Genomic DNA, 513,131 nt, shown 5'->3' with positions numbered 1-513,131 from the left:
TTCTGTCGCAGTGCACGTCTCCCACCTCCCTTCCTTTCCCACTCCTGGGTTTGACAGCCTTGCTCTCAAGTCTTGGCTGCTGCTTGGATTCCAGTCTGGGGGAAGCAGTAAACCCTCTCCAAGACGCCGCTGGGGTCTGCAGTGAATGTGCTTTGCCTGGCTGGATTTACGGCACTGTAAGGCACCTCCAGCCTCCTCCTGCCCGTGCTCAAGAGAATCCGTGCTCTGGTTGCTGCATCCGTGCTGGCCAGGCAGACGTGTCCCTGGCCCCCGACGCCGTGGGGTTTGTCATGGTGATGTGCGTGTGTGTGCGTCCATTCAGCTAGGTTGTTACTGGGGAGCTCACGGGGCTTGACCCCTGCTGGGGGCTCAGCACATGATTTTCAGCCTGAAAGTGGCTCTGTGTGTTGGTTTGCTGCCTGCCAGCTCCCTCCTGTGTATTTGTTTAACTGTTTTGGCTGCTTCTTTCCCTTCCCGCTGGGTGTCTGTCTACCAGGGCTTTCCACAGGCAGCCCACAGAGACGCGTTCCTGGCACGGCCTCCCTGCCCGAGCCAGCCCTTTGCCCCCCGAATGTGCGCCGGGGTCAGACGTGTGTGGGGAGGGCAGAGCCGCCGTGTGCCGGATCACGGGGGGTGGCCCAGCGTGTCCCTCGGGGCCGTCAGCACCTTGCGTCCCAAAGCCGGGGACCACGGCAGAGCCAGCGCTGGGGAGAGCGACCGCCAGCACTCGCAGGCTGTGCCCAGCTCTGCAGGAACCCACGTACCTGTCCAGGGAAAATGCTGGTCCTGGTAGCAAAACCAGCAGTAATGAGGGATGATACCAGCTTGTCAAGCAAACCGAATTTCTGTGTTGAGCACCAGCAGGCCCAGGGCAGTGACCGTCCCTGTGCCGGGCACTGGGGAGGCCAAACCTCAAATCCTGGGGGCAGTTTTGGGCCCCTCATGTCAAGAAAGGCCTTGAGGTGCTGGAGCGAGTTGAGAGAAGGGAACGGAGCTGGTGAGGGGCTGGAGCACAAGTGTGATGGGAGCGGCTGAGGGACCTGGGGGTTCAGCTGGAGAACAGGAGCTGAGGGGAGACCTTGTGATCTCTGAACTGCCTGAAAGGAGCTTGGAGCCAGGGGGGGTCGGGCTCTGCTCCCCAGGAACAAGCGCCAGGAGCAGAGGAAACGGCCTCAAGTTGCGCCAGGGGAGGTTGAGGTTGGATCTGGGGAACAATTTCTTCCCCAAAGGGCTGTGGGGCATTGGACCAGGCTGCCCAGGGCAGTGCTGGAGTCACCATCCCTGGAGGGTTGGACAGACGGACATGAGGTTCTCAGGGGCATGGGGCAGTGCCAGGGGTGGGGGAACGGTTGGGCTTGGTGATCTTAAGGGTCTCTTCCAACCCAAATGGTTCTATGAACATTAGGTGTGGGAGGAGAAAGAGGCTTTGCGTTGCACTGGACAGATACAAAAATGCTTCCTAAACATGTGCAACCTTGTGAAGGCTCTGCTGTGCCTGTAGTGACCCACACAGAGTTAAACACAAGCTCGAGCGTGTCACCAAAAACCATGAGAGAAAGCACAGTGGCACTCCTGATCGTCACAGAACAGAATCACAGAACAGCTGGGTTTAGAAGGGATCTCTGGAGATCATCCAGCCCAACCCACCTGCTAAAGCAGGTTCACCACAGCAGATTGCACAGGAATTTTCTCAGCTCCTTGCCAGTGCTGTTCACAGTCACCCTCCAGTTCTGCCCTACAACTTACTTCTGCCTCCTGTGCTCCGTCCCCACCTCACTTGGCCCACAGCGCGACCAATGCCAACAGGGAGATGCCATTGTTGGAGTCACTTCTTCATCACTTTGCTCGCTCTGTCTGCTGAATCCCCACTACAAAGGCAGTTTTTCCTTCCCACCTTGTTGTGTTGCCAGCATCCAGCAGAGCAATGAATTCTCGCAGCTGCGCCCTCGCTAACGTTGGCATCACCCGCTCAGCGGAGCGTTAACGCCAGTCTGAAGGCATGTTCCTCCTCTCACGGCCACTGAGCTTTTCGGGCTCCCCGGAGCAAACTTTGGCTGTTGACAGCATCAGGTGTCTGGGCTGGACCGAGGTGCAGACAGAGGTGAAAACAGATGCTGCTCTGAACAGGGACTGCTCAGCCAGGGGCATGTTCCAGCTGAACGTAGCAAGGATTTTACTGCGGGGCTCTGGAGATGGGCAAGCCAAGCTGCGCTCCCGTGAAACAAGGAGTTGCTCCCCTGACAACCTTGGGTTTAGCCAAGCTTGAGCGCTTCGCTTCTCACTACTGTGATTCAAACACTGCACAGCGCCTCTGACAACCTGGGGCCAAAGCAAGAGCTGTGGGAGGTGAGGTTTGTCCCCAGCGGGCTGTGCCTGGGCTCAGGCAGAAGATGATGGGGACACTTCCTGCAGAGCAGACAGGGCTGCGTGACGCCAGGCAGTGTCCCTTCTGCTGGTCATTCCTCCCTTGGGATTGTGGTTGTTAGTGAATTCCGGGTGAGACTGGCTTGGAAAAGCACTTTGATTTGAAAAGGCCATGATGGGCCGGATTCTGATCTGGTTTAATTTGAACACGCTGTGTGCACACTCCTGAGAACAGCGTGGCTGTCTGCGGTGCATCGGGAGCTGTTTGACCTTAGTCCAGCACAGAGTACAGATATACACATAAACATAATGCATACATTATCGATTGGGTCCAGAGGAGGGTCACAAAAATGATCCAAGGCTGAAACAGCTCTGCTATGGGGACAGGCTGAGAGAGCTGGGGTGTTCAGCTGGAGAAGAGAAGCTCCAGGGAGACCTTATTGCACCTTTCAGTGCTTAAAAAGGGCTGATAAGAAAGATGGGGACAGACTTTTGAGCAGGGCCTGTTGTGATAGGACAAGGGGTGATGGTTTTAAACTAAAGGAGGGGAAATTCAAGCTGGACGTGAGGAAGAAATTGTTGGCCCTGAGGGTGGTGAGAGCCTGGCCCAGGTACCCAGAGAGGTGGTGGATGAACCATCCCTGGAGACATCCCAGGCCAGGCTGGACGGGGCTCTGAGCAACCTGAGCTGGTGAAGATGTCCCTGCTCATGGCAGGGGGGGCACTGGGGGAGCTGGGAAGGTCCCTTCAACACAAACTGTTCTTTGATCCATGCTCGCTTGGGGCACGTGAGCAGGTGCCTGCAGATAACCAGCTAACACGTGAGGGTGTGTGACCTGGGAAAAAGGGTGAGACAACCCCCTCCCTTCCTGCAGCTCTTTCCTACCTGCTGACAGGGTTTAGACTCGAGATAGCTTCTGCCCTTACTGTGATCATTACCCAACCCGCTACATCTGCAGGCCCTGGGTTCTAGCCAGTGTGCCAGTGGCTGCTTCTGAGTCTGCTTGTCAAATGGGAGATGCCCCTTGAGTATGGAAAATTGTGCCTACTGTAATACATATTTTTCCCCTCAAATTAACGCCAAAGTCACTGGGAAAAATTACCATATGCAGCATTTCTGGACCAGTAGTGTTTGACTTTGTACCATGCCAGACCTGTGTGTTTACTAAAGAGCTGCCTGGAAGCTGGTTGACAAGCATTTTCCCAGTGTAACTGTGCCCAAGACGCAGCGGTTGTGTTGGACAGTGTCACCTTCCTGTCCTAGAGGAGGCTGAGCAGCTGCAGTTCAGCCAGCAGGACCACTCCAGGTGCCCTTGTTGACCTTAATTGACCTGAATACCTAAATTCCAGTATGGGATCGATGAGCTGTGAAGACAGAATGGCAATGGGTTTACAGAAGATGTGTGCCTGTGGATGTGAGTCACTGCAGACACCAACCCCTCATGCCACGCTGCAGGGAGGATGCTCTCTGAACTTCCTCGTATTTCTCCATCTCCTAAAATACTTTTCCACTTAACAAGGCAGAGCCAAAATTGGATCGGGCTTCTGCTGTATTTTGCATCTATTATGCAGTTCTTGCTGCCACGACTGATTTAATGTCTCCATTATCGTGGAGCGCTGGCCTGCCAACAGACCCAGCCATCCAGCATGGTCCTCAGCCCCAACTGAACGTCTGTGAGGAGCCTCAAGGGGCTGCTGAGAGCTGCATCTTCAGAGCAAAAGCTCCTTGGAAGGGGGTTGTGCTCTTTCTGTTCATCTTGCAAGTCACTGTCCTCTAAAGTTGAAGGGAACCCAGTGCCAAATTTCTTCTCTGGGTTACCTAATGTTCAGGTAGATGTGAAAGCAACTGTCTGGTGTAAAAGACACCAAGGAGCTTTAGTCCCATCAAACCACACAGGAATGCATATCTAGGAATGCCAGTTGTCCCCATGAGCCTCTTCTCAGAGTCAACACACACCAACCTTTGTCGGATGCTGACTGTCCCCTGCTCCAGAGACACCCACATCCCAGGTTAGCTGTTAAAGCCAGATGCTTTCCAAAGATTGCATTTAGATTTTCAGTTTAGCAAGGAAAGGTATAACCCACGAGTCACCTCTGGGTTCTTCCCAGTGAAGATACCTTGCTCATTGAGGAACAGCAACTCCCCTCTGGACACTTTCTCAAGCCACTGTACAAGGGGGGAAGCTTATGTTGTCAGGGCCCAGAGGGTACTAATAGGCCTTAATTGCCCTAACGGGGCTCACCTGGGGCCTTCACCTACACCAGAAGCTCTATTTAAGCTCAGCCTGGGACCCTCACTTTATGTCTTCTCCTGCTGCTGTGAGGTTGCTAATCTATCACTAGATGGTGTCTGGCCATGGTTGCTATCAGCAGACCATGATTCTGATCTATAGACTGATTTATTGGTTTGATGTTGGGCTGGCTGCATCGCTATGAGCTTCTCTGGACTTTTGGCTGCTGCCCCTGAGAGTCTCGTCTGCCTTAGGTACTGGGGGGCAGGGGGGTCTGTCCTGCTGGTTGTTGTTGTGCTCACCTCCCTGATGTTGCTCCTCAAACCCTGCATAGGAAGGGCTCAGTAGTCGCTTCTTTGGGCTCAGGTCATACCTCTAAACTAGGTAGAGCTGAGACCAAACCTCTTGCAGCTTCTCACCAACCTCCTGGCTCTACTGGCCTTTGGCTTTTTTATCCTTCTGTCCCAGTAAAAACCTTTGGAAGGCCTGAGATCTGCCTGCCCCATGGCATCCACTTCCCTGTGGATTTTCCATCCCTTCCAGAAGTACAATTGGTCTCTGCTTAGGATCAGAGTTGATGAGCTCAATGTGGAGATATGGGGGTTCTCCAAGCTGCGCTGTACAGAAGCCCAGCTTAAATGATGGGAATAATCCCTGAGGTGTAGTCCTTTCTCTGTCCTCGCTGGGGGCTCGCTGGTCACCCCTCACACCAGCGGAAGGCTGCGACCGTCCCTCTCTGTGCCAGGGTTGCAGCTCCTCTCCAGTGAGGAGCCCTGGGCTATGAGGAAACCTGCTTGGCCTTTCAGCTGGAGAGCTCTCAGCTTCCTTGCCTCAGGTGGCTCCATTAAAGGTTATTCTGGCCCTTTAATCAAATTCAATATCACTTTGTTTTCCTCTGCCCTCTGGGAGTCCGCTGAGGTTTGCTGTCAGAGCCTCCCGCATGGCTGTTAATGCAGCGATCACCTCCGCTTTAGCCGGGAGAGAAATGTAAAGCTGCAGGGATGGGAGGCAGCAGGAGCACGTGAAAACTAGGAAAGTAAAGCACAACTCGTGCTTGATCTTCACCTGCACCTTGCAGCAGCAGATGGGAAAGGAGCAGGGCTGGCAGCATTGCTGTGTTTGGGGGGCAGCGTGCTCACCCCAAAAGGAGCAAGCTGGTACAGAGAGATGCAGAAAGGCTCAAAGTGATACTGAGAATCCCGCTCCTGGGCTCTAAATAGTGCAGATTCTCTTCCCCTCTAATTATGGCATATCCTGGAAGGCATTAATTGCTCCAGGTCACTCCTCTTGAAGTGTTTATCACGTGCCTTCCCCAGCAGGGTTTGGGATGGGAGCAGCAGCTGTGTGTTCTGCCCGGAGAATGGCTGCGTGCCCGGGCCGCACGAGAACAGAGCGGGTACCTGCCCCTGCTTGGTACAGTCAAAACCTTGCATGGTGTCCCGGTATTAAAAAGGCTAAGTCAGCAAATAAGCTTATATAAAGCTTGTCGGAGGCTCTGAAGTAAATTCACGTATGCTGGAACAAGGGAGAGGTTCAATCTTTCCTTTTGCCTGAGGAAGGAGGGGCTGGGTGAAGGGATTCTGGAGGTTTTGAGGACATGAGATGCCAAAGGGCCATACAGCTCTGCAGGAGATGGGGTTCAATCTCACCGTGCGCCACCAACCTGCGGTGTCACCCCATCCTTGTCCCACAGAGCCAGCGATCCAGGTGGGACAGAGTCTGAGAAGAGGATTTTCTTTCCTTCTGATCTAAGACTGGGTGCAGATCACTTTCCCCTGTCCGGACAAATGTCAATGCACAAAGGAAGAAGGGTTAAGCCTTTCTCCTGGTCCTAGTGACATCTTGCATTTTCTAATGCTGCCAGGACTTAACATCTGACTGCTCATTTGTTTTGCTTATTGTTTACTTTCCTGCTCTGCTGAGCAAGGGCAATAGATCACTTTCACCTTTGGAGGTGGATTCAGTTCTGCTGTATTTAGGAGAATAAAACATCTCACCAGCATATTTCAAGTTAATGCGTTGCCCTTTTTTTAACTGGAGTTTCAAAATAAGTTACATTTCTGTTGAGATTCGACTTTGCGGTTGATTTCCTTTTAATTAACAACTCTCAGGCACCAAATTCTTTCCCTTAGCTATCCCCTCTTTCCTCTACCTCGGTAGTATTTGTTTGCAAGTATCTTGGAACAAAACATGACCCTTAAATTGAAATGGGAAAGCTGGCTGCATTTCCTGAAGGCAGAAGCTGTTAGGGTGACTTAGAGGGGGAGACAGCAGAAGGATTTCCAGTTCTGCCAGCCTGAAATACACGTTTGCTTTCTGATTCTGCCTAACAGGCATAGCTGTGAAATTGAACAATTTGGGAGAAGAACAGAAAAGCACAGATAACGGTAATACCAAGAAAAATTTCTGAACGGCTTTGAAGCAGCTATAAAAGAGCATTTAGTGCAATTGTAAAGCGCCTTTTACCGGTGCTCTGAACATCGTTGGAGAATATACAGCAGGTAGGGAGGCTGGGAGGTCAGATGCAGAATGACAAGCCTTTGCCTGTGAAGCTGTTGATACCACAGAGGGGAGCCAAGCCAGCCGAACCTATTCCAGGGAGCATAAAATGAAGACACAAGGACTGTGCTGGGTTTAAGTTCACGCTGTTTTTAAAGAGAACCGGTGTTGCCCATCTCTGCTTGGCTGTTTTCTGCTCCGCTGGCAGCGCTGACCTGGCTGATTGATGTTGCTACTAATTTTATTTCATTTTCTTGCCCAAGTTGTCTCTTCTCTTTTCGCACTCCCGCTTTGTTGCTCTGTCTGGGACCAACATACGATGTCAAAATAAATCCAGGGAGCACCATGAGCCTCACAGAAAGTGTGCACACTGTGGTGCCCGTGCGGTTTCCTCCCCCCCCGATTCGAGGCTGTGTGATACACGAGGGTGTTTTTGTGCTTTCTTTGATGTGATGGGGCTGCTTCAGACACTGAATTCAGTTTCTAAGACTTGGGAGCGGGATGTGGCAGGGTCAGGAGATCTGAAAGGCTTTTAGTTACCCGCTTGTAGCAAGCCACCTGCATGCTAAGACAGCCAAATTACCAGCAGCAAAGCGAAAAATGACAAGAGCATTCATTAAGTGCCGTGCCTGGACTAAAATCTGAGCGCACTGAAGTGTTTTTATCTCATCTAACGGGCAAACGACAGCTCGGGAGTTCCTGCTGCATTTCCTGCTCGGCAGGGGCTGCATTGATGCGGGGATAAAAAGGACTTTCAGAGCACTGTGGGGACATGGCCCAAAAGAAGCTAAAAGCGGGTCTTTCGGTGCAGCCTGTGGGTTTTGCCTGGCCGCGCTGGGTAGCGGGTACAGCCGATCTGTTACCTGCCCTCGTCATGCTCAGGATAGCATGGAGCTGGCAAAAAGAGACAGGGAATCACACAAAGGGGTGACGTGCCAGCGCTGGTCCGGTCGGAGCTGTGAAGGGCAGTATTGATAACGCTAAGTACCCTCAGCTGGCTGTTTGATTCACAAGAGGGTTCAGCGGTTTTTGCCACAACACCTTTCTTTAGTTGTTGAAAATGAGCAAGTTCATGCCAGATAAAAATGCCATCATCATATTTTTTTCAGGAGATTCACTCTTCAACCATGGAAAGGTTCAATGCTCACAGGGAAAAAAAGCTCAACAATATTTTTAATGAACAGTTATTTAGGGCATAAGATGAGGGTTTTAAATTCAAACGTTCACCTTCGTGCCTGCGTCCTGTTGTCTCGGGGACATGTCATGTGGGAGACGTGGGCAGCCGGTGTGAACACTGCAAGCGCAAAACCCTTGGTGAGGCCATGGCAGTGTGGCTGTCCCCTCACTCAGAGCTTGCCACCTTGGATTTTAGCATCTCCTGGAGAAAATTGTTTCAAAACAAAAGAAAAAGGCTTCTAGCTGCTGCTGCTGAGGGAAGATTGAAAACATGAGCTGGATGACTAATGGAAAGGGGCCAATATGTTTTTGGGTCCTTAAGCTTGGAGTCATAGAATGTTTGCAGCCTTGTGCTGCTCAGGGCTTGACCAGGTCTCCCAGCTGCTTGGCCAGGGCTGGGCCGGGAGCTGCACGGCTCCTCGGAGGGCACAGCTGGGGGGTGAGGTGGGACACTGCGGCTCAGGGGGCTGGTGGCTGTCCCCTCTCAGCTGCTGTGGTATTGCAGGACTTGTTGAGCATTATTGCTTGGACACCTGTCTGACAAAGACCTTGCTTGCATCATTTACTGGAATGCTGTGCCCCGAGGCCACTGAAGATGTGTTTAATTTGAAATTGGATGTAATTAGAGGAGTTGGACCTCTTGCTGTAATAATGATTTTTGGCGTGATGTTCAGCATGTTTCTTTGCTGTGCTACTTGCCAAAGCAGAACACTACTCTAAGAGCTACAAATCCAAGAACTGCTGCACTGTAGTTTTATTTTCCCTTCACAGATGCAGCAGTTTGCACAGAAGGGCACGAGGAAGGGGGCGTCAGTTGAATTAGTGTCACTGTGACAATCTCGGATGCGGCGGTGACACACCACAGCGGTTTCCCCAGCGGGTGTCGGAGCAGCTGTCCCTGCTAGGGCAGAGGCTCCGACAGAGACGTGGCCACAGATGACAGACACAGCCGTCCAAGCCCTGCGCTGCAGCAGGAGAAATGTCCCTCTGTCCTGCAGAGGTGTCCTCTCTTGGAGGGGCTGTGCCACCATGTGGAGGAGTTGTAGGATCCTGCTGCAAAGATCAAGGGGAGATGGACAGAATCTTCTCTGGGACAAAACAGCTTGAAGAGCCCCCAACACCAGCTGAAGCAGAGGAGCAGGCAGTGCCCACCCCTAATGTTAAGGGAAGCGCAGCCTCTGAGAAGGTGAAGGATGGAAGCTTCTGACACCAAAAGGAAGGCTCCTGCTCCAGGTGAGCAGCTACAAAATAAGTTCACTGGCCTCAAGGTTGAAGAGGAGCCAGATGTCCTCCACCTCGGTATCTGCTGGAGGGACAGCACAGCGGGACATAAGCAACCCAGGAGATTACTGAAGTGTATTGATGACAGATTCCTCCTCCAAATGATAAAGGAGACAAGAAAAGATGTTTTGCTGGACCTCATATTTGCCAACAATGAGGTGCTCACTGGGGATGTGAAGGTCAAAGGCAGCCTTGGCTGCAGTGACCACGAGATGGTGGAGCTCAGGATCTTGAGCAGAGGAAGGAGGGTCAAAAGCAAGCTCAAAGCCCTGGCCTTCATGAAAGTGAAGTCTGGCCTCTTCAAAGATCTTTGGCTCTTAGAAGGGCCCCCATGAATGCTGAGGGAGCTGGCAAGTGTTATTGCAAGGCCACTCTCAATAATCACAGAATCCCAGAATGTCAGGGGTTAGAAGGGACCTGGAAAGCTCATCCAGTGCAATCCCCCCATGGAGCAGGAACACCCAGCTGAGGTTCCACAGGAAGGTGTCCAGGTGGGTTTGAATGGCTGCAGAGAAGGAGACTCCACAACCTCCCTGGGCAGCCTGGGCCAGGCTCTGACACCCTCGCTGGGTACAAGTTTCTTCTCAAATTTAAGTGAAACCTCTTGTGTTTCAGTTTGAACCCATTGCCCCTTGTCCTATCACTGGTTGTCACCGAGAAGAGCCTGGCTCCATCCTCCTGACACTCACCCTTTACATATTTATAAACATTAATGAGGTTGCCCCTCAGTCTCCTCCAAAGTAAAGAGACCCAGCTCCTTCAGCATTTCAAGTTCTTCCATGTTATGAAGTGGGGTGGTAGGTGAGGCGGTCACAGTGGCTCTGGGGGTCATGGGCAACTGAGCAAAGGTCAGAAGATGGATGCTCAAGGTCTCTGGTCTGGGGGCTGATCCTGCCAGGGCCCCGTGGCTTTGGGTGACCGTTCTTGCTGGGGTCTCAGCTCCCGTTGCCGCCCCCACCAGCCGCCTTTCCCCCGCGGGGGCTGCTGCAGCCGCGCCGCCGGCGCTCGTTGTGCGAGCGGGGCCCTGCAGCCGGGAATTCGGTGCAAATCAGCGGCCGGGCCCCGCCTCTGCCCCGGCCGCTCCGTCTGCGCACCCGGCGGGCAGTCCGGACCCCCCTCCCCGCCGCTTCCCCCGCCCCCGGAGCGGCGGCAGCGGCGGCGGGAGGAGGCGGCGCCGGGCGGCGGGATGCAGTGCGAGGCCGGGCGGCGGGCGGGCGCGGCGGCGAGGGGCAGAGCCCGGCGGGCGGCGGGGCGGCCCCGCTCCCCGTGAAGAGGCGGCGCGGCAGGGCAGCGGCCGCCGCCATGCAGCCGTTGCACCGGGCCCCGGCGTTGCTGCTGCTTCTGGCCGCCGGTGAGTGGAGGCTGGTGGGGCGGGGGTCGCCGCCATCCCTGCGGGCTGGGGCGGGCTCGGCCGCCGGGACCCCCCGCGGCGGGGCTGGGCTGGGCGGTGCGGGGCAGCGGGCGGGGGTCGGTTCTTTCTGCGGGGCGCCCGGAGCACCGGGACCCCAGGTGGGGGGCGGGTCTGCCCCCCTCCCCTCCACCCTCAGCCCCGTGGATCCGCGGTGGGTCCAGTTCCCCGGGACAGCGAGACCTTCGCGGGAGGCCGGTCCGCATCACCCCCGCCCTCACAAGCACCGTTGACCCCCGGCTACCGGGACCCCCATCCCAGAGCTCTCCCCGGGTACCGAGACCCCCATCCCAGAGCTCTCCCCGGGTACCGAGACCCCCATCCCAGAGCTCTCCCCGGGTACCGGGACCCCCATCCCAGAGCTCTCCCCGGGTACCGGGACCCCCATCCCAGAGCTCTCCGCGGGTACCGGGCATTGGAGCGCCCGGTCCCTGCCCCGGGGGGTGACAGGTGACCCCCGGGCTCCCATCACAGGGGGTTGGATGCACGTGGCTTTTACTCTGCGGGGATGGGGGTTCACCCTGGGTCTCTGAGATGGGGTACGCGGTGCTGGGCCCTGTGGGGACCCCATAGCACCCACAGTGCTGGTGGGGCAGGGACAGGATGAATGTCACCCTGGACGGGGTGCGCTGATGCCGTGGCACTTCGGCACAGTGGACCACGCTGCGCTGCCCCAAAAACACCTTGTCTTGTATCGGTGGCTTCTCCTGGCATCGTAGTAATTTTGTGAACTACTGCAAAATTGGCACAAAGGAAGGGGGAACGACAAATTGTTCTGTGTTCCTCCGAGAGCTTCCTCTTGAAATTTGGAGGAGAGGTAGGGTGCCAGGGAAAGGCAATTAAGTGCAGGAATAATGACACTCAGAATAGTTATGAAGGCTCTGCTTCTATTTTTGAGCAGTCTGGGGAAATTTCCCAACAAAGGGATCTCCCCAAAGAACCGTGAGGCTGCGATTGCCCTCTCCCTCCCTACCCCCGTCGCTTTTATACAGGAATCTGGTTGGTGTGGAAGAGGAGTTTTGAACGGGGACATTTAAAGAGTGGGGGAGTCTTTGTCTTGAGTCATCCTGGCAGGGAGGGAAGGGCTGATTTCCCAACCAGTCGCTGTCTTCCAGCACGACCGAGCTGTGATACAGTGACATCCAGCCCCCTGGCACATCTCTCTTATTACTCCAGTCTCCCGAAAATATTCGTGGGGGAACGTGTCATTTGTGGAGCTGTATGTACGGTGACTCGCCCCTGTTGTCTGGGGCTCCCTAAAGAGACGGGATAAAGCCTTTTAGGTTTGGGAACAATAGTGAGCTTAAAGAGCAAAATGGATCAGAAAACCTGTTGGGGTTTTGTGCCAATACTCCATGGCACAGAAACAAGAAGCCTTTCCAGAGCCAGTTTTGTGGTTTCCTCCAGGCAGGTTGTCCCCATTAGGGAGAACCTCGGGCATGGCTGGCAAAGGTCCTTTAACCGCGTCTCAGCAAGAGAGCCGTGTCCCCAAATTCAACCAGAGCTCCATGTCCTCTACAGAGAAGGGCAAGGTGCGGGGAAGACCTGCCGTATTCCCACCCTGCAGATCTGCTGGTACCGTTGGCCCCATCCCCATCACTTGAGAGTCATAGTTGCTCTGTGGGGGAAGGAGATGGACCTTGTGGTGGTTTCAAAATCTGTTGGCTGAAGGGATCGAAGCTGATACTGATGTGCTGAGGGGAGGGTGCATTTCCTACTCTGCTGAGGCTGCTGGAAACTTTCTAGTGTTGCTGTCCAGCTGGTGATGATGCGGAGGATTTGGATGCGTGGCTTTCCCTGTGATCCTCTCTGCTGTCCCAGCGGGAGAGGTGTAGGGGTGGGAGGCGAGCGGCAGCTCCAGGGGACAGCTCAGTTCCTAATCTAGTGAAACTGGTAATCCTGGTGGTTGTGGCAGCCCTGGGGGGCTGGACTCAGTTGGCCGGGCATCTCTGGACACCTGGACTCTTATCAAGGCAGGAGGTCGGAAGCGGCAATGCAGACTGTTGGGAATTTAGAAATCAAGCTCCAGTTTGGTTAGTAGCTTTGCTCAGCTATTTAGGATCTGTTCCAGGTTGGAAGAATTCAGTGCACTCTGGCCTCGCTCCTCTGGTCCCAACAGGATGGGAATGGTTAAAACCTGAGAGCTGGAGGGACGGAGCGATTCCCGAGGCGGTGGAAAAGCATCCTTCCTGCATCCTTCTAAAGCATCCTTCCTTTGGAGACCTGCGGGCTGGGCTGAAATGGGACATGTCCCTCATCAGGGACCCACAGACCCGCAGGTCTGCTGGCAGAGCCTGGAAACATCTCTCCAGGTTCTAGGGTATCTGAGCCCCTTTGCAAGTGGGAAAATGATGTGGTTAAAAGCAGGGGGAGAAGGGAGGGAATGAGTCTCATCTCTCTTGTTGTCTCCCCAGGTGATTTCTGCATGCAGGCTATTTATTTTTTTTCCCTTCTGCCTGCTTAGAAGATTCCTTGTTAGCATTGTGTGAACGAGCCCAAGCTGAGGGAATATGAATCAGGATGGATGAATATTCCCTATAGTCAGTTTTTCCTTAGCCTCTTCAGTGCCATAAGGAAATGCTCATTTAATTATCGGCATCAGGGGTAGAAATAACTACATTAAGCCCTCCAGGGGAAGCTGCCGGCGACGAGCTGCAGATCAGAGCACACAAAAGTTCTTTTTCCGCTTGCTCGGCGTGGGAAGAGGCTTCGGCATTTTGTGGGCACCTGGGCGAGCGGCGGTGGCCGCGGCAGCCGTGCTGCGGGCCCTGGGGAGAGGAGCTGCCAGGAAGGTGCATCATGGCAGGCAGCTGGCGGCCGGGGAACTTGCTTCCAGTTCTCGCTGGCTATTGAACACGTAATCCCAAAAGAATGGAGAGAGGCGATTTGTCAGCCGCACGAGCTGAGCCTGCACAGAGGCAAAGCAAACACGTGCGTTGGTTTGTTCAAAGGGCCGGGGATGCTGGCAAGGAAGATACGGCCTCCTGGAGCTCGGATCGCCCCCCTGCTGTCCCCATGACTGGTTAAACCCTGTTGTGGTTACCAGGGTTTGGATGGACGCTCTTGTTTTGGGGATGGTTTTTTGTGATTGGGAAGCCAGCTTTGCAGCCATCCCCCTGCATGACAACCGCATCCGCTCTTGGCTCTTCCTCTCCTGCCTGATACCTTGTGAAGGTCGCCAGGACCCGTATGTGTGCCCCGGGACTACCGAATCTTTACAGGAGCTTTTTGGCCAAGGATGCACAATGTTGTTTGGAGATCCCTTGTGGGGATGAGACTGCTGAGACGTGCCAGCGTGTGGCAGGGTGGTCGTCACCGCTCTGCCGCAGGGCCTGGAGCAGAGTGTAACCCTTTTGTGCTCCATGTGGTGCCCAGTGAGTTTTAAAGATCTTTTGGGATGTAAAAGGTTTCTTTTATGTTTGACGGGCAACCACGGCTCGAGGGAAGTCCCTCCTATGTCTGCAGTAGCACTCGCTCTGCCTGGGCAGGGAGGCTTTGAAGATGAAGCAGCCACGAGCCTTTATTTGGTGTGCTGGAAATCAGAGCAAGTGCTGTAGGGTCTGCTGTCCAGGTCAGGACAGGATGAGAAGAAGCAGCAAAGGCCCAGCTAGAGGATTTTTCAGCAGACAGATGAAACGCTTTGGGCTTGCAAGAGGGCAAAGGAATCTGTGGGCTGTGGTTTTTCTCTTAGATCAGTGGCTTTCATGCTGTGGTCTGTTAACCCCTGGGGGGCTGTGGGCTGCTTTGAGGAGGCCTGTGAAAGGCAATTGGGGGAAGAAAACTCATTTCTGCTGTATGCAACTGCCTACCCAGTGCCGTTTCCCCAGGGACTGCATCTTCTTTCTGAGCTGGGAACTGCTGCTGTTGATAGTGAGAAGCATGGGGGAGAGCGGCCGTGGCAGAGGAAGGAGGTGTGAAGGCTCTGAGACGATCTGGGGAGGGTGTGAAGGCAAAAACGGTCTGGGAGACTGAAACCAAGCAAGACTGTGACTCCAGACATGAGTGGCTGAGTGAAGGGGGAAGGACAGACAGGCTTGTCCGAGTTGCTGTGACCTGCTTGCACAGAGTGTTCAGGCCCCTGGTGCACGTGTGCTGACAAAGGGCACATCTGCAGTTGTCTGCAATTATCTGCAGAAGTGGGTGCATCTTCTGGCAGTGCTTTGCTGTTTCCCGTGGTGTTTGAGCTCTCATTATGCTGCCTATAAAGATCTATGAAGGCTTAAAGATGCTGGGAGCTACTGTGTGCTCTAGGATCTTCCTCTGAAGAGCTGTCCCGTTGCAAGGACTTCTTCAGTTGTGCCTTGTTCGTCTTGTTGGTGTGGGTTGATAAGTGTATGTGCTCCCCACGGACCTGAGTGCTTTTCCCATCGCTTTGTAAAATGTACTGGGGCCACGGGAAGGGGGCTGGTTTTAGAGGGACACTGGGTGAGGGACCTGGCGGCACCGGAGGAGGATGATGGCAGTCTGATCTTGTTTTCTGAAGCCCTAATTGGAAATGATCTCGGGGATTAGAGTTGTGGCTGGATTTGGAAGTTCTAGTGCAGCGTGGGAGAGCAGCAATAAGGCCGTGTGGGAGCTGGACTGGGAGAGGTCTCGTGGGTGGAGCGTCCCGGATGGGTATGGTCCCTAACGCTGAAAGCACCGAAAGGACGTGTTCTAATAGGTGATCATCTCGTGTGCTTCCCTGCGCGAGCTGCTGCGGGTTGGGAGGGCAGAGACTCCAGGTGAGCGTGGGGGGATCAGCTTGGGCATCCCTCAGCTCAGCTACATATTCTTCTTTTCCCCCACTGCCTATGGTTGGGATCCTTTTTTGTTATTGAAATTACTCCGTGTTTTGTTATGTTCTGCAAGGGGTTTGTGCCGTTGGCTGCTCTGCCCTGGGGCCTCTCTGCTCTCTGCCCTTGGGCCTTGCTCCCTGGCTTTTCCAGGAGCCGTGGTCCGGGGGAGGGAATATCCCCAGCAGATGCTTCCCTCATCTGGTCATTGTGTTTCTGTCCTAACCGATTATCAGTAAATGACCCATTCCTGACCCAGCTCTCCGAGGAAATAACGTTCTTGGGTAACTCCTGAGCTTGGGGTGGGCTTGAAAGGAAGGTCAACGGCAGCAGGGCCAGATGGACATTGTTGCGGCTGCTGCATTGGCAGTACCGAGATGCTCTGCCCCCCTCCCTGGTACCCGTTGTGTGACTGCTGGTGCTGTACAGGCTCGGTGGTGACAAGGGTAAGTCAGCGTGTGCTCCAGGCGAATGTCCTTCCGCAGGCTGGTCCTGCCTTGGTGGCAGCGTGGGGAAGGGCAAAGCAGCCCGTCTGAGGCTCAGCCTGGTGCGCTGACAACTTCAGGGATGCTTGTGTGTATCCTCGGAGAGAAAATTGAAGTTTGCTTGTTGTGAATTACAAAGCAAGAAAATTTGAAAGGTTGTTTGACACAGTCGCAGCCAGATTCCGTTTCATCTCCCCAAATCCCTCCTCTCATTTCAGCTGGATGCAGAAATTACTTATTTCCTCTTTCACTTCTAGCCCTATTCAGCAGCCCCATTGGGAGCTTTTAAACAGCTGCCCCGTCCCATGGAGAGGTGGCTTGCCTTGTGGCGAAAGAATAAAGTGGTTCTTGGTCGGCTAACGTAGAAAATACTTTGGGATTCTTTTTGAATTGCTTAGAAACGTGAAACTGCTCTTATTCACAGCAGTTTGGGAGAAACATGGCAGATGTTCTTTGCTCAGATATATGTATTTTTTTTCTGCTGTTGAGCAAACTCCCCCGTCTGCCTTGTCTGGGGTTGTTGTATTGAATCCTCTGAGTTGAACTGAGCAAGGTTCGCTGCTTCAAGTTGGAGCTGGTTTCTGAGGGACCAGGAGCTAGCAAACGCGTTTCTTCTGTGTATCCTTCAGGCTGGTTCTTTTCCAGTGGCCTCAGAAAGGTAACACCGCACTGTTCTTCCCTGTTGTTGAAATCGCCCCATTCTGCTCCTTGGAGAGGTGAAGCATCTTTTGCAAGGTCAGCGCTACCTCCAGGTGTCAGCTTTGTGGGTGCTCGCAGCCGGCACCGGGGCTCCCGTGCTGGTTTTGTTCCCTCTCCATCTACCTCTCCCGCTTTCTCTCCTTTCTCGCCCCTCCTCTGTCTGAGCTGGGGAGGGTTTTCCCTCCCGTGCTCCCAGCCTGGCGGTTTCCCCAAAGGCTGCCTGCCCTCTTTAGCATGCAGAGCCTCATCTCCTCCAGGTTACGCAGAGGTGCCGCAAAAATAGAAATGAGAGACAAACGCCCCATTGAAGCAGCTGGCGAGCCCTGGCTCCGTTCCCCGCTCCCTCCCATCTACAGTCGCAGGGCTTTATTCATCTGGGTTTCTTTTTTTCCCTATTGCTTGATCTGCCTTTTTAAATACAAAATTGGGAACTGATGGCTGATAGAAGTCGTCTAATCCCCGTTCCCCATCATGGGAGGAAAAGGGCTCGCCACCGATGTCTTGGGCATTAGATTTCCTTTCTGGGCTGTGCCCGTTTGCTTCCCAGCTCGTGCTTTGATTCTTTCTTTGCCGTGGAGTCGACAGCTGCGTTGAGCTCCTTTATGTGATGCTTGGAAGAGAAGGGGGAAGGTGGCAAACCTTGGGTCTGCTGTTCGGTACCCCCCGAGCCTTTTGAGTTTTCGCTGCTGGCACAGAAGGTACGAAGCAATGTCAGGATGCTGATTTCTCCCCTGGTGCGATGGTGCTGTTATCCCTGCGGTGTTCAGGCTGGTGCTGGTATGGAGGGTTCCCCCAGGCCAACCTCTGCCTCCCATGCCTGTGGATCAGGCCCCAAGGTGTTGTCCTACTCCAGATCCACCCCAGGAGAAACCCGGCTTAGTCAGGCTGTGTCTGTTAATGACTCATTCTTAGGATGAGGTGGTGTAGTTTTATCTTGGGCTGAGGAGAGCAGAGCTTCCCGGTAAACAAGATAGTGCAGCTTAGGGGGTTTTAACTGGGTAAACACTTGGGAGTTAAATGAGGGTGAGCAAACTGCTGGGATCTGAGCTTCCCGCATGGGTGGAATGAGCTCCGTGGGTGCCCAGGTTCACCTGCCACGTGGTGTCCATTGCAGAGGTGGTGGGACAGGCTCTGGAGACAGGGTGGCTGATGGAAACAGAGACTCGAGCTGGTACAGAGGTTTGTTTTGAGGTTCCTAGCTGGCTGGAACACCCGGGATGTGTATTGTAGGAAAGCCAAGGTGCCATATCAGCCCTGTCCCTGCTAGTGGGAGTTGGGAGAAACTGAGCCATTGAGGTGGACAAGGAGGATCTGGGCAGTGGGTTGCAGTCCCAACTACACCAAGTTTTCCATGTGGCCTTGGACCTGCTGTGGTCTCTCTGCTCCCCTTTCCTGGATAACTTGGAGAATAATGTTCCCTTTCTCCCCCTTGCTGCTCTCTGTCATGTTTGCTTAAGCTGTCAGCTCCTCAAGACAAGTGCTCTCTCCGCTGGGCTGCACGGGGCTCAGCGCTGCTCTCTGTCGGTCTCGTGTCAGCCTGGGGAAGCCCAGTGTGGGCACCACCGCATGGGAGCTTGATGAGCATCCCTGGCCGGGTCTCTCCAGATCCGTGCTCGTGTGCAAGAGATGTGTGAACCCTCATTTCCAGCCATGACTTCACCGTGGTGCTTGGCTCGCAGGGATCCAGCCCGTCCCCAGTGATAGAATCATAGAATCATTTTGATTGGAAGAGACCCTCAAGATCATCAAGTCCAACCATAACCTAACCCTAGCACTAAACCATCTCCCTAAGAACCTCATCTATGTGCCTTTTAAACCCCTCCAGGGATGGTGACTTCACCACTGCCCCAGGCAGCCTGTTCCACTGTTTCACAACCATCTCTGTGCAGATTTTTTTCCTAATATCCAATCTGAACCTTCCCTGGTGCAACTTGAGACCCAGAGATGCTTTGGTTGGCCCATGATGCTGCGGTACCTTCTCCCCTCGATATTCTGCCTCTGCTGCCGTTCCCTGTTTGTTGCTGCGCTGGCCTCAGCTGGTCTTGCCTTGGATCAATAGAGCAAAATAAATGAGATGGAGAAGTGCTGAAGCCTGGCCCAAGTGTATGTGGGAAAGAGTGACCAATATTGGATTTTGCTGAGTTCAAAGAACAGCAGAGGAAGGTGGAGAACGCTCAGAGCAGGCAGAAGGCTGGAGAAATGTGTTTCTGGCTTCCAGCGTTCCTGGGAGAGGTTTGGTAACAGCCTGGCAAGTCAGCGGCAACCTCCAAGCTTTTGTGCTACCAAGGCAATGTTTTCAGTGAAGGCACCAGGGCCAACCCATCTGCCCTTGCTCCGTAGCTCATCTTGGCGCTTGCGCCGATTTGAATTCGTCCTTCTGGGACGTGGAGTCGTAGGAGGCGGTGGTGGGAAGGAGCCTCGGGAGGCTGCCTGGTCTGTGCCCTTGCTGGGAGGCAGTTCAGCTTAAACCATTTCACACCACGTGTATCCAGGTCCTTGCAGCATCCCGGTGACGTCTCAGCGGCGCTTTGTAAAATCTCTCTATTTCTGGTACTCCAGGGCCATGCAGGCATTTTCCCATCTGCGTTCCGGTGCTGTCTCAGAGCTGTTTCTAATACAGGCGTTTCTCCTTTTAAGACATTTCTAATGGGTGGTTTCCTATCTTGTGCCAGAAATGCTTGGTGGTGGTTCTCAAGGTGGTGACTTACCACTTTGTGCTATTTCTTTTCTTAATATTTCTAATATTTCCATTCTCCAGATCACCTGGCTGTACCTACGGTCTTTCTTTGCAGTGAGGATGTCTCCTGGCTTTGTGTCCTTGGCTAATTTCATTATCACGTCCCTAATTTTTATCCCAAGGTCACTTAGGAAAACGTTAAAGAACAACAGATCCAAGGACAGGCCTTGAGGAATTTCACTAATAGCCTCTCTCCAGCACAAGCCTCTCTCATTTTTCGTATAGCCAATGCCTTACGGTTGCCTTACAGTTTTCCTGCTAGACGCTGTCTTTTCTTGCCTCTCTGGTAACTCAGCATGAGGCACTGTATCAGATATTTTGCTGAAGTCCAGATGGATTAGATTTGCTGCATTTCTCTTGTCTAGAAAATCGGTTATCAAAGAAAAACACCAAATTAGTCTTCATTTCAGCTTATTCAATTAGTTCAGTTCAGTGACTGGTTCATTAAGAACTGAGAAACTGAGTATGAGCTGAGAAAGCGGGATAACTTGTCCTTTTTTCTTCTGGTCTATGAATAAAAATCAGCTATGAGAGGATGAGATCGTCTTGTTTTATGTGCTGAAGAACAGAGGGCTAGGAAGCAATTGGTTCAGTTCACCCAAATTAGTTACTTTGCTTGCTTAACAAAACTGTTTTAAATGTAAAACATGTTTTGGTAATCTCATTTTTTCCTTATGTCTCCATATTTATGACGGTATTTATCAGCTGAATAAAGCCAACTTCCAGGTGCTGTTTTCTTGCATTTTGATGATGTGCGTGTGAATGTACCTTGACACAAATCACAATTAAAGTCTCATCTAGGAATCAAGAAGTGTCAGTCAAACCTTATAAGAGATTAAATGGAAATAACAAGGATATAATTGTTGAAAGAAAGGTGTAAACTGCAGCCTGCCTCCCTGCTTAGTGTTAGGTGGATGTTTGCTGTTGTTGCATTTAAATTCTTACCTGTGGCGGTCAGCTCTTCCTTAGCAAAACAAAAAATGTGTAGGCAAAATTAAGTTCAAATTATAGAATCACTTTGGTTAGAAGAGACCCTCAAGATCATCAAGTCCAACCATAACCCACCCCTGGCACTGCCCCATGTCCCTGAGAACCTCATCTCTGTCTGTCCAACCCCTCCAGGGATGGTGACTCCAGCACTGCCCTGGGCAGCCTGGTCCAACGCCCCACAGCCCTTTTGGTGAATGAATTTTTCCTAATATCCAATTTAAACCTCCCCTTGTGCAACTTGAGGCTATTTGCTCTTGTCCTCTTTTCAGCCTGCTGATTTAAAATATGGTTAATATTGATGATGTAAATAATTTTGGTTCACATCGGTCCCCCTGCATATAATAGAGCTGCAGATCAGAAGTACTAGGGTGAAATCTTCCCTGGGTGACAGTCAGATAGGAAATTCTCATTGACTTCATAGGGCCAGAATTTTGTGGCTTAAGCATAAGACATTCTACCTCCTCTCTAGGGTGATTAACAAGGCACCCATTAATGAACTATCACTTAATAGAGGTGCCCCAGGCTGGATGGCTCTTCCTGGATGTGGATGCTCCTCTGTGGGGTTGTGGATGTTCCCCAAAATACCCTGATTTTCCTCCCAGCCGAGTGCACAACCCATCGGAGGGGCGGGTGTTCCAGCAGGTTGGTTTGGCTGCAAGAAGATGAGCCCGGTGGGTGTCAGTCCTATCTCTTACGTGGGTTTATTGTCATTTTACAGGGACCTTGTGCCTCTGCCTCGCCTCCTCGGAGGAGCCAACCGCCGATGGCCTCACGTCAACTTCCCTGCTGGACTTTGCCATGATGTCCCAGCTGGAGGCCACAAATTCCCACGAGCAAACCAGCCTGGAGGCCGCGGAGCCCGATCTTGCCCCTGTCTCTCTGCATGCTGCCCCGGGATCGGGCTTTGCCAGCGAGGAGAATGAGGAGTCCAAGATCTTACAGCCCCCACAGTACTTCTGGGAAGATGGGGGAGAGATCAACGAGTCCAGCCTGGACTTGGGACCGGCAACAGGTAGGCTGGTTTTACCCCATTCTTCTTCCCCGCTCTGCAGGGACTCCGGGGAGGGGGAAGGATGCAGGGATCTGTTTTCCTGCTTTGACACAACTCTCGCTAAGAGGGCCTGAGATTAAACGTCAGCTCTATTTTCTCACCTCAGTGCCTGATGTGTCCCCAGTGAACCTTGAGCAAGCACAGGCTTTAGAAACCAAGTTACAGCTGAGCGTTTATTCCTGAGCTGCTATGAGCTGGGAAAAGTATTGCCTCTGTCCAGCTTCCCACTGCCTCGTGCCCTTCTTTCTCTCTCTCCTTCCCCCTTTTATGCTCTCTTCTCTCTCTCTTCTTTTTGTTGCTGTCAATTAAGCACAACCTAAGCTTCTCAAGACCCTGGTTCAGACATCAAGGCCATCTTTGGGTCTGAGTCAGAGCTGGGTTCCCTGGACCAAATCCTGGATTCCGCACCTATGACTTGAGTGGGGATTTGGCCCAAGGGAAGGCAGTAGGTTTTCTCTCTTGGGCACCTGCCCTGTCCTGCCTGTTCCCCGGGGAGCCATGGCCAAAATGAGTTTTGTTGGCATCCGAGCTTGCTTTCCTCTGTGGAGTGTTTTTTGAGACGAGTGACTCCCATCAGTGGTCTCCCCTGAGCCCCTCGCTGGCTTTGAGATGCTCTCAGGAAGATGGATGGCAGGAGGGAGGACGAGCATTTGCAGTGTTTGCAGTAGCTTAGGAGATTATTTCACATGTTCCTGCTCTTAAGTGTCATGTGGGGTGTGTATTAAGTGTTACCCAGGGGCCAGGCTTCAGCCTTATCCCTCCTCCCTTATCCAGTACCGCTGCCTTCCTCTCACCAGGTCTGACTCAGGTTTGCAGTTAGAAAGCACAAAGCTTATTTTATCTTCATTCCTGTTTCTGTGACCTTCCCAAAGAGCTGAGGCTGCTGCAGCGCTATGGCTCAGCCTGTGCGGGGTCAAGGGCCATCCCAGCTTAGAATCAAAGAACAGAATCACAGAACAGTTTGTGTTGAAGGGACCTTCCCAGCTCCCCCAGTGCCACCCCTGCCATGAGCAGGGACATCCTCACCAGCTCAGGTTGCTCAGAGCCCCGTCCAGCCTGGCCTGGGATGTCTCCAGGGATGGTTCAGCCACCACCTCTCTGGCCAACCTGGGCCAGGCTCTCACCACCCTCAGGGCCAACAATTTCTTCCTCATGTCCAGCTTGAATCTCCTTCCTTTAGTTTAAAACCATCACGCCTTGTCCTGTCGCAACAGGCCCTGCTAAAAAGTCTGTCCCCATCTTTCTTATCAACCCCTTTTAAGCACTGAAAGGTGCAATAAGGTCTCCCCGGAGCCTTCTGTTCTCCAGGCTGAACACACCAGCTCTCTCAGCCTGTCAGCTTAGGTCTCCAGAGCCCTTTGCTCACCAACATTGCTGCTAAACCCCTGTGGCCGTGCTCTCACTGCCCTGGGGCACTCGTGGTCCCGGCCGTGGGGCAGCTGTGCGGATGCTGCCCCCGCAGCGATGCTCGGGGCGGGTGGTTCATGTTCCCTGGGCCGCGCTCTGGCTCAGGCGCTGGCAGGCTGCTCAGCGGCGCTTTTATTTGTGTGCCAGCAGGCACCTGCATGTGCTCACAGATCGGGACGTGACTTGGAGAACAGCGTGTGCTTGTGCATTGAGAGCGAGATGCTCTGGGTACCGAACCCAGCCTCGCCTCCTGCACGTGCCCGGCCCCATTTGTATGCAGAACACGCTCTTCTCTCCTTCCGTTCTTGCCTGCAGTGCTTTCCTCCGTGAACAGATGTGCTCTTTCAGCTGTCCTTTCCGCATACCCTGCCCTGTCCACTGCCCAGCTAATCACTTTTGTGCTTCCAAGCACTGTTTTTTACCCCCCTGCCCCTGGCCATTGCTGCGTCCAGAGCCCGTGTCTCGGTGGCATTTCAGAACCTTGGTTAATAGAACAGGTTGAATTATTCAAGAGCTGGGAGCGCATTTCTACTTAAAATTTAATTAGAAACCTGCTGTGTGTCATTTTACAATAAAGGATATTGTAATAGCATCCCTAGATTGTGCAGCCTTCTCCTGTCGTGCAAAGCCCGTGCACGAGATGCACACAACCGATGGATCTGACGGGCTGCCTGTGTGAGGGATGCCATATGATACCTCTTGGAACTGTGTGATGACATCTGTTGGGTTATTTTCAATGTATAAATCCATTAAACAGTTTCAAACAGCTGCTGTTTGAGGAAAAAAAAAAAGTTTATGGTATAAGTTTTCCTTATGTGGGATTTCTCTCTGAAAAACAATGAAGTGTAGCTTGGTGTAGTTGATAACTCTGTCCCGGGCACAGATTTGAGACCCTGTATCAAGGCACAAAACAGCGTTGTTGTACTACTGGAGAGAGAAAATTAACTGTTAGGAAAGGAGATGTGTGCTGGTTTCTTTCTGTGTTTGGTGTGAAGTTATTGGGTGGTCTCGTTGCAGATAGGCCAGATCTCATGAGATTTCAAAGCTGTATTAATCATTTTGGGGTTTTTTTATGTGCTGAAGACCGTGTGGGGAGACTCCTCTGCCTTTGTGTGACTTTGAGGCTGCAAGAGAGGAAAAGTAATAACAATCTGCAGCTGCTGCTCTTTTTTTTTCAAGTGCACTCAAACATCCTTTAAAAATATTTCTGGAAAACAAGTGGCATCTAAGGCCACCTGTTAGTCCATTAGAAAGTGAGAACAAACTCCCACTGGCGGAGCACAGCTCAGCCCAGGGCGCTGTTTTTCCGGAATAATGTGCTTTTCCTGATTTATGCTACGGAACAGTAAATCTATATTGACATCAGCGATCAGCAGCCTGTGGAAGGGCCCTGAGATTTGTGTCTTTCTGTCTGAGCATGCACAGAAGCGCACGCCCGCGTCCTTGCTGACCCGTGCGCAGCTGCTACCCCATGGAGCCGCATCTGGAGGAGGTGGATGAGGTCTGGTGGGAACGTGGGTGCCGTATCCTTATGGAAAGAAGCAGCCTGTGGCTCGTGCTTCAGCCGAGAGGCAGTTCAGTGGATCTGTGAACCTGTTACTTCTGCATCCCCCTGCCTTCAGGCTTCCAGGGAACCCAGAAGCTCTTCAGGTTGTAGTTTGGGTTTGGCTGCTTTGTTTTGGCTTTGGCATCAAATGAGCCTGAGCCACAGATCAACCCTGAAAATAGAGTGGACCTGCAGGGACTCACATCTGGCCCATCTTGTCCTCTTCTCCGTTCTTCTCACCTTCCTCATCTTATTTTGCCTGGAGGCTTCTAATCCCCAATGTTTCCTGCTGTCACATTCATTGCCTGGGCAACAGATGCCACGTCTCTTCTAGCTTTAGGAGTAGAAAATGAGAGTCATTAGGGCTGCGTGTTCCTTTGAGTCCCTATTTTTAGTGGAAGAGTTATATGGTGGCGTATCCATCCTGGAGCGGCCTCTGGTTTGCACCTCTTGATGTTCTCCTTTGGCTCGGTCAGAACACAGCGCCACTCATGTTCCTCATCCAGTGTATGCTCTAGGTTGAAGCAACCTAATCATTAATTGCTGGCAAGTGCGGGCTCCCAAAAACTGGTGCAAGACTCATGAATGTCTGGTGAATGAACAAATTTAGTCCCTCTCCTCTGTCTCCCAACACCTGAGCCTCCAAGGACCGGAGCCCATCACATCTTCAGTGGGATGATGGAGCTGGCATGAAGCTCGCTTTGTCACAGCCAGGATCTGCTCCTTTAACGCCAAGGTTGTGCCTTTGAAGACCAAGGCACGACTGTCCAGGGAGCTATCAAATCCAGTCTTATAGGTTGGTGAGTCACCAGGATGGCATGTGGTGCTTTGAGGGGGGGAATTGTAAGCTTTTAATTATTCATAATAATTAGCAGAAGAGATTGCCAGGAGAGCTAAGATGAAGGGTAGCAGGACAGGTCAGTTAGAAGGACTGTATTCAAAGGAAAAGAAGTTTTCTGGCCAGCTAATGGGATAAAATATCTTCCACCCCCCACTCTTCTCTGATAGTGCGATTCACTTCCTTCTGTGATGAATTACGTGCTTCTGGCCGGAGAGATCCCGGCCTCGCTCAGCCTTACCGAAATCTGCTTCCTCTTCATCCAGACTGACAGCAAATCTGCAGTTCTTAATACCATCTTCAACCCAAGCATTAATGAAATGAAGCACCTGGTAAAGACTGTCTGCATAAGCAGCTTAGCGCTGAGCAGCCCCTGCCTGAGCTCAGCTGCTGGGCTGCTTCTTGTTTATGCCCTGGTTTAGTGTCCACGGACACGTTGGGTGATCTATCTTGGGACAAGCCATCTCGACAAAAGCTGGCCTGTGACAAAGAGGGTTTCTCCACGTGTAGCATTATTCTGGTGCAGCTATCCTCAAGCGACTCAGTATTTGGGTGAGGGTGGCTTATTTTAGCCTTGTTGCAGCTCAGACACTGAGCAGGAGAAGAGACGTGGGGCTATTTGGGAACAACTGTAGCACTTGGTGCCCTGTCTGTACCTGAAGCAAATTCAAAGTGTAATGAGACCTAACGATTTTGCTGCCCTGGCTCTTTCTTTTAGCCATGACCTCTTTTATGTGTCGTGGAGTTGCAGATAGTAACTTCTCCTCACGCTTCTGGAAGATGAGGGTATCAGCCCCAACTGGCTCAGTTCCAGCACCAGTAATTGCATTTTGCCTCTCCGAAATCCCCTGCAGTTTCAATCAGATGGAGTGTGCCTTTTTGCAGGAAGCCTCACTGCTCTATGCTGCAAAACAGCAAGCAGATACCGCCTCAGACCTGGCTACGTTTTAAGAAGCAAGTGGAATGCACCTTGGACTCCCCAAAGTTGGCAGGTGCTTTAGCACGAACGGCACTATCAGGCTGTCTGGTTGCGGTGGGAGCCCAGGAATGTTCTTGTCTTTATTACAGTGCCTTCTAGTTATCAGTAATTCAATCACTGGTTAACATGATCTTCCAGTTTAATCCAATAAAGACCTTATGGTTGGGTTATATGTACTAAAAACAATGAGGGTCACCCTTTTTCTGAGCTGTCACAGTTGCTTTAAATAGCTCATAGTGGCAAATACAGGGTAGGGAATCTTGTAGGGCAGTAACTGAGACCGGTTCTTCTGAATGAAGGAGAAGCAGAGATGTAATGAATTAAATGTCTGGCAGGGGAATTGTGCTTTGGCACGGTGCCGAGCCCTGGCCCTTTTGATGTCAGTGAAGTTTTGGTATTGATTTCAGAGGAAGCAGGACATCGCCTACATGGCAGCTCTTGCAGAAGTTTGGAGCTCACGTTCACCTCTCCCAGGGCAAATAATCTCCCCAGGTGAAGGAAACGAGTCTGTGCGACCCAGACCTCGGTCTGCTGGGAGATGCAAAGGGCAGGACTCGGGGTGGCAGGTGGGCTGCCAGGATGGGTCTCTATTAAAACCCAGGGGCAATGTGGACATCGCTTCTCCCTGCGGTGGCCGGTAGATCTCAGTGGCCTGTTTGCAGCCAGAACAGGGTGACAAGTCACCATATCACAACCCCAAAGGTGAGCAGCTGGATCATGCTCTTCTTTGGGCAGCATCTGGAGGGAGCTGCTGACAGCAGGAAGGGGATGAGCTGTGGGTTGAGGAAGCCACTTGCCAGCTGAACAGGAGCGTCTTTGCACCTCCTTGGGGTGGAGGGAGCAGCGTTGTTTGCTCCGGAGGGATGGGGAGGAGCGTGCAGGAGCAGCACGGGCAGCCCCGGGTGCCAGGGAGTATCCAAGGCCGTGGGTGTCTGTGCTGGCATGGGAGCTCACACCCGCTCCAGCAGCAGCAAGCGATGGATTGGAGTCAGGGATGCCTGGAGATTCCTTGTGTGGATCTGCTCTGGAAGGCGTCCAGGCAGCTGCTGCCCACTGTGCTCAGGCATCTGCTTTGGCAGGCAGGAGAAGAGATGTGGGTTTGGGGTTTTCAGACAGTCGCTTCCTTAATAACAATAACTGTAGATAGGGCAGGGTGCTTGTTTCTGGCTGTGGAGGGATCCTCTTGCTTCCCTTTCTCACTCAGAATATGTGCTGTGCTCGTCTAGGGAGAAATGGAGTTCATTGAGATGCAGGCTCCTGAAGCAGAGTTCCTCCATACAGGCAATTTCCCAAGAAAGATGAAGGTTGATTTATGCCTGGTGGATTTATGGCTGCCATTCTGAGCTTAACGTGTCTGATCTGACACATGCTCTCCTTTTCCTGGCATCCCAGCTTTTCCTGGGCTTCCAGAAGAAGCCACTGCCTACTCTGACCTGACAACTGGGAGGTGCATCTTTCTCCTTTAGCATCTACATTTTTCTAGCAACATCATGTGCATTCATGGTCAGAGGCACAGAACCACCAGGGGCTGAAGTTGGAGGAAGGGGAGTCAGATTTGCCTCCTGTTTCCCTGCAGCAAAACTGTTCTTTAATGGCAGAGAAAACTCATAGTGCAGATGTTTGTAGGATGACACTTCTGCTGTGAAGTGCTGAACAAACTGAAGATGGCCAGGTCGATTCAGGTTTTGGTGGTATTACTTGGGTGTGCCAGGGAGTAGGATTTGCTTTGCTGTGCTGTTGTTTCTCTTCCCTTGTATTTCTTGTTTAACGTGTGGCTACCAACATCTTTCTGAGTCCCATGTGAAGTTAATCCCTGGGTCCCAGCTTAATTCCTAACACTCAGAACCTCACCTTGGAGATGCCAGGTACCAAAGCTGTTCTTTGCAGGTCTCCTGGCTGGCACGTCTGCGGAAAAACCTTCAGGACAGAAGGGAGTTGGGGGGATGAACATGTGAATTATCCCTAGGGAAGGTGGGTTCCTTGGGTTGGGACAGGGAGCTGGGGAGCTGACACTGCACTTGTCAGATTGTGGGGTTTTATTTGGTGGCAGGCTACCTGTTCTTAGAGGGTCTCTGCTATTTGATGCCATCTGTGCCTGGACACAGCGCTCTGCCTTTCAGAGTTCATGGTGACTCGGGATGTGACATGAAGTCTCTTGGATCTCTTTTCTAGATTACAGCTTTCCCCCTGCATCTCAGAAGGCCCTGCTGAAAGGGAATGGGACACAGGTGAAAGACAACTGGGAAACAGCCACTGTCCAGCCGCCGGCAGAATTTGTTGAGCCTGACTTGCACAGACCTTTCTCCAGCACGCTGGAGGAAGAGGAGGGGCTGCTCCCCATAGACCACTCCAGGGGAGGAGTGGAAAGTCTCCAGACCTCCGGACCTGAGGTTACATCTGCTGAACCCATGGGCCAAGAGGACTCCTCCTCCCTTCTGTTTTCCACAGCCTCTGCCAAGCCAGGTGTTGCGACTGAGGCAGCCGTAGGAGGGCAAGAAGAGGACTCTGTTCCTCCAGGCTCAGACCTTGGAAGCAGCATGGGGCCAGGTCTTCTGCCTATGTCCTCTATTTTTTCTCCGACTGTTGCTGCGAGGTCTCCCAGTGTTTCAGAAGAGCCCTTTGAGGTGACAGCTGTGGACACATGGGCTGTTGAGGGAGCAGATTTGGAGCTGACTGTGACTACCACAAGAGCAGAACCTGTAGAGGCCACAGTGGAGGCTGGTGGGGAAGAGCATTCAGCCAGAGAGGAGGTCTTGGAGACTACGCTGGGGTGGGAGATGCTGGAGCCCACAGCACTAACTGGAATGGAGCAGACAGAGGAAACACCTGCAGGGACGCCCTTTCCTGGAGGCAGCTCCCCAGACACCCAGACTCTTTCTGACAGTGAGCAGCGCATGGCGACTTCTGCATCTCCGTGGGACAGGGCTGATGAGTCTGCGCCAGATCCCATCTGGAACGACACCGACACCAAGGCAGCCACGGAGACGGTGGCAGCAGAGAGGAGCTTGTCACCTCAGGCTGGGGACGCCCGCGTGGCCGTGCTGCCGACAGAGCTGCCCTGGGACTCAGCACAGGTACCGCTGGCAGTGGGTGGGAGGTTGCAGTGGAGATATTTGGGTGCTGCTCTCTTAAGGGGGTGTTTGACCCCTTAGCTTTACCCATCCCCATGTCTGAGTGTTAGAAGTAGGTTTTTCTTTTCATCCAGCCAAAACTGAATTTTGGGGACAGTATTTCACAGCTCTTCTTAAGGATATCCATCGTCCTTGCTGCAAGCCCTGCCCCCTCACATCTTCCTCAGCGAGCTGCTGCTCAAAATCCTGCTTCTAATAAACACCTGCCCTCTGGGGCATACACAGCAGCAAAAGCTCCTTGTTTTCTCTGCCTGCGTTATTGGAAGTGTCAGGACAAAAATGACCCCAAGGATTTCTGGAAAGGGAGCGAGAAGGAGATGCTATTTTTGCTGCTGCTGCCTGCAGGGGCCAGATGCAGAGCAGGTGGAGCAGGGCACAGCGGTCCAGGAGGATGCTGGGCCAGGAGAAGCCCGTGGGAGAGGAGGTGTGAGGTGAGCTGCAGTTCCTGAATCCAGCAAACCAGCAGGAGCTGGCTGCTGAGAAAGTACCAGGGAAAGCTTTTAATTGTGCTTTCTGACCCACGGTACTCAGGAGCCCGAGCAAGTGACTTAGTCCCTCTGCGTGTCCAATCCTGCCTGCAAAGTGCTGCCCTGTCTCACCAGTTTGCTTAAGGACCGCAGAGGCTCTTGGTTTCAAGTTTTGTGTTAAGTGCTGCTCACACTCAGGGTGAGGCTGAAGGCTGGAGAGCTTTCCACTGGGTACCTGAGTCCTCCTGGAGTCTAGATAGAGCTGGAAGGTAAGCTGGGCTTTGGCAGCTTGTCCCTGCCCCATGCGTGAACACTGAAATAGTGAATCCTCCTTAATGCAGAGGTTTAGAGGACAGTTATGTCCTTGGAGAGGCACTTCTCTGGAGTGTGGCACAGCCCCTTGCTCCTGTCCCTTGTATACATCATGCTTTCAGCAGGAGAGCTGCATCTGCTGCCCAAACCCAGCTGTCTTTATGTCTTGTCTCTCCAGGTGATCTGCAAAGACTGGAGCAACCTTGCGGGGAAAAACTACATCATCCTGAATATGTCGGATAACGTTGACTGTGTAAGTCAGCCCAAAGAGATTTGATGGCATGTGGAGAATAGTGCTTAGAGATGTGGAGGCAGACACAGCTCCTGCTGTCTGCTTTCGCTACAGAACATGGTAAAAGCACTAAATCTCAAAGTCCCTGTAGAGGCTGTGGAGGGAAGGGGAGGAGGACAGAAATATCCCTGTTCTCCAAATGGGGAAAGTGTGGGAGGGAAGAGATGATTTTGCTCAAAGTCTAGCACATGTCAGTCCCGTTTTTGACTAACTGCTGGCTGCTGGTCTGTGCCACTCAGTACCTGATTGTCATGAGACATGGGAGCTTTTAGCATTGCACCCCTTACTGGTGGGAAACGTGGCAGGATTGAAGGGCGATTCTCCTTCTAGCTCTTTCTTTTCCTTCCTTCCAGGATGTAGTCACGTTTCTCTGGTGGCTCAGAGGAATAAGGACTCCCCATTTGCAGTGTGAATGGTTCAGTGTCAAGCAGCTGTCACTAAATCTTCCTTAAGTGCCTCTTCTCCCCATCCTGTTATCATGTGTGTTATCTGGGTCTGTTGACCAGCCACGCTCCGCTAATCCAGTGCCTGTCCATCCATCCCTATAAAGCTGCAGTTAATTCACGAGCCCAGAGCCCCGTGTGGATCCCTGGTAAAAGGGCTTGTTCACCTCTGCTGGGCACTTTAAAACCAATTGTGAAAGGCCTGGGGTCAAGGTGCCTTTCATAATACTAAGAAATGATTACGAGCTTGACAGCCCGAGACTGAAATGTTTCGCTGGGGACCCCTGCTCTGGCCTTGCGTGTCTGCCCTCTCGCTTCCTGGGGCTCCTGCCTGGTTTTGTTACTGCAGGGTGGTTCTGTGGCACTGACCCTATTGCCACCACTGGTGAGTTGTGATTTTAGTGGGTTTGTTTGGTTTGGTTTGGTTTGGTTTGGCTTTCCCAAGGTGAACTTTCTGGGCACAGGGAAACCAGGGGAATTCCTATACCCAATAAAGCACGCTGACAGCTTTCGGGGCAGATGAAAAGTTAGTCTCTTTTGTCCTGATGCAGGCAAACCAGTTTGCTCTTTGCTATTAAAAGCCTCCAGTGCTTCACAACTGCAACTCAGAAAATCAGTCCTTGAAAACCAGAGTCCTGCTGCCCTGTTGCCTCCATGCCCCAGTCCCCATGGCGCTTCCTCCCATCTCTGTGGGGTTTAAATGCTGGTTAATTTTGTAACACGTAGTATTTTCCTTCCTGTGGTCACTTGCACTTGTGTTGTTTAAACCACTGGAAGGGCGAGAACTGAAAAGCAGATGTGCCGATGTTTCTTGACCAAATTGTGTCTTTGCTGTTGAATCCTCAGTTCTGCTTTGCTGAAAGAAGACAGAGCCCTGGGATAGGCAGGACTGAACTGTTTTTCTACTTGATTTCATGTTTCAAAACATATTTCCCAGCGAGTGATTTGTGCTGGCCTCCCACTTATTCGAAGGGACACTGGTCGACATACATATTTAACATGAATGTCGCTTCGTTCCCTGCCTCCCATTGCCGCCTTGCATGGCTGAAGCTGGAATCAAGCTCTTCTCCTTTCCACTGCTGTTGCCGCAGTTTGTTTCCTACCCATGGTAATGGGCTCGGTTTGGATAACTCACCCACCCTCTGCCCGCCCCTGTTTTCTGACTTCTGTATCCGAGCCCTGTGCTGTTTGGATTCCCAGGGTTGTGAGGGACAAACTGCATTGCAAGTGCTGTAGTTTAAATTGGTGTAAATGGTGATTCCTCACATATTTCTTATGTTTTGATGACCTGGTGTGATGCCAACTCTGACCTAAAAGCTGAGGGACACAGAGGATATTTAGTCCATTTCAGAGGGCTGCACCTTAAGTTTTAGTATTTTTCATAGTGCCAGGCTTCTCCCTGCTGCAGGGATGGTGTCTGTATCGCTGGGTTAAACTGGCAGCCCATTTATCTTCCTAATGGGCTATGGGCAAAGCAGTCACTTCAGTCTTTCTCTGGGCACATCTCCCACTCATTATAACCGGGGAATTTTGCCCAGATGGGGACGGTGGGATCTGACCTGGCTACACCTCAGGAGGTGACCTGATGTGCATTCAGGCCTCCTTCTCAGCTCCTTTTTCCCCACTAGGTAGAATTTATCAGTGCTCTGCAACCTCTGCTTTCCCCATCTCTCCCTGTTTTCCTCCTGCTCCTCCTTGCTCCGCATCCCCAAAACGGAGCCGCGGGCTCCTCGCTGTCCCTGCTGCCTCTGTGCCAAAACCCTGACCTGATGAGACCAGACACCGCCGGGCCCTTGTGATCCAGGCCCCAGTCATCGGTGTCTTTTCCAATTAGGCCATTTTCGGCACAGGCCTGTGCCTGCCCTGAGTGCTTCAAATCGCCATGGCAACAAGAGCTCTCCATTTTATTAATCATCTGTGTGGCCTTCAGGTTGGCATGGCAACCGGAGATAAGAATAGAAACACGGGAGTGAGGAAGCGCGGAGTAGCCCGCCAAGGGATGGCTGGAGCTCGTCAGGCTGAGCGGCACCCGCTGACCCCGCGCTGGCTGCGGGGAAGCCCGGCTGCCTCCTCCTTGTCTTGCCCGATAACATCACTGCAGGATCCCTGTGCGATGGGGCAGCTGGGCCCGGCACGGTCTGGGGCGTATGGTGGCCGCAGGAGCCCAGGAGGAGGGTTGTAGAATCACAGGAGCACAAAATAGTTGGGGTTGTAAGGGACCTTCAAAGTTCATCCAGTGCCACCCCTGCCATGAGCAGGGACATCTTCACCAGCTCAGGTTGCTCAGAGCCCCGTCCAGCCTGGCCTGGGATGTCTCCAGGGATGGTTCATCCACCACCTCTCTGGCCAGCCTGGGCCAGGCTCTCACCACCCTCAGTAAAAAGTTTCTTCCTCGTATCTCGGTCTGGTGTGTCAGATGTGTGTGGGTCCAGCCTGGGGCACGGGGGAGCGTTGCACCAGGTTTAGCATTGCTGGCTTGTGGGCACAGCTGGTTCAGGGGTCTCTGTGCTACATCTGCCCTGTTCCCTCCATGCACTCACCAAGGTCCCTTTCCTGTGGCAGGAGGAGTTTCGGCTGGAGAGGGGTCCCCAGCTGTTGGCACTGGTGGAAGATGCCTTCTCCAGACAGGCGGACGGGCTGCAGGACCGCTGGCTGATCTCTCTGAGCAAACCCAATGAGAACGACAAGCACTTGCTAATGACACTGGCAGGGGAACAGGGTAAGTGCTGGGAGAAGGAGCCTTCTCATGATGGGGGAGTGTGTTTAAGGGGCTCTCGAATGGAGGTGCTCAACCATGTTGGAAGAAGCTTCTGCTTTCCAGTCCATTACAATCCCACCAGCTCCCAGTGTTAACTGGACTTGGGGGATGGAAGAGGGTTGAGGACAATCTTTTTCTTCACGTCTTCCTTCTAGCTTGTCCATCACCACTTGCGCAAAGCTCCATCTCCTGCTCTTTGCCTCTTGTGAGAGGACAAGAGGGAACGGCCTCAAGTTGTGCCAGGGGAGGTTTAGATTTGATATTAGGAAAAATTTATTCCTGGAAAGGGTTGTTGGGCATTGGAACAGGCTGCCCAGGGCAGTGGTGGAGTCACCATCCCTGGAGGGGTTCAAAACATGTGTAGATGACGTTCTTAGGGACATGATTTAGAGGTGGACTTGATAGTGTTAACGGTTGGACTCGATGATCTTAAAGGTCTTTTCCAACCAAAATGATTCTCTGATTCTATCTGTCTGAGATAACCTGAACTGAGAGCAGTACTTATCTCTCCTTCTCTACAGGTGTCATCCCTACAAAAGATGTTCTCATGGCACTGGGGGATGTTAAGAGGAGCTTAGCTGAGGTAAGAGCCTGTCCGCCTGCATCCGTCTGTTAAGACTAGCTATACAATTAAGCAGTTTGAAAGCTGGGAGTATATCTCATTCTAGCTGAGTGCTGAACCCACAGCAGGCAAACAGATGAGTCAGACACTTGGCAAACTCCCTTCTCCCCTCTCTGGTAGCTGCCAGGCCATCAAATGTCTGCTCCTATTAAGAGCATAGCTGTGGGTTACTCCCTCCTTGCTTTTCTGGCTTGATTGTGAAGCTGCTTTAGGCACATAGATTTTGTTGGGTTACTTGGTCTCATCCCTTCTACGCTATTGCCTGTGGCGTTGTGGGTGCTGCAGAGCCCCAGGGTTGGCCCTGCTCACCCTACAACTGATTTACATCCATTGGCTGCTCTCAGTAGCTCAGGCTTTGCTGAAGGAGGTGGGAGAGGTGCCTATACTAGATGGGACACGATCACTCACCTTCCTGCAATCCCCAGGTCTGCATTTCACTGCTTTATACAACTGCCTGTGCAAGGGCAGGCAGAGACCAGAGGTGATGGATGCCACCTTCCACTGCCAGCTGCCTCTTGCCCTCACATATTCTCCTCTCACCATGGACACCTTGGAAGGGGATAGAGATGAGGACAAATTAGTCCCATGACCTCTGACTTTGCTCCTTAGGCCTACAGGATATGTAGGCACCGAGGGCCTGATTCTGCTTGTGTTTTTCACACTACTGGAGTAACTCTGCTGACCATAGCAGCAGAGTTGGGCTATGGCTTCCTGACTCTCTGCTCTCTATTTTTTCCCCGACCTAACAAACTGGTGCAGTTAGACAAAGCGAATTAAGTGCTTGATGATGTATTGACTGGCTTACACTAGAGAAAGTGCAAAAAGCCAACCGTCTAGAAATTGCGTGACTAAAGTATCAGCAGCTAGAACTGTCCAGAAAGAAGGATTTGTGTCAGTGAAAGGTTTGACTTCTTTGTGCAGCTGTGACCCTACGTTAACGTGCATCCTACCAGAGCAGCCTTGCCACCTGCCTCCAGCTCCATCAATAATGAAACACTGACCTTGCGCTAGCACAAGCTTGGGATAAGGAGGAAGGATATTCTCTTACACCTCTCATACTTGCTTTTGAATTGATAGGTAGCCTGTTTGAAATCTGCGGAATCACTGGGACCAACCAGCTTTGTTTGCTGACAACCACAGGAGACCCATTTCTAGGGCAGCTTTTGGAATCAGCAGGCACCTGTGTGCTTTCAAGACATTTGAAAGACCACTATACACTCTTAGGACCAGAGCTTTAATAGAAACCTGTTTATTATGGTTTTGTTCTCAGTCACCAAAACCTCAGCACCCATCAATGGTCCATGGTTTGTTTTGGGTACTGTTGGGTGATTTCTCCCATTAAATCCTCCTTGTCTTGCACATTGGTCTGGTCCTTGTGCAGGTGATCAAGGTAAGATTGTGCCTACTGTCATTTGCTGACATATCAGCTTTCATGGAAGATGGTGTTAAATTTAGTCATGTGCCTTCTAGTCCTGTCAGACAGTGAACATCCTGACTGCCCACCCCAGGCTTTTAGTTCCTCTGCCCACACTGATGCTCCTGGAAAGTCTGACCAGGATCCCACCTGTCTGCAGGCCGGGGGATTTAGCGTACCCCTTTCTTTCTTCCAGATCGGCATCCAGAATTACTCGACGACAACAAGCTGCCAGTCGCACCCCAACCAGACACGCAGCGATTACGGGAAACTCTTTGTGGTACTGGTGATTATCGGCTCCATCTGCGCCATCATCATTGTGCTGGGGCTCATCTACAACTGCTGGCAGAGACGCCTGCCCAAGATGAAGAACATGGTGAGTGAATGCTGGACAGGTGAGGAAGGTGGCTGGACTCCTATCCCTCAGGATGGATGGGATTGGAAAGCTAAAAGGGAGATTGTTTTCCACTGAACATAGCGGGATACATTTCTGGAGCAGCAAGCGAGCCTGTTCGGGCATAAGAGAGATGCAAACTCATCTCTTGCTGTGCTCAGGACGGCTCATTCCCACTGCAAGGGCTGGGCTGTGAGTACATTTACCTTTTCCCACTGACCCTGCAATGTCATCGGTGACCCTCACAACCTTGTCCGATTGTGCTTCTCTGCAGCGTTGAGACCTGTCCTCCTTTGTCTCCATTTGTGTTCCTCTCGTCCTTTGCAGTCGCACGGCGAGGAGCTGCGCTTTGTTGAGAACGGCTGCCATGACAACCCCACCTTGGACGTGGCCAGTGACAGCCAGTCGGAAATGCAGGAGAAGAAGCCGAGCGTGAACGGTGGCAACACCATCAATGGCCCCGACAGCTGGGATGTCCTGATCAATAAGCAGGCGAGCGAGGATGTGGATGTATTTGAGGAAGACACGCATCTGTAGGAAAAGAAGAGAGGGAACCACCCCTTAAATGTGCTTGTCTCTCTCCTATCCTGACTGGTGGACCCCAGGATCAGGTGGCTTCTCAGGAACTTCTTGAAGGCTTGAGACGGGTCAAGTCTTTGGGCAAGTTTTCCCAATAGAAGTCCTGAGCCCACGTCTGAGGCTTGGAACCAGGAGAATTGCTGGACCAGAGGGGAGCGGGAGGGGTGGGTGTGTAGGTCTCTGTGTGTGTGTTCCTATCAGTAGCACCAATGCTTTCATCACCTTTAAATGCACTTACTGTAGCTCTCTGGTAGTGGCTGGGCGTGAGGAACAAGGCGGTGAGGCCAAGTCCGCCACCAAGAGTCCAGTTTTGAGGGGTAAATTCACTTTGGGAGTCCAGCTGGAGCTACGGCAGCCAGATTCTGACCTTGAGACCACGTTCAGTCCCTGCAGGTGCAGTAAAACCTGCGCATTCTGGATGGAGAGGAGCCAAGTCTCAGTTAATGTCCTGGGCAGAGTTTGCATTCCACCTGTGAAAACATATATATATATTGTTTTTCTTTCTTTTTAGTGCTCTAGCATTCAACTGCTAATTAGCCAGGCTGATGTTTACATCTGAGGAAAACATCCTGCCGTGATCTCATTTCCTCCCTCCAACTGCAAACAGCCCCATTCCCTTTTTGAGCTCCACAGCTCGAAGCTGAGTTTGCAGATTTTGAGCACTTTACCCTTGCTTGCCTGATTGCAGAGCATTCAGTGCCATGGGGCAGCATCTTAGCCGGAAATTCGCTTTAGGTTGGAGAGTTGCTCAAAAAGGGCATTTACCTGCCTCTTCCATGCAACAGCCTGTGCAATCAGCAGCAAAGCATCTTTTGTCTAAATCTGTTTTAGACTGGCAGGCCTTCTCCACTCATGTTCCATTTTCCAGGGTAGCTTGGTTTCTTTTGACCTTTTTGACGTAAATGTAAAGACCGTGTGAGACTTTTCAAACAGGGAGGAAAGTAAAAACTCAGATAATTTTCTGGTCCTTTTGTTTCCTTCTCAGCATCCTGCCCTGAAGGGAGGGAAGTGTTTCATGTCCCATAGGTATAAATCGGGGTAACATCTTTAAAATCGCTGCATTTAAGCAAGCGTAAAAGCCGGTTCAGATGAGATGAGAATCAGATCTAAGAGCTCCCCAATGAACGTTTCTCAGGCATTGCCTCTGGCAACTTTGAGGCTGCAGCTCCCTGAAGACGTGTGATAAAAGGCACGTGAATATGCATAATCGTTTGCTAGCCCTGCCTAAACCCAGGCTCGAAACTATTGTCAAGCCTGAAATTCTAGAGCATTTGTTTTTTCTGTCATCAAGGGATTGAGGGACTTGCTTCGGTCAGAGGCAACAGAATTCCTCTCTGTTCGGTGATCTGCGTGCTTGCTTACTGCAAGATGCAGCTTCGCATTTGGTCTTTAAGGGAACCTTTGTACAGAAAGACCCCAGATACGCAGCCTGTAAATCTATCCCTGTATGTATAGGTATTTTTAGCATGTTCATCCTCAATGTGAGTGCCTAAAGTCAAGGTACAAGAGTCTGTTGTTCCATTTTGCGTAGCGCTTTGCATACAGACTGAATCACGGGTCACCTCGATATAGGATCGTGTTGATATCAGTCTATTAGGGGTTCAGGAGAGGTTTCAAGCCTTTGGTTTCCTATCCAGATTCGAGTTTTCAGTGGTTTCACCCTCCATACCTTTCCCCGTGTTATGCAGGAGATGGTGACCATCGTCTCCATTCGTATGTTGTTGGTAGGGCTGCAGAGATGCTCAGAGGAGTTTCCCTCTCCTGCCCCAGCAGCTGATAACGGGGGACAGTCCCTGTACGTGGGCAGCCACGTGTGGCCGTTCTCTGGCCACCCCTCGCCGGGTCGGATGGGTCTGTGCAGTGAAACTGCACGAGTTCCGTGCCTGTGTCGATGGCACTTTGGGACTCGCAAGATTAAATGCAAGTTGTTGTTATGATACAGTGAGTAAATTAAAGCATGGAGTTAAAATTTGAGTTTATATAGCACTTAGCATAACGGGGCCTGGCATGGCTGTGGCCTTTAGGCAGTTTCACTGTGTAAATGTTTCTAATTCCAATAATCCTCATCAAATACGTTTTTAATGCCCAGTGGCTATTAAAAATATAATGCCACCCATCAGATGTGAATCAGTTCACCCACAAAACACTCCATTGTACTTCATTGCTGGGAGCTGCTTTGCTGCCCCATTTTCTCTCCACTTCACTAATTTAGAGAAACACCAAGGTGCTGGTAGGGCAACGCTTCTGCCTGGGCTCAGCACCTCCTGATCTAGCGTGGAGTCTTCGAACTTTAGAGAAACCAAGGGGGCTGCGCAGGCTTATTAATAAGCTAACGAGTTCTCTGATTTACTCTTCTGGCTTCCTATGGCCTGAAAGCTTTCCAGAGACTGTGGAGCTCCCTTGTACGTCTGGAGCATCCAGGCGATATCGACTGTGTCTAAGGGTGGCCGTCATGAGGCTGAGAAGGATTTTCTGCTGTCTCTGACAGGGTGCACCTGGCTGTTTGATCTCGGTTTAGCTCCAGGAATCTACTGGTTAATAGCATTTCATTGTAGTCTGGTGAAACTTTTAATACCTTTACCGTTTGTTTTTTCTCTGTATCATTTGTTTTTTGCACTAGGCTGATCTTGTTAAGTCGATTGCACTGTTGTCCCTCTCCCACCAGCCTTGCAGAGATGGGTTGGTCCAGGGACCTGTGGGCTGGGAGAGCTGTGGAGAGGCTGCTGAGAGCCCGTTTCACTCTCTTGTTCAGTGCTTGAGCTTCCAGCTCTGCAGAGGGAGGATTTGAAGAGGAACAGAAACTTTTGTTGTATGGTTTGTAACGGGAAGCTTTTCTATCACCTTAATGTAGTTAAACTTCTTTTTAACAAAAAACTGTCCAAGCTGTTCTTCGCGGAGCGGTGTGCCAGGCGGCGGAGCAGATACAGGACACAAAGTGGTTCCTGGAAAACTTTTTCCACCTCTTAGGACTTCACTGTAATTCCATCTGCCAAACGTTTGATTGCACTGACACCTGGTGGCTGCTGGGAGTTGGAGACAAAAAATGAAGAAAAAAGGACTTTTTTATCCCTCCCACTCAGCTCTGGGTTTCCTGTGCACTGCTTGGGAATGTCACCTGCTTTATTCATGGGGGCTGCTGGACTTGCCTGTGAGCAGAGGGCATGTCAGGGATGGTTTGTGCGAGGACATCCCCATCTGCAATGCAATGAGACGGGACGTTCCCTGGAGTCACTGCTCCAGAGGCCCTGGGTAGCAACACAAGGTCTCAGCTCCATCTATTTTCTCCTCCACCTCCTCTCCCTTTCCTCCCAGGTAGCACGGACAGAAAGCAGAGGCTCTGGTTTGAAATTGAGGTGGTTCTTCAGAGAGAGCATCAGGCGCAAGGAGCTCCGTGCCCCAGGGAACGTGGCGATGGTGTGGCCGAGATCAGAGGGGCTCTCAGTCTCTGCAGGATGGTGGCCAGATGTGATCTGAGATGTCCAATCTGCAAATGACTCCTGGATGTCTAGAACAGCATCTGTAACACAGAGTCCAACACATGCTTAGGACTTTGCAACCTGCAGACAGCCTCGTGGTGTGTGAGGTGTAAAGAAAGGACGAGAAGTGACCTGGTAACCGCTGTGGAGTATGGTGTGCTGGTTGAGAATACAGTTCGAGATCCCACCTCAAGGATCCCACCAGGCAAAGGAGGCAGTGTCAAACGGAGGTACTTTTTTGTATGGATTACTGCAGTATGCCCCGGGAGCATCGCAGCAGGATCCCACTGCAGCCAGTGCTGTTGGCAGCTTGTCTGTTCCCGTCCGCCTTTGGAGGAGCACATCTGTCCTTCACAGAGGGCTTGGGGCAGCTCGAACAGGCAGAGATGACAACCACCTTCATCCGTGCTGGCTCGCTAGAGCCTCACGGGCTCGTCTCGGCTGCCAGCCGTTCTTGTCACCACTCTTGTTCCTGCTGGACCTGAACTGGCTGCGGCTCGGCGCTGCTGCCCCAGAACACTTGGAAACACTTGTGTCTGGCCCTGGAAGCGACAGGGTTGTGGTTTTGTTTTCTTTGCAATAAAACGCACCTCCTGGGTGTCTCAACACTGACCCGAGCAGAGTCCTTTGCCTGGTTGCATCTGAATTCATGTCCGCCGTGTTGGCCGGGTCCCCACGACGGGGTGGTGGGATCAGCCTTACCCCTTTAATTCTCCCTTTGCAGGTTGCTGCAGAACCCTTGAGCTGTGCCAGCTGTGAGAAACTGGTTCTTCATGAGGTGACAGTCCCGGTCCCGTGGGGCGACAGTCCTGGTCCCGTGGGGTGACAGTCCTGATCCCATGGGGTGACAGTCCCAGTCCCGTGGGGTGACAGTCCCGGTCCCGTGGGGTGACAGTCCCGATCCCGTGGGGTGACAGTCCTGGTCCCGTGGGGTGACAGTCCTGGTCCTGTGGGGTAACAGTCCTGGTCCTGTGGGGTGTCCCCTGCCTCATCCTGGCAGAACCAGCCTGGGACCCCTGTTCCTTGTTAGGGGGGCTGAGCGTGAGCCTCTGTTCCCGAGCAGTTTACACCCCTGTGCCATGTGTGTCCCAGCACCGGTGTCCCCAACCAGCGCCCACCATCCCACCCCTGCTCCAGCGCTGGACCCCAGCCAACTGGACATGGTTCAGAGCCCATCCATGTGCTCCAGCCCCTCCCATCCAAATTCCCGACCAGAACCCCCCCCAGGTGTGTTCCAGAGCAGCCCCCATATGCCCGTTCCAGAAGACCCCGTGTCACCCCTTGCACCCACCCCGTTCCACGCGTGTCCGACGGTTTCGGGCGGCAGTTGCTCCTCCGGGCCGCGCGGGGGCGCTGCGCGGCGCGCCGCTAGGCCAGGCCGGCCGGGGGGGCGCTCCGCCCCGCCGCGGTGTTTACATCCGCCGCCGCTTCCGTCCCGCCGCCGCTGCCCCTGCGGCCGCTCCCGGCCCGGTCCCCTGCGGCTGCTCCTCCGTTCTTCGCGTCAATGCGGCGCCGCCGCCCCGCGGCCTGCCCCGGCCATGGACACCAGCGACCTCTTCACCAGCTGCAAAAAAGGGGACGTGAGCCGCGTCCGGTGAGCCGAGCGGCGGGTGGGTGGTTCCCGGTGTCCCCCCCCGAGTGAGCCACTGCCTTTAATCGCTTTAGCCGCCCGGGGGAGCAGGGCCGGGCCCGGCGGGGGCAGCCCGGCCTTGCCCAGTCGCTTCACGGTCCTGTGGCCACCCCGGGGCCGGGTTCCCAGAGGCCCTTCCCGGCCTTTCCCGGCGGCCCAACCCGCGGCCTCTCGCAGCTCTCGGGGCAGCCGCGGTGCCAGGGGATCACTGCAGTGTGAAAAGGAGAGTTGCTTTATAAATAAACGCGCCTGGCTTTTCCCCCCAAGGAATCTCGGGAGCTCTCAGCGCAGGACAGACATGGAGCTGTTGGAGAGGGGCCAGAGGAGCTGCGGAAATGATCCGAGGCTCGAACAGCTCTGCTGGGAGGACAGGCTGAGAGAGCTGGGGTGTTCAGCTGGAGAAGAGAAGCTCCGGGGAGGCCTTACTGCGCCTTTCAGTTCTGAGTTGTCTGGGATTTTGAATGTGGTCAGAGGAACATGAAGTTTGAGATGGGAAAGCTGGAGGGAGCAAAAGGGGGGATTGATGTGGTGCGTGAAAAAAGGAAACCAACTTGAGAATCTTTGTGAAGGCTGAGAGGGACTTTTAAACGTGGTTAGGAGAGATGGTTTTGCAGTATTTGGGGAGAGAATGTAGCAAGAGCCAGGCTGTGCAGGGGATTTGTGTGCAAGGCGAAGGCCGCCTTCTCCAGGTGCTAAAGAGGGAGTGTTGGCAGCACTTGATGTAGCCTAAGTGTGCAGGATGTGCAGGATAAGGAAGTGGTAGGAATTAAGAGCAATCTGGAATGACACTGGCATCGTTACTTGTGGCAAGAAAAGCCATGAGCAGGAGGGGAGTCCAGCCTTGGCCTTGTAAACTTGGCCACTTATTTGTGAGCAGCCAGGCTGTGAGCATTGCTGGAGAATGTGAAGGTGCTGGTGAAGTGTTCTGGCTGTTTCTGTGATTGCTGCCCTGTTAGGGATCAGCAGGAGGTAGGTTTGATCCACTGCTTTCCCCATGAGCACTATTTAAAACTGAAGGGAGCTACCAAGCTGTGCTGCAGAACTGCAGAACGCTGTTCTTTGGGCAGAGGGTTTGGCTGATGCCCCTTCAGCCATAGCCGACAGCTCCCTGAGTCAAATGCAAGATCCTGTCATACCTTTGGAAGTTACTGTATAAACTCAAAGTTATTGTTTTGAAAGAGGAGGATGTGAGTGTTCTGGTTTTGCACAGGATAGTTTTCTTCCTGGTAGCTGGTATGGGGCCGTGCTTTGGATTTGCACTGGAATTGGTGTGGATAATGCAGGGATGTTTTCCTTACTGCTGAGCAGCACTTACGCAGAGTCAGGGCCGTTTCAGCTCCTCGCACCACCCCACCAGCCAGGAGGCTGGAGGTGCACGAAACATTGGGAGGGGGCACAACTGGCCCAAGGGATGTTCCACACACTCATGCTCAGTCTAAAAGCTGGGGGAAGGAGGTGGAAGGGGGGGATGTTTGGAGTGATGGTGTTTGTCTTTCCAAGTAACCATCATGTGTGATCGAGCCCTGCTTGATGGAGATGGCTGAGCGTCTGCCTGTCGGTGGGAAGTGGTGAATTAATCCCTCATTTTGCTTTGTTTGCGTGTGCGGCTTCTGCTTTACCCATTACACTGCCTTTATCTCAACCCGCAAGTTTTCTCACTTTGACTCTGATTCTCTCCCCCATCCCACTGGGGGAAGTGAGTGAGTGGCTGCGTTAGTGGTTGGAGTTGAACCACTACAGTGACTGAGCAGCTGTATGAAGTTATAACTTTGCACTCCCTTTTCTTCCAGATACCTTCTTGAACAGCGAGACGTGGAAATTAATGTCCGTGATAAATGGGACAGTACACCGCTGTGAGTCCTGCTGGTGGGCGGGAGGGAAGGGCTTTCAGAGCTCATTTGCTATCTCAGCACCTAGGAGCGCTGTTAGAAAACGTCTCAGGTTCTGCTTTTTGGGAGATTTGCCTATATATTTCTGCTTTCTTCTTTGCGGGTGCTTTGCTAAATATGTCTTTGTCTCCCCATGTGACTGATGCTTGCTGTAGTAGTGCTCAGAAGGGTGGTTAATTTTGTGACCAGATTGCCTGGATTAAACCATCTGTTTTTGGCCTGATGAGGCTTTTTCCCCCCTCAAAGTCTGTGACATTCTAACGTCTATTGCTGGGGTCAGACTTCTCTGCTATTCATTAGAAATTCCTTACTCCTATGAGGCGTCACCTTTGGAGTTTGTTGGGTTGGCTCGGTGGTGGGGTCTACATGCTGTGGTGTGCCCAAACATTGGGTTTTCCTTCCTACTGCATCTTTAATTTTCTTTCTCTTGTTATTGTCAGGTATTATGCTTGCCTCTGTGGACATGAAGAGCTGGTACGCTATCTTCTAGCCAATGGTGAGCAAAAGTGTCCTGGTTAAGTGTGCAATATGTTTCTCTGTACTGGTCTGTAGGAATTGTGTGGTGTTCTAGCTGTCCCGTGTGGAAACTACTTCTGTTAAAACCAATCATCTGATCAGCGGTCTCAGGCTGCAGTGGGAGCCCTGGACACATTTTCATGGTCCCTTTGCAGTCCATTTGCTGCTTCAGTTTGCTTCAGGGAAGCTTTCTGTGACGTGACGGCTTTCTGAAATCACACCTGGTGTTTTGCCAGGGTGCTTTGCTCTTAATAATATGCTGATGTAAGAATTGTACTTCATCTGAAGAACAACCTGTTTAAAACTTTCTTACACTCTTCTGGCAGCCTTCCTTTCTAAACAGGACTGAAATGCAAGGGCTTTTACTGACCTCAGACAAAGCAAGACAAACTCTCCAGGCAAAGTGCTTGCCCGAGTGGTTCCCAGCACCCAAATTCCCTTAGGTAGTGGTGATTTTTTGGCAGAGGAACCAGAATGCAGTCATCTCAAAAGGTTCGTCTCTTCCGCTGCATTCAAAGTGTCTTAATCACTTGTGTAGTTCTAAAATACCAAAATGCAAGTGCCCTCCAAATTTCTAGCAGAATCTAACCTAAAGAGGCGTCTCGCCTTGTGCAAGGCAGAAATGCTGTTGAAAGTCCAATTAGTGATTGTGCTTCTTCCCAGAGCACTGCTGGAGCCTCACTGAGAGGCTTATTACCAGCATAAGATTAAAAGAGTCATGGCTTCTTTGGAATGGGATTTTGCTGTGGGAGAACAACTTTAGGTTATACACATGTAAGGGGAGCTTACTTTTTCTAAATATGCTCAGTAGTGTAGGGAATCACAGTAAAACATGTCACCAACCAAAAGTCACGCTCGTTTAGCGGCCATTCATGAGCACTTGAGAAAGATTTAACTCTGCCCTCCATCATGTACCTGGGATCATTTTGCAGGAGCGAAATGCGAGGCAAACACGTTTGATGGGGAACGTTGTTTGTACGGAGCTTTGAGTGACGCCATCCGCCGCCTGCTGAAGGAATACAAACAGATCACGGCAAAGTGCATGAAGAGAGATTACTACGATGTTTTCCTACAGCGGTAAGCAGATGGGGCAGCTCCGTGTGCAGCCCATTCTGTCACCCTTTAGCTGGTAACCTGGGTATTCAAGCTCTCTGGTAAGGGCAGATTTGAAAGGCGACTGATCGGTGCCCTGTCTAATTCCTGGGCATGTAGAGCTTCCCAAGGGATGTTCCTTTGTGCCTGAAGGGTTGACTTCCAGCTATATGTGCATTTAAAATACAACCTCCAGTGACTCAGGTACACAGAGCCAACAGAACACTGGTCTTTCTAAGGCAGAAGTGTTAGAGTGTCCCTGACTGTCAAAACAAAATCAGATCACTAAAACCACATCAGCGATTTAGGATGGCGTGTCAACTGAAATTAAGTTTCAGGCCTGAAGTGCTGTGATGATAACAAGAATCTCATCTCTGAGACAGAGCACCTTCAGAAGCTTCAAACTGACTTATAGGACAGTGCTCAGTTCTTTCTTTTTGTTCATAAAAGTGTGTTAATTTAAAGATACTTCTGAAAGCTGGCTGTCACACCCTGTAGCCTCAGCCTAGGTTTTGAGAAGACAACTAATTTGCTCTAGGAGCGGAGGAATAGTGTCAGTCTTCTTGCTGTTTTTCTACCCTGGTAGTTCTGATGTTATTACACAGAATTGTTTTTTTAGGTTGCTTTTTAATTCCCATTGGACTGACTTAAAAAAAATAAGATTTTGGCATCTGCATCTTCAAAACTGGAGAGCAAATAAGTCCTAGAAGGATCTGATAATCTTCCCATTACTAGAGCCCTAATTTCCAAAGCTGTGGGGAAAGGGAGGAGGAAGGAAACTCAATTGTCTGAGTAAAATCAGATTCTGCCTCTTAGGCAAAGAGAATTTTGCAGGGTGATTCATCACTCCCCTGGCGAGTTTGTGGCTCAGGTGATGCAGGGTTGAGCACACACTGCAATGTGCTGTTTTCCACTCTTTATTCCAGACAGACCTTGCATTAAAATTGAAACAACTGTAGCGGACAAAAAATAAACACCTAACTGCTTCTGTTGGGCAAGATGCTCAAAGGAAGGATGTTGTAGTGGCAGGAGGCTGAGATCAGCAATCAAGACCCTGCTCTGATGTAATTCTGTGTGACCCCACACCATTCTGTGCACCAGTCCTATTCTTGAGGAGTCTGATGCCCAGCGTTTGGGGATATTTGTGAGGCAATATACGTGAAGGGTGATGTGCATTAGGAAACACTGGTGATGGTTGCTGTAAGCTCTAGCAGTAGCAATCTTGGTTTTTTTCCTTTTAAAGAATGAGGGTACGGGCATGCAGTCATGAACGAGGCTTCATCTCTGATGTGGTAACTGCCTGCACTTCATGCCTGTAACATCCTTCCTTCTTCTGAGGGCGGGTGACATCAAGTCCTCTCCTATTTGTTGCATGGTTAAAGAGTGCACAGACAGTGGCCAGAGAGCAGGAAAGTTACACCTTTGTCGTGGGGTAATTATTTTGAAAGTGTGTGCTTTGGTAGAGCTGTCATCTGACAATGTAAAAGCAGAGTTAACCTTTAGGGATGTGTTTGGTGGCATCTAGTTACACTTCAAAATCTATTCCCTGTGCTCAGATGCTCACCTGAGGCATGAAGGTTTCATTCTCCAGCCTCCCTCTTGCACTAACAAAACTTCTTTGAGTCATTGGAGGGAGTGCCAGATCCCGGTCTGGTATGTGAAGTATCAGCCTCTGTGCTGGCCTTTTAACTGGGCAGGGAGAGACTGCAGTGTGCAGAGATGTTTGTTCATTTACAACAGGTTGTGCGTGTCCCCCGCTAGCTTTTCTCGGTTGTCCTCTTCCTCATTCTGCAGTGAATTTCCCCTCTCTTTGTTCCGGACAGGTTGCTGGAGCAGGGTTACCAAAGCGACATCGTTTTCATCGTTCATGGCAAATCCTTCTGTGCACACCGCTGCATTCTCAGCGCTCGCAGCGCCTACTTTGCAGAAATGTTTGAGACCAAATGGAAGGGGAAGAACATGATAGTGTTGAAGCATCCACTGGTGAGCAAAGCTGTGCTTCCAGCTCTTTCCTTTCTTTTTCTGTTTCAGCTGGGTAAGAAAAGTGAGTAGAAGGGACAGTTTGAGGGTTAACTTCCACAGCAAATAGCTCCTGGAGCTCAGAATGACCCTAGTCAAGGAGAGGGGCTTGTGGAAGCACTTTATGCAGTAAAATAGCATCTTATTTGGATAACAAAAGGCTGTAGGCTGCGTCCTTCCCCTTTGTTCCCTCTGTCATGGGCTCAAATATATCTGAATTAATTGCACTAGCAGGTAGCTGTTACCATCTGCCAGCTGCATCACGACTTCTCTGTGGAATGAATTGAGTCTGTCTAATTCCTGGTGGACAGGTGGTCTGTGGCAGAGACATCACCTCCATAATTGGCACTAATTGAGTCCCTTTTGTTGCCTTTGCAGCAAGAACTAAATAGGCCATAAGTGCATTCCATCCATTAATCACCAATGCTCTGGCATATGTTTCTGTAGCTTGATTGTGGCTGTGCAAAACCTTCCATCGCAAAAATACTTCCAGTTTCTCAGGACATGGCTTAATTTGTCTCTTTTCTCTTTGAACGAGAACATGTCTTTCCTCTCCAATTGAGAAGAGTTGGAAGTGTTTGCGACCAGCGACAGAGTGGGTTTTACAGAGCCTGTACTACAGCTGTGCCTTTGGAGCAGGTCCTGTCCCCCCAGGCTCTTGGATTAGCACTAGTTGGTCCATTTAAAGGGTTGTGTAAACCAGGTGGAGCGGCAGCTTTAGTTACACGAGGAGCCTGGAAACTGGGTGCAGTGTGTGAGTTGCTATTTAAGTGGGGTCTTTCTCATTTGTTCGGGATCGTGTTTGTATTCAGGCAAGTTTCAAGCTTGTTATTAAGTTCCTGAGAATTCTAAAGGTAACTTTCTCCTGTTGTATTTTAGATTAATCCAGCAGCCTTTGGCTCCCTTCTGCAGTATCTCTACACAGGTAAGTTACCATCTAGTGTATGTATGTACAGCTGGTGGGCAGCTGCCTGTGCCATCGCTCTGTTTTAGCGGCACAGGCTTGCAGGCACCCGTGTTTGGGTGCACGAGTCACCAAAACATCCTCTCTGCTGGCAGAAAGGGAGAATGTGAGCAATCCTCTTCTCTTCCAAGTTTTTTGTACCTTTTCCCAGTTGTTGTCCTGCCAATAACTATACAGCCAATTAAAAAAGAAAAAAATCAGCTTGAGTTGATTGGTTGGATGGATTTGAAGAACGTATTTTTAACTTTAAGGAAAGTAAATCTGTCGTCTGGGATAACAATCCCCTAAGCTGGTGAAAAGCCAGGTTCCCACGTAGGACATTTTCAGCCTGGCAGACCTGAGCGGTGTGTGCTGAATGATTTTGCTACTTTCTAATATATTTTTTTCTGAACAGAAGTTGATCCTAAACCTTCTATGAAAACCCCAAATGTCATATTGTAGGCATGCAAACTGCTGAACTATTTCAGGCCAGGAGGTGGTGCCAGAAAATAACTTCAGGGTTCTCCTTCCCCAGCCCAGGATTTTCCAAAATGTTCCTCACTGTGTTTTTACTGATGGTAAAAGATTCTGGCATGACAGCTCGTTAGCCTAAAGTCTTTTCTCACCCTAAACCAGATAGGCAATGGTGGTAGTCATGCGTGCTGCCGTTGTGCTGCTCTTTTGTTCTTGTCTGAGGGAATTAGGTATCTTTTGTGTGAGTCTGCTTGCTCTTTGGCCTCTTGAATGAAGCTATTTGGGTAGACACTGGAAGGTGGGAATGGGAACCAGGTGCCAGAGTGAGATTTATCAAAGTGGGTTACCAAGTCTTAGGTTCTTGGACTCAGCTGGAACTGGATGCTGAGAAGTGAGGCTGTGTGTCTGATTACTAAATTTCTGTGCCATCGAGTCTTCAATCCACAGTTTTGCTGTTTTTACACATTTAGTGGTATGGATTAAAAGAGCTGGCTGCATTTCTTCTTGGCAGGTCGTCTTGATATCGACGTCGAATATGTCAATGATTGCAAGAGGTTGGCCAAGCAGTGTCGGCTACAGGACCTCATAGACGATTTGGAGACCAAATGTAAAAAAGTCTATGAATTTGGTAAGCGTTTTACTTGCTGCTGTCTGTGCTCTGCCCCTGTGTCCTTTCTGGGAGAAAGAGGAAAGTGCGATGTTGGATGTTTCACGATGCTCTTGGGGCTTCCAGAAAATGATTCTGTTGTGGAATTCCCATGTTTGCACGCTAGTTTTCAGTTGTGGGCTCTGGTTTCTGACACATGCATGTTTATAATTTATATTGAATTTTTCCATTACAGTAGAGCAGCCATGGCAGCAGGGTTTTGCCGTGGTTGCCAGATATTCGGTGGAGTGCTGTGGAGTAACTTGGGAAGTGCCTTTCAGCAGAGAGCTTGTTTAAATCCCTGGGGAGGTATAATATGTACAATTAAGAGTCCTTTTCTGCATTTGTCTGACCCCTAACCAGAGGAAAACATTTGATAATTGACTCAAAATGGATGCAAAGAGAGATATAACACTTTTAAGAGCAGAGAAATATTTCTGAAAACATGTGTGTATTTATAACACGGGTATGTGCCAAACCTTAAATGATACAATCCTCTATTTAAGGATTTTTATTACCCAGAGTGCTTGTGATCTAATCATGACATCAGCTTATTGCATGAAAACCAACAGTTTGTCATTCATCTCCTTAGTTCAATCTAAAGGACACGTGAGTAAAAATCAAAACAGCACAAGTAGAGCAAAGTGGTGTTAGTCATTGAGTTACAAACTATTATCTAGCAACAAAACCTTCAGGCTGAAAACATCTGATTCTCGTTTCATGCTCTGAGTTAACTCCTTTACTTGAGTTAATTTTGGTTTGAGGTTTCTTGCTACAAGTAGTGTAAGATATTGGTTTGTGTATTTAATCAGTGGTGGGAATCGGTGAATACCATGAGTAGAAAATAAAAACTACTCAGACAATCAGGTAACAGAATTATCTTGTGGCATCTTTGACATCAGAGATTTCTTCCAATTTTTTTCCTTTTTTCTTTTTTTCCCTTTTCTCCCAGGGTCTAAGTGAGACCCTGAGGTGACCATTCCACCTTAATACATCAAGTTAAAAGCTCAGATTGGAGGAGGAAAATAAGGTGGATGGTCTGCTAGCTGTCTGAAGCCACTGTGTACTATGTCATTGGACCGTAAGTCTGGTGGTTAGATCCGTGAACTGCAGAAATGCTGAATTCTTGGTGGGGTTCAAAAGTGGAAAATGGTGAAGCAACATTTCAGGTTGGTTGAGAGTTTGAGCTGCAAGCTCCTCTTGCAAACATCATGATACAAACATCTCAGATGGCACAGAACTAATGTGTTCTTTGGGAGGGAACGGTTCCTCATTTCTAAGCTCTGACAGAAGACAGAATCAATGGGTGATGTAAAGCACTGGTGGAAATACTGGCCTTGATTTTATTTATGACAGATTGAATTCGAGTGAAGAGACAGAACTGCTGATCTGTTAAATGTTTGTTTCTGAGATCTCATGCAGAAGCCAGGAAAACTTGATTCTTCAGAAAATAATACATATAAGAATTATAGAAGTTAAAAACTGAGACAGATATTACATCACATCTGGCGCTTGGCAAAGCGTTGCTGTTCCCTCTGGTGCTTTAGGAGTCTCTGCTTGTCCAAGGTACTTTCAGTGAAACAGCAGATTCAGGTCTGCAGAGCAGGGCCATGTCTTGCATCTGTATTATAAAGTTGAAACGTGCCTGATAAAACAACATGAACTCCAGCTTGCGCAGCTCCAGTGGATAATTGCAGGCTCTGCAATCTCATTATCTGGAGTTAATCAGCATTTCAAAAGTACTTACTGTCTTGGCGTGTGCAGACAGTGGTTTAGGACAAGGCTGAAGAGGGTGACCCAGTGCCCTCTGCTGCACTTGACATGGATGTCGGTGGGAACACTTGTGTCTTTTCCCCATGTATATATTGTGGCTATGACAAGGAAAAACTGTGCGGTGTTTGGAAGAGTTCAGACAGGGTTTGTCCAGATTTAGCCATAATCTTTCCTTTAGGATGAGATGTATTTGAAAATAAACATTCTGCAGTTATTTCTACCGTTTTTAGGGCAAAAAGAGGTTGAGAGCAAGTTTAGTGATATTTGCCGTTGTAGCAGACGAACTGGATGTACAAAATCTGTGGTTATAGCTGGTTGTGGTATTGCGATGAGGATGTAGAAGGCAGGTACCCGAGTGTGGCATCACTTTGGAAATGTTTGGGAGTTTGGTGGGGATTTTTGTGGCTTTTTTTTTTTTGTGGTGGCTCACAAGATTTATTCTTTCAATTGGCTTAATTGAAACAGACGACTACAAAGCTCTTTGTACGTTGCTCTTTTCAGAAAACCCTTCATTGCGACTTCTTGCGAGAAGGTGACGGTCCCTGCTGCTTGCTTGCAGCCAACAGCTTATTCCTCTTCTGCCGCTTGGATTTTTATTGCTTCTGGTAGGAGAGGGTTGCTCGTGATACCGAATGCCGTGCTCTCGGATTTGAGAGATGCCATGTCTGAAATGTCTCATGATAGATGTGCTTCTCAGACAAATCTCTCTTCTTTCATGTCACTGTGAAAGTGCACAGATGCTTCGTTGATCCCAAGAGAAGAACTCTTCCCCTCGACTACTGCTTAAAACTTGCCGGCTCCATTAGCGCTCACAGAGCCTGATCGATTTGGTGGCTGTTATAACGGGCACTACACAAATACAAATGATTCTCTCTGCCATAAAGAATTTCTTATTGCACAGCGAGAAGTTTCCCCCTCTCACGCTGCTCTGTAAGCGGACACAGCTTCTCGAGAAAATGCACTTGCTCTTGTTTGTGTTGGTGCTAAATCTCCTCTTGGTTATTTACCCCCAAGTCCTGTTTCTGCAGGTAGCATTCAGCACTGATGGAGCAGCTCCCTGCGTAGCTATGATGGTAACTGTCTTGTATGGGTAGATTATCTTTCCCTTTCCAGCATCTTTCTGGGATATTCCGCCTTTTTGAGGTGACGTACCCGAAGGGTGCAGCGGGAACGCGGAGGAGGGGGCGGAGAACTTGTTTTGTGGCACATCGTGGTCTCGTTTCGCCCACGGCCCGCTGGAGTCATCTGATGGCGCTCACGCAATGCTGTGCAAAATGTCAGGAGAAATGAGATCTCAAGCTGGTGTGATTCACCTGTGAGGGGTTTTAATGCGGTGAATCATACCTGTCAGAAATTCTTCTGAACGCTTCCGCGTGGGGCCGCTTAACTCTTTTGTCCTTGAGCGGTAACTCTGTGTCCCTCTGGCTCCCAACAGCATCTCGAGCCTTCCCTGCCGCAACTTCGTATTTGCCAGCAGTGCTCTGTGTTTTGTTAACGTGCTTCCCTATATGCCAAAGAATCCTGAATGTTTTATATGCTCCAGTCCTCACCCCAAAGCATGCAGAGCTGAAAACAAACCCGGGGTAGTGAACTGCAGAAGGGAGGTGGCCAGAAAGAGGAAAAGCTGTGCTGGCAGCGCTATCGCAGCTCAAAGTGGGGTGTACTTTGGGCTGCCGCTCATTTGAAGTCAAGCAGGTTGGTCCCAGTGAGCTCCGCAGCAACTTCAGTCGTAGCAGGACCACAAAAGTGTGATGGTGCGTTTTGCTTCCTTTTTATCACGCTGTTTGGTTGTGCAGGCTGGCAGGGGAAGGCAGGAAGATGCACAAGGTGTGAAGAAGACAAATGAAGTTGCTGTCTTCACGTGGTTTATTTGATCTCTTTGGTGGTGGTAGTAATACTTAGGTAATGTTTGCAAACAACAGAGGCACGCTCAGGAGTTTGGGGGGTGGTCTTTGTGTTTTGAGAATCTACAGGTAGAGAACAGAGGACAGGCTTGGGTGCACAGAAGTTATACCTGAACGAAAATAAATCCCTTTGTTCGCTGGAGTGAAGTTACTATGGCACAGCTGAAAGGCGACCCATGAGTTGTGGAGTCTCCTTCTCTGGAGACATTCAAAGCCACCTGGATGTGATCCTGTGTGGTCTGTTCTGGTGACCCTGCGTTAGCAGGTGGGTTGGACTGGGGGATCTCCAGAGGTCCCTTCAACCCCAGCCATTGTGTGATTCTATGGGAACACGTGGCCGAGCAGAGAAGCATGGAAGCAGCTTTGTTGTAACTAAAGGCTCCCTGGCATGGGCTTCATGTTGGGTGACACTGTCGGGGTCGGGGTGGTTGGCTGGGGAAGGCATCGTATGGGTGGCTCCTGATTGAGGGTCCTCAACTCTAATTGATGACAAGAATTGCGGAGAGCACGTTAGGCTTGAAGGATGTGTGCGGCAACTTCGTGTTTGCCACGGTTGATATTCCAGCATGAGGAACGAAGGAGAGGTTTGAGAAGAGACAACATAGATGCATCCCCTTCCAGCCCTTTCTTGAAATAGGAGAGAATGTTTGTAGAGGAATTTAGGCATCTCTGCTTTTTTTTCTCTTTTCTTTTTCTCTCCAGTCTCTTCCAAGCCAGGGACCTGTGTGAAAGTGCTGACGATTGAGCCCACAGGTAACTGCCGGCTGCAGGAGGATCTGGCTCTGCTCGCAGACTGCGCCCTGCCAGCCGAACTGCGGGTACGGAGCATTTATACTACTTCTGGTCTCTGCGGGGCTGCGATACGTATTCACATGTGTTCAGTCGCATTCTAGCTGTTTGAGTTCAGTGCTTGCTTGTTTGCTGGTGCTCTGAATGCTGAAAGCCTTTTATTGCTTGGCAATTCTGTAATATTGTTTAATGAAGCTGTTGGTGCTGGTCCTTTCCCTTGGATTTTTCCCCCAGCAGAGGTCTTGGTAAACAAACCCTTTGATGGGGATTTCCCTGTTGATTACAATGGGACAAGAGTTGGCCCTCAGCTCTTTCTCTTTTTCTCTGCCATCCTTCTTGAGCATCAGAAATGTTTTATCAGCAGGCGTTGGTACCCGAAGGGACATGTAGATGGAAGATGGCTTGCTGGGCTTGCTTGCTAGGAACTGACATCCTGCACTGGAGAGGTGCTTGCAAACCCTGAAAGTATTTCCAGCAGAAATGTGAGTCCCTCTGAAGTGAATTTAACATGACTGGCAATAGATTTGCTTTTCGTAACTATGTCTTGTTGACCCTTAGAAATGGCCCACAGACCACAGGTTGATGATCACTGTGTTAAAATACCACCAGTATTATTATTTAGGCTCATATATGTGGATCTTTCCTCCCAGTTGCATGAACAGGATAAATATTTCTGGGCTTCATTCTCCCTGCATCTGTTGTTTTTTGTAATATCAGCAGATTCACTTTGCTCTGATGTCTGTCCTTTTTTTTCCCTCTCTTCTCAATACCAAGCACTGAATTTAATAACAGGAGCTCATTTTGTGTGGCTGCTGTGCCCAGAGGTTGTGTGACTGAGTGGTGCAGCAGCTTATTGCCTTTTTTCTTTCTGTCCCCTCCCGAATAGAGCTCCCTGGTGCAGAGAGTGTGTGTGCAGGCTTTAAAGGGAGGTGATACTACAAGTAAGCCTCAGTTTTACCTCCCCAAGAATTAACAAAAGATCGTGGGCCTCAAAACACTGAGATTTATATAAGTTATAAGTCACTTTGCTAATAAAAAGTTTGATCGCTTGTTTTTAGACCTTGAAGACACACTCCTGTTGGGTTAAGCTTTTCTCCTCGAAGGTTAGGAACACCTCCCTTTTAATTCTTTCATGCAGAATAGGAGCTGGAAGGAAAATATGAAACTTGGAATCATCTGACGGCACCATGAATGGCGTGGTGATCTGTGGTTTTCTTGCTATATTCGTAGGTCAGAATGGAGGCAGTTACAGCAGCATTAGACTTGTGGCTGTAGAAGTGAAGAGGATACAGCCACGTGCCTGTTGAATTCTGTGGATCAGGCGTCTTTGTGCAGAGACAGAGGAATCGCACACGCTCTTTCTTACAGGGTTTGATGCCATATAAGGAATAGTACACAAACTACATAACTCAAAATGTCAGGGACAATTGCATAGTCACATACAGACATCCATGTTTTTGAGGGAAACATATATTTTTTCCAGCCTATGCAGAACAAAACAGGCTTTTGGATAAAAGGCAGCATTTCCAGAACTTGACAAGAGACCTGAGCTGCTGTGTGTCATGTAATGCCACATTACATGGAGTGGGGATCTATTAATACACAACTTTCGGTTTCGCTATAAACAAATAATGTGCCTGTCATGTCTTTGATACTTGAATGGTGCAGAATACCCTGTGCATCCCAATTTCGTAATTCAGCACTATGACTAAAATAATAGTTAACATTTGATATCCCATCACAGTTCATTATTAGTTTTTAGAGTGAGGACTATCCTTTGAACTCTTCACCGTGTTTATAACCTCAGTGTCTCGTTTCTCACTCCTCTTTATACTCAAAAACCTTTTCTCTTTCAGTATCTGTGAGTGTTGTCTCTGTTCTGTTTGAAACTAGTAATGGCCAGAATTTTTCTGACCACAACAGCTGCTTCTTTGTTGCAATAAAATTTAGTAGTGACAGATTTAAGTAAGATACAGTAAAAAGCCAGATAACTGTTAAAAACCATGTGGCTTTCTGCTGTCTGTGTGCCCAGCTCTGCATCCCCTGCCTGCCAGGTGACCTCTGAGTTACAGACTCCGGGGCTTCCAGTATATGAGCCTTATTTTCCAAATCAAGCTGAAATCAGACTTAAAAGGATCAGAGTTTGCCACAAAATACTGTTCTCAGCATCTGTATTGACATTTGGTCTGGCTGCAAAAACATGACCATTTGTCAGTTTGGGGATAAGGCTGAATCTTACAACGTGTAGAGAGAACATTTTGAAACAAAGGTCTGGCTCCACACGTGTGTAATGTGTCCGTGACAGTGCTGTGCTTTGCTTTGCCCTTTTGACAAATTCAGATTAATTTAACTATTTACAACCTGCTTCCTAGTTATTGGGGTTTTTTTAATCCAATCCACTTGCATCTGGTTATGGGCCCGTAATCTTCTCTTGGATTACTAACCCCTGTGTTTTGTAGTTTATTTACAATATTCTTGCTGAGATAATCTGGCCAAGGTACAAATTGGTGCCGCTGATTTCATTTGTGTGCTTTTTGCTTCCAGCAACGTTTCTGTTTAAGTGCTAATAGCAGATTCCCAGCAGCAAAACCGTGATGGCTGGAAGATCCCGTGGATGTTCGAGCAGCCTTACGCTAGAGAGGTGTCGAGAATATTTCTGTATGGTGGATGAGTTATTGTGAACGTGTTTGCACCTCCTCGGCCAAACTGTTTTGTGCTTCCTGGGCTACATACTGAATTTTGGCAGCTGTGCTTTGTCTGCACAGGGGTGTGCTGAGGAGGTTGCCTGAATAAACCAGTTTTCTGCAGGGAGACCCTGAAAGGGAGCTGAAATTCCTCAAGCGTGACAAGAGAGGAGAGTAGAAGCAGCAGAGACTTAAAAAGGGAGAATTCTGCAAAGCCACTTGACGCTGAATGGGAGAGACAAAGGCACGAACCTGCTTTTGTAGTAGGAATTGGAAATGACCTTGTAAAGCTGAGCATCAGAGTGGGGGCCAGGCAAGGTGAGAAGCAGGAGGTTGAGCCCAGAGGAGTTTGTAATTCAGGAGACGAACTCTGAAACGCTCTTTTGTTGGCACGTGGGACTGGGAGGAGCTGTGTTGGTGTTCAAATAATTCACAAGAGTATTAATACTGCAACACCACCATCTTTGGCTGCAAATCACATGAGAAATTTAAAACGTGCTTTAGAAATGTTGGACGATTTTAAGTGTGGTGGTAATTGTAGCCAAACCATTTCAAACTGGTGTATAGAGCAGTGTAATCTATATGTTACCATTATATATCCACCTGTATGTCTATGCAGTAGAGGGCTAGTCCTAAGCTCTAATATGCTTATGATACTGATTACATGAAGTGAACATCACCTTCACCTTGTTATCTCCTTGTTAGGTGGCACAGAAATGCTTTCCAGAGGTGTAGGGAGGGTCAGGGAGTTTCCATGGCCAAGGGGAGCAGCTCTAACTCATACCAGGAATATCTCTATCAGGAGTGCAAGACTCCAGTTCTTCACATGGAAATCTGTGTTCAGAGCATCGCTGGTGCTCTGCACTGTGGTGGCGAATGGATGAATTGCTCTGGGAAGACCAATAAGTCCGGATTTGGAACCCTGCGCATGTTTAAACATGAATGTTAAAGGTCGGGTTTTTTGGTTTCTCTTCCTAGGTTGGTTTCGGGGAGTTGCCATTTGACAGCACTGACAACTTTAACAGTTGTCCCGACGTGTGTTTCCGGGTGGCAGATTACAACTTTTTGTGCCATAAGGTATGTGCTTGTGCTTCATTTTCCTCCCTTTTTGCCATGAATCTAGTCCACCTGTCTCCTCCGCTCATCCAGTGCTGCGTATGCTCTGCAGAAGCCACGTTACCTCATTAGCTGGAAAACCAAAGTCTTATTGCAGCCTGAAAATATATTTAAAGCCTTTAACAAAGCAACAAACCCTGCATTTCTTGCAGAGGGGAGAAGATAAATTTATGGACTCAGCTACAACATTCACAGCTGCAAAATCTCCAACTGCTGGCTTGTGAGTTCAGTGTCTGGAGAGGGGAGAGTTTCATCTGCAAGTAAACAGTAGAAAGAATGGACTTTGGGATCTAACCTTAACTCAAGCTCCTGCCCTAATGCCATGCTACTTTTGAATCTCTTAAGCTTACAAATTGCCTTTATTTTTGCTTCTGAGGGTAGGCATGGATAGAAATACGGTGTGGAAAACTGTTGGAGATGCAGCTTCAAAATACAGGGAGAATCAGAGTTACAAAGTCTGAACTTCTAAAGTATCTTTGAGCTGCTCTGACAGCTGGTTGGTCGTGCTGTTTGGCTTGGTGCAACGAGAAGTGTGTTGGTCTTTCTTCCCTCCCCAGGCATTTTTCTGTGGTCGCAGTGATTATTTCAAAGCCCTTCTTGAAGACCATTTCAGTGAGAGTGAGGAGCTGCAGACACAGCCCAGCATCCCTGTGGTGACTCTCCACAACATCTCAGAAGACATCTTCATCCGGGTCCTCTACTACATCTACAGCGATGACACAGAGGTGAGGCCGGCCGTGGAACTTTTCCTCCTCTGCTGCTTCATTCTATTCCCCGCTGTGTTTTCCTGCAGCATCTGGAGGGGATGGTGTGTGTTTTGGCTTCTTAAATCCCACTGCCCTGCTCTGCTACCTTATTTCTGTCTCATGAACCCAAATGCTGGGACTTGCTGTTAGCTGGGCAGGAATCTGGTTGATGTGCGTGACATTTGGGAAACAAACCCTTAGTCTTTCATCCCATAGCAAAAATTTGGAAATTGGGTTGCACATTGCATGTTGGCTTGATAAATGCAGAGCTTTGCAGATTTCCCTCTTGGGCTCTGTGGAAGGAGAATGTGAGTGACTGCCAGTAGATGGCAGATGGAACACATTTGGAGATGTGAGAAGGTTGAGAGATTCTGCTTATTTACTCTTGGCATCGTAGCCCACTTTTCCATTTGTGGCAAGTCATTATTTCCACTGTTATTTATTGCAGGGATGGGTAAAGGTTCCACTGGGAGACCAACGCCTTGCTGTGCTCAGTATCGCAAGCAACAAAACAGCCGTATCCCACCTAGTTTTCAGGCTGATGGAAGGTGCAGCAAATCTCGGCGTTTGAGCAGCTTCCTGCTTTGGCTTTTGCGGCAAATGTTTTCCGCAGGTCTAGCTATGAGATGCCAGAACACGTTTTGGTGTTAGGGCAGTGATCGGAGACGCTGCTGCACCTGCCAGCGTCATTTCTCCTGAGCAGTATTTGTGCCCTGGGTCAGGTGCCACATATAGAGAATGCGTGCAGCTGTGACCTTGCTTCTGCTGATCTGTTCACCTCCAGGTAGCAGCAGGGAATGTGTGGTAGGGAGAGATGTGTTTAGCAGGCAACAAGGGCAGGATTGCTGTTGGTGTGCCAGAGAGCAAATGCTTCTCTTGTCTGTGCTCTTCCATCAGCCTGGTGCTGGAAGGGCAGGCGGAGAGGGAAAGCAGCCCACTGGGGTCGTGGAGATGCTCCTGACCTGACCTTCTCCCCCCATGCTGGGCACTGGGGAGGCCAAACCTTGAATCCTGGGGGCAGTTTTGGGTCCCTCATGCCAAGAAAGCCCTTGAGGTGCTGGAGTGAGTTGAGAGAAGGTAACGGCGCTGGGGAAGGGGCTGGAGCACAAGTGTGATGGGAGCGGCTGAGGGACCTGGGGGATTCAGCTGGAGAACAGGAGCTGAGGGGAGACCTTCTGATCTCTGAACTGCCTGAAAGGAGCTTGGAGCCTGGGGGGGTCGGGCTCTGCTCCCCAGGAACAAGCGCCAGGAGCAGAGGAAACGGCCTCAAGTTGCGCCAGGGGAGGTTGAGGTTGGATCTGGGGAACAATTTCTTCCCCAAAGGGCTGTGGGGCATTGGACCAGGCTGCCCAGGGCAGTGCTGGAGTCACCATCCCTGGAGAGTTGGACAGATGGACATGAGGTTCTCAGGACGTGGGTCAGTGCCAGTGTTGGGCTAATGGTTCGATTCGATGATCTTGAGGGTCTCTTCCATCCAAAATTGTTCTCTGACCTTGTGGCTGCACTGCAGCATGACCCCGTTCCCTTGCACCTCTCCATCTGCCTGCTCTCCTCGTGGTGTCTCCCGGAGGGATGTTTCCCAGGCAGCCATCCCTTTCCAAGGGTACCTCAGCTGCCCTGTTTGGACTTGGAGCAGGCGGACAGACCAAAAATGTGTAGGAATTGAAACGGTCTGGCTCATGTGTTCTTTGTGCAGGATCTATCGCAGAAACTAGCTTGTATTTCAAACTGAACAGGCAACTTATGAGCTTCTGCAGAGAGTTCTTCTGTCATGAAAAACTATCAGGAAAAATGGTGAGGGAAACAGGAATATAGCTCAGGTTCCACGCTTACATGTGGAGTGTTCTCCCTGCCCTGGCTTTCTCCAGCCAAGTGTCAGCACTCCCAGTTCCACTTGTCTTTTTCCAAAAGATTTATGTTTCTTTGCTGTGTATTAGTGACGATGCTTGCAGTTGGAAGGAAGAATATGTGCTGAGGAAGAATGTGTGCTTTCCAGACAGAAAGAGAAGTTGCTGATCAGAGTTTTTGTGTGGGCTCAAGTGGAGCTTTTGGAGGAACGTTTGCCAGGTTTGTCCTTGATGAAGCGGTTGGGAGCTGCTGCCATCAGACTCAAATGCCTCCAACTCCTGAAGTTCTCGGGGCTTATGAAAGGACAAAGCAGCACTTGATTAATAATCCCAAGAGCTTTGTTACACCACCGTGACACTACAGCGTTCACGGCAGACCTCTAATACATCTCACATCCTTCTGCACGGCTGTTGCAGCGTGTCAGACAGCTGGAGCAGTCTCTCCAAACACCGATGTGGGCAGCTGTAGGGGAAGAAATAATCAGCCTTTTGCCGTTGCCAGTGAACAAACACACGTGTAGATATGGACAGCGGTGTTTTTGCTGCTTGACCAGCTATCAGGGCGTTGGACCATGTTCCACCAGACCTCCCATTCTTCAGTCCAGACCGGTGTGGCTTGATCTGTAAACACAAGTGATCTCACCTCCTCCAGAGCCAGGGTATGCTGCATCCTGCAGATTTGCTGTTAAAATGGATGTGGGTAACTGTGCTCTTTGCAGTTCACATTAGCAGGAACAGAACTGTGCGGAGAGAGGCTCTAGTTGCAGGTTGGTGACGCAGATGGTTCACTGAAATAGGATTTGCCCAGCCAGGGGGAAGAGACTGTGTGAAGCTGGAGGTGGTGTCTCCAACATTATCTACAGCATTTTTTATCCTCAGATCATTTGCAAGGAACAAAAGTACCCAAGAGGGAAATGGGAGGGTGGTTTTCTAGCTCAAGAGCCTGAAAATGTTAAAGGCTACTCACAACAGTGTAAGCTGGAGCATCTGGTGCATGGATTTAGTTCAGTTTGAATGCCTGTTACAGCTCCAGTAGTATTTGATATGCAGACTCTGTTCCTTACCTAGTTGGGCCTCACCTACAGTTTATTTGGGGTGCAATTTTCTGTCCTTGTGCCAGGGAGGTTGTGCTGGCTGAGTTAGCAGAGCCAGTTGGATGAAGGAACTTAAGAGAATTTTGCACATTTGTCACAAACCCCGAGTCCAGCAGTACAAGATGTGAGAAGGGTCCTGGTGGGGACAGGGTGCTCCGTTCTGCCAGCTTGTTCCTGTGTTTTCTTTGAAGCTCTCTCAGTACATGTGGTAAAATCCACCTCCTTCCCGGGCCACGCTGAGCATTTCTTAGCAGCCCCACTTCAGCGTGTCAGCGTTGTTTTGTGCTCAGCCCCAGGGGTGAGCTGCAGAAGGGCAAACGTCTCGCTTTGTGCTGAGCAAGCTGCTTCTGCAGCGTTTTAAACTCCTCTGTGGTAACTGAGTGGAAGGCTTGGCCCTGCAAGCCTGAGCTCCTGTCTCTGCACAGTGCTCTGAACACCTGTCCGGTGATGGGCCGAACAACACCTTAGAGAATCTCTGCTAAAACACAAGAGAAGGCAGTTTGCCAGAGACGAGTGGGTAGGACGGGACGCTAATTCTCCTCTTCCCCTCGCCAGCTGTCTCCGGAAAACGCCTACGACGTGCTGTGCGTGGCAGACATGTACCTGCTGCCGGGTCTCAAGCGCCTGTGTGGCAGGACCTTGGCTCAGATCCTCGACGAGGACAACATCGTCAGCATCTGGAGGATCGCAAAGCTGTTCCAGCTCACCCGCCTGGAGGACCAGTGCACCGAGTACATGGCGAAGATCATCGAGAAGGTAGCAGAAACGCTCCCCTCTGCATTCACCACATGTGCCTGTAAATCTGACTGTGCAGTGAGCCATAGGTACAACACATTTAGTGGTTGTGCTTTGGTCTGTAAAAAGTGGTTGCCCACTGGTCCTGAAAATGAGCAGTGGAGGAGTAGCAAAGCACGTGATGAATTAGGACAGAGGATGAGGAGCTTGGCAGTACCTGATGTCGCTGCAATGAGCCAGGTGCTGGTGGCTTCCCAGCACGTCCCTGTGGACTATGGGGTGACAGACCTGTCCAAAAAGCTCTCTAAGTGCCATGGGCAGCTGACACTCATTGAGCTTTCGGCCACTGTGTTCAGAGCAACAATGGTGTTGCCTGAATACATTGGCTGCAGCCTGGAGAACCCAGTGGGGTGCGCAGGGGAGCTCTGTGCAGGGAATGTTTGTCGGTGTTTGCTGGGGGCACAATGCTGTAGAAAAGAGAAATCGATATGATCTCCACCCTCCTCCAGGATGACAAGTATAACCGTAGAGGTTTCCTCAGGGGAAATTTGGCTGTTGCGCAGCCAGAAGTGATGAATTTTAACACTGAAGTTTTCTTTATGGGGCTCCATTTAGGTGTTATCCTGAGTGATTATAGTTAGCAGTTTCGGGACTCGTGGAGAAAGTTGCCATAGAGAAGGATAAACTAGAATCTATGGGGTGTGTTTATCCTGAGACAGATCTTTATAAATGACTCCCACAGTTCACGTGGGAATGCAACATTTTCACCTGCAGCTTGGAAGGTGTGAAATTCTTTTTGGCATGGGAAAACAGCGAAGGAAATTATTCTGGGACTGTTATTTTGTTCTGTATGAAGCTTGGGGATGACAAACATATCAGCATGCACCCCGATCCTGCCTTCTGAAAAAGGGATTTGGTTTGAAAGCTGGTAATACCCCAAGTAGTAATCGGGCACGATCGGGCTTTGCTTGAGTGTTCCCCTTGCATTTCAGTTCTGTAGTGGGAGTCCTCAGACCCAGCATTGGCAATGTGCCTTCCTAAGGGTGCTGGTGCAAATGGAGCCGCCTCAGCTGTTCAGACATCGTGGAGATGCGCTGATGGTGGCATTGGGGAGGGATTTTGGCAGAGTGTAGCCCGGAGCAGGGCCGAGCAGCCTGCTGTGCCTGGGCACGGCTCGGTAGCGCAGGCAGACAGGAGCTGCCTCTCGCCATTCGGCACAGCACATGTTCCTGGGGAACTTGATGCAAAAATCATTCATGGGTGACCTGATTCTGTCAGGTTGGGCGCAGAACAGAGCAGCTGCCTTGCTGTGATCTGTTGCTGGTGGTGGGGACAGAGTCATCTGGAGCTCCTAGTTCTGAATGGGACACAAGCACCTGCCGTCTTGCCTGTTGCAAGACATTTCCCAAAACTGTGTGGCAGCATCTCCTGGTTCCTGCTGGGGAGCCTTTCTGGGGGAATATTGAGTGCATTTGTGTGCCTTAATGCCAGAACTGTGAATATTTAGTTAGTGGGTGTCACGGTGCACTGTTTGAGGTGCAGATTGCTTATGGTTGTGACCATTTATGATGAGACTGTTACTCCCTCCTCTGGTTGAACAGCAGGATGGATCTCCAAATAGTGTCCATAGGAAGATTTGGATCCACATGCACCCTTCGCATTCCCTTTTCTTCTGCGGGATCCCTCAACAATAGCTGAGCCCTGTACCCCAACACTTTCCATCCCTTTACCTGTCTTCTTGTCTTCCTAACGATTTTCTTGTCCACCCTGTCCAGCTGGTGGAGTTGGAGGAGTTTGTGGCTGCTGTGAAGGAGAACGCAGAGGCCGTGGAGGAGCGGCAGGAGACCGACTCCATTCCTCTGGTCGATGACATCCGCTTCCACATCACCAGCAACGTGCAGACTTACAGTGCCATCGAGGAAGCCAACCAGAAACTTGAAGCTCTGGAAAACCTCCTGGCCAGTATAGGGCTTGAGTGCTGATGTGTGCAAACCCTGCCTGTCACGCAGCCCGCGTCACCCCCCGGGCTGCCTTGGAGTGCAAGAACATTCGAGTCTCTGAAATGTCTCTCCTTCTTTGTTCTCCTCCCCATCCACTTTCAGGCATGGTCTCTTTTTAATTTATTTATGTCTGGACGTTTGTGTGTCTGGTTTGTGTTTGGTTTTATTTTGTGTGGGGGGTTTTTTGTTTGTTCTGGCTTGGGTTTTATTTGTGTTTCTCCTTTCAGAAGTAGCTCCCAAAGCTCAGCCCAAATCTAATCTAGTCTAATCCAATGCGGCTGGGGGGCTGTGAGCTGGTGGGGCTGGGAAGGGGGCTGTTCTGGGGGACCCATCCTGTCCTCTTGCCCTACAATGCACTTCTGAAACTGGTTCACGCCAGGTTATTTGTTCAATTGCCACCAGCAGAGGAAGAAAACTGGATTAAACCCTCCAAATAAGTGTAGTGGAAGGGAAGTGGCCTTGCTTGAACTGTCAGCATTGAGATCAGCAAAGGTAGGCAGTGCTTCCCTAGCAGGGACACAGGAGTGCTTGGCTGTGTGGAGGGCGCTGTCTTCACCTGCCGTTGTAGCTCTTAGATGAAAAAAACCAAAGTGATTTCCAGGTCTTCCATAGCTTTTCGTTGCTTTGAAGTGCTCAGAATTTAAAAACTTGACTTTCTGAACAAAAATCTTGGAGAATACAGTAGAGACCAGAGTCTTTCCATTCTTAGAAACCGCTTTTCTTCCCAACAGGGGAAGGAAACACCTTCTTCTTGGAAACAGCACTTTTCCCATTGTTTTTGTCTGTTGTGGTAGAGCAAAACTGACTTGCTGGTGAGTCAGGGAAGAGGGGTCACTGGAAATCTCTTTTAAAACTAAAAGGAGCCATTTGGGTCTCTTGCAGGGCCACTGTGCCACAGGTCGACCTTCTGGCTTTGCTCAGCCTTGAGCGTTGTCCTCCAGGAGATTCCCTCTTTGTACTAATGAATGTCTTTGAGTCCGTGTTCTGCAGTGGGTCGTGTAATCTCGTGTTGTCTCCCTAGACTCCTAATGAGGGTAATGATGTTCTTTCTCCTTGGCACCAGTCAGCAGGTGATAACCCCTGCGTAAAGCTTGGCTTGCCCGATAGGCTGAGCTCAAAGCTGTTCAGGATGGCACGTTATGAGTCTCGGGTGTCCCAGGCACACTTTGCTGTGCTGGGAGGGAGAAAAAGCACACAGAGAATCTTGCATAGGCAGTGAGGCTGCCATCACTAATGCATATTGTCGTTTTGGTCATTTTGTGAGGTAGATAATAATGGAAATAATCCATTTCAGGTGTGCTTTTAGTGTTTGAGGTGGGAACTGGGACCCTGTGCAGCTTCAGGGTGGTGTTTTCTGTAATAGTCACAGCGCTTTGCGTGGATAAGGAAAGGGTTTGGAGATGCAGCCTTCAGCAGGGATTTGCTTCAGGTGTGGATGCGGGGGTGCGTTTCTCTTTGCTAATCTCGCTGGGTGAGACACTGATGCTCCCACAGCAGGTGAGAACCGCAGCCTCGCTGCCCCTGCTCAGAGCACCTGCCTGGACGCTGCAGCTCTTTGCACATACACGGGCAGCTTTGGGCACCACAGCGAGGAGCGGGTGCTGAGGTTTGGCCGCTGTACTCTTGATAAGCTGGGCTTCGGCTAAACCACGTCTCAGGATTGAGTTTCACTCAACAGAAGCTGGCGAGGCAGGAGTGAGGTGCAGCGACTTAACTGGACCCCAGGTGCTTGTGCACTTTGTCTTCTGTGTTACCTGGTTCCTCTCGCAGAACAAGTCTCTTGGGGCAGGGCGTGGCGGCTGCAGGGCTGTGCAAGCAGGGCGTGCTTCACTTCTTGTTTCAAAATGCTTGTGAGGAAGCGCAAGGAGATTCTCGTGGTTTGTTTCCTGCAGCCCCATTAGGGTGAGGGATGTGTCCCTGCAGGGCTGTGTTGCTGTGTGGACGCAGGGAGCAGCAGGGCTGTGCTTCTCTTCAGGCTGGTGACACCAAGAGGAGCTTTGTGTTTGTTTCCTGTCCCTCCGTGTCCATCTCTAAGCTCGGTGTGGTTTGGCAGGACACCCAAGAGCCCAGCGCAGCTTGAACTGATAAAGGCATCTCAGTGAACCTGAGGAGGGAAGAGCTGTTGAGGAAAAGCTTTAATATGAAGTCCCAGATATGTGGAGAAAGCAAGGTGAAAGCAGAACTGCCTGTTTTAAGCAGAGTGTCAGGCTCATGAAATCCTCCTCCAGAAACAGCCAACAGCTTGACCCAGCTGGCCAGGTCCCCCACGTTCCTCTGCCCTGCGTGGCTGAAGATGGCACTGAACATAGAAACAGGATGTTTAGTTTATCACATCCCCTCTTCTGCATGAATTCCCCATCTGGCCTCTTCGTAGCCAGCTTTCCGCAGCAGTCAGAGGCTGTGACAGCTCCGCACGGGGCTTGCGCGGAGCCCCCGGAGCACAGAGCGCGCCCTTTGCCTTCAGCTTGTGCTGGACGAGCCGCAGAAACGGGATTAGCGAGGAATGCGCTAACGCTTTTCTCTGCAGATGCCTCAGCTGCTAAAGCAAAATGGACACTGGCAGTGGGCAAAGCGGGAGGAAGGCAGAGGAGGGGCAGGGCTGCTCTTGAATAATTCCATTCCTACAGCGTGGAGCGAGCCCGCGGTCCTACACGTGGGAGGAAAGGTCAGCGTGGCCTTTTGATCTGCCCCCCACGGTCCCGCGTGGGCTGCGGAGCAAACGCTTGGTCTGTCTGTCTGCCTGCACTTAGTGGTCACATCTGTGAGGCCCGTCAGATCGGCCAATTACTCGGGGTCCCTTAATCACCCCCCCACATCCCTTTTGGCAAAATAGGGCTATCAAAAGCATGCGTAAGCAGATGGTCGGCATGCAGGCAAGCTCTCTAATTAAGATGAGCCACGTCAAAACTTTGATTTGAATTCGTTCTTGCTGCAAATCATTTTATCACAAAATAAAAACCTCTTGATTGTTTTTTCTTCTGTTGCCAGTGTCCCCTTTGTGTTCCGTTGCCTCTGTCCTTTACTATTAGCCACTTGTCGAATTAAGAAGATTGTAAAATTTTATCAGAGCAACATTATATTTAAGAAGAAATCTGTAAGCATGTGCGTGGCAATAAAATAGTATATTTCACTATATCTGTTCAGCTGTGGCCTCTTTGTTCCCAACTGACATCAGTCTGGCTTTGTTTCCAAAAGGATTCGGTGGGCTCCTTCAGCTTATTTTGGGGAGCGGCTGAGGGACCTGGGGGTTCAGCTGGAGAACAGAACTGAGGAGAGACCTTCTGATCTCTGAACTGCCTGAAAGGAGCTTGGAGCCAGGGGGGTCGGGCTCTGCTCCCCAGGAACAAGCGCCAGGAGCAGAGGAAACGGCCTCAAGTTGCCCAGGGGAGGTTGAGGTTGGATCTGGGGAAGAATTTCTTGCCCAAAGGGCTGTGGGGCATTGGAACAGGCTCCCCTCTTTTTTCTTTAACCTTATCACTTCTTCATGAGCCAGGGTCACCCCAGTACCATTGGGACAAGGCCAGTGAGGAGCCGTGCGAGCGAGGCCGAGCAGAGCGCTGCTCCGGAGGGAAGGCAAGTCAATGCGATAGCTACCGCTCTCTGAGATACGCTTTAGGAGTTGAAGGCTGATCTTTCATATCAAGGCTGAGATGACATTTTATCTCTCCCTTCTGCTCAGAAGGTTTTATTCTAACACATTCTTGGCACAGCACAGCAGAACCACCAATATTTCTATGAATTTTATTAAGCTTGCTTCCATAATGGAAGCCAGCAATCTGCTCTCTAGAACTCCTTCCATCCCCCTCCTGCCTGCATCTAAAACTGAACTTTTATCCAGGATTTTTGCAGCAAGTTTGTTGGCGGCAAGTTCAATCTCTTTCCCTTTCCCAAAGGCTCTCATTGAGAAGCTGAAACTGCTTCAGGCGAGTTGTCCTGAAAGCTTTATCTGTCGCGATGCTTCTCCGGCCCGAGTGCCTGTCGGGCGCAGCGTCTGCCTCTGGCCACGCTGCTCCTTCCCTTCCCGGAGCGATGGTTTATTTCTCGTTTCCTGATTTTCTGTGACCTTTTCCAATCACGCATGCAATTAAACAAGAGTCTCCCTGGCCTGAAAGGCCACGAGGGGAAAGAGCTTCTCTTGCTCCCCCGCCTGCAGCGCTCGCGGTGCCGGCAGCGGTAGCGGGGCCGACCGGCCTTGCGTGCGAAGCTCAGTGTTCACCGGGCACCCAGGACACGCCAGTGCCCCCGGTCTGGGTTTTGGCACAGAGCAGCCACAGTGTGGGGAGGGAAGAGAGAGGACTCGGTGTGAAAAGGGCAAGGGGTGAGCTCGGGAAGCTCAGCGCCATCAGGGTTATGGATACAGCAAACGCAAGGGCTGGCTGTGCAGGACAAAGCTGACCCCGCAGTCCAGCGTGAGGGGAAAAACTGATTTGTTTTTTCCTCTTTATGGGGAACTGGAGTTGTTTGTTTCCAGCATGTGGGTGTCTCATGCTCTTAATTTGTTGTGTTGGCATTAGGAGAGCTTTGGTGTTGCCATTGAATGGTTTTCATTTGAATGAAGACACGACTGTGATATGGAGGTGGCTGACCTTGGGAAGGCTGAAAGCCTGGCTTTTCCTTGGGCTTGGGCTCACAGCAGGGTTTACCACGGTCCGGCAGAGCTTGCTTGCCTTTGGTCAGGGACCCTTGTTAATCTGAGGCAGGGATGGTGCCACTCATCATAGAATCACAGAACGGTTTGGGTCAAAGGGACCTTCAAAGCTCCCCCAGTGCCACCCCTGCCATGAGCAGGGACATCTTCACCAGCTCAGGTTGCTCAGAGCCCCGTCCAGCCTGGCCTGGGATGTCTCCAGGGATGGTTCATCCACCACCTCTCTGCCCAACCCAGGTCAGGCTCTCACCACCCTCATCCTTCATACCTGAGCTGCTGTTGCTTTGTCTCTGCTGTTCTCTGTGTGGTTTATTACACGCATTTTTCATGCTGGACATCTCGCCCTCCCCTCTGCTCCCTCCAGACCGAGCAGCTTGCTCTTTGCCAAGTTTCCTCTGTTTAGACATCAGTGCATATCGTGCAATCCATCTAAACTCTTCATTGATCTCTCAGGAATTTTTTTCATCTGAATTCCTGGAATGTTTCCAGACACTGAAGAGCTTCCTCCGGAGGGAAGGGAAATCAATCCCGTGTCGTCCCTCCTTCCCGAGGAGCGGTGGCTGCGGGAGGCCGGTTGTTTGTCTTGCTCCTGTTGGGAGTTGTGGGTTCTGCCGTGTTTGCTCATGGACGGGGCTGTTTGGTTTAACAAGACGGCTGTCGGGAGAGCAGCAGGAAGGGGAGCGGTAGCTCCGCATCTGCAGCTTTCCCATCGGGTGAAGAAAGAGCATCCTGGACTGGGAGAGCGCTGCTCAGTTTCTGTGCTAAAAAGGGACTTCTTGTGCTCATACAAGGAGAGAAGAGCTCAAAGAACCCAACTTGTGAGAGCCTGCGGTGAGCAGGAGTGGCAGCAGGAGTCTCTGGTTTCTATGCTGAGCAGATCATCAGAGTTAAAATTCCTCCCCGCTCGCTGAAGCTGCAGCATTTGGCTCTTCCCCAGTGCCTGAGCCCACCTGTGTGGTCCCAGAGGTCTGGGGAGACACGGTCCCTGCAGCAATGTCACCAAATGTGACACCTCTCATCCCCAATGGCATGGCAGGCAGCTCCTTAGAAGCTTTCTTCCCACCACACCGTGGCTCTGCTCTGGCTCCTGCTTTACCACCTTGTACCAACCCCGAGAGAAACCCCCAGCTCTGGGTCAGACAAAACCAAGCGCAGGGAAAAGAAATGGGCAAAAAGCCTCAGGGTTCCCACAGCCTCGCAGGATCAGGCTGTAGAAGCACATGCTAAAAACAGAAAGGCCACCCATGGCCGTGACGGTTTGCCAGGCACTGGGTGGTGCTGCCGGGAACACTGCGCTGCCAAAAGGCTCCTTTGTGCTGGTTGCTGCTCCTGGGCTCACACGGGACCGTCCCGTCCCTCCTGGGCTCCATCCCTGTCCCCACACCCCAGCGTGCACCTTCATCACCTTCAAACCCACCAGGAGCTTAACGAGCCACGAAAACATCACGCAGAGGAGTCAGGGACTCGCAGGTATTAAAGCAGATCTTGTTATTAATGATGTTCCTCACCTGCCCGTGTGAATTAGGTACAGTTCAGGACCAATGTAGTATTTTAATGGGCTTGTAAAAGCTGGGAACCAGGTCTCGGAGCAGGCTGAGCTTGCCTGGCGCTCCAGCTGCTGATCGGCTCCAGGCTGCTGGGGTGGGGAAGCACTTGGAACAAGGGACTTTTATTTTATTTTTCCTTTTTTTTTAAGAAAATTTTAAAAATAATTAAAAAGAAGCAACCTTTGACTCTAGAGAGGGCAGAGGTCGTTTTCCATGGGATTACCCAGCCAGCCCAGAGAAGTACAAGTAAGATGTAAAGGCATCTTACACCTGCAGTGCTCCAAGCTGATTTTTTAGCGTGCCGCTTTGGTCTACAGCAAATAGTGGCGTAAAGCCATGGATTTTGGGGTTGTCTGAAACATTGCCCTTGAAGCAGAAGGGGAAGCTCAGGCCTCCGTGGGACACCCCCTGTCCCAGAGCCCCAGGCTGGGAGCAGGTACCTGCAATTCAATCTCTGCCCTTCCCTCCTCACCCTCAGCAATGATGCCCTCAACACGCTCTGTTCAGAAAACATAACTTTATTATTAGTTGCAATATACATTGTATTCCTTTAAGAATCCTAAACTCGTATATGTTTTTTTTTCCCACTGAAAATACATGTGTATGTATATATGTTTTTTATATATGCATATATATATAAATGTATTTTATTGAACTGCAACACAACAGAACACGAGAGATAAGCCCGGAAGTTGCTTGGAAAAGTGAGTGTGATCTCCACGGGGTTTGTGCTGGCAAGCGTGCTACGGTGAGTGGTATAAAAAGAACAGGTTATATAGAAAATGCGCGGGGCGAGGCGGTGGGGAAGGGGCTCTCAGTGCTGCGGGTGGTGACACGTACAGTGGTCACACGTGGCTATTGCTCAGTCGCGAGTGCCGGTGGCCGGTGCGGCTCCGCACAGCAGCACTCGTAAGGCCGGCTGTGCTCCCTGCAAATGGTACCTGCCATTTGAAAATAAGAGTTTAATTACATTTCCCTTGGCAGCAGCTCTGCTCGTTACTAATCCGGTCAGCGAAGGAAGAATTCCTCCGGGGCATGGTGAAACCTAACTGGGTCAATAGAAAGTAGCTTTACAAGCAGGGTGAGGGAGCAGCAGCAGCCGAAATGTGCAGGATGAGCTGCAGCTGGTGCCATCAGCCTCTCCCCGACCCTGGCTTGATTTGCTCGGGGTTCCTTCCCTCTGGGCTCACTCCCCTGCAAAGGGGATGCGCTGCTGAGCCTGCCAGGCTTTTTTGGGTAGGTTTCCTTGTGTTAATTCTTCAGCAAACTGGCTGAGGGTGGCAGTAACCCCTGCTGTGCTTGGGGCTTATTTCGCTCTTTTTTTGTTGTTTTCTTTCACATTTTCATTTATTAACGTGACTTCCAAACGCAGCTTCCCCCAGCCACATGCCATTGCTGAGCTACACAGAGGGACGAGCCTTTCCCAGATCAATGGAATCCGTTCCCTTTTGTTTATTATGTTTATTTTATTATGCTGAGCTGCACATGTTTCTTGGGTGAAAGGACACATTATATCAAAGGCACTGACCAGGGACCTTCCTGTGCCCCGAGCCAGGTTGGAGGGAGCAGACAGGCGCTGACCTTCCTCCCTCCCCTCGCAAAGTGCTTGTCAATTCGGGACGGGATGTAAAGAATGTGCGCATTGATTTGCTCATCCCAACTTCCTCGGGAAAAGTGCTTTCAAAAAAATCTCACCCTTAAATCATCATCTCGCCGCTACCCCCGCAATGTCTGTCACTGCTGGATGACGCCTACTTGATTCCCCTTCCAGCTGAAGGAGCAGGTGAAGTTTATCATCGCTGTAGTGTTTCTCTTCTTTATGTCTTTCCCCAGAAGCATCTGGCAAGGAGGGATCTTGCTCAGGGAAAAGAAGTTGAAACAAGCCAAGCGGCTGGAAGATACAGAGCGGGTGACCTGCGCATCACCTGCTGCCCAAAGCAATGGCCAGCTTGTGGAAAACGCCGATTGCACTGGAATAGTGAATCAAAAGCTGGTGTTGCTGGGAGAACTACAGCTCGTTCCTCTCTTAAAGGCAAGAAAAGTATGAAAGTGCCTGAATCAACATGTGTAAAAGCTTTCCTGACTGGGACACGTAACCTGCATCCACATATCCCTCATCCATCCACGCCGCTGGGGCCGGATGGGACCGAGCCCCAATTCTGACTTATTGCACAAAGGTCCCTTTCCTGAATCTTGCCAGAACTGGCTTGGCAGGGAGGAGAGGCGGGTGACCCGCCTGTGACTGTCACAGGCAGGATCCAGCCCTGGGGACGCTGGTTCCCACTGCTGGGGAGGGCAATGGGGGGACTGGTTTGTCGCTGGGGGAGATGCCCCACTCTCATAGTGCAACACGTGCAGGCCTTTTCTTCTTGCACATCTGGAGGGAGAGGAGCAGGTTAAACCCCTTCCCTTTGGCAACTGCCAACTTGTGTCTTCATAATTAGGGCCATCACCCTGGACAAACTGAGCCACACTGGGATCACTACACAGCTTTTGCTGTATCAATACAATTTGCTCTCTAACTGGCTCTTACGTCTTTCCTTCAGCCCTGCTGCTACCAGAGACCCCGGCGGCTCGAGGATTTGGCCGGTTCACAAGCTCCTCCACTGTGCCTTGTACACCAGTGTCCCTGGATGCCCCCAGCACAGCCAGGTCGGTGTTGGATGGATGATCGCACCCTGTTCTGTCCTGCAGGTCCCTGCATTGTCTCAAGGGGTGAGCTCGACCCCCCGGCTCAGGGATCTGTCCCAAAGGTGCCTGTGCCAACCAGAAGGAGACGGGGATGAGCTTGGACGGGATCTCTGCTCACGCCGCGGGTCTCCTCCTGAACCGGTGGACCATGAGGACACCCACTGCTAATCCCCACCCACCAGATGCTCTGCGCTTCTCCCGAGCATTATTTTCAGGACGTTTTCCAAGTGATGAAGGAAAACAACAGATTATGACTGTAAAGTTATGGTGAGAGGACTGGATCCTGGTAGGACAACATTATTCCTTGCCAAGAGAAGGAATGATTAACCCCTTCTTTAGGCTCTCCTCCCATTTCTTCCCCAGCTCCCAGCCACCTCTATATACATCATATATTATATTACTATATTCTCTTATAACTTTGCTTTTTCGGTCTCAGTAGCACAAGTGATTAATTCCAAAAGAAAAAGAAAAGGAAAGAAGGGGAAAAAAAACAGCCCCTAGGAATATTTACAGAATAGTTCATTTTGCAGAGGAGAGGAGGTTTGGCATTAGGAAAAGCACGGGTTTTCAATGTGCTAAGCGGGTTTAGATTCCACATTCCTCCTCACCCCTCTGGGATCCTGCTCTGATGATGAAAATTAAAGAGCTGTTCCACAGCTTCTCCCGAGCGCGAGCTCCCCGAGGCCGTGCAGGGCGGTGGGGGAGGCTCTTTGTGCTCCCCCCTGCCCTGACCTGCTTATCAAGGCAGCATCCAAAGGGCTCTGACCTTGGAAACCAGCCTTGCACCTCCGGGGGCTGTCAGCTCCTTTTGTAGCCTCTCCTCGTTACCCAGCACCTTCATTACTGCTCTTCTCTCAAGGGTCAGGGCTTTTAAGGTACTGGGATGGTGGGGACGGGGAAGGGAATGTACGCACCCAGAATTAAAACCATGTAGTGGAAGATATTGACTTCTTTGACATACCAAAAAATTATTGCAGTATAAATACACCCCTGTCACCCAGCAAAAGCAAAAGAAGGGGAAGTGATGGGGGCAGTTTGGTGGGTGAGGGGCATTTCAGTCAATAAAGTCACCCGACTTGGGAAGCTTGGACGGCTGCTCCCGCAGCTGCCGGTTCTTCTCCAGATCAGGGCAATGGCCGTTTCATCAGTAAATCATGCCCCACCCTGTGCCGCTGCCCCCACCCTCCCTTACGCTGCACGTGATAAAATATCCCAAGAGTCCCTCCACCTTAGAGCTTTTTCAGAGAGATTTCTACTAAGAAAAGCATCTATTCCCAGAAAAAAAGCCAGTAAGAGCTGCAGAAACAATTGCTCCTAAGTATGGCTGGGTTCCCCAGCTGCTGGGACCTTCTGGCCGATCCATGTCAGTATTTCTGTGAAGACGGAGGTAGAGACCTCGGGCAGCTCTTTGTGGAGGGCATGACAGGCTTCCTCGTACACCTGCAACCAGGGAGAGAGCAGAGATAGCACGGAAAAAAACAAAATATGCATTAAAAACACAGCCTTTGGTCCCCTCTTGTCGACATTCCCAGGTCCAACGTGTCCTGCCCGCACTTTGTCAGGCTTTTGTTCCTGGATGTGTCAGGTTATGAAATGGAATAGATGCCGTTGGCGGTGTTGACTCTCTGGAAGGCATTGGCCTTGCAGCCTGACCCATCACCCCAGCACCCTGCTACCCTTATACATGTCCCAACCCCAAGCATTTCTTGCTGCTTATCCCACTAAGGAGGAGGAGGAAATACTTATCATGCCCTTGGAGTTCAAAGGACAATGGGGGATGTTCCCGTCACGCCTTGTGCAATTTTACTCCTTTTATGCCCAGACTATCCCCTTATTTTTCCGATGACAAAAGCTTTCCCTTGGTCTCCCTGTCTCTCTTTCACGCTCATTCATGTGCTAACGATTGGTTAATCAGCTGTGGCTCTTGTGAAATGAGCAGATGTGAAGTGGTTTTCGCTGTTCGGTGCTTTGGAAAGGCCCCTCCTGTACCTTGACACCCCGGGGCATGAGGTAAGGTTGGTGGTTACACAGTTGGGGTTGTTCAGAAGAGCTTTTGGGGTCAGCAACTTTACATGCTCATGAGCCTCGCTCTACTTCTATGCCAAGTTGCTTCATGTCCAAGAGACCCTTTGGCTATGCAGCCACCCTGGGTCAGGTTTGGAGGTCACTCGCCACCCCTTGCCTGGCTGGAGCTGGTGAAAGGCCACCACATGGTGCCTTGGGAGGGTCACCTCCTGCTGAAAGGGGCTGGAACCTGCTTGGGATGGGTAACCAATGCATCAGCCCCGCTTTGTCTCCTGCTCTCCAGAGCTCCGCAGGCTCCCTGCCCTTCCCTGTCATTCCTGCTCAGGCCAACGCTGACAGGATAATACCCTAAAAAAACAAGAAAGCAAGATGACCTTGAGTGTTTTGTCCTGACTCGGCACTGTGTCCATCAGCAAATAGGACCCTTTGATGTCGCAGAGCTTGTCGGAAGAGCCGTGTAGCACCAGGATGGGCAAAGTCAGCTTGGGCAGAGCTCGCTCAATTCTGGCAATGGCATTCATCAGCTGGATGACGAAGGAGACCTTCATGCCACCGTGGTAGACCAAGGGATCGGATGTATAAGACTCTATCTGGCAGGGAGAAAGAGGTAATTTAAGGTTAGCAATATTTCATGCAGAAAAGACAAAGCAGGTCAGCCCGGTGGTGAAAAGTCTCTTCCCTTGGCTTGCAAGGTCATTTCCTGCTCTGTCAGGACATCCTGCCATCAGAATCAAGGTCGAGATCTTCACCATGGCTACCCAGAACTGCTCACACAACCTGGCTTGCTCCCTGCTGTGCGTTTCTCTTTTACAACACTAGAAAATACTCAAGCCAAAGCTCTTTCTGCAGGCAAACAACCGGTGCTGGACACAGACTGTTCCTGTGGGCGCACCTGCCTGCGTCCTCTGCTCTGCCATGTCCTGACACTCAAAGGTGACATCTCTTCTGCAGAGGGCTCTTAGACTGCGTTACTTGAAGGCTGATGTTGTTCAGGTCCTTATTCTCCTTGCTCAGGGCTGGATGTTCTTCTCTTTCGCCTTCTCTCTCTGGGGATGAAGCCCATGATCTACACCTAGACAGCTGAGACGCTGGACCGCAAAGCACTCGTACGCCGAGGGATCCTCTCCGGGTGCCAAGTGTGCACACACAAGGCAGCAAATGACGGTATTAGGTGGTAGGCAAAAAGAGAAGTCAACAAGTTGCTCAGCCAGACTGCGAGAGGATAAAAATGGATGAGAGCGGGTGCAGAAAGTTGCTAGGAACGAGTAGTTACCGCAGCAGGCAAATCTACAGTAAATATTTGTATACTGTACATGGAGACGGCCCACACAGCCACCGCCATCTCAATATTTGCCAGAATGCTTTGATTATGGGTTGGTCTCTGGCACAGCCTCCAGTTTCTCCCAACCCTGGCAGATGTTTATAGAAACGATGGTTATTTATAGGTTAACCGAAAACAGCCTCCTCCTCTCCTCGCGGGCAGTGAGGCCTGTTCAAATTCATCACTTTTCAGAAATTTGAGGCTCTCTTGCTGCCGCACGTGCCTGCCCTGAGGGGACCACAGGTAGGAGGTGACCCACAAGACCACCCCAGGGACACGTCGCTGTGTGTCTGCGTTGGCACAAATGTGCGCTGGATGAGGAGAGCGTGGCCAGCCTGGTCCTCACCCAGAAGGCAGAAAGGCTTTGGGCTGGATGCTGGGTTCGTCTCCCCATGAGATGAGATTACTGGAGCGGCAGGAGAAGGTTTAGGTTGGATATTGGGCAAGTTTTTCTCCCAGAAAGGGTTGTAAAGCACTGGAACAGGGTGCCCGGGGCAGTGGTGGAGTCACCATCCCTGGAGGGGTTGGACAGCCAGATGAGGTTCTTAGGGACGTGTTTTAGTGACAGTGTTGGGTTAATGGTTGGACTTCATGAGCTTGAGGGTCTCTTCCAACCAACGTGATTCTCTGATTCTGTTCTATGAGGACACTACACGAAGGGGCTTTCCCATCTGGGGCATTGAAGCTTCCCTTCTTGTCACCTTCTTGCTTCCAGTCCCCACCACCTCCCACTGCTTGAACCTGTGGTTCCCACCCCCAAATGCAGCAAGGGGAAGGAGTGGGTTGGAACTGAGGAATTTGGGACTATTAGTGACTGTCACCCTTCAGTCCCAGCCCTCCGCACTGAGGATGGTCAAGGGGGTCAGAGCTACTCTAATTTGTGCTGGAGTTGGACCAAAGGAATTCTCACTCACTCATTAGGGACCCTTGGATGCCGCAGATGTTTCTGATCTTTGATTAAGGGCATCATTGTGTTTTGGCCTCTGCGCAGGATCACAGCTACTCTGAAGTGGGGGGTAGTTTTTGGCAGGGAGACAAAGAGATGTCTCATCACAGCTCATAATACAATATTAGGATCTTACGTACAGTATCTCCCTTTCAGAGTGTCCATCCACACAGAGGGTTTAGAAAACTCTGTTTGTAAGAGGCCACTGCTTTCCCTTTGACAGCTGGGTGCACCCTGGTATTTTCAGCCAAACGTTGACTTTTCATCAGCTTTTTGAGCAAAACCACCCTGTTGCATTGGCTACTTAGCAACTGGCTTCAGCCTCATCTGGGAGCGACCTGCCCGGATCTGTGTTGCTGCGCTAAAGCAACACAGCTTTCAGAAGGGTTTCTTTTCATTTTCTAGGGTTTTGGTTGGTTGGTTGGTTTGGTCTTGTGTGGTTTTTTTATAATAATAATAATTATTATTTTTTAATTGAAGGTAACAAATGGGGGACTTTGGAGAGGGGGAATCAGCAGGGATGGGTGGGTGGATTGACAGAAGTTTCCTTCCCAAGGTATAAAACGATGTTGATGAATTCATGTGAGCTGGCCCCCTCCCCAGCGCCATAATGCTAAGAGAATGACCTAACGGTCCGTCCGTCCGTCCTTCCTTCCTTCCTTCCTTCCTTCCTTCCTTCCTTCCTTCCCTTTTCCCTCCCTCTCTCCCTCCCTTCCTTCCTTTCTCTCTCTCTTTTTCTCTCTCTCTCTTTCTCTCTCTTGTTCATTCTGAAAGAACAGGGATTTTTTAGCTACTCAGCAGCCAACAAACATTTTTGTGTAGATGATGGGAGGGGGGAAAAAGAAGAAGCCAATCTTAATCCAGATCAGTCAGAGGGAGGATCCTGTTTCCCATCAATGAACAGGAACCTTAGAGTTAATGTCCAGTGCATGGGGTGAGCGCAAAGCAGCAGTTTGCTGGGGAAAAGAGAGAAATCCAGGGAAAGGGATTTATATACTGCAAAATCCAAGCTGTAAATCCACGCGGAGCAGCAGGCAGAGCTCCGGATGGCTCCCTGAGCCCTGGGAGAGGCTGCGGCTGCTCCCAGCCATGGTCCAGCAAAGGCTCTGCAGAGTCCATCCATCTCTTTCCTCTTGATGTAATTCTAAGAAGCGACCATCAGGGCTCCTGCTGCATTATGTTCCCCTGCTTAAAGGTCTGCATCTCCCCTTTGCATTTTGCAGAGCAATAAATTCATTATAAGGTAATTGGAGCCTCATCCTATGTGGACTCTGCAGGGAGAAGACTAAAGTCAGTGAGACTACTCCACTGAATTCAACGGCAGATAAAAAAGATTAACGGAATAAAGGAGCACCCAACCCTGTGATGTTATTCCTCCTTGGACTAACAGGACTGGGTTCTTAAGGTCGCTTCTTGCTCTCTTTTGTGTCTCTCGCATTTGATATATCAAGCAGATCAAATAAACATCTCCGTACCTCCCTGTGCTTCAGTCCCCGCGCCCCGAGGACAGCCTGCTGGGAACACAAACTCCTCAGGAAATTCTTGGATCGAGTCCCAAAAATATTTCTAGAGAACAGAAAGTTGCTCTGGCAGGAGAATATGTTGAACATATAAATAATGGATGTTTCCAGCACGTTGTGTGCTTTGAAGCTGCGCGTCTTGGGTCCAAAAGGAGGGGGGGGTGTGCGGTACGGCAGCCAGAGGACCGAGATGCTGCGTTGTACTCAGTAACTGCCTGGAGCCTCAAATCCTGGGGTCTGAAGATGAGCAGGAAAGCGGTTTTCATGTCAACGCACAGCTGTATGGCAGCTGTGGGCTCACTCGCAGGTGTGCACGCAGCACAGCAAAGAGGGGCTCGGTGTCTCGTTAATAGACTGCTTCATTATAAGCGGATTCTAATGAAGCAGACTTACATTTTTATCCACTGCATCAGGCTTCCCTTTGCTCCATGGGAAGGGAAAGGGCAGAGAAAAACCACCAACGCTCAAAGGAAGCTCTTGAGACCTGGAGCACCACAGAGCAGTGGGAGCAGCAGCAAATATTTTGGTAGAAAGACAACACAATAGCATTTGTTGTAAACTATGTCCAGTGGTTGCTGTGGTGATTCCTGACATCACTCCCACAAACATCAAAATGCTCAGGCCAAATTAAGGGAGCTCACTGGCACTTTCTTAAAGCCGTTATTCTTTGGGATGTCCCCACATTGGCACTTTTCTCCTGTAAAAATATTTAGTGCAGCACGAGAGTCTTCCAGCAGAGGACGAAACTGTTGGAGGCTGGAAAAGTTGACTTCAGCGGTGTGTTTGCAACCTGTACGAGTTGGGTTTTTGGCGCTGTGATGAGTGGTGGTGGCACAGCAGAGACAAACATGGTTCCCACGTGTTTTCCACCACAACCGCAGCACAGGTCTCTGTTCTGCCTTGTACCCAGAGCAGCTGGGGGTGCAAGATGCACCCAAGGGATAAGCAGATGATTTCCCACAGTTTTCTGCTACGTGCAGTCGGTTCCACTGACTTCAAAGATGTTTCACCTTTTGATACCAGCAGAGATCTTGCCCTCGTGATTTAACAGCACCTCTCTTTTTTTAAAGAGAAGTGGCAGGATTGGGATGAGATACCAACTATACAGTTACTCGAAACGGCGTTAAAGTTCTCACCTCCTTCTTGTTCCGGGAAATTGCACTTGGGTCTATCGATCCCAGCGACAGGTTTGGGAGAACGAAGTTGAGCACTTTCGCTGCAAAAACCTGTGGGAGAGGAAAGGAAGCAGTTAAAAGGGTTGGAAAATAGAGGCCCAAATCCTGAGCTGATGGGAAGCAGCACAGAAGTTAAATAGTTGAGAAATGTCAACTGACACTGGAGAAAGATCTGTCCTATATTTAAAAGGTTTGTCTTAAAGAGAAAACATTTACACTGCTCTCGGGATCAGGGAGTGGGTGTGCTAGTCTGAAATGCTGTCAGCCATCCGTCCACATGCAACACCGCATCTTCATGGCATTTTGTCTCTATCTGTTAATTTCTAGAAAGGTCTCAGGAAAAAAAGCTATTTCCAGCCCTCGGAAGGGCTGAGTTTTGTTGTTTTATTGCCCTTTCCTTGCAGCCGCAGCTCCGATTTCAGGCCGCGGTGCATCGGTGATGTTGGGTGCAATTTGCAGTAGTTGCCTAGGCTGCACTCTTTTTTCATAAGCACATTCTCTGGGGAACCTGTAAATAAACAACAGCAAAGTGTGCACGCGTTGGCTAAGGAAACCCATTGCTCATTTGTCTCCTGGGAACAAAACACAAAAGCATTCAGCATCCCCAGCTGAAAAACGCTGGCAGAAGAAAGGGGAACATCTTTCATTTCAATAGCACTCCAAGCACGTTGATACAGGGTTCTGCTCTGAACTTTAATAGCTGTCTTTAATTAAGTGACCAGCACTTAAGTCAGCAAATACGCAATTAGCGTTTGTTGGTCTGTTTTATGTCCCTTCGTGTTCACGGCTAGCACTTTCAGGTGGGCTGTCACCCGCGTTCTCTGTTTCTGCTGCTATGGAATCACTTCTGAAGCGCTCCCTGACATCTCAGATCACAGATGATACGTGACAGAGTAATTATGGTACTAGAGGAATAACACAAGGTTGAAGTCAAAGTCATGCAGGAGTGCAAAGCAGTAAAGACTCACAGCAGAGCTGAGGACACGTGCGTACCTTGGGGTGGCCATGACCAGGGTCTGGTGCCACCGGCTATGACATTTTGTCAGCAAAATTAACTTCTACTGCAGTCAGGCCAGTAAAATAAGACATCCACACCCACACAAGCTTGAGCTTACAATGCAAAGAAGCAGGAGTGGGGTTTTCTTGGTTTAGTGTTAACTCCGGGCAGTGGTGATTTGGGGAATGCAGCTTCATGAATCCTTGACAAAGTTATGGACTCTGTGCGCTGACAAAGCTGTAACAGTTTTGCTTCTCTGCGATCGATGACCGAGGTGTATGCCAAGTGACTCTGGACACCCAGCTGAGGTATTTCACTTAAAACAAGTGTAATTGTCCTCTGCTTTCTTTCCAGAGTAGGGGGAGCGAGAGAAACACCCCCAGGAACACCTCTAATGTCCGAACAATAGTCTGGAAGTGCCTGTTTCCAAAAATCATCATGACAACCTCAGGCGATTAGGCTGACCTAAAATTAGAGCCTGATTTAAGAGCTAGGGTGAGTTCTTATGCCTAATGATTCCTTATTCGAGAGGAAATGCCTTGGCATGAGAGATTAGCCGATGGTCTCTCACGATCTATTTAGAGCGTTGGCCACAAGATCAATATATTGATATTAAGGCCACGGATATTTAGGACCAAGATGACACATAAAAGAGTCAAAGATGGCGTGTTCTGGAAGATGTTGCGATTTCATCTGCTTGGTACATCTATGAATATTTATATTCCCAAGGATCTGCAATAGTGATTTTGCCGAAGGAGCATAAATTTGAATCTTCCTCTCACGTGAGAACGACATGATGTCCAGTTGGGTTGGAAAGCAACGGGTCAGTAAGAGGCCAAATCCAAAACATAAAAAGCAGAGAGAGAATACTGTGTATAATACTTAATTTTTAAGGAATAGGCTGAGGGTTAGCATAGGATTAATTATTAGGGAATATTTCCTAAGGGACTGTCCTGCCCACCCGATTTCAAAGCATTCAACAGCAGAAATGTGGGACATACTATTTTACCCTTATTCTGCTCTTCGCCAGCATATGTGACTCTCATCTCTCTGTATCCTTTGAGATTTTGAAGATTCGGAGCCAAACTGTGCCCAGTTTAGTTGAGAGGAAAAGGGGGAAGGTAGCGAGATCCCTCCCCCTCCACTGCATTTGCAACAAGTAGGCTGATGCTGCTACCAGGGCACAGGATTTATAGGGCATTGATGAAATTGTGGTTCCGCTTCCAGGGCTGGCTGGGCAGCGAGGGAAGGGATTTGTAACCCTGACTGAAGGACCCAGTGTGTGATCTGGCCCCCGGTTATTGTTGCTTTGTTTGGGCCAAGGTAGATTCTTGCTCAGCTGGAAACTTCCCCAGCAAAGGGATGAATGCAACAAGTCCTTGGGAAATGGCCCAGGGCCGAGAAGTCGCACCAGTTCCAAGGGAAAACCAAAGCCTTTGTGCCTCAGAGGCACAAACACCAATGAAATGGGGTTTTTCTTGGCTCTTAGAGGAAAAAAAATAACCCACAGAAATGTTTTCTGCTCAGCTTTATGGGAAAACGTGGCTTATGAGGGAATTCTCTTGTCTGTTTTCACTCCTTCCTCTTGCAAATACCTTTTCAACTCCAGGAGTGATTTCAACTAAATTTGACAGAGATATTTCAGGAATGATTAATTTTTAATCAGTTTTGAGATGTAACAATAGATTTGAAAGAGAAAGAAACTCACAGTGCACTTGTATTACTGCACGCAAGAGACTCTCTAGGAAAGACATTGTATAAACACCTCCAAAATACTTCAGTTAGAGATTGGGGTTTCCTGAAGTAAAGTTACAACCTGGTACAGATCTATGAGAAACCAGGCTACAGTAACACTAGTACCCATAGAACCACCGAGTCCTTATTTCGGAAAGGGTTTAGCATCTAGCAAAAGGTATAGCTCTAAAAGAAGGAAAATGTTTCCATATTGTCCTGGAGTTGGCTTGAAGCAGAAGGCAAACAGTGTCTCTCAGAGTCAGACCCTATGCTATTTTCTTTCTTAATATTTATTCTTTTTTCAAAGTAAGAAAACCCAGGGGCATTAGTGCTCATGGGATCGTTATGCTCCGTCAGGTATAGTCTCACCTGTGAAGAATCAGCTGCCAGCCTCCTGAAAGTCCCCTTGATGCTCTGACTCCTATTTAAATAAGTTTTCCTGGGCTGGATGGCTTCAAGATTCCCTTCCCCTCTGTGGGGGAGGCATTTGGAAGGAAAATATTGTCTGGCATCCGAGTGGCGCAGACCTCAGCAGGGTTTTGCATTTTAAGGCTAGAGGTAACGTGTTTCCTTCAGTGGAAGAGGGAGGTGATTAAAAAACACCCTTTGGTGCTTTTAACGATTTGGGGGGTCAGGAGATGGCTTTGGCTACAGAAGGTGCAACAGGATTATACTGCAAGCTGAGGCAATCAGTTTCCTTTCTCTTAGAAGAAAAAAAGCCAGCAGAAATAGCTTAGAAGCAGATTAAAACAAGAAGCTAGCCCTAGGAGAAGAGTCCAGGGAGAAAGGATAAAGGAACAAGTCCTGTGGCAACGAGATGCTCCGTCATCCCTGCTGGCTTTGCTGGTCCTTCCATTTGCTTCCAGCTCCTTCTAAGATTGTTGTTTATTCTTTTAAACATTCAAAGAGGAGGGGAGGGCTGAGGGTCAGTTGCTCTGCAGAGCTTCCCTGGGGAAGGGCAGAGCAGGCAGTGCAAATCTGGATCAGAAATAGCTCTGGAAGGGCCATGCGAGTGGAAGGAGGGGTAAAGCCTAAATGCAAACCGAGGGAGATGGTCTGGACAAGAGCCAGGCTCAGTACCAGGCCAAATGGATGCTGCTGGGGCAGCAAAGCTTTCGCTGGAAACCTTCGAGGCTCACGAAGGAGTCCTGGGACTGACGAGCCCCGGTTTTGTTTAGAAATCGGTCATCCCCCAAACACCAAAAATAACCCTGGCCTGACTTAGCCAGCAGTCTGTGTTGCAACTCTACCAGACTCTGTGTGAGTCAGGAGGAAAACTGTGGGAGAGGAAGGGGAAGGACGGCGCGGTGTGGGTGCCGCAGGGTGCGGTGAAGAAAGCACAGTCTGCTACCCCCCGACGCAGCATCATTCTCCAGCTCTCACTTAAATAACTTTTCCTGGATGAGTTCAGGATTCACTTCCCCCCTGAGAAGCAGGTGGGACCGTGGGGGAGGCACGGAGAAAGGTCTTGCCTGGCATCCACGTGGCACAGATCTCAGCAGGGCTTTGCATTTTACGTCTAGAGGTCTTAATGAGTTTCCTTCAGTGGAAGAGAGAGGTGACCTTGGTGCAACGCGGGTTTGCTCTTACCTTGATGGGAGTGGCGACTTCTGGGCTGGCTACCACTAAAGGAGAGATTAACAGCATGCCTGAAAACTCACTGGGTCTCTCACTGGCTGTCAGAATGGAGATGGCTCCCCCCTGCAATGCAAAATAACAGCCCACAGCTTAATACAGGCGTCAGCATCTCGTTTATAAAGCAAGCCTGTTACTGGAAGGGTTTTAGTCCAAACAAGGAAATTACTTCTGGCCCAGGGGAGTGTAGTGTGGTCAGTGAGGAAGGCTGGGGGAGTACGGGCACTAGAAGTGGCTGATTTTTGTGGGGGAGAAGAGATTTGGTTTCTGCTTTCATGCCATAAACCCCTCACATCACACTGAACTCAATTCCACGCAATGTCCATCAACTCCCCAGGATGCCTTGTGTCCCCTCCCGTAAAAAAGACTAAGAAGAAAATGTTTGAAGTGATAGTTCAGGTGGGACTTGGGAAATGTGTCAAGGCTCTGTCAGCCTGGCGCTGCATGGGGACGATGCTGTGACGCCAGGCTGGCTCCCTGCTCGTGGCACCGGTAACCTGGGCAACGCAACGCGGCCACCCGGCACGCCATAATCTTCACTAATTACTGAAGTTAAAATATTCTCCTCTACAGTGTCCCCAGCAGCGCTGTGCCCGAGGCCTGGCAGCGAACACCCAGCCCGCAGTTCAGAGCTGAACACCAGCCAGGCCGGGCCCTCCTGCGTGGGGACAGGGGCTGATGGCGGGAGGGCGGTGGGGACAAAAGGGACCCAGCTGTCGCATTGGGGAAAGTTTGGAGGGGATTAGTTGCCAAGGGAAATATTTGGTGAACTTCCACGCTGCCGGAGAACCAGCGAGAAGCATCTCAAAGGCCTCACTGGGAAATCAGCTCCTTGTTAGCATGGCTTTGGAGTGCAGCGAGCCCTCTGGAGCACGCCATGCCTTCTTATGCAAGGACACTTGTTTATCTGAGCATGGCCTGAATCCCAAAGCACTTATTCGTCTTTTTGTCTCCACTGGGAAGGCAGGGAGAGCAGATCAATGGCATCAGTGGGAATATTGCTAGCTTGAATAAAGGGATTTGGCCTGTGCTGTCAGAATCAGACTTCAGATCTGTCCACCAAATCAGTGCCTTTGTTTTTGCAGCCCTAATCCCTGGTACATTTTCTTGTTAGGTTGTTTAACAGAATGAGGCTACAGGGTATTTTCGTGCTTCATCCCCTGAGCTGCTCACAAAGCTTTGGAGGGCTTAACATCCTGGTTACTGGATAAAATAAAAGGAGAAGCCCAATGCTTCAGGGATGTGGTGGAATTTATCACGTACTCGGTATGAATGAACAATCCTATTAAAAAAAACAGGCCCATTGTTGCAAAAGGCACTAATTGGGACCATGATCCGGGTGAAAAAGTTAAAGATTGACTATACTCAAGACAGATCTCAGTCAATTAAGTAGAAGGGAAGGTTGCTTGTAGCTTTTTCTTCTTCTTTCCTACTGTGGGCTATTTCCAGCCATCCACATGAGCAGCACTGTGCTGCCGGGAGGGTAGGGGTTGGTGCTTACCATGGAGTGCCCCAGAATCAGAACGGGCAGCTCGGGATGCTCCTTCTTCATGAGATCGATGTGCTGCAAACTGTCCCTGACGAAGACGTGGAAATCGGAGACAACCATGCGGTCACCCTCGCTCTGGCCATGGCCAACTGTAGGGGAAAAGGAGAGCGTGCGTCTCAGTCATTTGAAGCGGCGGTTGCAATCCAGAAAGGCTTTAGCAGAAACATGCTTGTTAGACTGGTACGGTCCTAACTTGAGCTCCTCTTGCAGTCATCTCTCAACAGAAAGAGTGCTGCAGGACTGCAAAGGAAGCCGCACAGAACAATTTTAAAAGTGCCTTACTGGTTAAAAAAATTCTATACTCTCCTGTGTTTCTACCTGCTCTACAAAATTGAGAGTGCTGATGTAACCTCTTGCAGCCTTCACCATCAGGGTAAGGAGGGCAGAAGGGCTGTCTTGCCTTGCTGTAGGGATGGCAGGTCACTTCATCCCTGGAAATCAGTTTTTCCCCAGGGATCACAGCTGCTGTACTGAGCTAACTGCTGCGTAGTCTTGGCAAGAAACAGAAACATTCTGAAGACTAGATACGGTCACTATAAACTCAATGAGCCGTGGACTCAGCCTTTTCCAATGCATGGGTGTGCATGAGCTTTGCAGGGTCCTGCCTTTTCTCACACTACCCTGGAGCACTGGGTGGGCTGGAAACCTCCCCAGGTATGATATGAAGTGCTCTCAGCAGAGGACACCAAGTGATGGGGGTTGCACCAGCCTGGGGTAGGAAATGATCAAGTGGAACAGCCCTCCTGAACAAGCGTCAATGCAAACTGTACTGCACCTGGCCGCTGTTAGCTCCTTCTGTATCGGGAATTATCTTGTCTGCTCAAAGGGAAGAGAAAGACTAAAATAGGAGATGGTGAGTTGCTATGGGAACAGCGGCATCCCTGGTAGAGGTGGAGCCAGCATCGCCACAAACAGACACAGGCGATTCTGAGCTTGCAAAGACAAATCGATACTACCTTGGGAAAGAAGTTTGCATGTTTACTGGACCACACATACACGCTATTATGTACCACAAATAGGATTCTTCCTTAAAAACAGTCTCCTTGCTTGTTTCTGTTCCATGTAGGTTGTTAAGGAAAACTGTGAAGTGGAAAACACGTCCCATCCATATGGGATCCATACAGGGAGTCTCAAACAGCATCTCCCTCCTCCTGTGTGCCTCCCTAGGCCTTCTCCAGTGGGCACTCAGGCACGCTTAAAGGCACAAAGGGACTTGTCAAAGGATGTGGAGTGTCTGATAATTGTTTTCAAGCTGGATGGTACCCCCTCTAGTGATCAGCAAAGCACAGCATTGCCTACCCAGCCTGAGAGGTAAAAGCTTTTCAATTAGATCTGCTGGCAATAGTCATACCAGAAGAAATCAGTATGTCTAAACTTAATTTGCTTGCAAGCCATCCAAAAAATCACCCTCCAAATTAGGCAGAACTTCTAATAGAAAGCTGGACTAAATACACTCCATCTAAGAACAACTGAACCCCAAACTTGCTCTTCTTCTGTCCTGCCAGGTGCCCTCTGGAGCTGGGCCTCTTGGCAATGAACCCTGCGATCAGCACTGTCTGCCAGATAAATCCGTACGGGTCATGCCGGTCAGTTATAAATAACACATTACCGGCTCCGCTTTCCATGCACACACTCAAATTTCTGCCAAAATATGATATAGCAAGCATCCTCCATGGATCAGCGACCAGAAACAAATAGGAGAGCCAATTAAAATACAAGTTGCAATAATGTACAGAGGTGAAGCCATGTGTGTAGCTAGTGGATCTATTAACTTTAAACTGATTTTTATTACAGACGGAAAGCGAGATTTTCCCAACTTTTATACATGTCCAGTCCGCTCTCTTTGCAGAACTCAAATGCATTACCTGCCTATTCTTTAAACTTCTAATTTAGCATGTTAATATGAGTTGAATAGTCCAGAGAGAGCAACATTTTCTCTTAGCAGAGCTCTGCATTCCAACATTTTTTTCCTCTTTTCGGATGAGACAGAGGCAAATCTGGAAAACCTCCTTGGTCCCCAGTGTGGGGATAATCCTACCATGTAACAATGATACTGCTCATAACAGGGTTATGACTGTGGCAGCCAAGCGATACCTGTTCAATAGTAATAGCTGTGACAAGCGTCTTGTTGGATTTCTGCAGGGTTGGGGGCTTTTTATTCATCACTTAACCCACCTTTTGACCCCGCTTTTAACTACTAAACTACTGTTCCTCGCTCACATGGCAGAGACATTGCCTCACATGCCTTAAAAAAGTTACATCCTGGCCAGATTGGAGATATGCTGAGAAAAAATGTAAATAAAAAGCACAGTGCGAGTCGACAGTCCCTTCCTTCCACTAAAGGCCAAATGGGAGCTGCCTGAAGAAACACCAACTTTTATATAAGCCACACACTATACTTATTTCCTTATCTTTCCCAGTGCCAAACCCTCCTGGCCAAGCACAGCCCGACCCTGCATGCTCAGGTGTGGGCTGAGTTGCTCCTTAGAGCTTCTGCAGGAACGTTTTGCTAAGGAAGATGGGGTGATGGGGAAAACGCGGGGTCAGATGCTGACTTCAGCTCCGCTGCTGTAAATTCACCAATTTCAGTGGTGCTCCTTCAAGCTTATAGCCATGGGAGAGCACAAATTATGGGCTATGTTGTTTTTTCAGTCTTTGCTCCCTATTTATTATGGAAAAGCCATAAAACAGAGAGAGAAGACATGAGAAATCTGCCTGGGGAGCAGTAACTCTCCAGGCAGAATCTGGACCTTGACTTTTCACATAGTTTGAGGTTTCCAACTCTGGGGCAAAGGGGATGGTTTGGATCCATTTTTATTGCAATGAGGACACCATCACAGGCATCTGCGGGGTGAAATGCTCTCCCTAACCAACCGACGGTAGAAACAATCAGGAGGAATGCAGGGCTTGACTCCTGCCTTGGGATCCATCACGCTGCGTGTTTGTTTTCCTCGCTAGATATGTAACTCAAAGACTTTTGAAGTGGGTGAGCCAAGAACAGGGAGGATTTTTGCCCTCATCCCCCAGCAGGAGACACTGCTGGAGAGAGACACGCAAATAGTATAATATGTCCTCCCTGCTGCTAAACTGTCTGGATTAGGGAAATTAAAAAAAGGATAATTAAAAGATCTCACAGATGCTTTCGCTCTGCGGGTGGCCCATGCGGAGGAGCAATGCTGGGTCTCGAGCCCGCGGGAGGGAGATGCCGGTGACAGAAATTCGGCGGGATCTCTAGTGCACAAGGTGCAAATGTGCCAACCCGATCCTCTCCCGCAATGTTCCCGAGCTCGCGGCAGCTTGCGCAGGTGGGGAAATCGCTGCGGTGGCCCCCAACCCACCCTGCAGCCCCATTGCTACAGGAAGGGACCACTTCAGTGGTTTATTTTAATATCCAACCCCCGTGGAATGGGAAGCAGCGACACTTATCCCCCTCTGCCCCATACGACACGCACTGAGATGGAAGGTAAAACTTAAAGCACAAATGAAGCAGATACAGTTTTCAGGGGTGTTTTAGTTCTGGTGCAGCAGTTAATTATGTCATATGGCATTACAGCAGATGCCTGTATTTATGAGATCTATTGAAGCCCATCTGAGCAAGAACTGGTTTGGTTTCTCTTTCCTGCACTTGTAGAGCACTGCAGGGCATCACCAGAGACCTTAGTCCAAGGTATTGCAAGATCTAAGAGTAATAATTAACTCTAATCCCAGGCTGCACGGCAGCACAGTTTTGCAGAGGAGGAGATGGGAGAAAGCACATAGATGGAGAATGTAGGTGAGACAATACACAAGACGACACTAATAATGGGTTTACATAGCAAATGTTGTGTGAAGCCTTGATTTTCTGCCTGGGTGTTTTTTTAAGGTTTAATGAAAAAAAAAAAGTAATGAACTCGTAAACACTTCAAATTGTCATAACAGTTCACTATTGGAAAAAAATATACTTGTTTTGTAATGAATCAAGTCCACATTCTTTTCACCAAGTGAGCAAAGCTCATTAATTAAACATACTGGATTTCAAAGCTCCCGATGTTTAATTATTTGTTTAACAAGCAGCACATCTACTCCACCATTCAGACACACAAACAACTCAAACAACAGGAAGAAAGCTTCAAAGCAGGACAATCAACATCTGGAAAAGCCAACAGGCTGTGCCTGTGTTGTCAGTAACACGTAAAGCAAATGTTCCAGTCGCAAATGCCCAGAGGAAGCACCTCCCAGACCATCCTGCAGATTCCTCCTCAACAAAGAGGCTTCCTTGCCCTGAGAACGTGCTCAACACAGCGAGTGAGCCTGCTCAGTTTATTTCTTCCCCTATCTTTTTCCATTCTCCAACCAAATGGAGGGCACTTGCTAACGCACGTACTCTTCATTTTGCATGAAGATGGAGAGCAAAGGCAGGACAGACACCTGAGCTACCTGAGAAGTAGGGTGAGCTCTCCTAGGATCTGCCACGCTACCTTGACTCCGATCGAGTTGCCACGTCTCTCAGCTGCTGTATTTTGTAGCTCAGCCTTGGAGGCAGAGCTTTCCAGTGTCCTTCTGGCCCAGCCTGAGCTGGGCACCATCCTCTCCCAGCTCTGGTCTTCACAAGAAGAAAAGGCAGTGCTTAGCGGGAAGGGAGCTGTGGGATGCTGCAGCTGAGCCTGGGATCTGGACCACCAGCAGACAGGACTACGGGGCAAAGTGCAGAGTAAACCCGCTCTGCAGTATTGGCAAGCTTGCCACTGTCCATTTTTGAGACGAGCCTAAGGTCTAGGGCTTTTCCAGGAAGATTACTTCTGTGTTGGATGGGAAGCAAGAGGAACCAAAAGGAGAGAGTTCACCCTCACCACCGGTTCCATCTTGATGTTCTTCAAGGATCTGAAATATAGCTCAACACATGCTTATTCTTAGTAACTTTTGTCCTTGCTTCTCCATCTGGGTAGTCCTCAGCATCCCTTCTTTCACACCATCGGTATGGATACAGTGAGTACACTGGGTTTTCCTTCACATTATAAAACCATTAGATACAGTACCCAAGAGAAGAATCTCTCCATTCTTGGTGTTTTATGTATGGAGCAAGTATCTAAGAATTACAGGTGGATTTTCTTACCACAAGGGAGTCTTGTCCTGAGCACACTAGTCCAGCAGCCTCCCTATTCCTTCTCTGGGTTAGGAAAGCCATTTTTCTTTCAGCGTTTGCTGGATAGTTTTGATTCACTTGCCTCACACAAAGAGTGCAGCAAACTGAAAGCCTTCCCCTCCTACATCAGAGACGCATTTGCAAAGCTGAGATATTTTTAGACCAGTGCACACACAGAGTTATATTGTTTGTTGTCTTGGTTAGGGAGAAATAAAAAATAAAAAAGAAACAGGCAATTTTCTATACTAAAATTATTTGTGCCTTATTGCTGGGGAGCAGAGAACCAGTCATCTTGTTGAAGCCACTTAAAATCTTTTCTGTGCTCCAGAGATGACAAACAAAATGACCTGGTACATATCAGAGCAGCCGTTAATTCTGTCCGACAAGGCAAACTGTTTCTGTCAATGTTAAGAGCCAATTCATCTCTAATGGATACAAACACGGTTCTTCTGGCTTTGGAAGACTTGCCCGTTTCTTATGCTGTTGCTGAATTTGGCTCTGAATTACAGTTCCTTAGAAGTCTTCCTGGAACATCATGCTGCTTTTGAAAATATGCTGAAAAAACCCATCTGAGTGTTTGTGTTGCAAAATAATGAGCTCTTCATAGGCTGCATTTACAAACAGCAGTCACCGTGGCCAGACTAGAAACCTAAGTGTTGCCTGGGACATCATATAGTGATGGGGCAGGGGAGCGTTGTTGTTCCATCACAAAACCAGGATGCTGCTGCAGCGTGGCTGGTGGATGCGAAGCCCCGTGAAAGAGGAATATGGAGCCCAGTTCCTTCTCCACAAATCTCACACACAACAATATCCCACTTTCCTCCTCAGCCCCTTCTGCAACGCCACCTCCCAAGCCAGCCCTCAAGACCATTAAAGCAAACATGTAGCGGAAGGGAATGCCCTTCTCTGCCAGGCTGCTGGGATCAATGGTTTGTAAATGCTGCACAATGATGGTTGAGCAGCTGTTGAGTTCCTCTCCAAAAGTTTCTTTTGGTGACGGGGGAAATGCTTCCCATCCAATCTTTCTTCCCGTGGGATGAAAATCACAACATAAATGTAGGACATACAGTCAGTGAGGCACAACTTATGGTGCCTCTAAGGAGTTCTTACAACCTGGCACTAAGTGATCTTATTTAAGGCCCTATAATAAATTGTAACTGTTATTCTTGCAGTGTTCCACTGAGATTTTGCCCTTTCATGAGGAGCAGATAATTTCCTGAAGTTTAGTTGGGGTGACTTTATTTCACAGCAGAGCTGGGCTTCAAAGACTTATTGTCATGACACAGAACCAGTGTCGGTGCTCAGATGTCGCAGAAAACAACGCATGGGCTTTGCTGGAGTTAATCCAGGGTCTCACCAGTTCACTTGACCTATATGTAGCTGATTTTTTAAGAAAGAGAAGGGCCTCTTTTCTGTTCTCCATGTATAACTTAAGATATAACTAATTGTAGGTAAAGTTTCACACTGGAAGAGGAAAGCAGCCAAGGACAATCTCCCTGCTATTTTAATGCACATATATATAATTTCCTCGTCTTGTTTTAGTACAATACAATTTTAAAAATGTAGAAACTTCATTTTTTCCCAGATGAAAACATGGATGAAAGTCCACTTGCATTAACTTTCCGATCCAAGTTCCAGCTTTAAAACAGCTGGGGCATCAATTCAAAACGTCAGGGTTTTCAATGGAAAAGCCAGCACTGGAGTGGAGCTGCACACTCCCCTTGCCCTTCCCTGCCCATTTATTCCAAAGCACGGCTGGCATGTGAGTTGGCTCCCCAACACGCACACACGATTAAGTCCTAAATGACAGCTTGTTTAACTAGAAAACACTTCCATTTTTTTCCCCCTTAACAAAGGCCATTCATTTCTCACTCTTCTATTTGCTTAAAGATGGTTTCACTTGCCCTGCCGGAGAGTTTGCACGACCCTCCTGATTGTTCCCCTCCAAAGAGCGCTGCAAGTGAATGACCCACCTCTTGATCTCCAAGCAAGAAGCCTTGCCCAACACATCCCAGCATCACCAAGCCAGCATTGCAAAATCCGTATGTGTGCCTTGAATATTTTGATCCTTGAGAAAACAATCGAATCAATTCATCTCGGGAAAGACAGTCCTAATTCTTCCCTGCTAACAGTGGATTAGGCAGCAAGAAGGAACGAAGATGAAAGCTGGATCATGTAGCAAGTCCCTCCATGCTGGTGACGAATGTCTTGAGGGACAGGCACAACCTCCTTTCAAGCTATCTTCAAAGCTTCCCCTCCATGCAGACCACCCATTGGGAAACCACATCAATACCAAAAAGAGCTGTTTTTCACCCAATTTATTTACATGTTAAAATAAACACATGTTCCCATATAGAGCGAGGGCCCCCAGTGGGTTCTGTTTAGTCTGTGAGATTCTTGGCGGCAAAGTACAGCATTCCCCTATTCCAAAGCAATCTTGGCACAGATTTTTTTTTTGTTACATAATTTTTTCAGTGACTGAATAATAAGAACGCTGCTGAAAAGCGGGAATCATCTTCTACGGCACTGGCAAGGTGTTTTACCAACTAGGGTCAGCTGCAACCCAGAGCTCCCAAACTCCTGTGTTGAGGGTCAGTTCTCCCGATGGGTTGCTCTTGCAGTTCTCAGCCAACCTGTCCAAAGGGAGCTTTCCCACAGACTTCAAGTGATTTTCTCTTTTTCCTTCGCTCCTTCCCATTGCCACATGGCAGTGCTACCCTCATTACTCTGGATTTGTCCCCGTTTCTGACAAGGCATGAAGGAAATGGCACTCTTAGCGAGCCGACAGCCTTTTATACTCACTTTGTGCAAACTCAATGGTCATCAGGAGGTGGATTATCTGAAATAAGAGTAGGCTTTTTGGTGAGGTTTTGTTTGTTTGTTTTTTAACAGGGTACACCCCCACAGAGCCATAGCTCACTCAAACCCTACCAGACCTGACCAGGAGCAGCATAATTAAGATAAAACCCCTTCTGATGAAGCCATCCTGCCCAGGGTGCCAGAGCAGAGTCCCAGGGCGGCCAGTTGGCTCCTGGCTGGGTGATATTCAGATGGTGCACGGGGAAAGTCACGGGGAAAGCAGCACGGCAGAAAATAGCTCTGCTAAATTCATCTTGCAGCAAAAGCTGCTGTCCTTTCTTGGTAGAGATTGATTTCAGTGTTATTGTTCCAGCTGCTTATTAGCGCTTGATACCCTTTTTCTCTGCAACTCTTCTCCCTGCAACTCTGCAATCCTCGCTATGGATATATTTACCAAACGAGTCAGGATCAAACAGGCAGGTTATTGCCTTCTGTGCACAATTATTCATTTCAAACTGTGGCTGATCGACAGTAGACAATGAATTCTAGCTGGCAGCGCTGCCCTTCAGCAAACAGCGCCCAGGTACAAGCGCCGAGCTGAAGGTTACAGACCTGTATTTGCTTTTGGGCTGCGCAAGCCACTTCGCAATCAGTCAGCGAGGGTGTATTTGCAGCTCTCTTCAAAACGTGGGCAGGGTAGGTGCGAGGTTCATGAAAAGGCATGGGAGTGTAATAAAAATGACAGGTTGTGGAGGTTCAGAAGAGCCTCCTGGTTTCTGTCCCTTCCCCCAGCCCGAGCATGAACTTGGCATCACTACGGGTCAGGCTGGCTCCTCCTTAGCAAACAAACTGCCAGGCTCCCCCAGCACGCTTTGTCTTCCATAAATTCAGAACCAGAAAATAAATGCAGTGTGGAGAATGTCAATTTTAAGGGACGATGCTGAGAGCATTAATCTTTGTACGATCTACAATTCAGCACTTTTTTTTGTTGTTTTTAAATTCAAATTTATTTTTGAAGCTAAACAAGGATTCTCAAATTGGGGAGTATTGCCAAGCCCTGAATAAATCCCAGCATTAGAGATGCTGTGGGTCTAACAGCTTTCCCCAGGAACTGAATCTGCAGAGGAATTAACCCCGGAGTGCCAAAGGACATCGGTTTTAACACCCCAGGAAACCTCACGTTGTGGTTAAAACAGGTTATTGGCACTCATGGGGCGATACTGATGCAGGGTGGAGTAAATCACAGGCTTAGCTGGTACAGAGGAACTTCTCTGCATTGTTTGTGAAGTGGGCATGTTTCCAGGTGCATTCCTGGTTACAAATTCAGTTAAAGGACATGTATCTACCAAACAAGTCAACCTGCACGTAATTATCTGACATGATTGTTTTGCATCCACAACCTCATCCTTTAGCAGTTCAAAAAGCAAATAATAAACATTTGGACACAAGAAAACGCTATGCAGTTGCAATTTAATATTTCTTATTTTTCTGCCTCATCCCTTTAAATACTGGTGACAGATTTTATTCTAAACCACTCTCTTTGCTGCCTGAATCTTCTTCTTGGCCTGTGAAGAGCCATTCACAGCAATAGTTTTGCACTTTTTGAGCTCAGGGTTTTTGTCTGCAAGCTCTCTGCAAGCGGGCTGGTATCACATTTGGGTTTTGCCACGAGTAACCTGAGATGTAGTAAAGTGTTCTTCCTGAGATCCTCAACAAACCTGTGGCAGAGCCACGTGTGGGTTTCCAAACACCTTCTTGTATAGTCTCATACTGCGATGCATAATGAGCCCCATCCTGACCTGAATTACACAGGATCGATGAAACGGTTAATGGGAAGGACAACCTGCAAAAGATAATCCATGGCTACTAAAACTGCTGCTTTATTGAAACATCACAGACCACAGGCCAGCCCTAAAGCTACGTGCAATCCAGGGAAAGTCTTCAGAATACCAAGCCAAAAAGGCTTTTCTACTTCAGTTCACTAAAACTTGGCCACAGCTGGCACAGGCCAAGAGAAAACCATCATCTGAGGACTGGCTGTCGCTTACAGAAACGGGTCAATGAGTTGTCATTCGATGTCTTAGAGCATCACAAAACCAAGTGGCTCGCTGACCACCAGACTGCACAGAAGGCTGCGTGGTCGGCTGCACGCACCTTCCGATGGGATTCCTTCCAGACACCCAGAGGTTGGGTCAGATCTTTCGCAACCCTCGTTTTCTTTTTATAAGCAAGGAAGATGCCCAAGGAATGTGACTGCGATGCTGGAAAAATCTCACCTGGGTTGGATGAACCAGAGGCTGAGCAGGTGTTCTGCTTTACTTTACTAAGGGGCTCGGAAACAAAGAGGCTCACGCTGCCAGAGGCTTTCAATGATGGAGATTAATTTTTAAAAATTCTGAAATCATTTTCCCAAATCACCGACCATGAATTTCATAGTTCCCTGTACACCCCTTTATCAGTTAAAATGATCTTTCTTCTCTAAAATAATAGTCCAAGACATTTTAGCTTCTTATGAAAGCAGGAAAATCAACCCTAAAACCCCTGAGTCAAATCCCGGCCCCACTGACATTCAGCTACTGCATTCAGAGGGTGCAACCACGTATTCTGTGTGTAGAGACACTGAGCTCTAGCAATTAAGAAATAAACCCCCAAACTATGCATGAAACACATTATAAATGTGGTTTTAAATGTGGTTTTAAATGTGGTTTTACAGAAGTGAGAGACATAAATGAGTGTTAACGCTCTGCCAGGCCCCGCAGACAACGTGCAAGACCAAAAGCGAAATGCTCTGCACTAAGACGTTGTGGGTAAGTAGTAGATGGAGAACAGAAAGATATTGATAGTGGAATATACGGCCTTAAAGTGGGTAGAAATACACTGGGATAAAAAGTAAGAAGCTTCTCAGAGGAGCACCAGCCTGGAACAGACTGCTCGGCTGGAACGGTGTTTGCCAGCAACTAAACTCGGTTTAAAACCAAGCTTTGACTGTGAAAAAGACTCAGGGATGCTGTTTGCAGGAATAAAGGATGAGATAACACAGGGAGTGTCTTCCTGTCTGTGCGCCTAATAAGAATATGCTTTAATAAACAAAGAAATGTCCCGTTTCACATTCAAAATGAATGTGCACTAGGAGGAACGTGACTAACTTAAAACGCCAGACACTGTAACAAAATGTGTTTCTCTGCTACACTCACGCTAATTAAAAATGGAAGGATTTGAACATATGAATCAAAAAAGAATGAGTTTTCCCTTCACTCATTGTCTATTTTGCTTCAGGGATTTGTTGCTGCAACGTTCAATGTCGTGTTTGCAGTCACTGCTTGAGAACATTTTGGTTTTTAAAAAAGTCTCTGCGTCGTTTTTTAATAAGAAAAGATGTCCCTTAGTTGTCCCTTTAATAAGATGTCCCTTAGTTGCAGGACTTGTGAGACAGGCCCTTAAAAGGGCTCGTGCTCCGTAACAAACAGAGCTGCTCCCAGGAAGATCAACACGGCCGCTTATTTATGGAGCAAATGCACCGCTTTGAAATGGGCATCCCGGCTCTATAGCAACACGCCACACTGGATGAACGAGCAAATAAACAATCAAACGCTCAACATTAGAAGTACAAAATATAAAAAGCAGAATACGGGCTGCTTCTGCATCTTTATTCTGGCAAGTCTAACTCCAACTGCTCGAAGAGCCTGGGCCATGAAGGGACATCCACTGACTCCTCACTTGTGGGGTCCCTGTTGTTGGCTTTGACCCCGTATCAGCTCATTTTACACCGTGCTAACAAACCCCGTGCAGGGGGTTCGCCTGGGACAGGCCCAGGGAATCTGTTAATAGCAACTTTTGGCACAAACCAGAATGAGACTGCCAGAGTTTTGATCAAAACACACACATGCGTGCAGCTTAAGTGACCTTTTCTGTGACTTCAGATCACTACATATAAGGAAAATAAATCCTCTTACTTGAAGTTTTGAAAAGTTTTGCTTGCTTTAGTGAATAATTTCCCCGATACTGTAGCTGTTCGGTTCAGCAAGAGCAATTTTATTCAATAGTTTCCAACACAAGTGGGGCACAAACTGCATTCAAAAATGAAGATATAATGGGGGTTTTAGGCCATTTATGGACTGGTTATACATTTTACTTCTCTTTGTAAAGCTGCTTGTGCTTTGTTTGGTGCAAATCAGAGCTCTCTTTGAATACCGCACTCCTTAGTAAGGCTGCTCCTCCAGGTTAGTGCTGACCTAGGCACCAACCTGAGATGGACTGTGCTCCTTTGACTCCTGTTGTCTATCTAAACATGGACTGAAGGAAACCAGACTATGTCTTAATCCAATAGGAGTTAGTTATACACACAAAAGAGATTTTCTTCTGTACTTTGCAAACGGCATTGGACCAGTCATTTGTAACTCAACAGGATGACAAACTCCACATCTGTGTGCAGATTCATTTATAGGTGAGGAATCATCTGAAACAACCTCCTCCAAATTAGAGACATCTGACAAATAAACAATAGGAAAGCTAGTCACTTTAATGAAATGCTGTTGCTATGGAAAAGTTGTCCCTGTAAAGGTGAAAATAAACATGCTTCCTTTTTCTTACTGTGCAAAGACATCAAAAAGCATCTCCCTGAAGATGAAGCTGTTCCTACTTGTAGATACCATTAAAAGCTGCTTTTAAGGGGGTCATTCCCTCACCCATTTCAAAACCTTCCTTGCTTTAATTTTGGAAGCTACATCCCAAATGTGAGCAGCTAGGATGCCCATTAGTTCAAGAAGGATAACTGAACGGACATATGGAGATTATCTAGCTCAAGCCCCTACTCAAAGTGTTTCCCATTCCATCAGGCTGTTCAGGGCCTTGTTGAGTTGAGCTTTAAATGACTCCAGGGCTAGAGATTTCCCCACCTCTCTGGGTCCTGCTCCAGAATTCGACTGTCTTCATGGTGAAAGCATTTTTCCTCGTATCTAATTGAGATTTCTTATGCTGTGACCTGTGTCAGTTCCCTCTCATCCCATCACCATCCACCTCCAAGAAGAGCTTGGCTCTGCTGTCTCCAAACTCTCCAACCAGGGACTTGTAGACTGCAAGATTCCCCTCTTAACCTCCTCTGCCAGGGCTAAATAAGCCCAGTTTTATCAGCCTCTCCTTGTACATCTCATTCTCCAGTGCCCTGATTGTTTTGACAGCCCTCCTCTGGCCTTGCTCCAGTACGTCAATGTTTTCCTTTTACTGGGGAGCAAACTGGAGCCGGTGCTTCAGACGCAGTCTCACAAATGCTGAATGGAAGAGAATAATCCCTACTCTTGAGTCGCTGGCTATAATCTTTCCAATACAGCTCCGTATGTGGTGGCCTCCTTCACCACAAGGTCACACTGTTGACCAATGTTCCACTTGTCTGCAAGGATCCCCAGGTCCTTCTCTGCAAAGTTGCTTTCTGTTCATTCAGTGCCTGGCCTTTTATGCTGAATGGGGTCACTGCACCCCACATGCAGAACTTCACAAGTGCCTTTGTAAAAATATCCTGAAGTCCCTGCCAGTCTTGTCAAGGTCCCCGTGAATAGCGGCATTCCAGCATATGCTCACTTTCCACTATTTGGCACCCCTGTAAACTTGCTGAAAACGCTCTCCATCCCACCATCCACATGATTAATGATAAAAGGTTCACTGATAGCGAACCCAACATCTATTTCTTACTTCTTCCCTTGAAGAACAGAGATTCCCCTGACACTTCTTGAGGCCAAAGTCCTTGCCGATATGAACTAATGTTCTGCCATGGATGTTAGTAAAGGAAACGACCCCTGGAACAAAGTTCGAAGCAAGTTTGATGTCTGTCCAGCAGCCCCAGATAATGGACATAACTATCAACGTGAAATGATCTGTTCCCCCAGCCTTAGCTCTTTAATAACCATCTGGTCCTTGTCCTTCCACTCCCAACCATCTTGCACACAGACGTACTCCTCCAGCAAGCAAAGCTGGTTACGGGAGAGCAAGTAAGCTGTTGAAAACATTACATGAGGTTGCCAATTATCTTCCACTAATAGGAAATAGCAGTTAAAAGTTACAAGCCTGAACCTGCTTTCTCACATGGTGACAGACTTGTCCTGGATTCCTCTCAGCAGCTCTGCATTCAGAGCTTGACCCTTGATGTGGGGATTGATTTATATGTGTAAAGACTGAGTACACAGGACAATTGCACAGATCTTTGAGACAACAAAACAACAGGTTGTAAAACAAAATGAGCTCAGTTCAGTCAAGGCTCTTTAGTTTCCCTTAGTCACCAAAGTGTTCAAATGAAGGATGTTTTAGTCCTGATTATCAGGACCACTTGTACAAAATTCCCGTCACTTAGGCCCAGTGTTCTTGGCACCCCACACAAATCTAGTGGCCCACTCCTCTTCATGATGAAGGGCATCTCTCATTTGAGAGGCAGAATCACGGAAGGGAAGCCAGAAGGACCCAACCCTCATGGGAAGAAGGAAGCCTTCTAACTTTCCCAAACGAACGCCACGTCTCTCCGCCATCCTGCTGTCTGTTAACAGTGACAGGTTGAGGAGCACGGTCTGGAAGGTGGTCGGCGCCAACAGCTCCATGCCCAAAGTCATTGTGCTCACAAGAGAGCACTCTGTTCCCTCTGTCGCTGCGTCCCCTCTCACTGGGGCCCGTTGTTACAGCCTCACGCCTCCTTGTGTGAAGGCCAACAGCAAGGCTTTGTTCAAGAAGCAGCTGCTGAGGAGATGCACTATCTCATGGAATGACCCACTGACATTTCTCCCTCTGCTCATTAATACGCAGGGAATAATTAGGAGAACTAGGGCAGATTGCACAGCCCACTTCTTTTCAGAGGAAAAAGGCAGCTCTTTGAGACCCTGGCGTGCCCCAAAAGGGATTCCCCCACAAAGTGGGCTTGCAGCAAAGCTGGGGGAGCTGGCTCCATAGCACCTTCTTCTCATCACCTGATGGGGTAAGGGAAGAGGATGGCTCATGCCAGAAGGTGGATGGGGCAAGGCTGGAGAACAGGGTGTCCCAGCTCCGCATCGCTGGAGCTCAACTCTCCACCTCTGCTGCATCAAGAGCAAGCTCAGCTGAGCCAGGACCTGAACAAAGATCCTGTTCAACTGGATCCTGTTGTTTATTCAATGAGCTGTTGTCATAGGGTGGATCTAAAGCAGTGGGGAAATGGGTGAGGAGGTGGAGGGAGCAGAGCAATTGGGGGAACTGAGGAACCCTAACCATAATTTCGCAATCTTTACTGCAGACCAACATGATCATGTAGTGATGTCCACAGACAGAGCAGTGATGAAAGCTCATCTGCACTGCCTCCCTCCCCCAGCCAAACAACGCCTGCATCCAGCTCTGGGTTACAGCACAGCACTCACCTGCCTGTTTTATATCACTGATCATACCACAATTAAATCTGACTACAAAAAACCATCGGTCAGATAAACTAATAGATTGCTATGAGCAGCCCAGGTTTGGTTTGTCGTGTTTTCACAGCTCACCTTAGATGACACTACACGCCTGATTTCAGGTGCTCTTGCTTCTGTGTGTCTGTGCTAAAGGTGTATCCAGTCCCTACAAGTTTCGACCCCTCTTTGCCTAAAAGAGAGGTGCAGGACTATGTTTTTGCCGCTTTTATATTAGCGTGGCTCCATTATCATCCTTGGGAAGTCAATGAAACAAAGAAAGTCTCATCCCCTGAGTGGGGTGGAGAGAAAACACCTCCGAGTATCCCCTGGCCCTTTCCTACCCCAAACATTTTAAGCAAACCCCTCCGCTGCAGCTCCTGTGTGCACTGTCAGATACATCGGCCGTGGGCAGCCTTGCTGTCTCTTTATTTTTAGTTTGCTGTGGTCTAGCTGCTTCCTGGCTCAACAGCGTTGTTTCATCTGACAACAAAATAAAAGCCGCACTTGCACTGCCAAGTCCCAGCTTGTGGCTTCCTCTAGAGCATGAGACACTGTAGGTTATTTGCTTTCGTGATTCACCCAGTGATTTCTTGCTGTTGTGTAGCTGCTCTCCTCAAACAGAAACACAGGTTACTACCCTGAAAGCCGCCGTGTGGTGCAGGCAGAGCTTCGGGACCGTATGATCCCAGTGTGAGGGAAGGGTGAGCGCTAAAGCGACAGAATCTCTGCTGAGGTGACTCCCCCGGAGCAAGACTGGGCTGCAGAAGCCTGTAATGAGCTTCTCAAAAATGACAGTAACAGTGCGCACGCCTCCGTTTAATAAAACCCATCTCCAAGTACTTACAATTGCCTGTTGTGCCACAGGATACTCCCTTTGGGCTGCACTGTATTCTGATACAATTACAGGCACATTGAAGCATCATTGTGTTGTAGGTGTATCCAGACCACTTTTTCCTACACGAGCTGTGGCCCCTCTGGGAGATGCTATCTCAAGACCAGCAACAGAACCCAACTCCATGCAGCAATCTGGGAGAAGGCAAGAGAAAATAATACTGCCCAGTTGAAAGGGTGTGTTCAAGGGTTTGTCCAATGCATGGGGAAATCTGCGGTTTAGCTGTACGAATCATTTGGCCTATAATTTCAAAGAGGCTCAAGCTAAATGACCTGTTTTCCTCAGCAAGTGCTGCAAGACCAGTCGTCACTCCAGAGGAGCTGGAGGTGAGAAGAAGCAACTGGTGTCACTTTGGCTGGAGCTCATCAGTGGTGGGCAGGCTCATCTCAGCTTAATCTTGCTTTTTGGTCTTCAAGCTCAGAATTCACGTCTGTGTTGGGAGAAGCACACGCTGTAGCCCCACTTTACACGAGAATCCCCAGAACCGAAACAAGAGTTAGAAAAGGGTGGCCGAAGTAAGTTTACCCAGTAGCTATCTGTTTTATAGGAGGACTTTGCTCCAGGTTTCGAGTTTTCTCACCGCCTAAGGAATTCCGTGGTGTACTGCAGCATCTGAACTCTCACCCTGTAATTATGCTCTGTGGTTTCACCTCCTGCGTGCCCCATGCATGCTGAGCATTCCTCACCACTGCCCTAGAAGGCAGATAAGCCTGACTGCTGCCGTCATTCAACATCTGGAGAAGGGAAGGCTAGGATGAGCTAGGCTGGCTTGGGACTGTGCTGAATACGGAGTCAAAACAGGGCTAAAATGGCAGCGGCAGTGCTCTGGTAACCAGGCCAAAGAGTCATCTCTTCTGGGATCCTCTTGCTAAGAGGAAGCTATGGAGGATGCTCAAAAGAGAGAGTGTGAGCGGTGGGGCAGGCGAGGAGGACTCTTCCCTGGTATATCCCCTCAGGTTCCATCTCTGCCCACACGCCACGCAGGACACATCACTGCCTGCCTTCGATGTTGCAACTGTGTTTACGACTCAATTTTCCCCTGGGTTAAAAGGGGAGAATGGATGAATTCCAGATAGAGCTCTCAGGTGCACAGGACACTTAACATGGATCAAGGGTCAAAGAATCACTTAAGTGTCCCCTTATATTCCCGTTGGTTTTGCTCTGTCATGAGCCTTCAATCTAGCGCTTTTCAGAGGTACATGCACAAGGATTTATGTCCAAACACTTGTATCATGGTGGGACAGATTAATCACCCCTTCACAGCTCTCTCTCCACTCTAAATGAATCATCATAAAAGACTGAAAGACAAGTTGAGATATTCTGAAGAACAAAAGGGCTAATTTTCCCATATGGAATGTACTTGCAAAGTTTAATCTGAAGCTCTGAAGAATTTCCTTCTTCTTTGCTTGACAATCCTAATGAACTATCAGTGGCAAATGCCCCCGCAGCAGTTCTGGTCTGACAAACATGAATGGGTTGAGAGTCTTCAGAGTGGAATGGTTAGTAAAAATTTCAAAAGAAAGCATTTTTCTGACTCTTGAAGAGTGGGGTTTTACTCAGAGGAAACACATACAGAGAGAGGGGAACGCAACCTGACAGCCGGCTGCGATTCTCCTCCTGCCCTCGCAGTCACCACCCCAGTCTGAACAGTCACAGCACTTTCCACCTCCCAACGACACTTGTGTGTGGGAAACATTCCTAGGAGAACAACTTTCGTCATCTTAGAAAAAGCCTAAAAGAGGATGCACTAACGCAGGTACCCAGTTAGTGCTGTATTTTCTTTCCTAGCCAAGAAGAGCATCTAAGGATGAGCACATTGGGAGCAGTCCCGCTGCTCAGAGCGTGGCTGCTGGGGTGGTTCAGGTAGGGCAACTTTGCGGGCAAGCAAATCCCAGTTCTGTGTGAGGTTCCTCCTGCATTAATCATAGAATCAGAGAATCATTCTGGTTGGAAGAGACCCCCAGGATCGTCAAATCCAACCATTACCCCATCCCCGGCACTGCCCCATGTCCCTGAGAACCTCATCTCCATGTCTGTTCAACCCCTCCAGGGATGGTGACTCCAGTACTGCCCTGGGCAGCCTGGTCCAATGCCCCACAGCCCTTTCTGGGAAGAAATGTTTCCTAATTTCCAATCTGAACCTTTCCTAGTGCAATTTGAGGCCATCTCCTCTCACCCTATCGCTTGTTATTCAGGAGAAGAGACCAACCCCCTCCATGCTACAACCTCCTTCAGGTAGTGTAGAGACCAATAAGATCTCCCCTCAGCTTCCTGTTCTCCAGGCTAAACAGCATGGAGACAACACTTGCACACATGAAAATGCTAATCTGTCCATACCCGCGGTTATTTCCAGTAGTCCCTGTGGAAGATTTTATTTCCCAGCAATGTTCACTTATTTTCCTGAAGATCAGGAGCCCTTATTTGGAAAAAGAAATAGATAAAAATGCCCACAGCCCATTGTAAGCCTCCTGTCAAAGGCAATGCAAGCAACGAGCGCCATTCTTTCCTGTGTCTCTGCAGAAGAGCAGCTTAAACTTCTCCTGCTCTAGTGCGGTGGACTCCATCGGAGGAAGCAGAAAGAGCACAATTCGGGTAAGCACACCCGCCCACCTCGGTGACAGTCACCGAGGAACAGTTGTGCTGCTCCGTGAGCAAACCAGCTACGAATCATGCTTGCCGAGGCTTTCCCGACCCCATCCCTGATGTGCACAGGATCACATCACGCGGGAGCGCTGCTGCAGGAACGTCCCTCGCGCTGCTGTGCAGGAGCTGTTACCTCTCACTCGCAGTGCTATCCCAATTCTTGCTCTTATTAATGCCGACAACCTTCTCAGTCATTCCCCGCCCTACCAGTTTGACCATGTTTAGTCCTTTTTAATCTCCCTGTGTAGATCAAGCTTTCCCAGTGCTATGAATAAATAAAAGCCTTCTGTTCTCATCAACAAAATGGTCTTTTAACAGTTGCAAGAACAACACAGCAATCACTTGGTGGTGGAGGTGGGGGGGGAGAAAAAACAAACCAGCTAATATTTGATGCATTTAAAAACCTTTGCTTCAGCTATTTTCTGCAGCAGTAGGTGACTGAGAGGGACCTGCTAACCCATCAGAAATGCTCACCACACATCGAGTAGCAGCAGGGGTGAAAAAAGCAAGCTGAACTTTGGTTAGAAATATCTAAGGAATACGAATAAAGTGTTAGAGCTGCAGCCTTTCCTTTTGCTTTGATCTGGAGAGTGGGAAATTCAACATCTTCAAAGAGAGTCGAAGAGCTGGAGGTCTCCACATTCCAGGACAGGGTTTTATTCCCTCTGGAGAGGGAAGGATGTTGAAAGGGCTTGTCCAATGTAAAGGCTGGGAACTGCTGCCAGGTTACGGCGAGGTATTTCACCTTCCTCATCTTCACCTAAGACAGCCACATCACCCATAAGAAGCACCAACGAGCCCAAGTGAAAAAGGGGTCAGTGCCACCGCTGTTTAAGAGAGAAGTAAATAACACTTTTCTGGTTCTCACATCTTGGAAATGCTTTCGTAACTGCTGTTAGTTGACATGTACTCTTGAAGGTGAAATTGCGATTGTTCTGGGCTCTGGCCATGTAGTGCAACCACAGAGAATAAGATCTCAGCAAATGAGATGTTATAGGAAGAGAAATGAGGATAGCTGGAACATCATGTGCTATACCAACTGAAAATGCTTGGTATGAGAAAACAAAGCCACATTCTCTATCCTTTATTCTCATTTTCCTTGGCTCTCAGCTTTACTGGTGCCTAAAAATACTGCATTATAACTAAAGGAGCTGCAATCTGCCCGCGACTGACTGAAGAAGCAGAATATCACTGCAGTTTGATGAATCTCCCATGGGTATTCCTCCTAGGAGGGCTTTCCTAAATTGATTGCCAATAACCGAATACGTTTGTCTGTCTCTTCTTTCTACCATCAGAATGTTGCCATAATAAAATACCAGTAATAGAGAAAGGAAATTGAAAGCGTGAGATGTCATTTCAAAACACCTGAAGCTTGCAGAAGGTATAGCAAGGTTGTCCCAGTGGCCTTAACTCTGATTTCACGAAGCTGCACGCCAAGTAAACCCAGAAATCATAGGGAACTGTTACCTGCCTATTGAAAACACCAGGTGAGAGTCCACAGAAAAAAATGGTGTGTTCCAAAACCCAACCATTTTCCTCTTCCATGGCACTGATATAAAACAAAGCAATTCAACAGTATTAGATGTAAGGTAGGGTTAAGAGGTCTTCTGGAATTAAGTTTTCACCACCATTGTGGAAAATTTCTAATACATATCTATGAGATCCAGTGGTCTTGGGATTACTATGAAATACCCAAAAGAGTAAATGCATGAATCCTGATGTACTAAGTGAACTTAGCCAGTGATGCCTTATACAGGGCAATACCAAGACATAAATTCGGGCAACTACTGTTACTCTGTGAAGTGCCAGCCTTTTTGCTGAAGCCTCGTGTAACAGGGAACAGTGGTGCAGAGCAGCTTTTGGCAAGATTTAGAGCCAGAGCATAGGCTCCTACAGTCTCAGCAATATAAATGGAAATTATTTTTCCTTCTTTTGACTGAAGGATAGACACAATTACACATCAGTCAGGTCACGCATACTACAGCCCTAGTAACTTCCCAGCTCATTTGGGAAATCATGCCAGCCAGGCTGTGGAACTGCATGAATAATCTCATGGATAATGCACCTATATTGGGAATTTCAGCCATGATAATACCAGAATCAGAATAAATGGCCAGGCTGGGAAAACTACGTCAAGCTCATAAGACTAAGAGCCACTCTAAGAGATGGGGAATAGAAAGCAATTATTTTGCTAACACAATTGAATAATTAATATGACCCGAAGACATCCAAAGGATGGGAGGCAAAGAGGGAAGACGCTGGTGAAGTGATTTGGAAGGGACAAAACGGTGGAGGAGAGCTGGAAAATTTCCAGTGTGATCCGAGCAAATTTGGCAACCAATGTGTTTGTGTCCATCAGCTCTCGCTGGCATCCAGCTCGGGCTGTAACCCGTGTTCCATATAACACATGTGCATTCTCTCTCTAACTTACGGTGAATCGAGGCTCAGTTAAATTAGCTCTTTGTGTAACACAACTGTGTTTCCATTGTTCTGCTTTCAGGTTCCTCTTTAGCATCTCTCCATGGCTGATGATGAGAACCAAACAGAATTTGGAAAGAAAACTGTAGGTTTGACAGGGAGAATGGAATTGGTAACTGGCCTGAGCAACCACATTTGTATTAACTGAACTAATTTACGCAGCAACATTAGTCTATTAAAAACAACACCACCAACAAAAAACACCAAAAAATATTTATGCTTCTCTAGTCAAAAAGATATTCAAGGAAAAAGAGAGCAAATAACTATCTCATTATACAACACAAAACACGCCTGACGGGAACCTTCACCCCAAAGGCCGTTCTCCATCAACAGAATAGGCATTCCCCATATCAAATCCATGCGATAAATACGTGTTATCATTTCTTTGAGGCTTGTTACTTCGAATATTGTTATTTTGACTTCTACTTCTTCAAATCTTTATCGAGTTTTAAGGGAATGAGGAACTAAGGCACGACGATAAGCACGCACAGCGAGCAAGCGCCGTCTCTCGTAGGCCACGGTGGCTCTGAACAAACTGCTTGTGTGTCCCAGAGTTCAGTAACTTCTGGTATATATTGTCTGTAATCTACGGCCAGCAGCTGCAGAGTGGACAGCATGTGGCCCGTTCCATCACCTTTCTCATGAACTTTATGCCATACAGATAAGCAAAAAGGAACAACGACACTTTCTACTGGGATGACTGCAGACTCCTGCTAGCCTGCCTCCAACTTAGAGGGAATATATCGAAATGAACACTTAGAAATATTGTGAAATATAAAGGCAGAAAGAGACTCGTGGTCAGCAATGATATTTCTGCACATCTTTGTAAAGCCACCCCTGAATATGGCATGTGATCAGTTGTCCGGAAAAATCACAAGGGTTTTATTTCTTTTCCTTGCAAGCTGCCCAGAGGACTAGGTATTCTCTTTTTTCAGGGAAAATAGAGGGTTAATTTTTGCATGGGAGCAAATGAAAGGGGAAGGCTTGGTCAGCGGGATTCGGTCAGGTTTTGCCTTTCCTCTCTCAGACTAAATGGTGCAATGCCTCACATGCTCTGATTTCTGCTGCATTTGGGATCTTCAAGCTCAAATTAAACAGCCCTGGTTTTGAGGAGATCTGGGGGCAGGTTTGAGTCTCAGCTTCAGCCAAGAGATGGGCGAAAGAGAAATAATCCCTTAGACAGAGGTTTAAATAGCGCCAGCAGTAAGATCAGTGACAACGCTGAGGAAAACTCGAGGAGCGGGGATAGGTTTTACAGATCCAATAAGCACCATTTCATCTCTTTCTCATTTATGCCGAGGTGTAAATATTTTATTGACTCTTCTCTCACTGCTGAGCAGCTTTAATGGCATTTGCTTCAGTAAAGTCCTGAGCTGCTGTAAATCAAGCACTATTTTAGACTACTCACCATGGTCATGGGCAAAGACAAACAAGTTAAGTCCTGTGAGCCTCTGGGCCAAGTCATCGTAGCGGCCGCAGTGTTCCCCAGCGCCATGAGCGATAAACACCAGGGCCCTAAATGGAGCATTAAGGTATAAATCATTAACTTGCTAATCAACCCACAAAGGCTTCAGAGCTGCAAGTGAAAAACAGCATATTCAATTTAGCATCAGCATTTCACACATCGGCAAATACAAGGCAAGTATCTAATGGCTGAGGTGGGTTTTGATCGAGGAGAACCAATGGTCACCTTGACCTATCATCAACCTGGTGTTAGGTGGTAGTAGGACAGACCAGACGGAATCCAGCTGCCCATGGGGCAGTCACTGCTCTTTCCCATGTGTCTGTCACCATGGCCTGCTGCAAGTTGAAGATGCAGATGGGCATCAGCATCAATCCCCAAGCTGGAGAACTCTGTCCTGCACTTGAGGCATCTGCACTGCTCCTACTATGGAAGTGTTGCCATTGATTTAATTTGGGACTGGTATTTCTCCAAATATTGTCCTTAACTTTGCACCTTGCAACACTGTCTGACACTACAGACCAGTCCAAGATGAAACTTCAGCTAAAGGATGGGTCTTCAAGCAAAGTCCAGAACTTTGGTTGAAGTTTGGAATTTTATCTTTTCTTCTCAATGCCGGCCGTTTTATCATTCCAATTTCTGCTCCAAAATAGTTGCTTCACATTGGTGATCAAGGTGACTCTTACATAGCCACCATACAACTACAGGCAGGGATCATAAACCCATCAGTCTAATAGTCACCTTTTTTTGAAAGACATGCAATTATTTATCTTCGAAGATTCCAGTTTTACCAGTGATGTTTTACTTTTACTGGAATGGCAACACACGAGAGTGGCTGAAGTTGAATGAACCTTCCCAGTGTTTTTCCTGTAGAACTATATCAGAAGTAGCAATGAAATTACAGATTTTGTGCTAAATTTGACAGGTGACTATTTAAAATCCAGCTTTAGCAACATAAACATAACGTGTTCGTTTAAAAGTACCGTCTGTCATTGCAACACCAGCAACCACAAAACAGTTTGAAGGCTACAGGTTAGACATTTTCAGCACATTAAGTGAAATATTAAATGAACTGACAACATAAAATAATTACAGCAGTTTACAGCTGGCGAATTCCTCAACTTTATTTTGATGGAGGTTTTGAATACATTTTTAGAAAATGTATTCACCACAATAAATGGTTTTGATCTTAATATATTTAAACTTTAAAAAGGTGTTGGATGCTGTAGAAAGTCCTGCTCTAGCTCGTTGATTAGCACCTGCTTCAAAGGATTTGCTCATGCCAGACAACTTGAAAGAGCATCCATCAAAACCAGAAGGATTTTACAGAGCGGGCAGCAAACACAACAGCAGCAATGCAGAGATGCTCTGGTAACTGTCTAATACTAATCAGCAAGGCTGAGGTTAGGTCACGTAGCTTATTGAACTTGCTGAGCTTTACAAATGTTCTTTAGTATCACTGATTCAAAACTATGTGTGTGGGGCAGTCGGTTCTTCCTCGGTCATCTTTCCCTGTCAATAGATTTGTCAAGTTATCAATGCATTGCCAGACAGCCTGATTTTCAGAGTGCAGTGTCTATTATAGCTCCAAATACTGAAGAAAGGGAGAGACTGTCCATTCCACGGGGGAAAATATTAACTGTCTGTAGCAGAGGCATCACGGCTTTACGTGTCCCACCTCTCCCAGAGACAGGCAGCCCAGCAGAGACACTGCGGCCAGTGCTGGAATAGCCAGGCATTGCTCAGTACATGCCCCTGAAAAGTCAAGGCACCATCCAAGTGCTTCTGCCTCTACCTACATGTAGTGGTCTGGTACCTCAGCCCTGGTCATAGAATTACAGAAACATGGAATAGTTTGGGTTGAAGGGACCTTCCCAGCTCCCCCAGTGCCCCCCCTGCCATGACAGGGACATCTTCACCAGCTCAGGTTGCTCAGAGCCCTGTCCAGCCTGGCCTAGGGATGTCTCCAGGGATGGTTCATCCACCACCTCTCTGGACAACCTGGGCCAGGCTCTCACCACCCTCAGGAGCAACAATTCCTCATGTCTGGCCTGAACCTCCCCTCCTTAATTTCTCCGAGAAATATTTGAAGATATGCACTGAAATGCATCAAGTGAATGAAACCTAATAGGAAGCTGGCAAAGAGATCTCTGCCAGGAAATTCTTGCTGTTATTTCATCCCCCCTGACAGCAAAGCCCTCATTTTGCTTTCATTCACAGTGATGCGGCACCACGACTTCTCCTGACAGCATCCTGCTGTACGCTCAGCCCCCTCATCTGCTGTGAAACCAGTGAGAGAAGAACCACCCTCCATCCTTCAGAGAGGCAAGGTGTTCTGCAACCTCACCGCTCATCTCGCACAACGACTGCAGAACAGAGCTTTCGGACACCACAGGGAAGAGACCTGGCTTGTTATTTGTCTGCAAAACACTGAATAGAATGCCTGAGACTGTTTGTGCCTTTAGAGCCTTAATGGCAGTAGCTGTCGAGAACACTTCGATACTTTTGAAAGTTTTGTCATATCGATGGTCATAAACAAGGCGTAAAATTTCCTAATTGTTATGTCGAAAGAGAAGGAGCTCATTTTGTTGTCGAATAAAAAGTGAGAGTGGCTTTACTGACTGAAAACTAGGTCAGGTCTACACAGCTCTTTAGCTCCAGCTTTCAGGTCTAAGCACAGGGGCCATACGTTAAACACAACCACCTGTAATATTAAACCGAGTATGAATATCATCTGAGCAAGGACTGGAAGACGTGGCTCTTTCACCTAATCTCCCATTTTCTGTTGAAAAACAAGTTTAGATTTGGCAAATAATACCTGAAGGCTGTATAACAAATACGCGGTTCAACATATTTTCGCTAGCGAGTTGGCATGAAAATACGAGTGATTAGATTGACTGACAGCAGTTCTTTACTGTATGTAAACATTTTTGCAGACACCCCTGCTCCCAAATCGCAGCCTGCTCTTTCCTACCACAACGGCTGGAATAACAGAATATCACAGACTGCTTTCAACCAAATCATTTAAAATTAACACAGAAACCCTTCAGGCTTTAGGATTTTGCAGGACTGCAGTGCCTCTGTGCACCACCTCGATGGCAATTTTGTCTAAACAAGGTTCCACGTATCATAACCACCCTGGGGAGAGATTTCTTCCCCTCCAGCTCTTGCGGTTGACATCCTTTGGAATTGGTACGTGTCAGGTAGAAAACACTTTGCACAACCTGCAAAGCTGGTGGGGGCTGACCTGTGCCTGAACCCACACGAGTTCCTGTCTCTGTCACCGCCGGCAAGGAGACCCGATGGATCTTTAGATGCTTTGGCTGGTGGAACTGTAATTACCGGACATCTAGAAATTGCGTTGCTTGGGCATCTCCTCGAGCAAGCACCAAATCGCACAACAGCACCGTCTCCCCACGCTCGTGGGTGCGTCTGCACACAAAGCCAAGGTGGGAGCTGCAGCAGGAGTTAAGCACCCACATGCTTGCTCTGACCTAACTAGTGCAACAGCAATTAGGGCTATTAAAGGAAAACAGCTTATTGACTGCTGTTTGCAGAGCAGCAGCCAGTTTGCACAAATCCCTGACCTTCCCATAGCCCTCCCCACCAATTCCTCCCTCCCCATGGCAGGTTTCTGCCTCCTGGAACTGTACAGCTGGGCAATCCGAGGCAGTCACTTATTAAAACAAGAGGGCAGGATGGTATTTACCTTTACTGCTCCAATCAACTACCAGCTGTTTCTACTTATCTCCCATTAGGAGGTGATGGTAAACACCAGTGACCACCCCCTACTTCCACATCTCTGCCGGTTGCCCGTGGTTGGTGTTGGTCCCTCCCGTGTTGTGAAATAAGAAATACACAGTGGTGCCACCCATGCAGTTGGTACAGGTACGTGCAAACGTCCTTTCCTGAATCAGGGAGGTCAGGAGTGGCAGAGGCCATGCTGCAACGCTAAGTTGGTGTGAACAAACCCACGTGGACACATTGTCCTTCTGTCCTGCCTCTTGGAGGGCTCATCAGCTGATCTGGGCTTTACCTGTTTGCAACCATTCAATGTTTCTCACTATAACTTCACATCCTCTAATATTTCACTTGTGTGGCAAGCAGCTTTGCAGGGTGGGAATTCAGCTTTAGGTGCAAGAGCAGAACCAGTTGTAGAGGTTCTCACTTCATCGCTGGGCACATGTTCCCACCTCTGCCATACCAGTACAATTGTTTAGAGATGCAATTCCACAATCAATTGCAAGAGAAGGATTGCAGGGCGAATAAACTCCAGGAACAGGCTTACACAAGAGCCTTCTAAAACCAGGGTGTTGTCATTAGGAGAAATGTACCTTGAAATAACACTCAGCTGCTGTGCTATGAAATCTTGTAGGCCAGAAACACAACTTAGGACGCTGAGCATAAGACCAATGTTCTTGCTTTATTTTCAGTAAAAAGGAGGTGGAAAGTGAACTAGATGAGGAAGGTTGTGGGTGGGATGGTGTGATTTTAACACACTGTGTCCTCTGGGGACGGAGGCACTTCCGTGGGACCCCATACATGGTCTGTTATTGCCAGAAAATAACCCAAAGCATTGGGACTAGACCAAAGAACTGAAGACAAGCTTCCTATGACTGCATATAGGAAAAACGCAATCTTTTCCACCCATTCAAGAGCATTCCTCTTCAGAACAATATTTAAGTATTTGTTTAATCTTGGGAAACATTCCTTAACTCAGGAAAGTCAGTAGGACTTAAAAAGTACAATATAAAGCTTTTTAAAAGGATTTATTAGTGCTGCCTTGAATATGGACTGATTTAATCACACACGGACGTGATTTCCTGAATCAAGCCCTTGCAACTTACGCTAATACCATGTTATTCTATGTAAGGCAACTGTGTTTTTCATTTGGTATTATGTACGTTGTTACCAGAAACAGATCAACTCTAACAAAGAACATCTGACTTGAGCAGTTTTGAATACTTGACGCTAAATTCCTGAAGTGATTTTTTTTTTTTTAAAGCAAACTGACAGGAAGGCTCTGGGTTCGTTAGGCTGCCAGAAAAATGACTGGCTTGCTGAAATTAAGTATTAAATCTTGTTGTGTTGTTGGAGGTGATTTATCGGTTCCTTTGTAGCTGGCATCAGCCGGAGTCTTAGAACCACAGTGAACAATTAACATTCATCTATCAAAACCATTTCACCGGTGGCATTTTTGGACAAGCAACTGGAAAGTTGCTCACAGACATTTTGAACTTGGTGAAAATGTAATGTCGTGTGTGTATGTTTTGCTTCCAAAGTATATTATAATGGAAAATCAACTAAAGGTATGCATTCTTGTGTTAGCTGGGTTAGTGGTCCTTGCTGATTATGAAGATTAGCAGCCTTTCATATAATAAGACCACGCATTAAGCAGCTTGTAACTTTGTGAAGCTTTAACTGTTGTTCCAATTTTCTACCCTTGGTATTTGGCTAAAGATTACCTTTAAAACCAAAAAATCCAGGTAATCAATCCCAAGAAAATGTAACAAAGAACAGCCAGACACTGGTGGCATTTTCTCCAGAGGACTCTTGAGCCTCTCGCTTTGGATCTAAGACCTGAAGTTTGAAGAGGGATGTTGCTGTATCTGATTTTGAGTCATCTTTTGCCTTTTTCTTTTCCTCTGAGGTGATCTGTGTCCCAAAGCAACCTGAGAAAACGTGGGCTGTGGGCAGGGACTACAAATAGATAGGGTAATTTATCTCATGTTGTGCGTGCTCGTGACCTATGCAGTTAGCCAAGAATTTACCCTGGCGACTCCGGTTAGACAGGAAAATTTACAGTGGAGTCAGGTGTGTCCCTTCGCGCCATCCTTCTGCCCAGGGAAACACGCAGTTCTGTCCCTCCGAAGGCACAAGAGGCAATGACTTTGCTCCCAGTGCCAAGCCACGTCTCAAGGAGCTTTGCTTGCTCTCTCGCCCAGTTTTGAGAAACGCATTCTTAGCCTTTGCTCTAGTGACCCACAGCTTTGCCAAGTAGGTCTGTAACCTGGGCAGCCGCCTCTTTTTCTGCTCTCTCTGAAGCTGAACAACACTATGTTAAACTAGCAGTCCTACAGCTACTTTTCCCAACTCAGGAGAAGCAGCAAGTCAGGGCAGGAACAGCCTGGAGTCGAGTCTATCCATCTTCTCTTAACATCACAGACCACGTAGCATCAGCGTGGATATCTGACAGAGCTCTGGAAACCTTTGAGCACCACAGAACATGCACTATGCTCACATTACGTAATTTCTGCTTGATTTTTATAGGACTTCTGGGGATTCAGGATTCTGCACATTTGTGTTTGATGTGGTTTGGTCTAGTCTAGTAGAATCAATAGCTTAACTCCTGTCCAGATCCTAAACTGGCAATTAAAATATAAACCACTCCAGCAAACTCTGCTTCCTACTTTCTTCCCCCATTTACTCAGGCTTGGAAGTTCCTATTCAAATCTGCCCAAAGGGGCTGCTATTTGTTTGGGCAACATCCCACTGTCTAACATGATAGAGACTTAGGACTCAGTCTTAAAATCTGCACTGGCTTCCATGAGCAACCCTCTTGCAACATGTCTGCAAGCCTGGTCTCATCATACATCTCAAAATCACAACAATCCCTCATCAGCATCGAGTTAGGAGGACGTTTGACAACTGCTGTGACCTCCAGAAGGAGTAACATGGGTGGGTTATTCAACAACACCAGAAAGCGTAGACACCATAAATCAACGGAGCAGAGACAGACCTGGGCAGTACACATATATTTCAAGACAAAAGGCTCAACAGGGTCTAGCTAGAGCCAGCACAAAACAATGTGGAGAAACAGCTTACGCTGATTTATTGTAGCTCTTCGAAAAGCAAGCTCTCACCAAGAATAACTCATGCGTGGTGTAATACAGGGAAAAGAGAGGAAGGAAACTTCAGGTGGGGGTGGAGGGAAGGAATTATTGGAACCTGGCAACTGCTCAGCTCCAGACAAATCTCTGCAAAGTTAACATTTGAGACCAGCTGCATTTTGTTCCAAGGAAGCTTTGAAGTAATATTTTAGGGGACACAAGGCTGAGATCAGAGGTCAAACGTGCACCGTGTAGCTTAAAATTCATGGGCCGGATCTTCCCACCCCTTTCTTGGATAAAACTGGAGAGAGAGGGATTCTAGGGTTACATGGACTTTGCCCTGGGGAGGCATTCCTCCACTTCGGTATCAGGGGTGGGATCTTCCTCGGCAGAACGGACTCCCAGACCTGCTGCTCTGACTTTGAATGGTTCTTAAAAATGGTTTGTCCACATTTTAGACTCCAGCCACGGCTCTAATCGCTGCCAGTCTCAAGCTGTTCTTTCAGGGAGTGGATGGCACTGACCACTCATGACAAGCAATATTGAAAATGTTATTAAAGGAAAAATTCGGCTCATCACCCTGGCACATGTGCGGGGAAGAAGCTGAAAAGCAGACACGTGGGGCTCAGAGCATTTCCAGGCCATTCCTTGCAAGAAAAATGGCACAACTGAAATACCTTGACCAGGCATTTTGGGCTTAATGTGGGCAAATCCTCAGTAATCTGCAAGAGAGCTGTGAATAAGGAAGGAGCAAGGAAGGGGATGACGTTTCACCTGGTCTGTGAACTCAGGATAGTATGGTATTATTACTTTTTGCACTGACTGTGCAATTCCTAATTGTATGGCAATTGTTTAAAGCAAAATGTAACACTTCAATTCCCTGAAATATTTAGACTTGATAGTATTGTTTGTAATCAGGCAATTCCATCCACAACATGGAACTCTGCACTTCCTCCTGCATTGAGTCCATTACCCATCCTCACTTCTACGTTTCTGATCTGGTTTTGGCTGTAGTCCTCTCTGTTGGTCGCTATTTTAATTTATTATCTTTAACAAATGGACAAACTCATAAGAAGTTCAGATGCCACAGATAACATGAGGCTCCGAACAGCCAATCTTTTTCTGTGTGGTTTTCCAAAAGCCAGGGTGGAATTATCCCATAAACTCAGAGACAGAAACTCAAGGAGTGATTTCTTAATCATAAAGCGCTCATGTATATTTTAACATACTTTGAGATTAAGCACATTAATTTCCAATGCACAGTCCTATCTCGGCACATCCCAGAGCTGCACTTCAGCCCTGCCCGGCTATGAGAGGAATCTTTGCAGCGAGAGGCTTTACGGGTTCTGTCAAAACCAATATCAGCAGCTATTCCCTTGGGAAATCAGTAATGTCACAGGCAAAGCACTTGCCAAGGCTTTGAGCATGTTCCAATTAATTTACCATTCCATGTTTGCTGTAGACCTGAAGTAGAAGAGAAAGTTGAATGTAAGCAGTTAAACGTGAGACGCAAGAATCCCGCTAAGACAGCGATCGCTGCAGCATCTGCTTTAAAGGCTGAAATGTTTATTCAGGTTTTGAACCAGAGTAAATCTGGACCGTGGCTGAGGTGCAATGGTTTACCTATAGATGATTTAATAGCTAACAAATGGATGGAGACTTCTGCCTACGGTTGCCAAACCCAGGTCTGCGTTATTTCTTGGTCGCACTGAGCTGATCTGGCTGTCCAAAGACTCTGGCTATGGCAGCTTGTTTCCTAAAATGCTCTTTCATTTCCAGCACCGAGGCAGCTTCATCTATGGCAGTCAGAACTGCCATGCCAGTGTAAATAAGGAACCACTTGCTACGAGTTTTCAACGCTGTCTTGTTGGATTGCTCTCAAAACGGGCTTGATGGAAAAGCTTTAAACTCCAGAAGGTGAATGGGGACTTGACCAACTTGGGGTGCAACTACTAAAATAAGGATGAGTGGTAACAATAAAATCAAAGAGTATTTAGTTAGATAAATGCTTGGCTGCAGCCACTTTAGGTAGAGGCAAAGAAAGCTGAAGGCATGTGGGATGCCTTTTCTGCAGAAAAGCTTAAAATAGAAAAGGAAATCAATACTCCTTTACAGTATCTGGCAGTCACTGAACCAAAACATACATGTACACCTACAGCAGAGCAGAAATAACAACATTTATTCAAACCACAAGCTGTTATTCTGCTGCAGGAACGCTGTGTTTTCTGTGGAGTGCTTCACCAGCAACTGAGAAATACCACCTATTTCTGACCATTTTTAAAAAGCCTCAGCAATATCAAGAGCAAACACTTTCAATACCACAACTATTAACCCCACCACCACCAGGCCAGCTCTGACTCCTAAAACTGCCAGCAAAGAAAGAGCCAGAGCTGATGTGTGAGCTTACAAAGATGTTTTGTCCTTCCCCCCTGAGTTTCTCTTCTGCCAACTTACAAGACACCATTTGTTGGATCACATGCGAGGGATGCATCTGTCATAGCCAGGAACGGGAAGGGAAAGAGCTTCATCAGCTTTATTGCAACAGTGGGGCTCCCACATGGGGATGGAACCAACGTGTGTGTCGTGTAGGACACGGGGAGGAGGAGAGACCCCAGTTCTGGAGCTGCGAGATGGGGCAGGAGAAGGTTTGGCAGCTGCCTGCAGAGCGGGGACGTGGCTGGAAATGCTCTGGGCTTGGAGAAATGGAAATGGGCTTTGATGCTACGTTTAGCTGTGCTGAGGGATCCCAGCATCTCTCCTAAACCTTTGATGGTCAGACCCCTCAAATGATGCTTCAAAAGAGAAATGTACACCTATGTGTAAGGATACGGCAATAATTCCACCAACTGTGTAAATCTAGGGTATTTAGAGGAAAGAGTAGTGTTTAACCAACCAACATTCCCCAAACACTGAAAGCAAAATTAAATAGAAACAAAGTGAATCTGCAGGTTGATTTTTTTTCTTCTTTTCCACTCCCCAGCTTGCAAAATTGTCACCAGTAAATAAACAGCATAAATAACAACAACAGCTGGCTTTTGTACAATGCTCCTCATTCACAAAACGCTTTACAAAGGGCGCAACAAGGCTTGTTGTAGAGTCACAGAACGCGGAGGTGGATGGGGCGACAAGAGGTCCTCTGATCCATCACCCTGACCCTTCCTCCCACTGCCATGGAACTTGGAAAGAAAAAGCCAGTTTTTATAAAGCTTTCTGTCCTAATGAACTTGCAGGCAGCTTAATAATGTCAGTTAAATGATCTGTGCGTCTTCAGGACAGCCTAGGTTGAGATGCTCGGTGCTCCTCGCTAAAGGACCAGAGGACGGCTGAATGCTGATCACTCAAATATCTTTTTAATATAATGAGATGATCAATGCTGCTCAGAACATGGGCTTTAGTACTCCAAATATTGTAGGCTAGCTTTCACACTTAATTGAAAAAATGAAGAAAAAGCTTAACCATTAAGTCAGTGAGATGTTATCTCTACAGCAATTTAATTACTTGCTGCTTCCCCACGACCCCTTATGCCTTTAGCCCAGCAAATTAAGCCACTGCAGATTTCTGGAATTTCACAGTTGAATTTGAAACCTCACTGAAACAGTTTTGAAAAATAAAAGTTATAAATATGTTGGAAAGTTATAAAAAGCAGCTCGCTTGGCCAGCTGGTGAACTGGCTAACCCACCGACACCTACAGCAAACTAAACCAACTTTCTGCTCTAAAACACAGGCCAAAGATTTAAGATTTATTCCCTCAGCCTGCAAGCTTTGAGCTTGATCGAGGAAGAAAGAAAACATACAGAGCTCTTTTTATTATAACCCAGACTGATGGCTGAGAAAGATCAGTCATCTTCCTTGCCTACCAACTCTACAGGAGTTTGTACATTTTCTCCTTACCCATCTCTACTCGATACTGGAGGAAACGATTACTACGCTATTACTGCTGAACGTTTGGCTCTATCCCAGTTGTCAATATTTTGCTTCCTTTTTTATTTTCCCCTCTCTTTTCTTCCTTCTAACAGATTGCTGCTGAGACAATTGTAGCTGAACAGCGGAGAACAACTAATGCATCACTTTGTAGGTTTTCTTTTTAAATCTCTCTTCAAACATCAAGCACTCTTCAACCACCAAAACCTCAAGGAATAACTGAATTTCTCTGGCAACTTTCAGCTAGGGACTCCAGACCTCACTGCAATCACCTCCCTTATATTCAGATCACTTGCCTGGACGATTACACCCAATTTTAGATGAGGAAACAAAATGCACAGAGAAATTAAGAGTCCAATTCTGTAAATCACCAGTCACTGACTGCCTAATGACTGTCTTGACCATACTTTTTGACTATTCTCTGCTCCTCATTGACTTGTTTATTGTTTTTCCGACACTAAATCTTCTAGGTCTAGCAAGCTGCCTTTGCCATCGCCGAGTATGGGGAGATTCAGAGGCTCCCAACATTGAGTGCACATCTATCAAGCAGAAATGAAGATAGCTTGTGGCTGGAGAACAAGTGTCCATCATGCAGAAGGTGAGTCTCCTTCCAGTGGAAGTACTCATGAAATTTGGTGTTACTCATGGTTTTGGGACATTGAAAATGCAAAATGATGAATCCCTTTGGTCACTGTGTCTGTCTAGAAGAAACAAACATCACCAAGTGGAGCATTTTGCAGGACCCAGACGTTCTCCTGCCCGCAGCCGGTTGTGGACAGCCCATGGACGCCCATCAGCACCTTCCTGACACCACCCCATGACTAACCAAAGGGTTGGTTGCTTCAGAAGATGCTTATGGTTGGGACTAGCCCACAGTTGGTATTTGGGATTGTTGTACCAGTGTTTCTCTTCCAGTTAACATACATGAGATTTTATTGGTCTTCAAGAAGAAACCCTAGGATAGATACAGTTTTAATGATGTCGAAAAACTTTACCCTGGCGCTGCTAATCTGAAGTTGGACTCGATGATCCTTGTGGGTCCCTTCCAACTCGGGACATTCTATGATTCCATAATTTCCTTCTTATAGGACAATAAGCCGTACTGGTACAGTGTCCGAATGTACTGGTAGAGTCAGGGCAGGGATGTGTGGGTATCATTAAGGACAGAACTGGGGTGGGATGAGGTAAGGGCTCTTCCTAAGCATATCCTAAGGAATCTCAGAGACAGGTTGCAATACTATCTCCTTGGACACTTTGGAGAATCGGCCATTTGCTATCAGGGTTATGTCACATCTCTTGACTAAGAGACAATAGAAGGTTGTTAAACACTGATGGCTTCCATTCAAGTGGAAGCACCTTAGGACAATGGCACGCCTGAACCCAGGGACACAGCTCAGCCAAATGTGTCTGCAGGGACAGCTCATGGAACAATGCGATTTCCCTAGAAGAACAAAGAGCTCAGATGTTCACCCCGGCTCTGAAAAGCACAAAGCCACAGCAGCTTGAAGGGAACTTGCAAGGAAACACAGGCCAGGTCCTCTGCAAGAGGCATCTAGAAAACACACCCTCCTCTAGCCAGTCCAACTCTACCAGCCAACTCTTGTTGTAGATCTATTCACGGTGACCTAAAAGAGCTGCTGTGTGTTCCCAAGGGACGTCCAAGAGTGATGAAGAAATTGAGGCACGGAACTGCGTGCAGCTGGTTTTATTATTTTGTCTAAAGCTACACATTTCTGGTGCTCATGAAGTAAGTGCTCTCGCACCTGGAACACGGATAAGGTTGATGAGTTTGTCTGCTTCAACTATTGCATCCCTGTCAACAAGCAACTGGTTTAGAGTGCTGATGAGCTGAAGAAAAACTCTGCACCAGAATTCGAGAGGAGAACCAGCGCTGGGTCTGCTCAGGATTAAGAGACCTGGAGGGCCAGGCAGGGCTCTAACTGCTGAGTGACCAGTGAGGGTCTGGTGCAAAGCCAGAACCAACTGGCACACCTGTAATCCCATTACAAGGAAATGAACTATTTGCATGAGAGAAGCAAGGTTTGCTTAGCCCTCTGGCAGAATCAGGAGCAGACACTGAGGTTTTCAACACAATCTCAAGACCATTTTTCTCTTCCTCTCCTATTTCAACTTCTAGCTCTGATATTCACCATGTTGGGCAGCACCATTTTCAAAGGTTCCCAGAGAGCCAGCACTGATTTTGCTTCCTTTGCTGTTGTCTCAGGACCAGGATGAAATTTTACTGCTTTGAGATTCATAATATAGAACTCATAAAGTCATCTTCCCACACACCCACGTCACAAGGTTGCACACTTGTGCAATCCTAACAGTGCAATGAGGAAAAGGGATCGTTTAATTACAATTGTTATTCCCTTTGTAATTTGCCCCTTTCCTTGGATTCTGTGGAAACAAAAAAGCAGCAGATTGGCTTCTGTTGAATATTCCTGTTGGGACTGAAAAAAAACCCCAGTAAAAAAGCCTGGTTTAAACGTTTACAGCAAGAACCAAAGTTGCTCCCCTGGTTGTCAGAGTCCCTCTTATATGAAGCTGCTTTGCTACTTTGCCCACCCCCTGGAAATAGGTAAGAAATTTTAGGACGCCCCCATTCACAAGCAGTAAGACATGCAACAAAGGGAATATTGGCATTAAAGGAACCCATCCATGGCTGATGAAGAGAAGGGAAGCTTTAGAAACTCAAGCAACAGCAAGAGAACAAGTAAAGCCTGGAATGTTGATTCAACAATGATAATTGTTATTTCCCCTGCGCACCGCGTACGATGTGATCAGACACAGAGGGAGCTGAATTCATCCCACCACAAACGGTGCTGACATAAGTCACTTTGCACCCTACAAATCTGGCCCTTGTGCCTTAGTTTGAAGTTGACCTCATTAGCACAAACAAAAGTGTTCTTCCAGAGTGCCACCGAATTAGAAAATCCTGTAAGTATTTCTAGAGACTAACACCGCACAGTACAATTAAAGACATTATAATTAGTGGCTTGATTCCCTTTGCTTTGACTTCACTTTGGCTTATTTATTTCTTTATTCATTTTGGAAGGGCCTGAAAGTCAAATTCAACTTTGTCATCTGCTCATGCTGGGAGCTGTGCTGTTCTTCTGGAAATGCCATGGAAATGCTGGTAATGAGGTGCCAAAATCAGCAAGCAATATTCACAGTTTAAGGGCCAGTTCAAATAGAAAGGCAGTTTGTATTGCTGCACCACAGGCACTTCTGCAAAGCCCTTGGGGAAGAGAGAAATGTATTTTCTCCTTATTGGCTTGGCCTTTCACTGCTAACGAGTCAGAATGAATGACAGGCATTTTTCAAAGAGTAAAATACATTTCAAAAGTAAATACAAAAGCGGGTGCTTTTTGTTTGTTTAATTTTGTATTTTTAATTACACTTGTCAGGTGTAGAACTGAAAGAACTCCTACCAAGCCACTGCTTACTCGGACAATTGCAACTCTGTTCACTTAAACCATGGTCACGGTGTCTGAAGTTGAGCCAACCCCTTTCAGCGAACATTAATAATGGACTAGGAACATGTCGGTGACCCACATGTGTTTCAGCTTCAGGTAACCTCCTCCAACAGAGCAAACACCTCAGGTGCTGGCAATCATCTAAGTACACCTAGAGACCATATCATGGACAGACACCCAAGCATCATGCTAACAAGCCAGATAACGATTTGTTTGACTGATGAGAAAGCTGAGATACAAGGACGTCTGGAACCCACATTTTCAAAAGCATCCTTGAACCTTCAGGTGTCCAGCCTGGAGTGGTTGATCTACAGGGGAGAGTTGAGCATCACTTTCTCCACCCCAAGTCAATGGTGGCTCCAGGCTACCAACACCTTGGAAAGCACTATGCTGGGTCCATAAATCTCACAGGGTTTATTTGAGGTCAAGCAGAGGGGCTGAAAGTTCCCCAGAACAAACTTGTTTGTGCTTATCTAGGCAGTGACAGGAAAAGATGAAGCATCCAGAAAAGGCTCCAGGGATGCAGAACAGGGAGGAAAAGAAGGTCATCTCTCAACTTCTCCAGGCCCCTTAGGGGCCCCAAAGGAAATGTCTTGACTTCTCCTCCCAACTTTCCTTCCCCTTCCTCATCCCACCTCTATTCTTAGCAGCTTTGTCCAAGAGCTGGGAACAGAGCGTGGTTTCTTAATTCCTCACCTCCCATTACCTCATACTTTGACTCAGACGGCTCAGGGTGGTGGCAGAGGCTGTAACCTTGCATGGAGCCCTTGTTTTTGTTTACACAAAGACTGCATTCCCATTAAGTAGGATTTCCTCAGCTGCTGGGACAAGCTATAGCCACAAGATCCATCTGGTTTGGCACCAGTGACTTAGTTCCTCCAGACGACATTCCATGGTCTTGAAAATGTGCTGCCTTGCCCAGATCTTCAGCTTTGCCCTCACTGTGCTCCACAAATCCTTTGCTGTTGGCACAGCACATGAAAACGACACCAGAACATACTGCATTTCCCTCCCTGCTGCATTCAACAAGACCGCTTAATTACATTTTAAGATGAAACTGGCTCAACAAGTCGGGCAGCTCGTGGGGCTGCTGGCCAGGGAAGTGGCACCTGCGTTGCTGCCAGCAGATAGAGAAGACACTCAGTCCCCATCTCTGCCATCAGGAGCCACTTCCCACCCTAAAAACAAGTGGAAAACACTCGCCTTCCTTCCTTAGTCCCATTACTACCTACTCTATCTACCCCATCTAATCATGATGACATCCGAGTGCCTTTGTGTGTCAGCTCCCTGTGCAGTAATCACCTCAATCCCCCTCAGAAACAAAGCGGACCCCGCTGAGGAACTCACAATAGGTGCCTTTCACTCGCACCACAACCTTGGCCTCGGTGGCACTTCTAACAAAGCTTCCATATGTGCACCAGTATGGGCTGACCAGGCAGATCAACACCGCACGGGATCAGAGCCGGCTATTTGTGAGCACGAAACAAGAAAGCCTTAAAAAATGTCCCCGTCTTCCTGACATACATAGTGTTTTTTAAATATGCTGCTGCACATTAATCCACCACAGCTTTTATCCACCTCCACGGGTCTGTTTGAGGAGATAAAAGAGAAGCACCGGCTCTGGGAGGCGATGTCTGTTGGTCGGCCCCACTCTCAGAGGCTGCCTGGCCATTGTTTCCTCTTCAACCCCAGCCTAGCGCCACTTCTTAATTTTTCCTTTGGCAGATATCCCATTTTCCCCCTTCCCTGGGGCGCGGGGTGGATCAAAGATGGTAAAGTTCTATTCTAACAGGAGCCAAGTCAATGATAACCTTTGGGCATGTGCGGTGAAAAGGTATTTCTGTAGCCCCAGCTGGGATTAGATGCATAATGGATCAATGAAAGATCCCACCGGTTGACGGCTGTAGTGTCATTCATTAGCGTTAAGATTTCAGCCTGAATCAACAATTGAGTTAGAAGACTGAAAGAACTGCCTTTAGTATTTGGAATAGAATAAATTGTAACGGGCCTGTAAAAGTCCCCTGAGGTGTCTCTTTCTCTCCCTATACATATATATATATATATCACTTTTGCTGAACCTTTAAAATTAGATGAAAGTTGCTGAGCTTCTACATATGAAGCAGAAAAAGCTGAGCTACTTATGAAAAGTGAGAGGGGAAAAAATAATGTATTTTTGGTTTGCCTATCAAAGCTCTCAAGAGTGTTCTTGACTGTAGGATCCAAGCACTAACTTGTTATTCAGTCACCATCTCTCATACATAACAATGCAAAAAGAGCTAATAATAAACAGTACGCCCCCCTCCTTATACACAAACACGCAAATGCAAACACACACACACACTTAGGAACCACTTGTAAATGAGCAACACTGATCCCAACCACTTTTGTTGTCACAAAACTAGGGCAAGCTCGCTCTCAATTAACTGCTTGGTACACAGAGCCCTAAAAAAATGAACTACCCAGAGGACTTAGACACCAAGTTTTAACTCTCAGTTCTTTATCATCCTTTCATTTCTTGATCAAAGACCCATCGACTCGCTACTAATTTGCTGAGAAATTAAACATGAAAAAAGAAAGCAACTCCACAACTGGGTGAAGAACCTTGTGGGCAGTTAATGATTAATTAGCATCATAATACACAACAGCCTGGTTTCACAGTAGAAGCTTGTTTTGATAGCTTTTTTCCATAGAGGAAATCTTCAGGTTGGCGCAAAGATCATGCAAAGCATCAGCGCCAAAAAACTTTTCTCCTTGTTCTGAAAGGAGTAGAAGTAACTCTAAAATGCTCTGTGGACCAGGAGATGTTCAACCAAGAGCCACGTCCTACAGCCCAAGCGGTGCAATGGAGCTGCAGTGGGGTCGCTGCCCAGTCCTCCCACCCAGGGACACAGTGTCCTCCGGTGCTCACCCACCTCCATGTCATTCCCCTTGTCCCTTGGGCCAGCGTAAAACCCAGGGCCAGCTCACTTGGGCCCGTATCCACCTCTCCACACAGCTGGATGATGTCTAACTTGTTGGGTGGTCAAGGAAATAGTTTAACTCCCTACTACAGCTTGAGCAACTTTTTCCTGCGACTGTGTTCTAGCTGTATAAAATCAACACCGCTTTTCCTGTTGGCTTGCAGAAAAAGAAAACAATAAAACAATAAAACAATATCCAGATCTTTATGAAGTAGTTACCAATATTACTAGTGGTAGCATAAGTGCATGCCAACCCAACATAGGAGGAGGAAGAAAGATCGTAACTATGGGAGGAACAGAGATAGCTTTTTATAGCAGATCGTAAACAGCACGCAATCAGGGTAGAAAGCTATTACAGTAAAGGGATTATCTAAATTGTGAAAAAAAAAATAAGAGAAAATTTTCTATCTGGTTCCTCATCTGTGTTTATTACTGAGGTCAGTTTTGAAGTCACAGTTGCAAGTGAGAGAGCTCGCTAAGTCATTTACTAACTATAAATACTTAAAAAAATGCCAACAGCAGTCCAAAAGCAACGCAGTCAGAGCAAATTCTGCCTGTTGCCCTGAGATTTCAGCTCCTGCTGTTTAACCTGAAGTCAGATGCTGGCGTTTAAGTTGTTGACACCGAGAAAATGAAAAAGAGCAGACACCCCCCAGCCTGCACCCCACCCCTCCCTGGCTGCCGGTGCTGTTGGTCTGCAGATAGCTGGTTATTGCTGATGGGCACCAGCCACCTGCCTGTGCCGCTCGGTGGCATTCGGAGCCGCCAAGCGAGCCAGCTGTGCACGAAATGACAGTAACTCCACGTTTTCCATCTGTAAGGCTGACTTGAGTGTGTGAAGGTTGGGGGAATACATTTACAGTAGGAAGAAATCTCTCTTAGCGGCTCTGCAAAGCTCCATGCACACAGCTCCGTAACGCCAGTCAAGCTATAAATAATAATTACACAAATAGAGTCTTATGCACTGATAGTAGAAAATGATGTTTGCTTGCAAGTGCTCACCTGGGAGTTGCCGCTGGTTTCCAATACCTGCAGAAGAGATGCTGCCCGTCAGCATTGATGATATGGGGCAGGTCCTTGTACGGGATGTTTTGAGGACTCCGCTTGGGCGAACTTTCCTCTGGCATTCTGGAAGAATGACCTGCAAGGTGGTGGAAGAAACAAGACGTACTTTAGAACAGGTGAAGGCAAAGACAAGCCGATGGGCTTGGTAGCCACAGACATTAAGAAGGTCAGGCAGGCAAGCACCACTGATGGAAGTCTCCCCCCAAAACCCCAGCCAAAGAGCCCCCAAAATCTTTACTGCTTTCAAACAGAAACGTAGCATTTTGTTTTCAGAAAAGGCACATTTTGGGGGAGGGCATTGGGAAGAGGGAAAAGAGGGAAGATCATCAATCCACCATCACTACTTCATTGCATCTTTCTCTCCCCCGTTTCTCCCATCTGTGTTTATTTTGCATCATTTTGTGAAACGGATCCTAAAAAGAATATTTTAGCTGCAATCAAGTGCAGATTGTGCAGCAACCGCTACAGACACGAAAAGACAGCTGCATTAAAGATTTATCTCTGCCTTAACATCTCCCCAGAAGAGCGGAGGGTACGCAGCAGAGGCATCTGCCACCGTGTCATCATGAAGATCTCCTCTGACATCTCAGACAGGAAGGTGGCGGCGGCGGGGAACGAAACATTTCCAGGAGAATTTTGCAACAAACCTGTTTTCATCCTGTGCAAGGGTTTGCATTCTAGTGAGGAGCCAGCATCGCAAGTCAAATGCAAGCAGACAGGGCTTTTTGCATCTCGCTGCAGAGACGCATTCACACTCCGCCAACCGCGCAGCCCCCGCGGTCCCCGCTGGGTGCCCGGCGGGTCCCCCCGGGCAGCTCCGGTGCTCCGGGCGGGTTCGCCGCAGCTCCTCTTCCCGGCTCGCTGGCTCTTTGAGGAAAACTCGCTTGGGTAATTCACCACTTCTTGTTCATTTAACACTTTTTTTTTTTCCCCTTCTCAAAAAAAAAAAAATTGCGTGTGTGGGCTGAAGTGGCGGTGGTGGGAGGGGAGGTTGGGAAGGGTGGGGGAGAGGGAGGGCTGACGAGTGGGAAAGCTTCAGTCCACTTCCCAGCTCGCTGCAAACGCACATCAAAGGCACCTTGAACACATGCAGCTGGAGCAGCTCACAAAGTTCCTGCCGCTGCAGGTTGTTTGCAACTTTTACTTCCTTCCTGCCACTTACTGTTCGGAGGCCACGGCGACGGGGAGGGGAGGCGAGAGAGGGGGGAGAACCTTTTTTCTCAAAGCGATCCCCGCTGCGAAGCCATCTCGCCTGGAAGCGCAACTTCCCCAGCCCCGCGCTGCCAGGCGGCGAGCGGGAGGGAGGGCAGGAGGAGGAGGAGGAGGGAGGATCCAAGCGCCGGCGCGATCCCAGGTCTCCAGCCCCGCACACGCATCCTCTCGGTGCGCACCGGGCAGCCGCCCCGTTCTCCCCGGCGGAGCCGAAGCCGAGCGGCTCCACCGCACCAGCGGCTTCACCGCACCGGCTGCTCCCGGCGGAAGCCGCGGGGGGGGTGGGCGGACGGTGCCGCGCCCGGGACGCGGTGGCTGCTGCTGCCCCCCCGGCTGGGCTGGGCTGGGCGCCGGGCGAGGGTGGAGCGGCGGGCGGGACGGGGAGGGGAGCGGGGGGACCGCGCGGAGCCACCTGGCAAAGGGGGGTGGGAGTGGGAACCGCCGCCCCCTCCCCGCGGCGGTGCGGGGCTGCTCGGCCCCGGGGGGGCTCTCACCGGCTGCGCCTCCCGCTGCCTCCCAGCGGAGCGCGCAGCCCGGCCGCCCAACGCGGAATCCCGGGTTCTGCCCATAGGAGCGGGCGGGCAGCGGGCTGGGGAGGCCACGAGTGTCACACTGGGAGCGTGGGGGGGATTTTGTAACGCCGGGTTCAGAGAAGAAGCCGTGCTGCCTCCCGGGCTGAGCCGCTCTTTGTAGTCTCCAATCCGAACTTCACCCTTCGCATTTAGATATGCGGCTCTTCAGACTTTGAAGCTGCGGCAGGAAGATTGAATCGTGGCGGATGGTAGTTCAGAGAAACACCTGAGCCCCTTGCTTTGCTCCCTCGCTCATGGTAAAGGCAATTTATAAATACACTGTATAATTTATACGTATGCAATCTAATACTGCACCTCCTCACCACGCGTTACATGCGATGCGTATGTTGCAACTGTGTAATTTGAGATCTGTTTGATGGTATATGATACTTGCTTATAAAAATTGTCACAGCAAGGTTCCCCAAAGTTAAAAATAGCTTCCCAGCCTTGAGGCATTCAGATACCGAGTTCTGTCATTTAACACTGGTAAGTGCTTGGCATTTATTGGGAACTTTTAAAGTGTTTACATTAAGGGCACAGATTTGGGCCTTTAACGTTTCATCAGGATAATATTATAAACTTGAATTATTACATGCCTACATATACTTAGGGGTCTCAGGCCTTTATAAGACGAGGCAGCTATTAGCAGTACTTTTTAAAGCAAGGCAATGTGCTCACTGAGTCCAAACCTGGGAGTAAAGGCTGAAAAAGGAAGTAAATGTATGCTAACAATAATACAATTAAATGCAAAACCTCAGAGATGACCCATATAACAATAAAATGGAAATCAAAAGCAGACTTTTTCCTCTTTCAGTATCATGTGTATTAAATGCCCTAGGGGGGTTTTTAGTTATAAAGTGCAAAAGCAAAATTACATATTGCTGTAACCACTATTGTTTGGGAAAAAAACCAAAACAAAATAATGATTGTTTATAATGAGCAGATTTAGGTTGAATGTGGTCTTAATCAGAGCCCCGGGAGCTGTACTTGGAGGGGCTCAATTTGCTAGGCCAGCTACTGTCTAAACAAGGATGGGTGAATTAAAGAGCTATCAGAGGCCAGCTCCCAAGCAGGGAGAAGCAAGGGTGTATATGCTTATTTGAAGAATACGGATCAGATAATAACTGGATTAAGAAGAAAAGAGAGAAGGAAAGAAGCTTCTTCCCCTGCTCACACAGTTTATCTGCCAGGGACACTTTGCTGCTTCCCTGCAGCCATCCGTGAAACCTGATGCCAGGAACAGGCTCCTCTCCCGCTGTGCCGCTGGGAATATCCCGGTTCCCAGGGCCACCGAGAGGTGGGGGAGAGATGGAAAAATAAAATCTCTCTCTAAAATTCAGGATAAAAATAGCATCTCAAAGAAAATGACCTTTGTTGGGACACGAGAGCGTGCCCTGGTCAGGCTGGATAGATGATTCCCTTGATACCCTGTTAACCTCCGTGGGGCTCATATTGGAGGCAACAGGACCGTGGTCCAACCTGCCCTCTCTGCCCAGGTTGTCACCCTGGCACAGGAGCGGAGGGTCAGACCCCTCCATCCCTTCTCCACTGCTTCCCCAAGCCTACAGGAATGTGAGGACATTACTTCTCATGGATATCACGCCCTCCTCCATCTCGTGGTAACAGCGCAGAGATGAATGAGAACCAACTGCTGATGAGTTACCTGATTCTTTTATGCAGTTTAAGCCATGAATGAAAAGCCACCTGAGAAAACTGGATTGGGTTTGAAGAATTCACCCAGCTGATATCCAGATAACGTACATGGGTTTCGCCGAGCAATTATTGCACCCCAGCTCCTTGTGAGAAATCAAAGGGATGTGTGAGAAATGCAGAATTGATGAGGCTGTAACATCTTCTCTTGTCTCGGTGGAGTGAAATGCGTTTTGGAAATACAGTTTGAGCTCAATCAACTTCTTAATAAACAACAGAAATACACTTGGCGAATCTTTACGCTGAGTAATTGCTTAAGCCTTGTAGGGAAAGGTATTTGGTTTATTAAAGCCTGAGCCCTGCTTAGTTTAAGCGTCTCCATTGACTCCCAAGGTACCCACAGGAGTACAGAGAAAAGGATTACGCCCGCAAAGAAGGCAAATTTTAGGAAAAGAATCATTTGCTGGAATGGCAGAAAATACATATGATGAATACTTGTTATCACAGCAGAGGGAGAGAGGGAACAGGCTGGAGAAGAGAAGGGAGAGAGCAGGATGCTGTGAGATGCTGTGGCCGGCTGGTGTGGGATTCTGGCCATGGGACAAGGGGAGTTTGCGTTTTCTTTGGGCATTCATTCACAAAATGAATATTTAACAGATCATATCCTGTTGGCACGCAGAGGTAAATAGACTGTATGAGCTTTGCTCGGGTTGATGATACCTTGCTCTTAAATTGCAAAGGAGCATCTTTCTTTGAAAAGTGGATTTGATGGGGTGTGGGTGCTAAACCATTTGGGATTCTGCTCACCGGGACCACAAAGAGAACTCTTGTTGACAAGAAGGAGGGAAAAACATGATGGAGGAAGGCGACGCAATAATAAAATATCCAAGAATGATGTGGTTATGGAAGAATCTGCTCCAACAGAAAAATGCTGGAAGTTCCAGTAGCCGGGGAGCAGCCGGAGGGAACGACAGCGCAGGCAGGAGAACACGTGGGAGACGACAGGAGCTGAAGCGTGAGGGGAAGAATTAAAACCCCGTGAAAAGCGAAGAAGCCACTGTCACTAAAGCTGTCAGTTTACAGTCATTATTTTGGATTTGCCCTTCTCTTAGCCCATGGTTTTTTTTCATTCATCCCTAGCCAGAGTCCAGGCATTCAGCTGCACTTATTTGTGTAATGTGCCTTTGCTTGCCTGATATTCCTGAATGAGACACATACAGGGATGAGACAGGAGCGAGGGCTGGGATAAACTGCTTTCATTTTCCTGTAAAATATCTATATTAATGCCATGCAACCGCAAAATAAACTTGGTGTCAGGTAAACTGAATTGGGGAAGAAAATGTTAAGGGACAATATTTTATCAGTCAGGTTAAGCTTAGTAATATTGGGAGGAAATACAACTAGTTTGGCGTTGTCTGCAATTCTGCAGTCTCATGTACCTCTTCACAAATTAGTACCAAGTGAAGCGGAGAAACATTGAAGCGTTAGCACAGGGATATCTGAATATCACTGCCATTTTTTTGCAGGTTTCCGCTCATTTGCTGCCCATCAGTGATTTCACTTTCTTTTAGCAGTGGGAATAGAGTTATTAGATGAAGCTACAAGTGGTTTAGTACCCCTACATTCAAACTGCAGTCACGTAATGGAGTATTTTTACCATGTAAATGTAATCGGTGGTAAAAATCATCCTTTTTTTTTCGGTAGGTAATAAAAATTCTGCAAATCATGCTGTCATTAGAAGTCGCTTCCAAAGCCGTGACTGCAAACATTAGATAATATGGGTGAAGTGATTAGTTATCTTGCCTGTGCTCCTTATCTGGCAGAACCAAAAATACACACTTAAAAATACAGGCTGTGAATATAGGTTTCAGTCCTTTAAACTGATATGTAGAAGATGACCCATCCTACATAAACGCTAATTTGAGAGCTGGATGGTTTTAATTACAGAAGCAATACGTGTTTTGTTTGGTGGTTCTTTAAAAAAATATTAAAAAATAAAAAACCCGCAAGAATATTAACACCAGATTGTGCGGCATTCTTAGTATGGGAGTATAGAAAAGGTATCATCCAAAGGTAGGAAATTCGGAATGAAAGGTGGGAATTCTGCCCTAAAGTTTTGTCTGCAGAGGGGGAAGTTGATGGAGTTATTCTAGCAATGCGCTCTTTTCTTTAAACATTTATCCCTTTTTATCTCTGTGGCCCAGTATTGGTTTCTAAATGAAAGTTTCCTGTGATGGTCTAAAATTAGTCCAATTCGCCCTCGGGATTGACTCCCATCATGAGGATAAACACCAGTGGTTTACGGCCTGGACAAGCACATTGCCGCAGCACTCGGAGGGAAATCCTGTCCTTGTCACCACAAGGACAGACAGATTAACGGGTCTGTTATGGGGTGGCATTTCCCACGTTACTGCGAAATGACTGCATGTGGCCACATTACTGCTGATAAAGTGTTGGTTTTTATGGCAGAAAATGTAATTAAAAGGTGCCTGAAAGGAAAAGGTTCTGAGCTGTGAATTTTCATATGCATAAAAATCGGGATAAGACACTATAAATTCTCTCCGGATGGAATTATGGACTTGATTTTGAGAAGTCCCTGACCATTCCTTTTCTCATTTCTATTACTAAGGGTGACTGCATAATCTGCTTTACCAACCCAGCATCGTTGTATCAGGACTCAATAATACAGCCAAAAGAGAAAGCCATTCTGCCACGGTGAGAGTGCTGCTTTATTTTGGTAGCCAAACTGGAAGCATTGACTGCACAAGAGTTATTATTTTGCCGCCTGGTTTTCTTGCTGCTTTGCAATTGACAGAGCACCATTTATCATCCTTCGCATTCCAATTTTTCTTTGCATGTTTTCCAGCTCATCATAACATAATTATGTTTCTGTTTCTTCCAGCCAGGGGCCGATACTTTCTTTTACTAAGACAACAGCTGCACTGCACAACCTTGATGAATCCCCATAAGGGTAAAATCTGTCTGTGGTGCTTGTTCCTGCCTTGGCAACCCAAATGTTCAAGCTCTTTTCTTTATGACAAATGCTGTTCTAAAATGCACCCAACCCCGATGCTTCCATAGCGTTCCCCCAAATGAGGTTTTATATCGTAATTTAGACTTGAAATATTAAACATCCTGGCTGGTTTGTAATTTTAAAGGCTTCTTCTGTAATATTTCTTTTTATAGTGTTTATAGGTTCATAAACACTGAGATGTAATTTTAAAGGGCCGTAGTTGCTGATGCGTAATTTATTTTTTGAACTAAGTTGATTTTATGTGTGAGGATCAGCACAATCTGCAGGTCTGCTTTATGGTCCTAAATGGCATCTTAAGGGAGTTTTCCTGGTGAAGATGGATTATTTCCTTACCTGGCCTCAGTCCGTCCAGCCACACTGTGGTGTAAAGGTAATGATACCAACCTGGTCTGTGCAGCGTATTAACGGCTAGTGATAGAAAATGCCATAAAAGACACATAGTATTTTTTATTATTACTTACTGGGATATTTTATTTAGCTCTAATTTAGTACTTTCAACCTGAGATTTTAAGGCACTTCAGAAAGGAAGGATAAAATGTTTATTCTACAGGGGGAAATCACCAAAGTGGGGCTTAATACCGGAGGCAAGCTAAAGGCAGAATCCATTCTTAATGCTCCTGATTTTGTTTATCCAGTTATACCATCACTAGCTCCCATCTCCTGTGGAAATGTATCCCTCAGAGCACTGTGAACTGGAACATTAACTTTTTCCGTTGATAAAGAGTAACTAGATTTGCAAGTATAGGGAATATTGTATCCTGGACAACGCCACAGCCTTGATAACCACATCGTTCAGGGGAAAAATTCCCCTCCGGTATTGCTTTCTGTGCTGATTTCCTGGATGTTGCTGCTGCTGCCACCATCATTTGAAGGCTGTATTTATATATATAAAAATTACAACAATTCTGTACATGGAGGCGGGAGTTTTAACTCGTATGATCAGCCCTATTTACATCTACATGTATCGCGATCTAAGGAGACTTTGGGATACTTGAGCATGAGGATGTGTGCAGCAGCATCTCAGTTCTGTTCACCACGTTGGTTACTGATGGAATTGGCTCATGAGAAGAGCTTTCCTCGTGTGGTTTCTTCCTCATAACTCCATGGCAAATTCTGGCAGATTCTGCACAGATATATTTTAGTATTTTAGCTTCTTTTTTTTTCCCCTCGTTTATCTTTTGTTTCTTTACCCAGTTCACTCACACATATTCAGTGTAAGACATGCGTTTTCTTTCTGATTCATGCACAGTAATTACTTCCTAACATCTGCCTGACAGATTTTGTAAGAAAAGTAGCTCTGCAAATATGAAGAAGAAAAAAGATTAATGTATGAAATCTTTGAAATCTCTATTACTGGGGTTTGTTATCCACAGCTGACTGGATTCATTCCCAGCCAGGAAGCTGGTTCAGCAAAACAGCTGCATTAGTTATTTAACTGGAGGCCTGATTCTGCCCTTGTTCACACTGATGTAAATCAGGAGGCGTGCTAGAGAAAATAAAGAATATCCATAGCGCACAATGCGTGTTGGAGATACTCTACTGTCCTGGTATAGGCATTAGACGGTGTCCTCATGTCTTCCAGAAACCTTATAGCAAATATACGGCTCACCCCTATATATATACTGAGGTATATATATGTATATCTCCTGTAGATACACTGTGGTAGCACCAAGTGGCCAACACAATCAAGGCCCAGCTGTGCTCAGTGCTGCACCCTGATACCATGAATTCACACGGGACTTATTCTGTACTAAGCACCACATGCCTTACCATTTGCATCTGGTTCGTAATCGTTCCCTCTCAATTATTTAATTTTTACATTATCTGCTACAATTTACACACACTGCAGGAAAACACACTCACTGGTTTTTCTCCTGTGCTGAATTAATGTGTGTAATAATTAAGCCCGAAGCACACTTTGAGGAAGGGGATGTCGAATGAGGAGCATTGCGGTGAAAAAGGGGACAGAGCATCCATTGGCGAAGTATTTCCTATATCAGATGGCAGTGCTGTATCTCAGGACAGCAAAGGATTGTTGCCAAAGCCTCGTGCTCTGGAGATGGACGTCTTCAGTCCTCAAGGCCTTTAGCACCCTTTGTATTTGATCTTATTGTAAATTAGCACCACGTGCTGTTGAAAACATCAAAAGTTACGGTATCTAAGAGTTCAGCCCCCCAGCCCTCATCCTGTTTCCTCCAACACCAGATATCTATTATCTGTGATTCTGTGATCTCTTTCTTGGCTATGGTCTGCGATTCTCATGTAGCAAAGGTATCTGTGGTTTTGTTTGAGCTTTGGAGTCAGGAGCATCTGCAGTTGCTGTGGGCTGGTACCGTCCCTTCAGATTGTTCTTACAGACCTGCTGGTAGGGCTTCCAGAGCTCCTGCACATTGGAACCTTCCAGTTCACAGTACCATGCTGTTACACCATCATATGTTTGTTATTTTTCCCTGTTGACTTCTCCTAGTACATCACTGAATCTTCTCTGAAGTTACCATAACTTTTAAAATGGAAACTTAAGGTGTGGAGATGTGACACTTTAGGGCACAAGAGGAGACACTCAGCTCCTGGACGGAGATATCAGCATGAAACTCCATCATTCCCAGGCCTTGGGAGGTTTTAAGGAAGATGACACAAGAGGGAAGGCTGCAACAGAAAGATACCCCACTGCTGCTTTGAAATGTGTGAGTGTGAGCGATTCATTCAGCACAGCACCCTTGGCCATTCATGTCTATCTGATGATCAAATATATTTTTAGTTATCAATCCGAGGTGATTTCTATTCTTTTTTTCAGTAGACAATAGCCAACTGTATTGTAAGAGCTGTTGGGAGTGAGCCAGAGAATTTGGCAGCAAGATATGGAACATTTGGGCTTTTGACACTTAGGAACATATGGAAAGAGGTTTGGAAGATTGCCACATGGGGTGTAACTTGGAAGATGCTACATTTCTTCATTCTTTTTTTTTGTGGACAGAAGTAGAAGAAATTTTACTTTATTGAGGGATCCTAATTCCCATTTCCTCTTCTATGATGTACTGCTGCTCTTGAATAACCCACCGTGCTCAGTTATAAGGTTTGAGCAAAATCAGTTGCATCGTCGGAAACTGTAGATGGGTAATTAAAAGGCTGAGAGCATTGCAGATCTCTCCAAGTTTTTACCTCCGAATTTATGAGATCCTTTGCAGATGAACTCACAAAGTTACAGTCTGGTGGCTCAGATCATGGGGTGAAAGAGGATATCTGGTGCCTGGCCTGAGTCAGGATGTGTGCCATTTGCCAAGGTCTTTGAGGACAAGGCCCTGCTAGGTTGTCCATTCTTGCTCCCTGTGACCATCTATCTCCCCATCACCTTGACACCCATGGGTGGATGGACAGCTCTGGCCGTCCATCTGCCTCTGGGACACGGTTTAATCATTTGGGTTGGGGTTTCAGCACTGTGCTACAAATACCAGCCCCGTTTGGGGCAGCAGGGCATGGGAGAGAGGAGCCACCTCCAGCTCAGCGCTCAGGACCGGACATGTATGAACCAGGATTGACTCCATACCACTTTAGGCACAGATACCTCATGCCCATGATGGGAGAAGTCCACATCTCTCAGAGTTATTGCCTTTGTTTGTCAGAAAAGTGATGGCTAGTTTGCTTCATATTTTGTAATTCATGCACCGTAACCACTGCATAAGAAGGGGGGCTTCTTAATTTAACGCATTTTTTGTGACACAGTTGTGCACCAGGTTGGGGGGGGCTGCTGAAGTTGCAGAATTTATTAGAAAATACAACCCCATACCCAGCCTGGGTATGAATTCGCTTTGGGGAACTGGGAAACACGCTCAGACCCTGCGCTTTGATCATAGTCTCGGTGTTTCTTGCCCACAAATTCCCTCTGACATTTTCACTTGTGTTTTCATGTGACGGTTTCTTTCAACACATACAGTCAAATAATGACTAGACAGGGCAAGTTCCTATTAGTTCATTGCTAACGACGTGCCGGGGGTCACTACGGTATTTCTAGGTTATGGAAGGGGTAAGCGAAGGCTGAGGAGGTGACATCCAGAAACAGGACATGATCATGGAGGAACTGCCGACCAGAGCAGAGCAAAGTGCATCTCCTCCAAAAGGATTAAAGACCTGTAGTAGTAGCTCTTGAGGACTGACCGTGCAGCTCAGGAGTGCAAAAAATAAAGGCAAACCCCAAATCATATGAATGGGATTTATTTTAGAATTAAACTTCTGCCTTTCTGAATAAAACCTGGGAAAGACTGGGTGAGTCTGGAGCATTTCTTAGCCTTGTATCCCTGGCTGCAGCAGTTGTAAGCCAGCTCAAATCTGATTTAGAATGCTTTTAATATTTTGCGTCTTCTCACAGAACATACCCTGAGAAATGTTAGAGTTATTTCTGCTTTTTGTGGCAATAATGGCCCCAAATTCTGCTATTCTGAGTATGCACTTCCCATCCTGAGTTCCTGTTTTGATCTCACCCTAACGCAGTTTATCACTAATTTTCTCAGAGAGATTAGAAAGCACTGAAACTAATGCACAGAATAGCGTTTCCTCAAACCCCGTCCTGTTAAATGCTTCTTTGAATCTCCATTCCCATCTCTACTGATCTAAAAGGAGAAAAAATGCTCTTCTATCAGCCCGTTCCTTCTGTCTGATTAACTGGTGGCTATCTCACGTCTTCCTTCGTGCTATTACACTTTCATTTCCAAAGCAAAAATAAAGATGGATGTTGAGCATCTGGATTATGGCATCACTGCAAATAGAAAAATAAAATAAAATAAAAAGGTTTCAGGCTGCGTGTTCATCAGAAATCAGCAGATATTTTGTCTAAAAGCATCCAGCAGTGCAGTATAACTCAGTAATAACTGCTTCTTGGGGGAATGAATGGGGGAAACCCCAGAAGAAAGACTGTAGGTGCTGTTAGAAGCACTGGTGAGTAGTTAGTTGACTTAGGGGGCTTTCTTTTGCCCTTTCATTTAAAACACGGAAAGACCTACAAATTAAGCAACATCTAGTTCCTAATGTGTGAAACTGCAATTTGCATACATCATGGCAGCTGCTGGGTAGGTCCTTATTACCTCTGCTGGAGCGTTAATTTAGCCACAACTTTCTCATTCATTTAAATGGAAAAGCAGCGGGCGGCTGGCATGCCGCATTATCTGTCAGGCAACCTGGGAATCAGGTTGACAGAGCCAGGAAGAGATTTCAATTCTGAGGGACCACAGGGGTGCTGCCCCCTGAACTGCTGGGCACCGGTGAGCTCAAGATTGCCCTTGGTCTGCTCTAAAGGGCAACACTTATCCTAAGGAAAAAAAGATAGCGTTGTATTTGGACTGACATAAGAGAACAGGTAAGAGGATGAAACTGTAAATGTCTCTGTTTTTTCTGTCCCTATGTAGCCTAACTGGCACTGTATATATGGATATGATAACCAAAATATTATTGGTTCTAACATAATACAAACAGAATAATCTGCATTTGCAGAGCACCTAGGGTGTCCTGTGGCCCAAGGCCACCCTCAGGGCCCGGGTGTGCTCCAGCTCTCTGCCCGAGGCGGTGGATGCACAAGGGTCCACGTGGGACGTGTCGGGAGGAGGGAGCGATGCTGGTGCCATCGCCACCGCAGCCAGCGTGGAGAGACGCTTACGCAGAGGCTGGTGCCACGTGGATGAACGTGGGAGGTAAAGCAAATGTGAGGTACCAATCCCCATGTTAAAAAATAAAAGAACCTAACCAAACAAAATAAAAACAACTTAAAAAGCCCCCAAACTAACTGTTACTGCATCCGGCTCTGGGTCCTCAGCACAGCACAGACATGGAGCTGTTGGAGAGGGGTCAGAGGAGCCACAGAAATGATCTGAGGCTGGAACAGCTGTGCTGGGAGGACAGGCTGAGAGAGCTGGGGTGTTCAGCTGGAGAAGAGAAGCTCCGGGGAGACCTTATTGCACCTTTCAGTGCTTAAAAGGGACCGATAAGAAAGCTGGGGACAGACTTTTAGCAGGGTCTGTTGTGATAGGACAAGGGGTGATGGTTTTAAACTAAAGGAGGGAGATTCAGGTTGGACATGAGGAAGAAATTGTTGGCCCTGAGGGTGGTGAGAGCCTGGCCCAGGTTGCCCAGAGAGGTGGTGGATGAACCATCCCTGGAGACATCCCAGGCCAGGCTGGACGGGGCTCTGAGCAACCTGAGCTGGTGAAGATGTCCCTGCTCATGGCAGGGGTGGCACTGGGGGACCTGGGAAGGTCCCTTCAACCCAAACTGTCCTGTAATTCTGTAAAACCAGCTATTTGTTGGTAGAGAACGTGCCGGAGCAAAACTGCAGAACCACAGCAAGAGTGCCAGAGGAGATGAGTTTGCTTCAGCACGCTGTGTGCAACGTGTCAGCAGCAGCAAAGAAAACCCATGTCCTGATACCACCTGTGGTTTAACTGAGCTAAAAATCTCTGCTAAAAATCAGCTGTAGTTGTGGCTTGTGGGTCCGCTCGTAGCTTCATCTATGGACAATTTGCATGCACCCACCCAACAAAATAGGTTTTCTGCTTTCGAATGACCTTTAAATGTTGCATATCTGTTCCCAAAGTCTTTACTCTGAAAAATATACCCTTGGAAGTGGCCAGGCTTATGTGTGAAAAGGAGCTGTATTTCCATAGGTTAACCACTAGCAGTTGAGATTAAGAAGGGAGTTTCTTTTTTGAAACAACGCCAGAAGGCGCTGTATGACTTGTGCCATGCAAAAATGTTCTAAAACATTAAATTCAACACGCATTTCCTAAACACAGATACATTCCCATCAGACGTGTCTCTTCTGTCTCTGACACCTACTTCTCGCCATTGTTTTAAAATACACTTGTTAAAAGATCACTCGTTTGCTGTATTACCGCGGATATTCTTCCCTTTGCCATTAACTTAGCAAAGTTCAGCGAAAACTTTTGTGTTCGCCCACTACTCAGCCATTCATTTTTATAATTAAAATCACCATGACAACAGATAATGATATCAGAACGAAAGGATTACGACTTAATTACATGAAGAAGGTGAAAACAGGGTTGGCTTACAGCAGGGAAAGTTTTTAATCCTAGCAAAAAATATCAGGGGTCTGATTCACCGCTGTGTTACTTTGTTTTTGCAATTAATAAAGCGTTGCTGAGAGCTGCCCAGTGGTCATCCCGCTGCAAGATGGGGTGTCCCGGTTAATTTGGTGAATGCAAGAGAAATACTCAGAATTTTGTGAGCGATAACAAGGAATTTGTCTTAAAAGCATTAGTGTTTGTGTGGAAGAGGCTCATTATAGAAATCAGCCGAAGAAACACACCCAGAAAGGAAATATGATGATTATTATGATGGTAGCAGAGTGGTTTCATATAAATAGAATTCATAATGTAAACTCTCCATGTTAACCATCACAATACTATAAATTGTTCCACACAATGGAAAACAAGGCAATTTAGGGGGTACAGTTCATTTTTATCACAGCTGTGGCATTTCATCAGTTCCCTGTTCCACCTTGGCTTCTGTGGAAACTATAGGATCAGATTGGATGGTTTTGTTATTAAGATACAGCTGAAGTTTTAATAAGAGCAAGCTGGGAGTTCAGACCATATATAACTTTGTAATCTGATCGATTGAATTTTCTGACACGAATAAACTTTATTAATTTTGATTTTTTTTCCCCTAGTTTTGTTCACAAATGATATGAAATATACTTTTAAAAAACTATGTGCATCCTAATGTTTCCCCTAAAAATAACGAACGGCTGTTAGAAGTTGAACATTCCTGAGCACTCCCTCCGTGGCTTTTGGAGAAACTTTGTAATAAAACCATCAGGCTAAAAATCTAGATAAGGAAACACGTTTCATTTTCAGCTTTCTCAGAAGCTATTATGATCAATCAACCAATTAGTACAGCAACTAAGTAAATTAATGCCATTTAGAAAAGAACATTCTAAAACCACCTTAATGTCTTCCTCAACTAAAAGTATAGGCTCAACATTAATCAGTTTTATAACCCTAATTTTTGCTTAATCTTTTTTCCATCTTTGCTTAAACATATGGAGATATAAACAGTGTATTATGGGCCTTTCTATTCCCCTTTAATGTACAGAGTACAAGATGTAAATCAGTGCAGCCCCACTATCCTGGACCAATTTAATGGATCTGTTTCTGAGTTACATCAACACGAACAAGAAGATAGTCAGGCCTTATGCCTGATTAAAATCTCCAGATAACACTTGTATTTGGTCAAGAATCCTTATTTTACACACAACTTCAGCTGTTAGCGATCTAGCAAGGGCAGGAGAGACAATTTGGGAAATCCCTCTCAGCTGTGCCGAGAGTTGGAGGTGACTTGAAAAGGGTTGATGAGCAACAGCATCTCCTTTGGTTTGATACCCAAACCACAGAAGCTGTTGGGAGCCAGGCTGGTCATGACCTGCATTGGAACCGCTCCAGAAACAAGGGTGGCATGGAGATGTTCCCAGTTGTGTGCCCGTGGTGAGGTCTGTGCGGGTCACGCAACTCTTGAGGTGGGCCAGCAACACAAGTGGGGGCTGTGCCAGCCCACCGAGGAGCCCCCAGCTTTTGAGCACCAAGTCTGTCAGGAAGGAGAGCAGCACCGCTGCCGCTCGGCTCAGTCCTAACGTGCCCTTGTGCGTGACATTAAAGCAGCTCCTCGTCCCAGTCAGGAGCCCAGCGCGGGATATTTATAGCCCTGGCACCTCGCTGCTCACCCGAAGGTCTGTGCTGCTCTACGAAATCCATGTTTCCCCCTCGCAGGCTCTGCTCCCGGCATCAGAAAAGGTACCGATTAAATCCCTTCCTCCCTCAGAGCAGGGAAGAGAAGGGAGTTTGATGGGCTGGGCTGCTGGGTGCATGAGAAATCTGTGGGTATGAGTAGTTGAATGTATGTCCTAGGGAACCCATAACGATGCCAGAGAGGTGACGGGGGGTCAGCTGTGAGACAGCAATGTGGTGGGGAGCCTGTAGGACCCTTATTTAATATCCCTTAGTGCCAAAATCGAATCCTTCTAAGTTTTTACAGCACCTGCTGTCCAGTTCAAAACAGAAAGGTGGGAGATTAATGACTAAGTTAGGATGAAAACCCCCAAACAATGTCAGACTTGGGGTCTGTTTGTAGCTATATAGGGGTTGTTGGTGGTGGGAAAATACAGTCAGCCTGGGGTTGAAGAAGTTTTGGTGTGTGAGGTCCATGCACAGGGTGAGGGGAACACCCTGCAGACATCTAGGCGTGCTTCCAGCAAGGAAGCTTGAAGAAACTCTTGCTTCTATCACCAAGGTGTCCTTATCATCACGGGCTGAATATTTTTAATATGAGGATTCAGTGGGGACTGCAGATTTAGATGGTATGGAATATGCGTGTTACTGCAGGGCCGTTTTGGAGGGGGTGCATTGTTCTTGCCACGGGTTGCTCTGAATTTTCCTTTCCACGGGTGTGGACGTACCCAGATGTTTGCTTGCTAGCGATTGAAATTGAAACTCGGAAAATGTATGGGGAAGGCTGGGTCTGAGCTGTAGCTGATGGAATGCTGACATCAAGTTATTAGAGTTTACAACTTGCAATTTATTAATTTCGGTGCTGAGTGACAGGGGTATTAAAGCTTTTACATACTAGGATTTGCTCACCAAAAGGATACGTGCTTCAGAGTTTTATGTAAATATTAGCAATTAGAGTTCACAATGTTTTCTGTTGTAAAAATGCAAAGAGAGCCTAGTTTGCATCAAGTTAAGTTTCTTTTAATTGTGATACAGTCTAATTTACACGATATGGTGTAATTGTTCCAGAAAGTAAACCTTTCCTATACTTGCCACTACGTATAAAGAAATGCAAGAAGAGGAACCTCCAAGACCTTTGCCTGGCTGCTTAAAGAGCTACTGAAAACACTTTAGAAATGTTCTCCTTCTGCTGGCATCTATCATTAGATATGTAAAAAACCTTGTGCATCGTCCTTTTTTAAATGAGCATTTTACCATTTCAATACATAAGAAAATAATTTGCACATGTGAACTGTGAAAGTTCTGTATGTACAGATTTACCTTCCATTCTTCTCATGTAATTAATGCACATAATTAGTTCAGAGTGGGATTTGTTTACAGGTGTTTGTTTGTGAACACAGCCACATCCATTTTCTATTGAAATTGGGGGATTCTTTGGACTGATTCACTGAGATTTGAATCACAATAAGATTAAGGTCAAGTAAAGGTGTATTTGAAAAGGTGGCCCACTGGGTCTTTCCATTTCAGCTTCTTTGACTTTTTTTTAATGAATCTATAACAGTTTAAAGAAAAAAGTATGCCTGGTATTTGCTAAGATAGGATCAATATTAATCCAATCCCACATCTAGGCCTCTGTCTTGGCAGTAAACGGAGCTCAAATTGTCAAATCTTTCCAGAATCATGAACTACCCAAAGGCTTTGAAAACTGATCAAAGCATCTTCAGGTCTCCAATGGTCAAACGTGCTCCCAAAGATGGTTTTTGAAGCTTTGCAGGCTGCTTAAAATCCCACTGTTAAGTGTCAAGCTTCTCCTAGCCCAAAAAAGCCTTGTTAAGTCCCATTTTATTTTTATTTTAGATTAAGAGCAACAAAATGAGAAATAAAACAAATAAGCTGCTGACAAAAGGCCAGGCTGTGTCTGTCGTAGTCTGGATGGAGATGTTGTCGGTCTGTGCTGGCATTGGGATGCTCACAGCAGCAGGGATGCAGGGATGCACACAGGGGACCACAGCACTGACACGACTGTCGACACCTCCAGTAGCGGGTTGTAGGTCAGCAGCGCGTCTTTTTGCACTGAGAACCTCCTTTTTACAGCGTTTGCACGCTGGAACCTGCTAAGAAAGCTCCCAGGAGCACACCCAGCAGCACACAGCCAGAGCTGGCCCGTGCTTGGGTATTGGGAGCCCTGAGCCAGCTCCTCCATGTCAGATGGCACGTGGAAATAAACACAGTGCCGCGGGGGCTGAGGGAGAAAAACAGCTAAGATCTCTCTCAGAAGGACCATCATACTTGATCTTATATAGGCCAATGATGTAAATTTGATTTGTAGTGTTCATGGTTTCCAAACCTCAAAATTCCTCCTTCCCTGCCAGCAATAAATCAGTTCAGGTCACTTGAGAGGTTTGTGCTGTGGGGCTGAGCAAGGAGAGACCCTTCTCTGGCTTTCATGGGAAGTCGACCACATCATCTGGCAAATCTCTTAAAACTGCCTAAGCAATTTAAGGCTGGAGTTTTACATTTAAAGGAGTTGCAAGCAATTAAGCTCCTAAATTGTGTAGTGAGCTTAAGTTCGACTTGAATTTTTAAGTTAATTACATGCCTTTGAAAATCTGAAAATCCTAAATTAACAGAACAGGGAAAACTTCAGGCAAGGTTCTCTGGCTGCTAATAGTTATGGTGCTTCTTGAGACACATCCAAACCCTAAATGTCTAATTGTCACAGAAGACAATTGATTAGACACACTTACCTGTTTGCCCTCTCAAACCATATAGGCATAAATCTCCTAAAAAGAATTGCATGTTCTTCCACTTAATGCTCTGCCACAGGTTTGTATGTTTTACCTAGGCAGAATGGATGAAATAATTCAAGAAATAATATCTAAGTCAATGGAGGAAAGTGTTCCATGAACCCGTGGGTGACCTTTTCAGCCCCAGACTTGACATTTTTCCCAGTCTGACCACCAAGAACTATATTTCAATCTGCTCTTTTCAGCCAGTTGGGCATCTGACTTACATTGATTTAGTCTGTTGATTTCATCACAATTTGTTTCTAATGATATCACGTAGGACCATATCAGTAACTTCACTCAAGACAAAGTATCTAATTTATCCCCTATTATCCCTGAAAAAAAAAAAAGAGAAAATTAGATTGGATTGTCACAATTTGTTCTTGATAAATAGGTGCTATAGCTGCTTTTATCACCTTATTGCCCTCTAAATTCTTATAATTCAATCATGTAATAATTTCTTTTGGCATCTTTCCAGGTATGAGAATTAGGATATTAGGAACTATAGATACAGGAACATCTATAACTCCCTGGAAGCCTCCTTTCTATATCTTATTATATCTTTTCCTTATGTCAAGATCAGCGTTATTATTTGCCCTTCTTGAACACTGCGGGATCTTTTTGCACATTTTAAAATCTTGATCTTAAATGCCAGCACAGCCTTCATAATTAAACCCCGAGATTATAACATTATCATCATCTGGGCGCTGATTTCTGCCTCGCTGTGGCTGTCAGCCAAATGTCATAACGCATACAATTAACAGATTTGCTTCTCGGCTTCCTGATAACAAAGGGAGCGCAAATAATTCATAGGCAGAGGCACTGGCGCTTTGATGTGGTTGAACTCTGATCCTTTCAGCACCTGAAGGGAGGCAGGATGAAGACAGAGCAGCCTCATTAAGGCAAAAAAAAGGAGGAAAAGGGGGGAAAAAAGGAGAAATAATAATAATAATAATAATAATAAAAGCAGCAGAGGATGCAGGAGGTGCCCCCATGCTGGGTGCTGTGACCTCTCCTGGGCCAGGGCTCACAGCTCCCACCCTCCCACCACAGCAAATTCCTTGCGACTGGGGGAAAAGACAAGAAAAATCTGTGTCCCAGACAAAATAACGTCTCTAATTACAAGGTAGCTCTTTTTTCTTTCCAGAGGTTAAGGGAAATTCCTGATGAGCTGCTTCCATCTGGTTTACAGTCCCTTTGCGCTGGGGTGGTTCAAAGAGGCTGCAGCGTAGCGGAGAATTGAGGACAGCATTTATTTATAGTTTGATAGCCTCATAAAAGCTGGAGAGCTGAGCTCGCAGCAGTGCGCTTATTTATGTTTTGAACTGCTCATGCAGCAACCCACTGCCTAGCGAAACGTATGCTGTAGCTCCTGCATAAAATTATATATGACTCTTCATGAGGTTCATGACACAAAGGAAAAAGAGAGTGAAATTAGACTAACAAAACAGCTAATATAAAAATTAAAGTAGCAGCCAGAACTGGAGGAAAATTAACAGCCCAGCTCTGAAATAAAGTAACATCAATTGAAGATTTGCACTTGAATCAATTTGTCACAATAGAAGCAAAAAAATACCCCAAAACTCTGAATAAGGCAATAACTCGGATTTCAGCTCCTGGTGGCATTACAAAGGATTTGAGCCTTGCACTGGAGGTTTTATAATGACGACCCAGCCCCTGGCACGATCTCACTATAGTGTCTCACTGCAAATTATATTTGTATCACATTTATCCTTCCTTTTAATATCAATGTACCATCTTTTTTCCTCTGTAACCCAGAGGGGAAAGCAAAGCAGCACCATTTCATTATTACCCTTTAATAGTCTTTCCAGTGATATAAAGAAGATTATTAATATCCTTCCAATGACCTCACCTAAACACTGCTAAAAGCCAGGAGGGGAGCGACAAGTTTGTAGCTAATGCACAGGGATGAATTTCTGAAGTTAATGGAAGAATTTCACCCCTGGGTTTTAATCCTTTTTTTTTTTTTCTTTTTAACCTTTTAGCTTCAGTTTCCTCAGCTGTAGATGGAGAAAGTTGACTTGCATGCAAGTTGGCAGCACAATTTTATGGAGTGCGGTTCAGTCAGGAGCTTGGTGTGCCAGCAAAGCAAGGATGTGAAGGTGGCACATTATCATAGAATCACAGAATCATTTTGGTTGGAAGAGACCCTCAAGATTATTGAGTCCAACTGTTAACCCAACGCCGGCACTGCCCCATGTCCCTGAGAACCTCATCTCTGTCTGTCCAACCCCTCCAGGGATGGTGACTCCACCACTGCCCTGGGCAGCCTGGTCCAATGCCCCACAGCCCTTTCTAGGAAGAAGTTGTTCCTAATATCCAAATTCTGACTTTTTGCATGTGTAAGGTAACCAAGCCCTGAGGTGGGTGAAGAGGAGGCTGGAGGGCTGTAGGTGATCCTGACTGCAAGGTGGAGACTCTTTGCACAATTCAGCCCAAGGATGAGGTGATGGTTGTGTATGTGGCCAACAGGACTAGGGAAGTGATTGTCCCCCTGTACTGGGCACTGGTGAGGCTGCAACTTGAATCTTGGGGTCAATTTTGGGTCCCTTATGACAAGAAAGAAGTTCATTCCCTTGTGAAAGGTCTGGAATACAAGTGTGATGCGAGTGGCTGAGGGACCTGGGGGTTCAGCTGGAGAACAGGAGCTGAGGGGAGACCTTCTGATCTCTGAACTGCCTGAAAGGAGCTTGGAGCCAGGGGGGTCGGGCTCTGCTCCGCAGGAACAAGCGCCAGGAGCAGAGGAAACGGCCTCAAGTTGCACCAGGGGAGGTTGAGGTTGGATCTGGGGAACAATTTCTTCCCCAAAGGGCTGTGGGGCATTGGAACAGGCTGCCCAGGGCAGTGCTGGAGTCACCATCCCTGGAGGGGTTCAACAGATGGAGATGAGGTTCTCAGGGACATGAGGTAGTGCCAGGAGTGGGGTAACAGTTGGATTTGGTTGGTCTCTTCCAACCAAAATGATCCTATGATTCTATGGACCAGCTCCAGGAGAGGGGTGACCACCCCATGAACCACTCCCTGCTGCTCTAGGTGAATCTGCTCTAGCAGGTGGGTTGGACTAGATGATCTCCTGAGGTCCTTTCCAACCCCCTTCTGTGATTCTGTGATCCTGGGGAGGATGCCCAGGGCCAACCCACCAGTGACCACCCTGCACCTGGTGCAGATGGGCAGTGCCCTTCATCATCTGGGTGATGGGTGGAGGACTTACCCATCCCGTAATTTGTGCCTAAAGTAATACATACATAGCGTTAGCTCTGTTGTGCTTTATGATTCCTGTTGCTAATGTCTAAATGATTAAAGAGAGGAGAAAACGGCTGTGAACGCATTGTGCCAGATATCCTACTCGCTGTTAAATGAACACATAAAATTCTCAAATCTGCTGAACAGTGTAATCAAAGTGTTGAGCCCTTAAGAAAGCTAAATTAACAGTGAAAGAAAACTTAAAGGTGACCAGCAAAGGAAGTGAAACCATAACTGAGTTCTTCCTGATAGCTACAAAAGCCTGGGAAAGATGATGATGATTAATCATCTCACTTGTTCTTCACATTAAAAATGCACATTTTGTCTCTTATGGAAAAGCTGGAGGATGTGTGAAGCTCTGACATCACCAAACAGAGAGAATTTGATAATTTTGGACGAAAAATGCTGACTAGTCAGATTGCTAAACAGGATTAGGATCTTGTTGGTCGTTATTAACACTTTCATCAAGTTGCATAGTGAACAACCTGGTTGAAGACACTATAGCTCATCTGTGTTAAGATACGTGTGCTTATAATACATGATCTATGAGAGATGGCGTGGTTCTTTATCAAAAAGCAGTGCAGATCAAATATTACAAGGTGATAAAATAGCGCAAGGGGAAAACAGTAAAGTGGCCATCTAAGTATAATGTAGGGTTAAAATAATGAACATTTTCTATCTCATAAAAGGCTCTATTGACTGTAAAGACCACTCCAGATGCAGTTGATGCAGGATTAAGACATATGTTTTCTCATTTTCATTTCAATGTAGCCAGGAAAAAAAAGTCTACATTTCACAAATACCATCACTTTATTTTTTTGTACTAAACTTACTGCCTTTGATTTTTTTAAAAGTGCCTGAAGAGCTCAGAGCTTGGCCCACATTCAGGCTATGACATTAATGTTTTGTCTTCCAAATGCGTTTTTAAAATCTGGAAATAATCCAGATTTGTTTCTCAGATATGTTGCTTCTAGTTCCAGATTTGGAATATGGACAGAATTGATAAAATCAAGGAAATGCTCGTCTTCAAGCAGGCCTGCCTTTTCATTTAGCACTCAAAGTGAGGAATCTCTGTAATTTGCTAAAACAGAATGATTGTTTCCAAAACCAACTGAACAGCTAAAAGAGAAGGTCTGCGATGGATTATATAGCTGTAGGTTTCCTTTAAACCTGGGAAATAACCATAATATTTAAAGAAGTGCATTTCCAGAACTGTCTCATTACTACATTAGAGACAACAGCTGTGTTATGGGCTGGTGTCCCTGAAGCGATGGTAAATGTCCTTCTCCCATTGACAGCTCTAGCACTGCACCTCATGTTTTGCAGCTTGCTGAGCTGGAAGCCTGAGGGGTTCAGTAAAGGACCCCCCAAAAAAGAATGATTAAGAAATGGGGCCATGAAATTCCTTCTGTTTTCTCTACTAAATAAAAATAGACGGAGTATGTGAATAATTACAATTTCATTAAAAATCCCATTTGAGCTTACAGTAAGTGGAACCGAAACTCTGGGAATCTGCAGCACTTAAACATCCCGCTGAGGAGCGGGAGGAAAGCTGTCTCCTATTTACTAATCCTTTACTTATCCCCAAGCAAACCAGTAGCAATGCTGTAGAAACCAGTGACCTACGCTTTGGAGTGAAAGAGTAAAGAATCTAGAGAACTGGACCAAGTTGCTTCTTCCCAGTTCCACCACCACCCATTGGGGTGGAAGATGTCTCTGCCCACATTGTCTTGGAGAGAAATCCTGGTAAAGTGAGGCACGACGGGGCAGAGACAAATCCATTGGTACAGCAGAGAGGCAGCAGCTTCTGGACGGTTTTGCAAGGATGTAAGCACAGGGCTTTTGAATAAAAGCTGTTCTGCAAACTGGTGGCCAAACCTGGTGGCAAGGCAGAGCATTAAACATCCACATGTCCACTTACGTCTCTGTAAATGCAGTTAACTAATGGCTTTATTGCCCACCTGCTTTGCAGAGGTGTAGATCACTATAAAAACTAAAGGGAGAAGTCAGCCTAATGTGGTTCCATTTATCTAGTCTTGTAAAACCCTTTTCTGAAGTCTCCGCTTAGGCAAAACTCCCAGTTTGAGAGGAGCTGTGAGCCCTGGAAAGGCACCGCTCCGTTCCAGCTGTCTCACCTAAGGAGCTGTTGAAAATATGACTTCTGGCATCTAAGCAGTGGATTAATGTCCTTCAAGTGCACGTGAGAGCCAAAAGTTGAACAGCCAGGGGACTAAGGGCCTGATCTGCAGTTTATTGAATTCAGTGGAAATCTTCCCCTTGGTTTTAATAGGCTATGGGTCAGGATCAGGGAAAGGATGGAGAAAGCAGCTGGAAGACACTGTTTTGAAGGGAAACCTGTAATTTTCTTTAAATAATTGCAAAACTTGTCTGTGAGGTTATTGAACATTGAAGATCATTTGAAGTATTGATTATTTTTTTTATCTTGGAGACATTGAGCCTGAGACCTCACCATAATTTTACATAGTTTTTGTGCATTACTGATTTATATCACACCCTACACGATGACTATCTTAACAGCAATATTCATGTGTCCAATACTTTGTTCTTACTGGACAATGTTATGCTTCTATCTCTAGAAACATTCCTGATGAAGACCTTGAATTCTGAGGAGATTTAAAACCAGGACATTTGGAGATCAACCATGGATCGTAAGGCTGAGGAGAAAAGAAGGCAGCGCCATAGCTTGACGTTATTGGAACAAGTAAAGAGGATGAAAGAATCAACGGAGATCGTTGATGTTGTTCTGGTTGCGGAAGGTGAGAAATTCCCCTGCCATAAGGTGGTGCTGGCTGCCTTCAGTCCCTATTTCAGAGCCATGTTTACCTGCGGTTTGGTTGAATGCACACAGAGAGAGGTGGTGCTGTACGACATCCCTGCGGAGAGCGTGTCGGTGATACTCGACTACATGTACAGCGCGGATTTGCTCCTCACTAATCAGAATGTGCAGACTGTGGCGCTTGCTGCCTATTTCATGCAGATGGAAGATGTTTTCAGTGTGTGTCAGAAGTACATGATGGACCATATGGATGCTTCCAACTGTGTGGGCATCTACCAGTTTGCAAACCACATCAGCGCAGAAGATTTATCGGATCAAGCGCGGAAATACTTATATCAGCACTTTGCTGAGGTGAGCTTACAGGAAGAAATATTAGAGATTGAATTCCAGCAGCTGTTGACTCTCATAAAATCAGATGACCTGAATATTTCCAGGGAGGAGAGCATTCTGGACCTTGTCATTCGATGGGTCAAGCACAGCAGAAAGTCACGTGCAGAGCACCTCATTGAGCTCCTGAAGCAAGTGAGACTGGTGCTTGTCAGCCCTTCCTTTCTCGTGGAAGCCCGCAAGAGGAACACGATGATCCTGTGCAATTCGGAATGCAACGATCTGTTTGAGGAAGCGCTGAAAACCATCAGGCTATCGAGCCAACCTTCTCTCAGCCTGCGGTACGGCATGGAGACCACCGATCTCTTACTGTGTATCGGCAACAATTCTCTCGGCATTAGGTCAAGACACGGGAGCTATGCAGATGCCAGTTTTTGTTACGCTCCGGCAACTAAAAAGACTTATTTCATTCCCTCTCCGAAGTATGGAGAAGGCTTAGGATGTGTTTGCACCGGCGTTGTCACTGAGAATAATGATATTATTGTGGCAGGAGAGGCGAGTGCTGTCAAAATGTCCAGACAAAAGACCAGGAACATCGAAATTTATAGGTGTGTACCCTCTGTCGGAAAAATCCCTAATTATTTAAGAATTTTAAGTCCAAATAATGTTTCTGGGGACGAAAGATGACCATTAGACAAAGCGTTCTTTACTTGAAAGTTTTCCTGGAGATTTCAATTACTCTAATCAACTAGTCACAACTGATCTTTATGGCACAATGAATTATATACATACAACCAAATCCTGATGCCTTTTCTCCTGAAAGGAGGAGGATTGACTGTAGTGGCATCTCTGTGTAAATGAGTATGATTAGATCCTACAGCAATGGGTGTGGATTTGATATTCTACTTACTCAGATCTCAACATTTTCATAGGATGCTCTTTTCTAGGTGATTAGTAGGGAAAATGAGTCAAACAAATGACCCAAGGAGTCCAGTAAGACAAAGATAACACACTTCTCTCAATGTTGATAATAATACTTCAGAGATTAAAGGATAATGATTGATAGCTTTAAGTCCTCATTCTGTTTTGTATTCCTGGCTTTTTCAGATGCACATATTTTAAGGAAAACCAGACATTTTCTGGATTAAAGACAACATTTTAAAATGGTGACAGCATTTTCAAATAGATGCCTAAATTTAAGGAATTAAACCCATACTGGGCCCTTGTTTTCACCAGGATTCCTTACCTTAATTAGGATCTAATATATTTGAAAGGATGCCTAAATTTAAAATTGCTCATACTAATAAATGCTCAATATTGAAAAAAAATTGGGCTCAACCTCATAACTTCTCTGTGAAGGAGAAAGCTTCACTTGTCGTTGTATTATTGTCTGAATAAATGCTGATGATGAAGGGGGTAACATTTCCAAACAAGCTGATGATGTAGGTGAGGTTCTCAGGGACATGGGTCGGTGCCAGTGGTGGGCAAATGGTTGGACTCAATGATCTTGAGGGTCTCTTCCAACCAAAATGAGGATTCTATGATTCTAAGAACAAGGGCATTTACAACTTTGGATTTTCCTACAGATACCAGCAGCGAGGAAACCAGTTTTGGCACAGCCTGTGCACCACTCAGCTCCGTGAACTCTATGCCTTGGGCACTATCCATAACGATCTCTATGTCATAGGAGGGCAAATGAAAGTGAAAAACCAGTACCTGGTGACAAACTGTGTGGAGAAGTATTCCATGGAGCAAGGCACCTGGAGGAGCACGGCGCCCCTGCCGGTCCCCTTAGCCTGCCACGGGGTGGTGACGGTGAAGAACAAACTCTACGTGCTGGGTGGATGGACACCACAGGTTAAATGTCCCAGTTATTGTGGTTTTCTTTACTAACAAGCGGTGTCGTGTAATTTTATGGTGTGTTTTTTGCATAGGAAAAGTGCATCTGTGATAGCAGCAGAGTAAATTGCTCACATTCCTCTGATTAAACATCTTTTGTAGGGAAACCAAACAGGGTGAAGAATAATACCCATCTTATGCCATCCTCACTGTGAATACCACTTTCTGGAAGGGCAGTTCTTTCACAGAGATGTACACAGTGAGCAAGAGTTTAAAATATACCTCCTGTGTCCATGTGGCTTCCAGCCTTTCCTTATTTACCATTCTCTTAATTTTTCTAGGTATCACTAATCAGTTGTATTTAAATCATACAGGAGCCCTTAACCGAGCCCTGTCTTCAGAACCTGTGTACGCAGGTAATTTTCAGGGGTATATTTATATATGAAATTAAAACTTGACCTCAGTTTCTCAGGAAATCCTTTTGGTTAACTAAGGTTCATTTATTTGATTTTATGTTATATTTTAAAGGAAAAGTCAAAGCATTCTCTGGAAAACAGACTCCTTTTAATCAATCCATTTTGATGTTTCATTCACATTGCTTGGCTATATAAAGTTTTAATAGGAATTTTCAGCAGGCCCACAGATTCCCTGTACAAGTGCAGATGGTATATCCAGAGCTGTGCTACAAGGAAGGAGGATGTCAGGAGCACTGCTTGCTCGCTCCAGTTGCTCCCAGTGCAAAAGATCTTTAAGAGCATGGCCCATTCTTATTTACTGCTCAATGCAGTTTAAATTTGAGCATTCAAGATAAAGCCCCACATTTACTTGACAATAAAGTAGAGCATCTGTAATCCTTATTGCTGACAGCAATATGTTCAGACTTGTCATTACATCTCATTGGTTTGTGTTCTCTTGAAATAAATTACTGTTCAAAGTATTTAAAAGTAGAGATGCATTCGGCAAACAAGATTTCCACCTCTTTGGATATTTTGAGTGCAGGAGTCCCCAAAGGAGAAAACAGAAAGATCAGAGTATTTCTGATACTGAAACAAGACAGCAAGGACACCTTGCTATTTAAAGAATTAAAATATGAAAACATTTAATGTAGAAACAATCTGTCTATAGAAAAACTTGAACTGAAAGATATGTCATCTTACAAAGATAGACATTCAAGTCAGACAACCAGGTTTGTCGTTCTTAATAGTTCTCCAGAACAGATTGTAAGGGGGAAATGTGGCTTTGAAACACAAGCTGGGAATATCGAGACAAGAATAATGCAGGCACCTTAAACACCCGAAGGGAATACTTGCCAGCCAACACTATCACTAACAATACATGGGAGTCTGAGTTTATATAGCAATAGGCTTGAGATGAGTGGATTAACAATAATTAACTAAAAACCGTAGCTTTGTAGATTAGGATGTAGCTGAACAGATCAGAGCAAATCAGCTAAAGCTCTCCGAAAAGTGCTTCAAGACCAGCGCTGCATTGTGCTGAATTCTTCTGGTACCGTGTATGTCCTGCGCTCCCCATCAGATGCAGTGATTTTATCTGTGGGATCCCCCAGCCGCACCGAAAAGGCAAATTAGTTAATTGAGCCAGGAGTTGTCCCTATGCTCAAACAGCACTGAATGTTCTGTCAATCCTGAACAAACACTAACGATGTGCCATTGATAGAGTGCTGTAAATGCATGTGTCTGCCACAGGACAGAGATAAATACATGTTCCCTTCCCACTCGGGCTTTGCAATTGAAACAAGACGAGACAAAGTCAAGCCAGGACATAAAATGACAGCTTAGGAGCTCAGCCTTGGTCCAGCCTTGCTGATGCCAGCGGAGTTAAAAACCCAAGTGACCCTTGAGACAGAGAGAAGGGCCACTGGGTGTCATGTTTTCTGTACCTAAAGAGCACCTTGTGTGCTCTGAGGTGAACACGACCACAAAAATGAGGTCAGACGTGAATTTAGAGTGTGTCAAATAGTGCCTGCTCCTAAGTATATACTTTGTGTCAAAAATACGCATCTTACCCCTCTTTCAGTGAATAAATCAGTTTTTCACACTTATGACGAAGAAAAAGGGAGTAACCAAGGGGCTATATGTCCACTTTCTAGTTTGTCTCCTCCTATCTTGTCCACTACATCAGTGTTGGAAAGGTTTTTGGGGAAAGAAAAATAACAAGCAGAGCAAGCACACATAAAACAACATCACAAGTAAGCAAAGTAGTTCTCTCCTCACTGCTATTAATACATCTCTCTACGTGAAACCTTTCATGCTGAAATATTTCAGAATCCTCCCCCCACAGCCCACTGCTTATAATCAAGAGTGTCATACCCAGAAAACATAATCTGAGTTCCCTGCATCGCATTAGACGGGCAGAGAAGGGGGAAGAAGATTAGAGAGAACAAGAGGAGTAGGAGTGAGTATAAAAGGAGTATTATGGAAGCAAAGATATAGTGGGGGGTGAGGAGCTCGTTATGAAAACTATTGAAGGAGAAGTTACGGTGGTTGAACAACATTACTCTGGTTAGGCTGGCTAAATAAACGTGCAAATGACTCGGGAATAAGTTATATGTATTTACAGGCCTGAGAAAGGCCAGCAAAGCACCTCACTGAGACTCACGGGACAGTCTGAGTAACAGCGGGAATGGATTTCAACCTTCAGCAGGAAGGAAAAATGTTCTATAGGATGGTTTTCCCTCTGTTATGATTAGGACTTTAGAGCGGCCTTGTGAAAGAGGCAGGTTCTGCCCAGGAATGGATTGTTATTACCCAAATCCTCAGCTTTATTGCTGCAGAACAGAGATGCCCTTGTGTTCATTTGCCTTCCACCGCATCCTCCCAGCCACAAGTCATGGGTGCTCTTAAACCCTACTGAGCATGAATCACTTTGCGGCCATAATTGATGTGTTTATGTTATTTATCTGCTCGGCTGTCTGCCGTGATTAATTGCATGCAGGCGCGTGCAGAGAGCTCCAAATGTTGTATTATCCTATGGCTGTCATATTTCATACAGATGGATCTGCCTGACGATGAGCCGGATCGATTAAGTAACAGAACGTTTCGGTACGACCCAGCCCAAGACAAATGGGCAGAAGGTGCCCCGATGAAGTACTCCAAATACCGCTTCAGCACAGCCGTGGTCAACAGCGAGATTTATGTCTTGGGTAAGAGGAAACAGATTTTTAACGGATGGCACCATGACTTTTTCTTCTTTCCAGCAATTTGCCTCTGCAAAGTGAAATATCTCACCCTTTGCTATGTACCGTAGGACAAACTATGTTGGACTAAATGGATGGTATTTTTCTAGAGTTATTTTTTTCCCCGCATCATTTCTTCCTTCCTGTAGGTTAAATTAAGTGAACATTTAGTGTTCTGGATTAACGTAAGAAAGATATTTCACTTTTTACGCTACTTTTATTTGAACATACAGAACTTGAACATCCAACAGGCTCCCATGGAGCCCCACTCATGGGACTTGATGCTTTATGGTTTTTGCTTGGATTCCTCCAAGCATCACCTGCTTTTCCTATCGTATTTGTTCCTTACGTGGTGCGCTGTCTCCATGGGCTTCCTCCAGTTTGTACCCATCTAAGAAGATCCACTGGGGCTGCTGGGGGCGGAGGAAGGAGAAGGGGAGAAGCAAGGTGGAAGCAGGTAAATGCAAACTGTCGTCTCCATGCCACCAGGACCAAGTCCCTCTTCCCAGAAATAAAAACACGGAATAAATGAATATATAGTTCTAGCTGGGTACAGAGACTAGTGGTGCAGAGATGAGACTTCTTTCAAGCAAGTCTTGAACACAAAGTCCTTAAACACAGTAAGTTTGTCGGCTCTTTCAGACAGGACCTCTGTCTTCTGGTACAGGTGTCAGCACCTTCAGGATTAGGTGGGACTCTAGAGCAAAAATGAAGAATCGCTGCAGAGAAAGCTGATCCTTTCTAATGTCTGTGATGTGTGAATGCAATTTCTACCACAAATATGAAGCAAAAAGATGGACCAGTAGCTGTGAATAAGATGCAGTAGCACACTCTTTGAGATACACGGCTAATTTTTGCTCTTGTCCATGTAGGTGTAAATCTGTAGTACCCAGTCTGCCGGTCTCAGTTGTGTTGTGTCCGACTAGTTTTGTTCTAACCCACATCAGAATCTGATGCTTGGCCTTTGAAGTGTTAATATCTGAAAAGTCCCATTGGCACAGAACAAGGAGTGCACAGTCACTGTCCAAAACCTCTTCCCAGCCTAATTGCCAGCTCCAGCGTGTAAAACCTTAATGACTTCAATGGAATTATTCTCAAGTCATATTGATGGAAGGAAAATGAGAAATAGATTAGAGTTTTTGGTGTGAGTAACAGCATTGTTCAGAAACCTGTACCGTGTGTCTTAATCAGCAATCCTGCAATATAATTGTCTGCTTGTTGTGTAATGTTCCTAGAGAATCTTACGCTATTTATACAATGTACATAATCCTCATAAGTAAATGAACAACATTTCCTAAGGCTCAAAATCCTTTCTCCTATTCATCCCATTTGACTGATCTTAGCTCTTTCTCTCCATATTTTCCCAGGAACATAACTATATTCATTGGAAAGCCCAATAAAGAGCAGTATTGTGTTCTTAATGACAGAGGCAATTGAGACACTTTTGGAAGAAAACCAGATGGGAGGGCTCTATTTAAGGTCATGCATTTAAATCTCTTGCTTAAAAAAAAAATATCCTTTCCAGCTAAGTCTCTGAAAACTTATTACAGCCAGTGTATAAATTAGGAAAATTTATCCAACTGAATCCATTTGAATGCCATATTCATTAGCTTGCCTTAAAACACATTCAGTAGAACGATCTCCTGTCTCTGAAATACAGGTCACTGGTAAAAAATGTTGTATCACCATGACAGCTTTAACCATGTGTTGCTTTAACGTTATATAATTCCTACTTTATAAGTAAGAACATATAGAAGGACTTAAGTGATAAATCCTATTAGAGAAGATTTAGGAATCAAAGAAGTTTTGTTTATCCTCCTTAGCCTGGCATCCCACCTCTTAGGACTTGTTTTTCCCCCCTGAGTTCTTGCTGAGAGCTTCTTTTAAAAGTTTTAAGCAGTTAAACGAGGTTCAATTAAACGCTGAATGTCTCAATCATAAAATACTTATTTGAATATGTACTTTGGGGTCTCTCTGGAAAGGAAAGCATGTGTAGGAGGGGCTGGAAGGAGACATTTTAGCTTTCACAGTATTAACTGTGCATTTGAATAACACCTTCTTTCGAAATAAACACCTCTATTTATAAATGTGCTTTGGACTTCAGACAAGTAGCAGCTTATGGGCCTGATTCTGCTCTGTTATACCTGTGCAACAGCCTCCGTAGTGCTTGTGCGCAGGCAGGAATAAGAAAGGCAAAAATGTGGTCTGGTAGATGAGATCAGAACTGCTTTCTACTCAAAGATTATCAAAGGAAACAAGAACAAGGCATTATGGGAGAAAAGGAGCTGGAACTGCAGCATTGACCATGTTTAGGATGACAACTGGCCCCGCTTCTAATCAATGTTTTGCCCTCATGTCTTGCACAAGCTGCATTAGCTCATCCACAGCGCTCTGTGTTAGTAAAGAATGACAGTGCTTCTCGGTTTCACCTTCGGAAGCGCCTGCCAGGGCTGGTTTTATTGCTCCTTTCTCGAGGAGCCGACTCGGCAGCGCTGCTTGGCAGAGAGCGCGATCAAAGTGCCGAGACTCAGCTTGAGCGCCGGTAAAGAGCAATGAAGGGAAACGTTACATAAGAGATTAGCGCTATTAAATCCATTGCGCATTCCAGAGATCAATTTAGTAGTGAATTATTTTACGGGAGGCAAAGCTTAGATTTCACTTTCTTATTGGAGAAGTACTCTCTTTTCTTTTCCCATGTGCCTTTGATAAAAGCTCAAAAAGGCACTAGTAAGAATGCATGTTGTGATCTGAGGACTTAATTATATGATAAAGAATTACAGTGTCAGTGCCCTGAGGGCACTAATAGGTCTTGATTATCCTGACCAGCATCACCTGGAGCCTCCACCCACAGGTCCAGGAGCACCATTTAAACACAGGCCTGAGGGGTTCAGCCCTCTCTTGTCACCTTGCCTTCACCTGAGAGTGGCTGGTAGGACCCTCTGTGATCGCCGGTCCCTGGTTCTGCAGACCTGTGTCCTGATGGTAAGATGTTACCCGGGTCACCTTCCCTCTGGAAGCAGTTCTGCTCTTGTTGCTCCTTGATATGCTGCCCTGGCTGAGAGGCTGTAGTTCATGTCTAATTTCAGGGGTCTGTTAGTGGGACAACCTAATTAAATGGGTTGGAGTCTGATATTCAGAGATACCCATCACCCTGCTGCTCTCAGTGGGGTACAGAAGTGCTTTTCTGTCCTGTGTGAGCCACCAGCCACCTTGTAGGTGTCATTTTGGTCTGTGTGATGAGCAATCTGGACTTGGATTGGGGTGACTATCCTGGGCGGGGGGGAAATGTCTATGTTGGACTCAGCTGCCTGGCGTATTTAGCTGCTTAAGAGCTTGGTGTGGATGAGACCTGGAAGTGCAATTGCTCTGTACCGGTGCCTGCTTTCACAGGTATCAGTGACACGGGTGGAGTCACCGGGTACGTGTGGGTAGGAACACTGACTGTCTCTTGAAAGTCAGCTGCATGTCAGCCTCACTCCTATAGAAATATAGAATCATAGAATCATTTCAGATGGAAGAGACCCTCAGGATCATCAAGTCCAACCATAACCCAACTCTAGCACTAACCCATGTCCCTGAGAACCTCGTCTAAACGCTTTTAAACCCCTCCAGGGCTGGTGACTCCAGCACTGCCCTGGGCAGCCTGTTCCAATGCCCCACAGCCCTTTTCGGGAAGAATTTTTTTCCAATATCCAATCTAAACCTCCCCTGGCGCAACTTGAGGCCATTTCCTCTCATCTAATCACTTGCTCCTTGGGAGAAGAGACCAACACCCTCCATGCTCCAACCTGCTTTTGGGTAGTTATAGACAGCAAAAATAGAGATGTATGTAAGGCACTTATTTTCCTTTGCACCCGATGAACTAATTATCACCAGGGACTCTTTACCACTTCGCTGCTGTTACAGACGTTTCCCCTCAAGGATGTTCTGTTATTAGAAGTGATGTGACTCAAATTGCATTCAGTCTTCTCAGATGAGCGTGGGGCAAGGCGGGGGGGGCAGCTGACCCCCATGTGCTTTGCCTTCAGCCGGCTCTGAGCAGCGTGTGGGTATCGCAAGGCACAGAACCGCACCTCATTGAAATGCCGGAGATGTGCTAATCACATCACCTACCCGGCTTTGCCTTCTTGCATCAAAGGCTTGTCTTCTCTCTCCCGATTTCTTAATAAAGATCATGTATTTTATTTATATATTTATTTTACTAATGGAGCTTCATGTTAAATTTAAAGTCCATTAGAACAACTGCTTAAAGAGTGCCCTTGAAAGTATGTTTGATTGCAGAATCACCCAAGCGTGATATGAAAAGCTCTCAAGCATTAATGGGTTTGGGAACACAAAGGTGGCTTTGCTGGCTTTTTTAGTCTTTCAGTGGCATCTGAAATATCTCCTAGGGAAAGTGCATAATGTAAAAAGCCTAATGTGTTGAAAGGGTATATTTGTAAGGGGTGGGGGAAGAATGAATTTGGTGATTAAATCCTCTTGTGTGATGAATGTGAAAATGACAGAAATGTTCAAAAGTCCCGGTGAGAAAATCCAGTTCCCCTTGCACAAAGGACATATAATTGGGCATTATGCAGAGAACTAAGGCAGGTGGTGTTGAATTCACCTGCTCCGTTTGTGACAAGGTGGGGGAGTGTGGCTTCATGAGGGACCCTCCCCAGCACCCATTGGGGTGCAGGCATGGAAATAACAATTGCTGTCCTTCTGCACACCCCTCGGGGCTTTTGGGGGGCTCCAGCCACAGCAGGTATGTTCTACTGACCCCATCTGTAGTTATGGGTGGCTTAAGGTGCAATTGCAAGTACAGATCCCTGCGGTGCTGGTGGGTCCCTTGGCATGAGTCTCCTCCCAATGATCTGCAACCTTCTGCCCTCTTTACTACTTTATCCTTGTGCTCTTAGCTGTAATTCCATATGTCTCCACTTGCACTCCTAATGGTTTCATAAATCTCCATGAAGAAGGCACTGGGACAGGCTGATCTGGAGTTGTGAGTGATGGGGCACAAAGCCTGAATTGCCTCACGCAGCAAACGTCTTTTTTTTTCTGCCAATTTGTAGTTTTGCATGGTACGTGCATCGTAGATGATGAATAGCCTGGTTAACGAGAGATGCCTCCACTCAGTTGCAGATGTGGATTGATTTAAGTTTCGGAAATGTCTTTGTTGATGTGTGCATTCAGTCCTTTGGAAAGAGGCCTGAGACAGCAGTCCCCACCGAGGACAGGCAGGATTGTCTCACACGTGTATTTCTCAACCAGCGAAGCAGTGCTGGTAGAGTCTGATGTCCCCAGATTCCTTTGCTAGCAATATTTCAGCGGTAGCATTGCCTTAGAAAAGGCGATTGAAATTCTTGATTTCTTGGTTTTTTTGGGATGGTATTTTTCTAAGCTTGAAAATTAAACTTTACTCCCTCTGGTTTTTCCCTTCGCATTTTCTATTTGCTGAGAACGTAGCTTCGGCCTTATTGTAAAATGAACGTGACATTGGATTTACCTGAAATGGCTGTGGAGGGCGCAAGTAAAATGGAGGTATTTGGTGCCTTCAGGACTGTGTCTGATAATGACCAGATTGAAGGAGGTCAAGTTGCTTAAACTACCCAATGAAGGTTTCATAAATGCTTGAAAATACGTGGAAGCTCTTGAACCTTTGAAAAGATGCTCTGACAGGTCACCAAAGATGACTTCTCTAATGAGTACACAGGAGAAACACATGGAGGCGGATCCTCTGGATCAGCAACCAAATGTCTTCATCAATCGGTAAAGGTCGTGATTTCTTTTGCAAAAAGTCACTGGCTGTGCTCTGTCGGTTTTGTACCTGATTATTTCTGTTCTTTCTGAAGTTACTGTGCCCCACAGATACTCAATTTAGAAAATGACAATAAAAATGCACTGATAAATAAACAGCAATTATGCTTCTAGAAGAGTTCTGGGGCATTTTGACCGCTGGCCCCCTTGAAATTCTGAGGCAATCAGCAAAGCTATTGTTGTTTGACTCTGACGTTCCCTAACTGGCACCATTCATTCGTCTGGTTGAACAAGATGCTCTTTCATTCTTCATATGAAGACTTTTCCTATGGACGAGTGCGTATTTTTCAGCAGAGAACAGTTACACCTGGGGTAATTAAAAGAAGCTGTCTTTTGCACAGATCAAATTAATCTGTGGGGAGCTTTAATATTACTGGTCCCCAGTTAAAACTGTCTTGAGTATCTATTTCTACATTACACTGCACTCCGTAGACTGTACCTGCCCTGGTAGCAAATTGTCTTGCATGCTGTCCTCTGTGAGTCTAAAGGAGGGTGCTATAGAATCAGGAAGACTACGTGATAAGCAAGCAATTAAATAGCCTTACCAGATAAAAAAAAATGATTAGCCCTTAAAACCTTTCTTGATAATTTTAGGGGAATAGTGTCCTGTCCTTACTGTAGCACCTCTCTTATAAGCCATTGAGGAGTAGTGGAGAATACTGCATAGAAGAGGGTGATGCTCCTGGCATGAAGAACAACACAATAAGTAAATATTTGAATTCTGAAACTTGTTCTTGTTTCCAAATAGTCCTAAGGAATAGCTCAGTGAGACTCCATCGTGAGAAAGGCTCAGCATGACGATGCATACACTTCTCTTTTTGGCATGGAATGATTAGCAAAAATCCATGAGCACAATAGCTCCCTGGCCCAGCTCTCTCAGGTGAATCAAACCTCGGAGGAGCCCATCAGAGCAAATGCTGGGTACCAGGGGTGTTAAGCTAGGACTGAAAGCATTTGGATGCTGGCCTTGTTTAAAGCACACACTGAGGGGATCCCAACGCAAACTGCTAGGATCTTGTTGGTAGATACTAGGGCAAGTAAAGATTTGCTGTGCATGGAAAAAGAGCTCAAAACCAAACCCAGTGAAGGCTTTCAAATTCAAATATTGAACTGAATCAAATGCTGCAAAATTCAGCTGGAGGAAAACTTCCTGCTGATGATAATGGATGCTGAATTTGGTTCTAATTTTGCTGCTCTGATACAGGCACAACTGATCATGTCTCTGCCTGACTCCAAAACGCAGATCAGGAATAAACTGGTAGCAAATTCGAAGCATTACAGTCCCCATTTACATGTGGCTGCCTCTTGCAAATACCTTTGGAGAATGCACAAAAGGTTGACAAAAATAACAGTCCATATGGAGTGCTAGATGAAAAACCATGTGCAAGTGAAACTTTGAGTGCTAGGGGCTCATTTCTCTCATAGACCAGTTTAACAGCTCTAGGGGCAATATACTTAAAAAGCAACTCCAGCAACCTGGGGCAGGTTCTACTTGCAGTCCTTTCCCTTGGCATATACAAGGGCGTAATTACACGCCATACGATGCATTTTGGATTTGCACAATCCAGCATTCCTACACGCGTATCTGGAAAGTTGGCCTTCATGTGGAAATTGCTTGCATATTGCAGTTATTTTAAATTTAAAAGTGGTCACATACACACAGAGGCACAAAAGAGCTGCTGCAGCTCGCCAGCAGTGCTCATTACAGGGTATTGTGTCCACTGGCACAGATGGAAAACCTGCCAGGGTACGTCAGCATATTAATTCTGGAGAGCCAGAGGCTGTGAATTCAAAATCTGGCTTTGATTACTGGAAAGGGTTTGGAAAGGCGGTGTTTACACTGCGGTTTCAGTGTGCACTGAGATCTCAGGTGTGTCTGCAGCCTCTTGCAGTAGGTCCCAGCAAACGAAACCTGAGATCTGTTTCAACCCTGCAAATGTGCTTCAGGCACCCTAATTAACCCTTCAACAGCAGAGCTTGTCACAAATCAGTCAGCTGGGACTCCTGCCTATTGGGTGGGTTTGTTTCTGGAAGCCGATTTCCCTTAAGAAATTGATATAATATTTTTTCTTTCATTGAAGACCAGTAACCAAAAAATCCAAGTGATTGTTGGTTAACATATGTGAGGGTCAAATACACGAACAGCAATCGGAAAATACGTTTGAACCGTTACAACTTAATGCTAAAGCGATGTGTCCAGCACACACAACAATTCTGACCGTTTCTACTGTATGGGCAGAAAACAAGGGAAAATACCTTTGCATCTTGAAGACATGCTGCTTTTCCTCCCTTTGATGCAAGGCTTCAGAAAGGATCTTGCCTTGATGTGCAGGAGCCTCTGCTTTGAGTTTACAATCAACACATTCCTGGAGCTGCAAAAGGGAAAAGGAGGGACATGAGGACACGTAAACAAAAGATTATGCAGCCAGCAATGTGTTTTTGAGCAGAACCCAGGACTGCTCCATCTGACCTACATATCATTTGCAGGAGGAATCGGATGCCTCGGCCGCGACAGGGGACAGACACGGAAATGTCTCGATGCGGTGGAGATCTACAACCCCGATGGAGACTTCTGGAGGGATGGACCTCTGATGCCTTCTCCCCTCCTCTCCTTACGGACAAACTCCACCAGCGCAGGCTCTGTGGAAGGGAAGCTGTACCTCTGCGGGGGATTTCGCGGAGCAGGTACTGAAGTGAGCATGATGTTCTCTGCACGCTTGAAACCCGTTCCACTGTACACAGACCTGACCCGATGACCGAGCAGCCCTCTCAGGTGGCACTGGCATGCCCTGGAGCCATAGAGCTGTGCAGCCCTTTGGACTGCCAGCTCCTAATGTCAATATGAATTGTGCTCTGTTTGCCCTTTGCTTTTTTTTTTTTCTCTTAACAAAACACGAAAAAATTAAGGATGTTTCCAATCTGCGCTAAAACTGTCCAAATCCACAACCTTGGTAGAATCCTTCTGGATTTGTATCCAGATCCACTGAGATGAGAAGCTTAGTGTGTCATGCCCAAGTTCTTTAATGTCCATAACTGTTGAAGATTAAGGCTCTATCCATCTGCCCTTAGCCAAGCTATCTGGCTCTGCCTATTTACTTACGTGCTTTTCATAATCAGTGTTGAAAAAGCTTGTGGATTTAGTAAGTACTCTGGGTAGGGAACTGAGATGCAAACAGACTAAAATTCCAGGTCTGGTGATTTCAGGCAATCCCAACCTCATTACCACCTTTCGTCTTTTAAGTCTTCTTCCTTCCAGCTACGCTTGGCTCTATCTAAAGCTCCGGTACCACTAACCTTTTTACAAAGTGTCTCTCAAAACACGCACACTTAAATTCTCCTGCTACCTAGCAGCTGCTACCCCAATTTCCTTTCTAGAAGAAAGTACAATACTACATGTGCACTGCTACTAAATGCCATATCAGGTTTGCTGTTGCCCAGGATTGGGCACGTGGTGTCACTCGATGACGTGTCCTTCACATTACGCTGACTCCAGTTGCATCAACTCGTATAATAAACTCTAAAGTTAAAGCTCCTGTTATTTTAGAAGGATGATTTTCACCAGCTAGTTCACAACTCACCTCCCTCTCCCTTCATTTGCTGCTGTTTGAAGAAGCTGCTTCCCGAACACGGTTGCGTGGCAGCTCTCTAACAGGCGTGTTCTCGTGTCATCTCCGATGGAAGTTCTGTGACCTCAGAGCAATTATGGTTATGATACATCACTGTGTTTCCATAGCAAACACCGTGCCATCCTATTTGTCTTTTCTTCCCAGGAAAAAGTCTAAAGTTAGTGGCTACAAATCTCAAAAGGCCGATCGTTTGCACTGGCAAATGAAGCAATTTCATTCAAGATGACTAACAGATTAGTATGAGATTTTCTGGATAAGGTTTCTTCAGAGCCATAAAAACACGGTGTGTACAACACCACCACATTTTATCACTGAGCCATGTACAAAGAGTGGTGGTATCGGCAGAGGTGGGAAGTCCCCTGTGGATTTCTAGATGACCATCTTTTGTGTGTTTGTATAACGCCAGCTCAATGGGGTCCTGACTGTACCGTTGCAATGTATATAATTATATGTAGAACTCCCTTGCACTAAAAAGCGTTATTTAGATTGGAAAACAAGAAGTCAGAGTTAGAAAATGCCGGTTTTGCAGTTACCTGTGCAACCTGGATTCTGACCCCCCAGATGTGCATTTTGTATACCAGTGAAGAAATAGTATATGATTGTGTTGTTAGATGTTGTTACGGTGTTTATTAACAAGGGAGCCAAAATAAGATTCTCACCGTCAACTGAAAATCAGGTGTATCCAAGTGTTTGAGGAGTTGAAAAGAAACTGTCCTTTAAAGATGGGCTTCTTAACATGACTTTCGGATCTTGCTTCAAAACAAATACAACTTCTAGGTACCATCATCAAGAAACAGATGGATGGAAGCCATATGCTGAACCTGAAGGGGTTACCTACATGGCCTCTCTCCCTGGCTTTGTATTCTCTGCATGCTGGAAAGACCTCTTCATAGAATCATAGAAAAGTTTGGGTTGAAGGGACCTCCAAATCTCATCCAGTGCCACCCCTGCCCTGAGCAGGGGCATCTTCACCAGCTCAGGTTGCTCAGAGCCCCGTCCAGCCTGGCCTGGGATGTCTCCAGGGATGGTTCATCCACCACCTCTCTGGCCAACCTGGGCCAGGCTCTCACCACCCTCAGGGCCAACAATTTCTTCCTCGTGTCCAACCTGAATCTGCCTCCTTTAGTTTAAAACCATCACCCCTTATTGCAACAGGCCCTGCTAAAAAGTCTGTCCCCATCTTCCTCATCGGCCCCTTTTAAGCACAGAAATGTCAATAAGGTCTCTCTTGCCTGATCACTCTTTGGAGGTGACGGATGGAGTGAGAAAGGGTCATTATTTTCATATGGGAACCACAGGGGCTGGCTTGACTCTACTCTTTCATGATTACAGCTGCTCAGCAGCTACGAGATATTCGCAGAACAACATGTGCCACTGCTGCTTTGGTACCAGATAGGGTTATTTTAGAATGTGCTTGTTTGGTTTTAGTCTTTTGGGTTTCTTGGCATGTCACTTCAGTTTTTGTGAGGGATGCAACCAAGAGAGGATATTCCAGTTTTTCAAAACATTGTAATTTGATGTCAACCAAGAGGAGTTTTTGGAACAAGCTGGAGGCACAGCTGTAGTCTTTGGGTTTCCTGCCTGCTGAATGCTACATGGATGCCTGTGAGCATTGAAGAATGAGTGCTTCTCAAAAAAAAAGAAGAATACAAGCCAAAAGCAGTGCTGCAATGGAAAGTCTCAGCCAATGTATACAAGGGGCTGCAACCAACTCCCTATATACTATAGATCTGCCCCCAATTCCCCAGCCTCAACTTGCCTTTGCATTTGCTTAAATTCACTCTTGATCCAGCAGTGTGGAAGTTGACCTACTACGGACATTGTTGCATCTTAATTTTACTCGTATGTGCCATGCTCTGTATGCCTTCCTGCACGAGTATTGACTTAAATGGATAATTAGAGACCAGAGATGCTGTACACAAACACAAAGCAAAAAGCAGCTGTCAGCCCCTCAGAGGCCCTTAAATTTGCATTAAAAGATGAGCACTGCTCAGCTACCCTCTCTTCTGAATCCCAAGTGCCACTTGAAGGGTTGTGATGGCAGGATTCCCATCCCATATGTGTTGCATCTCACAAATCTTGGTCTGCTTGAAGGTGGACAAGTGGTGCAGCCCAAAGAGCATCCCCAGGAGCAGAGGAAGAGGAATTGCAGCCACTCAGAGTCTCCAGGGATAGCCAGCTTGGCCGGCTGAGAGCAGCAATGTCGAGCAGGGTCTCTCTAAAGGATGAGTGGACTCCCAAGTCTAAGCCCCGTCAAGAGAAAACTTCCTCTGAATGGCAAGGAATGCTGCTCAATGTTGAGCTGTGTTGGTGAACACCTTGTTAGACTTGCCCTGCTGAGGCTTCCTCAAGTTAGGAGCTTGTTCAGAGCTTGACCATGGAAAAGGAGTTAGGGGATTAGTTCAGCTGAAGTTCAGACACTTACCTGGACCTTAGTGACCCATGTTCCCTGCAGCATATAGAGAAGCACAGACACATCCAGAGGGAGATCTGGGTCCTTGGTGCTTTACGTCTGCTCTGAAAGACCAGAAGGCAATTCAGAACCCTCTTGTCTCTTGATGCTCTGTGTTTCAGTCAGGATATGAGGGATTCTAACCTGGTTTACCTAAGGTGAATAAATCAGGAGCTTGGTGTCTATGGTACAAGCCACTCTGAGACTTCCGTTGGATCACTAGCTGACAAATGTTCTGTGTTATTACAATCATAAGTACCCCAAAAAATCGCTTCTGTTTGTTTTGAATTTTTCCTCCTTAGCCAGACTTGCAAAATTTCATCTGTCAGCCAGTAGTTTATACGAATTAGCTCATTTCTCCTAAAACTATTATGGCAAATAGGAACCATTAATCTGCTTGTTTCTGCCACTCAGCCCCAGCTCCTGTAGCCTGGTGTTGTGAATGTTGACAGTCACTTGTCAGCAATCTTATAGCATTCATCAGGCTATTCAGAAGTGTTTAAAATGGTCGCATTTGACCATTAGTTCCTAGTTCTGCACAGAGTGAAAACATTAACCATAGTATGAATACTCTGAACGACTTAATGTGCGGTAGCCAGCCAGCTTTCTACTAATTGCTAAAATATGTTGCCACATTTACTGCTGTAACTATGGATTTGAAGCCGGCCTTTGTGGCCTGACTGTGCAGTGTTCTTGTTGACATGTTTTATTTCCTTCACCTTCACGTACAACTCGAACTCGCCACCCGCACGGGCTGACAGCTCTTCATGTGCCTCCCGAAGGGGGTGGTGAGGAGTTCATCAAGTACGCAGCATCACACGCTCATAAAATACCTGCCAGATCGAGTTCCCTTTCTTTTTCGCCGCTTCTGAGTATTATCATTATTTTTTTCTGATGAAAATAATGAAGGCAAGGGTGCTTGCCTGTTTGCGGGGACGGTGTCATCTGCTGTCACTGTCACCCTGCGGAGGCACGTGTTTGTTGACTTTGCATTGTTGCTGCACAAATGCAGATCTCGGAGCCTGTTTCTGGGGGTTGGGAGGTTGTAGCGTTAGTTTCAGATTATAGATGTTGGTCCAACTGCCTGTCTCACAGATTTGGGTCACTAAATTAAAATCTGGAGTTGAGTTTTTGGTTTTTAACTTGATGATTTTAATTAGAATGCTGTCTTTACCGTACACCCATGTGACATCGGCTGATGTGCGAAGTAAAGGGACAACCACCTCAATGCAAACAATAAAATCTGTAACAGGTCTGCTGTCAGCAGCACATATAACTTAAAAGGTCTCATGCCTTCATCAACTGATGGCACTTGATGTGAACTGGCAGTTTTGCCATCTCCCTCTAACGCAGTTTATAGCAGAGAGAGCAAAGGTACTGCTTCCCTACCATATATATTGAAAGATTCCATGATGTATTTATTGTCAGGTGCAGGAACAGAGCTGCTCAACCCAGTTGTGTTATTTACTTTGTTGAAGGTAACTTTGCACTTCAGTGGCGGTACAGTCAGGGGAAGGGGAAAGGGAAGAAATATCTATGAACTTGGAATGTAAGAATCTCAATTTTGTGTTTGCAACCATTAGGCAAGATAGTGACACTGAGTCATACTTGCTGTGTAAGTCTGGTACTACAAAAAAAAGATGTATACTTACCCTGATTCATTTTCTGGCCTCTTCTTCCTCATTTACATAAACTGCAATCCATACCTTGGGTTAGAAGCGGTGCTGCTTGCAGCAGTGCAGAACCATGTGGTAATGACTGTATTCCAGCTGAGCTAATGAGCTTGTATCTCCACACCATCCTCTCCTGACAGTGGACTAGCTTAATAGTTATTTATTTTGACTAATCTCCCATAAAGGCTGTTCCCCTAGTCTCCTCCATTATGTGATTTAGATGGAGAATCATTCTGGTGCTTGGTTTTTATTATAGTGGTTATGGAACATTACTGGAATCAAATTAAATTTAGACATGTTAAGCAGTCTGGCACAGTAAATAGTGCACTTGTGAAGTTTGGGGGTTGAGGGATTGGAACAAAACCTGCTTCTCCAGCACCTTCCCCTGTTCCCAGCTAAATAAAGCAGAGGGGCAAACCCCAGGCTGCCTATCTGCAGCACTGTTTGTTTCCCTCTGCTAGAATGTGCTGGGCAGCGATGAATAATTAAAGTTCTCCTGCCCACAGTTGCTACCATTCGAATAAATATTCCCACCCATGGAAGGGATTTAGGTCCTGCGTTTTGCACAGCACAGAGATCTGCCGGCGGCCGATTTCTGCTCTAAATCTGCTCTGCAGCTGAGTGCACCCCAAAAAATCCTGCTTAGCCTTTTGCCTCATTGTCCCCCAGCACCGGTGGGAGCTGCCAGGCTGCTGTTGGGAACCGGCAAGCAGCAGAGACCTCCCCGGCTTGCGAGCTGCCCATTTACCCCCTGATCCTCAGCCAGAAACTCCCTGCCGTCAATAATGCCAATGCAGGTCAGGGGAATTGCTGCGGAGCAGCACCTATGTGTTTCAGGTCTGAATTTGACCCACTAGCTGGCAGCACAGTATTAGTAACTCAGTCATGCTTCTTGCTAAGGCTCGTTTATAGTTTCTAAAGGGTTAATGAATGATTAATAGATATTTTTTAATGCATTTTAATTAATTGCTGAAGAGGTCAATAGGCTGTTTAGAAACATGGCTTGTAGCCATGTATGACATCTTCTATTGTGTTCATAACTGCCAGTCATGCATGCAGTCTAAACATGTTTTATATCCTCTATTAATAATGCATTAACCCATTGTAAGACATTTAGAAACAGTATCTCAGGATGGTCTGAGACCAGTAATTCTTATTCTGATCTTGCAGTATTTACTCATATGAATGGTGCATTGACCTCGGGAGCACTGATCCTGCTGTGGCCGCAATCTGCGATCCCCGCAGCGCAAGCAGGACTCGCGTTTGTAAGATTATGTCTGAAAGAGGCCTTGCCTATGAACAACAGGCAAAATCCGGGAAGATTTTAAAAGCTCAAGTAGCTGGATCAATCCCAAGAAAATCAGTTGAAGTAACTGAATTAGAAGTTCCTTCCTGTAGACCATCCCATTCCTTATACATACATTTAACTTTAATTCATATTGATGTGTGAGTGAATGGGTGGATCGTAAAACCACAGTCCTGAAGAATCGCACAGCAGAGCAAAAGGACAGAGGTCCTGTCTATGAGAGCGAATCTCTTACCTTACTCCACGCAGGTGCTCCGAAAACAGCTGCCACAGTTGTATATTCAAGTCCCAACCTGCCTCCCAGCTTTCCCTGTGTCTGGTGGGATATGCTGCCCTGACACTTAACATCCCGACGGCTGCCAGCGTGTTAAACAGCCCAGCCAAGGTCCGTCTCCTGTGTATTCTCTGCCTGATTCTGCCCACGGGCACAGATGATGGATGTGCTTGACCCCACAAGGCGTGTTCGCCATGCGATGCTCGCCGGGCTGGTGGAGTTCAGGGGGCAGCTCACATACGCAAATGGGATTGGAGGCCATAGTCTTGATGAACTTATTCTTTTTCCTCCTGCAAATGAGGAGCCGGGACATCTGGTGGTAATGATCTAAATGCACTTTCATCCCATCGCAACACAAGCACAAATTCCCAAGTCGCCTAACTCCACATCATATGATTATGAAAGCAGCTATTAGCGGCGAGGAAGATAAGCAGCAGAGGCCAGTCCCATATGTTTAAAATGAGTTTGTGGTCTCTGGCACAGTTAATGGCAGCAAAACCAGGTAGAAACCAGCAGTGGAGGCTGAACAGCTTCAAGCCACTCTGGGGTGGCTGGTAGGTGACAAGAACTGAGGAAGCTGGTGAAAGAAACACCTGAGTAAACATTTTGGGGAGCACTGCGGAACTGGCAAGCACCTTGTGGTGTTCAAGTGCTTTGTTCCATGGGATGAGCAGGCGGTTCACAGTTAACCCCTATGGGTTTGGTGTCTTTTTTTGATTAATGGTGGAAGAAGACAGGGGACATCAGGAAACTACATGCTGGAAATGAAAAGGTGCTGTGACAGCCTGAGAACCGACACTGGCAGGAGCTCAGGAAAGTCACCTGTGTGGGGATGTCCCAGGGACACAAGGACTGTCCCCCACCGCACAATGTGGTCCTGTGCTGAGATCCCTGCTCTGGATAAACTCATGAACAGCCGAGCTTGTCCCCAATTCCTTTGGGTATCTCTGCCCTGCACTGATGCCTTCAGAGATGTCACCACTTGTGACACAGCACGTGCCCACAGCATCTCTGTCACTCTTGTTCCTTCATTCATAAGATGGAGGCAAATATATCAGCTAACGTTAATGGTCTCCCATAAGAACTAATGAATATTGATGACATTTCAGCAAACCTGCCATAGATTTAACTCCAATGAGCTACAGGCTACAGTAGAGTGGATTTCTTTGTATTGGCTTACCAACACAACAGCTGTATGGTTAATAGTCCTGGATAATCTATAGATTTATGGTTTTTCACCTGTTAAGCATGTTGCTTAATTCTTCTAAATCTGCCTCCTTTTAACCCTCCCAACCCAAACCCCAATAATTGTATCTCAACATTCAGTTCCAAACAGGAAAGAGACAGCAAGGTCCAACAAGACCAAAACTGGTAATAAATATTAGATTCACACAGAAAGTTGTTCCTTCCCCCAGTGCCCGAATCACAAATGGAATGCAGTTTAAAAAACAGGGAAGAAAAAGCAAATCAAATATTTATGTTGCCTGTGGTCATACTGGGGGTCTTTCCAAGAATGGTTCATCTTGATTTATGGTCAGTCCTCATTCAAATGACATGAGAAAACTTACAACGTCAAAAGAAGTCTGGCTATATCTGGGGAGTGAATAATATTTGAAAACAAACCTTTTACAGGGAAAATATGATTGTGTATATGGAGTGCAAGCAATCACTGAAAAATCATGGTTTTTGTTGGTTTTTTTCCATGCACTCGAAGAAAAATTCCATATGAAAAATCATGGGAAAGCGTTTTGTATACAGACCAGAATATAAAAGAGAATGTAAAGATTAGACTCATTTTGCTTTCAGACTCCTAGAGCTGCATATATGAAATATAATTGTAGCATTTATAAGTTCAACATTTTCAGGTATGACTCATGTTCTTTTCCTGGCAAAAGGTGGGGTTTGTAGGTTCAGTTTGAGCCTGCAGCCTGCACTTGTACATCAAAAAGGTAGAACTGTACCAAAGAGCTCTGGCTTGCTTTTAAAATACCACAATTTCCAGTGGGGATCAGTTTATGCTGGAATTAATGTTCCCAGTGCTGGTTTAGTGTTTTCCTGTCCTGAATAAGAATAAACCACACTGCTATAAACACCATTTTACTGCTTGGAAAAGATCTGCATTCAGGTTAGATTTGTACTGCCTGGGTGATTCTAATAGAAAGCATTTTTAACTCCTATGCAGAAAAACATAGGGTAAAGAAATTGTCTTAAAACTTCTCATAGTTAAACAAGAAAGTGCAGGAAAATACTGTCTCATTTTGTAGAAAAAGATATGAAAGCATTTGGAAAGGAGTGAAATCCTCTCATTAGGTAAGGTGGTTGTCTGGGAAGTGATGTGGAATAATGCTATATATGACGGAGTTCTGTGGGGTGGCTTTTGCTGTGTCATACAGCCCATTTCTTTTTGTAGAGGTCACGTTATTCTCATGTCAGCAAAATTGGCTGTGAAGATGTTGCCTTAATAAAAAAAAAATAGCAATTAAATAAGATGAACCAATGAGGCAGAATCTGGAATTATTTGCACCTTCAGGCTTAAAACTGTTTATTGGGATTAAAGCCCAAATCCAACGTTACTGCCTGGAATCAAAGGTGCTGGTCTCTTTGAAAACATTGCTTTTTCTATTGTTCTAAGCAAGAAAAAACAGGCTTAAGAATTGTAAAAATTGAGGTGTTTTAAATCATTTATCTTTAAAAGAGAAAGGGGGGATGTCATTGTTTTTCTGCAGTATTTTGAGCAGTGCTTTTCCTCACATGAACTTTCTTATCCAAAGGGTGCTGCTTCCTTTCATATTGAACAGGATAAGACTAGAGAAACGATTGCTTCCCTTATTCCAACAACATGCTCTTTTGATCTCCCAAGGGTTAAGAGTTAAGTAACACTCCATGTGCTGGGAAGGAGAATTTGTAGAGTGGAACAAACCCAGCGACAACATCCCGAAGAAAAGGGAAACAAGGGACACTAAAGGTTGTGAGTCACCAAGGTCAGGAAAAAACACAGCGAGTCTCATAAGGAAGGGTTGAATCTGCCTTTGATGCTTTAATTATGTTGTTTATCTTTCTGGAAGTGTTGCAATCACCCACAGAACATCTCAGTTCCAGTGGTTGGGTTTTTCCTCTGATTGTCTCATTTTTGTCATCATCCATGCCAAAGAAAAATTTACTGTATAAGGGACATGATATGATGATAAATACAGGGACTGGAGCCTCCCATGTCAGAGCTCAGGTCTGTTTGTGTCTCGGTATTTACCTCTTAGAAAAAACACGTTCACTTGTGCAGGGTCACATAGAAATGAGCTCTTTGTTGGTACTTGCTATTTGCAGTTTGTTAGTCGTGGCTTCTTGTTTCACATGTAAGTGGGTTTTTTAGCAGTTTTCTGTCTTCCCTCTTGGGTGGGTGCTGCTTTCCTCCATGTTAATATTCTTTAATAATCCGGGTTTAATAAGCAAACCATCATGACTGTTGCTTCATCTTCTGTGAACTGCAGAAAGGAGTGGAATAAGGATTATGCAGAAGAGGCTAAATCCTGAAATCTTACCCAAGTTTTACTCAAGCAAGCTCCCAGAGATCTATGAAAGTCCCAGAGGCCTGGATTTGGACCAACAAAAATTATACCGTAGTTAATCACGACATAACTGAGGAGCAAATCCTGAAGCTATTTGCAGAGGAGCCCTTGGGATTTTAAATCCCAGGATACTCCGTCACCATAACATCAATACCAATTTTGCACAGAACTTAAACCACAGCAGCCGTATCTTGGGGGTACTAAACCCCCAGGGTTCCTGTCCTCTGGAGGGATACGTGGTCTGTGTTTCCAACATGGGAAACAATAAATGCTTCTGGATGTTCTTCTGTATTCCACTCTTTCCCCCATCTTCAGTCCTCGGCTGTTGGTTCCACAGAAGGGCACTGTCCAAACGAGATGCAGTCGGTAGATGTGAAGGATAAGGTTGGTCATTGTTGTTTTGGGGTTTTATGGTTGGTTTATTTGTTAATTTTTATTTAATTCTATTTTATGAGAAACCTTATAGAAGGGATAGCTGAATGGCAACCTCAGTCTGGACCCCGTCAATTTTAACCTGTCATCAGTCTTTTAAGACTTGATAAAACAGCACTGAGTATTCAATGTTTCTTGCTCGGATGGTTCTTATCCTGGTCCCTGTGAAGTGTCTGTGCTTGAAAATCTCTGAGACTTGGCTTCCGATAGATCTATCCAGAAATTCATGAGAAGGAAGCTGAGAGCAAAGCACGTGCACATCCTCAGCTCAAAGTAAGCTGAGTTTAGACTAAGGTTACTCGCTGTGAGAAAGCAACTTTGAGCTGGAACGGAAAAGTGAACACAAATGAAAGACACTTTTCATTTTTAGGAAAGAACCTGGCTTTGAGTAGCAGTTTCTGGAGAGTTCAGGACTTTAGCAAAGAAAGGTTTTGTATTCTTGTAAGAAGTGTAATATAGCACTGTTGGTTGACAACTACAGTTCTCTGCTGCATGGTGATTCTGTCATTATGTAAAAAAGCTTCTTGTCTTGAGATTAGCTGTGATTTGATGACATTTCTCTAACCTCACTGTGCATGACAAATTCCTACATTCCTTCAGAACAGCTAAAGTACATCTAAAACCTTGGAGGTTTCTTTCTGTCTTTGTTTCTCCCCAAATCACAGGGTGTCCAGACTTCACACCCAAGAAAAGCCATCGCCTTGGAGCGATTCCAAGAGCCTGAGAGCTGCATTTTAGTTGGGGCAAAGACAAGACAACATACTTGCATGTAGGCATACTGATTAACAATAGGGAATATTCTATAAAAGATGACCATTTGACCATTGGTTGCACCATGAAACGCCATGTGTAGACTTGTACCGAGATGGAGCACTTAATGCTTTTGTCCCTGCAGCTGCACCTGGAGTCCGGAGCAAGGTCTGAACACACTGCGTAGTCTCCATCTGCAATATCGCATTCACTCTGTGTTGACAACTCACTGTTAGCACCCCAAAAATTACCTTCTCATTGCCGCCTTACGGAAGGGTTGTAATAATAACTGCGCAAACCTCTTTGATGCCGTTTGGCTTGACTCCTGATAGCTGCTGTTGTTGCTCCTGTTTTTCAGCTCGCCATGAAGTTATCACCAAAGAGATCCTGGAGCTGGACACGTGGGAGAACCAGTGGAACGTGGTGGCCATCAACGTCCTCATGCACGACAGCTACGATGTTTGCCTTGTTGCCAGGCTGAACCCGCGGGATCTCATCCCTCCTCCCCCGGATTTAGTGGACCAATAGAAGTTCAATGGCTCTTGGTGCTTCCAGATTCTGCAGAAACTGAAGAAATTGGAGAGGCAGATGCTGCATTGGCTCTGGATGACAGCTGAGTCCCACAGAGAGGGGCTGGCAATACAAGCTTGAGGACAGAATTGCCTTTGAGCTGCGCTCCTCAGCTGATGCTTAATTTGCTAGTACTTGTACTCTGGACTTCTGTGATCGAAAGCAACATTGCCCAGCCTTTGTGTGCGGCTTTTTGTCATCCCTCCAGCTGTGCGAGCTCCAGTGTTGGCTTCAGCTTGGGCTTCTGAGATCCTTTGCTTCACAGGCACAGTGGCAGCCCAGGGCTCGTATCACGGCAGAGCACGACATATGGAGGAAAGCTCCGGCCAGCAAAATCCCTCCTTGGCTGTTCATCCCACCCAGTTCCACTAAGCTACCCAGGAGGTTAAGAAATATATTCAGTGAGCTGATGAAAACCAGCCCAGCTGCAGCAAAGGGCCAGACTATCCTTGGCTGATGCAGGAGCAGAAGGAAAACAGAGAAGAGCCTTTGAAACAAACCACCATTAGCCAAGGTTCATTAGCGAAGCCCATCAGCTGCTGCAAACATTATCTAACCCACAGGACAGTCAAGAGATTCTGCCGTTGCCAACAGAGCTGAGCCTGCAGTAGCAGAAAACGAGTCTTTTGGCAACAAGTCACAAGCCAATCTCCCAGCAGGGTTAGGAGGCAGCCTGTACCAAAGACAAGAATAATCCTGAATTTTCACGTAGATCTGACCTGTTCCGAGGTCTGGTGTGACCAGAACCTTAAAGCTCGGTTAGAAAACTCCCTTCCTTTGAGAGATGGAGAAGAGGAAGCAAACTAAACTCAGAAGTAATAAATGAGACCAGTGTTATCTGCCCATCAGCTCTTCAGCTACAGGGAAAGGATAGATGTGCTAGAAAATGTTTGTATAACAGTAGCTGTTGTTAATAGAAGTAGCTTTAATGAAGTAGCGTAAGGTAAATTTTCTGCCAACAGAATTGGCCGTAATCATAGGGAAGAGGAATAATTCAAGCGGTGTTCCTTAGAGCAGCGTTAGCCTTTATAGGGCTTGAAGACAGTATGTTAGAGAGAAAATTGTGATCCCATTTGAATTCCCAATAACCATTCGTCAGCTCGCTGGTGCCTGTCTCACCGTCTGTCTGTCTGTCTGTCACTGCCTGGGCAGGACGGACAAGAGAACTGCAAAGCTCTGTCGTGCTCTTGGGCCAAAATCGCAAATATGATAGTATGCTGCAATGCAGAGCAAACGCTAAGGGTGAGCTATGATGTGGTACAGGAATGGTCATTGTCAGCAAGAAGTTGCTTTTGATGGCTACAAGAGCAGCAACAAAACTGGAAGGAAATAATTGGCGAAGAAATGAGGGAATCCATCAGGTCGTTCATCCGTAATTACTTGCAGGATTTGCGCTTCAGAGCGTCTCCATTTTCTTTTTCAAGGCTGCAAAAATGCCAGATTTTGTTTTCTTTTCTTCACAGTGCTTATGGCAGAGAGAAGCGCAGAGAATAACCCAACAGCCCTTCCCCAATTCCGACTTCGCTGATTCATGAGCTATTCTCTAAAATATCCAGTGGGAATATGAAGCTGTCATATAAAAACAATTAGCAGGAAGGCCACTAACGTTTACCGGGTAACTGTAGTTGGGAAAGTAAGGAAAACACATAGAAAAGGAAAACATGTAGATCTATGAGGCTTACAGCTGATCTCTTGCCTCCCTTTATGTTTCCCAAGCAGAACGAGCATCACAACCTAAACCCATACTCTTGAGTTTGTACCATTTCTGTATCATCCAGTCATTACTTTTTTGCTTTCCATTGCTCATACATAGGTCATTGTCTGTCTAGAAGAGCCTTGTGACAATCATGAACCTCAGTGGTACAATTCAGCGACAGCTTCTTAGAGTCTTAACCACTCTGGTCACTAAATGCAGTTGTAGGTGCAAGATCAAGGAGGCAATAAAATTCTGCTTTAATATGGTTTTTTAAAACAATCAGCAGAAAGTTCTTCCAATTAACGATGCACTATTGGAAACTTTTAAAAACTTTGGTTGTTGCTGCAAAGTAAAGGTAACTTTGGTCTAATTTTTCCACAGAGCTCTCAAGGCAGCTGGGGGCAATGCTCTTGAGCATCGGCTTTTTCCTTGGCAAACTCTGAATTCTGCAATTGTATCTACTGATTTTGCTTTTCTCGCCTTTTGTTTGTTTAAAGGAAGAAAGGTTCAAAGGGTTTGTTTGTCTTCGGTCTCAGCTGTGTGACCTCGTCCTGACAATTCCAATCCTCCTGTGCTTTGAAGCCTAAATTAACCTACTGGATTTCACCCTCTGAAAATTCACCCTGCTTGGGATATTTCAAGGGGAGATTTTTGCAGGCTTTCGTTTGTCATATTTGGACATATATGTGGAACACAGCCGAGACTCCTCAGTTAAACCTTTATTCCAGCAGTGAGCTGGCAGTTTCTTTCCCATTTCATGTGTTTTGCTCTTTAGACTGAGACTCAGTGAGCTGGATGAAATATGTACTCTGAGAAGGTCTGTCTTGATAACTGAGTAATTGCATGTGTTTTCTATACTGGCCTTGCAATCAGCTTAACCTGGGGTGGGTAGTTAATAGGATTTTGTTCATGCTCCGTGGGCAAGCGACCTGCCCTTGTGTTCACCACCCATCGCATCTCCTGCAGCCCGTGGCCTCTGACCATGTCCGTATCCCTCAGTTCCTACCTGTGTCTGAATGTCTAGCGCTATATATCGAGCAGGGAATTGTTTTCTGCTGGATTAAATATCTAGAATGGGGGCACTAACTTCGTACTTTTGTGTGGGCCTCGTGTAGTTCATGGTTGGCCTTTGGGGTGACTACGATTTCTAAACTGATACTTGGAATTGAAAGCTTGACTGAGGGAGGAAGGGAGAGGCAGAAAGCACATTTATTGAGGGGTATAGAGGCAAAGTACTTCTGAGAATATATGAATACTGCATGTCTGTATGTCCATGGGTAGTCTCACGTTGCTGGGAGAGTCCTTAAGAGCCTTAATTTCTCCTATTACAAATCCTGATTAAAAAAGTAACCAAATAAATTACAGAATATGTGTTCTCTAAGCTTGTGAGTCTCGCTGAAATAACAGTTTACTTCAGCCCCTTCCCGGCCGAGCGGTCATTAGCTGAGCGTTTAATCAAGGCTGTCTTGACATCATCCATAATTCTAAAATGCAAACAAAGCAGCGCTGGCAAAGTCCCGGCTATTTAAATGAATGGGGGGATTATTAAGCAAAGGCATACACTGCAGCTTCACTTGAGATGCTGAAACACATCACTTGTTGCCAAATATGAAGAAAAATGTTGGAGAGGTAGCTGGGCATGTGGCACACAGGGAATAAAGCGAAAAATGCAAGGCTATAAAAAGCTAATTGAAGCTCTTCAGTTTTATCCCCAGCTGTTGTATTTTGAAATTGTCTGTGTATAACTGATTTAATGTAGATTTCATCTCTGTTTTCATACATGTGGTCATAGGAACTGGCCACATATGTAAACCACCAAGTGTTGGAGTCGCCATCCTTGCACCCACTGCGGTGATGCCTGTGGCTCAGTCCCTGCCCGGCAAACACACACGCACACACATTTTACATGTGTGCAACACCCAGATGTGTGGGGCAGTTTCTGTGTTGTGTTCCAGCTGGATTGTACCACTCAGGAAGCCTTGGTTTGCCAACAGAAAATTGCTGTGGTGCACACAGAGCCGGCCGCTCCTCTACCAGAACTCCCAGATATGATCCGTGTAAGAAGCCGAGGGAGCAGCAAAACCAAGAGATGGGCAACAGCGATGAGAGCTGCTCCCAAAATGTTAAAACATACAGAGGAGGATCATCCCACTCCATCTCTTCCTAGGAAATGTTCAGAGGTAAAGGGATTTGGCCCTGGATCTTCATCTTATATTTTTTTCTCTGCTCTAAATGTGTAATTACATCCTCGATCACCTGAAAAGCAACGAAAACAAATGCTAGAATAATATATTTTTTTAATGTTAAAATATATTCATGAAGATCTATATTGTTTTTCTGCTGATCTGGAAGACAATGATATTCTTCTAATAAGCTATTTACCTAGTGATTGTTATCTCCGCTCCAGTGACGGGCTCTTCCACGGGTTGTTCTCCTAATGGATTATGTAGCTCCTCTGAAAACTCGTTTCATGAATCACAGTGCTTTGAACCACCAGGTCAGAATTTCAGCTTCTCTTTCGCAAATTTCTGTGGCTCTCCCTACAGCTTTTCAAGTGGACTCCAGCTTCAGCTTCAAAGAAAAGCTATTTCACCCCCGGTTGAGCTCAGCTGGAACGAGTACATTTGCAATTTGCTATCATTTGATGCGTAGAGAGTGAAAGCAAAGGAAATGTTGGAAAATGGATAAAATATACATAGAAAGTACACTTTCCTTCTTTTCTTGGTGAATGTCTCCTGTGTTTTGCTGCCCTGCCTGGGTGTGTGATGGAATGATTTACTAATAACCTGTGATTGCAGCCACAGGGCAGTGGAGAGAACCAGCGTGGTTCCCAACAGCCCAGCCTACCTTGCCATAAGAAATTACCTTCAAAAAGGACCCATATTTAAGTGCTCCAGGATGTATACTCTGATGTGTTTTATATACATATGTATAACATTATTCTTAGAAGTTCTTTAGTGACAGCGCTAAGATCCCTTTTTCACACACACCTGGCAACCCGCGCTCTGCATAGCTCACCAAAATACTTTAAAAAGAGCGCTGGTCTTCAAATATATGGAACTATTCCATGCTTCAGGTTAAAAAGAACCTTAAATTTGGTGCTGAACTACAGAACAACTGGGGAAATCTTTTAGTCCTTGTGGGTGCTGTCTACAACTGCCTGAAAGCAGGTTGGAGCATGGAGGGTGTTGGTCTCTTCTCCCAAGTAGCAAGTGATAGGACAAGATGAAATGGCCTCAAGTTGTGCCAGGGGAGGTGTAGGTTGGATATTAGGAATAATTCTTCTCAGAAAGGGCTGTGGGGCATTGGAACAGGCTGCCCAGGGCAGTGCTGGAGTCACCATCCCTGGAGGGGTTTAAAAGGTGTTTAGACGACGTTCTTAGGGACATGGTTTAGCACTAGGGTTAGGTTAGGTTATGGTTTGACTCGATAATCCTGAGCGTCTCTTCCAGCTGAAATGATTCTATGGCATCTCCTACCTTCTCCAGTTTTTGGCTGGCTGTAGGACTCCCCTCAGAGTCCTCTTGAAAGCTTTGTGCAAGTCGTTTCTGTTTCTCTTATCCCCATTTCTGCCTCAGCCCACTTGTCTGACCAGCCCTCAAACTCCTTCTTTTCCCCTTTGCTTCCCCAGAAGATGGGAACAGCCACTCAGGGTGTTCACCAACCTCCAGACTTCTCGAGAGGCCATCGCTCCAGCAACCAACCAGCTTTGAAGGACAGAAGAAAGAGCACACCAGCTCCCTGGATTTGAGGACACTCATCTTTCAGCAGCTTCCAAATTCTGTGGTTCAGTCTCATTGCAAATAAAACCTGCCGTACTTTGCAGTGTCGCTGGTCCTATGGCTGCGACCGGGGTTGGAAGGCAGGTGACCCGTGTTCCACTTACTCTTGATGCTGTCTCGCTGCGGGATATGGTGAGTTTGACATTAAATGCCTTGCATACTCTGCATGCCACAGCTTAATGATTGCAGGCACAAGCCACTGTCATTATCTCCAATTCCGAACACTAGTTGCTACAAATATTGTCTGAAAAACAGAGGGAGGTGTCTTCATTATTGTGTTATATAGCTCATGTCTTAGAGCCAGATTTTCTCCTGCAGATTCAATCAGGCCAGGTTTCACTAAAGAGCATGGTCTCTAATTTGTCTGGGTTTAGTATCGGTATTTTTACTCTGCTTTGTACTTTTCTAGACACTTTGTATAAGAATGCAAGTGACTTCACCAGCTTTTCTACAAAATGCATTATCCAGCCTGGCCTCCCGAGGCCGCTGGCTTTTCATTGTGGAGGTTGAAGTGCAGCCACTAAAACGCCAGTCAGCCGCTCTACTTTATTTTCTCATTCAGCAGCTTCCTAGTAGAGGAAATTTATTCCATCCATACGTACAGAAATGTGAGAGGAAACCTCTTCCCACATACACAAATTCCTGACTCATTCCTTTTAAATGTGGCTGAAGCAACTGCTGAATCCTGACCAAAAAAAGCTGTGATACCCATTCAATGGGCTTTTCCAGGATTTCCAGTATGAGAAGGAGGATCACGGGGAGATGATGTCTTGTAAGTAGAACACAGACTGGAAACTTGAACCTCCGGCATTTGCTTCCAGTTCAGTTAATCTGTTTACTAGTCTTGGGCATCCAGTCTGGGTGCTTAGGTTCACCCTCTTAGAACAGTTATGATAATACATCTCTACTCATCTACTCTACATCTCTACTTGTGGGTCTGCTTTGCTGTGTTTTTAGAAGTGGTTGCTCACGGTTTTCTGTGGTGTTGAGAGGCAGAGATCAAAAAGTGTTGTACGATGGTAGAAGGGTGATGCTATTGCAGTGCTGTCATCTCCCTGGTTTTTGGTAACATGGTTGTCCATGGCATTCAGAAACTGAGTCTTCCTGGGAAAGGAGACACTGGACGTTTGCAGCTAACGAGGGTATCCTGTCCACTTCTTCATAGAAAATCAACAAGACATACGTAATTGGGTAATATGTTGAGAAGAAGAAACCTAAGGCTTATTGCATGTGCCTTCATAGCTAGTCACACTTCTACACAGGCAGAACTGAGGCTGAATTTGAACACTAGTAATTAGAAGAGTGAGTGAACTGTGTTTTTCTCCGAGCAGATTTGATTTAATAAATTGTGCTGCTTAGCCACAGTTGCTGCCAAGCAAAAAAGAGAAGGTGCTTTAGAGAATTGTAGTAGATTTACTGGATAATTGAGACCTGAATTTAGATGATGTACCATAGCCTTGACAGGAAAGCTTCAGCTCTCTGGGGACTCCCATAACGAATCTGTAATCAATTTAACTGGCCACTAAAAGGCACTGTTGCATCCAAGGAATTGCCTACAGAATATGCTTAAGAGGGTTTTAGGATATTGCTGAAGTGTAAACAATGTGGCATCTACTTGAAGAGTGACTGAAATGATACTGAGGATTGTGTTGCCTTCTCCACCAGTGTGGGTGAGTAAATAACCTTAGCTGAACTGCCAAATAATTAATGATACATAATTTATAATACATAAGGCCTGTGATTCCAAAAATCTTTTAGGTTAAGTTGTGCAGGGTAGAGAAGGTTTGTTACCCAGCAGACAGTGATCTGAATAGACGTCCCCAAGGCAGATCTGATGATTAGCAATGAAGATTCAATAGTCCAGGTGTCAGCTGCCCTGGCGGTTCAGCGGGATCTCGAGCTGGCTGGGACAGCCCAGGCTGCAGCCCAAGCTGTGACGTGCTCACCGCTCTCATCAATTATCTGTATCAACTGAAGCTAAGTAAGGTTCTCACTTGCAGTCAGAACTCTTAAATGAGTATGAAAATGACTAAATCTATGGTTTGGCTGCAGAACTTGCTAAAGTCTATTGCAGCCAGATCATTTCGTAAGTCCACATCGCCGTGAAGCTGCAAAATCACCTACGCTGGCCCAGGCCAAAGAGAGGTATAGAGAGAGCAACAAGTGCCCGATTGTCCCAGTGCTGCCGCTTGAAAATCCACTCGCCAAACTGTGCCTTAATGCACCAGCATCCCCTTCGGTGCCAAAGCTCAGCCTACTGCAAAGCCGAGCTTTACAGAGCTCCAAGGGGACAAAGAGTCAAAGACTGTACAAAGATTGATAATTGCAGCAAAGCCTTGTCATGACTCACGCGTTAATAGCTTACAGTTTGATGGCTTCTCGTGCTTTTATACAGAGATGCCAAATAGCACATGAACAAAACCATGGGGTAGGAAGTTCACCCTCTTTCCAGTACTTGTAGCCGATAAAACCTTCCTGAAGGTTTTCGTTAAGTACTTGTCAAAATGGATTAAGAACCCTCAGTGCTGCAGCGTGGAGCAGTCACCTGGTGCACAAAATAACAGTTTTCTTGCCAGGAAATTTGCTGTACTAATGCTGCTGTCCTAAGCAGCTCAATCTTTAATCTGGTTTCTTTGTTCCTTATTTCAGGCGAGCCCCTGTAACAGAAATGTTCAGTGAAGGCTGCTAAGCCACTTGGCATGTCTGTAAAACTCAGGCGTATTAACTATTCTCTTGCTCTTTCCAGTTGGCCAGGATACTGCTCACTTCCATTTAAGGATTTAATGTGCTTGTACTACTATGATATGGCGCAGATCAGCTTGTAGTTAGTGTTTGATTTTCCTAGCTGAGCCAGGTAAATCTTGATAAAGACTTATGCGGTTACTTTTACAAGGAGAGCAAATCTTTACGAGCACAAATTCAAAGTGAAGCTGTAGCTTGCTTGTTTTGGAACCATGTGTGCACTATGTATTTAATCATATTTCTGTTGTTATTGGGTTTACTGGGTACATTTTATAAAGTGCATTAGGACATCCACAGGGATGTGACCCACTCAGAGGATGTGACCCAGCAGGGTTTCTGCCCAATAACTGTAATAGGAGCAGATCAAACCACACCTGTTATCCTGTTAGCATTTGCAAAAGCCTTCTCTGAGATCGAGAGATAAACAGTAATCAAAAGCTGATTAAAAAGAAGTGGTACGTTGTGATTAATTTATATCTAGTTTGGATGCAAACTGCAATATTTAGCAGGAAGGAAAATCATCAGAAAACCACTTTGTGTGCCCAACCTGAATACAAACCTGAAATTATGCAGCTGCTGAAAGTCATTGTTGTTCCAGTGGAAAATATTGATGGATCAGTTCTAGAGAAGGAACCAACTACTGCGAATAATAGTATAGAAAACATAGCATGCTGAACCATCCCCACAGACCATCTGCTTTATTGAAATCATAGTAGGTTTTTGAGGGGCATTCGTTACAAAATCTACACCAAATTCCATGTCAATGAAAGAGCTGAGACAAAACTGGAGTCAAAGAAGAGTGGAAATAGAGCTGCTGGGGTCTGGCTCTGGTCAGCCTGCAGAAGTGCTGGTCACTGGGTTAATGACACGGTGAAACCCTTTTGTAGGCCAGGAAAGAAAATCCATTAGAAAATCCTGCAGAGACATCTAGCTCCGTCACCAAACACCTGCAGCTGCCTGCCATCCAGGGCTATACTGTGGAGACAGGCAAGCATGGTAAAAATGTTAGAATAACCTTTAAAAATGGGAGACTGGAAATACAACACTGCCTTAGCTTGCAAAGTGGTTCTCACGCAAGTGTCCCTAGGAGATGTTTTATAATAAAGTTTGAATGAAATACAATAAAAATCAAATCAAAGCTCATTCACTGTGTACCAAACAGACAAGCTCAAGTTTCAGCTTTGGTTTTAAAGCCGGGAAGAGAATTTACTTGACGGATTGCTGCTGCTGCTCAGAATTCAAACAAAAAGACAATAGCTCAAAAGGTAATTTACAAGCAGTTTGGATTTAAAAGGTGATGTTAAGAGATCAAAAGTGAAAGGCTCGAAGAATTATTCAGCAAGCTGAAAATATCCATAAACATAATCCAGTTCTTTTTTACGATCAAAAGTGTAATTTTACGTGTACAACATTTTCTTTTCAAGTCTGCATACGATAATTAGTGCATGCAAAAATGTTAACGCATTAGATGTTTCATTTGCATGGAAAAGTTATGCAGTCACAAGGAAAGCTCAGCCCCCACTCTGTGTGCACACCAGGACATGCTCAGGTACAAAAGAGGAGCGTCACTGTGTGCCATTGAGTGCATGAGTTTATTCAGATTTAATATCCAAACATTGACTTGAAAAACACGCTTATTTTTTTGACCACTGTCAGAACATTCCAAACGGACCAAAGGGATCCAGAATCACTTAAGATTTGATGGCTGGAAAACCAGCCAGCCTCCTCTTGATGGTACTTTTCCACTCCCTAATAGAAGTGCAATATGTTTTTAGCAGGAAAGGTACTTTTGCTAACGCCTCATCAAATTCTCATTAAATGAATGCTCTGTGCCAAAAGCCATCTCTGCAAAGGTGTAAAGGCTCTCAGAAGGTTCATAGCAAAGATTTCTAGTCCTGGCCAGATTCCATATCTGATTGTTACAATCAAGCTGGCAGTGATTTTTATGTGAATGAGCCCATTATCAGAACTATATGCATCTTGTTACTGGCCTATAGGCACTTTGGGGAACTTGGCATCAATATTTCCAAGACAAGCACTTTTTTCCTTCGTGTTCCCCACACTGTTGCTTGGGGCTTTTTTTTCTCTAAACAATGGTTCCAGGTCAATTGTTTGATGATTAAAAACCAGATCATACAAATGAGAGCTACTTCTTAATCCCTAGAAATATGAACATGTTTGGGTCAGGTAGATCTATTATAGTTTTCTACATAATCCAGTTAGATAAGACACAGTAAAACAACCAGGGCATGAAAAATAACCATTGGGGGAGGTGTTTACATTAAAAAAATATGTTGGAAACTTAAAAAACCTTAGGCAGGGCAGCGAGAGAACACGTGGGAAGCATTAGAAGTTAAAGAGAGACCTCTTCATTCTCGCATATGTTTCAACCACCCATTTTGCACATACTGACAGTGGCAAGTATCTGCCTGGCCTTGTTTGCCGATCAGTGTAATTTTACCATAACTGGCCATAATTTGGTCCCCTCGTGGCACATTTTAACAAATAGAAGGTGGCCTTATTGCAGAGCTTTTTTGCTGTCATTGCAAAACTACATGTTGCATTTTTGTTTCTACTTTAAATATTGAGGCTTCACTTGAAATGCTGGTTCTCTTTAAGTTTAGTTGTTGTTCTTTGATAAGATTCAGGGTTTATCCACTGGCTTTTTGTGTTACACAAAGTGTGTGTTATATAGGAGGTCTGACTTATCAGAACCAGAAATCAGGACCCTGGTTATTGAGAAAGCGCTGCTGTAATACTGCCAGCTACGAGCATGGCTGATTAAAGTTCCAGTATTATAAAGTGTTTTAGTTACCTTATTAAATATTGCCATAAATACACAGAATAAAGTGATGTTCTGGGAGCGCCTGGGTGAACAAGTTGGAGAAATAGGGGTGTGAGTCATAACAGGAGTTCGGGATTCAAAACATTTCATGCAAAGCAGTACAGAAATGTTCAGTTAACCTCTTATGTCCGGATAGTGATGTTGGAAATTCTTTTGTGCATTGCAATATTGGACTTACGCTTACTTCTTTTGATGTATCTAGGGCAATTCTACTTCATCAGTGGTTTGGGTGTCTCATTTTAGAATTGTTTTACAAATACTCACAGTTGTGATCTTCAGGGACGGACAAAATTTTGCATTTCTTACCCAACTGAACTTAGGAGAGATGAATTTTGTGCCTTATAGAAACTGCAGGTTTCATCTTTTAGAATGTCTTTTTTCAACTGGGAATCAGCTGAGCTAGAAGAAATGTAGATTTTTAAATGCCCCTTCTACGCAGGAAACTTCATGGGCTAGGAAAAAATAATTAAGTCACTTATTTATTTGTTTCAGTTGCATAGAAAGACCTTTTCACATGGCATCTCCCATTGCAGGACTGTGGAGAGTGTCTGTATCACACTCTGCACACGGACTTCTGGTCCTGAATGGGACGGACGCACCATAACTATTAAATAGTGACAGTGACAAAACTTGCCTCCACAGTTGCGGGCATTTCATGCAGGCAGAAGAAGCAAAGCTGCCCTTCTTTACCGCTCGTGGTTAGACAGGCAGAGGTTGTACCGCAAAAGTCTTGACTGCGCACGAACGTGCGGTTACACAGAGCAGAGCACAAAGCCCCGGTGCTTTTACAGGATCCTACAAATATGAACCAGCCCTGCTTTGTAAGGCGAACGTTCGTGTGCATACGTATACGAGTGTATATATAGACACATGTGTATTATACGCATGTACAAATAGATCTGTAGTGCCCTCTAGCGATCCCAGCTCACAGATGCTACGAGACCTGGTGGAACATCAGCCAGAGCGCCTCCTTTTTCCTTCGTAAAAAGAAACATCAAATCAACGCTGCGACACAGTATGTTGGTTGGAAAGCAGTTGCTTTATATCTAATTAGAAATGGGCGAGTTAAAAGCGGTTTTGTTACGCTGGATGGTTAAAATGAAGCTGCTCTGGACAAGTAAACCATCATCAGACCCATTGTAGATGTCTTCAGTAACTCTTTGAGGAGACACAGGGTTCCAGAAGCCTGGAGAAGGGCAAATATGCTGTCCACCAATTAAAAACCAACCAAACAAACCCAAAACCAAAACAAAACCAACAGGAAGATGAATAGGAATTAGGATTGGTCTTTTAAAGCTAATCTCAGGAAAGCAGGAATCAAACAATCAAACAACGCATACCTAAGTACCTAGAAAATAACAGGGAGTTTTGTGAAGCCATTACGGGTTTCATAGAGACAAAGGCTGACTAATTGTTTCGCATTAACACTTTTATTTGCTTTTCTCTAACTGCCGTTTATCTCTACTTTACAGAGCAGTGCTAAGTCCGTCTATAAAGGCCAGGAAAAAAAACAACACTAAGTGAACGTGAGCACTTTTGACTTTTTGGCGCTCCTAGGTGATTACAGAGACACACGGCACAATGTTTCCCATTTTCACTGATATTTCATGTTTTATGTGTGTTAAACCAGCCTCAGGCTCTGCACCACCCGCTGCTGTGGGTGCAGGCGGCTTCTTACTGCAGAGAAAGGCCTAAAACATCCCTCTAGAAAAACACTGAAGCAGAAAACACATTTTAAGTGTTAATTGATGTATTTATCTCACATGAACTTTTAAACCACCGTCACGATTCCTGGTAACACCTGAATGAGATGGCGGCCGGGGGGGGGTCAAAACTACAACTCCCAGCAAGCCGCGCGTCATCTCGTCATCTGATTGGTTGTGTAGGCTGCGGAGAGCCAATCAGCATCAGGAGGCGCTCCGTGGGGTGTGGGTCTCTCTGGCCGCTGTGCATGGTGGGAGTTGTAGTCGCAGGGCGCAGGGCGGCCGTTGCTGGGGTACGGCGCCTGCGCAGTGGCTGCGCCCGGCGAGCGCGGCGCGTGGCAGGAAGCGGAAGGGGGCGGCCGGGCTCGAGCCCTGACGTGTCTCTCCGAGGCCGCCGATCTCTCCGCGCTCCCGTCCGGCGGCCGCCATGGGCAGTGAGTACCGGGGACCGGGGGACAGGGGGCTACGCGGGCTGCGGGACGGCGGGGCCACCGGCTGCCCTTTCACAGGCACCTGGGGACGGGCCCTCCCTGTCTTCCCGATCCCCCCGCCGCCTCCAGGCCCCTCTGAGGGGCCGCTGCCCTCGCCCGCCCGATCTGGGCCCAGGCCTCTCCGCGCCCAGTCCTGTGGGGGTTTCCCCTCCTCTGATTTGGAGACTCCCTCTGGATTTTTTTTATTTTCCCCCTTTTGCAGTGAAATCACACAATCACAGAATGTCAGGGGTTGGAAGGGACCTGGAAAGCTCATCCAGTGCAATCCCCCCATGGAGCAGGAACACCCAGCTGAGGTTCCACAGGAAGGTGTCCAGGCGGGTTTGAATGTCTGCAGAGAAGGAGACTCCACAACCTCCCTGGGCAGCCTGGACCAGGCTCTGGCACCCTCACCATGAAGAAGTTTCTTCTCAAATTTAAGTGGAACCTCCTGTGTTCCAGTTTGAACCCATTACCCCTTGTCCTACCATTGGTTGTCACTGAGAAGAGCCTGGCTCCATCATCGTGACACTCACCCTTTCCATGTTGATCCCCATGAATGAGGTCACCCCTCAGTCTCCCCCAGCTCCCTCAGCCTTTCCTCACACGGGAGATGCTCCACTCCCTTCAGCATCTTGGTGGCTGCGCTGGACTCTCTCCAGCAGTTCCCTGTACTTCTGGAACTAAGGGGCCACAACTGCACACAATATTTCAGATGCGGTCTCACCAGGGCAGCTTAAATGCCCATTCCCTGGTTATGGCAGGTGTTCTAGGGCAGGATCAACCATCCCAGGCAGCGGGTACTGGGGCAGGGAGGGCCAGGTTGTCCCGTTGGTGACCGGTCGTAATGCTGTAAGCCAAAACCTCAATGACAGTGTCAATAGTAAACTATAAAGGGGGATCTGCAGTCCAGAAGGAATTCAGGTGGATGGATCTCCAGGGTCTGCTACCTTGAGGAAGAGGTGCTTGAAAAGCGTTTTAGTCAATCTCTGTATCGTGGTAGATGTAGAAGAGAACCACAATTTAAGTTTAAAACCACAGTCCAGTGTAACGTTTCAGGCAGTTAATTGATTGAAATTAAGTAAATAATTTTTATGAGTGGGTCTGAAAGCCTTAGGAAGTTGACAATGAAGTGGGTGCTCTCAACAGGGAAGTGCAAAGCCACCAGTAGTTTCAGTTCTTCTGCATCTTTGCACACTTTTTAATTCAAATCAGTCCCAAATATGTATACAGCCTTAGGTTGCGCTCAAGGAGTTTAACATTAATTCTTTTCCAAATCAGATCTGTGCTCATAGGAGAATGTGTGACTAAAGTATGTGCTCAAATTCAGTTTTCCTTGAGCTTTTCTCCGTGTTCTTTGTATCCGTGTGTTCACTTTGTCTTTTAACTCATTTCCTTACAGTAAAATTTCTTGAAGTAATCAAGCCCTTCTGTGTTATCTTGCCTGAAATCCAAAAGCCAGAACGGAAGGTAAGTTAATAAACTCTTCCTAATTCTGTATTTGTGTAATATAGAATGTTTACAGCTTAGTTTGCATTTGTGGGGTTTTCTTTTATTTTTCTTCTTGGGTGAATGGCAGCTTTAGGCACAATTGTTTTCAGTGCAGTGCTTGTCTAGTACATCCTGTCCTGTGAAGATGCTTATACAGAATATATTTGCTGATAAATGCAGTTGTGCAGATGTGGTTATGCCATAGCAGTGAGTGGTGAGACACTGAAAGAAGTTCAAAATAGCAACTTGAAAATCTTTGCTTCTTAAATTCCAATCTGAGATTATTTGCTAAAATAAGCTTCTCTGTATTTTTATTTATTTCTCACTAGAAGGTCTTTTTTTATGAAAACATAAGAGTTATTTCTGTGAAGTGCTAGAATTACCTACCATTGGCATAAGTTTATTTATTTGGATTAACATTTCAATAAAGCTTATTTTCCTTGGCCTTACATAGTATAAAAAGGATGAAGAGTGACTTATTTTCTTTAGGATATCCTGTACTTGATCCCTTCACAAGAAAATAACGTGAGCTGTAGCTACTATGGAAGTTTGCCTGATTGACTAGATCTTGTTATCTTGACAGCTTTACTGTCTTTGGTTGTTGTTGATTTTTTAAAATTTTTCCTTTAGATTCAGTTTAAGGAGAAGGTGCTATGGACAGCTATCACACTCTTCATCTTCCTAGTATGCTGCCAGGTATGATTCTTTCCCTTGTTTTTAAGGAAGAGCTGGAATGGTTAGAGGATGTTATAAAGTCTCTAATTAAATTCCATTTTCCTCTGTTGGTTGGAAATGCAGATTCCCTTGTTTGGTATCATGTCTTCAGATTCAGCAGATCCTTTCTACTGGATGAGAGTGATTTTGGCATCAAATAGAGGTATGGTTAGTCTTTCCGGAGGGCGGTTTTTAATTTGGACCACAACATTTTTGGACTTGTTCTTACCTTACATTCTGCTTTAAAGAAGATAAAAACCAGAGCAGAGAGGGAAAAGACATTTCATATATAATGTAAAATCACAACCCAATGTAGCATTGAGAAAGACAGAATTTTATGGACAAAATGGGTTTATGGTTGGCTGTATACTTGTGTTTCAAATATTTATACTTGGTTTTCTGTCTCACAGAATATTAAAATTCCTGATAGTTTATCTAAACGTCAGTTTCTTATAGAGGTTTTCTAATGCAGGTATGAACTAAGAATGGTGACAGTTTTCTAAATTCACTTTGTCATTATATATAATTTGGGATATCTGTCAGTTCACATCACGATGAGATGTGCATATATGCGTGGAACGTGGGGCAATCCTGAAGAAAATTTGGATTTTCCTGTTAAAAATTACAAATAATAAAGTGATTTATTGTCAAAGGCAGAAAGCAAATTCCTACCTCACTTTCTGAGAGCAAAAGTCTTTTTCAGCGAACACAGTTTTTAAGGTACTGAGAAGTTTACTGATCAGACTGACCTTTAACAAGCTTCTGATATCATTAAAACCTGGAGATTTGGAGTTTTAGATCTTCTCCATCGTCATGTAAAGGGTGGAAAAAATAAACTTGGAACTTCAAAGGCGCCTGGGTACGGCACATCCCATTGTTTTCTTCCATTGTTCTCCCTGTACCTGCAGGTACGTTGATGGAACTGGGTATTTCACCGATTGTCACTTCTGGGCTCATCATGCAGCTCTTGGCAGGTGCCAAGATAATTGAAGTTGGTGACACCCCGAAGGACAGAGCTCTCTTCAACGGAGCACAGAAACGTGAGTAACAGCTGGTACTAAAGGCTGATGTTTTAGTGCATCTAACCCTGAAAATAAGTGTAAACTCACCACGTGGTGAATGTTGGAGTCAGATATCTGGGTTTCTGTCACGTGGTGTGTTCATGCTGTGCTATAGATTTCTGTGTTTCATTGTTGTTTTAATGACTGCTCTCTGGCTTGTTAGCTGTTAAGCTTCGAAAAGGTTTGAAAAGGAGAAGTACCTGTGCAGTTGGCATTGCTGCTCTAATCGCATTGGGTAAACTAAGAAATACAGAGACTGAGGGACCAGCCTTTGAACCGTGGTGGTCAGTGTTAACCTAAACAAAGTTAATATCAATTAAGATGTTTGGTGTAGTTTCCAGCGTGGGTCTTTCGCAGCAATAAGAGATCTCTGTGCTCAGTCAATAAATGACTTTTCTAAAAGCTTGAGTATTCTTTAGCTATTTGATGCTGTACCACACTACTTACTGATCTGCTTACTGGAAAAAAAACAATCTAAATTGCTAAGGTAATATCTTAACTCCCGCCCAGGTTTCAATACCTAAAGCAATCTTCGGTAACCAAACCCACTTGCTTTTAAGTGTGTTTCTGAAGTGTCTGTGTGTTTGTATTTTCAGTGCCAGATTTCAAACAACAACCTTAACTTGCCATTGAATTTAAATGTCCTGTGATTAATGTATTCGTTCCCAACTTTCTTTACAAAGAAGTCATTTCTATTTAAATTATATAATTGAATTATATAATAAGTTAATATGTAGTATATGCTTATAAATATATACTTTAAATGTGTAAATTATGCAAATACTTTGTTATATATTGAATTATAGAATATAACAATATATAACAGTAATATAATTGCCACTAACATAAATCTCCAGAACAAATACATACTTTTATATTTTTATTCTACAGTGTTTGGAATGATCATTACCATCGGACAGTCTATTGTCTATGTGATGACTGGAATGTATGGAGACCCATCTGAGATGGGTGCTGGTATCTGCTTGCTTATCACAATCCAGGTAATTTCTAATCCTCCCTATTTACCCTTCCTCTGAAAGGGTCTAAAGATCAGCCGTATGGACTCCCTGCCCCACATGCAGAGAAAAAAGATCAAATTGTGCCTGCTTACTCATTTATACTCTTATCTTTTAAGACAAGTGATTTTTTAACAAGGATTTAAAGAGGATGAGACTAATGCTGTATTTCTTTCCTTTTTAACTGTAGCTTTTTGTCGCTGGATTGATAGTTCTGCTCTTGGATGAGCTCCTCCAGAAGGGATACGGGCTGGGTTCTGGCATCTCCCTCTTCATTGCTACCAACATCTGTGAGACAATTGTCTGGAAAGCGTTCAGCCCCACCACCGTGAACACAGGACGAGGTGATGTGGCACAGTCCGTTTCCTTTGCTTTCATTAGGATCGAATTATTTCCTCAAATGAAACAAAAAACCCAAGTAGCTTCTCCCTACTATTCTTTTAGAATGCCAACTCATTACATTCTTGTATAGAATAGTACAATGGTCATTTAAAATAGAAAAATGTCAGTTGTGGAAAAGTCTTAACTTTGCACAAAAAGGCCAAGTGTGTTTTTTTGCAGTTTGTTAACTTCAATGGCAAATGTTACTACTATCTCAGCTATGTAGTTGCCATGTAGCAAAACTTAATACAATAAATGCTCCTGTGCAAGTACAAAGACATTTCTTTTTCATTTTGTAGTATCTCACAAGATGTTCCCTGAACTTGATTTTTTTCCAGTGCCTCTGTTAAAACTCAACAATAGTACAATGCCCTCGTGTTACGGTTGTGCTCAACTTACTGACAAATACAATCTGTTTCTTTCTGCTCCTTGCAAGTCTTACTCTTTGCCCCAAAGACCTTATTCTCCAAACCTGACAGGAGGCAATCTTGTTTGGTGCTTTATAATAGGAAACATAACTGTGATTATCACATTTGCTGTAATACAAACAATAACTAGTGTCTCACCATGAATGACACTAGAAAGCATGCTGCTTCCCTCATTTATTTTGTTTAGGAAAGAGGGAAATAACTTGGTGAACATCAATCTTTCTAGACACCAATAAAATTATCCCGTTTGCCTGTTGGGTTATGATTTAGTTTCTAGACCACTACAGGGGGATTTTAAAATAATCTTGGAAATAACATGGCTAATATGAAGGATGACAGTAGTAGACTTCTAAGAGTGTGCTCAAGATGCAAGAGACTTGGAGAAATCCCATTCTGCATCCTGTATTTCAGCAGTGTGCCTGATGGGACAGAGCACTGAAGTTTGGAGATAATCACAGCACGCCTCACTTGTGTTTTCTTTTTCTTTCCAAGGCATGGAATTCGAGGGAGCCATCATCGCTCTGTTCCATCTTCTGGCTACTCGTACAGACAAAGTCAGAGCTCTTCGAGAGGCGTTTTACCGCCAGAATCTCCCCAACCTTATGAATCTGATTGCCACCATCTTTGTCTTTGCTATTGTGATTTATTTCCAGGTCAGTTGGATTAAAGAGGGCTATAAAACTATGGAAGTATATCTGTAATCTGCTTCCTTTTACAGGAAATTATATTTTCACTTCTCTGGTGCCTTCAGAAGACTCTTTTTTGTGCCTGCAACATCTGGATGTTAATTTACTACTAGTTTCTTTAAATCACTTCCCACACTTACCGTATCTATGCTAGAGACTTGAGACATACTTGGTTCTCTGAAAAAAACAAGTGAATGTGTATATATGATATTGCCTAATGGAAATGCTCTTGCTTTTTGCTGGAAAATATTTTGGAGTCTTTAAGCCTGTAAGTCTCTTACTGTTTGTTGCAGCAAACTGCTGAAGAATATCAAGAGTTTTGAGTAGTTTCAGTGTTTCTTTTCCTGGACGCTATGTTTGGTCTCCTTGAAGCTTCAGGTTTCTTCTGATGTCTTCATCTTTCACACCTCCTTATATATGAGAGTTAGATGATTGTGCACATTTCCAGGCTCTTCACAGAAGCGTTTGGATGGATAATCCTCTGGGTATCATACATGTTTGTGCACAAAATGATTGCAGGATTTTTTTCTCTTGCTGTCAAGACCTTGCACTTGCAATTTATGACCTCTAATGTGGGTTCATATCAAGATATAACAATGGACCTTCTTTTGAAAACTTTTCAGGGCTTCAGAGTGGATCTTCCTATCAAATCTGCTCGCTACCGTGGCCAGTACAACACCTACCCCATCAAGCTGTTCTATACTTCCAACATTCCCATTATTCTTCAGTCTGCCCTGGTGTCAAACTTGTACGTCATCTCCCAGATGCTTTCTGCTCGCTTCAGTGGCAACTTACTGGTTAGCCTGCTGGGCACTTGGTCTGTAAGTATTCTTTTTGATCTTGCGTACGGCTTTATAAGAACGCTGTTAAAACATGTAGTTGAAGAGCTGGTGTCTCTAAACATTAAGACACACTTCTACAGGTGGTCATGTACACCGAAACTCCTAGATTAGTAATTTAAATTAACGACAGAGTATGAGAATTGCTGTGATGAGTGTAGATTTTAAGTCTCTGTTTACCTTGGGCTATTCTTTGCTGTCCTAGGTATTTTTGCTGGGTTTTGTTGTATTCCGTTTCCACATTAGAAACTGCTTGTGGTAGTAAAGTTGCACCTTTGGGTGCTGCTGTAGTGGGGATGATACAGCGATCTGAAGATGATCCAAACTTAATGGCTAAGAAATAGTGAGAAAGTTGGTGACCGCCTGCTTCCTTCTTCTAGGACACGTCATCTGGAGGGCCTGCTCGTGCTTATCCCGTTGGTGGACTTTGTTATTATCTCTCACCCCCGGAGTCCTTTTCTTCGGTGTTAGAAGACCCTGTCCATGCAGTTGTTTATATTGTATTTATGTTGGGCTCCTGTGCTTTCTTCTCCAAGACATGGATTGAAGTCTCTGGCTCCTCTGCCAAAGATGTAAGTTTAAAATTATAACCTATGTAAGTTTACGTGGTGAAAACAGATGGGCTGTTGTAAGACTAAGACTGACTTTCTTCTGAAATGGCTGTTATACTGGTAATGGTGTTGGTAGCATTTATGATTTTTGTGAACAGTGACGTTGTGGCTCAGAAAGAGTGTTTAGAAATAAGAATTGTTGTCTTTTTTTTGGTAACAGGGGCAGAATGGGGATAATTTTTGCCCTGTTTTCTTCACTGCTTTTTAGAAAACAACAAAACCCAACTAATTGCTTTCATTGGCATCAGGAAAATTTAAACATCGCTATGTAACATCTGATCCGTGTGAGGTGACATGAAAGGTAGAAACTCTTCCAGTGCCAAGTGACAGATGCACTGTGTGCAAGGCAGCTGCCACTTCAGAACTTGCAGATAAAACTTCTATGCCCCTGTCTGGCATAGAGTGTTCTCATTTCTTTTGGGGAAGATTAACTAGAGGTTGTTATTTTTAACTTAGGAGCACTGATAGCAGAGAATATAGTGCAGTGCATTAATATACCTGCGCCCAGCTTCTCAAAATTCCCATTTGCCACAGGATATTTGATATTCAGCAACTATCTCATTCTGAGATTGGAATTGGAAAACAGGGTGGAAAGTAGTTGTCATCGTGGTATGTTTGCATTGTGTGGGGTTTGGGTAGGAAATCAAGTTTAGCAGCCATATGGAATGGTTTAATCCATTCTTTAACAAGGATGTAATAGTTGCACAGTTGCTCTAACAGCATGAGTGCTCTCGTTTTGGGCTTGCATCTGGTTGCTTATTGTCAGTGTGCAGGGAGGCACTCACAGCCATCTATAGCCAGATTCTTCTTTCAGTATAAAACAACATACAGCTTTTAACACTTTAATAGACTTCCCTGAGACTGAAGAAAATGATTTTCATGTAAACAAGGTTGAAAATAAAAATTGCTAAATCATTACTTAAATGTTTGCAATATAGTGTAGAACTGGCAGCTTAAACATCTGAAAGTGTGTTTCCTTAATACATTAGATTCAGCTTTAGAAGTTCCCTGCTAGAGTTTCAGTTCCTCTCAGTAAAATATTTGCAGAGATCGATTGTAACCTTGTACAGTTGCGGAAACCCAGTTTCAAAATGATGTTCCAAGAAGGGATTCTTCCTAAGTCGCACTGTTTCAAACGGCCCCACAAATAAACAGTTCGCTCAACTGAGTGTGGGGAACTGGAATGCGGGAGCGGACACTTCCCAGGGTGGTTTTGCTGACATCTACTAAACCCTGACCAGGAGAAGGCCAGTGGCAAAACAGGAATCAAATTGTGTGTCTGAGATCTTCGCAATGTCCAGGGCTTCCTGTTCTCAACAGGACTGGAATTGTCCAAAAAGCTTTGCATAATTGACAGTGCCAAAAAGTGCCTGTGACTGTAATATATCTGAAGTTAAAACACGGAGTATTTTAAACTTGGATGAATAATATAAAAACACAACCCCCACACCCCCAAAAAATCCCCAAACCACAACCATTTACTGGAATGTCTTGCTTCTGTTTTTTTTTATTGTACTAAGTTCCGTGGCCTTGACAAATGACACTAAACTTAATTGCTCTGTTTCTTGATTCAATCCAGGTTGCTAAACAATTGAAAGAACAACAAATGGTGATGCGAGGCCACAGAGAAACTTCAATGGTACATGAACTGAACAGGTGAGCTGCACATCTCACAGCTGTTCACACAGTGTCATGGGGAAACATTGCAAATTTGGCTGAGTTACCATTTTATACCCTAGAACACAGATATTCTTTCAGCTTCAATGTTACATGTGTGAGACACAGAATATTGTCTCTCATGAATGGCTGGACTTGCACTTTACAGCATATTCTTGCCTTACAATTAGAGAATGTGCTTTAAATTCTCAGCTTGTATTTTCCTTTTGTTATAGTCTTCTATTTTTATAAGATAGCTGATGATGAGCATTTGAGTGTACTTTACTATTTGAAACTGACACACAAGTCAGTGTGTCAGACATTTTTTGACTCTGTTTTTCAATGTGCTGTTATGTTTTGAGTGCTGTTTTCATGCAGACCTTGCTTTTAAAGCAAGTAATTCAATCTACTAGATGCAGAGGTAGCAGGGCATGGTGTCTGTAGGTTTTCTGATTGCAGGGTAGGACTCACGCTTCATGTTACAGAAATGTTATTGAAACTTTACATTTCAGTCATCTGCAGATGACTTGAGCTGGTGGCCGTAAACTTAATCATTGTGCTTAATTGTATGGCAGACTGTTAAGATGTTCTCAGCATTTTTTCCCCTCCTGTCAGGTTGAGCTTTTTATATCCTTACCTAGTGAACTGACCCTATTGTGTGTTCCTTGTCTTGAACTGGTAGACCCACGAGAGAAGAGACTCTTCCGCTGCTGACTTTTTTCAGTTCACCTAGTTTCATTCTTGTGGTTTGTGGGGTTTGTGTGGTTTGTGTTTTGTTTTCTTGGGTGTTTTGTTTGTTTGGGTTTTTTTTTGTTGTTGGTTTTGGGGTTTTGTTTGTTAGATTGTCTGGTTAGATTATCTCTGTAGTCTTCTTTCAGTTCTCAGTGGGATTGTATTTAGATAAAAACCTACCTGTGATCTAGGTATTTCCCATAGATCCCATATATATATATATAAATACTAGCCCTAGTATTTTTCTTCATATCCTGAGCAAACTCTAATGGTTCATCTTCTCCTCTATGTTGTGTTTCCAGGTACATCCCCACGGCCGCGGCGTTCGGTGGCCTCTGTATTGGTGCCCTCTCTGTGTTGGCAGATTTCCTCGGGGCGATTGGGTCTGGAACTGGAATTTTGCTCGCTGTCACTATCATTTATCAGTACTTTGAAATTTTTGTGAAGGAACAGAGTGAAGTTGGCAGTATGGGAGCTCTGCTTTTCTAAACCTGGCTTCTCATGGACCCAGGAAAGAGGGGAGGAGTGTTCCCCAAATATAGCCAGTCAGGTGGAAAGAAGTAATGTAAACTTGATCATGTCATTCTATAGGAACACATATTTTAATAATGTTTCCAAAGTGCATTCCCTTATGTTCAAACTTTTCTAGCATACTGTTTGCATTTTATAAATTGCTGAGGAACAAGTGCAAAGACATTTTTTTTAAGAAAATTGTTTTTTAATTGCGTGAGGAGACTCGGCTTTCTGAATTGGGTTTAGTTCAATGACTCCAACTTTTTGAGCCCCTTTCAGCATTAGCATACCTGGAGCCTTCACAGGTTTCAATAAATAATTGTGGGGAGGGATGAATGTTTGGAAGCGACTTTTTTTCAATTAATTTCGTTTTTCAGCTCCTTTGCAGTAGTGGTGAGAAAAATCTCTCCCTCTGATGCTCGAGTTCCATAATGACGGTTCTAAGCACAAACAGTGTTCAGTATGTTCAGTTTTGTGTTTGTTTTTTTTTCCAGTACGGCAGATTTGAGAGGCAGTTGTTTCTTTTTACTAAAGGGTATCTCTAATTCCTGCTGTCTTGTCATTACTACGCTACACCTTGTCAGAGGTTGAACATTGGCTTGAGACTGTTGTCAGCTTTCGGTGTCAGGCAGGACCATGTTCTTTCCCACCATCCCTCCTCCATCAGCAGAAAACTCAGGTCAATGGAGATTCTGCCAGAGCCTGTGCCTCGGAGTTGCAGCTTTGAAACTTGGTCACACGGGCAGCTTAGTGAAACCTAATTAGCTGTCGTTGTCATTAGCGGCCGTACTTGTAGTTCTGATGCTCGCTGAAAGAACTGGATGCTACGGCTACTTAGACGCAAATCTGCTTGTGCTCTTTGCTCAAGCTGAGTTTCTCTTATTGATGATGAATTCTGGTCTTGTAGCAATCAGGATGTTATCTGGCTACTCATACCTAGTGAATTTTGGAGTGTGAAAAGAATGTGTGTTACTGGTCTGTATCTATAGATATAGATAACCGCTGTAAGTTGCTTCCGTAGAAGGATTTTCCATCCTTTAATCTCATTGACTTGAATGGTGGATGGCAAAGTGCTTGATCAGAAGGTGTTTGGGCTCCTCCTTTGTTGAGGATCACACCTTCAGATGGGAGACATTACCAGCTTTAGATAAAGGACCAGAATCATACTTAATGCTCCATTTTAATTTAGATTGTCAGTACTGATCAGGTGCCTAGGACCAAATGCAAATATTTGCGTGAGTCTTGTAAATATGTTTTTCCTCAATCAGTATTGGACAACGTGGAAATGAGAACTTAAAACGTTGGAATGTTTCTCTCCACTGCAACAACCTGTCTTTGGGCATTTTTGCATGTTGGGCTGCCAGTGTACGAATTCCTGTTTCTGCTTGGAGTGCTGAGACTCTGTTCTGTACCCAAGGGGCACAGGTGACATCCAGAAGCCCTTGTTAATGCACTGAGCTCAAACACCGAATGTGTGAGGAATCTGCAGATTTGGAATGAGACACACCTGGGGGTGAGGATCACACTTGGGAAAGGAAAATGTATTGGGATAAAGTAGCCACCACCAACCACTTGCTATTACTTCACACTACATTCAATGATTTTCTGTCTTTCCTCAAGTAGTAGTGTGGCACAGCACAGATTTGGTGTGAAATAAAGGATGGTTAAAAAGCGAGTTTAAAAGGAGAGGGATGGAACACGGTGTGATTCTTCTGCTTTGGGGACTTACGTTGTTTTATTTCCAGGAAGCCCAGTACAAATTTTGTGTTAAAATACAAAGGACTCCACTTTTGGGCACACGGTTCTGGCTGGGCTGGAGCTGTACTTGGATTTTTGGTCACATCATCTGTTTGAACCGGTTGCGGTTTAGACCGTTGGCTCTTCAGTGTCTGAGCAGCACTCGTTCTGCGCATCTGTATGTTTGTTGTCTAATGCTGGAATCCTTGTCTCTTATCAAGCAGCTATGTCCTCAGAGCAGGACCTGCTGATCATACAGTGGATGTTCACAAGAAGAAATAATGCCTAAACAATCTGCTTTATAACGAAATAAAGTACATCTTTGGAGCTAATGCTTGGCTTTTGGTGCTTTGAATAGTGTCACAGTTCTACCGCTTGTAGAATAACATCACCTGCCCAAGAGACTGAAAGTGATCCCTCAAAACAGCTGTTTAGAGCATCAGCATAAAATAAAGACAAATTGTATTTGCTCCAAGGTCTTCTCTCAACAATAGGTTGCCAAAATGACAGAACCTGAACTATTCCTCTGGGCTTTCGTGTTCCGGAAGAGTTGTGATTCAAGTGGTGCTGCACAAGTAAATAGTGGGAGAGTGAGGTAATGATGCGCCAGTTTAACCAAAACTGTATTTCTATATGAAATAGAGTGGCAATCATTTTCTAGCATTATAGGAGTAACACGGCAAACTCGAAGCTGATGATATTCCCAATTATTGTTTCGCCCTCTTGAGTGTTTAAACTTCACTTGGAGTAAAGGAAAATTGTGTCTTCCTCCTGAACAGAAATAAACTTTAAAAGCGAATTTATGCAAGAAGCTTGGCCGAGGTTTTGGGTGTGTGTGAAGTTGTTTCAAACAGCTTGATTTCTCCCTGGCTGTTGTATTTCTCCCCAGAAAACCTGCACTAATAGTAACTGTGGTTGCTGTAGGAATGTTATGTCGTCACATACGATGAGTTATCCGCGAGACAACCAGGTGAAATACCAACACCACCGCAACGTTTCGGATCCTGGTTCTGCTGGTGGCGTTTTCGGTGCAAAGTTCTTTGCGAAACCTTTTCTTGTGCTGTAAATTTCATGTGAAAGCTTATCCCGCAGCACGAAGTGCTGGGTGTTTGATTTTGTCCCTGTCACCATTATTCTGGAAGCCTGAAAAATCATCTTGTTCGTTCCAGTTCACTTATTCCCAGATCGTATCTCCACACAATTTTGAGATGCCAAACAAAGGGATTTATTTTCCTAATTCCTTTAACATTTTGTTTGTTGTTTGAAAGAAAAAACCCTTTCGGCTGCAACTGTAGAGGTTGTTGCTTTACCCTGTGAAACGTTTCATGGCTGTGCTCCCTTGATTACTCCTGGGGATCACCCTGTACTGTAACAGGCTGTGATTTGGGAATTGGATTCTCCACCAGCTTTTTGTAAAAGAGGAAGCCGAGCGGCCTGGTAGCTGCTTTTCCTAATTGTTCTCTCTTGCAGCAAGGAATAATAAGCTTTAGGTGGCCTTCAGTTTTATCAGAGCTCTCGAGCTTCACGCGGGTTTTTGAGACGTGCGGCCACGTTGTGGCACGGCTGACAGCTCCTCCATCGGCCCTCGCTGCCATGAATGCAACAAACTGCTTCCTGAGGTATCGTCAAGTGCCGGACCAGCGTTCGAGTCTTTCCAAACACCCGATGGCCGCAGGGTGTTGTCACCGGTAAAGAAAAGTGCACAAGGGGGGAGAGCAGTGACATTTCTGAAGCTGGCCCGGTGCGCGGGACCCGCCGTTCTCTCATTCCCTCTGCCAGCTTTCTGACACCAAACCGCAGCCTTCGCTGCCTTCCTGCCTAAAAAGGTCGGGGTTTGAGCGGCGGCCAGCAGCACCGCTGGCCCCTTCCCAGGACGTGTGCAGGTGTTCAAACAATAGCCGGCTTGTTCGGGGTCTGGGTCTGGAACAGCCCCGGTGTCGCTGGCACCAGCGGCGAGCGCCTGCCCGCCTGGTGGCAATGTTACACTGCAGCTCGGAGCGAAACGCCTGTTCCATCTGTTCCAAACGCATGTTCTTCCTTCGCTGCTACGCTGCTGGCTGTCGTACAACGTAAAAAGTTGGGAACTGGGCTCGCCAATATTTATTTGTAGAATCAGGGCCAGAATTGAGGTGGTTTTAAGCTGAGGTGCTGAAAATTGTCTCCTCTTTTTAGAGTATTGATAATATTTTCTAATGTTTTCAGGCATGCTGGGTGCCAAGGGGCAGGTGCGGTCATTGCCACTTGGTGTGCTGAATATCACTATGCAATGCAAGCCCAGGCTGAGACGGTAGGGTAGTAAAGAAGGTGAGAAAAGAAGCATTTAGAACCAAAATCAATATTCTAAGCTGGGGACCTAATTAGTCAACCGGACCTTAAGGTGCTGGTTTATAAAACGCCCTGGGATGGATCTGCTCGAATGGAAGCTCTCGTGCGGGCCAGGTTGTAGCGATGCTCTGGCTATGGCTGCGGTGACGCCAGCCAAGCTGGCAGCGCTTGGCAGAAAGGAAATACCCGACAGTGGCACCTCCGCTGGCAGCCGAATCAGAGGGGCTGAGTGAGCACAGGCGTGACAGACGTTGTCATCGCTGTCAAGGTCAGAGTTGGGATGTCTGCTCTGAGATATTTCACGCTGGAGAATGAGAAGACTGGGCCAGTCAACATTCCAGCAACATGAATACCCAAGAGCTTAAAATAGAGGAAACAAATAGAGCAACAGTCAGGATATAAACTTTTAAAAAGCTGCTTCGGATGTTTTTGTGTTGCATTGGAGAAAATCAGGATCCATGGCACATATCAAATCCCAGATTCCCCTTTTTAAATATTAAGGCTAAAGTGGATGGTTCCAAAAATGGTGTGAGCCCTGGTAGGGAGTTATTAGCTACCAGAAATGTGAGATGAGTATTATCCACTTCAATCTTCAGCACATCTTTAGCCATTTGACGTTCTTACAGCTCTCGTGTCTCTATATCTGTGGCGCAAAGCTCTGTGAAAGAAAAAGGCAGCTCCAGACACACAGGAGCAGGAAACAGTGAGCAGAATGTTTTGCTCAATTAACTTCACTGTGTAAGTGCAAGTTTTATTTTTGTTTAAAGAGCTTTATTGTTCGGCAACAGGAGAACAAGGAGTTGTTGCTGGATTCCCAAGGGCTCACCCTGACCACATGTGTGGTCGGTTATTTGATGATTGGGGTTGCAGATCCCAGCTGCAGGCAGTGAGGGGTGGGTGCTGGTGAGAAGCCATCGCTCAGGGAGCAGCGGTGGGGTGGAATAAGGCAGGAGCTGGGCTGGTGAGGAGAACCAGGATGTGGTGAGTCTGTACTTAACCTCATCTCAGAACGCTGTTGGGCTCCAGGATTTTGACGAGCTGCTGACCACAAATTGTGAGTGCATTGCGCTGATGGGGACGGTGATTAGAACTGCAGAGGGGTTGCTGCCCGCTGGATTTCCTCAGTAAGAGAAGGCCCAGGGTACCTGTGTACTGTAGAAATCAATGTTTTGTTCAGCCTTGGGATCCCAGCCTGACATGGTGTTCCCTTTCCGCTACACAGATTGTTCTTCCTATTCTGCACATGTAGAAGCTTGTAAGACAAGGAAGTGTGTTTGTTAAATTAATCCCTTTTCCAAGCACTTTTATCTTGGGCATTTGAGGATGGAGCTTGAACTAGTGATCTGGTGATAAGAAGAGCATTTTTTTCAACCTGCCCCCTCTTGTTTTAAGTAACTCTTGAAAGGAGGAGAGATTTATTCAAGTTGGGGGGGGGAGTCGCTTCTTCAGGTAGGTAGGAAAGAACCACCTCTTATCACAGTGCCTCCTATTCCTTAAGCAGTAACAGCCAGGGGAAAGAAGCCAACATTTGGGATAAGGCTTATCTAATTTAATGGTGGAACACAGTAACGTGAGCCAGGGGTCTTACACAACTGTCTGCAATTGAGATACATTGCTGTCATTTTTATTTAGCTTGAAACGCTCATATCTACCTTTTTTTAGCGGATAGCTGGAAGCTTACGTGATCCTTTATGCTGGAAGGGTGACAGGAGGATCTCATCTGTGCAAAGAGAAGAGCTTTACTTGTAGAGCAAATAGGTTTTCCATTTTCATGAAGTGGATTCTCAGCTGTTACTTGTATTGTGGGAGTTGCTTGATTTGCATGAGCTCGCCTCTTTTGGTGGGTACTGGCTGCAATTGCAACAGGAGAGAGATTTTTGGCTCTGAAGATTGTACAGGCTGAATTAAAATAAATAAGAGGCCCAAACCAACCAACCAAAATAAAAACCACACCAAAGGAAACGTTGTAGGGAGATACAGCTGGTCAGTGCGAGGGTCCTGGCTGGAGCACGGTGCTTGTACCACAGCATCTCTGTTCTCAACTGGTCCTGGTGCTTCCTGGCAGACATGGGTGCTCCAGGTGAACACCCTGAGCCCTCCCAGCAGGTACCACTGGCATCTGGAAAGATGCTGCTTTGTTCCATCACCCAGCAGAGCAATATAGCGAAATTCCTGCAGCAGTAAAGTGCGGATCTGACAGGGCGGCTTCGCCTTTCTCTTGTAAATCCTCTGGCAGGAGCCTGATGTGATTCTTGCCAAATGCCTCTGTAAGCGGTAGGAAGACCCGAGGGGTTTCGGGAGCAGGATGAGTGCCCGGAGAGCTGGGCAGTGGGTCAGAATTGGCCTTTTTCGCTGTGTCTCAGGGCTTTGAGCTCACATCTCCTGGAAGGCAGCGGAGCCTGATGCTCTTGGCTCCCAAGTCAAACGGGATATGGACGCTTTGCGAGCTTGTCCAATGTGACCTCTCGTAGGGTGTGAGACGAGCTTCACGCAGTTCGTTTTCATCTCACAACAGCAAGAGCACTCAACTTCACATAAAGCTGTTTTGCTTTGCTTCTGTTCAAAAGGCTTAGCGATTCCTGGATGTGTGGTTTGAATTTTCTCACTTTCTCCTATGCATGTGTTCCATGGACCTTTAATTGCCATTTGCTGTTTGCCCCCAGGTGGGATGGGGTCACCCTGCCCTGATTTTGGGTGCGGGAGGGTGGTTGGTGTTTCTGTAGACAAGTGATGATACGTGTGGATAGTCCTGGCAAGATCCTGCCTTCTGGATCAGACAAAACAAATTCATCCTCTGAAAAAGTCCATCTAGAAGGACAGGACCCTTTAAGAATATATAGTTATCAGTCTCTCTAATCTTAGGTGTCTGTCACCTGTAGCCAAGTTGTAAAATATAGATGTCCAGAGGGGCCGGAGCCATTCAATAGAGCTGCTGCTGGAGTTCTTACCATTAATACTGAGCCTGGGGGCATCACTCCTGCGGTCAGCGGTCTGGAAAACCACGTGCGGCTCTCTGACTTGGACAGAATTTGGGTGAATATGAGGACAGGCTGGAGCAGGGCTGGGGTTTCCAACAGCTGCCACGTGGGACCCACAAAAGGTGTTTCGCTGGTGCTGGGGGAGCAGTTGGATCGCTGGTTCCTGGTATTTACCTAAATATACTTTTGGGTTGTCGCAGCTCCTGTTGTATGTGATAAAGAGTTGGACGAAAGGTCCATCGATCAGGCGGTTCTCACAATCCATCTCTGTCTGCTTGTCCAGACGGTGAGTTTGTGGCTTTGGTGACACCGCGAAGCTGCATTGGGGGAAAAGGTGCGATAGCGGTGAGTACGGGTGTGCGGATCTTCCTGCGTTTGTGTGAGTGTGCAAATCCCCGTGCGAATATGTGACACACTTGGCCGGCTCCTCTGCTCCAAGTCCAAAGCTGGGGGTGAACCTGCCCCGTGTTTTGGTTTTGCAGGGAGCAGCCCCCCAGGTTTGAATACACGTGGCATTCAAACCCAGCATGGGCATCTGTCATAGAGAAAGATGCTGAAACTTGTAAAATTAATAATCAAAACACCAAAAAAAACCCACAACAAACCAACAATGAAGGCAACTAAAGAGCAGAGAGAATCTTGTTTCTAGAAGCAAGCCCCTGAGTTTCTTAGGAAAAGTGAAATATCTCCCATAGTTGTTGTTGGAGCTAAACTTGACTTTTCTAACAATGAAAAATGGTGTTTGGTACCGTTAGATAGCGTACGGAAAACGGTCGTATTTATGAGATACTTGTTATTTCTTTTACTGTGTCATATTCAAAATACAGCACACGTTAGGAATGAAATTGCATTGCATGCAAAGATTCTTGCACTGACAGAGAAATGAAACACTTTATCCCTAAAATAGGAGGGAATAATATATTGAAAATAAAAAACATCAATTCTGCTAACGCGCACACAGAAAAGAAGGTTATATCTTGTGGCTCTAAAGTAGAACTTAAAACCAGACATAATAATGCAGTTGTACAAGAAACTTTTGTTTTAGAGAGCAAGCTGGGGAAAAAGGATGTGAGATTTCGATATAGATTCATTATAATGCAGTTAACAGAGAGCAATATTAAGGACTGACAATAAAATTGGCCAGCAATAAACGGGGATTATAGTGACCTACTTTTTAAACTTAAAATAACTCAGATTGAAATATTTATTTGTTTTATAGAAAGCTTTAGAGCTGGGGCGATGTCACGGCAGAGGTGCAGCCCCCACGGGTGGTCAGGTAGGACTGGGGTGGGAACATGAGCCTGTGATGCTGTCAACTCTGTTGGCTTTGGACGTGTCCACTGTGCTCAAGCTGGTCCCATCTAGCACAAGTGTGACCTGGGGGTTCATCTGGAGAACGGGAGCTGAGGGGAGACCTTCTGATCTCTGAACTGCCTGAAAGGAGCTTGGAGCCAGGGGGGTCGGGCTCTGCTCCCCAGGAACAAGCGCCAGGAGCAGAGGAATCGGCCTCAAGTTGCGCCAGGGGAGATTGAGGTTGGATCTGGGGAACAATTTCTTCCCCAAAGGGCTGTGGGGCATTGGACCAGGCTGCCCAGGGCAGTGCTGGAGTCACCATCCCTGGAGGGTTGGACAGACAGACATGAAGTTCTCAGGGACACGGATTAGTGCCAGAGTTAGGTTAATGCTTGGACTCAGTCATGTTGAGGGTCTCTTCCAACCAAAATAATCCCATGATTCTCTCAGCTGGTCTGTTAAGTGTGGAAATCATTAACTTCACCCAGATGGAAAAATTCTCTCATTGTCCTGCTCCAAAGGGAGCCTGCAATGGTTTCCTCTGCATGACGAGCGCATGCGGTGGTGGCTCTACCTGCTGCTGCTCACCGGCCTGCTGGCTCCGTCCTCCCGTCTCTGCTCTGCCCCGCTCCCCTGTCTCTGCTGTCGTCCCTCGTTTGCCGTCCCTCACATCTGTGCAGGGCCGGGCCGCGCTGACGGCTCTTGCCGGGGCTCTCTCATCATCGATACGTACGTCGGGAAGATCAAGGAGCGCTCTGACAATGGGGACATTGTACCCGGTTTCTGCAGCCTGGCTGGGGGAACGAGCCCACCTCCCCATCCCCGTGTCCCCGCTGCCCGGCGGTTCCTTGGCCAGGTGACGTGGGTCTGATGCCGCAGACGTGTGGGTGAGGTGTTGGAGTGGGATTGTGGCAGCTTTTGGCCAGTAAGGTAATGGAGGGGAACACAGCTGTTTGAGCAAACAATGCGGTAAAAGGGGGTGCAGGATTTGAGGTCTCCTGTGCACACAGATTTGGAAAGCGTGTGGCTATGGAGGTCTCTCTCATACAAATTGAACACAATGATTTAATTCATGACTTGAAGTAAAACCTCTGCCTGGGGTTTTGGTGGATTTGCTTATATACTCAATGGTCTCTTTTGAAATTCTCTTTTCTATTACTGGCATCAGCTTTCTCAGAAGAGGTTTGCCAGGGAGCTTGCTGCATCCTCTCAGGGGTGCTTTTCTTTCCTTCACCTTCTCCGTTTTGCCTTTCTACTCTTGCTCTGTCTCTTTCCCTTCTGTTTTATTGCAATCCACAGCTTTCTTCCAAACACCCCATCCCTCTCCAGCTTCTCCTCTTGCTTCCTCTGGGGTTGCATCCACTGTACGTGGGGTTTATTCCTCCTCTCTGGTTGTACGTTCTGTTTCATTTTGTTAGCATATTTCCACCTCGCCCTTTGTCTTCCTCATTCTCTAGATTTTCCTTCTGTTTCCTCACACTTTCTTCTCACGTGATTTTTTGGGGGAATTTTCCATTATCTTCTTCCTTCTCCCTCACCAGTTTGCCATCCTTCCTTGCACTGTCTGCTCCCTGCTTATCAGCCCCTTCCCTTCAGTCCCTTCTGCCATCTCCTTGTCCCTCCAGTGCTGTATCTCTGAAGTGAGATGGTCAGGCTTGAGGGCCACCAATCTGCAAAGAGACTTGTGGTTTCGCTCCACTGTAGATCTCCTCTTCTTGAGCTCCTCCTCACTTTGATGGTCACCAGACGCTGGAGAAGTTGGGTGTTGATGTCTCTGCTTGGGCAACCCCTGGCAGCCAGGACAATCATGGAGAACAGAGTTGGGGCACATGAGATGTGTTCTTTATTCATTTAAATGGCATCATCCAACCGAGGAGTAAGATGACGTTTTGGCTGCTGTTGTCCTGTGAGGTACCAGGTGATTGGGTTGCAGGTATTAATTGAAGATGATGTTCAAAGAAGTTTGTGTGGGTGGTCTCTCAAGAGGCAACAGAGGTAAGCAGAAGGACCATGGCCAGACCAGCGCATGACGGGCAAATAGCTTCATACCTGGTGCCAAGAACCAGGCTGGCAACCTTGTATATGTCCCAAAGAGCCCAATATGATGTGTTGGTCTTCACACCACCCCTGCACGTGAACAGGAGGGTCTCTGTGTGCGGTCACTGGGAATAACCTCACTGGCTTTCTCCTTGAGCTGGTAGAGGTAAGATAGGATCTGCTAATGGGCCTGACCTTCCAGTTTGGACAAAATGATGTTGAGCCCTGTCTGTGCTGGTGTGGTGTAAGCAGGGACATGGTTTTATCTTGTGAGGCGGTTTGCACCTTCTCCCCTGACCCCACCAGACCTCATCACCCAAGAAACGCTGGGATTCATCAACTCGATGGGAAACTTGCTGCAGATACAGAGATGCTTAGGGAATGATTTAGATGAATGATCATAGGATTGAGCCTGATGAAACCCCATTCCTGACCGTTCAAGAACATTCTCTGCTTTCTTTTCCGGGCTGTTTTTCCAGTCTTTTCCAGAGTGCGTAGCGTTACTCTGCCCCGTGGTCCAGCCGTGTCTCACCCGGGCACGGCTGCCGCTCGGTGCCAGGTGACGTGGAGCAGTTACTAGGCTGGGCCACTGTAAAATATTCTTTATCAAAAACAACCATTGCAACGAGTGCCGTAATTCTTGTGACCCTTCCACTTTGTTTTCCTATAGGAATATTTCTGCTTTATATATTTTTAAAATATCTCTCTCTCCAGACTCTCCATCCCAGCCCCACTGCCCGCGATCCCTGTGCGGAGCAGGACGAGGACTGAGTGACAGGCTAATAACCTGCTCTGCCTCTCGCTCGAGCCCGGTGGCAGGTGTCCCAGGGCCCCTATTGAATGCCACCATCCAAAAAAAAACATTATCAACAATCTTCCTTCAACAATGATTTATTATTGCCATAATTTGCCTTGGTACAATGAGCCGCAGAGCGTATTTCTGCACCCGGCTGACAGGGATTTGATGGCTCCAGGTTCCTATTTTATTTAGTCTTGAGCCTAATATGATTTGGTTACCCTCGCCCCCTCCTTCCCGTCCCTCTCCTCCCTCCCCACCAAACCTTTTCTCATTTTGTTTTGTTTTCTATGAGTGTGTGTTTCGCATAACCCTGGGCCGGCTGACAGCGCTTGTAAAAACCAGAAGTCGATCTCGCAGTGGCTTTTCACCATTAATCAAGCTGCCTGGAATTGGAAAGTAACACTGACAGGCTTTTATCTTGGAGAGAAGGAGGATGGCAGATGTATTTTATGGTGGATGAGCCTTCACGGCTTCTATTAGACTGGGACTTCAGTGGAACAAGGTGGTGGTTTGGGGGAGGAGGGGAGCGAGGGGGGAGGAGAAGCCGGGGAGCAGCCTATAGATAAATAGATCCGTCAGTCAGGCGATGTGGAGGTCTCCAGGCGGCCAGCCATTGTAGGTGACAGAAAAGGCAATCAAAGACAAAACAAATCAAAAGGTACATCTTATCAGCAGCAGGCCAGCTGGACTTCCACCGCACTCGGAGGCCCCGCCGAGGGCAGGAGAAATTAATCGTGCTGTCGAGGCCGGAGAAATTGTCGCGGCGGAAGGTCCAAGTTCAGGCGAGCGGAGGTGGCCGGTGCTGGAGGAGAGGAGCGCGGAGCCACCATCCTGCCACCTCGCTCCCTCCCTCTCTCCCCCGAGCCACGGGCTCCTGACAAGAGCATTCATCGTGCGATGATAGCTCGGCACCTATGATTGGTACCTTTAATAATATAGCCCTCGCTCAGCTGTCACCCTGAAAGAACAATTTTTCCTCCCGCTTTTCCTCGATGCAAAGATACATCTGTAATGAGAAGGGTGACAGAAAGTGGGAGCGCGGGGAGCCAGGGAAAGTTTGGAAGAACATTAATCAAAAAGTGAAGCTGGAGGTGATGCTGGCTGCTCGCCGTGCCTGTGCCTCCGGTGGGGACAGAGGCGGCTTTGAAGCTCCTCTCGTGTTCCCTGGCCTGTGGCTCTTTGGGACACCCTTGACAGGGGATACGGATCCTTCACCCACCCTGGGAGAGAATCATAGAATAGTTTGGGTTGGAAGGGACCTTCAAAGCTCATCCAGTCCAGCCCCTGCCATGAGCAGGGACATCTTCACCAGCTCAGGTTGCTCAGAGAAGCAGCTTTGAAACCCCCCATCCTCCTGCAGGGCAGGCCTGGTTGTGATGGGTGGGATGGGTGAGTAGCCCTGTACACGCTGAGTCCTTGGTGTAAACCAGCACAAACTGTGTGCATTGGATTTACATTGGACAAGGATCTCTTTTTGCCTCCACAGAAAGAAATAGGTGGTTACATGTCCTGTGAGTTTCCCTGCAGCGGGGATCTACTTTTGTCCTGCTCTGGATGATCCTTTGGATCCATCCAGACTCAATCTGTGTTCACTTTTGGGTCCCTCATGCCACGAAAGCCCTTGAGGTGCTGGAGCAAGTTGAGAAAGGGAACAGAGCTGGTGAGGGGCTGGAGCACAAGTGTGATGGGAGCGGCTGAGGGACCTGGGGGTTCAGCTGGAGAACAGGAGCTGAGGGGAGACCTTCTGATCTCTGAACTGCCTGAAAGGAGCTTGGAGCCAGGGGGGTCGGGCTCTGCTCCCCAGGAACAAGCGCCAGGAGCAGAGGAAACGGCCTCAAGTTGCACCAGGGGAGGTTGAGGTTGGATCTGGGGAACAATTTCTTCCCCAAAGGGCTGTGGGGCATTGGACAAGGCTGCCCAGGGCAGTGCTGGAGTCACCATCCCTGGAGGGTTGGACAGACGGACATGAGGTTCTCAGGAACATGATGCAGTGCTGGGGGTGGGTTATGGTTGGACTTGGTGATGTTGAGGGTCTCTTCCAACCAAAATGATTCCGTGATCCCCATCCTCACCCTTAGCAGTGCTGTGCAGAAACCGCCCGATTTCCCCACAGGGGCAGTTTTGCCTCCCAGGCCGCGCTGCCCTTGTCTCCGGGCTGCAGTGCCCGGGCCCCAGCCCATCACACTCTTTTGGAAGATGCTTGTGTGATTCCCCAAAGGCTCCCTGAAGCCCTGAGTTATGGGCCACGTGTGGTGGGGGTTGGCTGGGAAAGTTTGGGGGGGTATATTGCACCCCTGATGTAAAAGAGACCCCGGCAGGCTGTGGGCTGCGGAGAGCAGCAGGAGCGTAAATCTGCGGGAGGCACAGAGAGCGCTTGTGTTTGTTGTATTTAAGGAACATGTCTATTTTAATTTAAGGGATAAACAGCATCGTCCTCAAACGCGGTTACCTCCTGTGGTTTTCAGCAGCTTTCCAGGCTGCCCAGCTCCGCTCTGCGGTTGTCAGTCCCTCCCTGGGACGAAGCCCTTGGGCTTGAATTCTTCAGCATTAGCATTTGGCAGTCGGTCCTCTCGTTCTGCGTATTTGCTCTCTTGTACCTACAACTGATTTGCTAATCTGCATCTGGTTTTGTTTTTATCCTAATAAAAGTGGGGATTATAGGCAGCTCTGGATCAAACAGGTTTGTCTGTAAAAGCTGGGGTGCTGCTCTCTGCGATCCATCGTCCCAAATCCCCGCGGATCAGAAGGAAAGCAGGGAGGGTTAGGCAGCATCTCCCAGAGAAGTAGTTTGTTCTATATGGTTTCCAAAAATTGAGTGGTGATTACTTTCTGCCTTCTCCCTGAAGTGGATAACTCCCGCAGACAGGAGTTGGTGGGTGTGCGAACCATATGGCTGGGATAAATATTGGTAATAAGTGGTGGTGAAAACAGTCCTTGAGGAACATTCCCCTCATCCCTGCAGGAAAGTTGAAGCCGGGATGGATGAGCACGGCTCCCGCAGGGAAGGGGAGCTCTGGTCTGCAGCACAACCTGTGTGCTGAGCTGGTATTGAACATTGTACCGCACTGCTCGGGCGGGTACAGAGCGTGGGAGGCAGAGCCAGGCCCAAAAATGGCCAAAATGACCTCAAATAAAGTCCATCCTCACCGTCTGGATCCCCAGCAGCCTCACTGCAGCCAGTGCAGGTTTGAAGCAACATTAAGCGGAACCAGAGCTTCATTTATATAGTAAACCCAGTGAATCATAAAACCAAGCAGGTGTCAAAGTGCTTTGTTGGCGTGTGGTTGATCTCTTGCTAACTCTGAAGTATCAGACCAAAGAACTAGACGCTGCATGAAGTCTGACCAGAGAGGTTGTCACCTTGGGCAAGATGCATTTGCACATGAGATGAGGTAATGTTTGCATCATATTTATGGTTATGGCAGAACACAGATACATTGCAATATTTTGATTGCTTTTGCAGATGGGATCAAATTGTCCCTTAATCGCATTAAAGAAATCAGGTTACAAGCCGGCTGCTGTAGCACCATTCCCCTAAGATGATTATGAACAATTTGGTCCTGTCTGCAAACGTCTTAATGAAATGGGGAAACTACTCAACGTAGTTGAATTTGCAGTGTAGAAATGACTCGGTCTTTGGTCTCCTGCTCTTCCCCGTATACAAGACCAGTCTCTGGCTCTTGTAACTTCCCGCAGCACTGAAGGTCACAGGATAGCAAACCCCCATCCATCCTCCCTGTGCTCTGTCTGGAGTTCTTCCTCTGCTGCCCAGCAGGAGCCCCTGCCACATGTGGACATTGGGAGAGCTGAGACACCCCAGAATGATCATCTCTGCTCCTCTCTGGCTCCTGACGTGGCAGGAGCTGAACTGTGCACAGGTTGTTGCCACCACCGCTGTGTCCAGGGTTGCCCCACGGTGTGTTCTTCATCCCGCTCCTGCTGGAGAGCGGCTGCAATTCCGTCAGACAATGGGAAATCGTTTCACTATGGTTGAGATTTTCCTGGCCAACCTGAAATCCTTCAGCTGGCCAGAGCTCTCGCTCTTTCCCTGCCCAGCAAAGGTCAGCACAGACTCTTTGGGCTTTTGCTGGCGTGTCCTGGCAGCACCTCTCCCACCTCCTTGCGTTCTGCGTGGGATGGCTGGTGGAGGTCAGAACTAGGAGCCCATTGCAAAAACCAGCGTGACACCAGACCGTGGAAACCACAGAGGGTTTATTTAACAGGGTGCTTCAGACTACCGAGCGTATTTGTTTGTTTTCTCCCCCCCAAATGTGTGAGAAGGAGCTGGGACAGCCAGTCCCCAGGGATGTCCGCTGCTCAGAGCTGCGTTAGACACCAGCACGCTGCCCGTCTTCCCTGGGAAGGCTGGAAGCTTTCCAGGAGGGAAATGAGCCCTTGCTGTGCGGGCACCCGGCGTCCCAGGCAGCCGAGCTGTGGCCCCAGCTGGGACCTCCAGCCACAACCAGGAAAGAAAGCACAGCAATCGCATGTGCTCGGCAGATGTCCGACTGGGGCCAGACACGAGCTTGCTAGACAGCCTTAAAAACCTTTTCTCATATACTTCATCTTCGTCGCAGCGCTCTGGGGCTCAATTCAGTCACCTGAAGATGTGTCTGGAGGTGAGGCAGGTATCTCCCATTTTTCTTAATGCTGTTTTAGATGCTTTTGGCCACACGAGACCTAAAGGTGCGGGGAATCAACTTTGAGGTGCTACCAGACCATGGCATCTGCACAGGAGGCACGTACACGGGATTTATGTGTTCCCGCTGTCTCGGAGCAGGATCCGCGCGCAGCACCGCTCCGCGTCGAGAGGAAATCACAGCTTATAATATTCAACGGGTTACTAGAACCCCCACCCACCCCAGGTTTAATATTAGAACTATTTTTCACGCTGAAACCGAAATAGTACAAAATATGGGCCTGCTGTAATTGTTGTTAGATTATGTGTCACCCTGATAAGATGTAACAAATATTTTCCTGCACAGCAGGGCCCGTTTCCCTGCGAGTAATGGATGGAGAAACTTCTCACGGCGTGCAGGCAATCGGTCGTAAAACTTCGCTTAGAAGATTAATGCATTAGGTGCAACCTTTGTGGAAAATAGGGAGAAAAGAATTAAACTAATAGTTTGTTTTTTCACGTTTAATATTAATAACCAAGCTTATTTAGTAGGAATGTTCCTGGCTGCCTGTGCCTTCCCCCTTGAAGGGGCAGCTTTGTGCCAAATAAGTATTTCTATATATTTTTAAAAGATCCTTCATCGGGCGCTGCTGTATGCGGTGCGGTGCTTCTTTCAACAGAACTATTTTTATCGGGAATATGAAAGACTATTTTCATGGGCAGAGCTTTGACATCAATAAGTCTGCCGGACGTCACTTAATAGGCCAGATAAACATTCGCTCACCATTTAGCGTGGAAGGATTTTCCCTTTATATCGCAGCTTTACGTCTTTTGTAGACACTAAATGGCTGTTAGAGGGATGGGACAGCGCTCCCGTGCGGGGCAGAGGCTTTTTGCTGCTGTACAAACATTCATGTGCAGAAGGGAAAACCGGGGCCCGTCTTGTTGGGAGCTGATTTGCACTGAGTTGGGTCCCCCAGCAGCAGAACCGGGCGCTCAGGAGCACGTCAGGAGGTGACAACAGCCCTACAAGGGCCAGCGCTCTGACACGGGCTGCAGCCGACTTGGCAGATCTCAGGATGGTCTTCGTGATGTAGTAATAAATAGATATGCATATTTTTAATTGCTCAAGGTGTGGGAAAATTGGCAGTTTAGATTGATTGCTGCTGCTTCCCCCTCTCATGTATTTTGAGATCTTCTTTTCCTCCTCAAGTCAAGCTCTGCGCCCGCAGTCGGTCTCAAGTGACAGGCGCCATCAGTCACGGAGCTGGGGTCGGACAGAACCGCTCGTTTTCAGCGTGTGGTACCCGAGTTCACTTCTTCCTCGCTCTTTCCGTGCTCTCCGGGCTCTCGCAGCCCCTCCAGCTGGAGTTTTACAGAGAATCGCTTGTTTTACTACTTGTGAGAACAGGTATTTCTTCCTGGTTTTACAGAGCTTGAATTTTGATAAAGAACACTTGCTAAGCAAAGAAATAATTGCTTTGCCGAACAAAGAGTTTCTACCTCCTCTTGCCTATGGTGGGAAGGGTCTGAAGGTCTCAGTGTCCCAGAAGGTCCCGCCCTGGTTGGTCTTTTGCTGCTATGTGAACAAAGAATTTCTCAGTAAAAAGCCAAGGCCATCAAACATTGATTGGGACTTCGAACAGCTCCGGCATTCAGAATTATTCAGGGCTTATTCAAACTTCTTTCTGAATCGATCAGTTAGATATTCCAGGAAAACTCAAAGAAAAATTGTACTTATGTTCTGAAATACTGACATTTATCATTGCCAAGGGGCACTTTCAAACTGTGACAGGGTCTCCATCGTGCCACAGAACACAACACCCTGCTGCTGTAAAAAGAGATTTAGAAGCGCTGTGAAAATTAGTCTGATGATAATTGTGACCAATTGGAGTCAGTAACAGAGAGGGGTTGGAGGTTTCAAAGTAGGGCTGCTCCTTGGCCAAAAATATTCATGGATGAATGAAAAAGTATTCATTAAAAAATCTCTTGTCGCTACTGTTTAGTTGCAGCCATACAGAAAGTAGATGGATTATTTAAAATACAACAGCTGATTGGGGCTGGCTGACAGAGTGCTGAATTGTACACTGAAGAACGGGACAGGTTTTTACATGGCTGAGATGGTAAAATGTGATCAAACATCATTCAATCCAAACCATCCCGCTCTGCTTTCTGTTCCCCAGCAGTCTCTGCTGTCCAGTGCATCATTGGTGATGGCCACAAACAGCCCTTGGGTGCAAGGAGACGCAAACCTCCGGAGCAGGAGGGGGTGCAGACAGCGGTTTGCAGCAGCTGGATTCCTTTCCTAAGAAGTTGATGGCTGTGTTTATGTGTTAGTTTTACAAGTGAGAACTCTGCGATTTAACAAGGAAGCTTTGTTGTATTTGATCCATAGAACCTCTTAGGGCACTAATTAAATACCAGAGGTGTTTTCCAACTTCCCCCCCACACCTTTTAATATAAAAAAAAAAGGCAAAAGAAATGGCAAATGGCAAAGCCATTGCCAGTGTCTGCCTCCCGTGATCCTACCGCGATCGTCCCGGTGTGCAGAACCACCGACTGGCCGTGCAGGACTCGAAGGAGGCTCAGTAGCTCTGTGTGTGTGTTTGGTGCTTGTCAGCAAGCTTCTCATTAACACTTTGATGAGGTAAAAGTATTAATTGAAAATTTTTCTTCACTTTGCAGCTGCTAAAAAGAAAAAGGGTGTTTAAAACTGGGCTCCTGTGACAAGTTATGATTTCTTCCACTCCCACTCTGCCCTGAGAACTACGCTCATGTAAGTGAGTGTACATGAAGTCTTTTAAATCACTGAAGGTTCTAACAAAGAACGTGAGGTGAGTTATTTTATAAAGCCGCTACTTTTTTCCTGGTTCATCTATTTACAGATTTGTATTTCAGCGTTACAAGGGTCTTAATCTTTAAATCATTTATCCTCAGGGTGCTGTGGAACAATCCACACCCTACAGACCCAGGAAGCACGTTCTGCGAACAAGAGACTAAGGCGAAGTTCATACAAAGTCTGTGCAGAGCAGGGTTTCAAACCTTAATTATTGCGTTCTTCTTTTCACTTTCGTTCTGCTAACTTTCACTTTTACATATGAATACTCAGACATTTTTAGTTGGTGATTTTTCTTTTATTTTTTTCTGATCTTAGGTGATCAATAAAGTGGGGGCAGAACATTGTGGAAAAATGGCTGCCCATGATGGACAGGAACCCTTATTCAATCTGCTTTGTGAAAACACAAAGAAAGGCTAAGTTAGTTACTCTGGAAGAAAGGCTTTAAATAGGGCTATTATGTATTTCTGCATTCTCCCTCAGAAAATGAAAATCAAGACCTACCAAAGAGTAAACACTTTGGAAAGGTCCATTTACCATTTCTTTGCTGTGGGTCTATTTTTATGTTGCCAATCCACTTTACTCATGTTTGGCTTTGTTAAGTCCAGCTGCTGTACCTGTTTCTTTAGGCAGGTGAACACCCAGGGGCAAACACAGGGAAGCTTCCAAGATTCGTGAAATATTTTATTAGAAAGCACTTCAGACAAACTTTGATTAAAAAAAACAGGTTCTCAATCCGTAAAAGGAAACTATCTGAAAGCAACATTCCTAAAGAAAATAGACTGTTCTTAAGCGTCAACTTTAATTAGAGCTCTTCTGTAATGAAGTCTAAAGACAAAACTGATGGGTCAAGAGCTATTAATGTCATATATATGCTCATAAAAGGGAGACTAAGATGTTACGCAGACATCATGGTGCATCTTATTATTGATAGTGAAACGGGAACACTTGATCGCTAACTCTGGTCTGACAAAGCAGTCCAACTCTTAAATATTTTTCAGTCCCCAAAGAGACAAACCATTAACATTTCTCATTCAGCAATTAAACCAGCCCTGGGTGAGGGTTAACGCCGCTTCAAAGCATCTAACGCGATAAACTCTTCATTTCATGTACTTCTCCTGTTGTTCAGCCAAGATTTTTGCTGAGGATTTGGCATCGTAGAAGAGTTCATTGATCTCTTCAATGTGCTCTTTCTCGATGCTGTCTTTGCCGTTGATCTTGGCCAGCAGGTTGGCCGGGGTCAGTAACTGCACGGCGTACCTGCGGTCAAACGGGGGAAAATTACAGTTCGGTGCAGCCCAGTGGACTGAATACACGTATAAAGAATCTGCAAGACCCTCTAGCACGTACATTCTATGAAGGAAGAGCATCACAGTTCTTTTTTAATGTTAGCATTGTTCTTAGCCTAACTTTATGGGAGAGGGTTGTCTCACTTCAAGACTGAGTTATCCTACTGTGTTTTTATCCCAGTCATATTTAAGAGCAAAGCCAACCCAGCTCAACTTACCTTAGGGTTGTCTTGGTACCAATTTCCCCCAAATGGTTTAGAGATTCTTCACTGATATTAATTCCTTCTGTCTGAGCACGAAGTTTTATGATCTGTTGGGATGAAGAAGCGAGATAGCAGCCCGGATTAGCAAATGAGCACGCTGTGCTACTTAGTTTAGTAGCTGGAAACTGTCAGCTTCGAGATGAGATGTGTGGTAACACGGGATGGCCTGGAGTTAGCCCGGTGTAACTCAGCGCTGAACCAGAATTTGTAGTTTTAAGTCTTTGAATAGGCAAATATAACATCGAAAAATGGAAGAGCACAAAAGGCAGGTAAAGTAACACATCTGGACCGCTAACCCTTCATGACAACTGCACGCAACTCAGTCTGTCTACTAATAAGGAGCAGGAAATAAGAAGTTATACAAGAAAACAGAAGAAGTCTGCAGGAAGCAGCAGCCGGAGCCTCGTGGGCAGCTACACCCGTTAGTTACTGAATTGTGCAGCGTCTCGCTGCAGCTGCACAGCAGAGCCCTCCTGAAAGCTACGCCCTTCCCTTAGCAGCTCACAACACACTTTTTATTCAATTGACAAGAAGATAGTAAAATAAATCAAAAAGTTACTTTCTATGATTCACCTATTCCGGCAAGAAGAAAAAAAATCACTGAGAAGAATCTAATCTTTCAAGAACAGTCTCAGGCTTGTACCAGTCTGAAGATCTTTACAAAGTTGGAGAGCAAGATATCACCAATAAGCCTGAGCATATGAAGCTGTAACAAAAGTGGCACAAGTCTCTCGGTAGCCCGTATTACCAGCTGAGTGATAAGGGGCAGACTGGATAATGATGTTGTGTTGTAGTGCTGAGATAACTCTGGAACTGCAAGCCTCATATAATACAGGTATTTTTCACTTTGGCAGCTTTGTAAACAAGATATCAAGAAGCGCTCGTTTAAATTAAAGCCGTAAAAATGCGTTAGGGGAGTCAGGGTAGGGAACAGAGTAAAAGAGAAGGGCTTGAAATGGCAGGAAGTTTTGCTCAGATATTAATACTGAATATTGGCAATGCTGCTGCAAATTGCAGTTTAAATGTGAAGGGTTTTTTTGTATTGTTTAGATCACTCAAATATCACTTTCCATTCATTTAAATACTGCTACTTTACTCTTCCCCTTCTAGAAACAAGGTATCTTGAATGCCACATGTTTAACAGCTCTTTTAAAATAACTTTTTATCTAGCAATGGGGTGGAACCTTCCTGAAGGATTGGGGCTCAAGCTGTTAACCCAGCACATGCGCATACATCAATAAGTTGCTATAAAATAGGAAAAGAAGTGTTTATACATCAGGAACAAAAAGTCCCACTTATAAGCTGTACTATCTAACAGCAGGCACATATGCAAAGAAGTTTGATTACAACACTACCTGACTAGAACAGGGATAAAAGTGAATTTCCTGCCTGTTCTGGTCGCAGTAAGGTAACTGTGGGTCTTGTTCTCCCAGCAGAGCGACACGCTGGGATTTCTACTTTATCAACACAAAGAGAAATATTCTGAACTGCTTATGAACAAACGGACAATTCTTGTGCCGATAAATCAATTGTGAAAGGCCCAGGCGAAGTCTCACACACAGACATCGCAGTGAAAACTTCTTCCTAGCATGAAAGAAAAATTTCAGCAAAAATAGGGAAATGAATTTATGGACATCTTATTTTTAAACCTCCTCAGTTGTATGTAGTTAGAAACCAATGTGAAGTGTAACAGCTCCTCTTCTCCCAAGAGGAGTCATCGTTCAAAAGCCTTAATTTAAGGGTAGATGAGATTATATGACTGTAGGAACACGATTTATGTGACATAATGTCTGGACTCTGTTTTTAGCTTTAGGAAATGCTACTGTAAGCACTCCCTTTGCCCCTGGGCAGAGTGGAATCACAGCACTTAGCCAGCTCTTCAGAAAATGAGCAGTGTATTATCTGCATGGTAATAGAGCGTGCTAGGCAGGTATTACACAGAACAACCTCAACAAAAAGTAACTCTGAGTACATCCCACTAACTACACAAAATTCGCATATAGAGAAGTCCAAACAATGGTCTCTGACATCTCCAGACTCAGTAAAGGTCATGCTTTAAGATTTGGTTTGTATACAAACAAAACATAATTGTACTATTAAATCACCGGGCTGCTTCTACTGTCATCTATACCATAATGCTTTAAAATGCTTAGGTACCAAAAAAATCATCCTGAGAGTGGCTCACAAGAGCCGCATGTGCAAAGCCCCTCAAACCAAGTGAAATGAAGCTTTGCATCTCCGTTTATATTCGATAAATGCCTCGGCTTCACCCTGGCACGTATCCAGCAGCAGGAGACTATTATCTCGTGACAACGCTCTCCTCCATTGACACTATCTCTTAAATAATACAAAGAATTGACATGATATACCATAATGCCTTCTGCATTGTGTCACTCCGCAGCATTGAGACGCTAATGAGGGGGATCTTTGACACGATGCCTCATAATGGACCCAAGTATTATAATCGATACACAATACAGCATGATGGCCCCACAGGAAAAGTTTCAGGCATTCAGAAGCGTATCTCCGCAACACTTACTGTGCTTACATTTCTAAACTTGACTACGAGCATGGAAATCCTCTCAGTTTCAGGAGACAGCTCTAGCAGGTTAAAGCTACAGTACAGAGCAAAGAGGGAAAAACGCAGCAGGTGGAGTTGCGTTCTGCAATCCCTCTCATCTCTTGTGTGGAGAACAGCCTGAGGTCTGGGATTAAAGGTCCCAAAATGTGACACTTCATCTCATACCGACTTCAGTTTTGGGCCCCTCATGCCAAGAAAGCCCTTGAGGTACTGGAGCAAGTTGAGAGAAGGCAACGGAGCTGGGGAAGGGGCTGGAGCACAAGTGTGATGGGAGCAGCTGAGGGGAGACCTTCTGATCTCTGAACTGCCTGAAAGGAGGTTTAAAAAGCGCTTAGACGAGCTTCTTATGGACATGGTTTAGTGCTAGAGTTAGGTTAGGTTATGGTTGGACTCGATGATCATGAGGGTCTTTTCCAACTGAAATGATTCTATGACTGGAAAAGCACTACTCTCCGGAAATCTGCAAACTCTATGGAAAGAAATCTGTGCAAAACCAAAGGTCAGCTAACAATTCGTGCTATTTCACGCAAGTGAGATGTCGCATTCAGCTCTAGATACACTCACCACTACAGCTCATCAGTGGGTGGAAATCAGAGGGATTGCACGCAGATTTTAACCACTCTACTGGAAGCGGTTACTCCAGCAGCATGCATTTAGGAAGTGGTAAGCTTTCTGGCACAAACCCTGGTGACCACAAAGTGTCAAAGAGCTCTATAGGAGCAGAATATTTAGAGATGGAGCAGTCATCTCAGTAGATTAGAACTCCAGGGACTTTTTAGAATTGCTCTTAAAATGCTGTGCATACCTGCTTCATTTCTTGGGGTGTATACAGCATGGTTCGGATAATCATCACTCTGTCCAGCAGGTCTAGCGGTATTCCATGAGGAGACACTATATCCTCTGTGCCTCTATAGGAGAAACCAAACAGAGAGATCAGATAATCTGAGTTCAGTAAATTGATTTTACTAAAATCACTTGTGACTGTGCATCTACTAGTTTACAATTCTTGTGTCTTCCCACAGAGACACACTCCCCAGGCAGAGACAGGAAACATGCTGAAGTTTGAATTGGACAGCCCGAGCAAAACAAATACTATTTCTGGAGCTCTTAAACATGTCACTCAGAAATACTTAGAGGTGGTGCTTTCCTTCATGTTTTCCTGCACTGTATTACAATACAGCCTTATCTAATGATGCCTTTGCAAAGAGAGCGCTGCAATGTCCACCTTAAACATTTCTGAAGGGCTTAGCACCTTCACTTCGAAGCAGAGGAAGATTAATACCAGATGAGCCACTAAAGAGGGAAAGGAATAGCTGGTTACACAGCTGAATTAAATAAATTCACAGAGTAGCAATCACTGCTAATGACAGCTTGTTTAGACATAATTAGACCTAGACCACAAATTAGCAGTAGGGTTTAAGGAAGGATCTGAAGGAGAAGAGCACTTCTACTCAACATGCAAAGAATGCATTGTGTGGGGGCAAAATATTGAAGCGGAGGCACGAATCGGAGCGGAGATGAAAAACGAGGTAGTTGGCAAGGTGACAGAATCACAAAAAGCCAAACCAACAGAGTAGGAAATAACGAAGGGTAGGGAGACGCTGAACATGCTTTAACAGTGAGAACAGGAAGCTTAAATCTGAAGCAAAGAGGACAGCAAACAGCAAAATGATCCAGAAGCAGCAGGAAACTGTAACATTAGAGGTTTGTAGCCCTGGTGCTTTTCATGTCCCTAATGTGCAAGCAACAGATGTGTTGAGGCATCCAATGAGAAAGGTAATTGTTACAGATCACCCAGGAAATAAGACAATTCAGAAGGTGTTGGAGAAAGAGGGATGTGTCAGTGGAAATAAAAGGAGGAATTCCATTCTGCTTTAACTCAGCCTGGCATTAAATGCTTGTTCTAGCGTGAAGCTCACAAGCAGTTCTCGAACACTAACACACCTTATAACCCAGGGATTATCACAGTTGACAGTATCAGAGACAAAAGCCTCCAGATGATAACTCTGCTGATACAGTTAATTTCTAAGGTTCATGGACAAATGCAACCTGGAAAATTCAACTTTAGACATCATACCTGATAATGCAGTTTCCGCGATTGGAAGCAAAGATGACGATGGGGGAAATGGAAGATTCCAGCGCTCGGTGCAGGTATGTGAAACATTCAATATCCAGCATGTGAACTTCATCTACAAAGAGTACACCTGGGACCAGCTCTGCGATGCCCTGATCGATGTATTTATTTACCACCTTATTTATCTCTCCTCGAAGTTTGTCTGAGAACAAAAAGAAACAGTCGTTCTGCTGGTGAACTATAGGTCTGTCTGAAAGACTTTAGGTAAGTAAAATTCTTATTGAATTTTTTCCTGGTTTGGAATCTTAGTGCCACAGGGAAAAGCATCCATAACATTAAAATTCTGTGGCATTCACCACAGAGACATCTGTGCAGCCAAATATTTCTAAACTTCTAGCACTTAACTGGGGTGCTCTGTCCCCTCACATGGCCTGTGAAAAACTATGAGTTTGGTGGGTGGGAAGTCAGTCAAACCTCAATTTAAACCATGAAACTTAATGAGGTTTCCAAGCACGGTTGAGAAGAACGTCACAGAAAAGATAAAATATTGCTACTGCATTTCAGCAAAGAAGTTGTGTTTAACAACAACAAAAAAGGGCTACGTAAGTTTCTGTGAACAGATGGATCTCAAAGCTATGCAAGATGTTACACTGATAAATCTGACATTGGAATAAGCAAAGTGATCTCTGGAACAGATGAGATACTTCAAAAGACCACCATTCCGGTTGGGTATTGAAACAGACTTTGATCTAAATTTAGATGGTCACTTACTGAAACATCATTTCTTTCAAAGCAAAAGGAGAATTGATCTTTCTGTAGATATTTTTCTTCCCCCAACAATCTGTGGGTACGAAGAGCAGCAGTGCACTCAGAGCAACGAGTCAATAGGCTATAGAGGTGTCTAAACCAAAGCAAGGCTGGAGTCTTTAGAAGCCATTTTTCTACTCCACACAAGTTCAGTGTGGTTGCTTCTCATAAGCACGTGTCCTAACGACTTATTAGATTTGTTTTGTTGTTCAGTTTGGCTCTTTGTGCAAGTGCGAACCTCACAGTGTCTGGCAGGAGTGTTTTGAGAAAGGGGACGGCACGTGCATTCTCAGCCCTTTCTCCCCAGGACAGGTGCATATAGCACAGTACATATTTTATCACCCTATGTGTAAACCGATAACATGTTCTACTGTCTCCAGCCCTTGCAATTCTAGCAGCTGTAACACTGCTTTTTGAAATCTGAATATTTATGAATAAATATTATGTAGGCATTCACTTAGAGATGGTGCATGAATAACCCTATTTTTAATCCTTTTCTAACTGGTAAATACACAGGTTATGTTGGTCTAAAAATACCACATGGGATTCATACCAGTGATTTCAGTTTTCTTTGGCTTCATCAACTGTCCCATCATAGAAAGGATGTCTTGCCCACCCTGGGAAAAGAAAGTTACAGATCAGCTATGAGGTCTTGTAGTGAACACAAACCATGAGAATTTTATAAACCAGGACTTGGTTTAATAAGTTGTTTCTTTGATAGTTTCTACCAGCAGTGGTTGATAAGCTGTCAAAAGTTAGGTCATTTCTCTGCACCAGTATTCTACACATAATCATTTAGCTTTCTTGAGCCTCATTCATTTCCAGAACATAAAAAACCAACATGAGGTAACCTCTGTTATAAGAATTGTCACAGAGAAGTTCACAAGGACTAAAATTCTCAGTGAAGAGAGACTTGGATTGGCTGTATGCACAGTAGGTGTTCAGCCTGTAAACACAGTAACGATTATGCTGAGTTTTAAATGTTTTGAACACCTTGATTTTTATCCTGTAAGTGATTTTGTTGGAAAAAGGATGTTTATTTTGAAATGGAGTAGGTTAAAGGCTTGTAGTATCATACTGTAAAGATGCCAAACTTTAACCAAAGATACTATATTGTCAGTGGCTTTTGTTTATGACATAGATGGAGTTCCCTCAATAACTGCACGTTAAGATACAGCAAGGAGTAATTCTTCCATTTTCGATTGTTTTGCTGTGATATGTTCAGAGCTGCACCGAGTCACAAGGAAATTTAGACAGAGGTTATGAAACATTTCTGAAGGAAGCAGGGACATCAACCAAATCCACAGCAGCCAAAAAGACTAAAGTGCCATTTTGTCATAGTGCTTGCAGCTTTCTTTTCATGGCCACAAACCCATAAACACAAAGGAGGCTAAATTAATCTGTATGTAGAAATTTCGATAAATAAAATCCTGCCAATCTGGCTGCTGCTGCTACCTCACACCTGTAGGCAACTTTCCTTCTGGAGAGACAGTACTAATCTCTTTTCTTGGTCAAGAGGAGCAGCCCACACTGCTCTTTCTCTGCAGGGGATGAGGCACAACGGTGGAGGGAAGGAGAGAGCGAGGTCTACATTAGGCACTAACTGCGAAGGTAGCGGATCTCAAATGTCCATGTGGCTGTTCTTTGCAGTGTTGGGAAAGGCTGGCCTCCACGGGTAACACCTACAGCTGTTCCTATCATGGAATCTTTGAGAGTGATTTAGGACAGCTCAACTTTCTACTTCTTGATTGTTCCAGTGACCATCACATCTACGTCAAAGAACTTTTCTGTAAAGGCTTCATCTACAGATACCTGAGGTCGAGCATTGGCCACATCCAAGTCATGCAGGGTGACATCCTGAATAATTTCCTTCTTTTTGTGCACGTCACCCTTTGGCAAGGGAACATACTCTTCAGCTTCAAGGTCAAATTCCGTAGCATAGATATCACACCTGCCTTGCCTCTGAGGAGAAGCAAAGAAGAGAAACCCAGGTATAGAATAAGTTTCAGTGCCAAAACCTTGAGTGACATGAACTTGATAAAGGGCTTAGTTCCCAATTCCAGTCCTGACAAGCTTCAGCTGACAATTCAGACATCCCACCCTGCTTAGCCACAGGCACACCCTATCTACTGATCAAAGCTCAAAAACTCTGCTGAAAAACACCTGATATTTTCAGTTGTAATGCTATTCTGCTCCTCTCTCCCCTTCTTTTAACCGTACGTAATTCTTGCTAAAGGACAAATCCAGCAGATTAACTAGAGATTGGGAGAACTGTTCAAGACTCCTTTGTAGGTAGGTGATTTATTATATGATACAAAATATTATGCTCATCCATTAAACAGCAAGAATCGCTGTACACTGCTTTCTAAATCAGATATGAAAAGAATGCTAACTAATGCAGTATTCCCTTCCATGTGTATGTATCTTGTGGAGAAAATACCAGAGCGATAAAAGAAAGATTAAATACGCCGCACGTCAGCCTGAAAATGGCTAAAGTTGCTTTGGATTTCCCCTCTTCCCTTAAAGATGTCTCGGTCTTACAGAAAAGAAAACTCATCCAGACAGCATCAGTGATAGCTTCCTCACCAGATGACCTTAATTGTGAACTAGATGACCACATTCTTTCAGTGCAACAGAGAATTTTCTCTCCAGATAAGGAAAACAGCGTGCTCTTCTTCAAACTTCCACGTAACCGTTTCAAGTCGGTTAAGGTTAATAAATCGGAGCCTTCTGACAAAGGCAGAGAAAGATCTGCAAGAGTCACACACCGGCATCAAAATGCACAACTTTTCTTTTACCTTGACGGCTCCACTGTTTGCTTCGATATAAATAACGTCACCGGTTTCCACTCGCTCCTTCTGCAAGCTTTCAAATATGCTGGGATCCAGCTGGAAATAAGCAAACATCACGGCTGGTCAAAACAATTCCATATTGTTATGGTAATCAAGGAAAAGAAATGTGGGCCAAAGCTCACCCGCACTAGGCAAAATTAAACTGCAACTTCCGCCCAGCAATGCCTCTAGGGTTTTACAGAGCTGTAACACTTGGAGTAGCGATAGAGAATAAATCTGAAAGAAGATGCAGAGAACTTAGTTTCTTACCAAAAAGTCTGCTGTCTGAAGGAAGTGACGGTAAGTGCCAGAAACATAACGATAATGATACCAATTACTATCACAAAATATGCCTTTGTGTAATGCGACAATATATTTATACTTAGGAAGCAGCACTTCTCTTAATTTCTAGAAAAGCTTTTATAAAAAATCTGGCTATAGCATTGAATTATGCTACTTGATTTCTTTATTTATTTTCAATCCTCTGTGGAGCTGCATGAGGGAGAGTGGATGTGGAAAACAGGAGACGCTTTTGTTTCTCTCGGTATGTGTTTATTCACTTTTGCTCTGCATTTTCTTGTTTTCAAAATGAACAAATGCAAGCTGATACCAACAGAGACAGCTTTCAGTTCTCTCCTGCTCTGACAGGGAAATTGAACAACATGGACAGAGACTTGTGCAAGAAAACAAAGGGGAAGTGGGTCTGAGCTGGCAACGTACCAGCTCCATTTCCAGTTCTCTATCAAATATTCACGAGAGTGTATTTCCCTGTGTAGAAAGAAGGGATGTGACAGACAGAACAATTTCTACTGGAACAGGCAACATTTTCCAAAACCACCCTCAAAAATTCAGTTGAGAATGAGGAAAACAAAACCAAGACCTTTCTCATATGTTTGTTATCATGAATTTATAGCCAGGGTTAGAGCGAGTGTATCACAGACCAAGCCAGATCATAGCTCAGATTTCCAACTCGGACGATTTTTCTGTGGTACCGGTAATGCTGCAAAACAGAACCAGGATCTCTTCCTGCTTAAACTCCCCTTTGACTTGTTGAAGATGTACAAGTGTGTGCTGCCAAGGAGAAAAATTACAGGGGCTGCTAACTGAGCAATGGGTTTATCCCCACTTTCAATTAGTAGGAGACAAGACTCACATTCTAAATATTCTACATTAAGCAGATAAACGTATGCACTGAGGAATAGGATAAAGTTGTCCAGCAAAAGAAAACAACCTCCTGGCATCCCTGCTCTACAGAGATGGGGATCGAGAGCTTGAAATGGAAATAAGTGCTAAAAAGATGCAGACCTGAAATACTTCCAGAAATTGCTGAGTTTCTGCTATACATACCTTCAACTGTTTGGTTCCTTTTGCAGTTTTGAGTCCTATAATTACGTGGCTGATGGTTTTGCCATAGCCCCCCATAGGATTTTCAGTCTCGCATGGAGTGAGTTCTGTGACTTCTCCTTCATAAACTTCCTTGGTCTCTTTTATCCTCAAACCTGCAAGAAATCCAGAATAGTCTTGAGTACACAAATCAATGGCTATATACGCTCCAGAGCCTATAGCATTACTGCCAACAGAATGTAACGTATTATTAGGCTACATGACATTTAATGGTTATTTGTTGTTTTTCAAGTAGGAAGATGAGTTATTGCTCTGTTCTTCAATAGTATGTAGAATATTCATCCTGTGTCATCAGAACGGAAGTTCAGCCCAACTTCTGCCCTGCAAAACAATTTATTAAACTCTAAGAAATTATTTTCTTCTGTTTGTTATGATTAGTTCTTGAAGCAAATGCCAGTATCTTCTCTCTTTTCCCTCCCCCAAAGAGAAGATTTGCTTGGTTTGTTATCCTGCGCTGAAGTCAGAGAAACAGATTATCTTCTGAAACTAGTGACACTAATATAACTGCGAGTTTTACACAATTTTTGGACCATCAGAAGAGCCGTGCAAAGTAAAGAAAAAGGAGAAAAAAGTAACTTCATAGAAAACTTCACATTTCAGCAGCTGAATTAAAAATGACAAACTGATTACTTGCTATTGTGTTAGAACCTCGTAAAAATTAAGAAAAGGTTAATGTATAATTTAAATATTTTTTTCAAGTGAGTAGCAGGAGATGAGATAAATAAAATTTAGCAGAAACTGCTACAATTTAAAACTATTTCAAAATAGTTGACCATGACATCCTGATTTTGTTGTTTTTTTGTAGACAGTTGAGCAATCATCATCGTATCTGAGTATCTTTCATTCCACACACAACTATCGTAATTAACTAAGTTATTTTAAATTGATGAATAATACAGAGCTGAAGTGATTTGGAGCTAAACTGTTCCAAAGAAAAACCACTATCATCACCACCACTACAATTACACAGACGTTCTAACTACATAAAAGTTCAAAGAACCCACATCTGAAGAGACTCTATAAAGTATTTTATGAGACACACATGCCATACCAAAAATAATGAATGGGCTGTAACAAGATATAAGGAAGTCATCCTGCCCAGTCTGAGGCTATTGGGACTGTATAAAACTTTCCTTGTTCCGTAACTTTCCATTTTGCTTTGAAATAGATCAGACACTTCACCAGTAATCTTGAGTTGCTGATAGGGGAATATAAAGAACTGACAAATATGAGTCTGTCTCCCTCTGCTGGACCCAAATTAAGTCCAGGATCTGAAATGTGAGAAAAGGTTAATTGTATATAATGTAAGTTCTTGGTAAGAAATGTTTCCTTTCCGTTATTTAGCACTATATTAAAAGTTCTACATAAAGTTAATTGCAGTATTTTTTAAAATGTTTTTCAGGTATGCCAAAACATTGGACAAGAAAATTAACCTTAGAGCTCCAAGAGTGACCTAGATAAGGCTGCATTGCATGGGCTGCATATCCAAGGAACGTGAAGCAATATGGGAATCTATACAGTAAAACTGCCGGTGCCAAGAAGTCGACATTCACAGGTTTGTTTTTCTTTTTTGCTTTGCTTTTAAACTTTCAGCACCAGCTCTGTTTTGCTCTGAAAAACTGGAAGCCCATTTATGTTTGGGTTATATTTTGTATGCTGCTAAAGCACATCTTCCAGTTTCATTTCATCTGAAATGAATCCAATTCACATGCTCAGAGTCTGCTCCACAACACAAACCAAAGCCGAGTCAGCGAGGACAACCTAGAGATTTCCTTCAAAATCATGCCTCTGATCTAAACTAATGAGCTCATATAGATGGGTCTATAGAAAATATTTACAGTTGAACATGATCTGAACAAAGATAATCGATGCTTTGGACCTGCTGCTGATTATCCTTTGTTGTCAAATTAATCTGCATGTATCAGCTACAAACTTCATTCTCAAAAGAGCTCTTACACTTCAGCAGAGACATTTCTTAGTTACAAATCAGAGGCATGAGTCCAAGAAGGTAATTATGGGCTATTTCATGCTTTGATTCCATAGCACTATACAGAGTTCAACAGTGCTTGTTTGATTTACTGGCAGTTACAATTTGGAGACCCAGGGAATAGCTACGCTATTTAAGTGGCCATTCCAGTAGTTATTTTTTACTGCAACTGAGCTCTAACATTAGCTACTGTCATCATCCTTCCAGCTCCTAATGTGCTCTACACAGGATTTATCTCTCTGCTGAAGCTTTTTTAACCCATGCAACAATTCCATCTTCTCATTTCCCACTCCGTCCTTTTATGTTTCTTAAGTATTACAAACTCTCCTATACCCCAAGCAGTACTTGGCCATGAGACTGTCAAGTCTGGTATTAAAAGACTCCCAACAATAAAAATTCTGCCAACTCAGAGTCATTCCAGTTTCTTCCCACTGTGATGGGTCCAAACCAGATTCTGTTTCCAAGAAAAAATAGTAAAATATTGATGTTAACATCCCTGATCATTTTTATACATTGAGGTGGCTAAACCCTCTGAAAATAAAATGCACAAGATGAGCAACACATGATGTGTACAGAACCTGCTAATTAGGAATCCTGCAACACCCCCCTCAAAAAAAAAATCCAACAAACAACCCCCCCCCACCCCCCCCCCCCAAAAAAAAAAAAACCAAACCACAAAAACCTAAATGAATACTTTAGGTACTGGTTGACATATGAACTGAAGCTTCTCTTGTACCCAGTCAGAGCTGACATTGCACTGTGCATGCAAAATGATTTTAAAAAGAAATAAAAAACAACAAAACCCACACCCTTGGAAATTATTTATTTACTAGACAGGGAAGCTAAAACATAACTGAGATTTAAACATGATCAGAAAATGTTCCATTATGAGAAATGGTGGTTACTAGTCCTTTAAAATATTTCAGAGGGGTTTTTTTTCAGTGATAAAAATATTCAATAAAGGTTGTGTTATGAAAATGTGACATGGAATTCAACAGAAAGGAATAAAAGAAGTTCCATCTTTCATTAACACCAATATTTGTTTAGAAGTGTCTCTCTGTTGACATTTGGGGAATGCAGGGAACTAACAATGTAGCTGGCTGTTAAACCTTCGGGAGTTAAAATACCGCTAGCACTAGAAATGACAACACGGACGGCACAAGTTTCATCTCTTGGTTCAGGTTTCCGAATCTCTGACAGGGACCTTCATCACATCAAGGAAATTTTGCAGACTGCTCAGTCTCTGGCTTCCCTCCCCCAGGCCCTGCCAGATTCATGGTAACCAGAAGACCAGAGACTACTGAGAGTTGCTTTCTTACAAAAGACACCGGAATACTTTTGTTTCATTGCAGAGCTGAGAGACTCCTTCACCGCACTGCCACCAAATCCTCAGCTGAAGTCCAAGGGGAAACGTAGTGCAGAAACCAGGAAAATTAACTGTTAATATGTTCAGTGCTAAAATCAGTTAGACTACCTTTAGCCAGCCCTCTTACAAACAAGAGCCACTTCTAACTCCATTTATCAGCTGTCAGCAGCGATCGTATGAGAGATTTTAGATACTCGCTGAGGTTCTGTTGCAAATTTAACCGATCTACACCAAGCTCGTAAAAGCACTCTAGAATTGAGGAAGACATTAAGTTAAACTATTTGTTTTGCTGGCATAGAGCTTTCTTTGTGCTCGCTGGAATATTAAGTCAGGCTAAGATGCCATTTGGGAGCTCCCGATTGTTTGCTTAGTAAGGTGAAATCACTAAAATCAAAAAGGAGAGCATTTTCCTGCCTGTAAGTATTTCTGCTAACGTAAGAAACTAAAAATATGTTTCTCTTTCAGCTTTATCCAGAGTCATAGGCAAAACCAGGAGAATAAACCTTAATACAACAATTAAATTATAGTTTATAAACAGTAAACCTGACTCCGCTGAGCGTGGAAGAGATTCATTAAATCAAGATCAGTACTGAAAAAAGAATATACAATAATGTGAAAACCACCATCACCACTGGAAAGTTTTTCCTTTTTAGGTGACTGGGAAAAAGTAAAATAAGTATAATGCTAATACTTACTTCTTCTGTTTTTCTGAAACTTACCAATTGCACGTCGGAAGTTTTCCATTAGAACTTCTGTTTTCTTGATCTCGGTGGAGTAGACCTCACTTCCAACCATAGGGCAAAAGGGAACTTTACTTCCCAGCTCCTGAGCAATAGCTAAAGCCAAAGCAGTCTTAAAAAAACCAACCAAACAAACATACGTTAATTTTTGTTATAATTAACAAAGGATTCTTTCTGCACAAAGTTAACTTTCCTCATCACATGATCTTCCATGTATCAACTATCAATTTAATATTAAGAATATTCTGACAAGTATTTATTGCATATAACAACCCTCCTCCCCCCAAAACAAGTTAGAGACACATATAAAGTGACTTTTATCAGACTTATGAAACACCTTGAAGAAACAATACTGGGCATTTGAATTTGACATCTGATACAAATGCAGAAAACCTTAAACAGCATTAGAAAAAAGTAAAGCAAAAACTATTGAAGTTTTTAATAAAAAATTAGCTCTTAGGACTCTTTTTCAGGGACCATATTATCTATGTGTGCCTGAACACACCACTGGATTCTGCCAGTGTTGATGATGTGGCAAAAATCAAAATACAAAGCAAGAAACCATGTCAATACGCTGCTGAAAAAAATCCCTGTAGATGAAAACACTATGTAAGCACTACCCTAAAATGGCTTTGATAACAAACTGAAATACAATAAGATTTGGGAATACTTCATTTTGTATCAAAAAAAGAAGAATACCTTGCCAGTTCCAGGAGGTCCTGCCAACAGCACAGCTCTGCCAGCCATCTTCTTGCTTTTGATCAGTTCCACTATAACCCCGCAAGCCTGCAAGTTAAATAAGTGCTTACATTCTTAACACAAGTATTGCTATAGTATCTTTTGTCCCAATCTCGCTACAAGTGTTTAGAAATATTAGGTTTTGACAGCCCACGAAAAATAAAGAGGATTTCAATTTCACGCACACAAAGAGGGAAGCAAGGTCATAAAAACATACTTTCTAATATAATTTTGAGAGACAGAGAAATTAAAAAATCACAGACAATAAAACTCAACCTAAGAGCACAGGCCGCTCTCCCCCTCCTGGAGGTGCACGTGTATGTAAACGTTTAAAAATAAAGCAGGAAATGAGTATTTGACATTTCAGAACGCCACAGCAGCACAAGCGCCCGAACAGGGGCGACATCGGACTGGAACGGAACCTCCAGCCCACACCTGCACCAAGTCTCCTGACTTTCGGTGTGTTCCACTACCTTTGATACCCCAATTCCTGCGCCTGAACCCCGGGAGCCAGTCCCTGCCCTCAGATAAAAAAGTAGCGGCGGGAACAGCCGTGATTAACCCCCATCGCACAACACAGGAACGAGCCCAGGCAGAGACTTTCCCTCACTAACAGCGCTTACAGAGCCCCCCAGCCCAGATCGGAGTGGGTCCCCCGAGGCCTCCCCCTCAAGCGGGGAAGAGGCCGCAGAGCCCCAGGGGAACCTCGGCCTGTCCTCCCGCTCACCTCCCGCGCGTTCTCCTGCCCCACCAGCCCGGCTCCCGCCGGCTTGGCGGTGCCGCTCTCATCCAGCCCCAGCCCCTTGACATGGCTGTGGGCGGCGATGCGCTGAGTTTTCGAGGTGCTCTTCACCTCCTCGATCTTCATGGCGGGGCCGGACCGTCCCCAACCGCCCGCTCTCCCCACACGCGGCCCGCGCGTTACCACGGCTCCCGGCGCGCGGCCGTCTCCCGCCCGCCCCGCCGCGCCATTGGCCCTTGCGGCGGCGCTCTCGATTCTTATTGGACGCGGCGCCTGCCTGTCACCGACGGGGTGCACTTTTTCTTAGGGTCCGTCCGCTTATTTCCGTGTGCGGCGCCTGCACAGGGTCCGGGCGGGTGTGAGCGCTGCGCTGGAGATGGGCCGGGGGGGACTTTGTGGGGAGGCGAGCAGAGGTCCTCCCGGAGGGGAAAAGCAGCTTTTCCTTGTTCGCAGATTCCTTGTTTGTAGCATGGAGAGTGTTGGTCTCTTCTCCCAAGTGACAAGATGAGAGGAAATGGCCTTAAGTTGTGCCTGGGGAGGTTTAGATTGGAAATTAGGGAACATTTCTTTCCAGAAGCAGTTGAGGGGCATTAGAACAGGCTGCCCAGGGCAGCGGTGGAGTCACCATCCCTGGAGGGGTTGAACAGATGGAGCTGAGGTTCTGAGGGACATGGGGCAGAGCCAGGGGTGGGTTAACGGTTATATTTGATGATCTCGAGGGTCTCTCCCACCCAAAATGATTCTGTGACTCATGGAGTCTGTTTTGGGGCTGGAGGCAGCACCTCTCCCTGCTGCTGGGGCAGGGGGAGCTCTGAGTGCCCCCCTGGCTCGTTGGGTGCTCCGTGCCCTCTCCCCATCCTGGGCAGCCCCACAAGCAATTATTCCTCACAACCTCTGCTGCCTTCAGCTCGCAGAAGTAAGTTGAGGCTTTAACACATGCTGTGCTTAGAGCACATGTTCCTCCTGAGCTTTGACCTTCTGAAATAAGGAAAAATACTCCACTTTCTCAGCTGGGAGTTTGATTCCCTTGCAGTCCTCACCCTTGTTTCCCCAGGTCTGTGACTCTACAGCTGTGGTTCAGCAGTTATTCTGCTGCACCTTTTACATGGTATTTAAATGCTTGAGGTGGAGATCGCTCATAGTGAAAGTTTAGATGGGCTACGGGGCTCTCCCTTCGCCAAAAAGAGGGGACTCATTTTCCATGAATATATAGCGTTTTCTGTGTTTAATAATAAACTATAGCTGTGTCTGCAGCATTTGAGGCCGATGGATTAGCGGGGTGTGACGCAGGACTGTTGTCTGTGCAAAGGGACGGTGCCATCTCAGATTCCCAATGCGCTGCCAGGGGGAATTGCAAGAAATGGTCCAAGCCGGGAGAGCGGCTTCTGGGAAGGATGGGAGTTACGGTGCAATTTGCAGAAGCCAAATGAACAATATATATGCTATGAATTCCCTTTATGTTTAAGTGCTTCCATTAGTTTTGTTATAAATGTCATTTAGGAGCGAAAAGGCTCTGCTAGTTCTTTTTCTGTTAATTGTTCTGTCAGTTTATATTTACATAATGTAGTTTAAAACTGTACTTACAATATAATTGCACACATATGTAGTTTGACAATTTTGTAAGGGTATCCTATTATACTGCTGTTTAGCTAAGAATTTTTGAATCTAACAAATATAAGCTATCCTTTAAATAATTAAAAAAGCATGTATACATTTGGACTCTGTACATCCTCTCAGGGTCATATTAGTCACAGAATACAAATGCTTAATATGGACTGAACTGCAGACTCTTCTCTCTGTAAAAGAGCAAATATACAGCTTTGATTTCTCTAGTGCATTAAACCGCCGCGAGTGGTGTGGGGAAGTCTGGGCAGAGTTCAAGTTTCTGCCAGGTCTGGAAGAATAATTAACAAATACTCGTAAGAGCTCTGGAGGTGGTGATGCTGTTAATGAGAGCTCCAGGCTGCGTATGGCCCTGCTTTTGAGAAGTAATAGGTGAAATACAGAGCCTTTTAATAACTTAGGCTGAAATCTGTCCATACATTCCATGTTATCTTGTTTAATGTTGCAGCTAGTCCTACTTTAGAGATTATGGCATTTCAAAGATTATTAATATTTGCTTATTTCTTTTTGGTGAAATTCAATATATACATAAGCATGTAGATGGCAGGAATAGAGAATTGCTGCTAATCTTCTTTGTAACTTAGTAGAAGGATAGAAACATTCCATGTCTGTAGAAATCAGATATGCTACATAAAGTTCTTAAACTTTACTAATTCAATTAGATTTTTTTTAAATTAAAAAAATTGAGTAACAAACAGAAGTGTTAATTATTTGTCTACAGCAACATGTCTCACAAATAGAACTGGAGTAGAGCCTAAAACTTTGGTCGGCTAGTGACCAGGTACAATTTTAGTCCTGACCTGCAGAAATTGTTATTTGGGTTTGTATTTGCAGTAGAAGAGGATATTTCAATATAAGAAAGAACCACTAGAGAGTTGTTTGCTTGATGGATGTGAAGCTGGTTTCTTGTTTCTTACTTGCTCAAGTTAGTGGCACTTGACAGACTTTACAACCATCCGTAAGCCTTGAGCAGTTGGGCACATCTCATTGTATTGATTGTTTTACTCATTCCATGTGTTCTTTGAACGTTGTACTGAAGTTGGAGTTAAAGGGGAGAGGAGCATGTTTGGGTGAGGGAAAATAAACAATAATGCTTTAGACCACACAGGATTAATTGTTTATTCCCCAGAAAGAGCAGAGTACAAGAGGAACTACTGGGAAGTTTAGAATTGAACTGAAATAGCTTAAATGATCCTTTATAATTGGTGTCTGATGTGTTATGAAGTATCAGTATGGGGAAATATGAACCTCAACCTTAACATGATTTTTGAATAGTTAACACATTAGAGGGGGAGGGTAAAATAATTTGGTTGCAAAGCAGGAGTCATCTTCTCTGTCCAAGCCACCAGTTGGAACAGAAGTCGGCTGTTGGACCATTCTGCCCATCTCATGTGGTAGACACTTTGAGTATAATTTAATATTTCGCTAGCCAGTTCACCAGGAAAAAAACCACACCTGTCACTAACAGTCTGAGCTCTTATTCCCCAGGTTTAATCAACTCATTTTACCACCGTTTCTTTTGCCCTCCCTGTTTGAGGTCTCCTTTTTGGCACAGACGTCATGCGATACCCGAGGTGGGAGCTGGAGACTCGAGAGCTGTTTTCCTAGACGGAATGTTTGAGGTTACAGGACACGGCCCAGTTTCACATAAGCTTTCAAATTTCCCTGGGACATGCTGGATCCTGAAACTGTCAAATAGTGTATTATTTTTGGAGTGAGAGAGAGAACGTGTGTGTGAGCGTGTGAATGACCTTTACATTTTTAACCTATCCCAAAAGCCTGACTTCCTGCCCTTTTTCCCATGAGTCCATCAACTTTAGCAATTAAAGCGAACATGATTTAAGGAAGAAATTCAGTATAGGAGAGAACAACTGGGAAGGGGAATGGTGTATTAAGGAGAAAACAAGGAAAATGGCTAAATGCTATGAACTGCTTACTTCATGAGGGATAGAGAAAAACCTGGACAAGTTGGGATCCTTTCATTTTGCCATTTTCCCTTCTCCATCTCGGTAATATTTGTTTTGTTTGTTTGTGGTTTTTTTTTTTTTCCTGCAAAAGAAGCTGAAAGGTTTTTCCTACTCTTCATCAAAGTAATAGGAGTGATGAATGTTGAATGATGAAGAGATGCCATCTCTTCATTTCCAAACCTGTTGTTAATTCTAAGACTTCTGTAAGCTAACAGAATGGCCATCTCTAAACACACAATAAAAGTGCTTATGTCTCTATCAAACTTAATACTGGTGATGTAAGAGTATTCATTCCACAGGTACCACATGTGCCCTGATCTTGCTGTGTCTTCAAGTGCTACATTGCAAAATCACATACAGAGACTCCAAAATCCTGGAGACAGATATGGTCTGAGTGGTAACAACAGAACTGTAGACATTATGGCAAATTCATGTGTTTGTTGGTTGTTTTCCTTCCCGCTACACAGGGACAGCTGCCTTCCCTACCTAGAAAGCTGCAAATCTTTTCTGTGCTTAAAGGAAGGAAAGTAAGAACGAACCCCCATTTCTACTGGACACCCCTCCTTCCTACAGGACACTCACAAGGTTGTAAAAGAAATGCCACATTGCTTATGTGAGCAGGGGAATTCAATCATTTTTCCTATGGACTTCTATCTTCCTTCCTTACATCTCCTTAGCAAAAATAGTTCTGTCCAGTATCCCTCTAGTTATCATATGAGCAGGATGGAGCTCTTTGTTACTTCACAGGAAGCTGGCAGTCCAAACAAAATGGGTCACACCTGAGCTCTTGCTGTAGTTTCTTACAGCGTGGGCCACTCTCATGGCCCTTCACCAGCCTCCTTCAGCTCGTTGCCAGTTTTCAGAAGAGTTGCAAAAACCTTTTGGCCTCTACACTTTGTGAAAGGTTGTTGAAAACGGCAGTGATTTCAGATGTTTTGGGAGGACTTCTGGACAATGCCTCTTCTGGTTGGAATCAGATCTTTTTCCACCTCTTCCTTCTGAAGTCACCTAATAATGCTAAAAAAATAGTGAATGGTAGGTAATATTATACATGGATGTGTGTGGATTATAACTGTGTAGGGTGTTTTCTTATGGGAATAGATGTATGCTTTCCCTTCACTTTGCAAGTATGTATTGATAGATTGAGACATTCAGGGTAATGAAGTGTACGTGAGCCTTATGATTTAACAGGAAACTATTCCAAGCCTGGGAACGTGGTCTGAAAAGTGACATTGTACTTAATTTGGCTCCCATGACAGAGCTCCCAACAAGGTGAAATATTCTGCTCAAAAAGCTGATTAACCCGGCTCATTAAGAGCACTGGCAGGACTCCTTGCGAGTTCATTCCTTTCCTTTAGGGAGATAGTTGTGTCTCAAATAGCACCCAGTGCTAGGAATGACTGCTAATTGTTTGTTTCCCCATCAGGAGTCATTGATTCTGTCATCTTGACCTGTGTGTTTGGGAAGGAGGAGTAATTTGTAACGAGCTTTAAAGCTCTGCAAACCCTTTCATATTGAAAGTGTTGTTATATGGAGCAACTTTCTTTGTAAGAAAGATGCTGGAGTTTCGAGTTAAAGTATAAAAACTGAATCCACGATGCTAACAATCTTGGGGAGGTCATCTTACACTTCTGGCTCATAAATTATTCAGATGTGAATGCTGAATACTGTTAGCAATATATATTACTGCATAGGGAGAGCAAAAAAGTAACAGCACTGCTCTTGAAGAAAGAAAATCTGTAGACTATAGTGCAGGTCTAGTCTACTTGGACACCTGTGGGAGGTCCATAGCACACTATTGTTTTGTTGGCTTCTAAACAGCTGTTATCATTTAAGTGCTACTTGGGACTACTTAGTAGTCACTATTGAAAATGCAGAGCACATGGGTCAAGCTTTATTGTCTAATGCCTTTGGCCCTGGATGCCTCCTGGGTTGTCAGTACAGCCAGGTGACTTGAACTAGAGAAATTTGCTCTGGCCCTCAGCCTCTCCAATGCTCATCTGCCTTTTTTGTGTTGGTTTAATAATCTTGAATATTCTTAATTTCTTAGAGGTAAGATTTTTTTAGGAAGCATCCTACACAACATACATATATTTTTACAGGAAAGTGAATTATACAAACCCAGAAACTGGTGATTAAGTGTAAGGAGAACAAATGATCCCAATCTTGACCTGCTTTTCCATGTGAATTTGCAATGTCCATGTGACTCTGAATTCAAAGTCTCAGCACCATTCTTCCAGCAGCACAAGGGTGGGGACATCCTTGCCTGCTGAATTAAGGTGTGCTGTGATAGCAGGCTGAGCTAATGAGCCCTAATTAGCGTGGGCAAGATGAGAGCAAAGTGCCAGTGTCCTAGGAGCAGCTACAATAACCCCAGGGGCTCTCTGCTGCTGGTGCTCTTGGCTCCCTCCTCTTGCAATTAGCCCTGGCCATGATGAGCCCCAGCACACACCTGTGGAGCACCAGCTGTTACATGTGTGGCCATCAAAGTAAACGGCTTTAATTGCCCCTTAGATGAGGCTGGGTAGAGGCAGCGTGTGGGTAGAAGAGGAAAGCTGCTGAGAGGTGAGTTTGTGCTGTTTGTCAGGGGTTGGTGTGGCTGCTGCCAGGAGCTGTGAATTCAGCCAGTCTTTTGCTTTTCTGTGTTACTCTTTAGAATATATGTTGTTAATCCTAGAATGGTTTGTGTTGAAGGGGCCTTTGCATCTCCCCCAGTGCCCCCCCTGCCATGAGCAGGGACATCTTCACCAGCTCAGGTTGCTCAGAGCCCCGTCCACCCTGGCCTGGGATGTCTCCAGGGATGGTTCAGCCACCACCTCTCTGGCCAACCTGGGCCAGGCTCTCACCACCCTCAGGGCCAACAATTTCTTCCTCATGTCCAGCCTGAATCTCCCTCCTTTGGTTTAAAACCATCACCCCTCGTCCTCTCACAACAGACTCTGCTAAAAAGTCTGTCCCCATCTTTCTTATCAGCCCTTTTTAAGCACTGAAAGGTGCAATAAGGTTTCCCTGGAGCTTCTCTTCTACAGCTGAACACCCAAACTCTCTCAGTCTGTCCCCATAGCAGAGCTGTTCCATCCTCGGATCATTCCTGTGGCTCCTCCGGCCACTCTCCAGCCGCTCCGTGTCTGTGCTGAGGACACAGAGCCGGGCTCCTAATGCAGATTTTAGCGGCTTTCGCTTCGTACCTGTGGAGGTGGGAGCTCGCACCGTGTGTCAGAGCCGCTCCGCACACGGGGTGCCCGCGTTTTTCTCCCACTCCGCGTTCCTCCCGCCTGGAACCGGGGCAGGGCCGGGTTTCCCGGCGCTGAGGCGGCGGAACGGCGGCGCCGGGGTCCGCGTTGCCGCAGGGGCGCTGTGGGGCCGGACCGGCGGGTGCAGCCGCCGCCATGGCCGCCGAGCCCCGCGTCCTCAACGTGAACGTGGGTGTCCTGGGCCACATCGACAGCGGGAAGACGGCGCTGGCGCGGGCGCTCAGCACCACCGGCTCCACCGCCGCGTTCGACCGGGCGCCGCAGAGCCGGGCGCGGGGAATCACCCTGGACTTGGGCTTCTCCTGCCTGCGCACCGCGCTGCCGCCGCAGCTGGGCCCGGGGCCCGGGGAGCTGCAGCTGACGCTGGTGGACTGCCCGGGGCACGCCTCCCTCATCCGCACCATCATCGGCGGTAAGGGGGGCGGCCCGCCCCGGGGCTGGGAGGCTTTTGCCGGGGTGCTGCCGGGTTTCTTGGGGCCGTCCCGGTGCTTCGGAGCGCCCCACGGCCCGGCTTGCGGTGTGAGGGGAGCGGGGGCTCCGGGGCGAGGCCGGCCCGGGGTGGCGGGTTTTCCACGGGCGGCACTTGTTGGGAACTGCCGCTCAAATAAAATACCGGTACTCGCAAAAATAGCACTTTGTAAATGTGACTTCTGCAGGTGCTCTTCGGGCAGTCAGACCTGCTGTTTTCTCACACTTAAAAGTAGGTTTTTTTGTGTGTGTGGTATTTAAGGGCAACATTAGTTTCTGCTTTCTCACTTCTAAAGCTGTCAGAGTGTTTGGTGTTCCCCGTGTCTGAGGCCGTGGTGTATTTGTTCATGCTTGTGCTGTGTTCTTGGAGTTACTGGGAATTGCTAACACGATAAGCTCATGTTTAGAAATAATCTTGTGGATTTTGGTGACTTTCCGTTTTAGTCTTTGGAGGTGATATCAGAAATTTAATCTAGTTTGCATTAGAGCTTGTTTTAAATTAGTTCGCCTTGTTCTATGAGAAGTAACATCTCCCCCTTCAATCTCTTGCAAGAAGTGTTAGGAGGCGGTCGGTGCTTGATGAGGAATGTGATGGAGCTGCAGCTGTTTGAAGTGGTTACAGGTTGAGAAACTGCAGCTACAGGGACCTCAGAAAATGAACTTTCTGTGCCTTTCTTGGGCTGGCATCTCTTCAGTGTCAGCTCAGCAATGGGTTTGTAATGCAGGAGGTGTTCCTTCTCAGCCAGGCTGAGGTTCAGACTGAGTTACTTTCCATGGTGTAGGAGTTAATCCCCTTTTGAACAGGTGTTTTGTTTGCAGACGGTGTTAGCAGTAGCTGCGCTGTATTTGTATTTCTTTTTGGCAGGATTTGCTTCTTGGTTTCACCTGCAGCACAATGCTTCATACCATGAATGTATAGGCTGTAGCTGTGAGGGAGGAGTTGCTCTGTGCTCCAGAAACCTGTGGTCTTGTAGTCTTTTCTACTTTACAATCAGCTGTCATTCTTAAATAACTGTAAGCACCTCATTGCTGAAGACCAAAGTTTACTTTGGCAGATTGTAGTTTTGCTTGGATATACTGAAGAGCACCTTGTAGTTAGAGATTCTGTTCTGCCAGAAACAACTGATCTGAGTGGGGTAAAGTTTCCCATGAAGAAGACATGGGGAAAACCTGGAAAACCAGCTTTTCTAATCTCTTTAACACTTACCTGGGGTGATTGTTTAATACATAGATTTCTTGTTGCTTCCTGTCGGTTTTATGAAGAATTTCAAAGCGTTTAGTCTCAGCTGTCCACGTTCAGGTTTCCTTACTGAGAGGCCATGCTGAAGATGGGAATGGACAGGACTCGGTGGCACGATGGAGTTTTCTTCCCAGCAGAAATGGTTATTTACAGGTAGCAATTCAGACACACAAGCACGTCAAGCTATCTTAGTTCCAGTTATATCAGATTATGTATTTTGGTGAAAACGTATGTTCGTTGTGACTTACTGCAATTCTGTGTATTAAGAAAGGGCTGTTCAGGAAGTGCAGTGTTGTATTAATACTTAGTTTGAAAAGTTAGACATTTCAGTTTTGTTTCATAGCATACATGTGTCTTTATAGTAGATGCTTTTTTTAATCAACCAGGTTTAAAAGGTGAGACCTTAATGATAAAATTAATCTGTGACTGTGGGGCTATTGAAGTGTTCACGGTTTTTGCATGGTTTGGTGAAACTCAGACTGAAGTGTAGCACGTATTGTGTAACAGGATATGTCCTTCAGTGTTTAGGTGCCAGTATTTCAGTGTTGCTGACTTGCCCAGCTCTTCAGAAATGAAAAACCAGGCCTCCCAGGTGGTGATACTTTAAAAATTCAGGTTGTTTTCATCTGCTTCCTAGTAATGAGTGCTGAGGGTTCACCATTTCAAGCATTTTCTTTGCGATCGGGAATGCTACAACTTTTTTTCTTTTTGATGAAAACTATGGTTTCCCTGTTATTACAGATTTTATGTATGTGAGGTCTTAAAATGTGAGTGTGAAGCACTTTACCTTGTGTTTATTCTGCACCTCAGATTTCTCACACATCTTTACAAGACCGCTCTTCTGAAATTAAGCCCTGCGGTAGCTGTAGCTGTGAGTTAACCCATAGTAAAACTGAAGATGGGAGGGCTGTAGGAAAGGGAGCAGGACATGAGGAATCGGAGGGTGGGATGACAACAGGGGGCTCTGAAGCGGCGTTCTTGGTCCTGTGCATGGAGCCTTTTTAAAGCAGTGGTGACCCGGGCTGTCTGCTGGTCCAGCTCCATCCTGTGTGTCATCTTCTCTGTGTTCTCACAGTGCCCTAAAGTTTAATTTCTTTGCTGTATAAAGCTGATAAATCTACTTACAGATTAAGTTATCCTATTTCCCATTCTTTAACACATTTCTCTGTCTAGCTAATTCTTGAACTGGATTTTTTCGTGGCCGAATCCAGTATTATGTTTTTGTCATGCAATGCTGGGTAGTGCTTGACCTTGTAAATACTTCTCAGTCATTCACAAAGTGCTTATTTAGGGATGATACCTTAGGATCGAATGAATGCAGAATACTTGAGGAGTAACCAAATGGATGGAAGATGGAAGTCGTATTTCATTCTGTGTGGCTACGTTTTTCTTGCAAAACGTGTCCTTGAAAACAAAACATATCAAGTGTTAAATCAAAGTGTTGGCTTTGTGTGGTGTTTTTTATTATTTTGTTTTTAACCTGTATGCTGGGAATTGAAAAACGTTGCGGACGTTGCACCCAAGGTGCTTTCTTAAAGTTTTACTGAAGGTGTGATAGTCAGGATTGGAATGGAATAAATGACGGGCACTTAGTACATCGTGATTTTTCCCTTGTATTTAAACCATGCTGGTTTATTTGCCAGCAGACCTTTGTATGTCTCGCGTGTCAGGAAGGTATTGAGTTGTTGTGGATAGCTGTGTGGCTTGGCCTGCATCATGGATTTCTTTTTGTATTATTCTTACGAACAGCACTCTATTTTACAATAATCTCAGGACTTCTGTGCCTTAGCAGGATCCTATCTATCATGTGTTAAGCAGTGCAACAAATACTATATTTTAGCTGTTCATAGCTGACTTGCTAAACAGAGAAAACAAACCCGTATAACTGAATTTTAAGCGTCAATTCTTTAACTTGTCACCAGCAGTAAAAAGCACCCACATCAGCCTTACGCTCGCTGTCTGCGCTGAAGGAATGACCGCAAAAGGCGATACTGCTGCTTTTATCACCACTTTTTGCTCCTCTTGCTATAAAGATTGAGAGCGGTATTTTGTTAAATTTCACACCGCGATGGGGTGGTTTCTCTTAGAGCCCTGTAGGGTGTTTTATTTTAAGCTTCTGTTCTTTTGTTGGATTTCATCGCTCTGATCTTCCATGAGGCCGATGTTAATGTCAAAGTAAAATAAAAGAGTTGCCTTGCTGTTTGTTTGTGGCAGACCTGTGCGTTTTCCAACGCGCCGGGCAGCGAGGGATGCCTGCGGAGAGGTGGTACAAGTTAATCTTCCAGGAGAAATTCAATCCCCGTATTTCATTTTAAGACCACTTTGCGTAGCGAAGTAGTTTAACCAGTAGCAGATTTTTGTGCCTCGCTGATGGCCAATTTCATGGCCTACAAAGGGTCAGCGCGCTAATGCAGGAGAACATGATTTACCTCATCCTGGCTTCCCCCGCCCGCCGTGCAGGGATATACCACAGGGTTTATTTTGGGTGAGCTCTTGTCGGATGCCCTTTATCTGTTTGATTTTTGAGATGGGTCCTCAGAAGAACTTCTCAAAAAGAAAGTTGTCTCTTTTTATTACCTTTTTTTTCTTCCCCCTTATGAAGTTCAAAGGACAGAGTTGCCTTGTAGGGTTTTAATTGGAAAGCTACTGCTTGACCCTGGTTGTCTAAACCTGAGGCAGGGGGGGAAGTTCTGATAAACTTGTAGTTTTGTAATCCTTGTGCCTGTCTGAACCTTTGACCTTTGTACTTTATAACTAGAGCTTCATTGTCATCGTTTGTCCCCGCAGTTTCTTTCAAAGCAAAGGGCCTTGCCGGTGTCTGGTTCCACTTTGCCGCTGTGTTCTCTTAAGGAAGGGTATTAATTCATACCTGATATGGTGGAGGGGCCAAGACTTTTGAACTTGCACAAGGGCTTGGGGAGGGGGAAATGAGCGTAGCAAAAGCTTGTCTTGCTGATGCAAATGAGTACAATGAAAACAGTCTTGGGAGATCAAGTGGAATGCGGTCTTTGTGTCAGCATTCGAATTCGGTCAGCGCGGGTTTGTTTGTACGATTAACGTAACACAAAAGAAACGTGGATTTTTGCCACAGTTTGGTTGTTTTGCTGAATTTGTTGTGAGCTTTTTAAGAGGATTTGTAAACTCAGGGTTAGAAATGCCCTTCCCTCAGTGTCAGCTCTTGCTTGTTGACACATTGTGAAGATGTGACACTTGGTTTTTTTCCATTCCAGGTGAGTGACCAAGTAGTTCTATAGTTGTAAAAGTGTGTATGTCTGGATGACATAAGTTGAGAGCACAAGTTGAATGGAGACTGCTCTCTGGAGGAAAGAGCTTTGTGTTGTGACCATTCTGGCCAGAGAAATCACTGGGGAGTCTGGAGGACTTTAGCTGCCAGCTTGAAGTGAGAATAGCGTAACAAACCTTGTGCTGGTGGGGGAAAAAGATATTAAAACGAAACTCCTGTATCATGTAATTCATGTTCACGAGCCTTTATGTAGTGGCAGATGTTATGGAAGTTCTCATAGAACGGTTTGGATCGAAGGGACCTTCCCAGCCCCCCCAGTGCCACCCCTGCCATGACAGGGACATCTTCACCAGCTCAGGTTGCTCAGAGCCCCGTCCAGCCTGGCCTGGGGTGTCTCCAGGGATGGTTCATCCACCACCTCTCAAGAGAGTTCAATCAGTGCTCATGTTTTCTAAACCCTGTTAAACTCATTGGGTTGATGGTGCTCCTACATTGCTGACGTTGCTTTATCTAAGAATTGTAAATAAATAAACTTTCTTTCTGGAAATGAAAACACTTTGACCTGAAATTCAAGCAGTGTCTTTTTAATTCACTTTAATGTGGCTGGTGCCTGATGCTTCTCTGACAGATTAAAGGAGTATTTTAATTGACATTTTAAAATAACGCGCTCCTTTAGTTACGGAGCTCTGCATAAAGAAAAGGCAGCTGGTGTAAAGTTATCGCCGCTCTAAATTGGGCGTCCCAGCCCCGCAGTGCAGCAGAGGGCAGTGTTTGATCGCAGTGGGACCTGGGGCTGGGGACACGGGGGACAGGTCGGGGATGGAGTGACCTTCCGGGAACAGAAACGGCATTAAGGAGAGGGCTCAGAACACAACTGTGGCTTAGTTTTCCCGTTCCTAAAGAAAATATCCTCAGCGTTTTAAGGAAGGGTAGTCTTATTTCATCTACAATTTGTATAGTGATCTTTAGACCTTAAGCCATAAAAATGTAGGGGGTGTTGTTTTACACATCACATGAAATACGAATAACATGTGCGACGAAACAACCGAAGTTGCCTGCGAGTGCTGTGACTCCATCCGTGTACACAAGGCTATGGTTTTTATTCTTTCATTTTACATTTATGGAAAGCTGATCTAGTTTAACCTGCAAAGCAAGTGGAGATGTGGGAACCATGAAATTTAGTATGTGGAATATTTCTTTTGCCTTTTCTCTAGGTCATTTATTAACTGAGCAGAAGCAAGGCAGTTCTACTGAAGCTGGTTTGAATCACGTCTGTGTTATACAGAGTTTGTTGGGTGAGATCACGAGTAGCATGAAACTTGGTTGTGTGTGTGTACCAGGGCACTTTGAACAGGGGTCTTCATGTGGAATCTTATCTGTCATGACTTTAATGGTTCTAACTTTCTGTTTACTGTGCGTTACATCTAATTTTCTTGTGTATTAATGATTTTTGAGTTAAGTGACGACAAGATTAGGTTTTTATTCTGTGCCTTCCTCTCCTCTTTTGACTTGGAGCTGCTTTCCCTATTAAAGTTACACAGGTTCAATAATCTCCGGAACTATTTATCAACTCTTCAGTGATATTAGAGAGCGAAACAGGAAGATTCTTCCTTTTCTTTGATGGGGTGAAAAGTTTAAAAGGAGTCAAAGCACCATCATCTTCTGATCTCAAAAGCTATAGCGAATAGTCACATTCTCTTCTTGTTAGAATCCTGTGCTGTTTCCTGTTAAAAACATAAAAACGTGCATATCTTGTTCTGAAGATGTGATTTATAATTGAGTTCTCGTTCTTAAATGTAGCTTGCAAACGGGAGTGGCTTTATTGAACCTTGTTTGGATGTTAAATTGTCTCTTGCTAGTACAGGAGAATTTTTGTGCAAAGCTTTTGGGTGGTTGTGTGTACTTGCTCATATATCACAAAATGGTGCTAATTCACTATTTGACACACAAACTTGACAACTTCTCCGCAGAACACAATACCCGAGCGCTGTAATGGTGCGAAGCCTGTTTGATCCTTCTTCCTATTGATTTAAAACCAGAATTTCTTTGTTCCATCATGCTGTGTGTGAGTATTGATCAAATAACCACGTGCCCTTCCATTTTGCATTTGCTGCATGTTTCTCGTTGCTTGAAATGATTTTGTAAGCTGTTTGGGAGAGCGGTCAAGCTTGATTAATCCATTTTTAGATATATTTAAATATCAGCTAATGTAGTGAAGTCATGAAGACCTGCATGAAATCTAGAACAACCTGTAAACATGAATCATGTTTATAGTTGAAGTAACCATTGTCAGAATAAGTGTAAAACACATTTTTCAAAGCAGTATTTTTACTGGTGATGGGTATGTTTGCTTGCTAAATGGTCCCATTGAGCAATTGAGTGGTCTACTCGTCAGCTACCTGGCTTAATAAGGTTCTACTGTATCTGTTCTACAGCTCGATTTAGAAGTTGTCTTCAATTCGTAGATGCTGGATGTAAGTTGAATGATATGCTGCTTATGTACAGAACGCACTTTTAATAGCTAGCTTGGCTTGATGGAGACATGAAGTTACCTTCCTTAATGCTTCTTTTTTGGAGGGGGGAGTACTCGAAGTACTAATACATATTCTTGGATGACTGTTGTCAAGTACTGTTTATCAAAACCCCTGGAAAAACAGAAATGCAGATGGAAAATGCAGGTTGTAACTGCGAAGCAGACGTGTGACAGTTCTTTTAGTGAAGCGGGCAAACCAAACCCCTATGTTGTGATCATTAACGTCTATTAAGCGGAATAAGAAGTTGTTTCTCAGTGCGGCAGGTGGTTGTTTTCCGCCTGGGACCCCTAATGTTGGCTTAGGCTGAAGAGTGAGGACGGATGTTCTGTGGGGTGATTTCCAGCTGGATTCCTGGTTATTTTGTGTTCTGTGGCCACAGCTCATAACGGAGCAGAACTGAGCGAGAGCTTCAGCAAAGAAAGACTCGAGCAACCCATCCGAGAGCTGCGATTGCAAAGATCCTGTGTGTTTTGTGAGAAAACATCCTCTGTGCTAGCTGGAAAATTCCGATTAAACAGCCCTTCTGAAGTGCTTCCTTTAAACTGTTTGCTTCCAAAAAGCGTTGCGGGCTAAGTAAATACCAATAATTCTTATTTCCCATCTCCTTATTGGTTATTCTACCAAAATGTTTTTGCACGGCCTGTTTCATCTCTTCGAGTGAACATGAAATGGTTACTGTTGGCTTCCAATTTGAATTATGATCTCTGTTTCCAACTTAAGCTGATGAATTCTGCATTAGATTGTAATTAGCAGCATTACCAGCACTAGGGGTGACTGTGACCAGGCAAACAAATATATGTATGTGTTGAACGTAACAGCAGAGCGAGTTGGTGAATAGTGAAAGAAAAGGAAATGGAATAATGGGCAAAATGAATGAATTGGATTCAGGAGCATTGTGGGGGTAAAGGGTGATAAGGAGGTTAAAAATCAGTTTGAATTTTGAGATTGATAGGAGAAGTTGCACTGCTCCAGAGACCAGATGATTCGTTTGGGCTTATGGTTTTGTTTAAGAACTTATTTTCCTTTACTTCACGCCATATAAGGATTTTGAATGTTGTTTTGTCCGCTGCGGATCTGCTGTTCCTGCAGTGCCAGCAAAGTGCATTTAATCCGACCCACTGTGGCACTTTCTTGCCTTCTGTGCCAGAGTTTTCCTTTGTTTTGTCTTATTTGGGATGTATCGTATGGTTGGCACATCGGAGCAGCTGGGACTCTCTTTAATTGTGCAACTTTTGCCTCAATTTTTTCAGCAAAGTTTCACTTTTTCCCCATAGATGTATCGTAGAGCAGGTGGGCATATTTTAAGCATGATTCCTGTATAAGTAATATTTGCAATGGTTTTGAGAACCTGTTGGGTAAGGAAAAGCTGTAGAGATGTTAGAGAATCGTTGGTAGAACTACCCCATTAATAAAACCAAGACAGGGAAAGGGGAGTGTATTTTTGTCATAGGTGTTTATTTGCACTTAAATCTACTTTTCCCCCATTAAAGATTCCCTTGCAGCCGTATTGCTTTGGAGAGGCGAGTTTCCAAAGCGTTCAAAAACTGCATTTCAGAGAAAGAAACTAAATTATTGGCGTTTTCTTTTTAGGCTCAAGAAGAGGGGGAGGGAAAATGGTTTCCTTGTATTTGGCTGTGCTGTTGGATGGCAGACAAAGCTTGGTCTCACTTGCTGACGAATGTCATCATCGAGGCATTTTTTGCTCTTTCTCCCACAGAGCAATTTTGTCTCTATCGAGACCCCCCCCCAGCCATTGGCAAGACCGTGGCCTGAGATTAAATCTCATGCTTGGGTGAAATTCTAATGGCTGTAATTGTTTCCTCTTTTAAAGTCTGTGGTCCCTCCATCAAAGAGCGGGGCGGAAATTACGCGTTTGTGCTGTAAAAAGGGAGGTCGCGATTACCTGAACCTGTGGTTGGCTTTGGGAAGATGCCCTGTGGTGGTCTGGGTTTTATCCACACTGACCGCCTAGTGTGTGAACTGATTTAAAGTGTGGTTTAGAATATAAATATATATATATGTTAATTTAATTGTAGCATGTCCCAGTCCTTGATGGGATGTGCCAGGGTCACTGTCCCTGCTCTGTTTCTGAAATATCCTTTAAAGATGTCAGAGCTGACCAAACAGCATTTAATCTGAAAGGAAAATGCTTCTAAGTCGTGCTCATTTTTGTATCTAGGCTGCATTTATAGACTAAAACTAAACCATTGTCATTCTTAAGAGCTCTCAGCATCTCGGAGTCTTCTCTTATCTCAGTGAGCTGGTGTGTGTTCAGTTTGGGGTGTTGAAAAGTACAGCAAACTAATAATCCCAAATGTCACCAAAGGGACGCGTGGAAACTGTGGCCTCCGTCTGGCAATATTATAACTTCAAATAATGCGATAGTGTCTTATTTTAAAAATTCCTTAAAGCCTGAAAAGCAAGTTTTTACCCCAAAATTATAAATGTAAATAATAAAAATATCTGAAGTAATTTTTGATAGCGCTTATCCTTGCGTGTGATGCTAATGGCGTTGCTCAACAGTCAGAGGCCACAAGTCGGGCATCCCTAAGAAGGTTGTTTAAGGGCAATGCTTCTGTTGTTTCAGTTTGCTTGGTGTGTGATGAATTTTCACCATGAGGTAGGGACCACCACGTGTATTTTTCTCCCTGAGCTCCTCCTCCCGTTATTTCAAGTGCTGTGATGATTGCGGTGGTGTTTACCCGTGTGTCTGGCATTGAGCGCTCTCTGGGGGTTGTGATATCCAGGAATAGCAGCTTTTTCTGTCCAAAATTGCTATTTAACTGAAGTGTCTGGGTGGGGGGAAGATTCACTTGTCTGTGCTGTGTAGTGCAGCCAGGGACCATATTGAAGAAGTATATTTAGTTAAATTGAACTGTAACGAACTTTGCATGGTGAAAATACTCTCTTGGTTGAGGGAAGGGAAAGAGTTTTGAACTGAAGCTAAATTATTATTAAAAGAAAAAGGCAAAACCAAATCCAGTGGCTGAGAATGCAGTTTTTACAGCAAGTTCGTCTCCAGATGTGTGGTGATGATTGAACCCTATTCACCGACAAACCCTGTGTGGGTGTTGTTTCATTCCGTGTCCCTAAATGTGTTTTCTTTTATGTTTTGAAGCTTTGTTTACTGTACAAAATAGTTGATTATTGTAGTAATAACCAGCACTGCTTTGGTGGGGTTTAATGTTTTCTTTGTTGTAATATAAAGCCAAACAAATGAAATGCAAAGATAAATTTAACTTTTTAAATGCAAGCCCCTCTGTCCATTTCTTTACTCAGCCTGCAGCAAGGAAGTTATTTTGGTTGCTATACTTGTTTCTTTTCCCTTTTTAAAGGGCTTTAATTTTGTCCCATTAAGAAAAGGGTAGACTGCAAAAACCATCAAGTTTATGGGATTTTCTTGTGTGTATTTTTCATATAATTGAGTCAATCCTGGGCAAAACCTAAATTGATTTATGAGAGATTTAAATTAGTTTATACATACTGTTGTAAACCTTTTTGCAGTAACTTATGGGCTCATATAAGATCAGTTGGAACAAAATAGTTAAAAGAATGTTTGAGATTAAGCTGTCTAATATTTGTTTTAGCATCATACGATATTTCGGCAGCATTTTCGCTTTGTATTGGACCCCTAACAACTTCATAGGGTCTCAAATTAAACCGTATTTATTCTTATTATTGGACACTGAAAAATTTTGAGACAGCAGGGTGGAATTATGCAAACACACCCATTTTGGGATGTTGTTCCATTCGGAAGCTGTTGTGCTGTGAAAATGGGTGCTTTTTCCCCTGTTTAAGTTCCCCTTTGTGAATGAGCAATGCGTTTGTGTTAAGAGGATGCTAAAGGGAGGTCTGGTGTCCCCTTAACAAAATGAAGTTAGAAGCCCAGTAGAGCACAGAGGTGCTAAGAGCAGCCAAAATAGCCTAGCAAGCTAATTTTCCAACATTAAATATATTCTGGAAAATATGGTTTGGTAAGCGATAACGATCGCTGCGAACTATTTCAAATGGCCGAGTTGTAATCTCCGTTAGCTCTGGGCAACAGAAAACTGGAGCTTTAACCACAGTGTTCTTGGTGATTTCAGCGTTTCGTTAAGCAGTGATTAGTACTCCTCAATTAAGCGTTCATTTATCTTGGTGATGCGTTTACAGTTAGAGATAGCGTTGGTTTGCTGAGTTTGGCTGATGCTTAGCAATTTCAGCAGATTCTTTTCCCCTTGCTATGTAAGAACGTGCAAGAAAGCAGCACAGAGGGGTTTGTAGTTTTGGTATTGTTTTAATTATAATCTTAATTGGTGTGGGGGGGGTGGGTTTTATAATTTTATATATATTTTTAGTTTATTTAATTTATTTATTTAGGAAAGTGGAAGGTGTGAGTTGTGCGTTTCCCACTCCCATCCATGGGGAACTTTTAGACGTTCTGTTCCAAATTCCCTCCCCGGGTTCTGGCTGAGGGGGTGGTTGAGGGTTCAGGGCAATGAGCAGCAGAACAGGCTCATCTGGGAGCCTGCGCTTGGAGTGGATTTTTCTCCACATTCACAACCCGGGATTTCCACAAATGAATTAAAAAATCTTTGTTTTTCCTTAAGGGGGTGGAGGGAGAAGTAAAACAGGAGGGACAACGTGGTGGGAAATGGGGCTGAAGAGCGATTTCTTGGTGCTTGTACATTGTCCTATCCTGTAGGATTGAGAGGGGGGAGAAAAGAGTTGTCACACTGTTAAAAGCTGCATTTTTTTGTTATCTTTCAGAATTGGATGAAATTTGGGTGGGCGCTGGTGGGCTGAGAGGGGAGTCAGGTTGCTGATAACCTCTCCCCTACGCTGCTCTCTAATAGCTCATTCCCCAACTTATACTGGAACCTGGGGTTGTTGCTGCCCAGATTCAAGACTCTACACTTGCCCTTGTTATATTTCATTAATTTTTTCCCTACCCAACTCCCAGCCTTTCATTTTCTGTACTTATATTACTTACCTTTTTTCCTCTTCATACGCTACTTCAATGTTACATTTTTACAAAATGGCAAGATAATCTTTTCCTCAAAAGCAGATTAACTGCGACATTTTAAACATAATTAATAAAAAATAATTTATTGGAAGTGCTTGAAAGGAGCTCTTCTACTAAAATTTAATTTAAGCCTACAGTAAATTGTCAGTGAGAATATACTTAATAAGGTTCCCTTGTATTTCTCTTCCGTTGTTATTATATGGCTCTTCAACAGCAGTTGTCTCCATTGTTTGATATCAAGACCGACGGAGCTGGATAAAAAGTGAAGTGTATTTACTTAAGATCATTTAAAATGTAATTCTCATTCTGAGTTTCCCGTTTCTTGCTCTGTAATTCTATAATACTTTGTATTGTTAGGAGGTTTCATTTAGTATCTGCTGTTCTCTCCAAGCCTGGAAGGTGCGAATGGGAGATGAAACCTGAGAAACAGTGAAACAGCTCAATATAAAAAACCTCATACAAGGCAAAAGCATCTAGGAAAGGGTTTCTGTGAAGAGTTTGTAATTTTTAGGTATTCGTGATAAATTGTTGTTGCTGTTTTGTGTTCTTGCTTGGGAATTTCTTCTCTTGCCACCAGAGAAGTCGTATCCCAGAGGTCAGGTTAGCGAGTGCAGCTGATTGTATTGGACTCTGGGCACTTTGTTTCCAGAATCCCATCCAAACCAGATCCTGCTGGCTCAGTGCTTGCACTTGCTGCTCTTTGATTATTTTTTTAAGTTTATTTTATTATTTTTATTATTGTTGTTGTGACTAGCGGTCTCTTGAAAGGTGCAGCTTCCCTTGTTCCGTTTTAAACAGCGTAAACGCAGTTTTACGGGTACATCACACACTGGAGTAAAGCACTCGCTGCTTTGCACTCCATCTTGGTTTGTTGTTTATCTGGGATTCTTGGTCTGTATTTCCATTGAATAACTCGGCGTTCCCGAGAACCGCTTGTGTGTGTTCTGAGCAGGCTTTGTTTTCCATCTTCTTTCCTCCCTCTTTTCTGGGGATTTGGAAGTTTGGATTTGGGAGAGAAGTGGTTTTGAATAACCAAATGAACCAGGCGAGCATGGGACAGAGCTGGGAGAGCTGTCGTACATTTTCATCTTGGTTGCAGAAGCAAAGCTCTGGTCTTGATGAAGGTTTTGGTCTTGAGTGTTTTGTTTAATCAACAGATGTTGCTGCTCACTAACTTCAGTTTACACAGACTGCCACTATTACTTGTAAAATTCCTGTACCATGGAGTCAACACTTGTATTTTATTTAGTTGAAAATGCTGGAGGACTCCTGAAATACCTCTGATAATCCAAGCATGTTCTGTTTTGTATAGTATCAAGCTGTGCTATGAAATTACTGCGCAGGGTTGTGATGAACAACTTCACCTTTTGAGATTCTTCAAAATACCCAATTGTGATTATGAGAGGTTTTAGAGATAAAAGAGCTGCTTTTACGTTGATGGTTTCTGTATGTTCACTTCACAAGATCTCTGCTTTTCTGAGTATAAAACTTGAAGCAATAAAACAACCTGGCCGTGTCCAAGATTAAAATGTTTTCCATTATTCTAGGGAGCGATGGGTCTAAATTTAGCCTGTGAACTTTCCAAAGGGGCCTCGTTTTGTGAGCATCTGAAGGGCCACACACGCTCACGGCCCTGGAGAAGTAACAGTCGGAACCCAACTGGACAATCTGTGTCTGTCTGGTCTGGTAGGAATGAACTCTATAGGGGAACTCAGAATTAAGGTCCAAACTTGGTCCAAACCTGTATTTTGCTCCTTAGTTGGCAGCAAAACTTCATTCACATGAGTATCTCTTTTTAAATAATAAAGCAAATAATTCAATGTGTTGTAAATATATATTTTTTAATTAATACTCTACTGGTGAAATTTTGATTATCTTTTCATGGCACTTATTCTACTTCCAACTGTTAAAGTTGTCTGTGTATAAATCACCTTCCCTCCTATATTAGTATTGTTGAAAACATCTACTCAAGCATTGCCACTGTGTCTTATCTCGGTCTGGTTGTAGATCATTAAATTCCAGTCCCTCTTAATACAGTGTAAATTCTAACATTGACAAGTATTGCGTCTAGTTTTATTTAGTAATTAAACTCTGCCCTGCTCTCCTCCTTTACAGTGCGCATCACCTTTTATATTGCAGTGGACTTTACTTATATGGAGAATGTATTAATGTGAAACACAAATACTGTATGAGCTGCAATATCTGGAACGCTTTGTAGCATTGGCAATGTAGATGGTGTATCTGGTGTGATACAGTTTTTTGTCCCGAAGTTCTGGGACACTGAGATTTATGTGGCTGTTGGCCCCTTGAGGCTGCTCTGAATGAGATGTGGATTGTGTGCAATCCTAGTCAGCCGAAATTTAAATACTCTGTCCAGAGCTCTTCTGTTGGGTGGGAAGAAGTAGCAACAAGTACCGTGTGCTTGAGAAGATGCTCTGGTACAACGTGATGTGACTTTGTGGAGCGATGAGCTGTGCACAGTTTTGGTCACTGTCATGATGTGGTGTTGGGTGGTTGGGCAGGACCTGCTGTCTGCCACGGGCAGAGAACAGAGTACGGAGTGGTGAGTCGTTTATCCTCTAAAACAAGCACAACTTCCAGCCTTTGTCAATGTTGAAAACTCTGTTAAAGTGAACTGAGAATAAGCTAATAGATCACTGATGTGAGTTTGGTTTCAAATGATAGGTTTGCAGTGGTTTTGCATATAAAACCTGCCGTTGGTAGTGCAGTGTTAACTTAAAACCTTAGCAAGAGCAATTTAAGGGCTATTTTAACTGTTCAATTATACTCATATCTTTTTCTGAAATGTTTAAGTTAGCAAAGCACGTGATATTCGGCATTTCAGCAGGGCGGGTTAACTGAGCGCTGGCTGCACTGTGTCTGGAAAAATTTGTATTCCGAAGTATTGCTGTTTACTTTGGCTGTGATTATCTGCGCACAGCGCAGGGAATGGAAGCATCTGTTTTCCCAGAGCTGGCATCCTTCATTTAGTTGTTTGGGACTAATTTATTTTAGGTGTTTTGTTTCTTTCCGCGTGCTGTGCTGCTGCAGCTTTGTGGTGCAGGTGCTTGAAATAAAACTTGGTGTAAAACTGAAGGGACAGGATGTGTGGGAATGGTTGAATGCTAGGCCAGGGGAGGTTTAGACTGGACATTAGGAAGGATTCTTTAGGCAGAGTGTGGTCAAACATCGGAAGAGGCTTCCTAGAAACGTGGTTGATGCTCCATGTCTGTCGGTGTTTGAGAGGCATTTGGACCATGCCCTTAATAACATGTTTGAACTTTTGGTCAGCCCGGAGTTGGTCAGGCAGGTGGATTAGATGATCCTTGTAGGTCCTTTCCAGCTGAAATATTCGATTCTAAAACGGGGGTTCACCATACTTCAAAGTGCAAGGACTCCGAAGGCTAAATGCAGTGTAGTCCTGGTAACCTGCAGTTGTCATAGTCTTCCTTTTCCAGCTTTCCGCTAGATATTTGTAGCTCTTTTGGTCATTCTAGATTGAACTGCTTGACAGAGAAACAAAGCTGTAGCTGAATGTATGAGAGCAATAGTTATATGTAGGGGATTGAAACTGAAACAGGCATGGTTATTACTGTAGCTGTAATGGGTCTCCATTTCTTCTTTTCACCCTCCTTTTGATCCTTAGTCCTAGTGAGACGTTCCCTTCGTTGACTGACATAGTTTTGAAACTTGATCCATAGTGTTCTGTCAGTACAGGTGATGACCAAGTGCTGCTGAGCTCTTCAGCCCTGGTGTCACTCCGTGGCCGGGCACCGGATCCGTCGGCTGGGCAGGCTGTCGTGGCTCCTGGCCCAAGCTGGGCTTCCCTTCCAGCAGAACTCGTTGACCCTTTGTATTTTGTGCGGGATCTGCCTCGCGGGCGGGCTCTGGAGCCCTTGCCTGGAATGCGTGTCTAATGCCTTCCACTCAGACCCTCTGGTCCATTCCATAATGTTAGCTTTAATTGGCTGGTTTTAAGCTTTCGTGTACAATTTGGTCGTACACGGTGAATTACCACCCGCTTTGCCTTTTCCTAAGAGCAAGAAACTAGAACCGAGCCTGTGCTTTCCCTCGCTGCCTCTTGCTGCTGCCCTTGAGCTCTATTGAGGCAGAGCTGGTGCGTTGTTTCTGATGTAGGACAACCCTTTTTTAACTAGTGCTTTTTTCTCAAATCTCCCAAAGGATGAACTTTTTAAACACTCTGTTTTATTTTTGGACTGACCTCTGCATTTGAAAGCCTAGAAATAATTAATATTTCTTTCTGAAGTATCTCCAGTTTGATAACCGCTGCCCAACTCTTAGCGTGGTTGCGTATTCAGTGTGGCCTCCAAGTGACTTATTTTATTTTTTCTTTTTAATATTCATATGTTTTAATTTTAATTGACTTGTTTGTGCATCCAAGAGCTTCAGGACAGAATCAGTCATATAAGCAAGGTTTGTCTTTACTATGTAAGAATGTCTTTGTATGTGCTTCTGAAGCATCAGGATTTATAGCGTGGGCAGGATGATGGTCTCTGCTGCCGTACAGATTCCATCCAGGCTTAAATACTTGATCAGAGCATCAGCAGAAGCTCTTTTTGAGAAAGAGGGGTAGTTTAGTTATGTGAAGGAAAAAAATAGTTGGCAGCGCTGCATACAAAGCAAATTTTACAGCTTGAGCTCAAAACAGTGATGAGTCTCTTGTTCGTACTTGGTATGAATAAAGTCAAACAAAGCCTCCCTTTATCCTCCGGACCAGGCTCCGAGCTCATATTTCAGCTTTTCCTTTCCCCTCCCTTTCCGACATGGCCTTAATTTTTTTCTTTGCTAGACAGTAACATTTTAAATCTCCACGAGATGCCTGGTGATGGGTGATGCAGGATTGCTGCCTCAACAAAGAGGGGATGTGAGCTGGGGTGTCGTGGGCGCCGCTTCCTCCCATTCCGGGGCTCCTGTTGTGTCGCCTCCCGGTGCCTTATTTTAGACTTTCCCAAAAAACCATGACTGAGAGGCTCGTGGTTGGAGATGAAAGAGCGTGTTGTCTTGTTGAATTATCTCCTTGCTGTTTGTATTTAAAGCAGAGCTGGCAGGTAAAAAATACGGTAGAACAAAAACTCTGTTATAGTAACATCTTAGGCTAAATCAGCATAAAACAAAGAATGATGTCGTGTTTTTTGCATTTATGTGTTTGCGTAGATTGCTTGTTTGCCTGTAGTGCGTTGGCACCTGACTCGTTGCGTTCGCCTTCAAGGTGGTTCTGGGCACTGGTGGGATCTGACCAACAAAAATCTGTTTGCTGAAATAAATCCGAACAAGTCATTCCCCTTTTAGATGAAAAATTGTCCTTATGCAAATTGTAAATTATGGAATTTTAAAATAATACGCATGTGTAATCACGGATGTTAAGTAGCCATAAGCATCTTTTAGTCTGTTTTTTGAAAGATGGATTTTGAAAACCTAAACCAAACATTTTGAATTTTTTAATGTTCTAGTGCAACATTTTAAGCTAACGACTCTTTTAGTGGCTGAAGCGAGCGCAACTTGTGAAGCTTTTCCTTCACTAAAAGTACAGCCGATGCTTTCTAAAGTGGATTTAAGAATTTCCTCCTGACAGCGAAACTTCTTGAATCTCCATAAAATTCTACTTAGATAACATAATTTAGCCTTGCAACGCTGGTTTTATTGTGAAAATAAACTATGAGCAATTGACTTAGAACCTGTGTGTTGTGTATGACTTATTGTCATAGTCCGTCTTCCTTCACAGCACAAAACCAACCTGGGACATCCCTTCAGTGGTGTGTGTTGGGTGTTACCATCAGATACGTGTTCTAGTCATGGGGTCCTCCCCAATTTAGTAAAGGTAAGGGGGGATAATTTGTGGATTTCTACCTGAATGCATCATTAACCATTACAAGAGGGGAAATGAGGGCACGAGTTCGGTGTCTTTTTCTGTACATCTTGTTTTTGATGCAAAGGCAGTTCTGTCGCCAGCCAGTCCAGTGTGCGCAGACTCTCCCCCCGCCATAAAACAATGAGCACATTCAGGCGCAACTCGTGTTTTCAGTTATTAAAAAACGGAGCCGTCTGTCTCTGCCCGGGACTTTAATCTTTAAGCCTTTATTCCCCGTCCCCCACCCCCTCTTTCTTTCCCCAACCTTTTGTTTGTGAAGCGCGGAGCTACAGGATACGTGGGCCTGGAGTTTGGGAATGTTTTGGACATTCCCCCGGCACTTAGGGATGTTTGTAACCCTGACCGATGGTATTTCAGTATTGCGGAGGGTGAAGAGGAAAATTAAAGAATACTTTTTGTTTTCTTTGCCCATAGCTGTGCATGACTCTTTTTTTTGAGGGAAGGGTGGGAGGCAAAAAGAGTAAAATCGTATTTTTCTTTAAGAAAAATCTCGTTCGGCATCCTCAGATGGGACATAACCGAGAGCATCTTCCTATGTCCTACCACAAGTCTTCTGTTGGGACAGTGCAGTGTTGTAAAAAACACAATAGTGCTGGATTTTAGTACCAAACAAGCTCCATAGCATGAGGTCTGTGACCTTTAGATGGTTTATTCCAAAGACAGAGACAGGTGGCTTAGGGCTTGAAATGCTTCAGGTGTAGAATCACAATTGATTTCCAGCTTTACATGGAAATCAGGTTTCCCTTTCTGTAGAAGATGACGTAGAATCAGATGAATTGCAGATTTGCTGTTGGACTGGTGACTTGCAGAATCGTTCAAGAAAACCTATTGCTGGTGGTCTCTTAGAAATATGCTGTACAAGGTTGAAAATGGATCTCTTATTGGTGTTCCTTAAGCTGTCTGAAGCTGCAGGTGCGCTGTAAGACTTGGATTGGCAGAGAGGTGAAGAGAATCTAGGAGCAGATCTCTGTGATCGAGGTGTTAATTTGTGTGTTTCTTGGGAATTTACTGATTTTCAGGGTAGTTGGCCTAAAGCATTGAAATTAAGTAGAGAAAAACTTAACAGAATCATAAATTTCAAGGTGGTTCAACAGCGTCTCTGAGGTGCAACTTTCATACCTGTTTTTTGACTGCATGCAAGCTACTGTGTGTAGGCCGTGCAGGTTTGGAGTTGTATGTTTAAATGTGGATTTGTGGTGTGATGTGGTCCTTATTTCTTACAACTGCTGTGTGAAACTTGTTAGATTGATCTTGCAAAGATATGGAGGATAAGAATTCCCAGCGAGATATCCTTTGGCCGGGCAGGACTTGAAGAAGTTAACACAAGAGATAGCAAAAATAGTCTTAAGTGTCATCTAATATTAAACCAACTAAAATATGCTTGAAGAAATTCTAACAGATGTTCTAAGATGTTGATAATTCAGTAATTCTCCTAAGCACCCAGAGGGAGGCAATAGATGCTTTGTAGTGACAATTCTGCAGTCCTTGGGGAGGAAAGGTACCCAACTGGTCGGTCATTAAGCAGAGCACGTTCTCTTTATCCCGAGATGATTGAGTTGTGTGCTGCTTGTGTAAAGATTTCTGAAATGCGCTGTTTCTTTTTATATTACAACAGGGGTGTGGATGTGATGGAGTTGTAGATAGGCTAACGTGACGATATCGTCTCGTAAGATTTTTAAAAGAACTTGAAAATACGAAGAGCTGAGTGTGAAATAACACTGATGGAGAATAGAATTTACGGACGCTTTGTATTTATTGTTCAGGTGTTTGGTTCCCCCCTGCTTTGAGTCCACTATTGGGCTTGTATGTAATAGTATATTCAAATACATACAGGAATACAAACACATTGGTTAGGAAGCTTTTCAGTTTCGCTGTCCTGTTCTTGGAAAGCAGCGTTTCATTTTCTGAAAAACCAATGCAGAAGTTCAGTGCCCGAAGCAGCAAACTGCTCTGAAGGCAAACATGTGCACGTAGGTACCATTTATCTGATTATGTCCGGTCTTCCTGAAACAACCTTGGAAACTACATCAGGTTTTCCAGGTATCTTTAATGTGCCGCTTTTCTGTCTGCAGTACAAACCTGTGTCTGTCTGCTGTGGGCTGAGTTTTTAGAGACGGGACAGAAGGTTCCAGGTGGGTGGAAGGTCCGGCAGGGCCGGGATGGGCTCGTGTCCTTGTCCAGGTTCAGTGCCTTCCTAATTCTTCTAGATACTTGAGGCCTTTTATGCTGTTCAGCTGCTATTTTCTATTGCTGGTCTTGGAAATAGCTTCAAAAACAATATCTGTCTGTACTCTTTAGGAGATGGAGTTGGCAGAACAGTCATACCTTGTAATCAGATTTTTTCCTGTAAAGACTTCGTGGACCTCCAGGGACCCACTTATGGTCCCTATGAAAGGCCCAAGCATGACGTTATGTTATGTTTAATTCTTCAGAGCAGTGCAAAACCACACATGGCCCTGATACCAAAGCAAAATACTTCTGAGTAAGAAGCCTGAAACTTGAACTAATGGCTCGTGAGGCCATAGGAAAGCTCATACCGTGTGCTCAAGGTCCTAGTAAGGAGTGTCTGAGGAGGTCTGAGTGGGGTTTTACAGTTACCCTTTTTATTTTGCACCTTTCTTTTTCCTGAAGCATGAACATATAGTGTTGATTTACACTTCAGAAACCTTGTTTAATGAACTCAACACCTCTAGACAGAAGGGACAGGACACTTCATTGCAAACTTCTGAGTCTGATAGGAGTCAGTGGAATTGTTGGTGCCGTTTTCTTCTGTCATTTGGGAGCCCAGAAGTTTGACGCGACCTTTTCTTGTTGAGATGTTTTATAATCCAGATGACAAATTAAGCAACCGAGCCTTTTTGTGCCGAGTGTAATACAGGCATGTAGTGCAGAAATAAACCAGTTACAACCCAGATGGTAATGGGTTGTTAATAAAAGTTGTTCAGTGCTTTGTTTTGCTGTCAAGTATGCGAAATAACCACTTCTCTTACTATATGCCATGGGTTGCACTCCAAGGATGATGAGCTGTATGATGTTCAGCCTAGAATATTAGGTAACTTTTCCTCTAGTATTGTGCAGTACCTTAAATATTTAACTTTCCACCTCTACCGGTATCTGTATTTGCATATATGTATATATGAATGACACTTTTAAAAGTTAATGTTTGCTAACTAATGCACAATTTATGCACTTTGGACTTCAAGCCAAGACATCAATAAGGCAGCTGAAATACCATGGTGGTGCGTAACTGAGCAAGTGCTGACTTGTTTTGTAGCGGTCATTTGTGTCTGCTCAGAGCCACTGGTGCTTTTCTCAAGATACGAAGGCTTTTTTAAACCCTTCCGCAGTTAATGTTTTCAGCCTTAAGATAAGTAGATGCCTCTTCTGGGCTCTGTCCAGTTTGTGCCTCGTCAATATAGAAATTCAGATCTAGTAATAGGCGCTATTGCAGAAAAGGACTTTGCTGCAAACGGAAGGAGGATGATGATGTTTTCTCTCATATGGTGGACTATTTCCATTTCTACATATACTACATATTAAATGGCATTTCTTGTTTTAAGGCAAGTGTGGTTTACTTTCCTGTAGACAACGAAGGGAGAGCATTGTCATTTGTGGAGATTTTCTGGTATTTGTTTCAGAAATATTTTGAAGAATGGGGATTGAAATACCAGGCCCTAGTAGATACTCTCCTAATTTGCTATATACTCACCTAATTTGCTGTATTTTCTTTGGAAATGGTCACAGTGAGTATTTCAGAGGGTCAAAGCACGAAAGTCAATGGTGGAGCCAAGTGTCACTTCCTTTAAGTTTTATCCTAATGCCCCTTATACAGGATTAAAACATAAATGTTTTACAGACAGTGGAACTTCATCCAGCAGGATGCAGCTTTTAAAGTCTTAATTGTGTAAATATCAAATCTCTCTTTTCATTTGTCTGAAGCCAACTGGTATCCAGAAGGTATCGTCAGGCTGGATGGGACCTTTGGAGGTTATCTGGTTCCAGCCCTTCACAGTGGACCAGCCACTTCTAAGAAGGCAACTTTTAAGCCAGATCAAGTTTCCTAAGATGATTTTAGGGCTACAGGGATGTGGCCCAGTGTACAATGCTTGTCCAGAGAGGCTGAAGGCAACAGGAGACTCCTTCCGTTCTGGAAAGTCTTGCAAAGAGTCTCTTGACGGGCTTCGTTCTTCCTATGCCATAATGCCTTTTACTGAGGGAGTTGTCGCTTTCAGGTTTGCTCTTTGCCTGTTTGTTTGTGGTGGGTTGTTTTTGTTTGCTTTTTTCCCCACTGAAGTAATCTGTTTAATATAGTCTTATATGTACAGTATTGCAATAGCTGGATCAGCATATAATAATGTTATTGAAAATAGGCCACAGTGTTTCTTATCATAACCTTCTTTGGAGGCCTTATCAGCTTCACTTGTGCTACTTCAGCACGGCCCATCGAGCTTATTGATGTACTGTGATCATTAGAGGCATTTCCTCCCTCTGAAGAACGCAGGCTTGTTTCTAATGTGTAGTTAGAACATATTCAAACAAGAAAGATCCTTGGATGACTTGACTTTCCCCTCTTCAGGACAATTGTGCCCACTGGGAATATATTCCAAGTATATTCCAAGTAGATCTTGTGTGAAGTCTTTCACAAAATAACCTTTTTATTTCTCTTGTTATAAATAAGAGATTAGCAATTATCTCTTTCCATCGCTTACCATTTGTAGTTGAGTTGAACTCGGAATTACGAATAAATAACTGTAAAAGATGGGTCATCCTGCCTTCTCTTTGTAGCTCCTGGTTTCGGAAAGACCTCAGTGGCTGGTTTTCATTTAAAGGGAATTTGTGCAACCAGCGGTTTCTTTATTGTTTGAAAATCAAATATAACGCGTATAATTCTGAGCTTTACTGTGCACCGAAAGCCATCCTGTGGGTTACTGCCCTGACCCTCGCGGATTCCGAACTCTGCGGAGATTGAAGCTGCTCAGCTCCTATTTGTGCTTCCAGCTGCTGCACCTCTGGGAGCAGCATTCCCAGGAAACGGTGCTGGGATGCTTGAACTCCTTTTCTTTTCAAAGCGCTTCCTAACGCGTGTCACGGTGTCGGGTTTGAGCCGCGATTTGCATTGCTTCGCAGGGGGTTTCTTCATGGGTAATTCATGTTGCTCCACTTGTGGCCGCGTCTCTCTCCCCCCTCATGCCTCTGTTTTGCTGCCTGAATTTTGGGAGGTTTCCCATCCTGTAAAACATCTTCGTATTCATCATAATGCCTCCCCTAAGGTACCCGACGCAATCCTGTGCGGTGTGTAGCATCTCCCAAGGTGTTACTGTATATGACAGCACAGAATAATTTAGTTGTTTCTGAATAAAGATTCTTCACAAAAAAACGGGAGGGTGCCCTGGGAAGGGGGAAGTTTCATACTCTGCATGATATAGACAATATTTCCTGAGACAGGAGATACTAACCTCAAAGAATTTAAAATAAAACATTGATTTTATTATTTTCTTTTTGAAAGGGGGATAGGGGAAGCAAAAATGGTAGAATAGTCGGTCTCTTTATCCAATGTGCAGATGAAATTGATTAAACCTTAAAAAACTCGCCTCAGTCCACCCGGTTTATTAATTGAAGAATTTCCTCTTCCCCAGAATGGGAAGTGCACATTAAAACAGAGCTTTGCCCCTGAGTAGCAATGATACCTGAGAATGGTCCCTTTTCTACAATCCTATTTTCTCTTCTGCTCCGGAGGAAATCTTAACATGGTAAAAAGCATATTAAAAAACAAAAGTATGTTTAAGGAAGTCCTCTTTCATTTCCTCGTAAAGCGTGAAATCGAATTATAGCCCATGGCCCACAATTATTTTGTATTTTTACATTTCAGGTTCCGTTTTCTGCCTGTGAACAGGAGCTGAGCTGCTCCTGCGGAGTCACCCAGTACAGATTGCAGCAAACAGGATGGGATGCGGTAGCTGGAAGGAGCCAGGAGTGAGAACCGGTGCTCGTGTTCCTTGGGACATGAGAAACCTCAGGGACTCGACTCCTTCCTTCCAGCAGCCCAGGTTTTGTTGTTTGGAGCCAAGTCAGCTTTATCTTGATGGATTATGGAGGCTCTGATGCAATACTAAACTTTACCAAGATAGTAGCAGTTGTAAATACTCTAATAATCTACTTTTGAGGAGAAAAAAGTTGAGATTCTGCCTATTTATTGAAAATACCCTTTTGTGCTCCTTTTCAGTAATGCTGAATTCATCAGCTGGTTTAGTGCTTGGAGTTTATAACTTAATGGTTCTGAAAGCGGGCACAGTGCACATACAGTAATAAGCTTTTGAAATGGATAAAGTAACACGAGAGGTCAAAATATTTTGAGTTAGTGTTATGTTTTTGGTGGTTTTGTTTGGTTTTGTGTATTTTTCCCCTCCTAGAGCTAACAATACCCTGTGTAACTTGCTGTTCGCATTGCGCGTTGCTGTTGGGCTCCATTTCCATGCAGCTGGGTCTGGGGGTTGGGATCTGTGATTTACCCACGTGCGACAGGATGGGCAAAGAGAAGGGGTTTGAGTTCCACAACTTCTGTAATCAAGGATGAAGGAGATTTGTTAAAGGCAGAATGTTCTGTTCCAAAATAAATATTATGTTGTTTATTATAGTGCTTTAGAGGCTCTATAAACGCAGCCTGTAGGTTGGGATCTCCCATGGTGTTTCCCTGGGAAGGTTGGTGTAACAGGTCTGCTTTTCCTAGGTGTACGATTTTGCGTAAGGAAATGAGACAGTAGCATGTGAGCATTGCAGAGTTTGGACTTCAGGGACTATTGGACTTGAGTGAGCAGAATCAGGTGTGTTTATCTATATAAGCTGTGTGCAAGTCAAAGATGATACAACACTGAGCATCCCAAGGGCTGAATCTGATGCAGGTGATGATCTACAGCCTACAGCTCTGCGTAGGTCTTTCCTTTCTTTTTGGTAAAGGTTTGAAGATACAGTGTACTAAATAACATAAATGCAGAGAATGCGGTGAATTTTCTCCTGCAGATTAAAAGTTGATTCATTTTACTTATATATATATTTAATACCTACTGTTCTTCTGGGTCATCGTCTTTTTGGGTGTGCTCAGACAGCAGCTGGTGAGATCTCTTGGGATGAAGAGAGATGTGGCTGTGAATGATGTGCTTCGAGTGCTGTCACTTTGTTCTTCCCTTGGAGGAACGGAGCTGATGGCGAGTCCAGGGATCCTGAGTTGCTGGTGTTTGCTGCCTTCTGTGTATATGGAACCTGTCCTAGTCTATGATATCTCTGATTCAGCTAATTCAGTGAGTGACAGTGACAACCCTTCCTAGTCAGATACTCCTCAAACTTCAGAAGCAAGGCTGGGTTGGATGTGCTTATTCAAAGCAGGGGCTGGACTTTTTCTATCTCTTCTCTGGGAAGGTAATTTTCTCAATATCTATGGGGTTTATGTTAGAAGTGAGCGCTGCTGGCGCTTCTTGCTCTTTTTTTTCTCTGGGATGCGGTGCTGCTGGTTTGTGGCATTTTTCCCATTTCTGGCCATCATCCAGGTTCTCTCTGTCCATGTGTTATATTTCTCGTTTTTCTTCACTAGGACTATCTACTGTACTTTGTTTTTGCTGTGGTTTAACCACTTATCTTGCCATATAATTCCCATCTTTCCCCACCCCTCTGTGTCTTCGGGTGACAAGCGGTTTGGTTTGCTTTTCCAGGGCTGATCTGAGCTATATGTATGGGACAGATACCCCCGCAGCTGATCTTTCGGTTTTAAGCAGAGTGAGAAATCGCACTTTGGGAGGACTTTTGATCTTTCTGAATGTTCTTGAACACCTTTTTCAAAGATAAAACAGCAAATGAAAGGTTACACACCTGGTTTTTCTATAGGAGTAGTAGTTTGAATACCTGAATTGAACTTATCATTGATTCTACATGACCTGCTTCAGTGCAGATGAAGCATTTTTCTTGATTACTGTGCTGTTGTTCGCATGTGTCTGCTTCATTTAGAGTAATTTCAAGCTGCTTGCCTGCTTGGAGGGCTTGAGGAACACTTGTCTCTTCCATATCACCCTTCTTACCTGTGTAGGACCATATCTTATCTCATTTTTTTGAGCAAAAACGAAGTGTTTCAGTTCTTTTTTTGTTCTATTTTGCACAGGAGGCCATGGCAGATATTCCATGGTTGGATAGTGCAGGTTTCTTGACCTATATTGTCATATTGGTTTTGGAGTCTCTGCTTGGTATGGCCGTGATACTTTTTGTAGCATTAATCATCAATTTGGCTTGGTTTGGTGGTATGAATACACGTTCGTTTTAAGGATGTCACTTATAGTAAGAATCCAATACAAAATCTAGGTGTTGTATGAATTTAATGAGACCCCTCTGCTCTACTCCAACATGCATCTGTTCCCATTGTGTGGCGTTTTGTCCCACTTGAATGTGTTCAGGCTGTTCGTCTCCTTTGCATCCTGTCCTTTACAAACCCTATAGAAGGACAGACTTAAAGTCTGAGCCTTTTGTACAGCCTTGGTGATGTTTGCGTTAGTTAAGCAAGTTTTCAATGAATGCAATTATTGAAAAAAATAGAACAGAAAAATAGTTTTAAAGATATAAAGCCCATCTTCAATTTGTCACGGGGAGATATTTGAAGTGATGGGGTGACATTCTACAGGAGCTTTGGAAACGTCATAATTATCCACCCAACGCTCTGATGAGTTTAGCATTCGTAAGATATAAGAAGAAAGCTTTGGTAGGTTGAAAATAGTAATTTGTAACCATAACTCTTTTTTATTCCATGTTGCAGCTCCCGCCCACTCGCTCGCCCATGAACTTGAACCTCGGGACGGCTTCCGATGCCGAGTTCGTGGGAATTGCACAGGGGTGGTTGTTGTCACGGACGCTGTAAAAGCTTTAAAAGCTTTTATTTCTATAAAAGCCGGGGGGGGAAGGTTGGAGAGGGCGAAAGAACAAGGAGCAGTTGTATCGATTTCTTGTTCTTCTGATCAAAAGCGTAAGGCAAATATTAAAAGTACTGAAATGCAGAATGCCGCAGTTTTGCGTGATTTGTGCCGTCTTGCGTCTTTCAAAATGTATTTTTTGACCTATGACTTTCTGGTAGTTCCGCTTTAGATTTTGTTGTAGTTTTTTATGTTTAATTTTTCTCGCCATTAAAGTCTGTTGTACTTTACTCTTTTTTTTTTGGTATTTAGACTATTTCAGTTACCCGGAATGAGGCAGGAAAACTCTGAATGTATTTAGTGGAAGGCCCAACATTAATCAAAAGCTTCCTTAAAGACTATTATAATTCATGAAATTCAAGTTACTTCAATAAAAGAATTAAGGGTCTGTGACAACAATACTTAGGAAAAAATAATCCATAAGCATGCTGGGTAACTTCAGCCTAAAATTTAGGAGGTTTTTCTTGAAGCTGAGAATAGGTCTGTTTGTGGCTGTGGATGAACTGCGTATTCACGTTATGTCCATCTGAACTGGGAGTGAATGGCAAATGTTGTTGGGTTTAAATCACCTTTTCCTTCCATTGAGGGGCTATAGGAATTCAGATGTGGGGTAAACTTGCCCCTGGAAGTTATCTTCTCAGTTTTATTAAATTTTGGCCTCTGAAGTGGGAAATGGTGGGAAGCAGGTGGGGATGAGGGGCTGCGGATGGAGTTATGGGGCAGGTATTGGCCCTTTTTGGGCTCGATCCAGCTGTCCGCAGGGCTGTTGTGTTTCTTTGGCTGTATGGTGTTCTTTCTTAGCTTCTTAGATTTAGTCAAATCTCCTGCTTGTGTTGTTCCAAGGGTAATTTATTTTAATATAGTGATAACAAACTGTTAATATGGAGAGATGTGTAAGCTGTCGCAGGCTTTTACAATCTGATGGTAACACATAATAGCTTAAGTTCCCGAGGTCTTATTTCCAAATGCAACTGTGTGCTCGATGCTTGCTTTGCCTTGTTTTGTTCGTACTTCTGGCCGTTTGTACATACACCGACAGCTTTAATAGAAACTATTGGAGGAAATGATCCTTAATCTTTTTCTGCTGCTGCGGTGCTGACTGTGGATTCTCCTCCAGGTGCCCAGATTATCGATCTGATGATGCTGGTGATAGACGTGACCAAAGGGATGCAGACGCAGTCGGCAGAGTGCTTGGTCATCGGGCAGATCGCCTGCCAGAGGATGGTGGTGGTTCTCAACAAGATCGACCTCCTTCCGGAGGGGAAGAGACAAAGCGCCATTGAGAAGATGGCCAAGAAAATGCAGAAGACCTTGGAAAATACCAAGTGAGTTAAGAGTAACAGCTGATTTGGAACAAACCAAGAAATAATACGCTAACATTTCCCTTCCAACGTGTTTCTCAACACACAAGGTGAAGTACAGAGACATTTAGCAAAGAAATGAGAAGAGTGGAAAGATTACCAGGAACTCAAGCGTAACCCTGAATTTGTATTTGTAACTATTGCATGTAAAGAAATATTTCTCTATATTGAAGCTTTTTGATTTAAAGGGCTGCTTGAAGTCCAGATTGGATAAAATGCAACCAGAACGTCCAGGTGAAGAACTAGTTTGTTTGGGGTTTTTTGTTGAATTTTCTTATAGTTGATGCGCTTGCAGCTTTTGTTGTGGTCTGCAAGTCTTCCTCACTTCAGAGGAAATAAAGTGTGAGGGTTTTTCCTTAACTGAGAGAGGAAAATGTGAGCGCCCTAACGAGGGAGAGAAGGATGATGGAACTTCATATGGTGTAATGTGGCTCTGGCTGGGACGATGTTTGTCAGTCCTGTTCAGGGTAAGCAATTGAGATACATAATGAGTGAAATGCAGTGACTTTCACGAGTGGCACTGTAGCTGTTATGAAGTGGGAAGATACAATACAGACACAAAACTGAAGCACGGCTTGTTTTGCCTGGGATTGTCCCACGTTTATAACTACGTATGGTACATACACTGTTTGAATTAAACCTTCCTGTTATATCCTGATGTTCCAAAGAGTCTTCACAGCATTGTCTCAAAAATCATCAGCCTGGAGCTGCTTTACACTGACACATGTAGATCATCTGTGATCTAATGGGAGCTTTTCTCTGTTGCAGGTTCTCTGGGTGTCCTATTGTTGCTGTCGCAGCAAAGCCAGGTGGACCAGAAGCGCCCGAGTCTGAGAATCCACTGGGTATTTCTGAATTAATTGAGGTACCTGCTGAAGAATATAATAACAACATAAAATGTGCTTGAACTCTAAGTCTTTTGGAGTGTCGTGTATTAGTATCCAGAGCAGGGCAACTCCTGTATTAATATGACTTTTAAGGGACCTGATTCTTTGGGGATTCCTTGCAGTGAATGGAGAAGCTGAGGTTACATGCCCCCCAAATGCATCCCCTTTTTCAACTGCCACGCTTCAATACCTTTGAATAACTGTGTCTTGAACAGCTACCACAGGTGTGGTGGACTTGGCTTGAAAGTTGTAAAGAATTGTGAAGCATGAGGAATAAAAATAGGTTTAAAATTCTGGAAGGTGTTCCTTTATAATTGTACCATGGTTTAGAAAATGGGTTCAGCTGCCACTAAGCTTCAAGGTCTTGTCCTTGATAAGAGAACTCTCTCTGTTCTGCTGTTACAACTTGGGCTTAACCCGCAGCTTCTGACCTTAATGCAGACACTGAAGGTGGTGCCAAGTTTATATGCTGATGTTAAAACAGAGATCAACAGTGATTTGGGACGAGGGTGAGCTGTTGGGTATATGACGGCATTTCTATAATTAAAGTCTGATGATGTATTTTAAGAAATGTAGTATTTGTCAGCAAAACAAATCCTGAATCTGGAGAATTTTTCTAGAAGATGGTGCTTGTGTAGGTATTTTTCTTAGTGGTTTGATCCTCCGAGAACTGTTAACAGAAATTTGAAGAAGTTGAGTTTGGAAACTTATCCACGTATAATAGCTTTTCTGGGAGGGAGGTGGGAATGGGCTTTATGGGTCACCAATGTCTGTATATAAGTTCATTTTCACAAGATCTGAAAAAGCTGAAGTAGCAAAATGCACTGTAAAATTGTACTTGGGGAGGGGGAAGGAAAAAAAGAGGAGACATATAGGTTTTTTCCCCTCTTTACTTTGCTGCAGTGTTTATATTGAGTTTGGCAGCAACTTTATCGCCAGCGCAGTTTTGCTAACCAAGCTAAATGTGCAGCACCAAATCTTTCTAAGGCAGAAAATCGAACTGTTCCTGCTGCTCAGCGTGTGTCTCCTCCATGGCCCGCACAGTTAATTTGACATTGGTGTGTTCTGAGCTCATTGGGAGATGCCTGAGATCAGTAAAACCGCAAACTTGCTCAATCAATCATCTGCTCGCCTTCCTTTGGCTGTGTGGCTGTCAGGGCTTTTCACCCAGCCGCAGTGCTGCTTTTATCTTGTTTTGCTCCAGGTCCTGAAGTCTCAGGCTTACCTGCCATCGCGAGACCCCTCGGGACCCTTCCTCATGGCCGTTGACCACTGCTTCTCTATCAAGGGTCAAGGCACGGTGATGACAGGGACTATTCTTTCTGGCTCTGTTAGCCTTGGTGACAACGTGGAGATTCCTGCCCTGAAGGTGAGTCTCTCATTTTCACTCCTAATTTTCCTGATAGAAAGAGGTGCTCAACAAAGAACAGTGTGTTCTCTTCCAATCTGAAATTATACCATTATTTTCAATGTCTGTTTTTTGTGATGCCCTACTATAAGCCAGCTTATAATAGGGAGAGACATAGAGACATTTAAACAATGCATCCAGTACAGTTACCTGCTTGATTTCAGTTGAATGAAGAGAAGACTGACCTAGGTTAGCGTGTTAGGCTTCCAAATTCAGAACAGCAAGGCGGGCGCGTTTCCAATGTAGGACATGCCCAAGGACCGAACAAGGTTTGGGTGAAGTTGCTTTTGTTCGAGCAGTTGTGCTGCAGTGAGAAAGCTTCCAAAAAGGTGTCCTGAGTTCTCTGGAAATGAAGGGAATGACAAGAAGAGGGCAGTGAAATTGCTTCATGCACCTTCTCTTTGTTTGTTGGGCTTTAATTGACGTCAGCATGTTCTGGAAGAACTGCTGGGATGGTGTGGCTTGTTGCCATTGGGCTTTTTTGAGAGCCTGTAGAAAGTCAAGAGACCTTTCTATGGCTTTTGAACTGCTTAACTGTTGTTAGTATTTTATTTCCTTAAACTACATTCATCCTTTAAAAGAAAACAAGATAATTTTGTGCTTGGAGCAGATGAAGCCTGATTCACAGATGGTGATTTGGACTGCTCTGACTTTTCCTGTGTGTTAGTTGACCAAAATGAGGCAAGACTTTAGGAGCATTTTGTAGCTGCCACTTAAAGTGGACCTGGCTGGTTACATTCTAAAAGTAAATATAGTTAGGAATTAGTCTGCTCTTTCAATATATGTATGAAGGGGAAAGTGACAAAAATATAGTGAATAACTTGTATATTGCAAATGGGTGTTTAAAAGGACACTTGGAAAGGCTTTGAGTGGGATGTGAGAAGATCTTTTCTCCCCAGGTGACCTGGGGAGCAGTGAAGTGAAAGGCGAGTTAGCAGATGAACTGGCTGTTGATAAAGAGAAGCCTGATCATTTGGTTTTTATGGCATTGAAACTTACTCCAAAGATGATTTTCAGTTGTTGTTAATGAATGAAACCTTCCACTATGTGTAAAGAGGAAGATACAACTGCCCGAAAGGAGATTGGAGCAACGGGGGTGGTCTCTTCTCCCAAGTGACGAGCAACAGGATGAGAGGCAACAGCCTCATGTTGCACAAGGGAAGGTTTAAATTGGATATCGGGAAAAAATTATTGATGGAAAAGGTGGGTGTGCATTGGACCAGGCTGCCCAGGGCAGTGGTGGAGTCACCATCCCTGGAGGGCTGGACAGACGGAGATGAGGTTCTCAGGGACATGGGGCAGTGCCAGGGGTAGGTTATGGTTGGATTCAATGATCTTAGAGTCACTTTGGTTGGAAAAGGCCTTTAAGATACGTCTGTACCTCTGAGCGGCAATAGTGGCAGGCAGAGTTCTGCGTTTTGCCACCAGCAGTGTGTGGCTGTTCCCGTCCCCATCGCCCAGGTATGGAAACCGAGCTCAGCCAAAGGAAGCGACTTGTGTAAGTTTTGCGTTGTGTGTTGTACTTACCCCCGCCAGCATCCCGCAGAGCCGGGTTAGGATACCTATGAAAGGTCAAACCTTTCTCAGGCCTACAAGGTAACGGAGGAAGCACATTTCACAACACGTTGTGGTTTATGGGTCTCTCTGACCTTTCTTTGCCCTGACCCTGCAGTAACTGAGATTGACAGCCGGTGCCCACTGGGCATTTAGGGACATCGCAAACCGCCTGCTTTGTAAATTTGAGGAACCCTCTCGCCGAATGAAGTGGCATCACTTTCCAGTTCTGCTAATGGGCTTCGACATCTTTGACCGCTTGAACCTGCGCAAAGGAGGGACACAGCAATTAAAAATAAACAGTGACATTCTCAAGCGCCCGGGCCTGCTCTGATTGAGGCTGAGAGCACCAGCGGTGCGTGGATTCCTTTATGCTGTTGCCCATGTAAATTGCCGTCTGGGGTTGATTATCCATATAGCAAAAAGAAAAATTATATATATGCATTTGGCAAAAAGCTTTGACACAGCAAACAGTTCACGATCCGATTGAGTTAGTGCTATTTGCTCACTAGCACTTGAAATCCACCTTGAAGAGCGTGAGCCTGGGATTTCTGCGGCAAAAACACAGCGTTGGCAGAATTCTGAATGTCCTGGAAGATTATTTCAGTCGTCTTTCAATCCCTACAGTCTTCCAGTTTATAAACTGTAATAACTTGTGACATTTTCATTTCTGCTTTAGAGAAGTTCCTGGAGTTTGAATAATGAGGATTTTTTTCAATAGAGATTGGGTTTATTTTACTGATAAGTTGGGTGATAATCACTTCAAAAATATTGATGTAAGTGTATTTTGTTTGGTGAATTTAAGTGAGCATGGCTGTTAAATTCTAGTGCTGCTGTGTCTTTTTGCATCATAATTTTGTTTTACTTTTTTTAGTGGGGAAGAGTTATCTTTTCCTTCCTTATCCAGGTGGAAAGAAAACATAGTAACTTAAGAACAGCAGCAGTTTAGAAGGCTGATGCTAACCAGGCAAGAACCAAGACTTCTGTTCTTATCATTGATTGCCTCAAAATGAGAATAATCCTTGTTGAAAAGTAAGGGAAAATGTTGTACGTGGTGTCCCTTGCCCCCAACATTAGTGATTGTGGCTTTGGCTTGCACAGTTGCAAGCACAACAGGAATACTGGAGGATTGAGTAAACCAGGTTGTAGTATGTTAATATTCCTTTCAGTATGTTTTGCAGCACAGGAAGTGTTGCAGGCTGGTTGATAAGAATCACTCTCTGTCTATAAAAGATCACAGAAGAGGTCGAGGCTGAACTGAGTGAGGAGGCAGGGACAGATGTAGCCAGTTGATGGGTATATTATAAATCTGGTCGTCCTGAAGATGTTGGTTCAGTGTTGCGTGATCTATGAGCATGTGCCGCAGGTGCAGAGCAGCCGCAAAGCACGGTTGGGGTGGCCCAGTGCAAAGACGCTGCTGTTTGTCACAAGATGTGTGGAAGTGGAAACTCTTCTTGCTTTAGATTCAAGTTCCTATTCTGTTTAATACAATTATTGACAAATGATATGGCAAGCTGGATGGCAGGTGGGGGTTAACGGCTGTGTTGGAGCATCTATAAAAGCAGGGTGTGCTGTGTTCTGTTAGAACTGTATGAATGTCTTGAAGGCCAAGTAGCTGTTGCTGGTAAGCTGTGACGTAGATGTTTGTCTGTGGGGGATCGCATGGGGATTTTTGCAGCGTGCTGAAGCTGAATAATGTATCTGGTGTAATATAGTACATAGTAATATATATATATAAAAAAATCATATGGACAGCAAATCATTGAGCTGACCTTGGCAGGTGCTGCTTTAGACACTGTCACGTTTTTGATGTGCCAGGCGTGGTTGAGCTGTTATCGTTAGTTCAGGCTGGAAATGAGGAAGGAGTTGTTGCCCCTGAGGGTGGTGAGAGCCTGGCCCAGGTTGGCCAGAGAGGTGGTGGATGAACCATCCCTGGAGACATCCCAGGCCAGGCTGGACGGGGCTCTGAGCAACCTGAGCTGGTGAAGATGCCCCTGCTCATGGCAGGGGTGGCACTGGGGGAGCTGGGAAGGTCCCTCAACCCAAACTGTTCTGTGATTCTATGAAAACAGAACAAGCATGTTCACACTTGGTCCAGTCTTCACCATCCCCACAGTTTGCAGTAGGCAATGATTGTTGTTAATGTTGAGCGTTTCAATCAAGGTTGGAAGTGTGTGAAGTGCTTTTCTTGTAGTTGGCGAGCGGATCCAGGTGCGTCAGTACTCAGGCTTTCAAGAGGTCACCCGAGACATCAAATGTGAAAAATGTGAGACTCTTGCTTCTGTTTCTCCCAGTCAAATGCCCTATAAATGAGAGTGTCGGTTTAAGCCAATAGTGGATTCTGTCTTGGCAAGGGCCTTTTTGCTGTCAAATTGTATTGATTTTTATGACCCTTTAAGAAGCATCATTTTGTGAGTGTGACACTGAGTAGCTTCATGTCCTTCCAACATCTGAAAAGAGATGCTTTTTTTAAGCTTTTTTTGTTGACTAGATAACCTTGGTCTGTTTTTTGGCAAACCTTCTCTAGTTCTCATGGCTCATCCAACAAAAAGAAAAATCTTCAGTGTCTGATAGAATAACCCAAATATTACTTGCAAGACTATTTCCTTCAAACCAACCTAGATTTCCAAATTGTAACATATATCTGCTTTTGCCCACAAGTAGTTCAGCCAATCTGATGCTGCAAGACCTCTGAGCATTGATTTTTGATATATAAATGCAGTAAGAACTACTTTCAGTCTGTTTAAGGACGTTTTGCAGGTTTCCACTGTAAAGTCTTGTGAGAGAACATTTAAACCTCAAAAAATGAAGGTGGCTCAAACCCCACTGAATGGGACCACAAAGACACTCGTAGGTGGACTTTTATAGTGAAATCTTGAATAAGGTTTCGCTGTCGCTATGACAATGGAGGTTATAATATAGCCCTTCCAAATTTCAGGCTATCTTGGCTGTTTTTGCACTGCAAATAGATAGAACACTTGCGAACTTTTCTGAGTGTGGCTGAATGCTGGTTTTTCCACTGCTTTGGGGGTTTTTCTTGCCCAATACTGATCAAACCAGCCTTTAAAGCGCTGCGGTTGATCTGCTGGGGAAAGAGCCCATCTCGCCTTGGACCAATTCTCTTATTGAAATGCTGGGAAGAAAAAGCAGTTCAGAAGATTGTGGTGAGGGGGAAGAATCAATTAAGCGTAACAGATAAAATAAATGAAAAGGCCGTTCAAAATACATATTAAAATACGCGGGTGATAAAATACAAGAATCTTAAATCCCAAATCAATAAATTAAACGTATGCGCATAATGTTATACACGGGGTTTAATTCAGTACAAGTATTAAACTGTTTCTTTGATTGTCTGCCGCTTCTAAAGCACGGGTTGTGTTTCTTGAAGATTTTCTCCTTTCCTAGAAAACATCAGGATGGATCCCACTGGTTTTGCGTCTGCTGTGGCATTTACTTAAAAGCAAAACATGCAGGATTTGGCTTATACGGGAAAGTGCTCTGCTTTCAACGGTTAGGATATTATCAGTTGTTTTGGAAGAATTAAAGTCCTCAGCACAGTTCTTTGTGGTTAAGTAAAGGATTAAAGGCCTGATCCAGTGCCTGTGGAATGAAATTTAGATCTGGCAATAAAAACTTCTCAAGTCTTTTTTGGCTCTGATCTCTTGAGAGAATAATAGTAGCAGATGCTGAGCTCTTTCTAAAGATCAGTTCCCTCAATTTCAGTGTATGGCTTTGTAACTTTTTACTGTGTGGTTTGGGTTATTTTGCTGTTCTTTATGTCTGTTTGAGTTCACACTTAAAACCCCAACCAACCAAAAAGCACAAAAAACCCAAAAAACCCCAACCAATATCTGGCCCTTAGGAATAAATAAAAAGCCCACAAACCCACAACCAACCAAAACCAAAATGACCCCAAAGTGCAGAATCCATTGTAATTTTTGTAGTTTAAATAAAAATCTAGTTAACTTTTGACTTTAAGAAGGTTCAGGTATAAAAATGCTCAGGAAGAGGTTTGTATGTTGCCTTTTCTTCACTCCTTGATACTGAAGTACAGTGGGTTTAGTTCATATCGCTTGCAGTTTATTGAGCATCGTGTAGGGACGGTAGAAAGAGGGAGCAAGATAAAGGACTTTGTGCGTTAAGGTTTGTGTTCAGGACCAGGGATAAGATGTAATAGAAAGGCAGCTGGAAATATATCGTGGGGTTTTAAATGTTTTTCTCCTTGGTCGGAGCAGGAGGGCCAGCGGCCAACCTGAGCGGTGCTAATCCAAACCATACACTGCCTTCTGGGAGCTTGTGTGGCTAATGCGATCTCTGGGGGCAGGAAAGTGGCCTCGTCAGTGCTGGCCAATTAACTCTTCACATACTAAAATTCACGGAGGTCTAGATGTGCTCCCAGCCAGCTAGAGATTGACTTCTAATGGACTAGAAAAATTGTAAGTATACAAGTTTCTTCCTATAGTGGGCCTGAAAAGAGATTTGTGTGTGATTTTTGTATTAATTCTATCCACTTAAACCATCGGTAGGTGGCTGTTTGGGTCCATATGGAAGTGCAGCGCTGCTGGAAACAGGACTATCCTCGAAGGCAGACACTTCCGCAGAATTTCTGGGACACGCATTGCCTGTCCAGGGTTATCTGCAGTGCTGGCTGGTTGTGGTTAAGGCATGAAATAATTCCCGGTGTGTATTTTGTGCTATTGCCATGCAGATAATTTTCCCTTATTAGCTAGAAAGCACAGAGGTTTGTTATTGCAAGAAGTGGTACCCGAATCAATGGGGTTCCAAATGAAAAAGAAATACAGAATCATCTCAGCTCTGAGCAGATGAAAATACTACGAGATGAACATCTTATTTTTATTTGATGTGACTGATTTTTCTTTTTGCTTAGATAAATCCAATTACGTCTTTTCTGTCCGGATTTCAGTAAATCATTTGTCCCATGAGAGCTGTTAGAGAAGCGTGCTGCGTTCATATCCTACCCTGACTCATGTATCCTGCTGGCAGATGTGACGTCCACGCGTAGTCTACAGTGCTTCGTATTCTATAGCTCTTTGGGAATTCCCAATGTGCTGGGTTGCTGAATCTGGTGGAAAAGCTCAGGATCCCATGACCAAAGAGTTGCCAAAACTGGAGAAATGGAACATGTTCTTGTAGGTTGTTAGTGAGCAATTTGGCTTCAATACAGTGACATATTTAAGAGTAAAGCAACGTGAAGGTTTGCGACTCCAAAGTTGGGAAGAAAACCAAACATCAGATAAGCAATTAATATGACATCTGACATTTGGATTTCTCTCTATTGCTTTAACATCCCTCATCTTCTCATTCTACTTCTGCCTGTTTCCATCTTTATTTCCAGCTTCTTCCCCCGTGTCAAGATCTGCTCTTCGGTGACTGATCTTTTCTGCTAACACCATAAATCCAGGGAACTTTTTTCTCCGTGCTTTTCTTCATCTCCCGTTGCAATTTTGAGTAACAGTGCAGTTGTGAATCCTTTCTTCCCCTCGAGTACATCCTGGCTTGAGAACCCTGCTGCTCAGAACTGGCACCAGAATCAAATGAGGAGCCTTGGGGTTGTGTTTTTGAACTTGTTTCCATAGGCTGAAGCTGGAGAAGGGCCGATGAGAGGCAGGACAAGACCTGATAACCACTGAGTGGTGTCATCCTCGCAAGGGCAGGTTCTGAAGATGAAGCAGCAGGTTCCCGTTTTTTCCATAGTTTTCCTAGGGCTAAATGCCTTGTATTTATAGTTAGGAAAGGAGTCCTGGAGCCATCTAAAGCAGGTACTCTAAGCAATGGGAGGAGAAAGGTTTTAAGGTGACTTGGACCAACACTGGGCCCAACTGCAGAAACCCGTGTGAGTTATCGTGGGACTTGGTGGGTAACGCGTTTCCCATCCAGCAGTTGCTGCCCCAGTGACCCAGTGTTGCATTCTTGGGTTTGTGTACCCTGGGGTTCAGTGTTAGTTTGGAACTAAGTTAACGGACATCGCTATAGTAATCACAAACCCCCATCCAAATGCCTTTTTGTTTAAAGTTTATGATAACTTTTGAAAGCAAAGGATGGCTGGTTTGTGTTTGCGCAACTTGTTTGCTTAAGCGCTGCTGCTGCCAGGTCATCCACTTCAGTTTTATTTCTTTTAATTTATCAGGTAGAGTTGTTCTCGGTTCAGTTCAATTGGAAACAGACCCACATGCACGTACACATAATGTTTGAGCAGGGATCTCAGTGGAACGCTTGAATAGTAATTGGGAAGGTAGATTTCTGTATGGTAAACATACTTTCACAACAGGAATGCAATGTGAATGTAACTTTAGTACGAGGAGGCTTAGTTAGGGCAGTGAGTAACTAGCGTGTTTTAAATATTTAAGTTGAAGTGCTGGAGGCTTTGGCAAAATTTCAGTAACCAGAAAGAAGGAAGGGAATGTCACTTTCTGTTCTTCCTTGTTCATCCATCTACAGCAGAATTGCTCATTTGATCAGGCTTTTAAGAAGCAGAACAATTCAGCAAGTGCTGCTTTAACTAAGCCACGGTCCATATGTTGTAAAGTTCTGCTCAGATCCAGGTGGTGTTTAACCAAGACCATTGAAGATGGGCTTCTAAGCTGGGCCAAAAGGCAGAAGAAAATGGACCAGTGCAGAAGTCCCCAGGAATCTAATTAGTCTGTTAAGTAAATACTTTCCTGAATATTACTGTAACACCATAGCAAGTTCACTGGATTTGGTGCCCTGTGCTATGTGTTCCTGAGATGACCCTGTTTACAAAACTCTTAAGTTTTATTATTTGTTACTACTATGAAAATTACACGAGAACTGACTTTGCTCTCAAAATGTTTGTTCAGCTCGTCACCTGAACCTATTGTCATATCCCTGTGACAGGAGAATCAAATCACAGATGTGTTGTTGAAACTAAGTGTAACATACACCTCTTTGCAAGAGGATTCCCATAGCTTTATATTGTAATAGCTGGCACGGTTTGAAACGAAAGAAAAAGTAATACTAGAGAGAGCCAATATTTACAGTATCAGCTGGAGTAATATAATTATCTGTCTGCCCACACAGAACTCTGAACATGATATGAATGCCTGGATACAGATTTTCTTTTGCAACTGTCTGAAATGAGAGGTACAAACTTCCACGCTCTTTGTGGTTGTAGAGATTAGCTTGAAAGCGTATGCCATAAAATGCAGTTGGCTTCTTCTCCTCTAATGGATACGTAATAAAAAGATAAATGTTTCACACTTTAGGAATCACAAGGAAAGGTGAAATGGCCTTTTTAGAGAGTCACCGTAGCTACTACATCTTTAAATGCTTAAGTTGTAGACTTAAAAACTACCAGGGCTTTGTAAAAGATGTAGAAGTTAGATTTAGTAGTTGGTTTGTATTTATATGGGCAACCTGTTTTTAAGGTATATTCTATGTATAGGGTAATAGGTTCTACTGAAGAACAGCAGAGATGGACTTGCTCCATGTTCAGTTTAAGCGGCAGAAATCAGCCATGAGAACAAATTAACTCAATGGAAGCAACGATGCTGTTATATAGACATAATTTTAATTTTCTTTAACAGAAAAGAGGTAGATGTACTAAAATAATTCAGAAGTTTGTCACTTAAGTTTTGTGTGAGGTTTAAGAAACTTCTTAAGTGTTTTCCGCTCTTCCTCAGTATCCACTTTGGTTTTGTTTTCTTCGTTTTAGTTGCTATGTTGTAGTTGCTTTTGCTTAATATTATATTCATTATATAATGAATCTCAATAGACTTTTATGCTAATTATCCCTAGGAGAGGTTTTTGTCTCTTGCAACACCTGGGGCATAGGATGGCAACAAGCTAAACGGTGGCTTAAGGAAAAAATATGTGCTATTATAAATCGCTTCAGTTTTGAAATGTGGATATGTTAGTGTGGGGTTCTCTTTGTATAGTTGAAGATACTGATCCTGCTTGTGGAGATTAGGTGATGATAATTAGAAATCTTCAGGGAGTCGGGTATGTGCAGGTAATACCACAAATGCTCAAAACAGACAAGAGGATTGAGGGAAATTTGAAAGTATGTGTTTTTAGTAAAGGATTGAAATGAATGCTCAATAAGACTGAAGTAAACGCCCAGTTTGGCCTTGAGTCAACACACAGCAACACCAGTTAGTTGAGTCTAAATGCAAGGAAGTATGCAAATCTTAGTAAAAATAAACCACAAAATCCCACCATGGTCTATTTTGCATTGAGTTTTAGCAGAGAATAAGAGTCAGGTGGCGATTAAATAATAATAATGTTTTGTATGACAAGTGTTTCTATTTCAAATATTCTTTTTCTGTTGTTGATGTGATGCTGTTTGGGAAGAAACGATTGTACAACGTATATATTTATATGAAGGTGGCAAGGACCCTCAAATGGGTACTTCAGTCTTGTCAAAGGCTACTTGATGGCTTTTGTTTAGAGGTTCTGAAGTATCTTGGGCAGGTCCTTGATGCCTGAGGTGCTACACAAGGTTAAAATTCAACATAACGTGAATGTTTCTCTGGCTGGCAGCTCCCTAAATAGCGGGAAAACAGTGGGAATCCCGAAGTTGGTAGAAATCATGACATGTCCGCTTTTGCTGCAGCACATTTGTCAGAAGTTCGACAATTTATTTGTAGCCAAACACTTTGGTAGTACAAAATTTTGAAAAATGTTGGTGTTTGGAGGTGCTTTTTTGCCTTTTTCCCCCTCACAAGTTTCCTTTTTTTTTTTTTTGCTGAGGTAAAAAGAAAAGCATGATAAATTTGTGTTGTTTTTTTTAAGGGTTATTATAATTCTTGCCTGTGAGGGTTGTTAATTATTATTGGAAAGATGTTTTGAACGTTCGTATAGGGAAAGAGACGGGCAAAGACATTTTTTACGTCAGACTTGAATGGGGTGAGGGGAGAAAGGAAAACGAACATTTGGGCCTAGTTTTGTGGTTAGGCTGTGACTCACGAGAAAGACTTAGGCCGTCTGACGTGTACATTACAAACAGTTGTACAAACATAGCGCTGGAGATCCACAATGCGTAGTGGGCTGAGTTAACGTTAGTTTGAATCCATAAAGGTAGAGTTTTTCTGGCACGGCGAGTGTAACTCGGCAAATCAAACGCGATGTTGTTGCTCTTTGTTTTCCATGAGGTTGTTGTCCCTGAGGATGGACAGGGGTCCATTTTGATCAGCTCAGCAATGAAATTTTAATCCCACCTTTCAATTATTCAGTGTCATCCAGGCACCACCTTTTTACTTGGGTTGGGATTTAGATAAACTTCGACAGAGAAAATACATTGATGTGATTAAATTTTTGATATTTATACACAGCGCTTTGCCATATATATGCTTTTCTTGCCTTTTTTTCTTCTATACAGAAAATCAAGCTTGCAGAAGGTTACATTTATGTTTAAATGTGATCATATTTGAAAGTTTTCCTAAATGTGTCTCTGAAACTCAAATTGTGTGGTGATAATTTGTCCCGATGTGAACCTTTGCATAAGTATAATTTTGAACCTATTTGGCCTGTACCTATATCTGAGCATGACCATGTAGAAATGGATCTTGTGTCTCCCTGATGTTTCATATACTGTTAAAATTTCATAGCAATCTGTGTTTTTAAAAGTAATGGCTTTCATAATGGGTTCCTTAGCTTCACAGAATCCCAGAATGTCAGGGGTTGGAAGGGACCTGGAAAGCTCATCCAGTGCAATCCCCCCATGGAGCAGGAACACCCAGCTGAGGTTCCACAGGAAGGGGTCCCGGTGGGTTTGAATGTCTGCAGAGAACGAGACTCCACAACCCCCCTGGGCAGCCTGGGCCAGGCTCTGCCACCCTCACCAGGAAGAAGTTTCTTCTCAAATTTAAGTGGAACCTCTTGTGTTCCAGTTTGAACCCATTACCCCTTGTCCCCATCTTTGGTTGTCACCGAGAAGAGCCTGGCTCCATCCTCCTGACACTCACCCTTTAGATACTGATAACTATTAATGAGGTCACCCCCTCAGTCTCCTCCAGCTCCAGAGCCCCAGCTCCCTCAGCCTTTCCTCACACGGGAGATGCTCCACTCCCTTCAGCATCTTGGTGGCTGCGCTGGACTCTCTCCAGCAGTTCCCTGTCCTTCTGGAACTGAGGGGCCACAACTGGACACAATATTCCAGGTGTGGTCTCCCCAGGGCACAGCAGAGGGGCAGGAGAACTTCTCTGACCTACTGACCACCCCTTCTAACCCACCCCAGGTACCATTGGCCTTCCTGGCCACAAGGGCCCAGTGCTGGCTCATGGTCACCCTGCTGTCCCCAGGACCCCCAGGTCCCTTTCCCCTACGCTGCTCTCTAATAGGTCATTCCCCAACTTATACTGGAACCTGGGGTTGTTCCTGCCCAGATTCAAGACTCTACACTTGCCCTTGTTATATTTCATTAAATTTTTCCCCGCCCCACTCTCCAGCCTGTCCAGGTCTCTGATGGCAGCACAGCTTCCAGCGTCAGCCACTCCTCCCAGCTTGGTGTCACCAGCAAGCTTGCTGACAGTCACTCTATTCCCTCATCCAAATCATTGATGAATATATTGAAGAGTAGGAGCCCCAGCACTGACCCCTGAGGCACTGCACTGGATCCAGGCCTCAACTGGACTCTGCCCCATGGACCACGGCTCTCTGGCTTCTTCCATTCAGACAGTTTGTGGTCAACTCAATACCCACTCATCCAGACCACACTCCCTCAGTTCAGCTGTGAGGATGCTGTGGGACACTGTGCCAAATGCCTCACTCAAGTCAAGGGAGACCATGTCAGTCTCAGTTCTAAAGGAGTCATGATAAACATTTAACAGCTTTCAAATAAGCATTTGGGAAACTACAGGATCTGTGGTATGTGCTATATGTGCAAGAGGGTTATTTTAATATTTTCCTTCAAGAAAAGTGGGGTTTTTTTGTTCTACAAAGCTATGAAGATGAGCTCTTTTCACACCTTTGTGCTAAGAAGTGAGCATAGGGTCTAGTTCAGATTCTGTTTAATCTCAGCTTTAACACAGTTGAGACTTTATTTTGCAAGTGGATTTAAACATGAAATGATTGTTTCCATTTTTTTTACCTGTGTTTATAAGGAAAATATTAAAACTTCAGTAAGTTGATATAAAAATCATGTTAAAAATGAAAAGTCTTCGCCATAGGTAGCAACTGCAGCAAGTGGGATTTGGTTTGTGCACAGAGAGGTGACACGGGGAGGTTTGGAAACCGGGTGTGTTGGGGTTTGTTTTGTGGGGAAGGTTTTTTCTGTTGGATTTTTCTAGTACAGGTACTGGAAGCTGACATTGGAAAGGAAAAGAGATCGTCAGAGACGCTGATTATCCCAATTAACACTCAAAGAATTTGCAGTGGTGAGAGCTCAGTGTTCTTGTAAATCAGGCTGCCTTTATTTAGTGATGGATTTAATTGTTCAACCATAAAACAAAATGGTCAATGAAGTACTAGAACTGTTTGTTTTAATTTTTGAATCTAAGACTTTCCCCTGCTGTATTTAAAGAGCATATCAGATGCATTTCTCATATGTAACTTCTTGTGTCGAAATTCTATCTAGTTTAGGTTCGTGGTGCTCTGATAATGATCAGAATTCTGCAAGAAAAAAAATAAATCAGAGCTGAAACAGCCAAATCTTGGGGCTTTTGAACCTTCAGAGTAATTTTTATGTTGTTTTTGTTCATAAATTGTTCGGTTTGTGTGGAGCAGCCGTCTCGGTGAGAATGGGAGAAGCCAGAACCAGCGGCAGGTGCTGAACACGCGGGGTTGTGTTTTGGATCTTTAGCTCTTTTAATTAATCTACTTGGAATCTCCCTTCTCAGATTTGGATTTAATTGGCGTGATTCTGTGACACAAACATCCAGAATTGTACCTGTTGCTTAAACCCGAGTCCAGCCAGTCCTCACGTTAGGATCAGTTTATCCTTGTGCATCCCAGACTCGCTCAGGTACCTTCTCCGAGCTGCTGTGTTGTTGCCCCAAGGTAATTTTAACTGACCAAACCAGCAGACCACACACTTGGGGTGTTTAGTTATATGTTTTGAACCACACTTACAAAAACGAAGAGGACCTAAGTGCTCCAAAAGCATGGAAGTTTTCAGCCTCATCAATTATTTTTAATATTAAAAGTCAGCAGATGGAGCTAAAGACTTGTAGAAAAATGACTTGTGCTGTGTGGATATTAAACCACGAAGCCCGCTAAGTTTAACCGCTGATGTTTCCACTGAAGTTTATAATGGCAAAGCTATTTATTTGCTGCTAAGCCTCATATTAACATCCCTATTTCGTGCCCTTGTCTGTGCAGAGCGAGAGCTCAGCCCTTTGAATACCAGGGATTCTAACAAGACTAAAAGGAATGAAGTTTGAGTGGGAACGTGGTTTTCTTTGTAGATTTACATCTGCGAAAGGTTTTCTGCAGCGTTGTTCACCGCTTTATCGGGAAAAATGGTGTTATATCTTGTCAATATTTTTACTTCTCCCGTGAGCATGGTAATTGGAATCCGCTATGGAGGGTCTGATGGGAATTAATTACAATTATATTTTCGTTATGGCGCAGTTGGTGAGGTTCTGGGGTTTCATGGTTTTCTTCTGAAGCAACTGAAATAAGTCTTTGCCTTAGATAATGTCAGACTTGATATTCTCATAGGTTAGCCCTGTGCTTTTGTTAAATATTAACGTCTTTGGGGATTTAAAATAATATCTTTAGAAAAATAAGGGGGTGGAATGTTTTCCAAACAGTGCGCAACATATCCCACTTTAATAAAATAGAAATAACATAGGCGGTAAGTGGTACCTGCCTTCTGCGTGAAAAGGAGGAAGAGCTGTCATAGTTATATGATATACAGAAGGGAGGTGAGAAATGACGATGCTGACTGAATAGAGAATACGCCGGTGGTATAATATTGTTTTGCCTTTCAACAAAGGCAAAAAACCGAACATTTAAGTTACTAATGGCAGCTGCTTTGTCTATTAAACTTCGTTTAAAAAATTCTTTTTCCTCTAAATCTAATATTTTGAAGGATGATGAAATGTACATATGTCACACACAGAATATAGTCGGTGGTATAAAAGTGTAGCTTAAGTATTGCGTGTATTTTGGGGTTTTCTTTGGCTCAGTTGTTTTACTGCTTCTTGAAGCAAAGTCTGTATTTGGAGCATCTATTTGGAGTGACTTTGGAAACTTGGCTTAGCGGCCAAGTTAAAGCTTTTCTTATTTTTCTGTTTATCTTTGGCCTCATCTCTTTAAATTCTCTTTGTCCTGCTCCTCCCGTTGACAGACGGTGAAGAACCTTCAACCAGTTACACCCGCTGGCTCGGTTTCCTCTGATCAACAGTGACTGTGGCACCACGAGTTTCGAACATCGGCGTTTTGCTTTTGAATTGAATCAGCTCTTAGTTCCAGCTTCAGTTCTGACTTACCGAACTAGAAAAGGCTGTGGTATTTTTATCTTCCTAAATAAAAATACCCAGCCACTTCCAATAAAATGATGTTTTCTTTACGACCTATTTGAATTGTGCCAAAACAATGTGTAAAATAGAGGATTAGAGGGCACATCCCAAATGATACCTGAGTTCAGTCTCCTAAAACTGCAAGTAACCAAATCTTGCAGTCTCACCGTGATGAGTAACGTTTATATTTACTGTAGAAGAATATGAATACATCTTTTAGAATAAAAAGAACATAAGCTTGTCATGTAGGAAGACCAGTACTTTTTGTTGTATATAAGAGAATTCTAGATGTATATTCAGCATCAATTTGCACTGAGATAAACGCTGATGTCTGTGTAATTTACCTTTAGAGATGAGAGCAAACGCTGGTTTGTTTTTTGAGAAGGATGCACCGACAAAAGCAAAATTGCATTTTGCTTATAGTTTATCCTGAATATTTTGCTGAGAGAATCCCATTGAATATTCACCGTGTCAGTGGTACCCGCACATCTCTGCTCGTTCCCTCCCCACGGGTGTCTGGTGCTGGATGCTGGAAAACGTTTTAAATAAGAAATGGATTTGCACGGGTACTTAGAAACTCTGAAACTCTGGTGTTCGTTGTAATTTCTTCAGAGCTTGATGAAGGTTTAAAACACATTAGAAGGACTGCGCTAAAAAGGGTGGGGGGGTGTGTGTTTATTTGCCTGCTGAGAGGTTTTGGCAAATAGAAAATGTGTTTAGAAGGCAATAGTTTGGGGTTCTGTTGTTTGAATGCAGCTCCTGGCTGTTGTTTTCAGAATATACCAGGTGTTCTTGCAGCATGTGTTGGAAATTATTTCTTCTATAATCAAACCTAATTATTTTCTTTCCAAATTGGGCAGCTCTCCCGTAGCGAGTTAACAAATCCTTGAGAGGCAAAGGACTCGCAACTCTGCGTCTGTTGTAAGTGCGCGTTGTACGGGAGGTGAGGGACCCTTCTGGTGAGTTAATCAAAAAGACCTATGCAAACAAGCACGGGGATTTGATTCCGCGGTCGGTCACCGCAGTTACAGAGCCCGACATTGTTGGGTGAACCCCGGTGATCTCGCCGGCTACCGCACGCTCTGGAGCGCCAGACCCGGCTTAATAACGACGCGGGACGCTGGATCCACAAATTCATAGCAGCTGTCACAGCTGGGCCGCGGTGAAGTTTGGTCAAGACCCTTTGAACTTTTTATTTCGCACTAATCCCATTTAGTGTGATCAATATATGGACCTCCAGCTCCTGGGTCTGTTAATTAGGTGTCAAGTGTTGGGTAGGCTGGTGTCAGGCTGTAAAATACAAACACAGGAGAGACTATCGGTGGGGAAGTGAAGTGTTTATTGTCTGAATGTATAAGAGCCCCGGTTCTGAAAAGTTGCCTTCGTAGTCTGAGGTGTCCTTAGGGGTTTTGAGAGTCTTTCGTTTCTCTCAGTAAGGTAATTGTATAGTTAAATAAGCATTTTACTCAAAACATCAGTGTGGTTGGGGGCTGCAGAATAACGTAAAAGATCTAATTGTACGGAGAGTTTGATGTTGGAATAGCTCTTTGCTTACCTTCCCCCTGCTTTTTTTTGTTGTTTTTCTCATTATTAAAAATGCTTAATAATGACCCTGGTAACTCTTTGTGTTGGGTTAAGATGGGAGTCCTTTCTTGTTTTGCGCATGTACATTTAAAACGAAGCTTCTCCTCAAACTTTACTGATATTTCCTTTGAGCTTTGTGGCCTTTGGGGAACGGACGGGATAACTTAGATCTTCATTTCCCCACCTCGAAGAATGTCGGGAGTTTTTTGAACTCCCCCATCCTTAGTTCTCTATCATTTAGGGAAGGGTAAATATGTAGAATGATATTTCAGCTTTCATACATTTTTGGGTTCCTTTATTTCAGTCTCGCAGTGACAGAAAGGACTGGGGAGTTTCGAGTAGTTTGTTTCATCTCCTTTGAAGAAAACCTGAAATTTATGATCCCAGATCAGACCTTTCCTATAACTCAAGCAACTCATCCTGTTAACTGTTTTAATATATGGCACCGCTATTTCATTAAACAACATCCAGGAATAATTAGTTCAGCAACGATGCCTCGGAACAAAAGCCCTTGATTTCGTTTAACTTTATAAGTTGGTCTCTTTTGATCTGCAAGAACACATCTGGGGCCTTGAAGAGAGCAGAAAGAAAAATATGAAACGTTTAGCAAGGCTGTTGGTGAAGGTTTCAAAGCACAGTAACCCTTTGGTACCGGGATGGAGCTCAGAGGCTAAACGTGTGAATTTCTTGTTTCATAAGACATCTCGTGGCACCTCTAGATGGTAAATGGGTTTGCCAGCTGATGGCCGCTACGTTTTGGTTCTATTTCCAGTTTTAAAAGATGCAGTCTCTTAATTCTTCCTTCAACTTTTCTCCATTTTTTTGTCCCTTTTTCCCCCCGCTGCGTGCGGATGAATTAATCAAAATCATTACTGCAAACATGACTTGGTTTTTTCGCCGTGTGTCTGTGCGTTAGAATGTGGTTTTTCCCTATCGGCCTTTGCGCTGTGCTGCGTTGTCCCTTAATTAGCTTTGTATGATTTGCCAAGGTGGTTGGGATGAATCCATTTGTTCTTTAGACTCAACTGCTGAGATCTGGAAAATAGACAGTGCAGAGGATATAAATTGATTCTTTTAATCTTTCCTAATGTTAGAAATTGCGTACCAGCTGAACTCTCGATTTGCCACCGAAAATCCTACGTCAAGGAACAATCTATGAAGATTTTTGCACCAATTATTTTTTACTTCATAGAAAGGATTGCTGCAAAAATACTTGTTTGATAGCAATGAGTTATTTTTTTCCTCTCCTCATAGGAGAGGTGGCCTTTGCTTTGGTTGTAATTAGCGCAAGGAATTCACTGGTAGGTACTGTATCATTCCATCTGTACCGACGTGCATACTCGTGTTTGCTGCATGGCACTGAGGCGCCTTTGCCTTTATATTCCAGGTATTTCCTATAAAATGGACAAATCATCGGGATTAATGTTAACGTTTGCTACAGCTGATGAAGCCTACCAGATCTCTCAGTAATTATTAATCACCTTTGTTTCGTTTAGTGTAAATCGTGGCTTCTATATAACAAGTTTATTTTAGAGAAGAGACAGGAGAATTTTGTTCATGAGAAAGACATGAGCGAAAGAACTTTCTTATTTTTCCCCTCGACCTGTCAAAATAGAATGGAAAAGAGCCCAAAATATTAATTTTCATTACAGGTTTTATTTTTAAGTGCAGCTTTATGCTCACTCTGTGTTTGTTTTCCTTCGTGAGCCTTTAACTCCAAGGTTGTGACCCAGTAATGACCTTCTCTTTCCACTCTCAATTGCTTTTGACCTACTCCATTAAGTAAAAAGAAATAACCTAACAGAAGGGTAACCAGATCAGTGCTGCCACGCCAAGGAAACGGGCAGGCTTGGGATGCTCTTCTTTAATCTCTCTATCCACAGAGCCTTCATTTTAATTTGCAAAATTGAACCCAGATCGAGAGCAGTAAAGCCTGAATACGGCAAATATTCATGCCTCAGTGATCTAGAGTGGCTCCATTACATTTCAGAGATTGGGAGAATTACCTTTTGGATTATGTATATTCATGGGCTGATTTTTATTTGAGATATAACATTACTCGCGTTGGGCTACATGTCGCACATTCTACCCAAAGCAGCCTTCTCACAAAGCTCCGAATGTTCATTACATGTCAAAGTTTAACTTCTTTACTCTATAGTTTTCTCCTTTTTGTGCTTTTCAAAGGTTGGTAGTAAACAAATTTCTTTTAAAGAAGAAAAAAAAGCCCAGTAGAAGTTGTTCTATAAAACCTTCAACCCTGTGTTTACTGTGATAGTTTCTTTTGTATGGGACTTTGAAGTCTTCAGATAAAAGTATTCTTATTGTTCTGAGCCTAAATCTATTTGGAAACAATAATTCGTTCTGTTAGAAGAACAACATTGCAGACGAGTGTGTTTAACCTGTTGTTTTGCATTGGTTTGACTCCTTTCTGGGATTTTTTTTTCTTTGAAAAATGTTTTATTGAAATATTTTTGCTAAGTTGCATAAATTTTAATTAACTTGTGAAGGTTAAGATTATTGTGTGTTATGGTTTTACTATAGGTCTTGCATTCTCTGCCTAGATGCTTGCTGGCTAAACTTGTCATTGTTATGTTATGCTTTTAAGATGCATGCTTTATCTGTAGTGATGGATGGCACAAGCGGTGCCACTTAATGTAAAGGTACTTGACATCTTAAGATTCTTGTTTCGGTTACAAAAAAGTGAGAGATTTTAGTGACTTGAAGATGGAAGGATATTGAGTCAGAAGATTCCCCAGATCTACAAGAGGATGATCGAGGTGCAGTGGAGCTCGGTGCTCTTCACAGAATCCCAGAATGTCAGGGGTTGAAGGGCCCTGGAAAGCTCATCCAGTGCAATCCCCCCATGGAGCAGGAACACCCAGCTGAGGTTCCACAGGAAGGTGTCCAGGCGGGTTTGAATGTCTGCACAGAAGGAGACTCCACAACCTCCCTGGGCAGCCTGGGCCAGGCTCTGCCACCCTCACCGTGAAGAAGTTTCTTCTCAAATTTAGGTGGAACCTTTTGTGTTCCAGTTTGAACCCATTACCCCTTGTCCTATCACTGGTTGTCACCGAGAAGAGCCTGGCTCCATCCTCCTGACACTCACCCTTTATATATCTGTAAACATTAATGAGGTCACCCCTCAGTCTCCTCCTCTTCTCATGGTGTTCCCTCATGGATCCCAGGCAGAGGAGGAGATGGAAGGGGGTGGAAGCTGAAGAGCATATAAAACTATATAATTACTGGGAAATACCATGAGGGTCAATCACAACTGAGCCGCCTGATTGTCTTCTATGGCAAAACGTAGAGATGGGAAGAGTTGTGACTTTTGGAAGACTTGGGGCACATATCTCACAGCATCCTCGTGTGGAAGTTGAGGTTTGGGTTGGATTTGGGGGATTTTGGTGTGAGTTGGAAACTGGCTGAAGTGGTTGAGGCTATTGGAAACTCTGCTGTGAAGGAGGAAATCGCTGTGAAATGATAGATGAGGTTCTGAAGGATGTGGTTTAGTGACAGTGTTGGGTTGACGGTTGGACTCGGTCTTGAGGGTCTTTTTCCAACCAAATGATTCGATGATTTTACGATTCTATGATAAATATTTTGGAAAATCAGCCTTTTGTTTTCAACAGGTGAACACTGTGTCCTTCTGGAGAATTTGGATTGTGACGAAGGATGCAGTTGAGTTTCTCATCTGCAGTGAGGTGTGATTCCATGTTATGTCACAAGGGTGATGAGATTACTGGAGTTCACCAAATAAATCCTGCACTAAGCAGACAAGCAATGCAGTGGCCATGTGAGGGTTTACAGTAAATAGTGAATTCAAGTCAGTTCAGTCACAAGAATAAAACAAGTAGAGGATAGTTTTGTCATTCAGTGAACATTGTCCAGACAGAACATGGGATGGGTTAGGTTCTGTTGAAAAATACAGTTATATGTGTAAAGGCTAAAGGAGGATGTGCAGACACAGAAGGTCACTTAACTTTATGTGCAAACTCTTAATTTTAACACTTGCTAATTTTTGATTTGTGATTGTGTGCATGAGTATAGCACGCACGTAATTTAAATATTACAGTGTTAAAACAGAGCAGCGTGAGAGTAAGATCGTTGACCTGCTGCTTTATTTATTGGGTGCAGAACCATATTTTAGGTGCTGTGAAAGGAAATAAGCTAAAGGGATTTTATAATATCCCCTTTTATGTTACTTTGTTCCAGTGGTGCAGTGCAGGCTCTTCAGGCCATGGTGTTATTTTATCAGGAGGATGAATATATTGAATAAAATCTGATAGAACGTGTGTGGCATTACATGGGCACCACAGTGGTCATATAGTGAAGGGCCTTATAAACAACATTTAAAATGATTCTTTAACTTAACTTTTATGTGAAATAGATCACTGTGTGATGCCATGGACAAATAATAGATTCTAGAAATATTCAAGAGCTTTCAGAAAATCGTTACTCAGCCGCTTGACGTTGGTGGCACCCACAAACTTGGAATTATTTCTGACTCTTAGAGGCTTCTACTCTTTGTAGTTGGTCCTGGGTGCTGTTGTGATGTTGCCTGAGGAGAGATGGGTTTCCACAACCTGTGCTATGGGTGGTTTTTGTCGTGTGGCTCCTGTTCAACAACGTGCTATTGACAGCTCTGGTCTTGCCTCCATTGGACGCTGTTCTGAAATCCTGGTGGAAGAACTGGAACCAACATTTCTCGCTGTTCATTGAGATGTGACGTGGAGTCGCCAATCCTGGAGGTGTTCAAAAGGCACGTAGATGAGACTCTGAAGGATGTGGCTTAGTGCTAGATTTAGGTTATGGTTGGACTTGATCTTAAGGATCTCTTCCAACCAAAAAGATTCTATGAAGTGCAAAGGCATGTTGGAGAATTAAGAAAATATACCATATATGAATTTTTAAACTAAAAGATTTTGTTATTTGGATGGAGGATGTGGGTGGAGGATTGGCTCATGATTTCTTAGCGCTCATTGTTGCCGTCTTGTGCCAAGGGCTCCTTTGAATGCCTTTAAGCACCAGTGGTTTGCTGGCTTCACTAAACACTCATCCATAGGAGACAGTTTTGCTTGTGAATCATCATCCCTCATATAGCAAAGAATTCAACATGCTGCATGTGTAGAAGATAGTTTATGAAAAGATCTGCTTACGTGTAAGAGCACTCTTGTATCTGAATTAGAGCTTTGCTTTGTCTCAGTATATGTGCTTAGGCGTGGGTTGGTTGAAAACTAAAACTGGTGGTAGACTTTCAGATGAGTGGGCTGCAGTTTTTTCGTGGTGTCGCTTGACATCTACTGATCACCAAGAGGTGGTGCTGGAAGCAGGAAGATGAGATACCTTGTTCTTGGTTTTTGGCTTTGTAGTAGAATAACAGGGAGGAAAGGAGTCCTGGTTTCCGAAGCCCATCTGGGCTGCACTGTGGTCCTGCAGTTGGGCCTGAGTTTGGTCCCCTCTAGTAGAAGGGCACCACTTTGACTGGAGGATGTTAAGATGTTTCTTGTATTTGGTGCTTTGGCGCAGTTTGCGGTCAGTTTGTGCGTCTCAGGGTGGTTTTGTTTGGGTGCTGGTTCAGGCAGGTTTGCTCTTGGGGTGTTTCTAAACCTCGGGGCTGAAATCACGTTTTCTTCGTCCTCCTTGAATGCAACTTAAAGATGCGGCTCTTTGCAGCTCAGCTCTGAGGTGAGACCTTTATTTTAAACTGGTTTGAGTCCCCTCTATTTCCAGGGTAGTCTTTTTGTAATATGTATATAATACTCCTTTTATAATTCCTGCATTTATCATCGGTATTTCCTTTGATAGATTATTGAGACTATTTATTCCAGCTTTGCGGTTTCTCCTCAGTATTACAGGGAAGTTTGGTTGCTGTATCTTCCCGATCGGAAAGATGCGCTCCCAGCATTGGGAGCCAGCAGGGTGGCTGGGTTTTTATCTGGAGAAGCTCTGAGCGATGGCATATGGTTGATAACTTAATGGAAGTTGGATAAATAAAGAAAAAGGAGCTCTGACATATCGGAGAAAAAGTCATTAGTGGGCTCTTTCTGTATCCTGTTTTCTATTAGTCCGGACTAAACTGCTTTGAAAATCCTAGTGGCCTTTTCCTTTGGTCTGTGAATAACAGGGCTGAACTGTTTGGGTTTTGCATTTTTCATATTCTGCATTTGAACACAAACTTCTTCTTTCTCACCGTTTTTATAGCCCTTTACATAAGGCTTTAGGAACACTAACGAGATTATACAAATAGAATTGAAAAAGTGAAGCAAATCCATTTGCGAATGATGTAAGGTTTCGACACGTTGCCTCTTGATTTATATGGCGAGATAGAATCAGTTCCCCTGCGCCATTATTAAAGACAAAATGTGGGTGAATTTCTTTGCAAAGTTTGTAGCAAGTTTTATAATGGCGTCCAAGTTATCCGCGTTTACCTACATGGTTTGTGTGCGATGAAGTCTGTCTCTTTAAAATTGCACTCAATGTTGTTCGATTTCTTTCTGTGTCTAAATGTCTAATTCCTCAAAATAAGAAGAAAATGTGTCTCCGTTTAGTGCATTACTAAAATGGGCCTCGCTCTGTTTTCGTGGGCGAGATAGAAGTCGTTTTACAGCCAGCATTTGGAGGACAAAAATTGGGTGCTCGAAATAAATGCAAAGAAATGACTAAAATATTGGTGGGAGCTGGTCTTGATTAGGAATTCCTATTGCATGGGACAGAATGCTCAATATTATTTAACGGGCGTTCTTTTGGTAGATGATCCGGCCCCAACTCCCTACTTGAAATTTCTAGTGCTGTCAAGTTAAAGAAAATGGGTGAAAGTTTAGGGCTGTAACTTGTGGGGATCCCTTACCCAGGGAAACAAATTAACACTGGGGGCCAGTTGCGTCGTTTTGGGTGCCAGACAAAACAAAGATGAATTTTAGTTATGTGCTTCAGTCTCTTGAAGAAAAACCCTACGTTTGGGTTATTTTAAAATAGAGATGAATGTCTCTGTCAGTCGGGGTCAGTGAAAAGGGATGAAATACTGGGCTGCTGCTCGCGGTCTGCCCGGCAAATGGGACGCTGGTGATTTAAAGCTGCTCTGGCTCCTGTTACTTGACCCAGTGGGCGCAAATCGGCTCCTGATTCGCTTCTCCGCTGGTTCCATGTCTGACCTTTTGGAGGGAGATGCAGTCCCCACTGGGTTCTCGTGTGATCTAACCCGCCCCCCGTTGCCCAAGTGCACTCGTAGCGCTCTTCTGGTCACGTTCTAATTCCTGCGTAGCTTGTGCTTTTGGAAGAGTTTATGGTCGGTTAAGACGCGGTGCTGTGCACGATCCTTGGAGAGTTGATTCCGGTACTGAGAACACGCAGGAAAAAAAGAACGGTCTTGAATGCGTTCTTCTAATTTGCTTTTCTTCCTTCCTTGTGTATGTTATGGGAACTTTAGATGCATTAGTAGATACCTTGAATATAAGGGGAAAACCTGTTTAGATAGGCAGATTAAATCGCCTGCAAGGTACTGGGTACATCAGCACAAAGCACTGATTTTTCAGTATGTTCAGGAATGTGGGATCTTTCCCTTCACACGTGTGAGGACAAACAGAGCTGTCTGATAGCAGACCCAGCTACATTGGGTGAGCATGGCGGGGGGAGGCTGCTCTCCCATGAGATAACAGGGGGCAGCACGGATGATCTGCTTGGCTTGGCTTGGAAAAGCTTTATTTTGCATGATGCTGTAAATTTTTGGGGTGGTTTATAATTAGGATACTGTTGTCTGAAAGAGAATTAGTCAGGAACCAAGAGTCTAAAACTCAAAGGTGTGGGAATTGTAAATGGTGGGGTGTGTTCTCAGTCTGTTCGCTTGCTGCTTTTTGGATTGCGGACTCTTCTAGGTCATCTTCACAAGAGAGCAGGGTGTGAGATGCGGCTTTGTGCTTGTGATGCACTCGTGTAATTAATCACTTTTTTTCCTTGCTTTTTCATCATTAGGTGACAAAGAAAGTCAAGTCCATGCAGATGTTCCATACTCCTGTGACTTACGCTATGCAGGGTGACAGAGTGGGTATCTGCGTAACCCAGTTTGATCCCAAACTGCTCGAACGAGGCCTCATTTGCACCCCAGAGTCGCTTCACACCATCCACGCTGCCATCATTTCCCTGAAGAAAATCCAGTATTATCGAGGAGCTCTTCAGACTAAGGCCAAGTTCCACATCACAGTTGGTCACGAAACAGTTATGGGCAGAGTGATGTTTTTCAGTCCAGCCCCTGCTGACTTCAATGAAGAAATTCAAGAAAACGCTTTTGATTTTGACAAAGATTATCTTTATCAAGAGGAATATTTGTCCAAGGACTCAAATTCTTCGAAGGAGGACAAGGAAAAGGAGCAGGCAGGAGAAGTCCAGCTCCCAAGACAACAGTGGGCGTTGCTGGAGTTTGAAAAACCCGTCACTTGTCCCAAGCTGTGCCTTGTGATCGGCTCCAAGCTGGACACCGATATCCACGCCAACACCTGCAGGCTGGCGTTCCATGGGGTGCTGCTCCAGGGCATGGAGGACAAGAACTACGCGGAGACTTTCCTTCCCAAGCTGAAGGTGTACAAACTGAAGCACAAAGAAGGCCAAGTGGAAAGGGTAAGGTGTCTCTTTGTTATAGGAGGGAAAAGGAAATATTTATTCTGCGTTAAGTACGTTTATAGGTGGGCTATTGTCACTGTTACGTTCTAGAGTCTTTATACATATTTTTCTTACGTTTGTATACCTAATGTATTACATCTCGTCTGTTTGCGCGCAGAAATCTCTGCTTAGAAGTGACCAGTTTATTCAGTTCAGTGCGGCATTGAGTGGTTTCCACCTATGTTTTTGATGTGTAGCAACTGTTCTTGCTGCAAACTGGTTTTGTTTGCTCACCTTCCCAAGTGGCTCATCTGTTCCCACTTGACACAACTCCCAGCTTTCCATTGACACGTATTGCACAGTTACTCTGCAGCACGTTGGAAATGCAGAGACAGCGTAAATACAAATAGGAACATAAAGTAAATAACACAGAGAATACTATTAATTATTTTATGCGTTTTTACATTATATTACATAAGGGGTTTAATTATGAACACGTTTTAGTAGGCAAAACGGATCTCCCACAAGATGCTTTACAGTGCTGTAGAATTCGAAGTTGGGATCAAACTCATGAAATGGAGAACTTGGAGCTTTGATTCGTGTGTGTTGTTTCCATGTTGTACTGGTGTTAGTTTGTAGTGTATGTATTGACCCTCCTCCTTGTGGCAGAAAATAAAGGTGATTCTGGAGGAGTTAACATCCACAATAAAACTTAATTAGCTTGTTTTTGTACCATCCCTTCAGTGTGGATGGATACACTGTCTATAGCAGTTGGTATTATTACATTGCTATGTCTGTTGTTCTCCATTTTTGCTCCCAACACACGGCACTGGTCCATGGGAGTTGGAAACATGCGGAGCACCAGTTGTGCGAGTGGTCCGACTGGGATAACACAGTTTGCTCTTAGCGTCACTCATACATTTTTAATTATTTATATTTAGTGTTATTTTCAAGTCCTTTGCCAGTTTACTTATTCTGCTATTGATTTTACTGTGTAAATAGTGGAAAATGTTAATCAAGTTACGTATGTTTTCTTGTCTGGCCCAGTAAAGAACCAGTGAATATGGGTTATTTAGTATTTGGCAAACAGTCATTTATTATGTGAAGTGTTTTGATTTCTTCCCCTGCCTTTTAAACTACAAAGCTGGGTGTTTTTATCATGTTATGCTGTCTTCATGTGTCCCACGGTGTGTCCTGTGTGTGAGCCTTGATCACTTTTGGTATTATTGCTAATTGCTTGCGAATGAACAGTTACCATTGAATAGACTGTCTGCAGGGCAGGTTTTTCTCAGATTCTGCCTCCTGTGATATCATGGATATTCCAAACTGGCTTTTTCCATGCTGGTTTTCCAAAGGGATAGCGGAGCAAACGCGGTAAGAAAATCCAGTGGTGTAAAATCATGGAGGCACACGGAGACTTGGGAGAGTCGGTGGCAAGAGGGTTGTGCCCTCTGGGAGTAGATTACAGCGCTAATTGAGGTACCTCCTATGAAGTCTGTGCTTTGCAGAGCCCAGAGCAGCAGGAACAATGGGGTGGAACGGTGACTTATTTTAGCACAAAGTGGCCAGCTAATAGAAAATGTGAATCAGCTGGTCCCACCCTGCTGCTGATGGATGGCTGGAGATTAGGATCGCTGGGCTTAGGGTGTCTGTGCTTGGCACCGCGACAGGAAAATGCCTTTCTGTGTTGAACAAGGAAGCTCCCCCTCCTCACCGTCCCTGGGGACGCATAAGAAGTAGTAATAATTAAAAAATACATGGTACCTTCAGGAGAAGTGAAACTTTTCCTCTGGAGACAACTGCTGAGGAAAAGCAGCTTTGTGGTTTGCTCGAAGGTTGGGAGAGGGGGAGACGGGCGCGGAACCGCTGTCCTGGTTCGGCACGCTCTCAGACCTGGGATGTGGTGGAATTCAATGGTACCCGCCTGTAAAACATCGCAGCCCATCTGATATGGGCTCTCCCAACCCCTCAGCTTGCTGCTGGAATTGAAATAAATTCCCTGTGGTTTAACTCCCACTTTACCCAGGACAAATCAGGTGTTTATGGGTTGGCTTTTTGTGCCTATTCTGATTAATGATGGAATAGTAGGAATTGTAATGTCGTGACGTTGCAGCATCACGGTACTTCTGTGCCCCTTGTGCGCAGCACCCCACTGGATATTAAGGTTTATTTTTCTAATAAAAGAAGAACATTTGTTCTCAAAGACTTTTTGGCTCTCTAGGAGCAAGTGTGACATTTATACTGTTTCACGTAGAAATTGAATCTATGAACTGGGTAAACACCATATTTTAAAATGGTAAAAAAAAATCATACATACTGTAGCGAACAGTCTTGAATTAGTAGATTTTAGTGGAAAGTCGTACCCAAGCTTCCTGGTTTTTCTTGTCTACTCAGCAATGGTAAATTTCCCACAAAAATTTGAGTGCTCTTGTACTTTTGTATCGCTCACCATTTCCCTTTGGTATCTTCATCCTTAATGCCAAGGCTTGAGTGAAGCTCTGGGAGAGAAAGAATTGGAGCCTTAGTGCTGTTGTCCACCAGGATCCTTAAATTTCCCTTTTCCTTTTCATATCCTTGCTTATTTAGCTGCTGGTTATTGTTCTTTTTATTGATGTATTACTCTAGTATATGAGAAATTTGACTTTAAAACATTTACTATCTGCTCTTCTTGGTTAAGCTGGTGCTGTTAGGGAAGTTGCTTTTAACCAGGATGTTTTGGGGTCTGTGCTGGGATTGCCCCTCGGTTATGAAAAAGTTGCCCGATTCAAACTGGGGTGAGGATTTTATATCATGTCTTTGAACTGTTGAGGGAGCGTATGGATTTACCTGTTAGGCTTTAGACCGGATTTGGTTGGGGGTTCAAGCCTTTAGGGGGTTAGTTTTAAGGAAAATCAAGATCTGCCATTCCCACAGAACCAGGAGGGCGCTGGCAAAGGTTTATATTTGCTTAACTTGATTTAAAAATGATGTGAAATACAGCTCTAGTTTTCTCTTGCAGAAAGGACTCGAGACAGGAGAGAAAGTTCAGTGGAAGGAAGTTTCTGTCACAAGCATCTTTTGGTGTGGTTGCGTGGAGGCAGAGGCTGTTGCTTTGTTTTTGCAAAGCCTTGGCTGCCTGACAAATGTTCTTGGGGTAGGAAAACGCGCTTGGCTGGCAACAAGTGACTTACACTGATAAAAAGGTAAAAGCAGGGCTGAGAGTGTTATTGTGAACAGCAGCATCGCTTGAAGGAGTACAGTGTGGGAGTCCTGGTGAAAAACGGGCAGACGAGGCACTGCGGAGAGAGTTTATCCCTCCGAATTGGTGCGTGGTGGATACGAATGTGGGTTTGCTGAACGGCGATGGGTCAGCAGCCCCTAGAGCGGGGGACAAGCAAATTATAGAGATAAAGAGCAACTGTTGTCTTTGATTTTGTGCTGCTCACCAGTCAGCTCTTTGTTTGTGGGCAGAGAGACTCTTATTAATCCTCACACCATCTCCGAAATATCTTCCTCTCTGAATTTTACCTTTATGCAGCATTGCACATGAATTCCAGTCTGACTCACAAAGCTGGTAGTCAGTTCCTGGGATAAATCCTTTATATTTGTCACATTATTTGCTCTTAGGCTTTTGTGGACATGCAGGTTGAGTGCAGTAACTTTCAGACCGTAGAAGCGCATCATTCCTTCCTGCGTGACTCAGATGTTCTGCCTGTTTTGAAAGTGTTTGGACAAGCAGGATTTATCTTGGGATGGTCGTCACAGGGTCCTATTGTCAAGGATGCTCGTAAATCAGTAGCTCTGTGGCTGAAACAAAAGGAGAAGGAAAACTCCGCCGTGCTCTCATGGCACAAGTTGCACCTTCTGCACTTTCAGACTTGTGTAGTGAAAAAATATCCGCGTGTCTCAACTGTGATTGTTTCCCATTTTAAGCACAGCGGAATGTTTTCCTACGAGAATGGGCTTGTCCTTCCTAAAGATGCTTTCTCCGTGTTCCTCTGACACTCAGAAGAATGAATTTTCTCTGTATTTCAAACTTTTAAATGTGTTTTTCTCATTATTTACCTTGCTCTTAGGCTTTGCTTATTCGGTGGTTATCACGTTGTGCTTGTTTCTTCGGGAGTTCGGTGTGTCACAGCCCTGGGATGGTGTAGTTTCAGTCATAGCCCCTGTTCCCAAGTTGGGTGGGTTGCTGGATGATGAGTTTTCTTATTGAACTGGTTCTCATGGGGACTGAGGCCGTCACAGAGCACGTTTGGCTTCTGGAGGATGGAAGAATCCCTTGCTGCTTGATTATAATTGTTTGAGTACTAGTGCGATCCAAGTGTCCCCAAGGAGACAAGTATTGTTGCATGAGCAAGGTGTGAAAGCAGGGCAAGTTATCAAGACTCTTATCAGAGCATCTCTTCTGAAGCCTGAATGGAAGAGGAAAAGCTTATCTTGCAGCGTCTTTTAAAACTCTGTTTTCCTCTTACAGTAGGAGAACAAGAGCAGGCGCGTTACCTGGGTGTTCAACCTGGGTGTTCAAATGGAAAGTTTTTGGCACCATTGCTCAACAGGTCCTTGTGGCCTTTCAGGAGAAGGATGAGATATTGTGGAGATCAGCACTAGCGAGTAACTGTGGGAAGCCTGAGGGAATAGTATTTCAATTAGTTGATGAGCAGCAATGACCCAGAGCATCCTTTAGGGAGTTTGATGCTTTCAAAAGCAGCAGTTGTGAAAATGACTTTTTTTTATTGTAATGTTTATCAGCCATATTTTGTCTTTTGGTTCCTTATGGCTTTTTATGAGTGAAAACGCCAACATTTAGTTTCCAGACTTTGGGTCAAGTTTGTAGTAGCTCAACCACATATTTAACTGAAGTGCTGAAGGAGGGAAGATGAACTTGCCCATGAGAAAACAGGAACATCCACTGTGGTTGAGTTGGACTTCTGGGGAGATTTTCTTTGCTCGGGGAGGTGGTGAGTTCATATGGGACGGCCAGAATATTCCTGTCTGGAAAGGTTATTGAGTTGTGGATTGTGTGTGAGCAACACTGGTGCTTTTATTCCCACTGAATCCTTTCCAGATATCAGCAATACCAGAATTCATTTTGCAGAGTTATGTCTGCGCTGTACCTTGAGTTTTCTGTTGCACGGTTGTGGTGCTACTAGGAACAGAGAGAAATAAATACCTTACCTGTTCGGATAGTTAGATTCTTCTACATAACTTATTCCTAGATAAAGGATGTTTTGTTGGCTTGCGCTATTGTTTCATATGCTATTTTCATATAGCGGCACTGTAGTTCCAGCAGGACAGCAAGTAAAACACGGCATGAACGCAATGGCGCTTTCTGGGTGACAAATACAGACTAAATGGACACAAAGTGAGTAATGAGACCAAACAGAAGGTGTTTGGGAGCTGCCCGTGGTGAGCAGGGCTGTGTCTGTAGAACCTGGGACAAGTGCTGGATGTCACCCCAGCTACTGTAAACGTGCAGACGCCACAATTGATATTTTCCCTGCTTTGAAGTCTGAACATGAGTTTGTTTGGTTCTGCTTGGCTGCTGATGGTATGCTAAATACAGCAATAATACAGAGATGAAGGCAATCAGGTGAATAAAAGCACACAGCACATTCACCAGTTAAAATGTGCTGTAAAGTAGGAATATAAAAGATGCATTTATTTACTGGTTCTAGTTTAGTTTTTGAGTAAAAGGGTTTGAGGAGCTTAGTGTGGGGGAAGGGGAAGCATGGGCTGCGTGTTCATTAAACAAATACCATTCCTGTTAAAGAGTACCGGGAAAAGAGTGGTGATGTTTAATGACTGACACAACATATGGATTAACACGATAGAATAAACTTGTCATAAAAGCCCAGCTAAGTTGCAGAATCTGCTTGCTTGCCTCATATGAAAAGGTTGGCGTTTTGTTCGCTCACCAAGAAAAGAACGGCCTGCTCCACGTGACTGGGTAGCAGAATTTTGCAAGGTTTAAGTAACACCTATGGTTATTATTTATATTATTAAATTTAAAATGCAGACATGCTGTTGAGTCTTACAAGTGTGTGGACAGCTGGTCTTGATTTTTCTGAGGTTGTGTAAGAGTCACCTGTGGGGGAATCAGTTTGTCAGCAAGGCAACCAATACACCATTTTATTTATTGGATACAAAAAGAAATTAAGAATCTTTCTTATGTTGCAAAATCAAGCACTTGAAAGTTGGGAAATACCAGATTTACAGTTGCCTATGCAACATTAATTCTGTTCCCCTGTGCCTCTACCCCGTGCACTCAATAAGGCAGCGTTCCTGGGGAATGTTTGAGGATGTGGTCATGTAAAGAGTATATCGTGGGGCATATCAAAGAGGGGCAGGAAAGGTTGTATGGACATCTGGCATTTCTTAAGTGCCCAATTCTGCAATTTAAATAACTTGGGTTTTATATAAATGTAATTTCCTAGGCAGTTTTTAAAGTAGGAAGGTAAAACTAAACCTACGTATTGTTGAACCGTAACCATCCCTCTACCGTGCACCTTCACTTAGGGTTGAGTTAGAAATATCCAGCGGTGTAGCACAGGCTGGCGTAGCACAAACCTTGTGAACAACCAAATAGCATAAAGAAACTGTTATCCAGGAGAGACGATGGACTGTTGGGCTTTGGGCAGAGTTGTTAGACTTGGGATGTCTGTCTGTCCGTCCACAGGATGTCTGTCTGTCTGTGGGATGCCTTCAGAAGCGGACGCGAGTCTATATCAAGAGTCGGCTCCATCTTCTCCCTTGACATCATTTGCTTCAGGCAGGGTATTTATGGCTGCTTGTTAGATATTCTCAAATCCAATCGTTGCTTTATTTAGAAAGGAAGGTGTTTCTTGGATCCAAAAACCATAAACTGGGGAGAGAAGGGACAAACCTTTTCTAAAAACCGAAGTTAGTGGATATGCAGAAATGTGTGTGATGGCTTCTTGTTATGTTAAAACAGCGATAATGAGACATGAAGTGCTGAAGGAGACGAACTTGCTTCTGGATGGGTGTTCAAAGGCAGAAGTTTAGCTTGTTTGCTTGGAGGATGGTGAGAAGGTGTTTAGAGCCCAGCACACAACCAAAGCTTCTCATGCTGGAGGCGATGGCAGAAAGAAGAGGCTTTAGTGGTTTATGCAGCTGTAAGCTCTTGCAGAAACAGCTGTTGCGACCGAATTATGCTTTCTTTGTACCAAGTTGTTCCCCTAGTTCTCAATGACAAACTAAAAGCCAGAACAGTGTTTGGAGAACCCACAAAGCTGCAAACCTCATTGTCAGTGAACATCATCTGGGTTCGTTTCTCCTTCACCCTTTTGCAGCCTCACGTACCATCATTTTTGTCAATGAGTGAAGCCACGTTTTAAAAAAGAATAGGAATTTGCAGCCTCCAAAATATTCCCGTTTCTGACAGAGAAATGAAAAGTGCTCAAAACTGTTTTCTAGAAATAAATGAGCTGTCACTGCTCATGATGAAGGTGTCTCAAGTGTACTTTTTCTAAAGTACAAAAGAGCAATAAAAATACTTGGTATTTTCAGTGTTAGTCATAGGTTCTTTTTGTTCTTTTTCTCCCCTCCTGTTGTTTTCTGCTTTAGTTTCAATGGGCCGTTTTTCAGTTTGCTGAGGATAATCTTCAGACCCTTTTTTATCTTTTTAAAAAAGTCGTTTTATTTCTGTTTAAAACTCTATAATTTTAGATTAAATTGGAGAGGGCTCCTCTGTCTGTTCCTACTGTTGAATATTCAGTGCTTTTACTTTATCTCAGGGCTTTTCTTGTTACCCATCTCATTCTGGAACTGCTTGGTCTCTTCATATGTGTTTCTCTTCTGATCCCCTTATTTCTTTTTCCACAGATATATTAAGACATGGAGCTAATTGCTCTCAAAATGTGTGTGATGGGTTGTTTGAGAGGGTGTTCAGATGCCAGTAATTTCTAAGTTACCTTAAGAATGAGGGTGGTTTACCAGGCTGGGTGGTATAGCTGCCTATCCCAGCTCAAAGGGAATACCCAGAGTTATTGTTCCTTGAGATTATACTATAGTTTGCACTGAATACCAACATGTGTAACATTAACTGCAGTTTCATGAACAATATACAGTAGCGTAAGTACTGCTTAGATGGGGAGTGTGAGCTGGTTAATTTTTCAGTGAACTTCTTGGTGTAAGTGGAAGCGCCGTGTGCTGGCGCTGCGCATCCTTCACCTACGGTTATAAAGCGCTGTTTACTTTTTTCCTGCAAACACAAAAGCCAAGCGGGAAGGGATATTTCATAAAGTCGTTGCTATTGTGTCCTCTGGTCTGAGCCATAAAACAAGAGTAACAGAGACATTCCCTTTGAACTTGAAATCCCCTTCTAAGCTGCTGATCCCACCGAAGCAAGAGGGGGAGACTATACCGGCCAGAAAATGTTTCTCTTCTGACTATTTCTCCCCCTCCCGCCCCCATTTTCTTTTTTTTTTAAAGTCCTTAAGTGAGTTTGATGCTGCACCTCTGCCCATAAATTTAAAACAATATTATCGTAATGTAGGTCAGTGAACTGAAACGCCACTGTACACCATGGGGGATTAAAGTCAGCGAGGCGCAGGCCTCTCCCACTCCCACTAGGTCGTATGACAATATAAACAAGAAATGCAAGGAGCCTTCAGCTTTTTCTTGCCCTAATCCTTTGTTTATGCAGCACTTAAACTGACTTTTGGGGTCGTCTCTGTCTGGCATTAAAGCCCTAAAGCTTTTTGAAGTTTCCCTGAAGTTAATAAAATTAGTCTGCCCTCATCGCTAGGCCCCTTGCTGCTGGTTCAGAGCAGGCCGCGTATCCCTTACTGTCTTTGCGGCATTCGCCTTTTTAAGTTAATAATATTTTATAACCAAAAAAAGAGAGTGTTTGAGAGAAAAGCAGGAAAGATCTCCCAAAAGGCTGTTCAGCTAATAGGCAAAGCGATTGCCATTGTAGATGTTCTGAGAACTCAAAGGGGATTAACTTAAAATCCAGCGATTGGAGGTAAATTGCTGGTAAAGTAATTGGGAGTGTTGAGTTTCAGTTGGAGAGAACAACATGCGTTTCTGTGGCTTTTTACAAAGCAAGACTAAAACAACAGAAAAAGTTCTTTTGTTTTTGTAAAATGGTCTGAAAGTTGAGAAAATGAAGTTTCCTTCACAGCAATTCTTTCTCCTTTACCCATGGATTTTAGCGGCCGCTTATCTTACGTCGGAGAGTCTCTCATTATTTAGTCTTTAGGGATAAATCAATGATATTTGGGGGGAGGAAGGGACATGGATGACACGGGATGGGATGTGTAGTATTTAGTGTACAAGACTGAGACTTCAGCTCATAAAGGTTTTATTCCAAACAGCCACTCAGGCAGGTCACTGATCACTTATCTCAATGCTGCTAAAGCAGTTGTTTTCCTAATGGCCAACAGAGATGCCCAAGGAATAATGGTGATATAGACAGAACATATAAATTGGCTAAAGGAGGGATTATTATTATTTTATTATATTTTTTTCCAAATTAACCTTTGGAGTGTGAGGAACAACTCAACTGGAGCCCTCGATTACTTTGCTAAACCACGTGTCCAAGAGCAAGACCCTAAAAAGAGACACACTTACTTACGAAAGATGAGGGGTTTTAAAATCTAAAGGTGTTGAGTATGCCATATCTAAAGGGTGATAGATTTTGTTGCTGTTGTAATAATAAACAGCAGGTTATCATTACAAGTTTACTCAAAGGCACATGGTGCCTGTAACACTTGTTCGCAGGAATCGTTCCAAGTTGTTTCCGACCATCTTGCTGGGGAGGCTGGAACCTGATTGCTCACCCTGTAATTCCATTTTTAATTAAGGATAACTTTGAAGTGCTCTTGGAAAAATAAAAGGTGTTTATGTTGTCTGTAGAGTTGGCTTCCTGTGCTATTTTGTGGGAGAACTACAAAAATAATAGATATAGGGAAGATCCTCACTGGGAGTGTAAGAGATCGTCTGTATTTCAAACACGGGGTAAGGAGCACATGGCCAGTGGTGAAGAAGAGGGGTGTTTGGTTGTAAAATTCTTGTTTTAGGAATAACAGATTGTATAGGAAGAAGTACTATTTTTATTTCATCAGCTAATACAACTGGAAAAATTAAGGTTTTGAGAATTTTAAGTGCGTCTTCAGTTGGAATGAACAGCTGGTCTTTGATTTCAGACCTGAAGAAAGGCAAGTGTGCCTGACAGCTTCTCTTCCCCTACCCATTATCAGCGGCTCTAGTGAAAGACATTCAGTTTTAAATTTAAGCCAGAGGTTGCCAAGCAGTGATATCAATGTTACCGTTAATGGTCCACAAGGTATGTTGAAGCGTGTTTTGTTGGGGGTGGGAGAGGGCAGGCACCCAAAAAAACCCCTAAAGAAACAAAACAAAAAACCACAGAACACACACAAACAAACCCAAACACGCAAAACCACCACAACAACCACCAGAAACGTGACCTTTTGGGAAAAGATTGGGTGGTGGTTCTTGTTTCCACGTGGAAAAAGAGCTGTGGAGGTTTCTTACCCTGCCAGAGGTCCCTGGTGCTGTGCAGCCCTTGGAAGGCTGGTGATAGCTTAGCAGATAAACCCAAAAAACCCCAAATTCAATTTCTCATGGTAGATTTACCACCATACTGCCATTGACATGAAAATAGAGGCATACCTGTGTAACAAAATACTAAACAAGGTACTCCTGTTCGTGGAAGAGGCTTTGGGGAAGGAGAGTGGCTCAACAAACCTGCAATACTTGGAGTCATCAGTTAAACTGAATAAAGGGGAGCGTTCAAAATGGGTTATAATCCTTTACCATTCTAACTCACTTTGATCTTTGAAACCCTTAGGTTTATCTATTATAAAATATGAAGAAGAGCAGCAACTTTTGCCACTAAAAAAAAAAAAAATATTGAAAAGATTTAAAGTGATTACCCCTTATTTCTTGTGACAAATAAATGCTCTTGCTATGACTACGAGGTGCAGGCGTTAGGTGTACAAGGATATTCACACCTACGGGATTAGGCTCACTTGACTGCACCTTCTCCTTTGTAATGCCGAGGGGAGGGTTGTTTATCTCGCCTCACCCGCTGCCCTTGTGCCTCTTGTTCCTGATAGCTTAATTAAGAATTGGGCTTGGAACGGCTCTTCCCGCCGGGTTACAAACCTTGAAATTAAAATTGGACACAATGGTCATAAGGCTTTCAGTTTAACAAATCAAATACGTATGTAAAGGTGAATATCTAAAAGTCTCTATTTAGAAATTTGAAGTAATTCTGTATTTTTTTTTTGAAGTGTAGCTGTTGAAGGGCAGTTCTGGAGCTGGGAGACGGAATGGTTTATGCAGGTGATAATATACTTAGCTGTAGGATGAGTAATGGAATGAACTTTTTGTGAGCGTAGCTACTTAAATGACTTTTACGGAGAGGTTTCGAAACAGAAAAGAGAGTTTAATTAACTGATCTTGAAAGCATTTTCTGATGCAGGTTTTGTTCTATCTCTATGAGTAGAAAGGAGGCGAAAGCAGAAATGTATTATTCACTTATTTTTTCTACAGTTTTTGACATGAATTGCCTTAATCTCAGCAGTTTAGATGGTCTGTCTAGAGTTTTGTTCATTCATAAGGATAACTGGTTTTCCAGGAGCAGGGGATAGAAGTCACCAGATTCATTGTATCTCATAGATATAATTTGGTTCGTCGCTTCAGACTGCAGGCTCACGAAGCCCGATTTCTCTTGCAGGTGATGGATGATTACAGCGTGATCGGTCGCTCATTGTTCAAAAAGGAAACAAACATCCAGATTTTTGTGGGTCTGAAAGTCAAACTATCTACGGGAGAAGATGGAATAATAGACGGTGGTTTTGGACAAAGTGGTAAATTTAAAATCCGAATTCCAGGTAGGTGCTTGTCGGCTAACAAGTGCTAATTGTGGAATCATAGAACAGTTTGGGTTGAAGGGACCTTCCCAGCTCCCCCAGTGCCACCCCTGCCATGACAGGGACATCTTCACCAGCTCAGGTTGCTCAGAGCCCCGTCCAGCCTGGCCTGGGATGTCTCCAGGGATGGTTCATCCACCACCTCTCTGGCCAACCTGGGCCAGGCTCTCACCGCCCTCAGCATAATGATTTTTTTCCTTATAGTCTGAATCAACCCTTCTTTAGTTTTCTGTTGAGTGTAGGTGATGATCTTTCCATATTGCAAGTCTGAACGTCACTAGTAGTGTGCAGAAATCTTGAAATCGGCTCATACTCAGTCGGATCACTGATTACTTGGTGGATTGGACCTCTTCTAATTAAATGATGGTGGCTGTGACTTACATTGCACAACTGAATGGCCTGAAGCCACATTTCCTGTGTCAAACTCTGGTCTCAAAACGACTCATTGTTAAGTGTCAATAGTATCGAAATCACACTCTGCCCAGAAAGGTCTGTGGATATCTCTGCTCTCTTAATATACATGTGATTTGCACCAGAGCCCTTCTGAACAAGTAAAGGAAAGTAGACCTGTGCTCATTTTTACCTGTGGCTATTTGTTAACTATAGTATAGTGGATGCAAGTTCCTTAAATTGCCTCTGTTGTGCATGCTATTACCTGACTTGCCTCCGAGCAAAAACTGCTTGACAAATGACTTTTTGGAGATCTTGAGAATTGGTTTTATTGCTTCTGCCTCTTGGTTTTATGATATTATATATTACTGTATTATTTTCATCTTTGGTGAATTAGAGTGAGGATTTTATACCTCTTTAGGTTAGAACATGGGGATTGATGGGTACTGGAGCTTCTAAGTGTGTCAGTGCTGGGTTTTTTTTCCTCCTTAAGTTAGGAAAGTAGTTCTGAGCCTTTTCGATAGGCAATAACAGGTGCTGCGTTTAACTCAGGTTGTGGGATAAGTTTTTAATGATTCTTGGAGCACTTTCTATTTCTGTAGTGTCTTCAGCCCATTTGTCACTGGTTAATCTTCCGCCCTCTTTAGGGAGACGAGCAAGATTATCTCTGTCGTACAAGCGGAGAAAAGAAACCGTGATGTTCTGTGACAGTGAGCAATCACATAGTGATTGATCTACAGAAAAACGTGGAGCTTCCTGATTTCTGGACTGTTTTCCATTTATCTTAAGACTTGATGCAAGTGCACTAATTTTGATCACAGCAAATTTCCTTTCTTCTTTCCATCATAAGATAAGAATTTCTGACTAGACACAAAACCTCCCGTATTCTGTCGTAGCTGTCACCAAATGCTGAACTTTGCAAACAAGTCTGAGTGCCTGATTAGCAAGGACCGTGCATATTTAAAAAAAACAGAATTTGCACCATGTTTGTTTTGCGTTTTATATTCTAGAAAAGCTTTTAAGCGTTTCTAAGGTAGGTGCCTTTAGGTAGGTGGTGAAATGATGTGTAAACGACCTTAGCGCTGAAAATCAAGATGATATCTTGCTTAAAAATGTAGTGTTCTTAGTAGCTTTTATCTCCCGGAGGCAAAAATACGATGACAGCGAAGAATGCCAGGAGGATGGCGTTTACGTTGCTGTTTCCACATTTTGGATGGAGCAAATGGTTCTTCATGGGATGGGGAGAAGCCCAATAAGGAACCTTTGTCACTGGTGTGGATGTAATATAATTGTGAACCAGCAGTCACATTTAGGAAATTGTAAGCAGATTTAGAAAAGTGCTTTTTGCTCTGTATATCGAGTTAGTGGGAGGAAATGATACCTTTCACCAAGGTGTTCATTATCTAATCTCGGGTATACTCTACTGATGTTTAACAGCAGCCCGTGAAACAGAGGACCCTTTATAGTTTGTTCTTTCATTGAGAATAATATGTAGCAGAATAGTAGAATTCAATACCTCTCTAAGGCAGGCAGAATAATACAACTTAGTTTTCTTTAGTCTGGGTCAAATCTGGGTATTCTTGCTATCTGGAAAGAAGAGGCAAAAAGCTAAATCAGCTCAAGCTGAGAGTATCAAACGAAGTGTGGCCGGCGAGGCAAAACCCACACAATTCAGATGGTCCCTGCGAACCTGTGTCTTTAAGAGCTGCAGAGATTTGTGTGCAGGGGGAGGGCTATTGCTGTAACGCTGTTTAAGTCAACTGCAGTTCACATTCCTGTGTTAGGTCAGTGTTGCTTTTTTAATGTGTCTGCATCCTGTTTGTGGCTTTTTAGGTTTTTTTATGATGATTATTAAATTTAACTGATCAGACTCCCCTCTCTCTCCTCCCATTGTTCAGCCTTGCTTCCCCTTCTATAGTCTCTCTTATAGACTTATTTTGTGATTTTTCTGAAGTTATTTCCCCACGATTCCTTCACAAACGTATCGGTGAGTGGGAGGGAAGGGAAGCAAATGTACAAGTTGAAAGGTGCCTTGGACTGTCTTAATCAGTCAGTCCTCTTGGATTTAAAACCAGTCTTAACCTCTAGACTTGAATCGCTTGATCGGGTCGTTAACCCAACGGCAGCTAAGGACTGGTTTTAGCAACAAACTTCTGCACGGCAATAAAAAGCAGGTAGATGTATGGTTGTGTGCTGAGTGTTGCTGGCATTAGCAGCCTGTGGCACGTTGTGGGGTGTTTTGTGTTCCCACTGATCCCAACAGCCTCCGGCTCAGCCGAGCAAGCCCTGGGCTTCCCAAGTGTCATTCGTGGCCACTTGGACGTGGCTCGTGTTTGCCCACGGGTCCATTGCAGCCTGGGAACGTCGGCTGTGGGCTGAGACTTGGCAGAACCAGCTCTGTTTCTTATTCTGGCACCGCTTGTGTGCGGCAATAATTCAGATACTTCTTACTGCTCTTCTGCTCTCTGAAACGGGGATAATTACTATCCAGTCTGCAAAGGAGGACCAAAAAAACAATCTCTGATTTAGATTTATTCCAGACTCGGAGCGTATTTCTTGAAAAGGCTTAATTATCTTTCTTTAGAGTACAAAAAGCACATCTAGAGTACAGCATGCAATTGGAAGTTCCTCGGTCGCTGAAAGATGTCAGCAATTTGGAAGAAATTCAGGGAAGAGCAGCAAGAATGCTGGAGAGGCTGAAGGGATTTGATTTATGAGGGAAGGAAGATGAAAAGAAACGCATGAGACTTGGCTAAATGATGTCTAAGTGGGAGATATGATTATCTGCAAGTATTTGAAGAACATAATGGAGAGGGATCCCTTCGGGTGGTCCAGGGAGGTAGAAGTAGAGCTCATAACATGAAATAAAGCAAAGTGTAACTTGACTATTGAGAGCTGTTATTTAACAGAGACCCCTGGCAGTGCCAGATCCTCTTTGCAGAGGAAGATGTGGTTCCATTTTGGGAACGCTCATGTGTAGTTGGCCTGGATGTTTGCTGGCGTCTGGGTTTTTTAGTGGGAGAACAGTGTATTTTTCATCTTGTTTCTGGTTTTGCGTTCGGGCACGGTTTTATTGCTTGAATGACAAGGTATCGTGCACTTTGTAGACTGTGTCTGGTTTGAACAGGCTGCCCAGGGCAGTGGTGGAGTCACCATCCCTCTGTTCTGAAGGAATAACCCAGATGTGCTCCCCAGTCCAGGGCACACGGCACCTCTGGGATGGATCCTGCAGTGCGAAGAATTAACCAGCGTACCTTATTGTTGAGAATCTGGCATATTTTGCGCATCAAATTAAGGAGTAAAAATGCTGAGTATTGTGTTTCCCACTTCAGTGCATCGTGGAGACGGTTTGTCGTTGTGGTTTGGTGGATGGGATTGCGCTCCGGTTTGCAAAGTGGTGAATGATGTAGCGGGAGGGCTTTGCTGTAGGAGCTGCAGGTGAGCAGCGCATCTGCATTGTTTCAATTCCAGTTAAAAACCGGAGATTTAAAATTGAGATTCAAATAATTTATTTTTTAGCACTCCACTTAAGCGAGGAAGTTGAACAGAGGTCAAATGGTATGAGGGAGATTAGTTGTGCAAAGATAGAAGAATGTAACAGGAAAATAATGTATGTATCCCATTGTTTTCTATAACTTTCCCCTTCAGAGGTGTCTTCATTATATTCTTTTTTGATATGTCTTGTTTTTATTATCAATCAAGAGGTTCTCACTTCAGGTAGCTCTCAATGCACTGATGTAGCTGGCACTTGTGGAATATTAGTTATTTTTTTAAAACAATTGTAGGTAAATGTCATATTCTCCACTTGAATTTGGAGGGCAGGGCGGTCCCTGCTGACATCAGCAGGATTGGGGCAGTCTAAACCTTTTCATTGCACTGAGAGTAATTAAACACCCTGTCACTAAGCAGCACACTTGTTTTTTTTGGTGGGAGATCTTGATATTTGGAATTCTTTGTGTTGCATTAGAATAGGATAATCTTCCTTTCTTAGGCCAAATGAAATTTAGGCCTGTTTAATGTCTGCGTTTTCCCAGCCTGGCTCTTCGTTTAATAAAAGCACATGGTTGGCAGCAAGGGGCTGGTGAGTTGCCATCCCTGGCGGTATCAGGTGAGGCCGAGCAGGATTTCAGTCAAGAGGAAAAACAAAAGCCCAAGGGCAAGGAAATCTGTGTTGCTGGGTTTTATTTAAAAGCTGGAGATTAGCTCTGCTTGTTCTTTCGCAGTCGCTCTTCCCCTACCCTCTAAACCAAACAAAACCCCAAATCCTTCAGGGGTGCTTCAGGCGCCAATCTGCTCCTCTGCCTTGTGTTGGCCGGGGAGCAGGGATGAGGATGGAGAGGGTTCTTGCCAGGGAAGCATCACCGCGTGATCCCCTCTTGAGCGGATTAAACTGCAGCGATGCGAGAGTCCCGGTGAGCACGGAGGAGCCGGGAATTTGTACTGTATATGTACAAAATTAAGGAATCAAACCAGCCTTGTATTGACCTTTGAATATCCACATTTACTGACCTTGGAGCGTTCTTTTTGCGGAGTCAAAGTCAAGATTTACACTCGTTCTTTCTGAATGAAAACTGAAGTCAGGGAGGTGTTAATTTATTAACTGCCTCTCTGCCTCATTCACCTGAGTACCAGTAGATCCTGGTCTTGACTTTAATGATGGAATTGCAGGTCTAAGTCTCTAAATTTAGATCTCTGGTTGCAAAGGTTGGTTAATGGTGTGTACCTGGGGGAGGTGAAGACTCCTTGGACATCAAGTTGCCACTGGAGCATCTGTTGAGCAGGTTCCTCTTCTGGGATTGAGCAGAAACAGGTGGTAAATTATCAGACCGCATGTAACACTGCAATGTTTGAGTGTCATAGAATCATAGCATCATTTCAGCTGGAAGAGACCCTCAGGATGGTGTCCAACCATAACCTAACTTTAGCACTAAAACTGGGGAGGAGAAAGCTCCAGCTCCTGTCCAAGCCCTGGTGTTGGGTGTAGTGGAGTCTACATTGGGTAACTGAGCAAAAAATGAGACTGAGCCTTGTTTTTTACCTCCTACACACCCTTTTTATTCCTGCACAAGAGGAGCTGCAGGAAAGCATCGTCGATGGAAAAACCACTGGTGGTTCTACACCATATGATGGAATCCTGTGTTTCTTCCCTGCTCATCACGTCCACCAGTGACTTGGAGCCGGAGCTCGGGGTGGTCGCCAGGAACATCCCATTGCTCTGTGACCCATTGTGTGCTGAACCTCTTTCCCTGCCCTGAATAGCGAAACACCTGATACTTGCTATAGTGCGAGCTGATCTTTGAATAATTCCCAGAGGACCTGTAAGTCCCGGATTACTGGCAGGACACATCGGGGATTGATGGAGCTGAGAAAATGCTGCGTTCTGAGCTCGTATTTGCCATCACTTCACTGCAAACGTGGACCCTCTTCCACATTATCTAATGTCTTTTGGCTTCGTTCTGCGGTTGTGTGAACCTGCCCCATCGGACGGTCACAAACCTTCCTGACCCGCTTGGGAAATCCTGTGTCAAATGGGGTTCTGTTACTCTGAGTTACCTTTTAGAAGGAAAAAAGGGAGTAAAAAAAGAACCATGGTGGTGGGTGGCAAAATTAAATATTCGAAATGAGACAGTGAAGCAGGTTATTTGCCTATAAAAGCGATCCAACCCTATTTTACATGTGTGATGGTTGCAAAGCTCTGTAGTCATGCAAATGCAGAATAGAACCGTATTCAAGTTTTAAAATTCCCGCTGCGTTGTCATTTAGGATGTTTTTCACTTTGAGATGCTTCGCTACAGACCCAATATCCTGTTCCTTATAGACCAAATTCTGCGTTTAATTGTGATTTCGCTGGTTTTTATGCTGCTGAAATTGCAAACGGTTTGGATTAGAATGTGGTGTGGAACAAAATAAGGGCTCTTGCTTTCCCGAAGCACCGCGGTTTGGTCTGACAGCGTGTGCTGTTTGCAGCACGCATGTGCTACCTTGTGTCGAGGGTTATTTGTTGTCATGTTGAGGTGTTTCATTTTACAAATTCAATACACTCTTGCTGTACTTTTGAGTGTTAAAACATTCTTTTTTTTCTCGAGAAAGAATGCAGCTAACAGTGGGTTTTATTATGTGTCTATACAGATTGGCTAGGCAACCTTACAACACAAAAAAGAGAGTTGTGTGTAGTACCTTATTTAATGAAATACAACAAGGGCAAGTGTAGAGTCTCACATCTGGGCAGGAACAACCCCAGGTTCCAGTATAAGTTGGGGAATGAGCTATTAGAGAGCAGTGTAGGGGAAAGGGGCCTGGGGGTCCTGGGGACAGCAGGGTGACCATGAGCCAGCACTGGGCCCTTGTGGCCAGGAAGCCAATGGTACCTGGGGTGGGTTAGAAGGGGGTGGTCAGTAGGTCAGAGAGGTTCTCCTGCTCCCCAACTATTCCAGAGTAGGAAATTAAGACAATTTGGTAATTCAGAGAACCTGTTCTTCCCTGTGAAAACTGATTAGCTGCCCAGTTTCATTTTTCCAGTGTTTTACCCTAATCTATTTCTTATCATCCCCATGCCCAGTGCTGTCGGTTCACTTTGTTTGACCCTTTACCTTTTCTCCCTCCTCAGCCCCTTCCTTGCCCCCACAACCCTGAGCAGCCTCAGCTGCTTTTTGCTTTTAAAGTAAATACATTAATAGCTACAGAATCCCAAGCCAGGAAAATGGAGCCGTGCCATCCCTTCAGTTATTCTGTTTCATCCTATACTGTCTCTTCGTATATAAATGAAGAATATTGTTTGTATGGTGCAGCCTTTCACTGTGCGTCTGAAGATTTTAAGTCAGTACATGGTTTTGCTGCCAGGTACCTATTTACTTCTGAATACATTTGTTTACCTACTCAGCTTTCTGTCTGTGAAAGAATAACAACATTCCACATTTCTCTTTTGACCAGTTAATGTAGGGATGTGTTAAGCTAAGGACTGTTTGTCTGCCTGTTCCTGAAGTATCAGCTCATCAGGATTGGTATTATAATATGAATACGACGTGAAGAATATGCGCTTGTTTTCTTTATGACTGAAATGAGTTATCTTTTCAAGCTGGCACGATGGGCCGTGGGCTGTGCCAAGCAGCGTGTGCCGGGTACCACCACCAGCAGAGGGAAAGACGACGTTTCCAAGGACCGAAAATGTGCTAAAGAATGCGAGTTCCCGCTGACAGGAGCGGGCTGTATATCACAGAGTGGGGATTTTCTTTTCATGGCCCATTACAATCGCCTGTTCTCACAAGTGCCTCCTCAGAAGATGTACGGAGATTACAGTCCCTCTGCAGCTCCTGTGGATATTGATGCCCGATTCACCAATCCCTGACTTTTTTCCCTAGTTTTTCTTCGTATTTTCCTTGCTGTGCTCTAAGCAAGTAGTGCGAGGACATGGTGTAATTGGTTTTAGTTGTGTTTTTCTTTTTCTGTCATTCAGAGAAAGGCTGAAGTTTGGGCTCGGAGGAAAAAATGGTATTGACAATCCTTAGTCCTGCAGTGTTGCAAATGAGTTTATTTGAATAACCTTACTTTTGCTAATTTCATAAAGAAAGGATGGATTTGTAATATACACAAACAGTTGCTTTCAGGCTGGTTAAGAAGAGAGAGAAACGCTCAAAGTGTGGGGAAGGATCTGTGTTATTCAGACCTTTGTTTTGCTTGCTGGTGGTTGGGAATCTCCTGTTAAAAACCTGTTGATTTTCTTCTCTACTTAAAGCTTTTACTCCTTTATTATGTAGACATGGTTTTGATTTCAGGACACATGTACATATGGATTACACATATAATAAGTGGAAGCATGTTATGGATTCTCTGCTCCTTTCATTGATCTGGGTAGTTAGAATTGGTTCGGGGTGGAAAAGCCCAGCTGTCAGCAAATTGACGGCGGGTATTTCAGTCCGCCCCTGCCGCTTATTTCTAATTGAAGCTGTCTGAGCCGGTCTTAATACAATTTAGTTATCGCAGGCCAGAAGGATTTTATTTACGGAGCGGGGCCTGTTGGAACTTCCTCCGACCCCGGTGCAGCCGCGAGCGGGCGATGCCGCCGCAGCCGCCGTGCCTGCCCCGTGGAGGCGGTTCTTTAATAAGGCAGGGATTGATGTCTTGTGCGGTTCAGGGGTTAGGTAAACAGCAGCCCCTCGGTTCAAGGCTCTCCATGTTCAGCTGTTTGTTTGTACGGATCTCAGAAGGTTAGGTTGGCCTTTTTGACATCCGTGGGGAGCTTTCCTGACCATGGGATAACCTCATCTGCTCCAGAGTCGCTCGGGAGGTGTCGCGTCCCTTTCTTTTTAGGGAAGGTATGGGCTGAGCGGGGTGTCTGCAGCTCGTACCTCATCTCTAGGAGAGGTGGGGGGAATCAGAACAGTAATACTGGCTCCATCTTCAGTAACTAATAAATAATCTGCATGTGTAGTATATGTAACTAATTACTGTGCTTCCATTCTCAGGCTTGATATTCGCACACAAAGATGACCGGTACATGTGACTTAGGTTCTTACTCACCCCAGGGAATGGCAGGAAGATGTGCCTGGGAGGTTTAGATTGGACATTAGGAAAAGGTTCTTCACCCAGAGGTGCTGGACACTGGAACAGGCTCCCCAGGGAGGTGTCACAGCCCCAACCTGACAGTGTTCAAGAAGAGACTGGACAACGTCCTCAGACACACGGGGTGAACTGTGGGGTGTCCTGTGCAGGGACAGGAGTTGGACCCCATGATCCTTGTGGGTCCCTTCCAGCTCAGGACATTGTGATTCTATCGAATAGCACTTTTGAAAAATCAATGACCTACATGCTTAATTTGAGCAGAACTTCGAGGTTAAGTCTTACTAATTAGTGCTTCTATTGAATGGCAGTGTCAGTCCGTTAGTGGAATAGGATAAACCCTGAATCTCAATGAGTAGCCCTATTAATAATTTTTATTTAAAAATGAGCGGTGGCGAGGTTATGAGCAGAACTGCGAATTCAAGTGTGCGTCCTGTGGGGTTCATTTCCACGGCTATCGTGTCCCAGTCTTCCCTCTCCACAGAGCCAGACGATGGTCACACAAGAAGTGAGAAAGGAGCAGTGTAAATTCATCGGGGCCTTGATGCAAGATAGATGTGGTGAGTGGAGTCGTTGTGGAATTGAGGATGGCTTTAAGGGTTGGCAATGTGCTGTGTCACGCGTGTGAGCGACCGCTTGTAAAATGCGCCGTGTTATGGGGTTGGCTTAAATCCCAGGATCTGTTGAATTAGTTTTTGCTGGTTTGATGTCTGACGGTTAGTACTTCATTTTTCTGCAGCACCTCAGCGCGCAGACCCAAACAGAGCTCGGGAAATACTCTCACATACAGACGGGGGAAACTGAGGCACAAGAGCGGGTTGTGAATCACCTCTGGACATTTCTGAGCGTGCTGAGATCTGTCCTGACCCCTCCTGTCTTGTAGCCCCCAGCGTTGTGTTGCTTGACCTGTGTCATTGTGGTTTTCTTGGGATACAAGAGGTTTGTACCAGCCCTGGAGCTCATCAGGAAACTGGAACTTTGGCTGGTGGTCTCATATAAGACAAAGCTATTGAAATAATCCTGTCCTGTAAAAATCCCAATGGGTGGCATCCCGGCTGAAGGGTGACATGGAGGCCCCTTCTATTCCGGCTGAGGTTTCCCAGGGCCAAAATATGAACGTCGTGTCGCTCTTTTAAATAATGTGTGGGGTCCGACTTGAATGTTGGGTTTTGTATTTAATCAGTATTAATATGATAACAGGAATGTGACAACTGAAGCGAACACAAAGAGATTATCTTCTTAGCCAAATGTATCCATTAGCTAGGAAATATAGGTTTCTATTAAATGAGGCAGACAGATGGGCTATTGGAGGTGACTGAGAACAGGAGAGGGAGGGGGCGAGGAGGTGAAAGTTGAGGTTTAGAAAATCTCTATAAAAATAAAAACAAACCATCCATCTCGACGGTTGGCGTTTTACCCTCCCGTTGCACTTTAGGGATGGTGCTGCGATTCCTATCGAGAACATTACACTGAAATTTAATCTAACAGAGCACTTACTCCTCCTGCCAAACGCCGGCTCAGACGCTGCTTCGCTCCCCCGGAAAAGAGTGGCCAACAAGGCTTGAAATACAGGACAGTGTTGTACCATCCTCAGGAAAACTGCTCTGGGATCCCAGGGGAAGGCAGATTAGATCTTGTCCCTCTAGTCTTCTTTATTCTCATATTTGGTAGGGAAGCATGTTGGCGAAACAAAATCACATTACAGTGTCACAGAGCAGTCGGGAAGTAAATAATTTGTCTATGTGTATGTGCTTATATGAGTCCCCATGTAATAACTATTGCGACAATGTTTATAACCGGTGTTTGAAACCCAGATTATAACAGTATAAATAATTTTAGATAATGCAGATAACGAGAAGAAAATAACATAATTAAAAGAATTTTACAAGACGGACAATTCGCTAAGATTGATGGAGTAACACAATACATTTAAAAAAGCCTCTAAAAACACAAACACGACAGTGGGGAGAGGAACCATCTGTCCCTCAACCAGTGCAGCCTCAGCCTGCTCTGCAGGACGCTGGGGTGATTTTATTTGGGTGTTTGTGTTGGTTTTAACTCTATAGGTGTTTTACTTGGGGAAAAAAGAAGATATTAAAGGAGCCACATAGGGTGGTGCTGCCCGGGAAGAGTGGAATGACCGCCAACGTATTGAAGTTCGTGTCTCTGAGAGTTGCTCCTGATTTTTCCTGCGTGTGAGCGGTGAGAGTCTGCTTGGCTCCAAACAGGTTTTCGTTCATCGTTGACTCTGATCTTCCATCCCATTTTGATTTTACTGCTTCTGATTATTTCCCCCTGGAAGGTGCCAAGCTCCTTTTGGCTGAGCTTTGTGTGGGGTTTTAGATTTTGGTGATGGTGGGGGGATAGGAAAGGATAGGACGGAGTGGGGATAGCGATGGAGGAGCAGCATCGCTCCTCTGGCTGTCCTTTCCAGCACAGTTTCAGAAGTGAATTTGATGTTCTTTTCCTTTTAAACTCCCTGTCTGCATTACTTCAGCTCGATTTTCATCTGGAGTGTTAACAGAGATGGGATGCAGGGACGTCCAAAGTGGACTTTTCCTGTCCCTTTACACTTGGCCTGGTGTCCATCTTTGCGAGCCAGTCCCAAATTCACTTGAGGAGCCCAAAACGTGTGATCTTACAACCTCTTGGTGCACGGTGCTTCTAGAAATACAAACTTTAAAACCAGGTAGGTTTTGTATTTCGCTATGGTGTTGCTTACTTATGTATACTGATTATATTATTAGTAGTAGTATGTTATGTATAGTGATTATATGATACCTGATGGGGTGTTTGTGAGGGGTTGTGGGAGGTGGGAGCCGTTTTCCAGGCTCCCCTGTTGTTCCCACTGGGGATCCCGACCCACGGCCCTGCTTTTTCGGTGTGTTTAGTTAGGAGGGCGGGAGGTGACCGAGCGGCTGTTCCCCTGACAGGGCGGCTTTAAAACATCCATAAAACTTTTATTGGGCTGCCACCCTTCCAGATAAATATTTTCTGAGTTTATGGGCTTATTTTAAGAATTTGAAGCTTAATAGCAGCTTTGTAGCCCTGTCCGTCCCCAAACCAGCCTTTTGGCAAAGCCCATCTCTGGAGCCTGCCATGTTTTGATGGGTCTTTTTGAGGTTTTTCATCGCGAAATTATTACCCTCCTTGCAGCTTTGTATGACTAAATGGGACCAAGCGTCAACCGAGTCGTTCCCCTTCCCCCAGCCTTGCTGAAGGCTGATCCAGCCTGTGCTGTATTGGGTCATCATGAAAACATAAAGATGACAGTGGTTATAAATTTATTGCCTTGATTAAATTGGCTTTGTTAGACCTGTTTTATTTGCGTGCTTAATTATCAGTCTTCACTCTGCGCGTGGTTTTTAAGACGGAACAGGCTGGTGGCATTTTGCATCTCCAATTCCCGAGCAGCGAACTTGCCTTACGTGGTATTGTACACAGCATCCTTTGGCTCACCCCGGTGCCACGGGCGATGCGGCTTTTTGTGCACTGGGACTGTTTTTCCATTCTGTGAGTGCCGGTCCCACAGACGCACTCAGAAAAGAGACTCTGGGGTAGGAAACAACATAAAGGTTGGATTCAGAGGTTTTTGCAAACAACCAGGCCGTAGAAGCGACTGAGATCGAACAGGAGCTTCCAGACAACAGAAGAGATTAGAATGAACTTCAGCTTCTTTAGCAGCGTCACTTGGTCCTAATAGATTTTAGTAAAACCAACCCCACTCGCTTTATTTTGGGTGAGGCTGACAAATCTTATACGTTTGGGGAGCTCCCTTTTCCAGACCAGTCACAGGTCAGCAATAAATTTGCTGCTTTGTGGAGATTTGGTCTTTTTCCCCTAAAAATGGAAATATCTATTTTAGTACAAAACAATAACCTGAGACTCTTGTTTCTCTATTTCCATGCCTTCTGTTTTCCATGTCAGCGCATCCTGGGACCTGTCCCAAGGGAGGTTGTGGAGTCTCCTTCTCTGCAGCCATTCAAACCCGCCTGGACACCTTCCTGTGGAACCTCAGCTGGGTGTTCCTGCTCCATGGGGGGATTGCACTGGATGAGCTTTCCAGGTCCCTTCCAACCCCTGACATTCTGGGATTCTGTGATTCTGTGCTAGAAATGGCGCTGATACAATAATCACGGCGTTCTGGACCTCTAGATCCTCACTCCTCATAACCATCTAATATTTTACTTATATGGGGAAACTACTTTTGCAGGGCTGTGTTTTCTGCAAATGTTACACTGATAATCAAAGGAAAAAAAACCCCTAAGAGTGACAAAAGCAATATGTTGAGTGTAAGAATTAATTAGAACAGCTTAGATGTTTGAATAACTCGCCCCAGTCTGAGTGCAGGGGACACAGTTAGGTCCCAGATTTTTGCAGAATTCTGAGCTCTGCCCATGGATGTGTCTCAAAGTTCCTGTCTGGCATCATTCCGGTGCAATTTTATACATTCATACATGAATTTATTGCTATATTCATTACGTAAGCATGATGGATAGCGACCATTTCAAGTCCTTTTCCCTGCCGTTTTGCGGTGCGGCTCCTCCCGTTAGTGCCTGGCTGTGGTTCCGATGGGAAAAATATGAACTGCAGCCGTGAATTCACGCTCTGGAGGCAGAAACAGTGAAACAATGAACAAATATGGCTTTAGGGGAAAAAGTACACTTCTCAAGTTTTGTTGTGAAATAATTAGCCTTCTGTGGCAGCGGAGGCCGTCGGGAGGGACGGGACGGGAGCCGCTCAGTTGCCTGTGATTTGACTTAAGAGTTTATGACCCTGGGTAATGTGCCCACTGCACCGCGCTTAACAAAAGCGCGTCTGATGAAACGTTCAACTCGTGAATTACATCTCCGCGAAAAGACTCTTTAAAAAAATGTGTGAAATCGGAAATAAATCAAGATCTTCAGCCCGCAGTGCAGTTGGTTGAGCGGGAAATGAAAAGGAACAGGCTGCCGCATCAACAGTGACAATTTGTAAACTTAATACGTAATATGCAGCTTTTCTTCAGATTAAGAAGGGCCGTGTATTTGGAGGTATTGTGTAAAGAGCTGTAGCGTCATTAACCCCATTTTGTAAGTGGGGAAGCTGAGACAGAGACTGAATAATACCACGAACTTCTAGAAGCCAAACAAGCAAAACTGCCCAGGCTTGGGTTCCTTAATTTCCAGTCCAGGTGTCTATTAGGGCTGTAATAACTTGCTCACAAGTTGCATTACAGTTTTGGGGCTGAGTAAGGCAGCACTTGTTCCTCAGTCATCTTTGCTCTGAGAAATAGTCATCGGTTCAATTGTATTGAATGTCTGGAGTTAGTCCCGACTTATGCTTGTGACACAAGTAGAACCCGGTTTACTTAGGAGAGCATCACCGTGCGATGCGCAGCAGCAGCCGCGGGGCCATCAGCCCGGGGGAAGAGCCTGTTCTTCCCTCATTGTGCCTTTATTACTCAAGGAAAGTTATTTTATTTGCTTCAGTAATACATTAGAATTATTACTTATTATTTTGTCTCTTTTTTTAGAAGTAGTTGGGTGTTACGGTGCTGAAACTAAAATGGGAAGCGTTTCCATTGACTGTTGCGCTGGGTGCAGTGACGACTGTCTAACAATGAAAGCACAATTTAATTTTCTCGGCGGATTTTTCCCCTCATTTTCCCCATTCAGGGGCTCAGATCGGCAGCAAATGCGACGCATAAAACATTTCCGTTGAAATCCGGAAATTTCCCTGGAAAGCTGGGGAGGTTTTTAGGTCACGAGCCGGTTTGCAATGCACAATGGCCCTGAACATTCACTTTTTCCTTTGTGTCCCTGGAACTTTTGAAGGGAGACTTGCATTTTTTGGCATTGGTCAAGCTGTCTGGTCCCCATAGACTTGCAGTCTGTGGTGTCTTTGTGCTCAGAGTTCCCCCCGAGGCACCATCTTATGTTTTAATTCGCAGTTTTAGTTGCTGATGTATGAGCTCTTCTGTTAAATAACTTTTCTATGCCATTATGCCTACATACTTGCCTTGATTTGTGTCGCATACAAAGCATTTCCCCCCCCCTGTTGTGTTTGGAACTGGTTTGTAATAGAGTTACTGTTGTGTAATTCGCGCTGAGAGTTACAACTTTTATCAACAAACACAAAGTGCTTGTTCTGGTTGGAAATTTGTGTTTCCCACTCATCACGAACTATTTATCCACTTTGTGTGCTGGTTTGTATCGTTTAAGTAAAACAAACCGCCGTTCGGTACAGGCTGCGCATTAGGAATTATTAAAGGTTGGCTGGTATGCGGAGCACTTAGTGCTGTGAACACAAGTGAAGAGCTTCTGTAAACAATTGATTCAAGATTTCAAAATAGCACAAGTGCCGAGAAAACCGTTGCGCTTGACTCGACCGTCGCTTTTCCGCGGATTAATGAGTTGCTGTTCGTTACCTCGGTGATCACGGCTGAACGTTCGAACCCGTCGCAAATGCGGTGTAAATTCCTAACCCCGGATCTCCCTTCCAACCACGGTGAGGATGTTGTGATGCGCTGAGATTTGCAGCTCCGAGCTCAGCTGATCAGCACCAACCTGCTGCGACCGAGCCCTAAAATGGTTGAAAAATAGATGCTTTATGCTAAGATCAGGGATTTCTGCCTGTGATGAGAGAGCTTTAGGGCAATTCAGGAAAATACTCAACATGTTCTACAGCCAACATCTAATTCTTCTGAGTTCTGCCCACCCCACCAGTCTGTGGCTGCACTTTAGCTGCTGGTATTAAACTGTGCTCAGAGGTTCCAACCTCCTTGGGCTCTTTAGTTTCCCTGCCTCTTTCCCCCCTTGACTCGCTGGCATTTTATCTCGCTGCTTTTGTGATGAAAAACACCTAAATATGAAGATAATTCTCTGGTTGTTGTATCTATTATGTAGGCGTACCTGTGGTAGGTGTGTTAATGGTATTAATCTGGTCAAGCTTGCAGGTTTGGTGGTACTTTCTATTCTGTCTGTTGTAGTTAAATTATTTCATGATGTGTCCTGTAGCAGTTACGCCATAAAAATCCAGAAGTTTACTGGATCTTAAAACGCAGCCTGGCTTGTTTTGGCTGAATGCTCACAGTGCGCATCGCTGATGTGTTACCGGATAACGCTTTGCTATTTAAACATATGCAATACGTTCTGCGTGCCAAACCGTGCACGTAAACCCTGCGTGGCCGTGCGCATCTCCAGCCCGTGTGGTACGACACACGCAAAAACCTTTGCAGGTCAAAAAGTGAGGATAAACTTTTGAACCCAGCTGCTTGCAAATTAAGGACATGTGCAGGACCACCGGAGCCGGGGTTACCGGATTCCAGAAGAGCCCCGGACACTGACACCCACATATTGTGAAGCCGGAGACTTCTTGTTCTTCCCTGTGAGCCTGTAGGACGATGCCTCAAACACTGAGTCCTCTTTGCCCTTCCCTTGTCACCAGAAAGGACAGGCAGCGGTTTGGCGACTTCTCCCTTCGTTATGGAAATGGGACTGATACAGTAATCAGGATGCTACATATGGAGCTTTTTAAATTACTGCTCTTCAGTCTTTTGTTAGCCTTCATTATTCCTGAAGATTTTTTTTTTCCGAGTCATAAAAATGACATTTTTAATATGCAGAATTAAAAAAAAAAAAGCAATATGAAGAATACATTTTTGTCAATAAGCTTTTACCTTTTAAACCAGTTATCTTAGTTTCTGCTCTAGGTATTTTAATTGAAGATTAACTACTGTTAAAGAGTATACAAATTTAGGTAGTATATATTTGGAGTGGTAGAATAGGGCTTGAATAAAAGGTGGGAATAGAGTGGTCTGTCCATTATAATTTGAGATTGCAGAGCACAACCCAACCTCTATTAGAAGTCAGCACAGCTGACCGAGAGGCTCTTCTGATGTTAAGGCCTTTTCTTCTGTTTTGTTCCAATAATATTCACTAAAAGTACACTTTGGAGTTGGAAGTTGGTGTTAATGTCTGCCATCTTTTTGAATAAAACATGGTTAGGTTGAAGAGGATGCACGTAAATGTGAAATAAAACCCTACAAGTAATTGCTACGCACTTCTCGCTTCTGATAGAGATGATCTTGATGCACTCATTGCCCAGGATATTTTTCCTTGGAGAAGAAATTGAAGATGCTGCTTCATTTGAACCACCCGCGTGTCTCTTGGGCAAACTGGGATCCTTCCAAAGCCTCAGGCTCTTATCTTCCTGCAGTATCCCATATTTCTTCCAATGGATAAAGGGAAAATCATGTTAAGACTTATTGTTTAAATGTATTTGGGAGTGCATCTGGTAGATTTTGTAAAGACTTTTCTTTCACGTCAACATTTTTACTAGAGCTTTAATTTTAGCAGTGTAAGTATTAACGTAAGCTTTCTATAGATCCGTAGCCTAGATGAACTGCGTGTAAAACAAACGCTCTTACAAGTTCCCTCGTCATCAAGATGCGGGAGGAGGGAATGCTGCTGCTTCCATTTTCAAGGCTGGAAGATCTTAAGTGGGGCTGGAGCTGATGCTTTACCTGCCCCGGGATGCGGTACCTGGGTTATCTCTGCACCCCATTGCTGTCTGCAAATCTTTCCAAGGAGAACATGACCTAACATAGTGGTTCATGGCAGGTTTCCTTCTCCTCCGGTGTCTGCTGGTAAGGAAGGAACCTGGATAAGATAGGACTTCGTCTTGACTTAACATGGTGCGATAATCTCTATGTTACTGGCAAAATGGTTATCGGCTGGGGCTGCGTCCTTTATCCGTGGCACTTTCCCAGTCCTTCCCTTTTCTTCGGGTTTGTTTTTCTTGTTTTCTCCCTCCTCGTAAGGGAGGGTTTGAAGCACAGATTTGCCACGATCCTGCTGCAAAATCAGGACCAGCTGTCGGAACTGCGAGCGGCCGCTCGGTTGCCGTCACAGAACCTGCAGTTGATCAGCTCTGCCCTGAGCAGTAAGTGGAGACATCGGGACCACTGAGGCTGACGAGAGAGGGAGGATGGGGGGAGTTAAACCCCTGGGGCAGGGGTCTGAGCAGAGAACACAGGCACAGATGGGTATTGGAAGGGACACTCTGTTTCCTTTTATTGGATGTCTTTGGAGACGCCGGGAAGTGCGGAGTTGACTGGAGCAGCATCGCAATGTGAGCAGCGGGAGCTCGGGGGAAGATGTAGAAGAGGTTTCAGAGAAAATGTCATTTGAGTGTGAATTTGTCTGGCTTTTATTCCTCCCCCTGCCTCCAAAAATCCAGTGTTCCAGCACAACCCGTTGGGCGAAAGATTTTCCATGCTTTGGTAGGGTCACTCACAAGTCATTTAGGTTGATAGGCTAAACTATATTCCTGTGTCGTCCTTGGGTAAGTTAGGGTCTCATAAACACTGATAGGTTGGTACAAAGCAAATGTTTAACACTTATTTGTCAAGAAAAATAAATCTTGAGATGTGAGAACTCTAATGGACCATCCTAGAGCCCAAACATAAAGAAATCACCAAAGATGCTGCCTTTGTGGTTTTGGTAACAGGGCTCGTTTATTTTTAACTTGTTTGTGTGTTTTGGCTGGTTATATTACATTTTCTCTAATCTAATTTTTCTCTCCTCCAATTCCACTCCTACTGCGCTCCCTAGAAACGCTGCATTTATTTGTGGGGGTTGGATTTTTTGCAACGCCAGTCAAATTGGTGTTTTGGAACCCAGGTCCTCAGTCCCTGGTGCTGGGTCGGCTGTCGTAACACCCCGAAATAATAATTTTGAACCTTCTGCCTCTCGCTGCCAGGTTTGGAGCTGGACAGTCAAACAAAGTGGTGCTACCGGTGGGAATATTGTCATTTAGGATGCTGTAACGTGTTCTCCTCCAGCCGATTGGCATCAGGATGCTTGTTATTAATTTCTACATCTGAGCATCATTGCTTTGCCTGCATCTTATTTCCAAGCCATATCAGCACCTGGACATTTCAGAGGGATGGAGAGAGTCTTTTTGGGGGGTGGCTCAGGGAAATTCATCTCCTTTGGCCTTAAACGTGGTCTGGTTCCCATGCACAGAGGTTGTACCTGCATTTTCTGGTATATAATTGCCCAGATTTTAGAACAATCTGTGCCCAGGAAGAGTGTAATGAGGAAGGAAACCCAGCCCTTGGGTGCTTGCCTAGAAAAATGGAAGTATTACAGTGGCGTGGATAAAGGTATTAAGTTATTAACGTGTGCTGGGTCTGTGTCACGGGATCCCTGCAAGTCTTATTTAAAGCCTGACTTAGCGGGCCTGCCCCTTTATAAACGTTTCACTGGGCTCAGCTTTGCTAGTGTTGCTGTTTATTTGGAACCGAAGTCCTGTAAAGTAACTATTAGAAAACATTAACTTTGGATTCAAAGGTTTATTCCTGGCCTTTGTGGTTATTGAGAAAAAACGTGAGGAGTTTGAGCTGAAACTCTTGGTGCGGAGACAGGAAACGTTATAAGTTATGCCTTTAAAAATTTATTAATTATATTAATTTCAAGTGGTTTATTTGGAGGGTGGGCTGATGACTTTACATTTTTGGAATTAATGATATTGAAGCAGCTTACAGAAAGAGTCCCATTCTGCAAATCTTTCCCAAATCATTGGCCAATTAATTTCTATAAAACCATTTTAAAATAGTAATAGTTAAATAATACAAAAAGGATCGGTGAAGGCTCAATACTGTTCAAACAGCATGTGCCGAATGGAGAGAAGCACAGTGTCTGGATTAAAAGAAATGCAGGAAACTTAGTTATTGCGAAGGATTTGTGGGTGACTAAGAAATGTATAGACTTGAGCTTTTTAGTTTTTAAATACAAACCAGATACGTGTCTTCATCCTTTGCCGGCTTGTTGACTCCATTTACTTGGATGGGATATTTCGACATTTAAAACAAATTAAAATTAATGAATCATTTCTGCTTAAAGGCACAAGCTTGCATGGATACAACGGTTAAGGCTTCAACTGGTTACGTACCTAAATACTGGTTTGGATGTGTGAATTTCATACTTGCTCCCTTAAAAAAATGTAGATAGAAGCTTTAATAGGTGGGATACAGTAAGTGTTACCTGTTATAATTATTGTGCTTGAATAACTGTAATTTCCCAGTGCTGGAGGTTTTTTGGTATTGCTGGAGTGGTCCATATTTGCTCTTAAACTCTTTGGATTTGATGCTTCTGCTCCTGTGCTGTGACCCTGCTCAGGGTTTCACCACAGTACGTGGGGATTAGATTAAGATCAGCATTGTCTTCCTCTATGGTAAATGCAGCATGCGAACCTTGTGAAGTGTTTTGATTATTGTGGCTGGTTGATTGCCGGTACAGCCAAGCGAGCCGTTTCGCAAGGGTTTTATACACGTGCGGCGGTCTTTATAACGAAGTTTGAATTTGAGCTTTCCTGGTATTTGCTTCAAAACGTGACTTGGGGAAGGTAGGTGAGCAGTCGACGGAAAATTATCATTCCGCATGAAAATATACGTTGTTTTTCAAATGCGTTATTTTGAGGATGTTTGAAACGATTCGGCGTGGTTTAGGGTTCGTTTAGGAAGCTCGTTGCTGTAATACCCAGGTGCCCGGTCCCTGTCGCGGAGCTGTTGGTGTTGAGAGAAGAATTTCCAGCCGTTCAGGGGACGAGGTGAGGTGTTTGTCGCTACACACGTGCACGTGTACATGTATTGCTGAGAATTAAAGATGTTGCATTGGAACATAAATTTAAGTTAAAAAGGTGAAATAGCAGAGAAATAGGGAAGCAAAACAAGAACATGCTCTTTCGGATGTTTGTTGCTAAGGCTGGTTTGTACCATCGTGGACTTCGACTGCAAGCTGTGTTTGTTTTTTGAAGAAGGGATTTTTAAGAGCAGTGAAATAGTTTAGAGTGAGGGGTTTTCATTTTCTATTGGCCAGATAATTAGTGTTTGAAGCTTAACGAGACGGAGCATCCTATAACTAGAACTAGAAAACACGCAGCGCCTGCAAAAACAAACCCGTCCGGCCTCATCCCTCGGTTGGCTTCTTCTGGACTTTGTATTTTGCGACCCTTGCTGTTCCCATTTGACCGAGATCCACTTGGGAACCTCCCCAGGAACGTGTGAAGCTGCTGCATCTGTGGGTGTTGGTGTTCCCCACTTTTGGTGTTCCCCAATTTCCATGGGTGCTGCTGCTCTTGGCAGACTGAGAAGGCATTGGGAGGGGAACGCGCTGTGGGACTGTGCACCTGAAGAGCTTCTTTTTAGGGAAGAAGTAAATTAATAATAAAAGAGAAAGAACTGATAAACATTTGAATTTATTTTGAGAAAACAAAATGATAAAAATGTACAGGCTCCTTTTGTGGAAAAGCACGGAGAAGGAATTTATAGGTTATGAAAAGCTTCATAGCAACCCAGCATTCTCCTACTGTTTCTTTGCCTCCACCTCCTACAAGATTTTACTTCCCTTGTAATAATTGGTTTGAACTTGTGCTTGTTTCTGTGGATCAAGTAATTTTTGTACAACTTCAGGATTTTTTTGTGTGTGTGCTTTAAATCTTTCTTCCAAATAATGTTTTTTTTCATAACCAAAAAAAAAAAGAAGCCATGAATACATTATAATTTCAATTTTCATGGTGCGTGAAAGATTTCTGCACTAGGTCTTTATTGTTTTTTGAAGAATTCATCACCCTAGTTAAGAAGCTTAATATAAATTAAAGAAGGTATTAAGGAACATTAAGACATCAAAATGTGGAGCGTTCTTTTCCTTTCGATTGCTCCAAATGCAAACAAGTTGAATAAAATGCAATCAAAGGGCCTGTTTGGAGAACATTGAGTGGCTTTACAGCTGTGCTGGAGAGAACCTCTGGTAAGAGCATAATTCAAATAAAAAGGCCTTTCTTTCCTCCTCCTAATTCTCTTTGTTGTGGTGACAACAGAGTACAAGCCCGATAAAAATTTAATCACCTTATCTTTTTAAAGCAAATTGCATATTTGTTTACACACAATATACATAACATAAAAAAGAAGAAGCTGCTATCCGCTCCCCCTCCCCTTTCTAATCGCATTAAAGGCCTAGAAGTTTGAAAAAGAAGGAAAATGGCAATGTTTTATTCTTTCTTCTGAAGTCCCATTGTTGAGGATTGGTTTCTGAAGGCGGCCCAGGGGAAGATGAATATCGCCCAACTCCAACTCCGGACCAGCGGAGTTAGTCCAGCTTAACTGGCCCATGCGGCACCATCGAGAGCCTTGGGCGCGATGGGAGGATTAGAGACGGGCCCGCAGATCCCGCGCTTGGATTTGAAGCTGCTTTGTAATAAATTGCCTTTGATTCTGTGTCAGATCTGCAAACCTGAACCTTTTGCTGTGTTATATGTGTTTCTGAAAGGCCGCCGTGAGGGAGATGGTGCACGGGCACTGGTTTCATCTTAGTTGCCTTTTTGCTAGGCCGATGAAATTTTAGTCCCTTGTGTTGAATTTGAGACGCGTTTTCATTTGTTTCCTCTCACCTTAGTGCGCAGACCATGAAGATTGTTGGTTTTGTTCATTTACTATTTTATAGGTACTGGGGTGCCGACAAAAACATAACCAGAAGTATTTTCTGGCCTATACCGAGTGGCTCTGGGCTGAGAGCTCCCTCACTGCATATAAATTTAGTCCCAAGGAAATATTCGACAGGCTTTAAAATTATGGAAGCTCCTGTACTTTGTGGTTCCTGGTCCGTTTTTCCGTACCTCACTGTGTTCTTTGGGTCATTTTGGTAACTTTGTTCCTCTTGATTTGAGGGTTGGATCAGCAAGGACCCACCTTATCAGTAAAACTTGAGAAAGTTTGTGTTGTACAACAGTCATCACAGAATCTCCTGAATTTTACTCATCATGTTGATTATGTCTGTATGTTTCTTTCCTTCTCTCCCTTCTACCCATGCATAAATTAATTTGGAAATCTTTTCCTTTAGGCTAATGAGACAGTGTTGGATTTGAGGCCCAAAAGGTGACCATAGTGATTACCTTGTAGCTCTGCAAACAGATCCATCGGATTGTACGTGCACTTAATTTGTGTAACTCAGACCTGGTAATCACGGGGCGCTGGAGTAACCCATGGAACCGGGTTCAAGCTGGTCTCTGGCGTACAGAAACAAACAGTTGTGTAGATTGTACAAGTCCGAGTTGCGTTCCAAAAGAGCAAGGTGTAAAGTCATCACCTTGAGGAGGGTTTGTCTTGGGGGAGGGCTCAGCCAACGAATGGTGCTGGCACAAAACATAACGGCAGCTTGAGATGTATGTTGGCCTACAAAACAAAGTCAAGGTTGGTATTTCAACCTATTTTTGCTGCAGCGTGGCCAGCCAGTCAAGAAATGAAGATGTTATTTGGGGTGATGGGTGTGTTGGGTTGGGGTGCGCTTTGGAAAACCCACTGTGGGAACCATAAATACCCTTCTGAAGTGTGTGTGGGTTTGTTGGCTACTTAAATAATGAGGTGTGATGGTGCAATTGTGTGATACGCTATGGGGATTTGTCAAGTGTGGAAATCCATCCCGCTCCATGGCTTCAGATGACAGCGACCCGTTTGTGTCTGGCGTTCAATTATTACATGATATCATTGCTATAAAAAAGGTTAAAACGTGGTAGTTATGTTGGATAATATATCCTGATCATCTTGCTGGAAGTTAAGGAGTATTAAACAAAATGAATGACACGCTCTCAATGCCATGTGTTGGGTGTTGCTGATGCAGGTGATGGGTTCAGGGGCCAGCAAGGCACATATAGGAAAATCTGTCATCGATAACCGCTTGGTAGCACCGATAGATACGGCGTGGTCCTGCAGTCTGTGCTCCGTGTAGCAATATGAAAAATATCAGGCTAAAAATCAAGACGCTGACTTCATGCAGAGGGTATGGCAGACTAATTAAAGAAAAAAATGTGTACCAATTGAGCCTATAAAACTCTTCCTGACCTTGAGAAAAGTCCCAGGGAGCTGTGGGAAACTCCGGTCTGTCCCCTCTGAACTTTTTTGTGTTGTTGTTTAAATATAGTAACTGCTTTTTTAATTAAAAAGAAAAATTAGATGGCATTTCAAATTGTGTCCATGGTGCCTTGGGGACCCATTACAGTACAAATTACCCTATAGTATTTAGCGAGGTCTTGTTTACTATTGTGTGAAGCGAGGGTTACCAGTGTGAGGATGGAGGACAAGAAGGGCCCTTCTTTGAAAGTCTGGCTCTGCACATGAAAGTGACGCCAGCAATTGGAAGCAATTTGTGGAATTGTTTGATTATATTAATTATGGCACCAGCAAACAGTGCTTGGGAAACAGTTTTGTTTTCTTGCATTCTTGCTTGATTGCTTGCAGCAAAAGCCAAGATACAAAATGTGCCTTTAAGGGCTGCTGGAGAGCGCGGTTCAAGCCATTGTGTGGAATTGGCACCGAGCTTGAAAGGGTCGTGTCCGGCTTGATGTGAGAGTTTTCCAAGTCCAGCCTTGGCCTGAACTTCACCCAGGTCAGCCTCTTGAATTGAAACAGCTTCTGTCTTCCTCATCAAGGAAAGCAGCCCTTTCCCTGCTAAATAGGAGCCCGTAATGAAATCCACGTTATTTCCAGCAGTGCCACCTCTTGTAGTGATGGCTTTCAGTCTAAAAGCCTTTATAGACTTAACAAATGGATACACAAGACTCAATTCAGTTCATTGCTGAACTGCCACCTTCCCTGCTGTGGTCTGGGGCGGCCGTGCCCCGGTTTATGGGAAAACGTTTTAGTCATTAAGGATGTCCAAACAGAATCTCCCAAGCTGGGGCTGTGGCAATGCCTCTGCTGGTGTTTGGTCAGGATGTGGGACAGTCCAGTTCTGCTCAAAAGTGGCTTTAAGAAGGTTTTTTCTGCTCTCTGTCATCAAGCAGTGAGTTGTGGCTATTCTGTGTAGATCCCAATGCCACACCAAGGCAATAGCGTGATTCTTATTTGGAAGGACAGAGTCTGCTTTCCAGTCCCCATGGAGGTCGATCACCCTCCTTGGCCAACTTCAACCCTCTTAATGCTCACAAGCCAAGCGAGGTGATAAGAGGAGATCTTGTACCAGCTGGAAGAGCAAACCACGTGTACTCTGGAGTTGGAAATATTTGAGAGAGCTGACAAGAGATGTGGGAAAAGGTGGTGTGAATTCAGAATAGAATTACTGGAGAATTGTGAAGGGGATTTATATAAGTAAAAATCATCACCTGATCTGTGAAAGTAATAGAAGTTCGAATCCTGAGCTCCTGAGGGTCACAAGGAAAGGAGTAGCCCTTGTTTCTTGAGTGGATCTCTCATCAACTATTACACTGAAATTGTCTGGGTAATCACATTATGCTTGTGGTCATGGTGATGGGAGCAGAGTAGATTGGCTCCCACAGAAAGACTGATAGGTGTTGACATATCGACCAGAGAATTCCTACCTGATCCAGGGCCTGATCAGCTCAGGACTGGGGTCTCATCCCTGTTCTCGCTGAAGCTCCGTGTACTCATTACAGGCAATGAGACACCAAACTGGGCAGGACCAGCGGTCTCTGGATGAGCCGTCACCTGAATGTGGGACATGGCGGATGTTCCTCTTACGGCGTTGATGGGCAGAGTCATATGGTGCTGTTGTTCTTGGAAGGCTTACAATGAGGTTCTTTTTCCTCAGCAGCTCAGGGTTTGTTTTTCACTGGGATATTGACGGAGAACAACGACCACCTTAGCCTGACCAAAATCAAAAGGTAGGATTTTGAGGTATCTTTAGCCAAAGAGGAGCAAAGTGGAGTTGCTACCCTGGTAACTTAATGTAAAGAATTCAAGCATCAGGATGGTACATTTTCTGTTATTCTTGTCCTTTCTGTCTGTAGAAGATAACAGGAAGGGCTGGGCAATTTGAATCTCTGATTTTTTGGGATGCTTCTGCTTGTTGTTTGAATCAAAACTCCAGAACGTCACTTTAGGGATAATCCCATGAGCTTTTCATGTTTGCAGGGCACAGATTAATGCTAATATTGTGTTGTAAAACTGCTGACATGTTTTGGGACTGGGAGGAGAAGCAGCATGCACTTGCTCATATGTTGTGGTAATTGGAGAGCCAGCACTTGTACCACTGGCATTTCCATTAATTTTGCCCAAAGCAATGATAGATTTATGGTTATTGTTTTAAAGTTGGTCAGAATCTGAAGTGGGTAAGAGTGCTGTATTTGAACCCTGTACCGCTCTTTGAACACAGATAAATATGGGGCTTTTAAAGCCTTGGATGAATATATATAGCTGTTGAAAACAAAACAAAACCGTTAGTTTATAGCTGATATAATATCTGCATCAGACTGTGATTTTCAGGTCAAGCAGCTCCTGTTGTCTGTGTCAGCAGGAGAGTTGATGCGAACACCCGCTCCTTAACTGGGTGACGGGGGCTCAGGCTCCCGGGGTTAAATTTAAGGAAATCCTGAAATTGTGAAAACCAGCGGTTGGGAATAATCCATGGTGAGCGAGGATTGTCCCCAGCCCTTCGCCTCTGGGAAGTTTTGCTCTTTTTCTTTCACTCAAAGAGTCTGCTTGTTGTATTAAAAGGTCACATTTGCTTCAGATAAAGATTATTTCCAGTATATCAGCTGTGCTATGATAAGTTGTTTTCTGAGGTTCAGTCAATTTTTAACATTTAAATGTTGACAGGAAACAAGGAATTTCAGGTGGCCGAGTCCTCCACTTGCAGCATTCAGAGCAAGCAAACAGGATATTTTGTTTAGAGGAGGGAAAAGCCAAGTTCAGGATCACACTGAATCTCTGCTCAGAAATTCCCGAATGGAACGGGAGGCTTGGAGATAATAGCAGGTGAAGAACAGTCTAGGAATTTCTTGATATTGAGTGCAAAAAGGAATATTTTCTGTTCCAGCAAGAGCTGCTGGTGTAGCCTTAATGTGTTTTGTCCTAAGACTGTGATAAGAACCCTGAGCCAGCGCTTTCCCGGCGAACCACGGCAGGTGCCGGTGTAATACAGTTGCTGCTATTGGTAGGATGAACTTCTAATTTCTACCCAACAGCAAAATTCTTATGAATCAGTAGACCTCAAATCTTTTAGCTTGATTCCCTCCATAACACTTTTTAATGCCGTAAGCAAACTGTGTAATCATTTGTGCAAACACCTCCACGTTCACCAGCGCTAGTTGGGATAGTTACCAGTCGACTTCTTTTTACACGTGTGCGTGTGAGAAGGGAGTTGTTGAAGTTCAGCAAAATGAATTATTCTCTTGACTGTGCTGGAAACCTGCCCTGCACCTATATTATTACACCTGTTTTCAATGATGTGTTTATCAGTTGCTTTAAAATGACTCCCATCCCTGGCTGGGCTACAAGGAGATGCCGTAGTATCTTGATTCGCATCTAAACTGCATCTGGCATTCAGTCTTGAAACTCTTCCATTCAAACTCAATGTGTCGATAGCTTTGGAAGAGACGAGATGACTCCTAAATATTGAAGAGATCCGTGGAAATAGGAACTAAAAATGTGGAGATGGGGAAATCTGAATAATGAAGTTGGATTAGAGATTGAAAAGTTGTGAAAGGCAGAATAACAGGTGGAATTGGGAGTCGAGGAAAAGGAGCTGGAATTGAGGAGCAAGAGCAGAGACCACCCTTGGAGACCTTTCCAAGGAGCAGAGACTAATGAGCAATTAAAAAACAAAAAGAAAATGAAGTGAAGAAGTATGTGAAGTAGGGCAGTTATGTAACAGGTAACAAAGCAAAAGTAAAATGTGCTGGTAATGGACGCTTATGCTTTGTGTAATTGTGAAACTCCAGGCTGCGATGCATTGAACTATTGCAAGTCAGTAAGCAGCTGGTGGTTTTTTTGTGAAAATGGGCTAAAATATTGTGTTTATCCTTTATTTTGTGCGTGTGAACCTGTACTTAGACTTGGAAGATACCTTTCCTGATGAGGTATCGCTTTTCATTTGAATTTGAAAATTCACCCTATATTTTTTTGCACTTATAAACGGCCCAGTTTGAATTAAATCCTTGGCGAGACAAAGGATGTTATGCTAATAGTGTGTATTCTTATATGTTAGTTATTAACAGTAGTGGAAACTAAAAGAATGAAGTGGATTAAGCTATTTTACAACTAGATTTTCATATCTAACCTGGGTTAGTTGATGCTGTAAGTACCTTTTACATAAGATCTGGGCACTTCTTACAGACACGGTTATGATGGATGGGAATGAATTTGCTAAGCTTTCAAATATCTTACGTGCCTCTGAGGACTGGCCATTAATAACATTAATATATAGGTATTTCCCACTGCTGTATGGAAGGCATTTCTTAGAACTTTGAATTTAACGTCTTTTTTTGAACACACCGTCCTTTTCACTGTAATCCATTAGCAACTTGGCAAAATAAAGTAATTGTCCAACAGACGAAGGAGAAAAAAATTCTATTAACATTTGCTACAAATCCGAGTCGTACAGGCAGCACTTAATTAACGGAACAGATTTCTCGCTATGTATTCAAGCTACTATAGCCATTGTTCAGGAGAGATTAGACCCTTAATGTAAGTAAGTTAAACTAGACCTCCATCTAAAAATACCCGTCTTTTCAGCTATTAAAGGTCTGATGTCTTCTTTGGTGACAGATATATTGCCCTTGGTTTCCTCGGCGTTGTGAAATGTAAAGTATGCGTCGTGTGTAACGCGAGAACCCGCGGAGGTTGATGAACCCCGATTGTGCTGCTCCTGATGACCCGAGACCTCCCGGCACCGGTGCCCAAAGCCAGAACGGGGGCTGTTCCAGCCCCCCAACCCTGTGCCGTGGGCTCCGATCGGCTCATTTCAATACCTTATGAATTTAACGCTACCCGAGTGACCTGTTCCACATCGTCCTTCTGGGAACAACCACTCTGTAAACTTCTTACCCATGATACACCGTATTAAATCCAAATAGGTGTTCAGGGCTGCAGGTGAGGTACAACTTTACCTCTCCATACGTGCGAGTTGACAGGCTGAGATTGCGGTTTTAAATCCATTTTCCCCAGTGCAGCGTATCCTTTTTTCCCTTAAAATGTGTTCCAAATGAGATTGTTTAAGCACTATAGGTGATGTTCTGGGTCTGGGATGCATTGGGCATTCCGAGAGCTCCCCGAAAGTTTCTGAATATTGGTTTATTTCATCTTTGGGGCTGCGAGAGTGAAAATGGACATTTTGGCTGCGAATTTAATGCCGCGTCTCCTCCCTTCCTCCCTCCTTTCCGCCAATTAGCATTTTTTTTGGAAATTAGAGTCTCACGAAGCCTACGAACATAAATAGAAGTGTTTTAGGATTTGTTTGCTTTAATTAATTTAAAGCGTGTCTTTCTGAGAGGATTTAGTTAAACATCTTTCCTAAACAGTAACGCGCCAGTAACAGCAACATTAGCGATCGTGATAAGCCCCAGAAAGGGAAACCAAGTAGAAAGGAAAACCAAGTGTTTCTTTGTGCAAAAAAATAAATGGTATTCCCAGGAAAGCAGTGGAAACTCTATCTGGGGACACTTAGGTAGCTCAAAACAGCAGAAAGTATACAATATAAAATAAATCCTGCAAAGGTAGAAAGCAGGACTGCATGAAATCGCTCTTCTTGCTGTCTTGATTTTGTTTCCTTCTGTTTTAGCTGTTGCTATTTATCTTCTGGCAACACCCAAGATGTTCTTGAGCTTTCCAAATAGGAAATAAGCTGCTTTACATGTAATGATAGATAATTTTTCATAACGAAGATGGAGTGATTGTAAGGCTAATGATATTAATGGGATTTATATGAAGGCATCCAATTAAAAAAATCAAAATGGCTGCATTGAACACGACTACACAACGTAATACAATCACGTAATAAATACGTGGTCAAGCCACACCGTATTGTCTAGTTTGATTAATTGAACCTTACACGTTCAAAGATCGGCGTTGTCAGACTTCTCAACCACCAAGAAGCAGCAGTCTCGATTATTTTCCCAGTGAAATAATCATTACTTATTTTGGTGTGTTCTGCCATCTGAAAAGAGAGAACGGCTGCTGCCTTGGGTGGGAAATCCAACTGCAAAGTTGATCCTGCTTGAGCCTCAGTGTGAACTGGAGTTTATGGAGTTACATGCGTCGGGTTGCTTTTCACCTCTCTTGTGCTCTTGCCTTTTCACCTCTCTTGTGCTCTTGCTTTTTTTTTTTGGGGGGGGGGGGCGGTTTGTTGTTAGGTTTTTAGTTTGTTTTTGTTATTTTTGCTCGGTTTTGGTTTTTTTGTTTGTTTTGGTTGGTTGTTTTAGTTGTTTGGTTGGGCTTGGGGGGCATAGGTTGGGCTTGAGCGGTGTAGGTTTGGCTTGGGCTTTGGGTGGTGTAGGTTGGGCTTTGGGCGGTGTAGGGCGGTGTAGGTTGGGCTTTGGCTTTGGGCGGTGTAGGTTGGGCTTTGGGTGGTGTAGGGCGGTGTAGGTTGGGCTTTGGGTGGTGTAGGGCGGTGTAGGTTGGGCTTTGGGTGGTGTAGGGCGGTGTAGGTTGGGCTTTGGGTGGTGTAGGGTGGTGTAGGTTGGGCTTTGGGTGGTGTAGGGCGGTGTAGGTTGGGCTTTGGGTGGTGTAGGGCGGTGTAGGTTGGGCTTTGGGTGGTGTAGGGCGGTGTAGGTTGGGCTTTGGCTTTGGGCGGTGCAGGGCACTATAGGTTGGGCTTTGGGCGGTGTAGGTTGGGTGGGTGGTGTAGGGGGTTTTTTATTTGTTTTGTTGTGCATCTCTGTGGGTTTTTTGTTGTGTGTGTTTGGAGTTTTTAATTATTTTTACTCATTTATTAGGGCTTTTTTAAGCAGACCCCTCTATCTCCAAAACTCTCCCCATGACCGCACCGCGGGGCCTTCGGGCTGCTTAATAACCCCGGTTATGAAACGGCAAATGGGCATTTCCCTGGCTTTTCTCCGCCGTTGCCGTACGGTGGCGAGGCCGCCACCGGGAACAATTTGCGACCCACGGGAGGAAGATGAGAAGGTGTCTCTGGGGCCGCGTCCCCCGATGGGCACGGCTGTGCCGGAGCCGCAGACCTCCTGTCTCCAGGAAATCATAAGCGTCTCGATCTTTTTGTCGGGCCGTGATACGAGAATCCGCAGCTGAATTTCGATACGAGGGGGAGGGAAGTTGATTAAGTGTTTGAGATAAGGTTATGTGACACCACAGGTTAAAAATACCTGAACTGAGTTTGGCCAAACGCCGGAGATTCGCCTTGCAGGGGTTGGGGTGGCGCTCAATGAGCTTCCAAGAAGCCGCATCTCTTGTTTTACTGCATTTCTTTAGACTTTGCTATCTTGCATTTCTTATCTAAAACATCACCAATGTGTCAAGTTAAAAGAAAATATAAAAGTGTAATAAATTGTAGCTATTTAAGAAGAAAAGGACAAATATTGTTGTTTGGCACAAATGCCTGGAGAAAGACTAAAATTAGATCCCCAGAATCCTGCGCAGCCCAATTCTGGCTCTGCTAAAAGGTGAGAGTTGAAACCCTTAACAAATAATGTGTGTTAGCAAAAACAACAACAAAACCCAACAAACAAACCCAAAATGGTGTAGTTTGTTCCAGTGTTGGCAGTCTAATTCTAGCAAGTCTAGAAAGCAGGCTGAAGATATGCAAGAACCTTCTGATTCTTAGGACAGAATAGAATTCTAGTGTTTTACCAGTTTTTTGTTCATAAGTTATATTTTTATAAATATTCTTAGTGATGAGAAGACACTTTGGGAGGTGTGTGTAAATCATAGGGATGATCTGCTGAGGCTCTTTTCCAGTTTTGCCGTGATGTTGAGCTTGTTTGTCACTCATCGTCTTGTATTTTACAGATGGGCTGAAGCCAGAGACCAAGACGCTTCTTACTGTTGCTTCCAAGAAGAAATCGAAGGCGGGGAAGGGAGATACAACCAAAGAGGAGGAAAACAGCAAGAACGATTCAGCCCAACCTATTACCATCTCTCTTCTCTTTAAAAGATACGTCTTTGACACACAGAAGAAGATGATTCAATCCTGAGATAGCGATTGCACCTGAAAGCCCAAACTCTGAAATAAACTCAGGTGGAACCTGGTTTTTGTCTGGAGGCGTTAAACCTGTTCCATCATCACCAACAGAGCCTGGAAGCTCCTGCTGACAATGTGCTGCCTTTTAAAATCTCTGCAATCTGGTTTTGCTCTGTTAGATTCTGCTTGTTTTGTCATCTTTGCCGTGTTACATCTTCCTGGCCTCTCGGAGAGCGTCACCCGCCGGCTGTGTTCTAACAGGGCTGGTTTGCTGAAGAGTTGTTGGGACCTTTCTCTTGATTTCCACGTTTGTTAATCTAAATCTGGTCAAAATGTGAATTTCATGTACCCCACGAAGTGAAGCTGATTAATCTTGGTTTAGTTCCCCCAGCAAATTGGAGTCCAGAAAGCACACGATGTAAAGCGAAACCTGAAATGGATGTTTCACGCTCCTTCAGTTGCGCAAATACATGAGATGCTGTCTGAGAGATGGGGATGGAGCTTTTTTATAAGTATGATTTCTATCTAGAAATGTTTTGCATATTAAACATAATGATGTGAATAACTGAGAGTCTTAATTGTCCTGTTTACTGTTCTGAAGGTTCAGAACCTATCTTCAGGGACATTTTTATAGCTTGTCTGTATTTCCTGCCTGTTCTGCAGCAAATCTGACTCCAGAACTGGTTTATTTTTTTGTAGTCAAAAGGTTTTTGGTGTGTGAAAGAATAAGTTGCCCCTGGAAATAGCGAAGGGCTTTATTTCATTAAAATAATGATAGAAGATTGCAGCATAAGCCTTGTAAAATGAACATCTCCACGATGCTTTAGAAACCATTTGTTGCTTAATAGGGATTTCATGGCTGCTTTAGTTCTTCCTCTCAATTTCGTGTCCCAGGCTTATAAAGAGGTGAGCACTGGTAATATCCTTTCTGTGTTACTTACAAAGCATCGGACACCTTAATGTGAAAACTTAACAATAATTCCACAGGTATGAGAGCTCCAGTCTGGCACAGAAATCGGACTCGGGCTTGGCAGCGTGGAAGGTGTTAGTTCCTGCCTTTTGAACAACAAATCTGCTGCTTGTTGGTGTTAAATTCACTGAAGCCAGCCGTGAAAGGGGACCACATGGATAATGTAAGTGCATTAGTTGCACATGGGAGTAAATAAATTGCTACACTCATTCTTGATAATCATGTTATTGTTACGTTATTAACACCCAGTGTTATTAATCAAATATCATTGATGGGCACGAGTCCATCACGTTCACATGATCGTGTGTTCTTCAGTCTTTTCCTTTTAATTTCCAGGTAACCAAAGTGGATGCAAATGGCAAAAGTATCAGCTGTCGAGAGGATATTTGCAACTGGAGAGTGGAGAGACAGGGCAGGTCTGGTGTCTGAACCAGGGTGGTGGTGCCCCTTTAAATGGGAACAGAATTAGCGCTTTGTGGAATAATCCCAAACAGTTTCTGCTGAGTGAGTCCCAGTGAAGCTTTAGCACATCCCTTAAGATTATGGGGTTTGCTTTCAGTGCAATCCCGGGGGGAATTAGGGAGGCAACTTCAGCCATGGCTTAATGTGCCTTGTGCTGGAAAATGTGTCCTTCTATAATGAAAAATAATGCTTTTCATCCCCCTGTCACCTCTCCTTCCCCATTTCTGTCCTCTTCCCAGACACCCCCAAAGGCAGCCTTTGGAAAGAGTGTTTATTATGTTATCTTTCTTTTAAGCCTCTATCAAATCCTGCTTTGTACCCTGCACTGTTACCTCTGCTTAAGGTACTGCAGTGATGGAAGCTAGAGGAACAGCTGCCATAGAAGGAATGCCGTTACTGCCATCCCAGGTTAGTCTAAGAATTATATTGGTATAAAAAAACCTTTTTAAAATAGAAATATTAAAGAACTTACATTTTTATCTGTATAGTTCTCATGTCCTCGCCAAATTTTAAATGGGTGACTAAATTCTGCCAACTCTGCTTGGAGCTGTGGAAAGAAAAGGGCGGTTGTTGGTGGAGGTGTCCTGCTCTGGGATATCGCTGGCTGCTCCGGAGCTGTCGGCTTTGCACTTAGAGCTTTTTCTCATTTCTAAGGCATTTTTGAATAGTTCTGGAGGGGAGGCTGTCAGTGTAAATGGTGGGATGTGGTTTTACGAAGCGCTGTCTGGTTAATATTTTCCCCTCTACGCTGTGGATCGCTCGCAGCAGGATCAGCGAGTCGGTTCTTACAGAACTTAGTTCTGCACCTGAAAGGTCTCGTCCTGCCCAGGGTCCATGGTTTATTGCCTGGAGTGCTCCAGGGGAGCAGCCACAGCTTGCAGAGCTGGACCCCCATCCCTTTCTCATCCAGTCTCCTGTAATATACAGAAAATGGGAGGAAAGCTTTTTTAAAAGTATAATTTCCAGACTAACGTACGAACTCAGCGCCTTTCTTCCATCCCCTTGCTCCAAGGCCTTCTCCTCTGTGCTCCAATTTCCCATCTTTGCCTGTTGCTTCTTCTCGCTCTGGTTTTGCCTCTGGAGAAGACGATGTCAGTTTGGGTGCCAACAGGGCCCCCATGGCGGGTTTTGGGAGCCCAGCATGGTGGGACTGACCCATCCCTGCTCCTTACACCTGCTCCTGCTGCTGTGAGTAACTCCTGAGTACAGGGATCAGTTACTGGTGACACAGGAGGAGTGGGAATGTGTCCATCCCTTCACCTCCCACCATCTCCTGTCCTTCTGCTTGGTAATAATCCTCTTGGTAAAGCCCCATCACAAAGCCCCGTCTGTTCACTTTGCTCCCTGGGCAGAGGTTTGTGTAGGGCAGAGGTTTATATAGGACAGAGGTACCTCTTAAAGGCTGGGGTTTGATTTTGTGCTTTTTCCCCATTTTTCATTTCAAAAGGAGAACTTAAGCGTGCCTGAGAACTTTGATAATAATGTTCTATTACTGCAGATCTCTGGCTGCTGTCCTGAGGCTGTTGGATACACATTTGAAAAAGGGTGAAATGGTGGAACAAAATGATTACGGGAAAATCAAAGCTTTTAAAGACATTTGTAGGATGAACAGATGTTCAAACATTCTTTTATTTGGTTTCCAGACAGACGTAGAGACTTTCCTTTCATCCTCGTAATCAGTGCATTATGCTGTAATTTGTAAAAATGGCATTAAAAAAATATTAACAGGGTCATATTGTGATCTACTGACTCTGTGTCGTTAAGCCGTGAAGTTAAGAACAGCATCCGGGAGCAGGGGTTAAATGTTGCAAATTGTACTGTACCAGCGTATATTGTCAGGCCATTTTATAATGAATCCAAAACGGAATAAAGATGTAAGGGGGTTTTTTTCAATACCGCTAAGGTTGTCAGTGTTGCAAAACCAGGAATTATTACGGCTGTGCAGATGTTCGGTGAGTAATACAGCTGTGGGTTTGTGAGGAGAGGAGCGCTGAGGAAAGCTTGGTTTTTCCCAGCCTGTTTTCTGCTCTTCCGTGGGGTTTTGGTTTAGGCCTGCGGGCTGGCCTGTGATCCTGCCCCAGGTCCTGAGCCCGAGGGCTGGTGCCTGCAGCCGCACCATTCAGTAGGTGGCATCCTTTACTTGGCCTCGAAACTAAAGCTCCCCACCTAAAAATGTGCTATGTGCTGCCGTTGATAATGAGGATTTTGCATCGAGCTCGCAGCCCATCTCTCCAAGAGCACTTTCTGTTCTGTGTTTAATGACTCGGGCAGTCGTTAACTCTGATCTCCTGGCCAAACCCTGAAGTACCAGCATCCTTTCTGGGTCCGTTTCTGGCTCAGCTGGCAGTAGCTCTTTTTCTCACATCCTACCAAGTGTGTTAATTCATGGCAAGTACCTGAGGGTGGAAAAATGAGCCATCTGCGCTGATGGAGCTCTTGGTGTGTACTGGAGCTTTACCTGCTCGTCCCAGCAACCAGAGGAAAAGCGACAAGGAGCTGCATTTACATCTGGAAATGCTCTGGGATCTTGTGAAATGAGGGCTGAAAGGACCAAAGGAGCACGAATTAGTATTTCCTTTTATTTGATTATCCACAGTGAGGTGAAAAGCTCTTTATTTACAAACACGTGAGTTCTAAATGAACTTGCTGAGTATATAAATAGAATAATTTTAAGATAAAGCCAAGCATGGGGAGCCTGACCTGCTGGGTCTGGAGCAGAACTGGATGACTGGAGTCTGTGGTGAGGCCGGTGATACCGGATGATGGGCATCCAGAAGGAATTAAAGGGTTTGGGGAGGTTGTGTTTAACCAAGATAGGGGAGAAAAGGGAGCAGCCTTCTGGGATTCCCTACAAATTCTCCTACTGTTCTGTACAAAAACAGCTTAAAAGCATAATTTGGTATGATTGGATCTCCACCGTATACACTACATAAGAGGAATACAAAGCCTTTCCCGCATCTGCGGCTGCACACGCAGCACTGGTTTTAGTTCCAGTTGTAAGTGGACTTTAGGATAGAATGGATTTTGCGTTTCTCAGTAAGTATTAAAGTTGCGTATTTTTATTTGCGTGCCTGGTACGAGTGCTTTTCCAGGGTGGTATAATCGGTCTGTGAGACTGAAGTCTTGGTCTTCCCCCTCGCCCTGGCTGTCGCTTGTCAAGGCTGAACGCTCTAAGGGTTCTTTGTTTCTCATACATGTTTGTTATTCCTTTCCTAATAAACGACAGGAGAGGGAATCCCGTCTCATTCTTTTCTCTTTGGAGCTCATGCTCAGGATCGTCAGACAGAACCAGAAATACCTTGCAAGACCTTGGGTAAATCTGAGCCCTACCCAAGGCTTATTCTTGAAAACACCACCGTCTTTTTCACTATCACGCCCTCGCCAGTCTTGCCTGTTCTAGTTCACGTTTCTTAACCAAAAGGTAATTTGAGGTCTGGATCAAGAGCACCAGTGTGTCGGCATTTTGGCTAAACTGGTCTGATTACTTATGATCTTTTAAGAAATCTAGACTGTTCCTTTGCTCTGGAATGTTCTATTTAGATCGCTTTCCTCTCCTTTTCTTTGATTGGAAGTCACGCAGCCTCTTTGTGTTTTGGTTGCTCACTCTTAGATTTCTCAGTGGCCTCATTCATGTCCATCAGAGAGACTCCATCCTCCTTGGACCGCAAAATTGCTTTTATTAGGCTGTATATGGCCCCCATTCAGATGTGCAGGAACCAGTTCTTTTGTGCTGCTTGTCTGAAAACTGATCTTTTAGTGCCAATAACTTGCGACTGACAGAGTAATCCATGCCCGCATGGTGAATACATTCCCAAAACAACATTCCATAAGGACAAGCTGAAACTCGGACCCCGCGCACTGGTTTTGCCTAAATTTCTTCCTTTTAGCTAAAGCAAGCGATCTGTTGTCTACTTTTCTTTCTTAAGCTTTACTTTAACCAGAACTAAGCTGAGCTCTGCACCTTCTATGAGAATACTGGTTTATTACCTGGAAAGATCAACGTGTTTCAGAAGCTCTTCTGGACAACATCAGGTTGCTCAAAGATTATCTCTGTTGGTTCCCAGCTGCATTGACGTGCATGGGATTTTTCTTTTCAGCAGAACGGGGATCATAGTGTCTATGAAGACACTGGAAATGGGAACAGAATATCTGGAGATAATCATTTGGAGCAAAAAAAATTACGTACTGGGCAGGAATTGGAAATAACCCAAATTCCTCCCCCCAAAACCCGGGTATCTCGGATGTTTTCATTGTCTACGCGTGTTCCGTAACTTCCCGTCCTTTCTTACTGCTGCAGAACATTACAAGTACCCAGCTTTATATGCTACCATAGAATTTATTTCTGTCTTGGCAACAATATCCTTTCTGGTGGTTGATTTTGGTTGTCAGCACACACTGAGTCGATGACTGTAGAGAATTGAGTGAATGCTCCAAATTCGCTTTCCTGAGTTGGACCCAGCAATTCGAAGCTCAGCATCACGTATCTTTTGCCGAGGTGCATCAGTTTGTATTTATCTATTTCGAAGCTTGTTTGCTTGTGTTACCCATGTACTTGGTTTTGTCTGATTCTTTTGGAACTCCTTTTATTTCAAGAGCGAGGCAATAATTGAGTTCCATCGAGTGTTGCTCAGTGCATCAAAACCCCTGTTTTCTTAAGCCTCATCCTTAGGTGCTTCCTGACAAAGATTATTGTACAGTGTTACACCTATGGGAAAGATTTGGAATGTCAGGCCGATGTCCCTTATTGTGGCGAAGGGCAAGGTGGGGTGGCACAAACAGAGTTTGGCATGAGGGCAGAAAGCCGCCCAGCTTGATCGTGACGGCACACGAGATGCGTTTTCTCATGCACATCATTCCCGTTTCTTCTTTAGATGAACTGAGCTGGGTTTGAATCGTTAGTGAACGCAGAAGGGAAAAGGAAGGGGTGATGTTATGTCGTCTCGCCTATTAAAAGTTGTAGTTGAGGAGCTCTGGCAAGAGAAGCATTTTGTTTGGGGACGAATCTAAATCACTTTATACCTCGGTGTGGGATCTGTGCTTAAAACCCCGCTAAGTGAACTATTTGGTCTCCATCCAGTTCTAAGTTGAGCTGTGAGTCTCGGTTGCCGTCTGGCAGAGCGTGGCATGGCTGGGCCGCTTCAGGGAGACATCTGGCTTTAGAACAGTGGAAAAGCAGAGAGGTTTGCCTGTTGGGTGTTAAAAATAGAGCTGTCAGGAGCACACGGCTGGACCAGAGGCCTGGGCTTAACCTGGAATGTATTATTTGTAGAGGCCTAGAACTGCTGTAGTAACGATATCTGAGCACACATTGGTTTTGTACTTCTGTTGTTATAACAGGTATATAAATGTTTAAGCATCACGGTTTTTTAACATAACAATTTCCTTTAAAGTTGTTGCAAGGTCAGTATTGAGCAAACCTCTCTGCAGAGCGTTTTTACTTAGCAGTTCCAAGTGCTGACAGCGTTTGACCATTTTTGCCCTCAGTTTGTGGTGCATTTCTAAAGCATCGCATACAATTCACTCCCACTGATGTGTTTGCGGTAAATTCGTGCCCAGTTGATGGTGCAGAAGCGGGAGAATGAGCTCAGTGAGTTGTCCTGGGATGCTGCAGATGTGGAGCTGAATGTTCAGCCTGTGCCTGCTGCTCCTCTCCCCACATTTCAGTTCTATGCTACGTGAAGGTCCCTCCTGAGGCTGCTGAGACTTGGGTGGTGAGTCCAGACTCCTTGGGACATTTCCTGTCTTTCCTGGGACAAAAGTAAGAGAAAATCTGGAATAACTTCATCTTTCACTGGGGCAATGGAGACAGAATTTGCCTTTATTTGTTCCTTGGTCCTTTTTGATTTGGTCTGTCTTCCAAAGGCAGATGATAAGATGGATTCTCTGTTTCATGCCATACACCCTATCATAGGAGGCTTGTCTAGAAATGTTACTTGTCCCCCACAGGCACAAGTGAGCTCATGGTGACTTTGTCCAGAGTTATTTGCTTAAAATACTAACATTAATCTACGAACAAGCAACAAAGACCACCTTCAATTTGTACATAAGGCTTTGCTAATTTGCAACATTAGTTTTGCAGGTTAGTGGCTCTCCCCCCCTCCCCCCTTAATTAGAAATTTTAATTAGAGCATGCTGAGTATTAAGATGTTAAAGCTTTGACTGGCAGTCGGGAATTGCGGGAGGATCGGCTGTCTCTGCAGGGCTGTAGCACAGCGGGGATTAACTCGGCACCTTCCGCCTGCAGGTGCGGTTTGCTGCTGGAGTTGGGTCATCAGAAAATGTTCTGCAAGGTTCCCTTCGTCTTCCGGATCGCACCTTGTCTGTCCCAAGAGTTTAAAGGAGGTTCCACTGATAGGATGAAAAGACACCTGCTCTAAAGCAGATTTGTGGGAAGATAGGGATAGATTCCAAAATAGTAGCGTTTAATGCTTCCAGCATCACGTTCTTGGAAAGTCCCAAAACTTCTGCCATGGCTAATTATGGAATAACTTAGTTGTGAGGGAACTGTTTCCCCAACCTCCTCACACTTGGCGGGTATCTTGTGTCCTTTGAGCCTGAGGATGTGTATTTTCTTCTGTCTCGTTGTAAATGTGGGCTCTGTTATCCAAACAAATACCCAGTCATGTAAAAAACCGCTGAAGTGCATTTTCCAAGATATCTCGCGGCACTCTAACCCGCAAGCTACTTATGAAACTATTTTAATTTGCTATTTTCCGTTAATTTCTTGTTCTGCTGGTACCCAAGTCACGATTTCCCTTCGTTCTTGCTTTTAATTGGTTTGCCTTTATCAGACATCTTCTGTCTTCAGAAGTGGGAATCTTTGCATCCTCTGGTATAGAAGACTATCCATACTTCCAACAGTTGTATTTAATCAATGGGGTCTTCCAAATTAAGACTGATCAGTGGCATTTTACTACTTTTTGGTAATACCTGTTGCTTTTCTTTAACACTTATACCCCAGCATCCTGCTGCACAGGGTCCATGTTCTGTTGAACCGTTCACAGTGGTGCCCAAATCCTTGATCTCGGATGCTTCTGTCAATGCATCAGCGTAGGTCAGTTTATGATTTGTTTGTGGTTACTTGTCAATACTCAATTTCAGTCCAGCTTTGGTGGTATTTAAGTTCTTCCTCCTCCTCATCCTGCCAACTACATTAACCGTGGGCTATTTGCAAATCTTAGTTATAGTTCTTCGCGTTCTGGACGCTCATTAAAGTTAAGCAACGTTGAGGTTAGCAGAGTTTTTTAACACAGTTTTAATCTTTCGTTCCATTCAAGCCAAACTCTTATTTTACTCTTGTTTTCTTCCATGCGTCATTTGCAGAAGGTGCTGGGTAAGCCGATGGTAAGAACGTGTGTGGATCATTCCAGTAGAGTGGAGAAGCCCAATTTTCCTTTGCTTTTCTGATGCTTAATGGATTGCATTTGTCAGAATGATGTAGCCAGCCTGGTGTTAATTGTTGGCTGATGGTTTTGCTGGGCATTGAAGTAACCGTACACTGTAATTCCCAGGGGAATTTTTTGCTTCTCTTTTAAAGAAAGTGATAACATCGGTAATTAACTGCAGTTAGGACATGTACTTCTGTTAATGTGTGAATCATTTGAGAATATTGTCAATAATGCAGCAAAGCATTTTAATGAGTTTTCTACTGATTGTCCACTTACTTAGTGGATTCAGCTGTTCTTATGCCAGTCAATAGAAGTGAGGAAGGGTACCCTAAACAAAAAAAGGTAAAGAAGGGAGTCTTAATGTACTTCAGAGGCACATTCCTGGGGTCTTAATGTACTTGAGAGGCGCATTTCTGGGGTTTTGTTTGTTGAGGTTTTTTGTCGTACAGTAGTAGAATAACCCGAATCAAGAGTTGATAATTACTGAATGTTATCGAGCTTCTCCCCTTTTTGCTGAGCAGTTCCAGTCCGAAGTTGGTCACAAAATTGACTTGGGCATCAACATACGTTCTTGTGTTCCTCACCTGATTGCGAAAGCGGCTTCTGTTTTAAATTAGTAAAGCTGAAGTTTTGATTATCCATCTGCACTCAAAGCTGACAGTGTCAGAAAGCCCTGTGGGATGAGTTGTTGCTGGAAGGACGTTTGCGGTTATCGCATCTGGAGCCAGGCAAACCTTGAGGAGCAGGTGAGTAAACCCAGTGTTACATTTACTCCTCGCTTCTGCCCCTTGCAGCAACATCCCAGTCCAGCATTTCAGTGCCTCGAAACAGCACCATCAGGAGAGGCTTTGCAACGAGTCGAAAACGAGCAGTGGTGTAGAAAATATGCCTTGATTGAAAAAGGCTGATTTAATTAAATGTTTATGGCTTGGACGCTCTGGTGTAAACAGCCTGTGGCTCCTGGCTTGCAAACGAGGTGTCTTTGTGGCTAATGGAGCTGTTTGTGCTTGCGGTGCCAGAGTTTCTGTCACTCTGAGCTCACAATATCAAGCCCAGGTAAGCGCTAGAAGAGGTGGGAGGAAAATACAGCAGCGTCTCATTCCGAGATTGCACCAGATCAGATGGAATGTAGCATCTATTGAGCTTCCAAAAAGTCTCCATGATTTTTTCCATGGAGTGCTGTGCCTTGCTTTGTCGCCTGAACTTAGCAGCAGTGTTCAAAGAGAAGAAGTTGGTTTAAAACTTCCCGGTGAGTCTTGGAGGGGCTGTGTCCAATTTAGGATCAATATAAAGATATTAAACAAGCAAACCTTCCTTTGTCCCATCCGTTAGCAAGATCTCTTGTGAGTCTGGCAGTGATAAGCATCTCTGTGCCTTTTCAGCAAGGAGTTGTCATCTGTGAGATGAGTACAGCATGACAGGGGCTGTCTCTTCTTGAAGGGAATCCTGAGGTCATCGTGTCCCGCTCCCTGCCCAAAAGAAGGATTGGCTGTATGTATGTTGTTCTTTTCAGGTGTCCAGCTAACTCGTTTTTAGAGATTTTTAGGGCTTTTCTATCATTAGAGTTGTTTGGGAGGGAAAGGGAACAGGTTCTTTCTTCCTGATATCTTATTGAATCTTCCATGTTGCAGTGGAAGCCTGTTTATATTTTTATCCCTATCCACTGTGGTACAGAGAACAGACCATTCCTTTTCTCCTCGCATCACTCTTATGTACTTGGAGACCGATCACGTCCATGTTCTGTCACCTTTCCTCTGAACTGAATGTTCTTGGTCTGAACAGTCTCTCCCCTTCAGGGCTGTTCCTGTTGTCCTGAGCTTCCCCAAACGCTCGATGTCTTTCCTCCAGTGCGTCTCTCCCAGTGAGGCCGTTCTGTGGCTGAGGCCTCACGAGCACTGACCGAATAAAGCAGGAGTTGAACTCTGGGGCTGTCTCAGCCCTTCTCCCCATTCATGCTTCCCCAATTGTGGGGTTTGCACAATCTGGATTCATTGCCTTAATTTTAATGTGTGAGCTCAGGATCACGATGCCTCTCTATAGGTGTGCTATATGGCCTTTCATTTCCTATCCTCTTAAATAGCTTCTTGATTTTTCAGACTACTTCCCCAATTTGCCAGGATCCCTTAAATTCCATACTTTCCTCCAACATACTCATTCCCACCTGATCGATCCAGTCATTAAGATCATTAATGAAAATACTGAATAGAATTAGCTGTAGGACAGACCCCTTTTGAACCATGGTTAATGAATCATCCCAAACAGCATAGCGTTGATACGTATTCTCTTAGTGTTCCCCAAACAGCATCGTGCTCAGCCTATAATGAGTTTCTCCAGGTGATTTCTCCCTAGCTTGCTTATGCAAACGTGTTATGGAAAACTGTCAAAAGTGTTTCTAAATGAAGCTACGTGCACCTATATTCTAGGTGACTTTTAGGTGCAGAATACGCTGTACACGGGCGATATGCAAGTTTTCCTCGTTCTGTAAGTGCATTTTAATCTTGACCTGCCAGACTCAGTCTTCCCAGCCGTGCCTTTCTCATTAAGTGTGGTGTAATCACAGCCCTAAATCAGAGCTGCCATCAGACGCTCGCAGCCGAACCCAGACTGGATCTGGTTTCAGCGCTGCAGCCTTTCTCTCTCCTGGCTCATGTCTAAATCACAGCACCTCTGTCTTCTGGGGCACCAAGTGTTGCAGCTGAATTGAACAACAGTTTGGTGACCAGGATGGATCCTAAACAGAGTCTGAGGAGACATCCACGCTCATTTTTCATGTAGGAAATAAGTGGGGATTTGAATTGCAGGTGAGTATTCTGGTCCATTTCAGTAATACGATGCTTTCAGATGTGATTAAAATGTGTTTTGTTAATATTTAAAAATCAAATAAGACATTTGCTGATAATTCCTGCTCCTTTCTTGGCCTTGTAATAAGCATATAATAAGTTCAATAGCTGGCGTTATGAGAAGCTATTGGATTTAAGCCCATCTGAACATGCAGATATCAGGACGCCTTCTGCACCTTTTGTGTGTAACGAATAGGTCTGAGTTATTATAAAGTGCTGCACAAGTTCACCTCTCTGCAGGGTGTTCGGCAAACAATCCCCAGCAGAAAATATTCCCTATTGCCGAAGCCATGGGAAATACTCTCTTACTCCATTAGCCTTGCTACACTTGCTCATTTCTTTTTTTACCCCTACTAATTCAAAAGAGGATGGAAAACATATCTTCACAACCACACCAGCAGGAATTAGCCCAACTGTATTTTACAGGTAAACTAACAAATAAGAGGAGAAACCGAGCGGCCCCCGGGGACCTGAATTTGTTTGCCGCTGGGCCCTTCTATCTGCAGCTGGCATCGGCGGAAACCTGAGCGCTCCATTAAAAGTTGACAACCCCTGTGGGCTGGGGCACGGGGCAAACAGAGCCGGGCTGTTCTGCAGACAGACTGACGGCCTTTCTCTGCCCCCACCCAGCTCGGGATGGGAAACGGTGAGACTCTGAAACAAAACGCTTGGAACCAGGGCTGGGTACTCTTACCCGTTGCAGCTGGTGCACCAAGGAGGAGTGACACAGGGTTGCCTTCCAGGGGCTGTGTGGTGGGAAATGTGCGGAGTAAAATGCATTAAGTGAGGATTTGGGCTCCTCTGGGGGTGCTGCTGGGAATGGGGAATAATCCATAGTGCTGGTGTGGACCCCAGGTAGTGATGGGGAGTGCACATTGGAAAATCATTCCAAACCCTTGGGGACTGCCTGGGTAAGTTCCTACTCTGAAACACAACGGGGACAATAATCCATTGTATTGTTTATCTTTTGAGCTGTGCTCGTGGATTAATGCCTTGGGCAGCAGCTGATGCCCCTCTCATTCACCCCAAGGAGGCTCCAACCTACACTGTGACGTTACCTTGCAGTAAATGTGGCTGCTCCCAATACAGAAAGTAGGACTATGGGTGTCCTTGTCCCCACAGTGCAAAGTTGCACCTCATTGGTCTTTTCTCCCAAGGAACGAGGGACAGGATGAGAGGAAATGGCCTCAAGTTGTGCCAGGGGAGGTTGGGGTTGGATCTGGGGAACAATTTCTTCCCCAAAGGGCTGTGGGGCATTGAACAGGCTGCCCAGGGCAGTGCTGGAGTCACCATCCCTGGAGGGTTGGACAGACGGACATGAGGTTCCCAGAACATGGGGCAGTGACAGGGGTGGGGTAGCGGTTGGACTCGATGATCTTGAGGATCTCTTCCAACTAAAATGATTCTACGAAACACATGGGGTTAGGGATGATTCATGTGAAAATACATCAAATTGGATGTTTTTGTCTTTCTAAAAGACAGCACTCCAGCCACGGGACAGTGTGTCACACAGGAAGGACACTGGGCTTTGATGGTATCGTTGTCTGAAGGGAAATGCACGATACTGCTCTGAGTGCAAGGGAAGTGGTCTTTCCACTCTGAGTTTGCAGATATTTGAGCGGTAGATTCATTAGTTCTCCTGTGCAGAACAACATACCTTTACCCCATCCTTTCTGCTCCTCCATCCGTTTGTTCCACCTACTGTCTTCACCAATATAGACCTCTCTGGTGTGGCCAGCGAGTTGCTGTTTCTCCCAGGCTTAAAGGCTGAGTTTTATTACTCGAGGCTAGGTTTTGTTACTAAATGCTGTTTCGTTACTTGCTGTTTCTCTTTTGGAGTCTGGGTATGTGAGCTATTCGGTGGTAATGCTGGAGTTGGGGGGTTGTTGGGGGTTTGTGCATAATCTTGCGATCCTTTCTTATAACGCTGTCTGCTGGAAAACAACGCGCGTCAATGGAGAGTTCCCATAACCAGCTGCCTTCTCTTCATCTTAATCTCTAGTTGGTGTGAGTGACGTTTTGATAACAATCAAGATAGTAGTTTGTGCTCTAAAAGCTTGAGCGTAGACATGAACACTGCAAATACCCTTTTGCTTTTAGCTTTCCACCCTGTGTGGGGTATGTAGGTCGAACCGTTATTTTAATTGCATTTTGAAGGTAAAAGGTGGTGTTCCATGAATGGGATTTTCAGAAGCAGGAGCCCTAAACCTACTCTTAAAACAGTCAAAGTGAGTTTTATGGCTGATAGCAGTGGGATGGACGTGCCCACAGCCCAAACCAAGGCACTGCCACGGGGCTGCGCGAGTGACCTTGGTGACATCCAGCTCCATACTCCATCGCACCATGTGGGTGTTCCCAAAATTGGGGCATTTTCCCCTGAATTACAAGGATTTAACCTCTCGTTTGTAGGATATACTTTGATGCTTGTACAGTCGGCTCTGAATCTCTCCTTACATATAAGGTAAACTCAGTGTCCCTACAGAGGAGGAAAAAGGAAGGGAAAATGCCTGGGGAAGGCAGCACATGAGCACAGCCCACTAAATGCATTTGAATGTTGTCTTTTGGTTATAACAGCGGGTGAAACGTAAGGATAACCCACTGCAAAACCCAGGCCAAGGATGGCTCTCAAAAATATACTTCTGGCTTACAGCCTGCGAGCCTGTTTTATGTCAACGTGACTGTGGTGTTGTGTTGTATCAAAGAACAGTCCAAAGCAGTTGCATGTTGAATGGAGCAATACAAGACCTTGCGAGAAGGGATTTGTGGCTGTGCTTTACTGGTACGTATCGCTTAATGCAGGAGTCTTGAGGATTTTGGTGTCCTCCCTGTGCTCTCTGCTAGTCCGAGATAGCAATGGATGCTTAAGGTCTTACCTTTTTATGGCTGTTTCTCAAATCTGCGTGAAGAATCTAAGTGAGGGCTTGTGCTGAAGAGGGTGGTGGGAATGGAGGGCAGCAAAACCATACAGGCACTTTTGATTAATTTGTGATTAGCTTTTAAGCCCCTCTCCCTGAACCATGTGTAGGTCCAAGCCTGGCTTTGTGGCTTCTGAGACTCCAGAGGTGTTAAGAGTTGGGAAGACACAATGATCTGAATGTCAGCAAGGCTTTGGCAGTCCTGCAGTCCCGTTAGCGAGGTTCTCTGGTATGCACGTGTGGAATATTGTCTGCTAGGTAAGTGGATCATGTGTCTTTTTGATCTTAGTTCCAGCTACTTTGTCATTTTCAGACTCCAGAAAAATTGCCCTGGGTGTCTCGTGGTTTCAAGAGTGCCCATCCCGAAGCATTTTGGGAGATGCCTTTGGCTTGCACTTGTCTCTGCCTCCAGTTCTTTTCTCCCTTCCCTGTTTCATCCGACATCCTTCTGGCTGCTAGGTTGTGTTTCTTACAGCAGCAGGAGCAGAGTTAGAGGCGGAAGCAATGCAGAGCTCAGATACGTCCTCATCTCTCCTCAATCTGTTTGTCTTCCGCAGAGGCCTGATAGTGACTGACACTCATATAAACAGTGGCTAAGAGACCTGATGTGCACAGTTCAAACATCCTGTCGTGATCTGGGCACATGCGCTTGATTGAAAAATAAACACCTGACATGCACAAACATCTGATGCGTTTTCCTCGTTAAAATTTCGTGTCCCCGTGCTGTATTTTTTTTTTTAAGACCTACAGCTCATACCTCAAATTTTTCCCACCATCCATAAGATATAACCTGGTTTTAATTCTGCTTCAAGCTGCTGACTGTGACTTGATTCCTCAATGCAAGTTTGTGACTTAAATGCTTTTCTCTTTCCAACAGTGACCCGTTAAACCATTTTACACATTTTAATTTAACCTTGTCTCTCCTGCTCAATACACTTGAGGGACAGGACAGTGTTTCAGTCTAGAAAGCCATGGAGGAATCTCTTTTCTTGCAAATTTTCCAAGACCCAACTGGATAAAGCCCTGAACAACCTGGTCTGAACTACCTTTGCTTTCAGTGGAGGTTGGTGCTACATGGTCTGCCAGGATCTTTTCCAATCGGAGTGATTTTTGGATCCGTGTTAGCCGGTGTGCAGCCGCAGCTGAGCTCAGGTGTTTCCATGCTGGGATTCCTGTAGCTCACAAGAAAAGCAGCCGTTTCTTGGTTTCTCCCCGGGAGCTCTTTCCCTTTGGAGTTGGGCTCTTGTTCTGCCAGTGAGCAGCTAAGTGTGAGAATCTTCACGACACATCACATTTTCTTTTCATTCTGAGGGAAGATGGATGGATAAATTGCTGAAAAAGATGAATCTGGAAGGTGCAGGGAAATTCTTTTAGAGGTGTCATTTGGAGTAAATGTGGTTTGGTTCCACCTGTGCTGTCCTGACCATCCCTGGCTGTGGTAACTGGTGGATTCTCTGTTTGGGGCATCTGATAAAACAGATGCAATGTGTGTGGCTGGGGAGTCACTGACCATATGTAGTGATTTCACTGTGCTCATCTAAGGGACATGATGGAGAATTCCAGAGCCTTGTTTCCAGACAGTAGAACTCCATTTCACAACAAGGCGATACGTTCTCACCCATCTTAGGGAACAGATCTTGTGGCAAAACCCTTCAGACTTTGTGCTTTTTCCTCCAGGTGGGCAAGCAGACGGATCAGTGGGTGCTGAGGTTAGAGAGGATCGGGCTTTGAGCCTGAAGGTGCTCAGTGACAACCGTCTCAGCACGTAGAAATTCTTGGCGAGACCTCTGGTAGAGACTTAGATGCGCAGTTGACGGCTTTGTCCATGGGAAGTTTGTTTTTGCTAGGGGCGCGCTGTGCGTGCTGCTCGTCCCGAGCTGTCGCTTGGCCTCCCCGCCATCCGCAGCGCCTTCAGGAACCTCAGATTTATCACTCTTGGACCGCCTGTCCTGTTCTGGCTTTTAAAAATAAAAGCTTTTCAAAGGGCCTTTGGAACAGGCTGTGTTGGTTTTGGCTGTGTCTCTTAGCGACACTCATCGCAGAATTTAAACTTCTAATTAGAAGGAAAAAAAGCAAAGGGAGGAAAACACATTGCTGCAAAATTAAGGTGGATATTTTAGTTGCCCCACAGGCATGGAATTCAGGTCCATTGTGGAGTTTGCCCCAGAAGACCACTGGAAAAATGGTCACTGCTTTCCTTAAGTCATCTAGAACCTTTTAATTGTAAAACCTCAATCAAGCATCGCTGCCAAGACGCTTGGATGCCGCCTCAGTTGATGCAAACATCCTAATAAGAACCATTTATAATTTACACATACGGCGTGGCGAGGACTAGATACCAGGAGAAAGCAGTAGTGAAGGCTGGCAAGGGAAACGCTGTAGTAAAAAATAGATGCAATGGAAAGAGAAACGTGACCTTGGACTTTTTGAGTGGTTCGTTTCCCCCGTGCAGATTGCTTTGAGTTGATCAGCCGCGGGCTCTGCGCCAGAGGTTCGTGTTTGCAGATATTAGTACGCTGCTCTTTCCTTTTCTGTGGGTGCGTGGCCAGACCCTCAGGTCTTTCCACGGCGCCTTGGGCAGGGGTGCAGGTTGTGTGCGTGTTGGTCCTGGTCGTGCTCTGCAAAGCTGTTCGGAGAAGAGGGGAAAAAGAAACAGAGAAGAGGCGATGATTGACAGTAGCCCTTTAGATTTCTGTTGTTAATGCACCAGTAATAAGATAAGGCTTATCTTTAAATGTTCATGGAATCGAGACTTTGATGGAAACAGGCTTTTGGGTTAATATATTTTTGATAGATAAAGCAGAATGAAACGGAAAGACCAGGGGAACATAGAGTATATGGAGAAAGACATTTTGCTTTTGAATCTCTCCCCTGGCGTGCTATCTCTGTGCGAGCGTTTGCAGTACATATAGAAACGGTGTGTTTGTAAACGCGCCCTCCGTGCGTGTGATTTGGGGGGGACGTGGGGGCCTAGAAGGGGAGTTAATTGTGTAAGAGATGGAACCTGCTGCTGCCGGACCACATGAGAAATCTCACCCTCTCTCCCTCCGCTTCTGTTCAAGCCCAAATATTCAGGTGGGGAAGTGTGAGCAGACAAGAGGTTGCAGCATCACACAGGTTTTTGCTCCCCCCTCATCTGTCATGGAAAAGCGATTGTGTGCAGACCCCTCGGAGGAGTTGGGGCAGCAAAGTTGCGTTGGTTGAGCCGCACAGGGGGAGTTTGGGATGTCGTCGTCGTTAATGCATTTCAGCTCGAGCCCGTTGTGTGAGCTGTTCCGCGTGTTTGCACATTTGGATGAAATTATCTGTCGACCGTGCGTAGTACGGGGTCTGGCAAGGCCACGCCAAAGGGACACGGTCTCCTTGCAGCAAAGAGCTGCATCCTCCGTGGCTTGGATCGCAGGCCCTTTGGTTGCTGTTTTTCTGCTGTGTACGTAAATCACGATTGTTGAATTTTGTGTGCCCAACCTCCTCCCTTTCTCTTCAATGAGGACTCGTCTTTCTCTGCCTGAACTCGGGCGCTGCGGCCCCAGCCGTCGGAGCTGTGTGATGGGTACGACGGGGAGGCGGAGGAAGGCAGAGGAAGCCTTGTCGCGCTGCAACGCTCATCTAGGGGAAAATGCAGAGGGAAAGCCTCTAATACTGCCATGCAGTGCTGTGCTGGCAGGCAGAGCTCGCCTGAGCAACCAGGCGGGGAGGGGAGTTTGTCCCTGAGCTTTAGGGGAAGGTGTAAAGAAAACCAGGTGGGTTTAGAGGAGGTGAGATGCTGGAAAGACAAAGAGAATTGCGCTGTGGATTTGTGCCCATCCTGGTGAACACCATACAGGCAGAGGGAAGAGCTGCTCTTCCCACCTCCCAAACAATGACCTAAGATGCTATGGTCAGTAATTTCCATCATAGAGAGGAAACGGAAAGGTAGGCATGAATCAGGCCCAAATCATTGTCTGCAAGACAGATGGGATCTGGTTCTGTACTTCCAGAAATGCCGCCTCTTTGCGAGTGTCCAAGCTGTTTGTTTTGTCCGTAACCCGCATTGGACTCAGCGCGGTCTCTCCCTCTCGGGATGCGCTGGCGTAGCCCCAGCATCTGACCAGATATTGCAAAACATGACTGTAAATCCCTGCCAGAGCATCATGTTTAACCGCTGGTAAGTGTCGCCTGGCAAGCGAATGGCACAGCCGGGAGGAAAAGGTTCCAGGGTCTTTGAAGACAGACAAAGGGATTAATGAGCCTGAAAATAACTGTAATTCGGATCGACCTGGGAGAGCAAGAGACACACATTTTCATTTGATTTCACCGAATCTCGAGTGCGGCTATGACAAATCAGGCCTTTGATTTCTCCTATTGTAATAAGATCTCTTCAGCTTGGTTTGGGGTTTTGCTTGTTTTTAAGAGGTTATAAAGTCAGCTCTGAAAACGAGACCCATGGGCCAAAAGCTTTGGTTCTTTTTGGAGTTGGTGGCAGAAATCTGACTGAATGCCATCAGGACTGACATCAAAGACACATAATTTTTCAAGGCGTAGTTTTTCATGGAACAGACTAAAATGTAGGGGAATACGAATTCCTCGTGTGTTTATCCTTTACGTTTCTTGCCGCCTTTCCCTGAGAACTGGACTGGTGGCTCTGGCTTAGCCCTGGTTGGGGTCGCACCAATGGGGTTTCTGAAATGAGCTTCCTTGGAACGGTTTTCACTGGTAAAGCTCTTCCATTAGGGACAAAATGCATTTTAGCAACCTGTGTGTACGTTGGTTAGAGTGTATTTGCGCAATTCATAGACCTCTATATTTAATTAACGTGAAACAGCTGTCTTGAATCTAAGAAGCTATCTAGTTGCAATTAGTTCTTGTTTGCTAATTAATTACCAATGGATGATTAAAAACTTGTTTACCAAGGTTTAGCAGCTATCAAGACGCACATCTAGTACTCAGGGGATTTACTATGCAGTAACTGGATTGTTGAATTAAATTCTTATTGGAGACCTTTAAACTGTGACCAAGAAGCTGCTGTGCAGCCAGAGGTTTCCTCCAAGAGCTCGTCCGTGTCCTGCTGGATCTGCTGCCGTGGGTAGAGCTGTTCCGAAGCGTTACGTGGACCCTTCTGGCTCCCTGGGGTGAGTAACTTGCTTCCTTCTGCAAATTCAAGGTAAGGAAAAGCATGGTCTTAGGTCTTGGCTGTGTTGGTAGAGCAGCTCTGACCCAAATGCCGTCTGACAGTCGTGCTTCATCTTTGTCTCTTCGCTGGTGCTCATCACATCTACTCCAGACAGACGGCCATCGATGGAGCCTTCTTTTCAATCAAGATTAGTTTGCAAGCTGGCTTTTGCTTCTTTATGTAGGTTTTTGGTTTTACCTTTATTTTGTTTTGACAATTTGCTGCGGGGCTCTGTTGAATGAACTCTGTGGGTTTGTGTGCAGATTTAGTCCCTGTGCTTACGGCCTCTTTGGTCACCAAACACTGAGTTTTTGCTCGCCGCTTGATGAATGAGAACAAGATTTATGGTGGCAATTAGTGGCTTTTTTGGGTAATGGGCTTGGAAAGGCTTGAGAAAGTGGTGCCTTAGCTGCCTTCTCCAAGCCAAGCTCTTGAGGTGTGTGGAGATGTGCAACCAACACGGCTCCGGACAGAATGACAGACAGGAAAGTCAGACACCAGTGTTGGCGCACAGAAACTCTTGGGTTTACTGGTGGAGACTGGTTTCCTATAGACTGGTGTGAACCAAAGCTGTTTGTGCAGGTGCTGGTGAATAATAGGGGACAGAAAGGTGGTTTCTGAGCGCGGGGATGGGTTCAAAGCTGCCGTGCAGGATCTGTCACCCAGGGCTGCTCTTCATTTGGTGTCTGGCCCGGAGCTCTCCGAGGGAGCAGCAGGGGTGCTGGGGGCTCCTGCATGGAGAGGAGCCTGGTTAGGATTTCATGGAACCGTTTCATCCGTTCTTTCATTTTCCTCTGGTGCTTTCCCTATTTACAAGCCTGAGGTTTGGATTGCTTTCCCAGCGGCCTCTCGCTACGCAGAGCTGGCAGGAAAAAGAGAGAGAGAGAATGAGCAACTGCAGCAGAAAAGTGATTAAAAAGAATAATTAGCATTTGCCCCCGATAAATGAGCAAAGCCATTAATTAGACTGATTTACTCCTGGCTTTTTTTTTTTTTTTGCTTTCTCCCTTTTCTCTCTCTATTTTTTTTTCCCTCTTTATCAAATGGCAGCGCCGTGACTGCCCCCTTGCTACGTTTTCATCAGCTTTTCACCGCTTGTCAGAGCTCCAGCACCCTCCTTTCCCGGAGCCCCGGCAGCCTCTCGTGCCTAATGGATATGGAACGCAGCCAGAGCCGATAGCTGCGCGATCGCGCTGCCTTACAGGTGTTTCCATCACTGCTGCCGAATTATCTGCCGCTGGCTCCCCGTCCTCCTCCTCCTCTCTTTTCTCTCCGTATTTTCACCCTTCTTTGCGGTGTTCTAGAAGTAATTACAGCTTAAAAAAAACACCACCAAAAACTCGCTGGCAGATCTTTAGGGATTTGATTTACCGCAACGCGATGTCCCAGCGATCAAATCAATTCCTTGTTTTGGCACGGTGACAAGCGGCGCCGCTGTCGCCTGTTTGAATGTAATTACCGGGATGAAAGGGAGAATTTTAATTAAGACAATTTCCCCCCCTACACCTTCTTCCCTCCCCCTTATTCAAATCATGAGCTGGGGGTTTTTTTTAGTGTTGTTTTTTTTTAATATATGTCTTTTTATTAAGAAATATTAGTAACCATCAGTCTATTGCGTATTATATCATGACCATGTCCTCCTGCTCCCACCCTGCTGGGAGCTGGCTGAGGGTGCAGAATGGGAAAACGATACCTATGTGGTCTCCAATGGGGGCTTGGCGCTTTCTGAGCAAATATGAGCATAAAAGACCTTGTTTCAAAGCTAAATGGTGCAAATACAGTCACTGGCATATACATGGCGCTTGGAACCTTTTGTGATTAATTATTCTATGCATTCCTGTAATGCCCAGAGGCCAGATTCTTCATGCTGCTTAGGGCAGTGGAAGCAGAGACGGGCCCAAGTGATTGCCGGGGAGCCAAACACCACAGAACCGTTGCAAAATCTGGATTTAACCTTCATTCTTCAGACCCACCGCTCATTTAAGGAAGCGTTTGAGTTGTGTGCTGGGAAACGGGTAAGAAAAGGTGCTTCTGAGATAGGAGGAGGAATAAAGTTGCTCACAAAGCGGGGATGTGAAGTGAAATGGGAGAAGAAAATGCTGGGTGGTGTTGGAAGGAGAAGCCAATGGCAGCAACTGTCATGGAGCTTGGAAAATAAGGGAATGAGACTTTATCTGGATTGAGCTTTACTTTTCAGGCTTGAGCAAATACAAATGGGTATTTCTTATGAACCTCTGGCACGGGAGGTGCGTTGGCAATTGGTTTTGAGAGTAAAGACCATGAATTAGAGTTAAGACTTGGTGGGGACAATGTGGGGTGCTGAGCTAAAGATCTTAGGGGTAGGTGACCAGGTTGTCTTGTCATCTGGTCCAGGTGGTTATTTTGGTTTTTATCGCATGAGGGTTGCATATTGGGGTTATTTTAACTGGCTGTCGTCTTGGAGAGGACAGGTTACCCTGCAGTTCTGTCATCTCTCTGCTCCTGAATGCCACCACCGTTTGCAAATGTTGTACAGAGATCAGGTTCTCTGGGGCTGCACTGCAGGGCAAAGGCAGCAGCTGGGAAAGGAGCACAGAGAGGAGTTGTTCTCATTCTTCATAGGGAGAGTAGGGGACTTCTTCCCAATCCTGCTCTTTGCCCATAACTGTTTTCACCCCATACATTCTATCAGAAAACCCCTGTGCTCCCAGGCATGGGGAGGTCCATGAGCAACCCGGAGAGGCTGGTACAGGGTAATTCCAACTGCATCTTCCACCAAGGGCAGGTAGCGCACTCAAAATACGCTTCTTAACCTGCAGTCTTGGGACCGGGGCAGAGCTGTTACTTGGGATTGAAGTGAGGTCCTCGATGGGCTGGTGCCGAAGGGGGATACCGAAGAGAAAATGCATTTCCCAGCTGCACTTTTGTACCACATCTCACATCAGTAGAAGGTAACTTAGACCAATCTGAGTGCTTGATTTCCCCAGAACAACTGCAGGTTTATGTGCAGGTATCTCAGCTGTGAATTCTGTGGCAGGTTTCCAGAGCAGGACGGGTCCCCAGGCTCCCTGTGCTCACCTTGCGTCCCGGGCATCGCTTCAGGAATGACCTGGAGATTGCTGGGCAAACAGGAAAACCTGCGGAGCAAGGTAGTGCCTGCCAAAAAATGGAGGAACCAAGCTCTGTTCGAGTCTCCACACTTGTTCGGTGATATTCTGAGGGGTTACAGCTCTGCTTCCCACCTTGCCCATCACACCAGCTGCCGTGGGGCAGCGGAGCTCAGGCATTTGGGCAGATTGGAACAGCCAAAACAAGGGAACTGGTAGAATTGAACCGTGGCTGAATGGCTGCCCTTGTCCTCCACAAAGAAACTCTTCCTGCTTATAAAATCTATGTGCTTTTAAGTCCAAAGTGGCAAATTTCCTCCTCTAGTAATTCCTGAGTGGGGGGACATGTGGGGTGTGAGTCCCAAGGTTTCTGGATGGAGGAGGTCATGGGGGTCTAGGTGAAGAATAAAACCAAAGACAAGATGCTAGAGCGGAGAGGAGGGGATATATCCTTGTGCTTTAAAGGCCTTGGGTTCTGCTGGGTCTGTCCTAAACCTGCCATTGCCGTTCTCAAGCTGGCATCACCCACCACAATGGCCGGTTGTGTTGGAAGAGGTGGTTTCATTTGGATGCCGGCCCTGCAGGGTTTGCCGGAGCAAGGCCCGGTATGCGCGCCCAGCCGCGCACAAACAGATGCAGTAATCTGAATTATCCGTGTGCAACCCAGGTCTCTGGTTTGCTCAATCCCGGAGTGGAAATTGTGCCTGAGGTTAATGCACTGCAAAGAATGTACGGGAAATGTTTCGCATTTTAAACAAATAGAAATCAGTGCGTATTTTTTTAACGCTTGCTGACCAGCTCTTCACATCCTGTTAAGCTAAATATTTGCATGGTGGTAGTGCAAAGGGGGCTGAGCGAGGAACCCCTGTGTTTCGTTTGGGTGGCTCTATATTGCGATCAGCTGCTCTTTCCTCTTCTTGTCTGTTTTTTTTAGCAGGGTCAGGACGAGTTTCACAGTCCGAATGGTTCACTGCAATTCTCTACAGGATATCCTCATTTTACTTTAATGGGGAGGAAATTAATGAAACATACAGGCCCTGGGGCTTCGAATACTATACATTAATATTATCCCAACGCATTGTGGTATGTGAGCGCTCTCAGACTAAACTTTACACTGGGTAGAGGAAGTTGTGATCAGATTCAGGTGCCTGTGAAATTCAAGTGGTAGTGGGGAGAGGGCAAAAAAAATAAAGGAAAAGAGAAGCTTGAAGTCGTTTCCTTCCGTTTCAGCCCCCGATCGGTGTGAGAACAGGGATGGTTCAAATGCGATCAGGTCAATATAAACCAAACAAACCGGTGTGGCTCCTAGGACAGGACCTTTTAGCTGTGTTTGTGTGTCTGGGAAGCTCATTGTGACTTGTTGGTTACCTTCCTTGGAGCCTGTGAGCAGACCAACGGTGACGTGCGAGACAGCGGTGGCTTTGCAGAAGATGGGCTGCAAAAGGCTTGTAAATCTTTCCGCCTTCCTTTCCTCCTAATGACGAACACTGTGAGTGCTCTCCAGTGCCTGCAAAGCAGTAAAATGGGAGAGCATCGAAGTTGTAAAAGAAAATGAAGTCCAGCTTTAGCTTTCTTTGGTGGTAGCGGGAAGCAATGAGGAGACAGACCTGAGCGTGCAGCCCTTACCCCTGGTGCAAACCACCTTACAAGGCAACGATTTTCATGCTGCAGCACATCCCTGGACCTAAGGCTGATGGGGCTTTGTGCTGACAGTGCTCTGCAGACTACCAATCCTCTCAAAAATGACAACGTGAAGCCTGACAGTATTCAAGAAACAATTGGACAGTGCCTGCAGACACACGGTGGGGATTTTGGAGTTGACCCTGTGCAGGCACAGGAGTTGGACTCGATGATCCTCGTTGGGTCCCTTCCAGCTCAGGACATTTGATGATTCTCAGAAGACCAAATAGCTTTGGCTATGGGTTGGAAACAGCTTAGACCTGGGGGGCTCAGCTGCTGTCCCAATGTTGCTCGTGGCCACTTGTGGGTCCCTTCCCACTCAGGACAATGTATGGTTCTACGATCCCCTCTCGTGGCAGCTCTTCCCATGGTTGGAAGGGGGTCATTAACACTGGGCCGTTTCAGGCCCGCTGCTCAGAAAGCTGCTGACAGTGAATTCTGTCTTTCCTTCTGGGATTTTTGCTTTGTTTTCTTTCCCCTTGTGGTGCAGTTTCCTCATATTACATCAACTGGCACTGTCTTTGCATCCAAAGGAACAGAGTCCTTCACAATTTTGGTGGAAGAATGTGGAGGAGGGGACCTTGTTTGGAGAAATTGGCTGCATCAAGGAAAAATAAGAAGTTAAAAGGTTGTCCTGGTTTTGGTCTCTTGGGCGGGGGGTTGTAACAAGGCATTTTTTCTTAGAAATATGCTAAAAAGACAGAAATGTTGTTTGGGCTGAAGAAGGAAGCGTCCCCCTCCCATTCCCAAACTCCACATCTCCAACTCTGTCCAATTGATTTTCAGTGTTGCTGAACCGCTTGCCTGGTGGAGAAAACCACAACTTGAATATTACCACATTTCGCAAACTGAAGGCTCTGCCTTGGGATACGGGGACAATTTATTAGTGGAAATATCTTTAATTAATTTGTGCACAAGTTCGTGTTTTTCTTTAATTCTTCTCCCCAGGCACTTGACCCATAGTAATGAAATCCGAGAGCCCTTTTCAGAAAATGACTTTCTCAGCATTTTTGTTCCTTTTAAAGTTAAGTGTATCGCATAATGACCATGAAATGTTATCCTTTATTAGGAACACACTTTTCACTGAGAGTCTTCAAATAGACTTTATTACCAAGAGCTCTGTGGTGAGCTGCCATCCGCTGCCTTACAGTCAGTCAGGCCCGGCTTTGAACTCCGCGTCCGAGTGTCTTCGAGGAGGAAAGTTCTGCTCCAGCAGCTCCGGACCGGCTGTCACTGGAAGGAGGTGACTCCTTGGCTGAGGAGACAACGTGGGTTTGACCATAAGTGGCCAAAAACCGGCTGAAGGGAACCTACAGCTCAGCCATGTGTGACTCCTGATGGGACGTCACAAAGACTCTCAAAGGGACATCATGAACCAACACTGGTGTTTGGGAGTGACCTGATTTAGGCAGTTCAAGGTGCCTCCAAAAGTTGCAGCTGGAAATGCAGATCTTTTCACAAGGTCTTAGTGGGGACCATGGCCAGGATGGCTCCCATGGGCCCAGTCCCTGCCAATGTCCTATTGTGGTGGCAACATCTCAAAGTATCTTCTTTTCCTGGCTGCCCTTAGGGAAAGTTTTCAAGCTCAGAAGATCAGGATGTGTCTCTAGAGCTGCTTCAGCATCTTAAATTCACTTTGCCTCTCACTGCAAACAGTCCTTGAGGACGGAACCCGTTTCTTTTTACACAGAGATGGATCAACAGTCCCCTGTGGTTTGGCGTGTGAGAACGTTAGCACTGACACAACACACACCCGGTGACTGAGGGGTTGGTTGGAGGTAACGCTGCCAAAGCAGAATGGGATTGTTCAGTTTTTTTGCAACAGAGAAAGATGGGAGGGGGGTGCTTAACAGCAAGAGGCGATGAACAGTTCTGATTTATAACCCATCTGAAATGTGTTATCTCCCCACCCCACCTCCTGCCCCTTAACTGCCGCGCTCAGAGCCTGGCACCTTCTGATGCAACATGTAGGGTGCTGATTCAGAACGGGGCTCGGAAGACACGGGGTCATTGCAGACTATCTCAGCCTGATGGCTCTTAGAGCATCTCCTTCTAGTACTAACCGGGCTTTTCCACCACCCTGAGCATATGCCGGGGAATTCACGATGCTAGAACATCACCATGTTGTCCAGGAATGGGGCTGGAGCTACAGAGTCCCCTGTACCCCTCCAGCTCCAAATCGTTTTTTTGGGACAGGAACGCAAGGCACTCTCTGCTTCCTTCTGTCTGTGTTTGATGCTCTGTCCAAGTTGATTCAAACCCCAGGGGTCGGGGTCGACTCCCTGGAACCAATTCACATCATGCCGACGCGATTCGTCTTATCGCGAGGATATTATTAGTGTTTAGAAACCCCCCACCAGCAGCAGAAAGGGCCGTTTCATAAAGGGCCTGTCCCTATTGTTTTCAGGTCATCCATCTCCCTGTCCCGGTCCCGTTTTCACTCTAATTTGTTTAGACCGCAGAATGGGCGCGTGAACAACTCGTTTTGTTTTTTGTTTTTGATGGGCGACCACAAGAACATTGGCCGCATGTGCTTTTCGTTTGGTTGCAGTTTAACAGCTGTTCCCTTTGAAATAACCCCGTTTCTGCTGGCTCGCTTGCTTAGTCGCTCTTACCCAACTTTTCCGACCGGTTAAGGCTTCTCTCTCCTCCCCACCCACCTGGCCCCGTTCCCTGCCCTCCCCACCGCTACCCGAGGAACCCTTTTGGTTATTTCAACCTCCGTGATTAAACTGGCCCCCAATTGTTATCAAGAAGATTCAGGAAGGAGGATGAAAAAAGGAAACATAATCTTATCTGAGAATAGAAAATATGATAAGGGCCCCCTATCTGGAGGCTGCAGTGTCCCTCGTGGTGGGGCTGCAGCAGTTCCTTTGAAAATAATCACCGACACCATCTCTGCTAAATCACCTTTCACACAGCTCAGGCCTTTGATACAAAGGCCCCTGGCAAAATTAGAGCAGGATTGTGGAGACCCCAGAGCAAACGCATTAAATGCTCAAGCGATCAGAATTAGGGGGCACCCTGTTATAATTGCATAGGAAAACTACTGGGTTTTTTGGGGGGGATTGGGGATGTGCCTCTGCGTGTATGTGTACGCGCATTTGTGTGTCTGTCTGGTTGCTACTGGATGATGAGTACAAGTTATAAGGCGTGACATGAGGTGCTAATTAAACAACCTTTGTACCTTTTAATCATCTGCATAGGAGAGGAATTAATGCTGGACCAAATGCAAAGTATAATGATTTTGAGCGCTCAACTCTTTCAGATAAAGCACAAGCAGAGCAGCCCTGTGCTGGTTATGTGGAAACAGCAAGACCAAGCATACCTGGCTTTTTTATTATATTTCCCCTTGTCTGTTTTGCTGTTAGAAGCCTCAATGTTAAACTTCCTATGTTTAATTTCAGGTGAAGTGAATTCCATAGTCTTGTATGCTAATAGACTCAGTTGGGCACTGTTGAGGGTTAGGATTGCGGGGTGACAATCAAACCCTGGCAGATGTGTTGTCAACCTCCTCTCTCCCCCACTTCCCCCTTTTGCCCCTCCCTCTCCCCCCTTCCCACTCAGGACAGGCGATCGGGAGGGAAAGAAGGACAGAGAGAAGAGAGCTGGAAAAGTTAAAGATGTTTTACTAATGCTACTAATAAGAATAGAGAAAATAACACAAAATATACAAAACCAATCTTGTAAGTCTCAGCAACTGCAGAGCCAGCACCCAAAGTCCTGGATTAGACTCTGTAGCCAACCGGAGCTGGATTCAGTCTCTCACTAGGCCTCAGTTCGCAGGGACAACCAGAAAGGTCCTCTCCTAATGTCAGCCATGAGGAAAAAAAGGAAAAAGGGGGAAAAGGGCCGAGATCCTCGTGATCTCCCACTTTTATATGAAGTATTCACGTGAATGGAATGTTATACACCGTTGGTCAGTCTCTCGGTCATCAGTTTCTCGTTGCCCCTCTCGCGAGATGTCCATCCGTGCTTATCAATAAGTTTGCATTCCATTGCTAGGTTTAACCAAAACATGTGTTGGGTTCTCCAGGAAAATGCAGCTAACATGAAGGCTTTAGCTGACAGGCAAATTCACTAAAAGAGAAGCTTGTTTTTAACAAAACCAGGACAGGCACATTGCAAACAAATTAAAAAACACCCCAAAAAACCAGCGTATTGCTCCCAAGATCTTGGCAGACTTGTGCATGCATATATCTGACCTGGAACAGCGCTGGCACGGGGAGGGGAGACTGCTGGGCTGGGAAGGTGAAATATCCTGCAGGGCAGGGTGGAAATGCGAGGGGTGAATGTGGAGAATCATAGGAAATACAAATACATGCACCCTAAGTACTGCTACTTGAAAAACAAATTCTCCCCTTCAGTCGCTCTGTCTGTATAGCCTGAGGTTCTAAGCAACGCCTGAGGATTTGGAGTCGCTGGTCTTTAGGTTCTTGACCTGAGGGGCCTTTCCCAGGGAGGTATAAAATAACCCTTTTGAAGAAATTAGATTCTTTTTAAAAGTCTGAAATTAGTCACCTAAAAATCCAAGCTCATTGCTGAAAATTGTATATTCTGATTGGCTTCACACGCTTGTGATGCCCATGGCTTGTGGCTTTTAGGAGCTGATTTAGATTGAACTGGAAACATCTCACAAGAACAACCGCATCCTGCAGGTGTTGGTCATCAGATAACCCATGTCTGAGATACTTCTAGGCAAAAAAGTCAGAAATATGCTTAAAACAAACAAAAAACCCACCCCCCAAAACCCTACTAAAACCTTTAATAGCCAAGAAAACACCACTGCTTTTTGAATATCGGGTTAGGAAGCGCCGAAATCGTCACATCTTGTGAAATAACGTAGCTAAAGAATCCAAGCTGAGCTTGAGCAATGCTTGAACTTGTAATCCGGTTCCTTTGCAACATACTCATCTGGAATTAAACCCCTTTTCCTCAGAAAGGAAATGTTACTTATTTTCTTATATCTTTGTAGTGAGATGCTGTGACGCAGGGGACCTCGGTACCTCAAGGTGCGGTGGCAGCTCCAGGCCTACGTTGTTATTCTGAGGTAAAAAGTTTGCAATGTGACAAAATTTGAAGTGCTGGCCTAGAAGCAAATTTCAGCGGTGGGAAATTGGCACGAGAAGTGATAGATAAGCTCAGAAATCCTTGTCTTTCTGCTGATCTGGCTTTCAGGGGCTGGTATTTGTGAATGCAACCCATTGAAAGCAAGCGCTGCAGCGCGTTGGGCCGTAACGGAGCCGTGCTCCGTGTGGGATACGGCTGTGGATGACTGGCAGAACCTTCTGTCCAGCTTTATTTCATTGTTCCAGATATACAAAATATGCCCTTTAGGTCTTTTCCTCCTATTCTTCCCCTTTGACAAGGAGAATTATGGATGGAGGTGCCAGCCTCAACTTTAAATTTCCTGTTGCTTGTTGATTTGTGGGATATTCGTGCAAGTGAAAAACACGGGGATTTGTGGAGCGTTTACACAGGGCTGAGCAGTGATTTTGGACATAAATCCATGTTACTTTTCATAGATGGGTGGCATCCATTCAGTCAGTTCTGTAGCTGGCTATGAAACATCCCTGAATCAAATCCTCACGTTCTCTTGATCCTTGTGGGCAGCTAAAATCTGAGATATCCCCCAAGGGGCTAAAGTAAAAACCTGGGTTCATCAAAAGGACTATGTTTTATTACCTGTATGTATATATTTATATGTATATATGAATGAATATATGTAGAGAGAGAGATATATATGAATGAATATATGTAGATATATATACAATGAAGTGAGGCACAAGCCAGCCAAGGCAAGTTGTGGGTTCATCTGCAAAACTTCTCGTTGGGATCCCGCCCAGCAGCGTTTCCCCGCTTGGTGCTGAGCACGCAGATCTCTAAGGTTGTGCAGTGAAATCTCTCAGGGAACTGATGTGGCTGTCAAAGAAAATCCTGCTTTAGTGTCTCGCGTGTCTTGTTGTAGCGGATCCGTTCCCCTGTCAGGCTGGTGTCACCCAGAGGGGATCAGTGGAAGGGGATCCCCAAAGTTGATATTGCTGCTGAATTTGTAATGTGAGACCATTACCCCAGCAAAAGAGGAAAGAAGTGTGTGAGCAGCTAAAAGGGAAAGATGCTTTGGTGGGAGTATTTTAGAAACCAAACAAACCTTAAAAATCCCCCAACTAAGTCCTTCTTCATAAGCAGCAGCTCAGGAGCAGCGTTCTTCTGCCTGACCCCACAGAGGAGAGGGGGCTGTTTTGGGCAGCTTGCAATGCAGAAGGGAGGGAGAGGAAAGACAACAAGCAAGGTCAACAAGTGCATGGTCAGGGAGGTACAACCCTCATCTGGGCTGTGGCAGCAGATGTTGGTGACCATGAAGGGACAAGATGTCCCCACCAGACCTGACCCCGGCACTGTCCGTGCCGCTGGAAGGGGCTGCGTGCCGGACGGACGTGCTGCTCCCCTTTGCATTCCCTTTTTATGCTTGCACCTTTTAGCCAGGGGTTCCCAGGCATTGCTCAATCTGTAACCTTCGTGTGCTTCCTGCGGAGCGCGCTCTTAAATTGTTTTTTATCAAAAAGGCCCAGAAATTTGATAGGGGAGATGAGAAGATGGGCACGAGCAGGGAGGATAATAAAGAAGAACTGTCACTTCCCAGGCTGCAGCTTTGTTGGCCTTCCTGCTTTCTGAGATAAAGACACAGCGACTGGTCTGGGTTCTGTATCAAAAAGCTGATTTGGCTGCTTGATTATATATGAAATATAGATTTAAAGCTTAACTTATGTTCCCAAAAGCGAATCAATCGCAGGGTAAAGCCTGACACATTTGTTATGATCACTAAAGAGCTTTGCTGGGCTTGTTGATGCTCATAGTGGCTGGAGGGGCTTTAAAAAGCTGTTTGCATCTAGTTTACTGAAATCTTACCTGTTCAGAATACATGATTGATTACTAACAGCTCAGGGTGGGAGCGTTTTTCTCTCTCTTATCCTTCTACCCCTGAGTTTCAGGAATCGCCTCCAAAGGAGGAGTTAAACCTCCTTTTACTGGGCAGAAAGGGAGAGGCAGAAAATATTGCAGAGCCCCTGTCCAGCCGGGCTGTGGTCTCGCCAAGTGCTTAAGTTCTTCTGCTGATGACCTGATTCAACCCATGGCTGGATGATTTGCTGGCTCTGCTGCTTTAGGGTTTGTTCCTGGAAAACAAAGTATATTAGACCTAGAGAAAAGCTGTCATAATGTGACTAAATGGTTTCTGGTACCCGTGCAAGCTCTTGTAGAATCGTGGAATGATTTGTGTTGAAGGGACCTTCCCAGCTCCCCCAGTGCCCCCCCTGCCATGAGCAGGGACATCTTCACCAGCTCAGGTTGCTCAGAGCCCCGTCCAGCCTGGCCTGGGATGTCTCCAGGGATGGTTCATCCACCACCTCTCTGGGTACCTGGGCCAGGCTCTCACCACCCTCAGGGCCAACAATCCCTTCCTCATGTCCAGCCTGAATCTCCCCTCCTTTAGTTCAAAACCATCACCCCTTGTCCTATCTCAACAGGCCCTGCTCAAATGTCTGTCCCCATCTTTCTTATCAGCCCCTTTGAAGGTCCCTCATAGAACAACCTGAGGCGTCTCTGTGGGTACTGAAGGAAGAAAAACACGTTTTGGGGCTGTGGATCTTTGCCACATTCCCCTCTCTCGCAGCACTGACAAGTGCGTGGCCAGCAGGCCGGTTCAGCAGTGCGGTTTTGCCGGGACGCGGCGGTTGGCGCCATCTTGCCTCGGCTGCCAGGCCTCGGGGGCCTGTCTTGTCACAAATGACACACGCGCACAAATAAAACCCTGGCAAATCTCTTTTCTGCAAGAGCCTCGCTGCTTCCAGGGGGAAGGAGTGCAAAGTAATTTGATGCCTTCATTATCTTCATAACATGAACCAATTTGTCAGCAAACTACTGTGTGGCCTGATTCCTGATTGCAGAGAAAACCAAGCTGGGAGAGAGGACTATTATTTGCAACTAGTCTAAGCATTATTCTTTTTCAGACGAATATAAATATACTGCGTAGAGCCGGCTCATTAGACGCTTATCCATTTGTATTTATGGTTTAATTAAATAACCGCACAGGAGGACTTTGATTTCTAATCACAACAACAATAATGGTTTTTTGCCTTCCTTATGGCGGTTTCTGAGGAAGGCTTTGTAGGCACCAGTGTGTTTATTGCCAGCATCCACCCCTTGGTGGAAAGAATGAGGTGAAATATTTTAACCCTCGTTGTACAGACGGAGGGGCTGAGGGATGAAGAGTTTCAGTGACCAGCCTCAGGATGCTGATTTCTTAAGACAAGGCTTAGTTTTCTGCCTGAAATGCTGGGCTGAGTGTGAGCAGCCGATTGCTCTTTGCTTCTCAAGAGATAGGAGGCTCCATGGGGAACTAAGAGCCACTTTCAACTCCCTTCTTGTTTTGTTATAAATTCCAGGCTTAACCCAGCTTTCCAGGCACCCTGAATCCGGTTTTATTTTTGCAGATATGGGGAAGATCTACCTGCTATTTGTTTGATTTTAACCTGGAGCGGAAGGATGCGATGTACCGGGGATGATCCCTCCAAACCAGTTCAAGCTCGGGCGATGCAGGACACGGCAGGAGCTCCTGGGACCTCAGGTGTGAGGTGGGTTATAAACCATCAGAAAAGCTGCAGCCGAGCTCAGTAAAGCCTCTGCGCAGATTGCCCTGATGCTGGTATTACTTTCTGTTCTCGTATTGCCTTCAGACATACCAAACCCTGTAGGGCTTGCCACCCTGTGTTTTCCATAAAAACAATTCCACAGAAGATCTGTGCTTTGAGCTTTTGATGGGAGGAAAGTCGGTGTCCTGGCTCTGGAGTGGAGACCAGGTGAATGTAAAGCTACTTCAATTGTAAAGGTTGGCTTCCTGTATCTTCACTTCTTGCATTAGCTGAGGTCTCAAGCTGGGACACAGGACCACCGAAGGGCTATGAGATCTGCTCACATATACATCTTCAGGGACGCTTTGATTTTAAGGCTGAATTTTCTCTCTGAAAAGCCAGGGGAAGTCTAAAGGAGCTGCCTGTTGCTTGGAGAATAGAGAGGAACAGCGCTTTGACATTATATTTTTGTTATTCCTAATCCCTATGGTAGCTGGTGTTTTTGTTTTATTTTTTTTTCAGTCTCTTCCATGTTTAATGTGGTCCCTTAAATTGCTTAAGCTTCTTTTCCTTTTCTTTAACTCAGTTAAATCAGATTCCCCCGTACCCTCAAATACAAAATACACGGCGCTTTTCTCTAAAGCATCGTTTATGCAAATAACTCCCTCTCTGCATTCCTGTGCTGGAGTCAAGCACCGCGTATCTGATTGGGCTCTTAATGACTTTTGGGAATCATTTAAATATCTAGCTGACGAGCCCAGTTAATAACCAAAGCGGCAGCTCCTGAGCAGGGGCGACTCACGGAGGAAGCAGAACGCTGCTGGTTGTTCTGAGCCCCGCTCCTGCCCCTTTGCAGCGGCGCAGCCTCCCAAGGCTCGGCCTTATCAGATATTCCCAGGCGCCGTGCGTCTTTGCTCCCTCGCTCCCACTCGCACGTTGGGGTGGCGCGACCTGCCAGCTCGGGTCCTGAACATCTGTCGCCTGCGCGTTCCCGTCGCGGGGAGGTCGCTGGAGCTTGCAGATTGAGCAGTTTCAGGGCAAATTTAGTGTGTGAATTGCAGATTGATTGATTGATTGATTTATTGGAGAGAGGGGAGGCGAAGCCCTTAAATGTTGCACTGGAGATAACGCTTGGGAGACAACTGTCTGTCCTTCTGCGTGCTTCAGTGTGCCCTGATGCTGTTATGCTCTCTGAACAGAGAAGAGTGAATAATTGGGATTTGCTTTTGGGATTGTTAATCTAATTCAGGGCGTCTCTTTCCAAATGAGTGTTACTCTATTCTGATGTTCATCCCAATTTTTTAGGTGTTTTCAGGCCATTTCACCTCATGCCTCCTGAAGTTTTGTTTAGTTTCTAGAATAAGCTCTTTTCTTAAATGCTCTGTTCTAGAGACTCGTGGATTGTCACATGCTGTTATTGCTGGCTGTGCTGCAGCCGGACAAAACTCCGCTTTGGTAATGGAGAAATAATAATTACTGTGCGTTTTCCCCTTCTCTTGTGCCCCAGGATTACTCTCCTGAGCTGTAACGTGGTGGCAGGACTACCTTTGGCATCCCTGCGTTCGCTTTTGTGCCCTGAATGGCAGAATTCACAGAGACACGCTGCTCCTCTGATTTATGAATTGAGATATCTTCCATGAGAGAGAATGAGTGCCCGGGGGAGGAGAGCAGGGCTTTGATCTCGCTGTGCTTTTGAAATATGACTGTAAAATCAGAATTAGATTGTAATCTCTTTGGGGCAGGGACATCTTTATTTGCCCTGTATGCCTGACATGCTTTGGGTGCCATGTTATCAACCGCAGAGGTTGAGTAATGAGCTGTGCTCACCAACTGTATCTATTGACCCTGCGAAGTTGAGAGGCTGTTCTCTAATAATCCTATAAACTATATTTTGATTTCTCTCCCCTGCTCCTCATCTCTGTAGTAACTGGACTTTGCTGGGCATTTCCCAGGCTGTCCTCACAGAGAGATTCTGGTTTGCCATAAGGGAACATTATTGCAGGAAACGGACCTGAGCATCTGTCGGTTTAGGTGTATTCTTATAAAGAAGAACAATTCTCGCAAGCTCCTGAGAGCCCCTTTGCAACAAAGCCTCAGTTTTTAAAAGGGATCTGTGACTTTGCTTGGCAAATCCCTGACTTTTTCTTTTTGCCTGTGAATGGCCTGCCGTAAATCAAAGGTTTTCAGTGGGAGAGACACAGCTGAAGATCCTGTCCATGTCCCTCCAGAACTGCTCTTTCCTTAGCTCTAAAAGCAACACCGTGCATAGGGATGCACCAGGATTTTGTTGTCACCGCTACTAAAAAAACCTGGTTTAATTCACAATCATTGTAATTGAGTGGAGAACTTGCGTTATCCTTGCAGAGCAAGAGGAAGGAAAGGCTACTCAAGGTGCGATTGCTGTGATTCCTAAACGAGTCACGGCTTTTGATGGTGAAAGAGCTGTGGATGTCCTCCTGAACTGTGTACATAGCTCTGCTTTTTAAGGCGAAAGATGGGGTTTTGTCTGTTGTGCACCTGGTGGGTCAGGCTTGAGGGCAGGAGCTTCCATAGTCTGGACAGTTGGGGTTGGGTGGCTTTGGATAGAGGGCTGCCCCGCTCTGCTTTCCTAGGAGTAACTTGTTATTCAGAGAGGCAGAAAATATGCTGCTTTTAGTTTTGAGACCCACCAAGCCCTGAGTTAAAGCTGAAATACACTTAGATGGTGTCTCCAGCTCAGTCACCCATGGGTGCTTTGATCTGAAATGGCACATGTTGTGTCTCATTTCACGTGAGCCCCTGAGCTGGCTCCTCAAACACTCACCAAATTGTCTTGGTTCTCCAGCTACAAAGATTCATTAATTTCTCGCCTCCCCAGCCAGGAAGACAAAGGCAAAAGGACTCATTAAAGGGAGGGGGAAGAGCTCAAAAGGAGACTTTGCTGGCAGGTGACTATGGTGAATCTTACAGCCCCGTTCAGCACATCAGTGTCTCCAGAGCAGCTGATGGAATATGTGAAATGCAGCAAGTCCTCGGGCTATTGTGTAACTTGGGGGATGCCTGCAGCCGCTCTTCGTAATTAATCATTTAAGCAACAGTAAAATCAAGTGACTTTACTGACAGTACCCAAACTGCTGACCTCAATGCATTTTAAAAGTTCGCTGGATACTGAACCTTGAATGACCTGTGGATGGATCTGGAATAATAATTTTCATAATCCTCAAGTCATTATCTTAAGAGGGAACGTATTGTTCTCCTAATTAAGTCCGTCCACACGCTGTGCATCTTCCCATGCAGATGCTCTGTGCATAAACTAATTAAAAGAAGTATACAGCCACAAGGACTTAAACTGTCTTTTATGCAATCTCTTTAAATTATAAAGAGTCTTCCTCCTCCCCCCTCACACACAACAGTCTAACAAGGGATTCGGCACCGTATTCAGCAAGGAAAACCACTGAGCATTTTTGGGTCAGAATCCGGAATTCCCCTAGATTTAGTAAAAAGCCTGCCTTGTATGGCATTTTTGTGAAGGCCCTGGATGTGTAGAAGACCCTAATTAAGAGTGAGTTATGATCATTTAATAGGAGACAGTCCCCGGCTTGAAGAGCTTGCAGTCTAAACAGGCAACACAGCCAAAATCTGAAGGAGGGGGTTTTGCAGTTGAACAGCTCAGCCATTGAGCAGTTGAATGACTTTTGCAAGGTCGTACATGCAGAGCTGGGAACTGGAGGCAGAGCTGCTCCAGCACCGCAAGCACCCGCATCTTCCCCCTTCAGCATTAGACCCAAAGAACATACCATATAGAAACCCATGTGATGCACCAGCACTAAAGGACAGTTTCCCAGTGAAGCTGACTGGTGTTTTATTAGCTGGGAAATGTCTGGGAGGCCGCTTGGCCGCTTTGGATAGCGGTTTCACGTTCTCAGGTGTGATGGAAAGTAAAGCAGGTGGAAGGACATCATCCATGTCCTGCTTGGAACCATTGCTGACGTTGCTTTTGGCTTCTGCTCTGCAGCAGAGGAGGGGTGGAAGCTCTGGATGTGTCGTGCTTACTGTTTCCACTCCCCTTGTAGGATGTGTGTCTGGTGTCTGCACATCTGCGCAAGCACTGTGACTTTACTGCTTGCTCTCCTCCTGTAAAAAATGAACAACAACTTCAGTACGTTGTCTAATCGTGGTCTCCACGGGTGCGGGAAGGGGTGTCTGTGTGTGCTAACATGCTGTAATAAATTAAAGGGTTGCCTAAATCAGTGGGTATGCCAGCAAATTAACTTGGGTTTTTCTCTTGCTCCTTTCTTGGCTATTGGGCGTTATGAAACCCCTGGGGCCTCTAAGTTGGAGCAACAACCCAGTCAGCCAATCTAAGTGTAATGATGGAGCATCTCAGTGTTTTCACTGGTCTTGGATGGTCTTCAGTGGGTTTGGTGGTAGAGAGATTGGCATTTGCAAATCTCACGTGCGTGACCGTGGGCCTGGTCTGCACGAAGGCCGTGAGCAACAGGTCGTAGCAAACAGGACAGCCAGCGAAGGAACGGTCTGAGAGTGGCCTGACCCGAGCAAACTGCCCAGACAAGGAAGCTGGTGTTTGCACTGAGGTGAGTGAGGACAATGCAGCCGAGCTCACCCAAGAGAGAGGACACACAAGTGATTGTGCACAATTCGGCTGCTCTGAACCTGGTGCAGTAGTATCAGGTGGTTGATGAAGATGGGCTGCATAGCGCACAGCCCTGCAGAAGCCCTTTTAAGAATAAATAGCCATTAATTGGTGCTTGCGGCTTCTGAACAAGCGATACCTGCAATTATTGAGAAAATGGAGGTGCAGCCTTCAGGAATAGTCCATCAGTGTGGGTGAATGCCATCGCCGATGGGGACTAGCTCAGGGGGCAATGGCAACCAAAGCCTCAACAGCCCTGGCGTGGCTGGGTAGGAATTCTCACACACGTTTTGGGAAAGCACAAGGATTCCCTTGCCCTCTTTTGTAGCAGGTGTTTATACGTGCAAAGTGGAAGATGACATTTCCTTAGGCTGGTCTCGATGACTGTCTTATTCTTTGCCAGTGGCAGGTTTCCTGGTGGCATCCCAACCAACGAGCAGTCATTGGAAAAGGAGGGTGAAGAAGAGCTCAGCTCTGTCCAGGAGGCCCCTGCAACACGGGATCAGAACCGGAGCAAACAGCCCGTTCTCTTATCTGATGTAGCCCGGAGAGCAGACAGATAGAACTGCAGCAATCAGTATGATGGGAATGTGGTGGGTGGACTCTACCAAGAGAAAAGACACCCTCCCCTCCATGGATGAACCTTCATCTGTTTCCCCCCTCTCCGGTCCTCATTCCGGTAAGAGGGAGGATCTTTTCCCCATCCAGCAATGAGATGAAAGAGTGCCCCCCATTTGACACTTCATGAGTTGGCTGAACCCTACAAAATGATCTTCATAAAATCCTGATTCCAAAGCATCAAAGCCTTTTCCTGACTGGTAAAAACCCTAAAAATTCCTGGAAGAACTGCCAAAGGGCAACGGGGCTGATTCTGTCAACTGCCTTTGGTTAGAGCTGGGTTTGGTTATTTATGAGGGCCGGGGGAGGCAAGAACTTTCCAGATGGGCGGCTGAACCAAATATAACATTGATAAAAATCAATGCAGTTATGTGAAGAGGAAAGAATGCCTGCGCTGAAGGGCTGCGTGAGGCACACGCTGCTCTGTGCTGAAACGTCCCTCAGCACCTCCTTTGAGTCTGCGGAGAAGTGGCCTTTGCTGGGGCGATCCTGGATGGGTTTAATGGTACCTACCTAATAAGACTATGCACTGATTGACGGAGTAAGTGAGGAGTAAATACTTCATGCTACTAAAAAGGTCATCAGGAGAGTCATCTTCCAAGTGCAATGAGACGTCATCCCACCCCATTGAGACCGTAACACAGCTGGTCTCTCAACCCATGTAAGAAGCCAACAATGGTTTAACAGCGTGACTTTTGTCTCCCCAGAAAGGTTGCAGTGTCCAGATCATGTTGGGACTCTAGAGCAGCAGATGTGTCTCTCGTCGAGTTGTGACTCGGACAGAATTGATGTGTGGGGGATCAAGACTGGGACACAAGGTGCCAAATGGGTGTAGTTGAAGGACAAGGTGTAAAGATGAACATTTCCCATCTGAAAAGTCTCAAGAACTTTGCTGCTGTGATATGATGGTGTAAAGGAACTGAGTGAGCAGGGGGATGACCTTCAGCATCATCTGGGTTCCTAAATCAGCCTGAAGTATTAATTGTGATCACCTAGAGCCCCTGTTGGTGCATGTGGCGCTGCAGAATTGTGAGTCAGAGCGGAAACCTCTGTCCCTTCTCCAAAAGCATCGCAGTCTAGGCGCACAAGGGAAGAGAGAGCGTAAGAAAGGTGGAACATATGGAATCGGGACTGATCATTAGATCTTTGTATGCATCCAAGAACAGAGGAGGATGCAGTAATTCCCTCAAGAAGGAAGCTTGCTTGCCATCCACTTTGTGAGGAAGCGTGCCGAGTGGCTGGTGCCAAGTGGGAAGATGGCTGCGAGTCAGGACTGTGGGAGAGCCGAAGTATCTGGTGAGGAAGGAAATCTGCTGGAGAGAGGCTTGGAGTTGATGATTTCAAACTGCCTCGGGCTGAGTGAACCCTTGGGTTTTCTGTGCTAGTGAGGTTTTGGATGCATGCATGAGTTGTTAATAGCCATGCAATTAGCCAGCCCAATAGCATCATCTTTCTAGCACTGATCTTTATTTTTGGTGATATTCTTTGGTAGAAAACCTCTGGTACTGTCATGGAAAGGGTATGCAAAGAATAGGCAAAAAACTGTCCTTTGAGCAATTCCTTTTTCCACTGAGTCCTTTTGTACTTCTTTCAGTCTGGTATTCACAGAATCATTGGATCATTCTGGTTGGAAGAGACTCTTAAGATCATCGAGTCCAACCATAACCTAAATCTAGCACTAACCCATGTCCCTGACACCCTCATCTATACACTTTCTAAAACCCCTCCAGGGATGGTGACTCCAGCACTGCCCTGGGCAGCCTGGTCCAATGCCCCACAGCCCTTTGGGGAAGAAATTGTTCCCCAGATCCAACCTCAACCTCCCCTGGCGCAACCTGAGGCTGTTTCCTCTTGTCCTGTCACTTGCTACTTGGGAGAAGAGACCAACTGGTGTTCGCACTTCTTGGCCTCACCTGTTGACCAGTATGTGTTTGTGCTGTTAAAAAGGTGGTGGGCTCGGCCTCCTGAGGTTGCTGCTCATCACTGTGCAGTGAATTCCAGCTCTCTAGGTAAGTCTAATGAAACTGGGAAGGGGTGGGGGAATTAGTCCCATCTTATCCAACAGACAGAGACTTATTCAGTTGGGTTTCTTTTCTAGGTCAGGTTTTGCATCCGAGTTGCCGTTCACGGGGCTGCGGCCTCATTGGGAGCCCAGTCATTGGGCAGGGGGGATGCTCGGTCCTCTCTCTGCTTCTTACCCACAGACAGACCCTTCAGCGATTTGGCAAGAGACGCCAGGCTGGAGGTGAGTGATTTGTTTGTTAGTGAGACGACGGGATCCTTGTCTCTTGTTAAAGGCACACGAGATAAGAGATGCCATTGATGTCTCAGGGTGTTCTTATCACAGGCCTTGGTCTGAAATGACACTTCATCCACACTTTCTCTCCAGCTTATTGATGAAAACTGGGAATTTTCTCCTGCTGTCTCCAGTCTCTGGGAAGCCCCCAGACAAAAGAATTCTTCAGACACATCATTTCCTTTTGTGAATCAAACTCTAACCCCTTAATGTTCCGCAAACAATTTGTTCCAAAGGGGCTGTGTTGGATGTGATCGTAATTACATTTGGTTTTTAATAATCATAAACACTCTTGTTTTCTAAGAACCAGCAAAACTGATTTCCAAATCATTTAATTTGAATGGCATGTTTTGTGTTTGTGTAGCATCTTCTCCCCCATAAGCACTTCTGAAGAAAAACAAACAATGTATTAAATAAAAAAGAGGCAAGTGCGGGAGGGAAGAAAAACCTTGGAGAACTTTAAAAGACTCTAAACCTGAAAAGGGAGGGTGGGATCAGCTAATTTGTCCCTCTTTTGTGTGGTTTATTAAGCCTTTTGTTCTGGAACGCATGGGTTCAGTGGGAAAGCGGTTTTTGATATATAATGTATTTACTTTTGCTAATTAATTAAAGCAGTATTCATATGAAAATGCCGACTGATAATGGCTTTCACAGCAACAACTGTGTTTTTTAAAGTAGCAACTTTTAATTACAAATTGACTGGCAGAAATATATAAACCCAAATATTGTTCCACTGATTTCCTTTTAACTGTGTTACTCTTGCTTGATTTATCGGATTAGGGCTTTTCACACATAGTGCGTACAAGATATTGTTTTTAATGAGAAATTAAAAGATTACCAACAATACCCATAAACCATTAAAAACACAAACTCTAGATGAATGGTAATTAGACAGAGTGATTTGAGGCTGATAAATTGAAAGCAATTAATGTATTTGTTTGGGATTCTGGAGATAGCTCTGGGTGTTCCAGAAAGCACTGAAGGGTTCAGGTTTGGCGCGGGGTTGTGTGTGGAGATTCCTGCACCACTTCGAGTATCCGGGGTACAAGGAGAGCACCAGTGGAGAAGATGCTGATGGGGCTCTGCTGAGATTTGAGGAGGGGGAGAAGCGCCAAGATGCACCACGGGGGTTTTGGGGAGGGCTAGAAGGGTATATCAAAGCAGAGCTTCCTTGGAACAGACCTCTTCTGTGCTTCGCTCTGATTTGGGACATAGCGTGACATAGCTGTATCCAAACAAGCGTGGTCAGCAGGACAAGGGCAGTGATCCTTCCCCTGTGCTCTGCATTGGGGAGGCCACACCTGGAGTATTGTGTTCAGTTCTGGGCCCCTCAGGTCAGGAAAGAGGTTGAAGTGCTGGAGCGGGTCCAGAGAAGAGCAACAAGACTGGGGAAGGGACTTGAGCACAAGTCCTATGGGGAGAGGCTGAGGGAGCTGGGCTTGTTCAGTCTGGAGCAGAGGAGGCTTAGAGCTGAGCTCAGCACTCTCTAGAACGACCTGAAGGGCAGTTCTAGCCAGGGGGGATTGGGCTCTTCTCCCAGGCACTCAGCAATAGGACAAGGGAGCATGGGCTTCAACTCTGCCGGGGGAAATTTAGACTGGAGATTAGAAAGAAATTCTTTACGGAGAGAGTGGTCAGCATTGGAATGGCTGCCCAGGGAGGTGCTGGACTCACCGGCCCTGGAGGTTTTGGAACTGAGATTGGCCATGGCACTTAGTGCCGTGATCTAGTGAACGGGCTGGAGTTGGACCGAGGGTTGGACTTGGTGATCTCTGAGGTCTTTTCCAACCCAGTCGATTCTGTGATTCTGTAAGGGCAAACTTGAACACATAAGAGGGAGAAAAGTGCTGAGGAGAAGGGAAGTTTTCTCATCCGCTCTGTGGTTTATGAGGATTGCGTCTTCTGCTCAACTCGAGCAGTCCCGAGTCAACCAGCCGGCGTGAGATGCTCTCTTCGGGGACACAAGAAGGTTGTGTTTGCTAATGGTGGCTCGTAACCCCAGCAAGAGCATCCTGTTTCTATTCTTTCTCTTATTCTTGGCAAAGCCGATGTTTTGGGATTTATTTCAGCAAAAGGAAGTGCTCTCGGGTGGTGATGCCTTTTGATATTGTGTTCCTTGTGCTTGGGTCTAGAACAGAGCTCACCATGATTTCCCATCTCGGGAGGATTTCGTAGGATAAGAAAAATAGCCAAAATCAAGTAATCTTATGAATCAGGCTAGAAACGTCTTTTTTTCAAAAAATCTTAAAACAAAGTAGCTCTCCCCACCCCAAAACCTAAAGCCCCAGGCGACATACGATCTGAACAATTGCAACATCTCATTTCAATTTGTACTATTTTTATTTTCAAGTCTCGTCCAAATGTAAATCAGAATGTTGAAATGAAAAGTCATGGCGACCAAAAACCTGAAGTGTTTTCCCCAAGTCAGGAGTATCTGTCACAATCAGCCCTTTCTTACACACAACGTTTTGCTGGTGATAATTTGCTGGTTTGGGTGGGGGGTATTTTTCATTTAAAAAGATTATTGCTGTGGAATTCTGCAAGTGGAACTCCCTTCTCCACCATCAGCTTATCTCTCTATTCCAATTCCTCCTTTAGGTGTATTTCTTCCACGAGGCTTTTCAGTGCCCATCTGCTGTAGAAAGAAATGCATTATTTAACAAGACAAGAATAGGAGAACCGTGCTTTCCCCCCACATTTAACCATCACCTTGGTGTCTTGCTTGGGGAACCAGCTTTTCGAAGGAGCTGGAGCTCTTGGAAGCACTTTGAGCGGATGCTGGTGGATCCCCAGTTCTTTTGAAAACCTGCTCATCTGCCCCTCCACTCTGCCCTGGGGAGACCACACCTGGAATATTGTGTCCAGTTGTGGCCCCTCAGTTCCAGAAGGACAGGGAACTGCTGGAGAGAGTCCAGCGCAGAGCAACAAAGATGATTAAGGGAGTGGAGCATCTCCCGTGTGAGGAAAGGCTGAGGGAGCTGGGGCTCTGGAGCTGGAGAAGAGGAGACTGAGGGGTGACCTCATTCATGTTTGCAGATATAGAAAGGGTGAGTGTCAGGAGGATGGAGCCAGGCTCTTCTCGGTGACACCAATGATAGGACAAGGGGCAATGGGTTCAAACTGGAACACAAGAGGTTCCACTTAAATTTGAGAAGAAACTTCTTTCCGGTGAGGTGCCAGAGCCTGGCCCAGGCTGCCCAGGGAGGTTGTGGAGTCTCCTTCTCTGCAGCCATTCAAACCCGCCTGGACCCCTTCCTGTGGAACCTCAGCTGGGTGTTCCTGCTCCATGGGGGGATTGCACTGGATGAGCTTTCCAGGTCCCTTCCAACCCCTGACATTCTGGGATTCTGTGATTCCTAGCAGAAATTCTGAAACTGAACCAGATTTTATCAAGTCTTTGCCCTGAAAAAAATATGTTCTCTATGGAAACTGTGGCTTGTTGAATTTAAAGCCCAATTCTTTCACTTGTTGAGTGTTTCCCAGGCACGCTGAAGCTTCAGAGCACCTGCAAGACTTAAATTTGCAGGAGCAGGAGCCCTGTCTGCTGTCCCTGCGGCTCCATCCCAGCGCTGTGACCCTCATGGGGTGATTTCTTGTGGCCTCTCCTCCATCCTACTGGAGTTACTGGTGGCTGCAGGGAACAGTAGGTGTGTTAGCAAAGAGGGTCTTGCTAGGGAATATTTGCTGAGTTGTTGCCACCACTGTGAAGTAGCATCTTTGGCATTTCATAAAGTATTTTTTCATTCTTTGCACGCCAGTTCAACCATCAAATTAGCAAATAAGGTTCTTGGATGAGCCACCTGGGAGCTATTGCAAAAGCTGGACGCTAGTAAAAGCCAGTTGCATGTAGCGAAAGGGAAAAGACCAATAAGGAAACGATAACAGAAAAGCTCTATTAAAAAGGCATATGGATACAATGTTGCAGGCCTAGTTAATGAACCTGTTCTATTCAGTAGTGCAGTAAAATCCAAAGTAATTGCAAATGAAACTTAATGCCTTGTAAAAGAGTTCAGCTTCTTTCTTCCGTAGCTACGGCTTTTTGAAATAAAGGCTGGATCCAGCAGGAGGGGTGTGTGTGCTGCTCGGCTTCGGTTGCCTTTTGGGAAACGTCTGATCAGCTGTGGACAGTGTTAAGGTTGGTTGAAATATTCCGGCTTTTCTGGCCGGCCCGGCCTTCTGCAGGAGGACGTGGAACATGGGGAATTTGACCTCGACCCTGTGCGTGTGGGATCCTGCGCGCTCTGCTCTTCCCTGCGGGCATAGGAGTCGCTTCAGACTGGTCTGACCGGGAGCTGCTGCGGTGACGGTTACTTTTTCCCCTTATTCTCAAATCCCCGTGTTTCGCCATCGTTCTGGTTGGACTGGTGGGCTCAAGAATCCTCCTCGCTTCACCTGTGTGCGAATTCCTCCCAGGCTTTGGACCAAGGCTTTTCCTGACTTTTTACAACATGTGATTCCCACCTGCTTCAAGCAAACCCCATTTATTTGGGGAAAATAGATTCATGATTTTACACTCTATTGCAGATCTTGGACAGTAATAGTTTCTTTGAGTTGTAGGACTAAATCCTGGTTGCCTTTACACAGCTCTCAAGTCAAACTTTCTATATGTGAATTAAAAAATATGTAGGAGGAGGAGATTTGAAGCATTGGAATTTTCCGGTGAGGATAGTGATGTTTTTTGGTTGTTTAATGCCTGGTCTTTGGGAATTAAATAACTGCTTGAGAATTTTAGCTTTGTTTCAAAGGCATATTTCTAGTCCTTGTGTTCGTGTGAACTCCACCTCTCCCATGTAATCTGGAGGTGTGAGTTGGTTATGCCTGAAAGACTCAGAATCCAGAAAGCAGAGGAAAAAGAACCCAAAGCTGATTGTTATTGAAAACAAACACCACCTGCCTCCTCCCCAAACTGATGGTATTTGAATTCCTGGGTTTGCGTTGCTGATTTGGGGCCAAGGGAACTGAAGGCAGGTAGAAGCTTGACTTGCATTAGATCAGAAGCAGGAACCCAGCAGTTTGCTTGAAAATAGCCTGAGCCTGGTGAGCAAAGCCCTGCAAAATGGTGTGAGCAAGGACAGAGGAATGTTGGAGAGGGAAATACCAGCCCTTTGAGAAAATCCTTCCTGCTTCCACCCCTAAAACCTCATTTTTCAGGAGAGAAGTATCAGTTCTGCAAAGGGCGATATCCCCTCCTCCTGCTCTACTAATCAGGTTTTCATTTAATTTGCAATGCTTCGTTTCCCCACGTGAATTGACTACGGTTGGTAGATAAAGCTGCGAATGGCTCTTTTAAGTTCAAATCATGGTTCTCGCTGTACATTCCTCGGCCAGAAATGTGCGGCGTCCTCTTTTCCTGGCATGTGCTGGCAGAAGCCATGGGTTGCCCTGTGAGAAATAGCCCCTGCTTGCTTTATTGCTTCTTTCCTTCCTCTGATGGCGTGAGTACTGTCAGCCTGCGAACCGACAGCGTCTCCGTTTCAGCTGTTAATCTGCCCCTTGCATTGTTTGACCGAGCTATAAGGTTTATGACAATAAAGGGGCAAATTTCTGAGATTCTAATGGGATTTTTCTAGAGGAAGTTGCTTCCCCCCTCTCCCTCTCGAGAGGAGGCAACCTCCTGCAAACAGGCTTTTCTGACAGCGTTAGGGCTGGCGTCCTTTATGAGCTTCCTGTGGAACCGTGGGTTTGACTTGGCTTCTCTCGAGGTTCTTGCTGAAAACGGTCCAGCGCTTTATCCTCGCGTCCGCCCACGCACGCGAATTCCTCGGTGTCACCAGTTGGTCGAGATCCATGCGAGCCGTGGCACCTCTCCATCCTCACCCCTCCGGCCACCCCTGCGGAAGAACGCGCGGCGTTGGAAACGGAGGCGAACGCAAATACAGGCGCGGTGGGGATCCTTGGCGATGTGGAACTGGGAGATGAGGGCAGCAAAGACATGGTCCATGGAAGGGTGCGAAGGCTTCTCAATAGCGAAACGTGCCCTTAAAGGTGGGTGTGAAGACTGCTAAAGTCAACGTAGAGATGTGTATTGATTTTGGTGGACTCTGGATCAGTCCCTTCAAAAGCAACAAGGAATATGGTCCTAATCAGATGGTACAATTGTGGCTAATTGTTCATTTATTGGTAGTTGGATACTATGCAGCTAAAAATATGATTGAGCATCTGTGCAGGGCCCAAAATAAGACCTCAGGTCTTTGTGAAGTGGATAGATCCTGTACTTGGGAGGGTGTTACAGCGGAGGCCAGTGGATGTTTTGTGCTTTGGAAAGCTAAATGAGGACACTATGTATTTTCAAACCCCTTTCCAGCTGTAGGTGTTGAATGCTCGAAAGGCTGTTTCTGAAGGAATTTTAGATTGCCTCCGCTTCCATATCAAAACTGGATTTTGCAGGGTGTTACGTTCCTTCGGCTTTTGGGGCTACACACATCAAGGGCTTTAGGAAGATCACTAGGAAATAGAAAAAAGAAAAGATATTTATATCAATGATATGAACATTTGAGGCCAACCAGCGATGTCACGACTGGATCTTGATTTGAGCTCTGAAACACCAGCAAATGTGGGCTTACGTGATCCCAACACCGGGGTTGTCTAAACATGGAAATCGCTCAGAGTTCAAGTCAGCAAAAATGTACCTAAAGGCACCGAATAAATGCAGCGGTCATGGGTGGCTCATGTTCCCACCCAGGAGCTCTGGTATTCTCCGTATATAACCATTATCATCTAAAATACCACCTGTCCCATTGCTGCCTGGATTTGGTCTCCTCACCTGTGGATTAGACGTAAGGAATATAAAACAAAATACATGCACAAAACCCTTGTGTTTCCTTTGCAAAATCAGACTGTGCACGTAGCTAATTCTTTTCATATTAATCTACGCTTACAACCCGATAACAAGCTAGAGCTTTCTTCTAACCAGGCTTGATTCAATTTGGAAGGCTCCTTCCCAACAGGAGAACCCTTTCTGCTTTCATGCAGTAAACATGATTTTGTGCTTTCTGTATTTCCCTTATTTTTTTATTTTTATTTCGGGAATTCTTTTACTTATTACTATTATTGCGAATAAGCTAGTTTAAATCAATTTCAACAGCTGGAATTAATTTTCCTGTTACTGACTCTTCACTTGGGCCTGTCAGAGAGCAGGAGGCTTTCTATTAGCATAAACATAACTGAAAGCTCTGGAATTTGCATTAATGTACTTTTAACAAGTTGACAGGCTTTTGGCACACGCTCCTGAGATCTGAGAAGCGAAGGAAAAAAAGACTGTATTATACCTTACACTGGCTGGATTGTAAGAAGCTGTCAGGTAAAACCTCAGGTTTCTTTTCCCACTACAAAACTACGGGACAAAATATCCACTCATATAAGCAGGTGCATATATCTGGTAGTTTGGCAAAGTCCTTGCTGCTTGCCTCCGAGGGGCTGAAAGAGCACGATGCTCGCACCTCGAGAGCAGGATGGTTTATGGTTATTTAATGGCTGTGGAACTCTCACAAGGGCTGGAGGTGCTGAGCTGCGAAATCTTTTACGCAGTTTTTAAAGGGTCTCAGGAAACGTGTAGTTCAGTGACAGGGCTGCGGGCCCTTTGGAAAGCGATCCAGACTCTGCTGAGTAAGTGAGAAAGCGCATCGAATAAAGAGCTGGTTCGGCAAGGTCCTTGTTACCGTGAGGCAGGAATTCAAGAGGGCTCAGCGGGGCGGTTTTGCCAGCAGGTGACAAAATTATAGGTCAAAACCCAACAACAGAGGTGATGGTTTTATGCACCTCAGTTTAAGCCAAATAATTAAAGGGAGGGTCTTTCCATTTGCTTCCAGCTTCTAAGTGGCAAGTGAATTGTGGTTGAGCCTGGCCGTCATTAGCCACAGGACCAGAACCCCATTTGCAGATAAACAGCAGCTGATGTTCCCACCAAGTGACGTGGCTGTAGCAGCAAGGCCTTGAAGGAGGATGATTATTTGCAACGCTGGTGTCGGTGACGTTTGGCTGAACTCTGCTGGCTTTGCAGTCAGTGTGTAGAAGTAGCTGGGCTACTGTTGGGTCGGTGTGGGCAACCACCGGGCTCGTCTGTGTGAATGGGCTCTGCCATGGCTGGAGGTGTCAGCTGAGCCCTGGAGGCATCGGCTGTGCGGGCAGCAGGTGTTGGGTAGCGCTGGGTCCTTCAGCCATGTAGATGTTATGCCTGTCTATCAGTGGGGAGTGTTTGCAGAATAATACAATGTGTTTTCACATACAGGATAAAGACGTTGCAGTATTTGCAAAAAAAAGTACAAGCCAGCATCACATTTGTATGTGTACTTACATGTTTCCAGTTATACTAGGGAAGGAGGCAGGAGAAAGTGCTTGGCTTGCAGATCTGACTCATGTCAATTGCCATGGGAATAAAAAGAATACAGAGAACTGAGGGAATCCTTTAAACGTACAGGATTTTTAAAAATTGACTTCTTCTTTGACTGTTTATTTAGGCCCTACTTTAAGATAAAAATGTGTGCTTAGCCAGCTCCTCCTGCTGGATCTGGAGCAACTCTTGAAGCTTATTTCCATGGAGATATTGCTGATCCTGGCCCCAGAACAGAGGAGGAGGCCTGGGCTGCGCTCAGTGGCACGGGACGGGCTCTGTGGCCGGGGGCTCACGCGGCCCCGTCGCTGTTTGGCAGATAGGCCTGGCTTTGTGCTCACATGGAGAGCGGTTTGGCAAGGCTGCCGTGTTCCCCTGCTCCCGGCTTTATTTCCTGGGCTTGCCTCTTGAGTTTGGAGAGGCCAAAATGGTACCACTTTGGTCTAGAAACAATGACTCGATCTGGCCGTCACGGGAGCGATGTGGCGCTGCTTACGGTCAGTCGTATGGGAACAGTCTCACTGCTGGGAAGAGTCACTGAGAGGTCTGCTAGTTAATTAGCAGGGGGATTGTAAATAGCTAAAACCTGACTGAATTCCTCTGTCAGCTCGGGACAGGATCCTCCTGCCACTCCTCTTCCTGCCTCTTTGCTCTTCGACTACCATCAGTTATTCTGGAGATCACTTTTCCTCTAGCGGCTGCTGTTCCAGTCACTACTGTGAAACTCGCTGTGGTTGTTCTTCGTACCCTGGAGGAAAAGGAGCAACTCGGTGCTGTGGCAGAGCAGGGTCCCCCAGTCCCCTTCACGTGCTTTGTCGTTTTCCCTTACCGAGGGACACAGGCTGAGAGCAGCGGCTGCTTGGCTCGGATGCTGCTCTCCTCTGTTGCTTTGGAAGGCACTTGAGGTCCATCTGCCCAGCTGTGGCTGAACTGCAGAATTTTTCCTGAGCCGATCTGCCTGTAGACGTCTGTCTGCATGGAGCTCGCTGCAGGTTCCTCGTCCACCCAACAGCCACGCGTTCGTGCACAGCCCGTGCCAGATGGGATGATTGAGGTGCCTTGGTGGTGGTCTTGAGTTGCAGTCACTGCCCAGTGCACAGGGACAAATCAGTGGAGTGGGGAACAGGACTCTTCTTCACTCAAACCTCCAAACCCTGTGATCGTGAAGCCAAGAAGCCCTCTAAGAAGGTTTGTCTCCTTCCTCTTAAGGCACTTCAAACAGCCCCTGGAAGAAACTGGTTGTGTTGGTATAGACAGTGCATCAGGACTGCAGATGCAGGAGAAGGCCACCCATGTAACAACTGTGTGTCTGTCTTTGATAAAAAGGAGACATTTCTCTTTGACAAAAAGACTCTTTCCCTACCTGCCAACTCAATCTCATGAGCCCAGAAATGGTCCCAAAGGCAGCAGTGGTAAGGCTGACAGTAATGTTGGAAGCAGGAGTCACCAACTGTGCTTGTGGTGAGGGAAAATACCCAAGGCCAAGGGCCTGGTGCCGACACCAGCGTTGGCACCATCAGCATCAGCGGCTGGTGTTGTGTGAGCCAACGTTGGCCCCCAGGCCGGGTTTGTGCGTGCGAGCCGTGGGCTGGGAGAGCCTTGCAGTGATGGGAAGAACAGTGTGGGAGGCGAAAAAGGAAGAGTAGTTTGGTTTAGAGATACCGTCCACGGCGCTGATTCACTGGGCTAATCGGATCTTGGTGGCGTTCTTCCTCCGGTATCTACTCTGGGCGTCTGTCGCTGTTTTTGAGAATTTATCTTTTTCATCAGAGCTTGGGGTTTTTATTTTTTCGTCTTCCTCCCCCTTCATTCAATTTCTGAAAACAACGTGTCCCTTTTTCCAGAGCTGTGTTCAGTAGACCTGAGTGGTGATGAAGTTTCTTCTCACGTCTTTGGCCAAGGAACGTGTCCAGCCAGAGCTGCCTGCAGCCTCTGCTGAGTTCTTCCTTTTCTGGTAGGAGTTCTCAGTTACCCCCAGTCTCAAAAGGAAACTTCAGGGCCATGCAGCAAAGGCTGCTGTGTCATTTTTTTGCTCAAGCGTGCCCTATGGCACCCATCTTGTGAGCGAGGGTTTGGGACCTTTCCTTGCGTCACCGTTTTTCAGGCAAACATGAGAATGGCAGGCTGTGATTTAAAGTGCCGCGTGGCGATGATATTGCTATAACTCTGTGGTGTTTTTATCATCCTTCTCATGGTAAGTCTGGCCTTAGACCCTGAGCTTTTGAGAGGAGAGGTGCTGTTTTTCTTGAGAATAAAGCATCATGTCATGTTATGCTTTTTCTGCGTTCAAAGTGCTAGAGGCGATAAGAAAAAGGTTCTTGTTTTTTAAGTAATATCAAAATTCAAGGAGTGGTCTCAAAAGCCATGTATGTTGGTTTATAGGTCTGTAGAAATCAATATATTTGAGAATTGGAATGAGGCAATGAAAGGAGGTCAAAGTGAAGACACAGGCTGTGCTGACCTGGTTTAGGATACTTTGGCTGAGGATTTGGGTGCGAGTGAGAATCTGAATCCTTTGTTGGAGCTGACGTTTCGTGTGTTTGAATTTCTGCCGTCTTGAACGTGGGGAACCTCAGGAGATCGGCTGAAGGCTGTAGACATCGTAACTGCATCCCAAACAGGGCTGGTGTGGGACCAACCCCAACTTGCTTCTTGCAGACGGGTTATGACTTAGAGAGTTAAATCATTATTTCCAGACACCAGAAATGTAGAAATGGCCACTGTCATGGAGTGACACTTAGGATGTCTCTGTGCTTGCTGAGTAACACCTTATCCCAAAAGCCAGTGAGGATATATGGGAGCATTTGTTCCTGAAAGGGGCTTACATGTTTCCTTCTGCCTGGTCTATAGTATTCCTCTGGTTGACTTTTTTTAATCCTTCAGACTATGATGATCCTTCTCTTAATTCTGTAACATCCTTTTTCTTGGTGTTTCTTGTCCCCTACAGGGGCTGGAACAATCATTGCAAAGCATGGGACGTGTATCAAGCCTGGATTTTTTGGAACCAGCAGTAGGCCACAACCAGGAGCCCTCTCCCATCTCAGGGTGGGCACTGATGCAGCAGGACCCCAAACTGAGCTTTAAGTACATGGGGAGGGTATACAGAGAGACCCCAGGTTAACGTGGCTTCAAGGAAACCTGTCCCTCAGCCTCTGTGTCATTGTCATCACCCAAAACTTCAGAACCTTCCTGTGATACCAAGATGACCATTTGTCACGGTTACCACAACGGTAGAACTGTCATGGGTAAAAACATCCCATTGTCCAGAAATACAAGACAATAGCGTCGGCAAAGAGGGCCCATCCTCCGCGCCCCCCTTCCCCTCGCGCCTCCTCCACCCTCAGGAAGTGGCAAGGCTGTACGTGTGGCCAAAAACAAGGCAGAAAAACTCGAGTGAAAAAGGGAGTTAGAGCTGATTGGTAAGCTGGGCATGGGCACTGAACATCTCTCAAGAGATAAGTCCCTGACGCTTGATTCTTTTCAGTCCTTTTGGAGACCGTGATAAGGAGGTGGCAGTTGCTTTGTCAAGGTTGCTCACGCTCTTTTGTGCGGCGCGTTCAGTCACTGAACTTGCTCAGATAAGACAAACATCTAAACTCCATTTCCGGAGACTCATACCAGTCTTTGCACTCAGGCAATGGTTGTACCAGGGGTGGGCTGCTAGAGGCAGGACTGATATTGAACGCCTGGGAGAAGGATGTTCCATTGTAGCTGGTGGTTCCGTGTTGCTTTTGCTTCCCTGGAGCTCCAAAACTGGAGTCCAGACTTTCCAAGCAATCCAGATCTCGGGTATTTGGCAAGGTGGCCACAAGCATCCCGGCAGCAGAGGGGGAAGTACTTCTGAAAAACTCACCCAAATCCTGCGTGGTTTGGGCTAAACAAAGATCTGGGCCCTTTGAAGTCCGGTCACATCCAGACCCGTGTATATCCTCTTTCCAGGATCTGCGAATCCTCAACCATGAGAAGAAAACTTGTCGTTGCAGTTAGTGAGTGCTTCAGTCGCTGCTGAAAGGCAGCCACGAGGGAATAGAAACATGATTGATTAAAGCGAACAATGTCTGGACACAATTGTTTAGGACAGTGCAGGAAAATAATGTAGGCAACTGGAAATCTGCAGAGAATTTCATAAAGTGTCAGGACATGATAAATGCCTCAGGTAGGATTTGGTCTGGGTGTTACTGGGCACTTCTGCTGCAAGAAGTACTGGGACAGCTTTTGGAATTCCTGTTGGCTGGGGTTTCTTTCCAAAATCTCACGTGAAGTAAAAGATTTGCTTTGGGGACCAGTCCTGACTAGAAGAAGCAGCACTCCCTGTTACAGAACCAGACTGGTTGGGGTTGGAAGGGACCTCAGGAGATCGAGTCCAACCCACCTCCTGGAGCAGGTTCACCTAGAGTAGACTATGCAGTTGTCCGAACTTTCTCAGCTTCTGTGTTTTCTTTAGAGGGCTCCCAAATATGTGCTCTGAGCAGTCTGTGCCTGCCTTGGTGTGGGCAGGTATGCACCAAATGCCTGGAGCCGACCATTCTTCAGCAGGAGAAGCGGACTCGGAGTGGTCACACTGTCTGGGCAGCAATGGTTATGGGAAGCTGTGTCTGTGGGTCTTATGTTTTCTATTTTGAGACTCAACGTGAAAAGGGTAAGATACAGTTTGTGTAGAGACCTGTGCATTGTAGCGTGTCTGAATACATTTTGTTGTATGATTTCTGGCATCTCCCAGTCTGGCAAGAAGCAATCAAACTTTTGCCTTCTGCCGGCCAGCGAGGGAAGTGAATGCATCTAACAAACCGTCACATCCCAGAATAGACTCAGTTCCTTGGCAAGGGGATGATTCCTCAAGTTGAACAGTGGCAACCTTGAAAAATGTTTGTCTTGTCCTCCTGGGCTGGGATGAAGCATGTCCTTGTGTATACTGCCCACCGTGACCGACATTCTGAGGTCACTTATTCCCATAGAAGCTCCATTTTATAACTCACAGTATTAATCTATAGCTCTGTGCTCAACCTAATGGGAGGCTGATCCAGTTAATCTTGGAGGAGATGAGAAAATATGTCCATATTGGAAGGGAGGGACTGCAGGAAGACAGCAGGAGGTACATCGTGGTGGTTTTGGTAATGCAAATAACAGAGTAGAACTGAGTTGCACAGTGGTGTGTATCCCTGCCTCCTAACTCAGGACCAGACCCTTGCAGCCTCCTGAGCTGAGGCTTGGCAGAGCTGAGCGTACAGCCTAAGGAGCAAAAAGAGCCATGAACTGTATCTGCGGAGATCCCCTGTGAAACAGCCGTCTCGCACAGGGTCGGTTTATACACCAGGATACCAGCAGCAGGCTGGCGTTGGCTTGTCCTAAACTGGGTGCCTAATTTTGCCCATGTTCTACGCTGAAAATGTAGTTTAGACACCTCCTAGGAGTCCTGGAGTTGCTGCTGAAACATTGAGAACCGGCTTCATTATTCTGTCGGAATCCCCTCTGATCCTTATGTGAAGGGATTTAACAGAAAAACCTTTTCTGCTCCTCAAACAGATTTCAGCTAAAAGCCACCAGGAGAGCTGGGGATCCTCAGCACTCACAGGATCTGGTCCCCGCTGAAAGTTCTGTCACCACGGTGTCCCCCGGGGCTGTTCCTCCCTGTGACCCCGCAGAGTGCTCAGCTTCACCCTCATGAGAGCAGCAGATGCATCACTTAGGCATCTAATCCCATTTATAACCCAATATACCACTTATAAGATGCCAATAAATTTCAAACCCCCTACAAAGGAAATACCTATTATTAGACCATCTAGGATGCAGTTCTGTCAGCACAGGGTTATTCAATTAACTGGTATCAAGTCATTATTATGGCAGGGTTTGGATTTGTTTGTTTTGTTGGTTTTTTGTTAATTGCCACTACCAGATCAATGATTTAAAGCGTTTCTGAATTTCAGTGACATTTCCGTTCACTGCCAGTCATCCAGGGTCAAACACAGGGCCTAAGGCACATAACGGTGTCATCCTGCCGTGAACAGCAGCAGAAAGCCCTGTCCTGAGAGGTTCTGTTTCTGGGAGGAATGGCTGCGCAGAAATCCCCTCTCCTTGCTCATGCTGTGTCGGATTCTGTTTTTCAGCTCACTCAGAAGTGCTGTGTAACGGTGTGGATTCCCAGCATTTCCCAGGGGCTGGGAGCAGTTTTGGCTCATGGTGCCATGTGAATTCATGACCTTGTGCTTCACAGTTCTTTTGCTTTTCCCCTGCGTTCTGCTGATGCGCTGTGGAAACTGGAACAGCACAATTCTGCTTGCGGGCAAAACCCCCGAGTCCCGCTGTCCCACAGCAGCGTTTGCCGGATGGAAATGCTTCTCCTGCTCTATCTGAACATACCTGTCCCTGGTGGAGGGAGGATGCACCCACTGTGCAGCTCTTCCCCCATGTCCCTGCCCATCCTGGTTCCCTTTGCTTCCCCCAAGCTCTTATTTAGTTCTTGCCCTTCCCACCCTGACCAGCTGCCTGCCTGCCTGTGCCCTTCTTGTTGCAGGCAGCTCCCTGCCTGCCTGTGCCCGTCTTGTTGCAGGCAGCTGCCTGCTCTGCCTGTGCCCGTCTTGTTGCAGGCAGCTGCCTGCCCTGCCTGTGCCCTTCTTGTTGCAGGCAGCTGCCTGCCCTGCCTGTGCCCGTCTTGTTGCAGGCAGCTGCCTGCCCTGCCTGTGCCCGTCTTGTTGCAGGCAGCTGCCTGCCCTGCCTGTGCCCGTCTTGTTGCAGGCAGCTGCCTGCCCTGCCTGTGCCCGTCTTGTTGCAGGCAGCTGCCTGCCCTGCCTGTGCCCGTCTTGTTGCAGGCAGCTGCCTGCGCCAGGGAACAACGAGAGCTGCAAAACTTTGTTGTTTCAAAGTCACATTGACCTGAGCGCCGCAGCAAACGTGTACGGCGTCTGCTGCCGCTGTTTCGCATGAGGGAGCTGCAGTCAAATATTAAAAAGGCAGCGAGAGCATTAAATTATTCGGCAACAGAACATTGTCATTCCTCCATAAAACTATTTTGACCTGTAGTTTTCTATGGAATCCATTGCTCTTAAATGTGCAGTGAGAAAGGAAATTAAAAATTAATCTTTATTTCCATCTCAGAAGAAAACCTTAATTCTCTGCATTGAAATTATGCTCGTAATCCAGGGTAATAAATTATGGTTTTTAATTGCAGCTAGTCCCAGCCAATCAAATGGGAACGTCTCTCTCTCGCTTGCTTTAACTTTGCTATGCAGAAGAACTCGTGGAGTGCTGGAAAAAATTCACGTACATTGACCCAGGCTCTTAACATCACGTATTATAGAATAAACCCAAGACATTTTACAACCGTCAGGCTTTGCTCTTATCTGGTACCTTTGAGCCAATGACCTGAAAGTGCCTTACGGGCACCGATTGCACCGCACGCACGAACATGGGGGAATGGGCGCATTGTACCGTTTCCACCTGGAGAAGATGTGGTGTAGCATCTCATTCAAGGTTATGCAGTGAGTCAGCGTTGAGTGAGGAACAAAATCCTGGTCCTGGTTCACCTGCTTTTGACCGTGAGCCAACACGGTCCCGAGCAGCCTGCCCTGCTCTGGCCCACTGACCAACTTGGCTGACCTTCAACTCCGAGCTTCGCCGTCGCGCCTCGTCTGGCAGAAAGGACGGCTGGTGAAGGCAGATACTTGTTTGTGCACGGTGTCTGGTGCAAGTAACCTCGGTGTTCCTTTGTATTACAGCACGTTGCAGATGAATGAAGTGTTTCTTGGGATTTGACATTGCTGGATTGCATATGATGAAAGCTACCTTGGAAATGGGCCTCAAGGGATGGCGTGTGTCAGCACAGCCAAGGAGGTGTTTCTGAGCCCGAATAACCGATGCGTTGTGTGCCAGCTCTGTCCATTGCTGTCCCACGGTGTTCATCTGAGTACTCACCGTACTGCTGGATCATCCTGGCTGTCATCTCGCCGCTGCACGGTGTCATTTAGCCAGGGGTTTTATCTCTAAGAGCAGCCCATAATGTGTTCAAATACCTGTGCACTGCAGGTACCTGAAATGTTTGTGTAGCACCTTTCTCCAAGCAACCCAGCCTTGGAATTATTATATATTTTTTAATTCTGTCTTTCCCGCTTTCTCTCTTAGTTTCCTACAAATAACACAGTGGGAAAACAATTATTGGGCCTCCTCTAGTTGTTGAAGCTGCAGAAAAGCAAACTCGATTGCTGCTGCGGTAACAAATACAGGTTTTTATGGCTCATGAAAATGATTCTTAAATTTTGAATGAGATAGATTTGTGATGCAGAAAGCAGAGGCTGCCGGTTCCACACTCACCTCTGCTTCCCAATAGGGAGCGATCAGGGAGAAGAACTCCCAGCAGCCTATATGTAACTTGTATGTATATACAGACAAGGCCCCTTCTGGAAATGAAATGGTTTATCTAAAGTTATCAGACTGCTGACTGCTCTTTCAAAGAGGGACTTCAGGGCTGGGGAAATAACTGCGGTTCTGGTTGTCAAATTCAAAGGAAGAATGATTCTGGAATTTATTATCCTGCATGCGTACTTTTTGTATTTAGCAAAATATTGAAATGAGGATTTATGAGCTAAACAAACATGTTTCCGGAAGCCGATGGCAGCTGTATGCCTTTAGCAGAAGTGGTGGCATGGTGCATGTATCTTATCAGAAAATCTTCTATTTTATAGCACAATAAAATTAGTGAATGAAAGCAGAAAGAGAGGTATAATGGGTCTGGATTTTAACAAGCATATGAATCAATATCTCATGAGATCTTGCCTGGAAAAATTGAATTGTATTTGACTGAGGACATGCAGAAAATAAGGGAAAGAGAATGGGGGAAAGAATAGGAGAGAGAATCTTGTGACCATGGTTGGAGATTTGACTAAGATGAGCTGGCCTGGTTCTCAGGGCCTCAGCCCGTGGGTTTAGTTTGTTGCTCTGATGGAGATTTTGCAAGGACACACCACTTCTCTATGGATTTTGCTTTGGCATCGTTTAATGAAGAGCAGTACCTCTGCCCTTCTTGCTTGTGAGCACGATGGCATTTAAAATCAAGACATTCCACAGACCATGGGAGTGGAGACCATGTAACAACATCAGGTATTTCCATGCCACCTTATGAGCAATTACCAGAAATTATCCATTTCTCATCATTTCATGTTTCGTGCACAAGGGGGACAGCCTCTGGTTCCCGTTAGAATAGTAGCGTTGCGTTCATGTTTTCTGTCGCAGTTACTGATGCAAACTGCAGAAACGAGAAAAATAAAGCAGAAGTTCTTGATGGCTATAGAACAGCTTCTTCCCCACAAGTAACTGTTACGTATCTCTTACAAGCAACTGATTTTTTGTTTCTTTTATTTGACTAGGATTGTGTGGGAAGAGGATAAAGACTTATCTGGGGTTTGGAAGTTTCCTGTAGCAACAGCAGGAGAGAAGAAATGTCTTTTACTCCATCATGGAAACACGGAAGAAGAACTCTTCAATGGGGGTATGTGGTGGTTGTTCAGGTTCATGGCCATGTCATTTGGGGTTTGCTTGGTTTCCTGGTGGTTGGGAAGGCAAGGAATTGGCTTCTCTGGCCCCCAGGAGCATTTGCTTTTGCCCGCTCCCCCGAACACGTGGCCCAGCCAGAGAAATTGTCCATAACGTCGGCCGAGAGGCTCTTCTGTATCAAACACTTCCCACCTTGAAAACTTCCTTGGTTAACTGCTCATTTCCAAATCGCTATTAACGTATTTGCACAGGGATTTTGGAATTTAATTAGCCTCTTTTGAACCGCTCTTAGTGTGTTTGTCTAGAGAAACAGAAAATCCCTCCATGACTTGTTTGCTTTCTTCCTCCGTCGCTTTTCACTGGAAGGGGAAGATACCGGTGGGTTTTGCAGGGCTGCATCCTCCTGGTGCTGAGGATAAGCTGTGGGGCTCTGCAGAGGATGCTGCTGCTCCTGTGGTTGTGAGCGCTGGGCGGCTGAGCACCACAGGACTGGGTGCACCGGCGGCACGGATCCGTGCGATGCTGCAGGACACAATGCCCACTCACACTCGTGCTCCTGACCGGGACACCTTTGCAGCGTGGCAGCTGTGCTGCCTGAACCAAACTCCTGTTTCCCTTCTTCCTTAGTTTCCCTTGTGGAAATTCAAAGCCCTGACTGCGATTTGAACGTATCTCACTTCCAGTGGCCAGAAGCCAATTGGCGCAAGATAATTTTCATCTCTCTTCTTGAAAGCTGCGCGTTCAGTGCGGCGGTTCGGCGACAGCCGCACCCAGAGCGCGTTGCAGGCTCTGCAGGCACTCGGTTGTCATTTGAAGGCTGTTTTAAAATGTTGGATTTCTTTTCCTTTTGCCCAATCCCTCTTCGGAAATCAGAGCGGGCAGAACAGGACGGGTTTCTGTGTTCCCTGCCGCCGCAGGAGCGCACACATGCGCTCCCTTTCTCTCTCGCAAACCACAGTGGTTATGACCGCTGCCTCTGGTACTGTTGTATTGGTCCCAAATTGAGGAAGGATGACTAACTTAATCACTCGATAGTTTTGATTTCTAAAATTAAACAGCCTGCCACATGTGCGGCACTGTTACTATATTTATGCCAGCAGGCAGTGTTAGCAGAGGGGCTTCGCAGCTGCAGCTCGTGCCGGTGCCGCTGTTGTGTGCGCACAGATGTTTCTTCACCCTTTGCCTTAAACGCAACCCCGCGGACGTTTCTCTTGTGAAAACAAAAGCATTTGCGCTCGTAGAGCTTTCAGCCATCACTTGGGAAACTTGTCCTGATGCTCTTTTGGTGCCACTCAGCTCCAAAGGGCGAGTGGAAGGGTTGAGGGACAGGATCAAACCCAGGAGACGGTGCAGCGAGCTGGGACTGAAGGTTCCAGCCCTGGTGCTAAAGCAGCTGCTGGGTGAAGTGTCGGGGAGAGCAAGGGAGCTGCAGAACGGGGCTCCCCAGGGGAACGGTGGGTGCTGTCCCCAGCGAGTCCCATGGAGAGCCCTGCATGGTGCCCTGGGCAGCCCGAGCTGTTTGGTGAAGGGGGGGTTAAGATGCCTTTCTTCCACTGTTCGCTTTGTAGGAGCTCAGTTAGCACCACGCAGATTTATTTGGATTCCAGGAGAGAGGAAATAAGAGGAATAAGCAGTGGAGAAAAGCCAAGGTGGCATGTACCGAAGTGGAAGGAGCTGGAGCCTCATTCTTGGGAGGACAGACTGAGAGATGAGTTGTTAGTTATTATTTCGGTCCAGGCAACATTCCTCTGATCTTAGACACGTTGCTCAACTTTGTTTTCTAGCAGGAAATCTGGCTTGCCTGGCATTAAGAGACAGAACGAATATTTAGCACTAACTAACTAAGAGTGTTTGGGTGAAACTGAAATATTTTGACATATTAGATCTGATTTTACGGAGTGACTCGGTCACTTATTCTGCTTTTGTTTGGTGTTGAGCAAGTGTTAGTGCAAAGCTTTAGCAGCAGCGTGTTTTGGTAGGGCTGCTTGTGCTTGTTGAGTAGGTGGCAAGAGAGGGTTTGTTTTTCATTTGCTCAGGCTTTTTATTTAAAACAATTGGAATCCTTGGGGATTTCTTTCATGTGGAACAGAGCTATATGGATCTGGTGAGTGTGTGTAAGAGAAGCAGAGAGTATCTCTGTCCCTTAGAACAACGTCAAATCGAGAAACCCACACCAATCACATCAGAAAAAAAGCAAATTGTAGGCAAGTTTCTGTGCCTCTTGCACACTCTGAGGATGCGTGAATGGTCCTGGGGCACAGGGACACCTCAGAGCACCCAGGGTGACCCATACACTTCATAACACTGTGCACTAACCTGTCACTTGTCCCTGCAGCTTTTGGAGATCATCCTCTGTGCCCAAACATCATTCTGGTGTCTATAAACTGTCTATAGCTCCTTCTCATTTGTCTCTTAAAGTTGCATGAGACTCGCGAGCATGGACCACTTTTCATCCTGGAATCTCGCCACAACATGCAAATTCTTTCAGATTTCCTTGATATAGAGGGGGAAAATGAAACACTTCCAGGTTGCTTTATCAAGATTTTTTGAGGGGTGGTGGTGGTTTTTTCCATCCACTTCCTCCTGCTCCTTGTTTATTGGGAGCCAGGGAGGAAGCCAGTTAGACTATTTGCTGTTTATTAAGTTTGCTTCCTTTAGGAAGATTTTCAAACCCACTGTGGCCAAGGCAAGGAGATACCTTCCTATTTTCCACACACAAAACCAGGCAAGCAAACCTTGGAAATAATCCTTTCTTAAAGAGAGACAGGCAGACTCTCAGCATTGAACGTTTTCTTCCAAAACCAGGGATCAGCATTTCCATGGATGCACAGAATGGCTTTTCTACCTTAAAGCATTTGCCTTTGCAGGCAAAAGGAGACTTTTACAGTTACTATTTTGCTTGTGGATAGTTCAGGTAAATGACTTTCCGGTGTCTGGAAAGCACAGAGCATTGGGAAGGGGGGAGATGGTTCTGTGCCACAGGCAGCGTGGGCAGGAGAGCTGGATCCTGTCTGATCTGTCACCGTGGGCAGCTCAGCCTCCCCGCTCACTTTCTGCACCCCAACAGTGCCATTTACCAACGATACATGATAAGTTATTAACATTTGGAAAAAGTCTTGGATTTATGTGCAGAGAGCTGCTGTGGGAATGCAAAGGTCACTAGTATTTTTTCCCTTTATTTAACGAACTTTGAGCCCATACTTGGACTCATATTTTAAATGCTAAAACCGCAGCGTCAAGGAACGTGCTCTTTATGCCAACAAAGCGTTTGGCCTTTTCCTTTTTGCTCTATTCTGCCTCCCAGATATATTGATCCTCGCTTTTTGGACTTGTTCTATTTATGAATTGCAGCAGGAAGGTCCGAACACAGTTTGAAAAGCAAAGATCTATACTGGAATGACAAAGAGAATCAATTAAAGCAGCCTCCACTCTGATGATCTGCTGGGCCACCAGTACCGCAGAGAATGCCCTGGTGCTGGCCACCTGAATGATGCTTTAACATCTCCAGCATCAGGGGATTTTCTTGAGCACCGTATTGATTTTTGTTGCTACATTAAGCTTTTAGCTTTGCAAATGGTTTCGTTTGAAATCGTTAACGTGGCGACGCGCAGCGTGAGGGGTGAAATAGCTGTGGTGCTGGCGTGCGGGTGCTGTCTGGGATCGCTCCAGTCCACCCTGCCTCTTCCGAAACCCCATTCAGCTGGATGGAGGACGAGGAGAAAAAGAAGTGAAGTTGCCAGAAGGAGGATTGGCCTCAGGACGGGCTCTGAACTGGGTGAGGAAGATGAATTTTTCAATAAGTGGAAGGCAATGGTTTAAGTGTTCTTGGTGGTTGCAAGGGTGGGATGGGGGAGTGGGAGCACAGACCCTTAGGGTGGATGTGGGGAGGCTGGAACAGCTTGGGGGCCGAGAGCTGAGATCAGTGTGGTCGAACAAGGACTCTTAGATAAACTCAGTTATTGGGCAAACTCAGACTTTCCCACCTCGAGACAGAAGACAGTTAAAAGTAAGTGGTGACAGGGCAGGATTAGTAGCGTTAGACAGGGATTTAGCCCAGGTCCCAGGTTTGTTCCTGTTAGGTTAACACTGACTCAGCAAACCCAGATGGTGACGAGTGTTTCAGATCTCTCCAGCCCCCCGTTTGACGGGAGCTGCTTGCAGGCAGCGTGTTCCCCTGTGTCCTCCCTCTGTCACTCTCCCATCCCTCTCCATAGCCTTGTTCTATTTGTTGTTCTCTGTCCCTCGCCCCAGGGTAACAAGATGGATACTGCACATAGGGGAACGCTGCAAAATTGTCCATCCTCTGCCAAAGAGAGACCCGTGGGGATTATCCAGAGCGACAAACCTCCTACCATAGCGAGCAGCAGAGAACGCTTCTCCTTTCTGCGCTCTTCCCTCCTCCCCCCGGCCGCTTGGATGTCAAAACCTTTGAGTTCTGTGTTAAAGTTGTTAAATAAGCTTCTAGGCAAAATAAAAGATCAAAAGGGGTCTAATTAGCTGCGATCTGCTTAGGAATTGTGGATGTTCACCTAGTTTTATAAATTGCCGCTTTTAAGGTTAAAACTCAAAGCAAAAAAAACGATGTAATTATTCTCTTTTTTTGAAGCTTAGGTTTAATGTCTTTATTGAAAATTGGGTACTTCTGTGGCATCTCAAGATGCTTTATTCTATCAAATCTGGAGCAAGTCATTTTTATTTTGGATTGTAATGTGGTATAAATGATAAGGGCCTGATTCAGAGCGCTTTTTTCCTTTCCCCCCACTGGCAGCCTGGTGAGAAGCTTCATAGTCACATCACAATAACCCTGGAGATAATCTATGATTTGAGCCTTTGTGAAGCTGCTTGCTTTAATACAAGGGAAAGAGTGGGATTCTGAGCTCTCCATTATGGCGCCCGGACCTTGCCTCCTCATCACTGGATTTTTAGTTCTTTTTATTTTTGTATCTTTTTCCCAGACACAGGCAAAAAGTGCATTCCTCCTATGACGTTTCTGTGCTGTGACCATGTCTCTGGCAGTACGCTGGGTCCAATTTAAATCTTGAAGAAGGCGACAGGTAATTGAATGGAGAACATCTGGTGGTTGAAGCAAAAGAGAAATTAGAGACACAGAGATGAGTTTTGTGATACGTTTCTCAGTTTTGTTCTGATGTGACCTGATCATGTGTCACGTTTCCCATTCTCTGATCATTTGGATGACACGTATGGTTCACTTTCATGGGTTAAACCTCACTAAACTTGACCTCAAGAACCTACAGTAGCGTGGATAGATGAGGGGGGGTCATCACCAAGTCATGTGTTAGCGCTTGATGGGTTATGAATATTATTTATACTGTGGCAGGACACACAGGCTCCTTTTAGAACCAGAGGTTGGTGGTGCTGGCGTTTCACTAATGCTTTGGAAGTCCTGGTCCTGCCCTGAAGACCTTACCACCCATAAGGACAACTGGCAAACGCAGGATTTGTGCAGGAATGGCTGCAGAAAAGGGTCGGTCCCTCAGTAAACCTTCAGCTTTTTGGGGATGTTTGTCTAAAAGCTCGTGCAAATGGAGGTGGGTTTCTCTGATCTGAGATTCTCATGAGACTCATCTTGGTAATTACAGCTGCTCCCTGGCTTGTGTCAGAAATAGCGTGCATGGGTCTCCCTGGGGATTGGGCACAGCCCCGGTTTTAGCCGGGCTGGAGGGGACGTGGGATGGGATTTATGCATCAGAACAGGCCGTGCAGTAAAGAAACTTTTATTGGCATCTTTTATATTGTCCTTATTTGAAAGTTTCAGCTCTTAATGATGATGCCGAGTGTGGGTTCAAGGTTTCATTTGCGCTCAGCTCAGATGCTGGGGGAAACTTCCGTCATGGGAGACAGATCCTTTTCCTTCAAACACATCGTTTCTCAGTAGACGGTGGGATCGGATTAGAACTTCATTTAAGAATCCAGTAGGGATTTGCTTGAATTTTGCCAACTCTGCTTCTCTGGTGCCGGGTGGTGATTAGAGGAGAGCTTTCCAGACCTCTGAGAGTGGCCTGGCTGCTCACTTCTGTGGGTTCTTCAGTAATTAGGGCTCCCCGAGTGAAAAGCTTGGTGCATCCAGGTATTATTGATTCATAAAGGTTTTCCTGAGAGAATGAGGGTTCATTCTTTATTACTCCGTAATTATTTAATTGGCTAACTAGTAAGCAGCCATTGCTTTCTGAGTCTGAGTCAGCTGCTTTCTGGGAAAGGTTCAATTATTCTTTGTGCATACTCTATATGGACTTTCCTACTATACAACGTACGTATGGTCCAAAGGCTTTTCCCATTTCATATAGTAATAGAATAATTTTGGTTGGAAGAAACCCTCAGGATCAGAGTCCAACCATAACCTAACCTAACTCCAGCACTAACCCATGTCCCTAAGAACCTCGTCTGAATGCCTTTTAAACCCCTCCAGGCATGGTGACTCCACCACTGCCCTGGGAAGCCTGTTCCAGTGCCCAACAACCTTTTCCGGGAAGAAATTGTTCCCAATATCCAATCTAAACCTCCCATGGTACAACTTGAGACCCGTCGTCCTCTCATCCTGTCATTTGGAAGAAGAGACCAACACCCTCCATGCTCCAGCCTCCTTTCAGGTAGTTTTAGGTAGCTGCTTCTCAACAAGATGCCCCATGGCTTCAGTGGGAAGAGCTGGAGCCCAAAAGCAGCTCCGGGAGCTGCTGCAGTTTGATGCTGTGAGCGATTTGGTGGCTCATGTAACATGGGGCTGCTTTGGTTAAGGAGTTAATGAAGGGGAGTTTCGGTCCCTCTGTCCCACCCAGAGATGGACGTTCTGCATTTCTGCTCTAATTCGGCCAGAGTGGTCCGCAACACGGGAGCTGAAACCCTGTCCCTGGGGTAGCGAGTCCGTGGAGAAGGTCACAAGTGGCTGACAACGCTGAGCTAGAGATCTGCTGTTCTGGTTTTGTCAATGATTACCCTGGCCTGACAAAGGTTCTACCACGAGCATTGTGGTAACTTCTGAAAGTTGATTGGGAGCTATTAAAGAGTGATAAAAATCAGATATTTTTGACCATGGTGATCAAAGGAGGAATTCAGTGATACTACAATAGGTGCTTGGAGTTCTCCGGGCATTGCCATCAGTATTGTTTAATGACCCAAGCGCTATGGCTGTGTTGGGTAAATAGCAGCTTTAGCAGGTCTATAGAAAAGAAGTTCTTAGGAAACAGGAGTTTCAGAGCGACAACAACATAACTCACTTGGAAACTGTCCGCTTTCTGTAACGCTGGTGGTTGTCGTATTGCGACTGTGAGCTGGGAGGTGACCCCGCTTCCAGAACCCTGCTTTATTCAGAAACCTGCGTATTTCCTCTCTCAGATTTCCAACATGTCTCTTGTGGTCTAAAGGCTGAAGGTTTCGTTCTGGCTGAAGGTTACAAGACGTGTTGAAAAGCTGGTGTCAGGTGAACGTTGCTGAATAGGATTCCGAAATTGTCACCCTCCATTAGGAATGAGGGTAATTCAATGCTCCTACCTATAGGAATACGCTGGTTTGGGAGCACAAATCCTCCCCTCTGCCACGCTGAAAGATTCGAGCAGCACGTGCGAAGAATTTGGGAGGCTCGGTGCATGGAAAGCGTTGCGCCAATTACTCAGTGGGGGCAACCACCGAGTCCCCTGGTAACCCAGGATGGCTTTTTTCCCCATGTTGTCTTTTATCCAAAACTCGTGGGCATCCTTGCACTGCTGTGTGTGTGGAGCAGTAGCTGGGGGGACATCGTCTTGCTGCATCACAGGCTTTTCATGCCGGAACCCCCAAATCACCTGAACCCCTGGACCCACCACATGTTGGGACTGCGTGAATTGTCCCTCATGTCCCTTCTGACCACCAACCAGCGATTTCCCAGGCATCGAGTGCATGTGTGCAACGTTGAGTCATTTCTTTGGGGCTATTGTTTAAGTCTTCAAACCATGGAAGGAAACCAGGAGCCTGTTTAGATGTCACTAAAGGTCACTGGCTATTTTTATAGATTACATTAAAGAAAACGAGAATTGCACACAGAAAAAATCAGATCTGGGAAGTCAGGAAAATATTTTCAATGCCAAATGATCACAAATTGCTACAGAGCATGTACAGACTGATTTTTGGGGGCTTATAGCTTGGCCAAAGGTGGTGTTCACCCTGTAAAAAATGATTCCCTACCACCGTTGTGACCTTCCAGCCAGATTTTAGAGCAGTGGTCCAAACCACAGCGCTGAGACTGTTCAACCCAATGCTTGCGAGAGACATCAGTTGTTTGTGTGTGTGTGTTTTGTGTTTGTGTGGGTTTTGGTGGTTGTTTTGTGTGGGGTGTTTTTCTTCTTCCTTGGGTAAAACGTTTTCCTGTAATGGATGAACTGCATTAGCTGCAATTTTCACCCCGAATTCCAGCTGGGGTAGACAACCAGCATGGAAAGCTTTAATTCCAAAGATTAAAGTCTGGCAAAAGTCTAAGCAAATGGAGTCTTATAACAGTGAGTTTTGTACAATGTGGTCAGCCTGTCAAAGGGAAATAATTTTTTCTGTCTGTTTTGGTTTTGATGTCATTCCATCAAAAGTTTAATTGGGAGGCACGGCATTAACTTCAAGCTCATTTTGAAGCAATGAACATTAGTCAGACGTAAACAGATGGGCTGGGGGCAAAGTCGGCGACTGCCAAGCGGTGGGAGAGGCTTTAACAAGGGGCTTTGCAAAGCGTTTTCCTGAGTGAACGAAACCGCTGCAGAGTAGAAAACAGAACGTCAGGCTGGGCTCTGCTGGAAGGAAGCAAATGGGAGGCACCTAAAATGCACATTTTTGAGCAAGATATGCAAAGGCAGGTCAGGCTGGGAATGCTCTTGGCATGCAGGGCTGGCAGGGAGGTGACAGTGGGGTGCGGAGTGGTGGCTTGATCCAAAAACCTGCTGGGCTGCTCTCCTGGGGACAGCAGAGGTGATATTCTGCTGGTTTAGAGGCCATTTATGAGATGAAATTGGAGGTTATGAGGTTAAATTGGCCGCGATGCAAATGTGGGTCAGAATGCTAATAGGGACATGTACAAAAACCATGCGGGCAGCAAGCTTCTTGAAAAACGAGGCTTGCGGTGACCAGACCTCAGACAGCACAAAATAAGGAGTAACCTTTGCGAATTGTCAGTCGTCGCCACCGCAGAGGGTGCAGATGAGGGGCTGCGGGCAGGTGGGACTTAGTCAAGGTCACATCTCAAGTCAGAGCACAGCTGAAGGTTCATTCCCAGGTCCGTGGTCTCCCTGCTGGAACGGGCTGCCCAGTATTACTGGCAATACGTTTGTGTTTAATCTTTGCACTGTTCTCCTTGCTGAAGTGCCTGGAATTTATCTCCAAAGTATTTTGGGGGGGAAGTGTGATCATAAAGCAAGAGCTTTGGGCTATGCGTGCTTCTTTTCAGGCTCCTAACATCTTTGAAAGGGGTAAGTGTTGCTAACCTGCCTCCTCTGGTTTTTTGACAAGGAGAGTAATTTTAAAAAATAAATAAATAAACAAAATTTAATCCTTTCCACTGAGTTCATGTCAGCTTTAGCTTAATTCAGCCCACATTGCAGGAACCTTCGGAGGCGTTTTATGTTTGTTAAAATAGATTTGGGCCTTTTGTTGCTTTTATGACTATACATCACTAACCGGGGCCAGAGCCTTGTGCTGGGTGTGTGAAGTGGGTAGAGAAGTTCTGTTCTTGGTGGCATAAGTGAGAGAAAGCTGCTCAGTCCTAGGCTGAGCTTTGCTGAGCACACGGCGTTCTGAGCCTTCTGTAGAGGAGCTGAGCCGTCGGTTCCTGTCCAGCTCCTTACACAAACCCCTTTCCTTCATCTCCTGCAGCTCTGGAGCCTCCTAAGACCTTTCCTCTTCCCAGCACATCAAATTGCTGCTGGCTGGAGCTGACTCACAGTGAATTGCCACTCCTGAGTCTGCCCTTGGTTTTTTTGATCCCCAAGCAGAAGGAGTAGACTGAAAGTTTCGGTGGTTCCAGCGTGCTCATGTCTGCCCCGTTGAGAGACGTCTGCGCCCGTGGCGGTGGGGGAGAGCGCGCAGGAGCAGCGGCGTGGGGCCGGCACCGCGCCTCCTTTGCCAGGCTGGCGGGGAGAGACAGGGACAAAGGTAAAGCTTGTGGCATGAAAAGGCTGCTTGTTGCAGCGTTTCATGGCCAGTGAGCATGACCAGCCTTCAGGGCTAATTACCAAAGGAGGGAGAAGTATGTTCTTGTCAGCAGACCTACAGGGTTACTATTTAATGAAGCAGATATGCAGGTAGCTCGTTCGCTGGAATGAGCAAGCGACTGGCTTGCGCCCGCGAGGATGCGGATGTGCGTGGCGCGGTGCTTCAGGTGCCTCTCGACCCCTGGTCTCTCTCAGTGTAGCTGGGCACAGTTCTCCTTCTCACAGAATGGTGATCCACAGCCTGCTTTTGTCGCCGGTTTTTCCCCCTCTACCTTCTCAGCAGTTTTTTCTCTCCCACTTTCCCCTTTTTTCCTACGCCAACACCTCTTGTTTATTCCAACCCATCCTTTCAAAGCCTTCCACCTTATGTTTTTTCATCCTCCTCTTTTTCAATTACCAGTGCTAAACGGCACTGAGCAGTGGTGTCATCGCTATTTCCTCAGGCCTGCCCCGGTTCCCCGCTGGCTGGTTTGCGGAGCATGTGTGAGCCGGGAACAGCCGTGATCCCCGCGTGCTTGCATCGGGGCTCCCCGCCGGCCGCAGTTGCTCGGCACATCTGACAAGTGTTATTTGTCCTTTTCTCGGGACTGCCCGTGGAGGTGTGTAGGGGGCTGGGGAGCTGTGCCAAGCCCCGGTGTCGAGGTTTGGTTGTGGGGTGACAATAAAACCACGGCAGATGTATTGTTAACCCCCTCTCCCATCCTCTCCGCCTTTAGCTCATCCCTCTCCCCTCTTCTCACTAAGGACAGGCGATTGGGAGGGAAAGAAGGACCGAGAGAAGAGAGTTGGGAAAATTAAAAATGTTTTACTAATGCTACTAATAAAAATAGAGGAAATAATATAAAATATACAAAACCAATCTTGAAAGTCCCGGCAACTGCTCTGGCAGATGTGGGGCCGGCACCCCAAGTCCTGGACTGGACTCTGCAGACAACCGGAGCTGGATTCAGTCTGTCACTAGACCTCAGTTCGCAGGGGCGACTCGCAAGGTCCTCTCCTAACGTTGGCCGTAAGGAAGAGGGATGAGACCCTCGTGATCTCTCGCTTTTATATGAAGTATCACGTGAATGGGATGGAATAGTTAGTTGATCGGTTTCAGGTCACTACTTCTCATTGCCCCTCTTGCGGGATGTACCTCCATCCTTATCAGTCCAGAGACCTTGCATACCATTGCTATGTCTACCAGAACACGTATCTCGCATTCAGGAAAGCAGTTAGTAAGAAGACTTCAGCTGACAGGGAAATTCACTAAAAGAGAAACTTGTCTTTAACAAAACCAGGACACCCGGTGTGGGGCTGGCGGGGTGACAGCGCGTGGGAGGATGTCTCCACGCTACAGGAGCCCCGTTGTAGTGCTGCATAGTCATATGGCTAAAAGTTAGTTGTGTGTTAATCAAGTGCCTGTGCTGGTCTCAGTGGGAGAGACAGGACACAGAGGAATTAATCAAATGGTGACTTTTGCCCTTGCTGGCTTCTCCAGCTCCAGGATGTGTCACTGACCCACTTGCAGGGGTGCTGGGAAATACACTTGTTCATAAGAAGTTTTTTCCACTGAGGGTGGTGAGAGCCTGGCCCAGGTTGCCCAGAGAGGTGGTGGATGAACCATCCCTGGAGACATCCCCGGCCAGGCTGGACGGGGCTCTGAGCAACCTGAGCTGGTGAAGATGTCCCTGCTCACGGCAGGGGTGGCACTGGGAGAGCTGGGAAGGCCCCTCAACCAAAACTGTTCTATGATAGTTGTGATGCTTCACACTCTCCATTTCTACCAACAGGCTCCAGTCCAGCTCTCTGACCCCACAGACTTGTGTTGTCACCTGGGAACGGGCTTCCTGCTGGTGACCTCACAGGGGACATGGAAGCACTGGCTGTCACAGCACTGGGGGGAGCTGAGGAAGGGGCAACCACATCACAAGCTGAGGTGGAAGGAGCATCACCAGGGGAGACAGAAAGCTCAGAGGGAGCTGAGGAACATGCAACTGCATCACAAGCCAAGATGGAAGCGGTAGGAAAAGCAGCATCACCGGGGGAGATGGAAAACTCAGAGGGAGCCGAGGAAGGTGCAACAGCATCTCAAGGCGAGGTGGAAGTGGTAGGAAAAGCGGCAGCACCAAGGGAGGTGGAAAACCCAGAGCGGGCATGTCTGCGTGGAAAGGTGGTGGCTTCTGAAGGAGCAGTGGTGAACATGGTGGAAACATCAGAAAACCCAGAGGCAGGAAGAACTAATGAAGCATTAGAAAGTTTTGCACAATCCATAGTAACGGAGGTGTTGCAATTGGCAATTGCTGAGGTAGGAATCCCAGCAGCCTTGGGTTTCGGGGGGAGTGAGGGGGCTGGGTTTGGGGTGCGTGTTCCCCTTGGCCAGGCTCACAGATACCCCATGGGGTGGGAGGCTGCGGCTCCAGCACCAAAGCTGAGCTTGGCCTTGCCCTCTGAATGCCTCAGGTGGATGAGACCGTATTTCTGCGTAGCCTCGAGCTATGGGAGAGATCTTAATTTGAAAATATTGAAAGCAATTGGGAGGGGGGGAAAAAAAATCCCTGAAATCCCTGCTGTGAGTTTGTGTTTCTTTCCCATCTGGTTTCCCTCTGTCTTTCAGATGAGCTTTTTTTTCACGATAGCGGGCACTTTATCACGCCTGGTATAGTTAAGGATACAAAGCACTCTCCATCACAACCCCACTGGCCACATGCTCATCCTGTTGCGAAGCATTCATATTTGGGGATCAAAAAAGGTCCATGCGTGGTGTTTACTCAGACGAGAATTTTTATTTGACGTTTGAGCAATTACGCCTTGTGTTGTTCGTGAGTTTGCCGAGGGTGATAAACGCACTTTTCCCATTTGAAAAACCTGTCTTTTTAACGTTGACGATGTGGTGACAGATTTTCAGCAGGGCTGGGAGTTGGGTTTGCCAGGGCTCGGTGCCCGCTCCCAGAGCCAGATTGTTCAGATGTGTTCGGCACCCAGCAGTCCCCCGTTGGGTGCAAGGCCTTTGGACGCGTTTGTTCCCGTGCGTGGAGCTGGTTTGGAAAGCTGGCTGCCTGCAGCACCACCCAGCATCCACCTTCTGCTCGCGGGAAAATCTGGATCTCATCTGCCCGGGCTCTGGTTTAATTTTGGGGTGCAGGGTCGGTTTGCTGCTCTCACTGTTTCCTGGGCCCCAGAGCCATCCTGAGTACATGGCATTTCTGTGGGATGTCTTCTTTTAACTGATCCACCAGTTTGGGCCAGCAGCTTTCCTCCAGGAGGGCTCTTCAATGGGCATTTGGGTTTCATTGTGGTTTTGTGTCTTATGGAGATCAGCTAGACTTAGGTATATGCCAAAACTATTCCCTAAATCAGCCTATGAATAGGGACCTTTATTTTTAAATATCAGCAGCTTACTTGTAGTGATTTTTCCAGTGCTCATGTATTTATTCTCTTGGCTTTTCAGCTGAAAGAGACGGCTAAAGCCAAGCAACGCGTCTGAGGAGGAGAAGGATGGGGCAGAAGATGGAGCGGTGAATTGAAATGAAGGAGAGGTGCTGTTCTGGGTCATACCTAATGGGGAGCTGGTACCCCAACACTGTGACACCATAGGGCTGCCAATTGAGTCTTTTTTGTGACTGTACATACTGTTAAAAATAAACATCTGCCATATTCCACACACAGTAGTGTTCATGGTCTTCCCAAGGCCCTTGTCTCCTGGTTTGTGAAGTGGCAGCTCTGCACTTCTTCCTCAAAGACAAAGGAGAGTAACGTGCACTGTTGGAGAATATGCTACTGACATGAATTTATACAAAAACAAAGTACTTTAAGTGCAGGCTCCGGTTTCCCTACCAGTAGGCCAAGATATGGTCAGTGGGAGCACAGCTAATGTGAATTAGTTTCACATCCAGACAGAGCAGGTGAGTTTACTCGCAGTCTATCCAGCTTGCTGCAGCTCTCGACTGTGTTTCTTGCCCAGATGGGGACACTCAGTATGATCTTCTTTCTTCTTTTTCCCCTAATTCTGCTTACTCATCAGGAGCAGGGGATGGTAATGTGTCTCCATCCAGGTTGATAATGGCGGAATGTGGGACAGAAAAAGTCCACGAGAAATTCAAGAAGTGGGAAACGACATCTTCGGAACAGTGGTGGACTTGTCAGCGTGAGTGGCGTTCCCCAGGCAGCGCAGATTGATCATTAAAATGGGCTGCTGATTTTTGAGAGGAAAAAGCATTGTTTGTTGTAAGGTAATTTTCTCAGCCTGTGAGGTAATAAGTCTGTGTTTTAGGAAGAGCTGGATGGATGGGGCAGTGACTGTAACAGGTAAATGGTGATAAAATGGGATTAGAGCAAAACCAGCCTTGGTGTGTGTCTGTGAAGGGTGACAACAACTTGGAAGTGCCTGATGCATTCAGCACATGCGGCTTCATTAATTCCTTCCAAATACTTCATGGTTTGCAGCTCCAGGCTTGTGTGTAGCAGCCTGGGGAGATGGGGTCAAATCCATAGCCAGATAGAAAACGTCTGAACCAAGTGCAGGTGGCAGTGCGAGAGCCACGGGTTCTGCCCCAAAATCCTTGTGAGTATTGACAGCCCATCTCTAAACTCCCATGTAGCTGTAGCTGAATGGGATATTCTCCATATACCTTCCTGCTTCTGGTGATGTTTCTGCGGGAAACACGGCGTTTGGTGTGGTGCACCCCAGAGGTAAGAGCCCCAGCATCATGTGGAGCTGTTCTCTGTGTGAAACGGGGTCTGTCTGGACAGACACAGCCCCTCTCCCCAGTATAATGGGAGGGTGTCGGGGTTCCCACTGCTGCCCTGTGCCAAGCTGGCTGGCTGGAGAACTCTCTATCTCCCCCTTGGGAAAAGTGCCCTTGTGTCACAGAAAAGGGGGTTTGGTGCCAAGCTTGGGTCTTTGCCTCTGCAGAGCATCCAATGTGGCTCCGCTGGCTCCTCTGTGCGGGCAGCGACAGTGGGGAGGGGAGAACAGCAGCGTCTGATTAAAACTCAGCCCCCCTGGCCCTAGATCTGAGGAGACAGAGCCCGCTCTCCCTTCCCTTACAATAATTTTATTTTATTACAAAAAGAGCCCATATTAAAAAAAGCTCATGATTATGTTTTCTGTTCACCAAGACTTTTCCTGTATTCGACCTTTGGATAACCTCCAAGGCTTGCAAACATTTGAAAGGAGTAAAGGAGCTCGTTTTATTGCAGGGCCTCAGCATACATTCTTTCCAGCCTATCTTTAACATCAGTTGACAAGAATTATATAATTGCAGTCTGTGATCCCTTTAAGGCTAAAACGTATTCGTTTTCCCTCAAAGAACACTTCAGGTTTCAGAGTTAAATGTATACTTTTTTTTTTTTCTTTCCCCCATCTGGTTTATTCTGTAAAAAGCCGTTTTCTCTTAAACTGGCAAGTTTCATTCTACCAAGTTGCATGGATTTATTCTTTACTGCGGTTTTAGGCTCATATGTTAACAAGTAGAAGAAATAGCCTCTAAATCCCAACCTGTGTTTCCCATTCCATTGGAAAATTAGTGGGTTTCGGAGAACACACAGGGGAAATTACGCTCCTTAGGTGGAATCAAATAAAATTTCAACATACTGATTTAATCAAATTAGTGTCTAATGCTAATTGATAGGCAGTCTGGAGATGGACAGGTAGCTGGATTGGATTTGATCTTGCATATCAGAGGCATGACGTAACCTGCTGGGTCAGGAAGGAATTTCTGGTTTCCTGTCAGAATGGCATCTGCCACCATGTTTAAGGGAAGCCATGGACATTGGATACTTGGATAGGAGCTGAGGAACGATGCCAAAAAAAGAAGTCTAAAGATATTACCTGGAATTTAAAAAATGGACTAGCTGTTGCCGCGATGACATTCTGTTTGCATATGTTGCTCGCCATTCAGGTTTTCCATGGGCATTTGTGCTCCTGGAGAATAGAAAACCCCACATAGATATGTGAGTAATGCTGGAAGCTTCTCAGGACGGTTGTGTTTGTGTGTCGGAGCCACCGGTGTTGGGATGCTCTGCTCGGAGGGGACCGAAGTTCAAAGCCACCACAAAATCCTCACCTCTCCAAGTATTTCTAGACAATGAAAAATGGGGGGGGAGCAGCAGCCTGGTCGTGGGGATTCGCATGGAGGAAGGGAAGTTAAATTCGTCTGGGAAACCGGCTGTTAGGAGTGATGTTGAAGCTGGAGTTCAGTTCCACCTGGGCTCAGTGGGACGATTGCCTGCCCTGGTGCAGCAAAGGGGGCTGAATTGGGTTGAAATCCCGAGGGTTTGGGGGTTGTTGTCAGTATTGCCGTGGGCTTAGCCCAGCCCTGGGTTTCCTTCCCTGAGCAGAGGCCGGGGGCAGACAGCACGCCTGCCTTGGTGCTTTTATCTGAGCACTTGAGGAAGTGCAAACTTTTATTCCAAATAACGTTTGCCAGTAAAAACGGGTCCCTTCTTCAAATATTTAGTTAATCTTGCATTGATTGCCCCCATTCCCTAAGGGGAAGAGGGGGCAGGGGCAGCATTCCTGGGTTTATAGAAGGGCAGGTTTGCAAGGGCTGTAAATGCACGTTGCAGGGGTTGGATACAATAACCTAAGGCAGAGGAGTGGGTAACAGAATCCTTTTAATGAACTACAAGCCACAGTTTATAAACTTGGACCCAGATTACGCTCCTGCCTACTGTATAAAAATAACCATGTTCGGATGCCTTTGTGGCCAAAAGGATCTTATAACCTGTTAAGTTTTCCTCGCCTGTTTTTCTAATGCAGGCAGGACCCGTGTAATACCCTGCGTTGCACTGAAAGGGAAAATCTCCGGTCTGTTAAGCTGTTCCCTGCCTTTGGTAGCCTCTCTGTATCAGGATTCACGTTCTTGTTTCCGTTTCAAACAGGAGACTAGTTTACAAGGCAAGTTCCTCCGTGGAGATCACAAGAGGCTTTCTTTCCCCTTTCTTTTTCTGAGAGGAAGGATTAGGTCACCAGTAATACCATTTGCTTTTTCTTTTGGCTAATCTGCTCTCCAAGATGTCCACGTCACAAGAGAAATAAAAGGCTTTAAGTGAGTGCGGGATTTCTTCCCCCTCACCTCAACACTCCATTCCCGAAGGGTGATTTATAGAAACCGCTGCACGGAAAAGCCTTAAAACAGAATTTCAGATGCTTGTAAGACAAAGCAGAAAGATAGCAGAGCGGCAGGTGCCACCTCCTTCCCTCGCAGGGTCGTGTTCTGCCTGCTTTGGGTGGTGATTACAAATACGTCTGCACCGTACCCGGGTGTATCGTACGTGCAGTTACGGCTTTGTGGAGTGACCTTGTGTAGTCCCTCACCCGCGATCATTATTCAAAGACCTTTATTTTCTATTATCTTTGTGCATTTTACGTGGTGCAAACCTTAATGGCACCACGTTTTCGGATGTGCTTTTTGAGCCTGGCACCCTTCCCGGCGCCGGCGTGCCGTCCGTCGCTCGGCTTCGCCCCACAGGACACACGCTGACGCCGGTTCTGCTGCGCGGAAGGTTTTGGGGCTCTCTGAACAAAGTTACTTCGGTCAGAGCATACTGAGCACGGACACGTTATTGCTTTAGCAAAATCCGTATTATTCAAGTACCGGTATCAGTTTGTGGTAAGGCGTAAAGATTTTGCAGCAATAAATACGAATCTGCGCTGGGTAGTTTGTGCCCAGCACAGGTACAGCTTGTTCATGCTGGTCATGTTACGTTTGGCAAACTATGTCTGAAGGGCCAGGTCTGCCTTGATTTAAATCAGCGCAGCTCGACTGAACTCTGTGCCAGTCTCCACCAACCAAAGTTCTGGCTCTCAAATGGTTTTGTTTTTTTTTTTTTTCGCAGTCCTTTCTTTCCAAAGAGTTTTAAAACCGCAGTTAAGTGGACAGTAATACTCAGCAGTTATACACAAAAAGCTGTTTATCTAAGGGTATCAAAGTACTTGACAAAGGTGGGTAATTCTCACAGTGCCCTTTTTCTGCAGGGTGGGATGCTGGCACGCAGAGACAGCGAGAGGTTTATCTGAGTAGCAGAGTCGGTAGCAGAAGTAGTAATTAAAACTCTGGTCTCCTGACACCCAACTCTGTACTGTAACCACTAGACAAACTGCCTCCCGGAACCGTATCTCATCTCTATCTCCCTACATATGCACAATAAAGCCTTTGTAGTATATGCTGTACACTTGCTATTGATAGTTGTATCAGCTGAAAGATAATGCTTGCTCTTCTAACTGGCTGCGAGCGCGCTCCATGCAACCTCAATTATCTGAACACAATGGGGGAGAAGGGGAGAATTTTGGATAATGGAGGTTTCAAATAATTGATGGAGGTATTGGGGTAATTAATAGACATGGTGGGGACAGCGTGTTTTGGTAACTGGTGCCGAACTGCGTGGTCAGTTAATAACAAACGCTGCTGTTTGGGATATGGTTTTGGTTTTCTTTTCTTCCAAAAGGTGTGTCCCTTCCTCACTTTGTTTGAGAGGGGGAAAAAAGGGACAAATGCATTTCAGACGTGTTGCTGCTATTCCTTTAGGGTTGGTGAAGACCACCAGCATCCTGTTGCTGAATGTAAAGCCGCTTATAGCCGCGGATTGATAGGCGTTATGCAGCCAGGCCAGCGGTGGGCTGCAGCTGCGTGGGTGGCTCTGAATGGCTGCAGAAAAGCAGGACCAGAGATGATCTGAAAAATAATTTCCCCTGCATATGCCATAAATCCTAGGTTTTCAAGTATGACCCAGCTGTTAATGAGCTCCATACAGGCAAACAAATGTATGGTTACTGTAGGGACGCGTTCGTTTATGAAGATAAAACGTGATCCGCAGGACCTGGTAACTGCTCCCATAGCATCTTTAACGCTGAAAGTTGACCTTCTTGTGGCGGAAATCTTTATTAGCGTGACTTAATAATTTCACCGTGCCATCTAGGCAAGCCTCACGGCGCTGCCTGCTTTCTGTGCAAGCTTCATTTGTTTGTAAAAGCAGTAGAGTCAAAAGATGGGACGAAGTTTGCAAAGTCCACAACTTGCTTTGCGAACCCAGCGCTGTCCTCGGCCTCACACCAGCCACAGAAATTAGGAGCAGCCTTTGCTCTCGAAGCTGTTTTGAACTAACAGATGGGTGCAGGTAAGGCTGAAAAAGACCTTCAGGAAGGGATTAACTCGCTTTGTTTTTTATGAAGTACGGTGTTAGGTAGAGGATGGTTGTTTGGCGCTGAACAGCCTCGCATTTCATCCCGAGGCATTAATCTGTTGTGAGACCTTGGCAGTTACGTTCCCCTCATCAGAGTAATGCACAGAAATCCAGATTAGTACCAAAACCACAGTTTGGTTTATTTTTCTCATCTGTTACCTGAGAGGTAGGATACATCAACACCTGGGAGCTGGTGTCTGCCTGCTCTTCTAAAAATCTCAGTCCAATTTTAGTTGCTTTACGTTATAATCCGAACTTTTCCCCCGTAAATTCGCAGCGTCTGGACTCATCAGCTACTTTAAATGCTTGAAAAATAAAGATATTTTCTTGCGTGCTTCAGTGCTTACCCCAATATGCATGTTTGTGCACAGAGAATGTGCATACTGATTAATTTTAATGTAGTCTAGATGTACACGCACATAATTCTATTTAAACACCAAGCTGTATGTGCGTATTTATGAGTGGTTCAGTGGAAACAGGACTGAGCCCAACGCTTTATGCATTATTAGGAGGAACAACAGCTCACCTTTTAAAATGACTATATTTGGAAGTCTGATTCGAAACTCAGGCTGCTTTAACTTAATTTTGTGGCTTTTCTCCAGGTTTTCATAACCGGTGGAAGTGAGGACAGGATCGAGAGGAACGTTTGTGCTGCTTGAAGGTGAGCGGTCGTGTGGACGCGTGTGTGCTTTTACGTTTCATTTTGTTGCGCCTTTTCTCTTGCTAAACTGGGATTTTTTTCCCCCACTCTGATCATTGCAAGTCCCCCTTTAATACTTGATCAGCTGTTTTTGTGGGAATCTTGTACTCCTTCAGATCATCTCGGCCCATTTTGGGGATCATTTTATAGCGCAAAGCAGCGAGATCAAGCGCAAAGGCGCCGGCGCTAAAGGCCGGAGTTTTGTTTAACAGTTCTGATAGCGAAAGTTTACAAGAGCTGGACTGGGGAAAGCGATGCTGTGAATAGAGCTATTATTGCCATTATCACATTGTTTAGACTGGTGGGCCGAGGCACAGGCATTTCATATTTATTTAACCGCTTCGCCACGCTGTAGGATCGCCCTGTCCCTTGGGCTGTGGGCTGCACATGGCGTCAAAAGGCGGACGGGCGCTTTTGGGGGGGGTGCTGTGACAGCCCGAGGGGCCATTTGGGGTCGGACAGGAGAGATTTTGGGCAGAACGGGGGGATTTGGCGCTCCCTGCCCGGCAGTAGCCGCGCGGGGCCGATAGGGGGCAGCAGCCTCCTGCCTGCGGCGCGCGGGCAGCGCTTTTCCCGCCCAAAAAGGTTCCCCCCCCCCCCATCCCCTCACAGGGAACCGCGGTCCCGCTTCTCTGTCATTTTTCTGGTGACAAACCGCTGCAATAAGGGAGTTTTTTTTGGGGGGGATGTTTATTTTGATTTACAGGTGTCGAGCGGGGAGGGTTCTGGTGCGGTTTCCTCGAGAACTTCCCCCAAAATGTCAAAAGGAAGAACCCCCAACGCCTCGAAACCCTCTTGTGTCACTCGTGCAAAAATACCCCGTGGAGAACCTCAGTAAACGTCTACACAGCGCACACAGGTTCCTGTAAAAGCAGCTTTTTAGTTGTACGCGGGTGCGTATGAAACCCAAGACAATCTATGGCGTTGTGCTTAGATCTTTGTTTCGAGATATCGCTCTGTGTAGATGACGTGAGGGATTGTCTTTTAGTTGTTATTTCAGCACTTCTTACTCTTCAGTTTTCAGCACACGCACATTCAGTACGAGTAGCCCGTGATTATTACTTTTTCCAACTCTTTGCCTGTTAACAAAACCCTTTAAAGTAAAACCAAGGCAAAACAAGAACGAGGGAGTGGTTGTGAACAGGCGCTGGGTCCGCGATTTTTTGTTCGTCTCGAGCACACTTTATTGCACCTTTTCCTGCTGTTCGCTCTGAGGACAGACACACTGATAACCCTGATCCGACACGCAGGGATCCCCCTCCCGGCTCACATGCTGCTGCTCTGATTTGTCGACTTAGATATTTTTTTAATTATTATTCCCTATTAGCTCTTGCTGGAGTTGCTGGTGCAGCTCGACCACAATCTGAGACTGAGGGACAGTTGCAATAACCTAAACTCCACGTTTTCCTTCGCTGTATTTTCAGGGCTTGTGTGATTTCAGCGGAATATCTGTCTTGTCATTCCAGCGGGGCTCAAACTGCGCGGCAGCCGGGAATTCAAAGTGAGGAATCCATGAGAAGCTGTGTGTTAGGTACGGGCAGACTCTTCAATACACTGAAAACATTATTTTTGATTGTTGGTGCTCTGGAAGCTTTTTGTCCTTTTTTTTCCCGATGGTTTGAACTATTCCCCAAGCTCAAAGTAGTTGCTTTTCCCGTATTTTGACAGCCCTTCCCACTATTTAGAAAATCCAAGTATTAAATACGTGCTGGGTAGCAAGTGTGATTATTTTTGAAGTTGTTCTGTATGAAGTATTAATGTTTTATATGTTGAAAACAATTCCTCGTGACTACTGTGTTCGCTTTAAACAATGAAGTCTTTGCTCAGGAACGGTCCTGTGTTCATTAGAGAATAAGTGCAGCACTGGCCCCAATCAATAAATGAAGTTTGCTTGTGGCAGGCCATTGTATAACAGTGGAGCCCATGTAAGTATTTTGATGATTTTTCTGGGGTTTTTATTTGCTTATTTTCAGGCAAAATATTGTCATTGAAAGCAAGTAGTTAATTTTTTTTTTCTTAAAATAAATATATATATATAACTGTGCAAGTAATACTGAAAACTTAGCGCTGAACCTTGATCTTATAGGATTAGCTCCGATCAACTTCAGTGGCTCAGTTCACGAGAGTAAAGGCCACAGGAGAAATCTCACACAGGAAAACATTCTTCGCCCAGGAAACCTCATTATCGTGTCTGATCCAGGTACAAACAGTTGGTTCATTCCTGGTGCACGGAGGGTGAACTCCTGCCTTTCCTGCTCCAGCAGGGTTTTGCCAGGACACATTTACTCCTGGTTTACACCTTCCGTAACCTCAGCGCAAGCAAAATTCAGCCCTGTAGCTCTAATGGGAGCCTGTTTGATCTCGTCCTTTATTGCCAAGCGGTATCGGGAAGGGAGCTGAGCACAGAAACATGACTACCACCGAGCTGCTATTTGTTGCACTGCATTATCTGTAGTATCCTGGTTATTCTAGAAACGTTTTGTTTTTTTTCCTGCCTGGAACATTTTGCTGCAGCAAATGAAGAAGGGGGAAAAAAAAATGAAGAGACCTTCATTTGGTGGCGTAGAAAATTTGCATAAAATATCGCTCTAAGCATTGAAGGATCTTATTACATAGGGTTTTGATGATAATCTTTGTTGAAATAATATTTAACACATGCTGCACTTTTAATTAAGTATCTGAATAATCTCAAATTAATACCAGAGGTTTAAAAATAAGTTTTCATTTTAGTGAACTGTAACATAATAGCAAGCTGCATGGCAACCCCCTCCTTTACCCTTTGATTTAATTAAATGCCCTTCTCTGTGCGGCTTCTCACTTCAGAAATGCACAGAAAGAAATCAAACCTGGACATTTTATTTTGGATTTTGCCCCGTTTTTATCCCCTATGTCTTTACCCATTTGTTTGCCCTGCTTCCTCCAGGGCTTTGATTAAGATGTTTCTTTGGGGGAATCGGCTCATGTGGGGCTTTGCAAACCGGACCTGCATGTGTCAATGCTCCTGGAGTTCGATTGTAAGGTAAAAAGGGGCTTTAACAATGTAATGGTTTCAGAGAAGAGCAATCAAACCATTGCAAATAAATTCATGTTTATTCTGTTTATTTTTTAAAATTAAAAAGGCCTGATCCGGCCAATTTGTTTGCCTTCCAGTTAGGCATGTTTGACAATCACCGCTTCATTATTCCATCTTAAGAAATTCCATTAACCAAAGGAGGTGGAAATAAAAAAGACCTCGCTCAGATCCATGTCAGCGAAATTGTTTTGCCGAAGCCGACTCGCCCGGCGAGCGCGGGCTGGGGGGAGGCTGTTTATCGCCTTTATGAAAACATATTCACAATTTGGGAGCGTGAGGATGTGAAACAGGCTGGCTTTGAAGGCTTTCTGTTAGATTTCCCCCCTTTATCCCTTACCATCTATCATTGTAAAGGAGACATATATAACCGCCGCACTTTGTATATTAAGGGGAGCTGCCTGCTTTTTTCCCTTTGCTGAGATAATGATGCTGAGGGTTGTTGACTGCTGTTATCTCTGATGACAGCCTTATCTGCATGGCTCTGATTCCTGCTCCCGGAGTCGGAGATATCCAGTCCTTCGGAGACTGACCACTGCTCACATTACGGCTGGGCAGGCTGGAAAGCAAATATTCAGGGGCAGCAGAGTTCTTAACCACTTGTGCTGTTTGCTGTGTTCCCCCCACTCCACCGATATGAAGTATTGAAGGGAGTTCTGGGGGTAAGGAGAAATGAGAGCCTCAAAATGAGGTCAGATAAAAGGCAAATGCCCCCAGCCCTCGCCACACAGGTAGGGACAAAATAAGGCAATAACCAATTGTTGAATGGTGGTGGTGCGTGGCTCAAGCTTCTCTTGCTAATGGACCTAGCAATGCTATTTACACAGCAGATAGACTCTTACACCCTCCTGGCTGCACCGAGTAAGAATCCGGGAGCCTATTTTAATAAAAGCAATAATCCGCAGTTAGTTGGCGAACATTTGCCGTGCCGCCAAGGTGCGCGGCGCTGCCGTGGTTTGGCACGCTGCGTTCCCGTCCCTTGGAGATCTCAAAGAGCGAATTTCAAATATTTATGAATCTGGCCTCTTAACGCTCTTTGGGAAACAGCCTTGTTTTCCTGCCGCAGTAAGCGAGATGCAGAGATAGTGTGTGCACTCGGCTGGGATCCCCCTGCACCGGGAGAGAATTCCAGGTCACCCAATGGGAGACCCTGTGCATCAAACCCATCCCGTTTGCCCAAGTTTTGATCATTATGATCCTTAAAAACAGGCAACTGAACCCATTTTCCACAGCGTGGGTTTTTGCTGTATTAAAAGCGCCTCTCAGGGTGGGAAAACTCCCAGGTAGTTCCAGCTTGAAGCGGCACGGAGCAGGAGCGAACCGCGGCAGAGGCAGGAGCTGCCCGCATCAGGCAGCCCTGCCCGCGTTCTGCCCCATCCTCTCTGCCAGACCGTCTGCGCTTTCTCAAAATATAGGGCGCTATTAGAAGCTTTTTTTCCCTCCTTGTCATATCTGATAACGTATGTTCCAATCTGAGCACTCAGACCAATTTTATTGATATATGATCCAGGCTGCGTTTACAGAGTTGCAGCTCTTCTGTTGGTTCTCTGCAAGCTGGGCTTGTCTAAGCTGTGGTTCGAGGCTAGCAAGGTTAACTACAAAGTGTTTTCCTGGAAACACGCATCACTGAAGTATGCTGACGCTCTTTTTCCCCATTTAAAAAATATGATGTACTGGAAACAGCAGCAGTGGGGGGAGATACTGAGTTTGCCCTAGAAGTTTAAAGGGCTGTTTGTTTTTCTAGTGCTTCACAAGAAGGAAAAAATAGACTTTTTTTAGCACTGAAGAACAATTATTGATTAAAAAATAGAATTTGTAGTAAAAAGATCACTCTGAATTTCATTATTTTTTTTTGTTGTTGTTGTTGAAAAGGCAGAAATATATAACTGAAAAGTTTCTGTTTGAAACGAGTTTTTGTTAGAAAAGCCATTTTTTTCATGTAAGAAGCTTTTCCCCCATTCCTAGTAGGAGTTTGTGCAGTGTAATACGTGGCCACCGAGGGCTCCTTTGGCACTTTTTTCTGGCCAACTTGTGGGTCTGTTTTCCTGAAGCATGTAAAACAGCACTGATCTACTATGAATGTTCAATTAGGATGGTAGGAAATCTGTTTAGGATATTATTAAATCATCAGAAAATTCGGTTGCAGGCCACAGTGTGGAATATTCTTACACACACTGTTTGAAGAGGAGTTTGGGTATTAATAACTCGTCTGGTTTCTCCCCTCCAGTGCTGGTCTAGTAAAAGGTAATACCTGCGGATCTTGCTTTGTCATCCCTGGGGGGGTTGAACAGACGTGGAGATGAGGTTCTCAGGCACATGGGTCAGTGCCAGGGGTGGGTTATGGCTGGACTCGATCTTGAGGGTCTCTTCCAACCAAAATGATTCTATGGTTCTATAATGCTTGTTTTCCAAAGCGCTGAAGGACTGAAAGGGGTTAGGATGGGAAGCATTGCCCCGTCTTGCTGTGGCAAAACTTATTACAAGCTCAGATACAACATTTCCTTTTATCTGGGTCTGTCTAGTCCACCGGGGTCTGGGCTGTTGTCTCCTTGCTCACGTCACCAATGGCGCATCCTTCCCTCCGGGAGTCCCATCAGGTGTGCCCACGTCACCCAGAGCTCAGCTACCCTGTGCGTAGCACAGACCCCCGTGCTAAAGCGAGACACCCTCTCTGCTGGGATTTTAACCCAAGCTCACAGACAGAACAGCAATTTGATCATTGGAGCGCGCCGTTACGCAGCCCTGGTGTTGATAAGGGTGGATCAATTCCGGCGTTTGCAGGATGGAAACTTTTTCCCTGATGGTTTCTCTGCTGTGATTCCCCCACCCAGCACACACCATCCTCGACCATGAGCATGGTTGTTTTTCTGTATTGTTTTCAGCACCACAGCCCGGCACCGCTGTGGCACTGTGGGCTCCTTTCCCATGCCGCAGAGATGGGAAGACATTTCCCCATGTGTTCAGGATGATGGTGGGAATAGGTTTTGTATGTTGGTGAGACTTGGGATGAGAGGAAATGGCCTCAATTTGCACCAGAGGTGGTCTAGATTGGATATTAGGAAACATTTCTTGCTGGAAAAGGCTGTGGGGCATTGGAACAGGCTGCCCAGGGCAGTGGTGGAGTCATCATCCCTGGGGGGGTTGAACAGAGATGAGGTTCTCAGGGACATGGGGCAGTGCCAGGGCTGGGGGAACAGTTGGACTGGATGATCTTGAGGGTCTTTTCCAACCAAAATGATTCTATGACTTATCTGCGGCTGTGGGAACGTGTTCTGCCAGGAACCCGCAACTCCCCAGCGTTAGTTACGCAGCCCTGTGGGTTCCTCTGCTCCCAGCTGTAAAACGGAGATACCCTTTGTAACTCCTGCCGCAGCTTTAGTTCACCACAGCTCATCAAGTGCTGCTGGATCCACAGATGGGAGGCACTGCAGAAGTGACAAAGATGATTAATAAGGAGGTTATTAACAAGTACCACAGGTCACATTCTGCACTGGTTCCCAAGTTAGCGCTTGACATGGGGGTCAGTGTCAGGAACAACTTCCCGTGTGGCTGGGAGCTGGATTTGACTCTCAGATGTGAAGCCAGGACAGGCAAAAATTAGGTTAAACAGATTTGACCTGCACCTGTTAAGAATGTTTCTGAGGGAATGAGGTGTTTTCTGCAGTATTACAGAAGTATCACACTCTCCGCAGGTGAGTTATGCGTGGTCCCACAGACCGGTGTCTGTAGTTGTTTTGCAAGCTGGTTTGTCTAAACTTCTGTGATTTGAGGGGCTGTTGACACACTTGAACAAGATCTTGGAATCTCTGATGGTCTTGGACAAACAGCAAAGAGTGTATTTGCCGTGAGGGAGAAGCACCGCTCTCCTGGAGCATGGTTTCCATTTAAACTTTCGGAGGGCTCCTCGCTCTGGCCTGCCTGTGTTTATCTCTGCTGAGTGTGAATGGGAATTGGAAAAGAGGGAAGAGAGAATGGCTGCTTTTTAAAAAGCTAATTTAAAAGCAGGCGCAGTCTTCTGTGAAGATGATTCTGATTGTCCAGAGCTCTTTTAAAGGGACAAGGTTAAATGCGTTTTTATTGAGAATGTGGGATTAGACACATGCACAAAATGAACAACATCTTCTTTATTTATTTCATACTTAAATGGCCAAGAGTGTAAGTCAGTCAATTCCTGATGATTTGGGCATGCAAGGGGATTTTCTGTATTGTTTTTTTTTTATTTTTTTATTTCGTAAAGCTCTTTATCTCTGCTTTCTATACCAGCTATTTCTGCATTGCCACCAACCTTCGTCTGACCGGTATCCTTGTCTAACCGAAGGGGGAAGATACGCGTCAGCTGTAAATGGCACAATCATTTGGAAGCTACAGGTAAAATACTTGTGAGCCTATTCCCACATGCCCCAGTTTAACAGTATAAACTGCCTTGCATGGGAAAGGCCGATATTCATGCTGCTATTCCATACAAGATGTGAAATGACCGAGGGTTTAAAACAACTCTGTGAAGTTGAGAATCACAGTATTATTTACAAAGTGCTGATGCTTTGGCAAAAAAACATGAACATACCCAGTTCAAATTGATTACAATCTACGGTCAATGCTGTGTCTGGAGCAGGACTGCCTTTTCTTGTATATTTTTACTGTGTGATTTTATCTTTGCTGTGTCTGTTTATTGCCATTGTAAAAGGAAGAAATCATAATAATTTGAAGAAAAAGCCTGGCGAAGTGGAAGTTTCTTTTCTTTTTTGGTTTTTTTTGGTCAGCTTTATAGCCAGGGAAACTGAGGCACAGAGAGGTCCTGGAAGTTCATGGGTGAAGAAAGCTGGTGAAGGAGTTGGGGAGAAAGCCCAGGAACTTACACTGAGGTGCCAGTAGATGTTCCTGTGTACAGTTATCACTGGAGAGCAACCCAAAGGATCTTCAGCCGACAAGGTTTGCACACACATTTTTTGCTCATGGAGGGCTGGAAGAAGACAGTGTGCATCCTGAGTTCAGATTTGGTAGCTTGGTCTCTGGTGGAGCAGGGTGCTGCAGACTGTTCGTTTCTCAGAAGAAAAACAGACTGGCTGGAAGCAACTCAGCCTAAAACTCCCTTTGGATGGGCACAGCCAGAAGTTTCAAGGGCTCTCCATATGGGTTCTGCAAAAGTGAACTCTGGTCTGAAAGTGCACACCAGTGTCTATAAAGCTATTTCCCATCAGTGGGGTCTCTCCTTTAGGAAAAAGAAAAAAAAACAATTAAAAAAATTATATATATGTATAAATTCTAGATGGCCACAGACTGTCTGCCTTGTCTCAGCTGTCTGGCTTTACCCTCACACCCTTATTTTGGTAGTGTCATCTCTCTAGATACTATCTTTTCTGGAGCAAACGCAGTCTCTCGCTGATGTAGATGGGGCCAGGATCTCTGCTGCAGGAAAGCAGCGTGTGAGTTAAATGAGCTGTGTTGAGTCACGCCAGCTGAGGATCCCGCTGGTTAGATTTATTGCTGAGAAAAGACCAAAAGTGAATACCCAGCACAAGGGAGGCTCTGTCTTATGTGCCCCATAGGCTTAATTAGCACACAGATTTTTTGTTCACTGCTATTTCTTAAAACCAAAACCACTAACAAGCAAATGATGTAAAAGAGAAGGGCAGAAATGCTGTGTTCATGGCTTATTACTGTTCATATAACACCAAAGTTGGGTAAGAAATAGTGAAGGCATTTAACAGGCATGATAGCACGAAATACAGAACATAATTAAGCCAGATAGAGCTTTGGTGTTAATTTTAGGGGTGTCAGGATTGCCCTTTCCCAAGAAGTTCTTGTTTTACGGGTAGTTCTTGACTGGAACAGAGGTTCAGTGGGATGGGTTTGGATTTGCTGGGCAAGGTCTTGGCCTGGAGGAGCCCCAGATGATGAGAATGAGCCCTGAACACTGAGAGCTGTGCTGCCTGGGGATGTCTCTGTTTACTGAGGGCACATCCCAATGGACCTATGACTAATCAGACACACTGGTTAAACTCTTGGTATTCATACTGTTGGAAATATCATTGCAAAAATAGCCTCCTACAGCCAGGACCTAAATTTTCTGTACATTCCTACTTATTTCTTTGTTCTGGGTTTAATCTCAGCAGTGAATATTCCAGGACTCCTGTTCAGAAGAGAGTGGACTGTGCTTTCTCCAAATCCTTGAGTTGAGTCACGAAAAATGTGGTATTTCCTTGCTGTAGCGTTGTCCAAGGTTTAGAGGTCGCAATCCAACCCATCAGTCAAAACAATGACCTTGGCTTGCAAGCGAGGAGGTTTTTTGAAAGGTTGGTTGAATTGTTGGAGGATTTTGCCTGTTTTCTGTGTTTTAAACCATAAGGATACTAAAAATTACATTTTCAGGCTTTCTCCAAAGCTATGAAGGCCAGATACTGATTTTTCCAGTTGAAGATTTTGGGACTACTTGTGCTACTTACCTTAAGACAACTGTCTGAGGTATCTGAGAGGTGAAGCTCCTCTTTCTAGTTTGTCTGTGTTCCTCTGGAAGGGCATTTAGAGACGAACCTTCCCAAGTTAGGCACCCAGGTCACAGTTTATGTGACCCTTGTCTCCCATTTCATTTCATGGATTGCCTCTGGGAGCAAAGACTGAAGCTGTTGGAAAAACCTTGTATATTATAAGCTTCATGACAGCAACACAAGAGCTGGCAGCGCTGCAAAAACCTAGGTGTGGGAGAGAAGGTTCAGCAGAGCTGTTTCCCAGAATATGGAAAATACTGCAGCAAGCATTCTAGGACTGGAAATTCGAATTTTACTTCAGCCCCTTAGGCTGCGTTCTTGCCCTTGTTTCAGTCCCATGTCTGTTTGTGCTGAGTAGAGTTGACATGAGTGCATATTCACCCCTTTCCCCAGAATGGAGAGGGAGTTCTGCTTGTCCAGCGAAGAAGCCATTTCACATCTTGTCCCTGGTCACAGCTGAGCAGTACAGCAACAGCCACAATAAGAGTGAGAATAGGAAGTAGCCTTAAATCCAAAGGAATCACAGTTCAACCATAGATACTCCGTAGCCAGAAAGGTTGGTGAGAGCTGTTGCATCAGTTGCTCTGCCCAAGCTATTCAATCTACTCTTCTACTTCATAACCGCAATGAACCTACCCACTGGCTTCTGAGGTTGCAGATCATAGAATGGTTTGGGTTGGAAGGGACCTTAAAGATCATATAGTTCCAACACCTTCCATTAGACCAGGTTGCTCAAACCCCTGTCCAGCCTGGGCTTGGACACCTGCAATGATGGGACATCCAACCTGATACCATGGGCTGCTGTCTTCGGCATTTGTGTGACTGGGAGCTGCGGATCAAACGAACTCTTGAAGTGGCATCTGGATTCAAATCCAGAGTGGCCCTAGAACACCAGGGCAAAATGACATCGTTGCCAACAGGACCAGCAGGTTGGCAGAGGTGTTTCTCTTTTCACAAAGCTGTTTGTCTAAAGACTCTGGTTTATATGAAAGGAGGATGTAGCAAGGTGTGGGTCAGTCTCTCTTCGTATTAATAAGTGGCAGGACTAGAGGAAATGGCCTCAAGTTACGCCAGGGAAGGTTTAAGTTGTATATTAGGAAAAATTTCTTTACTTGAAAGGGTTATCAAGCATTGGAACAGGCTGCCCAGGGAAGTGGTGGAGTCACCATCCCTGGAGGGATTTAAAAGGCAAGTAGATGTGGCACTTAAGGATGTAGTTTGTTGGTGGAGCTGGTCTTTTCCAACCTAAATGATTCTGTGGTCTGTCTCTCACGTACTTCACTTGAGCTGTTCTCTTGCGTCTTTGGGTTTTTCAGCTGGAGTCCCATCTTATGCTCAGCAAGAGCTGCCAAGTGCGATTGGGAAGGACCCGATGGCAAAGGTTTACAATGCCCAAATCCCTCCTACATTGTTTTAACGTCTTTGTAACATTTCTTTCTGCTTTTCCCTTCCAGAAATGCAAAGTTGTTTGATAGAGCGCAGTGACCTGCCCTGGAGAGCTCCCTCTGGCCTGTGGTTTCATGCTCTGCAATCTCATCCAAGACACCTGCATTTGACGTTTCCCTTCCAGCTGTCTCCCACAGAGCGTTTCAGAGCAGGTTTGTTTCTGTAGTGCAAGGCCGAGCACGGGGAGCACACCAGAGCACGTGTGGAAAGGTGTCCTGTGCAACAGATCGCCCTTATGCACTGCTCCCCAGCCCCATGCTGGCAGTTCTTCATGTGCTGTGTTTGCATAACGTGCGTAAATTGAAACAGGTCCTTAACAACTACATTGGCATTAGTGTGTCTTTTTCCCCAGCCAAGCGGCAAAGGCACCATGTCTCCTATTATGGAATGTGCCAACACTTTAAATATGCTCCTGCCAACATCCTACGTGAATCGTCCCTTTTCCAGCCTCCGTTGTCCTTCTGGAGGTTGCAGTCCTGGAATCCCATCTTGTTCTTCAGTTATCTGGGGAGTTCATTATTTGCTCTCAGGTACAGTTGACATACTAAGACAGGACGTGTCACAGAGACTTTCTGCTTTGAGGACTCCTTCATTGCAAATGATACACCATCGGTCTGTGCTTCCTTAGAGCATCGTGTAGTGGACAGAGCAACGCATTTGATCTCACTGTGTGTTTTTATGGTAAGCCACTGTCTGAGATTGTAAGATCTGCTCTCCTTTCCACTATGAGTTTACCTGAGTGCTGGGATGAATCTTGGCAGAGACCGCCCTGCCTTTAGCACCAGGTGCCTGCCGTTCAACTTGCTGAACAACAGAGAACGTTTTAGCCCACTAAGCACTGGGGCTGGAAGAACAGATATTCTTTTGAGGAACAGCTGTGTGGGAGGTAAAGCTGCAAGGTGGCTGGGGCTCTGGTGAACCTCTCTTCTTTCTCCAGGACTTCAGTAAGGGAACTTGACCAAATCTCCTTGCCTTTTCAGGGAAGAAGGTTTGTAGTTACCCAACTAAGTTAATTTTGTTGAGGGTCTTCCATACACTATCTAATCATTGTTTCTTTTTACTTTTTTGAATCAGCAAGGTACCTACATAACATAGAGGAGGGGGAGACGATATTTTGATGAATTTGGAGTGTCTGCACGGTGCTTAGAACATATTTCACAAAGTTGGTTTCCAAAATACTGAAATGAAGTTTAAGGGGACAGGTTTCCATGTGAACATTAGGAAAATGATTAGGAAATCGTTTGGGTGTGAGATGCAGTTGGGATTCATGGCCCCTCCAAGGAGTGAGTTGGTGTCACTGCCTTGGTTTGGTGGTGCAAGTACAAACTCCATCCCAGCTGGGCCAAGCAGACCAGGCAAGTATTATACAAGTCAAGGAAATAAGGGCAACTATCCTGTGTGCAAGGACATTGAGGGCTGGGGCTGTGCTCCTGCCACTGTCCTTGTGGCGTGGGGACATCTCTGTCCCCTGCAGCAAGGGGGTCAGCATCACGGTGAATTGCAGTGTGTGGAAAAGCTTCTAAATTCTGCTGGGTAGCTTGAGGATTGGCTGGAGGGCTTTGGGAGAAGACTTTTTGCCTCTCAATGGGCTTTCACTTCCCAGCAGGGAGACAGCAGAGCAGCGGGGCATTAACTGAGGGGGCTGAGAGGATTGGGGAGGACCTGAAAGGGCGAGGATTTGGTTGGTGGTTCCTCTGGGCATGAGGAACACAGGTGGTCAATGCTCACACTCTCCTCATTGTATCGGGAGGATAAAGCAGGGCGGTCAGAGAGACTTGAGGCTGGGGGGTCCGCTCGGTGCCTGCACGGAGGGAGCCCCGTCCCAGCGGGAGCCCCAGCAGCCTCAATAGCTGGGCCCGGTGCCTCGCAGGCCCCCCGAACACACAGCCCTCCTCACTTTGAAGCCCCCGGTGCTGCGAGAGGGGTGCTCGCTCTGGCTCTTGTTTGCTGATGATCCCTAAATTAAGAAATGCAAATCTATTCCGGGCAGATTCCTTTTCCAAAGGCAACTTGCCTCACTTGCTAATTCCCCACGTGGCTTCTATACAGACCCTGTACAAACACCTGCAGCTTATATTTTTTTTTCCCTCTCCCCCTTTTTCTAGCGAGGGGGTGGCGATGGGGAGCTTATTGAAAATCTTTGTTTTCTCTGCTGCGATGAAACTTGCTTTGCTCTTTTGCCTCCTTTTCTTTCCTCTTTTCACAAAATAAATACAGCTGATCCATCTCCAGCCCCTCTGCACGTGCCAGAAGAATAAATCGTCCGCCTTGCCCCCAGCCCCCTCCTTTAATTCTTTCCCCTGCTGCTGTGTTTGCTTATTCTCACTGCAGCTGTAGTGCTGGTCACAAGCGTGAGTTTGACCTATTGCTGGTTTGTTTGGCTCTGGCTCTGCAGAGCCAACCCCCCTGAAAAAAAAACAGACTTTGAAATCAGCTGTTAGAGCCCTCAGTAGTTTTGGGGTTTCTTTTTGCTTTACTGTTCCTTCTTATTATCATAGCACTTGCCTTTTGTTGCCAGTGCAAATAAAAACGCACGCGTGCGAGCGCACAGAGACGAGCGGAGGGGAGCGCAGCCCCTGAAATATTGCACTGTCCAAAGTCCATGGGTTAAAACAAACATCAACACTGCGTCAAATAGTTTGCCCGTAAGAGTCTTTTGTTATGAAGATAAGCTTGTTATCTCTTTCATTCAGATTTTAATCTGACAGGTCATTTGCATACTGCCAGCCGACTTCAGGGTGTGCATTAGATCCACTTTGCATTTAAATCCTCTGTCACTCAGGCAAATAAAAAAGGGAGGGGAGGTGGGGGGGCAGCAAAGAACCTCTTTCAGATCCTCTCAGTTATTGCTGTTACTTTTTGTGTTGGTGGAATTGATGGCAGAAAAGTTGTCCTGGTTATTGGGGCTCTGCTTTTTGGGGCAGCTGGGATGCTCCCAGGCCAGGAGCTGCAGGGCCAGGGTCTTTCCAAAGAGCCCGCTGGGACTCCTGGGCCCCTTCCCTACCCAAATCCCACTTCAAACTCCACTTGTGCAGACTCTTTTTACCCAACTGACCTCTGTTGCTAGCTAAAACCCAGACCTGCTCCTTGCTTAGTCCTGCCCTCAGTCAAGTTAAGCCTGCCCTGGGTTTGCATGAGAAGGAATCAAGCCCTTAGTGATAATGGGACAAGGGACAATGAATGTCCTGGCCACAATACAGCTAACAAGTCACCTATTTAGCAACTTCTATGTAAACGTCTCTTCCCTTAGTTATTCCACTTGTCTTATGTGTCCCTATATATCTTTTCTTCTCCACCTGAAACGTGATCCTGGACCCTTACCCCTTGAACTTTGTCACACGTGCTGGACGGATTCCAGGGACCAGGCTGCTCATACAGGTAGCGGAGAGACATTGAGTGAGGGTGAAGGACAGGAGCTGCGGGACACAAGTCACCTGTGGTGCAAATGCAGGTTGGTGGGGTTGTGTTGCACTGTGGGCTCAGAGAGCTACACCAGTTTCTGGTGTCTTTACGGTACTGTAGGCACAAAAACCAACCAACCAACCCAAAACCCCCTTGGTGAAGGTGTTACCAAAATGCATAAATACTGTGGATCTGCGGTTCTCGTTGCCATCCTGCAGCCTTGCAGCTGCCCTTTCCAACCCCTTTGTAGGGCAGGAGAAGGAGGTGACCTGACCAGCGATGGCCATAGACCACTGAAAGCACGATTTGGGATCCTGGCTCCCTGCAGGGACATCACGTTAGTCTGTGAGAGCATAAAATCGGGGATTTCAATTTCTGGATTTCCTTCCTTCTGCATTGTCTGTGCTTGGACGTATTGCCCATGCTCACTTTTCCTGAGAGCAGCACAAGTGACATCAAGACTCCTGTGTTTCTTGGAGCGCTGAGCCCAGGCTCAACCTGCCCTGATTTTGGGAGACCTTTCGCCCGGCTGTCCCCACCGGCCGCAGGGTGCTGGGTCCTGCCTGCTCCTGCCAGCACCTCCCTCTGCTCACAGGGTTTGCTGCGCCTCCTCTGAGATGCCGAAACAATGAACCTGGGACAAGATTAAACCTGGTGCAATTCTTCTCCTGTGCACAGAAGTGTAACCGTGGCTCCACTGAAGACCGCAGGAATTACCTCAAGGTAAGTGAAAGGTAAAAAACTCTTGAGTATCCTTCCTGAAATACAATGGAGAGCTGTGAGATAAGGCCATGGTCCCCCTACAGAGAGGGGGATTGAGTCCCAAGCCACAGCAAGTGGAGATACAGTAGGACTTTTCCTTGAACCTCAGTGGGGTTAAAGATCGGATCTGGTGCAATTAGTGTATCCAAAAGCGAGCCAGTGAATAGTTGCAGGGCATTCATTCAGCTCTAATGTGACAAGTTCAATTCTTCTGTTCAAAGCCAGTGATTTTCTTACATATATTAATTATTTGAAATAATTCTCTGAATAACATCTAGAAATAATTCAGGCAATATATCTTGATAATGAAACTGTTGCTACTGAATGGTTGAAATCTCAGCTGCGCTGGTGACTTTGGCTTGGGCGAGTGTTCACACGGCATTGTTTCTTCTCTTAAATACTACTACGTGACTTTCAGAACCAGATTCTGGTCTGAATTGCCGTGTTTATGAGCTCTCTATTATTTGTCATTTCTGTAAATGTTCCTGACAGTAAATGCCTTTGTTAGAATATTATTGGTAAAGCAAACACAAAAAGCGTGTGAATGAAGGCAGGCCAAATTTGAGCCATTCATTTGAATGGATAGTTGGAAGAGTGAAGTTTCTGAGATACGTAGCCACCTCCAAGACTTCAGTGAAGCTGCAGCGCCTAGTTGCAAACCTTAATAAGCAAATTCCCACCTAATGCCACAGTATTATAAAAGCGACAGCGTTCCCAGTCCTCTCATGCTCTGTGATATGCTACTTTTGCTTTGCAGAGTTTGCAGCGGGGCAGCAGTGTCCCCCCAGCGCGGTGCATGGTCCGGGCAGGAGAGGAGTGTGCTCCTTGCGTTGGAAATGACTGGGACAAGATGATTGAGATGTTTGATATGTGCTGGGGTTCTCACACCAGTGCACACTTTCAGTTATTTATCATTCAGCCACACTGCCAGTGTTACTGAGACTAAGGCAGCCCCGAGCAGCTTCGTGTGCCTTCTGGTTGACCAAGGGCTGTGCCTTGCTGATGCTCTTCTGCAACGAGGAGCTACCTGGGTGCTGTGGGGATGACCCGCTGCCCACTCGCTGCCCTGAACGTGAGAGCACTGAGGTTTGGAGAGATTTTCTGTCCGAAATCCAGACTGTTGGCCAAGGATGGAGTGGAAGGAAAAGGCAGAGATACCCATGTGCAAATAAGGAATTGCTCCTTTTGCTCACTCATGCCCTAAAACTGGCAACACTTAAGACCCCTGAACCAAGGGCAATGAATGCAAAATGAGAGCTCTGCAAAATCCCTTGGTTCCAGGCCAGCTCTCTTGCTTTGCTTTGCTGCTCCTTGACATCAGTCTTTCAGCCAAGTGAGCAAGTCAACGGCTAGCTGTATTGCCAAGAAATCTTCCTAGCTGCTTTCCGTATAGCTAATGAGAATGCAAATGTGCTGTGTTTCTAGGCTTGCTTGCAACTGCCACTTCTTCTTTTCTGTGGATGGGACCCAAGTGCCCTTTTTCTTGCCGTGAGATCTAAACACATCGCGCTGACTGGTGTGGTTGTCCTCACGTTGTCAATGAGAAATGAAGTGTTTTGGGTGGAACTCCAAAGGAGGAACCGGTGTCTCTCAGATACCTGCTTTGCACTATCCTTGCACGTGTTGTCCATGGAGCTTTGAAGAAAGACCAGTTTAGAATTAGAGAAGCAGGCAAGAAGCAGATCTTTCTTTAGAAGTTCAACACTGTGTCAGAGCCAAAGCCGCACATCATTCCCACTGTGGTTGGGCAGTGTAGGGCTTCTTTGCTGGGCTCTCCTTGGGAGCTTCCATTCTTCTCACCAGCACTAGTGGCTCTTCTCACCCAGACTTACAGCAGTAGCGTTTTTTTTTTTAATCCCTCATAAAAGGGGTTTATCATCAGGCTTGCATTGTGATATTGCTTACAGCTTTGATCACTACAGAAACAGAGCAGTAACTCTGTTTCCATCTTTTGCTGTGCTTCTCTATTGAAGAGCAGAACCTCTCTTGACCAAAGCTGCTGGTCACAGCTCTGCCTGTGTTCTTCCTTGGGTACAGTGTCACAGGCCATTATAAAACCAGCCCTGGGTGCTTTCCAGCTAGCCGAGCCTGGACAGAGTCCAGGCAGTGTCCCCAACCCTGGCTCTCAGGGACACGCTCCTTGCCTGGCTCCCTTTCTGGGGCTGTTGGATCAGAGATGAGAGCTCAGTAGCTCATGGGCATTGTCACATACTCTGTCCTGATGGGCACTCTGGACTCTTTGGGGACCATGGGGACAATTCAATAAAGAGACACAGCGTCTGCATAGGAATTTTTTCCACACAGACACACGCACTTGGTCCCTAGACAATGCCCGAGCGCTGCAGAGCGAGGCGAAGCCGCCGCCTCCGGAGCGTTGCCCTTTTCTCGGGCTCTCCCGTCTGGTGTATGTTTCCAGATTTGCCTCTAGTCTCTAAGGCAGCCCAGGTTTTCTCCGGCTGAGCCTTCCCACCCTGCCCACCAAAGGGCTTCCTCTGCCTCAAGAACACGTCCCTTTTAAAAGCAGCCTGACATCTTTCCTTTGTTCCTGGCTCTCCACTAGTATTTTCCATGATGCAATCCCGTATGGGGTTACTGGCAAGAGCTGTTACAAGTCAGTAGCTGTGCCTGGAGCAAACCCATTGTTCTGCCAGCGCTGAGCCCTTCAATGCCACTGACTCCTGCGCGGCCCCGCTCCTGCTCCCCAGGCACCACTGGTGAGGGCGACAGGGACGTCCAGAGCCACACGGAGGGACACGGCCATAAACACAAGGCACAGCACGGAAAGCGATGCGTGATTAGATGCAGACACTGTCCCCTCGGACCGTGACACCAACCGGGAACACCAGGCTGGGCCGTGGTTGGGGACCGGGCTGTGACTCACCAGCTGCATCTCGCTTTTCCTGAGGAAGCTCGCAGGCTGCTGCTCCAGCGGAGAAGGGTTATTTTAGAGTGGAAAGTGAGAAGCTGTAGCTTTTATCCTTTTGGAGGAGCAATTTGCAAGGAAAACAATGCAGGATTCTCTGGAATAAGGAGCATTAGCTGCATCATCTTTTAAAAATAATTTAGTCAAGTGAATGTTGGCCAGGGATTAGCACCCTTGCAGGCACTTGGACGGCAATAAGGGGATGTTTGCTGAGATTTATTGATGTTGGGAGTTGTTGCAAATGCATAGGTGACATCTAATGCCAAAGCAGCTCTCTGGCTCGCTAATGAGATAAGTCAAAGGCTCTGCAAAGTTTTCAGCAGCATAGCCGTTAACCCCGAGATTACAATATCCTTTGTGTTTTTCCAGCGTGTTCTGCCAAGTTTTCGCCTTAAGCAGAGAGAGGATGAAAAATGCAGGGCCAGAGAGTCTCTCACAGCTGAAAACCACTGTCTGCTGTGTTGTTCCCCGGGACAGAGAAGAGCCTGTGTATGATCAGCACCGAGCAGCGAAACACCTCGACTGTCCAGCACAGTCGTTTTCTTTGGTGTTGGACAAGTGGAGAAGAGAAGAGAAGAGAAGAGAAGAGAAAAGAGAAGAGAAGAGAAGAGAAGAGAAGAGAAGAGAAGAGAAGAGAAGAGAAGAGAAGAGAAGAGAAGAGAAGAGAAGAGAAGAGAAGAGAAGAGAAGAGAAGAGAAGAGAAGAGAAGAGAAGAGAAGAGAAGAGATGAATCACAGAGAACAGTCCTGTCTGGGGAGATGCAGTCTTATGTTCCCCACCCTTCTCTGCTTCTGATGTACAGGATTGCCAAACTCAAACTTCACAAGGGCTTTCTAGGTGGTTACATTGGATGCTTCTGTTGCACCCAAGCATGTCTTGTTCTGGGAATTATTTTTGGTGGTATTAATGAGGTTTTCATCTCTTAACTGAAGATTGCACACCTGAAATGAGACAGGTTGCTGGTGAATTATGGTGGTAAATGTCCAGGGCTGAGACTGCAAAAATCCCTCAGTTAAAATGTTTGTAGGAAATAAACAAATGCAGTTTTAGTGATGCTAAAACATTTAGTGACTTCATCTCGGTGTGTCTGGGCTATCGCGTTGAAAGGACCTCAGCTTATGTTTTATGTCCTTTTCCCACAAAACATGAAACATTTTGTTTCCTAGAAATTTCCTTCAGTTTTATTTAAATCATCATCAGAAAAAAAAAACACCTCCTTTAAAAAATAGTCTTGAGTTAAACAAAACCTTTTATTCTGCTCCAAAGTTTTGAAAAATACCAACTACATCAAAATGAAAACTAATATGTTTTGGATGTTTGAAGAACAATTCTTATTTCCTTCTTTATCTCCATAGTTCCTTGGCGAAGAATGAATTTCTTCCACTTGTGACACTCCAACAATTATTTGCAGATTTAAGAAAAATAATAATAATAATAATAAATAAAATAAAAAAAGAACTTGCGAGTATAGAAGTTTCAGTATCGGGGTCGGTGCTGTGGGAGTCTCTAAGCTTCACTTGGAGAGCTGAAAGAACCAAGGCATTGACTCAGGCATAGCTAATGAATTACTTCCAACCTTCAAGGAACAAACCCAAATATCTGTGATAGCAAGATAAGATCCGCTGTGTTATTGCTAGAAGCATGCTTCAGTCTCATCTACATGCCGAATAAACAGCTCTGGCCTCTTTGCAATGTTACAAACATCTTGTATCACTCATTCTGCCACGGAGAAGACTCTCCTGACCGTGTCTAAGTTTTCTCTTGGGGAGGTGATTTCAGTGTGGATCTCAGCTCTGTCTCAGATACTGGTGATGGCTGATTCCCCTGTCTCCCAGAGCCAGTTTTCACATCCTTGCTTTAGTGTCTGAGACAGGAGCAGCTCACCTGCCCTTCCAGCCCTCTGGCAGAGGCAAAGCTCAGCAAGATCGTGATTGTTTCCCTGGTCCACATATTCTGCCAGTGTAGCTCGTGCCCAGCTCCAGCTTTGGGTTTTACAGGATCGCTGTTCTCAAAATACACACACTCCGCGGCCAAGGATGAGTCAGAGGGATGCTGTCAGTGGTGTGCTGGGTGGTACCGGTTAGTCCTTGTTTGTGGGAGTCCGTGAGCAATTCAAGAAAGAAAAATGTAATTAGTGCCAATCCGCACAAGTTAATGGAAAATAGATTGTGATGTCTCCCTTTGGTTTAGTTGATAAAAGTGATAGTGGTGTACAAGACGGTGTGCAAGTGAGACATTTGACTGGAGACCACGTGGCATTTTGATTAAGGATCTAGAGCAGTATAAAATGAAGAGGGTGTGCATTAAATGGATTAAAACCTGGCTCCCTGACAGGTCTCCAAATATAACTGTAAATCATCTGCCAGCTGTGTTTGTAGCAAAGTCCCTCCAGTATTCTGGCATTTAATATCTTTATCAATGACATGGGAGAAAATGTAAAATCACCAATGATGTGGTCTGCTGATGATCAGGGAAGTGGTAAATAATGAAGAGGGGAGGTCACTGATAGGGAGGAATAGGAGACCGCTTGGGGAGCCAGGATCAAGCAAAGAACAAATATGGTGATGCAGATGAATGCAAGAACAAAGAATAAGAGCTACATTTGTAGGACAGTGGACTCTAGCAAGCAGAACAGTGAAGAAGCTGCTTCGGTGGCAAAAGTCAGCTGAATGGATGACCCAGCGCTGGGCCATGAATGAGCAGGAGGACACTTGGAGGCAGAAACAGCAGAACAGAGTATCTGATTCATTTGCTGCTGATAGAAGTGTTGCTGTGGTGAGTAAAAATATCAATATGTTGGAGAAGGTTCAGGGAAGAGCCAAGAAAGTTTTGGAAGGGTGGCAAAGCCCTGAGTGACCCTGGGTGTTGAGCCACCAGAGCTAAGTTGAGCATAGAGTTGGTCCCAGTTCGCAGATGTGGGGAGTGAAGTAGATATTGGGTTGTGGTTTTGGGGGTTTTTTTGTCTTGCAGACCCTGTGCAGCAACTGGAAGCTGAGTGTGGAGGCACAAAAATTGAGAGAAAGGCTTCAGCTTATAGCTTCAAGGAGTTTGCTCCATCAGGAATTAACTTGTGTCATCTGGGAGCTTTGGCCAGGCTCAGTAACTCCTGTCATACCTGCTTGCACAGAATCAGCATCTCAGAAGGATGGAACCACCATTGCTACACTGGCATAGCCAAACTGGTGACTGTCATCTACACGTAAGTAAGAGCTGAAGCCCTGCTCATGTTGAAGTCAGTATCAAGAATGCCGATAGTTTGGGGGAGGTAGAACTACTTTTATCCTAGTCTGTATGCAATGGTGAAAAAAAACCCAAGTTGTTTTTAAACCAATATAATACAACTTTGGGGATGAACTTCTCAAAATTAATTAAAAACTGCTGTAGGTGCTGTTGGTTGTAACTCCAAAGCTTTAGATAGATGTTCACTATACAAGCAGCTGTGCTAGCTGAAATATTACATTACCCATAGCCTTGCCAGCCAAGTGGTTCTGGTCCATCTTGGTTTGAAAATATTGTATCCATCAGTGAGGTTGTGGGGTGGCAGCTTCTCCAGGGAGGTGACAATGAGTGTCTTGTGGTCATACCATCAGCTAGACCTGGAGGACACGGATGTCCACCACAACCTGTATTCACAGCATGAATCAACCTGTAGGAGTGATTTAAGCGCAGTTGCACTGGTGTTCCTATGTGTTTATGTTGCTTGTTGAACAAGATCTAAAGCAATTCCAATTTTGTGGAGAACAGGCTATTGCTAGGGATGGCTTCACTGCAGCTTCTAACACATTTTATTTTGCAGGATTGGGCTAGGAGGATGCATTGACAAGTGACAGATCAGTCACTGCCAATGTTTATGTGTGGTGAGCAGGGGAACGCCTCAGGCAGATTCATTTGGGTGTTTTTGTGCCAATACAATGAAGTCCAAGGAAGTCTGCAGCTGACATAATTTACACACCATAGAGTCAGAAGACATTGGACAGTGTATCCAAGAAGGATCTATTTTAATTTACATCTGCTTACAAGGCTCTTAGGAACAAATCTGTGTTTTGGCTAACCCAACTAGCTGGGCACTTCATCCCGAAGGGTCAGCGTGGCTTTTCGCCTTCCCACCGCTCTTGTGTTGGATGAAGTGACCACTCAACCAGTTGAGGAGCTGGATTTGCTTGGTGCTCGGTCACCCTCTGTTTTGGTGAGCTGGTTTCTGCTTGGATCACTGAACCAACATAACTTTCAGAGTGTCTGCCCAGTAACTACAGTCCAAGAGGGTGGGCAGGATTTTCCTGGCAGCCATCAGTTGGAAGAGATGGAGCTTTTCATAACCTTGGTGTTCCGGTTGCTTTTCTTACTTGAACTGTTTGTGGTGGGCATTACATTATCTTAAATCCCTCTACATATTGGCAAAGCAGGTGAGTAGCATGTTCTAATGAGATTAATTATACAAGAAAGCAGTGTGTGAGTATGATGGCCAGGTTAAATAGGAGCAGGGTCAGCGGGCTTAGTAAAGAAGGTAAGTCTAGACTGAAATAACATGTGGTGCTGCTCAGGGCAGAAAGTCACTGTAAGATGCACAGCTGCAATTCACCTGTCTGTGTGGTGGCACTGCAAGAGCCATTATTTGCCTCTTCCGTGATCTGTCACCCATCACTGCTGCCTGGAGCATGGGAAGTTTAATTCCTGTGAATCACGGTATCGTTTGTGAAGTTTAATCCTACATCTTTCTGAGCCTCTATTGACAAAATAGTTAAGTCCATCTTGATATTCCTGCCTGCCTGGTGTTGTTGGAAGTTGTCCTTTGGCTGGTGGTATCTCTATCAGCTTCAGGGTCACCTGCAGGCTGGGCTGCTGTGGCATCCCAGGTTGGTGGACTGGAGATGCTGGTGCAAGAGTTGCTTGAGTTAAAGGCAAGCGTCTGATGTCAGGGGACTCCTGCCAGTCATTGTTCTGCTGCCTGTGTGGAAACAGGCTGAACTCTGCGGTTTTTCTATGTAACATTCTTATGTAGCCGGCTGAGTCGCCAACATGATAAATGCAATTATTTTTTCCAATTGTTATTTCTGCCCAAAGCATGCAATTGACACTGAAGTCTGCTGGGCAGAAGGGGAATGTAGCGGTTGCTCACATCCCCGCAGTGGCACGACGATGCGAAAGGCATGAATTGCGATGCTGGGAAGCAAACGCTGCCCCGTGGCGTATGTCGGGGACCGGCACCCATCTGTGCGTCTGTCAGTCCCACCCTCGGGTGCCAGCGACTGAGAGGCAACCTGCTTTCTTGGTGTCACCAAAGGGGGAAGGATAGAGGGGTTTGGGCAGTTGTAAATGTGATTTTTGCTGGAAAGGTGGGTGGGAGCAGAGTTTGGTTGTGCAATGTAGTTGAGCTGTATTGCACCACCTGGGAGGGGAGCGATGGCGCCGGAGCTGCCGCCCTCTCCCCTACGCCCACAGAGGCCTGCAGCCTCCCTGGCTCCCTACAGGACAAAAGAAGGGTTTGAGGCCCTTCCCCAAGGAAGGCAAGTCTTAACTGGACCTGTGCTTGGATGGAGGCACAGCTCTTTTGTAACGATGGGCATGAGGTTGCCTTTGCAGATGGGAGATGATGTGCTGGGCTCATTTCGGCCATCTGCACCCCATGGGAACCCGGCACGCCGGGGTGACCGCTGCTGCGGGCTCCCTGTGCCACCGTTTATTCAGCCAAGTAAAAGGACTGGCCAGTTGAGCTCCCGCTGTGGTGGTTAAAGTTTGTTTTAGCCGTCTTATCTAATCTCTCTCCTAACTTTTGCTGGGGGAAAGCGTTTATTGCTTATATCGTGTTACTCCATGAGCACTTGCAGCCAGCAAGTGGCTGTTTGCGTGTGTATATGTAGATGTGAAGCCAGATAACTTCAGGCTTTGCAGTTTTATGGGTCAGTCAATCCAAACTGCTTCCACTGGCAGATGTGGGGATGTGCTGCATTCGTTACCTGTGGGCCATGCGCTATCAGGGTGTAAATCAGCAAAACAGGGCTCTGTTTATACACATAAATTGCCCCAATCTGACAGCTTAATACCCTTTTGACTTTTTACCCTCTGTGGGGGAGAGCCTCAAATGTCTTATGGCACTGCTCACCCCGGGGATGACGGCAACGCAGGGAAACCAGCCCCGCTATAAAAGGAGGGAGAACGCTTTGCTCCTGCGCGTCTTCAGGCTTGGCTGCGTAGCCACCAGCTCCCCGGAGGGGAAAGGCCCTTCCAACAGACCAGTCCAACAGGAAATTATCTGCTCACCCTTTGCTAAATTACTAGCTGGACAGCCAGTCACAGGGTCCCAAAAATGCCAGCTCCATCTGTTCGCCCACGGACATGATTCCCAGGCACGCAAGATCCTGGCTTGGTCACCAGGAGGGCAAACCCACCGGTCCGTCCCTCGCCTGCAGCGCCTTGCGCAAGTCTTGATTTCATCTCTTTTTGTGGGCGCGAAGGTCACACGGGTGAATTTTCCCCAAGTGATTGCAGGATAAAACCAGCTGGGTTTCCTTTGGCTCCGGCTGAGGGGTTTTGTTACTGCAGGAGATACTTTATTTTTTGTAGCAGATGAGAGGGTGTTTCCAATGAAATAGTAGGGGGCTGATGAGAGGGAAGAGGAAGTGCCAGGACATCACAGTGAAAGGGATTATTGTGATATTTAGAGGAGCTTCCCAAATTTACGTGTTGTGGGAACAGGCGTAAGATGGTTGAAACCAAGATTCCTCATTTGAAATGTCCTTTTTTCTTCCCCTTCTGCTGCCGCCTTTACTGGCTTGGAGAACAGGAGCTTGTGGCTGCGTTCAAACCTTTGGGAGCTCCCTTGGCTTGTTTCCTTCATTTAGCGCATCCTTAATATGGCTACACTAAAACATCCTAAACACAGAGAAAGAGAGACTCTCTAAATCAGAATTTTTGCTTGCGCTGGCACCGAGCAGCCCTGGTGGGGCTGTTAATTCACCCCGTTGTGCCCTCCAAGCCCTCCTCCCCACCGGTACCTGAGCTCTGTAGGAGCACTCCAACCAGGAGCATCCCCATGCCCTTACATGAGAAAGTCGTGTCTGCAGCAGCCCTTTCCTGACCTGCTTTTAAAGTGCGAGTGGAGGCTGAAAATTGATGCTACAGGAGACTGACCTGGTGGGCGCATCCTTCCCTCTGGCTGATGCCAGGTCAAATGCTCTCAGTTTACAAGTTGCCGACTCTCACGTCCCTTTCTGAGCATCAGGAAAGATCCCACAGCCAGGACATTGCATGAAGAAGGTGACACCAGCAGAAGGTGACACCAGCAGAAGGTTCCTGGTCTCCCATCCCTTCAGTACCCAAGAGGTGTCTTTGGTGCAGGAAGGGCTGAGGACCAGCTTGGGTGGCAGGAGACCTGGTACAACCCTGTGACTGCAGACACTTAATTTTAGCTGGCTGGGACCACTTCCCTTGCTGACCCCGCTCTATTTCTTGGCATTTTTAAGAATGTCAGTCACCATGATTTTAAATGCTCAGCACAGAGCAGCAGGATGCTGCGTTCCTGCAGGCCGCTTAGTCGAGGTGATTCAGTGAAACGTGGCTTTCTTGCAGAGAAATATAGGAGGCAGCTCAAGGTTGGATGCTCTGGTGCTCAGTATCAAGTGAGAGCATGCCACAGCCTTTCTCTCAGCATGAGCTCAGCTTTCTCTTGTCTACCCAGCCCCAGGAAGACTTGTGAGCAGTTAGTTTCTCCTTTGAGGACTCTGCCCTTCTGGCAAAGTTGGTTGAAACTGGCCAGTGAGTTCAGAAGTTTTATTAGGGACAGAGAGACGGGCACACCCATGGCGCAATCACAAAAGAGTTGTTTCTCTAGGAAACTAGGCTGGAAAAAAAAAAATGGTTGTTTAAGTAAGCAAATATGTTTCTTGGAGACACTAGAACAGGGGAGGTGGTATGGGAAATGTGTGTTTACATAGCTGTTGACCCAACCTCCTCTTAAGCATCAGTTTCTTGTTTTAAATCTCTTTACGCCCATTTTTATCATGTTAGTTATTAGTACTACTAGTTCCTGCCTCCATCTCAGCAACCTCCCATTTTGCTGCAGGACTCCCCAGACCGCCTTGCTGAGATCAGCCCTTCCAAATAACTTTACGCATATAAACAATGAACCCAGCGAGGGAGAGGCATTGGCAGGGCCCTGTGAAGGCAAGGCATGGATGGGAGCAAAATTAATTGGTGGCTCAAGCTCTCCTATAAAGCTCCCATTTCAGGATTTGCAAACTGGCTTCCTCTGTCGCCTCCAAAGCATCAGAGCTGTTAATCCCAGAGCAGTAAAGGCCCTTTTGGTCTGAGCTGTCAGCCAAAAATTCAAGTGCCTGTGAGTCGTTCTAGTTTTGCTGAAAATGGGTGCAGCGGTCAGGTGTCCCTTTGATGAGCTCCTGTTTATTTACAAAGAGCCTGAAAGGTCCTGTTCCCCCCGAAGGTGGCAGGAAACAGGCAGGGACAGAATTTGGTACCTCGTTCTTCCTGTCAGGGCTGATCTCACATGTGAGTAAACAGCGGGTGCGTGGGGACCTGCAGCGACGGCTTCACTGCCTGAATAGCCACCAGTCCTCCCCTTTCCCACCCCTGGATGCCTGTGCTGGTCTCCCTTTCACTTTCCTCCCGCTGGCTCAATGCAGGAAATCAGGCTGATTAAAAACCAAAGGGGGGAAAAAAAAGATGAAAAATGTGTTTCTTTGAAAACAGAAGAAAAAAAAAAAATTAAAGATCATTTTAATTAGGTTTGAAAAATCCGCAACGCAGTTGACAGGCGGGCTGACAGGGCTCCCTTTCACTGGATCGCCCGGCTCTGGGCTTTTCGTCTTGCGTGCAGAATATTTTGACATTTGTGATTTCTTGGCTCCATTTGTAGAGCCCAGTGGAACCTGCAGCCTAATTAAATGTAACAATTCCTGAAAATGAGAGTTGTTATTTTTTTTCCTCAGGATAATAATAGAGGTTTTATTTAAAAAAGAGCTAATCTATTTACTCTAGACTGCCTGCTTCCTGACCTGGCCTCAGCACCTGAGGGGACAGGAACAGAATGAATTAGACAGGGGCTTAGTCACTGGAAAAGATGAGGGTGTTAATGTGTATGTGTGTGTGCACATGTGTCCCGCATGCTCCATTTGAAGAGTTGAGAGGTAGAAGGTTAGGAGGCTCAGATTTTCCCTGGCAGCTGACACTTTTTTTCCCCTTACTTTCGCGGTTCGGTGCTGGTTTTTAGCCAGAGTCAGACCCAGCGGGCTCTGAAGGGGTTGAAAGCAGCAGCTGCTGGGCTGCAGGGTCCCTCTGCTCCTCCACCTCAGTCAGCAGCCGATGGCTTTGCAAACTGCTCGGTAAGGACAGGGCCTTTGCTTTGAGAGCTGCATTAAACAAGGAGACAAAGGAGAAGGAAAATGCAGGACAGTATTGTTGAAGACTGAATGTGCCCAGAGCTTTCCTTCCAGAGCTTTCACCCACGCTGTTTCATTTTGACCATGGTTTAACTCCTCATCCCTTGAGCGCATCACTTCAACCTCATGACCCAAAAAGCATGGCCAAACTCCAGGAGAAAGTCATCAGAGTCACCTGCTGGTGCCTCTGGCTGTGGATTCCCAGTGCTGCCGTGTCTCAGGTCTGGCAGCTGCTGTTGCTGCACCCAGGGCTGCACTGCTCAGGTGTCACTGGCCCTGGCTTCCCGTGGGCTGCTTGGCACTGAGAGCAGCTCCGGCGTGAGGGCAGCAAGTTCCTCTTTCATCTCAACATGTGATGTGGTCTCCCAGGCTGACACACATGGCTGAGGAACGCTCCCTACCAACCCATGCATGATGGATGATGGCTTCCCTGTGCCACTCCCTTCGGCACAGCTCATCAAACCAACTCAAAACCTCCCATCAGCTGATGTGCCCATTACTCAGCCAAAAGCAATGTGATAGGAAACAAACGGTGCAAACCACTTGTAGACTTTCCCTCTCCCTGTTTGCTCCTGCAGCTCCATGGAGACCCCCTCGAGCACCAGGACTGCTGTGTCCAGCTCTGTGTCCTCAGCACAGACATGGACCTGCTGGAGAGGGGCCAAAGGAGCCACAGAAATGATCCGAGGCTGGAACAGCTCTGCTGGGAGGACAGGCTGAGAGAGCTGGGGTGTTCAGCTGGAGAAGAGAAGCTCCGGGGAGACCTTATTGCGCCTTTCAGTGCTTAAAAGGGGCTGATAAAAAAGATGGGGACAGACTTTTAGCAGGGCCTGTTGCAATAGGACAAGTGGTGATGGTTTTAAACTAAAGGAGGGAGGTTTAGACTACATGGAAGGAAGAAATTGTTGGCCATGAGGGTGGTGAGAGCGTGGCCCAGGCTGCCCAGAGAGGTGGTGGATGAACCATCCCTGGAGACATCCCAGGCCAGGCTGGACGGGGCTCGGAGCAACCTGAGCTGGTGAAGATGTCCCTGCTCATGGCAGGGGTGGCACTGGGAAAGATTTGGAGGTCCCTTCCAACCCAAACTGTTCTGTGATTCTGTGAAAGCTTCGGGGCCGCTTGCCCCCAGCTCACAGTGGCCGATTCCTCTCCCAGCCGGCAGCCTGATGGCAGCAATGAATCAGCAGCCGGTGGCCTTGTCAAAGACATTCCTCCACTTTAATCCTATTGACAGGGACTACTGCCTGGAACAGGAACTGCGGGGTGAGCCATGTCAACAGCAGATTCTTATTACAGATAATATTGATGGGGCCTTTACTTGAATAATGAAGGGAAGAGCCCTCTGCTTCGACGTTTGTCTCCAAAACCTAGAATTACTAAGAGTTTAACCATCGGAGGGGAGCTTAAGATAGTTGCATCTTAAAGGATCTGCTTTCTTGTCGCATTGAAGGCTGGGGAAAGGAGTTTAGCCCATACGCTGGGAGCTCCGCGCTGACCTTTTCACTGCTCTTAATAAATGTTACAGTTAAATAAAGTCGGATGGATTTTTCTATCTACTGTAGTGTGTTATCCACTTTACGGGGAGGGGGGAAAAGAAGTAAAAAAAGCTCAAATCCCTGTTTAATATCACTGTTACTCATTATCTTTGCTAGCTGCAGGGTGGAAGGCAAGGAGGAAGGGCCAGGGCAGACCCGTTCAGGCTGTATTATCAGGGGAATTCCTACCATCGCACATGATTATGTGTGTCTCTGTACATGGGTGAATCGGGGCTGTTTAAAATTGGTTGTGATCTTATGGCTAAAGCTCAAATCAGAATCAGCAGCTCTGGAAATGTCTGGGGAAAGTTTTTTATTGTTTGGTTTTAATTTACTTTTTTAAAAAATTTTCTGTTCCTTAAAAAGGGGGCTGGGAAGGAAAACACCAACAACCTGTTGGATCTGTATCGTTTGGTTCCCTACAGGAGTGGAGACACCGGAGCTGCAGGGAAGAGGCTGCCTGGGAAGTCAGATGAGGGCAGAAAACATCAGTTGTTCCAGGAAAGAACCCGTCCTTGCACATTTCCTCATGTTTGGGCTTCAATATTGGACTGCAAGCTCTGCGATGAGGAAAGGTAAGGAAGATGGGGCTAGACGGCTGCATCTCCATTCTTAGATTTTAAACATAACCAGAAGCTCAAAGATGTCTCCCTGAAACCTTAATCTGGAGCTATTTCTGAAGAGGGTTTGGACCTCTAGCTCCTGTTGGGACAGATGAGGAAGGGAGCAGGCAATGTTGGCTTTCAACCACATTTATACCTCCCAGATCCTAGAGCTGGCCCAGCACTGAACCGGCAGGTGGTTTAAGTTAGAGCAGCCCCGTGGCTCCTCTAACTTAAGCCAGCTGGAATCTCTTCTGGGACCAGTTCTACCAGCCAAGGTTTGCTGGATTACAGCAGGGCCCTGAAAGCCTCCCGGCCACCCCTGCATGGCCTACACGAGAGGACCAGGGAGCAGATGACATGAAAATGTCAGGCTAGTTACCAGCTGGTGCTTTAGGACAGCCTTAATTCCTTCACACTGCTGCAGAGAATTAGTATCTGGTCCAAGGGAGCCTGTTCTCGTGGTATTTTTAGTCTGATTTTGGAGACCCTAGGAGTCTTCAGAAACTGAAGGGCAATCCAATTTTGGGCTTTCTGACTTGAACTGTTAAATATTTTCCACACATAAATAGCAGTCACAAAATTTCAGGTTGGATGACTTGTGTTTTAGATTTTTTTTTCAAAATGTCAAAACAAGACAAGTAAAGTAAAATCTCCAGTTGCTCCAAAGCTACTCTCTTTGTCTGAGTGCATCCCCTGCCTCTGAGACAGGGATGATGTGGCCTCTCTTGGCACGTTTCTTAAAAATGTGGAGGAAAGACCCAGTAAGCACACCCTTGGGGTCACTGAACGATCCACCAACACGTGATGGGATGCATGAGGAGACAGCCCGTGGTCTCTGTGTGCACCCCACATCTCCAAGTGTTATTTGGTACCACCATTGATGATACCTCTATGGATTAGCAGACCCTTCACGTAACCCCTCAAGTGTCCAAAAATTAATTTGGTCCTTCAGGTCATGAAGGGTTTTTGTTTTTATTTAATCACCACTTTAAAAAATAAACCAACAAACCTAAAAAGTGATATTGTTTTCCCCTTGCTTGCTTTTTTGAGTTTGAGGGCTGCTTTAGGGTGCACGGAGCTTGTGTGTGTCAGCTTTTCTCTAAAACCTAGAGGCCCATGGATTGCTTGTTCTTTTTTCTTCCCTTTTGAAAATGAAATCTGAGATTTTTGCATAATACATTGGAGCAAGAAGCTGGGGAGGGGGGTAAAGAAAAACATCAAGTACTGTGGAACTAAAATTGCAAGAGTTGGCACCACTGGTATTTTCTTGTTTTTCTTTCCTTTTTCCAGAGAAAAAGAAAACACCCCCCATTTTGCTGAGCCCCAGCAGGGTGAGCAAGGGAAAAGGTGCTTCAGGGCAGGAAGAAACTGAGAAGAAATAGGTTTGCAAACTCCACTCATATTGAATTGTTTGGAAAATTGTCCTGAGAACTGCCTTTTGGGGACAGCTGTCCCACTCTGAAGAGGGAGCACAGAAGGATATGTGTGGGGTGAAGCTGTCTGGGGCTCTGGGGCTGGGACAGGACTCAGGTTGCTGTCATCTCTGGTGGTACTTGGGTCTCAGCAGTGCTGTCTCCCCAAGGAGGGTGAGGAGAGACCAGGTGTGCAGAGGAAAGGCTCCATGAAATCCTCCTTCCCCATAGGAGCAACATCTCCGATGATGGGACTCAAAGGAATGGCAGGAAGATGTGCCAGAGGAGGGTCAGTGGGACATGAGGAAAAGGTTCTTCACCCAGAGGTGCTGGATACTGGAACAGGCTCCCCAGGGAGGTGTCACAGCCCCAACCAGAAGAGACTGGACAACGTCCTCAGACACACAGTGTGAACTGTGGGGTGTCCTGTGCAGGGACAGGAGTTGGACTCCGTGATCCTTGTGGGTCCTTCCAACCCAGGACATTCTGTGATCTCCTTCAACAGGAGAGATCCCAGTTGCCAGAACCAGTCCAGGCAGGCAGCAAGGTGGAAAAGGATGGGCAATTGGCATTGTCACCTCTGGACCCCCTCCCTGCGGGTAATCTGGAGGTCATGGCGATGCTACAATGCCCCTGTGCTAAAGGAAAATGTGTAGGAGGACCTGAATCTGCACTTGGAGATGTGCATGGGATGGTGGTACCCAACCTCAGCTCTGGTGCTTGCGAGACTCCCGAGCCACCGGTGGCTCAGGAATCAATAAACGGAGGCTCAGCAAAGAAGGACATTGCCCTTAATGTCCCAAGGGACGTTGCCCATGGGTATAAGGATGCTGGTGTGGCTCTCCACTGATGGAACCACAGCCAATATCTACTCTGGGCTGTTTAACAGCAGAAACAAATGCGTCTATCTCGCCTTGGCTGCACGTGGCATGCACAGGGGGACTGTTCCTTATTAGCGCTCGCAGTCGTTGGCAAGAGCCACTGGAACGGAGATTGAGCTCCAACTGCTATTCCTGCCTGTCCTCCTCCACTTGTGCTCACATCTTTCTCAGACTCTTTCCTTTTGCGTTGAAATTTTCCATGTTTCGTCTCCGCCCGCTGACAGTTTTTTGCTGAAGGTACCGACTGTGCTGGTTGGAGTCGTCTCTGTGGAGCTCCTTGCCGATCACTGCCCTGTGGTGGATGTCCGTCTTTCATGTCTGAGGACATGTCAGGCTGAAGAAAATCTTTAGAGGGTGGAGTCTGATTTATTTACTTGTTTATTTGTTTGGAAAAGTGACTTGAAAGTTTACATTTGAGTCAACTGGAACTTAAAAGGAAATCTTTTATTTAGATCTCACCCAGTGGAAAACTGAATAGCCCTGGCAAAATTGAAGTTTTTCCATGGAACATTCAGATTTTGTGAAAACTACACATTCTGTTGAAAAAAATATTTTGATCTCTAGTTTTTGCTCTGCTCTACTTTTTAAGGAAGATTCAGAAACATAAAGGTGAAAATCTTCTACTTCCTACATCTAATATATGAACTTTTTTTTTTTTAGCATGACTTCAATTCCATCTCCTTAGCGAGGAGGCTAGGAAGAAGTATTCAGGTTAAGGAAAAGCGTTTTATCAGTTACGAAACTGTGAAAGTTTAAAATGAGTATCTTAGTGCAAGTATTGGATTTGCCGCCTGCCTTTCTGCCTATCTGGGTCGAGGACGCCAGACTTAGAAGCCTGGTGTTAACTTAGTTAAGAGTATCTCTGGTAGGAGGCGTTTGGTTTGTTGGTTTTGTGTTTGTGTTTTGGGATTTTTTTTAAGGACAGCTGAAATACAGAAAAATCTGTTTAGGACTAAAAATTACCTCTGGGAACTGCGAGATTTCCATTCATGGTGATTCTGTAACAGCAATTCCAGGGTTGAATTTACAGGACTATTGTGGTTTAATACATGCTTTTCCTCTGGATTTTTGAACTTAAAGACTGTTTTCCTTAGACGGCCTCATCTTTCTTAGAAAGTAACGATAACCAAATACTAAGCTTGGCTAGTCAAATCTTCAAAGGTTAGCAAGTTCCAGTCCAAGGATTAGTGGCATTAGAAAATTGATACAAGGTCATGGTGCAAATGTGGAATTTTCCCCTGTTCCCTTCTCTCTCTCATTGTGGTGGGGCAACTACTTGAATATTCAGAAATTGTCCCCACGAGTAGGTATTAATTTGGTACATTCAGACGTGCACATACATGTACGAAATCGGCGTAGTCTATGCCCTGAAGAGATGAAATAGTTCCTTGAATGCGCAATGCATTCAAAATGGCTAATTTGCAAAATACCCAGAATGCATTGTGGTGGATGACTTGATTTGAAATGTTAGAATAGGTGATAAGAAAGTCATGCTATGGAATCATTTATATCTATTTCAAACGACTCCCACTTAAAGGGGAAAAAAAATTCTTTATAATTAACATGACAGATAAGAGCAACTGTAACACTTTAAATAAATGCAATGTATTTGATTTTGAAGTACAGTTTAAGATTCTAGGGATGTGTTCAAGAGAGAAAAGAGTATGTGCTCAGAGTTGAAAATGAAGAGATACTATAGATCATCTTTAAAAACTGAGCAACCTCACAGAACCCCCTTGTTCTTAACGGCCTTCAAGGCAGAGCCTCCTAGGAAATGGGAGTGGGCTCATTGAGAGCTGACAGAAGGGAGGCCCTCAAAGGGAAGATATAACTGGGACTTCTTTGCAGTGCCAATAGCCATGCAAGAAGAAGACATCCAAAGATCTAACCGTAGTAGAAGTAACTCTTGAGGAATGCCTACTTCCTTGCAGATTTTAAAATAAATTGTGGGGCCAATGATGGCTCAGATAGAATGGATTATAGAACCACAGAACAGTTTGGGATGAAGGGACCTTCCCAGCTCCCCCAGTGCCACCCCTGCCATGAGCAGGGACATCTTCACCAGCTCAGGTTGCTCAGACCCCCGTCCAGCCTGGCCTGGGATGTCTCCAGGGATGGTTCATCCACCACCTCTCTGGGCAACCTGGGCCAGGCTCTCACCACCCTCAGAGGCAACAATTCCTTCCTCATGTCCAGCCTGAATCTCCCTCCTTTAGCTTAAAACCATCACCCCTTATCCTACCACAACAGGTTCTGCTCAAGAGTCTGTTCCCATCCTTCTTATCAGTCCCTTTGAAGCACTGAAGGGTGCAATAAGGTCTCCCCAGAACTTCTCTTCTCCAGGCTGAACACCTCGACTCCCTCAGCCTTTTCTGCAATGTTGGTCATTGGATGGAGACTTGGTAGCCAGTTCAGTGAGCACTTTTGCTTAGTTTTTAGATGTACGATGCCAGGTCCTGTGTTGGGCTTAGTTCCTGTGGTTTCTCCAAAGATACGCAGGTAGGAGCTGAAGGTGGATGGTTGTACAGCAGAAAGGGGAATGGGTATTTCCAGCCAGCACTCTTATCTGCAGAGCCCGTCACCAGGATGAATTAAAAAGTACTGATTTCCACCGTGCTCTCTTCTCATTTCTTAGCTGTTGCTCAGACAAAGCTGTTATTAATTCAGGAGGAGTCTGCTGGAGCAAAAACTCTCCAGAGTCCAAAATATTTTTCAGAGAGTAAATATAAAAATTATTCACCTACCACAGAACAGCATCAGCCTCTGGGTGGAATGCAGGAGCTGTTTAACAGTGTACAGGAACATTTCCCCGCAGGTTTGGACAGGAGTTTTGAAGGCTTGTGTATGCCCAACTGAAACTGCAACTGAAAGTGAGAAGCAATAAGGTGGGCCCCCTCCTTTGCCTTGGTCCGGGTTGGGCTCGGAAGGGCCAGCACCACCTACCCAAGCACCACACCGCTTCTCTAGGATGCTGGGAGATGTTTCTGGAGCTCGCCCATCTGACCCAGTCCTCCACATGAGATCTGGCAAGATAATTGCTCCAAGTGTCTGGGTAAGTACTGTAAAATGCTTCAAATAAATGAATAGAAATCATCTGCTTCATAAATGCCAAGGGCTTTCAACATGTCGTTTCTTGGTAAACAAAGAATTTCAGCACGACAATATCTTAGGATGTTATTGGCCATATTTGTTCCCTCGTGCATATTGAAGCGAATGTGAGCAGCCATCCTTTACGTTCTCCTGATGTTCTCCTTCAGCTCGGAGATTTTGTCCCTGCTGTGGTGGAGATGAGTGGGCTGCTCTGGCTACCCCCACACAGACTTATCTGCCCCTAGTCCCCAAAACTCTTATTTCTGTGAAGGTGAAGGGCAGGTGGAAGTTCTGCTTCTGGTGTTCTGTTGTGCACAAAGTGCCTTATACTATGATTAGAAAAAAACCCAAACAAAAATGTCGTCTTTTTTTTTTTCTTTTTTGTGGACATTAGAATGCAATAAAAATATGTGTGTGCTTCCCCCTTCACCCCCAGCTAAATTGATTACATCTGGTGGCATGAAGAAAAATAGCCAAAATGTCAGACTGAGTCACACAGCCCCCTTGGGTGGTTATATTTATTTCAGAGTTGGAGCACTCATCAAAACAATTTATCCTTGGCTCTCCCTGTCAGCCTTCCCATCTCTGTGCTTACAAACTCTTCTCTGTTCCCTAACGCTTATATTCAGCCCTAAGCCCCCTCCTTCCCCCGGTTTTTCCTTTCTCCATCTTTTCCCTCATGGTGTCCCCTGGCCTGGCTCCGTCTCCCTCCTCGCCCTTTGCTACGTCAACCCCAGCAAACCCCGTTGCTGCAGTTCTCCACTGGGGGTAGCGGGGGAAGCTGGAGTCCAGACAAGGCTCGATGTTTCTGATGCTGCGTTGCCTATTTAGTGTCTTGTTTCGTGTTGCTTGGGGTGAAGGGACGTGGTAAAATGTGTGAGTAAGCTCCCTACTGCGGTTTCCATCATCGCTGTGACCAGTGGGGCAGCTGGGGTGGGACTGAGCCTGCTGGGATGGCTGTGACTCCATCTCCAGCCTTGCCTGCTCTCCTTTGGCTGCCCTGACCCACTCCAGGGCTGGAGGTGGATCTGCTGGCTCTCCTTTGGTGGATTATTTTTTGGGCTTGGTTCACCTATGTCCTGTGTTTTCTCTCTGGCAGGGAGCAGCACCAGAAGCATCTGCATAGTGAGAAGACTTTGTGATTGGGAAGGACCTCATCTCCAAGAATACAAAACCTCCTTCTGTCTTCCCAAATCACAGGGAGAATGACCACCTCATACCTCCAACCCTGGGAACACCCTGTGCATCTTGGTCCATAAATCCTGTCATGATCTGCTACCAGGTTGTACCTGCTCTCATGCCTTTATGCCAACCACAGCTGTAGAAGATCAAGTGCTCTAGAATCCTCATGGATGGAAATGGCTGCAGAAGTGCATTTCTCTGCTTTTTCTCCATGAGGATGAAAGGTCCTGGTCTGGCAGGAGCAGGGAATGAAGCTCTTGGTTGCTCTTTCTATTGGACTCTGAGCAGAAAGACACAACCTCACCCTGCGTTGCTTTCTTCACTGCTCCTAAAAAGATCAAGGACAGATGAGAAATAGAGGGTTACCCTCCACTGTCTTGGCTGGGAGGGGACTTGAGAACTCCTGGCACCACCATCTCTGAACTTAATGCTCTCTGCCTCATCTGCCATCCGTTGTGCATCGCGCTCCCAGCCCGGGCAGCGGGCTCCTGTTATGCAGCACACCACATTTTTCTGCTGTGGTAAATCAGAGCCCCCTGGGATCTGGCATTGTGCTTTTTTTTTCCCCAGGTATTTTTGTCTGTGAACCACAGAAAACTGAATAGCAGGAAATGAAGTGCAGATTGAGAACATGGTTGAGTGCACTTGCTAAAATAAAACATTGGGGGGGGAGGGAGAGATTCTTTTATAAATAGAAAATGAATTATGTTTACTTTTTATTGATGAAGTATTTAATTGTACTGAAAGTTAGAGAGATGTTCTTAGCAGCATCTCAGACTGTGCATTGACTAGAAATGCCAATTGGTATTTGGTACTAATACCACACTAGGTCAAACTCACCTGTTTTGTGGCTGGGAAGGGCAAGGGGATGTCAGGATTTTTTGGCGATCTCTGACATGCCACATTTGTGCCAGGAGGGCCAGAGAACTCCACTGCTCTCTTCTTCATCACGTTGTGTCACGGAGCTGTGCCATGGAGCCTGTTTGCACTCTGTTGTGCCTCTGACTTTTTTTCTTAAGCAAGGCAAGTAGTACAAGCCAAGTGCAGGGTGTGGAGATAAGGCTGTGACCTTTTAGATTATTCTGTTGCTCTGCTACAAATGCTGGATGGGCCCAGACAGGCAGCTGGGTGCTTTTGTGAGGTTAAATTAATCTCATTAATTCAGATGTCTAAAAGTAGAAACCTTTAGTCATCAGTGACCGGGACTGCTTTCTTGTGGGGGATAGATCTCTAGAGTCCATCTCTCGCCTCTGGAGCTGTCCTGTTGTCCCTGTGTTTTTGAATCACTGTCTGAAAGACTGTACTTTTGTATTTGTTTTGATCCAGTGAAGGATTATGAGGCTTCAAAAGCAGAGGAGACTAAGATACTTGGAGTCTCCATGGTAATCTGCGCACCTTTACAAGATGCATGAGTGCAACCAAGAGGTGTGCTCATAATGAATGAAGTTGGAGCTGCTTTTGTTTGGGCATTTGGTTGGTCTTAGCTGTGTAAAGTGTCAGGGGAAGCATTTAAGCACATGCCAGAGTCAGTGCGAGCTATAACCACCTGTACGAAATCTTGCTTCAATCAGATCTTAAATGTATAGAAATCGAACACACTGGTTGCGTTTCAGAGGGACCAATTATTGATCATCCAAATGTCTATGGAGCAAAACTGTCAAAAAGGAACCGCAGGTGAGCAGCCCCATCTCAACCATCCTTCACCCTTTTCCAGCTGTGCCAGTGCAGGGAAAGTCATATGGCCATGAGAGCTGGTGATGCCACCTTTGCTTCCAGGCCAGATGGGAGCTGGGGGTCTGCTGAAAACGTTCCAGCTCTTCCACCTGTCCCTAAGGCCACGGAATAGAGCATGTAGAGATGATCCAGGCCTCTCTGTCTCATCCATCTTACCTATTTACACCAAGTCGCTCTTTCCAAAAGTCACATGTTGACAGTGCCTTAGCAGAGGAACATGTCCAGTTACACAGCCACCAGCCTGACAGGGGAGACCTCATCTACAAGAGAATGGCAAATTCCTTTGCCTTCCTTGAGGATAAAAGCCCCTTGACAGCTTGTTACGAGCTCCCATGAGAAGACACGAATCCTGCTGATGGGAGTGGGCAGTCCCTGTGCCGGCCAGCGTGCCAGTGGGAAGTGGAGTTGGGATTCAGGCAGAGGAGAAATTCTAGAGGGGGGAATAGATGCAAGAAATTCCTAGGAATGTTACAGAAATCAACATCCCCCTCCTCTGCTCCTTCCAAACCAGCCCACCTAAAAAATGCCGTTTTGTGGGCTATTTTGGAAAGGAGTCCATGCCTGGGGAATTTTTGGCTGATGCTTATGGCTTTTAGAAGTTTCTGGGAGATCAGACGAATAGAAACAGGAACCAGATGGGACTTCTAGCTGCTGGAAAGAAAAGAAGAAAAAAAAGGGGGAAAAAAAACATCCATCCCTTTTTAAAATGTGAAGAGCACTTGTTCACTTTTGGGGAGCTTCCCCTCCACCTTGGGTTTCTTATTTTAAAGTAATTTACCCCAGTTCCGTGATATTCTCTTAGGACATCTGTCTCTTTTGTTGTTATTGCTAGGAACTTTTCTTTCTTTTGCAATACAAAACAGTTTGTTCTTAGGAGAATTTAAGCCTTTCACTTATTAGATAAAAAGAAAGTCAGTGATTGGTTTTGTTCTTGCAGCAGCCTCAACATCCCTTGGCCATTTACTCACTGAGTTTATCTCTGTGAGGCTGAAAAACATGAAAAAAGGCAGTGGTAGTGAAGAGTAGAGCAAAATTGGACACAGGTCTAAAACTAAGCACATGTAGGTCTTACTTGAGGTAAATGGCCATCAAAGGGAGAGTTGTACCATACTGGAACGCACATAAATCACAGGTGCCTGGTGCCTGCAGTCACCCGACTTGTCGAGCGTAGTGTTGGATTTGTGGTGTCTTGGGTGTTGGGTTTTGGGGTCGTGGATCCGAAAAACAGGCCTTGTCCAGTCCCAGGCTTCATTTTTTCAGACCTTGGCCCTGGAGCTGGTTGATTTCTGGAAAACATCCCAGATGCTGAATAGAGGCCAAGGAGCATTTTCCAGGTCCTGGGTCCAAGCGGGACTCTGGGGTGGAAGTCGTGGTCCAGCCATGGTCTGATGCTGTGCTGGGACTGGGCTCGGTTGTGCTTCATCCTCACAGCCTCCTCTTTCCAGGTTGGTGGGCAATGGGACGGTGCAACAGGGTATGTGATGTAGTTCCCCTGCTCTGCTCAGGAGAACTGTGAGATCTTGTTCTTCAGCTGGTATGAAGGAAGCAAAGTAGATACCACCTTGTAGATGAAGATGATAAATGGAGATTATGATACTTGTAAGCTTTGCCACTAATCTTCTTTTAAGGAATTCTTTAAACGATTCATTAGGGTTGGTTGGTTGTGCTGTTGTTTTGGTTTGGTTGATTTGTTTTTGTTTTTTCCCCTTCCAGTTTTCCAGATATTTACTGCTTCTTGGGGAAAAAAATACACTCTTCCCAGGTTTCTATCTTGTTTTATAGCCTTCCTTTTCTTGATAATCATTTCATATTATTTCTGCAGCCATTCCCAAGATCGGGTCATCAGCACAAGGCAGTGACCCTTGATAAACCTTCGCCCGCAGTTTGTAAGTCGGCATGAGAGGAAATCCGTCCCTGGGACTTAATAACGTGTAAACTGTATTTCTAGGGAACTGATTGGAGGCTCCACAAACAACATTAGGACTCTACTCTGTGCTATGATAGTTATTAGTGGTGATGCACAGAGACAACTGCAGATATTTTAAGACACAATAGTTGATCTTCTGTGTGCAGTGTCAAATGTGTGTGCATTTGAACACGTGGCTTTAGTTCCAAGGTTTGTCACAGATGGACCTAACTAAACCAGCTGCTTGAACCCTCTAGTATGGTGACCAATTGATTAGATTAGTTTAAATAAAAGAAAAAAAGCCCCAAAACATAAGGCTTTGGGTTTGAGTGTCCAATTTGAGTTCTGACATTTGTGGCTTTCTTTTTTCCTTTGGCTCGGGCTGGTCCGGCAGGATGTCCCGTATTGGAATGCTGCTCAGTTGTTGTTGTTCTTTGTGGTTCCAGCGAGCTGTTTTTTTCAGAAATGTCTGGAAGGGAAGAGGCATAGGGGACTTGGTTCACAGGGTTTGTACAAAAGCTTTTATTTTCCCTATTTTCCCCCCTTCTTTTTGCTTCTCGTGGATCTGATGTGCAAGTGTTCTCGGGAGTGACACGCTGAGATTTGTAGAGCAAAGTGCTTATCGCATGACTCAGGTGATTGCTGTCACGGTCAAAACAGTGTCATCCTAGGAATTTTGTTTTAATTTAGCTTCCAGCTCAAACAAAAGTCATCTGAGTAGGCAAGCTTTTACTGGTTTCACTTTGGCTTCCCACGTCGGTTTAATTTGGCCCATGTTTGCTCAAAATGTCTCCAGCTGTCTAGAAACTTGTTCCTAGCTTGCTGGAACATTCACAGCCCTCTTGGCCAGTGTGACCTTAGTTATAAAGGCTGGCTGTTGTTTTTTTCAGATCATTTTTATTAGCTCTATTTATATATAAGGCAGCCCGCATAATTGAGAGAGACAAATGTGTTGGTTGTTGTCCTTGCAGGTTATAAGTTACTGCTGTCCACAATGCTCAAGCATGAGATCTGCCAGAGAACACCACCTCATTTTGTTCCATGGGAGTTTTTGCTAATATTTTGTTTTATATTATCACTCTTTTTGTTTCTCCGTTGGAAAGTTTCCATGTGTTTCACACTGAGGACCAAAGTCTCAGAAGATTAAAGGACTGTCTTTCTGCCCAAATAATATGAATTGGATGCTGAACTGTGCACTACTCAGAAAATGAAATGCCTTCTAAAGAAGAAAGAAGTGGCTGGAAGGAGGCAGTGAAAATCCATCAGATTTGCATGACTAATTAGCTTATCCATTAGTTATCCTTGTGTTTACTTGTAATGAGAATCTTCAAAGATTATTCTATATTTGACATGCAGCTTATTTTTTGCTTATGCAATTTTTTCTTTGCCGATATACTACTGGGATGTGTGCTGTACCTTGACGTACATAATTCTCTCTTAGCCCAAGTGCGCATCCTCTGGACTAAGTGCCCGCACAGACCAGACTGTGCATGAGACATTTTCTCTTTCCCCTGAAATCGGGTCTGATTTTGCAGAACTTCTCGGCAACCAGAGCCTGGCCTCGTTTCATGAGATGCGAGTGTTTCTGGATGTCAAGTCCTGGTTTTCAGTTATTCACCTTGAGTTATTGACCTCCTCCGTTCTGAAACAGCTGCTCCTTTTGTGGGAGTCAGTAACGCACTGTAAGGAGAAATTTCCTCTGTGTTCCTTTCTGGTAGTTTTCTCAGTGTATGATATGATTTCGTAAGAGAAATGTGACTTCTGTAGTTGTTATTTTCAGATCTTTCTTACTTGTAAAGTTTGAGAAGATATATGTTGTCGTCTTTAGCAAATTAAAGGCCATCTTTAAGTAGCTCCACAAGCTTCTGCATATCCTACAACTATTTTTTTTTAATTATTAGGTGACCGTGGATTATAAATGTTCATATGCCCAAAGCAGGACACAGGAAGCATGTTGCTTTTGGATTTTGAAACACTAGGAATTTGGAGGAGGTTTTGTTTAATTTTTGTTTTGAATTCTCTGTTATGTCATTCTTTTAGAAGGGTTAGTAGAACTGCAAAAGAAGATTGATATAAGAAGCCTGCCTTTTGACAGATCTTCCCAAAGGACTGGCTTTGGTATTGTTCTCTTCCTGCTCAACTTGACCAGGCAGGTTCGTACCATTTTCTGTTTTTTGGCATTCACAAACTTCCACTAGACATATAAAACTTCACTACAAAATGTCACCGTTTTTAAAAAAAATTGAGCCTGATGAGACCTTCATCTCTACGAGGAAACAAAATCTGCATTTGTGACCTAACTTGTCAGCTTTAAGAAAACTTACATCTGAGCCTGCTGTTATTGTGGAGGCTGATTTTGCCAGCTCAGTGATATTTTTTCCTTCGCCAAGAACCTGCAGGGGTGTACTGAATGTATTTTGCCCAGAATCAAAGTTCCTGATGTGTTCAGGACTTTTATCATCACCTACTTCAGGCTGAACAAGAGGTGAAAACTACTGTCCTCTCCAAGCACTTGTCCATCATTTCTGTAAGTTTGCTATAAAGCTTATAGAAAATATTATCTCCATGTTGCCTGGAGCACATTAAGAGTGTTTGCTGCCTGGATAGTTAAAGCAGTGACACTGTTTCCTTTGAATTGTGCCTAAATTTCTGTGGTGTTCTCTGTGCCTTGGTTCTCGCAGGTTCCCTGAGCTGCACGATCACGAGGATGTTCTTGGGATGAGCCTGCTCCGTGGGGTGCATTCCCCAAAGGGAGACAGAGAGGAGAAGTGGTGAAGATGACAAGGAGTCCAGCTCTGCTCCAGGAAAGCCTGAACGGCCCCGAATCAGCGAAGTCCACCCATCATTCACCTCCGAGTGCCCGAAAGATCCTGGGAGGAGACGCGTCCCTACGGCTGCGGTTAAGTGCTTTGCTGAACGGGGGCCAAGGTCCAGCGTGGAGCCACCCAGCTCCCGCCGGCTCCCTCTTTGGCGCCGCACCGTGGAGTCGGCCCTGGGCTCGTACTGGAGGACGTTTCGAAATCCTGGCCCTGACAGAGAGCAGATGCATTATTGGGAAGCCCTCAGGTCATGACAGGGCTAATAGTCACATTCCTGGCTGGGATGGCGAAAGATTTACGCCGGGCGCTCGCTCGCCTCGCCCTGCACCAGGCCGGCTCCCTACTTCACCAGCCCCCTCGGCTTTAATTGTTGTGTTAATGGCCCTTTTATTTGAAGCAGATCCCCCGGCTTACAGAGGAGAATGTCATTATGTCGTATTTTAGATGTATTTACATTCTCCTTGCCACAGGGATAACATTCTAATTATTTTCTATAGCTGACAGCACCAGCGTCTCTGGTATTAGGGACCCCTTAGACCTGATTACATGGTCTGTTTTTCTTCAAATCACCCACAAATGACAGTGAGGAGCAGGTTTATTATCAATTGACGTACCTTTGCTTAACGCAACTCGCTCCTGAAACAAATGTCCTGGAAAGATAATACATGTTTAGAGCATGTGTCTTCCCTTGCGTGAAGGCAGATGGGCTTAGGAGGTCAAGCCAACAGTTGACCTCTCCTGACTCCTCGGCCTTCTCCGCACACCCCCAGCACAGACACAGCATGGTGCTGCGTAGCATTTCCCTTGCAAACCATCCCCAAAGGCCATCGAAAAGGGCTGCTGTACATTTTACAGCTGCCGTGTCAAATGGTGGTGGTTGACAGCATGGTAAGGGGATGGAGGTGCAGCAGGGAAGGAAGGAGAAGTGGAGGATGTTGGCTTAGTTTTTTAATGAAGCGTGGAGAGGTACCAGAGTCTGGTCTAGATGGTGGGATTGTTCCCACATGAGAAGTTGTTTTCAAGGGCTCCTCACTGGAGAGAGCTGTGAGACATGTGGTGGACTTGATGGACAGGGTGGTGAGAGGAGACAGCAGGGTGCACGGGGCTGGTGGATGGAGGTTGGGGACCACATGGAGAACAGAGTTGTGATAGAAGATGAGACAGGAGAACCCTGACAGCTTGATGAGAGGAGGTGGGATGGGGACAAGAGCAGAGATGGTGGCTTCAGATCAGTGGGCTGTGATGAGGAGCTGGCTGGGGAGGTGCGGGAGCACACAGGAGTAGGGACAGCAATTGAGATAAGGAGCGCGAGAGACACAGTCATTAGAACAGAATGATTTGATTTATCCCGAGTCATTTATTCACCAATTTTTCCCCCTGAGATCTCAAACAGACTGAAGTGGTTTCAAATGTTGTCATTATTTAGAACAATTCAACAAAATGTTTGTTGCTTTGAAAAAATGGGAGGGGTGAGAGACCTAGAAAAGAAAGAAAGGAAAAATAAAAGCCTGGATGGTCTGGTTTGCCACATTTGAATTTTATTGCTGAACTGGGATGGGTGAAGAAAAATCTCTTTTTCTGTTCTCTGAGCGGGAGTTTCACTTACAAAGCCACTTCTGATGCGAATGCTTGCCCAAGCTCGGAGGCTGTCTCCATGTGTATTCCAACATGAAACAGCAAAAAGCAAGTATTTGTGGGAGTGAAACCCTGTCGAGGAAATGTTTGTGCACCAGGACATCTCAACGCAGAGACAATTTCATTACAAAATTCAGGCGTGTCTTCATGGAGACTTCTCCTTGCAGCTCTAGAGATTATTTTATACTTGGAGCTGCAGGGCACACAAGGCATTTTAAAAGCAAATAGGCAAAGACACTGCCCCAAGGGAGTTACAATTGAAGCTGGACCAAAGTGGAGTGAAAATGCTGGCTGCATGGTCTTAAAAACCAGGAGGTGGGCACTTTTATTTGGAAAGCCAAGGATTCCACTAAGTTATGTAGTTTTTCTTGTGTGCATACATGGCTTCTGGAGCCATTTTTACCCTCGGCCTAAAAGAAATGGGTCTCGTTCCTTACCCTAATGACATTGGAGCTGATCTGCAGGGTTCAGTGAAAGGTGACAGCAGGGTAGAGGTCTCAAAGGTACTGTGTTCCTGGTTTGTTTTGTGAAAATACAAAGCCAGGTGGAAGAGAGGCAACCAAACCATTATTTCAACTGAAAGAAAAGCTTCTGCACATCCAGAAGCAGTATAACTACTCTTCAAAAAATCAGAGAGGAAAAGGAGGATGGAGATGTTTTGCAGCCATTGTGGCTGCAGCTGTTGGAGAAGTTTCCATCACAGCAGGAACGTGAGACTTGTACCTTTTAAGCCCCAGGAAAGTTCAACCATGGGAACACGAAGTCCAGGAAAACAGGAGTTTTATTTCCACCTCTCTCGAAGTTACCTTTTGTTTCCAGTTTACCCGTGTTCATTTGTGGATGGAGTTTTGGGGAAGCTTCTTTTGGCTCAAAGAACCATGAGTGAGCAGAGCATCTCCTGCCTTTGCTGGAGAGCGTTTTGGGGGTGGAGGAGCTGATGGGTCATCAACCAGTTGGCCACAGTGTAAACGGGAGTTAGAGAAGGATTGGTTACAATTTTCTTACCGCTGTTTTGATGTTGGACTGGCTAATAGAACTGAGTGTCTGCTGCCCTGTTTGGCCAGTTTGATCAATCTGTTGGCCTCAGTATGGGATGAAGAATGACTAAATGTAGAGCTGGTTCTGTACCGATGTCTGCCTGTGGAGTTTCACTTGAAGATTCAAATACATGTGTCCTGTGCAGATTTGCTGCCCTGTGAACATCTGAGCTGTAATAAGGTGAGTGCTACTGGAAGGTCAGCTCTGCTGTTTCAGTACTTTCCTGAAGTGCATTTCAAATCATACACTTAGTTGTGAAACCTGTCATCGATGCTGCGTTTGATGGATACAGAAGTTGTGTGGGTTTTCCTTATCTTTTTTTCCTGAGGAGCCAGCCCTGATCAGATTGTTTAATTTTCAGAATGCAGCACAAAAGAGTGAATTGCAAGTACTCTGTGAATTATTAGAGGAGAATATTATGAATAACTTAAAAGAGGGAATACATGCTAGAATTTTGTGTCATGGCGGCTAATTGTCCAGTAGCAGAACGGAAAAGAAAGGACTAAATCGATTAGTCGAGCTCGTTCATTGAATGTTTTTTGCTGATAACTTTGTGTAGTTGTGCTTGGCAAACCAAGTGTTAGTCCAAAGAGCATACCAGAGATTTGGGAGTTTCTTTTATTTTGTAAAATAAAAACAATTGGATCACAGCAACGGTTGCAAGAAAAGCAACGTAATATGCTTCTGTAGGGCTTTTCTGTGAGTGGTCACAAACTGTACTGATACAGCGCTTTTCTGATGGGGTCGATACGTGGTGCAACAGAAAGATAAGAGGAGCGTAGTTTTGCCAGAAGCACCGTGAAACTCTGGACATACGCACCAAGACGTGCAGGAGCAAAACTCTAGAGAAGTTTAGGATCCATAAATCACTTATGGTGGAGCCTGGAAGTGGAAGCACCATCAGGAGCCGTGGTGTGGGCAGATTCGGGGCGCTACACCACAGAAGGAATCCCCTTCTACGCCGGAGACACCGTCATCGTTATCTCAGCTCCAGTGGGATCTTGGCGGGTGGAGCCTCACAAGTCACAGTCCTGCATGGAGCTCACTTTATCTTCATCAGGAGGTTGGAGGCTGAGTCAGCCCTGCTGGGATTTGCACCAGTGGTTCCAGGAAGTCTGGGTATTTCAAACCTTAGGCTTAGACCTCTAATCATCCCCTTATCTAAACTGCCTAACATCTGAGTCTGCAAAATTGGGTTGGAAATCTCACACAAACACGCTTTCCCCAGCGGCATTTCTGCATTTGTTTGCCAGTGGAGCCCTGGACTACAGAAGGGCACAGAAGATTCAGCTTTGAAACCAAAGGTCTAATCAAAGTGTTGGGTGAAGTCCTGGTCCCTTTCTTGATTGATGGCTTGCTTACCGCTTGCTGACAGCCGGAGAGGTTCACCCTTTGGGGCAGAAACCGCAGAGTTAACACTCAGAGAGGCAAGTGTTGACCCTCTTGGGCCATAAGTTTAGAGGAATCTAGTTCTTTTAAATTGATGCGTCTGATGGGGATGGAAGAAAGGGATTGATTGCTTTGTTGTTACTTAAAAAGAAATAGTCTCATCCTAAGACCCCTACTGCAATAAACGTAGAAATTGTTTAAATTATCTAAGGTTTGTTTGGTTTTTTCAACCCAAGAATTCAGACATAAGTGGCGCGAGGTCCTACATCAAGCCAGCATCTCTGAATCTATCCCCAGGTACCTTCTTCAACCTCTCTTTGCCACAAAGCCTAAAGACCTCAGAGAGATGAAATTCTTACAGGTTTTCTGAGAATAGCTGGTTGAATGGGGAGGCCAAACTAAATTAGCTCCCCTATTAGGAGGCGGTTGCAGTGTTAATTCGCCCCTTATCATGCAGCAGAGGCTGCATCAAGGGAAGGCAAAGGACTTTCTGATGTCCCCCAGTTGTAGAAAAGCTCCAGAGAAAGCTCTCGCTTTATCACCCATCTTGTTGTACAGCGGTACCTTCAAGAACAAGCAAGCTGGCTTTATTTGTTCCTCATCTCTTATGCTTGTTTATATGGCATTTTCATTGATAACTTGTGTCCATGTGGATGTTGTTCTTTCTTCACCTGAGCCCTGTCACTGAAGGAAAGGAATATCCCAGGACTCGATGCTACATTGAGTGGGGTGATGCACCAGAAAGGGAAGTTTCCAGTTTTGTCCTCTAGTCAAGAAGGAGGACTGGTATAAATAATTCCTCACAAATCCGTGCTTGGCTTCTTTCAGAGTATCTGTGGGCAGATGCATGATAAATTTCTCATTTTAACCAATGTTACAAATCTCTGGAGAAAGCGACTGCTGTTTGCTGCCCATCTAGAGTAGTTAAGCCAGATTCCTCTGTTCTGATTTGTCAGATAGGGTGACTGATGATGTTTGTAAATGTAAATTTTAAGTTTCCTCAAATTCTTGTGTGTAAAGCTTCAAAATAGTCATTTTCTATAAACATTGTTCCTTGAAAAAGTCCTGCCACTTGAATATCTGGTGGAGATGAATGCACACTGCATGCGGAGTTGGCAAAGAGGCACCCGTCTATAAACATACAGTTACTATTCATGGAGATTTCTTTTATCCTCTTTCCAGTTGTACAAACACACCAGCACCACCACCCCCGGCAATATTGCATTGTAAATTACCTTCCGTTTAAAAGCCCTCTCCCCTTAGTGCTTTTCATTCAGGAGATGGGAGACAGCCCTGGGCTTGTTGTCTTCAGATCAAATACGAGCTGCAGGCTCCGGGTATTCACCTGAATTATACGAACCGCAGTGCCGTAGCTATTTACTTGTTGTGATACATTTCCTTTTCTCGATTAACCAGGCTCTGAAAAGACACATCTGTTTCAGCATTGCCCCCTCAAGGCAGCCCATCAGCTTGCTCTTTCTCTCACCTTTTCCTCGCCTTACCCTCTGTGTTCTGCTGCATTATGTTGTCTTGTGCTTGTGACTGGCATCAGATTCCTGGTGCAGGGACTGTGCCGTGGTGAAAAGTCACCTATGGGGCAATGGATAAGAGAACTATTCAGGGAGATGCAAGCGCTGCAACCTGTTTTGTGGCTAAAGCCCCAAAGGTTGGGCTACTGGCTGTTTCTAATGAGTTACATAGAGCCTACCTATAACTTCTCGTAATGTTCCAAGGTCTGGGTACCCTCATTTTCTTATTAACTTCACTGGTGTTCAGGACCAGGCAGGTCTGGTCCCCAATAGCGAACTAATGCACCAGCATCCTTTAACATTTTAAATGTACGCACTGAGTGCTACTTTTAAAAGAAACTGAACAGGACTGTGATTTGCAGTTAGTATAAATACAAGATAATTTACTAGAATACACGATAGGAGTCACAACCTCCACAGCGTATTTCTGTTATACAGCCTGAGTACTGGAGGAGTTTATTGCATGGTTCACCATGTGGCATCCAAAAACCCTCTAGAAACAGCTGTTGATTTGCACCTAGGAGTTGTTTGAGGGAGAAGGGAGAGCAAGAGCCTTCGGCCAATTTGATGATGGGGAACACTGTGTTTTCCCCAAACCCCTGTGCCGGCGCTGGGGTGGCTGTGCCGCGGGGCTGCCCTCGCCATGGCCGTGCCCCGTGCTCCTCTCCGCAGCAAAAGCAGCAGCGGTGCTGCTGTCCATCCTTGTATTCTGCTCTCAGGCCTCTCTTGCCCTTTGAAGATTCCCCGTTGTTTGGGCTATTAACATACTTTCGGGGTGGATGTTTATCTTTTTTTTTTAAACTTTTACGGCAGGCACGTTGTTAAAGAAAACCCCGAGAAGCTCTTTGCAAGAAAGCGACACGGGAGCCCTTTGGTGAGCGTAATGCAACTCTGAGCAGCCCTTCCCTTTATTTGATCAGCTTCTAATACCTAACAGTTCTGTAAGTAAACATTTATAGATCAAATCAGAAGCTCGCAAAAGGAAGCACTCTCGATAGATTAGAAGCTAAACTGATCTAAATTAGAAGAGATGCAGAGATAACCTTGCCTGGCTAAAAAGCATATACTATCGGTTGCATGCAGATAATTAAATGAACGAGCCCTTTTCTATTGAACAACTGATGTGCAATTGATAAACTTAATTAATAATTAACTTTTTAATTAAATATCAATTTAAAACAAGTGTGGTAATATGCCACTCGCATTTAATTTTGCTGCCTTTTCTTCATTAAAGAACCATCATTAGGGTTACAGGTATCTGTTTAAGATGCCTCTGTGCACTGCGCAGGGAATAAATGTGTCCACTGGGCACTCGCCAGTGAGGAGATGGTGATAAACAGCAGCGACTGGAGACAAAGCCAGTGAGCAACCTCAGAGAGGCAGAAGGAGCCACAGATAAAGGGCACATCCCTGGTCGCAGCTTTCTTAGCAGCAGAAGGCCTAGGTGGGTTATGTTTGCTCTTAAAAGAGGCTGTGGTGGATGTAGAAGAGCCGAGCCCTCCTTGTAACAACTCTTTGGGAAGAACTTCCTTCCCAGCGTTATGAATGAAGTGGCTGGATGAAGCCAAGACTGAACATCTAAACCCTGGCCTGTGTGAGGGGAGAGAGATCCATCAGTTATTGCCTTGTTTCAGCAAAACAATCCCACGCAAGTGAGGGAAAGCTGCGATCTTTTTGCATGTGTCTTCTCACATGATGCCTTAGTGCAATTCCTATTAGTGCTAATGGGGTAATTGGCTTCCCTCAATGCGAACTCCCTATAATGCATCCACGTAACTCGATTTGAGAGTGTAAATCTCATTAGCCTGAATGGCGATCTTTTCTGCCTCTAATTTACCCATTTGATCCTGCAAGCACTAACAGCCGATCTCGTCTCCCTTTGAAAGCGATAAATAGGCATCTGACTTCCGCTAAATGATGTTTGCGAAGGTGCACGACGGGCATCCCACCTCCGGGCTGGTGCCCCTCTCTGTGCCTCCTCCCCATCAGTCTGCCCTTGCAAACATTGTACAAAAAGGGATGTTGCTGTGGGGCTGCTGGAGAATTCCTGCTTTTTGTCTGCCCCCCCCGGGGCCTCCCCAGCTCTCAGCCACATGTGGCAGCTGCAACCACGCAGCACAGGACAGCAACGGGTGTGTGGGGCTCCCCAGAGATTCAGGTGCTTTCTGGGGGTCCGTGCAATCAGGTGCTGTGGTGCTGGAGTCACAGCAGCTCCTTCATCCACCGTCCGCCACTCTTGTTGGATTCCTGACATTTTGAATTTATGAATAAATGCACCACATCAAATGAGAATAATCAGGAAGCCAACGGCTTCTTTGCTGCAGATGCTCCCATCCGCCGTCTGCCAAGTCCATGCCTTGTCCTGACTGTCCTCCTTTGTTCACAAAATCATTTTGGTTGGAAAAGACCCTCAAGATCATCGAGTCCAACCGTTAACCCAACACTGGTGCTAAACCACATCCCGGAGAACCTCATCTGTGCACCTCTGTTTGAAAAATTACCGAGAGTGCTCAGTTGTAATTCACGTACCTGTATACAACAAATGCTACTCGAAGCAAACAACTTCCGCGCAGCCTTGGCATTTGGGATGGTTCCTTCCACCTACCTAATAAGCACTTACAAGGAGCAAAAAACATACGCATAAGGCAGGAAATTTGGTTTCAAACTGGGGAAAAAGAAAAGGTGAAAGACTGCAAGGGACATTTCTACCAGCCCTGTGCCTGCTAGCAACACGGAGAAATACTTGAGCACCTCACTGAGGATGTAAGAAAATATTAAGTGTTGCCTTTTTAATGTCTTGATTTGTTTCCAACTGGAATGAGTAGGGTAGAGGAGAAGCCAATGGGCTCTTCACTGTCCTTCTGCAATGTGGGGCTTGAAGCCAACTGGAAACGACTCCTCTGAAGGTACCACCTTGGCCACGGCACCAGACACCTATCCGGTCAGAATACACCGCTGATGAAAGGATGATTTCTTTTCCTGCCCTGCCTCATCAGAGGATATTCTCGCTTCTCCACATATGAAGGGAAGATGGGTCCCTCCCGTGGGGAATGTCACTGCTGGCCACCGCTTCCTTTCTGAAAGCCCCGTTTGAAAAGGAGGAAATAGTTGGTGGAGGAAGTTCCTGTAAAGGAATCTTTCAAATCCTTATTTTTGTCTTTTTTTTTTTTTTTTTTCAGGGGACACCCGATAGGATGGAAATAATTGGTGTGGCTGCCTCAAGTGATGGAAAAATTGCAGAAAACTGCAAAGGGTGTGACAGCAAGAAAACCGGCTTATTCTCCATTTATTGTACAATATTTATCATCAACCCGTTTTGTATATTTTGCTTTCTTTTGTGTAATCTTATCATCACTGGAGTTGAAAACGATGTAATTTTTGCTCCTTTGAGTAGTTGCCAAAAAAGCACTTACGTCGGAGTATTAGTGTATCATTTGGCTAGCACATCACATAATGGTTTTTTTACAGCAAGTATTTAACCATGTTTTCATCCTGTGGGAAAGAATGATGGGTCTGTTTTGTAAAAATAAGACCTTGTGGCAATGTGGACATGCAAGAGATAGAAACATAATGCAACAAATTAGTTTCAACACACAGAAATGAAGTAGTCCAGGCTCCATACATTCAGCAGAGCTGGTTTTTCTCTCTCCCTTTTGTCTCTCCCTTTTTTCTCTTACTCTGAAATGTATTGTTGGATTTTATGGGAAAACTTCGCAAGCAGAAACTATTAGAATTCAATGAGCCACCTACTTGGTTTGGGCACCCAAGAGCGTGTTATACTTGTGTACACACATATGTTCGTGTATATGTATGCACACATATAGCTAAAAATAGTGTAAGTGCATGTGCAAAAGAGGGAGAGTGGCTGTGGGTACCAAGCAGATATGATCAAATTCATCCATTTTGTGTGACTTAGTGCAAGTTCATGGTGTTATGGAGAGAACCAAATTAGCTTTATTATAGGCTGAAAAGATACTTTGGTTTTTAGCAACAGAAGGAATATTGTGAAGCAGGAGATATCTGATCATTCCAGTTTTTTTCTTCAGGTGCTTCAGAAATAATCAAGCAGTTAATTAGTACGATTTGAGGTGTACTAATCCCAAATAGCGATTAAGTGAATCTCTGTTATAACCTGAAATCCGCTATTAACTTAAAAACCATTGATGCTGTGATCCACATCTTTCCAATCTGCGTGTTTTACAACCTGCCCCCAGGAACGGTCACTCTCACCTCTGCCAGAAAAGTGTTACGGTTGCTGTTTTAAAGTTCTCCCATTTCTAAACTTTATTCTTTTTATTCAAATGCCCCAGTGCATTGTGACTAAGATTTCTTTTCCTTTGTATGTAAAATTCACCAGGATCTCTCTCAGCTTTTCCCAAGTAACTGTATAATCTGTTTGATGTCCTTCTTTCCAGCAGCCACTTACCCGTTTGTGCAGTCACAGGCACATTTGTGTTTTGTCATGTCTGGAAATGCCAAGTACGTGCCTAACTTTACTTAGGCGAGGAGTGGAGTTGAGCATATGGCTACATGGTTCCTAAGTAAAATAAAAAATGCCATTCAGCAAATTTATTAGGGCTTTATAGTGAGTTATCATCAGTAGTTGCACTAAAATACAACTCAGAAAAACAGACTCTGTAGCAGAGACTTTATGATGGAATAGGCTTTTTGTGTGTCTTGTCTTTGCTTGCTAATTTACAGTGTTCCAGAACTTCCAAAAACATCTACGAATTGTTCTCTGAAAGCCTTTCATCCTGACCGGTGCTGGAAACCACTCCGCTCGCTGGTGTTGTGAGTCAGGGTGCTCAAGCCCTGCCCTTTGGGTGCCCGGATTGTTCCTTTGAATCGAGGGCTTTTATCAGACCAAAAACTGGCTTAAGTAGGGTTTCTCCAGACTGCATTAGTACTTCAGGACTGTTCTGCTTTGAAAGAGTGGAAAGCCCCAGTTGCACTGCCTTAAACGAGTCATTAGCACAACGAGGTGGAAGGGAGGATGAAGACTGTCCATCATGTTCCCAGTCCTGCCAATGGGATGAGTAGCTATGGCTTGCAGGATGAGGATGCGTCCAACACTTTCCTAACCAGTTTGCTTTCCTAACCTCTCTTGCTGCAGGTGTGAGCAGAGCTTCACCTTTCCTGTGCTGTAAGAAGAGTGATTAAAAGCAAATGAGCGAAGGTGAGTCAACGATGACTAAAGACTGTGCATAAATTCCTAACAAATGCCTGGCAGGGGGAAAAAAAAGCAGAAATGTGAAGCAGCCTGATTTTCCTTTGAGTAACGCTTTATCTTCACGGAGACATCACCGTTGTGTTATATCATTTCCTCTCCAGATATGACCATGGAAGAGCAAGACCTTCCCATAACAGGACAGCACGAGCAATTGGGCTGTTTCTCATGCTGCCTTGGGAGCATCGACCGTAACAGAGCGGACACTTGGGGCAGGAGCTGTAACGCAGGGAGAAGAGCTAATGAACGACCTTTGTGAGAGCACGATTGAGTCAAGCCCACCAAAAAATGATAGGTGAGGTAAGAGTTTGCTCAGGAGCTGTGTCCTGCCCGCAGGGTGTAACTGAGCGGTCACGTCAGAACCAAACTTGCAACGCTGGATTTTTTTGGAGGGCTTGTGTTATCCTTGATAAAAATCTTGTTGGTATTTGAGGCAGAATGGCTCCGCTGGACACTTTGCTTCTTCCTGTGCCCTTCCATTCCTGCTCTGCCAAAATTCTGGTGTTTAGTTATTCTTGCTCCAAGTAGAATGTTCTGGACTGGGTATGTTTCCTGAACTTTAAGGCATTTCTTTGCAATGTATGTGCAGAAGTGAGACTGCTCGTTGCTGAGCGTCTTCGGGGTCCCTGTCCTGTGCTGCAGTGACCATCACCACAGGGCTGTGCACATCTCTAACCTGCCTTGCAAAAGTCTCTGGAACAGAAATAAATAGAAATAAAACTTAAGCTGCTAGAAAAATATCTATTTTGATTTCTGCTGGAGAAACACATCCCACCACCGCTGCCCCCCCAATGAATTCACACTGATTTTTAAGAAATATGCTATATTGCAGGATCTTGCAAGATGCCAGGAGCCGAAGGACTCTGCGGAGCCTTGTGCTACAGTCAGAGTCCAAAAAGGTGAGTTCCCCAAGAGGGAAAAGTTGGTTTTCTTGTTTAATGCTGTCTCTTGTTTAGCCTTGGTGATCTGAATGGCCCATTTATTTTTTATGTATTTTTTCTAAATATGTTTATCTTCATGCCCAAAATACTTTGTGAACTCTGTTTTTTTCATCCCTGTAAAGTGTATCTTTCAGGTAAGTCCTTGTTTCCTGCATTTTTCTGTCTATAATTGCAGAGATGTAAGGGAAAGAACGTACAGTTTTCTAAAGCAGTCATCTGACATGAAGTTACGGAGAACATACTTGCTCTGCCTGTTCCCTCTTAATATTCTGGCATACACACACATATATGAGTATGACTGGCAACAGATAAAGTAGGTTAATGGTAGTGAATGTTGAAGGGTAGGGGTCAGTTCTAAACTACTTTTCTGTGTTTTCCCAAACTTTTTACCACCTAAGTGGGTATAAAGAAGCACGTGGCAGGTATGTTCACTCGGAGCCAGCCGAAGGATGTACATTTCAGTGTTCAGATGACAAATGCTGCAATGAGTGATGCAAGTGACGAAAATTGGTTGCAGAAAATTTTGAGAATGTATCCAAAAGCATTGCAGGCTCTTTGCTTGCTGTTTGCAGGGAGAAAGCAAAATTCATTAAATAAATAATTTGATCCAAATGACTTTTCTGGTTGCTGAAGGAGCTAACAGGGTGTTTGGACTTGCGTACTGGTTTGGTTACAACTATAGTGATGAAGAGCTCAGTGCAGAAAAGCTGGGGTTTGGGTTTTTTTAGGAGGAACCACAAGCAATTCTCAAGGTGCTGGATTCTTTTCTTGAAATTTCCAAACGAGCGTGGACAAACATGGGGGATGATGGGCTTGGTGGAGAGCAAACGAGGCTGGTCAGCGCGGTGGGGCAAATGTGCTGGAACGCGGCATCGGGGCTGCACGAGGGTGTCGGGAGAGCTGCTCCTGGTCCCCTCTGCTGTGATACAGCAAACGACTTGGATACTTTTCCACCATGAGAGGGGAAGGGGATGGTGGAAAGTGCTCGGAGGACTGTGGGTGCTGCCCCTTTGGGGACGGCCGTATGGCTGCTGGTGCTCTGTGCGCTCCAGCCTCACCACCTGTGTCAGTAAGAAAAGGCTTTTCCAGTCTAAAAATAAGCAGCTGCTGTCTGGAGTCTGCTCCTGGGAGTGTTGTCTGATATGTAATTTGAACTTGATTGCAAGGGCCTTGTCACCTCTCTTGGAGCCGGTGCTGCCATGCTGGAGCCGGCTCCCCTGTCCCCCAGGTGACCAAGGCTGTTGGCAAAGCTGGGCTCTGGTGTGCCCCAGACTGGGTCCAGGTACGCTCCAGACTCCCATATGTCACGGCACATCATCCTGTTTTAACTCCTCTCTCACTGCTTTGCATCAAGCTACTGAAACCAATTTATTTGGCAACCACTGAAACTTGACACTGACGAGGATGAACAAGGGAAGGGAGAGACCTGTTGTTTCCAAGGATGAATCTGAACTGCAAAAGCAGAATGTTTGCGCCAGAGCCATTTGGGAAAGCTGCCGGTGTCTTGGGATGCTGCTGTTGTGAATGGGGCCAACTTGGAAATGATTTTCTTGATCTTATCTTCCTTGCTTGAATCTGCAGCGCTTGACCAGAAAACCACAAGGAGTTTTTCCTTGTAGGCTGCTTGTGTCTGCTGGATGGGACCTTTCCTGGTCCAAAACTTTAATGCAGGCGTTGAGTTAGAAGACAAGTGGTACTAACAGGGAGATGGGCCAATGTGTTATGGTGTTGATGCCATCGCCAAAGTGCTGATGCACAAGCCAGGCTGTGTAACCCCACTCATGGGACTGGCTGAGGAGGGTTTCCATGCAGCTTAGATAAACTATATCCATCTTGGTCCTATTTTACAGCATGGAAATCAGAGTGGTTTTGGAATGTGTAGTTGGAAAACCAGGTGCAGCATCGATCCAGTTTCCATTTTATCCAGATAACCAGATATCAGAGAGAGGAGGTCTAACGGAAACAGGTTTGGCAGGCAACGAGAAGAAGCCAAGTCGAACTTCTCTAGTACCAATACATCCCCCTGGCCTTCCATCGAGTTCAGAACCATCTCTCCAACTCAGGGACCCCCTTGGTTATGGGTTTTCTGTGTCACAAAGGCTGGCTCTGACAAACATTTTTAGAATCACCATCTGTCAGCTTTTCCTTCAGGGATCCCCATTTACAATAGCTTGTATCCAGGCCATGTGCAAATCCCACTGGGCTGAGACTTGGCCCTGCGTGAGGTTGGCCTGGATGCAATTAACAAACACAAAATTTATTCAATTTAGTTTGGCCAAAAATATAAGATTCTTTTGTTTGCAGATGCTGAAGTTTAGATGCCTTTCCAAACTTATCAAGGACAAGGGAACCACTTTGGAGAAAATAACAGCCAACACTAAAGTCATCCTAGAATCAAATTGAACCAGAAACCTACATACTGAGTGGTTTGTGAAGCTTAGAAACAGAGTCCATTTTTTCTCTTTAATTTTTGCTGCTGTCTCTGAACTTGTTCTTCTAGCTGAGCCCTGGACAGAAATACTGAAACAACGGAAGAAAACCAGAGTTTGTGGCATCTAGGGGAGTCCAGAAGGAAGCATCAGATATCTCCCAGGAGTTTTCAGTTCCAGGAGATCTGGAGAAATGTCTGACCCAAATCCCAGGGTCTGGAGGTTAGAACTGACACAGGAACGTGTCTAAGTTGCTTTGGTCTGGAGATCTTGCTGGAAATCTTGTAAGATGGGGATCTATCTCTCTTGATTGACCATTCAAACCTACAATTTTTTTAGGTCTTATCTGCCAGACTCAAGCACGATAAACCTCATGGTGCATAATTTATCTCTCAGAAAGGTGAAGGGCTGAGTCCATCCTTTTGCATTCACATTTTTGTTTCCCGTAAAAGCACCAGACCACTTAATTTATTCCCATCGTCCATGCAGGTGCTCTATGATTTTAAAACAAAAAATTGTATCAAGGGTGTGTGCTTTCTTAAAGCACTCTTAGCTCCTGCCTACTCCAGTGACCCCTGGTCCAGGGAGGTTGCAGTGCTTTGGAGGGCACAGAAATGATCCGAGGCTGGAACAGCTCTGCTGTGGGGACAGGCTGAGAGGGCTGGGGTGTTCAGCTGGAGAAGAGAAGCTTCGGGGAGACCTTATTGCGCCTTTCAGTGCTTAAAAGGGACTGATAAGAAAGATGGGGACAGACCTTTAAGCAGGCCCTGTTGAGATAGGACAAGTGGTGATGGTTTTAAACTAAAGGAGGGAGATTTAGGCCAGACATGAGGAAGAAATTGTTGGCCCTGAGGGTGGTGAGAGCCTTGCCCAGGTTGGCCAGAGAGGTGGTGGATGAACCATCCCTGGAGACATCCCAGGCCAGGCTGGACGGGGCTCTGAGCAACCTGAGCTGGTGAAGATGTCCCTGCTCGTGGCAGGGGTGGCACTGGGGGAGCTGGGAAGGTACCTTCAACACAAACCATTTTATGATTCTATCTGTGGGTGGGATGAGGAGCCAAAGGACAGGTCCTCAGCACACACGCAGCAGCAAGCAGACCTGGGACAAACAGCCAGCGCAATGCAACAAGGATCAGTGTGGCTTTAAATAGTTTATATAAGCATTCCCCAGATTGCGTTACTCTCAATGAAGTAACACTGGAGCGTTTCATGAAGATGATTTTTATTAGCTAAAAGGAAGCTGCCCCAGCTATCTCTGATGAAGCAAACACCTGGAGGTGCTGGGGATGTTTGGCCACCCCTCCTCTGTACCTCCCAAACCTCCCTGACGTTAGAGGAGGGGGAGCAGATGGGTGCGATAAACCACCCAGGCCGTGGCTGTCAGCGTAGTTAGTATGCCGGGGCTGTGCGGTTCCTCTGCCATCTTCATTCACCTTAGAAATGTGGAGTTTGAATGGTTTATCTCTATTAATCACCAGCTCAAAAAGCTTTGTGCACCAAGGGCCGCAGATAATTAACTTCACTATACTGCTTGTCTTATCAGTATCAACCTCTTGTCCTCCTGTGAAATAGTTAAAACCATCAGCCCCTTTTTTACTTTTCCATTTAACTCTAATGCTTTAACACTGATGTTCTAAATGGCCCTGCGATTCATACTTATTAGGCAAACCTTTCTTTCTGCATCTCTTATTATATTTTTTGATAATTGGCCATGTACGTTTCTAAGGGGCTCAACAGCTTTTTATGCCACTATACTAATAATTAAAGGTTTCTCACAGCCTTTCAGATTTCTCTTTACCTTCTTTTCTTTGATAAGTGTAATTTGCTGTTTAATTGGGGAAGGGGGGAGAAAAGTAGTAGTACCCATAGGCTGACTGTATTGGAAAAGATTTTGTTTAACAACATTCTCTAATTTTGAACAAATCTTCATTGTTCCCCTATTTTGTCCCTTCTTTTGCTGGAGCTCCTCTCCTTCCCACACAAAGAAATGTTGTAACAGTCCGGCAAGAGGAAAGAGGGAGGCAGGATGGGGAATTGAGACGTGATGGAGGTAAGGACGGTGATGGGGGCTCCGTTCTTCACGATGCTCCTTGCTTTAGCCCTTTGCTTTGCTGATGTCCCATCCCCATTTCTCCAGTTCCCACATCAATGTCTTTTCTCTCCCGTCTTTAGGTCCATTCGTTCTCAACTCATTTCTTCCATCCTCCCCATGCAGGGACCCTGTCGGGGGGTGACACAGCTGGGGGACGTCCTTGGCCCAACTGCTGGAGCTGTCCTGTATGGAGAGCAGCCCAAAGGACTCCCTGGGGCCACCATTCTGTGTCTGCAGAGGATAAAGAGGCTTTAGACAACCCGCTGCACCTTTTCTCAGCTCCAGCCATGGGTGAGTCCCACCACGCTAACAGAGGGAAGATGCTGGCTCTGGAGAAGCCTCATTACTGCCATGGACATCTCTGCTTCCCTGGATGTTGCCTGACTCGGGAGAGGTGTTTTGGGGGTCTTGGAGGTGTAAGGGTATTGGGGGAGGTTGGGATCTGGAGTACTGAACTCTGCTGCTCTGACAGCCCATCTGGCTCTGCTCATACAGGTGAGACCATGTGAGTTCAGAGGACCCAGTGCCTTTGGTCTTCACTGAAGCTGTTCTCAAAAATACTACTCAATAGCTCCCATTCTAATTTTTAGATTAATTTGCTCCAACCACCAATCTCTTTCCATGTATATAGGTTCAACTGGCCTTAATGCTATTGTGGGATATATGCTATTTTACCCTTTTAAAGCCCAGCTCCTGGAGTTGTGTGATGGGAGGCTCTTTAGCTTTCCTTCTAAACAAAACGTTAATGCAGTTGAGCAGAGAAGGATGGAAGTGTGACCCCAGTGCTCTGAAATGATTATACTGAGAAAAGCATCCAACGCCGTGTTGTAAGACTTGTGATTTTTACAGCACCTTTTGATGTGGGGTGGAGGTGGGAGCAAAGGGAAGCGAGAAGAACTGGTGCAAAGTTTTTGACTGTTGGATATGGGCAACGTGGTGTTGCGCTTCTCCAGTCAGCGCACAGCAACTATTTCTTATCAGTGCTGGTATTGAATTGCAAAACAAGTTCATGCAGAAGCCATTCACTTATTTTTTTGAGTGAAGAATTCACACAACCTAGGATTTATTCTGGGATTATTCTCCAGCAGGGGAGAGGAAGAGAAAGGCTGGTGGTGCCTCTGTTGTGAATAATTCACCACCCATTCTACAAATGTGGGTGCGAGGTGACCCCTTTGCTCGGCTCCGCTGGGGCTGGGGAGGGGTGCAGGATGCCTCCTGTATCTCTGTGAGCTGCTCTGGGGTTAATAGGAGCACTCAACACACACATGCACGCTCTAAGCAGGGTCAGGGGGCAGCCAGCACATTGTGACCTAAAATTTGACAGCTTTTACTCATTTCACATTAAGTGACCCCATTTCTCTTTGGCCAACAGCCTTGCCCAGTGCCCGTGGATGGGGTGCACGGGAGTGTGGGCAGACCCCTCTGAGCTCTGGGGACAGCAATGACCCCCTGCACAGATGCACTTTTTGCCCTTATATTCCCTATCCCAAATTGCCACCCAGCGTCACACGGGGGAACAGAAAGCAGCAACGGGTGTTGAACAACTGGCGCCTGGCCCTCTGCCGTCTCAAACAGGACAACTTGAAGATGCTTATTTCCAAATAATTTGTATGTTAACGCACAGGTGGCAGTTCTCTGCTGCAGCATGACAAACCCTTATGGTTCACCGTGGGGCAGCGTCCGGGCTGCTGGAGCCCCAGCGACCTGACCCTGGTCATCCGCACATGTCACCGCCCGTCCCATCCAGGGATTTATTTCTGGTAACTGCGATGCGAATAGTGGTAAGATCTCTTTTTTGAGCTCCAACCAGCATCCCTGGGAATTCTCACCAATGCTTCAGTTTTCTCCCCTTCCCCCGAGAAACGGCTTTGAGGGCAATTGTCTTATCTCTGCTTGGTTTGTTTGGGTATTTTATGCAGCAGAGTGTCTCGAGGTGTCTCTCCTCTTTCCTACTTTCCAGTTGTCTGTTTCTCTCCATCACTTTGTCAGCTGTTTGTTAGTCTCTCTGATTTCCTCCTCCTTCTCCCTGGTTGGCCCATTCATCATTTTTTTCCTCAGTAGTCCGTGCTCTTTTCTCTCCTGCTTCTTCTGTCTCTTGTTTCTCCTTCGTTTCTCTCTTTCGTTTTTCCCCCCAGTGTCGGAACTTCTTTCTTTGATTCCCCCCCACTCCACCTCCCACCCTTTATAGTGCTGTTATCTGTGATTTTGGCAAAGAGCACATTTATTGGGGAGGAATATCCCCATGGCAACGCAGCAGATGGTGACTTTTGATTAGCTTGGCTTTTTTTTCTTTTCCCCCCACTGACTGCCAAATCACAATCCGTCTTTGAAATTAAATCAGGCTGTGATAGCATCAGTTGTTCTGGAGAGGGGACGAGAGAGAAACAAGACTGAAGTATTACAGCGGGAGCCAGGATGTAATGCAAATTCATGTTTTTTAACCCCAGCAATAAAAACCCCTGTTTGCTCTGGGAGCGGGAGGAACCACAAGAGAGGGAATAATAAAATAATAAAAAAAAAAAAGATTAAAAAAATGTTATCACCCTGCACGGGCTCCTCACTATAACCATGTTGGAGTGTGTCTCTGTAACACCAACGTCACTCCTTGCCAAGTCACCTGATGCTGCTGGGCCTCATTCTGCGGCTGTTTAAACATTATTGAGGGTTTTCCTCATGTCATGGGTGGTGGGGAGAGGCCAGGTTCTTAACACAGCAATTCCAGCAACTATTTCTTTCCAGGGATGCAGTGTCCAAAGTGGGAAGGAAAGTATGAGCAAGCAGCAGGAGGAAGGAAAGCAGCTCCTGGAAGGCATTGGAAGGGCGGCCAGAGGAATTCAGGGTAAAGTGAGCAAGTGGGGAGGGTGAACAGCATCACCAAGCCAAGATGCTGAATGATCAAGGGCATGGGAAAGTGAGGAGCTGCCTGTAAGGGCACCAGGGAGGTCTGAGTCTGGGGAAGGAAGGGCACAAAGTTATGCCAACCACCAAGAGAGAGTTACAGGGCATAGCCCCATGGAAGATGGGGACGCAGATACTGAAGTCAAACAGTAAGGAACTTTCTTGAATGTTTCAGAAGTGGGTGGTACTTGAGTCCCATGAGCTTCTTTGCCTGGTGCTTTTTGGAGGGTGACCAAAGGTGAATGTAATTGAGTGCTAATCGTAGCCAAAAATAAAGGAGGGCTTGAAACTGAAAGCTGCAGAGAGGAGATGACTAATGACCCAGCAATTTCATGGGACCTGACGCATTGTCTCGGGCTGCCGAACTGCAACCTCCAGTTCCTAAGGTTCCCCATACAGGAGCTGAGAAAGCTGTTGTCTGGTCCCAGCGCTGGCTCCTTTGCATGCGGTGAGTTTAGCGATTATGGCCAAAGGTAAATAAAGGGTCACATTCAGCCTTGGTGAGGTTCAGCTGAGATGGTGGAGTTTCATTAGAAGCAAAGTGCCCCAAGGGTTAATACCTTTTCCTATCTGGGGTTGTAGTTTGTGTATTTTCTGGTACTGCAGAGAGCAAACACACATTCTGTGATTCTATGAGGACTTGGCGTGCTTCGTATGAGCCTTGACATGCTCAAATTGTCACTAGGCTTTCTTTTGTCTTTGCAAAGAGAATCCGCCCATAACATAGCCTGCAAAAGATGTGTCCTTTGGAGGATCTCTCATCTTAATGCAGGATCCAAATCTGCACGCTTTGGCAAAATCTTTAAATATATGGGATTGTCTTGTCCCTTATGTTAGGAGGAAAAAAAAAAAGATAAGTTCCCACTACACCTTCTGAAAAGCTGCATATTCTCCTGCTTGCCAGGAGCTGTGGGCCACCACCATGTCTCTCCCACGGCTTTTTTAGTCAGACCAGTGTTTTTTCCTGCTCTGCTGCAGGGGACTTTGTGGGATGTCTTAAGTTCTTCCAGCATAAACTCTCCGGCCAATAGATAAAATTTTGCTGCAGTTGTTGTTACTTCTGTTGGAGATCTCAGCTTAGAAGTGTTTTGTGTATGCCGTGTGTTAGATCTGCTGTTCTTTGAGGAGGAGATAAGATTTGGGTGCCAGAGATAAATCAAGCGGGGACACCACTGGAGTTTAATTGTGCACAGATATCTCAGGGCCTGATTCTTCCCTGTGAGACACAGGCACAAGGGAGAGCTCTGGTCTGCAGTGGTTCACACGTTGGTGGAAAGCACCAGAGAAGTGTTCCATGAGCACAGTGGGATCTAAACCCTTGTTTGAATCTCAGATGGCTGGTCAGGCTGGGTCTTAATCTGTGGTTCTTTCTGTTTAGACAGTAATCCTGGTTGAGACAAGAATTTCTATCTGCTGGGTGCTGTTTTGGTCAGATCGCTGCTTGGATTTGGTTGCCCCAGGCACCTTGCCAGTGTCTGTCTGCCCCCAGATCTCTCTCTCTCTTGCATCTTCCCTTGCCCTGCACAACCACCTTGCAGCCGTGCTCTTCTCTTCCCTCCCATGCAGCCCCTGGGGGCTGGTGGGCACCCAAAACTCCACACATCTGTGTGTCTGCTCTGGTACCCTCGTGCCCCGGCTGGTCACCTCTGATGCGGTGCGGGAGCTGCCGATGGATGAAAGCCAGACCTGCACCACGTCCTGCCCCTGCAGCTCATGCTCTTAGCACAGCAGACGCGTCCCCAGCGTGGCGAGCGTGGCATCCGCGGGGCTGCGATCCAGCCCATGGAGCTCGCACAAAACAAACCGGCTGTGACACCGCGGCAGAGCGCTCGAGCTTCTCCAGCTTGACACCACATCGTTATATATTGATGCCATGACACCAGCGCTCAAAATAGAATTAGGACAATTTGATTTCCTGCAGATCTCAGGATGGGGTCATAAAAAAGGAGACTGTTCTGGAGAAATGGGATAGGGTGGAAATGTTTGTAGTGACATCACAGTCACTTCCATGCCAATGGCCTCCTACTGCTGCAAACATGTGATTGTGATTTTGCTGCACGCTCCATCAGAAAAGAGCCAGGCTGGCCAGGGAGGGAGGAGAAGGGACGGAAATATTCTGTTCTTGTATCTCAATTCAAATATCTGACAATAGCTTTGCAGCCCAGGGTGCTGAGTGATCGGGAGTGGGACCGTGGAGCCAAGACTGCTGCCAGATCAGCAGAGCTCAGGGCGTTGCAGCAGCATAACTGGGGGCTGAAAAAGGACCTTTGATTTCATGACGAAGGATCCTGGTCTGCATTGAGGGGCTTGATTGGAGAGTTGGGTGGTCTAGTCCTCACTGGTCTCATTTACTTTTAGCATCTCTTTTCTTGGCAAGAAAAACCTACAGGTCTGAAATATGACTGCAAAAACCACTGCATAGCTGCTGACTTTTAGCCATTCCCGTTATGGATCTCGGTGTTGGAGTTTCACCCATGAAGCAGAGAGCAGTGGGGAGGGATTTAAGTAGCCGGGGGTAGAGGAGGAAAGAAGGGTGAAAGGAGAGGAAAAAACCAGTTAACCAAGAAAACAAAACTAGTTTGTGTCTGAGGACATCGCAGTAGGAAACCTCACGTGGGTTGCCCCACGAAAGGCACCAGTGGCTGCAAAACCCATTTTGGTAGCAAGGTCCTTCCCAAGAAACAACCTGTGGAGATCAGCCCTGGCTGTGTCCAGCACATGTAACTTTGGGGGGCTGCGGAGGGGAGTGGGACAGCGAGGGGATCCAGCTAATGCTCCCATCTATCAGATTAGGCTGTCAAAAAACCCAACCGCTTCCATCACTGTCCGAGGAGAGACTCTCGCTCCCCCGCTTAATGGGCTGGCGGTCCTGTTGTTGCCACTCCAGGGAGAGGGGCCGCGGCCACCGCCGCGTGCAGCAGGCTGCGAGTTTAAAATCCTATTAGGCAGAGACTAACAGTTGCAAAAAGAAAGCAGGTATCCCCTAGTGGGGATTTAAAGATGTTTAGACGTAATTGGATTTTCCAAGCAGATGTCATTATTGTTAAACAGTTGCCCACTTGATATGTTCAAGTTGTTGGCTGTAATTGCTAAAATTAGCAGGTCTGCATAGAGCAAAGGTCAGTCGGTTAATATTGTGATTTAGTATTTTATGAAGTAATTCTAAATGCTTTTATGTATGTTTTTGTTTTTGCAGCCTAAGCCCACATTAAAGTGGTTGCGAGGCCTGCTAATAAAATAATGACTCAGCCTCTCGGCGCAGGCTGCTGGCCCGGCACAGCGATGATGATGCTCCAACGCCTTTGCTCCCGGCTCCTCCCGGTGCCCAGCGCTTGGGTTTGGTGCTGCAGTCACACAGGAGGCCTCGAAACACCCAGACATGATGTGTTCAAACAGAGGTGGTGCTTGAAATTAGCCCGTCATGTCTGTCAAGGTTTAAGGCAAGGTGGATACCAGGATAGTGTCCAACAGCGGCTGGAAGGATGAGGGGCTGGTTTGCATCAGCAGCTGAGCAAAAGGATCTGCCGCTGGTACCTGTGGTCCTTGTGGGTGGATCGACTGCACATGCAAGTGTGTGCAAGCGCCTTCAGTCATGAACACACCTGAAAGACACACCACTGGCCAGGCAAGGTCCCAAAATCCAGCTTTTGAGAGGGAAGATGCATTTCTGGAAGAGGAACAAAGAACTGGAACTGGGCGAGGCAAAGGCTCCCGGGTTGTGCTTTACTGGACATCTGGTGCTGCCTCCTCCAGCTCTGCAGCTGCAAATGGCATGAGAAAAAGCTTTAAAAAACTCCTTGAAGGTGTAAGCGTTTTGCTGGCAGGCTCAGTGTCAGTCTGATCCCACATCCTGGGACAGGCAAGGGTTTTCTTCCAAGGCTGTGTTGGCAAGATTTGCTGAGCTTCATTTATTAATATTATTTTCCATAGCACAGACACAACCCGTTTCCATGGGTGCTTTGGGCACACCTGGCAGATTTCTTGCTATTGTAGCAATGCAGGACTTTGCTAACGCAGTCTGACCTGCTCTCTTACCATCAGACCTTTCTGGTTGTCTCCTTTTTCTAATATCATCTATTTTTTTGCTTGCAGGAAGTACTGTGAGATGTTTTGTGGCCTGGATTGCAGGGGGAGATGCGGGAGAGGATCTGCAGATCACCCTGGACTCAACACTTACCGGGTGAGCTGGGTCCCATCCTGATTCATGTTCCCATATTCGTGCTGGTTGCAGATTTTGGTGCCCCATTGCAAGCAACAATGGAAACGTTCTGACCAAGGGATGGGCAAAGGAAGCGTTTGCTCTTAGATGCTGCCTTAAATACTAATGCAAGAGAGGGAACTGCTGACCCAAGGCAGGACAGGTCTAAGAAGTGTAGATCTTAATCTCAGATCAAGAAACAGTGATGGGCATACAGAAAAAACATTACATTAGCAGTGAAACTGAGGTAAAATTTTAGCCCTAGCAAGCTGAAAAGGTTGAGGAACTGGGAATTCAACTCTGGTCCAGATTTCAAAACATGTTATTTTGACCAAAGACCGTTTCAGTTTCTGTTTCTGATCCAAAATGTGCAGTTTGGCAGTTTGGGGGTTGGTTTGTTTTGGTGTTTTGGGTTGGTTTTTTTGTGAGTGTGTGTGTTTTGATTTGTTTTGTTTCATACCTTGGACTTCCTCTGAACTAGCATAAGATCAATCCAAGAGGCCATCTCACATGAGTATGATGTTCACAGAGAGAGTATTGGTAAAATATTTACTTTTGTTTGCCTTGACCGAAATAACCTTCTTTCTGCACCAAGCCTCCCAAATCTTTGCAATCCCTGGAGTCCCAGTGCCTCCGGGAACAGCCTATGGCTCCCAAAGCCCAGAGGAGCAGCAGATGCTGTTTGTTCCTGCACCGAGGTTGTCCCTGTTCCCACCACCGCTGGCCAACTTCTGTGAACCCAGCATGCACTTAGATTTCTACTTGCCTCCCAGTGCTGTGTCCTTTTCTTGCTGGGAGGGGGACTCACTTAGCAGCCTTTAACATAACAAATACAGTTTGGGTCTGTTTTTCCAAACTGGGCATGGCATCAGTTGCTAAGGAAGGTGATTTAAGCTGCATTTTTATTTTCAAAAGTGTGAAAGGTTTTGATTAAGAGGTGGCTGATTTAACTCGGTGCTTAATGTTCAGAGTCCTTTATGAGTATCACTCCCTCGCAGTCTCCTTCAAAGCATGGGAGCCTGTTATTCCCATTTCACAGCAGAGGAAACAGATGCAAGGACCTGCCCAAATGCAGGCAGCAATTGCGATCTGAATTAGAGTGAAAATGTCCCTGAAAGCGAGTTCCAGTCTCCAGGGAGACATCAGTGGGCAAGGCAAGCTGGGAAATTCAAGGGGACGTAGCGTGGGACCGAAAATAAGAGGCGTGTAAGATTTTTAAACACCTAAGGTGATCTGGCCAAGCACAAAACAAGGCTCAGCAGTTCATGTCAGCACAGAGGGAGGGCGGAAACATGGGGAGCACGTTCCTTAGCTCAGTGGAGGACGAAAGCAGCCTGCTGGCAGGCTGGGCAAGAAACGCATTGTGAGCCAGCTCTTGCAGCTGTGAGCAAGACAATAAGGAGGGTAAAGCATCCTCTAAGTCTCCGCATCCAGCTTTGCACAAAGAGGGAGGTAAACTCAGCCTCTTGGAGTCTGTTTGCTCATGGTTTGAATTTAGCTTTTTTAATTTGAACGACTCCAAGTGGAAAGGGACCCATAGGTTTTCCCAGTCCAAGAACTGAATTCACCTTCTCCTGCTCACTTTCAGCCCCCGAGCTACACAGTGTTTCTGTCGGGGTCTCTGGTTGTAAAAAGCTCCTGTTTTCTTCTGCAGTTTGAGGAATGGCATTTTCTTTCTTGCCTTGTATTTTCCTCTGCCAGTCCCACTCCTCTAGGCTCTGCATGACCCACTGAACATCCACCACCTTCTAGGCTGTGTACAAAAAGTTTTTTCAATGAATATGCATCTTCCCATACACCAAAGCTAGGGTATTATTCACACAACCTCAGGGTTGTGTATGAGGGTAACACAAATCTCGGTTGTTGCAGCTAGCAGCCTTTGAGATTGGCATTTCAAGGAGTGCGAAGAGGACCTGTAGCTTGTCATAGAACTCTCTTACCTGTCCATCAACCAGCGTGTCTCCTTTTGCTGTATTAATCAACTTGCTCTCTTTGGCCTACCAGCAATGTTGTTCTCACACAATCTACTATGCCTATTTACTGAACAAGTGCTATCTATCACCTTACACAGGGTTAGTAGAGTCCTACTCCTTAGTTTAGCATAACTCCATATTTTTACCTGTGAAGTATTTGTCCCCAACTACTGGGAAGTCTACATCAGTTGTGTCATGAGGTCAGCATTTATTACTACTGCTTGTAGTAGATCCTATTCGTTGGGCTATGAGAGCGCATCCTACATCTTGCAGTTAATGCATGTGCTGGGGGACATTTTAATTTCCAAATAGCTTGTTTGTTGTCACAGACTTTAGCTGGCCGTCTTCTTCCACTTCTGTTGTCTCCTGCCCGTTCTCGATGATTTTCCGGGTGGTGATCTTCTTGCCATTGATCACTTCAGTGGTGGTGATCACTGTTCTGGCACCACGGGGCTCAGCTCTGGCCTCAGTGAAGGAGGAGCTGGGCTCCTCAAAGGGACTGAATGGATTCCACGACATAGATGACTCCATAAAGTCAGAAAACAGATTGGAGCTTCTTCCTCTTCCACCTGTCCTGCGCCAGATTTCACCGTTGTTTTGGATGTTGTAAAAGGGGTCCCAGAAAGCAGGTATAAGGGGATGCATCCCTCCAAAGACTTCCCTAAAGATCTCATTGAGGTCCTGGAATGCATAAGCAGGATCAAAGGAGCTGTTGTAACCCTGGGTGACATTTCTTCCTCTGTGGGATCTGCTCTCCCTAACAGACATGTCGTAGAGTGATCGTTTCTTAGGGTCGGACAAAACACTGTATGCCTCAACGACTGCTTTGAATTTCTTTTCAGCTTCCTCCTTGTTGTTGGGATTCTTATCAGGATGCCACTTTAGTGCCAGTTTGTGGTAGGATTTCTTAATGTCATCCTGGGAGGCATTTTTTTGCAGTCCGAGGACTTTGTAGTGGTTCATCTCAAAGGAAAGGTGGGGCTGTTTGGACAGTGCCTGGTCCCTTTCCCCCACCGAGGATGTGAAGCCCAGGGAGAAGCACCCTGCAGAGACTCCTGGACACCTGATGCTGCTCCACGTCTCAGAGGTGGGTAGATGCTGAGTTCCTTGATCTGCTCTGTTGTTTCACATCACGTTGTTGGACTGTATCCTTTCTTTTTAAGCCTGTTGTTCACAAATTGTGAGATTGTGACGTCAGAGGGGGCTCAGCCAATCATTGCTCAGCTAACCTGACTTCATTCTATGGTGGAGCTGGTTGTCGTTGTCCTTATATTTTTAAGCGTAGATCATACACGTGACGTTGCTGTTGCCCGATGTAGCTGCGATCTCACAGCTGTGACATATGACTTCATCAGCTTTTTTTTTTTTGCCTGTTGAAAGGTGGCATTAGCCAAATTTAAACTCCAAATACGTTGCATGTCCTTCATTATGAAGGTAACGGATCATTGGAACCTTCTCAAGTGGACATTTTTAAAACCAGAGTAGACCCTTTTCCTAAAATCATGATTAGATGACCATTGTGATCTCTTCTGAATTTATAGCCAAACCTGACACTTCAAGAAGAGCTTATCTCTCAAGTTGGTACCAAAATAAATGCCCAGAATAAAACTCATTAACAACCTTAACCTCTTTTCTACATGCTTTTTTGGATATCTGTCCCAAGGTGTATGCATGTACAACAGGGATGCCCCATGAACTCAGCACAGACAAGTTCAGCCTGAGGAGCTGCACTGTGATGATCCAGTCTGGGGTTATCCTGCATCTGTTTCTGTTCCCTGCATTTGCCATTCCTGCGGGACATGCAGCATCCTCACATGAAGGAGGTCTCCAAGGAAGTACTAGTAATGAGAACTCATCTGTCCGTAACACAGTGTCGTAAACACCTACTAATGGCAGCATGTGTTGCAGATCACTGCCCTCTTTCCGTTATCCTGCGCTTCAAGAAGGACTCCAGACCCGGCCAGCCCAAAGAGCATCTGTGCAGCGTATGAGCTGGCTGCTGGCCCGACACACATTGTACGTGTGGTGCCGGGCAGCCGTGTCAGCCTGTAGACAGCAGTGTGACGGAGAAGGAAGAGCAGCGATTGAGCTGATGTGTGTTAGGGAAGGGCTTTGTCTTGCTGGTTTGCACACTGGTCAGCGATGGGGCAGTAGTATGGAAGCACTTGTATTCTGGTGGTAAAAGCTGCTGCAAGGCACTACAGGTCTGGGCTGAAGGAAACACAAAGCAGTGAAGAAACTCATGGTCCAATGGGCTCACCTTGTTGGGGAGATCTTGGCTTTTGCCTCCCTTTGCACAGAGAAGCTCTGCTTAGCTACAGAGTGTTTGTGCCACAATAATTATTCTTCTGCTGGGTGGTGTTTGTACTGTAGCAACGGCAAAAGTTCATTTGAACTCTTGGCATGCCCACAGCATCCCAAAGTGCTCCTGTACACTGGGCGGGGAGCTAAGGCTTCGTGGCTCACTGACACTGTAGTGCTTTGCTTGAGATCCTCGCCAAGGGGACTCATTTATTTGCGCTAGTGCTTTTTTAGGGTTGTCCATTGGGCTTGAGGGTGATCCAAGCTTACCACCCACAAGCCACTGAAAGGTGCCAACAGCTCCCAGCTGCTGCCAGCGCGGTCCGTTTGCAGATGCTTGGCAGAAAATTCAAGAGCAATTCCTATTCTCCATTTACCCAGAAGGGAAAATGAGATGTCAGAGAAGCCTGTTGGAGGATCCCAGGCCAGTTATCTCCTGCGAGGAGTGGGGCTGTGCTTGGAAGGAGGTGACTCTGCCTTGTGCTGTCTCTTTGTAAAGCGTCTCCTTCCATCCATACTTACTTTTGATGCTGAGTGCTCATCTCAGACAGGCTGGCACGCTGGATTATCTGTCTTGGATGGAGTGCATCCTGCCCATCTGAAAAGTAGGGAGTGTATTTCTGCTGTCATCCCCGAACGGAGGAGGCTCGCTGCCTGTCTGTCTGCTGCCTGCAGCAGGCGTCAGAGATTAGCAGCCATTCAAGAGAGGCCACTGCTGTGAGCCAAAAAGGGTTCGCAAGGAAAAAAAGAAAGGGTTGAGGAGAAGCAGAAAGAAATGGGAGAGACGTGCACACATCAAGCAACTAGACCCAAACTAGCCTGGCAGCCCCATCCCTAGAAACCAAGGCTTTGAAATGAGAAATGTTTTTCGTATCTTAAATCTCAAGTACAAACAATAAAAACCAGCCCAGACTGTGTTCTTTGAAGAGAAAGTACGAGTGACCTGAACAGTGGTTATCAGCAGCGTCATTAAGATAAACCCTTAACATGATTTAAAGCATCCGAAACTGAAGGCAGCACTTTCAGATACTAACAAAATGGTCTGACATTGGGGATGGAAATCAATAGTAATCTGATGTCACTAAAAATACTCAAAAGTGTCCCATGGCTGATGGAGGTGAGATTAGTGTAAATATTTGTATTCTAATCAGTGGCACGCGAGGACTGGAGGCGGCCTTTCTGTCTATTTAATTAATGGAGTGGCTTTTTAAAAGGATCCTAATCATATGTGATTGTATCTGCTTATCAACATTTTTGCTAATTAGATGATATGGAGGCAGTCACTCTGCTAATTCCCTCATCCAAACAGCATATCCTGCACAGATAAAGTACAGTCTCTTTTTAATAAGAAACAATCATGAGACAGACTAACCTTAATGGTGCTTATTATCCGAGGATCTTTGGGATTTTCTCTCCTACCCACCCCCTCCTTCCTTTTCCTTCAGTCACTGCTTCAATGTGCCAGATGGACGCGGATGTGGCTGTCCCTGTCCCCACTGTCCCCGGCTCCTGGCACCGCTATGTCCAGCCTGTTCTTCCCTCCCAGCCAGGAATCGGGTCTGCAAGGGCAGGGGCAGCCGGGTCAGCAAAACACAAGGCACCCAGCAGCAAAATGCCCCAAGCTTTTGGTCACCAAGACCACAGGTGACCCCAAACTTGCAGCCTCAACCCCTGGCCTTGCTCTGGGCACCCCAGTGCGCCCTGATCCGGGAAGGAGCGTCTCTGAGTTGTCAAAACTTTCTTCTAGATGGGATATTAGGAGAAATTTCTTCACTGAAAGGGTTATCAAGCATTGGAACAGGTTGCCCAGGGCAGTGGTTGAGTCACCATCCCTGGAGGGGTTTAAATGATGTGTAGATGTGGCATTTAGGGATACAGTTCAGTGGTGGACTTGGTAGTGTGGGGTTAATGGTTGGACTTGATGATCTTAAAGGTCTTTTCCAATCTAAATAATAATTGTTGTTATCATTATTATTTCTTCTGTTTTAAAAGGGTCTGAGAGCTCTACATGAGTGGTTTCTCATCAGCCCGGTTGATCCTGTGACAAGGCCAGGGTCCTTTCATCTAAACCAGTGTAAGTCGGAGACATTTGTTCCAAGTCCTTTGACTATCCAAACAAACAGGAGTCACACTTCGCTCCGCCAGTCAAACTGTCATCAGATTCCTCCCCACGGGTAGCCCCATCAGAGGGGAGACTGCTCTCGTCCCTGGAGCTGTGGTCCCAAGCACCACGGCCAGGGATGGGTGCATTGAGCTGACCCTCTGCTGGGGAGCAACAGAGGGACTTGCCTGGCTTGAGAAGAAGATTGAAAAATAAAAAGAAAATGTGCCCCGAATAATGCCTGCTCACCTCTTAAAACGTAAGTGCAATGTCTTGATAAGGAGAACTTGTCCTTCAAGAACATCTGGGTGGACCAGCGGAGAGAGGGAATAGGTGTCTGGTGTTTAGTTTTGGGTCTATATGCAGCTGTTCTGAGCCTCAGGTTTGGGCTTGAGGCTAAACCAAGGTTCAGGCAAGAAGACAAGCAGCTTCTGGGTGGTGGCAAGGGGCAGGAACCACACAAACACACTCTTTGAGGTAAGAAACCATAGAGGAGGCCTGATCCTGCTTAGTGGAGTCAAGGGTGGGCCTGACGTGTTTTTTATGTTAGATCATACCCCGTGCCCAGAGCAAGGCTTTTCTCCTGTCTTAGAAAGCCTAAACGGTGCTGTAACTTGTGTACTTGCACTGTGACCCAATCGGAATTCAGAGCACTTAGGTTTCATTGCCTGGGTCATCTCCACGTGTCATCTGCGCTGTCCTCATCCAGGCATGACCATACAGAGATCATACTTAGCAATACGGTTGGCCAGTCATTTCACTATTCCTCCTCTTTGACATGGTCCCTGACCCTCTTTCCTCTCCATGCTACGTGCAGGAATTAACTCAATACTGACCGCTCTCCCAGAGCGATTTCCCATTGCTTAGCTCCATGACTGAGAGCTCCAACTCAAAAAGAGGAGGGACTTCTGGGCCAAGGATTGCGTTGCAAGCGGTTGAGTCCTGGGGCTTAATGAGGCCCTGCTTATCAGCGGAGCGTGCTTATCAGGAGCCCGCCGAGGGTGTACCTGCTCCAGCCCCATCGTGAGCGAACATGTTTTTACCACCCAGCTGCAGGGAGGCGGGCGCGCGCACGGTCAGGGTTCAGCCCGTGCGTGGTAACGCGCGAAGCCGCAGCGACTTTATCGCTTCACAACATCCATACATAGCCACAGCCTTGAGTCTTCTCAGGGGAAGAAAGGATGATGAGTTACTGTCCTGGGATTTTCTCTCTGTCTCCAGTCAGTGGGAAGTGGTATGCGGAGCATTCATTTAATAAACCAGAGGGGAAAAGCTGTAGATCAGCTTCTCGTTATTTCAGTGCTGGCTCACGCCATCACTTGGGTTTGTGCCTGACAGTTCAGTGTGTTATTTGAGGCCACTCAAGCATTCTGCAGAAATGATGCCACCCTCTTCTGAAAGCGTTGGCTTCGTCCAAGCGGGGAGGGCCTGCCTCCACTAGTAGGTTTATCTGCTAATTTAATCTCAATTTTAGGTCTCAGTTTGGAAAGGAGGTGCCCACTTTGGAGACTGGTTCCTGTTGAAAGCCACCACTCCAGCAGGAAACCTTCTGGAGATGGTTCTTTTGACGTGGACCTCTGGAGTAAAAGAACTCTAGGTGGGTAAAAATGAACGGGTGGGGCTGGTTTGCAGGGGAAGGTGGGAGAGTCCTAAGTGGTACAAAACCGAGATGCTGCATCTGTGTCTATACGCACAGATGCTTGGAAATGCACCTACCCGCTGGCCAGTGATGCCGTCCTTTCTGTGCACGCTGTGGTTTTGCTGCTTACGTACAGACATTGACTCCCCGTCACCGCTTCAGCCCAGAAACCAGTGGTCGTGCTGGAGTAGTACCCGGTGTTTCAAAAAGATGGACCCAATTTTAAATCACTACTGCTTTGAAATTAGGCTCATCTTTTGAAACACCATATGTTTGCCCATATCTGACTGCAGTGAGGAAGCAAGTGGAGATCTGGAAGGTGATGTTGCATCCCCTGGGAGAAGGGACAGTATCCCCCCAAGCTGGAGAGCCATTTGCTTTTACCTGGGGTCCAAGTGTCCTTGCTTGGAGCTTGCACAGGAACTCTGTGGTCTTACCCAGGTTCTTGTGTGTGGGCATCACGAACTCCCTGCATGAATTGGTCACACACAGGGAATCAGTAGAGAAAGCGTTGGCTCTAAGCTGTGGTGGAGACTGCCAGGCTGGGAATGATGAAGCTTTCAACCAATGCACCAGTTCCTCTTCCAGTTTTCTGCTTATCCCACTTGTGTCCCCCCCAGAGCTGGGTGGCCCCAGTGAGCAGGGGGCTGAGGAGAGCTTTGCGGTTAATGGGCCGGGCTGTTTCTGGTGTGAGTTGTCATGAGGTTTCTACAGCTGGGTCATGGCTGTCACTGAGTTTATCCAGGACAAAGTTCTTTAAATAAATTGCTTGGGTGTAAGCACCTTTGCCATTATGTGTGTTTTCCTCTTTTCCTAGGAAGATAGAGAACTGGAAACTAGCCTGCTCCCAGGACCGGTCCAGCCTGTGCCAAGGGCGTAGCTTTTGGTCTGGGAGCCCGAACTGAAGCCAAGGTGGGGATGCAGCATCCAGTGCCAACCTGCTGTCCTGCTGGGAGTGGAGCTTATGTCACTGAGCAAGGAGATCTGGGGGTGCACCAGAAGATGCTGTGGGATGTCTTTCTCCGCAGTCAAGTGTCTCAAGCTCCCAGCACACAGTAAGTGTCCCCCTGTCTACAAGCCTGACCTTGATGGCATGTTCAAGTTGGCGCCGAGTGCTCCTTGGAGCACCAGGGTTCGCTTTCAGGGTCCAGCACAAGGGTCAACAGCAGTGCTTGCAAAAATGCACACTGGCTTCTCTCAGCAAAGCCAAGTGCCCGAGCTCCTGCCCATTTGTCTGAAGATGGTGGGTCAGGCCTCACAGGCAGTACCACTCAAGGTTTCCCCTCTCCCAGTGTCCAAGCCTGGAGAAGATGGTTTCGGCAGCATTTAATCTTGGAGGTGGCTGCGAGGCACTGAACGCTTGGGGCAGCATAGGTGCTGTGCGTTGCATTGGGTCCAGCTGACGTTTGCTCATTTTGCAGACTCACCTGTACCCAATGAACAACAAGGAAGGAGGAGGAGGATATATTTTTTAAAATCATTTTTAGTCGCTATAAGAGCTACGTTCCTGCTGTTTTGCTTTTTGATCTGCCTCGCTGGACATGTGGCATTGATGCCCCAAGAGTGTGTGACTGTGTGGCTGGGGGTGCAGGCTCCTAGCAGAGCGACGGCGCTCAGGGTGTGTGGCCAGAGGTCGGTGGTCCTGCCTGCGCAGAATCAGGAACATGATGCGTATATTGGCCAAACCAAGCTGCATTTTTCCCATCCTAGATGAAAACAGTGTTTTGGCCCGAGGAGACCCTCTCCCCTTGTTTCCTTCCACCTGGACCCTCAAAAACTTTGCAAATTCACATGAAATGTTTGCCATTTCTCAGCACCCCATTTGTGTGACCCACCGTAACTCCCCTTACCCAGGACTCAGCTCTGAACGAGGAGCAGAGATAACGCTTAACAGGCAAGAGCAGATGAAAAGGAGATAAAGGAATAAGGGGGGGGGAAAGGGAAAGGAGGGAGGAGGAATGCAGAGGTATGTGGCTGCATGTTGTGCTGTGTTTGTGCATAAACAGGCACGCTTATCGATATCTAGATGTAAGCGTGTGTGCGGGGTAATATCTCCTGAAACAATAGGTGCTGCTCAGCTCGGGGAGCGCTGCTGGAGCCTCCCCGTCAGAGCCGCCGTCTTATCAGGTTGCAGCAGGCGTTCCCATCTAATCAGGGATCTGAGCCCCGGGAGCCGCACCCGGGGCGTTCAAAGCTTCTCCTCCAGCCTTCAGCCCACTCTGCCTCTCCAAGAAGGAGAGGGAAAGAAGGGAAAAAAGGGACCAAGCATCTCCAGAGGTTGATACCTGGATGCCCAGCTTCACGCCTCGGCAGGGATGCAGGAGATGGCTTTGCCACCATGCTTTGGTGGGGACAGCAGCAGGATGACCCCGAAGGACCCCAGCAGCCCTTGCCAGGAGCAGAGAGCTGCAGCAAAGCACCCGCTTTGTTCAATGTGAGACAGATAATGCCAGGTGGGCCAAAGCGGCCTATTCGCCACATCCCCTGTGCAGCAGCAGGGGCAGGAGCCAGCGCTGGCAGCTGGGGGCCTTTTCTCCTTTATTTTTTGCTGTGTTTTTTAGGAAGTCTTCAAGAGCAAAAAAATAAAAAGCTTATAAAACCTCCTCACCACCCCCTAGCACCAAAACGCAATGACCACTAATCTTGCGTGGCTCATAACTGCAAATAACTCTGGAACGAATTAATTTGACAGTGCGGTGGCTGCTTGCCTCTTTCACCAAAATCAATTAAGGAAACGCGTGTTTCCCCTTCTCCTCCCTCCCCGCGCCGCTTTGCAGAGGGGCAATGGGGCAGCGAGGACCGGGCGCTGCTTTCCCAGGGCTCCCAGGGGGAGTGGGGTTGGGAGCCAAGTGCGGGAGCAACAGCGAAAGGGGATTAAGAAGGTGGAGGGAGAGACGCGGCTGCTTCTCGGCAACAGGAGCAGGGATGCTCCCCGGGGACGGGTGGCAGTGGGAAAGCTTGATTGCCACCCGCAGCCACGCTGCGCCGCGCTCCTCCCTCCCTGCGTCCCGGGTCCCTGAAGACCCCTGTGAATTGTCATTCCTTGCCGGCGCGGGGATGGAATCAGCCCATCGAGCAACTCGGAGCATTTTTGATTTGCATGGCTAATGAGCCCCTCCAGAAGGGGCTGCGAGGGGAGAAGCAGGTGGGAATTTTTCAGCACTGCTTTCTTGCCAAGCGAGGGCAGAGGTGGTTGTTCAAGAGGAGTCGGCGAGGAATTTAAGGAGGTGAATTTTGTATTTTGCAGGAGGCAGTGGTAGGAACTGGAGTGTGGTCTCATGCAGTTTTTAAGGCTCTCCTGGAGGTTTGAAAGCACAAGCAGGGAGTCAAGGGGGTGAACGTGCTGGGGGGGGGTGTGGCTTCACTCTGCCCCAGGTTGGATATGGGATGGGAGGCTCTGAGCTGGGGGGTGTATCAGCATCACACCGCTTCCCTAAAAATCCAATGAGAACAGGAGCCCCTGAACAAATATCCCCCCTCTGCACTTGTTCTTCTGGCTCCATTTCCAGGTGAAAATGAGAGGCAGGTCTGGGGGAAAGGGGTTGAGTGAGCAGGGCTTTGTGAGCCTGCAGCTCCCCAAAAACACCCTTTTTGGGGAATAGGAAACAACCATCCCCAGGACACCGTGTTGAGACATCTGGCCAAGCTGGATAAAACCCCCTGAGCATTATTTCTGTAAATGCCTCCATTTGGTCTGTATCACCTCCTCTAATCTCTATTGAAATGCCCTTCTATTAATAAATAACTCCATTCTCCATTACCCCAACCCCACAGCTCACGTTGAAGTAACTGGGAATTCGGGTTTGGTTTTTATAGACATTAGAAATAGATTTTAATCTTTATTAAGGGCTCTCTCTCCACCTCCCCAACCTTTGCTCCATTGCACCGAGCATGGCAGCGGCTGGAGCGGAGGAAGCAGGTCCCTGGTAGGGGCAGGACAACCTCTCCCTGCTTTTGGAAACACAGGGTTTAAAAGAGCCAGGTTCTTCCCTATGCGTTGGCGACCTGTGAGTACATCTCTATAGCACAATATAAAGCACTTGAGAAAACAAACGAGAAATTTTGAATGAAGAACGTTTAAGAAATTCTATGTCTGAAAGATTTAGTCCTCAAGGGTTTTTTTTTGTTGTGGGGGTAGATATCTTGGCTTGGGAAATACCTACAAGGAAACCTCCCTGAATGCAGTCATGATGCTGAGCCGCCACATGAATTTAGGGACAATTTTCTTTTTTTAAACTGTGGGTTGCAGACATTCCCTGGAAAATATTTGAGTTTTTAAGTGCATCGGTTGGTCGTGATTGGGCAGGGAAGTCACAGGGCGGCATTTTTGTCCCCGGGTTAGACGGCAGCACGGTTTCTGGCAGGGAAATCAGTGCATGTAAATTAGAACTGTGGTTTCCATGAATACTAGCATATATGGATTGGAAGCTGATTTTCCAAGCCCAGTCGTGCCAGGAAAACTTGTGCTCTCCCATAGCCCCAGGCAGCAAAACACAAGTGACACAAACATGGTGAGGGGTGAGTTCATTTACAACTGTGACTGTTCAAAAAGTATTTCTAAAATTTGCCTTCCCCCTGCTGTTCCTCCTCCCCTTCCAGCTATGCCGGGGTGAGCTCGGAGCTTTGGTATCCAGCGTTGCGCGAGGCTGGTACTGGACTGGGGGGGATCGGCGCCGCGGCTGGCGCGCACCTGGGCCAGGTAAGGCATGGCAGGGTGGGGACTGGATTCCTTCCCTCCTCTGGGCAAACAGCTCCTGCCCCGGAGCTCCTGCGTTCCTCTGCCCTTATCTCCCTGTGCAAGGTAGAGCTCTAAGTGTTATTGGCCATGAAGTTTATTCATCCCCTTCAGAGTTACACATATGCAAAATGGGCTCTCCTGCTAGAAATGGGAGCCTTCTTACCAAGTGTTTAAAGTTTGTTTTGTTTTTAACAAAAATCTTTAAGAAAGTAGTGCATTAACATACAGCAACGTTAACAACACTAGATCTGTATAGACCTCACTGTGTATGTTATTACCACAAGTAAATAACCACAGCATTTCTTATGATGTAAATAAGCTCTTGCTCCAAGGATGGCTCAGCCGAGGTGCAGAGCAGTGGTTTGGCTGCTCCACGCAGTTGGCAGTGGAGAGAATAAGTGAGAAGTGATGAAAACAGGAGCTCGAGTTGGGACACAGGTCTTGCCTTCATCACAGGTACCGCTCAGCCCCCCCAGCCGCTCACCGTCCCTGTCCCAGGGACGTGGCATCAGGTCCTGTCCCCACAACTGGCCACATGGGCACAGAGCAGCCACCGTCCCGGCGGGATGTGGTGATGCTCCTAACGCAGCGGTGCGCGATGTCAGCAGAGATCAGCCTTTCAAAGCTCAGGAGACCCCAGTGCCGCCTTCTGGGAGTTGATAAAATTCATTCTGGTTCATGACTGTTGTTGTTTTAAACCCCTTTCTTTCCGAGGAATGACTCAGCTCAAGAAAGGCAGCCAGTTATTTTATTTTTCTGGAGAATCTGGTGATGTATAAAGGGATGGGAGATCTGTTACATCTCTCTGACCTCCAAAGCTGGAAGAAGCTGTTCCTCCCTTTGTGGCCCATCTCCTGTTTTATTAAGCTCATGCATGGGCTACACTTGCCTGTATCAGCCATCCCGGTTTCCCCCCATGCTGTTGATGGCTCAGACCAAGACCTTTGCAATTCTTTGAGCCAGCTGAGCCTGGAAACCTCAGGATGACCCAGGCAGCAGCTTCCAATTGCTCTGTCCCATCCCCTTCCCCTCTGGCCCCCACCCTGGGGCAGCGGGGATGGGGTGAAATGATGCAGGATGGGGCTTTTTTGGGGAGTGAACAGGAGACCCCATCCAGCTCCTGCCCCGCATTTCAACTTCCGCGGCCGACATCAAACATGTCGCTGCAGCCTGAGCCCCCACGGGCCTGACGGAGGAGCAAAAAGAGAGGGCTGGAGGCAGCAGATCCTAATCTTTATTAAATAAGAACAAAGCTTATGCCGGCTAATGAGAAAAACAAACCGATGAAAGATCCAGCGAGCTCCTCAGAAGGACACAAAGAAATTCTCTCTGAACGAGAGCAGGCTAAAAATATTCCTGAATATTTATTTTGCTGGCAGTGGCTTCACAGGCTCCAGATTCGATGCCGCCTCTTTGGGGATTGGCATGGCCATCGCAGTGATTTCAGAGGAGGGTGCTCCAAATTCTGCACGACGCCCAGAGCCGCGGCAGAAACAGCCCCACAGCCCAGATGTGAGAGTGTCAACTGCTCCAGCACTGCGAGATGACAACCAGTCCCTGTCCACCTCTGTTCCTGTACGGACAGCAGAGTGTTTTACCATCGTTTTCAGTCCATCATTCTTCTTTGGAGCTGGTATGTAAGAGCCAGAGGTGCTGCAGGCGCTTTTCTCCAGTTTCATTCCCTTTCTTGATGCGGGTTCCAGTGCACAGGGTGCCGAGGTTGCTGCCACCAAGGCTTGTGCTGATGCTGCACATCCTCTGTATCGTGGCATCGGTCACATCGGGGACAACTGTCAGGAAACTGGGAATACTGGTGGTCTTATCTAACTTGAGCTTGCAATGTTCCCCCAAAATCACCTCCATGACCTGCTGGGCCTTGCCAGCTCCAGGTCTCCTCCCTGCAGCCATTGTCGGCAAAGATACAGGCGTCTTTTGCCACCAAACCACATGAAGCTGCCCAGCTTGCACGTGTAGCATAACGAACTCCAAGCCCAGATTGTGCCTGGGGGAACCAGTCAGGGAGAGGAGTGTTTTGGGACATGCAAACCCCTGTGCACCCGTGCAGGGGTTTGCAGAGATTTGGCTGTTCTGCTCCTCCTGCACTTTCCACCTCCCGTGGGCCCCCACGACCTCCGTCCAGCCCGTTATCTCCAGAGATGGTTCACGGGAGGTGACGATGGCAACGGCAGTGCTGGATCGGACCACCCGTCCGGGACAGGGGCTGCTCAGAAGTCACCTCCCAGCTTCACGACTGTCCCCCACTTTCCCACACAGGCTGAGCCTCAAACTTCGGCCTTGAGTGCCACTAAACTTGGCTGAAAACATTGCTTCTAAAGGCAAAAGCAACGCAGCGACAAGGCCTGCCGTTCCTCCTCTGCTGACCGTGAAACCTCAGCCTCTGTGCTTTTAATGGGCTGTGGCTGAACTTGCTGCCAGCAGGTCAAAGGGAACATAATTTACTTGAGCTTTGATGCATTTGATACAGTTTGGGCTGAGAAGGGAGAGGGGGAGGACGGGAGACGATGGGGATAAGCGGTGGCAAGGAAGGAAAGAGGTTTGTATGTCAGCAGATTCCTATGAAGATGACAGAGCCATTTTCTAGCTAAGAGGGACTTGGCAATAACCAAAGTGGGTTTTGATGGGGATGGGAATGGAGGGCTCCATGTGCTCGTGGTGGGTGGGAAGCAGCCTGAGCATTTGTCTACAGGCCCCTTTTTATCTCCTTTTCTGATTAGGAGATTGGCAAGGGGAGGGGGAGGGTGGTGTTTGTATTCTGTATTGCCTGGAAAAACCTTTTACTGCCCAGGCAGGACCACGAGAGGGTCACGGTTTCTTTCCCAGCAGCCAGCTCACATCATGTTTGCATTTCCTTAACACCTTCCTTGTCTTAGAGCCCTTTACCAGCTGCTTCATGAAGCCTCCCTGCCCATTTTCCTGCTGGAAGGAGGTTACAAAGCACAAATCAGGTAAATGAACCCACGTGGTACCACAGGTGGTGTTTTCGGAGAGAGAAACCAGAGGTACCAATTGTCCAGCCTGCACTTGGAGCGTGGGGAGCCCACAAACACCGAGGACGGGCTGAAATCTGGGGAGCACAGCCCTTGCCTCACATATGTTGGGCATCGGAACACGCTTCCCAGGGCAGTGGTGGAGTCACCATCCCTGGAGGGTTGAACTGACACAGAGATGAGGTTCTCAGGGACAGGGGTTAGTGCCAGTGCTAGCAGTTGGACTCCATGATCTTGAGGGTCTTTTCCAACCTAAATTATTCTATTCTATGATTGCCTCTGGCTGTGCTTTCTCACAGCAAGCTGGTGGAGATTGTCTCACCAGCCTTGTCCCCACTGGTGTTTTACAACCCCCCAAAACACTGTAAAAATCCCCATCTTGCCCCCCTAGAAACCGCTGTCAGTCTTGGAGAAGTCAGGGGCCATCGTGTACTTCTTGGTGTAGGTTTTTCGACAGGTACCTGAGCTGTATCTTGGCTATAGGCTTCAGGACAGAACTGAATTAAAGCAGAAGCCAGCAGCTTTTGCAAAGAGCCCCCTCCTGATGGCAACACTTTGGGGGTCACATCACACACCTCATGGGCTGTCAGCGCTTGGGCCAGAGCCTGACGCTTTCGGACACTGGTTCCTTCCCCCTTTTTTTGTTGGGGGGTGGAAATAGAGGAAAGGGGTAACAACCCTTGCGAGAACCTAAATATTTTACTCCCCAGTTTTTCTCTCGACCAGCTGTTGTTTACACAGGGGCAAAGGGGCTGGCGGGGGGAAGCGAAGCGATGTGGCTGCTGTGGTTTCAGTTCTCACTCCACCTTGCTACTGAGAAACTGGACCCGTGGTTTGGTTTGTGGCTTGTGGGGGGGAGAGGAAAGGTCCTTGGATCCCATCCCTGCTGGGGACACTCTCCCAGCCCCACAGAGGTGCCGGCAATGCTGATGGGGGCTCGAGAAAGAGGAGAGAAAAGCAGCACCCCCGCAACAAACCCCACTTGGGCAGCTCGTGGTGCATTAATATTCACTGCAGAGCGAGGGGTGTAAATTCACTGCTATCTCCCCGGAGTTTGCCGTTTATGCCGTTCGTTTCACATAGATGTCACTACTGCCTTATGAGCACTCCTCCGAGCCAGCCGCTTAAATGGACCCAGTGCATTATAGTAATGGAGTAACTGTATAAAAACAATGAAATCCAATCTCTTTAAACTGATTTGATGTCTGCCTGAACCACAACATTTCCTGCTAATGGCTTCCTTCATTTTGTAACTGTGATCTCCACCTGATCAGATTACAGCTGTTTTTAATTACAAAGCTAATAGAGTTTGTAGGCAGTGTCGGGCAGACGGCGCATGCTTGGGGTGGGCAGGGGGTGGCGGGGGCTCCGGGTGACTCTGTGAGCACACTCAGCCCATCAAGCTGGCTGTCACAACATGGGGCGCAGGGGGCAGCGAGGAGGGACGGTGATATTTTTCGGCAGGGAGCCAGCGTGCCGGGCTCGGGGCCGGTTTGCGTGACAGCCCCGGGTTGTGCTCCTGCTCCGTGCTCAGGGTGCCTTGTCACCAGGCCAGGCAGCTGGTGATGCCCATGGGATTTGTGACATTTGGTGCCTCCTGCAAAGTGCCGGGGTTGCAGGAAGGCATGAGAAGGGCAGAAAGAGCTTTTCTTGATGACAGAGTGTAAAAAGACCAAGGGAAATAAAGAAATAAAGGAAAAAGGACCAGCATAGGGTTGCACGGTGCCATTTGACTGCTGCAACTGATAGGGCAGGAAAGAGCATTGTGGATAACTGACAGTGGAAAGAGCCCTCAAGATTGATGTCTTTCTTATGGGGCAGCGCTGTCAGCTGCAGGTCTGTGTCTTCTGCCCAACCCGAGGCAGCAAAACCCCGGGGACCATCTGCAGGGCTCAACCCGGTCCCTGGTGCCCTTGTTTTGTCCAGTGGTTTGTTTATCTATTGATTGCTCCATCTCTCTGGGTTAGGGGCACAGACCAGCATCGCTGCAGGGAGAAAAGCCATTTGAAAGAGCTGTTCCCTGGCAGCACTGGCCGGGGATGCCTGCGTTCGACAGAGCACGGGCTTACATAGAATTATAGAGTGTTTTGGGTTGGAAGGGACCACCAAAGCTCCCCCAGTGCCACCCCTGCCATGAGCAGGGACATCTTCACCAGCTCAGGTTGCTCAGAGCCCCGTCCAGCCTGGCCTGGGATGTCTCCAGGGATGGTTCATCCACCACCTCTCTGGGAAAAATGTGCCAGTGTTTCAGCACCCTCATTGTTTGACTCTCTGATGGTGGGAAAAAAACCTGTGGGTGTGTTATAGATGCTTCTGTGTACCTCGTGCTGATGTTTGGGATTTACCTGGGGTTGGGCTCAGTTGAAGCTGGCTGAAAAAATCTCAGCAGAGAAACAGCAGCATTTCCCGCTTGTACCACCCTGTCCTGCTGCGTAAACCTCTTTGGTAGGTTGGTGGAGTTACTCTTGGCTACCAAAGCATAATGCCGGGCAAGTGGGATGGCTCGGTGGTGAGCAACCCACTGAGAGCAGCTGGGGAAGGGTGGGAGCAGGCAGCAGGAGCACCCCAGCTCACCCAGGTCCCCGTGGGGATGTCCCCAGGCGGTGTGACCCTCGCCAGAGCTGCCCCCTTCATTCGCTGTGCCGTGGGGGATGCTCATCCCTCGCTGTTGTAATGCCGGAGCCGTGCATGGTGCGTTATGCACCAGCCTGGTAAATGATTTAGGGTCCCCATCAAAAGAGCATCAATTATGTACCCTGGGACTTAATTATTCAGCTTGACAGGAGTCCCGTTAATTTCATTGACTTCTCGTTCTCCCCTTTCACAACAGAGCCATGGATGCTCTGCTGCAGAGGGTCCATTGTCATGTGTTTCTGCGCCTTCCTGGTATTGCCCGAGCTCATGTTTCCCTCCTTCCCTTAGCAGATGAAGAAAACAAACCCAAGAGATAATTCTGGGGGAAGATGACGGTCTGGGTTCCTGCACCATCACTGCTGTGCTCTGCCCTTGAGGTGCATTGAGGACTGGACTCTGCCACCAGTTCCTAAATGAGAAAATTTAGGAGGCTTTGGGGATGTTGTAGGTGAGCTGGGTGCTGAGATGAACTTCTGTGGTTTTCAAAGTCCTTTCTGCTGCCTGCTCGCCCACCCGTAGCCAGAGAAGAGAGTTCCCGCAGCCCTTCCAGATGCTGCCCACCACACCGGGAGCCATCAGCAAGCACCATCATTCAAGTCAGCGCTTCGCTCCTCTCCTCCCCCCGGCTTTTCTTCTCCTTGCGCCTCTTCCTTTATCTGAACTTTTAAACCCCACGTCTTTTGCAGATTTTTACGGTAACTCAAGCCTTCGAGGACTGCTAACGCCACACTGTTTTCACAGGGACGCTAATACACGCTGCAGAAATGCCGGGTGTCACAAGCCGGTCGCTGCTGCTGGGAGGCTGTGGGTCACGGCAGCCATGGCGAGCAGGAGCGAGGACATGAGGACACGAGGACACAAGGACATGAGGACACGAGGACACAAGGACATAAGGACACAGCCGTGCTCAAGGGGCTCAGCTCCAGCAGGCGAGGCCCCGGATTTGACAGGATTTCCTCTCCACGCCGTCTCCTCACCCTGTCTTGGTATGTCTTCAAACATGTTTATTTTTCAACCCTTAAAAACTACCTTTTCCCTAACATAAATAAATGATACTAAGATGGGGAGCCTAGGATTTTAAAGCGACCCTATAATAACAAAGCAGTGTGTGCAGATCAGTTGTCACCAGCAACCCTACAATAACAAAATAATACACACAACCCCATGCAACGCTAGAACAACCGTGACAGGCATGCGAGGAAGGAAATATATTTTCCAGTGTCAAGCTTAACAAGACTTTGTTCTGCGGTAAACTCGGGGTTCAGAAGGGGGATGTAAGGACGAAAACACCTTGAGCAGCGTACTTTTAATGTCACACAGCAGGCAGGGTCGTCGGACACCCGGCAAACAGCACTTCGTTGAGTGGGGTTCGATAGTCTGCAAAGGAAAAGAAGGCGAGGTTTTGCGATAAAACAGGAAGTTCCCTCGAATCCTGGAGCCTTTGAAGAATTGTCAAAGGAATGAGAAGCCTGTATGTTTGAAAAGGCTCTGGGCTGTGGAGCCGAAGGGGGCAGAGGGACACAGGAGAGGGAGGCACCGAGCACAGACCTTCTCCAGTCCCACACTCTGCTCTTTGTTCCCCCTTTTTTATTATTATTATTTGATGCTTTTTCATTGCTGAATTTTTCTGTTGTTTCCTGGCGCACACACATGCACTCTCTGAGGTTAGCAGGAGTTTTCTCAGTTAGAGCAAAGCCCAATCCCCCGTAGGGCCGTTGCGGCTTTGCCCACACCTTGCTGTGAGTGGAAGTAGCTCTGTGTTCCAGGCCGTGCTCACGCCTGACACACAAAACCATTTTTTTGAGGAAGTGTTTCTGGAGTTTGAAAAGGTCTGGTTAGCTGCCTTTTTTGTTAAATTTATGCTGTTTCTATTTTTCGCGCGTGGCACTTCTACACGGCTGCAGGAGCGGGTGGGCAATACCAATACCTCCTCTTCCCAGAGCACCTGGTCAGCCGAGAGCCACCAAGAAAATTCCTGTGTGATTTCCGACACATTTTCTCAGCATTTGAAATACATACCTGCTGAAAAAGTGTAGTTTGGTGGCTTAGCTGTTACTAAAGGGAGTCTGTTTGCCTTAATACTGATGATGATGGAAGGTTAAAGCCAAGAGGAAATGGCCTCAAGTTGCACCAGGGCAGGTTTGGGTTGGATGTTGGGAATGGTTTCTTTCCAGAAAGGGTTGTTGGGCATTGGAACAGGCTGCCCAGGGCAGTGGTGGAGTCACCATCCCTGGAGGGTTGGACAGATGGAGATGAGGTTCTCAGGGACATGGGGCAGTGCCAGGGGTGGGTTATGGCCGGACTTGGTGATCTTGCGGGTCTCTTCCAACCCAAACCATTCTGTGATGGAAGGCTGGGCAGGACTGAGGTTAAAGGCCTGTTGTATGGCTGTACAGGGGACTGGACACTAGACCCAAGAGGGGCTTTCAGCCAGTGGAAGGCATTGGGAGGATGCCCAGCGTTGGCAGGATGCCCGCAGGCACATGTCTGCAAGCAGTGGGTTTAATTTCCTTGCAAGCCTAAAGTGTGGGAGGACCAACTCTTTCTTCCTACCCACCGAGGGAAACAGGATCTGCCCTTCCCCAGGCAAAAACTGCTGGTGCTGAGTTCCTTTTCCCCTTGCAGGGTTCCCTTCCCAGTGCCCAGAAATGGCAAGACGTGAGCAGCGAGGTGGCCGAGAGGAAGCACCCAGGGGAAGAGCCAAGAGGCTGTCATGGCACTGTGCTCTCCTCTGTGCTAATTGTACGCTTGGGACCAAATTTAGCCTGGTGTAACTCTGCTGAAGTCGCCAGGGATTCATTTGGCCTCTGGTGGCTCCATTGTTTCAGCTAAATGAGTCAGAAGGAGCAGCCTATTCTTATCTGCGCACAGTGGGGCGGTGACAGTAATGGCTCGGTGAGGCAGACCCCAAAAGCAGCGTGACAAGGACCCGGGATCGGGGCTACCACGAGCCGAACGGGGCTGCAAGAGGAAATGTTTTGACATTTGGGTTATAGATGGAGGCAGGCTCAGCGTGGGCGCGCTAGCGGCGCTCACCGCCGCTGCAGGCAGAGGGGAAGGGGGCTCTCAGGTTCCCTGAATATTCGGCGGTGCCGTTTGGAGTTCCTCAATTCTTCGGCCACCGGAGAGGGAAGCTGTGGCTCTGGAAAGGGCACGTGGTGTCGAAGGGGACTTCACGCCGCTTCCCGGCCCGGTGAGAAAGGGAGCCCAGGTTGGAAACGTCCAAAAAGCACCAGCTGCATCCCTGGGCTGCTCGTTGGGCAGGAAGGAGCGGTGGGATGGAGCATGAGCTTGTGCAGGGCTGGAGATGGGCAAAAGTTTTGGCCATTGGCCCAAAGCAGCGTTCCAGCTTGGTGTGTTGTGAATTCCCTCAAACTTTCAGTATTTTACTGTCTTTGTTGCAAATAATTTCTTCTTTAGGTTAGGTGTGAAGAAGAAATTGTTGCCCCTGAGGGTGATGAGAGCCTGGCCCAGGGTGGCCAGAGAGGTGGTGGCTGAACCATCCCTGGAGACATCCCAGGCCAGGCTGGACGGGGCTCTGAGCAACCTGAGCTGGTGAAGATGTCCCTGCTCATGGCAGGGGTGGCACTGGGGGAGCTGGGAACGTCCCTTCAACCCAAACTGTGATTCTGTGATTCTGGAGAATTCAGCAAGCTGTGATTTTTCCAGCCCAGGTTTCCAAGCAGGGAGGTGTTTGCTGGTCAGGCTGTGGGAGCCGTGAGCCTTGGCCTGCCCCATCCAGACTGTTTTAGAGGGGAAATGGAATGGGCAATGGAGAACAACGCTGTCCCACGCCTGCTGCTGCACCCCGTCCCCCCTTTTCATGCTGTGCCCACTGGACAGATAAAGCACAAGACTTCAGTCTCCGAGCCTGTCAACCTTTCACCGTGGCTAAACACACTTTAAACCTGAGTACAAAGGCAGATCTTCTTCTGAGGATGGAGATAACAATAGGTAGGAAGGGAGGGGAGAGCAGAGCTGGAGCCGCACTCCTGCACCTCCGCGCCTGGAACAGGCTCATTCCCGGCGTCCGGGGCCGGATAATAAGCAGAACCACAGGAGCTATTCAGGAGGCTCTGACCCTGGCCAGGTAACTACATAATGAGCCTGTTTGAATTGCTCCGGTCCCTGCCAAAGGGGTGGGATCAGGGGATGCTTTTGTTTGCAATAATGAACCTGTAATTATGCTGCATTTCTTGGTTTTAGCCGCATTTTTTTGTGTGCGCGTTGTTCTCTTTGTATTGACAGATTTATGGCCGGGATACTCCAGCGCAGCAGCAGCCGTACGGCACTGTGTGGAGACTGTCTGCCTGTCGTCTCGGAAAGGTGCAGGGAGACGGGGAGGAAAGGGGGGTCTTTGTACCACCTCAACCCCCGAAGGGTTAAATAAATACATTAAAATTAATACAAACAACAGAGGCGCCGCCTTTCCAAAAGTCACTGTTTTAGCAAGGCAAAAAAAAAAACCCAAACCAAATCTTTTGAGCTCCAGGTGAATTTAAAAACAAAAAACAAGTAAGGAACAATTAAACTGCATAAATAAATAAATAACACACACCAGATTTCAGCTCCAAGGCGTTCAATAAAATGACGCTTTGAAATGCAAGGATTAAGCAGGGTAGGTGACAAGGTAACTTTGTTAACAGACTAATCTCTCGCCTTAACAGAGACAGGGGATTTACATGTGACTGCACAAAACTGCTTTATGGTCTCTTTTTCCATCTGGAGATAGAAGGAAGAGGGCAGGATGAGATGGGACAGGGTTGGATGTTTTAGCGCCATTTGTAGGATGGATTTAAACTGCCTTTTTTTTTTTTTAGGTTTGTTTGTGTGCTTTTTAAGCAAGTCTGCGCGGGAATGTGTCACTAATAATCCACTGTTTCCGAACAGTTCAGGTAAGGGATGATGAACATGTCATGGGATGATGAATAATTGGGTAAAAGCATCGGCGGTAACATTTCTCCCTGAACAGTTTTATTTGCTTTCTTATAAAAAGCCCATCAGCAGCACGGGGTATTCGAAATGTTATGTCAGGACTTCGCCCTGAGTCTTTCCCTCGGTTTCAGCACCGCTTCACCAAGGGACGTATGAAATCCAAATCCAGGTTATTTCTTTTTAAAATGGCTCCTCTGTTCTTTGGGAGGGAAAGATAAAAAATAAAATTAAAGAAAAAAGAGCTTTATGTCTTTATGTTTCTGTTAATAAAATGTGATAGTGCTGGGAGGGTGAATCTGCAATGAGACCTGGATCCCCCTGTGAGGGTTTGTTCACCCGAATTGGTGTCTGTTTCACTGTACCCCAGGTCCAGCCCCCCCCCAGTGGGCAGGGGGCTCCTCACTTTGCAGTTGAAGTCTCTTGAACATGAGTGAGAATCCCCATGGTGAACCAGGGGGCAATCTGGACTTCAAACCTTCTCTAGGCTTCTTCGTTCTGGATAAAAAACACGATGAGAAAGCCGTCTCCCCCACAACGTTCGTTTGAAACTCAACAGAAAACAGAAGGCTGAGCGTGTTTTCTGGTTTAAAATAGATCTGGTGAAAGTATTTATCCAGTATTTGTCTTTGTTGCAGCGTTGCTGGGTGTTGGTGCTGGCTGCAGGGACTGATCCTGGAAGGAGAATCTGCGTCAAGTCATCAGCCCGGTTCCAGATCCATGTGCTGGACCATGTCTGGTTGAGATTTCAGCTCTCTAAGGTGGGTGAGGGTGATCTCATCTGTAAGGGCACAGAACTGCGGTCCCAGTGGGGGAGGCTGTGGTCCCCACTCTTGCTACTGGGCCAGAGGAAAGGCTTTTTTCTCCTTTGCTGTGACACCTGGGTAGCAGGAGGGAACACTGCTTCACAGTTGAGTACAACCATTTAAGTGTTTCCAAACCATCAGCCCAAAGAGTCTTCTCTACTAACTAAAACAGAAAATGAAAAGGATGTGATGGAGCGTTACCTTTCAGCCTCCCAACCTCATGGTTCTGTCCATGCATTTCAAGCTTCCTTTGCAGGAATGTGAATGTAAAGGCTCAGCAGTGCATGTCCCCAAAACAACCACGGAGGTGACAGGAGTCCAGGCAGAGGTCAGAGCTGCCGTGGTGTGGCCAGAGGGGAGCCAGGGGACCCGAACAGGGCTGTCACACAGAGTCACCATTTCCCCTGGAAGCCACTCAGCTCCCCGGCACACACAGCACCTTCCAAAGAACGTGCCCAACTTTGGGCTGAGTTGAGTGAACCTGATGGAATCGCTGTTGCAAGCCCCAGCCATGACTTGAGTGCTGGGGACCTGGAGTGTCACGCTGAGGCTCCTCATCACCAGTGCAAAAATGCAGCTTGGGGGTGACAATGAAACCTGTCCACTTGTCACTGCCACTGCCATGTGCCTGGTCCTGGCAAGGGTCATCAGAGATGGACTGCTGGCTGTGAGCACATCAGGCACATTCCCAAGCATGGATGGAACAGAAAGTATGAATTACCCCTCTTTAAAAGTCAGCCGCAATCCCAACTCCACTGTTTGGATGCTAAAACATATTCAAACTGAGCAGCAGACACTTATTCTGTGCAGGAATCTGACCAATTGTTTCCCTTCCCTCTCTTGTCCTTATACCTTAAATCATTTTGACCTTTAATTGGCCCTAATTTGCCCACAGACGGCCCTGGGACCCTTCAACACATTTGCTTGTAATTGGGTCCCTTTGTTATTTTTCCAGAGAGCCACTGCTGGTTGTTTCTTTTTGAAAACATTGCGGAGTGTCATTGAGAGCGGAGCCGCTTTTAAATTAGCCCTGCTGGGGGCCAGGAGAGCCCTGTGAAAACCCAGCGGAGAGAGACAGGGCTATCTAAACGCAATTATCATATCACTGCAAAAACGTGAAACCCGCCTGAGCTTAAGCAAACATCACCCGCCCCTCGGCTGGAGGGCGGTAAATTCTTTGCTGGGACATGCAGGCTTGAACGCCATGGAAGAGCTTTTCCTGCCATCCCACGTTTGCTCTTGCTTGTTATGGTCTGGGGATGTAACTTTGCAATGTGGTTTTAGTTAAATCCACCTGATTTCAGCAAGTGATTGCTCTGGTCCAGCTGCAGGGAAGGAACAGGAAAGTCCAGGAGAGGAGCAGCAAGAGCAGTGAGAAGTTCTTTACCCTGAGAGGGGTGAGAGCCTGGCCCAGGTTGGCCAGAGAGGTGGTGGCTGAACCATCCCTGGAGACATCCCAGGCCAGGCTGGACGGGGCTCTGAGCAACCTGAGCTGGTGAAGATGTCCCTGCTCATGGCAGGGGTGGCACTGGGGAGCTGGGAATATCCCTTCAACCCAAACTGTTCTACAATTTTATGACTTTATTAGCAGCCCAAGCAAGGTCCTGTGTGCACTATTAATCTGGCTGTTGCCACGGTTTGCCCCCAGCCCCACTCATAATGTCATTAAGATCTTAACTGTCCAGAGCTAAGTCAGAACAGCAAGGGAGGGATGATACTGCAGCTCGATAGCATCTGCGCTGCCTCCTGTGCTAATGGACAGTTGTCCTGTAACCGAGTCTCCCGGCTCAGTTAGCCTTGCAACACTGAGACCTCGCTTTAATATTCGCTTTGTGCAGACCTTGAAATGAAGTTCCAGCACTGTCAAGCCTCTGACCATGGGCTGTTGTGCCATCGGTCCTTTTGGATGGAAGCTGATCCCTGAGCAGCTGGAAGCTGCAGCAT

The 513,131-nt window shown here is 46.0% G+C and overlaps 8 protein-coding genes and 3 long non-coding RNA genes across 24 annotated transcripts; 8 read left to right on the top strand and 3 right to left on the bottom strand.

The window, feature by feature from the left end:
- Positions 1-10,488: 10,488 nt before the first annotated feature.
- PODXL2 (podocalyxin like 2) lies at positions 10,489-40,966 on the top strand. Its single transcript, XM_065845490.2, has 8 exons — positions 10,489-10,902; positions 21,364-21,657; positions 28,639-29,540; positions 30,555-30,629; positions 33,674-33,830; positions 34,391-34,452; positions 36,102-36,281; positions 36,627-40,966. The coding sequence occupies exons 1-8, from the start codon at positions 10,854-10,856 to the stop codon at positions 36,834-36,836; spliced, it is 1,929 nt and encodes a 642-aa protein (XP_065701562.1). The 5' UTR covers positions 10,489-10,853; the 3' UTR covers positions 36,837-40,966.
- Positions 40,967-41,765: 799 nt separating this feature from the next.
- On the top strand, positions 41,766-67,386 carry ABTB1 (ankyrin repeat and BTB domain containing 1). Its single transcript, XM_065845559.2, has 12 exons — positions 41,766-41,948; positions 43,775-43,837; positions 44,314-44,369; positions 45,322-45,466; positions 47,305-47,464; positions 48,380-48,425; positions 49,429-49,545; positions 53,943-54,058; positions 57,692-57,790; positions 58,387-58,554; positions 62,072-62,272; positions 64,027-67,386. The coding sequence occupies exons 1-12, from the start codon at positions 41,893-41,895 to the stop codon at positions 64,231-64,233; spliced, it is 1,434 nt and encodes a 477-aa protein (XP_065701631.1). The 5' UTR covers positions 41,766-41,892; the 3' UTR covers positions 64,234-67,386.
- Positions 67,387-70,948: 3,562 nt separating this feature from the next.
- MGLL (monoglyceride lipase) lies at positions 70,949-164,652 on the bottom strand. Of its 3 annotated transcripts, none has more exons than XM_065845195.2 (8): positions 164,550-164,652; positions 127,026-127,164; positions 108,779-108,885; positions 85,992-86,128; positions 84,446-84,556; positions 80,086-80,175; positions 75,537-75,752; positions 70,949-74,577 (listed from the first exon to the last, which is right to left on the bottom strand). In XM_065845195.2, the coding sequence occupies exons 1-8, from the start codon at positions 164,566-164,568 to the stop codon at positions 74,452-74,454; spliced, it is 945 nt and encodes a 314-aa protein (XP_065701267.1). In that variant the 5' UTR covers positions 164,569-164,652; the 3' UTR covers positions 70,949-74,451. The 3 variants fall into 3 exon arrangements, with proteins under 3 accessions (XP_065701267.1, XP_065701269.1, XP_065701268.1); XM_065845197.2 differs by lacking the exon at positions 164,550-164,652 and adding an exon at positions 128,251-128,603; XM_065845196.2 differs by lacking the exon at positions 164,550-164,652 and adding an exon at positions 127,736-127,859.
- KBTBD12 (kelch repeat and BTB domain containing 12) lies at positions 128,099-182,584 on the top strand. Of its 4 annotated transcripts, XM_071812926.1 has the most exons (8): positions 128,099-128,214; positions 129,026-129,129; positions 150,930-152,064; positions 153,043-153,313; positions 156,308-156,458; positions 164,781-164,978; positions 176,728-181,132; positions 182,267-182,584. In XM_071812926.1, the coding sequence occupies exons 3-7, from the start codon at positions 150,995-150,997 to the stop codon at positions 176,895-176,897; spliced, it is 1,860 nt and encodes a 619-aa protein (XP_071669027.1). In that variant the 5' UTR covers positions 128,099-128,214; positions 129,026-129,129; positions 150,930-150,994; the 3' UTR covers positions 176,898-181,132; positions 182,267-182,584. The 4 variants fall into 4 exon arrangements, 3 of the variants coding, with proteins under 3 accessions (XP_071669027.1, XP_071669026.1, XP_065701266.1); XM_071812925.1 differs by lacking the exon at positions 128,099-128,214 and having other exon boundaries at positions 128,655-129,129; positions 176,728-180,815; XM_065845194.2 differs by lacking the exons at positions 128,099-128,214; positions 129,026-129,129 and adding an exon at positions 142,257-142,348.
- Positions 182,585-190,034: 7,450 nt separating this feature from the next.
- Positions 190,035-202,374, top strand: SEC61A1 (SEC61 translocon subunit alpha 1). The gene is made up of 12 exons (XM_065845511.2): positions 190,035-190,141; positions 191,580-191,647; positions 192,299-192,364; positions 192,467-192,545; positions 193,291-193,422; positions 194,335-194,444; positions 194,650-194,803; positions 195,761-195,921; positions 196,578-196,775; positions 197,174-197,365; positions 198,984-199,060; positions 200,095-202,374. The coding sequence occupies exons 1-12, from the start codon at positions 190,135-190,137 to the stop codon at positions 200,279-200,281; spliced, it is 1,431 nt and encodes a 476-aa protein (XP_065701583.1). The 5' UTR covers positions 190,035-190,134; the 3' UTR covers positions 200,282-202,374.
- A 17,225-nt stretch (positions 202,375-219,599) lies between these two features.
- Positions 219,600-235,958, bottom strand: RUVBL1 (RuvB like AAA ATPase 1). The gene is made up of 11 exons (XM_065845881.2): positions 235,736-235,958; positions 234,970-235,056; positions 234,250-234,382; positions 230,121-230,272; positions 228,741-228,830; positions 227,755-227,904; positions 226,496-226,559; positions 225,139-225,337; positions 223,867-223,969; positions 220,436-220,527; positions 219,600-220,188 (listed from the first exon to the last, which is right to left on the bottom strand). Exons 1-11 carry the CDS (start codon positions 235,874-235,876, stop codon positions 220,029-220,031), a joined length of 1,371 nt encoding a protein of 456 aa, XP_065701953.1. The 5' UTR covers positions 235,877-235,958; the 3' UTR covers positions 219,600-220,028.
- A 6,729-nt stretch (positions 235,959-242,687) lies between these two features.
- Positions 242,688-343,072, top strand: EEFSEC (eukaryotic elongation factor, selenocysteine-tRNA specific). Its single transcript, XM_065845988.2, has 7 exons — positions 242,688-243,006; positions 271,038-271,245; positions 272,050-272,146; positions 273,373-273,537; positions 298,125-298,766; positions 310,456-310,612; positions 342,336-343,072. The coding sequence occupies exons 1-7, from the start codon at positions 242,730-242,732 to the stop codon at positions 342,518-342,520; spliced, it is 1,731 nt and encodes a 576-aa protein (XP_065702060.1). The 5' UTR covers positions 242,688-242,729; the 3' UTR covers positions 342,521-343,072.
- Positions 343,073-375,477: 32,405 nt separating this feature from the next.
- LOC139828753 (uncharacterized) lies at positions 375,478-433,414 on the top strand. 9 transcript variants are annotated; one of them, XR_011740660.1, is made up of 13 exons: positions 375,478-375,633; positions 380,667-382,177; positions 382,980-383,126; positions 399,219-399,525; positions 400,863-400,984; positions 412,943-413,457; positions 414,601-415,054; positions 415,174-415,381; positions 420,938-420,996; positions 422,460-422,566; positions 423,122-423,235; positions 428,369-428,473; positions 432,045-433,414. It is a non-coding gene; the product is annotated as an uncharacterized lncRNA (long non-coding RNA). The 9 variants fall into 9 exon arrangements; XR_011740661.1 differs by lacking the exon at positions 399,219-399,525 and having other exon boundaries at positions 375,479-375,633; XR_011740658.1 differs by lacking the exons at positions 375,478-375,633; positions 380,667-382,177; positions 382,980-383,126; positions 399,219-399,525; positions 400,863-400,984 and adding exons at positions 409,661-409,816; positions 428,866-429,034.
- Positions 433,415-435,051: 1,637 nt separating this feature from the next.
- LOC139828686 (uncharacterized) lies at positions 435,052-439,702 on the top strand. The gene is made up of 3 exons (XR_011740594.1): positions 435,052-435,487; positions 436,034-436,161; positions 439,493-439,702. It is a non-coding gene; the product is annotated as an uncharacterized lncRNA (long non-coding RNA).
- Positions 439,703-442,185: 2,483 nt separating this feature from the next.
- Positions 442,186-467,940, top strand: LOC139828752 (uncharacterized). The gene is made up of 7 exons (XR_011740656.1): positions 442,186-442,322; positions 450,476-450,625; positions 451,946-453,557; positions 455,764-456,000; positions 457,138-457,320; positions 461,832-463,013; positions 463,542-467,940. It is a non-coding gene; the product is annotated as an uncharacterized lncRNA (long non-coding RNA).
- Positions 467,941-489,325: 21,385 nt separating this feature from the next.
- On the bottom strand, positions 489,326-489,991 carry DNAJB8 (DnaJ heat shock protein family (Hsp40) member B8). The gene has a single exon (XM_065846028.1). The coding sequence runs from the start codon at positions 489,989-489,991 to the stop codon at positions 489,326-489,328; it is 666 nt and encodes a 221-aa protein (XP_065702100.1).
- Between the last annotated feature and the right edge of the window lie 23,140 nt (positions 489,992-513,131).

Source organism: Patagioenas fasciata, chromosome 10, assembly GCF_037038585.1.
Source record: "Patagioenas fasciata isolate bPatFas1 chromosome 10, bPatFas1.hap1, whole genome shotgun sequence".
NCBI lineage: Eukaryota > Metazoa > Chordata > Aves > Columbiformes > Columbidae > Patagioenas > Patagioenas fasciata.
This window is presented reverse-complemented; position numbering and strand designations above follow the sequence as displayed.

Excerpts from the sequence above, each read along its gene's own strand:
- RUVBL1 (XM_065845881.2), bottom strand. The coding sequence starts at position 235,876 with ATGAAGATCGAGGAGGTGAAGAGCACCTCGAAAACTCAGCGCATCGCC. Across the intron at positions 228,831-230,120 it reads AAGGAACCAAACAGTTGAAG|CTGGATCCCAGCATATTTGA; the intron begins GTATGTATAGCA and ends GCTTATTTCCAG. Across the intron at positions 223,970-225,138 it reads CGCGGAAACTGCATTATCAG|AGGCACAGAGGATATAGTGT; the intron begins GTATGATGTCTA and ends TTTCTCCTATAG.
- ABTB1 (XM_065845559.2), top strand. The coding sequence starts at position 41,893 with ATGGACACCAGCGACCTCTTCACCAGCTGCAAAAAAGGGGACGTGAGC. Across the intron at positions 43,838-44,313 it reads AAATGGGACAGTACACCGCT|GTATTATGCTTGCCTCTGTG; the intron begins GTGAGTCCTGCT and ends TGTTATTGTCAG. Across the intron at positions 57,791-58,386 it reads ACAACTTTTTGTGCCATAAG|GCATTTTTCTGTGGTCGCAG; the intron begins GTATGTGCTTGT and ends TTCCCTCCCCAG.
- DNAJB8 (XM_065846028.1), bottom strand. The coding sequence starts at position 489,991 with ATGAACCACTACAAAGTCCTCGGACTGCAAAAAAATGCCTCCCAGGAT.
- EEFSEC (XM_065845988.2), top strand. The coding sequence starts at position 242,730 with ATGGCCGCCGAGCCCCGCGTCCTCAACGTGAACGTGGGTGTCCTGGGC. Across the intron at positions 243,007-271,037 it reads CATCCGCACCATCATCGGCG|GTGCCCAGATTATCGATCTG; the intron begins GTAAGGGGGGCG and ends ATTCTCCTCCAG. Across the intron at positions 273,538-298,124 it reads TGGAGATTCCTGCCCTGAAG|GTGACAAAGAAAGTCAAGTC; the intron begins GTGAGTCTCTCA and ends TTTCATCATTAG.
- PODXL2 (XM_065845490.2), top strand. The coding sequence starts at position 10,854 with ATGCAGCCGTTGCACCGGGCCCCGGCGTTGCTGCTGCTTCTGGCCGCC. Across the intron at positions 29,541-30,554 it reads TGCCCTGGGACTCAGCACAG|GTGATCTGCAAAGACTGGAG; the intron begins GTACCGCTGGCA and ends TTGTCTCTCCAG. Across the intron at positions 33,831-34,390 it reads GACACTGGCAGGGGAACAGG|GTGTCATCCCTACAAAAGAT; the intron begins GTAAGTGCTGGG and ends CCTTCTCTACAG.
- MGLL (XM_065845195.2), bottom strand. Across the intron at positions 84,557-85,991 it reads TGATTCTGGGGCACTCCATG|GGGGGAGCCATCTCCATTCT; the intron begins GTAAGCACCAAC and ends TTTGCATTGCAG. Across the intron at positions 74,578-75,536 it reads GTCAGGACAAAACACTCAAG|GTGTACGAGGAAGCCTGTCA; the intron begins GTCATCTTGCTT and ends CCCTGGTTGCAG.
- KBTBD12 (XM_071812926.1), top strand. The coding sequence starts at position 150,995 with ATGGATCGTAAGGCTGAGGAGAAAAGAAGGCAGCGCCATAGCTTGACG. Across the intron at positions 153,314-156,307 it reads TGGGTGGATGGACACCACAG|ATGGATCTGCCTGACGATGA; the intron begins GTTAAATGTCCC and ends TATTTCATACAG. Across the intron at positions 164,979-176,727 it reads CGGGGGATTTCGCGGAGCAG|CTCGCCATGAAGTTATCACC; the intron begins GTACTGAAGTGA and ends CCTGTTTTTCAG.
- SEC61A1 (XM_065845511.2), top strand. Across the intron at positions 192,546-193,290 it reads GATTTTGGCATCAAATAGAG|GTACGTTGATGGAACTGGGT; the intron begins GTATGGTTAGTC and ends CTGTACCTGCAG. Across the intron at positions 199,061-200,094 it reads ATGGTACATGAACTGAACAG|GTACATCCCCACGGCCGCGG; the intron begins GTGAGCTGCACA and ends TTGTGTTTCCAG.